Below are 539425 nucleotides of genomic sequence, written 5' to 3' on the forward strand. Positions count from 1 at the left end.
TCAGTGGCTACTACATGATTCTAGGTGTTGCTGGTTCAGTGTTAGCACTTAGCTCTCTGGGATAAAAGTGCCAAGCAAGCCTGGTTTATAATTAGGAAGAGAAAGAGTCTCCTTAGTGCCCTTCCAAATTTTTTCTATTCTATAAGGCCTACAGTTGTATCTTCTCTACCAAGCCTTTCTCTACTATGCTTCCTACAATGATCTCTATTCACTACAGTCTTCTTTCTTTAAATTTTGTACTAAAATTACTTGTAGTATAAATTAGATCATTTTATCTTTTATCTTTTTTTTATTATTTTTGATTCATTATATACAAATGGGGTACACCTTTCATTTCTCTGGTTGTACACAAAGTAGAGTCACACCATTTGTGTAATCATACATGTACATAGGGTAATGATGTTTGTCTCATTCTATTATCTTTCGTTCCCCACTCCTCATTTCCCTCTACACAATCCATCCTTCCTCCATTCTTCCCTTGCTCCTCCCCCCCAATTATGTATCAACATCCACTTATCAGAGAAATCAGATCATTTTATCTTGATGTGATGTTCTTTTGATATGTCAACTTGGCTAGACTATAGTTTGAGTTATTGAAGCAAACAATTTAGGTGTTGCTGCAAAGGTAATCAGTAGATGTGACTAAAGTCCACAATCACTTGACTTTAAGTGAGATTATCCTAGATAATCTGAGTAGTTCTAATTCAGGCAGTTGAAGGGCCTTAAGAACAATGTTGCAGCTTCTCTGGTGAAGAAATTCTGCTTATAGTCAGCATCTTCTGCCACGCCCCAGTTCCAGCCTGTCCTTCCTCACAGTCTACCATGTGGATTTCATATGTGACCAGCCAATTCCTCCCAACGAACCTCTTTATATAGGTTTTGCTTCTTGGTAGCATATAAGGTTGTGTGGTGTACACAGATATCTCATCTTCCCAGTTGAACTCAAGGGCAAGGAACTAGAGAAATACTAAGTAAATGAACTCATTCTATCCTCACAATACCTGTGAGGTATTATTAATCACCATTTTGCAAAGGTTAAGTAACTTGCCCAAGCTTGTATAGCTCAGAAGGCAAAGCTGGAACTCAAACCTGAAGTTCTTTTATTCCAATGCTTATGCCTTTAAGCACTACAATAGATAGGACCTCTCACAAAGAAATGGACAAAGGGGAAAAAAGAGACACACAGAGAAGAAAGTCATGTAAGTCAAGATAAATCGTGATTCTTAAATAGACTTACACTGCTTCTTAAACTCTACTGGTAACCTTTGCTCCCTAACTCTTAAACAATAATCTCTGCATTGCTCAGGGGCAAAAACTCTAGTCAGGACAGCTCATAATTTTCTAGGAAAATCTCTGAATCACAATGTTATGGTTATAGCAATGGTAAATACTAGGGTACTTGCCCTAGGCCAATGAAAATAAGTAAAGACCTTGAAAAAAAAAATTTTTTTTAAACCTAGTAGGTATGTCAGAGCATCCTTCAGTGGTAGAAGCCACATTAATTTGTTCAATTTCATTTTATCCTCATAAAACCTGCTATACAGGTAAGTCAGAGAGAGATACTTTCCTCACCTGTGAAATGGAGTTGAAGCAAGTCAGTGAAACAAAGTCACTTATTTAATCACAAGGTACATCACAAAAAGGGTGAGTCTGGTGTTTTGACTCCAGGTATTTCCTCCAATAAACTGACATGATGTGGTTGAGCTACTGGTAATTTAGAATTTCCTCATATGCAGTACCACTAATAGCCAACATTTAAAAACATGTGTTGTGGAAAAAGCAGTAAGACAGACTATCCTAAGCCACACATGGAACCAATCACATTCCTCAAGCTTGCTCCACTCTCTGGGCATTTGCACTCACTGTCCTTACATGCCCAGTGCCCAGATTTTCACACAATTGCTTTCTTCTCATCAGGGTCCAATTCAAAATGCCATCTTTTCAGGAAGGTTTTTCCCAACGGCTCTGGTTAAGGCAACATGCCCTAGCCTTTCTCCACTATATATATTTCTGTTTCATCTTTTTTCATTGCACTTGTAAAGATAACATGAGTTATTTATTTACTTATTTTGGATTTTATTATGTACACTGCACTGTAAGAATGTAAGCTTCTTAAGGCATGAGCTCTGTATATCTTGCTTCCCACTGTATTCCTGGTATAATGACTAAGAAGTAGATCTTCAAGAAACTGTTTGTTGACTGACTGATACAGCTTCTAGAATAGATTACAATTTTTAAAATGATTGTTATATGGTAGTAGCTACCTTGAAAATAAATATTAAATTATTTAAAAATAGGGGGAAAAAAAGAACTGGAGGAAAGTTAAAAGCAACACTGCCTACTCTCTAAGGGAAGAAAATAACCTACACTATAAATTTTAGTAAATAATATTTGTGGATCTTATTTTGGATCTTCAGTGTCTCTTTATAATCTTCTCTAGTTTACAAAGATGAAATTGATTGAGGAGTTTGAATGAAATCTGCTCAAAGCTTATACAGAGACTACTATAATCCTTTGCCAAACATGCTTTTGCTAAAAGTGGTTTTGAGATAATATGGTTTTACATTTATGTATCTAAAATTTCAAATTAGCAATCTTAATATGGGCTCTGGTTCAGTCAGTCCACTTAATAAAAGAACAGTCTATGTAGGAATACAGAGGAAGACAGACAACTGGTTTAGACTACACATTTCAAAACAAGAATTACCAGGACCAGAAGAAAGTACAGACATTGCCATAATTTATGAAAATGCCAGGCAATTACTTAGGCAGATATTGTACCAACTTAAACATTAGAGAAACAAATTCAAAATATGCTTTTCATTTCATTTCATTTCATTTCAGGACCGTAAAGACTAATTCAGACTTTAAAAAGAGGTATAAGAGTTGAGGATTTAGCTTGGTGGTACAGCTCATGCTTAGCAAGTGCAAAGTCCCAAATTCAATCCCCAGAGTTAGGGGGAGGCATGATCTGTATAAAATGACACATATTGTTAGACTTTAAATATTTACATGAATGCTTCCCTGTTCTTCTTTTAATATCTTGTTTTAGTTGTAGGTGGACACAATACCTTTATTTTATTTTTATGTAGTGCTGAGGATTGAGCCCAGGTCCTCACAAATGGTAGGCAAGCACTCTACAACTGAGCCACAACCCCAGCCCTCCCTGTTCTTTTAACTTTCAATATCTTTATATTTTAGACATGTCTCTTATAAATAGATTTTGATTTTTTTAAAATACAGTCTAACAATCTTTGTCTTTCAACTGAAACATGTGGTCTATTTATATTTAATTTAATTACCAACATTTGGGTTTAAACATATTATAGTTGGTGCCATCGTAAACCACCCAAATCTCCTCCAGACCTGAAGCACTCAATCCCTTAACTGCTGGGAGTAGAGGTAGTAAACAGCTTTCATTGAGTCCCTTTTAGGACTGGCCCTCAGAGTCATGTCCCTTCCTACTGTTTATTTTGAGACAGGGTCTCACTAGGTTACCCAAGTTGGACTTGAACTTGTGATCCTCCTACCTCAGCAGGAAGGGATTATATTTACTGGAATTATAGGTATGTACCACTGTGGGAAGCTGTCCTTATTTAACAGAATCAGACTTGAGCCATGGGATGCAGAGGTCTGGCTTCTGGGAACTGCTGGGAAGCATGGCACTGTGTGGGAGTGGTTCCCTGTCTCCTTCTAGAATTTTCCCCTATTCTGTCCATCACAGAAGTTCCTCCCTTTTGTCCCCTTTACCTGTATGTTATAAATAAAGGAGAGTTGGGCTAGTTGTCGTAAAAGGCCAGAGCTGGTATGGCCAGACCCGTCATGCTCCCTCTCATATAAAAAGAGTATTGGCTCTTGTGTGTTTATTGAGTAGATAAGTTTTTTGGGTATTAGAAAAACTGCCAACATCCTCCTCTAGCAGTTAACCCTTTTCTCCTCCAAACGGGACGTGGCAGAGAGGACCCCCACATACCACCATGCCCAATCTTAAATGTTTTGAATATCATGTCAGTGCACAAGAAGTTTTGGATTTTGGAACATTCTGGATTTCAAAGTATTTTGGATTTTGGATCAGGGGTGCTCAAGTTGTACTACATTTAATTTACCCACTCACTGAGAGAAAATTGGGTTGTTTCTGTCTTTTGGCTATTGTGAATAATGTTACTATGAACACTGGTGTGCAAGTATCTGTTTGAATCGCTGCTTTCCATTCTTCTGGTAGATACCTAGAAGTGAAGTTGTTGGATCATATGGTAATTCTATGCTTAATGCTTCAAGGAATGTCCAAACCATCTTCCTGATCCTTTTTCACATATCACAATTCTTTCTGAAATTATTCATTGTTTTTTCTCTTTCCTCTACTATTTGTCCTATTTAATTAAACATGAATATGAAATCCTTTTTGGAGGTCTCTAATATCCAAATCATCTGTGGATCTGCTTTTAGTGTCTTTGTTAATTTCTTGATTTGAAGGTCATATAATCTTGTCTTTTGGCATTCTCTGTAATTTTTTTTAAGATTTTTTTTTAAGTTGTCAATGGATCTTTTATTTATTTATTTTTTTTATTTATATGTGGTGCTAAGTATTGAACCCAGGGCTTCACACATGCCAGGCAAGTGCTCCACCACTGAGTCACAACTCCAGCCCTAATTTTTTTTTTTAATAATGCCTCTACACAGGGTTTCCCTTCCCTCTAAAGGCAGCTGATAACATTGATAGCTGATAACCTTTACAAATTTATGTGCCATGTTGAGTTGAAGCTGCGTTGTTGCTCTGGTAAAGCTTAAGTTACTTTTGGCTCATCCCCATTCCAAGCCATTTGGAGTTTTTACCTGAGAGCCTGGCATTCACTGGGGCTTCTTCCTCCAGCAGATTCATAACTCTAATCTCTATGAGACCACCAAAACATGTACTCTGCTTTCCAGTGAAATTTTAGACTCTCATTCTGAAAAATCCCAGAAATTGGAAATGAAGTGCCTCCAATTTTCTACTCTGTCAGTTTCTTGTCCCCACAGTGGCTCTTTGGTAGTACATACATCACTAACATGATGGTAGTACATGCATCACTAACAACTGGGATATTTCTGAGAAGTGCATGATTAGGTGGTTTCATCATTGCATACATCATAGAATGTACTTACACAAACCTAGATGTTACAGCTGCTACACACCTAGGCTATATGGCATATATCATCACATGGTCTGTCATTGATGAAAATGTCCTTATGCCCCACATGACTGAGTTCTGCTTCTTAGACCCCTGTCCATGCACAGAATTAGCAAATTCCTCCAGGGTAAAGGAGGTTACAAAAACCAGCTCACCATTCTGAAATTCTTTCAGTTCCCCTTTATTCCTGGTGTTTGGCCTTCAGGGTCTCAGCCTAAAGTATGGTGAGCCAGGTTTCTCACTCTTGGTTAGATTGGAATTAGATTTTTATTTCCTAGCCCCAACATAAGACTGTGTATTTCAGGGCATACATTTCCAGGGTAAACAGTCACAGAAAATAAATTTACCTTTCTTGAATATTATCCTCTTCCAGATCTTTTTTTAAAAATACTTTTAAAATTGTTGATGGACATTTATTTATCTATTTATTTATGTGTGGTGCTGAGAATTGAACCTAGTGCTTCACACATGCTAGGCAAGCACTCTAACACTAAGCTGCAACCCCAGCCCTCTCTCCCAGATCCTGAAGTAATTCCTCACTAACATGTTAGTTCTTTGCAGCTTTAAAATACACTTTAAAATATTTTTTCTGCTTGTTATTTAGTTCTAAACCCATAGTTTCTATGCAATGTTAGCATTATCTTAGGTTATTACGACTGTCCTTAGTAACAACAGTTATGGTAGATTTTAAAGACATAATCTCAAATGCAGAGTAACTACAAATATTTTTAAAGTCAGTCTTAGGAAAAGAAGGTACTTTAGACTCAGAAAGCCTTTTCATTAGTTTCAAGTTTCAATAAGATAACCATCCAATTATGCTAGAATTAGGCTCTGTTTCCATTTCTTATAAATTAAGGGGAAATTAAATTAAAGTGAAAATGAGGCACTTCAACTAAAATTCATTTGTGACAGAATCTGTACCAATATGTGCCTTACATTTTATAAAATGTTGTATCAATACGAGATATTTAAAATTGTATCCATTTAATTTTGGCTGAATCCCTTGGAATAGTATTCCTAATATCACCAGATGATGTTAACGGGCCTTCCTGGAAAGGCGATGGTGGGGATGTATTTTTTTCTAATCAAGGACATTTGCTCTCTCTTGGAAAAGCATAACACACAATTACTATATTTAAAGACCTTGAGAAGTATTCAGTAAAGCCAGCTATTTACTCATTTAGCCCTATGTTTCTAAATATTTCTAACCAGGAGAATATTTTATCCATGGAATAACAAACCCCCCCTTTTTTTTGGGTGCTGGGGATGGAACCCAGGGCCTCGTGAGTGTCAGGCAAGTGCTCTACCATTGAGACACACATTCAACCCTGCGATACCTATTAATGTGCCCAAAGGTAACTGGTTTGAGAAAGGTTGCCTAGTGGAAGGGAAATACACATTTCAAATAATTTTGGTAATTTGCACGTGATTATAAATGATTGCAAAAGTCCTCCTTCTTCCTTTACTGAAGTTGGGTTGATGAGTTTTGTGGCTTTTTGTTAGCTTAACTAGGTGCACCTCCTTTGTCGGTCTTTTCAGACATAGGGTAGGAGAAAAGGTGTGAGCTTTATATAGAAACAGAATTGGTTCAAATTCTGGTTCCATCATCTTGGGAAAATTATTTTCTCTCTCTGGGTCATATTTCTTATTTGTAAAATGGGCTTGGGGGATTTCCATAGTCTTAATTTAAGGATTAATGAACATGTGAAATGCATAGTACATCAACTGGTTCCAGAGGTTCTTCCTATCTTAAAATTCTTCAAGGATCCAGAATGGTCAATTGAAACAGACATAGGTCTGATGTCTTTGAACCTTGATTTGGAACACTTTAGTAATTTGTTCCCCTGCTTCTTATATTAGTAATTCCTGCCTTGTCTATTTAAGAAATTTATAATATTCCTGAATAATGGTTTTTTAATCTTGACTGAGAGAGTCCCTGGTGTTAAACTGATTTTTATTTTCTATTTTTTGGAACTTTGGCAAGTATCAGGCCTCCCTGACTTACGTTGCCATAATACTTGTTATCCTAACATTTATCTCACCTTACTGTGATCACTCTTTTCTTCCCTGCTTGACTACAAGCTCTGTAAGGTCAAAGACATCTTGTTCCCTGATAAATGCACCCACCTAGCACCACTGGCCTGGGCAAAGAGTCACATTCAATAATTGTAGAACCTAATAATTTACAAACATTGGAATATCCCAAATCACTATTATTAGAAATATAATTCTATGGGCTGGGAGTATGACTTAATGATACAGCACCTACTCAGAATGCACAAAGCATTGGGTTTGAGCCCCAACAACAGAAAAGCAAAAGAAAACTATATATATATATATATATATATGTATGTACATATATATACATATATTTATGCATATATATACATATATACATGTATTTATATGTATACACACATACATATATATATTTACACACATATACAAAATTCTGAGATGAAGTGTTTTCATATTATTTATATTAGAAGCTATTGGTAGAAAGCAAGGAGTTAAATTTACTTGAAATCCTCAAACATTTAAAATATAAATGCTATGGAACCAATAAGTGCTAATATAAATTGTAGACTGATAGTGATTTTCCTGAGATATATCAAATCACTAGGATAGAAATCAAATAACAAACACGTGTTTTAGATAAATTTTGGGATTTGAGAATAACTTCATTTATTTAAAATATATGTTCCAAAAATGCTGCATGTAAAAAATACTTTTATAAACATAAGAAAAGAATCTGGTTGGGTATGGTGGCTTATGCCTGTAGTCTCAGCTTACTTGGAAGGCTGAAGCAGGAGGAGCACAAGTATGAGGCCAGCCTGGGCAACTTAGTGAGACCTTGTCTCAAAATTTTACAAAAGGGCTATAGCTATTCCATAGCTCAGTGATAAAGTGTTTGTTCAGCATGCACAAGTCCCTGGGTTCAATCCCCAGTACAAAAAGAAAAGAAAAATTCATCAAATTAGAATAAACTAAACTTTCAATATATCTAAAAACAAACATCCTTTTTTGTAAATGAGGATGCTCCCATGCTAACTTATCTACATTTTTGTATTTAAATTTCTGAATACTGCATTTTTCAAAGTGGGAAATATTCCTGGCTGGGTCATATTAATAAGCTAAGAAATTCAGCACAACTCTAACATCAAATTAATTTTCATTTTTGAAAACAAGTATTAGTAAATAATGAATCTAGTGTGTCATTAAGAGACTTTCAGAAAGCTTGAAAATTAAAAATACTTACTATTATTTTCTTACAGTCCTTTCCTCTGCATAGTTCTGTATAGGTAGAATACTGAACATATATAATCCAGCTTCCAACAAAAACCACCAACCAGGAAAAGAAAAGGTATTTCATCCGCACATATGAGAAGCGAGCCTGTGAGTAAAAGAACACATAACGATCATTCATTCAGCACCAAGTCAGCATTCACTGTCCTAGGATGTGATTTTCCCCCTTGGAATCACACAGTATATATATTCTAAGGCTTTCATATGGCAATCTTAGAACAAAGTACACTTTCACCCTATCCGAACAGCACTGGTCTTAGAAAAGGAAGCTCCTTGGTCCTGCCAAGGAAAAAGAGAACAAAATATCCTTTAAGAAGTATAACCTTTCAAATACCACCATCATCAAAAGCTACTTATTAAGCTGAAGCACTTGTGCCATGCACCAGTGTAAGATCAGGTAAAAACAGATAAAATTCCCATTTACTAGGAGCATACAAAAGATGGCTTCAGATTAAGAATTTTAAGTGTGAATAATCGTGATAAAAATATCTTTTCAAGAAATAAGAACAAAGAATGGTTATTTGTCTAATGTCTCATAGTGACAACCAGAATATGAAATCAGAATCCACAGACTTTCCTATTTCCCTATTGTATTCAACAGGGCTTTCGGGCCCTTTTAGTCAACCAACCAAATGTTAATAGATTTTCTGAAAACTGAGGAGAATGTTTTAACTATGAAAAGAGAAATAAATGGAGAAGAAGGATTAAGACATATCCAGAGTAAATTATTCCTTGTATGTCAACTTGTGAAGCCACACAATGGGATCTTCTTTGCATTGTTTGACTTTCCATGCTCTGGTATCTAATTGCAGCTTGGGCCAGTTGGTGCCTTTTCTCCATCAACCCCACATCAAACAATTTAATCTTCAAAAGTGATAGTTGGTCAACAATTTGGCATTAGTGTTGGGGTCTGGAGCTCCAATAGTCGGATTTTATAAACAGTAGAACTGAGGATTATGGAGAGTATTGAGCAGAATGAATTAAAGATACATAAACAAACAATGAAAACCTAGTTTTGCTTTTACAACCACGAGCCAGTTTCTCACACTGGAAAACAGTAGGACACTGTGAGCACTGTGAGCTCGCAAAGAAAGCAAAAGAGATGAAAGAGCCATAAGTGCACCTGCAGAAGACAATGGCTGCAAAGGAAAAATCGACTCAGGAAATACCGAATTCTGTTGGCCCTATTTGTGGTTTCGCTATCTGCCTCTGTGAGGTTAACAGATGGTGAAGCCTAGTCCCCAAAGTTGAGTATAATGAATTCAGTTACATGGTGGGTTTTTGAGCTTTATCATTAAAAATTTAAAGGGCCTTTAATGCACAACATTTTTATATAGCTCCAAATGAATCCAGTAAAAAATTCAGATAGAATTCTACATTGAGTCACATAAATAACAATGGGATATATACTGAGGGGATTGTTTAAAATACATCTGGGGGCTGGGGATATAGCTCAGTTGGTAGAGTACTTGCCTTGCAAGCACAAGACCCTGGGTTCAATACCCAGCACCACAAAACAACAACAACAACAACAACAATACCTAAAGGTCAGGTGTGATAGCACATGCCTGTAATCCCAGCTACTCCAGAGCCTGAGACAGGAGGATCACAAGTTTGATGTCAGCCTTGGCAACTTAGTGAGACCCTGTCTAAAATATAAAATAAAAAGGACTGGGGATGTAGCTCAGGGCAGAGCACCCGGGTTCAATCTCCGGTAACACACGCGCGCGCACACACACACACACACACACACACACACACACACACACACACAATAAGACTACTTGGCTCTATGAAGAGATTCGTTCATAAGACAGAAATTGGTATGGTATTATGAGGCTTATTAAATAAGATTAAATAATGCCTACAGAACATAAGCACCTTGCTGAGTATATAGTAAAAATTCAGTTAATGTCACCTAAATCAATTTAAGTCACTAAACAAGAGGCTAACAATGCTGCCATTGGCAATTGCCTTGTTTTTAGACTTGCCAAAAAGAAAATGGAATCTGATTCTGATCAAGCCTTTCTTTAGCTGCAACTGCCAGTGTACAGGAAACAGTGGGGGCAGACAGAGAAATGCAAGTGACACTACCAGACAAACTCCAGGCTGTTGGAAAACGCATAATATAAACAACACAGTTTTTTCAACAACTAAATTAGGAGGGGTAGGAGGGGTAGGGAGGGAAGGAGGAGAAGCTTAAAGATTAGAAAATATTTAAGAAATATATCAAATAATCACAAGGTGTGAATCTTTTTGGAGTTCTGATTCAAATGAAAATCTGAGAATCAATTCCCCAGAACCGAAAAAGAAAAAGTTTAAAAAACAGAAAATGACATTTGTGAGACAATTCAAAATTGGAAGAATGGCAGGATACTTGATGCTTTTAAGAGATTATTTTAATTTGTTAGATGTGATAATGGTTCTATGGTCCTATTTAAATATTTTGCTTCTCATCAAGCTATGTTTCTCTACTTCCTCTGGCACATGTTTGAACTGAAGGACACCCACCGGTCGACTTGCCTGAGGAGTGCCTGTCATGATACAAATGCCAAAAATTTTGTAGAGGAAGTTAGATTAATGATGTTCCCAGCAGGGCACTGGGCATCTCCTGTTGTAGACATAATGACAAAAGTAGTGAAACGCATTTTTATTCCAGCAGGCCATGGAAAACTGCTGTGATTTGGGGGTAACACAAAATAGTATAAAAGACCTTCATGTGTCCTTTCCTATCTGCAGATCCTTACGTTTTAAAAATAATGATTAACCCAACAGCCATAAATTACACTTGTAACTATTAAGTAATTTTATTTTCCCCATGTGGCACCTGCTAAAATGTTTCTAGTCATCTGTTCTATACCAATTACCTAGACAATCTAGTCTTTGATTAAGATATGCAGTCTGACATTTTTGGTTGTGCTGATCTATCTAAAATTACTGCATAGCAGTTTTTTTATTCTGATTTTGTGCCTAGTTACTAATGGTATATTCCTTTATTCCAAATTATGCTCCTAAAAAGCATAATACAATTTCAGTAAATACACTAGAGCTGTGAATCTCATGTGGAGTTGAATTTGCCTGGTGGTGGCGAGGCCCTTGGCAGTGTCAGACATTTTTGTTTTCATAACTGGGTATCACTATTGGAATCTGTGGTAAAGGCCAGAGATGCTGTTAAACATATTGCAATGCATGGAACATCCCCACACAACAAAGCAGAAATCAGCCCAAAATGTCAGTAGTGCTGTGCTTGAGAAACTCTTTATTACAGTTACACAATGAAATGAAAACAAAAATTATGAGGTTGAAAGAATCAAATTTTTATGACACTATCATTTTATTTCAAACTAGTCTTTAATGTATAAACTATTACCAATTTAAAAAATCTTGTAAAATCAGTCTGGAAACAACAGAACTAGTTCTTTATGTCTAGAATTATTGCCAATCTCTTATTCTAAATAAAGAATAATCTCCAGAGGAGATGGAAAATATACACACAATGAAACAAACTTTCTTGATTCCACTCTAAAGAACAGTGGTGACTTTTCTTCTTTTTAAATATTTCCTGGTTCCACTGTGGTGACTTTTTTTCAGAGACAAATCTGAAAACCTTTTATTTTGTTTACATAATTCTTCATTGTTTTAAAAATAGGTAGAAAGAGATAACTCTCCAAAATGTAGTCATTTAAAACAATTTTTCTTACCTATTTTTTTGTATACAGTATCTTTCATAAACATGTAAGGCACAAAGTCCTGTTTACTTTACCCCTACTACTTACTATACAAATGTTCCTTAATTTTTGAGAACTGGGGAAGAAAAATATTTGTGATTTTATCCAATTTTGTCCACAAATATTTTGCTTAACACATTTAATGGACTTGAACACTCGGAAAACAGCAAATTGATAAATTTTAAAAAAGAGCTGTGGATGTAGCCCAGTGGTACAGGGCTTGCCTAATATGTTGGAGGCCCTGAGTTCAACACCCAGTATTACAAAAACAAAACTTAGACATGTGTTTACCCCTTTTATTCAAGTTTTTCAATTATGAGCATGCTGAAACAATCTTCATTTTTTTTCTTACTGTTATACTGACCACATCCCCCTGCTGTGGATTGAACCACTGCCTCAGGAATGCTAGGTAAGCACTCTACCCCTTCACTACATCCCCAGCCCTAGCTAGCTGACTTTCATGGCATATTTAGGAGCATCCTTGTTGGGAAAAAAAAATAGTTAAAATTTATTTACCCATATAACTTTTCTCAAATAACTTTTACCATTTTCTTTAAATAAATTAGAGATTTATAGTAGTAATACTTTTGAAAAATTGCTAGCTGAAAAAGAACAGGTTGAAGGAAAACACTCAAAAGGTAAACATTTTCTACATGTCATAATGAATGCAGATAAATTTTATTAGGAATGGATCCTGGTACCCTTATTTTAAAGGGTGCCTCACTGCCAGTGGAGGGCAATTGGAAAATCATTATGAAGATCTAAATGTATCAAATTTAAATTAAAAAAAATATTTTGGTACTGGAGACTGAACCTAGGGGCACTTTAAGACTGAGTTATATCCCTAGTCTTTTTTATTTTTTATTTTGAGTCAGGGTCTTGCCAAGTTGCTGAGGCTGGCTTTGAACTTGAGATCCTCCTGCCTCAGCCTCCTCGATCTCTGGGATTACAGGTGTGCCCCAGAACTCCAGAAATAAAATTTCAACAAGGAGTCAACGAGCTGATTCATATTATGCTTACAGGCTGACAGCATAAAAAAATGCCAGAACACTTGGGGAATTCAATGCACAGGGTGATTCTCAGGCCTGTGGCTAGGCTCAAGAGTGAAGTACTTTTTCAAAGAAGTGTCACAGAATGGGAAAATCCTCATGATATATTAAGTGAAAAGATCAGCTTTCAAAATAGCAAGTATAGTATGTTCCCAATTTTGCTTTTAAAAAGAGAAGATCACCAACAAATTTTAGAAATTTCAAGGAAATAAGCTAAAATGTCAAAGATGGTTATCTCAGACAGTCTAAAATGGGGTCTGGGCTTTTGGTTCAGTGGTAGTACACTTGCCTAGCATGTGTGAGGCATTGGGTTCGATCCTTAGCACCACATAAAAATAAATAAATAAAATAAAGGTATTGTGTCCATCTACTACTAAATTTTTTTTTCAAAAAAAGTCTAGAGTGGTAGGATTATAGGTTTTAATTTTTCTTCTCTATTCCATAAATTTTATATGAATTACATAATACATAAATGAATATGTATTAACTTCCTAATCAGAAAAAACATATTTGTATGTGTTTAGTATACATATTCAAAAATATATCTCTAGATCTAGAAGTCTCTTGATTGCTTTAAATTTTTTATGTGAAATATTCATAAAGAATTGTTTAGTGTACACAAATATAGCTTAAATGATAACTATTAGGCAAATACCTATGTATCTATCAGTTGAGTTAAAAAATAGAATTTCATATTACTTTCACCAACTCCATCGGCTGCTCCCCAATAAAGGGTTAGTTAACTTGTTCCTGGCTACCATGGTACTTATGTATATGCTTTTCTAAGTAGTTTAAACACTGATCATGTATCCCTAACCCGTGGAGTTTGATGTTGATTGCTCTTGAACTTTACATGAACAGATGCACATGATATGTAATCCACTTTGACTTGCGTCCTTCTCCCCGCATTATGTGATTTGTCCATGCTGATACATATAGAAAGTCTGCTAATTTTCTTTGCTCTACAGTGTTCATCGGTTTTTCAGTAAATAAAATACACAGTATGTAAATTTTAAAGGGTATACTTCTCAAGCTCTGTCAAAATGACTGCACACACAAACATACAAAATATGAAGCTGAACTCTACGTCTCAGGCAATGCATGAGATCCTCTGTGTATCTCACACATTCCGTACAATGTTCCTAGAAACCATGGACATAGAAACTATAAGAAAGTATTGTTCAACCACATGCTGATACAATATTAAGCTCAGAATGATTAAAGAGTTTTGGCTCTAAATCAGTTTGCCAGGAGGAAGTCTAAAGGTATTATAAAAAAAGTGTCATGGACCTGTCCTGGGGTGGGTATAATTTTAGTTCTTAGCCAATGAGGAAGTGTTTTCCCAACAAAATTTGAAGACTCTAAAATCCTCTCTTTGCTGCTACTTAGAGAACAAAGGCCAAGCATATATTAAAGAGAAGTACAAAGTCAAAAAAAAAAAAACAAAACAAAAAAAAAAACAGAACAGCAGTGTGTGGTCTATGCTTGTAATCTGAGCTTCCCAAGAAGCTGAAGCAGGAGGATCACAAGTTTGAGGACAGCCCCAGCAACGTAGTGAGACCCTTTCTCAAAGTAAAATTTAAAAAGAGCTGGGCATTTAGCTCCATGGTAAAGCACCTCTAGGTTCAATACCCAGTACCAAAATAAAAAACAACAAACCAAACCAAACAAAGAGAAACAAAAAACTGGTCAAAGCTACTCCCAGTGTTTAAAAGAAAGCATACAGAAGGCTTTTATGAACAAGTGGACAGCAGCATCTGACATGGAATATGGAGGGGTGGGGAGGCATAGCCTCCATTAGCAATCTACATATAAAGAATGCTAGCATTTGTAATTGCAGACAAGAAGAACTTGGTCACAGGGTTTTCAACACCCTAGAGCAGAAAGACAAGGAGTAAGAAAGCTGAGTTCTGATTTTCTATTGCTGAATAGTAACCATTCCCCAAATTACAGACATATCAACAATTTATCTCTCACAGTTCTGAGGAAGACTAGAATAAGACAGTTCTCTAAGTTTCTCAAGCATTTGTTTCAAGGGCTGGGGTCGGCTGAAGAAGGACTGGCTGACTTGGGTGTGCTGATGGCTTTCTCATTCATATGTTCAAACCCTTGGCTGGGGCAGAAGGAATGCTTCATGTGGCTGACTGAACTGTAGAGCATGGCGGTCTCATGGTGGTCAGACTTCTTACATGATAGCTGACTTTGCACAGAGAAGTCCAAGACAATAAGGTGAAGCTGTATCATTTATTTCTGCAGTATTCTTTAGGTTAGACAGGGCCAGTGCAGAATGAATACAGGAGATGACAACATGAGGGAGTGACTTCCACGAGGCCATGGACAGAGTCCATTAATAGCACTTGTAGCTGTATATATTTATGCTTATGTCAACTGAATACAGTTCTCATTCCATATCATGGACTCCATAACTATCAATAAATCCTTTGCCTATATATGTATCTATAAAGTTCCAATTTAAACAACTCCTTGAAATATGATTATAATAGGGTTGATGTTACTTTATTTTTTAAGTTAGGATTCCAGCACTCAGAATGGGCAAGTTGGGCATCTATTTCCCCCTTTTCACAGACTCAGATACCAATGGATTTAGAACTTATTAAAACATACAATTGTTTTTTGTTTTTTTTGTTTTTTTTTCTTTTTTTAAAAATTTTAATTAAAAATCATAAATTTACATAGGGCAATGTTGTTTGATTCATTCTGTTATTTTTTCACTTCCCCCTTCCCCTCCCACCCCTCTTTTCCCGCTATACATCCCTTTCTTCCTCCATTGTTACCACCCTCCTTATCCCTAACCCTAAACGTAACACTAACCCTAACCCTAACACTAACCCTTCCTACCCCCACATATGTCCTTATCCGCTTATCAGCGAGATCATTCGTCCTTTAGTTTTTTGAGATTGGCTTATCTCACTTAGCATGATATCCTCCAATTTCATCCATTTGCCTGCAAATGCCATAATTTTGTCATTCCTCATAGTGGAGTAATATTCCATTGTATATATATATGCCACAGTTTCTTTATCCATTCATCAACTGAAGGGCATCTGGGTTGGTTCCACAATCTGGCTATAGTGAATTGAGCAGCTATGAACATTGATGTGGCTGTATCTCTGTAGTATGCTGATTTTAAGTCCTTTGGGTATAGGCCAAGGAGTGGGATAGCTGGCTCAAATGGTGGTTCCATTCCAAACTTTCTGAGGAATCTCCATACTGCTTTCCAGAGTGGCTGCACTAGTTTGCAACCCTACCAGCAATGTATGAGTGTACCTTTTCCCCCACATCCTCTCCAACACCTATTGTTGCTTATGTTCTTGATAATCGCCATTCTAATTGGGGTGAGATGAAATCCTAGGGTAGTTTTGATTTGCATTTCTCTTATTACTAAAGATGTTGAACATTTTTTCATATATCTGTTGATTGCTTGTAGATCTTCTTCTGTGAAGTGTCTGTTCATTTCCTTAGCCCATTTGTTGACTGGATTATTTGTATTCTTGGTGTAGAGTTTTTTGAGTTCTTTATAGATTCGGGATATTAGCGCTCTATCTGAAGTATGAGTGGCAAAGATATTCTCCCACTCTGTAGGCTCTCTCTTCACATTACTGATAGTTTCCTTTGTTGAGAGAAAGCTTTTTAGTTTGAATCTATCCCAGTTGTTGATTCTTGCTTTTATTTCTTGTGCTATGGGAGTCCTGTTAAGGAAGTCTGATCCTAAGCCAACAAGTTGAAGGTTTGGACCTACTTTTTCTTCTATAAGATGCAGGGTCTCTGGTCTGATTCTGAGGTCCTTGATCCATTGTGAGTTGAGTTTTGTGCAGGGTGAGAGATAGAGGTTTAATTTCATTCTGTTGCATATGGTTTTCCAGTTTTCTCAGCACCATTTGTTGAAGAGGCTATCTTTTCTCCATTGCATATTTTTGGCACCTTTGTCTAGTATGAGAAAATTGTATTTATTTGGGTTTGTGTCTGTGTGCTCTATTCTGTACCATTGATCTACCTGTCTATTTTGGTACCAATACCATGCCGTTTTTGTTACTATTGCTTTGTAATAGAGTTGAAGATCTGGTATTGCGATACCCCCTGCTTTGCTCTTTCTACTGAGGATTGCTTTAGCTATTCTGGGTTTCTTATTCTTCCAGATGAATTTCATAATTGCTTGCTCTATTTCTGTAAGGTACATCATTGGGATTTTAATTGGAATTGCATTGAATCTATATAGCACTTTTAGTAGTATGGCCATTTTGACAATATTAATTCTTCCTTCTATGAACATGGGAGATCTTTCCATCTTCTAAGGTTTTCTTTAATTTCTTTCTTTAGTGTTCTGTAGTTCTCATTGTAGAGGTCTTTCACCTCTTTTGTGAGATTGGTTCCCAAGTATTTTATTTTTTTCGATGCTATTGTGAATGGGGTAGTTTTCCTAATTTCTCTTTCTGAAGATTCATCACTTATGTATAAAAATGCATTGGATTTATGAGCATTGATCTTGTAACCTGCTACTTTACTGAATTCACTTATGAGTTCTAAGAGTTTTCTGGTGGAATTTCCAGGTTCCTCTAAATATATAATCATGTCATCACCGAACAGGGATAGTTTGAGTTCCTCTTTTCCAATTCGTATCCCTTTAATTTCTTTGGTTTGTCTAATTGCTCTGGCTAGAGTCTCAAGAACAATGTTGAGTAGAAGTGGTGAAAGAGGGCATCCCTGCCTTGTTCCAGTTTTTAGGGGGAATGCTTTCAGTTTTTCACCATTTAGAATGATATTGGCCATGGGCTTAGCATAGATGGCCTTTACAATGTTAAGGAATGATCCCACTACCCCAATTTTTTCTAGTGTTTTGAGCATGAAGGGATGCTGTATTTTACCGAATGCTTTTTCCGCATCTATTGAAATAATCATGTGATTCTTAACTTTTAGTCTGTTGATATGGTGAATGACATTTATTGATTTCTGGATGTTGAACCAACCTTGCATCCCTGGGATAAAACCCACTTGATCGTGGTGCACTATCTTTTTAATATATTTTTGTATGCGATTTGCTAAAATTTTGTTGAGAATTTTTGTGTCGATGTTCATTAAGAATATTGGTCTGAAATTTTCTTACCTCGATGTATCTCTGTCTGGTTTAGGTATCAGGGTGATATTGGCTTCATAGAATGAGTTTGGGAGGGTTCCCTCCTCTTCTATTTTATGGAATACTTTGAGAAGTATTGGAATGAGCTCTTCTTTAAAGGTTTTGTAGAACTCGGCTGAGAACCCATCTGGTCCCGGACTTTTCTTTGTTGGTAGGCTTTTGATGACTTCTTCTATTTCAGTACTTGAAATTGGTCTATTTAAATTGTGTATGTCCTCCTCTTTCAGTTTAGGCAATCCATATGTCTCTAGAAACCTGTTGATGTCTTTGAAATTTTCTATTTTGTTGGAGTATAGATTTTCAAAATAGCTTCTCATTATGTTTTGTATTTCAATCCTGTCTGTCGTGATATTTCCTTGTTCATTCCGAATTTTAGTGATTTGGGTTTTCTCTCGTCTTCTCTTTGTTAGTGTGGCTAAAGGTTTATCAATTTTGTTTATTTTTTCAAAGAACTAACTATTTTTTTTGTCAATTTTTTGTATTGTTTCTTTTGTTTCAATTTCATTGATTTCAGCTCTGAGTTTAACTATTTCCTGTCTTCTACTACTTTTGGTGTTGGTCTGCTCTTCTTTTTCTAGGGCTTTGAGCTGTAGTGTTAAGTCGTTTATTTGTTGATTTCTACTTCTTTTGTTGAATGTGCCCCATGAAATAAATCTTCCTCTCAGTACTGCTTTCATAGTGTCCCAGAGATTTTGATATGATGTCTTTGTTCTCATTTACTTCTAAGAATTTTTTAATTTCCCTCCTGATGTCTTCTGTTATCCATTCATCGTATAATAGTGTATTATTTAATCTCCAAGTATTGGAGAAGTTTCTGTTTTTTATTCTGTCATTTATTTCTAATTTCAGTCCATTATGATCTGATAGAGTACATTGTAGTATCTCTATCTTCTTGTATTTGCTAACAGTAGCTTTGTGCCATAATGCATGGTCTATTTTAGAGAATGATTCATGTGCTGCTGAGAAGAAAGTGTATTCGTTCTTTGTTGGATGGTATATTCTATATAAGTCGGTTAAGTCTAAATTGTTGATTATGTTATTGAGATCTATGGTTTCTTTATTCAATTTTTGTTTGGACGATCTATCCAGCGGTGAGAGAGGTGTGTTAAAATCACCTAGTATTATTGCGTTGTGGTCTATTTGATTTCTGGAATTGAGAAGGATTTGTTTGACGTACATGGATGAGCCAATGTTCGGGGCATAGATATTTATGATTGTTATGTCTTGCTGATTTATGCTTCCCTTAAGCAGTATGTAATGTCCTTGTTTATCCCTTGTGACTAGTTTTGGCTTGAAGTCCACATTATCTATAATGAGAATGGATACTCCAGCTTTTTTGCTGTGTCCGTGTGCATGGTATGTTTTTTCCCATCCTTTCACCTTTAGTCTATGAGTATCTCTTTCTATGAGATGGGTCTCTTGCAGGCAGCATATTGTTGAATTTTTCTTTTTAATCCATTCTGCCAGTCTATGTCTTTTGATTGATGAGTTCAGGCCATTAACATTCATAGTTATTATTGTGATTTGTATTCCTAGTCATTGGACTCATTTTTGTTTTTTGTTTGTTATTTCCACAATTCCAGAGTGCTGGGACTCGAACCCAGGCCTCCAGCATGAGAGTCAGGAACTCTACGAGATGAGCTAAATGGCCTGCACACTCATTTTTGTTTTTTGACATGATTTGGTTTCTCCTTTATTTGGTTATTCCTTTAGGCTAGTTCCTCCTGTTGCTGATTTACATCGTTGTTTTTCATCTCTTCCTCATGGAATATTTTGCTGAGAATGTTCTGTAATGCCAGCTTTCTTTTAGTAAATTCCTTTAGCTTTTGTTTATCATGGAAGGATTTTATCTCATCGTCAAATCTGAAAGTAAGTTTTGCTGGGTATAAAATTCTTGGTTGGCATCCATTTTCTTTCAGGGCTTGGTAAATGTTGTTCCAGGCCCTTCTAGCTTTTAGGGTCTGTACTAAAAAATCTGCTGATATTCTTATTGGTTTCCCCCTGAATGTAATCTGATTCTTTTCTCTCGCAGCCTTTAAAATTCTGTCTTTATTTTGAATGTTAGGTATTTTCATAATAATGTGCCTTGGTGTAGGTCTGTTGTAATTTTGCATATTTGGAGTCCTATAAGTCTCTTGTACTTGGTTTTCCATTTCATTCTTCAGATTTGGAAAATTTTCTGATATTATTTCATTGAATAGATTGTTCATTCCTTTGGTTTGTTTCTCTAAGCCTTCCTCAATCCCAATAATTCTTAAATTTGGCCTCTTCATGATATCCCATAATTCTTGTAGATTCTGTTCATGATTTCTTACCATGTTCTCTGTTTGGTCAACTTTCTTTTCAAGATTAAATATTTTGTCTTCAATATCTGAGGTTCTGTCTTCCAGGTGATCTATCCTATTGTTTATGCTTTCTATGGCATTTTTAAGTTGGTTTATTGTTTCCTTCATTTCAAGGATTTCTGTTTGTTTGTTTTTCAGTGTCTCTAACTCTTTATTGAAATGCTCTTTTGCTTCCCTTATTTGCTCTTTTAACTGTTGATTAGTGCGTTCATTTAATTCCTGCATTTGTTCTTTCATCTCCTCTTTTGCTTCCCTGATTGTTTTAATTATGTATATTCTAAACTCCCTTTCAGACATTTCTTCTGCTGTGCTGTCATTGGGTTTTATTGATATAGTATCTAGGTTTGTTTGGGACATTTTCTTCCCTTGTTTTCTCATATTGGTCAGATGTCAATGGGACTCTCTGATATTGTAGATTTCCTCTATTGGCTTATAGTGACCCTGTAGATTTCCAGTGTATCACCTACCAGCCTTCAGTAGCCAGAAGTCTTGGATTAATTTGATAATGCAGTGCTTCTGAAGAACGCTGCCCCTAGCCCGCTACTGGTTCTAGGAAGAGAGACCTGGAGAGGTCTCTTGTTGCCCAGCCCTGGTCCCAGAGGCTGGTTGTAGGTCGGAGGTCTCCACTGACTTGGGGACTTGTGGCTGGCTCTGTGTAGACAGGCTCTCACTGGGCAGTTTGCCCTGAGAAGCTAGCCTAGAGAGGCACTTCCCGCCGGAGGGGGGCTGGGCTGCTTGGGGAAGTCCCTGGCGCCCTGTGCTGGTCACTGAAGCAACCTGCGGGCGGGCCGGAGCTGGCCGGGGTGGGCCGGAGCTGACCGAGCTCCTTCTGTGCAGAAGGGCTCTATCTGGGGGGCCTGTTCCGAGAGGCTGGAGGATCTGTCCCTGTGGGAGGAGCCTACCGCCAGACTGCACAGAGCTGCCTGGGGGAGACGCTATCTGCCCTGTCCTACTCTAATAAGCCACTCGAATCCTGGCCTGCCACCCAGCTGAGCTTCGCTGGGTGGGGGAGACTCATCCCGTGGTTCTATCTTAGTCCGAGTCTCTCAATGCCTCCCCTTCTTGAATCCTGGGTTCTGGGGTGACTGGAGATGCAGGCACCCTCTAGTCCGCCATCTTGGATCACCCTGTGGAAAAAGCCTGCAGCTGGAGGGGGACAATGCTGCCTGGAGAGGTCTCTGGCTGCCCAGCCCTGGTCCCAGAAGCCGCTTATGTATCGGATGTCTCCGCTGGTTTGGGGACCCATGGTTGGCTCTGCATCGGGAGGCTCTCACTGGGCGGTCTGCCCCGGGAAGCTAGCCTAGAGAGGCGCTTCCCGCCGGAGGGGGCTGGGCTGCTTAAAACATACAATTGTCACATGCAAATCTTTAGTGAGAATCCTGATTGGCAATTAAATTCACTGACTAAAAATAACGTTAAATTATTTTTTACCTAAACTTAATGGTTAAGATGTATGGTCCTTTCATACTTTAGATTCTGTAGCATATTTTAGGGCAAAATTGATTTGAGGTAGTTAATTCTAAGATTGTATAACCTAATTAGTATAACAATTTTCAATGCAGCTTAGACTCGTAGAATATCCAGAGGCTAACTGAGCATAATTTACACAAAACTTGATGATTATAAAGTGTTTTTACAAATAAATTAACTTTAATTGCCAATAATCTGTAAGACTGATAAAGGAGGTTGTGGGAAATTCTTTTCTGCCTTTATTGATGTGACTTCTAGACCTAATGGTAATTATATACTGAAACCTAATCTCCCTTTGCTAGATAAGAGAAGCCGGCATTCATGTGTAAGATGGCCAGGGAAGGAGTGGAGCAGTTGTCCACTTCTGTGCATCAGCATTTAAGGACTGTTAGTTGCTCAGGAGAATGTAGTTCCAAAAGAGCTACTGTTCGTACAACCCGAGAGTCAGGGTTGTTATTCCCATTGGTTGTAAACAATGGCACTCTAGAATATAATAACTATTCTTTAATGTAAAAACAAAGAACAACAACACTGGAAAGTGTCCATCTAGTACATTGTTATCAGTCATCCCTGAAGTAAGCAAACTCTAAATCTGTTAAACAATTAAACATATATGGTACATATAATGATAACATCAAAGCTAAAAGAGTCCTTAGTGAACTTTTAAGTACTTCAGTACCACATAACTGTGTATGCCCAGTGGAAAATAAGGAAATATAATAGTGGGATATGGTGGTGAATGCCTATAATCCCAGTGACTCAGGAGGCCGAGGCAGGAGGATCTCAGGTTGAAGACCAAGCCTTGGCAGCTTAGTGAGCCCTAAACAACTTGGTGAGGCCCTGTCTCAAAATTAAAAATATAAAAGGACTGGAGATATGGCTTAGTGGTTAAGCACACTTGGGTTCAATCCTCAGTATTTAAAAAAAAAAAAAAAGAAATGCAATAAAAAGGTAAATGATTCAGTTTCATATATTTCTTTTCCAGTTGGTTTCCATGTATGTTCATATATAAAACAAATTGGAATCATATGATAAATATAATTTCTCTCTTTACTTAACATAAACTTTCTCCTTTATTATTCCTAATATTGTGTTTTAATAATAATGGCAAACACCATTAATGAGAAATAATATTTATTAGTGCTACTCTGTGCCTGGAACTGTTATAAATACTTCCTGTATATTGTTTAACGTAATCCTCATAAAAACTCGATGAGCTGCTATGGTAAATAAATTGGAAGTTGGAAAACTGTGGTCCACAAGCCAAATACAGTGTGCCACCTGGGTTTTGTATGCACAGTTTTATTGGAATATGGTCACCTATTTGTTGATATGTTATCTAAGGCTGCTCACATGCTACAATAGTAGAAATGAGTGGTTCTGAGTGGTTCTCTGTTCTAACAGAGACCATTGGCCAACAGAGCCATAAATATTTATTGTCTGACTCTATATAGAAATAGCATGCAGACCCCTGAATTGTTTAATAAATACTCATTCTTTGTCTCACCTTCCCTGCCTCATTGTTTTGGGCTTAGCTACGTGATTTAGTTTGGCCAACACTGGTTAGTAAATGCAATGCAAAGAAAAATGCACCACTGGACTTGTCCTCTCATTTAAGACACTACTTGTAGAACAGGTTCTTGGTAGTCTATTGATCCCAGGCAGCCCACCTAAACCAAACCAATATCCCAGAGTCATGCTTAACCCAGCTAACATGTAGATACATAAGTGATAAATAAATGCTAATTGTGTGCCCCTGAGTTTGGGGAAAATGTGTTATGTAGCATTGCTGTGAAACTAACTGATCCTGGATAGGACTACTATCCCCTTACAAAAATTCTGAGACAGGACTATTTCTCACACAGAGAAACTGTCTTAAAGACAAAGAAACCAAGAAACATACAAAGTAAGGCTATCCTAATTATAAGTATGAAAACCAGGATTTGAATTGAGGCAACCTGTCTTCTGAGCCTGTAGTCACTTTACTCTACTGCTTATTGTGTTCAATACATAAATATTTACCTGAGCATTTGATTATTTCTTCTGGAGAGATTTCAGTAAGTGAAATTTCTAGGTCAAAATCTATCAGTTTTAAGAGGTTTATGATAACATTGTTTCCCTAAAACTTGTAACAATTAACATTCACTGCTTTTTCAAATGCACTTATTTCACCTTCTTCAGCATCCAATTATATAGGGTAATAAACCGTTTTAGTTTCATTTCTTTGACAATGGTCTTGACATTTTAAAATATGCTCAGTGAATCTTTAACACTACACCTGACAAAAGACCAGGATACCTAGACAAGTGGGGGACTAAACAGAACAAGTGAATGACCTCAGGACTTCTAAAATGCAAAATGTCAGCGTTATATCTAGGAAATTTATTTCAAAGTGATTATAAAAGGCAGGAGAGCTAGTCAAATTTTAAAGTACCTCCAAGGTAGGGATGACCTAGGTCAGCTTCAGATATCTTAAAACCTACCAAGGCTGAATTCTTTGGGCTTGACCAAGAATAATTAAAACACAAAGGAATCTAAGATGAGCCTTCAAGTTACGTGGGTCTGCTAAATAGGAAATATGGCTTTAAACTGCCCATATTCAGTATTGCAGAAAATAGAGGCTCCTGCTGAGAGTGAACATCACTATTATCCTTCTATCCTCTTTTGGGTTTGATAGTAAAATGTTAATAGTTGCAACGCGTTTTAGAAAGTCTAAAAACTCTGGACTGGTAAAGTTCTATTTTGAAAATATTACAAATCATTTAACCAGATGGCCATCTCTAATTTTGGAATTTCTCAGACAGGTGTTGATCCAAAATTGCCTTCCCATTTCTCTCTTAAATTCCAAAGAAAGCTAAAAACAAAACAAAGCCTATAGAAACTGCTTCAGAGACAAATGGCAGCTGTTTTGATCATAGCAATGTTTACTTAGAAGGAAAGGAGCTGATTTACAAAGAAAACGCACTGAGACACTGCAGGGAGTTGAGGTACTTTCCACACTGGGTTATTTACTGCAATCCAAGTACTTAGAAAAATAACAGGCTTCACTTTGCCAGATTGTAGAATGCTGAAAAAATAACTGCCCCAAAATCCTCATGAAAATATACTGATAGAATTCCCTATGGCACTTATAATAACAAATATCTTGTTATGGTTTGGATATGAGGTGTCCCCGAAAAGCTCACGTGTAAGGCAATGCAGGAATGTTCAGAGGTAAAGTGATTAGATTATAAGAGCTGTAACCTAATTGATGGATTAATTAATTTAGTGGATTAATAAATTGAAAGGACTACTGTATTGGGTGGTAACTGTAGGCAGGTAGGGTGTAGCTGGAGGAAGTAGGTCACTAGGGGCATGCCTTTGGGGTTTATATTTTATCTCTGATGAGTGGAGTTCTCTCTCTGCTTCTTGACTGGCCATGTCCCAAGCTGCTTTCCTCCTCCATACCTTTCTGCCATGATATTCTGCCTCATCTCAGGTTCAGAGCACTGGAGCCAACAGACTATGGACTGAAACTTCTGAGCTCAAGATAAACTTCTTCCCCTCTAAGTTGTTCTTGTCAGTTATTTTGGTCACAGCAATGAAAAGCTGACTAACACATTTGTAAATGATGTTTCAAGTGACAATTGCTACAAATCTCTTAAACATGCAGCATATATCTGATATAAAAAAGACATCAGTGGATTGTAAAAATTGTACCAAAGATTAAGGTAACTTGAAACTATCTTAAATGCAAGTTTCTCTTTCACTACCCCTACCCTTCCACTATTTCCTAAAATTACTAGATATTAATATATGGATCATCATATGGCCTTATATTAAATCAAAGATTAACTCTAAAGCAGAATTAGAGCAGTTTTGAAACTATAAATTAACCTAAATTGTGAGTCTAAAGTATTTCTATCATAATTAATTGGTATCCTAAATAGAAAAATCAGCAAATATTTTCCTGTCAATTTAAAATGAACTTAATAGTAAAAGTTTTATAGCTTAAGGACTGGGGATGTGGCTCATTGGTAGAACGCTTGCCTAGCATGTGTCGAGGCCTTAGGTAGGTTTGATCCCTAGCACTGTAATTAAAAAAAAAAAAGAAAGAAAGAAAAGAAAAAAAAGTTATACTTTAACAGAATAGCCAAAGTTAATCACCACACACCACAGACAGTTCCTATATTTTAGAACAGTTCTATTTCAATACTACCAATAAATTATTCTTAAGATTTGGAGCAATTTTCTGTTTTATTCTGGGAGCATTAAAATATTTTTAAAAATTAAATTAGATCAGTGGTTGCTTTAACTGAATGGATAGGGTCACGAGAGAAATTTCTAGAGAGGTAGAAATGTTCTGTCTTCATAGAGGTACGGGTTACACTAGTGAATGTATTTATCAACTCTGATCCAACTGTACAATTTAAAACTAGAGCACTTTACTGTATATAAATTATACCTCAGTGAGAAAAATTTAAAAATATATCAAGTACTGGATTACTACTAGATTAAAAATATCAAATACTGAAATGCTGGCATTTTGGCAGTGACAAAGGAAGAGAAAAGAGAAGGGATGAAAGGAAGTAGACGAACAGGATTTCGTGGTTTAACGAACGTGGGGCTGACAGTGAGGGATAAGCCAAATAGGACTCCCAGGTTTCTGGCTCGGGCACCTGGGTGGATGGTGCCATTCCTAAAAGAGGGAGCCCTAGAGGACAAAAACATGGGGGCAGGATGTTATCCCATGAGTTCAGTTTTGCACATGTTGAGACAGAAGAGTCTGAGAGTTGCACAGGTGATATTTAGGAGGCTGGTGGATGTATAGGTTGATGGCTAAGAAAATAGGTCAGAACTGGAGGTAGAGAAGTTTGGGAGTCACAGGAATATAACTAATAAGGACAACAGGGAGGAGCAAAAAGGGTAGAAGACAACCAAAATGGTGTTAACAGGTAAATCATGGAAGAATTTTTAAGAAGCAGAGAACAGTCAATGGTGTCAAAAGCTGGAAACCAGAAAGCATCCACTTGATTTCGTGACCAGGAAGCCACTGTTGACCTTGACAAGAGCAACTTCATGAGAGAGAAGGCAGACTGGAGTAGCCTGAAGAGTAGGAGGTGTGAAAATAAAGACAATCAGGTAGATACTCTTACCAGAAGGCTGACTATGAAAGCGAGGAAAGACTGAGGCAGGAATGGCCTTGTGGCAGAGGCTTTTTAAAAGCTAAGAGAAATGAGCACACATTTTGGCAGGAAGAAGTCAACAGAAAGAGATAGGCTGAAGAAAGCAAGGTGTTGGCAATAAACAGCACAAGGTTCCTGAGAGGCTAGAAGGGAAGGGATCCGGAGAAGAAATGAAGGGGTCAGACTCAGACTCAAGGAGAGAGGGGAGACTCCACTGTACCTAGAAGGGAAGACAGGTGTCCCTAAGTATATCTGAGGGTAAGGAGGTGGGATAATTTCTATCAGATTATTTGTTTTCTTTGTTTTTGAGAAAAAAGGGAGAGAGAGAGAGAGATTGAGGAAAAATCATTATAACCTAGATTGTCTTTTTCATTTAATTTTAAATTATAAAACATTTCAAAATACAGAAAAAAATACCCATACAGAAAAATTTCCCTCCATTACTCACTGCCAAAACCCTAGTGACCCTTCTTTCTTAACTCCATCAAAGACAACTGATGTCAACAGTATGTCATAGTCATTATTAAAAATGAACACACTTAAAAATTTTTTGTTGATATAATTATACATATTTGTGGGATTCATTTTCACATGGTCATACATGCATGCTATCATATTAATTTACAACTCCTTTCTAAGAAATAAAATGTTACAATTTAAATTCTCTCTTTATATTACTTATTTCTCCCTTCAGTCTCAGAGGAAATCATTGTCTAGAAATTGGTGTATATCATTCTCATGTATATTTCTGTATTTTTATTAAACTGCTATGTAAAACATACAGTACTATGAGTTTTTGTGCTATGAGGCACAAAGATACAATAAAAGCCACACACCAAAGTGAGGTGCCCAACAAACACATAAGTAAAAGCCAAAAGGGTCAGGGCTGGTTCTTTGGTGCACTTCTGAGTAAGCTCTGGGGTCACTGGGAAGGCAGATTTGCAGATGTTTCTCTGACGAGAGAGATTCACCATATGACTGCGACTATTTTTTTTTTTTTTTTTTTTTTGGTACTAGGGATTGAACCCAGGAGTGCTTAGCCACTGAACCACAGTCCCAGCCCTCTTTTTCCTTTTGAGACAGGGCCTTGCTAACTGGCTGAGGTTGGCCTCGAACTTGCAATTCTCCTGCCTCAGCCTCCTGAGTTGCTGGCATTACAGGTATGCGTGGCTTGACTGTGACTACTGTTGAGAGGAAGGAGTGGTGCAACCCTGGAGAGAGTGATGTGCATAATACAACTCAAGAGCTCAAGCATATACCCGGGAGTTTGGGAAGTGGTTGGATCTTACTCAGATATAAGCCCCAAAAATTGCCAAGTGAAGATGTTCCAATTATGTGCTTGAGATGGCAGACCAGAGACAGGGTCACGTAGATTTCCAAAAGCTGCAACCTAAGCATCCCAAATGGAAGAAGAGACTTTCTTTGAACCTGCTTTTCAATAACAGCAACCACTAGGGGTTAGAGAACCCAGTGGCAGGCACCTGCAGCTCTTGCTACTCTGGAGGCTGAGGCTAGTTAATCACCTGGTCACAGAAGTTTGAGGTCAGCATGGGCAACATAATAAAACTGTTTCAACAACAAAAGAAAAAACTAGGGTTTTAATTTGAAAAAAAAAAAAAAAAAAAGGAGGAGGAAAAGATGGACCAATAACTTTCATTGCAACTTCATTTCCAAAACAATAAGGAATTAAATAATACCTTATTTTCAGAGCTTATATATGCTTTGGCTTTCCTACTGTAGCAATGCACTCCTTTATACCATCTATAAAACCAAAACAAGAATTTTTGAACCAAACAAATCACGAGGGGTCAGGCAGGCCAAATAGTTAAGAGATAGGGCAGGGCTCCTTCAACATGAATAAGAATCAAAGGCAGGCTCTTTTCTGTTCAAAGTTCTTGTTGATTCAGAACAAGCACACACTCTGAATCTCAATGTTTGGTCAAACATTCTTTTTAAAAACGTGGGTGTTTGGGAAATTTTATCAGTACTTTTCTCTTAAAATTCCTCCCTAACCATATATAAATCCTCTATCCCACCAAAGCATTTAAAGAGTTCTTACTTGCTCACCATAACAATTATTGTTCATAACTGGTTGATCTCTTGAATTAGAATCAGCTGATATGATTCTTTAAACGTAGGTTGCTAGGATTCAGCCTTAGACCTACAGAATCTAGAATCCTCAGGGATAAAGGCGGGAAATATATATCTCAAAAGTTCCCCCAGGATTAGGGGAAATGGCTACAAACAAAAGCTAAATAAATGCTGGGCATGGTAGCCCATACCTGTAATCCCAGCAGTTTGGGAGGCCAAGACAGGAGGATTGCAAGCCAGCCTCAGCAATTTCGTGAGGCGCTAAGCAACTTAGCCAGACCCTGTCTCCAAATAAAAATAAAAGGGGCTGAGGATGTGGCTCAGTGGTTAAGTGCCTCTGGGTTCAACTCCTGGTACCAAAAAAAAAAAAGCTAAATAATGAAATCCTCTCAAGGAACACTTGTCTAGTTTACCAAAGAGACTAAGAGACTACTTTATACTATCCTGGTAATAGTGCCAGGACTAGAATGCATCATTCAAAGTCCCTTCTATGCTAAGATTTCATTCAATAATAAATTACTTACGAAAAATAAATAATTATTAATGATAAAAGGAACATGCTCAAAAATTTGAACCAATGATGTAATTATTTCAAATTGGATCTCCCCCTATCCAAGAGACCTCCCCCCATCTCTTGTCAAACATTAATCCGTTCTCCAACTGTCCAATTTCAAGAACATCCTATAAATGGATTCATACAGTATGTGAACTTTTGAGATCGGCTTTTTCAACTCAGTATAATTGCCTGGAGATTTATCAGGTAGTTGTCTGATGTGGTTTAAATGTTTATGTCCCCCTCAAAATTCATCTAATACCAATGTGATGGTATTAGAAGGTGCAGCTTTTGGAAGTAACTAGGTCAGGAGGGAGAGCCCTCACTGATAGGATTAATGCCCTTTAAAAGAGGCCTCAGAAACTTCTTCATTGCTCCACCATGTGGGGACACACCTGGAAGACACTGTTCTATGGACCACAAATGGGCCTCTCCAGACACTGCATTTTAAGGTATCTTGATCTTGGACTTTCCAGCTTCCAAAACCACGAGAAACAAGTTTCTGTCACTTATAAGGCAACCGGTTTGTGGTGTTTTTCTATAATAGCCTGAATGGATTAAGATACTGTATATATCAATAGTCCCTTCCACTTTATTGCTGAGTAGCATTCCAGAGTATGTACATAGTTTAACCATTCACTTCCTGAAGGACACTGGGCTGGTTCCAGTTTTGGGGTATTACAAATGAAGATGCTATGAACATTCTTACGTAGGTTTTTGTGTAAAAATAATTTCTCATTTCTCTGGAATAAATGCTCAGGAGTGTAATTCCTAGATCATATGGTAGTTACATGCTTAGTTCTTAGGGAAATTACCAAACTATTTTCCAGATTGGTTATACCACTTCATATTCCCCCCAGCAATGTATGAGTGATGGAGTCTCTCCACATGCTCACCAATCTTTGGTGTTGTCACTGATTTCAATTTGTTTGAATCACAACGTTAGACATTTTAAAATAAGGAATAATATAACACAAACTTTAACTTAAAACTCAAGTTGTGATAGATTTAGGGTATTCATTTTTAATTATGATTCATTTCTTTAGAATATATAGTACAAGTAATATATAATGCCAAACATTACTGAAAGTTTTAAAAAGAAAATATACCTCTCATTATAGATCTAAAGAATTCTCTTAGACCTAAAGGGAGACAGGCAGAGTACAACATGTTATGTGAAAATATAAAGTAATTTTAAAAACATTACAGAACATTAAAAATCTGCAAATTATTTTCACCAGCTTCAACCTTCAAGTCCCACATATCCCCTTCCCTGAGGCTTAATGAATCCAAAGATCTAGAGCTTAGAGTCCAATATCTTTATGCAAATTTCCTCCAAACCCAAGTGATCAGGAAATATGCATGATCTCTTTTGTTACTGTTCTGATGCAGGTCTGTCTAGTCCAGTATATTAGCAGCCACAGCGTCATGTAGACACACACGTAGGAAGCTACAGAGTTAATTAAGCTATTATTTCTAACCACCTTATTTAGACCTAAAAGTGTTGGTTTTCTTACTAAGGATAAAATTCAATACTGACCCATTAAACTATAGTTTATAGAATTTATTCCTGAGCTCATCAACTGGTATGTGAGATAGAATTAAAGGTGGGTCAAGATACAGATCCCCAGGCTGGGATTGTGGCTCAGTGGTGGAGGCTAGCACACATGAGGCCCTGGGTTCCACCCTCAGCACCACATAAAAATAAAAAAAAAATAAAGATAATGTGTCCTCCTACAACTAAAAAATATACATAAAAACATTTAAAAGAAAAAAAAAAAGATACAGGTCATTAAGCCAGGCTCGGTGGCGCACACCTGTAATCCCAGCAGCTCAGGAAGCTGAGGCAGGAGGAGCGAGCGTTCAAAGTCAGCCTCAGTAAAAGCAAGATGCTAAGCAACTCAATGAGACCCTGTCTCTAAATAAAATACAAAAAATAGGGCTGGGGATGTGGCTCAGTGGCCAAGTGCCCCTGAGTTCAATCCCCAGTGCCAAAAAAAAAAAAAAAAAAAAAAAGATACAGATCACCTCAACCCCAGGTCTATAACCTCCAGTTGATAGCAGTTCCGTTTTCTCTGATGCTTTACAAATTATTATTCTTTTTTATGCCATGATGTGAAGAAATAGGGAAATAGTGATCTTTTCATTTGCCTCCCTATTTGGGGAACATCTATGTTTAGAGAGTAGTTAGAGACAAATTCTCAGACATAAAAAAGGTTAGCAAAAATTCAACTTATTCTCCCTATTATCAGGAAAAATCTTTTGCATCAGTTGGGGTGAAAATAAAAGGATGTTCCATGCCATATGCTATATAAGTGAATTCAATAACCTATGAAATTCTTTCTAATTCCATTATCTGTAACTAAATTATTTTGTTGAATTGGCACATAGGGAACAACTGTAAGATATTGCGTACAGTATGTTATAGTATGTACCCAGAGGCCTCAATCTTTTCTCTGCCTCATAGCCCAAGTCTGGCAGAATCTTTTATTTTAACCCATCTCTGCCTATTTCCTCTGATCTATATTCTTCTTTCTTCTCCTGTTTGGGCCTCCTTCCCATTTTGTCAGATCTATAAAATAAAAAACAGATCATTAATGCCGTTCTCCCAACTCTTAAAGATTCTGCCACCTCAATACTGCTAACATTGGCAACCAAATTTCCAGTACGTGAACATTTGGAGGATAAACCACACTGAAAGTACAGCACTCTATTTAGAGTTTGATATGGTGTTTATCAGTTTTTCATTTCTGTGACCAAAATACCTGACAAGAACAACTTGTCAGAGGAGGAAAATTTTATTTTGACTCATGGTTTCTGAGATTTTGTCCATGGTTGGCCCGTTCCATTCCTTTGGGCTTGGGGCAAAGCAGAACATCATGGTGGAAGGTCATCATGGAGGAAAGCTGCTCAGTTCAAGGCAGCTTGGAAGTGAGGAAAGAGAGAAAGAGAAGAGAGAGAAGGATAGGAAGGGCCAGGGACTACCCAAGGCCAGATCCTCAGTGACCTGCTTCCTCTAGCCATGTTCCACCTGCCCAGAGGTACCACCTTGTAGTCCATTCAGCTATCAATGAAATAGAAAGCTGGATTAGGCTTAGACTGATAGAGGTTAGAGTCCTAATCATTGCCTAAAATTCCCACCACTAAACCTTACTGCTTTGGGGATCATGCCTTCAACACATGAGCTTTTGGGGGAACATTCCAGGTCCAATCCATAACATTTTATCCATGATTTCAGGCATTCACTGAAGGGTCTTGGAAAGTATCCCCCATGGAGAAGTGGGGACGACTATAATGCATCTCAGAATAACTTTCAGTTTTTCCTAGTAATAGTGAGGCCAATATCAGTAAGAAAGTTGGCATCTAATCAATATGTACTACATAACACAGTGTAAAAACTGGAAGGGATGACAAAAAACATTGGGGACCCTCATACATTGCTGGTGGAAATGTAAAATGGTGCAGCTGCTTTGGAAATCAGTTTGGTGGTTCCTCAAAAACGTTAAACAAAGACTTACCATGTGACCCCCCTGCAATTCCATTTCTAGGTATATATACTCTAAAGTACTGAAACATATGTCCACACAAAAATGTGAACATGTTTCAAATATTCATAGTAGAAATGGAAACAATCCAAATATTACCAACTGATAAACTAGATGAACAAAGTTTGGTATACCATATCATGAAATATGATTTGACCATGAAAAGGAGTGAAGTACTGATACTACCACAACATGGGTGATCCTTGAAAGTGTCACACTAGGTGAAAGAAACCAGATGCAAAAAGCCCCACGTTATGTGATTTCCATGTATGTGAAATTGTCTATAATAGATAAATCCATGAAGCCAGAAAGTAGATTAGTGATTGTCAGGGGCTGGGCAGAAGAAGGAATGGGAATATGTATTTTTCTTAAAGCCTTTTGAGAATGGAGTCTGCAGTCTCTTCCAGAGGGCCATTCTAGTATGATTTGCCCCAAGAATGTTCATTTTTACAATGTGGTTAGAAAGTAGAGGTTTCCTTCTTTCCTAGGGCAGAATTTTTTAGGTCAATGAGGGAAAGGGGCTCAGATTCCAGAATCCTTCCTTTTTGCTGCAAAAGTCCCAGAACTACAATAATCTGAATTAACTAACAGTCTGAAACTCTATATTTTTCCCTTTTTTTGGGGGGGGGGGGGGGCGGGTACTGATGAATGAACCCAGGAGTGCTCTACCACCTGGCTATACCCTCAGCCCTTTTCATTTTTTATTTTGAGACAGTGTTTTGCTACATTGTTCAGGTTGTGCTTAAACTTGCAATCCTCCTGCCTTAACCTCTGGAGTAGCTGGGATTATAAGAGTGTACCACGGTGCCCAGACTTCTCCAATTTATTTACTGAAAGAACACTCAATAAAATTTAAAAATTTTCCATGATCCCACTACACTAGAACAACAGCTATTTTCATTATTCATTTTCCTTTCTCGTTGTCTATGTGAAATTTATTTCATACACAACCGTAATCAGTGTATATGATTTTGTATTTTCTCTTTCTATCGTAAACAATCCATATTGCCAACAGTTTCATTTTCAGTGTTACAATAATATTCCATCCGGTTGATATATTATTTTGTACCTCTTACATTGACTTCAAAGTTTTCTCTCTTCAACTATTCTGTGTTTAGAAAAGACTGTGTATAGACTCCCCCACCCCACCAGTGGTGCTGGGAATTGAACCCCGGGCCTTATGCTTGTGAGGCAAGCACTCTACCAACTGAGCTATATCCCCAACCCTTGTATATAGATTTTTAGACTTACTTTCTTTTGAATTATTTTCTTAGGTTGTTTTTCAACACTAGACTTTATAAGTCATGTAGTATGAACCTTTTTATGATTCTTGCTTTCTAAACTATTATGAGTTTTTTTTAAAGATTTTTTTAAAGACCTTTTTTAAAATTTATTTATTTTGTGTGGTGCTGAGGACTGAACCCAGTGACTGCCATGTGCTAGGCAAGCACTCTATAACTGAGCTACATCTGCATCCCCCTATTATGAATTTTTAAAAACACTGTCTTACACTGTGTTGCTGTTGTGGAGGTGGTAGTGGTAGTGGTAGTGGTGTGTGTATGTATGCGTGTGTAGATACAGATAAGTTAATTTAATAGACGACCTGAAGTGGTACTAAAATCTCTATTATTGAATTTCATTTTTCCAAATTGAACCATCTTTACCTTTTAATTATAAAATAGCAAAGGTTCATTGTCAAAGATAAATAATTTATAAAGTATACAAACAGAAAGTGAAAGTTTCCTCCATCCTTCTTTTAAGGGTTGATTAAAGTATGCCATCTCCTAAATTTGAGTTCGGTGTGAAATGTATTTGGTGATCAATGGCTCCAGGAAGGTCTGCATAGAAACCCTCATGGCCTGCCAAAAGTCTGCACTGGCTTAGCTGGAGGGAAGAATACCCGAGCAGAAGGTGGTGGCAATGTAGACTCCAGGGGACAGGGGAAGATGTTGGATAGCATACTCCACAGGAAGAGGGCAGAGACTAGTGTATTTTGAGAATAGAGATGAAAGGAGGGGCTAGGGGAGTCCCAGTGTAGTCTGAACTGAGACTTGGCAGAAACACAGGAACCCAATTTACACAAACAATTAAAAAAAAATCTCCAAGGCAAACTAAAAACTAAACATACATGAAAATAAAATCAGTGGAAAGTAACTGTTATCTAAAGACTTACCATAGCTCATGTCCTTTAGTAGAGAACAGGGAATAAATATATTACAGAGAAAAAATAAATTTGTGTCCTGCTTTCAGTATAAAAGTCAAAGATGATTACTTATTGGGCAAGCAGGAGGTCATTTCTTACCTGTAGACAATAGAACACTAAACAAAGTTTCTAATTTACAAATGCATTTCTTAATTTGGCATTTCCCATGATCAGCTATCTCTGACAGAATTATTTTTCTTAAGGCAAAATTCAGGTTATTTTGTTTTAACCCATACATTTCTAGTCCTTCCTACATAACTCTACATCAAGACTGTGTTTATAGACCATTCTTACAGTTTCAACTTGCATCAATCTGTAAACTGCTAAGTACTCTAAACTCTTTGGAGGGATATATTCTTCCAGCCTCAACAAGAAAAGAGTGTAAACTCCAGGGAGCATCTTCTTTTTAACTCTTATACCAACCACGTAACAAACACTAAAATGCAGCTAGATGACAACAGAAACTTGAGTTAAGTTCATGAAGGAAAAACTGCAATACACAGCTTCACATATGGATTATAAATATCACCAGTTACACTAAAGACCCTACATTCTCTTAACTAAAAAGTTGCCCAAACATAAAAGATGTTGGTACTTAAAATATTGCCTATTACCCCAGTTTTACCTCTTACACCACCTCCACCTTCCTTCTACTGAACTTCACGCTGCAGAAATACCAAAGTACTTATAGTTTCTGAAACACATAATGCTGTTTCACATTTTTAGGCCTTTGCATGTGCTCTTTCTTCTCCCAGAATATCTTTCACCCATCAGCCTCAGGAGTCTGTTCACCCTTTATAACTCAGAAGTCACCTCCTCCAAGTCCCCCTCACCCACCCTAGGAATCCTATCATGCCTCTGCTATTTCTATACCTGGCTTGAATTTGTATTGTTATACTGAGTATACTACATATTGTAACTAAATTCTTTACATGTATTTATTCCATTAGATACAATTCCAAACAGTAAAAATCTCTCCAGACAAGAAAGAATGGGAGAAAAGAATGGAGAAATGGAGGGAGGGAGACTTGAGGGAGTTTCTGGCACCTCCTCTGGAGAGGAACCACATCATATTAATCTCTGTATATTCAGGGGATAGAACAGGACTTAGGACACATGGGTGCTCACCAAACATCTGACAAATTAGTTTGACATAAACCTTAAAGTAAAAATATGAGTAAATATGAGTAAAACTCAGCATGAAATTCTTATCCAAGGGAAAACTGCCATTAATCAAAATGAAGTATTATTTAAGCCAAATCTATTGTGCTACACGTAAGCACATCAAGGTGTAGCCTGAGCCTCTGTGGGACCTCCTAATTACCGAGAACTAAGCTTAACGCTCAGAATTCAAAGATGCATAAGACATGATTCTTTCCCTCAGAGCTCATAGATTAGACGGGTAATCAAGTATAAAAAAGACAATTACCACACAATAAAAACTATATTCAGAGGATATACGTTCAGAGTAGATATGTTCAGAGTACCATGGTACAAAAAAGGCAAATATCATTTAGCTGGAGGTGATAGTGTGGGGGGGAATGGAGGGTGGGGAGTGGATTTCAAGAATGACTTCCTGCAGGAGACAGTTGCTGATCAATCTCAGATGATAAAGACAGATTGATCAGTGGCTAGTCTATGAAGAGGATGGCTTGTGATATGGCTCAGCTATCCTAGGAAAGAGCCCCTTTCTAAAGAAAGTGAATCCGAGTACAAGAGCTAGGGTAAAGACAAAGGGTTGGTGCTGGAGTGGCCAGGCAATATTGTTGCTTAAACTAGACCAGAGGAAGAACCAAACAGAAAAACCAGGTCTGAGGGAACTGTGCATCAGAGCGTGAGGGAGGCAGAATTTACCACAGTATCTGGCGTTTAAGGAGGAGGAAAGGCATGTGAGACATGGTGGTTCAGAGAAAAAGAGTCATGGAAACAGGCTGGGGGAAATACCACCCAGATAACTGTTCTAGAAGGCAGATTTGAGATGTCCCTGGGAACTCCCTGAACCACTTGAGGAAGGATTTGGAGGAAGTTATGGTTTCACAAATAGGAGGCTAATGATTATTTGCTGCTGTTATTGACACTTTTTTTTTTAAAGTCTCAAGTTGCATAAGAAAAGTGTAAGAAACTATTCCAGTCCTCGAGGAGTTTAGAATTGTGTTGAGAAAACAATTCTGTTTTAGTTTTTAAGGGCTACAGTAACACACTCAGGATGGAGAAATTGTGAAAGACTTTCCAGAAAAGGAGAACATGAAAGTAGAACACAAAGATGAGAAAATAAGACCAAATCTAGGGAATTGATGTATAAAAACAAAGCAAAAAAACCTTGATGTGAAATAAGTTGGAATATATAGACTTACTAACCAGAGAGGAAAGTTTAGTGGTAAGGAGGAAAAAAAAAATATTTTGCTACATTATCAGTACTCTGGAGGATAGACGGACAGTGGGATCAGAGTACCTGAACTTCACGGGAGGGGCCTGTGCACAAGGTGTTGAACAGGATATCTCAGCAGTGAAACCACAGTCTGGAGAAAAACAATTAATTCCTTAGGGTGGGGCCACGGGTAAGAAAGGGATCCAGAGTGAAAGGTCTACCAGAATCTGACAGTCCTGTACGTCAGGGGAGGAGTCTGGAAAGATTTCCTGAGTCAAAAGTGGCGTATTCAGAGAACTCTCTAAGAAATCCTTAAACTGGTGAATGGTTAAAGGTCCCCAGCTTGAGCGGATGGGAGTCTCCCACAGAAGGCACTTCAGCTCAAGCTAATCACCTTCCTGTCTCCCAGTACTGTCAGGAAGGAATGAGAATGTGGAACTGTCCAGAGCCAGCAAGTTATGTAAATTTCTGCTTTTTCTCTTCAGCTATCTGTAGAGAAAGGGTGATCAGGTGGGCAATCAATTGCTAGATTTGGGGCCTGGGTAGGTGCAGTGACTAAACATTTGATCCTGCCTCTATTTTTAAGAATTGAATTAGGGTAGTTACAAATAAGTGCAAACAAGTCATTTATAAAATGTACAAGGCACGGGACAGTTTATCCTCCGCCCCTTGGCTTTCCACCCAGAGAACAATTACCTAGAAAACTATTAGGCCTTGAAGGTCATCAGAGTACAGTTCCATTGTTTGCCTCAGGTCAGAGACTACTACACCTGGGAATTAAAACCACACATTGATTTTGTCTGTTTGTAAAATGTAATTATTTTAAATTGGGTGAGGTGTGTTGGGGCTGGGGTATAACTCAGTGGTACAGCGGTACAGTGCTGGCCCAGCATGCAGGAGGCCCCGAGTTCAATCCTTAGCATACACACACACACACACACACACACACACACACACACACAAATACATTAAATCTAAAAAAGATAGTATTTTTTTTTTTAAATCTGTTTTAGTTGTAGGTGGAGGTAATACTTTTATTTGCTTGTTTTTATGTGGTGCTAAGGATCGAACCCAGTACCTTGCATGTACTAGGCAAGTGCTCTACCACTGAGTTACAACCCCAGGCCCAAAATAGTATTTATAAGTTCCCTTTTATATTGTTTCAGTTATACTATCCTTTGAAAAAATAGTGTGTTTTCTAGTTTGCTTAATAAACTCAATTTTTTCCCATTTTTTTTTTATATTTCTTCTTTCACTACTTTATAGGCCCTTTTTGCTTAGTAATAGTATCTACCTAGATTTGATCTTATTTTCTTATCTTTGTGTTCTACTTTCATGTTCTCCTTTTCTGTTAAGTCTTTCACAGTTTTTCCATCCTGAGTGTGTTACTGTAGCCCTTAAAAACTAAAACACCGAATTGCTTTCTCAACACAATTGTAATGGCATTTTCCTCCACCCATAGTTTCTCATTGACAATGCATGTTCATTTCAAAAGCTGAAAAATATAGGTGGAAGATTTAAAAATTACATGGGTTCTGAGTATTCAATTGATTTCTTTAACTTTTGAATTATTTCCTTGCAGTGTACCCCCCGCCCCCCCAGTTTTTCCTCTTCTTTAACATTACTGTATTGTCATCTTATTTAATTGGACTTCTGAATCTCCAAGTAAACAATGCCTGGGGGAAAGAATTTTCAAGATGAATTGTTTGTGCCCAATTACACAATTTTGTCCCACAGGAATAACAACTCATGAGGAAACTGTTTGCTTTTCAGTTTAATCCAGATGCCACAGATACACATTCTTGCAGATTCATCAGTGCACTCAGTGCAATCAGTGTGGTTTGTGAAGATGAGGATTTACTAAGAATTTAGGATGGCCTCATGCCTCTGGCAGTCCTTTAGAAGTCTGCCGGTCTTTCATAACATACATTATTTTTTGGGCGGCGGGGGGGGGGGGTGGGGAACCAGGGATTTAACCCAGGGGTGCTTAACCCTGAACCACATTCCCAGCCCCCCCTTTTTAAAATTTCATTTTAGTTTCCATGAACCTTTATTTTTTTTATTTATATGTGGTGCTGAGAATCAAATTCAGCGCCTCACACATACTAGGCAAGTGCTCTACCACTAAGCTACAACTCTTGTTCCCCAGCCCTTTTTTTTTTTTTTTTTTTTTCAGTGTGAGGGATTAAACCCAGGGCCTTGAGCTTGAGAGGCAAGCACTCTACCAACTGAGATATATCCCCAGCCCAGCCCTTTTTTATATTTTATTTAGAGAGAGGGTCTAGCTACATTGGTTAGGGCTTTGCTAAGTTCCTGAGGCTGGCTTTGAACTCAAGATCCTCCTGCCTTAGCCTCCAGAGCCACTGGAATTACAGGCATGCACCACTGCACCTGGCTTAAGAATATTCTAATTCTTAAATTCATCCTGATGTCTTTCAGTCAACTAGAAGTTTGTTGTCTGAGAAGTTAAGTGAGTGGCATTTTTTAACTGTGGCATACATGAATGTTGCCTTCAAAAATGAAACAAAATGCAGCTAGCTACAACACTCTTTTGTCACAGTCTTTTCCCCTGAAAATGCTGGCTTAGTCTTTGACACTGGTGTTCTAGAAAAGTCTATCATCCATAGTTACCATCTCTCCCATGTTTTTTTTTTTTTCCTCTGCATTCCAACATGATTTCTCAAGTGGGTTTTCCACATCTTTGCTTCAGTACGCCTCAGTATGAATCCACTTTCTGCTTTCTCCAATTTGACTTTTAATACCACTGTTGCATGTCCAGGTTACCTCTAACTACATGTGCTAACTATTCCTTTTCATCTATTTGTTCCTTTTATTTGTAGCTTCAACTCATAGACACATCTTTCTGAATCAGCTAAGGATGACGGAAAAGTTTTAAAATTTCTTATAGTTCTTATAATAAATAATTTTTAGAATTGCTTTTCTTCTAAATCTTCATAATGATGTTCCCTTTCCCTTGTTCTGAAAGTTTTGGAAGTCCCATACTGCTATATGATCTCTCACTTGACAAGAAAAACATCTAGACTTGGCCTGTGACAACAGACAGGTTATGTGGACTGCCACTGGTGGTCAGTGTACGTGCTGGTGGAATTCCCTGCTCTGATCCACAGCTGTACAACTGAGCACAACTTCTGATCTAATTCCTGGTGTCTAACTGGCTTCCATCTGGTGCCGGTCTGCTAAACCAAGCTCTAAGTATCAGGCTTACTGTTACACGGAAAAGATGGAATATTTTTTAAAAAACAAACCCTACAATATCCAGTGTATTACTTGAGACACTTTTGATTATAAGTCACAGAAAAATCCATATCTAATTGGCATCAATAAAAACAGAATTTATGGGCTCAAATTACTGGAAAGTTCTGTAAAATGGTGTTTTGTTTTGTTTTGTTCATTATGGAAGATTTCAAGCCTATATAATTTAATCAGAATGGTACAATGAGCCCCTGCGCCCCTATCACTCAGTTCAATAATTTATCAAGATTCAATCATTCTTGTGTCATCCATGCCTCTACCTTTTCCTACCTTTACTTATTTTTTAAAAGATGTTTTTAGGTTAACATTTACATAACTGAAAAGTAAAATTGGGGGGGCGGGTTCTGGGGATTGAACTCAAGGACACTTGACCACTGAGCCACATCCCCAGCCCTATTTTGTATTTTATTTAGAGACAGGGTCTCACTGAGTTGTTTAGCTCCTCACTTTTGCTGAAGCTGGCTTTTTTTTTTTTTAATTGTAAACAAATGGGATACATGTTGTTTCTCTATTTGTACATGGAGTCAAGGCATACCATTTGTGTAATCATAAATTTACATAAGTAATGTTGTTTGATTCATTCTGTTATTTTTTTCCCTTACCCTCCACCCCTCCCACCCCTCTTTTCCCTCTGTACAGTCCTTCCTTCTTCCATTCTTACCACCTTCCTTATCCCTAACCCTAAACCTAACCCTAATCCTAACGCTAACCCCTCCCACCTCCCATTATATGTCCTCATTCGCTTATCAGCGAGATCATTCTTCCTTTAGTTTTTTGAGATTGGCTTATCTCACTTAGCATGATATTCTCCAATTTCATCCATTTGCCTGCAAATGCCATAATTTTATCATTCTTCATGGTGGAGTAATATTCCATTGTATATATACGGCACAGTTTCTTTATCCATTCATCAACTGAAGGGCATCTAGGGTGGTTCCACAATCTGGCTATTGTGAATTGAGCAGCTATGAACATTGATGTGGCTGTATCTCTGTAGTATGTTGATTTTAAGTCCTTTGGGTATAGGCCAAGGAGTGGAATAGCTGTGTCAAATGGTGGTTCCATTCCAAACTTTCTGAGGAATCTCCATACTGCTTTCCAGAGTGGCTGCACTAATTTGCAACCCCACCAGCAATGTATGAGTGTACCTTTTTCCCCACATCCTCGCCAACACCTATTGTTGCTTGTGTTCTTGATAATCACCATTCTAATTGGGGTGAGATGGAATCTTAGTGTAGTTTTGATTTACATTTCTCTTATTACTAGAGATGTTGGACATTTTTTCATATATCTGTTGATTGCTTGTAGATCTTCTTCTGTGAAGTGTCTGTTCATTTCCTTAGCCCATTTGTTGATTGGGTTATTTGTATTCTTGGTGTAGAGTTTTTTGAGTTCTTTATAGATTCTGGAAATTAGCGCTCTATCTGAAGTATGAGTGGCAAAGATTTTCTCCCACTCTGTAGGCTCTCTCTTCACATAACTGATAGTTTCCTTTGCTGAGAGAAAGCTTTTTAGTTTGAATCTATCCCAGTTGTTGATTCTTGCTTTTATTTCTTGTGCTATGGGAGTCCTGTTAAGGAAGTCTGATCCTAAGCCAACAAGTTGAAGATTTGGACCTACTTTTTCTTCTATAAGATGCTGGCTTTGAACTCGAGATCCTCCTGCCTCAGCCTCCCAAGCTGCTGGGATTACAGGCATGAGCCACTGTACCCAATGAAAGTAAAATCTTAACTGTACAACTTTAACAAATGGCTACACCTGTATATCTTATACTCTATTAATATACAGGACACTTTTATTTCTCTAGAAAGTCCTCTCATGTCTCTTCCCAGTTAACCCATACCGCCCATCCCCACACCGCCACCCTGGCAACCTCTGTTCTACTTTTTATTCACCAGAGATTAGCTTTGCCTGTTCTAAAATTTCATATATATGAACCATTCAGTATAGGCTTTTTTATGTTCAGTTCCTTTCACACAGCATCATGCCTATGAGATTTTCAAAAAAATGTGCCATGTACTAACAGTTCATTCCTTTTCCTTGGTGAACAGATTCCACTGTATGCATATAATCACAATTTATCTATTCTCATGTTGACCATCATGTGAGTTGTTATAGTTTTCTACATTATGACTAAAGCTGCTATGAATATTCTTGTACAAGTCTTTTTGTGGAATATGTTTTCATTTCTCTTGTATGACTTGCATTACTGAGACAAAGAGTAAGTATATGCTAAATTTTGTAAGGAACTGCCCATAATTTTTCCAAAAGGGTTATATAACTTTATATTTATACTCACAATATATGAGAATTCCGTTGTTCCATGTTCTTGCCAACATTTGGTATTTTCAGTCTTATTAATTTTGGGTATTCTAGGGAATAGAAAGTATCTCACTGTGTTTTAAATTTGCATTTACTGACAAATAATTATGTTATATATTTTTATGCTCAGTAGACATGCATATATTTTCTTTGATAAAAGTGTTTTAAGTTTTAATTTATTGTTTTGAAAAACTGTACACTAAACCCAGGGTGCTTTACCACTGAGCTACATCTCCAGCCCTTTTAATTTTATTTTGAGACAGGGTCTTACTAAATTGCTGAGGCTGGCCTCAAATTTGGGATCCTCCTGTCTCAGCCTCCCAAGTAGGTGGGATTATAGACATGTACTACCACTACTGGCTAAGTCTTTTAAATCTTATAGGATGAGTGCCATTACTGAATTGCAGGAGTAATTTATATTCTCAAAACAAATTTTGTCAGGTACATTTTTTGTGTGTGACTTTCCCTCAGTCTGTGGGTTTAATGTTCAGTTCCTTAACTGCATTTTTTGATGAAAAGAAAGTTTTATTTCTGATGAAATTTAGTGTATTGATGTTTATGTTTATATTTATTGCTTTCTGTGCTAAGAAAATTTTGCCTGACCCTCAGGTTAAAGATATTCTCCTATGTTTTCTTCTAAAAGCTTTATAATTTTAACTTAGGTCTCTGGTCCATCTTGAACTAAGTTTTTGTATGGCAATACACAAGAATTGAAGTTAATTTTTTTTACCAAATAGCCAGTTGTTTCAACATGATTTTCTTTTAAGAGTTTCTTTTCTCCATTAAATTGCTTTAATCCACTTTTGCTGGTAAATGGATCTGGAGATTATCATGCTAACTGAAATAAGCAAAAAAACCAAAGGTTGTATGTTCTCTCTGATATGTAGATGCTAACACAAAACAGGGGTTGGGGGAGACAAAGAGAAATGAAGGGAAGGGACGGGAGATGGGGATAGGAAAGACAGTAGAATAAATCAGACATAACTTTCTTATGTTTATATATGAATACATGACCAGTGTAACTTCATGTGCAACCACAAAATGGGTTCCTAATTAGAATAAGTTATATTTCATGTAAGTATAATATGTCAAAATACACTCTACTGTCCTGTATATCTAAAAAGAACAAATAAAACTTTTAAAAAAATTGTTAATTGCTTCAGTGGGCTGGGTTGTGGCTCAGTGGTAAGGCACTTGCTTAGCACATGTGAGGCACTGGTTTTGATCCTAGCACCACATAAAAATAAATAAATAAAATAAAGGTATTTTTAAAAAAACAACTGTCTCTATTTAAAGAAAAATTACTGGGACTGAGACTGTGGCTCAGTGGTAGAGTGCTTGCCTAGCATGCATGAGGCACTGGGTTCAATCATCAGCACCACATAAAAATAAATAAGATAAAGGTATTATGTCCATTTACAACTAAAAAATCTTTTAAAAATGGCTTTAGTCCTTTCAGGACTAAAACTGTGTGAAAATGAATATATTTCTGGAACTCTCTATTTCTACTTCTCTTTGTGTCTATCATTATGCCATAGTATGTTGATTATTATCTGTTTTTAACTAAGTCTTGAAGTAAGACAGAATAAATTCTCTAGCTTTGTTCTTCTTTTTTTTTTTTTTTAGGTATTCTAGGTTCTAGGCATTTTCATATAAATTTTAGAATAGTTGGTCTGTTTCTATTTTAAAAGCAAGTTGGGACTATGATTGGCATTGCATTGAGTCTATAGATTAATTAGAAGAGGTGATATCTTAAAAATATCAAGTCTTCCAATACATGAACATCATATATCTCTCTCTGTATTTGCATCTTCTTTAATTTCTCTCAGCAGAATCTTGTACTTTTCAGTGTAGAGCTACGAATGGTTGCTAAATTTATTCTTAAGTTTTTTTTTTTAATGCAACTGAAATAAAATTGTTTTTAATTATTTATTTATTTCGGTGCTAGAGATCAGACCCAGAGCATTGGGCATACTAAGCACATGCTCTCCCTCTGAGCTAAACTCTCATCCCCTCTTTAAAAATCTCATTTATTTAAAAGTACAATCAATCTTTTTCACGACTTTGTATCTTAAGACTTCACTGAATTCTTTTTGTTATTGATTTTTATCTTCGGTGCTGAGGATCAGACCTATGACTCTGCGCATGCTAGGTAAGTGCTCTTCCACTGAGCTACAGCCCTAGTCCTCATTTCTAATTTAATTCAATTGTAATCAGAGAACATACTCCATGAGATTTCAGTCTTTTGAAACTTACTAAGACTTGGTTCATGGCCCTTAATATGACTATCCTGATAAAAGCTCTGGGACACCTAAAAATACTGTATTTTCTAATTTGGGGGCTCTATAAATATTAATTGGGGCAAGCTCTATTCCGATCTCCTGTATCTGTACATATGTTTGGCGTAGTTGTTCTATTAAATACTCTGAAAGGAATATGAAAATATACAACCATGACTGTGGGTTTTAATACTTTTTTCCTTGATTTCTGTCAGTTTTCTGCTTCATGTATTTTGAAGCTACAATATTAGGGATAAGTACATCTTTCTGATATATTGAGTTTTTAATTATTATAAAATGTCCCCTGTGAGTGGGAGTTGTAGCTCAGTGGTAGAGCACTTGCCTAGCAGGTGTGAGGCACTGGATTTGATCCTCAGCATCACATATAAATAAATAAAATAAAGGTACTGTGCCCATCTACAACTAAAAATATTTTTTTAAAAAATGTCCCTATTTATCTCTGGTAGAGCTCCTTGTTTTGAAGTCTGTTTTCCCCATTGTTAAATACCTATTCTAACTCTGATGGAAACTCCTTTTCCATCTTTTACTCTGTGTTAAAGGCAGGTAGTGTACAATGGCGTATATCTGTAATCCCAGCAGCTCGGGAGGATGAGGCAGGAGGATCTCGAGTTCAAAGCCAGCCTCAGCAAAAGTGAGGAACTAAGCAACCCATTCAGACCCTGTCTCTAAATGAAACACAAAATAGGGCTGGGGATGAGGTTGAGTGCCCCTGAGTTTAATCCCCAGTACTTTCCCCCCAACCCCCACCAAAAAAAAAAAAAAAAGTGTATGGCTTATGGCTGTGCTTGTGCTTTTTATCCATTGGCACTCTGTCTTTTAACTGCAATGTTAAGTCATTTTACTCTTGATTTGGCTGGATTTAGAGTTGCCATTTTGGTGTGTTCCATTTGTCTCATATGTTTGCTTGTTTCTCTGTTCCTTCTTTGGGCTTAATTGGAAAAATATATTTATATACGCCACTTTTATTTCTTCATCTGCTTTTTCAAAACATGTTTATTAAAATATAATTCACATACAATTCACTCATTTAAAGTGTAGAATTCAGTGTTTTTAAGTATATATTCACAGGCTTTACAACAATCACCACAATCTAATTTTATAACATTTGCATCCCCTTAAGAAAAACCCCATACCCATTAGCTGTCATCCCCTATTCCCCCCAACCCTAAGCAACTAACTCTCTGTCTCTATAGATTTGCCTGTTCTGGACACTTTATTTAAACAATATAGGATATGTGGTTTTCTGTGACTGGCTACTTTTACTTAACACTTTCAAAATGCAACCACATTGGAAATGTGACTCAGTTCTTTACTTACTTTTATTGCTGAATAATATCCCATTATCTGGAAATATCACATTTTATTTTTTCCATTCATTAGCTGATGAACATTTGGTTTTATTCCACCTTTCAACTATTATGATAATGTTGCTAGGAACCTCACATGTCTGTTTTTGTGTGGATGTATGTCCTCATTGCTCTTGGGTATACAGAGTGGAATCGCTGTCTTATGTAACCCAACATGGCATTTGTTAAAGAACTGCCAAACAGTTTTCCATTGCAGCTGTACCACTTTACATTTCCAACCACAAGTTCATACTTCTCTACATCCTGTGAACACTTGCTATTGCTCCACCTTCTTGATTATAACCATCCCAGTGGTGTAAAGTGGTCCTCTAATGGCTTTTTAGTTATAACTCTGTATTCTTCTTTTACTTGTTGCTTTATAAATTAAAATATGCATCTTCAACCTAATATAGTCTACTTAGAATTTATACTTTACCACTTGATAGTAAGTGTAGGTATCTTGTGACAGCATAATTCTATTTACTTCAACCCTTTCTGCTATTGTTATAAACTTTACAGTAAAGTGAGGTTTAATTTTTCTTTAACTATTAATGTTTCTTTAAGGAAATTAAGAGAAGAAAATAAATAATATAAAACCTTTTATATTTATCCACCTTTTTACCATTTCTATTGATCTTCATTCATTTCTGAAGTTATGAATTACTATCTAGATTCCCCTTTAGCTTTAAGAACTTATTTTAGCTTCTTCTTAGTGTTCTCTCTCTCTTTTCCTCTTTCTCTCCTTTTTCTTTGCAGTTCTGGGTATTGAACCTAGGGCCTTGTGCATGCCAGGCAAGTATTCTACCACTAAGCTACAAGTCCAGACCCCAGCATTCTTTTTTTTTTCTTCTTCTTTCTTTCCTTTTTTTTTTTTTTTTTTTTGGTAGTGCTGGGGTTGAACCCACGGCCTGTGCATGCAAGGCAAGCACTCTGGGGCTGTATCCCCCCCAGCACCCCCAGCATTCTTATAATACAGGTTTACTGGTGATAAATTCTTGTTTTTTATCTGAAAATGTCTTTATTTTATCTTGATTCACGAAAGATGGTTTTTCTAGAATAAAATTTGAAAGTGACATTTCTTAAAGAAATTTAATGATATAATTCCATTGTTTTTGATCTCCTCTGTTTCTAATGTTAAATTAACTAAAATTCTGTATTACTAGTCCCCTGTGGTTTTGTTTTCCAGTATTGGGGACTGAAACCGGGGGCACTCTACTACTGAGCTACACCCCCGGTCCTTTTTTTTATTTTTTATTTTGAGACAGGGTCTCACAAAGTTCCCCAGCTGATCTTGAATCTGGGATCCTCCTGCCTCCATAGCCTGAGTTGCTGAGATTACAGGTGTGGCCACCACATTCCCCCTTATTGGTCCCCTTTGTGTAAAGTGTATTTCTCTGATGCAGCCACAATTTCAGCAGTTTGATTAAAATGTGTCTAATGTGATTATTTTTCTTGGGGTTCATTGAACTTCTTGGATTTGTGAGTTGATATTTTTCATCAAATTTTACTATTATTTCTAAAAAAAGTTTGCCCCATCTTCTCTCTCCTCTCCTTTATGAACTCCAGTTACATGTACATTAGATCACCTACTAGTATCCCAGAAGTGTCTGAGATTCTGTATAGCTTTTATGAATCTTTTTTTCTCCTTTCTCTTCAACTTGAATATTTTCTTTTTCCTTTCTTCTTTTGTGGTGCTTTGGATCAAACCCAGGGCCTCAAGCATGCTAGGCACGTGCTTTACCACTAAGCCCCAATTTGATGTCTTCAAGTTAACTACCTTGTGGTCTCAAATTTGTTAAGTGCATTCTTCATTTCAGTTATTATACTTTTCTGTTCTATAATTTTTATTTTTAAAAATTTCTCTTTCTCAGGGGCTGGGGAGATAGCTCAGTCAGAAGAGTGCTTGCCTTGCAAGCACAAGGCCCTGGGTTTGATCCCCAGTACCACACACACACACACAAAAAAATTCTCTTTCTCTTCTGAAATTTCTCATCTGTTCAATCATTATACACATATTTTTCTTTTTAGTTCCTGAGCATATTTATAATGGTTATTTTAAAGTCCCTGACTTGTAATTTGAACATATGAGGTCATATGAGGTGAAGGTTTGCTACTGGTTGCTTTTTTCTTGAATATGGTCACATTTTGTTTGTTTGTTTCTTTGCATGCCTAGTGATTTTTTTTTATTGGCTATTATACATTATGTATAACATGATGTCAAGACTCTGGATTCTATTATATTCCTCTGAAGACTGATCTTTGCTCTAGCAGGCAGTAAGTTTGGCTACACTCAATTTCCAAAATTTGTCTCCTGCCATTAGATACTGCTGAACCTCTTCTTAGTTCTTTTGGCTTCCAGGCTACTTTTTCAATACATTCCTTGGGAACTCCTCATACATGTGCAGGAGTTGGTTAGATTTTAAATGCTTGTTTTGGGATTAGTCATTCTGTAATTCTTCCCTTCCAAGATGTTCTCCATATGTTTCTGGTTGCTCTGCTAGTCCTAATCACTTTCCAAGACCTCTCCCTTTGGAGCAAGACACAGATTGGGGAATACCATCAGGGGAAGTTCCTTTCTTTTGAGTTACTTTTTTTTTGGTTTCTTTCCAGTATCTTCAAATATTGTTTCCAAACACACACGCACACACTTTAAAAATCCAGATTTCAATGATTTTTGTCTGAGTAATCTATCATGTTATTATCAGAAGTTAAAGTATAAAGTATTTACCCACCTTCTAGAGGTTCATCTTCATCCTAAAACTGACTTTCCAAGTTGTCAACAGATGGAATCATCAGCTTTCAGAGCTACATTGTTTCCATCTCCAAATCCAGAGAAGGAGAAAGAGTTATCAGTAGCCAAACCATCAAACATGGTCCTAGGCTTTACTTCAACTGAACTGTTGGTTTCCCCAAACTGAAGGTTTGGGGAAATATAACCACCCCTGAACCAAGCACTGTGGCCAGTAGATTGCCATGAAGTGACTGGCTGGGGCCTGAGTCATTGGCCATCTCCTTCTTCCACCCAATTCCTTGTTTCTGCTTCCTTGGAAGTCTAAAACCCCTGTTCCAAGTCCCTTGTTGCTTCGTTAGATCAGTGATTATTGTGGCTTTCAACTTTAAAGATACAAATCAGTTCTTCTCTGACTCTCATAGGCCTAAAGCCCTTAAAACTATGGTTCTCACTCCTCACTGTCCACTTAGGCTTCAGCTCCTTTCATAGCTGGGTTTTAGTTTCCTCATTCTTATGATCTGAAGATTTTCTTTCCTTGTTCAGTTATATGGAAAACAACAGAGAAAGAGGTCTTATATTTTATCTAGCATTTCTATGAATCTGAAGAACAAAGCAAGAGGGATTTTCTTGAATCAGATAACTCCACCTTTAGTAACTTTCCTTAACCTTCAGGATACAGTATAAACCCTAACTCATTTAATATACAGGGCCCTCCATGATATTATATACACCCTTGGTTTCATGACCCACATATGCCCCAAATGCAATGTTTTCTTCTGCTAAGGGAAAAGGTCTCTAATTCTTTGTTCCTGCCATATTCTTCCTTACCTCTGGGCTTTTCAGATACTGTTTTCTCTATGCAGAATATGACCCACTTAAGGTTCCCATTCCCTCCCACACAAATCTTCACCTGGTCAACTGCTACTCACTGTAAAATCTCAGAGCATGACCTCTCAAAAGTCTGTTCTGTCATTCCTTCACCATCCCAACCCAGACTGAGATGGTCTCTTCCTGGGGGGTCCTATAAACACTCTAAACACACTTCTGACATAGCAAACATCACTCCAAGTTGATTTACTTTCACCACTAAACTATATACTCCTTTTTCTTTAAATAATTTTTTTAGTTGTAGATGGATACAATACCTTTATTTTATTTATTTATTTTTATATGGTGCTGAGGATCAAACCCAGTCCCTCACACATGCTAGGCAAGCGCTTTACCACTGAGCCACAACCCCAGTGCCTCCAGTCTTTTTATATTTTATTATTTAGGAGCAGGGTCTTGCTGAGTTGCTTACGGCCTCCCTAAATTGCTGAGGATGGCTTTGAACTCCTGATCCCGAGTGCTGGGATTACAGGCATGAGCCACTGCGCCCAGCCTGTAAATTTCAAACTGTGTTCTGTTCTGAATAGCGTGATAAACTATTATTCCATCCTGCCCAAGACATGAATCATTCCTTTGTCCAGCACATCCAGAATGTATATGCTACCTACCTGCCAGTCACTTTGTAGTTTTCCTGATTATTAGGCTGACTTTGCCGTATCACAGTGCTCACCTACAGTATTCAGTACTTTCTATGTCTCAGGGATCCACTGGGGGTCTTGGAACATATCCCTCGAGAATACAGGGGACTACTATAATTTAGTACTAGTACTTTACTCTGCTTGGCACATAGCAAGCACTTAACAAATGTTTGTTGAATATATGAATTGGGAGACATATACTTGTTTTAATCAGCTTTCTCACTGCTGTGACCAAAAGACCTGCCAAGGAGGAAAAGGCACACATGGTTTCAACAGTCAGTCCATAAATGGCTGACTCTGTTGCTCTGGGCCTGTGGTGAGGCAGAACATCATGGCACAAAGGTGTGGAGGAGGAAAGCAGCTCTGAACATGGCTGAAAGGAAGCAGAGAGAGCTCCACTCATCAGAGATAAAATATATACCCCAAAGGCACCGTCTCAGTGATCCACCTCCTCCAGTCACACACTACCTGCCAACAGTTACCACCCAGTCCATCGTCATCAGTGGATTAATGCACTCACACATGAGTGTCTCACACACGAGCTTTTGGGGGACACCTAATATCTAAACCTTAACAACACTTTTTCCTTTTTTAAGATTAATCATTTATTTTACAGCAATTTTAGGTTTACAGAAAAAACTGAGCACAAAGTTCAGAAAGCTCTAATATAATTGTTAAAGCCTGGAAGCAACCAAGATATCCTTCAGTAAGTGAATGAACCAATTAACTGTGGTACATCTAGGCAATAGAATATTATTCAGCACTTAAAAGAAATGAGCAATCAAGCCACAAAAACAGAGGAATTTTAAATACATATTACTGTGTGAGAAAAGCCAGTCTGAAGAGGTTACATACTACATGATTCCAGTTAATATGATATTCTGGAAAAAGTAAAACTATGGAAACAGTAAAAAGATCAGTGGTTGCCAGGGTTAGAGAGAAGGAGGGATGAATAAGCATAGCACAGATGATTTTTAGGGCAGTGAAACTGTTCTGTATGATATCAGAATGATATATTATATATTCATTATATATTTATATAATGTCATTATATATTTCTCAAAATTATAAAATGTACAATATCAAGAGTGAACCCTAGGGCTGGGGCTGTAGCTCAGTGGTACAGCACTTGCCTTGCATGTGTGAGGCACTGGGTTCGATCCTCAGCACCAAATAAAAAATAAATAAAGATATTATGTCCATCTACAATTAAAAAATATTAAAATTTTAAAAAAGAGTGAACCCTAATGCCAATTATGGACTTTGGGTGATAATGACATATTGATGTAAGTTCCTTGATTGTAACAGATGTACCACTCTGGTGCTTAGAACACCAGTGAGGGAGGCTGAACACTCGTGGGGATAGAGGGCATATGGAAATTCTGCACTGCTCAATTTTGCTGTCAATCTTAAACTGCTTTTAAAAAAGTAAAGTCTATTTTTAAAAAATTAAAGAGCTAAACATATAGCTAAGGAAGTTAGAAAAGGAACAATTTAAAAAAAAACTCAAGGCAGTAGAAGGAAAGAAAAAATAATAACAAAATTCATAAATAGAAAATAACCATAAACAAGGATTAACAAAACCAGGGCTGGGGTCATGGCTCATTGGTAGAGCACTTGCCTAGCATGTGTGAGGCCCTGGGTTCCATTCTCAGCACCACATATAAATAAATAAATTAATAAAAATCCATCAACAACTGAAAAAAATTTTTTTAATTAACAAATCCAAAACTTGATTCCCTAAAAAAAAAAAAAAAAAATTCTAAGAAATAGAAAATGTGAATAGTTTCTAAAAACTGAGGAAGGAAAAAGTATAAAAGAGGAAGCCATGGTCAGTGGTGTACAAAGTCATAACAAATAATAAAGTAAAAGTACTTTTAGGATTGAAAACTGCCTGATCAACTTGGCAATAAGGAGAACACTGATAAAATTAGCATGACCAGTTTCAGTAGAATAAAATGAAGTGGAAAAAAAATCCTGGATGTGTTAATATCAGCACTGTTTACATATTGACAAGAAGCTAGACTTATTTTTATCTTTGCAGTGCTTCATGTATAGATAGATGGTCACAACAATATTTGCTGAATTAATGCAGGTGGATGGAAAAGAAAGGTCCCACATACAGTGTGTTAAATGCTTGGCAATACCGAGACTTGAGTGAAGAAGTTGTAAGATTTCTAAACAAATGTATAGACTGGTAAAACTGATGTCTAAAGAAGCTTAATCTAGATGTTAGTTTAATAGTTTTCAAGGGGAATTCTGAGAGCAGGGACATTAGTTAGGAAGCTGTTGGAGCAATCTAGACCCCGTCTGTGTTCAGATGGGTCAGTCACAATCAAGGATGAAATCTGTGAGACATTATGAAAGTAAAGTGATTATGATTTGTCAATAAATGGATAAGGAAGTTAGAAGAAAAGGATGTTAAACGTATTTGAAAGACTGAAAGAATTAAGATAAAGAATTAAGATCAGAGGTAAAACACAATGACATTTTAACTAAATGCAACCTCAGCTGAAATCTGTTTCTATAGTTTAAAAACCTCAGGTATTTAATTTTCAACATGTAACTTTGGGTCCCCAAATAAACTTTGTCAAACAAATGAATTTTGAATTGAGATCCTTATGAATAAATTAACACTAAAGAACTTATTCAAATTAAAATATTTAATATTATTTCCAGAATATAAGACAATAGGATAGTTTTTAAAATTCTAGTACAAATGCCAACTTCTCATAAAAATTTTTATAACAGTTGTAAAGCTACAAGACTAGTTTTAAAAAAACACAAAAAAAGTTTAAAATGACAAATCTGGCTAGATAGTTAATGTTGCATACTTATATCAGAAGTTTTCAATTTGTGTAAACATAGACATACTGTTCAAATTCATTTCCACAATTGCAACACTGTGGAAGGTTTCTCACCTTCTTCTTCTCATTTCATTTTGGCTCTCCTCCACCCTCAAAACATCTTGAAACACAGATAGTACGGAAACAAATGAACATGAGCTATTGCTGAGAACATTCAGAATCAAATAGCTCAGCATTCCTCTTCTTTTTCACTAAAGCATTCTCTGCACCACAAAATTAAACAGACATCTCTAGGGATACAGATTTGCCAAGAGAGTTTCTGGCAAAAACAAAATCTGGCACTTCTCCAGACTGCTATACATGGACAACATCGGCTGTTCTACAGATGGAGATTGATGGCTGGCTGGCTGGTCTGTGGTTATTTAGTAGTGTCAAGATGAAGGCTATTAGGCACAGATCATTTCATGTCCAAAGACTTCTGACAATAAACTTGCTCTGCCTAACTTCCCACATTCAGCAATAAGAATTACTTACTGAAGAAACAGTAACAATTTCAGGCCTATTTCTTTTTTTTTTTTTTAATGTAAACAAATGGGATATATGTTGTTTATGTTTGTACATGGAGTAATAGCATACCATTTACATAATCATACATTTACACAGGGTAATGAGGTTTGAATCATTCTGTTATTTATTCCTTCCCCCCCACCCCTCTTTTCCCACTATACAGTCCCTCCTTCCTCCATTCTTGTCCCCCTCCCACCCCCCATTATGTCATTATCTGCTTATCAGTGAGATTATTCGTCTTTTGGATTTTTGAGATTGACTTATCTCACTTAGCATGATATTCTCCAATTTCATCCATTTGCCTGCAAATGCCATAATTTTATTATTCTTTATAGCTGAGTAATATTCCATTGTATATATATACCACAGTTTCTTTATCCATTCATCAATTGAAGGACATCTAGGTTGGTTCCACAATCTGGCTATTGTGAATTGAGCAGCTATGAATATTGATGTGGCTGTATCTCTGTAGTATGCTGATTTTAAGTCCTTTGGGTATAGGCCAAGGAGTGGAATAGCTGGGTCAAATGGTGGTTCCATTCCAAGTTTTCTAAGGAATCTCCACACTGCTTTCCAGAGTGGCTACACTAATTTGCAGTCCCACCAGCAATGTATGAGTGTACATTTTCCCCCACATCCTCTCCAACACCTATTGTTGCTTGTGTTCTTGATAATCGCCATTCTAATTGGGGTGAGATGAAATCTTAGTGTAGTTTTGATCTGCATTTCTCTTATTACTAAAGATGGTGAACACTTTTTCATATATCTGTTGATTGCTTGTAGATCTTCTTCTGTGAAGTGTCTGTTCATATTCTTAGCCCATTTGTTGATTGGGTTATTTGTATTCTTCCTGTAGAGTTTTTTGAGTTCTTTATATATTCTGGAAATTAGTGCTCTATCTGAAGTATGCGTGGCAAAGATTTTCTCCTACTCTGTAGGCTCTCTCTTCGCATTGCTGATGGTTTCCTTTGCTGAGAGAAAGCTATTTAGTTTGAATCTATCCCAGTTGCTGATTCTTGCTTTTATTTCTTGTGCTATGGGAGTCCTGTTGAGGAAGTCTGATCCTAAGCCAACAAGGTGAAGATTTGGACCTACTTTTTCTTCTATAAGATGCAGGGTCTCTGGTCTGATTCCGAGGTCCTTCATCCATTTTGAGTTGAGTTTTGTGCAAGGTGAGAGACAGGGGTTTAATTTCATTCTGTTGCATATGGTTTTCCAGTTTTCCCGGCACCATTTGTTGAAGAGGCTATCTTTTCTGCATTGCATATTTTTGGCACCTTTGTGTAGTTTGAGAAAATTGTATTTATTTGGGTTTGTGTCCATGTCCTCTATTCTGTACCATTGATCTACCTTTCTATTTTGGAACCAGTACCATGCCGTTTTTGTTACTATTGCTTTGTAGTATAGTTGAAGATCTGGTATTGCGATACCCCCTGCTTTGCTCTTTCTACTGAGGATTGCTTTAGCTATTCTGGGTTTCTTATTCTTCCAGATGAATTTCATGATTGCTTGCTCTATTTCTGTAAGGTACGTCATTGGGATTTTAATTGGAATTGCTTTGAATCTGTATAGCACTTTAGGTAGTATGGCCATTTTGACAATATTAATTCTGCCTATCAAAGAACATGGGAGATCTTTCCATCTTCTAAGGTCTTCCTTAATTTCTTTCTTCAATGTTTTGTAGTTTTCATTGTAGACATCTTTTACCTCTTTGGTTAGATTGATACCCAAGTATTTTATTTTTTTTGAGGCTATTGCAAATGGAGTTGTTTTCCTCATTTCCCTTTCAGATGTTTCATCGCTTGCATATAAAAATGCTTTAGATTTATGCGTGTTGATTTTATAGCCTGCTATTTTGCTGAATTCATTGATGAGGTCTAGAAGTTTTCTGGAGGAGGTTTTTGGATCCTCTAAATATAGATCATGTCATCAGCAAATAGTGACAGCTTAAGTTCCTCTTTTCCTATTCGTATCCCTTTAATTTCTTTGGTCTGCCTAATTGCTCTGGCTAGAGTTTCGAGGACAATGTTGAATAGAAGTGGTGAAAGAGGACATCCCTGTTTTCCCTGTTGTTCCCGTTTTTAAAGGGAATGGTTTCAGTTTTTCTCCATTAAGAATGATGTTGGCCATGGGCTTAGCATAAATAGCCTTCACAATGTTCAGGTATGTTCCTACTATCCCTATTTTTTCTAGTGTTTTCAGCATGAAGGGGTGTTGTATTTTGTCGAATGCTTTTTCTGCGTCAATTGAAATAACCATATGATTCTTATCCTTAAGTCTATTGACATGATGGATTACGTCAGGCCTATTTCTTTATGTTACAGACAAGCAAACTGAAGCCCAGAGAAGGTAGGTCATTTTCCAAAATCACACAGCTAGGTGTTAACAGGGCAAAATTCAGGTCTTGAGAGTGACCATCATCTCAATCTTTCAACCTCTCTGTTGAGCAATACTACCTTCTAAATAATTAAAAGGAACATATTGCTCATGTTTAAACTCTTTATCTAAGTCATCTTAAAACTTGAAAGTCATATTCTTTAATACCACCTTCTAAATAATTAAAAAGAACATATTGCTCATGTTTAAACTCTCTATCTAAGTCATCTTTTTTTTTTTTATCTAAGTCATCTTAAAACTTGAAAGTTGGGACTGGAGTTGTGGCTCAGTGGTAGAATGCTTGCCTCGCATGTGTGAGGCACTGGGTTTGATTCTCAACACCATGTACAAATAAATAAAATAAAGGTTCAGCAACAACTAAATATAAAAAAAATACTTAAAAAAAGAACATTTAAAAAAACAAAACTTGAAAGTTATATTCTTTTCCATTAAGTATTTTGATCTTAATGACAATATACTTTGTTTTGCAAGACTCTTTACATAATAGTTTAAAAAAAAAAAACTAAGTATTTTAAGTCCCAGAGTCACCAAAGCAAAATGAGATTAGAACTGGTTTAAAAACCATTAAAACACAATCAAGGGCAAGACCTACCACAGTACCACAAAACAAAAAACACCACAGTTAAGAAATTCTGAATCTTTAAACTTGGAAACGTTCTTTTAAAGCTGTAGCCCAATATATTTAAAAGGAGAAGGGGCCCTGGAATCAAAGTCACAAGACCAAGACTTAAGTCCTTGCTCTGCCACTAACTAGCTATGTGACTTGAGCCTCTTTCCTCCTCTTCTATAAAACAAGCTGAATCCAGATGACTAAAATTAATCCCATTATTTAAAACTCAAGGATAAGATCTTTATCTCATCTTTATTATTTTGTAACTTTGTTCCATACCTGATTGATGAAAGAAGTTAAAACACAGGAAACATCATCTCTACTATTTTAAAAAAAATTGCACATTTGGCTTTACATAGAGTCGGAGAAAAACAGTACTGTCAGGGAAAATGTAGTACACAGTTGAAGTTATAGAGATTAGGATCACACATCTTTCTGAGTTCATTTATCTAAATAGATGGTTTTGAAAACCTAAGTATAGTTTTTCTGAAGAGGGAACAGAGAAGGCTCTGAATAGTTATTTTTGTCCAGTTCTGCCAGAACCTTCCTAGCAAGTACCATCTACTGCTATCAGATGCCAAGAACTTTGTCTACTGATTAATGTACACAGAATAATTTGGTAAATTTCATTCTGCAGATCCTTCTTTTTCCTGTTCCTCCTCCCTCCCCCTTAATATCCTGCCTCTATTCCACTGTTCTCTCTTTTATTTTCATTCACCTACTAGTTTTAGCATTGATTCTTAATCAGTTTTTACTACAATGATTTCTAAATGTGATTTTGTGATTTTCTAATTACATACTTTCTTTTACAGATTTTTTTTTTTTTTTTTTTGAGCTAGGAATTGAATTCAGGGCCTTGTACATGCTAGGTAAGCTCTCTATCACTGAGCTGTATCTCTGGCCCCTTATCTACTCATTTATTGAGTGCCATTATATATGACCCTGGGTGATTTAAGTTTGAGCATGTTTAATGAACAAGTCATTTCAAGCATTTGGGAGGGAAAAGGAATCTACCATTTGTAGAAATAACTTACCTTCACTTTTCTACTACTTGAGACAGGAGTTAGTTAAAACAGACTATAAATGTCCATTGTATGCAACTTACTGTTAGCTTCTCTTCAGAAAATCAAAAAATACAAACTCAGTCCCTATGCCCAGCTGCCAATACTTTGCAATTGAATAGGATCATGCAAAGTTGATGTCCTACTATTAAGTTCTTACCAGTTTTTATGTCTGCTTTAATCGCATTTAGGCCCTCTGTCTCTTAGCTAACAGAAAGAACAGAAAAAAATTAATTTATAAGGTACTAGAAAAAGGGATTGAGGCATTTTAGCTAATCCAATACTGGTCACAAGAGTAAGATAATAGACTGTGAGATTATCCAGCTTTATGAGCTAAAACCCCCACAAGCTCCAGCTCATCTGTTAGACTTAAATTTTTTTTTTTTTATTAAACAGGAAATCCTGATCTCCTTTCGATAGAATAAATTATATTTAGGGGGCTCCCTGTTTCTCTGGGTCAGTTTGTCTAAAACTGTTCAGTAAAGATGGTTGGATTAGGGTTATAAGACTTCTGGTTATTAATTTTACCAAATTATTTATAAAACTAATTAACTGATCTGAATAGTTTTTTCCTCTGTTAAACTGGGAGCTGTCTTGAAAATCTTAACAATGCCAGTTAGCATAAGGATCAAAATGAAATAGTGTAAATGAAAGTACTTTTTAATCTAAGGCATTATTATTATTAATCTTAATTTTTTTAGCCTTTCATATAAAGTCCCAAAGTGAATATTGTCCAATCTCTTCTGATCCATTCTGAAGTCGTCTTAGCACATTACTGGCGGAAAAACCATCATAAATCATTTGCAAGTACTGCTTTACAGTGGCTGCATATTATACCTCAACCTAACTCTAGCACAGTGTGGGAAAAGAAATCCAGACCTGCTTTATTTGGCAGAAACTAAAAAACGAATCAGGGAAAAAAAAGAGGCCTCAAGACTCTCTTTCAGACTCTTTTGGGGCCACAATGGAAACTAATCTTAGTGGTGAATGACCCAACTGTTACCAAAGTATCCATTCTGCTTTTCAAAAACATCTCATCACTAGGTTATTTGAATATCCAATTGGGGAAAAATGGTATTTTAAAATCTAATTACATGATATAAAATAATCAGTTTCTGATAGACTACGGTTCTAAATGTGAAAGGTAAGGCAGTTTTCAGAGAAAAACCACAGGATATCCTTGTGACCTTACAGTATTTAAAGTATTTGTGTTTTCTTAAACAGCACACAAAAATTCTGGCCATAAAAGAAAAAAATTTAAAAATTTGATATCAAGAATTCATGGGCTGGGGATATAGCTTAGGGGCTGGGGATATAGCTCAGTTGGTAGAGTGCCTGCCTCGCAAGCACAAGGCCCTGGTTCAGTCCCCAGCACGGCAAAAAAAAAAAAAAAAAAATTCATGATCACCAAGACAATGTACAAAGTGACTGACAATCCACAAAATTGGAAGAAGATATGGTAATAATATATCTGACAAATGACTTACATAGAAGTTACATAGAATTCCTGCAATAGTAAGAAAAATACATACATTTATATAAAAGGCAAAACAAAAAAAGGCAAAATGAGACTTCCATTAAAAATCAGGGCGTGGTAGTGACGGACAAGAGGATGAGGGGGACTTGTAGAGCACTGTTGTAATGGTTTATTTCTTGAGTATATATGTACTTTTCTTTTTTTAAAAAAAATTGTTAGTTGTAGATGCACACAATCCCTTTATTTTATTTATTCATTTTTATTTGGTGCTGAGGATCGAACTTAGTGCCTCACACACGAGGCAAGTGCTCTACCATTGAGCCACAACCCCAGCCCCACATATAAACTTTTCCATATGCATGTTACACTTGGATAAAAAGTTAAGGAGCACTACTTTTTCTTGCTATTTCATGTTCTGATTCTGGCTTTTCACATAAAACCCAGTCACTCCTTGGTAAAATCCAAAGTATACTACAAAGGCTAGTTACTGGTTTTAAGTTAACTGCAGATTAGCCTTCCCTGAAGCTCACGACTTCACAGAACTGGAAACCTGATAATAGTCTGATAAAAGAAATTTGCTCTTTGCTGATTTAATAAAAACCAACAAGGCATTAGAAAGGAATGATTCCATTCCAACTTATCATTTATTATGTTATACACAGAGAAAAGTATATTGTGTGTGTGTATATATATATATATATATATATAAAACTTCATTTAGTCTTCACCAAAATTCCATGAAATAACACTCTTAATATTTTCACAGCTTTACAGTTAAGGGGATTAAGGCTGAGCACGCTGTCTGAAAAAACAGCCTGTATACACATGGTGGAGTCAGGATCTGAATCCTGGTTGTCTGACTCCCAGCCTAGGTTGTTTCCCATTTTTACTGCGTCATGGTCACCCAGGCTTTTCCAGCACGGAGTGATGATAATATTCCTTGACTTTTGTCTAGTCACTTTAGAAGGCCAGATCTGAACAGAACATGCCCCCACTGTTTTTAGAGGAACTGCTCTGTTAAGGAATGAGAACTAAGCAAACAATAAAAATTTCTATACTCAATATAACAATTTTAAAAGAACTAGCACATATATTTTTAGAAATCCTCACATAATGGGTATGTTAAGAGTTCTTAATAGCAACAACAACAAAAATACACTGATTTCTCCAAGGTAACCCTAAGCATATACCAAAGATAAATAAACAATCAACTTGAGAAGGGATGTTGGCCATTACACTAATCCGACTTTAAAGGGTTCTAAAAATAGGCAAGAGTTCAACATAGAAGTCATACAAAAATTTTTATTTTATGTATTTATTTGGGTACTTAGGGTTGAACTCAGCAGTGCTTAACCACTGAGCCATATCCCCAATCCTTTTTATTTTTTTATGTTGAGACAGGGTCTCGATAACTTGCTAAGGGCCTTGTTAAATTGCTGAATCTGGCCTTGAACTTGTGATTCTCCTGCCTCAGCCTCCAGAAGCTGTTCAGATTACAGGTGTGTGCCACCATGTCTGCACACAAAAAAATTTAAAAGATCATGCTGAAAATTTATAAATTTTGGATATCACATAATTTAATGAGGAAATGAAAATATAAGCATTCCTTCCTCCACGCCCCCCCCCCCCAACGGAGGGACACTCTACCACTGAACTACCTTCCCAGCCCTTGTTTTATTTTTTTGAGACAGAGTTTCACTAAGTTGCCCAAGCTGGACTTGGACTTGTGATCCTCCTACTCAGCCTCCCACATATCTGAGATTACACATGGGGGCCACCATGCCCTGCAAAAGCATTCCTCTTTAAATAGTCAATTAATTCTCTCAGGATAGTTAGGGAGCTAAGGAAAAAAAAAGGTTCTATCAATCATCATCATTTACCAATAAATGAAAATATAAAGCTCAGAATGACAAAAGAGCCTGATACAGGTCAAATCACATAATTGAAATCTCATGCGAAAGCATATAACTAATCTTAAAATCATATAACTTTATATTTCTTTCCATTTTTCTTTAAATAAAAATTACTTTAATAAAAAACACTTGAGGGGCTGGGACTGTAGCTCAGTGGTAGAGTGCCTGCCTTGCATGCATGAGGCACTGGGTCTTATCCTCAGCACATAATTAAATAAAATAAATGTACTGTGTCCATCTATAATAAAATTTTTTAAAGAATTTAAAAAAACACTTGCTATATAAGACATCAGTAACTCAATACTATCATTTTGTCTGGTTAATTTCCATAGAGAAATGACTTTCACATTTTCCTGGTAGATCTAGCTATGGGCCATTTTTACATTGATCTAATTGAACAGGATCTATTTTAGGTTAATTAATCTTCAAAAATACAAATTCCTTACCAAAGCAGTCAACAATATTTTTGAAAATTATACAAATTTATAAATCACTGAAGCATTGCACTAGCAAGACCAAAATACCTTGTTTTCTGCTTCTTTTTGTAGCCTTTAAAGCTTAACCCTTTGCTTCCCCACCTTCCCAAATGTCACCTTCTCCCCTATGATATGTCTTTCTCATTCCTCTCCTCTGTCAAGTAGAAAGTAATCATACCTAATTTCATTTACCAAATGACTAAAATTCATTTACACTACAATATAATTCCATAAGTACTTGTATCTTAAGCCACATTATGGTGACATGGGAGTCTAACTTCCCACTTAAGAAGACTGGGGGTGATTAGGGGTGTAATTCAATGGTGAAGCACTTGCCTAGCACTACCCTCAGCTCTGTAAAACAGGAGGAGGAGGAGAAGGAACATCATCAAGCACATCATCAAGATTTTCTTACCTTTTTTTTTTTTTTTTTTTTATGATACAGGGAATAGAAATACACATTTCCTAAAGGTAAACCTACTACAGTCCTTCAAGGGTGGTTGCTGGGGATAGAAAAGAATTTCCTTTGTCACTCTACCCTAACACAGACTACTAAAAACCCAGCTCTCCTCTGACCACCCCCTTCTTTCCTTTTTGTCTTCAGCTCATTTAGAGCACGGCTACTAAATATACCTGTTCCAACACAACCCCCAACCTTGATTTAAAAAAACAGACAATAAATGCCAATAACATCACCTTAAGATAATACAACACAACTTCTTCCTTTTTTTACTCTTTCTAGTGACATATTTTGTATTCTTATTTATTTAATGGATTTTTGGTACTACAATCCTACCCCTTAACAGATAAATCCCAAGTTTTTTAATATTTCAATTCTCGTTGGTAATTAAGACTTGAATTTCTTAAAAAGTATCCTTTGGAATGTAGCCCCTTTGTCAGTGGAAACATTATATTAAAATAATTTTTGTTATGGATCTCTCCAAAGAATTTGAAAATTATTTGCCCCTTACTTTTTTTTTTTTTCCCACTGAGCTATATCTCCAGCCCTTTTTATTTTTTAAGACAGCATTTCACTAAATTGCACAACCTAGCCTGGAATTTGTAATCCTCTTCCCTCAGTTTAATGTGTAGCTGGGATTACAAGTGTGAGTCACCACACCTGGCTGCAAGTATTGATTTTAAAAATTCTTTTTCTTTTCTTTTTTTTTTTTTTTTTTTGGTACCAGGGATTGAACTCAGGGGCATTCAACCAGTGAACCACATCCCCAGTCCTATTTTGTATCAAAAATTCTTGAAGGTAAGAAAAAAAGCTTTATTATACATGCATGTCTTAATCAGATAGGGCTGGGTGTGGTGGCACATGCCTATAATCCCAGCAGCTTGAAGGCTGAGGCAGGAGGATGGAAAGTTCAAAGCCAGCCTCCGCAATTTAGAAATACCCTGTCTCAAAACAATAGCAAAAAACCTTTTTCACGTTAATGTAAAGTGGAAAATGGAAGTCTTATTACAGCAATTCTCAATTTTGAAATTTTTTGAGTACTTGACAAAAATAACAGCTATTAACTAACAGTTTTATTAACATATAAAAATATGTTCATGATCTACTAGTGAATTAGAAGATAGCTCAATTAACTCTTATTTCAGTTTTGTTGACAGCAAAATACTAGGAATTATTGAATTGCAAAAGAACTGTTATCCAATCATCCCCTCAGATAGTGTTATTCAGTTAATCTCTGTCTTAACACAGATAACAGTTGTCCTTTGTTTTTTGCCCTGGTGGATTTTTCATCCAAGGCAATGAACTTTTGTAAGATCTGAGATGGATAAGCAATCTGCCTTTCTTTTACATATGTGGGAGAGGGGCAACTGTGCCAGACAAGGTGGGAAAACAGCCCATGGCGCTATCACAGACATTCTCAGGCCAGGCAACATTAGAAAAAAGCATGTGAGGAATAAAAAGATCTCAAAATTGATTTCCTTAAACTACCCGTGTTCTGTACTCTGAAATGTGCACCCAAATTTGAAGATAAAAGTCAGTGTGCATCTGTAGCCCATAATATCAACACTGTACAGGGAATACTTGGAAGTGAACAGTGAATACTTTTTGATGAGGAAAAGTGTAACAGCAAAATGATAGGCACCAAAATAGCAACACGATGTATCAAAGGAAGAACTCTGCTTGAAAGCTAACAAGCAGACTGAAGAGATGAATTTGTTGCTTAAAGCATAATAAAGGATTTTAAACTCACCAAACCTTGTTCATCCCTTCTCTGTCCTAGAATAAACTATCTCATGAGTCTTTCTATTTCACTAATGCTATTTAAAAGTTGATGAAATGCTTAAGCAATTCATTACATTAATATAAAAAAATTTTAGAAATTTATTTTGTAGTTATAGATGGACAACATGCCTTTATCTTATTTATTTTTATGTGGTGCTAACTAAGGATCGAACTCAGGCCTGAACACATGGTACACAAGTGCTCTGCCACTGAGCTACAGCCCCAGTCCAATATAAAAATATTTTATAGGACAGAAGTATGATCAAAACCAAAGTGGGTGTAGCATTATGAGTAAAGTAGAAAGAATATTGTTGACTTATAAAGCATAGAAAGAAGGCACAAAATTGCTGCTAATTTTAATACCCCAAAATCTTAGTTTTTTTTCTTTTTTTACTAAAGCAAACTGTTGCTGTTAAACAAGATTTTTTTCTAAAAACAAACAAACAAAAAAAGTGCCACCATATCTTATTGTTTTATTTAAAGCAAACTTATAGCTGGGTGCGGTGGTGCAGGCCTATAATCCCAGTGACTTGAGAGGCTGAGGTAGGAGGATCATGAGTTCAAAGCCAGTCTCAGTAACTTAACGAGGCCCTAAACAACTCACCAAGACCCTGTCTCTAAATAAAATATAAACAAGGGCTAGGGATGTGGCTCAGTGGTCAGGCATCCCTGGGTTCAATTGCTCATATCAATAAATAAATAAAGCAAACTTTTTTTAACTGATAAATTATTCATGTTAATGGGGTACCATGTGATGTTTCAATACCTGTATATATTGTGTAATGTTTAAATCAGGTTAAACATATCTATATCGTCCAACATTTATCCTTTCTTTATAGCGAAAGCAGTCAAAATCCTTCTTGCTTTGTGAAATGTACAGTACATTACTGTTCTCTATAGTCACTCTGCTGTACAACATCACACCAGAGCTTATCGTTTCCAACGGTAACTCGGTACTCATTGATCAACCTTTCATCATTCCTTCCTCCCTCCTATTCTCCTCAGCCTGTGGTAACCACCATTTTACTCTCAACTTCTGTAAGACAAACATTTTTATATTCCACATGAGTGAAATTGTACAGTACTTGTCTTTCTGTGTCTGGCTTAGTTCACTTAACATAATGATCTAGCTCCATTCGTGTTGTTGCAAATGACAGGATTTCATTCTTTTTATGGATAAACAGTATTCCACAGTGTGTATGTATATTCTTTATCCATCATACATTGATGGATACTGGTTGTTTCCATTTCTTGTCTGTTGTGAACAGTGCTTTGATGAACACAGGGCTGCAGACGTCTCTTCAACATACTGATTTCATTCCCTTTGGACATATACCCAGTAGTGATACTGCTGGATCATATGGTAGTTCTATTTTTAATTTTTTAAAGAACCTCCATATTATTTTCCATAATGGTCCTACTAATTTACATTCCCCCAACAGTGCACAAGTTTCCCCTTTTCTTCACATCTTTACCAGCAGTTGTTACCTTTAATCTGTTCAGTAAAAGTTATTCTTTTTGTCATATGATTATATCTTATTGTGGTTTAGATTTGCACTTTCCTGATGATTAGTGATGTTAAGCAGTTTTTCATGTACCTGCTAGCCAGTGTATATCTTCTTTTGAAAAACATCTATTTAGGTCTATTGTCCATTTTTTAAAAGATCACTTTTTTTCTTTGTTATTGAGTTTTTGGGGTTTCTTCTATATCCTGGGTATTAATCCTTTGTCAGATGTGTATTTTGCAAATATTTTCTCCCATTCCATAGGCTGTCTCTTCACTTGGTCGAGTGTTTCCTTTTCTGTGCAGAAGCTTTTCAGTTCAGTATAATCCCATTTGTCTATTTTTTGCTTTTGTTTCCATGCCTTCATAACTTTCCTCTGAGGTTATTTACTTGTTATTTTGTCTTATTTTACTGAAATAATTTATTAACTATGCAATGCTTAAATAGTGCTGCAGTCATGAAGATAAACAGGGTAGGTAAATATTCAGAAAACAGATTAAAATTCACATCAGGACTTTTAAATCAAGATTGGAGATTGAATATATGTGTTTTACTTATAGTCTGAAAAACTACACTAAATAAGAGAGGCAAATGGAGCAGTAAACCTCTAACATCAGAAAGAAAGTAAAGTAGGGGATTCACTAGTAGATTAAAAGATTCAACAAATTTCTAGAATTCAAAACCAAATGGAATTGTGTTGATGGATGAGGCAGGCAGAGAAAGTCACAGCCCAGAATACTCTGCCAGGCAACCTAAAAGGAGTTTGAAGCCAAACTGCTTCTTGGAACACTAGAAGGAACCTAGAGAGTCAATCTGCCCCTCGGAACACCTGTGGGTTCTGGGCTCTGAGCCAACAGGTTCAAGGGAGGGCAGGAGTGAGGACGGGGGCTGAAGACAGCAGGGATAACTGAAGATATGTACCTGGAGCTGCACTAGTTGGCACCCCCATCCACGTCCCCCACCCACAGATCACAGGCAGCCTAGCATTAACCTTCAGTTAAAAAAAAACAGACAAATGAAGGAACAAACAGCCTGGGAAGGCCGAGGCGTCTAGTGTGGGTATGGCCTGGCCAGGGTAAAGTACTCCACTGACTCAAGGGACGCCAAGGCTCACCACAAGCTCATGATTAGTGATACTGCCCAAAGAGGCTGTTACCAGGTGGTACTATTACCTCTCAGCAGAAAAAGCTTGGTTACAACTGCTTATTGTTCCACAAATATTCAGAGTCAAATTAGTAGGAAAAAAGGTTTTATTCAAAGCAAGCTTCAAAGAAAATTGAAAAAATTGAAACAAAAACTTTCTTCTATCTTCCTTCAAACTGATTTTGAATAAAACCTATTTTCTTATAATTTGACTCCAAATATTTGTGGAACAATGAATAGCTACTTCTCCCAGTTTGATCAAACAGCATAAAATTCATTTTTCCTTTTTCCAGCCTTTGCCTATTTCTTATGAGTGTGGGTGGCCAAATCCAGTCAGCCAGGATTCGGGCAGGGTCCCTAGGCTAGGCTGCTGGTAACAAAGCCAGACAATGCATCCTGCCCTACAAAAGGGCTCAGCTAGCCATGCACACAGGTCAGGGGTCTAATGGGAAAATGGATCAACTTTTAAAACAGCAGAGAAAATCCACACCAGTGACCCTGTCCTTCCTTCTAAATATGAAGAGACTACTAAGGGTCATGAGGCACATGAGGAAATCCAGCAGCATGAAAAAGAACATTAAAAAAAAAACCTCTGAAGGGAATGAAAATAAAAGGATGTAAGAAAACTTTAAGAAAAACTACTATAGGGGCTGGGAATATAGCTTAGTGGTAGAGGCTTGTCTAGCATGCATGAGTCCTGGGTTCAATCCCCAGTACCACAAAACAACAACAACAACAAAACCCTACTATAATGAAAATATTAAAAAGAATAATGCGTTCTATACAATAGGAATAGGAGACCATGAAAAAGAAGTAATAACTAGGGTGAAGCTCCCTGGTATAGAGCTTGCCTATCATGTGTAAGTCTCTGGGTTCTATACTGAACACGGGAAAAAAAAAAAGAAAGAAAGCAAACCTGGAAGAACTCTTTTAAATCAAATTTAAAATCCTTGGAATTAAATTAAAAATTATTAGAAAACTAAAATTAACAGATGATCTGGAAAACAAAATTAAGTAACTCATAATGAGAGTAAAAGGTTATAAAAAAAAAAGATGAAAATAACAGAGAAAAGTGTGGAACACATGAAGAGCCAATCGAAGAGGTACACCACATGGCTAACAAGAGCCTTTAGAAAGAAGAAATAGAGAAAAGTGTGGGGAGAACTATTAAATAAATCATAGAATTTCCCAGAGTTGAGGAAACAAAACCCACCCAGTCTCAAAAGGTTCAGCCAGTGCCCCATACAACTGATAAAAGACCCACATCCATCCATTCCTCAGGGAATTCCAAAACAACAAGTATAAACAAAGAGATGCCGAACAGGAAAAGCAGGTCACCCACCAAGGACTGATAATCAAACTGGCTGCTTGTCAGCAACAGGGGATATTAGAAGACAATGGAGCCATGTCTTCGAATTTTCTAAAGACAACTATTTTCAGCCCCAGTTCTATACTGGGACTAACAACAAACAAGAGCTGGAGTACAATAAAATCAATTTTAGACATGAAAGCACTCAAAGTTTACTTCCCACACATCCTTTCTACAGAACTTATTTGAAGATATACTTTAGTAAGATGATGGAATAAATCAGGAGAAAGGAAGACTCAGGATCCTGAGAACAGTGATACCAATCCAGAAGAGAGAAGGGAAATCCTAGGAAGACAGTTGTGTTTTAGGTCCAAAAAAAGCATCTGGTCACCATGGGAACTGGAGAATAGAGGAGGGAGGTTTCTTATTTAAAGGGGTACAGGAAAAAATGAGGTTATAATAAAGGCATATTGTGCTAGAAAAAGAATGAAGACAATCAGAAACTACTGGACAACTGAAAAAAAATGAGGGGCTGGAGATGCAGCTCAGTGAGGTCTTAGGTTCAATTCCCAGCACCACAAAAAAGAAAAAAAAGGAAAGAAAGGAGAGAGAGAGAGAGAGAGAGAGAGAGAGAGAGAGAGAGAGAAAGAGGTGGTAGTGGGAGGAAAGGAGGGGACAATATAGCACACACATACACACACACAAAGTGACATTTCAAATATGAAGCAAGCCTATGTGTACCCAGATGATGAGGAATTGATGGAGTATGAGAAAAGAGGATCCAGTTGCTATTAATGTTTGGAATCCTGAGAGCTCAGAGGTCATTATCTTGGCTCCAGAGAGAAGAAAATGTAATTCTAGCATACAAATTGGCTCTGCACTAGATAATATTTATAGAATCATATTTTAGGGGGTACTAAAATTAGAGATGTCCTTCATCTTAGAGTAACTTTGATATGTTTGGTCTCAAGACATAAATTTCAGGACCCTAACAGAAAGACTGGTCAAAAGTGTTTCACTCTCTTTTATACACATAACATCAAATGATACCCAGTTCCTATCTGCCGTGTCCTTCCTGAAGATGAGAGCCATGTTCAATATGGCTAGCTCAAAAACTGTGTATAGCTTCAATATGAATTAGCTCAGTTCACTTGGATTTGAGGAGCATATGAAAGAAGAAATGTCTGCTTCCTACAGCTGCGCAGAACATGTAACCATTCCAAGAGAAGCCAATTGACTGTCCAGGGGTTTATGGTCCATGATGATCTCAAATATAAATCTGCCACTTTATTGGGGATCCTGAAGGCTAGGTTTTAAATTATTATTCTTTAACAGAAACATCCAAAAGCAAGCAAGCCTGGTTTCTAAATAAAAAGGGACTTTTTTTTTTTTTTTTTTTTTTTTTTTTTTTTTTTATTTTGAACCCAGGGGCATTTAACCACTGCATCACATCCCCAGCCTTTTTATTTTTAATTTTGAGACAGGGTCTCACCAAGTTGCTTAGTGCCTTGCTAAATTGCTGAGGCTGGCTTTGAACTCATGATCCTCCTGCCTCCAAACCACTGAGATTACAGGCATGCACCACTGTGCCAGGCAAAAAAGGGACTTTAAAAAGGAAATTTGCAAACATCACTTGTTCTGTTCCCTCCTGGCAGATATATGGTGTAGTTTCTGGGAAGGGACAAATCCTTGCAGTGATGCGCTTAATAACAAGAGGCAATTGTCAAGCTCTGTTAATTCTACTTGCTTCCCATGACAAAGGGAAAATAACTACAAGCTGCAGTTGGTAGTTTTCAGGTTCATAAGGGAGATTTTCTTTTATGGAAGAATTGACAAGCTATAATAATATAACACTGTTTATAGTGTTCATATTTTAGATTCAATTTATATAGAGACTTGGCTGTGGTGAAAGAACCAAATATAAATATTACTTTGACTATGTAAAAGTGTAACTGACAGAAAGGAAGTAGAAGAGAGGGAAGACAGGTAGGAAAATGAGCACATATGCCCCTCTTTAAAAAGGGGAGAGTCAAGAAAGACTGTCCAAAATGGATGAAATTAGAAACAAAAGTTGCTATTATCTGAAGTTACCAAGTTAAGGCAGAGCAGAGGTAAAATTTTAAATGCAACTGTCAAACACTGGAAGACAGATGCAGTATAAGAAAGTTAAATACTCATTTTCAAAAATGCAAAGTCAGTAGATATCATCTAAATTTGATAAATCAGGAAACAAAGGTAAAAGTCTACTATTTTGAGCAACGGTCTCAAAATTTTTTTAGTGGGGGGGGTTGCTGGGGATAGAACCCAAGCATACTAAGCATACTAAACATGTTCTATCACTGAGAGATATCCTCAGCTCCCAATTTTTTTTAATGGTACAACCGTCTCAAGGAAAATATTTCCAGGCATAAATCTCTAATAATATAGGTACATATCTCTAATCTCTAATATATTTATTTATATTCTACATAAAAATATGCCTATAATAATCCATTATATATATATTATAACTTGTATAAAAATAGAAATTAAAAGTATATAACAATAATTTTGAATGAATTCTTCAAGGAGGAGATGTGCTTACTATAATACTAAACCAAAATATGTGCAGAAAAGCATTGGCTATTCTAACAAGAATAAATATTATAAGATATTAATAAAATATATAAGAATAAAACTTCAAATAATTTCTTCCAGTACTCAATTCAGCATCTTATATAGCTTCCACGAAGTGTTGCAGTTCCCTGTAAAGACACAGTTCTACAAGTTAGTGGTGTAGGCAGCAGAAAACCCCAAAATAAAAGCAGTTACAAAAGGTTACCTTTGAGAAGTAAATCGGGGCTGGGAGAAGCAAAAGGTGGGAGTGATAGTTGCATCAAGTGCTCATCTACACTATTTTACTTATTGTGTACACGTATTATTTCACACAAGGAGTTAGTTTATCTAATCGGTTCCATAAAATTTCACATCTATACATGTGTTTAAAATGACTCATTTATTCAACAAACATTTGTGGACTACCCATTTTGGGTCAGGCATAGGGGACAAAGAGAGGAAACTGACATTTCAGCTATTAAGATGATCACAGCCTGGGGCAGAAGAAAAATAGGAAAACCCCTGATGGCATTTCAGTATCCAAAGTGCTGTAAGAGGAGAGTCGGGGGTGGGATGGAGGGATGTTATTTGCTTACAGTCTGGGACACAGAGGAGGGACAGATAATGTATGCTAATACCTGTGGGGTGTTTTGGAGAGACTGTGGAAAGGTGATTTCCTCTTTGAGTTGAGACTTAAAGGACCAGTAGAAAAGTGAGAATAAAACAGGTATGCAGGGCAAATGGAGGGAAGGTGTTCGAGGACAAAAAGGAAAAGTGAGGTAGACCGTTTGACAGATGAGAAAGCATGCGTTATGTCTGGGAAACTGAAGTTTTTCAGGATTCCTAGGGCAAACGGCATCTGAAATAGGCAAACGGTGTCTGAAGTGGTAGTGGCAGGAACGGAAAGGCAGGGGTCAGACGTGAAGAGCCACGCTCAGCACTGTCGGGGTCTCCTGAAGGCAGCGGGAAGCCCCTGAAAGACCTCACCGGTAGGGAGGAAGACCCATTGGACCTGCACTTTGGAGAAGATGATTTTGAAGAAAAGAGGATTGATCTGGAAGGGGTAGATTAGGCCCTTTCAGTGGGCCTAATAAGACAAAGGGAAGGGATGAATTATACTACTGGAAGAATGAAGAAGAGATGATACATTGACATGTTGGTTTTTTTGCAGGTGCACTCTCTAGGACCTGCTAAGGGATTTAATATGAGAGTAAAAAAAGAAGGAGTGTCTAGAAGGATGTGGGCAACTTCCTCTCAGTGTACCTGGAGACTACCACTAACTGAAATGAGGAAAGATGCGACTTTGACGGGCAGGAATTTAGGTGTGGACATGTTGCTAACTAGAAGTAGATAACAAGCTGTTGGAAATGTAGAACTGAAGTGCTGGGGAGAGGTTTGGGCTGGTTAACACCTGGTTGACACCCCTCAGTATTTGGGTTATAATAGAAGCCATGTGAAAAAGACATAATCACCAAAAAGATTGCATAACATGAGAAGTAGGAAGTTAGAGTCCTGGGGAAAGCAGTGGGCAAAGGACGATGAGACTGCAGACAAAAGTGTGGAAGTATCAGGGTAGAATGAAGGAAGGTCAGAGAAGCAAGGAAGTGTTAGTGGGCACAGAGTAGCTGAAAGGACAGATCGCAAGATCCAGACTGAATGGGGAAAGGAGAAAGGCCTCAAATGGACTGAGTGGAAGGAATGGGAGTGGCAAGGGCCCCAGTCCTGAGGATTATGATAAAACTGGTAACGATGGTGGTGGTAAAACAGTAAAGAATAAGAGAACGTGGAAGAGATGGGAGAGTGTGTTCAGTGTGAGCTACTAGAGCATGATATCTTGGAGTGGTTATAGAATATTTTTGAATATGTATAAAAATATGTGTATTATATTGAATAATTTTGCATATCCTGAGTGTACACTCAGAATAAAATAAAAGATCAGGGTTATAATAGGCCCTACCAGGCTGGGGCTACAGATCAGTGATAGAGCGCTTGCCTAGCTCATGTGTGAGGTACTGGGTTTGATCTTTAGCACCACATAAAAATAAGTTTAAAAAAATAAAGATATGTGTCTATCTACAACTAAAAAAAAACTTTTAATAATAAAAAATAAATAAAACCAAGCAAAACTTCTGAAATGGGTAAAGAACAACAACTTTAATTAATTATACTATATTTTAAAGGACCTTTCCTTATAGTTCATAAAGTGATATTTTCCTACTCTTAACTTTAGTTTGTATAAGAGTACAAAAGATTCAAGAATAGTGTCTATTGTAAAAACAAATATTTCCAAAGATAACTATTTGCATTTTCCTTTAATAAATATCACAAGACGCTATAGTAATTGCCAGAATGATAAACACAATAATAGTACTCATTCAAAATTTCTTCTTTGGTACCACTTTTAAATCTACAAGATTTAAAACTAAAAGTAACAGTAAAGAAACAAAATATCTTAGGAAATGATTGATTTAACTGTTAAAATTCAGTTATATCTTTCTACAGTAGGCAGAATTCTAAAAATGTCCCCCAAGATGCCTACCCCTTGGTTATTCAATGAGACACTGCTCTAGAAATTGTTGTGAAGGTACTCTGCAGGTGGAATTAAGGTTACTAATCAGATGATGGAAACAGATTATCCTGGAGGGCCCAATCTCACTGTATAAGCCTTTCGAAGCAGAAGTAGGCAGAACAGTTAGCAAGATACTGCAGAGGAAGGAAGAGATGAGATGAGGCAGAAGGGGAAGTTGGAGAAACTGACACTAAGGACTCCACCCACTGCTGCTGGCTTTGACAATGGGAGGAGGGTCAAGAACCAAGGAATGCAGGTGGTTTCCAGAGGCTGAGAACAACCCCCAGTCAATATGCAGCAAGGAAATGGGGACTCAGTCTCACAACCACATGGAATTGAATTCTAACAACGTCCTGAAAGAGTCTGGAAGCCAATTCACTTCTAGAACTCTAGAATGAACCTCAGCTTTGGAAACACTCTGATATCATCCTTGTGGAAGCTGGAACAGAGAGCCAGTCAAGTCACGCTGTTAGGACTTCTGACATACAGAACTGGGAGATCAGGGTACAAATAATTGGGCATTGTTTTAAGTTGGTAAATTGGCGGTAATTTGTTATAGGAACATTGGAAAACGAATACATTTTTCATAAATCACCGACGTCAAACGTGCTTTGTCAAATCAATTTTCTGTCCATTAAAGTAACTTTAAACAGAGTTCACCATTTCCAACCATACTCAGTTATTGTGAAATCCAGTATATTTCCCTTCAACTTATTTTGAAAATACTTAAACCTACAGAAAAATTTTAAAAAGTAGTACAATTGTTATTCCTACACCTATATTCATCAATCATTAACTTTCTGCTAAATGATATTTGACAATGTTTGGAAATGTTGCTACTGGGTAATGCTCCTGGTATCTAGTGGGTAGAGCCCAGCGATGCTGCTAAATTTCTACAATGCAGAACCCCACACAACAAAGAATTATCTAGTCCAAAATGCCAATAATACTAAGGTCAAGAAATCCTACTCCCTGAATATGTATATACAAACCTTTTTTCCTAAACTATTTGAAAGGAAATTACAGACATTATGATACTTCTTATGTAAATACTTCAGTTTATATTTCTAAAAACAAGGACACTATCTCACATAGCACAATTTAACACCTATGTAATAATACTATCCAATAAAAAGTCATTTTTAATTTCCCTATAATCTTAAAGAAATGTCCTTTTTGGCTTAAAAATTTACGATACAATCAAGGGTATATAGAGCCACGTGCTGATCAATGTTTTAAGTATAAAATAAATAAGATACTCTGATTTTCAAGCACTGGGGATTAGGAAGTATAATGTGATGCCAATTCTAAGATCTAATAGTCTATAACTCTGACACTATGTTATGTCTAGAATGGATCTACTAATTTGTAGATCCAAACCTCATACCCATTAGAATGAGCCCCCCCCCCCACCAAAAAAAAAAAAAAACCCAAAACACAGACACTAACAAGTGTTGGAGGGGATATAGAAAAACTGGACCCTTGTGCCTTGTTAGTAGGAATATAAAAAGGGGCAACCACTACCAAAAACAGTATGGAGGTTCTTCCAAAAATTAAAAATAGAATTACCATATGATCAAAGATCCCATTCCTTGGTATACAAAAGAATTGAAAGCAAGATCTCAAAAAGGTATTTGCCTCCTATATTTACTGCAGCATTATTGACAACAGCCAAGAGGTGGGAGCTATCTAAACATCCATCAACTGATGAATGAATAAAGAAAATGTGCTGTATACACATAAAATAGAATATTACTTAGCCTTAAAAAAGAAGAAAATTAGTTGGGTACAGTGGCACATGCCTGTATCCCAGCTACTTGGGAGGCAGAGGCAGGAGGATTGCAAAGTCAAGGCCACCCTCAGTAACTTAGCAAGACCCTCAGGAAATTAGTGAAAGCCTGTCTCAAAATGAAAAATAAAAAGGATTGTGTTTGTAGCTCAGTGGTAAAGCACCCAATGCCATCCCCAGCACCATTAGAAGAAAGAAAGAAAGGTACGGTAACAGGGAGGGAGGAGAGGGAAGGAAGGAAGGAAGGAAGGAAGAAAAGGAATGGAATTCTGCCATACTCAATAACATGGATGGAATCTTGAGGACATTGTGCTAAATGAAATAAGGCAGGCACAAAAAGCCAAATACCGTATGGTCCATTTACATGAGGCATCTAAGGCAGCCACTAATAGAAACAGAAAGTAGGATGTGGTTACCAAGAACTAGAGGGTAAAGAAGGAAATAGGGAGTTGTTCAACGGGTGGAGTTTCAATTTTGCAACATGAAAAAGTTCTAGAGATATGCTGCACACAAGGTGCATATAGTTACTGCTACTGTATTTATGCTTAAAATGGTTAGAATGATGAATTTCATGTTGTTTTTGACCACAATAAAAAAAAAAAGTGGGCTGGGGTTGTAGCTCAGTGACAGAGCACCTGCCTACCACGTGTGAGGCACTGGGTTCAATCCTCAGCACCACATAAAAATAAATAAATAAAATTTAAATGTAAATGTGTCCATCTACAACTAAAAAAAAAAAAAGAAAAGGAACTACAATACCATGACCAAAGCTAAATATTTAACTTCATTCAGTACCTGCCTGACAAAAAATAAAACAGAAAAAAAATCACCAAGAACTACTAAAGACAAAGGTAAATTTATCTAGTAATATTTTGGATTGTTGAAATAGTACAAAGTCAGGCATGATAGCACATGCCTTTAATTCTAGCTACTCTGGAAGCCGAAGTAGGAGGATCACTTGAGCCCAGGAGTTGGAGGTCAGACTGAGCAATCTAGAATCCCATCTTTAACAATGTTTTTTTTCAACAACCAAAACAAAATATTCACATTATAATATCCTGGTTTTATATACTTACATAATTGTGAATTAAAAGGTTTTAATAGAAATTATTCACAAAATATCTGAATGTCTAAAAATGTGTATGCTAAAAATATTAAAAGTTTGACTTTTCGGTCAAACAATGTAAAAAGATGGTATTTAACAGAATGGTACAGTATGTTTTTAGAAGCAACTTTAAGAAAGCAAAATATACAATAAACCTAACTGCTAAAAAAGAAAATTTTTAAAGGGACTACAAAACATTATAATCTATTAACATGTAAAAACACATATAATAATTTATTTAGCAGTTTTATTCATAATTGACATAACATAAACACCTAAGATGTCCTTTAACTTGTGAATGGGTAAATAAATTTTGGTACACCCTGACAATGGAATGTTAATCAGCACTAAAAAGAAATGAGCTATGAAGCCACGGAAAGTCATGGAGGTGACTTAAATGCAATTACCAAGTGAAAGAAGCCAATCTGAAAAGGCTGCATACCATGACTCCAGCTACAGGGCCTTCTGGAAAAAGGTATAACTATGGAGACAGTAAAGAGATCAGTGGTGGCCAAGGCTTAATGGGGAGAGAAGAATGAGTAGTGGAACACAGAATTTTTAAGGCAGTGATATTGCTTTGTATGATACATGTCATCATAGATTTGCCAAACCCATAGAGTAAACCCTAATGTAAACTATAGACTTGACGTGAGAATGTGTCAATGTAGGTGCATAAAGACTGTACCACTCTGGTGAATGATGTAGAAAATGAGGGAGGTTATGGATGTGTGAGGGTAGAGGTTATATGGGAAATCTCTTTGTATTCTCTCAATTTTTGCTAAGAACCTAAAACTACTCTAAAAAAATTTTTTTAAGTCTTTAATTTAAAAAACAAAAAAAAGTCCTGGGGCACTTTCACTCTGTGCTGCAGCCTCAAGAAGTGTGGTAAGGATGCAATCTGCCTGAGGATTCACCATTTCTTTGAGTTTCCAATAGGGGCAGAAATACAACTAATGGTAATATCAAATGGCTATAATTCTGTGCTTGAATTTAAGACATGCTCTCCTGACAGTCTCAGAAAGCTACTCATAGCTCTAGAGATGTCATTTTAAGCACAGGCAAGGGCATGTGCCTTCTCCCTCTATCAATCTTTTGGGATAGAGAACAATCAGCAGTTCTAATTATCTTTAGATTTAAAATAATCATGGAGACAGAAAATGGGCAAGAAACCACATTACTCTTACTATAGCATTTGTCAACACTGTCACTATTACCAGTTAGTCCATATCAGTAACCCCATCTGGCACTATATCCCACAAAATACCCACATTAAGTCATAAAAAACCAAACTAGTTGAAAAATAGTGCTTATATAAGCCAAAGAGCTAAGTATCAGAAATATTCAACAAGCACCAACTGCTTAATTAGAACATACCATCTACCCATTCACTCATAACAGCCCTACTGAACACAGGCTGAAATTGCCAGTGGAGTCATTTTGAGAATGCCTTAAAAAAACTTAAAACATTTGCAATCTCAAGGGCTTGAAAATCTTCACGGGACCCAAGTACCTCACACATCAAATTCCATTAGAATCTGCCATCTTCTCATATGCAACAGGGTATGCAAAGAATGGCTAGAATGAAAAATGTATATTATCTAAGTATAGAGAATCACCCTAAATTGTCTTTTCTTTCATTCTTCCAGGATTTAATGATAGTGAGAAGGAAGCAGGTATTCTAACCTAAAAGCAACAAATTATGGGCCTGCTTTGTTAGCAGCCTCATTCAGACTGAGTAAACCCTAAACAAGTATATACCAATTTGTAGAAAACACACTGCTGAAAATTCTCAAATGCAGGTACTATGCTGGGTTACCACACCCACAGGTCACAAGTATGTGCCACAATGGTGAGTGGAAGAAAAATGCTGCCTACAAAATGATTTAAATAGATGAACATGCCCATAGCTTCTGATCTTAGAGGCAGGATTGCTCTGTTCAATATGCTGCAACATTTGGCCAGTCCAGGAAGGGTTACTTCCCAAGTAAGTTTTTAACAAAGCAGTGGGAAGGATAGAAGTATAAATTAGCTTGCTCTGGGAATGGTGCATTGCCATGAGAGGCTTGTTGCTCAGGTACACATTTGTTGGCTACCTATTTCTGAGAGGTCCCAAGCCCTCCTGGGTCTCAGAAAGGGCTTGTATGGAAAAGCACACCTGCCCTGCTCCCCTGGACAGAGGTGCTTTCTGAACCAAAAACCTGGCATTGGTGGAATCTGCGAGCAACAGAAACACATCCATGTTCTCGTTCTTCCTTCCTTCCTTTTCAGCTTTATTGAGATATAATTCACATACCATACTCATTTAAAGTATACAATTCAGAGTTGTACAACTATCACTACTATGAATTTTAGAACATTTCCATCCCCTCTCCTTAAAAATCTCCTACCCCTCAGTACTCTTCATTTTCCCCCAGCTCCGTCTACTATTCATCTATTTCCTATCTGTATACATTTGCCTGTTCTGGATACTTTGTATGAAGGGAATCACAGATTCTTTTGTAACTGTGTTGTTTCATATACTTAATGGTTCCATGGTTCATCCATGTTCATATATAAATCAGTATTTCATTTGACTTTATTGATGAACAGTATTCGACTGCATGAATAGTCCACAAAGTTCTTTTCTTCACAAGCAATAGAATCTTTTTTTTTCCTATATAAACAAAGATATACCCAATAATTAGGTGTCCACAAATAGTCCATGAATGACCATTACAGCTGAAATTATATCATTAATTACAAAATGCTAAATTCTTTAAAAGTGTCATCAACTACTACAGTCATATCTGGATTAATAAAAACACTAAGAATGAAACTCCTTTATATGTATGTCAAACGCTTAAAAATTTTCTCCTGGGGCTGGGGAGATAGCTTAGTCGGTAGAGTGCTTGCCTTGCAAGCACAAGGCCCTGGGTTCAATTCCAAGCCCCCCCCCCCCCAAAAAAAAAAAAAAATTTTCTCCTGTAAATAACAGGAAAATAAGGGAATTTGCAAGCCTAAGGTCTGAACACCTCAGGGCATAAATGATCTTTGACCTGATTCGGCAGAAAACAAACAACCACAAGATATAAATCTACTCTCCCAAACCTCCCTCTCCTCTTTCCAGGCTCTTCATCTCTTCCTCCGTTTTGAAATCAATCTACTTCCTCCCTGTACTCTTTACCCCTTCTCCTACCCACAAGCAAAACAACACCTCTGATACCTGTTGAATAGTTACGGCTTTGTTCTAAATTAAAATACATTTGTGCAGAAATGTTACTTAAATCAAACATTTTTATTTTAAGACATTCTCAACGAAATGAGAATTAGTTTCCCTCATATAAAAATTTCGGACATGAATAAGTTGATAAGGAGAGAGTTTTTAAATTTTGTTTTTGCCAAGAGACCCTTCCAAATCATAATATACCCTCTCCATGACAAATCAAAGTTAGCAAGTATTCTCAGGATGATGCACAACTAGGAAGAAGGTGGGGGAAATAAGAAACTGTTATTAATTTTGTTAGGCATAATAGAAGTATTATGTCTAAAAATATCCTTTTCTTTTAGAAATGCATATGGAAGTATTTGGATGAAATAATGTGATGTCTGAGATAGGTTTTAAAATACTTTGACTAAAGGCTGGGGATGTAGCTCAGGGGTAAAGCACTTGCACAACATGCACAAGGACCTGGGCTTGATCCCCACAACAGTAAAAAAGAAAGAACACAAAATAGTTCTTTTAGTCAGCCTTTGTTCTTTTCCTTCATAACACTTACTGTTACTATAAATTCCTGAGATTATGTGATTAATGTCTGTTTCTATGACTAGAAATTAAGCTGCATGAGGACCACAAAGATATATGCTTAGCCTCCTCAGAATTTCCATTACCTCAGGTAGTTTCTGACATGACAGGCATCTAACAAATATGTATTAAGTAACTGACTGAATCAATGGATTCATGGCATTCACCTGGGTCAAAAAATGTTCAATAAATCAAAGGCAGGGCTAGAAAGCCTGGATTCTCTAGTTGAAGGGATTCAATGTATTTATCTATTTGTATTTATTATTTAACTTCATATACTTCTATTAAAAATGTAATAAATGTGTCACAAAACAGATTCAACTTCATCTAGCTCACCCAATGACACTGATGTCATGTTCTCTGATAAGAATGCTAATCTCCAATTTGTGATATGGAAACAGAAGAACCAAAAAGTAAGTAACTTTTCAAGGTCATAATAAACTAGATGCACAAATGTAAACGGAACTCAGCTTTGTTCTCATGCCTCATATTGTTCCTAAGGGAACATGATTTTATTCTCAGGAAAAATACAAAAAGACTGAGAGAAAGCACTGAGTCTGTGTTTCAAATGCAAGCACTTTCTGCAGGTGAAAATGAGTTTTTTTATTGTTGTTTTCTTTGTTCCCCTTGTAATGAACTCACCTATGTTCAGTAATAGGAATAAATAACATTTAATGACTATAGTCTCTGGGGTAGGGCCCTACCTCATCTGCAAATGAAACCCATTCCTTCTAGAGATTATCACTCCATTCCTTCCTTCAGTTCTAGAAAACTGAGGCCAAGAAACAGCAAACACCTTGCATCGAATAACATGGCTTTCCAGTGCACAGCAGGAATGTCAACCAAGAAAGTCTCAGACGGTTGTTCAAAATGCAGACTCCCCATTCCCACGCTTATTGTGCCTGAGTCAGTAGATCCTGGATGAGGCCTAGGAATTCATATTTTTAACAAGTTCCTGTGTGAATGTAATGGGCAGCCTGAACAAAGAGCCTCTAAAGGAAATAGAATCTCTCCAAGCAGACTAGTGGCTATAGCCAGACATGTCCACTTCATAAGTGTGAGCTGATGGATGTTTGGAAGTTTTGCTTGTGACACAAGGAATATTGAAGAAGGCAGATTTGTACAATTCATCCCCCTGTCTGGGACTGTGATCGGTGAGTGGCATTTGTCAAATGAACCAGCAAGTGGCTCAGTTACCAATGTTGTCTTAGTCGGAACCAGGCATGCAAGCAAGAGCAACAGATCAGATCCATTTTTCTGTAAATATCTCCTTCTCCACGCTAAGGCAAAACAGAATTTCCAATTAACTTGGCTTTTTTTGCCTCAAAGCCCATTGAGAACATACACTTCATTTTGTTTGCAAGGAGGTATAAAAAATGCTGAACATGACCAAACAAAGCCAGGAAGGAGTGTTTGTCATCCTGGGTAAAAAGAGCTGGGGACTCAGCCTAGGATGGAATGGAAATGCTCAGAGACAGGCCCGGGGCCTTCACTTACAGCCATGTCCTGTGGGGCCTGACAGAGTTGAGCCAGTTGCCTCAGCAGTATCGGTCAGTTTTCCATCACTGTGACAAAATAGCTCAGAAAAAACAACTTAAAAGGAGGAAAGATGTATTTTGGCTTATAATTTCAGAAGTTTCAGTCCACAGTTGCTTGGTTCTCTTGTTTATGGCTCAAGTCAAATTCAAGAAGGGCAAAACATCCATCTGGCTAGATGCTTTAGAAAATCCTCTGGTGACCGTTTAGAAGATGGGCCAGAGATATTTTGAGGAGCAGGGATTCTGTTGATGTACTCAATGGGGATCTGGAATAAATTTCTAATTGTATTTAATCTGCATATCTGAATACCTATGTCTTTTGCAACCATATCTTAAATAGTTACCTAGAAGGTGGTGACTCAACACATGTGGGTCTTACCCAGGTACAATATTTGGGGGAATGAGGACTTTGGAAACATGATGCAAAACAGGACCTCATCAGAATGGTTCAACTTCCCTGAGCTTTGGTTTTCTCATCTTTTCCATTATTCAAATGGAAACAAGAACACCAACTCCCCATATGACTTTAATCTGACCTATTGTTTGGCTTTCCACTTGGTCCTACTCCATCCATCTCTAGGGTTACATACACAGGCCTGCTTGTACTTCCATCCCTCTATGTTCATTTATGCTCAGGACCTTTGTTCTTGCTATCTTTGCCCCTCGACTTAGAACATGCTTCCCCAGATCCTCCCAGGGTTGGACATTCTTCCTCAGTTAGTTCTTATAGACAGAAAGTTGGATCCTGTTTTCTGTTCATTCTGCCACTCCCTGTCTTGATTTTTGTTGCATTTTCACTTAAAGGAATTCCTGATAAGGGAGGACTGGCTTCTGTTTTTGTTTCCTGTATGTCTTAGAGCTTTTTTTGCCCCTCATTTCCTGTGTGATTATCTTCCTCTTTAGTTTATTTTGGTACTGGGCATTGAACCCAGGGGCACTTTACCACTAAGCTTAAGTCCCCAGCCCTTTTTTATTTTTTATTTTGAGACAGGGTCTCACTAAGTTGCTTAGGGCCTCTGTAAGGTGTTGAGGCTGGTATTAAAATTGAAATTCTCCTGCCTCGCCTACCAGGTGTGTAATACTGCACCCAGCTCTATAGTTTATTTTTATAGTAAACTATTTTAATTCTGGGGCTGGGGTTGTGGCTCAGTGGCAGAGCACTTGCCTGGCATGGGTGAGGCACTGGGTTTAATTCTCAGCACCGCATATAAATAAATAAAGTAAATCCATCAACAACTAAAAAATATTTAAAAATTTTAATTCTTTTCACTTTAGGTATGGCCTATAGCTATTTCTTTGTGGGAGTTCCATTTAACATGAGAAAAAGATGCTACTCTGATGTGAATCTCTATAGCAGCCTAACTTCAATAACATACAAAATGTTCCCCCATCTTCTCTCCCCTTAGCTACTAATATCATGAAATTGCATGTGGATACACTGTTATTCAATAACATAGACTAATAATTGGGTTCTTTTGCCACACTGGTCTCAAACCACATGAAAAACAAAAGTGACACTACCTATTATGACTGTCACAAATTTGCCTTTACCAGAGATCTTTCTGTCTTCATACAGTTCTGAGTTCCTGTTTAAAGTCCTTCTATTCAACCTGGAGGGCACAGCCTAGTGTTGATCAACTCCCTCTGCTCTTGTTTATCTAGTGCTGTGGTTTGAATATATATATGTCCCTCCAAAATTCTTGTTGAAACTTCATCAGCACTGCAATGATCTTTAGAAGTGGGCCTTTAGGAAGTGCGTAGGACATGAGGGTCCAAACCTCATGGACAGAATGTGTACCTTTATAAAAGAGCACCTGTCCAGCATGTACAAGGTTCAATCCCAAGCACTGATCACATACAAAAAAATACATTTATTAAACTGGGTGTGGTGGCATACACTTGTAATCCCAGCTACTCAGGACACTGGAACAAGAGGTCATCTTTGAGGCCACCCTGAGAAACTTTCTCAAAATAAAATGAAGAGGGTTGGGGATATAGCTCAGTGGTAGAGCCACTGTATAGCATACACAAAGCACTAGATTCAATTGCCAGTACCACCAAATACACAGAAAGAAAGAAAAACACCTTCAGATAATGAGTTCAACCCTTCCGCCCTTTCTACTATATGAGGACACAGCAACAAGGTGCCACATTAGGAGAAAGTCATCCCTCTCCACACAGAATCTCCTAGTACCTTGACCTTAGATGTGGCAGTCTCCAGAACTGTGAGAAGTCAATTTCAGTTAATAAATTATGCAGTCTAAAGTATTTTCTTACAGCAATATGAAAGAACCACAGAATCTGGAAATTCTGGGCTGGGGCTGTAGCTCAGTGGTAGTGCACCTGGCTAGCATGTGTGAGAGGCACTGCGTTCAATTCTCAGCAACACATAAAAAATAAATAAAGATATTGTGTCCATCTACAACTAAAAATATTTTTTAAAAAAGAATCTGGAAATTCCTCCATTTCTCCCTTTTATAGGAAAGACAGTTTTGCTGACCAAAAAATCCTTGATTTTGTCTTTCATTACTTTGAATATATCAACCCACTACCTCCTAGGCTTCAGGGTTTCTAATAAGAAATCTGATAAGTACCTTATGGAAATTATGATGAAAGCTCCCTTCCTGTCAGTCCCATAGATGTTAACAACATCCCTACAGAGTCTTAGGGAACAAGACCCATATCACACATCAGGTGAGTAAAGTGCTACCATCCTTTTGATACCAATCAGTCCAAACTGAAAGAAAGGAATTGAGTGTAGATATGATGAGGTCTTTAAAAGCCACACATCATAACAAATGTTGGGGCTCAAAATTAAAAGGTCATTAAAACATCCTACAGGTTTTTAATTTCCAAGCAAATAAATGTCAGTTCCCATAACTCATTGAAGTAAAAAAGCTTCTGAAGTCCTTTCTTATTTTTATTAATGAAGTGGAAAAGGTCCTGGAGGCCAAAAAGTGAGACAACCACTGTGGGTTACACCCAACTGTGACTGGGCCATTTCAGGATCAGACCTCACAAAGAACCAGTGTGAGGGAATTTCAGTCAGTCACCACCTATAAGGACCCTGTCTGTGGCTGGGTTATTTTTTTTTTTTTTTTGTCCATTGCACAGACAGCTCTTGGTTGATGACCTGTTGAACTCAGATAGTTAGCTTATTTGGTTGGTGGTTTGGGGTTTTTGATTTTTGTTTTTGGGTTTCTTTGGTTTGGGTTTTTAATTTTGTTTGCTTTTTGTTTTTGTTGTTTCTCCTTTTTTTTTTCTTTTAAAATTTTTTTTTAATTGTAGATGGACACAATACCTTTATTTTATTCATTTTTATGCAGTGCTGAGGATCAAACCCAGTGCCTCACATATGCTAAGCAAGTGATCTTACCACTACACTACGACCACAGCCCCTTTCTTTTTAGCTAGCATTGTTGGTGTTGATTATGATTGGTAATGAAAGTAGTGACTTTAGTGAATAAATGTGACAGTCCAGCTCCTCCTTTAAGGATGTCCTCATGGCCAGGCTCAGTTACCAGTAGCTTGGGAAGTTAAGGCAGGAGGATCTCGAGTACAAAGCCAGCCTCAGCAAAAGTGAGGTGCTAAGCAACTCAGTGAGACCCTGTCTCTAAATAAAATACAAAATAGGGTTGGGGATGCAGCTCAGTGGTCAAGTGCCCCTGAGTTCAATCCCTGGAAAAAAAAAAAAAAAAAAAAAAAAGATATCCTCAGGGACATGGGACAGGGGCAACTTTGCCCAAGTGAAATTGGCTTGCCATATCTGTACAGAGGTGTCTGTGAAAGTACTATCAAAGGCAGAGAACTTCCCCTTCATTATATTTAAAATGGATATAATGGAAACTATGGAACACCCAAATGTGATCCAGGTATTTCAAGTGACTGAAACCACTGAAAACATCTACACCAGGATGGAGCATGTGAGTGGGGAGAGCTGTAGCTCCCCCATCCTGGAAGTCAATGGCATGCAGGAGCAGGAGGCTCAGAGAGTGTTTAGTCAGATCACATGCACTGTGCACTACTGCCATGAGAAGTGCATTGTGCACAGAGACCCAAAGCCAGAGAACATCCTGGTGAATGCCAGAGCAAACATCAAACTCTGTGACTTTGACCTGAGCTGCAGGTTCACAGCTGAGCGTAAGCTGGACATGTTTTGCAGCACTCTCCCATACTGTGTCCCAGAACTCTACCAGTTAGTAAAACATGATGGCTCTGTGATAGACCTCTGGAGCCTGGGTGTCCTTCTACTTCATGGTCACAGGTTGCCTCCCATTCAAAGCAACCACCTGTGTGATTGAAGGAACAGATTCTTCACACAAGGTATGATATCCCCCCTCACATTTATGCTTCAGCAAGAAATGTCATCTGTCACTTATTGTCAATTCCACACAGAGGCCCATGGTAAGCCAAATCATGGGGCCTGTGGCTGAGCCTGGGTAAGGAGTACTCAACTGAGCCTTTCCCAACTCAACTGCGCTATTTCCCAATGACCTATACCCCACAATAATGATGATCATGTTTGGCATGGGTTACAACCCATACAATACCTGGGAATCTTTATTAAAGAGAAAATTCAATGATGCTGTGGCTACATATGTTATACTCTAGCACCAGAGAATCCAAGGGGCGGGCTGCACATTCCCAGTTAAGTCTGTGCATCTGGAGGTTGGGCCTTGCTTTCCCCCTGCAGATTCTTCCATTCTCCTTCCCCTCTTGAAGAGGAGTGTCAGTAAGCCTGCTCTTTATACCTTCCCCTTCTTGCTGTCTGAGAATTAATGTCCTGAGGAGGGTAGACAGGCAGCACAAGAGCCAGCTTGCCTGTCATTCCTCACTGCAGACTGCCTGTGAGGACCCTCCCACCTCCACCCCAAGAACAGCCCCTGCAACATGTCCCTATGCCACCAACCCACCCAGTTCCTAGATGAGCATCAGTAGGTGGGAGGTGAGAGCAGCCAGTCCTCCAAGGATACATCATCTAAAGAAAACTCCCTTTACACTGGACAACCCCATGGTGGGACCAAAGCCTGTGGCCATGACAATAGCAGGAGCTGGAAGGGAGGACTAGGAGGAACTGCCACTTGTAGTCTATGAATATGTTCTTGTGTGCCATGTTGTATGCCAAGTCAGAAGACAGGCCCTGGATTCAGAAACAATGGCGCCAATGAATGGAGGGCAAACGTGCCCTGGATTCAGGAACGAAGTGGCTCCAATCAAAGTAGAGAGTGAAGACACAGACAAACAAATGGACAGTCATAAGTCCCTGAGTTTTGTGGATCTTGACATCATGGCATAAGCATTGGCCAGGCATGAACTTAAACAGGTACAGGAAGGAGGTAAGCAAAGTGCCTTGGATTTCTGAGCAAATTCCAGTCACCAGTGCATCTGGAGCCACCTGAACATGAGAGGGCTCCTCTGGCCCCCAGCTTGGGAAAGACATCAGAGACCATTTTTTTTGGGATACTTCCCTTTGCTCTGCTCTTCTCTGTCCTGTCTCCCATGCTTCTGTGATAGCAAAGATGGTTCTTAGTACATTTGTTTCTCACAAATCTTACAAAATTGATGCTGCAAAGAAAAAAAAAAAAAAAAAAAAGAAGAATACAAAAAGAAAAGGGAGTACCATGTAAATTAACTAAACCTTCAGTGGCTAAGAAATGAACTACAACAGTCTCAGTTGAAAATATTTTATTTTGACTTTGCCAAGATAATTTAAAAAAATTTTTTTTTGGTTGTCAATGAACCTTTATTTTATTTATTTAAATGTACTGAGACTCAAACCCAGTGCCTCACGCATGCTAGGCAAGCGCTCTACCACTGAGCTACAACCCCAGCCCCTACCCAGTTTTGAGGTTGAAGCACCTACTAGTAGAGAAAGTGTAAAAAAGCACCTATTAGCCAATCGGGATTAGAAGAAGGTATGGCAGCTAAGTAATTTGAAGGCCTTTTTTAAAAAAGTGGTTAAAGTAAAACTATGGTGAGGAATAACTAACAAGAAAATTAACAGAATAAATGCCAAGATAATGTTTAAAACAGCAGTTGCCTGGAATTCCGGTTCCCAGGTTTTCAATTTTTAAAATCTATAATGCTATATACCATAATAGTGTTTAACCTATAAAAATTTTAAAGATTACTTGATATAGAAATAAAATACTAAAATATTACCATGCCCCAAAATCCAAAATCCTTTTGAAATGCTTATAATCTGGGTTTACCTTAAGTATGTTTTGTTGTTGTTGTTTGTTTGGTTTGGATTGGTACTGGGGATTGAACTCAGAGGCACTTAGCTACTAAGCCATATCCCCAGCCTGTTTTTTATTTTTTATTTTGAGACAGGGTCTTGATAAGTTGCTGAGGCTGGCTTTGAATTTGCGATCCTCATGCCTCAGCCTCTCCAGCAGCTGGGATTACAGGTGTAAGCCACTGCACCAGGATAGTTTACCTTAACTTGGCAATAATGATGTACAAATTCAGAAAGTCAGAAATGCCAAATATTTGTCATTAGTGGAAGCATAACTATTTGTAAAAACTAATCTGAAAGCTTTTGTGCAACAGTACCAAAGAATGTCACAGTCACATCTATGAGAAGTGTTCACAACCAAAAAATCTAAGTCTTCCACCAAATCTAAAAAATTAAGCATAGGTAGCTAGATAGTTTAAGTTAAAAAAAAATTTTAAATATACCAAGAATCTTATGTTGAGAATAGTATGGAAAGATTGTTTTTTTTTTTTTAACTCACATAAAAGGTTACATGCCCTAAATTGAATTCTAGACTGGGTTATACAAACTGTTACTCAAGGCTCAATTGCTACTGGTGGTGCCACTATAAAGATTCAGAACATTCAGTTTTATTCTTAGCCCTTAATATCATGAGTTGTCATATCATGCTTACAATGTGCAGTACATCCCTCATCTCAGGATCATGATTTACACATCCAATTTTCAAACAAAAATGTAAGGTTTACTTGTTTCATGATGGTTCCTTCTCAACTTTTTTCATAATTTTTAAAAGCAGCAGCAGACCCAAAATACCCTACCCATACCTTTAAGTCTTTTAATATAAACGATAAAGGAATAGTGCCCTCTGAATGCACATAACACCGATGACCCACATGAGGCATTGATTTGTAGTTGTTTTTCCATCGGAGTGATGGATTTGTGTTTAGCTACTCGCGATGTCTGCTAGGTCCCCCTGGTGACCAAACCATACATGAAGGCAGTAGTTGGGTTCGAAAGCCCAGACTGGTAGCAGAATAGAGGGTGGAAGGAGAAATCATGAAAAATTAAAACGCGAACAGTACACACGACATGACTGAGAATTACGTTTGCATTGCTGGGGTACTGGAAATCCGCACACCAGTCACTGTCCCCTTTCCTTTTCAAAAGCAAATACTCTTCGCCTTGAGCTTCCCATTCCTACCTCCCATTTAAATCACGGGTGTGATGGAAAGACCAAGCCAAGGGGCTCAGCACAAGGCACAAGCCGCTTTTTTGGGTTTGGGGGAGAATGGATGTGACAAATTGTCATAATTTCTAAAATATGGAGGAATGACACACCACCTTTCCTACCACTGACTCAAGACCCGAGACAGAGTCAGGAATAGCCGGCGGGGGGCCACGGGGGGGGGGGAGCACCAAGACCACAGAGAAGGTGGCTGCACGTCCCAAGCTCCGACTGGAGGGGCGCATGGCAGGGGGCAGCGCCCGGAGCGCAGGGTCGCACCCGGGTCACGTCTCGGGGCTCTCAGGGTGCACCCCGCGCGAAGGCGAGCCGGGCGGGACGAGCCAGGCTGCTAGCCCAGCCCGCTCAGGCGCGGGAGGCTTCGGGGCAGCGGTGGGGGGCGCAGGCAGCGCCGCCGAGGGGCTGCGGCGCCCGGACAACCCGAGAGGGCGCGCCGCCAGGTGCCGGACGGCAGGGGGCAGCGGGGTTCGGGCGGGCGCCGACCCCGGGAGGGAGGACGGGGACGGGCGAGTCCCGCGCGGCGCGGAGGGCGCGCGGCCCGGTGCGCCCGAGGAGGGTGGCGGGGCGGCCACCGGCCTACCTGGAGGTAACAGGGTTTCCTTAGCCAGGCCCCCGGACAGAGACTCCTCGCCATGGTAATCACACATCGCCCCGCCGCGCCGCAGTCAGAGGCGGACCCGAGCGCTGGCGGCCGGGCTCCCCGCCTCCCCGCCCCCTGCCCGGTCGGGCCCGCCCACTCTCCCGCCCCCGCCGGGCGCGCGGCGCGCTCCTCCCGGCCCCACTGCAGTGACGGCGGCGGACGGCCGGAGGCCCGGCCTCCTGCTCTGTTCGCCGAGCCGCCGCGGCTGTCAGAGCGGCTGCTGCCGACTCCGCCATAAAGGGGAGTCGCACCTCGCCTCCGCCGACACAAATCCAATTGCGCCTCGCGCTTAAAGGGGAGGTGCGCGGAGGAAGGAGGAGGCGCCGCGGAAGCGCAAGTGTTGCAAGCTTAGCCTGCAAAGGGCGGATGGTAGCCAGCTAGGGGTGTGCGCCGCGTCGGCTGGAGCCCTGACCCTTCAGTACATGCCGACCTCGCCACTTGCTGGGGCTCTCCGCTCTTAGCACTGCGCCTGGAACCGCATTCCCCCACCCTGCTCCGGCTAGACTTATCCTCGCTCTGGATTCAGCCCTTTGAGTCAGAACGTGTATGAGCGTGTTGCATCGAAATTCAAAGGAAGCTTTGGGCTTCTTCCTTAGGGACGAACTTGTTCTACCTTCCGTGCACGCAGCCTCCCGTAGGGTGGGGAAAGGGGGCGTCTATGGCTCCCGAAACGTGAACCCGCTCGTCTTGCGAGAACTGTGTTCTGCGCCCACCGAGGACAGGGCTGCCTTCTGTTAAACTCAGTGTGCCTCTGGGGGACTTCAACTTTTTTTAAGGTACTTTTTTTTTTTTTTTTTTTTTTTTTTTACAATTCCAACTCTTTTTTGGTTTTTTTTTTTTTTTTTTCAAGACAGCTTCAGAGTTTTCCTGGCCCCACCCAAGATCCCTGATGAGAGAAAGAGAGAGAGGGAGAGAGAGACCTAAATTAAATACAGTCGTGAAGGCAGGAGACCTGGGACGTGGCATAGCTACTCAGTTAAGGCTACATAACCCAGGGTGTGGTGTCTTTCTTTTGACAGGTCCAAATAAGGGAAAAGGAGCCACCCTAGCGGGAGAACAGCTGTTGATCCGAGTAACTTTTATGGAGGAAGAAGCGGGTTTTACTTCATTTTATCCCACATACCACGTTTTCGCGGGGCCAACAAAGTTTGGTCATTTGGAGCTTAGTCAGGCTTATTTTGAGAAGTGGTTTCCCCAGAAGCAAACCTTTACTGTCACGCTGAGTTTTTATATAAGCTTTGTTCTGATGCTTTCAGTTTCTGGAAACACAGGTTTTAAACCTGAGTGGTATTTTATTGCTTGCAGATACACCCACTATTCATTGACTTTAAATTTAGATTAAGAAACTTCAGTATTTTCTGAGTAAGATAAGGATGGATCCTACTGGTTTCATTCATTCTATCACCAAATATTTATTGAGTACCCAGACACTGTTCAAATTGTTTTGGCTCTATACACAAAACTGAAAAAAAATTCCTACCCTCGTAGACATGACATTTTGGGTGTGGGGGACAGGTAATAAGCAATAAAAGCAATCAATATGGAAAATCAAATAGGCTGGGCACCTGGTGGCACACGCCAATAAAAATTCCAGTGACTTGGAAGGCTGAGATAGGAGGATCACAAGTCCAAGGCCAACCTTGGCAACTTAGTGAAGCCACTTCCTGAAAAAAAAAAAAAAAAAAAAAAAAAAAAAAAAAACTATATATATATATGTGTGTGTGTGTGTGTGTGTGTGTGATATATAGTATATACAACATACTATGATATAGAGTATACATATAATATATATCATATATACTATATAATATACATATACATATATATATGTATATATAGAGAGAGAGAGATGGATTTGTCATTCAGTGGCTCTAGGTTCAATCCTGGGGAGGGAGGCTGTCAAACAGGATAAGAAAACTGGTAAGAGTTATAGGGGGGAAAACGAGGGAGATAGAGAGGATTATAGGTAGAATAGATTTGAGGAAAAGGATCTGGAGTTCAGTTTTGCACAGGTTATATTTGAGATACCTATTAGAAATGGAAGTAGACAGAGAAACAACATGTATCCCATTTGTTTACAATAAAAAATAAAAAAATTTAAAAAAAGAAAAAAGAAATGGAAGTAGAGATCTTGAGAAGGCAGTTGTGTATATCAATATGCAGTTAAGAAGAATGGCTCACCCTAGAGATATATGAGCCATATTAGCATGTAGACGGTGTTCTAAGCCATGAGACTGGATAAGATCACCAAGGGAGTAAGTATAAGTAGAAAGAAGAGAACCAAGGATGAAATCCTGGGGATAATGCAGTTTTAAGGGAGAAGCGGATGAACCAGCAAAGGAGACTAAGAAAGAGCAGCCAATGAAGTAGAAGGAGCAGCCTGTGAAGTAGGAGAACTGTATGCGGTGTCTTGAAAGTCAAGGAGTGAGTACTCATTTAGAAGACTGAGAACTGACTATTGGATTTAGTCATTGGTAACATTTCTGTGGAGCAATTGGAGGGGAAACTTGATGGGACTGAGTTTAAGAATGGGAGGAACTGGGTGCAGTGGCTCATGCCTATAGTCCCAGCTACTCAGGAGGTTGAGGCAGGATGATCACAAGTTTGAGGCCAGCCTGGGTAATTAGCAAGACCCTGTCTCAAAAATAAAAGAAAAAGGGCTGAGGATGTAGTTCACTGGCAGAGCATTAGCGTTTATGAAGCCCTGGATTCAATCTCCAGGGTCTGGCCACCAAAAAAAAAAAAAAAAAAAGAAAGAAAGAAAGAGAAAAATGGGGAGAATGATTGGAAATGACTAATATAGACAATTATTTTGAGAAATTCTCCTGCAAAGGGGTGGGGCCCAAAATGGGACAGTAAGTGATTTTTTTTAATAGGAAGAAATATTTTTTTTTTTCACATAAGGGAGTTTATTAAACAAACAGAGTGTCTCCCTGCAGGGTAAGAGAGAAAATAAGAGGAAAAGAAAGGGAAAGAGAAAGGGCACGCACTTGAGAGAGTGTGAAAGCCAGGAGGATAGAAAAAGTGAAGAGGACAGACAGAAGGATGAGAAAAGATGGCGGAGTAGCTACAGTAAAGCAATTGAATTCCGCCGGGCTAACAGGGGACCAATATTGGAGAAGGATACTTGCAAGCTGACTGATGAACCAATAGCTAGCTAGGATGTTCACAGATTGACAAGTGGTTGGGAGGCGGGGAAAATGGCTGCAACAGAAAGGTCAGGCGGAGCAGCTTTGTACATTACATTCCCCCGTTTCTGTTTTTATAAGAAAATCTTTTGCTCTCCAGTTCTTTCAAAGCCTTCTCTCTTCTTACTGCCTAAGTGACTGGGGCTGGTTTTGCAGGTGAGATGTAAAAAGTCCATTCTCCTTCCAGACTTCCAAAAGGCAGATGGTTTTCATGGACTTCATTTCCTCCATTTGACTGATCCCCTATTTCTACACTAACTGCCTGTCCCCAACTCTGGCTTCATTTTACCCCTCTAATTCTAGGAAGTCCTTCACTGCTGTAGGGAAAAGGGGTGATGACCGATCTGGCTTCTTTGAGCTGGAAGCGGGCAGCGTGGGGCAAGCAGTTTGGAGTTCCCTTTTTAGAAATTGGGTCAATTGAGGGGTCCATGGTAGAAGTCCGGTGGGGGAAGAGCAGGTTGTAAAGGCATCTGGGGATGGGTGCTTCTGAAGTCCGGTGATGAAGCAGAGCAGACGTCTGGGCAGAATGGAAGGTGGGGCTGTGTCCGGGGGGCACTGGGGCTCAGATGGGGTTCCACTCGCTTAAGAGACAGTGGAAGATCCCATCCCGAATCACGGCACCAATGTAAGGGATCCCACGGAAACCATGCCAGACACAGGAAATCACATAAGGGAGTTTATTAAGCAAACAGAGTGTCTCCCTGCAGGGTAAGAGAGACAATGAGAGGAAAAGAGAAAGGAAAGAGAAAGGGCGTGTGCTAGAGAGAGTGTGAAAGCCAGGAGGATAGAAAAAGTGAGGAGGACAGATAGAAGGATGGGAGAAGATCGAAATATTCGGTTTTGATGGGTAAGTTACAAAAGAAATAATATCAGAACAAGAAGAGAGAATTTCTGAAGTGGTATCCTTGAGAGATTTGGGGTTAGGAATCTAGCACACAAGTGGAAGGATCATCATTTACAGTCTGAGATTCTCTGGGGACAGTAGGACAGGCTCCCCAAATGGTCCACAAATGACAACGTGGTCAGATGTTTTATTACATATGGCCTATCTTTGAAGATCATTCCCCCTTTTCCTTGATTCCTATAATCTCCCAGACCTGTCCCCAGACTTCTAATTCATCCATCCTACCACCTTTTCACTGTCCTTAACCTCTCCATATCCACTTTCCCCTTTAACTCACCTAAAATTCTATGATGAGTCATAATCACTCCTTTGCTTACATCCTCTCTTCCTTGTCCTCCCTTTACTCCTATTCCCTTGGCAGAATTTGATTAAAGAGGATTCTCAGTCTAGTCTGAGCCTGCATCCTGGCAGCTGATTATTGCTGGAGAAAGAAGAGCAGTCACACTGACTTGTCCCACTTAAATTCATGTCCAAGAACTCAAGCAAGCCATTAATGACACTCAGCAAGCATATTTTTTTCCTAGTCCATATTCCCATTATCCTAAATAAATATTTCACAACTTCTCTCTTCAAACCTCCACTCATCTTTCCCACTTACTCTCAGATAATAACAACTTCCAATATTTTTTAAGAAAATTTAAACAACAGAACAGAGATTTCCACCACCACCCCTACCTGCCTGCCTGTTTTCATATATTTACCTCCTAAGGAGCACAGACTTATAGGGGTTAAGGAAAAAGGAATGATCTGGAAATACAGGAGATGTGTAATAAAAATTCTGAATATTTATTATATTTGATGGCAGCTTTCAACCCCTCCTACTCTTTGTGCCCCACATCTGAGCAAACTGGTAAGAAAATTCATGGCCTTTGATGCCAGCAGGAAATCTTCCCATCCCCAATCACCATAAAACCCTGAGTCTCCTTCTCTGCTCCCTTAAGTCATTTATGGACCAGCTGGGGAGCCTGCCCTACTGACAGAGACTCACTATGTAATAGACCTTTTCATTCTCTCGATGCATGTGTAGCATTATCTGCCTCAACATCCAAACCAGATTTGAGGTGGAGGAGTCCATTCCATTTCTGCAAAATGAACAGTGTGGGAGGCATGACATTGAGATTATGGTGAAGTCTAGGGTGTAATGTGACCATGACAGTGAGTGGTGAAAGGTGCGGAATGCGTGATCATTGGCAGAGAGTCAAGATCAGAACATCACAAAGATTATAAATGTACATACTAAAAACAAGACTTAGAATAAGAGAGGTGCTGGAGAGGGTGCCAGTAGCAAAAGCTGAAGTCCTTGAGAGATAAAACACTGGACTGGGAATGAAGATCATTGCGAGGCCATGGGTTCTATCCCCAGCAAAACACACATGCCAAAACAGACATGAAGACCAATGGTACAGAATAGAAAACACAGAGACAAACCCACATAAATACAGTTATCCCATGCTAGACAAAGCCACCATCAGCATACATTGGAGGAAAGATAACCTCTTCAATAAATGGTGCTGGGAAAACTGGAAAGCCGTATGTAACAAAATGAAATTAGACCCCCTCACCCTGCACAAAGCTCAACTCTAAGTGGATCAAGGACCAATGCATTAGACCAGAAACCCTGTGCCTACTAGAAGAAAAAGTAGGACCAAATCTCCATCATGTGGGCTTAGGAACTAACTTCCTCAACAAAACTCCTAAAGCACAAGAAATAAAATCAAGAATCAATAAATGGGATGGTATCAAACTAAAAAGCTTTTCCACAGCAAAGGAAACAATCAAGAAAATGAAAAGAGAACCTACAGAATGGGAGAAAATCTTTGAAACCTGTACCTCAGATAGAGCATTAATCTCCAGGATATACAAAGAACTCAAAAAACTTAATAACAAAAACCCAAATAACCCAATCAATAAATGGGCAAAGGAACTGAATGGACACTTCACAGAAGAATTATGGTTGGTCAACAAATATATGAAAAAAATTTTGACATCACTAGCAATTAGAGAAATGTAAATTGAAACTACACTGAGATTTCATCTTACTCCAGGTAAATGACAGTTATCAAAAATACAAGCAATAATAAAGATTGCTGAGGATGTGGGGGAAAAGGTACACTCATACATTGCTGGTGGGATGGTAAATTGGTGCAACTACTATGGAAAGCAGTAGGGAGATTCATCAGAAAACTTGAAATGGAACCACCATAGGCAACCACCCTGGTATACACCCAAAGGACTTAAAAGTCAACTTTCTATAGTGATGTAGCCACATCAATGTTTATAGGAGCTCAATTCACAACAGCTAAACTATGGAACCAACAGATGAATGGATAAAGAAAATGTGGTATATATACACAATGGAATATTACTGAGCCATAAAAAGGAATGAAATTATGGCATTTACTGGTAAATGAATGGAGTTGGAGACTATCATGCTAAGTGAGATAAGCCAATTCCCTCCTCCAAAAAAAGGCCAAATGTTCTTTCTGATATGCGAATGCTGACTCATGATAGGTGGGTGCTGGGAAGCAATGTTCAACAGATTGGAGAGGGAGGAATGGGGAAAAGGGAGGGGAGATGGGAACAGGAAAGACAGTAGAATGAATCAGACTTAACTTTCCTATGTTCATATATGAATACATGACCAGTGTAACTCCACATCATGAACAACCACAAAAATTGGAAGTCATACACCATGTATGTATGATATGTCAAAATACATTCTACTGTCATGTATAACTAAAAAGAACAAAGAAAAAATGCACACAGAGACATACTGATCTGTGTGTTAGTAGGTAACTACAACAATGAGGAAATTGAGTGGCAACATCAAAGAACATGAACTTAAAAAAATACCAGGTAGGGGAGAGGGAGTATAGCCTAAAAGAAGGAATGAAGAGCAAGGAGGAACCCTCTCCCACCCCCAAGTCCATGATATATATGATGGTTCTGGGAAGGCTGCAGGGACAATAGCATCCACAGGGATGAGGCAGGTTGGTATTAGAACAAGAAAGTGAAGGAAATATTCAGAGAAGAGATTGTTATCCCTTGCTAGACAAAGCCACCATATAGAAGATTTTACCTATGATGGACTGAGGGGACGATGGAAGAGTCTCAGAAATTGAGGAGTGATGAGAAAATAGGTAATGTTTTGAACCTTGAGTGGGACAGAGTGACCTGGGAGCTTGGCATTTCTGAAATATAAATGAGGATGACAGAAAGTTTTAATCGGATGAGAAGAAATCGTTATTCAGTTTTCAGTTAGAATCTGCGCAGTCTAAATGTAATTAATCTTTTATTTGAAAGGAAAAAAAAGTAGTTTATATGATTTTTATTTCAAATTTGGGTTTATTCCCTTGTCTTCACGAGACCCACAAACCCTGAGAGAGAACTGGCTGGGGATAGAGTAGCTAGCACCCCAGGTCCATGCTGGGGCCCTTGCTTGGTGAGCATTTGTGCCCCAGGATTTGCTTTAAATCCAGGTGCCTGGATGAGTCCCAACACTGATCCAAATAGGTTGGCCTGTGGCAAATTTGGGCAGGACTTTCTGCCTCTGGTTTGGCTCCCCTCTGCATTCATTATAGTAGCCTTGTCATCCTTCTTCTGATACTCTGGACTTCGTTCACAGACATCTAAATTTACCTCTTCTGACACAAATTCTTTTTTTTATTTTAATTTTTTTAGTTGTAGTTAGACACGATATCTTCATTTATTTGTTTTTTTTGTGGTGTTGAGGATCAAACCCAATGCCTCACACATGCTAGGCAAGCACTCTACCACTGAACCACAACCCCAGCCCCTGACACAAATTCTTATGGAACTTCAAAGCTTCTGTTTTCTAAGTAAAAGGTAGTTAATACAAAACTAATCCATATGGTTGTGTTCAGAGGTAGTAATTTGTGGCCTCTTGCTCATCATGTATAATGTAACTTATGTCTAAGAGAGACATAAGAATGCCTCCAGTGTCTTCAAACATAGGAAAAGCAACATCAATGTTCTTTGAACATTTCATCTGTACATTCTCAAAAGAATTTTGAAAAATACACCCCTTCCCCAATGTTTATATTAACATCTTAAATTTTCGTCATAAAATTAAACAATTGTAAGGAAGTAATTTCCAGTTTTGTATTATAAATATTGACTTTAAAACTATAACCATCAGCTGGGGAGACAGCTCAGTCGGAAGAGTGCTTGCCTTGCAAGCACAAGGCCCTGGGTTTGATCCCCAGCACGGAAAAAAAAAAAAAAAACTATAACCATCATACATCTCTTAAGCATATCTGATGGAATACAAACACGATAGCAATTTGAAATCATTAAGAGAGTATCATTCATTTAAAGAATAAATGACAAAATTATTTCTTTAGCTCTCAGAAGTGTAATACAGTTCCCTTTTCTTCTTGAACTTTTATAATTCCAGTTCCTGCATAGAATTTTGTACTGCTATGTATTTTCAATGCTAATTTATTTTTCAACCTAGAATACTTCTTTGTAATTTTAATGTTTTTTTATTTTAAATTTAATTTTAATTTTTGAATATGTAATAATTTTATCTGGTTCAAAAATAAAAGCTTACACTGGAGATATAGCTCAATGGTAGATAATTTTAATGGTTTTTTATTTTAAATTTAATTTTAATTTTTGAATATGTAATACTTTCATCTGGTTCAAAAATAAAAACTAACACTGGGGATGTAGCTCAATGGTAGAGCACTTGCCTAGTATATGTGAGGCTCAGGGTTATATCCCCAGCACTGGAGAAAATATTAAAATTAAGACTAAAAAGAATATATTGAGAAATATTTTTCTCACACATGTACCTTTTTACTTTGTCCTAACCCTCCAAAGGTAATCCTTTTTAGTTTTTTAGATACTGGAGATTAAACCTATTGCCAATGCTAGACAAATGCTCTACTACTGAGCTATCTCCCCAGTCCCAGGTGATCCTTACCTTTTTTTTTCCCCCTGTGTATGTTGGGGGAAGCACAGACTTGTGCCTTTTTAAATTTTTTTTCCACATTTTTTATTGGTGTATAATAGTTGTACATAATGCTGGGATTTGTTGTTACATATTCATACATGCACACAATATAACAATATAAATTTGACCAATATCACTTCCCCAGGTACTCTCATCTCTTAATTTTAAATTCATTCCTCCAGAGTCAGTGTTTCTATATCTAAATAAAAGGCAAGTTGAAATAGTATTTTAATTGAATATGTTCTCCCTTACATAAAAAATGGATTATTTTATTTAGTTTTTTTAAACTGCTCAATGAAGATCTACTAATTAGACTGATGAAAATGTACTAATTAGATCAATATCAAATCACACTCATAAGAAACCCTCCTTTCCCTTTTACCTTGACAGTGGGGTTTGATCACAGAATACAACTCACATTCTTCAAGGATATTTCAGAAACCTAGTATAACTTTTGGTCTATAATTTAGTGGACATTTACAAATGGGAACATTTTACATAAACATTCAGATTTCTGGTTCTTGTGAAAACTCTAAGATGGTTAACCAAACCTTTCATTCACACACTAATGGTGGGCTGGCAGGTCTCCTCTGCAGGGGGCAGTACTCTGCGGATGGTGGTTTGCCACTGTCCCTACTTTTCCAGCCCCCAGCATTTATTTATCTTTCCTGTCTGATCCCTGTCAGTATTTGACTTTGTGAACTCTGAGTTAAAGTCATAGCAAGTGATTGGGGAAAAGTATATTCAAACAGAAGCTTCTTGGAATGGGAAGCAAGAAAGTGATTAAGTGAAGAGATTGGAAAGGAGGAAATTAGGGTGGAGTAATGACTCCATTAAAAGTGAACCCATACTACCCCCATACTATCAAAAGCATTATACAAGGGGCTGGGTATATAGCTCAGTTGGTAGAGTGCTTGCCTCGCAGGCACAAGGCCCTGGGTTCAATCCCCAGTACAAAAAAAAAGAAATGTGGTGTGTATATATATATATACATATATATACACACACACACACACACCCCACACACACACACACACACACATGCTGGAATATTACTCAGCTTTAAATAAGAATGAAATTATGGCCTTTTCTGGTAAATGGATGGAGTTGGAGAATATCATGCTAAGTGAAATAAGCCAAACTCAAAAACCAAAGGCCAAATGTTTTCTCTGATATGCAGATGCTAATTCACAATAAGGAGTTGGGGGGGGCACTAGGGAAGAATAGTTACTTTAGATTAGGTAGAGGGGAGTGAAGGGTGGGGAAGAGGTATGGGGGTAGGAAGGATAGTAGAGTGAAACAGACATTATTATCTCATATACATTTATGACTGCATGACTGAAGTGTTCCTACAATATGTACAATTGGAAAAATGAGAAATCATACTCCATTTATATATGATTTATCAAAATACATAAATCATCCTACTGTCATGTATAACTAATTATAACAAATTTTTAAAATTTTTTGAAAAAAGGTAAACCCAAGGGCTGAGAGTATAGGCCAGTGGTAGAGTGCTTGTCTACCAATTTTGAGTCACTGGGTGCGATCCCCAGCACAGGAAAAAGAGAAAGACAGGAAATTCCATGGACAACAGAACCAACAAATTCATATATTCATCTTATGCTACTAGATAGTGCAGGGAATTGATAAGGCAAGGTGATGGCTAAATTTGCACCCTGGGAGAAGTGAAATCTGTTGTGATTTAGTCATGAGAACCTAGGCTGAAATGAGAAACAGGACTTGATTTTTTATCTGCCATGAAAAGGCACATTGGAGATTGGAGTAAGTAAACACAATGGTTCTATTTTTCCACTAACAGTACCGCCAAATATTAAGAATCTGTTGTGTCCAAAATGTTATAAAATGCTGTTCACAATATGGAATACAAGAAAGTTATCACAAAGTAGACCAAGTATTTTGTATCAATATGAAATGCAAAGCTTAAAATGATTACATTAGACTTCGAAGGCAAATTCTTTTTTTTTTTAATAATGTATTTTTTTAATTGTAAACAAATGGGATACATATTGTTTCTCTGTTTGTACATGGAGTAAAGGCATACCATTTGTGTAATCATAAATTTACATAGGGTAATGTTGTTTGATTCATTCTGTTATTTTTTTCCTTCCCCCCACCCCTCCCACCCCTCTTTTCCCTCTATACAGTCCTTCCTTCCTCCATACTTGCCCCCCTCCCTAACCCTAACTCTAACCCTAACATTAACCCTACCCTCCCCCCATTATATGTGCAAATTCTAATTCATTGTTATGTTCCTAATACATAACATAGCACCTGGCATATGGAAAGTAATCCATAAACATTTGTTGAAAAAAAAATGAATGAATAAACGAGGCTTCCAAGAGGATAAAACTTATAAAAATAGATTGAGTTTAAAAAATATTTCAGACTGGTGTGATGATGCACACCTGTTATCCCCGTGACTCAGGAGGAGGAGGTAGGTAGTTCCAGCCAGCCTCAGCGATTTTTAGTGAGACCCTGTCTCAAAAGAGAAGAAAATAAAAAGGACCAGGGATATAGTTTAGTTCCAGTATCAAAATAAATAAATATAAAAATTAATTAATTAATAATTAATTAAACTTGAGAGCAACATTCAAAATCTGAAACAGAATCACAAGTGCCAGTTTTTATTTTGTTCATTGTTCTTACTGATACACTCCTTGAAGAAATGTTGTTTTGATATTTCTTCAGGAAAATAAGCCTATAATAATTTGCTGCTAGGATTTTGTCTAACTTGAAGTGTAACAATATATTTCTAGAAACTAGAATTCTCCCTAATGAAAATGCTGCCTAGGGGCTGGGGCTGGGGCTCAGTGGCAGAGCGCTTGCCTACATGTGTGAGGCACTGGCTTCGATCCTTAGCACCACATGAAATATAAACAAATAAAATAAAAGCATTCTGTCCATCTACAACTACAAAAAAATTTTTAAAAGAAAATGCTGCACTAAAGACTTAAATTGAGAGTTCACAATGGTGAGTGTATCAGAAAGGAGTATCATGGAAGTTAATGAAGAGATCACCTTATCATGGTGTGTTAGCATCTCCAGAAGGATATGAATTTATTCTGAGACTGGCAATAGTCTCAGGGTTGGTGTGTTTATTTGTTTTGGTACCAGGGATTTCACCCAGGGGCACTTAACCACTGAGCCACACCCCCAGCCTGTTTTATATTTTACTTAGAGACAGGGTCTTGCTGAGTTGCTTAGGGCCTTGTTGAGTTGCCGAGACCAGCTTTGAACTTGGGATCCTCTTGCCTCAGCCTCCCACCATTGCACCCAGCTCAGGGTTTTTGTGTAGACTGTCAATGTCATACTATTAAAATAGCATTTTCTGTTAATTTTCTTTCATTATTTTAATTTATCAGGATATGCCATGTTCTCCACAAAAGAGGGAAACTTCATAGAAACATAGGGCAGCAAGAGATGACCTGGTAACATTCTAGAGCACTGTTCTGTGGGGGATTTGTAATGTTTCTTCCTTCTGATGACCAGCCCTAAACACTTCCCAATTCTTTTGCACACAGGAATAACCCTGCAAAGCCAGGAAATATACAATTCTCTCAGATGACAGCAGAGATCTTAGAGGACCCAGATGTTTCCTTGTTGATCCTGCCAGTAAAATCTAGTCAGAACCAACCAATTCAGAAAATATAATAAGGTTCCTAAATTTCTTGTGGAGCACATTTCTCATCTTTTCCCGAGTAATTTCTACATTTTTCCCCCACATAGGGATTAGAACCCTAAATAAGCCACCAGAGTCTAGTTCTGCCACTTTTTTAGCTATGTCACCTTGGACAAATTATTTAATTTATCTATACCTCAGTTTCATCTTTAGGAATGCGTTAATTAACCTATGTGAGGATTACATGAGGTTTTGTATTATAAAGTGCTTAGCTAAGCTGGGCACAGTGGTACACAACCTATAATCCCAGTGACTTGGGAGGCTAAGGCAGCAGGATTGAAGGAGGCCAACCTCAGCAACTTAGTGAGATACTATCTCAAAATAAAAAATTAAAAGGACTGAGGATGAAGCTCTGTGGTAGAGCACCTCTGTGTTCACCCCTGTACATCATCATCATCATCATCATCATCATCATCATCATCATCATCATCATAATAGTAACAATTATCATTATTATTATAAATAAAATGCTTAGTATAATACGTGGCACAGATTAAGCACTAAACATACATAGAAGTTCTAAAATGAAGAGATGTCTAAAACAACATCCTCTGAGGCCCTGTATGGTTATAATTGTCATTTAAAAAATTCATGAAGAGTCAGCCAGCATCAACAAATCTTTCCAAAAAGTTTTAGGTAAAAACTTATTTTCAAGTTTAGGGGAATGAGCTTTTCCGTACAAATTAATTTTCCTTTCTTCTTTTTAAAATGTTTGTTTATGTATTGATTTTTCTTATTAAACTTTTTTTTTTTTTTTTTGGTACTGGGAATTGAACTCAGTGGTCACTCGACCATTGAGCCACATCCCCAGCACAATTTTATATTTTAGTTAGAGAAAGGGGCTCACTGGTTGCTCACTCCTTGCCATGCCATTGCTGAGGCTGGCTTTGAACTCTCAATCCTCTTGTCTCAGCCTCCGAACCACTGGGATTACAGGCGTGCTACACTGCACCCAGCCAAGCTTTGTTTTAAAGAGCCTCAAAATTCTGTGATAGACTTTTGCCACACACTCAAAAAATGAATGGTCCACAAAACATTTTCCTTCTGCAGATTTCATGATACATTGTTATCATTAACCAGACTTTTACTTATCTTTAACCAATTGAGACAAACTGTTCTGAGACTATTCTCCACCACTGATTTTAGACTGGGGTGATAGATTAGGATAATATCCAGTTGGCCTTCTGAGTTTTCTGGGCATACTTGGTAACCTTGCTAGCCCCAGCAGCCTTCTTGTCCACTGCTTTTATAACACCCAGGGCAACTATCTGTCTTGTCACAACAGCAAGATGATCCAAAGGAGGATATTTCAGAGAAACTCAAAACAGGAACCAGGAACCAGATCAATGGCAGCATCACCAGATTTCAACTATTCAGGACCATCTTCTGTCTCCTTACCAGAATGGCAATCAATCTTTTCTTTCAGTTTTGCAAATTTGCAAGCAATGTGAGCTCTCCAGTGCAGAGGTGTAGCCAGCACTGATTTGACCTGGATGGTTCAGGATCATCACCTGAGCAGTGTAGTCAGCTGCTTCCTCTGGTGAGTCAGTTTTACTGTCACCAGCCACATTGTTACTACACACATCTTTGTTTTTTAAAATATTTTTATTAGTTATAGATGGACAAAATACCTTGATTTATTTTTTTTTGTGTGGTGCTGAGAATCAAACCCAGTCCCTCACACATGCTAGGCAAGCGCTCTACCATTGAGCCACAACCCCAGTCCCCTACACACATCTTTAACAAACACATTCTTGACACTGAAGCCCACATTGTGCCCAGGAAGAGCTTCACACAGAGCCTCATGTTGCATTTCAGCAAACTGTAATGCAACGGGTTGACTGGAACAAACATGAACCACCATGCCAGGTCTGAGCATACCAGTCTCCACTTGTCCTCACAAGGGACGGTCCCAACACCACCAATTTTGTAAACACCCTAGAGGGAGAAATGCAAGGGCTTGTCAGTTGGATGAGTTGGTGATATGATGCAACCCAGAGTTTCAAGCAGCATGGTTCCTCTGGCATTGCTCTCTTTATGGGTGACTTGACTCCACCATGTTGTCACCATTCCAACCAGAAACAAATGCTACTGTGTTAGGGTTATGGCCGAATTTCTAAATGTAAGCATGGACTTCCTTAATGATTTCCTGATATCTTCTGTAGGTGTCTCAGTGGAATCCATCTTGTGAGCACCAAAAACTAGTTGTTTCAGCCAGGTGTGGTGTTACACACCTATAATCCCAGCTACTGAGAGGCCAATGTAGGAGGACCACAAGTTTGAAGTCAGCCTGGGCAACTTAGCAAGACCCTGTCTCAAAATAAAAAATAAAAAGAGATAAGTATGTAGTTCAGTGTGTGAGGCATGGGTTCAACCCCCAATATTGTAAAAAAAGTTGTTTCACACCTAGTATGTAAACCAGAAGTTCATGCACATAGGCCTGCTATTCTTGGAGAGACCAGCTTCAAATTCACTAACTCCAGCAGCAATGATAAGGACTGCATAGTCAATTTGAGATATGCTTGTAATCTTGTGTTTGAAAAAGTCTCTGTGGGGCTGGGGTTGTAACTCAGTGGTAGAGCACTTGCCTAGCATGTGTGAGGCACTGGGTTCGATTCTCAGCACCATATATAAATAAATAAATTAAATAAAGGTCCATCAACAACTAAAAAGATTAAAAAGAAAAAAATTTTTTCTGTGTCCCAGACATTAATTTTTTTCTAGTTATAATTGGACACAATGCCTTTTATTTATTTATTTTTATGTGGTGCTGAGGTTGAGCCCCATGCTTCACAAATGCTAGGCAAGTGCTCTATCACTGAACTACAACCCCAGCCCAGACATTAATGTTAGTCACATAATACTTGCTGATCTCAAATTTCCACAAGGAGATATCATTGGAGATACCATCTCATACAGCACTTTCAGTTTAATCAAGACCCAGACTACTTGAAGGGAATCATTTCCTGTCATAGCAGCCTTCTCAAATTTTTCAAATGTTTTTTTCCTGTTGATCCCATTACATTTGTAGATCAAATGGCCAATGATGGCAGACTTGCCCAAATCTCCATGTTCAACTGAAGTAGGGTAGAAGAAATAAAAGATAGGTAAGGAGACAAAAGAAAAGACAAAGAAACCATGATTTTAATCTAAAAGGCTTAGCTAAACTTCTGTAGACCTTTGCTCCCCAACCCAGTTCTGTCTGCCAGCCCTATCACTCCCAGATTTCTGGGAAATCTACAGATCTTCACTTACAATCTTAAAGTTATTGGAAATTTAACCACTTTAAAAATTTCCCTGTACACTATTAATTAATCCATTAATGCATATATTTTTAGAATAAATTGAACAAAGGAAGACACACGACCTATAATATAGGTTACTTTCCCAGAAATCTATAATATAGGGTGCTTTCCCAATGTTATCTATTGATCAGATAATGCAGAAGACATGAACCTAAGTATCCTGAAAATTGCCAGACTGCTTTTTTTTTTTTTTTTTTTTTTGCAGTGCTGGGTAATGAACCCACAGCCTTATGCATATCAGGCAAACACTCTACCACTGAGTCATATACCCAGCCCCACCATAAACTGTCTTGTAATCACCAGACTGATCTCGTTCCCACAAACCTTCCCATATACACCTTTCACCAAGTTTAAAAAAAAAAAGAGCCTGCAACCGAAAAATGCATTTCACTCTTGATGTAGCCCATGTTGTCCTTTGAATGTGCCTCTATTTTTCTAAATAAATTTGTTTGTGTCTTTAACTGATGTATCCTTAAATTCATTTTTGCAATGTTTGTCAAGAACCCACTCATAATGCTAGGTGCGGGGGCACATGCTGGTAACCCCAGCAACTCAGGAAGCTGAGGGCAGGAAGATCTGCAAGTTCAAAGCCAGCCTCAGCAACTTAGTGAGGCCCTAATAACTTAATGAGATCCTGTCTTAAAATAAAACATAAAAAGGGCTGGGGATGAGGCCTAGTGGTTAAGCACCCCAGGTTCAATCTCTGGTGTGGAAAAAAAAAAGAACTCCACTTCACTTGTCCTGAGTTGAGGTCCTCCTTTCTGGGAACTCCCCAACCTCCTCCTCCAATACTTGATGCTGATGTCTTTCCTTTTTCCATTTGACTTTGGTTTAATGATGGTTTTCATTACACCTATGGTTCTGGCAGCAAGATCTTTCTGAAAAAGGAGTTAATTTTCTTAATTAATGACAATAGTCCCTCTAGGCACCAACTCTTGTAAACTTTTCAACCATTGATAAACTAACAGAAATCTTTTCTTTTGTTTTGCCTGTTTTTACAGTCCTGGGGATGGAACCCATAGCCTTGCACATACTATGCCAGCACTCTATTTGAGCTAAACCCCAACCCCAAAGAGAGATCTTTCTGGACTATGTCACCCATGTCCCTGTCTTATTAAGCAGATTATAATGAAAATAATCTAAAATTTTCTTGAGGCTATAGGATCATACAATATAGAATCAGACATCTATCATGTTGGAAGCCTGTGTATGGCCTGCTAAAAGGGGAAAATAACCAGTCCCCAACACATCTAGTGGGATAGGACTAGAACTTGAGGACACTGACATGTCATAGGTATATTTAAAATATTTCAGGGTATCAGGCTATAGTTCCTGATATAACTATCAGGCTATAGTCAATGGATTTCATAAGAGGAACAACTGAACAGAGTCAAGTTGAAACAGACTCAAGTAGTTTAGAGGGAGATGCTACTCTGGAATTCAGATCAGCAAGTTGAAGATGGTAACTGGGATGTGTCTTGGAACATTCTCAGAGTCAATAACCACCACATGTGTGCAGGGCAGGGCTCCAAACCTAGAGATCAACTGTTCCATGCAGGCAACTGGAAGTTAAATTTTGGAATAGGGACCAAGACAAAAGCCTAGTTATAAGAAATAAGAGCTAGCCAGGTGCTCTGACCTGTAACCCCAGTTACTTGGGAGACTGAGGCAGGACGATCACAAGTTTGAAAGTCTGGGAAAATTGATGACACCCGTCTCAAAATAAACTTGAAAAAGGAGTGGGGATGTTGCTCAGTGGTAGAGCGATTGCCTAATGTGTGCAAAGCCCTGGGTTCAATCCCCAGCACTGCAAACAAGCAAATGAAAACCTGAATTCATTTGTTCAAAACTTGATAGTAAACTAAAGGCATTTAGTTCAAAGGAATTCAATTTTCATGATATGAAAGACAGGATATTTGCTAGGTACAGTGGTGCACACCTGTAATCCCAGTTACTTGGGAGACTGAGGCAGGAGGATTGCAAATTCAAGGCCAGCTTCGGTAACTCAGTGAGACTCTGTCTCAAAATAAAAATTTTAAAAGGACTGGGAATGTAGCTCGGTGGTAAAGTGCCTCTGGGTTCAATTCCCAGTGTGTGTGTATGTATATATATATTTTTTTCTTTCTTTTTTTTTTTTTTTAATTAGTCATATGGTGGAACAGGTCTGCAGTCCCAACTACTTCAGAAGATGAGGCAGGAGGATCATGAATCTGAGACCATCTTGGTCAGACTCTATTTAAAAAAAAAAAAAAAAAAAAAAAAAATGGTGATCTCAAAAGGTTCTAATTTTAAATTTTAAAGGGTTTTCTCTTTGACTTCAGCTCTTTTTCACTTTTCATATTCTCTATTATTGCCTTCCTGAGACTCAGTTCTAAAAAAGCTAAAATTCTAATCCTGCATTTCCTCTTTCCAAAAAAGCTTTTCCTCTTAATGCTCCACCTCAAAATCTAAATATATGTTAGTTCTTGGATTGTGAACAATGGTGATACTTTGCAGAATCAGGCCCCAAAAAAGTAAATAAAAAAGATGAAGAAAGTTGGAAGCAGGGTATTTGTTAGGCAGTGGGCCAACATGGAAATACGGGAGTCAAGAGATACACAAGAGGGCTGGGGATATGACTCCGTGGTAGAACATGTCCCTAGCATGCATGAGGCCCTGGGTCCAATTCCCAGTACTGCTGCTGAAGGAGAGGAAGAGGAGAAGGAGGAAGAAAAAGAAGCAAAAAAGCAGCAATAACCCCTGCACACAAGAACCAAAGGACAGGTAAAATTGATTCAGAAGCCAAAGAATGTAGAATTCAGAATGTGCCAGAAACTCGGCATGCATGTAATAACCAGGGATACCAGGAATGCCAAAATCTAGGCAGGTGGTTAAGAACCTGGTGAGCAAAAGGTGGGCAGGAAATAAGAGCACAGTCTCGGCAAGAGATCTGGGTCCCAGAAGTCAAGCAGTCAGCAAAGAAGATGTCTGTAAGGAAACCTTGATTCTAGGGCCAAACGGTGCGCAGAGCAAGATTAGTAGGAAAAGTAGATATTGACACCTAGTCTTTCTGCCCAGGAAATCTGGAGTTGGGTGGGCCAGAGCAGGCCATTCCTTTTCCTACTCTTCACAATTGGTTTTGCTCCATGACTAGATACTTGGCCAATTTGGGGTTTTTTTTTTTGTTTTGTTTTTTTGTTTGTTTTTTTTTTTCACTTCCAGACACTTTCTGCTGCTCTCTTCCTAGGTAATGGAGAGTTCTTAATCAGTATCCACAGATGCCATGCTGATTCAATTTGGCAAGAGACTTAGAGCATCTGGGGACAAGTCAAGAACTGAAAATAGATTCTGCCCATTGACTCAGCAGGATTGAAGGGCTTGCTTCTGAACAATCCCACACGGAGTTTGAACTCATCATGTCTAGGACATCCTATTCCATCCCAGCATGGGTCTGATTTTGTTCCAAAGGTGGTTTTCATATTAAAACAGAAGTATTGACAGCTGGTGCCATGTTATAGTCTCCTTCCCTACAGACTCTAAGGAAGTTGTACAGATATGCAAGTCTGGTGACATTTTTCTTTACAGATTTCACAGAACCCAACCCCTATCAGGGCCATCTGGGGAGAAAGAATCAATTATCTCTCTAGCAGAGTGTATGGTTTTTGCTTCCTCCTTTTAACCTTTCATTATACCCATTGATAAAAATCTGTAGTTATTTGACAGGTAAATCACTTTCTGTCCCTGCCTTACCCGACTGGGTTGAGAACACAAATGAGGGGGATTTCCTTAGAAGATTCCTTTTACAGTGGTTTATAAATGAGGATTAGTGAATCCAGTTTTCCCTCTCCTCCTCCTCTGTCCAGTCACTACAAGGTCTGACAGTTAACACATTCAGTCTCATTGAGATCTCATTGGTGAGTGTTCTTTGTGTGGATTTGGATCAGGTTACCTGAATTGAATATCAGTTCTGTAATTTCTTTGGTTATATGACTTTGGGTTATATGACTTTAGGTGTTACCTACTTCTTTAATCTGTAGCTTTCTCCTGTCTAAAATAGGAAAAGGGGGGAAAAAAAAAAGATACTGTACTTATGTCCTAGGTTGCTTGGTGGATTAAATAAAATAATCTGAAAATATCTATTTTTTTTTTCATACCAGGGATTAAAGCCAGCGGTACTTTACCACTGAGTCACATTCCCAGACCTTTTTATGTATTTATGTATTTTTTTGAGGCAGGGTCTCAACTGAATTGCATAGGGCCTCAATAAGTTGCTAAGGCTGACCTTGAACTTGTGATCCTCCTGCCTCAGCCTCCCGAGTCACTGGCACTATATGTGTGTGCCACTGTGCCCAACTGTAAGTGTCTTATAGGCTGGTCTTATAGCTCAGTGATAGAGCACTTGCCTAGCAAGGCATTGGATTTGATCCCTAGCACCAAAGGTGAGGGGGAAAAAATGAAACTATCTTATATATTAAGTATTCTGTGGTTGTTAAGAAAACTGTTAAAGGAATGAAGCAGACACTGTTTCCTCTAGATTATCGATCACAGGAATATTTATACCTGAGACTGTCTTGTCATGGTACATAATTTGACGGTTTTTTTCTTTTTTTGTGGTGCTGGGGATCAAACCCAGGGTCACACATATGGTAAGTATGGGCTCTACTACTAAACTATACCCCCAGACCTGATTTTTAAAACAACTCCTAAGGACCTTTTTTCTGTAGGTGGCTTTCCTTTTGAATACATAGAAATTTCCAGTATGCTAGTCCCACAGAAAGTTACCTTAACTTTATAACTTTAATGGTAGCTTGGCAAGCAGTTTAGCATCACCATGCACCTAAGGATCAGACTTTTGTACCCCAGAAAACAAGCTTAGAAAGGTTGGGTCATTTCTCATATCTCATGTGGTTATTCATTGCTTAAAATGGTTCATTGGTTCAGTGGTGTTCCACCTGCCTACTGCCCAGCCACATGCCATTGCCCCTTGAACCTTTTGCATTTATCCATGAGACTCTTTTTTTCTTCCTTCATTACACAATGCTCCCTCGTGCACATGCCTTTTGCACAGCCTGTTCTTACTCCTCCAAATGCTTCTTGTCCCATCCTCCTAAATATCCTGCAGATCTCAATTGAGAGAAGTCTTCCTGATTTCCAAGGAAAGTTTTGATTCCTTGTCATATGATTCCAGAGCCATAGCCACCCAACACCATTTACAATTACCTGTAATTACACGTGTATGGTTATTGGATTAAAGTTTGCCTTTACTTCTAGATCATAAATCCTATGAGGGTACTTTTTTTTTGGTTGTTTATTATTTTATCTATAGAACCTAACTAGATGCCTGTCACATAAAAAACTGGTAATAAATAAATAAATGAATTAAGCAGGTCTAAAATGGAAGTCTTTTTTCCCCCAAGGGCAAATGTTCATAGCTAATAGTTACAGTATTCACTGACCAGTTACTTAGCATTCCTTGTATGCCAGATACTATACTAAGTGTTTGCTACATATTATCTCATTCAATCCTCATAACAGTATCTTTTTAAAAATTTTTTAAAAATTTTATTCAATAATTGATGCCATATTCATGAAAATACTAATAAGCACTTAATTAAGAGAAATGTCCACTAATTTAAATGTAGATCATTGACTAATGTTAATGACTTAGGATTTATAGTATTTAAAAATATATTTTTAGTTGTAGATGAACACAATACCTTTATTTTATTTATTTATTTTTTATGTGGTGCTGAGGATTGAACTCAGTGCCTCACATATGCTAGGCAAGCTCTCTACCACTGAGCCACAACTCCAGCCCCTTTTAGTATATTTTTTCAAAGTTCTTTTAGCTAATATTTTAGAGAGAGTCTTTTGTCTGTTATGATTTGATTTATTAATTCTCAATGAACATTTAGTTGGCAGTTCAACACAGTCCCCTTTTGGTTTTATATATTTGTTCTTTTTAGGTATACATGACAATAGAGTGTACTTTGAAATATTTTGCACACATGCAGTATAACTTATTTTAATTAGGATCCCATTCTTGTGGTTGTACATGATGTGGAGTTCCATTGGTTGTGTAAAATTCACATCTTAACTTTTTGTTTACACCAACCCAAACTCAATAGGTTTATCTAGATCATGTTGATTTTATAGGAGTCTGTGACTCGCATGGTCATTCTAGAGTTGTGACAATGGAGTGTGATGTTAATATTGAGGACACTGGTTTGAATGTGTTGTAATTAGAAACTTCATAGAAGACTTGAGAATCCTGGTTTGAGTCAAGTAAGATTTAGTAAATCATGCATTCTAAAAGTAAAGTGGATCCCTTAATACCTTTTGTCTCAAAAAAAGAAATAGTTTACAGAAAATATACAAAACACAAAAATTTAAAAATGTCCTACTATGGGCTGAGGATGTAGCTCAGTGGTAGAGCACTTGGCTAGCATGTGTGAGGCACTGGGCTCAATCCTCAGTACCACAAAATAAATAAGTAAATTTAAAAATCTATTAATATAAATGAAGAAATGAAACAAAAGGAAAAGTAGGGAAAGATGATATCTAGGGTATAATATAATATCCAGGCACCAAAAATTCACCCCTAAAATCCTATAAAGACACTAACATGCACACGATTAACTCAGAGTTTCCTAGTGGCTGGGGAAAAACTATTATAGGATTCACAGTGCCTGTAAAAAAAGAGGAGAAGATACTTACAAAAATAAACTAACTTTTTCTATGTCATGCTATATAAATAAAGTTCTTGAAGGGGAGGAAAAATATCTTTCTTTTCCTGCTACCCATTTTAGGTTCATTGATTGGGACCACCATAACAAAAGACAGATTAACAAGAGAAAAACAAACACATTTATTTAATGTAAGTTTTAGGTGACATGGGTGCCTTCATAAATGAAGATCTGATGACACAGTTAAATCTGTGGGTTGTTAATGCTGTTTTTTTTTTTTTTTCTTTTTTTGTAAATGGACACATTACCTTTCTTTTATTTATTTATTTTCATGCAGTGCTGAGGATCGAGCACAGTGCCTCACACAAGCTAGGCAAACGCTCTACCACTGAGCTACAATCCCCTCCCTGTTACACTAAATTTGACGAGGAGTAGAAGTGTGCTAGGACAAAGCAAAAGTGTGAGCTCAGTATAATAAACTGGGGAAACCGCAAGGTCTGTTCATCCAAATTTATTTTGGCATCACTGGGTCTATGGAGATACAGTACTTCTTTCTTGGAGTAAAGGGAGGCACCTCTCATATAGGGTCTTACCACTTGTTTCAGGAGTTCAGAAAATCCATCCCATACAGGTTCTTTCTCAAATTTCTTCACCTTAAAATATTTACATGACATATTTTGGGGCAGCGTGTTCTGAACCCCATCATTCTCAACAATGAACCTACAGTGTATACAATAGTGAATGTAATGTGGTTATTTTGTCATGCTCCTCAGCCCAATGTCGTGGGGAAGAGGGTTCTGAGACAATGTGGTCCAGAAATCTCTCCAAGGATCTGTCTCCAAAACTGACAAACTTTTGGATGACTAGAGAATACATCTATTCCCATCAATCAGCTCTTGTTTTCCTGAATACAAATTTTACAACTAAACTTTTGCTCATAATTCAATACCACAGAATTCAAGATAATATTTTCTGAGGACTTGAAGTGTGGAAGTTCTATGGTGCAATTAAACATAATTAACCCAGGATTGATGCCTTTCTAAAAGGAAAGCTCATTACCAATACACATACTTAAATAGGAAGCTACCCAACTCTTCCATAGGGGTGAGCTGGAAAATGCAGGGCCAAGATTTTCCTTAGATTATATTATTGGTTTTATTTCAACATACATACAATAGGCATATAGCATAAATGCTCAGTTGGAAAAAAAGAATTTTAATTTTTAAAAATAATAAATACTGGGGCTGGAGTTGTGGCTCAGTGGTAGAGCACTTGCCCTGCACATGTGAGGCATTGGGTTTTATTCTCAGCACCACATATAAATGAATAAATAAAATAAAGGTCTATCTACAGCTAAAAAAATAATAAATACTTGTGAAATTTTCAAACCACAAGTCTCATTCTCCCATTTTTCCTATCTATCTCTGAGTAACCACCAAGGGTGATATCTTATGTCTCCTTTCAGACTTTGTCTATATACATCTTTAAGGTAATTCCCCTGGTGAGGGGGCCTGATAGCCCCTGCACTGTTATGTAATGATTCTCTTTTCTCATGGGGAGTAGATGAGATGAACAAGTTATAACTATTGTCTATTATTTTTAAACAGGTGTACTAAGATATGTGGTCCTTCTGAGGAGACAGGACTCATATCTGCAATAAAGGAGAATTTCTGAAGCATCCATAAATATCCTAGTTTGAACTTCTTAGTATATAAAGTAATGCTTGCTTTTTATGTTTTTACAAAAGACTGGGGGAAAATCTGTCTGTCCTTCGGGTTCCCAAATGAAGTAAAAGGCTGAGGTTGGCCATCACTATGAGGTCACAAGTTATGCCCTGAGGAAAGTAATAGGAAGTTCCTGCTTTGGGACATTTACTTGTTCAGTCTGGCAGAAGTTGGGTAAAAGTAGAGAATATACCCCTGTATACCCGTTGCCTATGGAGTAGTTGGAAACCAATTCCATTCAGATCATTGAGCAAGCTTACCTTCAGGTAGAAGGACAGAGGCATTGTAGCTGGTACCAAGACATTGCCTGATCTAACTACACAACAATTTGTCTTCCACTTTAGTTTATTCTGGTAAACTTCTGACCACTGGACTAAAAATGACATCAAAGTGGCTATACCCTCAATCTTCATGGAATTTATTTCCCAATTCTGAAATATATGTGTCTTACTACTACTGGGTCTTACCAAGACATTCAGCCACATCTACCTGACTAATATGATGTGAGTTGCCCACCTTAACTGAGAGTTGTCTGAGCCACTACACCATAATTTTGGTGAGGCTGGAGCATCTCATCATCAAGGAGAAGTGGCAGACATAAGTACATAAGATCAGGTTTAAGAAACTTCTTTTTTTTTTTTTTCAGGTCTCAACTTTAATTCTATTGTTTTTAATTATTTATTTTTTAAAATTCATTTTTATTGTAAACAAATGGGATACATCTTGTTTCTCTGTACATGAAGTAGAGACATACCATTTGTGTAATCATGCATTTACCTAGGATAATAGTTTTTGATTCATTCTGTTTTTTTTTTTCCTCCCCCCCACCCCTCTTATCCTATACAGTCCCTCCTTCCTCTGTTCTTGGCCCCCTCCCACCCCCCATTATGTGTCATCATCCACTTATCAGCGAGATCATTCGTCCTTTGGTTTTTTGAGATTGGCTTATCTCACTTAGCATGATATTCTCCAATTTCATCCATTTGCCTGCAAATGCCATAATTTTATTATTCTTTATAGCTGAATAATATTCCATTGTGTGTGTGTGTGTGTGTGTATATATATATATATATATATATATATATATATATATATATATATCACAGTTTCTTAATCCATTCATCAACTGAAGGGCATCTAGGTTGGTTCCACACTCTGGATACTGTGAATTGAGCAGCAATGAACATAGATGTGGCTGTATCTCTGTAGTGTGCTGATTTTAAGTCCTTTGGATATAGGCCAAGGAGTGGGATAGCTGGGTCAAATGGTGGTTCCATTCCAAGTTTTCTAAGGAATCTCCACACTGTTTTCCAGAGTGGCTGCACTAATTTGCAGCCCCACCAGCACTGTATGAGTGTGCCTTTTTCTCCACATCCTCACCAACACCTATTGTTGCTAGTACTCTTGATAATCACCATTCTAATTTTTTGCAGAGTACATTTTGATTCATTGTACACAAATGGGGTACATTTTGTTTCTATGGTTGTACACAATGTAGATTCATACCACTTGTGTAATCATACATATACATAGGGTAATGATGTCTGTCTCATTCCACCATTTTTCATACCCCACTCCCTCTCATTTCCTTCTACATAATCTAAAGTTCCTCCATTCTGCTATCGCAAAATATGGAACGCTTCACAAATTTGCATGTCATCCGTGTGCAGGGGCCATGCTAATCTCTGTATCGTTCCAATTTTAGTATATGTGCTACCCAAGCAAGCACAAGAAACTTGTGAGCCAGATGCAGTGGCACCCGCCTGTAATCCCAGTGGCTCAAGAGGTTGAGGCAAGAGGATCATGAGTTCAAAGCCAATCTCAGCAACTTAGTGAGGCCATAAGCAACTCAGCAAGACCCTGTCTCTAAACAAAATATTATAAAGGACTGGGGATGTGGTTCAGTGGTTAAGAACCCCTGGGTTCAATCCCCAGTGCCAAAACAAACAAGAAAGAGAGAGAGAGAGAGAGAGAGAGAGAGAGAGGAGGAGAAGAAGAAGAAGAAGAAGAAGAAAGAAAGAAAGAAAGAAAGAAAGAAAGAAAGAAAGAAAGAAAGAAAGAAAGAAAGAAAGAAAGAAAGAAAGAAAGAAAGAAAAGAAAAGAAAAAAACTTCCAAATCACTGGGAGCTGCATGCCTATAATCTCGACCACTCAGGAGACTAAGGTAAGATAATCACAAATGCAATTTAATGAGACCATGTTTTGAAATAAAAATTTAAAAACAGGGCTAGTGGTGTAGCTCAGTGGTAGAGTTCTTTTTGTTTATTTTTTCTTTTCTTCTTCTCTCTGCAAAATGATGTTAGCAGTAAAAATTAACTGTAACAGCAGGTGTGTCCTCAAAGACAATGAAGATGGAAATCCTTCTATTCCTTCTAGCGAACATAACTTTGATCTATAGCTCATGGTCCATTTGCCAAAAAAGAGAGAGAGACTGAGATGCAGATCTCTGCAAATTAAAGGGCATGGTTGTACATGCAAAAACTTGGAAGAAAGAACAGAACACCAAGGAATTGGTAGCTGGAGATTCAAGAAAAGGTATGTGAATGAATATCTTGGAATGATTCCAGAATGCGAGAATATTTGTATCCCATGTGAATTATAAAAGTGGCTTCGAGGTTGAAATGTTTTGAATTAGTGGACAATATTACCCATTTTGTGAATCCCTGTTTCTTTTCCCAAATATTTCAGTACTTGAACAATATTCAGGACATAATATGGGCTTCCTCTCAATGAAGATGATCTAGTCACTGCCACTGTTGAATGTCAGCCTGACCTTGAGCCCACAATTTAGTACTAAACTCAACAAGAAAAGGCTGCCACCTCGTGTCAGGTTAACTACATTGCCCCTTCTATTACTCTTCCTAAGGAACAGAAATTTGGTAATTTGTCCTTATTGGAATAGAAATTGTTTTTCCTTGGTACTGGGGATTAAAGTCAGGGGTACTTTACCACTGAGTCACATGCCCAGCCCTTTTATTTTTTATTTTGAGACAGGGTCTTGCTAAGTTGCTTAGGGTCTTGCCAAGTTGCTGAAGCTAACCTTAAACTTGTGATTCTCGTGCCATAGTCCCCTGAGTCACTGGGATTACAGGCATGTGCCACTGTGCCCAGTTGCAATAGAAATTTGTTCTAGATAATCTTCCATTCTTGCCTTCCATGCATCTGCCAGAAATGTTATCCAAGAACTTATTCATTCACCAACATGGTATACCATACAACATTGTTTCTGATCGAGGAACTTATTTTATAGTAAAAGAAGTAAGCCTGTGCTAATGAGAGTCTCTGGTGCCCCCAGGAATTCTAAGCAGAGTAGAGTTATTCAAGATAATATACTCAGAATTAAGGGTCCCAGAAAGAATAGGGGCCCAGTTCTTGGGAAATGGGATAGCAGGAATGGGGGAGGGGGGGAAGGAGACGTTGGCTTCTTTCAGAAGGGTTTAAGATTGAACCCTTTCTTGCAGTGAGACCCAGCAAAAAGGAAAGCAGAAGACTTGGCTTCTTTACACCAAGGCCCTTAATGGGTTCTTGTTCAGAGTAGCATTGCAGCATTTAGGGTTGCTTTGAACTGGGAGTATCCAAACCCTGTCATATCCCTGATCTGTCAACATGCCCCTTTAAAAAAAAAAAAAATCTTTATTAGTTGTTGATGAACATTTATTTATTAGTTTGTATGCAATGCTGAGAATTGAATCTAGTGCCTCACACATGCTAGGCAAGCACTCTGCCACTGAACCTCGATCCCAGCCCCAACATGCCCTTTTTTTTTTTTATATTTAAGTGTTTATTCTGTAATTAGTAAAGCCAGGTGTCTATATTTCAGGCCACTGAATTGCTTAGAGGTTTTCATTTTTAACCGGCTGTACATACAGCTTGCAGAATTATTAAGGCAAGTGTGTTTTTAAAATAATACATTATAAGGATTATAAATGGAATTTTTTTATTGTAAACAAATGGAATACATGTCGTTTCTCTATTTGTACATGGATTCAAGGCATACCATTTGTGTAATCATAAATTTACATAGAGTTATGTTGTTTGATACATTCTGTTATTTTTTCCCTTCCCCCCACCCCTCCCACCCCTCTTTTCCCTCTACACAGTCCTTCCTTCTTCCATTCTTACCACCCTCCTTATCCCTAACCCTAAACCTAACCCTAACCCTCACCCCTCCCACCTCCCATTTTATGTCCTCATCCGCTTATCAGCGAGATCATTCATCCTTTAGTTTTTTGAGATTGGCTTATCTCACTTAGCATGATATTCTCCAATTTCATCCATTTGCCTGCAAATGCCATAATTTTATCATTCTTCATGGCAGAGTAATATTCCATTGTATATATATGCCACAGTTTCTTTATCCATTCATCAACTGAAGGGCATCTAGGTTGGTTCCACAATGTGGCTATGGTGAATTGAGCAGCAATGAACATTGATGTGGCTGTATCTCTGTAGTATGCTGATTTTAAGTCCTTTGGGTATAGGCCAAGGAGTGGGATAGCTGGGTCAAATGGTGGTTCCATTCCAAGCTTTCTAAGGAATCTCCATACTGTTTTCCAGAGTGGCTGCACTAATTTGCAATCCCACCAGCAATGTATGAGTGTACCTTTTTCCCCACATCCTCGCCAACACTTATTGTTGCTCGTGTTCTTGATAATCGCCATTCTAATTGGGGTGAGATGGAATCTTAGGGTAGTTTTGATTTGCATTTCTCTTATTACTAGAGATGTTGAACATTTTCTCATGTATCTGTTGATTGCTTGTACATCTTCTGTGAAGTGTCTGTTCATTTCCTTAGCCCATTTGTTGATTGGATTATTTGCATTCTTGGTGCAGAGTTTTTTGAGTTCTTTATAGATTCTGGAAATTAGCACTTTATCTGAAGTATGAGTGGCAAAGATATTCTCCACTCTGTAGGCTCTCTCTTCACATTACTGATAGTTTCCTTTGCTGAGAGAAAGCCTTTTAGTTTGAATCTATCCCAGTTGTTGATTCTTGCTTTTATTTCTTGAGCTATGGGAGTCCTGTTGAGGAAGTCTGATCCTAAGCCAACAAGGTGAAGATTTGGACCTACTTTTTCTTCTATAAGATGCAGGGTCTCTGGTCTGATTCCAAGGTCCTTCATCCATTTTGAGTTGAGTTTTGTGCAGGGTGAGAGATAGGGGTTTAATTTCATTCTGTTGCATATGGTTTTCCAGTTTTCCCAGCACCATTTGTTGAAGAGGCTATCTTTTCTCCATTGCATATTTTTGGCACCTTTGTGTAGTTTGAGAAAATTATATTTATTTGGGTTTGTGTCCATGTCCTCTATTCTGTACCATTGATCTACCTTTCTATTTTGGAACCAGTACCATGCCATTTTTGTTACTATTGCTTTGTAGTAGAGTTGAAGATCTGGTATTGCGATACCCCCTGCTTTGCTCTTTCTACTGAGGATTGCTTTAACTATTCTGGGTTTTTTATTCTTCCAGATGAATTTCATAATTGCTTGCTCTATTTCTGTAAGGTACATCATTGGGATTTTAATTGGAATTGCATTGAATCTATATAGCACTTTAGGTAGTATGGCCATTTTGACAATATTAATTCTGCCTATCCAAGAACATGGGAGATCTTTCCATCTTCTAAGCTGTTCTTTAATTTCTTTCTTTAGTGTTCTGTAGTTCTCATTGTAGAGGTCTTTCACCTCTTTTGTGAGATTGATTCCCAAGTATTTTATTTTTTTCGATGCTATTGTGAATGGGGTAGTTTTCCTAGTTTCTCTTTCTGAAGATTCATCACTTATGTAAAAGAATGCATTGGATTTATGAGCATTGATCTTGTAACCTGCTACTTTACTGAATTCACTTATAAGTTCTAAAAGTTTTCTGGTGGAATATCCAGGTTCTTCTAAATATATAATCATGTCATCAGCGAACAGGGATAGTTTGAGTTCTTCTTTTCCAATTCGTATCCCTTTAATTTCTTTGGTTTGTCTAATTGCTCTGGCTAGAGTCTCAAGAACCACATTGAACAGAAGTGGTGAAAGAGGGCATCCCTGCCTTGTTCCATTTTTAGGGGGAATGCTTTCAGTTTTTCACCATTTAGAATGATATTGGCCGTGGGCTTAGCATAGATGGCCTTTACAATGTTAAGGAATGTTCCCACTACCCCAATTTTCTCTAGTGTTTTGAGCATGAAGGGATGTTGTATTTTATCGAATGCTTTTTCTACATCTATTGAAATAATCATGTGATTCTTAACTTTTAATCTGTTGATATGGTGAATGACATTTATTGATTTCCGGATGTTGAACCAATCTTGCATCCCTGGGATAAAACCCACTTGATTGTGGTGCACTATCTTTTTAATATTTTTTGTATGCGATTTGCTAAAATTTTGTTGAGAATTTTTGCATCCATGTTCATTAAGGATATTGGTCTGAAATTTTCTTTCCTCGATGTGTCTCTGTCTGATTTAGGTATCAGGGTGATATTGGCTTCATAGAATGAGTTTGGGAGGGTTCCCTTCTCTTCTATTTCATGGAATATTTTGAGAAGTATTGGAATGAGCTCTTCTTTAAAGGTTTTGTAGAACTCAGCTGAGAACCCATCTGGTCCCGGACTTTTCTTTGTTGGTGGGCTTTTGATGACCTCTTCTATTTCATTGCTTGAAATTGATTTATTTAAGTTGTGTATGTCCTCCTCGTTCAGTTTAGGTGATTCATATGTCTCTAGAAACTTGTTGATGTCTTCAAGGTTTTCTGTTTTGTTGGAGTATAGATTTTCAAAATAGCTTCTAATTATGTTTTGTATTTCACTCATGTCTATTGTGGTATTTCCTTGTTCATTCCAAATTTTAGTAATTTGAGTTTTCTCCCTCTTTCTCTTTGTTAGTGTGGCTAAGGGTTTATCAATTTTGTTTATTTTTTCAAAAAACCAACTATTTAGTTTGTTAATTTTTCCGATTGTTTCTTTTGTTTCAATTTCGTTGATTTGGGCTCTGATTTTAACTATTTCCTGTCTTCTACTACTTTTGGTGTTGGTCTGTTCTTCTTTTTCTAGGGCTTTGAGCTGTAGTGTTAAGTTGTTTATTTGTTGATTTCTACTTCTTTTGTTGAATGTGCCCCATGAAATAAATCTTCCTCTAAGTACTGCTTTCATTGTGTCCCAGAGATTTGGATACAATGTGTCTTTGTTCTCCTTTACTTCTAAGAAATTTTTAATTTCCCTTCTGATGTCTTCTGTTATCCATTCATCATATAATAGCGTATTATTTAATCTCCAGGTATTGGAGAAGTTTCTATTTTTTATTCTGTCATTTATTTCTAATTTCAATCCATTATGATCTGATAGAATACAAGGTAGTATCTCTATCTTCTTGTATTTGCTAACATTAGCTTTGTAGCATAGAATATGGTCTATTTTATTTTTTTTTATTTTTTTTTGGTCTTTTTTTTATTGTAAACAAATGGGATACATGTTGTTTCTCTGTTTGTACATGGCGTAAAGGCATACCATTTGTGTAATCATAAATTTACATAGAGTAATGTTGTTTGATTCATTCTGTTATTTTTTCCCTTCCCCCCACCCCTCCCACCCCTCTTTACCCTCTATACAGTACTTCCTTCCTCCATACTTTCCCCCTTCCCTAACCCTAACTTTAATCCTAACACTAACCCTTCCCTCCCCCCCATTATGTGTCATCCTCCACTTATTAGCGATATCATTCGTCCTTTGGCTTTTTGAGATTGGCTTATCTCACTTAGCATGATATTCTCCAATTTCATCCATTTGCCTGCAAATGCCATAATTTTATCATTCTTTATGGCTGAGTAATATTCCATTGTATATATGTACCACAGTTTCTTTATCCACTCATCAATTGAAGGACATCTAGGTTGGTTCCACAGTCTGGCTATTGTGAATTGAGCAGCTATAAACATTGATGTGGCTGTATTTCTGTAGTATGCTGATTTTAAGTCCTTTGGGTATAGGCCAAGGAGTGGGATAGCTGGGTCAAATGGAGGGACCATTCCAAGTTTTCTAAGGAATCTCCACACTGCTGTCCAGAGTGGCTGCACTAATTTGCAGCCCCACCAGCAATGTATGAGTGTACCTTTCTCCCCACATCCTCGCCAACACCTGTTGTTGCTCGTATTCTTGATAATCGCCATTCTAATTGGGGTGAGATGGAATCTTAGGGTGGTTTTGATTTGCATTTCTCTTATTACTAGAGATGTTGAGCATTTTTCCATATGTTTGTTGATTGCTTGTAGATCTTCTTCTGTGAAGTGTCTATTCATTTCCTTAGCCCGTTTGTCGACTGGATTATTTGAATTCTTGGAGTAGAGTTTTTTGAGTTCTTTATAGATTCTGGAGATTAGTGCTCTATCTGAAGTATGATTGGCAAAGATATTCTCCCACTCTGAAGGCTCTTTCTTCGCATTGCTGATAGTTTCCTTTGCTGAGAGAAAGCTTTTTAGTTTGAATCTATCCCAGTGGTTGATTCTAGCTTTTATTTCTTGTGCTATGGGAGTCCTGTTAAGGAAGTCTGATCCTAAGCCGACATATTGAAGATCTGGACCTACTTTTTCTTCTATAATCTGCAGGGTTTCTGGTCTGATTCCGAGGTCCTTAATCCATTTTGAGTTTAGTTTCGTGCATGGTGAGAGATATGGGTTTAGTTTCATTCTGTTGCATATGGATTTCCAATTCTCCCAGCACCATTTGTTGAAGAGGCTATCTTTTCTCCATTGCATATTTTTGGCACCTTTGTCTAGTATGAGAAAATTGTATTTCTTTGGGTTTGTGTCCGTGTCCTCTATTCTGTACCATTGATCTACCTTTCTATTTTGGTACCAATACCATGCCGTTTTTGTTACTATTGCTTTGTAGTAGAGTTGAAGATCTGGTATTGCAATACCCCCTGTTTCACTCTTCCTGCTAAGGATTGCTTTAGCTATTCTGGGTTTCTTATTCTTCCAGATGAATTTCATAATTGCTTGCTCTATTTCTGTAAGGTACGTCATTGGGATTTTAATTGGAATTGCATTGAATTTGTATAGCACTTTAGGTAGTATGGCCATTTTGACAATATTAATTCTTCCTATCCAAGAACATGGAAGATCTTTCCATCTTCTAAGGTGTTCTTTAATTTCTTTCTTTAGTGTTGTATAGTTCTCATTGTAGAGGTCTTTCACCTCTTTTGTGAGGTTGATTCCCAAGTATTTTATTTTTTTCGAGGCTATTTTGAATGGGGTAGTTTTCCTAATTTCTCTTTCTGAAGATTCATCACTTATGTATAAAAATGCGTTGGATTTATGGGCATTGATCTTGTAACCTGCTACTTTACTGAATTCACTTATGAGTTCTAAGAGTTTTCTGGTGGAATTTCCAGGTTTCCTCTAAATATATAATCATGTCATCACCGAACAGGGATAGTTTGAGTTCTTCTTTTCCAATTCGTATCCCTTTAATTTCTTTGGTTTGTCTAATTGCTCTGGCCAGAGTCTCAAGAACGATGTTGAATAGAAGTGGTGAAAGAGGGCATCCCTGCCTTGTTCCAGTTTTTAGGGGGAATGCTTTCAGTTTTTCACCATTTAGAATGATATTAGCCATGGGCTTAGCATAAATGGCCTTTACAATGTTAAGGAATGTTCCCACTATCCCTATTTTTTCGAGTGTTTTGAGCATGAAGGGGTGCTGTATTTTATCAAATGCTTTTTCTGCATCTATTGAAATAATCATGTGATTCTTGACTTTAAGTCTATTAATATGGTGAATGACATTTATTGATTTCCTGATGTTGAGCCAACCTTGCATACCTGGGATGAAGCCCACTTGATCATGGTGCACTATCTTTTTAATATGTTTTTGTATGCGATTTGCTAAAATTTTGTTGAGAATTTTTGCGTCGATGTTCATTAAGGATATTGGTCTGAAATTTTCTTTCCTTGATGAGTCTCTGTCTGGTTTAGGTATCAGTGTGATATTGGCTTCATAGAATGAGTTTGGGAGGGTTCCCTCCTCTTCTATTTTATGGAATACTTTGAGAAGTATTGGAATGAGCTCTTCTTTAAAGGTTTTGTAGAACTCGGCTGAGAACCCATCTGGTCCCGGACTTTTCTTTGTTGGTAGGCTTTTGATGACTTCATCAATTTCAGTACTTGAAATTGGTCTATTTAAATTGTGTATGTCCTCCTCGTTCAGTTTAGGCAATTCATATGTCTCTAGAAACCTGTTGATGTCTTCGAAATTTTCTATTTTGTTGGAGTATAGATTTTCAAAATAGCTTCTAATTATGTTCTGTATTTCAATCCTGTCTGTTGTAATATTTCCTTGTTCATTCCGAATTTTTATTGATTTGGGTTTTCTCTCGTCTTCTCTTTGTTAGTGTGGCTAAAGGTTTATCAATTTTGTTTATTTTTTCGAAGAACCAACTATTTATTTTGTCAATTTTTTGTATTGTTTCTTTTGTTTCAATTTCATTGATTTCAGCTCTGAGTTTAACTATTTCCTGTCTTCTACTACTTTTGGTGCTGTTCTGTTCTTCTTTTTCTAGGGCTTTGAGCTGTAGTGTTAGGTCGTTTATTTGTTGAGTTTTACTTCTTTTATTAAATGCGCTCCATGAAATAAATTTCCCTCTAAGTACTGCTTTCATAGTGTCCCAGAGATTTTGATATGATGTTTCTTTGTTCTCATTTACCTCTAAGAATTTTTTAATTTCCTTCCTCATATCTTCTGTTATCCATTCATCATATAATAGCATATTGTTTAATCTGTAGATGTTGGAATAGTTTCTGTGTTTTACTCTTTCATTTATTTCTAACTTCAATCCATTATGATCTGATAGAATACATGGTAGTGTCTCTATCTTCTTGTATTTGCTAACATTAGCTTTGTGGCATAATATATGGTCTATTTTAGAGAAGGATCCATGTGCTGCTGAGAAGAAAGTGTATTCGCTCTTGGTTGGATGGTATGTTCTATGTATGTCCATTAAGCCTAAATTATTGATTGTGTTTTTGAGATCTATGGTTTCTTTGTTCAATTTTTGTTTGGAAGATCTGTCCAGTGGTGAGAGAGGCGTGTTAAAATCACCTAGTATTATTGTGTTGTGGTCTATTTGATTTCTGGAATTGAGAAGGATTTGTTTGACATACATGGATGAACCACTGTTTGGGGCATAGATGTTTATGATTGTTATGTCTTGCTGATTTATGCTTCCCTTAAGCAGTATGTAATGTCCTTGTTTATCCCTTCCTACTAGTTTTGGCTTGAAGTCCACATTATCTGAAATGAGGATGGATACTCCAGCTTTTTTGCTGTGTCCGTGTGCATGGTATGTTTTTTCCCATCCTTTCACCTTTAGTCTATGGGATCTCTTTCTATGAGATGAGTCTCTTGCAGGCAGCATATTGTTGGATTTTTCTTTTTAATCCAATCTGCCAGTCTATGTCTTTTGATTGATGAATTCAGGCCATTAACATTCAGGGTTATTATTGTGATATGATTTGTATTCCCAGTCATTTGACTCATTTTTGTTTTTTGACATGATTTGGTTTCCCCTTTATTTGGCTATTCCTTTAGGCTAGTTCCTCCCGTTGCTGATTTGCATTGTTGTTTTTCATCTCTTCCTCATGGAATATTTTGCTGAGAATGTTCTGTAATGCAGGCTTTCTTTTTGTAAATTCCTTTAACTTTGGTTGATATTGGAAGGATCTTATTTCATCGTCAAATCTGAAAGTAAGTTTTGCTGGGTATAAGATTCTTGGTTGGCATCCATTTTCTTTCATGGCTTGGTAAATGTTGTTCCAGGCCCTTCTAGCTTTTAGGGTCTGGATTGAAAAATCTGCTGATATTCTTATTGGTTTCTCCCTGAATGTAATTTGATTCTTTTCTCTTGCGGCCTTTAAAATTCTGTCTTTATTTTGTATGGTACGTATTTTCATAATAATGTGCCTTGGTGAGGGTCTGTTGTAATTTTGTATATTTGGAGTCCTATAAGCCTCTTATACTTGGTTTTCCATTTCATTCCTCAGATTTGGGAAATTTTCTGATATTATTTCATTGAATAGATTGTTCATTCCTTTGGTTTGTTTCTCTAAGCCTTCCTCAATCCCAATCATTCTTAAATTTGGCCTTTTCATGATATCCCATAATTCTTGTAGATTCCATTCATGATTTCTTACCATCTTCTCTGTTTGTTTAACTTTGTTTTCAAGATTAAAAATTTTGTCCTCAATGTCTGAGGTTCTGTCTTCCAGGTGTTCTATCCTATTGGTTATGCTTTCTATGGAGTTTTTAACTTGGTTTATTGTTTCCTTCATTTCAAGGATTTCTTTTGTTTGTTTTTCAGTATCTCTAACTCTTTATTGAAATGATCTCTTGCTTCCCGTATTTGCTCTTTTAACTGTTGATTGGTGCAATCATTTAATGCCTGCATTTGCTCTTTCATCTCCTCCTTCAATGCCTGCATTTGCTCTTTCATCTCCTTGTTTGCTTCCCTGATTGTTTTAATTATGTACATTCTGAACTCCCTTTCTGACATTTCTTCTGCTGTGCTGTCATTGGGTTTTATTGACATAGTATCTAGGTTTATTTGGGACATTTTCTTCCCTTGCTTTCTCATATTGGTCAGATGTCAGTGGTACTCTGAGATATTGTAGATTTCCTCTATGGCTTATAGTGTCCCTGTAGATTTGCAGTGTATCACCTCCCAACCTTCAGTAGCCTGAAGTCTTGGAGTAACTTGAGAATGCAGTGCTTCTGAAGAAAGCTGCCCATAGCCCGCTACTGGTTTCAGGGCTTGGAGTGTGGAAAGGCTCTCAGTGGGGAGCCTGCTCGGAGAAGCTGGCCATGTGGGAGGAGCCCACTGCCGGAGTGAGCAGGGCTACCTGGGGAAGACTCTAGCTGCCCTGCCCTTGCTCTGATAAGCCGCCCCTATCCGTGCCTGCTGCCTGGGCCGAGCTTTACCTGGTAGGGGAGACTCACCCCATTGCTCTATTTTAGTCCGAGTCTCTCAATGCCTTCCCCTCTTGAATCCTGGGTTCTGGAGTGACAGGAGATGCAGTCACCCTCTAGTCCGCCATCTTGGATCATCCCGCGGAAAGAGCCTGTGGCCGGAGGGGGCAGGGCCACCTGGAGAGGTCTCTGGCTGCCCTGCCCTGGTCCTAGAGGCTGCCTGCGGTTGGAGCTCTCCGCTGGCTCAGGGACTTGTGGCTGGCTCTGTGTAGAAAGGCTCTCACTGGGCGGTCTGCTCAAAGAAGCTAGCCTTGAAAGGCGCCTCCTGCCGGAGGGAGCTGGACTGCTTGGGGAAGTCCAACATGCCCTTTTTTAAAAAATATTTTTTTAGTCATTGGTGGCATTTATTTATTTATTTATTTATTTATTTATTTATTTATTTATCTATCTATCTGCAGTGCTGAAAATTGAACCCAGTGCCTCACACATGCTAGGCAAGCACGGTACTATTAAGACACAACCCCAGCCCCTCAACATGCCTTTTAAATTTTTAAATGTGCCTATTTTTACACATTTTTTGTAGGCACTTCTCCTTTATTGACTATTTCTCATGCGCAGCATATCCAGGAAATCTTCCTTTACTAGTTGCATTAGTTCTTCCTGAACCACAACTCTCTCTGTCTGTATCATTTGTTTGACATTTATCATTCATTCTTCAGTGATAAGTGAACATGTCTTTTCTTCCCAAGTGGATTCACAGGAACAATTTCATAGACCTCACAGCAGGAGCACAGTAACTGACACAGATATCTACAAATGCATGTTGAATGAGTGACAGTCTGATAACAATCAAGTGTGATAAGGAAAAAGTGCCATAGGCATTCATGGAGGGAAATCATAACAAAGCAGAGCAGGCACTCAACCCCCATCTGAATGAAAAAGTGAATGACTACATTGAGGAATAGTTGACATGATAGGGAGGTTGCATGGAGACAGGGCCTAAATTTTACTTAAGGAGTGGAGAAGATTTGTTGGGGAGAGAGGAGTAAGAAGCAAGGGATTCAGGGATATAGCATCTCTCTTCTCAACTGCCTTCTGCTGTGTTCCTCTCTCCTATCATCTCCACATCCCCACTCCTGGCCCCACCATTAATATTGCTTAATAAAGAAGCAAAATTACTGAGCAAACAAGTTCCAGAATAGACAGGAAAATAAACTTTATTTGTTACTGACATGATCACATAATATTTCCTGCTTTTGGTCTCCAGTACCATGACAAAGCAAAATACTTCGAGGAACAGTGCCCAAAACTAGGATGTGGTTTTAGACCAGTCCTAATGGCACAGGCTCAAATTGGGCAGCCTGTGGCCTCTGCCATCATGCGGAACATGCCAAGTTTAACTCCTTCCTTAACCTTGTAGTATTCTGGGAGGCTAGGCCAGCTCCCTGGAGCATTATACTCTGGATTAAAATTAGTTCAGATAGAATGAAAGCTTGAGACAAACCAAAATCCATGACCCTCTGTGAGGCAAGCTTAGGTAAATGCAGATTTTCCATGATTTCTTGACCCTGCTGTATCAGGAGCTGGCTAAAGTCCTGTGTTTTTCACTAAGTCATTTTTTATGTCCCAGGGATAGGGGGTTGGGATTTCCATGGAAGGGAGAAGGTACATATTGGCCTAGTTATTCAAAGTCTCAGACACTCTGGAAGGATCTGGGTGAGTACAGCATTTTAGCAAGCTTAGCCCACTGGCTCCTAGATCCTGTGCCTGGGATAAGATCGTTACATAGGAGACCTAGAGGGATGCCAGGCTGTCCAGTCCAAGCCACAGATGCCTGTTTTGTAGCCCACACTTTCCTGCCTGTCATCCAGCAGATCTATCTATATATCACAGAATCATCTCCCTTTCTTCTAAATCATTGTTTTTCCTGAGTCAGAACTCTTCTTATGAGGATCATTCATTTTCTTTAATATCACTCCACTGACTGTCTTCAAAAGTGGATGAACCATCATGCATTCCACCAGCAATGAACAAACGATACTGACTTTCTTCATTCTTCAGCAATTGGTATTTTCCTGAGTTTGAATTGATTGACAACACCCTGTTCTCCCCCAGCTGCTGACAGGGTGCACTCTGAAATCTACCTTCTCTGATTCATGCAAAGCATTCCACGTTCTACCTGTGCAAGTCTGCACCATGCCCACAGAGAGCTTTGTTTTCAGCATGACCTCACTGAAGGAGTACTGCTTCACCTCTGGGACAACTTGAAGTTAAAGCAAAAGGATTTATATCCTATTTCTCACTCCATACAATAATCAACTCAAAATGGATCAAAGATCTAAACATAAATCCTGAAACTTTGAAATTGCTACAGGAAAATGTAGAGGAAACACTTCAAAACATAGGCACAGACAGTGACTTCCTAAATAGGACTCCAGTAGCTCAGAAAATAATAATGAGAATTGACAAATGAGATTGCCTCAAATTAAAAATCTGTACAGCAAAGGAAATAATTGAGAGTGAAGAGACAGCCTGCAAAATGGGAGAAAATCTTCGTCAGCTATTCTTCCAAGAGAGGATTAACATCTAGAATATATAAAGAACACAAAAACAACCCAATGACTGGACAAATGAATTCAACAGACACTTCTCAAAAAAAGAAGTATGAATAGTCAATAATTGTATGAAAAATGTTGAACATTGTTAGCCATCAGGAAAATGCAAATTAAAACTACTGAGATTCCATTGCATCCCAATCAGAATAGCTTGCATCAAGAATGCAAAAGACAATAAATACTGCCAGGATATGGGAAAGAATAAACCTTATAACTGTTGCTAGGAATGTTAATTAGTACAGCCACTATGGAACTCAGCATGGAGGTTCCTCAAAAAACTAAAAATAGAAACATCATAGAACCTAGCTATATCACTCCTGAATATACACCCAGAGGAATTAAAATCAGCATACTATAGAGATAACTGCATACCCATGATTATCTGGCACAATTCACAATAGCCAAATTATGGAATCAGCCTAAATGACCATGAGAAGGTGAATGGATAAAGAAAATGTGTAGCCAGGCATGGTGGCACACACCTGTAATCCCAGCAACTCAGGAGACTGAGTCAGGAGGTTCGAAAGTTTGAGGCTAGCCTTAGCAACTTAATGAGGCCCTATGCAACCTATTGAGAACCTGTCTTAAAATAAAAAATTAAATAGGTTCACCTCCTGATTGTCTGACAACAGTCAGCAAACTGATCGCCAACTGCCAGTGGAGCACCAGCTGTCTGCTGTTGCCTGGAAGTTCACTGCTACAGTATCTGCAGGTTTGATTACACGTGGCTGCCGCCATTTTGAGACAACAGCCAGGACCCGTAGGACCCCCGGCCAGACTGACTGACTGAGCCCCATCTCCAGGATCCCTCAGCCCAACTGACCGATCACTCCCTGCCTCTGGGGCCCTCACATCGACTGATTGCTCCCTGCTGCCAGGACCCCCAGACCAACTGACTGCACCCTATCACTGGGACTCCAGACGGACTGATTGCACCCGGCCTCCAGGATCCCACAACCACACCAAACACACGGGACCTCTAGGACCCCTGCTGGACCAACTGCATCCCATCTCCAGGACCTCCAGCTGACCATGTCCACCCCTGAGCTGCAGCTCCCATTTGCCAACACATTTTGAAGCCACAGCAGCCATCTTGGATAATCCTGGAAGCCGTAGCTCCGATCTTTGGGTGGGGCAAATCCCATCCTGAGACGCCTGCTGGAGGCTTGAAGCTCATTGTCAGGTACTTCTCATGCATCAGGCTACTGAACGCTGGGAGGTTTCATTAGTATATGACTGCTATACAGTAGATTTTCTTTTTTCTCCTTTTTAAAAAATTTAAGTTTTTATTTCTTTACTTTTCTTGCTCTCTTTTCCTTTTGTTTACCTGTTCCCTCAGAGTTTCTTTCTCCCTTTTTTGCATGCTAACATCCGATATCTTTTGATTACACTCTCACCCTTTCTATTTTCTAGAACTTCTGTATATTCTTTTCTTATCCCATTAGCAGCCACATTCTACATCCCTCTATTCCTCTTTGTCCTCCATTAGAAACTGCAGACCTTATTGCAAACCTGTTTGTTTTACCAAAGATAATATTTGAACTCACTTTGTTTATTATGACAATTATGTTATTGTCCCCATAGGGGCTATTTGGTCTAGGATTGCATAGTGTCTGATTTGGGCACTGCTAATATTGATCTCCCCTTAAAGAAAGGGTTTTGGAAACTTATAGGGCCACTATAAGCCTATAGGGGGAAATCTGCAATACCCCAGATCTGCACTGCTAGAGGGGAGATACATGAACAACATGAAAAAACAAGGGAAGAAAATAATCCAAACAAATCTAGATTCCATATTAATACAATCCAATGACAGTATGTTAGAAGAAATGTCAGAAAAGGACTTCAGATTACACATGATTAAGATGATTCACGAAGCAAAGCATGAAATAAGGGAGCAATTGCAGGCAATGAATGATAATACCAATAAGCTGAAAGAGCACCTGCAGGAAGCAAAAGATCATTTTAACAAAGAGATAGAGATTCTCAAAAAAAAAAAAAAAAAAACAAAAAACGGAAATCCTTGAAATGAAGGAGACAATAAACCAAATAAAAAACTCAATGGAAAGCATCACCAACAGACTAGACCACTTGAAAGACAGAACCTCAGATAATGAGACAAAATATTTAATCTTGAAAATAAAGTTGCCCAAACAGAGAAGATGGTAAGAAATCATGAACAGAATCTCCAAGAACTATGGGACATCATGAAAAGACCAAATTTAAGAATTACTGGGATTGAGGAAGGCACAGAGATACAAACCAAAGGAATGAACAACCTATTCAATGAAATAATATCAGAAAATTTCCCAAACCTGAAGAATGAAATGGAAAATCAAATACAAGAGGCTTACAGAACACCAAATGCACAGAATCACAACAGATCCACACCAAGGCACATTATAATGAAAATGCCTAACATTCAAAATAAAGATAGGATTTTGAAGGCTGTGAGAGAAAAACATGAGATTACATATAGGGGGAGATCAATACGGATAGGAGCAGACTTCTCAACCCAGACTCTAAAAGCTAGAAGGGCCTGGACCAACATATTTCAAGCTCTGAAAGAACATGGTTGCCAACCAAGAGTCCTATACCCAGCAAAACTAACCTTCAGATTTGAAGATGAAATAAAATCCTTCCATGATAAACAAAAGTTAAAAGAATTTACAAATAGAAAGCCTGCACTACAGAATGTTCTCAACAAAATATTCCATGAGGAGGAAATGAAAAACAACAATGGAGGTCAGCAAAGGGAGGAACTACCTTAGAGAAAAACCACTCAAAGGAGAAACCAAGCCAACTTAAAAACCAAAAATAAGCCAAATGACTGGGAATACAAATCATTTCTCAATAATAACCCTGAACGTTAATGGCCTAAACTCATCAATCAAAAGACATAGACTGGCAGAATGGATTAAAAAGAAAGACCTAACAATATGCTGCCTGCAAGAGACTCATCTCATAGAAAAAGACATCCACAGACTAAAGAAAAAACCTACTACGCACATGGACCCAGTAAAGAAGCGGGGGTTTCCATCCTTATATCAGATAAAGTGGATTTCAAGCCAAAGTTAGTCAGAAGGGATAAAGAAGGACAGTTCATATGGCTTAAGGGAACCATAAATCAGGAAGACATAATGATAGTAAATATTTATGCCCCAAACAATGGTGCATCCCTGTACATCAAACAAATCCTTCTCAATTTCAAGAATCACATAGACCACAACACAATAATTCTGGGCGACTTTAACGCACCACTGTCACCACTAGATAGATCTTCCAAACAAAATCCAACCAAAGAAACCATAGAACTCAATAATACAATCAATAACCTAGACTTAATAGACATATATAGAATATTCCATCCATCAACCAGTGGATACACTTTCTTCTCAGCAGCACATGGAACCTTCTCGAAAATAGACCATATGTTATGCCACAAAGCAGCCCTTAGGAAATGTAAAAAAATAGAGATACTGCCTTGTGTTCTATCAGATCATAATGGACTGAGAGTAGAAATCAATGACAAAATAAAAAAGGGAAATTACTCCAACACTTGGAGACTAAATAGTATGCTATTGAATGGGAAACATGGATAACAAAAAACATCAGGGAGGAGATAAAAAAATTCTTAGAGGTCAATGAGAATGATGATACAACATATCAAAATCTCTGGGACACTATGAGTACTAAGAGGAAAATTCATTGCATGGAGCACATTCCAGAAAAGAATGAAAAGTCAACAACTAAATGGCCTAACATTACAGCTCAAAGCCCTAGAAAAAGAAGAACAGAATAATAGCAAAAGTAGTAGAAGACAGGAAATAATTAAAATCAGAGCTGAAATCAATGAAATTGAAACAAAAGAAACTATTCAAAAAATTGACAAAACAAAAAGTTGGTTCTTTGAGAAAGTAAACAAAATAGACAAACCCTTAGGCACACTAAGGAGAAGAGAAGAAGGAGAGAGAAGACTCAAATTACTAAAATACATAATGCAAAAGGAAATATCATGACAGACACCACTGAGATACAGAACATAATGACATGCTACTTTGAAAATCTGTATTCGAACAAAATAGAAAGTACTGAAGACATTGACAAATTTCTAGAGACATATGCTCCTCCCAAACTGAACCAGGAGGACATACACAATTTAAACAGATGAATATCAAGCAAAGAAATAGAAGAAGCCATTAAAAATCTACCATCCAAGAAAAGCCCAGGACCAGACGGATTCTCAGCCGAGTTCTACAAGACCTTCAGAGAAGAACTCATTCCAATACTTCTCAAAGTATTCCAGGAAATAGAAAAGGAGGATACCCTACCAAACGCATTCTATGAAGCTAATATCACCCTCATACCCAAACCAGGAAAAGACACATCAAGGAAAGAAAATTTTAGACCAATATCCTTGATGAATATAGATGCAAAGAGCCTTAACAAAATATTGGCAAACCGTATCCAAAAACATATTAAGAAAATTGTGCACCACGATCAAGTGGGGTTCATCCCTGGAATGCAAGGATGGTTCAACATTCGTAAATCAATAAACGTAATCCATCATGTCAATAGACTTAAGGATAAGAATCATATGGTTATATCAATTGATGCAGAAAAAACGTTCGACAAATACAACACCCCTTCATGCTGAAAACACTAGAAAAAATAGGGATAGTAGGAACATACCTGAACACTGTACAGGCTATTTATGCTAAACCCATGGCCAACATCATTCTTAATGGAGAAAAACTGAAACCATTCCCTTTAAAAACGGGAACAAGACAGGGATGTCCTCTTTCACCACTTCTATTCAACATTGTCCTCGAAACTCTAGCCAGAGCAATTAGGCAGACCAAAGAAATTAAAGGGATACGAATAGGAAAAGAGGAACTTAAGCTGTCACTATTTGCGGATGACATGATTCTATATTTAGAGGATCCAAAAACCTCCTCCAGAAAACTTCTAGACCTCATCAATGATTCAGCAAAATAGCAGGCTATAAAATCAACATGCATAAATCTAAAGCATTTTTATATGCAAGCAATGAAACATCTGAAAGGGAAATGAGGAAAACAACTCCATTTGCAATAGCCTCAAAAAAGATAAAATACTTGGGTATCAATCTAACCAAAGAGGTAAAAGATCTCTACAATGAAAACTACAAAACATTGAAGAAAGAAATTAAGGAAGACCTTAGAAGATGGAAAGATCTCCCATGTTCTTAGATAGGCAGAAATAATACTGTCAAAATGGCCATACTACCAAAAGTGCTATACAGATTCAGTGCAATTCCAATTAAAATCCCAATGATATACCTTACAGAAATAGAGCAAGCAGTCATGAAATTCATCTGGAAGAATAAGAAACCCAGAATAGCTAAAGCAATTCTTAGCAGGAAGAATGAAACAGGGGGTATCGCAATACCAGAACTGCAACTATACTACAAAGCAATAGTAACAAAAACAGCATGGTATTGGCACCAAAATAGACAGGTAGATCAATGGTAGAGAATAGAGCACATGGACACAAACCCAAATAAATACAATATTCTCATACTAGAAAAGGTGCCAAAAATATGCAATGCAAAAAAGATAGCCTCTTCAACAAATGGTGCTGGGAAAATTGGAAATCCATATGCAACAGAATGAAACTAAACCCATCTCTCTCACCCTGCACAAAAATCAGCTCACAATGGATCAAGGACCTCAGAATCAGACCAGAGACCCTGCAGATGATAGAAGAAAAAGGAGGTCCAGATCTTCAACATGTTGGCTTAGGATCAGACTTCCTCAACAAGACTCCCATAGCACAAGAAATAAAAGCAAGAATCAATAACTGGGATAGATTCAAACTAAATAGCTTTCTCTCAGCAAAGGAAACTATCAGCAATGTGAAGAAAGAGCCTACAGAGTGGGAGAAAATCTTTGCTAATCATACTTCAGATGGAGCACTAATCTTCAGAATCTATGAAGAACTCAAAAAACTCTACACTAGAATACAAATAACCCAATCAACAAATGGGCTAAAGAAATGAACAGACACTTCACAGAAGATGTACAAGCAATCAACAGATATATGAAAAAATGTTCAACATCTCTAGTAATAAGAGAAATGCAAATCAAAACCACCCTAAGATTCCATCTCACCCCAATTAGAATGGCGATTATCAAGAATACAAACAACAATAGGTGTTGGCAAGGATGTGGGGGAAAAGGTACACTCATACATTGCGGGTGGGGCTGCAAATTAGTGCAGCCACTCTGGAAAGCAGTGTGGAGATTCCTTAGAAAACTTGGAATGGAACCACCATTTGACCCAGCTATCCCAGTCCTCGGCCTATACCCAAAGGACTTAAAATCAGCATACTACAGAGATACAGCCACATCAATGTTCATAGCTGCTCAATTCACAATAGCCAGATTATGGAACCAACCTACATGCCCTTCAATTGATGAATGGATAAAGAAACTGTGGTATATATATACAATGGAATATTACTCAGCCATAAAGAATGATAAAATTATGGCATTTGGAGGCAAATAGATGAAATTGGAGAATATCATGCTAAGTGAGATGAGCCAATCTAAAAAATCCAAAAGACAAATGATCTCACTGATAAGTGGATGATGACATGTAATGGGGGGGAGGGAAGGGTTAGTGTTAGGGTTAGAGTTAGGGTTAGGGAGGGGGGAAAGTATGGAGGAAGGAACTACTGTATAGAGGGTAAAGAGGGGTGGGAGGGGTGGGGGGAAGGGAAAAAATAACAGAATGAATCAAACAACATTACTCTATGTAAATTTATGATTACACAAATGGTATGCCTTTATGCCATGTACAGAGAGACAACATGTATCCCATTTGTTTACAATAAAAAAAAAAAAGAAAAGAAAAAAAAATCACAGATATTTGCAGATCCCACTATACTTGTGGCAGATATCTTAAAATATTATTTAAATCCTTCATTACTTTAAAATTACAGTAGCTATAGAACCTGCTGCTAGATATTGTTATTTAGTGTGTTAATAAAGAAGCACATATAGAACCATAAAAAAAAAAAATTAAATAGGGCTGGGACTTTAGCTCAGTGGAAAACTACTCTGGGTTAAATCCCAATTCCCAGTACTGCCCCCTCCCCAAAAAAGAAAATGTGATATAGATATACATAATGGAATATTATTCAGCCATAAACAAGAATGAAATCATGTCATTTACAGGAAAATCATCATGTTAAGTGAAGTAAGCCAGATTCATATAGACAAGTATGGTATGCTTCCCTTCATATGTGGAATCTTGGAATGGGGAGATGAACCAGAAATAACAGGGAGGCCATTAGAGAAGAGGAAGGTGATCAGGAGAGGGGCAAGTGGAGGGCAAAGGTAGATGTAATGAAAGTATGTTATTTGCATGTAGGAATATGCCACAATGAAACCCATTATTCTGCATAATTAAAATGTACTAATGAAAAACCTAAAAAATAAATAAATAAATTCTAAGGATGATCAAACACCAAAAAAATCATTCTATTAATAATTTTTATTATTTATTATTAATTCTTTGCCTAAGTTTTTCTTTACTTCCTGGTTTCTACTTTTGCCTTTTTTTTTTTTTTTTTTTTTTTTTTTTTTGCCATGCTGGGGATTGAACCCAGGGCCTTGCGCTTTCAAGACAAGCACTCTACCAACTGAGCTACATCCCCAGCCCTCTTTTGCTTTTCTTAACTAGATTTTTTTCTAATTAATTATCCATCACCTTTCTTGCTTGCACACACACACACGAATTACTTTAAAAAAATTTTTTTAGTTGTTAATGAATCTTTTTTTTTTTTTAATTTATTTACGTGTGGTGCCAAATCAAACCCAGGGCTTCACACATGCCAGGCAAGCGCTCTACCACTGAGCCACAACTCCAGCCCCACTTTTTTTTTTTTTTTTAAGAGACAGGATCTTGCTATGTCAACCAGGTTAGTCTTGAACTCCTGACCTCAAGTGATCCTTAAATGATCCTCTTAACCTCCCAAGTAGCTGGCACTATAGGCATGTGCTCCTGTGCCCAACTAAAAATTATTTCTTTAGAGGTACATTATGCCAAAGGTTTTTTTTTTAATTGTTGTTGCCTTTTTAGAATTCTTTTTGCTCTTATGAAAGAAGGTTTTTCTTTCTTTTTTTTTTTTTCAGGAGCATGTTTATTGTGTTTGAGATGATACATCAGTGCTCTCTGAGCTACAAAGGGTGAAAGGAAATCCTCTCATTACAAACTGACAAAGGTAAAAGGTAAAACATTTTCACAACAGCATGAGCCACATACTCAGAAATAGATCTGGGTTTAATACAAATGACATAATTCCTAGTCATCTACAGCTACTTTTATAACTTCATACAGATAATGAATTAGGCTAAAAGGCACTATAATATTTGGTAGATGAAAGCAGTTTTTTCATGAATTAATTTCATCAGGCAGTTTTAATTCTGTTTACTATTTATAAGCTTGGGAGCTGATTAATATTCAGGGTTTTCCTTCTTTTATGTAAGATCCTTTCTAAAAATTAGGCCATGACAGTTTGCCAAGTGAAAAAAGAAAAGGGCAACTGGAAAAAGCATCGCCACTGAGATTTGACTAAAAAGTTCCAATAGTGTTGCATAGTGCCCTGGTCACTGCAGATTCACTGCTTTCCTCATGATTCTCAATCTGAGACTGAGACATTAGAAGACTTATCCATTGCCAGGAACTACAGTTAGTAAATGGTTTATAAACCCAGACAATCCAATTTCTTTTCTTGGTGAGATATTAAACAGAACTTTAGACACCTACAAAACCTCAGATGCTTTCCTCACTTTTCTCTTACAAGACAGATCTAGAAGAAAGGGGATTGAAAATTATCTGTTCTGCCAAGTCTCATGCTATTTGTTTTATGTATGGAAGTCTCAGATAATCCTCAAAATGACCTCATTGCGCACAGTTGACAAATCAGAAAACTGAGAATCAGAGTAGTTAAGTAACAATCAAAATCACTGGTAAACTGTTTAGTTGGTGGATTGGCAGAGTGGATCCAATCTCAGATCTGCCTACCTTTAAGGCCTGGGCTATTCTAATGTATACATTGCCCAGGAAAAGATCAGGGTTCCTTATCTAAGACAGAATGAGTCAGCAATAAATGTTTTATTCAGGTGCCCACAAAAATTAAGAGTTCAAGGGAAAGCAAGAATTATGAATTAATTATAAACTAGCCCTAAAGAGGTCAGGGTGACGTAAAGCTCTCAGGGCAGGTCAGAAATCATGCAAACTTTGGGGACATAGAGGTGGAGTTCATGGTGGGTCAGAAGAGTATATGGGCAGAGTGAGGTTCTATCAGGATTCAATCAGAAAACAACAGCTGTCTGACCCACACCTTTATATGGGTGGTGCCTGACTCTGCAAAACCGTGAAAGGAAAGTGTGAGAGCACCTCCCAGTCCTCTGTGAAATTCATCCTGCCACCTTCTATGTTTCCAGTCAGTCTTGTCACTCCGGATCTCCCTTCCCTCACTCCATCTAATGTGGCCGATATTGAGCCCCTTTGCCCTGATGACCTATTTGGACACTTAGCTGGTTCAGACTGGTTCTCAGTTTTGAACACAGTTCTAGAATTAGCCCTCTAGCCTCTTGCTTCCAATTCTGTGAAGAAATACCTGTGCCTCTGCCATCCACTTACCTGTGGGAGTTAGGCCAATTTCTCTGCATGGAAGGGCAGTCTGACCCAGGTCAGACACAGGGATCAAAGTGTGTTAGTCAGCTTTCTGTCTCTGTGGCAAAATATAAGATAAACAACTCAGAAGAGGAAAGATTTATTTTGACTCACAGCACTGGAGGTTGTCTATGATCACCTGGCTCCATTGTTTCAGGCCCTTGTGAGACAGAGCATAATGGTGGTAGGTGATAGAAAAAAGTGGCTCACATCATGGTGGACAGGAGGCAAAGAGAGAGAGAAAGAGGGAAAGGGAGATAAAGAGGAAACAGGGAGGAGGAGGAAAAGGGCTGGGGAAAATATACCCCATTCAAGGAACAATGACCTGCTTCCTCTAACTAGGCCCCACCTCCTAAAGTTTCCAGACCTCCCAATAACACTGCCAGCTGGGGACCAGGCCTCAACACAGGAGCCTTTAGGGAACATTCCAGATCCAAACTATAACACAGAGTGAGGTCAGAAATAAGTGAGGGTTGAAAAGCAAAAACAAGAAGTAAGGCAGGTAAACAGTCAAAAAACCATCCTGGAGCCCCAGGACTGAGAATTATTTGGGAAAAAGTTTTTGAGGGACTCTGTGGACTTTAGAACCTTATGGTTTTACTGTCAATGATTAACAGGAAATAGCTTTAATTAAAAAAAATGTTTTACTAAAATTTCTTTTCATACATTTTGACTGATTTGTTCTGTGGTGGGAGGACTTAATGCCAATGTGCGGAGTTGTCCAGAGAGAGATTTTTCTGAGGCTCCTAGTGGAAGTTCAAGGCAGAACAAAGGAAACAAGGTACTCAAGTCCTTTTTGCTCTGGGCATGTCTGACACAAGACACAAGTTAGCTGTGTTGTATATAATTAGTGAGACCCATTGTCCAGCTACATTGTAGCCATGTTAAGACCTGGAGACTCAAATAACCAAGGGGTAAAGCCAGGTAAATACTCTGGGCTTTGGTCCAGAACTTAATCCCAAATGCTCTTGGTTTTTTTTTTTTTTTCTATTCTGGTAAGCTGTGTTAGAAATCATGTAAACCACAAAAAAATTTTTTATCCTCCTCCCATAGTAGGAGAACCAGGTCCAAGTCCTTCCCCTAGAGCTCACTTCCCTGGGACTCACCCCAGTCATCAGCCCTTTCTGTAACCCTCTTTTTACTCCTGAGCCTTCAGAGCAGTGAGCCTGAATGACAACCCCAGACAAATCTGCTCAGATGGCTGCCTAGATTTCTAGAAGGACAGTGTGAACCCATCTACAAGGTAACCAAGAGCAGAATTAATCTCTTAGCTCTTCCAAATGATCATGGAGATGCCCACAGAAGTCTGGTGGGGACTTATTCCTGAGTTCACATGAGGTATTTCCTGAAGAAACGCTGCCAGAAACACTTGTGTGGAGTTGGGAGGGAGAACATTGTAGCAGGGTGAAGTCATGAATAGGCGGAGATCATGAGCTCACAAGATATGCATAAAAACGCCTATATGACCTCATTTGTACTTACAGACTAGAGACTTGGGGATGTTCAGATTTCATGAAAGAAACTGAAGAGGCTCTCTAACTTTTTAAAGTTGATTTCATGTAAAGAAGGGATAGGAAAACTCTATTTCAGTTTAATTTTTTTCAGGCCCACAGAGTAATTCTATGTGTGAATATTTTTAAAGCAGAATCCCCCATTCATTTACACCTCATGTAGCAATATTCCAAATGATCTTGAAATGAATATTTCAAGCCATGTAACTTGACTCATTTCTCCATAATACATGATACAACACTCCCTGCTTTTCATAACAGGAAATAAGAGTTTTTCTAGTTTAAAGTAATGATAGAGGAATTTAAAACTGCTTAGACATCCAAATTCTAGAGAGAACGTTCTCTTTTAAAAAATAAGGTGCTGGGGATGGTAGTTCAGTGGTAGAGCTTGTGCTTGGTATATGTGAGGCTCTGGATTCAATCCCCAGCACCAAAACGAACAAACAAACAAACAAACAAACAAACAAACAAACAGATAAACAGTTCTGGTATTCACAGTACTTTTTAATCTAAAAGGTTGTACTTTTAAAAGAATGGTATTGGGCCGGGGATGTATTTCATTGATAGAGCACTTGCCTAGCATATGTAAGACTCTGAGTTTGGTGCTGCTTGGGAATTTGACAATAATGGCAGTCATTTTTAAAAATTTCACCTTCCATTTCTTCATCTTCCTTTCTTTTTGCCATCATTTCTCTTGCCCTTGAATGGTTATAATTTAGAACAAGATTTTGAAAATCAATTTTTATTTTTGTTAAATAGAACTTTCAGTTTTCTAGTTTGTTTGTTTGTTTTCATTCCAGCACTGGGGATTGAACCCAGGGCCTTGCCTATGCTAGGCAAGCACTCTACCACTGAACCACATTCCCAAGCCCTTGTTCTTTGTTCTTTTTTTTTTTTTTTTTTTTAATTAAAAATCATAAATTTATATAGGGCAATGTTGTTTGATTCATTCTGTTATTTTTTTCCCTCCCCCCCACCCCTCCCACTCCTCCCACCCCTCTTTTCCCTCTATACAGTCCTTCCTTCCTCCATTCTTACCACCCTCCTTATCCCTAACCCTAAACCTAACCCTAACCCTAATGCTAACCCCTCTTACCCCCCCTTATATGTCCTCATCTGCTTATCAGCGAGATCATTCATCCTTTAGTTTTTTGAGATTGGCTTATCTCACTTAGCATGATATCCTCTAATTTCATCCATTTGCCTGCAAATGCCATAATTTTATCATTCTTCATGGCGGAGTAATATTCCATTGTATATATATGCCACAGTTTCTTTATCCATTCATCAACTGAAGGGCATCTAGGTTGGTTCCACAATCTGGCTATTGTAAATTGAGCAGCTATGAACATTGATGTGGCTGTATCTCTGCAGTATGCTGATTTTAAGTCCTTTGGATATAGGCCAAGGAGTGGGATAGCTGGGTCAAATGGTGGTTCCATTCCAAGCTTTCTGAGGAATCTCCACACTGTTTTCCAGAGTAGCTGCACTAATTTGCCACCCCACCAGCAATGTATGAGTGTACCATTTTCCCCACATCCTCGCCAACACCTATTGTTGCTTGTGTTCTTGATAATCGCCATTCTAATTGGGGTGAGATGGAATCTTAGGGAAGTTTTGATTTGCATTTCTCTTATTACTAGAGATGTTGAACATTTTTTCGTATATCTGTTGATTGCTTGTACATCTTCTTCTGTGAAGTGTCTGTTCATTTCCTTAGCCCATTTGTTGTTGTTCTTTGTTCTTAATTTTCAAAACTAAAAGGCTAAATTAAGGTACCTTTGGCTTCTAAGACTTTTGGTTGAAACTTCTTTGTTGCTATTGAAGCTTGATAGTTTAAGGGTTTGGAAACTAATCTTCCCCTGTTCTTCATATAGCTTCCCTCCTTCTCCTCTCATTGTTCTTTCCTTTCTAAGGGGTGGTGCTAGGGTGGCAGGGACCAAGCTGGAAGGGGAGAAGTAAAGGAAAGAAGGGATAGACAGCATTCCACTTTCTTTGTATCCACCTCACACCCTGCTGTTGACCTGTGTACATCACTAATCTCAGACAGCAGTGCTGCTCCAAGATACTATTTGATAATCAACTTTCTAAATAGAGAAAAAGTACTTGATTTTTTAAAACTTGGAGACAAATATTCTACTTAAGAAAACAGATTGACATTTATACTGACTTGAAAATGCTGTGACATTTTTGGGAATTGCTGGGCTCAAATGGCTTTCTGGAGTTAGGGAACCAAAGAACCTGCCAGATGACATTTTTTGCTCAAGGGAGGGAGGAGGTATAGAAAAGAAGGCAATTTGGATTCTCAGCTGAATGTCTGGCTTAGATGTTAAGCCTCTTTGGCAGAGAATGTACTTTCTTGCTCCTGTTTTTGGTACAGTGCCAAGGGAACTGTCAGACCACAAGTAATCATTGTTAACTTGCAGTGGAAACCAGAGCCATTAAGAAAAATATTAAAAGTCTATTCCAGGACCATAATATTTTAGAGGGGATATAAATAAGATACCTGTCCAACCTGTTTTAAAAGACACAGATGAAAAATATACTGAGCAGCTGAATTTTTAAGAAAGAATGACAAATTTTGCATATAATTTGTCATGGATTTAAAAAGACAATGTGCTTAGAATAACAAAGTTGCTGTAACTTCAATAATGCAAAAACAGAGGCGGAAAGTCAAGATAATTCAGAGTCATGATGCAGCAGAATAATAGTGTTAACAGGCCAGAATTCCCTGTCCTGATGCATTTAAGCTCCAGAGATTGCCCTGGTTGTCTTTGCAGAAAAAAACCATGCTTGTGCAGGCTGCCAACTGAATTCCTTTGAACTCCCGTGTAAAATCTTTACTTCTCAAAAATGCATTTTAGAAGACTTTGCTAAAATTTGGGCAAAATCTGCAGATCCCAAAAGGTTATTTTCATCAGAATTTACAACTAAAATTCCTAAGTAACATATAAAGATAAGTGAAAGTCTCATAATGAAAAATGATAAGCATTTGAGGTGATGGATAAGCATTTGAGGTGATGGATATATTAATTAGCTTGATATAACCGCTTTACAAAGTACACATGTATTAAAACATCACATTGTATATCACAAATATACACAATTTTTGGCAGCGTTGTCTTAATTAAAAAACGAACAAAAACACTGATGGGTGGAAGCACTTCCTTCAACAGCTGAGAACATTTCCCTTCTCCTATGTTTGTTTTGCAAGTAGAATGTTTGAAATTCTACCCTGCGCATACCAAGAGGTAAGAATTTTTACTGCCCTGGCTTCTTCCCTCTGAGGCCCTTGACCAAAGATTACATCTTCTCTAAGTGACCTCTCCATGTGACTATTTCCTGCTGGGTTCTGATAACTTCTCCTTCCCCTCATCCATTGTCATTAAGGCCTAGGGTCATCTTTCCTGGTTCCTCTACACACTCTCCACATCTTTATAAGTGACCTTTAAAAAATAAGCCAATTTAGAATGATTCTAGTCATTCTGCAAGTTTTATCCCAGTCTCTAAAGACATTCTAAGATACTGCAGGATAAGAAGCAGGAGATTTACTAGGTACACCTTGGAACCAAATGCAATGTCCCAGCCCATTGTTGAATTCCATCTGGTCATTATGTAGTGACCAGTCTCAGGCTCTCCCTCTGCTCCCCCAGCCTGCCAATCACCACATCAGACACCTCCCTCTATTCCCACTGCCACCTCTGTGGTCCAAAACACTACCATCTCTCAGCTCCTCCACATCAAGCCGACTAGTCTTCTGCACTTGTCTTGCTCCTTATCCATGTTCCACATTGCTAAGAAACCTTTCTAAACTGTGAATCTGATCATGTCATGTAGATATTGCTAACTAACTATAAGTTAAACGAGGAAACAAGGAAAGTTCCTCTCAGGAGGAGTGTTCCTTCCTCTGTGGTTTCCTACAGTACTTAGGCTCAAACCCAACAGTCTTACAAGGCTCAGAAGTCTCAGAAGACCCCATGAAATGTGGTTCCCGCTGAATCCACCAGCTTCATCTCTCATAACTGTTCCTCTTGCTCTCTGCTCCAGACAGTTGACCTCCTTTCAGTTCCTGGAGTAAACTAAGCTCTTCCTAGCCTCAAAACTTCCCACCTATTAGAAATTTTTCTTCTCCTCTCCCTCTTCTCTCATCCTTCAGGCCCCAGCTTAAATCTCATTTGCTCAGAAAAACCTTACCTGATTGATTTTTCAACCCCAACCCCAGACCAGACCCAGTTGCTTATTTCATCTTTTTTGTAGCGAGTCTCCCAATTACAATTAATTATTTATGTGAACAGTCATTTTATTAAATGTCCAATTAACATGTCTTCCTACCTTCCCTACTCCTCCCTAGTCTTGGTTGCTGGCACTGCGTACTTCAATAGCTGAAGGAACCAGCTAACTGGGTTCCAGGTCTCCACTCTTGCTACTTCCCGTTTGGTTCTCTACAAAGTTGCCAGAATGATCTTTTGAAAACATAAATGGACTGTGCAACTTACCAGCTCAAGACCTTCTGGGAATTTTCCACCACACTGAGAAGACGATCCAAGTCCGGCCCCTGACCTGCTGTGACTGGATTTGCTACTTGGGTCCCTCTGTCCTCATCCTGGCTGCTCTCCACCTCACTCAGCCTGAACATGTTCCTGCACCCTCTGCCCCCCTCACCATAATACCCACTGTTTTCTCCTCTTTCTCATTTCATTTTATCTTCAGTGCTGCAGTGTAATTGAATAGTTCGTGATGTGCTCGTGTGCAGACAGTCAAGACTTTTGGTGCCCACTTCTCCCATCTCCTCCTTTTAGTAATTGCACTCCTCTTCCTCAGGAGATTCTCTCTCACTCCAGGTTTTCTATAAAAATTTGAGATATGATTGATGTGGAAGGAGTACGTATTTAATGACTACATCTTCATAAATTCCAGAATAAGCATGCATGTGAAACTGTCACCATAAAGAATGCCATAAACATAACCATCATCTCAAAGTTTTCTTCTCTCTTTCTGAAAACATTTAACATAAGAATCCACCCTTTCAATGAATTTTAAGTATACACTACAGTATTGTTAACTATATGCTCTTCACCAACTTTAGACCTTGAGGACTTAGTTATCTTGTGTAACTGAAACTATGTACCCTTTGGTCCACATTTCTGTTTCCTCCTCTCCCCTGTGCCTGGCAACCTCCATTCTGCTCTCTGTTTCTATGAGTTTGACTATTTTCAATTTCTGATGAGAGTCCCACTCCAAACAATGTGCCTCTCATCCAGTGGGCACATGACCAAAGTCTGATCGGTCTGGTCTCCTATCCCCTTGTGCTTTAAAAAAGAATTGTTCTTTTTAGATATACATGACAGTAGAGTGTATTTTGGCATATTTTACACACATGGAGTATAACTTACCCTAATTAGGAGTCCATTCTTGCAGTTGTCCATGATGTGGAGTTTTACTGGTGGTATATTTAGATATGAACATAGGAAAGTTATGTCCAATTCATTCTACTGTATTTCCTGTGCTTTATTATATATATTGTTAGAATCATCCAGAGAGAAGTAGACCACGTCTCTTAAATGAAACAAAGCACTAGATCTTTTTTTCTCGATGGGCACAGTGGTGCATACCTGTAATCCCAACAACTTGTGAGGCTGAGGCAGGAGGATGGTGAGTTCAAAGCCAGCCTCAGCAACTTAGCGAGGCATTTAGCAACTCAGTGACACCCTGTCACTGAGTAAAATATATTAAAAAGGGTTGGGGTTGTGATTCAGTGGTTAAGCACCCCTGAGTTCAATCCTCAGTACCAAAAAAAAAAAGCCAATTATTTTTTCTTTCTTTTTTTTTGTAGTGCTGGGAGTTGAACCTAAGGCCTTACGTATACTAGGCAAGTATTCTACTGCAAAGATATACCCCAGCACAAGTATTTCTTTTTTTTTTTAAATTAATTAATTAATTAATTTTTTTATTGTAAACAAATGGGATACATGTTGTTTCTCTGTTTGTACATGGCATAAAGGCATACCATTTGTGTAATCATAAATTTACATAGGATAATGTTGTTTGATTCATTCTGTACAAGTATTTCTTAAATGCTTCAAATCCATTTATTTATTCAACAAACACTTATTGAGCACTTTCTATGCTACCTACCTAATGTGCTAGGAACTGAGGAAACCTATGGTAATAGACAAAGCAGACAAAAACCCCTGATCTGGATAATTCTGCAGCTCAGATACTCATTCAATCATGTGGATTGCCAAAATTCTAAGAAGGGATGCAGGGGCTGAGGGTGTACTTTAGTGGTAGAGCACATGCTTTGCATGCACAAGACTCTGGCTTCCATCCCCAGGACCATAAAACAAAACAAAACAAAACTCTCAAAAGAGGTACAGAGCTTTTTCTGGATCCATCAAAGACTTTTGTGATCAAATAAGTTTTACCATAGATTTTGTGAATTCTAAGATTAGTCTACAGAGCATATTAAAATGCAAACTAATAATAGAAAAGAGATATTAAAATTCTATTCTTTCAAAGAGCTGAATCACTCTGCTGGTTAGAGATGATATGTAATCAGTTCTGAATCTAAAATGACTCTGGAAAGTGGAGACATGGCACAAGGTCATACATCTTTCCAGAGATTTTCAGAATATCAGCACTGTATTAAAAAGAAAATTGAGGGAGAGAGGGAGAGAAATTCTAGACTTAGGAATTGAAAAGTGCAAGAATGTGAGTTTGGTGTTGCAGAAAACAAACATGGTTAAGCTATTCCATCAGTTTAGTACAGCAAAAGCCTTCTTAGCAATAGTTTAAATCTTCCATTTTATGATTGATTTTGCTTTCATATTATGTTTTATTTAGTGAGGGAGAGTTTAAAAATAAATAAGAGAATAAAGAGGAAAATAATCACTCAAACTCCTACCACTCAAAATTAACTTCTGATAATATTTTGACATATTTATGTTCAGTCTTTTTTTTCATGTTCATTCTATTTTAAACAATATTTCTTTCTCTATCTATCAGTGTGTCTCTATCTATCCCTCTTTTTAAAATATTAGAGCATTAAACTAATACTAAAGTCCCCTTTGAACCTTATCCCTCTTGGTTCCCAGACATAATTGCTATTTGAACTTTGGTATCATTCTACTGCATTTTCTTTTCTTTTTTTCTTTTTAGTTGTAAGTTTACACAATACCTTTATTTTATTTTTATGTGGTGCTGAGGTTTGAACCCAGGGCCTCACGTGTGCTAGGCAAGCACTCTATCACTGAGTCACAACCCCAGTCCTCTATTGCATATATATATATATATATATATATATATATATATATATATATATATATATATGGCAGACCCCAGACCCTTTTCTATATTTTTAATACACATATACAAATAAAATGCATCCTAAGTCAGTTACCCAGTGCCAGTAGGGGATCATGGTTAGGCAGTTGCAGGATCCATACATCAAGCATGATGTCTGAATTACAGTTTAGACCAGGCTGACAGAGGCACCAAAATTATAGTGTATATGTTTTTTTCTGCAAGAAAATTATTTCTATCACATAAGATGACATTAAATATGTTATTAACCCACAGGAAGCTTCATGATTTCCCAGTATTTGGGCCTGAATGAGTGTGAAGACCATTGTGCTATCAGAGGGGTTGAGAAATCTTTATTGTGTCTCATCATGGGACAGGTGCTGCTCCAGCTGTGAGACTCAGCAGAATTTTCCTTGCCCTCACGGAGCCTGTATTCTATTGGGACATAGACAACAAACCCAGACCAATAAGCATCACATAATGATAAATGTGATAAAGAAAAATGAAATCACATATGAGAATGGAGGCGAGAATGTCTGAGTGGGTGTGGGAGATCTCCTTGAAGAGGTGATCTTTGATGCTATTGCAATGAATTTTGTGAACACAGAGCAGGAAGGAGCCAGAAAAGATCATGACAACAAAACAAATCCATGCAATGTGATATTTTAAAATGATCTGCCCCTTTGGGGCCATGTCACAACCTAATCTTCTGGGGAAGAAATACTGGTAGATAGAATTAGGTACAGTTCTTCCCCAACTACCTGAAGAGTACAAGGCAAGACTCTGAGGAATGCAGCTCAGTAAGTACATGGTTTGTGATACTATGAGAAGCATAGACCATGGAAAACTTGGTGGGGTGTAGAAGGCTGTTAGGGCTTCGAGGGCCTAGGAAACAATTGCAAGTACTAGGAGTTTGCCTTTGCTCTCTCTGAGCCTTCCACCCCTCCCCATCTGCAGTGCTCCCAGGACCATTGCAACCCATCCTGGCTGTCCTGGTGGACACCTAGCCTGTGTTGGCCCAGCTCCCTCCTCCCTTCTTCAGCACTCCATTTTTCCAGAGCATGTTCTTCCTACTACAAACTACGTGGTTCAAAACAAACTGCCAAGTTATTAGAAATCCTGCTCCCTGTTGGCAAGTCTTTGGGTGGAAATGTGACCCACTCTGGGCCAATTCGAATGTTTCCTACACTGACCACGTGCATTTCACAGCCTAGTCAAGGTTGGGTGAAATCACAAGACAAGCAACCATCCCTGGGATTTTTTGACATTGAGCATAGGAAGAAAATTCAGTCTCTGTCTAGTGGCAAAACTGTAAGAACTGAGGCAGGGGAGTTGTTGACAGCTCTGCTCCTTGCTGTGAAGGAAGCTATGCTAAAAGAAATGCAGTGAGAAAGAGAGTTAGTATTGGCCCTTCTGGTTGCAGACATTCTTGAATTCCAGCCTTATCCCTGCTAGGATTATGAGCAACTGCTAAAAATTTCCCCTCTTGCCCAATCTAGTTGTGTTGCTTTCCTTATGATAAGAGTCCTAGTACAAATATCTTCCTCTGCATTGCCCCAAGCTCTAAATTATGTTCCCCATCCCCCATGCTTGCTAAATAAAATTCCTCTCCAAAGTGATAGGAGAAAATAATCCAATAGGCTATTTGCAGCAATTCAAACTGAGATACGGGCAACTCAAAAATTTCCCTGTGTTGATAATGGGGGAAACTATGCTTGTGCAGAGGTAGTGAGTATGTGGGAAATCTCTATGGCTTCCAAATTTTTCTGTGAACTTGAAACTGCTCTGAAAATGTCTGAGGTTGTAGACCAGTGATGAAGTACTTGCCTAGCATGCACAAAGCCCTGGGTTCAATCCCAGCACCACCAAAAAAAATTAAAAATTAAAAACTTAATAAAAATAAAAATTTAAAAAAAAAAAAAAGCTTCACTGCAGACTTGGCCTTAAGATTGATCTGTTTAATGACCCAGCAATTCTATTCCTGGTTATATAACCAAGAAAACTGAATGAAATATGTCCCCACTAACACTTGTACACACATATTCCTGACAATATTATTTGTAATAACTATAAGGAGATGCAATCCAAATGTCCATTGCTATGGATTGAGTGTGTTCCCCAAGGCTTCACATTTTGGAAGCTTGATCATCCGTGTGGAGGTATTGAGAGATTGTTATCACTGAGGTGTCCAGTTAGGGTCCAGGTCCTTAGTATCCCAAACAAAGAATTAAGCAAAACACACAGAAGTAACAGGCAAAGTACAGATTAACTGAAGGTGAAGGTGACAGTGGCCCTCCATAGGGTAGAGGAGTGGGCCGAGCGAGAGGCTCAAGGCCTCGAGGTCTGGAAATTAGTGTTGCATATGCTGAGCCATGAGGCATTTTCTTCCTTATATGAATCTGATTGAAGACCTTACCCCATCGGCTCCCATTGGTTACCTTATAATACCTAATTAGAATAGTGTCCCATTTTACCCCATTGGTTTCTTTGGAAAACTTAATTAGCATACTGTCCAGTTTACCTCCATTGGTTATTTTAGAATACAGAACCTGTGGCAGGAGTTATTATGGGAGATGAGTCCTCAGTGGTGGGAGTTGTCATGGTAATGGGACTTACCATAAACAGGGACATGATGACTCATCCCCTTGTCTTGTCTTCCAACAGCATTTTTCTTTTACTCTGCCTCCACCATCTTGGAGTCTCTGAACTCCTATCTAACAAGGTGATACGGAACCTTTAAGAAGTGGATCCTAGTGGGAGGTGTCTATGACACTGGGGACATTGCTCTCAGAAGGGATTAAGTGGTTCTGTGGAACTCTTTTTAGTTCAGTCAAGAGGGTTAGTATAAAAGAGTGAGCCTGACCTGAATTGCTCTCTTGCTTCCTGTCTCACCATGTGATCTCTCTTTCTCCCATGTGTTCCCTCTATGATATCATTCACCATGATGAGATACAGCTAAGTGTGCCCTCACCAGAGCAAAGCCAATATTGGCACCATGTTCCTGAACTTCCAGAACTGTGAGCTAAATAAACCTCTCTTCTTTATACATTACCCAGCTTCAGGTATTTTGTTGTAGCAATGGAAAATGGACTAATATATTCATCAACTGATGAATATATTGAAAATATGGCATATTAGGGACTGGGCATGAAACACTATTCAGCAGTAAAAAAGGAATGAAATATTGATACATGCTACAAAGTGGAAAAATCTTGAAAAGTCATATTAATTAAAAGAGGATGATCACAGAAGACCACAAATAGTATGATTACACTTATGTGAAATGTCCAGGATAGGCATTTCATATAGACCTAAAGTAGATTAAGGACTGTGGGGAGAAAAGATAGAGTAAGATTGCCAATGGATATGAAGTTTCTTTTGGAGGTGACAAGAATGTTCTTGAATTAGACCATAGATATGGCTGTATAACCTCGTGTATACACTAAAAAAAACACTAAAAGTTACTTTTTTAAAAAATTTACTTTTATTGTACACAAATGGGATACATATTGTTTCTCTGTACATGAAGTAAAGGCATACCATTTGTGTAATCATACTTTTACATAGGATAATAATGTTTGATTCATTCTGTTATTTTTTCCTCCCCCCACCCCTCCCACCCATCTTTTCCCTCCACACAGTTCCTCTTTCCTCTATTCTTACCTCCTTCCCACCCCGCACTGTGTGTCATCATCCACTGATCAGGGAGATCATTCGTCCTTTGGTTTTTTGAGACTGGCTTATCTCACTTAGCATGATATCCTCCAATTTCATCCATTTGCCTGCAAATGCCATAATTTTTATTAGTCTTTATGGCAGAGTTATATTCCATTGTATATATATGGCACAGTTTCTTTATCCATTCATCAACTGAAGGACATCTAGATTGGTTCCACAATTTGGCTATTGTGAATTGAGCGGCTATGAACATTGATGTGGATGCATCTCTGCAGTATGCTGATTTTAAGTCCTTTGGGTATAGGCCGAGGAGTGGGATAGCTGGGTCAAATGGTGGTTCCATTCCAAGCTTTCTGAGGAATCTCCATACTGTTTTCCAGAGTGGCTGCACTAATTTGCAGCCCCACCCGCAATGTATGAGTGTACCTTTTTCCCACATCCTCTCCAACACCTGTTGTTGCTTGTATTCTTGATAATCGCCATTCTAATTGGGGTGAGATGGAATCTTAGGGTGGTTTTGATTTGCATTTCTCTTATTACTAGAGATGTTGAACATTTTTCCATATATCTGTTGATTGCTTGTACATCTTCTTCTGTGAAGTGTCTGTTCATTTCCTTAGCCCATTTGTTGATTGGGTTATTTGTATTCTTGGTGTAGAGTTTTTTGAGTTCTTTATAGATTCTGGAGATTAGTGCTCCATCTGAAGTATGATTAGCAAAGATTTTCTCCCACTCTGTCGGCTCTTTCTTCACATTGCTGATAGTTTCCTTTGCTGAGAGAAAGCTTTTTAGTTTGAATCGATCCTAGTTATTGATTCTTGCTTTCATTTCTTGTGCTATGGGAGTCCTGTTAAGGAAGTCTGATCCTAAGCCGACATGTTGAAAATCTGGACCTACTTTTTCTTCTATAATCTGCAGGGTTTCTGGTCTGATTCTGAGGTCCTTGATCCATTGTGAGTTGATTTTTGTGCAGGGTGAGAGATAGGGGTTTAATTTCATTCTGTTGCATATGGATTTCCAATTTTCCCAGCACCATTTGTTGAAGAGGCTATCTTTTCTCCATTGCATATTTTTGGCACCTTTGTCTAGTTTGAGAAAATTGTAAAAGTTACTTTCTTAAAAGGTGAATTTGATGGCATGTGAATTACATCTGAATTTTTTGAAATCTGTTGACTCTGAGGTAGGATTCAAAGGGGGGGTGGGGATGACTTCCTTGTGCTCTTTCTTGGCTCTGTACTCACACCTCCCTGCACCCTTCAAACTAGAAGAAGTGTAACAGGATCTACTCAAGGGTTCTGATGCCTGCATCAGGGTTCTCCAAGCACCCACCTTCAAGAGCTAAAATTGCACAGGGACTATCTTTTTCAACCACAACTAAATGGTTAATGGATATATTTTTCCCAAAGTTAGGATTTTCTCCCATAATACATCTTAAAACTGTGGTGCCCCTTCCACCTGTCTGTTGGTAAGTGCTAGCACAATGCTCGGTACACCACATAGAAAGAAGTCTCACTAAGGAAGAATCTAGAAGTGAATGTCCCCTCTAAAACTCATGCTGAGATTTAATTGCCATCATGATATTAAGAGGTGGCACCTTTAAGACGTGGCTAAGTCATGAGGGTGGGCTGGGGTTGTGGCTCTGGTAGGGCACTTGCCTAGCATATGTGAGGCACTGGGTTCAATTCTCAGCACCACAGTTAAATAAATAAAAATAAAGGTCCATTGACAACTAAAAAATAGATAAATTTTTAAAAAGTCATGAGGGCTCCACCCTCATAAATTATTTAGTGCCCTCTGTAGGGAGTTGGTTATATTATGAAAGTGAGTTCAGCTACTTTTATCCTTTTTTACTAGGATTGCAATTCCTGTAATCCTGGTGACTCAGGAGACTGAGGCAGGAAGATCACCAGTTTGAGGTTGGCCTCAGCAAAGCAGGGAGACCCTCAGTAACTTAGTGAGACCCTGACTCAAAATTAAAAAAAAAAAAAAAAAAAAAAAGAACTGGGGATGTAGTTCAGTGGTAGAGCACGCCTGCGTTCAATCACCAGAACCAAAAAAAAATTAAAATTGAAAAGACAACTTCAGCCATCTCACGCGTCCACTCTCTCTGTCACATGTGTGTTCTCTTGCCATCTCTCTCTCTCATTGCCTGTCTTTCCTTTTAAATTACTCAGTCTGTGGTAAACTGTTATAGCAACATGAAATGTACCCAGGGTTTTTTTTGTAGATTTTTAAAATTTGTTCTTTTTAGTTATATACATGACAGTAAAGTGTATTTTGACATATCATACATACACGAAGTATAACTTCCCATTCTTGTGGTTGTACATGATGTGGAGTTACACTGGTTGTGTGTTCATATATGAGCATGGGAAAGCTGTGTCTGATTCATTCTGCTGTCTTTCCTATTCCCATCCCCCTCCCTTCCTTCCATTCCCCTTTGTCTAATCCAATAAACTTCTATTCTCCCCCAACCCCGCATTGCATGTTAGCATCCATATATCACAGAAAACATTCAGCCTTTGGTTTTTTGTGGATTGGCTTATTTCACTAAGCATGATAGTCTCCAGTTCCATCCAATTTACCAGCAAATGCCATGATTTTATTCTTCTTTATGGCTAGTATTCCATTGTGTATATATACCACATATTCTTTATCCATTCATCTGTTGAAGGGCATCTAGGTCAGTTTCATATCTTAACTATTGTGAATTGAGCTGCTATAAACATTGATGTGGCCATGTATGACACCCAGTTTTTTTTATTTTAAATGTTGAGGGACCTTTATTTTATTTATTTATATGTGGTTCTGAGAATCGAACCCAGTGCTTCACGCGTGCCAGGCAAGCGCTCCACCACTGAGCTACAACCCCAGCCTAAGACACCCAATTATGGGCAGAGCTGCCATTAGACAAGTTAGGAAGTTAGTGAAGGTTGTCTTCAGAGCCTTCCAATCTTTTCCTATTTTTTTCCCTGAGGTTCATTACCTCCTCACATATCCTCTATCTCTTTAGGAATCATGAATCCCTATCCATTTGTGGCTCATCCTTGAAATTAGCTTATTATCACTCCATTTAAAAAATCTAGTTCTAGAAATAGTCACATGAGTAACCAAAGACATATGTATATGGATGTTCATTGTATAATTTTAATAATTACTAATCAGAAAAAAACCTTGATCATAACTACTGGGAGAAATATTGTGCATCCGTTAAACACACACACACCAAAAACTCTCCCCTTGGGGGATTTGCATTCCAGAGCACACTCAGGGAGAAGAAGCCCACTCCTCAACAAATGTCTAACGGGAGTGGGTGGGGATTGGGATTTGGGTAGTGGGGACATCATGTGGAGGCTGATGAGCTACAAGCTCATTTGGCATCTGGAACCTTTGCTCATGGTTTTCCTTTGTCTGGGATTCCCACCACCACCTGCCCCCATTCTATCTGAGCGGTTGAGTGATTTTGCATAACTTCAGTAATATGTAGCTTCAGTGCTTCCTCTCAATATACATCTCTTTCCCACACTCAGCTAAGGACACCTTGGTATCTCTCTCTCTCTCTGTCTCAGTGTGTGTGTGTGTGTGTGTGTGTGTGTGTGTGTGTGGTGCTGGCAATCAGATCCAGGGTCTCCTGAGGTCTCATTCATTTTTTAATCTCCATAATTTAGAGGATTGTGTGGCATATAGCAAGTTTGCAAATAAGTACTTTTAAAACTACCTCTTGCAATAATATGAATTATTCCATTCCCTGTGAACCATTAGCACTGGTTCTTTCATTTTAATTTTTGAGTTGTCTCTTTTATGGTGTTGTGGCTTTCTACCTTGTGTTGTGATTTGGTTGTGTGGTTGTCTGCTCTTCACCAGAATGAAAGCCTTTTGTGGGCAGGAACCACATAACACCAAGCATAGTTTTTTGTGTCTAATCAGCATGCAATTTATATTTCACACAGTTAGGCAAAAAAAAAATTTTTTTTGAGAAACGAAAGTATCTATTATGATCTAATTAATATGAAAAATAAGCATGCAGAGGCCAACACAAATGCAGAAGTATAAATAGGTCTTTATTTGCACAGTACTGTCATCCAAGAACTGACAGAGATATTCTGAGGCTTAAGCTTACTATTGCCGAGATGTGCACATAAGGCCTAGCAGCCAGAGTTGCTTAATCAACTTGCTCTTCCTCTCTTTCCCTCAGGCCTTCCCTCCAGCTAATGTTAATTTTGACTTTCACACTATAAGAAAAAAATGCCTAGAAAAGTCAGAGGGTTACTCCAGTTCAAACAGAAGCTCAACTGCAGAATCGAGACTAGATCCTTCCTCAGCCCCTCTAGTATGGCCCTTCTCCTGCACAACCTCAGCCTGGGGATTGTGGGATGATGTCCATATTTAGGACCCAAAGGACACACATCCAAAGAGAAACTGCCTGTTAGTTTTGCCCTCCTCCCCGTATTCAAAATGGGAGAGAGCTTCTCTGTCTCCTCGAAACCCCAAGGTGCCTGTTTTATAGTCTGGATTCACCTTGCTAGCTTGAGAGAATGTCACAGTCCCACTTAGCCTTGAGGAGGGCACAATTATTTTTGCATTGTGGGAGGAACTCTGGGGTGTAAGCTATTTAATATTCACAGAGCAATTTGCAGGTACTCAGCTTAGTCACAAAATGTGCTTAATGAAGCTGAACACAAAAGTCTGGATTGTCTCTTCCCAAGCCGTTATCCAGGCTGGCTAAATGATCCACTTTACCTCTGGCCTGAACTCCAAGAGCAGTTGGAGTTTGGAGTTCAAACCACATGGCTACTGACAGCTAAGACCAGGTTTTTCACCTTAGCACTATGGACATTTTGGGCCAGATGATTCTTTGCTATGGAGGCTGCCCCAGTCATGACAGGAGTTTTAGTGTCATCTGTAGCCTCTACCGACTAGCCGACTACCGTTCATAGCTCTGCTCCTCTCCAAACCAGCTGTGAAAACCAAACATGTCTCCAGATGTTGCCAACATCCCCTGAGATACAAAGTTGCCCCAGTTGAGAACTACTCATGTAGGCCCTGAGATAATTGCTCAGCATCATCTGGGCCAAAGATGAATGTTCTCAAAATCCTGTTACTTGAGCTTCCCCCACTTCATTCTTTTAGTCTTACCTTTGACCATTTATTCTTTAAGTGCTTGACAACTGACAGATGCTCAGTTGCTTGAGCAGCTTGAACTCATTTCCTTCTGGCCTTGGATGACCTCACACTATGGTCCTGCTTTAGTCCATGAACTTTTGTACCAACAAAAATAATATATATCCCCAAAGTCCAAATTTGCAACATTCATTCAATAAACATCTATGACTATAAATTCTGCTCTGGTGATATGCTAGGGTAAGTTAAAGTTTATGTGGTTTATCAGCTAGAATTATGTTCCATTGCAAGTGACAGTGGCTTGAACAAAATAAAAGTGCATCCTATATAAAAGTACAGAGTGAGGCAGGCCAAAATAGATGTGATGGTTTTGCTCTATGAAGTTGGTCTTCCAGGCCTAGCCTCTCTTTTATTTTTCATTTTATTATTTTTAAATAATTTTTTTAGTTCAAAATCTTTATTTTTTTATTTTTTTATTTTCCTTATTTTCTTTATTATTTTTTATTTATTTATTTTAATTAAAAATCATAAATTTACTTAGGGCAATTATTAATTGATTGATATTAATTAATTGAATATTATTTGATTCATTCTGTTATTTTTTTCCCTTCCCGCTACCCCTCCCACCCCTCTTTTCCCTCTATAGAGTCCTTCCTTCCTCCATTCTTACCACCCTCCTTATCCCTAACCCTAAACCTAACCCTAACCCTAACGCTAACCCCTCATAACCCCCCTTATATGTCCTTATCCGTTTATCAGCGAGATCATTCGTCCTTTAGTTTTTTGGGATTGGCTTATCTCACTTAGCATGATATCCTCCAATTTCATCCATTTGCCTGCAAATGCCATAATTTTATCATTCTTCATGGCAGAGTAATATTCCATTGTGTATATATATATATATATATATATATATATATATATATGCCACAGTTTCCTTATCCACTCATCAACTGAAGGGCATCTAGGTTGGTTCCAAAATCTGGCTATGGTGAATTGAGCAGCAATGAACATTGATGTGGCTGTATCTCTGTAGTATGCTGATTTTAAGTCCTTTGGGTATAGGTCAAGGAGTGGGATAGCTAGGTCAAATGGTGGTTCCATTCCAAGCTTTCTGAGGAATCTCCATACTGCTTTCCAGAGTGGCTGCACTAATTTGCCACCCCACCAGCAATGTATGAGTGTACCTTTTTCCCCACATCCTTGCCAACACCTATTGTTGCTTGTGTTCTTGATAATCGCCATTCTAATTGGGGTGAGATGAAATCTTAGGGTAGTTTTGATTTGCATTTCTCTTATTACTAAAGATGTTGAACATTTTTTCATATATCTGTTGATTGCTTGTACATCTTCTTCTGTGAAGTGTCTGTTCATTTCCTTAGCCTATTTGTTGATTGGGTTATTTGTATTCTTGGTGTAGAGTTTTTTGAGTTCTTTATAGATTCTGGAAATTAGTGCTCTATCTGAAGGATGAGTGGCAAAGATATTCTCCCACTCTGTAGGCTCTTTCTTCACATTACTGATAGTTTCCTTTGCTGAGAGAAAGCTTTTTAGTTTGAATCTATCCCAGTAGTTGATTCTTGCTTTTATTTCTTGTGCTATGGGAGTCCTGTTAAGGAAGTCTGCTCCTAAGCCAACAAGTTGAAGGGTTGGACCTACTTTTTCTTCTATAAGATGCAGGGTCTCTGGTCTGATTCTGAGGTCCTTGATCCATTTTGAGTTGAGTTTTGTGCAGGGTGAGAGATAGGGATTTATTTTCATTGTGTTGCATATGGATTTCCAGTTTTCCCAGCACCATTTGTTGAAGAGGCTATCTTTTCTCCATTGCATATTTTTGGCACCTTTGTCTAGTATGAGAAAATTGTATTTATTTGGGTTTGTATCCATGTCCTCTATTCTGTACCATTGATCTACCTGTCTATTTTGGTACCAATACCATGCCATTTTTGTTACTATTGCTTTGTAATAGAGTTGAAGATCTGGTATTGCGATACCCCCTGCTTTGCTCTTTCTACTGAGGATTGCTTTAGCTATTCTGGGTTTCTTATTCTTCCAGATGAATTTCATAATTGCTTGCTCTATTTCTGTAAGGTACATCATTGGGATTTTAATTGGAATTGCATTGAATCTGTATAGCACTTTAGGTAGTATGGCCATTTTGACAATATTAATTCTGCCTATCCAAGAACATGGGAGATCTTTCCATCTTCTAAGGTTTTCTTTAATTTCTTTCTTTAGTGTTCTGTAGTTCTCATTGTAGAGGTCTTTCACCTCTTTTGTGAGATTGATTCCCAAGTATTTTATTTTTTTCGATGCTATTGTGAATGGGGTAGTTTTCCTAGTTTCTCTTTCTGAAGATTCATCACTTATGTATAAGATTGCATTAGATTTATGAGCATTGATCTTGTAACCTGCTACTTTACTGAATTCACTTATAGTTCAAGAGTTTTCTGGTGGAATTTCCAGGTTCCTCTAAATATATAATCAGGTCATCAGCGAACAGGGATAGTTAGAGTTCCTCTTTTCCAATTTGTATCTCTTTAATTTCTTTGGTTTGTCTAATTGCTCTGGCTAGAGTCTCAAGAACGATATTGAACAGAAGTGGTGAAGGAGGGCATCCCTGCCTTGTTCCAGTTTTTAGGGGGAATGCTTTCAGTTTTTCACCATTTAGAATGATATTGCCCATGGGCTTAGTGTAGATGGTCTTCACAATGTTAAGGAATGTTCCCACTACCCCGATTTTCTCTAGTGTTTTGAGCATGAAGGGATGTTGCATTTTATCGAATGCTTTTTCTGCATCTATTGAAATAATCATGTGATTCTTAACTTTTAGTCTGTTGATATGGTGAATGACATTTATTGATTTCTGGATGTTGAACCAACCTTGCATCCCTGGGATAAAACCCACTTGATTGTGGTGCACTATCTTTTTAATATTTTTTGTATGCGATTTGCTAAAATTTTGTTGAGAATTTTTGCATCCATGTTCATTAAGGATATTGGTCTGAAATTTTCTTTCCTCGATGTGTCTCTGTCTGGTTTAGGTATCAGGGTGATATTGGCTTCATAGAATGAGTTTGGGAGGGTTCCCTCCTCTTCTATTTCATGGAATATTTTGAGAAGTATTGGAATGAGCTCTTCTTTAAAGGTTTTGTAGAACTTGGCTGAGAACTCATCTGGTCCCGGGCTTTTCTTTGTTGGTAGGCTTTTGATGACCTCTTCTATTTCATTGCTTGAAATTGATTTATTTAAGTTGTGTATGTCCTCCTCGTTCAGTTTAGGTAATTCATATGTCTCTAGAAACTTGTTGATGTCTTCGAGGCTTTCTGTTTTGTTGGAGTATAGATTTTCATAATAGCTTCTAATTATGTTTTGTATTTCAATCCTGTCTGTTGTGACATTTCCTTGTTCATTCCGAATTTTAGTAATTTGAGTTTTCTCCCTATTTCTCTTTGTTAGTGTGGCTAAGGGTTTATCAATTTTGTTTATTTTTTCAAAGAACCAACTATTTATTTTGTTAATTTTTCCGATTGTTTCTTTTGTTTCAATTTCGTTGATTTGGGCTCTGATTTTAACTATTTCCTGTCTTCTACTACTTTTGGTGTTGGTCTGCTCTTCTTTTTCTAGGGCTTTGAGCTGTAGTGTTAAGTCGTTTATTTGTTGACTTCTACTTCTTTTGTTGAATGCACCCCATGAAATAAATCTTCCTCTAAGTACTGCTTTCATAGTGTCCCAGAGATTTTGATATGATGTATCTGTGTTCTCATTTACTTCTAAAAAGTTTTTTATTTCCCTCCTGATGTCTTCTGTTATCCATTCATCATATAATAGTGTATTATTTAATCTCCAAGTATTGGAGAAATTTCTGTTTTTTATTCTGTCATTTATTTCTAATTTCAATCCTTTATGATCTGATAGAGTACAAGGTAGTATCTCTATCTTCTTGTATTTGCTAACAGTAGCTTTGTGGCATAATATATGGTCTATTTTAGAGAAGGATCCATGTGCTGCTGAGAAGAAAGTGTATTCGTTCTTTGTTGGATGGTATATTCTATATAAGTCGATTAAGTCTAAGTTGTTGATTGTGTTATTGAGACCTATGGTTTCTTTATTCAATTTTTGTCTGGACGATTTATCCAGCGGTAAGAGAGGTATGTTAAAATCGCCTAGTATTATTGTGTTGTGGTCTATTTGATTTCTGGAATTGAGAAGGATTTGTTTGACGTACATGGATGAGCCAATGTTTGGGGCATAGATGTTTATGATTGTTATGTCTTGCTGATTTATGCTTCCCTTAAGCAGTATGTAATGTCCTTGTTTATCCCTTCTGACTAGTTTTGGCTTGAAGTCCACATTATCTGAAATGAGGATGTATACTCCAGCTTTTTTGCTGTGTCCGTGTGCATGGTATGTTTTTTCCCATCCTTTCACCTTTAGTCTATGGGTATCTCTTTCTATGAGATGAGTCTCTTGCAGGCAGCAAATTGTTGGATTTTTCTTTTTAATCCATTCTGCCAGTCTATGTCTTTTGATTGATGAATTCAGGCCATTAACATTCAGGGTTATTATTGTGATATGATTTGTATTCCCAGTCATTTGACTCATTTTTGTTTTTTGACATGATTTGGTTTCCCCTTTACTTGACTATTTCTTTAGGCTACTTCCTCCCATTGCTGATTTGCATTGTTGTTTTTCATCTCTTTCTCATGGAATATTTTGCTGAGAATGTTCTGTAATGCTGGCTTTTTTTTTGTAAATTCCTTTAGCTTTTGTTTATCATGGAAGGATTTTATTTCATTGTCAAATCTGAAGGTAAGTTTTGCTGGGTATAAGATTCTTGGTTGGCATCCGTTTTCTTTCAGGGCTTGGTAAATGTTGTTCCAGGCCCTTCTAGCTTTTAGGGTCTGGATTGAAAAACCTGCTGATATTCTTATTGGTTTCCCCCTGAATGTAATTTGATTCTTTTCTCTCATGGCCTTTAAAATTCTGTCTTTATTTTGTATGTTAGGTATTTTCATTATAATGTGCCTTGGTGTGGGTCTGTTGTAATTTTGTGTATTTGGAGTCCTATAAGCCTCTTATACTTGGTTTTCCATTTCATTCTTCAGATTTGGGAAATTTTCTGATATTATTTCATTGAATAGATTGTTCATTCCTTTGGTTTGTTTCTCTAAGCCTTCCTCAATCCCAATCATTCTTAAATTTGGCCTTTTCATGATATCCCATAATTCTTGTAGATTCTGTTCATGATTTCTTACCATCTTTTCTGTTTGGTCAACTTTGTTTTCAAGATTAAATATTTTGTCTTCAATATCTGAGGTTCTGTCTTCCAGGTGTTCTATCCTATTGGTTATGCTTTCTATGGAGTTTTTAACTTGGTTTATTGTTTCCTTCATTTCAAGGATTTCTGTTTGTTTGTTTTTCAATATCTCTAACTCTTTATTGAAATGATCTCTTGCTTCCCGTATTTGCTCTTTTAACTGTTGATTGGTGCAATCATTTAATGCCTGCATTTGCTCTTTCATCTCCTCCTTCAATGCCTGCATTTGCTCTTTCATCTCCTTGTTTGCTTCCCTGATTGTTTTAATTATGTACATTCTGAACTCCCTTTCTGACATTTCTTCTGCTGTGCTGTCATTGGGTTTTATTGATATAGTATCTAGGTTTGTTTGGGACATTTTCTTCCCTTGCTTTCTCATATTGGTCAGATGTCAGTGGGACTTTGTGATATTGCAGAATTCTTCTATTGGCTTATAGTGTCCCTGTAGATTTCCAGTGTATCACCTTCCTGCCTTCAGTAGCCTGAAGTCTTGGAGTAACTTGATAATGCAGTTCTTCGAAGGAAAGCTGCCCCTAGCCTGCTACTGGTTCCAGGATTTGGAGCTGGCTCTGTGTGGAAAGACTCTCGCTGGGGGCCTGCTCCGAGAAGCTAGCCTGGAAAGGCACTTCCTGCCGGAGGGGGCCGGGCTGCGGGCTGCTTGGGGAAGTCCCTGGCTGCCCTGTTCTGGTCCCTGAAGGAACCTGTGGGCAGGAACTTGCCACCCTGGTTCAGGGACTTGAAGCTTGGTTCTGTGCAGAAAGGCTCTCACTGGGGGGCCTGCTCCAAGATGCTGGAGAATTTGGCCCTGTGGGAGGAGCCCACCGCTGGAGTGTGCAGAGCTGCCTGGGGAGGACTCTAGCTGCTCTGCCCTACTCTAATAAGCCACCTGAATCCGGGCCTGCCGCCGGGCAGTGCTTCATCGCTTCACCGGGTGGGGGAGACTCACCCCATGGCTCTATTTTAGTCCGAGTCTCTCAATGCCTCCCCTTCTTGAATCCTGGGTTCTGGAGCGACTGGAGATGCAGTCACCCTCTAGTCCGCCATCTTGGATCGCCTTAAATGATTTTTAATATATATTTTTAGTTGTAGATTGACACAATACCTTTTTTTTTATTTATATGTGGTGCTGAGGATTGAACCTGGTGCTTCACACATGCGAGGCAAGCACTCTACCACTGAACTACAATTCTAACCCATATCCTCTCTTTTTTAAGATCACTTCCTAGGCCAAGATAGTTGCTGATGTCTAGCCATCAAATCTAACATCCAGCCTGCAGGAGAAAGGAAGGGATGGAGAAGAAAGCTAAATTAAGGAAGGTTTCTAAAGCCTGCTACATAACACTTGCATTTATACCTAATTTGCCTGAACTCCATTATCAGACCACATCTGTCTCTAAGGCAGAGTGGGGAAAAGTTGTCTTTGTTCTGAGTGACCATGTAACCCAGTTAAGAACTGGAGTCTAAGCTGAAGAAATAGCTCATTTTGGAGAGTGCTCGCCTAGTATGTGCAAGGGCCACGGTTGGAATCCCCTGCCCCTCAGAGGGGAAAGGAAAAAAAAAAAAAAAAAAAAAAAAAAACCAAGAACTGGAGTCTAATGGAATAGAAGACCACAGATATAGTCATCTGACCCTTGACAAAGGCATCAAAAACATAGTGGAGAAAAGAAAGCCTTTTTCATAAATGGTGCTGGGAAAACTGGTTGTAAAAGAATGAAACTAGACCCCTATCTCTCACCTTGCATAAAAATTAACTGAAAATGGATCAAAGACCTAAGAATTATACCAGAAACTTTGTAACTCCTAGAAGAAGCTATAGCATCAACCCTCCAAAGTATGGGCACAGGCAATGACTTCAATAGGACTTCAAAAGCTCGGGAAATAAGACCAAGAATAAATGGGATGGTGTCAAATTAAAACTCTTCTGCACATCAAAGGAAACAAGAGTGAAGAAAGAGCTCACAGAAAGGGAGAAAATCTTTACCATCTATTTTTCTGAAAGGATTAATATCCAGGATATATAAAGAACTAAAAAAACTTACCACCCCCCCCAAAAAAAAACACCTCAGTCAATAAACGAACTAAACAGATACTTCTCAAGAGAAGAAATACAAATGACCAACAAATCTATGAAAAAATGTTCAACAATTTAGCTATCAGGAAATGCAAATCAACACTGCAGAGATTTCATCTCACTCCAGTTAGAATTGCAGTCAAGAATACAAATAATAACAAATAAGAATGTGGGGGAAAAGAAATGCTTATGCACTCTGGGTGGGATTGTAAACTAGTACAATCACTGTAGAAATCAGCATGGAGTTTCCTTAAAAGAGTAGGAATGGAACCACCATATGACCCAGCTACACCACTCCTCAGTATTTATCCAAAAGAATAAAAATCATCATGCTATAAGAATAAAGGCATACCTATGTTTTTAACAATGCAACCCACAATAACCAAATTATGGAAGCAGCCGAGGCATGTGTCAACAGAATGAATAAAAAAAAAAAAACCTGATATATGTAAACAATGGAGTTTAGTTCACCATAAAGAACAAAATTATGTCATTAGACAGATAGATAGAACTTGAGAGCATTAAACTGGGTGAAATAGGCCAAACTCAGAAAGTCAAGGGTCATATGTTTCTCTCATGTGTAGAAGCTAGAGAGAGAAGAAGGAAAAAAGGGGGGGATCTAATGAAAATAGAAGGGAGACAAGTAGGGTAGAGGAGAGGGACCAGGGGGAGAGAGGAACAGAGGGAAGGAAAGGAATGGGGGAATGAAACAGACCAAATTATGCTATGCACACACACAGATGTATGATAATGAAGCCCACCATTATGTATGATTATAATGCACCAATAAAAATGTTTTAAAAACCTGGGAGTCTAATACCATGAATAGGAGAGGACAACCGGAAGCCTGTGCTATACCCAGGGTCCAAGGACACTTGACACATGCCCAACCTCAGGATGCCTCCCTCTAGAAATGGAATTGATTGTGTACAACAACCTCTCCTAGTTCAACTTGACTAAATAAATTTTCCTAAAGGGAAAGGTATGATTACAATGGTGATAAATTATAAGAATCATAAGCTAAGTATGAACTAACCAAATGAGGTAAAAACACATGTTTATGTTTGTGCAATTGTGACTTTCTACAATTTCCCAAATTCTGAAATTTCATTCCACAACCTTCAGATTAATTTTCAGAAGTATTTACATCTTAGGAAATGAATATAGAAAACGCAATTACCAGTATTTGAAATAGTTGAAATAATAATTATGAGTCACTTGGTGGTTCTATTTCTGACATCAAGTAGTGGGTGTCAAATTAAGTGCTGCTTTATTTTTAGCTATGTGATGTGTCACTTATACACATGCCCTGGCAGATTGCATTGGCTGAAATACGAAAAAGATTTCCAAAGTCAATAGAGTTGCCAAGTCTTCATCAAAGATTATCCCAAACTGGTAATTTATTTTTTGGTACAAACTGACATACTGTCTTCTAATGCCAAAAGTCATGATGACTGGTCAGGCACTGGTGGCGCAAGCCTATAATCTCAACAATTTGGGAGACTGAGACAGGAGAATTGCAAATTCAAGGCCAGCCTCAGCAAATTAGTGAGGCCCCAAGCAACTTAGTGAGACTGTTTCAAAATTAAAAAAAAAAAAAAAAAAAAAAAAAAAAAAAAAAAAGAATCGATCAATCAAATAAAGGACTGGGATTATAGCTCAGTGGTTAAGTACCCCTGGGTTCAATATCTGGTACGATTACTAAAAAAAAAGTCATAATGAACAAACAGAGTTGGAACCAAGACAACTTTTATTTTCTAGTTTCCACATTCTTATAGCTTTTTGTCAGAGAGAATTTTACAGTGCTCTTCTGATGGAGTGTTGGCCCAATCCCAAGGCCTTGCCTCGTATTATAGAGTCAACCTGAGGGAGAAAAGTTCAGTCTTGAACTCTCTCAGTAGGAAGTAAGCGGCCTAAGTGCAGATTACCTAAATTGCTCTGACTTTCTTTAGGAAGCATACACAGGGCAGACTCAAAAGAAAGTCGACCTTACTTTATTAACAAAAAGCTCAGTGTATTCCAAGTCTGATCCCAGTTCCTATCATCACTCATTTCTGGACTTGCTCAGGTAAATTGAGTTTAAGAGGAGGAAAAGAAAATGAGGTGATCTCAAAAGCCTGACTCCTGGATAAGACAGAGGAATACAGCAATTGGTATGTAACTGATTTCTATTTTTTTTTCCTAAGTGCTGAGGATTGAACCCAGGACTGTGCTAGGCAAGCGCTCTATTACTGAGCTACATTTCCAGCCTCTGCAATACCTTTTCCTGAGGCTTCAGGGCCTGAGACAAGGAGCTGGGGTGAGAAGAACTCTGCCTCTTCCCCTACCCTACACATTTGAATAGGAATCCCATCGGTAGCTTCAGCTTCCAACAGGGAGAAGGACAGAGTCCTTCCCTATCTTTGCATGTATGTGTGCGTAACATGTGTAAGTCCAGTGTATAAAGTGCCCAGCACTGCATCTGACACACAATTGTAGGTTCTCTGTGAGACTTAGAGTAAAGGAGCACCACTAAGCCCCTTTCTCCTGGCCTGCAAATCCACTCTGAGGACATGCATGCAGATTAGGAAAATGCACGTGTATCCAGTCTCTGTCACCTTCTTGCAGTATTTCTTGGCAAGTTCTTTTTTCCTAGTCACCTTCCTCCTCTCTTCCCACCTCACACCAAATGTCTACTTTATCTTCAAGGTCCCAGACAGACCCCAGCTTTTCTCTGGATCTACACCTCATTATGTTTCCACGTAGATATCCATTGTCTCCTGTGGGTATCCACACCACTTTGCTTCTGCATGTAATACAGTTCTTGTGCTATAATTTATTTATGTACCACCAACTCCAATGACCGTGAATTTCTCCAGGGTAAAGATGATTTCTTCTTTATCTTTACATTAAAACATTGCTTCATTGAGTAAACTATACATTCGCCCCATGGGATATTATTCAGAAATAAAAAGAAATGCACTATCAAGCCATGAAAAGACATGGAGGAACTTCAATTTATTTGTTTATTTATTGGTACCAGGGATTGACCCAGGACCACTGAGCTACATCCCAGTCTTTTTAATATTTTATTTAGGGTCAGGATCTCACTAAGTGGCTTAGGGGCTCACTAAATTGCTGAGGCTGGCTTTGAACTTGGTATCTTCTTGCCTCCCAAATGGCTGGGATTACAGGCATGTGCCACCATGCCCTGCCATGGAGGGACTTTATATGCTTGTTACTATGAAATGGCTACATGATATCTGATTCCAGTTACATGACATTCTGCAAAGGGCAAAACTATAGAGACAAGAAAACAATTTAGAGGTTGACAGGGGTTCAGTTTGGGGGCAGAGTGGAGAGATGAAGCCCAGGTGGTATTTGGGCAGGTGAAATTATTCTTATTGCCACTGTAATGGTGGATACACAACATGTATTTGTTAAAACTTGCAGAACTGTAAAACACACAGTGATATTTAATGTATGCAAAGTAAAAGAGAATAATTTAGGAGATAGGAGAGTTCCAGGACAGAAAGCAGAGCATGACAGTAAAATCTAACTGTATTAAAAATGCATGAACTACCCTCCCTGAAGGAGGTAGGGGGGATGCTGACCTTAAGTAACTTTGGAAATGAATGGAATCTGTAAGACCCTGTAAGAATAATGGCAAAAGCAATTGCCTATAAGAAATCACTTTATTTGAGATTACTGTTTCACTTGGAAATATGGGTTAACAATTCTGATACTGCTACACATGGATACTGGAATAACTGAGTCAACTGGCAGGATCCAGATTTCTCACTATTGAAGTGATATTATACAGATAAGCAAGGGAGAAAGCTAGAATGATTCATGTAGTAATCAATTAAAGTTGAAGACATCAGTAAGAACTCATGTTCAGCTTAATATGGATACAGATAGTTATATATTAAATATTTGCAGATAGTACATGTACACTGGTTCTTCAATCTGTTAGCTAAGAGGCACTAATAGACCTAGTACATTCCCTAGAACAGGCTAGGGGTCTTGTACCCAGATCTTGGTTTCTAAAATAGTTTTCCAATAAAAGGAACTAAGGACATTTTAGAGAAATGGCCAAATCTAAGTTGGGGCAGGAAATAAATATACAAGATGAGTGTAGAGCATGTTGTAGTGCCAGAAAATGAAGAAGTATGTGTATATGTGTGTATGGATGTATGTGTGCATATATGTATTGCATGTGTGAGTGTGTGTGTGTGTGTGTGTGTGTGTGTGTGTGTGTATGAGATTTTGGTTATGGCAAAGGGGCAGAGGAGCTGACTGAAAGAATTCCCAATAACCAAAGTTTGAAGAATTTGAGCAAACTAAAATAAATAAATAAAAGTAATATAATCCAGAATATAAGATAAACACTTATGAGTCAATACTGATATAAATAAATGATTAAATAAATTAATGGGTGGAGGAGAGGACACAAATTGTCCATGCAGAAGAATCCCAAATAATTTATTTAGAAACTTTGTTCTGAAGACAGAGGAGCATAAGTTCCCATTTCTTAAATATACATTTCTTAAGTATAGGCTACACAAAGTAACTTGCCCCCCCCCCAAAAAAAAAGGAAAAGGAGGGAAAAAAAAAAAAAAGAGGAATTTTTTTTCTTTTCTTTTTTTTTCCTGCGGTGCTGGAGATTGAACCCAGGGCCTTGTGCTTGTAAGGCGAGCACTCTACCTGTCAACATCTAAATTGTTTCTTGTCTCTATAGTTTTGCCCCAGTGCAAAAAAGAGGAATTTTTAGTGAAGAAACCTGGCAAAAACTACCTCACCTGGGTCATCAAGGTCAACATCAACAGTCATAATACGATGAGAGTAAATACCCTGATAGAATTTGTGGAAATGGTACTTTGCTTCTGTGATCTTCCTCCCCAAATCCCACAACCCAAATCCGAGAAAAAAATATCAAATTCTATTTGAGGGACATTTACAAAATACCTGACTGGTACTCCCCCATACAGTTAAGGTCATCAAAAATAAGAAAGTTTTGAGAACTGTCACAGACAAGAGGAACCTGAAGAGACACCACTGCAAAATGTTAGATGATATCCTAGATGGGATCTTAGAGCAGTAGAAGACATTAGGCAAAAGCTAATAAAATCTGAATATTGGTACAATATTAGCTGTGGACTTCAGTTAATAATATCATGCTGACATTGGCTTGCAGTTCTTAACAAATGTACCATCTAATAATGTAAGATGGTACTGATAGGAGAAACCGGGTTCAAAGTATTTGGGAACTCTCTACTGTCTTATCAATTTTCCCATGAATCCAAAACTATTCCAGAAAAAAATTCATTCTTAAAAATTTTCTGACACACAATTATTCACTATTCACTATTCACCTAGAGAATTTAGTTTTCCCAAATTAGAAAAAAATGTAAATTATTGTCAGCATAACCTAAGCACGAGGATGGTCTTTATTGTGATTTATTCTAATTTATTTAGCAAACATATTATGTTTACTCTGTGCTAGTAATATTACAGAGCCCTACACGTATGAGCTCAGTTAACCTTCATCATATGTCTCCAGGACGGTACTATTACTATTCCCTCTTTATAGACAAAGAATTGAGACATGGAATGATTAAGCAACATTTTGCCTCTTACTTTGGCCAGGAAGAGGCAAACCTGGTGTTTGGATTGAGGCAATCCGGATCCAGAGATTATGGGCTTGACCACTACACAATACAGTCTCTCTTATTCAGAGAAAATTTTATACAAAAGTATTTTTTAAGTTAAAATCTTCCTACTAATTTTGGTGTCAGAAAATGTTGAGACCTTTTGGTGGAAATGGACAGTATTATTATATTACTGGCCACTAGAGGGCGTCAAAGCTCTTACAAACTTGCCTAATGACCGAATTTTAAACGGAGAAAAAGGCAGTTTCTTGTTTTTTTTTTTTTTTTTTTTTTTTTCTCCCAGTGCTGGGAATCCAACAAGGTCTCAGGCACCGTAGGCAAGCGCTGTGCCACAGACTACAGCCGCAGCCTCCAAGGACAGTTTCTCATCTGCATTGCTTTTAACTTGTTTCCATTTGCTAATCCATAAACAAATTGGAAAGCACACAAATAAAATTAGTTCAGAGATGTTTAAGTTCCACAAAATTTCTCACTTGTCTTTTATTTATTTTTTATTATACATGGTGTTCACATTTTCTATATTGTATAATTTAGCACTTCATTACATGCTGTTTTATTTTTGAGTTGTTTCATTTGTTTGTCTTGTGTCCAAAATCAAGAAACAAGCTTCCTGTCATTAGGGAACACAAGCTTTTATTGCACTTATTATTTTTAAAAGTTGCACAGCACCTGGCACAGTGTTAGGTACTTCACAAACACTTGCTAATCGGTTTGAATGCATAAATACTTTAATTTACATAATAAATATTCCTGAAGTTGGCATAAGCCAACTTAATAATTCACTAGGTATTTAAGGAAATCCAATAGAGAATCCTTTTTAATTGAATCAAGAAACACTCTGTAATTTAGTCTAGTGTAAATGTCTGTTTTTAATATGTAGTCTGACTTAAAAGAGAAAGAACCTGGTTGAATAAAGATCAATTTTGTATCTCGTGCAAGGTTTAAGAAAGGCTTGTTTATATGATGCCTTTTCTCTCTTCTTTAGTTGATGGCAACCTACTGGGGAACAAGAGAGACTGAGTGGTAGTGATCAAGATGCTGCTGGAGGAAGCAAAGACCTGAGATTCCACACCTGCCTCCCATCACTCACTAGCTGGGGAAAGCACTTGAACTTTCTGGAAACATGTCCTCATTCAGAAACGATGGAGTTAAATGAAATGAGCTTTTTCGAAATTGACATTTAGACTCCCGGGGCCAGGTAGCCAGTAAAGATTCCCCATCCAAACTATGACACACTACTACTCCCACCTGTATTATTCTTCTTCATATTCTACTTCTTCTTCTGAGATGGATTTGCCTGTGTTGCCCAGGCTGGTCTCAAACTCATGATCCTCCTCCCTCAGACTCCTGAGTAGCTGATATTATTATCTACATTTGTTATCTTAGCCGCCATGGACATCGGGATAGTTTATAATGATGTAGTCACCATCCATGGAATATTTAATGTGTCCTTTCATCTATCTTGTCATCCTGGACACTGTATAATTGTACCATTCTTGTGTTCAAGGAGCAATTATGTTAAGGGACTAGTAGAAGATCTGACAGTGGAAACTAACCTTTTATTTCTCTCCAAAGCTAATTCAAAGAAAACTCTCAAATGTTATTTCTTTCTAACAAATAATTATAAACATTCTAAAGAACATAAGATTATTTAGATATTTCATTTTCTACCAAGGGACACTATGGTTCATTTAACTTCAAAATCTATGACAGGCAAAGAGGTTTGGGGGCCCTCTGAGAGGGGTTTATGAGCTGTAAATTGAGTGCATTGAGAGCAATTAAGCATTTAAATTAGAGCAATGTGTAAATTTAACAGCTGGTAAGTGTTGTCAAGTGCAAGCTACAGACCACCTGCTTGGCAGAATCTGCATACAAACTGAAGGAAATAGATGGAATGATGAAGAGTGGAATCTAAATTTGGTAATTTGGAGCATAAATTCGGATTGTACATACAGCTGGAGAACCCTTTGACATTAAAGTATAGCATCACCTCTAGGAATGCTTCAGTGGACAGAGATTTGTTAAGCTATTTAAAATGTACTTAAATTGCAATTTAATTACTCTCACACTTAATAGCTTGGGATTGTTTCAAGAGAATCTGACCTTGAAGACTGATGTGTATTTATCTACCATAATCATTTTGGGGGGTTACTAAAAAGAATAGTTATAATGAAAACCTAGAAACTTATATTTACATACTGGTATTTATAAAACTTCTTCAAGCAATGTTTTGTTGTTGTGTTGTTTACTGATATTCTCAGGAAATCCCTTAGGGGTAACCACGAAGGCAAAAAAAGGGGGTTCCTGAGACATTGGTCTTCCAGTCTTCTACCAATGACCAACTTCTCAATCAAATATATGTTTTAGATATTCTGTGATATAGTATTGATAACTGTTGAAAGAAAAAAGATCAGGGGATTTGGGTTTATTCTTGCTTTGACCTATACATATTCCTTCTCTTATCAAGAATCAACACACCTGGAAGTTGTTCTCCTGTTTTAAGATAATAGGGTTAGTAATTTCTGATAAATTAGGAGCTTTAATCACAAAAGGAAGTTCCATTTGTTCTATGAGTCGAAAAAGGGAATGTCCTGAGAAGTTTGAAGAGTTTTTAGAGATCCTGTAGTTTTATTGTTTTTCTGTTCTTAACCTTATTATCTTGATCTTAGAACAGATGAGATCCTCAAATACATCTTGTCTCTGAGGCATTCATGAGCTCATTCAACAAACATTTAAAAAGTGAAGATCAGTAAGACCATCCCTCAAGGAGCTTCCACAGTCAAGTAGGAAAGACAGAAACAAAAATAACCTCAACTTAACAATAATAGACTCCAATATTTTGAATACTTAATGTCAGGACAATTTGCCTCTTACACTACCTCATTTAATTCTACCCCTGCCCTAATAAGCAGGTGCACACCTTCCCATTTGCAGGAGAAGACCAAGGCTTAGGGATATACCTTGTCTTTTTTTTTTTTTTTTTTTTTTTGACTCTCCTTCATGCAGTACACTTGTCTCTCTAAATTTTAATTTACTATTTGAATTCACAACTAAATTGCATTAGAATTATAATCTTTCGGGGAGGCAGTTTTATCACGTCTATCACTGGAACATGGCTCAGTGCCTTTAATGTAATTCATGCTCAGTAAAAGCCATTTCACTGAATGAAATATGGCAGAATCAGCACTGGACCCTACACCTAGATCCAAAACCCTTGCCCTTTCCACACTGTTAATTTGCTTCCCACTCTTATAAGTTCAATTGCAAAAATATATACAAAATATGGGAACTCAAAGGAGAGAAAGTCACGATGGGGTTTGTAGGGAAGGTAATAACTGAATTGGATCTTAAAGAATACATGGTAAGTTGTCAAGTTGCAAAAGCAATGTTGGCTGGAGAAATAGCTCACATGATGGCACAAGAGAGCGAGGTGTATTTCATTTATGATTCCATATTGATAGAGCATGGGTTGGAAAGGGGAATGATAATAGATGGAACTGGAAATGATCATAGATGGTACACCAGAATGTGAGGCACCTTGCATGCCATTTGAAGTAAATAATTTGGACAATGGAAAGTCACTGCTGGTTTTAAAACAGAGAAGTCCCCACTTGGTATAGAGAGGGACAGAAAGCAGAACACTTGGGTTTAAGACCTAATATTGTCATTTATGTGATCTTAGGGATTCTCATGTCCTCATTTTCCTAAATGGAAATGAAAACATCCTTTCAACCACCTCAGAGAATTGTTATGAGATTCAAAGAAGATATACTGCTCAAAGTGCTTTATAAACTATAAAGCTAACCATAAATGCTAGTTTTTATTAAAAACCCAGGGCATCTGATTAATTTGCTAGGGTTTTCATAACAAATACCAAAGACTAAATGACTTAAACAACAGAAATGTATTTTCTGACAGTTTTGGAGGCTAGAAGCCTGAGACCAAGGTGTTAGTTAATTTCACGCTTGGGGATAGCCATCTTCCCCAGCTGCCTTCACATGGTCTTCCCTCTGTGTCCATGTCCTAATCTACTCTTTATTATAAGGACACAAGTCATATTGAATTCAGGCCCAATAGGATCTTATTGTGCCTTAGTTTCCTCTTTAAAGGCCCTACAGTTACATTCTGAAGTACTGGGGTTAAGACTTCAATATATGAATTTTGAGAGGTACACAATTCAACTTAAACAGCATGTAGAAAAGCACTATATAAAAATTCTCCAGCGTTGCTGGGCACAGTAGTGCAAGCCTATAATCCCAACAACTTGGGAGTCTGAGGCAGGAGGATCATAAGTTCAAAGCTAGCCTCAGCAACTAAGCAAGGTCCTAAGCAATTTAGCAAGACCCTGTCTCAAAATAAAAAAACAAAAAGGGCTGGGGAAGTGGCTCAATGATTGAGTCCTTCTAGATTCAGTCCCTGGTACCAAAAATTAATAATAATTTTAAAAAATGCCACAGTGTCTATTCAGGCAATGACAAATGAAAAATGGAAAACTCATATATTATTTTCTAACCATACCATTGGTATGGTTTGGATGTATGGTGGTGTCTTCCAAAAGCTCATGTGTGAAATGATGGAAGAATGATCAGAGATAAAATGATTGTATTATCAAGAGTTTTAACCTAATCAATGGTTAAAGCACTTGATAATTATTTGGGCAGTAACTAAAGGAGATAGGGTGTGGCTAGAGAAAGTAGGTCACTGAAGGCATGCCTTTGGGGTTTAAATTTTGTTCTTGGTGAGTGGAGCTCTCTCTTCTTCCTATTGCCATGTCCTGAGCTGCTTTCTTCCACCATGTCCTTCTACCCTGATGTTCTGTCTCTCCTGGGGCCGAGAGCAATGGAGTTGGTCATCTATGAACTGAGACTTCTGAAACCGTGAGCTCCACTTAAACTTTTCCTCCTTCTCTATGTTGTTCTTGTCAGATGTTTTGGTTACAATGACACAAAACTAACTAAAACACCATTCAAACAGAAAATAGAGTTATGGACCTACTCCCATACCTCTATCTTTATAGAATAGATCCCCTGCTAGAGGCCAGGTTGGATGTGATTCCAAGTTTGTGAATGAGACCTTCCATAAGCTTCCATAAAATGTTGTTGGCTGAGGCTTTATGGTCAGGAGAGGTTCATGTGCTCCAGGGTTGACAGTGGCAAAGGCTGGCTAACATCAACTAGTTTGAAAATTCTGTCTACCTTGTTTAGTACTTCTTCTATGGCAGATGTTTCTGGTGGGCATTAACACATGACAAAATATCTTTACATATGGTGCCTACTCTCTTATGTCCTTCCACATGCCTCTTTGTCTCCAATCTTCCAGTCCCTTTTCCCCCAAGTCCATCCTTAGATGATTGGGCCATGCAGACCAGGACTCTGCATATATTCTCACCTCACACCCTTTTCCTTCCACCCGCTCCCCATGGAAGGGAAAGTGAATTAACTGATCAGTAAATTTTCAAGATGAACATACTCTTTCCCTTTGGCATCTACTCTCTTGCAGAGAACACACACATTCTGGGTGCTCCTCAATGCTGTAAATGTTACAGGGATAGGTCTAGGATCACCCAGGGCTGTGTACAGTTTGCAGCTAAACACCATCCTCCAAACTAGTCTTTATCATAACTGAGGTGTATTTTGATCTCTACCTGCCTGTTGCTTGCATCTTTTTCTTTCTTTCTTTTTTTTTTTGGGGGGGGGGGGGTGTGCTGGGAATTGAACCCACAGCCTTGTGCTTGCAACACAAGCACTTTACTGACTGAGCTATCTCCCCAGCCCCCTATTTTTCTTAAATAGCCTTCATGTTCTGGTGTTGGGGGCTGTGCCATGTTGGCGGGGCCTGATCACATCGGCAGTGAGGTTAATTGACATAAGCACACTCAGGTGATTTTCTCGTCCACCCGCACACAATGTATGCGCATGTGTTCTCGAGCACTAATTGCCTGCTCGGAGTGTCTCGCCTAATCTTTGCGTAAGAGGCATGGCCCTGCTCTCCGCCTCCTGGAGGTGATATAAGCGTAGGCGGAGCAGACAGACACAGCAGCCATTAGCAGAAAAACAGCAGATCGCCGAACGGAGAACTGAGACACATCACTAGGGCACCTTGGGTGGACGTACCCTTAGTACACAGGATGCAGGACTTTAAGGTGTAGCAAGTCTCTCTTCCTCTAAGCTCTAAGAAAAGCCTGTCCTTCTTTCAAAATCTCTCTTAAGCAAAGTCTCTCTCTCCTCTCAAAGCAAGTAAACCTCATTTCCTCTATCCTCTATAAATAAGCAAGAAAGCAGTGCACTAAAGAGAAAGATAGAAGTGCCTCAGTTTCCACTCCACCACCCATAAGACCCGTGCAAGTTGTTGCTGCAGGCGGTGACAAATATCCATGAATTTTGGAACCGCAAAGAGCCAGCGACGTTCTGGAAATGCTATTGATTATGCAACCTGAAACCCCAGCAGAAAGTATCAAAGCTGAGCTTTAGCAAGAAACTGTGTAGTGCTTTCCTACTTTAAAATTTCTCCAGGGAAGCAGGCACTTCCTTGGGCCTAGGGAATTACAGGAGCATTTGATCCCATGGTGGATGCAGAAACCTGAAGCTGCTTGAAAGAACACTACTACCCCTTGACAAGGTTGTAGTAATACCAGGGTCTGGTGATGTGCAGGGCTCTGTTCTCGGAAACTGATATGATGACAGCCATGACCGGCTCCTATAGCAGCCCAGATTCTTTGAGCTCACAAGTCATTTGTATTCTATCATGGGGAGGACTTTGGAAGGATCAGAGTAAAAATACTTCTTCCAATTCTCTTTGAAAAATACTTTTCTATATGAGTTTTTATTGAATATTAGAGAAAGATGCTTTGTATACATTCAGTTTTACACAAATATTAAATGCCTATCACATTTGAGGTGTTTACTATGGGGTAAGTGTGTGTGTGTGTGTGTGTGCACGTGCGCGCGCAGGAGAAAAAGTAAGCAGTAAAGTTTCTCACATTTCTTTTCCGGGGAGGTCAAAGGTGTGTACATTTTGCTGTTGACAGATATTGCCTAATATTGCTTCATAATAATTTTATAGTATACACTCCTACAGTGCCTGTTTTCTCACACCTTCATCTCCCTAGTAGATTATCAAACGTTCTCATCTTGCTGATCAGACTCTCATTCTTTTACAAGTTTTGGGATTTTTAATTTTGTTTTGTTTTTGTTTCTTTTCTTTTTCTTTTTCTTTTTTAGTAACTGCATGGTAGTGTGAGATAACCAACTTCTTGTTTTCAATACTTTGGCTCAAGATAGTGAATTATTATGAAGGAAGTTCATACATAAATATGGGAACTAGATCATGTAATTTCACCTGACAATGTGTCTTATGTTTTTAAGTAAAATACAAAACAAAACAAAACAAAAAACAGAATGCATTTGATGTTCATTCTTCGTTTTTCCAGTACCAACTGTTGCTTCACATCTGGCGTTCCGCTGGCTACACCTGGGGCATCACAAAACTGAAAACAGTTGGGTGGGCTCCTGGAGAAGCAGAAGTGTCAGATTCTGTCAGAGAAGCAATGGGAATGTCACAGGGTGAAGCCTGTGTTTTAACCACAAGGTGCCAAATTGATCAAAGGACACCAACAAAAAAGAAGCCACAGATAGAACTGGGGATATAGCTCAGTCTGTAGAGTGCTTGCCTGTCAAGCACAAGGCCCCTGGGTTCAATCCCCAGCACCACAAAAAAAAAAAAAAAAAAAAAAAAAAAAAAAAAAAAAAAGCCACAGATGGGAAGCTGGGAAAGCGGGGGAGGGGCAGGAGGGAAAAGAGATGGAGCTAGATGGGAAAGCAGATATAGAGAATCAGTGTGGATGATGTATTTTGGGGTTTGGGCTCCTTGGAATGTGTCCTGTAATACCATCACTCCTTACCCTCCAGTGCACCACCAACTTTGACACTGTAATGTAGAACACTGCCTTCATAGAAGGCCAAAGACCACAGTATTTAAAACTTGAACTTTGAAGGCAGGAAACCTGGTGCCCAGGCCAAGCTACATTATTTACTACTGTGTGACCATTAACAACTAACTCAACAGTTTCTGACCCTTAGTTTCTTTATCTGTAAAATGGAGCTAATAAGAAATTTTTTTCTCATGGAAAAGCATGGTGCTAAATTTATGGGATAATAGATTGTAAGGTTCTTAGCACAATGTTTGGTATATATTGAGTGCCAATAAAAGCTGGCTAGTATTATTAACCTGGAACAGCAATGTCTCTAACTTAGCTCTGAAAAGTTCTGGAAGTATGTGGAAGTGTCTTTGTTCACACACACCCCTTTCACCAGAGTTATTCCATTTTTTCTGTTTTGTATATTTACCTTCTGTGGAGATTTTGCTTGAGTTACACTTCAAAAACCTAGCCCATTTTCTGCCCCAAAAAGAGCCATGCCAGGTGTTTGACTGATTGATTCCACCACTGAACACTGAATTAAAAAAAGTTTGCTTCCCATCTCCTGCCTTTGTCATGTGTGTGTCATTTGTGCTAACATTTGGTTCCCTGGCCGGGAATGGGAATAAGTCTGTCAAGCAGGATGAAAATGATTAAAACATCATCAGGAAAATGTGATTCCAAGAAACAGTTTCTTAGGTGCCCAACCTAAGCCACTCCCAGGACACATCTCCTCCCATGCACATTGCCTGACTTTTTGAAAAGGAGGACTTCACTCATGACAATCTCGAGGCTCCTCTCACATATACCTCTCTTCAGTCTCAACCACCAGGGTCTCCATGTTCTCTTCCAGAACTCTGAAAGGAGCAGGTCCTCATAATTTGCCCCTTCTCAGCAGGAAGCAGCCCGATTTGATATTGATGCCCCAGTTCACCCCAATTCATTATTCCCTTTCACAGTCTGGAATGAAGAGATATGGAGAATAACTCCAAGGACATTTTCCCTATCTGCAGCTCTTCCTTGCATCTGCCTTGTCCTGAATAAAATTGAAGCTTTTGTCATTTAAAATCCCAGGTCTGGGGCTGGGATTGTGACTCAGTGGTAGAGCACTTGCCTACACATGTGAGGCACTGGGTTCGAGTCTCAGCACTACATGTATATAAATAAAATAAAGATCTATCAACATCTAAAAATTTTTTTTAAATAATAAATAAATAAATAAATAAAATCCCAGGCCTCAGCCAGAATGAAGGAACACAGAAATAACTCACACCTGATATGGCACCTGACTCCCGCCCTAATGGGTCAACTGACCCCAATACTATAAGCCCCAGGAAATTCCCTATTTACATTCCTGTCCCACCTTAATGAATTAGATGACCCCAATACAATGAACCCCCCCAAACTACCCTCCTGTTCCATGCTAAATGAAGCCTATATAACCGAGACCCTTGCTTCAGCCTGCTGCCATTTTCTGCCCCAAAAATGAGCCAAGCCAAATGTTCAACTGATTGATTCCACCCATGAATACTGAATGAAGAAAAGCTTGCTGATCTGAAAAACAAAAACGAAAACTTCAAAACGATGATTTAAATCACTGATATAAATCACGAACTGATTAAGTCCAAGAACTTGCCCAGGACACTAGACAATCACCTTTAGCTTAGTAAATATTCTTCGGGTACAGTTCCTATCAGCTATGAAGCCTCTTGTGATGCTGATACCACCAGTTATGGGTTACCTTGACGAATCCTGCTTCCTCAGATGTTGAAGTATAACACCAGAGAAGCACACCAAGGCAAGCTTATAGTAGAAAGTAATAAAGAAGCTTTATTAAAGGACAATGAAACAGAATTCTCCTGAGTGGAAGAAGGGGACCCAAACGCAAAATTCGTGGGTCACTTTTATACATCTAAAGTTTCCTTTGTTCTGCATTCTTCTCCCTTATGTAGCTCATTCCCCCACCCCCTCCTGCACAGTGACTGGGAGATGTTGGTGGAATGCGGGGTGGGGGGGGGGGGTTGGGGGGGTGGGATAGAAGGGCCAGGGTGGACTGCTGCTGGGCAGGAAGGAAGGAGCAACCCAGGGGGCATTGATTAGTAGCTCTCTGCTCAGAAGTTGCTTCATTAACAACATTTTTGGGAGGGGTGGTATTAAAAGGCTCTGGAGACATGAACATTCCAATCTCCCAGGGGCAGTTCCCAACTTCTGGCTATCGGCCTCCATGTTCTGGATTCAATCCGATTACCTATTCTACACTAACTGCCTGTCTTTAATTCTGGCTTCAATGCCATCATACTCCTTACATATTAGTATCCTATCCACAGAGAAACAGGGAAATTTTTGTCAACCATCCTGCTCTTATTAGGAAGCATTGTATCCTTAGCATTTACTTAACCTATCCTCTGGGTGATTGAAAAAATGAAGAAGCAATATTGTTTCTCTTTGGCTTCATTGTTTCCAATGCAGCTTCTCAGTTCATGGATGATCAAAGCTGTCATTGATCATTTATAGTTTCTTAGATTACTAAGGTAGGCTTGCTTTTTGTAAAGAATCTTATAGATAAAGCTTGGAATAAGAACACCCATGATAAAGCTGTTCCCTGAATACAAAGTCCAATCCCATGGGAATTCATACTGATCATTTAAAGGAAATGAGAGAGTGGGTATAGAAAAGGCTTTAATTTCTTTAATTTTGTGCCTGGGAACTTTGAAAAAGAAGTTAAAAATCTCTCTCTCTGGCATTAGAAAGTTAAATGATTTTCTTACAAAGCAACCCAGCTGGAGGCACCAAGGATGTTTTCCCTAAGTTTTGTCATTTAAAATCATGCACTAAGGTTGTTAATGTAGAAGAACATTCCAGAAGGGCTCTTGGATTGTTTCGAGCTTGAATAATGCCATGAGAATTGGCCTGAGATTGTTATTTCCCATGCTTCTGCCTTCATGTGTCAATCAGTAGTGTATCAATCATCTGCACAGGGATAAAATTTACACTGGCATCATACTATTTTTAAAAGAGTATTCTGGGGCTAGGGGTGTGGCTCAGTGGTAGAGGCACTAGGTTTGATTCTCAGCACTGCATATAAATAAATGAATAAAATAAAGGTTCATCAACAAGTAAACAAATACATAAAAATAAAAAAGTATTGATAGCAGGGCTTATGGCACATGAAGGCAACAAAAGTGAATTATATAGCCATAAAAGGGCAAGAGTCTGGAAAAGTAAATACATTTATTTGACAATAATGAACATTTTTAAGAAATATATATTTTTTCAGTGCTGTGGATTGAACCCAGGACCTCAGGCTTGCCCCAGGAAAGCACTCTACCACTAAGCCACATGCCCAGCTTATTTGTTGGTATTTTAAAGGAAAAATATGTGGGATTCCTTTTTTAGGGGTTGGTGCTGGGAATTAAACCCAGGGCTTCATGGATGTTAAATATGTGCTCTACCACTGAGCTACATACCACAGCCCTAGAAATATATTTTAGATGATATCAGGGAAGTTTGAAAATCTTAATCTAGAAAGTAAGTAAATGAAATCTTTACTTACTAGGACTTTATGTTTTTTCAGAGAATAGGGAATATTGATAATCAATACTGTATGTACACAGAAATAAAATATTCTTGGAATTAAATCTTCAAATTATGGCAGTAGATGAGTAAAATTAAAATAATATTAAATATTTTAATTAAATTATTTTAATTTTCATGGCCTTAAATATTATTAAAATATTTTTAAAATTTTAAATGTTAAAATTTTTAGAGGTCATATATGAAACCCTATTGTTAGAATAGCAGGTACAAATATCCATGAGAGCCACATCTCTGAGTTCAAGCAAAGGTTTATTGACAGATGTGCCAGGCTGCCCTTCTGCAAGGCGCAGAAGCCTACTGGAAAAAGCTTATAAACTGTATAGTCAGGTACAACGGAGTAGTTAAAAAATAACCAGTCTGGCTCTGTGATTGTTATTTGGTGTCTTTGCTGTGGTTTCAGTAGTTAGGGATTCTTTGCGGGTGGGCCTAATGGGAAGGTCTTGCCTTGATGGGCAGGTTCTGATTTTCAACATGGAGTTACTTTGGCCTAAAAACCTAACACCTATAATCATTATATGCACTAGATTAAAAAGGGAGGTGTCAGCTACAGACTTCTCTTACTAGTAGAATAACAAACGGTAGAATTTACTGCATTCAATGCTACCTAACAACCTGTCACCACAGCTTAAACTGCTTTTCTTCGAAATTAGATTCTTTTATCTAATTCTATATTCAATAAATATTTTGGTGCTCTTATTACTATAATAGTTATAAAATAACTTAGAAGTGTTCTGTGTCTTAGCTGCATGAAACTGATAAAAAGTATTTTTCAGGTAAAGTGGTATTATAAATAACTTCTTTAAACATTTCTCTTAGGCAATTTGTATAGACAACCTTTATTTATTAAGGCCATTAAATTAGATGTAGGTAAAAATCGCTATTTGAAATATCATTGAGCATCTGCAATTTTAGTTTACAAACTCCTTTTCTTGTCTTTTACTCCGAAGCTGTGCTGTGCTCCTGAGACAGGAGAGGAGGCACAGGGCTCTTCATGAACTGCTCTGGTTTACCTGATATGCCTCGGGTTCAGACACAGCCCTGGTGAGCCACAGCCCGGTTGCCCACAGCCTCCAACGGCTCAACCCCTCCCCGTTCCCTCAGTCAACCACAGCCCCTTTTGAACAGAGCCATCTGTTCTCCCCTTAGATGCACTGAGCAAAATGACTCAGCACTTCACTTTCAGCTTTATTTTTATTTTTTTGGTCAGGACAGGATAAGGGAGAAAAGGAAACACCCAATTCAATTCCAAGTCTGCCAACAATAGGTAATATGCTCAAAGTCACTCAGTTGGGAAAAAGATTAGAACTCAAGATATTTTATGTCCTCAGATGTATTTTTTTCTCCAAAGATGGATCTAAATTATTTAGAAATGGAGCATTTCAAACAGAGTTGGATTTGTGGGTGGGCATTTGACCTGTGCAGTCACACAGAGTCAATGCTTGGAAGGGCACCACACTTGGTTGCTGTCTCCAACTTGAAATTCTTAGTAATTACAACTTGTATTCTGCAAGCAAAGTCAGATAAGACAAGGGCATGAGCAGAGGCAATATAAGAGTGTCCTCCATTCTTTGCTGACAAATATGCATATAGCATCCATATTTGCCTCATGAACACAGAATTCCTGGGTAGACTCACAATGCCTGAGAGTTTAGCCAGATACAAGGCAAATATAAGATTTGAAATGTATGTCCACAACTAGGCGGGTACTGACATCCTTGAGAGGTCCTGTTTCCCATTCAAATTAGATATTGTTTTGAAGCAGAAAGGAAACGAGGACATCTTAAGGAATACAAATAGCCAAGGAACCATGTCATACCCTTTCTTCCTCTTACTGCTTCCCTACAGTGGCCAGTTGACTCTGAGGATGATGACAGACTGAAAGGGAAAGAACGAACCTTAAATCCTTTCCCTTTCAGTTCTTCCTTTCTCAATGGTAAGCTGGATAGTGCTGGCAAAGCATGTGCATATCAAGATGTGAAATAAAAGCAATCGAGTTATTTTATTCAGTGTTTCTACTGTTCTGGTAAGAATAAAATACAAAAACATGTACAAGCAACAACACACAAAATGTGTGATTTTGTGACTGCCTGAGTTGAATTTTCTGAAGTATACATTTAAAACTGGCATTGTGCAATACAAAGATGAACATTAAAATTCATGTTAAATAAATTCAAATTTATTTATCAAATATTAAATAGCAAATAAAATACCATTGCAAGCCTAGAAAGAGACCTAAGAGGAAAGGAAAATAATGTTCCAATACTTCTAAAAAGATGTCCATTATAATTCACTCATTTAAAATATATTTTTTAGCCTGGAGTAGTGGCGCATGCCTATAATCCCAGTGACTCTGGAGACTGAGGCAGGAAGATCGTGAGTGAGTTCAAAGCCAGCCTCCGAGAAAGCAAAGTGTTAAGCAACTCAGTGAGATCCTGTCCCTAAATAAAATACAAAATAGGATTGGGGATGTGGCTCAGGGGTTGAGTGCCCAAGTTCAATCCACAGTATCCCCCACCAAAAATAAAATATATTATAAAAAATTTTTTTAGTATATTCATAGATAGATGCAACTGTGTCATGGAGCTTGGGGTTGGGTCATCTCATGAATTTTAAGAATAAAATCCATGGTCACAAGGGTGAGAGCAAAGTAACAGAATTTATTAGAGTAATAGAAAGCAGAGCTCCTAAAGAGGAAGGGGTCCCAAGAGAGGGATACCAGAGAGTGGCTCTTGCCTTGGGGTTCATATAGCTCTATAGGTTTAAGGAAGTCAGCCCCCTACCCAATCCTGGGTAAGGCACGCAGTGTCCATGAGGTATTCATGCAGCCATAGTCCAATCAAAATATCAATTAGGCATTTTTTCCTTCTTTGGAGAGGCATGGACCCCAGTCACATAAGATCTAATTTAAAAATAGCCTTTTTGTAAGTTTTTCAGCAAATATCCACAGGTGCTGTTTGTGTTCTACTGCCCAGGAAGTTACCTGGGGGCCCACCTCCCTATCCTTCCACCTTATCTCTTCCTCCCGATGTCACACCCACTGTCATAGTCAATTTTGGAGCATTTCCATCACCTCAGAAAGCAATGTTGAACCCTTTAGCTAGCTAGCACTCCTTTACCCATATAGATTCCTCTCCTCCACTTGCTCCTAAGCAACCACTAATCTATTTTCTGTTTCTATAGATTTCCCTGTTTTGACTTAAAAAAAAAAAAAATTTGTAGTTGTAGACGGACACAGCACTTTTATTTTATTTATTTATTTTTATGTGGTGCTGGGGATAGAACCCAGTGCCTCACATGTGCCAGGCAAGTGCTCTACCACTGAGCTACAACCCCAACCTCTGTTTTGGATATTTTATATCAATAGAATTATATAATATGTGACCTCTTATGACTGACTTCTCTCAACTTAATGTTTTTAAGATTTGTTCATGTTGTGATATGTATCAGTACTTCATTCCTTTTTATGGCTGAATAATATTCCATTGCACATTTATACCACGTTTTGTTTATTCATTTGTCAGTTGATAAACATGTAAGTTGTTTTCACTTTTTTGGATGTTATGATATTATAAATAATGCTGCTACAAACATATTTCCCCCTACTTTTTTGACAAGAGACTTGTATTTTCATTTTTTTCCCATTAGGCTCCACAAATTATATTGCCAGCCCTAGTTACAATTTAACTCAAGAAATATTTCTTAGGCATCATCTTTTCTAACTGTGGTATTATAGTAGACCCAGAGAGTATAGAGACAGTGCCTGTCCTTAAATAGTCTACAGAGTGGTTAGCAAGTATAAATCAAATGCATGTCATACTTGTCTTATTAATTTTGAAGAAATTAGGAGTATTTTTTAAATGTATGTAGCACCAAACACTTCAATACGTAGAGTTCAATTAGAACTGGACAGGGAGTTCTCCATGGAGGAGTATCCTACAACTTCTGTGCTTACTGTTGGTCAATTTCACCAAAATGTTAATTTCTTGAGGGCTGAGGAGCATGAGGGCTTTTCCCCTGAAATAAGCAGAAAACAGCAGATGTGCTGATAAAGACTAGGGGAAACCAGTCTCTGAAACTGCCAGGGGCCACTGTCTGGTGAAGATAGAGGAGAAAGGCTTTAATTTTTGGTAAAAGTTATTATCATGACCTTATTTGATTTTGTCTCTCTGTTGTGACTAATGGTCATCCTTAGAATAAATCATAGTTGACTGATGAGTGGTCCAGATAAAAACAAGACTAGGACATCAGTCTGAATCAAAAAGTGTCTCTACGGTTTAAGAGTAAGAACAATCCCAAAAGCTCCTTTAAAGTTTCAGAATTGAATACTCCAAGTGGGTCCTGAGGTAGGATGACCCCCAGGACACTCTTGAGTATAAGTACAGGATTGAAGTGGGAAAGAGAATAAATCTTATGAGAAAGAAACATATCCCACATTCATTACTTTTTCCTTTGCATATATATGTAGACTAACTCTAGTGAAAGCACAGAAAAAAGAAATACTGTTTAAGTAATGTTCCTCTGATTGTGGACTCATCCCTGTTTAGGTTGTGAGCCTGCTCTATGACAACATGAATGGGAAGAAGATAAGTCACCTGTTTTCAAGGAGCTCATACTAAAAGGAAAAAACAAAATATCTTAACTGATTGCAATATGAACTAATGAAATATGGAAATATAAGCACAGAGGAAGGAAACTTGTAATTTAGGCACTAAAGTCGAGGACATTTGAACTGGTCTTTGATGAATGAGGATGAGGTCACCATGTGAACAAGGAAAGGAAGGGGAAGTCTGACAGAAGACGCAGGGCTAGGGAAGAGCACCTTTTGTTTGGGGAATGTGACTGGACTAGTGGGCTGGAGGGTGGAGTGCTTTGTAGGGGGGCTCAGAAGACTGCGGCCCAGGAAAGGAGGGTTTGCTTTTGGGCCCAGGAATGTTGTTTTTGTCCTGTGGAATCAGGAGTGCTTAAGAAGAGGAATGATGTGATCAGATGCATATTTTATTTTATTATTATTATTTTTTGTGGTGCTGGGGATTGAACCCAGGGCCTTGTGCTTGCGAGGCGAGCACTCTACCAACTGAGCTATCTCCCCAGCCCCAGATGAATATTTTAGAAAGATGACTCTGGACTGGATGGAGGAAAAAATCATTGAAAGGAGGAAAAGAAAAGATGGGCTCAGAGATCAGTGAGGAGACAAGGCAACAAATAATGTGATCTGAAAGATCTGGGAAACATTTCAAGGTAGAATAAAATATTTAGGGATCAGCTATTAGTTAAATGCAAGCCAAAAACTATATTATAGGACTTGCCTAAAAGTATTCACCCCTAGGAGAAATCAAGCTGGGAAGTTTACACACACACACACACACACACACACACACACACACACATTAGTCTAGCAAATAAACAATAACATGGCCGGTGCAGTGGCATATACCTGTAATCCCAGTGACTTGGGAGGCTGAGGCAGGAAGATCACGAGTGAATTCAGAGTCAGCCTCAGCAAAAGCGAGGCGCTAAGCAACTCAGTGGGACCCTATCTCTAAATAAAATACAAAATGGGACTGAGGATGTGGCTCAGTGGTAGAGTGCCCCTGAGTTCAATCCCAGGTACCCACCCTCCCACCAAAAAATAAAACACCTAATTTTTTTTTTAATTTTAATTTTAATTTTTTGGTGCTGGGAATTGAATCCAAGCCTTCTCATATGCTAGGTATGTGCTCTACTACTGAACTACACCCTCAGCCGAGAGTCATTTGTTGAAACTGGTACATGTTAGGCAACTCATGAGTGATGAATGAATAAGTGAGCAGTATGATAGAGAGATGCTATGAAAGTTCAGAATGACACAACAGCAGACTGTTCGGTACAGTATTTATGAGTACAGGCTTTGGAATCAGGACTTTCTTTAATCTTGGCAGAATCACCTAGCAGCAGAGAGAACGTGGGCAAGTTATACGACCTTCCTAAGTCTCATTTTCTTCACATGTAAAATGGGCATAATGATCACAGCCTCAAAGTGAATGTGAAAGTAATACATGTATTTCATAAATAGGGACTACATCTGGTATATAATCAACAGATGAGAGGTATTCCATTTACAATGGTTTGAGGACAATTCAGGAAGACTTCTCTAAGGAGGCAGACTCTTACAGAACCTACACCAGATTGTATAGAAAGAACAGAGTAGGTTTTTTGTTCTGTTTTTGGTAAGCAATGAAAAGGCAAAACATTCACTATAAGCATGAGGAATGACATGAGCAAAATTCAAAATAAAATAAGGCAGACTTGGGGCTGGGGTTGTGGCTCAGTGGTAGAGCACTTGCCTAGTATGTGTGAAGCACTAGGTTCAATTCTCAGCACCACATATAAATAAATAAATTAAATAAAGGTCTATCGACAACTGAAAAGAATTTTTTAAAGAAAAGGCAGACTTATAAGCTAATTCCTCTATGCTTCTTGTCAGTGCTTCCTCAATATTCTGTACATATGGGGTTTTCAGGTCTAATTCCTTCACTCCCTTAAAAAAAAGAACGTGGGGCTGGGGGTATAGCTCAGTTGGTAGAGTGCTCACCTCACATGCACAGGTCCTGGGTTGAATCCCCAGCACCACAAAACAAAAGAAAAAAAAGAACAAAAAGAATTCATGCCTGGGCCTGTATTCTCAGGACCTAACACAATGTTTGTATACAGCAGGCACTTAAACATAACATTGAATGGAGAAATTAACAGAGCTCTATGGAGCTCAGAGTTCAGCTGCAGGATTAATCTAAGATGAATTTTGTATGATGGTGCCATTGATATTCATTATCATCAAATCTTTTTGTTTTTCCCTCTGCGGTATCATTTTTATTGAGTTATTGTTATGGTTCAGATGTGAGGTGTCCCCCAAAAGCTCACGTGAGACAATGCAGGAAGGTTCAGAGGAGAAATGATTGGGTTGTAAGAATCTTAATCCAATCAAGTGAATTAATCCTTCATGGGATTAACTGAAGTGGTAGGGTGTGGCTGGAGGAGGTGGGAATTGGGGTGTGACTTTGGGGTATATACTTTGTATCCAAAGAGTGGAGATTCTCTCTCTCTCTGCTTCCTGATGATGTGAGCTGCTTCCCTCTGCCATGCTTTTCCACCAGGATGCCCTGCCTCACCTTGAACCCTGAGGAATGGAGCCAGCCTTCTATGGACTAAGACCTCAAAACCATGAGCCCGTAAATAAATTTTTACTCCTCTGTAATTGTGGTGGTCAGATCATTTAGTCACAGCATTGAAAAAAACTAACTAAAACAGTTACAACTGGAGAATGATTTTGGATCTTTTACAACATTAAGTGAGAAGTTGTTTTTTTTTTTTTTTTTCCCTGACTTAAGACTTTATGTAATAAGTAATTTCAAAAGGAAATTAAGAAATGGGGTTGTAGCTTAGTGGTACAGTACTTGCCTAGCAGGCTCAAAGCCCTGGATTTGATCCCCGGCACCACAAATAAATAATTAAAAAGCATCGGAGAAATGTAACTTTCTAACTTTGATAACTAGTTATTAATAGCTTCTAGAAAAGATCTCTGAACAATTCTTTACTGTAGTGCAGTCAACTTTCCAAAACCTTCTGAAAATTATATAAGAAGTATTATTATCACTTAAAAATCTGCTCTTTGCTCTTTCTATAGCTTTGCTATCTCAAATTCAGACTTAATAAAAATTATTTTTTACTTTTTACACAGTTAAAATTTTAAGTTATCTAAAACATATCTTTTAAAGTGTACAAAAGATGGGCACAGTGGTGCATGCCTGTGATTCCAGAGACTCAGGAGGATGAGGCAGGAGGATCACAATTTGAGGCCAGCCTCCACAATGTAGTGAGAACCTCAGCAATTTAGGATCTCAAAATAAAAAAAATAAAAGGGACACACACCAACATCGGATGCTATTGCTAAGCCTGCCCCTCCCCACCGAGGTAGGACCAGGTGCTGAGCCCCCCAGCCCGCCCCCACACCAAGGACGGAGGCCGGTAGCTGAGCCTGCCTGCCTGCCCCCCTACTGCTGAGGGCACTGCACCAGCCTCCTTCTGACTCAGCGCACCCTCTCTGGGGCTCCCCAGCTTCTTTGGAGACTGGTACAGGCATTTTGAATTATTCCTGAGGCTGTAGCCATCATCATTGGAAGGGCATCTCCTTCCTGAGACACCTACAGGAGACTGGAGGCCCTTTGACAGGCACCTCTATTTACTCATATCCTACACCCTTCCCCATCCTCTTGTTCACAACTAGAAATGCTGTAAATAGTAATTGAACTCATCCTGTTCATTTCACTAATGTTAAAGTCTTTATAGGGGCTATCTGGTTCAGGGCTGCATTTTCTCTGTATTGGGTGCTACTGGTATTGATCTCACCTTCAAAGAAGAGGTAGTGGAAAACTGCAGGGTCATAATAAGCCTGCAGGGGGGCAACTTCAGTATCTCTGATCTTCACTGCTAGAGGGGAATATGTAGAAACGATATGAAAAAACAGGGGAAGAAATGTCCCTAACAAACCAAGATGGTATTGTGATAGAATCCAGTGACAGCATGGCAGTAGAAATGACAGAAAAAGAGTTTAGAATCTGCATACTTAAAATGATCCATGAAGCAAAAGACGAGATAAGAGAGCAAATGCAGGCAATGCAAGACCATTCCAGTAAACAGTTAAAAGAGCAAATGCAGGAAGCAGAAGAACACTTCAATAAAGAGATAGAGATTCTGAAAAAACAAAACAAAACAAAAACCAAACAGAAATACTTGAAATGAAAGAAATGATAAACCAAATTAAAAACTCAATAGAAAGGATTACCAACAGAATAGATCTCGTGGAAGACAGAATCTCAGACAATGAAGACAAAATATTTAATCTTGAAAATAAAGTTGAACAAACTGAGGAAGATGTTAAGAAGTCATGAGTGGAACCTCCAAAAATTGTGGGATATCATGAAAAGACTGAATTCAAGAATTATTGGGATTGAGGAAGGCACAGAGATACAAACCAAAGGCATGGACAACCTGTTCAACGAAATAATATCAGAAAATTTCCCAAACCTGAAATAGAAATGGAAAATCAAATACAAGAGGCTTACAGAACACCAGGTGCACAAAATTATAATAGATCCACACCAAGTCACATTATAATGAAAATACCTCACATACAAAATAAAGATAGGATTTTAAAGACTGTAAGAGAAAAGCGTCGAATTACACATAAGGGGAAACCAATACGGGTATCAGCAGATTTCTCAGCCCAGACTCTAGAAGCTAGAAGGGCCTGGAACAACATATTTCAAGCCCTGAAAGAACACAGATGCCAACCAAGAATCCTATGCCCAGCAAAACTAAACCTTCAAATTTGATGATGAAATAAAATCTTTCCATGATTAACAAAAGTTAAAAGAATTTACAAATAGAAAGCCTGACGTAGAGAACATTCTCAGCAAAATATTTCATGAGGAGGACGTGAAAAGCAACAATACAAGTCAGCAAAGGGAGGAACTACCCTAAAGGAAAAGCCAATCAAAGGAGAAACCAAGTCAAGTTAAAAACCAAAAATAAGCCAAAATGACCAGGAATACAATCGTATCACAATAATAATCCTGAATGCCAATGCCCTAAACTCAATAATCAAAAGACATAGACTGGCAGATTTAATTAAAAAGAAGGACCCAACAATATGCTGCTTCAAGAGACTCATCTCATAGAAAAAGACATCCACAGACTAAAGGTGAAAGGATGGAGAAAAACATACCATGCACATGGACCCAGTAAAAAAGCAGGAGTCTCCATCCTCATATCAGATAAAGTGGATATCAAACCTAAGTTAGTCAGAAGGGATAAAGAAGGGCATTTCATACTGCTAAAGGGAAGCATAAAACAGAAAGACATAACAATTTTACATACTTATGCCCCAAACAATGGACTGTCTTTGTATATCAAACAAATCCTTCTCAATTTTAAGAATCAAATAGACCAAAACACATTAATAGTGAGGGACTTTAACTTTCACCACTGGATAGATCCTCCAAACAAAAACTGAACAGAGAAACTATAGAACTAAATAATATAATCAATGATATAGACTTAATGGATGTTTACAGAGTATTTCATCCATCATCAAGCGAATATACTTTCTTCTCAGCAGCTCATAGATCCTTCTCCAAAATAGACCACATGCTATGCCACAAAGAAGCCATTAGTAAATACAAAAAAAAAAAAAAAAAAAAAAAATAGAGATCCTACCCCGTATCCTAGCAGACCATAATGGAATGCAATTAGAAATGAATGATAAAATAACAAACAAAAGCTACTCATACACTTCGAGACTAAATAATATGCTATTGAATGATGCAATGATAACAGAAGACATCAAGTAAGAAATAAAAAAATTCTTAGAGGTAAACGAGAATAATGACACAACATATCGAAATCTCTGGGACACTCTGAGAGCAGTACTAAGAGGAAAGTTCATTGCATTGAGCTCATACATTAAAAAAATAAAAAGTCAACAACTAAATGACCTAACATTACATCTGAAAGCCCTAGGAAAAGAAAAACAGATCAACACCAAAAATAGTAGAAGACAGGAAATAATTAAAATCAGAGCTGAAATCAATGAAATCAATGAAATTGAAACAAGAGAAACAATTCAAAAAACTGACAAAACAAAAAGTTGGTTCTTTGAAAAAGTAAACAAAATTGATAAACCCCTAGCCACACTAATGAAGAGGAGAGAGAAAACTCAAATTACTAGAATTTGTGATGATCATGTCGTGAAAGATCACGACAGATGCCCCTGAAATACATAAGTAGAAGCTACTTTGAAAATCTATACTCCAACAAAATAGAAAATATCGAAGACATTGACAAATTTTTAGAGACATATGATCCTCCCAAAATGGATCAGGAAGACGTACACAATCTAAACAGATCAATTTCAAGCACCGAAATAGAAGAAGCTATCAAAAGCCTACCAACCAAGAAAAGCCCAGGACCAGATGGATTCTCAGTCGAATTCTACAAGACCTTTAAAGAAGAACTAATAGCAATACTCCTCAAAGTATTCCAAGAAATAGAAAAGGAGGTAACCCTTCCAAATTCATTCTATGAGGATAGTATTTGTGTAATCATGTACATAGGGTAAAGATGTCTGTCTCATTTTTCCGTCCTCCACCCCATTTTCCTCTACGCCATTCGAAGTTCCTTCATTCTTCTCTTCCCCCCACCATCCTCTCATTATATATTGTCATCCACTTATCAGAGAAAATATTCAACCTTTGGTTTTTCGGACTTGGCCTATTTCACTTAGCATAATATTTTCCAACTTCATCCATTTACCAGCAAATGCCATAATACTAGAGATGTTGAACATTTTTTCATATGTTTGTTGATTGCTTGTAGATCTTCTTCTGTGAAGTGTCTGTTCATTTCCTTAACCCATTTGTCCATTGGGTTATTTATATTCTTGGTGTTGAGTTTTTTGAGTTCTTTATATATTCTGGAAATTAGTGCTGTATCTGAAGTATCAGTGGTAAAGATTTTCTACCACTCTGTAGGCTCTTTCTTCGAATTGCTGATAGTTTCCTTTGCTGAGAGAAAGCTTTTTAATTTGAATCTATCCGTTATTGATTCTTGCTTTTATTTCTTGTGCTATGGGAGTCCTGTTGAGGAAGTCTGGTCCTAAGCTGACATGTTGAAGATCTGGACCTACTTTTTCTTCTAAAGATGCAGGGTCTCTGGTCTGATTCTGAGGTCCTTAATCCATTTTGAGTTGAGTTTCATGCATGGTGAGAGATATGGGTTTAGTTTCATTCTGTTGCATATGGATTTCCAGTTTTCCCAGCACCATTTGTTGAAGAGGCTATCTTTTCTGCATTGCATATTTTCGGCACCTTTGCCTAGTATGAGAAAGTTGTATTTATTTGGGTTTGTGTCCGTGTCCTCTATTCTGTACCATTGATCTACCTGTCTATTTTGGTGCCAATATCATGATGTTTTTGTTACTATTGCTTTGTAGTATAGTTGAAGTTCTGGTATTGCTATACTGCCTGTTTCATTCTTCCTGCTAAGGATTGCTTTAGCTATTCTGGGTTTCTTATTCTTCCAGATGAATTTCATGATTGCTTGCTCTATTTCTGTAAGGTACGTCATTGGGATTTTAATTGCAATTGCATTGAGTCTGTATAGCACTTTTGGTAGTATGGTCATTTTGACAATATTAATTCTGCCTACCAAGAACATGGGAGATCTTTCCATCTTCTAAGGTTTTCTTTAATTTCTTTCTTTAGTGTTCTGTAGTTCTCATTGTATAGGTCTTTCACCTCTTTTGTTAGATTGATTCCCAACCAAGAATCTTATACCCAGCAAAACTTACCTTCAAATTTGACTATGAAATAAAATCCTTCCATGATAAACGAAAGCTAAAAGAATTTACAAAAAGAAAGCCAGCATTACAGAACATTCTCAGCAAAATATTCCATGAGAAAGAGATGAAAAACAAGGAAGCAAATCAGCAAAGGGAGGAACTATCCTAAAGGAATTGTCAAATACAGGAGGAACCAAGTCATGTCAAAAAAATAAATAAATTTTAAAAAATGAGCCAAATGACCGGGAATACAAATCATATCTCAATAATAACCCTGAATATTAATGGCCTGAACTCATCAATCAAAAGACATAGATTGGCAGATTGGATTAAAAAGAAAGATCCAACAATATGTTGCCTGCAAGAGACTCACCTCATAGAAAGAGATACGCATAGACTAAAGGTCTATGCGTATCTCTTTCTAAAGGATGGGAAAAACATATCATGCACATGAACTCAGCAAAAAAGCTGGGGTATCCATCCTCATTTCAGATAATGTGGACTTCAAGCCAAAGTTAGAAGGGATAAAGAAGGCCATTACATACTGCTTAAGGAAAGCATAAATCAGCAAGACATAACAATCATAAGTATCTATGCCCCAAACAGTGGCTCATCCATGTATGTCAAACAAATACTTCTCAATTTCAGAAACCAAATAGACCATAACACAATAATACTAGGTGATTTAACACGCCTCTCTCACCACTGGACAGATCTTCCAAACAAAATTTGAACAAAGAAACCATAGATCTCAATAACACAATCAATAATTTAGACTTAACGGACATTTATAAAATATACCATCCAACCAAGAGCAAATACACTTTCTTCTCAGCAGCACATGGATCCTTCTCTAAAACAGACCATATATGGGGCCGGCCCCGCGGGGCGGTCGCGGCCCAGACGGCGGCTCCGGGCCCAGCTCCCCTTCCGCACCCCTCCCGCCGGAGATGAGGGGAAGATGTTCGTGTCAGGGCTCAAGACGGAGCTGAAGTTCCTGGCGTCCATCTTCGACAAGAACCACGAGCGATTCCGCATCGTCAGCTGGAAGCTGGACGAACTGCACTGCCAGTTCCTGGTACCGCCGCCGGCGCGCGGGGTAGCCCGCACTCACCGCAGCCGCCGCTCACACTCCACTGCAACATCACGGAATCTTACCCATCTTCTTCACCAATATGGTTTGTGGACTCGGATGACCCAACCCTGACATCGGTTCTGGAACGTCTAGAAGATACTAAGAACAACAATTCGCTTCGTCAGCAATTGAAGTGGTTGATATGTGAACTCTGCCGATCATATAACCTTCCTAAGCACCTGGATGTTGAGATGCTAGATCAACCACTACCCACGGGTCAGAATGGAATAACAGAAGAAGTGACTTCAGAAGAGGAGGAGGAAGAAGAGATGGCCGAAGATATAGAAGACTTGGATCATTATGAGATGAAGGAAGAAGAGCCTATTAGTGGGAAAAAGTCAGAGGATGAAGGAATTGAAAAAGAAAATTTGGCAATATTAGAGAAAATTAGGAAGACTCAAAGGCAAGACCATTTAAATGGTGCGGTGTCTGGGTCAGTGCAAGCTTCAGATAGACTTATGAAAGAGCTCAGGGACATATACAGATCACAGAGTTATAAAACAGGGATTTATTCAGTGGAACTCATAAATGACAGTTTATATGATTGGCATGTTAAACTGCAGAAGGTTGACCCTGATAGTCCATTGCACAGTGATCTTCAGATCTTAAAAGAAAAAGAAGGCATAGAATACATTTTGCTTAACTTCTCTTTTAAGGATAACTTTCCCTTTGATCCTCCATTTGTTCGAGTGGTATTACCTGTTCTCTCAGGAGGGTATGTGTTGGGTGGAGGAGCATTATGTATGGAACTTCTAACAAAACAGGGCTGGAGCAGTGCCTATTCAATAGAATCGGTCATCATGCAAATAAATGCCACCTTAGTCAAAGGCAAGGCCAGAGTGCAGTTTGGAGCAAATAAGAATCAATATAATCTAGCAAGAGCCCAACAGTCCTATAATTCCATTGTACAGATACATGAGAAAAATGGCTGGTACACTCCTCCAAAAGAAGATGGCTAAAATATGTTGACTCTCATATGTTTGGACCAATGTTGCTTTAAAGAAAATCTTCCCAACATGCAGATACAAGCTTTGAGTGCCCCTATAACAGCAGTACCGAAGATGTTAGCTAATAGATATTTTAGTGGATAATCTGTCAACTGACATCCAGTATAAGTTACAGCCATTTCATTTTGCTCACTTTAGTTATCTTGGATTGAGCAGTGGGGCCTTTACTGTATTTTCCTGATAAATACACTTACTGGCCACTCCTTATCTCTTTTTCTTGAAAAGTGAAATCTTTTAAGCAGGCAAGTCAGCATCAGGTTACTGCAGTTGCGACTTGGCAGTGACTTTCCTATGTTAAGTCCATGGGTTACAAGGATTTGCAAAATACTGTTCCATTTAGAGCCAATAAAAGTTTAATCAATGTTCAATATTGGTTTAGAAAATTTTAAGTCTTCTAAACCACAGCCATTTTAAGGCCTAAAACAATTTTATGATGTTGCCAACGTAATGACAGGAAATTTACTCTTTAAATTGTTAAACATTTTTTATGGCTATATGAAGATATGAACTGTTTCCTGAAGGTATGCTCTTACTTGAATTGTACTTTTTAGGCAAAGCAAAGTAAGGCAGTGCCACTTAAGGCTTGTGAGTAGTAATTTCCACTGGGGCAGCAGAGTCTTGCTGGGCTGAATCTGCTTCTTGTTGGTTCAATATTTCTTACGAAGAAGAGCCACAATATAGAGCTTGAAGTTATTTAAAATACTAAGTCATTTTACCTTTCCATTTTATTAACGGGATGTTGCAATTATTTGTAAACTAATAAACTTATAAAGTGAAAAAAAAAAAAAACAGACCATATATTATGCCACAAAGCTAATGTTAGCAAATACAAGAAGATAGAGACACTACCTTGTATTCTATCACATCATAATGTATTGAAATTAGAAATAAATAAAAGAGTAAAAAACAGAAACACTCCAACACCTGGAGATTAAACAATATGCTATTATATGATGAATGGATAACAGAAGATATTAGGAAGGAAATTAAAAAATTCTTAGAGGTAAATGAGAACAAAGAAACATCATATCAAAATCTCTGGGACACTATGAAAGCAGTACTTAGAGGAAAATTTATTTAATGGAGTGCATTCAATAAAAGAAGTAAAACTCAAAAAATAAACCACCTAACACTACAGCTCAAAGCCCTAGAAAAAGAAGAACAGACCAACACCAAAGGTAGTAGAAGACAGGAAATAGTTAAACTCAGTTAGTTTGAATTCGCAATTATCTTATGATAACATCTTTTCATATGGTTAAGGGTCATTTGAATTTCACTTTTTGGTGTCAGTATGAGATTAAGATAGTCCTCTGAACACTGGATGGGTTCTTCAGAGGAAGGTCAGTAGCTAAAACTAGGGTTTAAGTAGGATGAAGAAATCTGCAGTTTTATCAAGGTACCTGCAGATAACAAAACTTGAGGTCTAATCCAAATAAACGTGATAGAGAATAATCAAATGGCAGAGAAACAGAGCAATCCCTGGGTCCAAAAGTTCAGAAAAGGATTGGAAGCAGAGTAAGGAGCAGAGTTCAGAATCTTTCAGGAGAATCAAGGTTGGAATAAAAATATATTGGGAGCAAAAGTTAATGGTGAATGAAATGACTAACACAGCAGCTACTGGCTTAGAAGGAACAGAGGGTAGTAGAACCCCTAGGCTGAACTGGTTGCTTCCTGTTTGCAGAATTTTGTTTTTACCTATTTTTTATAGCATTTAACTTGTATTGCAATTGCTTCCTTTTTTTCTCTACTTAACAATGAAGGGAAATCCATAAATGTCTTTTAATTTCTGTATCTCCAGCTTCCAGGACAGTGCCTGGCTAAGGACCTGGCACTAAATTCACCTTTATTAGAGGAAAGCCAGAGAAAAGGAGGCAAGGGTTTGTGTTCACTTCTTATCATACTCTATATCTTCTTACCTCTGGTGCTGATCTCGATACCCCATTCCACTTTAGTCCTCTCCTATTTCCATGTGAAGCAATTAGTTTTGCATTCTATGTAACATTTTCCATCTCCAAACGTGCTAATTAACTCTGATGGCTGAACTGTTTATATTTGTCTAGTGTAAATTAACAAGAATACTTGACTGCTTAGCAGTGCATCATATGCAGTTTTATTTGTGTCTTAATGACCAGAAACTCAGTATGATGAAAGTTCCACGTGTGTACAAAACAAAAAACAAAACAATGTATGTTGCATTGTATCTTTCATGTTTGTTGTGAATGTTTGACATGTCATGTGAGATTGGCTCTTATTCTAGTGAAATACTCCACCTCAGTTATGGAGACACCCTTTCCTTGAAAGGTTCTAGTTAAACACTAATGAAATTTTAGCCTCCAACTTTACTTTTATTGGATCATTTGAGATAATCTCCGTACCAAACTGTGTCATTTTGCTGGTATTTTAAAAATTACAAGATCAGGCTGGGTGTGGTGGCACATACTTGTAATCCCAGTTATTCTGGAGGCTGAGGCAGGAGGATCTCAAGTTAGAGGCCAGCCTCAGCAATTTAATGATGCCTTGAGAGAGACCTTGTTTCAAAAAAAAAAAAAATCACATGATCAACCCTTTTTCATTTCAATAGGTTTTTATAATTATATTACAAAAAGATTTTTATTATATTTTAAATTGGATGTTTCTTGATTATTTGGCAGGAAATACATTACTCAACACTGAAAGTCTATTAACATCATTATAAAATGTAACATTTCCAAAATGTTCTTGCAGACACCAATCCCAACCACATTTCAATTCAATTTTACAGATATGACTGTTATGGTGGTTCATGCCTGTAATCCCAGCAGCTCAGGAGGCTGAGGCAGGAGAATCGTAAATTCAAGTCCAACCTCAGCAACTTAGTAGGGCCCTAAGCAACTCAGGCGATACCTGACTCTAAATAAAATACAAAAAAGGACTGAGAATGAGGCTCAGTGGTTAAGCGCCCCTGGGGGTTCAATACCCAGTACAAAAAAAAAAAAAAAATTTTTTTTTTTTTTTTTTTTTTTTTTTACAAGCATCCTGTGGAAAAGTGGTATAGTAAGGCAGAGTTGTTCTTAAGGCTTGATTATTATGAATTATGCCTGGTACCATATTTAGTAATAGGACAATTCAAAGTCGAGTAATACATATTTTCTCCCTCCCAAAAAGTAACAGAACAGTGGAAGAAATAAAATATATAACTAACCAAGATATAAACCAGACTATGATGTTCTTTCTTTTCTGTTTTTAAAAGCCTCAATTTTGATTATAAGCAAAAACAAAATTAATGCAAGGGTTGAGTCAAGAGTAGCCTTACCAAATCTGTGTCATTTGCTCTAGGCCTAAAAGGAAGAATTAGATACAGAAAAATGAGCTAGAGGGCAAGGGCCTCCCAGACAGGGGAGATGGAGAAGAAGGGTCAAGGCTGAGTGAAAAGATGGCATGATCATCCAATGTGCCTTAGTGGAAAGTGGAAACGGGGTAGAAGATGGTGGGTCCATAGACACGATGGGAACACCTGGAGAGTGATAGATCTAGGAGCGGGAAGAGGAAGCAAGTGATAGGGAATAAGTAAAATGGAAGTAGATGACCTACTTTAGGAGGAGTGGACTAGAGGATTCGAAGGAAAAGAACTGAGGAAGGGGGTGTCATGGCCGGTCCTTAAGGTTCAGCAGAGGAAGAAAAATCAGCAAATATACAAGTGGAAAATCCAAAAGAAAAGTATTGAGCTTTGAAGATTCACCTTATTTTGTGTTTCTTGATGTTTTTCCTCACTTATGAGATCTATACCCAGTGACACTGGAGGCTGAGACAGGAGGATGGTGAGTTCAAAGCCAGCCTCAGCAAAAGCCAGGCACTAAGCAACTCAGTCAGACCCTAACCCTAAATAAAATACAAAACAGGACTGGGGATGTGGCTTAGTGGTTTTTTGTTTAGTGGATTTTTGTTTATTTTGTTTGTTTTTAAATTTTTTACGAATTTTTTCAGTTGTAGATGGACACAATACCTTTATTTTTAAATTTTTATGTGGTGCTGAAGATTGAACCCAGTGCCTCACACGTGCAAGGCAAGCATTCTACCACTGAGCCACAACCCCAACCCTTTTTGTTTATTTTTTGAGACTAAAGTCTCAGGTTGCCCAGGCTGAACTCGTGGGCCCAAGTGAGTCTCTTGTCTAAGCCTCCTGAGTAGCTGGTACTGTGAACATGTGCCACCATGCCAAGCTAGAGATACATCTTGATAATGAGCTTATTCATTTCCTATTCTTCTTTTTGGTGATACTTTATTATTAGTCATATTTAAATTTTTTTAAATTAATCTTTTCTAGAGAATTCCCTTCTGTTGTCTTCACTTCTGGCTTCATGAAGTTATTATTATTATTTTTTGTTAGTTGTAGATGAATATAATACCTTTATTTTATTTACTTATTTTATGTGGTGCTGAGGATTGAATCCAGTGCCTCACACATGCTAGGCAAGCACTCTACCACTGAGCCACACCCCTACCCTTCATGAAGTTATTTATTCATAGTTCCAAAACAGGTGTTAGAAAAGAAAATACAAATATATTTAATTCCATTCCTAGTATTTTTCACATCCAATTTAAATAAACCATGGATGTCACACTTTTTTCCTGTAAAAGAAGTGTAGTATATTCAAATATAGGCACCACAGTTAATCTTTAGGTATATTATAATTAATTTTTAATTTTTGCCTTATACTTTTTAATGTTTTCCTAGAAATAATATCAATAGTTTATAATCAGAAAAATGTTTTAAAGAGATAATTATTAGTTCATATAAAAACTTTCTCTTTTGTGAAAATACAGGAGAAAAAAAACTGTTATATTATAATGAACTGGTATAGGATAACAAAGGAATCCTTTTACAGAAGCTCCTTAGAAATAAAAGGAAAATCAAGGTCACAGCTAAAGTCAGGCCTTGACTTTAATGCACTTTACTCCTGAGAATAAAAAAATCTGTGTGTTAAAGTGCTAAATGTTCTCAATGAATAGCAAGTTCCAGCTGTAAACTGATGACTGAAAAGCAGTTGCGAATTTCTACCCTTAAAAAATCTTTCCCCTGTTATAGCAATTGATATTGGGAAGAATGTATAGAACAGATTGTGTTTCACGCTTTATTTGATGGTCCATTGAGGGTAGGTTAATACTATGGGAATCCTCCTTTCACTCACAACTCTGAATATGTACATCTAGAGTTTAAGTGACCACTCTAAGAGCTGTTGGTTCCAATGTATTGTTTTGACTTATACACCACGGTTGATTCAAACAGAAGTAAATACCACAGAAGTTGGTGCTCTAAAGCAAAATTTAGACCAATAACTTTCATATTATTGTGACACTAATAGTGATTACCCACACTAAGTTCACCACAGAGCTCAAATGACAGCTTGGGAAAATAAGAATGAGATCTATGTATAAATAATTACTCACTTGACAAAAAAAGTCTTCAGTGAAATCAATTGAGAATACAGAATTCAATTTAGGAAAGTTCCCAGAGTTTCTCTTTTCATTTCTAAATTGTTTTCAAGGACTGAAGATTAAAAAAAATTTTTTAAGCAATTTAAAAGCAAAACCTTCCTGGAAGTACAGATATGAGAATAGAATGTGAGGGATACGAATAGGAAAAGAACTTAAGCTGTCACTTTGCGGATGACATGATTCTATATTTAGAGGATCCAAAAAACTCCTCTAGAAAACTTCTAGACCTCATCAATGAATTCAGCAAAATAGCAGGCTATAAAATCAACACGCTTAAATCTAAAGCACTTTTATACACAAGCGATGAAACAGCTGAAAGGGAAATGAGGAAAACAACTCCATTTGCAATAGCCTCAAAAAAAATAAAACACTTGGGAATCAATCTAACCAAAGAGGTAAAAGATCTCTACAATGAAAACTACAAAACATTGAAGAAAGAAATTGAGGAAGACCTTAGAAGATGGAAAGATCTCTCATGTTCTTGGATAGGCAGGATTAATTTTGTCAAAATGGCCATACTACCAGAAGTGCTATACAGATTCAATGCAATTGCAATTAAAATCCCAATGACATACCTTACAGAAATAGAGCAAGCAATCATGAAATTCATCTGGAAGAATAAGAAACCCAGAATAGCTAAAGCAATCCTTAGCAGGAAGAATGAAACAGGCAGTATAGCAATACCAGAACTTCAACTATACTACAAAACAATAGTAACAAAAACAGCATGGTATTGGCACCAAAATAGACAGGTAGATCAATGGTACAGAATAGAGGACACGGACACAAACCCAAATAAATACAATTTTCTCATACTAAGCAAAGGGGCCAAAAATATGCAATGGAGAAAAGATAGCCTCTTCAACAAATGGTGCTGGGAAAACTGGGAATCCATATGCAACAGAATGAAACTAAACCCATATCTCTCACCCTGCACAAAACTCAACTCACAATGGATCAAGGACCTCGGAATCAGACCAGAGACCCTGCATCTTATAGAAGAAAAAGTAGGTCCAGATCTTCAACATGTCAGCTTAGGACCAGACTTCCTCAACAGGACTCCCATAGCACAAGAAATAAAAGCAAGAATCAATAACTGGGATAGATTCAAACTAAATAGCTTTCTCTCAGCAAAGGAAACTATCAGCAATGTGAAGACAGAGACTAGAGTGGGAGAAAATCTTTGCCACTGATACTTCAGATGCAGCACTAATTTCCAGAATATAAAAAGAACTCAAAAAACTCAACACCAAGAATACAAATAACCCAATCAACAAATGGGCTAAGGATATGAACAGACACTTCACAGAAGAAGATCTACAAGCAATCAACAGATATATGAAAAAGTGTTCACCGTCTTTTGTAATAAGAGAAATGCAAATCAAAACTACCATCTCATCCCAATTAGAATGGTGATTATCAAGAATACAAGCAACAATAGGTGTTGGAGAGGATGTGGGGGAAAAGGAACACTCATACATTGCTGGTGGGGCTGCAAATTAGTGCAGCCACTCTGGAAAACAGTGTGGAGATTCCTTAGAAAACTTGGAATGGATCCACCATTTGACCCAGCTATTCCACTCCTTGGCCTATATCCAAAGGACTTAAAATCAGCATACTACAGAGATACAACCACATCAATGTTCATAGCTGCTCAATTCACTATAGCCAGATTGTGGAACCAACCTTGATGCCCTTCAGTTGATGAATGGATAAAGAAACTGTGGCATATATATACAATGGAATATTACTCCACCATGAAGAATGATAAAATTATGACATTTGCAGGCAAATGGATGAAATTGGAGGATATCATGCTAAGTGAGATAAGCCAATCTCAAAAAACTAAAGGATGAATGATCTCGCTGATAAGCAGATGAGGACATATAAGGGGGGGTAAGAGGGGTTAGCATTAGGGTTAGGGTTAGGTTTAGGGTTAGGGATAAGGAGGGTGGTAAGAATGGAGGAAGGAAGGACTGTATAGAGGGAAAAGAGGGGTGGGAGGAGTGGGAGAGGTGGGGGGGAGGGAAAAAAATAACAGAATGAATCAAACAACATTGCCCTATGTAAATCTATGATTTTTAATTAAAAAAATAAATAAATAAAAAAGAAACTATGATATATATATATACAATGGAATATTACTCAGCTATAAAGAATAATAAAATTATGGCATTTGTAGGCAAATGGATGAAATTGGAGAATATCATGCTAAGTGAGATAAGCCAATCTCAAAAAACCAAAGGTCGAATGATCTTGCTGATAAGCTGATGATGACACATAATGGGGGGTGGGAGGGGGGCAAGAATGGAGGAAGAAGGGACTGTATAGAGGGAAAAGAGGGGTAGGAAGGGTAGGGGGGAATGAAAAAATAACAGAATGAATCAAACACCATTACCCTATGTAAATGTATGATTACACAAATGGTATGCTGTTACTCCATGTACAAACAGAAAGAACATGAATCCCATTGTTTACAATAAAAATTTTAAGAAATGTAGATTCCAGTTGTCACCCCAAGAACTACAGCATCCTGGGGAATTCTGCTGCAGGTAGTGTGCAAACCACATTGTGTACATAGTGTAACTGGGGAATGAGGTCTGCAAAGTCCCCATGGCTCCTGAAGGTGGAATATATTCACTATCACTAACTCGCAGGCCAAAGGTATCTCATCCTTGGAGAAAATAGCTTTTCTTTGTGGCATCTTAAGTACTTCCTAGTGGAACTGGCATTGCTCTCTACTAAAATAAAAAAAAAAATTGGAAATGAAAAAAAAAAGAATAGAATGTGGAAAATCATTATAGATTATACATTTAAAATTTTTTAATAGTAGCCATGGCATAGTAGGTACCAAATCATCAAATTGCATTGATAAAAGATTGTTCAAAAACATATTTTAGGAAGTTTGAATGGCTTTTCCATAATCAAAACCACCCCCAAGGAAAAAAAAGGCAGCAAAAAACACATGAATTATGCAAAAGGATTGTGTTATGTCATAGCTGATATTACTTATTTATCAGGTTCTATGTACATCTAAATATCAGTATAATTGAAGTTTTATGTTGAATAGCATAATGAAAATCTGTCTAGGATTGGAGAGAGAAAAGATCCTGGTAAATTGTTGAATTGGTTAATGCCTAGCCTGAGTCACCATGTATAACTGATCTGACTCTAATATTATCTAAAGCTATTAGGTCAATATCATTATAATTGTCTAATTCAGAATGTTCATATGCATATGGTTGGCACTTAAAAACATTTGAATATGTCTGCAGTTCATCAAGGAGTTTTGACTTGTTCCAACAAAATGAAACAAAAAAAAAAAGGAAAAATAAAAAAAAAACAGTAGCCATATTCAATTATTAAGTAATGCAGTGAGGGAGGGAAAAGTAATTTACATTTCTTGAATGCCATTGTGTATCAGACACCATGCTAGGTGTTTTCTATGGATTTCTCACCATTCCCAACACACTTATGAGTAATATGTTATTATCCTATCTCATAGATGAAGAAAATAAAGACTTGAAGGGGGAAAGTGACAGGTAGCTGACACTTAGATCTTATGTGTGATGAAAACCCAAACTCATGAAGATAATTAAGAGGAAGCTATTATAAGACAGTGAGGTTGAGCAAAAATGTCTCAGATGAGTTTGAGCATGGATAAATGCAAGGTAACATTTATTTTATAAATATATTTAGAGAATAATGGAAAGTTATTGTTAACTACTCCTTTAGGGTAATAATCTTCAGCAGGCATGGCGGTGCACTTATAATCCCAGTGACTCCAGAGGCTGAGGCAGGAGGATCACAGCAGGCCAGCCTGGGCAACTTGGTAAGACACTGTCTCAAAAAACAAAAAGGGCCCAGTTCAGTAGTAGAGCACCTATGGGTTCAATCCCCAGTACTCAGGGGAAAAAAAAAAAAAAAAGGAAAGAAAGAAAAAAACAAAGAAAATAGAGATTGTTATCCTCAAACTGTTAAAACCAACACACACAGATTGGGCCTCATCAAAATTAAGTGGAAAACTAAGGTGACAACAGTGTCCTACCCTCGAACAAACTGATCTATCTACAGCTAAACTATTCTGCCCTATTCTTCTTTGCCTCTCGGAATAAATAATAGAACCAAGAAAGGCCCAGATGAAATAGAGTTGCTTAAGGGAAAGTGGTACTTGAAGTTTTCGAGGCTAAACATGTAGGTTTTTCCATTTGCTGATCACTTTTTATGAAATGCTGGTTTAGACCCTGGAGTGTGATGGCAAGAAGGATGAAGGTGCTCACTTTGACTCATCCAGTCACTCATGCAACAAAATCAGACACTGTAGAGACACTAGAAATCAAAGTTGATGAAGTGTCTTTTAGACACCTCCCGTCTAGACATCTCTGTAATTTCCCTCTTGTCTGATATAAACACAACCTGAACCAGATTCAACCTATCCTTTTGGGCTTGGAGAAGCAATTTCTTCTTTTTTTTTTTTTTTTTTTTTTTTTTTTTTTTTTTTTATTGTAAACAAATGGGATACATGTTGTTTCTCTGTTTGTACATGGCGTAAAGGCATACCATTTGTGTAATCATAAATTTACATAGAGCAATGTTGTTTGATTCCTTGTGTTATTTTTTTCCCTTCCCCCCACCCCTCCCACCCCTCTTTACCCTCTATACAGTAGTTCCTTCCTCTATACTTGCCCCCCTCCCTAACCCTAACTCTAACCCTTCCCTCCCCCCCATTATGTGTCAACCTCCACTTATTAGCGATATCATTTGTCCTTTGGCTTTTTGAGATTGGCTTATCTCACTTAGCATGATATTCTCCAATTTCATCCATTTGCCTGCAAATGTCATAATTTTATCATTCTTTATGGCTGAGTAATATTCCATAGTATATATATACCACAGTTTCTTTATCCACTCATCAATTGAAGGGCATCTAGGTTGGTTCCACAGTCTGGCTATTGTGAATTGAGCAGCTATGAACATTGATGTGGCTGTATTTCTGTAGTATGCAGATTTTAAGTCCTTTGGGTATAGGCCAAGGAGTGGGATAGCTGGGTCAAATGGTGGTTCCATTCCAAGTTTTCTAAGGAATCTCCACACTGCTTTCCATAGCGGCTGCACTAATTTGCAGCCCCACCAGCAGTGTATGAGTGTACCTTTCTCCCCACATCCTCGCCAACACCTGTTGTTGCTCGTATTCTTGATAATCGCCATTCTAATTGGGGTGAGATGGAACCTTAGGGTGGTTTTGATTTGCATTTCTCTTATTACTAGAGATGTTGAACATTTTTCCATATGTTTGTTGATTGCTTGTAGATCTTCTTCTGTGAAGTGTCTATTCATTTCCTTAGCCCATTTGTTGACTGGACTGTTTGAATTCTTGGAGTAGAGTTTTTTGAGTTCTTTATAGATTCTGGAGATTAGTGCTCTATCTGAAGTATGATTGGCAAAGATATTCTCCCACTCTGTAGGCTCTTTCTTCGCATTGCTGATAGTTTCCTTTGCTGAGAGAAAGCTTTTTAGTTTGAATCTATCCCAGTGGTTGATTCTAGCTTTTATTTCTTGTGCTATGGGAGTCCTGTTAAGGAAGTCTGGTCCTAGACCAACAAGATGAAGATTTGGACCTACTTTTTCTTCTATAATCTGCAGGGTCTCTGGTCTGATTCCGAGGTCCTTAATCCATTTTGAGTTTAGTTTCGTGCATGGTGAGAGATATGGGTTTAGTTTCATTCTGTTGCATATGGATTTCCAATTCTCCCAGCACCATTTGTTGAAGAGGCTATCTTTTCTCCATTGCATATTTTTGGCCCCTTTGTCTAGTATGAGAAAATTGTATTTATTTGGGTTTGTGTCCGTGTCCTCTATTCTGTACCATTGATCTACCTTTCTATTTTGGTACCAATACCATGCCGTTTTTGTTACTATTGCTTTGTAGTAGAGTTGAAGATCTGGTATTGCAATACCCCCTGTTTCACTCTTCCTGCTAAGGATTGCTTTAGCTATTCTGGGTTTCTTATTCTTCCAGATGAATTTCATAATTGCCTGCTCTATTTCTGTAAGGTACGTCATTGGGATTTTAATTGGAATTGCATTGAATTTGTATAGCACTTTAGGTAGTATGGCCATTTTGACAATATTAATTCTTCCTATCCAAGAACATGGAAGATCTTTCCATCTTCTAAGGTGTTCTTTAATTTCTTTCTTAGTGTTGTATAGTTCTCATTGTAGAGGTCTTTCACCTCTTTTGTGAGATTGATTCCCAAGTATTTTATTTTTTTCGAGGCTATTGTGAATGGGGTAGTTTTCCTAATTTCTCTTTCTGAAGATTCATCACTTATGTATAAAAATGCGTTGGATTTATGGGCATTGATCTTGTAACCTGCTACTTTACTGAAATCACTTATGAGTTCTAAGAGTTTTCTGGTGGAATTTCCAGGTTCCTCTAAATATATAATCATGTCATCAGCGAACAGGGATAGTTTGAGTTCTTCTTTTCCAATTCGTATCCCTTTAATTTCTTTGGTTTGTCTAATTGCTCTGGCCAGAGTCTCAAGAACGATGTTGAATAGAAGTGGTGAAAGAGGGCATCCCTGCCTTGTTCCAGTTTTTAGGGGGAATGCTTTCAGCTTTTCACCATTTAGAATGATATTAGCCATGGGCTTAGCATAAATGGCCTTTACAATATTAAGGAATGTTCCCACTATCCCTATTTGTTCTAGTGTTTTGAGCATGAAGGGGTGCTGTATTTTATCAAATGCTTTTTCTGCGTCTATTGAAATAATCATGTGATTCTTGACTTTAAGTCTATTAATATGGTGAATTACGTTTATTGATTTCCTGATGTTGAACCAACCTTGCATCCCTGGGATGAAACCCACTTGATCATGGTGCACTATCTTTTTAATATGTTTTTGTATGCGATTTGCTAAAATTTTGTTGAGAATTTTTGCGTCGATGTTCATTAAGGATATTGGTCTGAAATTTTCTTTCCTTGATGAGTCTCTGTCTGGTTTAGGTATCAGTGTGATATTGGCTTCATAGAATGAGTTTGGGAGGGTTCCCTCCTCTTCTATTTTATGGAATACTTTGAGAAGTATTGGAATGAGCTCTTCCTTAAAGGTTTTGTAGAACTCGGCTGAGAACCCATCTGGTCCCGGACTTTTCTTTGTTGGTAGGCTTTTGATGACTTCTTCTATTTCAGTACTTGAAATTGGTCTATTTAAATTGTTTATGTCCTCCTCATTCAGTTTAGGCAATTCATATGTCTCTAGAAACCTGTTGATGTCTTCGAAATTTTCTATTTTGTTGGAGTATAGATTTTCAAAATAGCTTCTAATTATGTTTTGTATTTCCATCCTGTCTGTAGTGATATTTCCTTGTTCATTCCGAATTTTAGTGATTTGGGTTTTCTCTCGTCTTCTCTTTGTTAGTGTGGCTAAAGGTTTATCAATTTTGTTTATTTTTTCGAAGAACCAACTATTTATTTTGTCAATTTTTTGTATTGTTTCTTTTGTTTCAATTTCATTGATTTCAGCTCTGAGTTTAACAATTTCCTGTCTTCTACTACTTTTGGTGCTGTTCTGCTCTTCTTTTTCTAAGGCTTTGAGCTGTAGTGTTAGGTTGTTTATTTGTTGAGTTTTACTTCTTTTATTAAATGCGCTCCATGAAATAAATTTCCCTCTAAGTACTGCTTTCATAGTGTCCCAGAGGTTTTGATATGATGTTTCTTTGTTCTCATTTACCTCTAAGAATTTTTTAATTTCCTTCTTAATATCTTCTGTTATCCATTCATCATATAATAGCATATTGTTTAACCTCCAGATGTTGGAATAGTTTCTGTGTTTTACTCTTTCATTTATTTCTAACTTCAATCCATTATGATCTGATAGAATACATGCTAGTGTCTCTATCTTCTTGTATTTGCTAACATTAGCTTTGTGGCATAATATATGGTCTATTTTAGAGAAGGATCCATGTGCTGCTGAGAAGAAAGTGTATTCACTCTTGGTTGGATGGAATATTCTATAAATGTCCGTTAAGTCTAAATTATTGATTGTGTTGTTGAGATCTATGGTTTCTTTGCTCAATTTTTGTCTGGAAGATCTGTCCAGTGGTGAGAGCGGCGTGTTAAAATCACCTAGTATTATTGTGTTGTGGTCTATTTGGTTTCTGAAATTGAGAAGGATTTGTTTGACATACATAGATGAGCCACTGTTTGGGGCATAGATGTTTATGATTGTTATATCTTGCTGATTTATGCTTCCCTTAAGCAGTATGAAATAACCTTCTTTATCCCTTCTGACTAACTTTGGCTTGAAGTCCACATTATCGGAAATGAGGATGGATACTCCAGCTTTTTTGCTGAGTCCATGTGCATGGTATGTTTTTCCCCATCCTTTCACCTTTAATCTATGGGTATCTTTTTCTATGAGGTGAGTCTCTTGCAGGCAACATATTGTTGGATCTTTCTTTTTAATCCAGTCTGCCAGTCTATGTCTTTTGATTGATGAATTCAGGCCATTAACGTTCAGGGTTATTATAGAGAAATGATTTGGTTTCCCGGTCATTTGGTTCATTTTTAAAATTTTGTTTATTTATTTGTTTGACACAACTTGTTTCCTCCTTTATTTGACAATTCCTTTAGGATAATTCCTCCCTTTGCTGATTTGCTTCTTTGTTTTTCATCTCTTCCTCATGGAATATTTTGTTGAGAATGTTCTGTAATGCTGGCTTTCTTTTTGTAAATTCTATTAGCTTTTGTTTATCATGGAAGGATTTTATTTCATCGTCAAATTTGAAGGTAAGTTTTGCTGGGTATAAGATTCTTGGTTGGCATCCATTTTCTTTCAGGGCTTGAAAAATGTTGTTCCAGGACCTTCTAGCTTTTAGGGTCTGAATTGAAAAATCTGCTGATATGCGTATTGGTTTCCCCCTGAATGTAATTTGGTTCTTTTCTCTCACAGCCTTTAAAATTCTGTCTTTATTTTGTATGTTAGGTATTTTCATTATAATGTGCCTTGGTGTGGGTCTGTTGTAATTTTGTGTATTTGGAGTCCTGTAAGCCTCTTGAACTTGATTTTCCATTTCATTCTTCAGATTTGGGAAATTTTCTGATATTATTTCATTGAATAGGTTGTTCATTCCTTTGGCTTGTTTCTCTAGGCCTTCCTCAATCCCAATAATTCTTAAATTTGGCCTTTTCATGATATCCCATAGTTCTTGTAGATTCTGTTCATGATTTCTTACCATCTTCTCTGTTTGTTCAGCTTTGTTTTCAAGGTTAAATATTTTGTCTTCAATGTCTGAGGTTCTGTCTTCCAGGTGTTCTATCCTATTGGATATGCTTTCTATGGAGTTCTTAATTTGGTTTATTGTTTCCTTCATGTCAAGGATTTCTGTTTGGTTTTTTTTCAATATCTCTAACTCTTTATTGAAATGATCTTTTGCTTCCTGTATTTGCTCTTTTAACTGTCGATTGGTGCGATCAATCAATGCTTGCATTTGCTCTTTCATCTCATCATTCAATGCTTGCATTTGCTCTTTCATCTCCTCGTTTGCTTCTCTGATCATTTTAATTATGTACATTCTGAACTCCTTTTCTGTCATTTCTTCTGCCATGCTGTCATTGGGTTTTATTGATGTAACATCTAGATTTGTTTGCAGCATTTTCTTTCCTTGTTTTCTCATGTTGTTCAGATATCAGTGGACCGCTGAGATATTGCAGATTTCCTCTGTTGATTTACAATGACCCTGAAGATTTCTATATATATCCCCTCTTAGCCTTCAGTAGGCTGAAGTCTTGGAGGAGGTTGATAATGCGGTGCTCCACAAGGAAGCTGCCTCTCTAGGAGTGGTGGCCTTCAGGTGGGGTATATTCCCTGCTAGTGGGCAGAGGTGCCTCCACTTGTTGACCAATGGTCATCCAAAGGGGACCTAGGCTGTGGGCTGAGGCAAGGCCTGTTTGGGCCTGAGCCTCTGGTTTTACCGTCCTTGTGGGAAACCTCACCCAGCAGGGAAGACTCACCCGGTGGGGAGGTCTCGCTGGTCAGTTTCCTCCTAGAGGTTCCCCTCAATTTACATCTACTGCCTGGGCTGGGCTGCCTTCCTCTGCAAAGTTTCCAGGGGCCCGGCCCTACCTCCTGGGCCTGGGAGCCTCACCCTTCGCAGGTGAATCTCCTTAGGCTGCCCCTCCTCAGAGAATTTGCCCATAGGCCTGGAACCTTCGCTCCGCCCTAAGCCTGTCTCTGTGCGGCTCTTCCACCCAGAAGCCTCCTAGATCCTGGGACCCTGTTCTGCACCTAATCGCCTGGCTGCGTGGCCCCTCCTCTGAGCAGCCACCTGTGGCCCCGAACAATCGCTCTGAGTCCCAGAGACCCACCACAGGCCTCTTCCTCCAGACAGCTGCCCAGTATGCCGGTGCGGTCACTAGGAGTCCAAGAAACTCACTTCGTGCCTCCTCCTCCCACCAACCACCCGTAGCCCGGGGCAATCAATCACTCCGAGTCGAAGTGACCCTGCCCGTTCCTCCTCCTTCTCCAGATAACCCCCCGGGTGTTCAGGAGCAGTCCCTCTGAGTGGCTCTGAATCCACGTGACCCGCTGCACGGGTCCTCTGGGCCACCGCCCGGAGCTCTGGTGTGGTCCCTCAAGACCAAGCGTCCCACCACGCTTCTCCTCCAGGCAGCCCCCCTGTGTTCAGGAGCTGTCACTTTAAGACCAAATAACTCACCACTCGCCTTCTCCTCTGAGCAGCCGCCTGGAGCGCTAATGCAGTCACTGCGAGTCCAAAGGACCCGCCGCGCTCCTTCTCCTCCTTCTCCTACTCCTCCGGGCAGGCCCCGGCGTTCAGAAGTGGTCAGGGTCCAAACAGCTCGCCACGCAGCCCCTTCTCTGGCAACCGCCTGTAGTTCCCGTATAGTCGCCCGAATCCAAGCGGCTGCTCCTCTTCCTCCTCGTCCTCAGGGCAGGCCCCGGGGTTCAGAAGCGTCGTTCTGATTCCAAACAGCTCGCCGCGCGGCTTCTCCTCTGGCAACCGCCTGCAGCTCTGTCGCAGTCTCTCCGAATCCAAGTGGCCACGCTCCTCTCCTCCTCCTCAGGGCAGGCCCCGGTGTCCTGAGTCCACACAGTTCTCCCCGCCACTCCTCCCCCGGGCAGCCGCCGGAGCCCCAGTGGCTGCTCCGAGTCTCAGCGCTGTGCCGACCGGCCTCCTCTATGGCGCTCCAGCGGGGGGAGGGGCGTCTCGCCGGCAGTTCTACTTCACAAAGTTTCCTGCGTTCCGGGACCCCCGTCCCATCCGGGATGCCCCCCCAGGGGGTGAGAGTCACCCGGCTACTTTGAGTTGGTCCCAAGCGTCTCAATATCTCCTCTCTTGAATCCTGAGTTCTGGAGCAACACGTAATGCAGCCACCCTCTAGGCCGCCATCTTGAAAAACCGCAATTTCTTCTATTGCATTGTTTTCCTTCAATCCTCATCCTATACCACCCTTGCTCCTGAATCATCCTCCAGCCACTCAGAGGAAAGGCTGGTTGTAAAACTTGTATTGTACCTATTCCTCACCCTAATTGGCCTGTGCTTTTTTGGCAAACTGATCTGTGTTGAACCTTGGGATCAAAGTCCTCATATGAACTTCAAAACCTTGCAGAAATTAAAGTAGAAAAATCTATCACTGTTCTTAGTCCTCACTTCTTTTTAAATAATTTTTTTAGTCATAGATGGACATTATACCTTTATTTTATTTATTTATTTTTATGTGATGCTGAGGATTGAACCTAGTGCCTCATATATGCTAGGCAAGGGCTCTGCTGCTGCGTTATGGCCCCAACCCCTCACTTTTTAATGGAGAATAAAATACTTTAATTATGTTTTAGTGCAGATGAAACATCACCTGAAGACAGATCTATAATACAATTTCTAAAATATTTATTTGATAAAATATGATCAATTTAATAATTATAAACTCAATCAATGTTAACAAGCTCCTAATGGAAAATACACAAATCTTTGAAGTAAGACATTAATCTGGTAACTACAATGGAAACCGTGATCAGAGAACTCCAGAGGACTGGCCCTCTCCTTTTTAGGCCAGTCCTACACTGGGCACTGGAGAAGAGTGCTAGCCCAACATCTGATTCTGGCTTAGATGAACTTGCTGAGCCTGAAACCTTGATTTGGTCATTTTTTAAAAAGTAGTTTTTAGTTGTCGGTGGACACAATACCTTTATTTTATTTTTATGTGGTGTTGAGGCTTGAACCCAGGGCCTAACACATGCTCGGTGCACGCTCTACCACTGAGCCCCAGCCCCAGCCCCTGGTCATCTTTTTAAACCTACAGTTACCATCATCTATTTTCTGTTCTGGAGTACCTCTCACACTTGGAACTGGGTACAGCTGCCCCTACTAGGGGCAGGGAGTTTCCCGGGAAGAAGATCTGAGATGAAATTTAGCATGCAGGAACTTCATCATGGAGTCTCATGGATTAGCACCTGTGTGAAAAGGGAAGCATGTAAGAGGTCTCAGTAACCCAAGAACTCTGAAGTTGAGTTGTTTCCAATTGAATTGTCTTCAGCTGAAGTAACAGGGCATGATGACTTACTGGTGTTGAGCATCTTTTGATGGGCTTATGGGCCATTTGTTTATCATCTTTGGAATAATTTCTGTTTAGATTCTTTGTCCTGTTTCCTGTCCCCCTCCCGGCCCCCAAGTACTGGGGAATTGAACCCAGGGCCTTGTTCATGCTAGGCAAGTGCTTTATCACCAAACTACATCTCCAGTCCTCCTTTGTCCACTTTAAAGTTGGGATAGTGGTCTTTTTCATTGTTGATTTGTAAGAGTTCTTTACATATTCTGGATAAATGTCTCCTTTATCAAATATATGATTTGCAAATATTTTCTCCCATTTCTGGGTTGTCCTTTCACTTTTTTGTAGCATTGTTTGAAGTACAAATATTTTAATTTTGATGAAGTCCAGTTTATTTTTTCTTTGGTTGCTTGCGTTTTGGATTGTCATATCTAAGAAACCAATGTATAATTCAAAGTCACAGCTGTATTTTCTTCTAATATCTTAAAGTTTTCAGTTTTATATTTAAGACTTTGAATTTTGAGCAGCCTTCTGTATATGAGGTACAAATACCAATTCAACTCAGGCAACAGCCTATCTGGTATAGCACTTGACCTATCTCTGAGCAATCAGTGAAGTCCTCTGAAAGCTTCAAGAGGAAGGATCTCTATCGGAATCCTTGTTGTGTCTTCTGGCTAGAAAGATCAGTACACCAGCACTACCACTCTCGGCAGTTTGCTAGTTCATTTGGCATCCTGAGTATGGTACGCAGTGATTGGTAGTCCTATCTGCATCCTAACACCCTCCTGCACATGAGAACTATACCATCCGCCTGGGCCAAGAACAGGTTTTTTTGGGGCGTGTAGGGGTTGGTACTGGAGATCTTTTTATTTTTTTGTTTTGAGACAGGTTCTCACAAAGTTGCTGAGACTAGCCTTGAATTTGTAATCCTCCTGCCTCAGCCTCCCATGTAGCTGGGGTTCCAGGCATGTGCCACCACATCCCACTAAGAACAGGTCTTCTAGGCTTAAGAGTTCACAATGCCCACTCCCCAGTGTTTGCACAGTTTACTGACCAGCCTGTCCCTAGGACTTTATTGTTTTTATTTGTTCCTTTTAGTTATACATGACAGTAGAATGTATTTTGGCAGATAATACATATGCAGAGTATAACTTATTCTATTTAGGATCCCACTCTTGTGGTTGTATATGATGTGGAATTATGTCAATAAGGCCTTAACACTTCAGGTAAAATGTGAAGAAGAAATGGAAAAACTTTCAGAGAGATTAGATCAGATTTAGGGTTAACCTGATCAAATCTATTAGAGTTAAACTTTAGAAGGTTATGGAAGCCAAAGAATAGGAGAAGAAAAGCATTTAAAAGCTAAATTGACATGTTTTCAAGAAGTATTTTTGATTAAGTGTCCTGCCCAGACCTCAGCAGAAGAAATTAGATTCTGTGGTTGGGTAGTTGTGCATAAGTGGGCTTTAGACAGAAATCAAGGTGAAGTTTAAGGCAAACTGAATATTTTAAAGACAGGTCTGAGGTGTATATCAGCAGAAAGAATAAAAGCTAAACATCATTTTGTAAAGCTTAATGAAGTCAATTAGTTTATGATGGTTGAAGTTAAATTGTTCTGCAACTGTACTTCACATACTTTTATAATGTTTCTAACTTAAGGTTTCTCTTCAGGAAAATGAAATAGTTTCACTACCTAATCAACTAATCAATCATGCTGTTCTGGGAATTGATAACTGAAAGAGTAAGCTTTAATTAGAATACAGGAAACTTTCCATTAATTCTTTAGTGAAAAATGGTAATTTATGAGCAACAACATTCATTTATTCATTCAACAAATATTTACTGACTTTCTGTGAGACATCACAAACAAAGTCTTGTCTAGTAAGGAAGCAGATAATAAAAGTCATTTAAAAATGGTGATAAGTGCCATGAAGCATAAAAAGGATAGCAGAGAGGTTCTGTTAAATAGAGGGCAGTCAGAGAAGGTGACAATGATTCTGATGCAATTAATCAATATTGTTCAATAAAATTGTCACCCATCAAGCACTTCTTTGGTGCCCACCAGAATACAGCATTACCAAATAGCAATATTTGAGTACCTCTAGCACCAGGAAAAATTTCACTTATCCTTACAACAAATCTGAGATGGGTATTATTGATATACATATTGTATATTGTATATGGTAACTCATTGTTAACATTTACAAGAGATGAAACAGAGCCTTAAAGGGGTTGTTTCTGTTATCTATTGTTATGTAATGAAACATCTCAAAACTTACTGACTTAAAACAACAGCAATTATTTGGTTATGATTCTGCAACGTGTTTGAAACTTGGTGGGAGCAGCTCGTTGGCTCACATGGCATCAGCTGGAGTGGCTTGACTGGCACAGAAGAATTTAGTTCCAAGATGGCCTCACCCAGATTGGCACTGGTTGTCAACTGGAATCTCAGCTAGGACTGTTGGATGTTGGCCTTTCTTTTCTATTTCCCTCTTCTTCCTCCTCCTCCTCCTCCTCCTTCTTCTTTCTCCTTCTCCTCCTCCTTCCTCTTCCTCCTCTCCTCCTCCTCCTCCTCCTCCTCCTCCTTCTTCTTCTTTTTCTTCTTCTTCTATTGTTGTTGTTGTGGTTGTTGCAGTACAGGGAATTGAATCTAGGGGTGTTCTACCACTGAGCTACATCCCCAGCCCTTCTGATTTTTGAATTTTGAGATGGGGTCTCTCTAAATTGCCAAGGCTGACCTTGAACTTGTGATCCTCCTGCCTTGCTTCCCAAGTCTCTGGGATTACAGGTGTATGTCACCATGCCTGACCAGATTTGCTTCCTTAGTTTAGCAATATGCATTTGGGTTTTTGCCATGTCTTTATGTCGTTTCATTGTTTATTTCTTTTTATCACTAAATAATATTTCACTACACAGATATACCAGTTTATATCTATTTATCTATTGAGGGACATCTTGGTTGCTTTCAGTTTTTAACAATTATGAATAAAAGCTGCTATAAACTTTTGTTGCAAGTTTTTGTGTAAACATACTCATTTAGATAAATACCTAAGGATATGATTGTTTGATCACATGGTAGTAGACTGTGTGTACTTTTGTAAGGAACTGCCAAACTGTCTGCCAAAGAGCCTAGACTGTTCTCCAGCAATGATAAAAGTCTCTATTGCTCTGCATCCTCTCTGGTATTTGGTTTTGCTAGTTTTTTGGGTATAAACTATAATAATAGGTGTGCAGTAGTATCTCATTGTTTTAATTTTCAAATTCCTAATGACATGTGAAGTTAAATATATAAACATATGCTATTTACCACATATATATATTCAGTGAGGTATTTATTCAGCTCTTTTGCATTTTTTTTTAAAGTACTGGGGATTCAGCTAAGCATCTTATGCATGCTAGGCGGCACTCTACCATTGAGCTATCCCCCCAGTCGTGTACCTTTCTGAAGTGGGTTTCTTCTTTTTTCTTTTTCTTTTTTTATTTTTTGGGTTGTTTTCTTATTGTTGAGCTTTAGGAGTTCTTTATATATTTTGGATACAAGTTCTTCACCAGATATATGATTTGCAAATATTTTCCCCAGACCATGTCTTGCCTTTTTAGTTTCATAACAGTGTCTCTAGCAAAACAGAAGTTTTAGATCTTAATGAACTCCAACTTATTCATATTTTTATTTATGTATTGTGGTTTGGGTATTTAAAAGCTCATTGCTAACCCCAAATCACATAGATTTTCTCCTTTATTTATCTTGTTCTGTAAGTTTTGTAGTTTTTTTATGTTATATGTCTGTCTACATTCACTAGTATTTGTTAAATAAATTAATGAAGAATAATGGCTCAGGAAACAAAACTGAAAAGCTTGGTTGAGAAGAAAATTATTGGTTCTATAGATTTTGAAGGCACTAGAACATATTTAAAATTAAAACCTATTGGGAACTCAGCCTGTGAACCAAGTTGCCTTAAGAAATAGTTGAGACAGGCAGTTGATCAGAAGGGCATGAGTCAGAGTATAACAATGGGTGAGAAGAGAGACACAAAGATCTAGTTCATTGAGCAGACAGTCCAGTACCCTGGAGAGCTCCCCAAAGAGCCCTTGTTTTGACAGCCTGAGAGCTTTCAAATGCCCCAGCTGACAGCATTCAAGCCCTCTCCTGATCCCATAAGACCAGAAACCTTCATAATCGTACTGTATGTGTTTTAAATAACTATTTTAAAATATCACAACAGCATAAACCAGAGGGAATAGGAACACAAAAAAAGAAAATTCCATCACATAAAGAAAACCATTAATTGCATTCATTATTAACTGATAAAATGGTGAAAGGAGATTCATAAATGAAACTTACTTATTTTTTCCTGTCTTCCTTTATCAGTACTCCTTCAAATGCTCCAACTTAATATTCATATTCTGGGTAATTAAATTTTCATACCTAATGTTATGTAATTAAGTAAATTCTTCAGTTATAATTAGTATTTGTGCCAAACCTTTGTCCATGGTATAAGAGAGACAGGGAGGAGAAGTAATCAATAAAGTTGGATTGGAGTACCAAGACGTGAGTAGATGTGCAGTCTTCCATCTAACACGGGCCCTCTGGATCTCTGGATGCAGTCACCATGGCCTCTTTATTTGTAGTGTTTCCCATCTTGAATTCAATTTCTGCAGAGTGCAGAGAGGTATTTCTAAAGGAAGGATCTATTTTAAAGTTTCTTATGGTTCTCCTACTTTTACAAAGGTTAGCGGTTAAAAGATAGTCTCCAAAGTGAAACAAATCTAGATTCAAATCTGTACTTACTATTGTGTGAAGCCAGACAATTTGTTTATCTTCTCTGTGCCTCAGTTGCTTTATCTGTAAACTAGGAATCAATGATATCTTCTTGGGGCTGTGACAATAGCTCAGTGGCAGAACACTTGCCTAGCATGTGTGAGGCACTGGGTTCGATCCAAAAAATAAACAAATGAAATAATGGCATGCTGTCCATCTACAACTACAAATTTTTTAAAAAAATTATATCTTCTTCATAGTGTTTTTGGGAAAATCAAATAAAATGACACATGTAAAGTGCTCTCAATACAGCAGTGCAGGGTTAACATTCAATAAAGGCTATCATTGTTGTTGTTGTTATATTATTATCATTAGGGAAGTTCAAATTTTATTGCATATTAGTAGACTAAAAGTATTTTAGCAATTCAGAATGGTAACCCCCTCTTTGGATAAGCATTCTTTCTTCAACTCTTTAAATATATGCTTCTTGTGGTGAGAGTTAATAAAAGAATTTACTTCTCCAGCTGTAGGGATGGTATTGACACAACTTTTAAAAAATTATTCTTTTTTAGTCGTAGATGGACATGATACCTTTATTTTATGTATTTATTTTTATGCAGTACTGAGGATCAAACCCAGTGTCTCACACATGCTAGGTGAGCACTCTACCATTGAACCACAACCCCAGCCCCTTGACACAACTTTTGTTGAACATGTTATCTAATTTTCTTGGCTATAAGATTTGATCTAATAGGCAGAATTAATATTATCAAAATGGCAATACTTCCAAAGGCACTATACAGATTTAACCCAATTCCAATTAAAATCCCAATGACATTTCTCATAGAAATAGAGAAAGAAATCATGAAATTTATCTGGAAGAACAAAAGATCCAGAATAGCCAAAGCAATCCTGGGCAGGAAGAGTGATGCAGGAGGTATCACTATATCAGAACTTAAACTCTATTATAGAGCAATAGTAACAAAAACAGCACGGTATTGGCACCAAAAGAGACAGGTAGACCAATGGTTTAGGATAGAAGACACAGACATACCCACATAAGTACAGTTATCTCATATTAGACAAAGGTGCCAAAAACTTACAATGGAGAAAAGATAACTTCTTCAACAAATAGTGCTGGTAAAACTGGAAATCCATATGAAATTAAACCCCTATCTCTCACCCTGTACAAAACTCAACTCAAAATGAATCAAGGATATAGTAATTAGACCTGAGACCCTTCACCAAATAGAAAAAAAAAGTAGGCCCAAATCTTTATCCCATTGGCTTAGGACCAGACTTCCTTAACAACACCCCCATAGCACAAGAAATAAAAGCAAGAATCAATAAATGGGATAGATTCAAACTAAAATGCTTTTTCTCAGCAAAGGAAACAATCAATAATGTGAAAAGAGAGCCTACAGAGTGGGAGAAAATCTTTTCCACACATACTTCAGACAGAGCACTCATCTCCAAAGTTTATAAAGAACTAAAAAAACTTTTCACCCAAAATACAAAGAACTCAATCAGTAAATGGGCTAAGGAAATGGGCAGATACTTCATAGAAGATATACAGGTGATAAACAAATATATGAAGAAGTGCTCATCATCCCTAGTAATTAGAGAAATGCAAATTAAAACCACCCTAAGGGCTGGGGATATAGCTCAGTTGATAGAGTGTTTACAAGGCCCTGGGTTTAATCCCCAGTACCGCAAAAAATAAATAAATAAATAAATCCACCCTAAGATTTCATCTAACTTCAATTAGAATGGCTATTATGAAGAACACAGCAATAATAAGTGTTGGCGTGGATGTGGGGAAAGAGGCACACTCATATATTGCTGACGGAGTTGCAAATTGGTACAGTCACTCTTTTTTGTTTTGTTTTGTTTTAGTTTTTTTGCAGTGCTGATAATAAAAGTCATTTTAAAATGGTGATAAGTGCCATGAAGCATAAAAAGGATAGCAGAGAGGTTCTGTTAAATAGAGGGCCTTGTGCTTGCAAGGCAAGCACTTTACCAACTGAGCTATCTCCCCAGCCCGGTACAGTAACTCTTGAAAGCAGTATGGAGATTCCTCAGAAAACTTGGAATGGACCCACCATTTGATCCAGCTATCCTACTCCTTGGTTTATACCCAAAGGACTTAAAATCAGCATACTACATGATGCTGTATGCTATGAATCAATGTTCATAGTAAGTCAATTCACAATACCTAGATTGTGAAATCAACAGAGATGCCCTTCAATTGACGAGTAGATAAAGAAACTGTGGTATATGTACACAATGGAATATTATTCAGCCATAAAGAAGAATAAAATTATGGCATTTGCTGGTAAATGGATGAAGTTGGAAAATATCATGCTAAGTGAAATAGGCCAAACCCAAAAAACCAAAGGTTGAATGTTTTCTCTGATACATGGGTGATGATACATAATGAGGGGGGATGGAGGGGTGGGAGAAGAGAAGAATGAAGGAACTTTGGATGGTGTAGAGGAAAATGGGGCGGGAGGGGATGGGGGAAGGAAAGATAGTAGAATGAAACAGTATTACCGTATGTATATGTATGATTACATGAATGGTGTGAATCTACATTGTGCACAACCATAGAAATAAAAAGTTGTACCCCATTTGTGTACAATGAATCAAAATGCAGTCTGTAAAAATAAAAAAAAATTAATAAAAAAGAAATACTAAACATATCATTTAATTATTCTCCAAATAAATTTTAGAGCTTCATACTGCATCATGATTTGTTTCTGAGCTCCTATTTTTGGATATTTGTTTTGTCTCCATTTTTTATTCATAAAAATAAAATGCCAAGGAACCTCCTTGTTGAAAAAAAAAAAAAAGATCTGATCCACGTTGCCAAGTTGGGCAAGTGAGCCAAGCCTAACCTTTAAAACTTACCTGGGAGTTTTTGGCTAGAACTCTCAGAAGGGTGAAGTGGAAAAAGGAGGTGACTGGGACCTTTTCCTTTCCTTAACTTATTCCTATAGCAAAACTGGAGCCTTGCTGAAAGCTAACCTTCTCACCAGAGAGGGCTATCTGCAGGAGAGAATGAAAACACCATTCAGAAAGGAACAAAAATAACAGAGGGGGGAGGAAATGAATCTTCCTGTGGATGATTCTGAGGAGGTGTTGTTCAAGTCTTTCTTCTACCGCCATCGTGTTTAAGCCAGAGTCTCCTGAAGAGCCAGAACAGCCACAGAAGCTCTTCATCAGAGGTTTGAGCTTTGAAACAATCCACAAGAGTCAATTGGATGAAGAGCCATTGTGAGAAAAGGGGAACACTCACCAGCAGTGTGGTGATGAGAGGGCCAAACACCAAGTGCTTCAGGGGAGGAGATGGATGTACCCAGGAACGCAGGGTGGGTGGAAGAGTTGTGCAACCAAAGAGCTGTCTCAAGAGAAGATTCTCAGAAACTGGGTGCCTGCTTAACTGTTAAAAAGGTTTTTGTTGGTGGCATTAAAAAGGTTGCTGGAGTACTTCACCTAAGAGATTATTTTTGAACAGTATGAAAAAATGGAAATGATTGAAACCATGACTGAGAGAATGGCAAGAAGAGAGGCTTTAGTTTTTTAAGATGACCCATGACTCCATGGATGAGATTGTCATTCAGAAATACCATCTAGAGCTGGCACAGTGGTAAACCCTGTAGTCCCAGGGTGTTGGGAGGCTTAGGCAGAAGGATTGTGAGTTAAGTCAGCCTCAGTAACTTAGTGACACCCTGTCTCAAAATAAAAAATAAAAAAGGGTTGAGGATGTGGCTTAATGGTTAAGTACCCCTGGGTACCACACACACACACACACACACACACAGAAAAGAAAAAAAAGAAAGAAAGAAAATAAATGCCATCTAGTGAAGGCTACAACTATGAAGTGAAAAAAACCCTGTTGAAGCAGGAGATGGCTAGTGCTTCATCCAGCCAAATAGGTTGAAGTGGAGATGGCTTTGGTGGCAATGACAACCTTGGTCATGGAGCTGTTATGGTAGTTTGGTGGCATCTGTGGTAGTGGTAGATGTGGTGGCAGCTGGGATGGCTAAAATTAATTTGGTAATGATGAAAGCAATTTTGGTGGTGGTGAAATCTAGAATTATTTCCACAATTACAACAATCAATCTTCAAATTTTGGACACACGAATTAAAGAAACTTTGGAGGCAGAAGCTCTGGCCCCCATGGTGGTGGAGGCCAGTACTTTGCCAAACCATGAAAGCATGGCTGTGGTGGTTCCAGCAGAAGCAATAGCTATATAAGTGGCAAAGACTTTAATTACTGTCAGGAAACAAACCTTAGCAGGAGAAGAGAACAGAGAAGTTGCAGGTTTCAACAGATTTATTAGCTCAGTCAAGCACAGCAGTGGCCAGACCTAGCTGCAACAAAGAAGACATATTTTAGACAATGTTTATGTGTATAAGCAAAAAAGCTCAGGACTGTATTTATGACTAATTTTGTAAGAGGTTATTTTAGTTTCCGTTCTGCAGAAAGTGTAAAACATTCAAAGGGTTTTTGAATGAATTTTTTCTTGCACCCATGCTATTGATCACTAATGTAACAGTCTAATCATGACACTGTTTAAATGTGCAGGGGGGGGGGGGGGGGATCTTGACATGTTTCCAGTCTCTATTTCCAAGGCAGAGTTACTGCCCTTCTGAGGCTTGTTTCAGATGGCAGTCATAGCCCTTATCATGTGAGTCTCTTACATAATACCCAACCATCTTTCTATCCTTGTTTTTATCCTTCACGCTAGGTTTACTGAATTTGTTCTCATTCCTAGGATACTTCACACCTTTATACATTTGTATCCCATTTTAATTACTTATTAATGTCATCTTCAGACTCTATACTTCAGCCCCTTTTGGATATGTATTTTTTAATGCTTGAATTCATTCTTGACAGTGTGTGGCTCAGTGTCTCATGTATAGAACACATTTAACATTGTTAAACAAATGAATATTCATATAAAATTTGTGTCAAGGCAACACTGCAATCCATGCTGTGTGCCAGATGAGTTTCCAAGGACAGGGGTGTAGAGAAACATAATGCCCTCCTACCCTGCAGGAGCTTGCAGTTGAGTCCAGAGAATCAGACACATAATAAGTCTTATAAAATAAAAAAACAAAATAAAAGGAAGCATTTACATATATCATCTCATTAATTTGCACAATGAAGCTTTAATGACCCTTTTATTTTTCTTTTTGCAGTGCCTGGATCAAATCCAGGGGGTTCATACTTGCTAGGTAAATGCTCTACCATTAAAGTACACCCATGGCCCTTTTTCTTCCTTCTTTTCTTTTTTTCTTTCTTTCTTTTTTACAGACTGCATTTTGATTCATTGTACACAAATGGGGTACATCATTTTGTTTCCATGATTGTACACGATATAGAATCATACCATTAGTGTAATCATACATAATGATGTCTGTCTCATTCCATGATTTTTCATACCCCCCTCATTTCCTTCTACATAATCTAAAGTTTCTCCATTCTTCTCTCACTCCCCACTCTCTCATCTCCATGATATATCATCATCCACTTATCAGAGAAAACTTTTGGCCTTTGGTTTTTGGGGATTGGCTTATTTCACTTAGCATGATATTTTCCAACTCCATCCATTTACCTGCAATGCCATAATATTATTCTTCTTTATGGCTGAATAATATTCCATTGTGTATATATACCACAGTTTCTTTATTCATTCCTCTGTTGAAGGGCATCTAGGTTGGTTCCACAATCTAGCTATTGTGAATTGTGCTGCTATAAACAATGATGTGACTGCATTACTGTAGAATGCTGATTTTAAGTCCTTTGGGTATAAACCGAGGAGTGGGATAATCCATGACCCTTTTTAAATTTTGAGAGAGGGTCTCTCTAAATTGCTGAGGTTGGATTGGAACTTCACTCCTCCTGCCTCAGCCATGAGTACTTGAGATTATATGTGTGTGCCATTGTGCCCTGTCGTGATGATGATTTCTTATCCTCCCCACTGAGTCCACAAAGCAGCTCAGGCCATGAGAATTTAGGAAATTTGCCTAAGATCATTTAGTTAGTAAAGTGACAGAGACTGGCCAGCAACTGGGGCTTTTCTCCTCCAGGTCCTGCTTCTGTTTCTCTGCCTCTTACCTCATGCCTTGCCCACATCTTTGAATGGTCAGTCGACAATTGAGCAGTGTGATGCAAATGATAGGTTTATCTTTCTTACTATTCTACCCCCTCATATTGATGATTTTTAAAAAATACTTCACTTATTTATTTTTAGATGTTGATAGACCTTTATTCATTCATCTTTATGTGATGCTGAGAATCGAAGCCAGTGCCTCACACACTCTAGGCAACCACTCTACTTCTGAGCTGCAACCCCAGCCCTGATAATTTAGTCTTCAAAACCTGTGTCAAAAGCAGGGTATATAGAAGTTGGAACTGGAATCTAGCTCTTGTGACTTTTTTCTTTTTTTTCTTTGTGGTTCTAGGCATCAAACCCAGAGCCTCATGCACACTAGGCAATTGCTGTACCAACAGAACTGCACCCCCAACCTCAAGTGATTGGTTTTGACTGCACACATATTTTTCAATCACGCATCCTGAATTTTCAACTACTGAGATGGCACTAATATCACTTGATGGCAGTACATGCAAATTCTCCTGGGTTTGAGGTAGGAAGAAGATGATTTGGCAAGCCCCAAATTACCAGGTAACAATAGTCACAATTTAATTTTTGAGTTCCTGAAAGTTTATGCCATGCAACATGAAAATAGATGATATGAAGTCTAATTTTACATTCATTTAATTCATCTGTATAGTTTCAGTGATTTTTATAGTTAAGAATTATTCTTTATAGATATTGAGACTTAAGGCAGGGAGACTCAAGAGTATTCTGAATAATAACAACAATAATCCCTTTTTGAACAGCTTCATGGAGGTACAAATTGGCACCCTCTAGCTTTATACCCATGATATGCACTCTTGCCTCCTACCCGGGAGTTTCAGTGTTGACTTTGGGGTATGAGACATCGTAAAAACCTACAGTACCTATGCATACAGTTTAAAAATGCAAGAAAGAGAGGATTTATACTTTGTAGACGGAACTACTGACCACTGAGAAATGGGCTTGTGATAAATTTTCCCTTCTTCCCCCAGTGGGCTGAGAGCCACCTTCATCTCCATGCCAGTTTTGCTTCAGCTTTAAATGTCTTTATTCTCTAGCTTCACTGCTTTTCAGCTGCCACAGGAGCCCCCTCTGCCATCGTTTCTTAAGCCTCAGCTTTCAACTCTTTGCTCCTGCCCCACCTTCTTCTTTACCACTTTCCCATCTCACTCTTCTCCTTACCCCCTACTCTGGCACCAAAGAGAGGTTTTATTTTCTCTTTGTATTTATTTATTTATTTTCGAACTGAAGAGACTTTATTTCAGCATGGAAGATCTGGAGAGGCCAGTTTGACATAGAGCACTTTCCTGCCCACAGCTCTGGCAGGAGTGCAATGTTCATTTAACTGAGGGCTTCAAGATTTTGCCATGGTAGATTCCCCAAGAGCAGGTTTACCTGAGTCCCCGTGGCTGACAGCAGACACTTAAGACATCAGTGAGTCTCAATTATTATGAAAGCAAGTGGTTAGATTGGTTTACACGGCATGGAAGTCTCTTCTTGCCTAAGAACTGACTGATTTTTTTCTCTTGGGGATGACACAAAAAGAAGCACAAGACTCTAGAAGATGCCTTACATCAGGGCATACAGACTGTTCCCATGAATCAGACTGAGTCGCACAGGGGGTGCCTGCACACCTGTGTGACAGCCCACACTCACCCTCACCAAGTTTAATGTTTCCAAGTCCCAGGTGCTATAGGGTGCAACTTAAGAACAGACCGATCACCATTGAGAAGTACAAATTTGAGAGTCTTTATTAGCCGGCTAGCTGACTGTCTCACACAATGCTCCAAAAATGACTATTGGGAGAATAGCCCCAACCATAGGGCTGTAGGGGTTTTTATATCTTAAGTCACTACATCAATCATAAGTGTCTATTGCTATGATTTAAAATTACAAACTAACATCATGAGATCTAAAATCATTAGCAGAAGGGGGAAGTAGGTCAAAATGATCTTACTTAGGTACAAATTAAAGAATGGTGGGGTTGGGTTGTGGGCTCAGTGGTACAGCGTTCATCTAGCATGTGTGAGGCCCTGGATTCGAGCCTCTGCACCACATAAAAATAATAATAATAAAATAAAGTCATTGTGTTCACCTACAAGTAAAACAAAATATTTTTTTAAAAAAAGAAAGGTTACTAACATCTAGACAATCACTGTTGACATCACTGTTGGCATGGTACATTGTTTAGGAAAAATAGGAATCGAAAAGAGAACAATTTTTCATTATACAAGAATTGCCATTTTGTGTTGCCAAACATGTCATGCTAAGTAACTGTTGATGGGTACAGAGGCAGAGTGTTCCCATGGGAGAAGTATTTCCTACATAACATGGAGTCTCAGGGTAAAATGGAGTCTGTTTAGTCATTTCCCACATAGCCTGGCCTATAACATTTCCATGGAGTCAAATATGTCAACCTGTCACACCAGGGAGCCAAACAGTGCTGGTCCTTGTCCTCTCACACTTAAGTCAGGCACTCAGGGCTGGAGACCCCCAGGGTTTAGTCCTGGGACAAGAGCCACATCTGCTTCAAGGACCAATTTGCTCCTGTCGACAGTGGGATTTAAGATGGAACTTGGTGTTTAGAACTAGTTTTCTTCCACTTAATTTATGTGTACATGTCATTAAAAGCTATTCAAAACACTTAAAAATACACTAGATAAAAACTGAGAATAAGAGCATAGGCTTTAGGAGCGTGGTGTTCTGAAATACCAAAACAGTCCAAATGCAATCTATTTCACATTCACTTTGGAGTCAACATGAGTCTACATAGTTTGAAAATATCCTAAGCTTAAGATACAATATCTTGTTGACATGTGTTGAGAAAGTTAAGACATAAATAGTAGACTTAAAATATGGAAAATTATGTTAATTTTTTAGTGAGATAATTCTGGGAGATTTATATTCAAGGAAAAAATATGTAATATTTCGGATTATTTCACCCCCTGCATCTTCTCCCTCTTGAAAATGGTGGTGAAAACCACTCAAAAGACTAGAGAAACAATGAAGAGTCAACTGGGTCTTATGCAGATTTTAACCAAATCTTTAGGTAAAGATGGTCAGAACTCAAGTTTCTTCAATTTTGATTGAAGTACAAAATGTTTATTATTGCCACTTTTTTTTCTACTTTATAAAGAAAAAAGATTTATTTAGCTCATGATCCTGAAGGTTCAAGGGCAGAACACTGGTATCATTTGAGCTCTGGTAAGGATCTCATTGTGAGAGAAATTTCACCAGACAGAAAGCCAGAAAGCAGCAAGAGACTAGTAACAACCTCCCTCTATGCTCTACCTCTTAAAGGTCCACCACCTCCCAACATTACCACCCTTGAGGACCAAGCTCCCAAAACACGAATCCTTGGGAGACAAATTTAAAGCTGCAATTGTTAGAGTGATATAGTCTGTTGTTATGTCACTCAGTAAATAAGTTGTCATAATGATTACCGACAGGAATAAAATTAACATTACCCAAAGCTTCTTCAACAATAAATCTTGATGACATGTTTCAAAGTTGACCCTTCACACCTCCTCTTCCTTGATAGAATTAACAGTTAATACTATCTTAATTTCTTGCTACATGAACAGCCACTTAGGTGTGAGTCTGGATTTTAAAGTCTTTGCATGCCTCTCTCACAGTTCTGCCACAGTGAGAGCTTGCAAATGACAGGACAAGAGCTGCCTTTGCTGATTGCTCGTGCTAGGTATTATTGTCACTTTTCATCTGAACCAGGGAGAAAGCTTTGAGAAGTGTATTCACAACAAGATTTGACAGATAAGCCTAGAAATGCCACAGGGCAGCAAGCATTCCTAAAGATTTATCATTGGGAGATATCAAACACATTCTTTAAAATAAAAAATCAGAAAACATAATTTAAATTATGAAAAATGTGGTAGGCTTTAAATGTGGATGCACTGTTGCAAATTTTCATGATATTAAAAAGATTCACATACTTTCACTATATACTGTGCATAAATTTTTCTTTTCTTCTGTAGATTTCTCCACATATAATCAGCCCCAAAATTCAGTTTGCAATCATGTGGTGCTTCACCTCCAAAGGAGTCCAGCAATGAGGAAGTGAATCCTTCTTTCTGCCTGCTTTTTACACAAAGGGATCCTCTCACTTCTTCCCTGTTCCCTTGGGAGGACATAGGTCATCCTCTTGTCCTTCTGGGCTAGGGTCTTCAGCCTGCACAACACACCCCTGGCTGTGTACAGCAGCAGGTGTCTCCTCTGCAGTCACATAACTGGAATTTGTGTTCTATTCACATTTCACAGGTTTCTGAAGTCACGAGGAAATTTTGTTGTTAACTGAGTCATATGGACTAATCTAGGGTTTTCACCAATGCAGGCAAAATCTGACATTTCTAATATGTTTGTTCTCTCTTAGAAAAAACTTCTGCAGCCGAGCTAAGCAGGGTTTGGCGGTGGTGGAGATCCAGGAGGAAGCTGCTCTGAACCCCTTTCCTTCAGGTTGTCAGGTGAGAAACGGTCCTCATAGGACTTCCCACAATCAGGAGTGGCGGTGGCAAGCCTGGCCACCAGCTGCAGGCTGTGCTCCAACCTGAGCTAGCCTGGGTGCTACAGGCTTCCTGCTGAGGCTCTTTCCCCTCAGCTAGTCTTCTGGAGGTGATGTTCTTTTCCTCTTTGCTGAGGAATTCCAGGGCCTTCAATACTCCAAAAGGCAACCTTTTGCTGTAGACATTATAGAAGACAAACTGTATTTCTCAAAGATCTCAGATACACCTTGGGCTGGGTTGGGGTTGTGGCTCAGTGGCAGAGTGCTTGCCTAGCATGTGTGAGGCACTGGGTTCAAATCTCAGCGCCACATACAAACAAATAAAATGAAGGCCTATTGTCAACTAAAAAAAATTAAACAAACAAAAAAATATAAACCCTTGGCTCACCTCTTGCCTGGGGTACTACTTCTTCTACAGGATCTTTCCGCCAATTTACCTCTTTCTCCTTTGGAAGATGATTTATGGATCTCTGAGGACTTGACTTAAGGGGGTGACTGGATGGTGCTGATTAATGAGTACTTTTTTTTGGGGGTCGTTTTAGATGAACAGCATGCCTTTATTTTATTTGCTTATTTTTGTATGCAGTGCTAAGGATCAAACTCAATGCTTCACATGTCCTAGGCAAGCGCTCTGCCACTGAGCTCCAGTCCCAGCCCATGAGTGCTGTTTTTAACACACAAGGATGTACAGGTAGCACTCTAATTCCATTAATAGTTCTTTCCACCTCCTGATTTTCCACAGACATCATCCAAGGATGTGTGTAAACCAACAGCAAAGGATTCATCTGAACATGAAGAATCATGTGAAATGTTCAACAATGTTTCACACTCAGTTACCTGGATTCTCATGGGACTGGTCAGTCATCTGGGAAGAGGTAGGGGAAAGGTTTTCCCTCTTCTCCTTCATCTCTTGTAATCTCTTCTCCATTGTGCTATGGTGATCACTAATTTTAGTTGTGGGATTATACGTCAATGAGCCATGAGATTCAAATAAGAGGACAGGTATACGTCATTATCGTGAGTTGTCTTTTGCTTTTGTAGCTCTTCAGTCATTTTCTCAAATTTCTTTTGAAGTCTTTTTTTCTTTTTCTTTTTTCTTTTTTTTTTTTTTTTTTTTGAACATGAAATTCTGCATGTTTATTTAGAGTCTCTCCCAAACTCATTTACAGATAGTACAGAGTAGAGTAAAGGAGTTCTAGAACAAGTCCCTTTTTATAGGTGAGGAAAGAGGCCAAGACAGTAAGTTGGTCCAGCTTTATTGAAATCTGTTATAGAAGACACAATTCAAATAAGAATCACAGTCTTTGGTTTTAAGGCCTGTAGAATCTGAGTTTTTTCACCACACAAGAATACAAAATATATTAGTTCAAACTACATTGTAAAAACAAATTCTAAAAATGAATAATGTGTCCTGATTGTTTGCAAATGGTTTCTTCCTAAGCACTTAACAACTGTTATAGCTCTTTAAAAAATTAAAACAGTTTAGAATTTAATGAGAAAACCCACGTTTATTGTAACGTGAAAGCTATTCACATTCAGCCCCAACTTTCACAAACTACTGGAAGATATTTTGAAAAAAATTTCACATTTTTTACATACTAGGGAAAATTATACTCACATATAATATTAGAAATCACCTCTTGCCTTACAAATGCAAAATAAATTCTCTAGACTCCCCTGGCTTGAACCGTAGTAAGCACAATTTGGGAAAAATAAAAAAGACTTCAGTTTGAGAAGTAGCTGAAATAGACACTTTCTTTAAGAAACCTTTCTCTGTTTTTGTGAAGCATTCTCTGTCATCAAGCTCTTTTAAAAAAGAACTCATTCTATTCCCAGGACTACATTTAAAATGGAAAGAATAAATCTGATGGCCTTTACAGCAAACTTCATCATGTCAAGGAAATCCTTTAACACATGTCTCCTGATATTTCATTCCATTTCCTACTAATAGTGTCTTCCCCCACCCACTAGAATATGTGAGGCTTTCTGTATTGCAAACCCTTGCTTTGTTGTTGTTGTTAGCTTTAGGTAAAACATCTTTTGAAAAATGTATATAATTCTTCAAACCCTGCACCTACCTTTGTGCTGTGTAAGGAATGGAAGTGGGACATGTCCCTGGGACCATCTCAGGTTTACTTACTTCTATACCAACTAGTTAGGAAGCTCCCTTGACCCTTTAAAGATTAGAATTCAACATAAAAAACATATTCAGTTGTCAAACACCTGTTGCTAATTTAAAACAAAGCTATACCACATAGCAAAATTCCATGTATTAAACTTTATCTCATGCAAACTTAAATTTTAAAAAATATTCATTCCAGGCCCCAGTGTAGATCATGAACCTACTTAAGATACAAACATGGTAAAACAAATTATTACATTTTTCCATTTTCCTTTAAAAAGTGTGGCATTTTTGGCTGACGGAATAATCAACATTATAGATCAAACCTGTTGCTAAGGAACACTTTGTGTTGTTGGGGAGGGTTCTGGGGATCTAACCAGGGCTTTGAACATGTGAAGCAGGCACTGTACACTGAGCCACATCCCCACATCCCCAGCCCCAGAGAACACAATTTTAGACCTGGTAACTGAAAATCATCTGGTAACTTGACACATGGCCAATATTCTAAGATTAGAATTAAAGGCATTCTTTTATATTCTGTCTGTCCTTTAATAATTTTCAGGAGAAACCATGTAAAGGCTTGCAGCTCAGTAGACACTGATCATATTGTGGGTAATGTTCTTCAACAAACTCAACAGGCCAGTGGAGGGAGTTTTGCATTGATGGGGCTCTCACCTCTCACTGCTTTTGTGCCAGTTTTCCATAGCCACCTCTCCCAGCATCATAGTCTTGTCGATACTCATCTCGAACCTGGCCCCCTGATCGCCCACGTCCATATTGCCTGCCCTCCCTAAAGCCTGCATCCCAGTCTGTGCGAATGATCCGGTCATCCAGACGTGTTCCATTTATATACCGCATGGCATTTTCTGCATCTGCTCTAGAATAATATTCCACAAAACAGAATCCACATGCTGTTTTTTTACTTTATCCAGACCCATAATGATCTTCTTTATGTCACCACTTTTGCTGAAAAGTTCATAAATTTGTTCTTCAGTTGTGTAAAAGGAAAGATTTCCAACATACAATGTTCAGCTTTTCTTCAGTAATTTTTCTTGTTCTTCATTATCACCCCGGAAGTGCTGGTCCCGGTACTGGCTCAGCTCCACATAGGAGTCGCTGCGCAGCGCCTTCAGGAGGCCACCCGACATAGTGCACAAAGGTCGACAAGGACGCGGCAGCTCAGGAAACAACCAGAGAACGGCGGCTGTCTGAAGTCTTTTTTTCAATTTCTGGTGTTTCAGGAATAAAATCTTTGGGCTGTATACACTTATGCTTCCTCCTCATCAGGTGTGACAAGTACTCATTAGTGTTGGTGGCAGGGAATAGAGACTCCTCAATGCACTCTCCAGTTGTTCTGCACCTGGCCACACCATCCTCAGAGGGTCTCCTCTTGCCAGTCACCCTCCTGAGCCTACAGCAGGGCCTCTGGTACTGCTGTTAATAGACTGTGTGACCACATCCTGGATTCTATAGGAATATACACCCAGGACATAAAAACCTTTTTCCACCCAGAGCATGGATATGAGCTTTGCCCCTCTCTTCTGGGCTTTGTCCCAGTGCTCTGGTACCAATCTTTGAAAACAATGTGAGTTACTTGTTTGTTCAAAGTTTTTGAAACCTTTGCCCCCATATCCAGGAGTTGGTTTGTAAATGAATGTTTTTGAGTAATTTTCTGTCCCACTGAAGACCACACCATAAGGTAGGCCACATCTTTCAGGAAGGTGCACCCCATGGCTCTGGGGCCCACGTGTCCTGCAGAGGATCGGGATCAGGGAACTGCCTTCTCTTTGTATTAAATCTCAACGTCCTTACTGTGTCAGGATCCCTGATATGCTTAGATGATTAAATTTTTTTCTTTTTCTTTTAACATATAAAAGTACTTTATTCTCAGGAGAGTCACTAGGCAAGAAATAGATTTTTCAAGCAAGAAGAAACTCAGATCATTTAGTCATCAAAGTCCTTTGCTTCATAAATGAAGAAATTGAGATTCAAGAGAAAAGATGCACATGTTTACAAGGTGTTTCAGTTATCTATTTTATTTTAAAACTGCTTAAAAATTTTTATTATACCTAAACATTTTATGAGTTAGTAATTGGGGTATAAATCAGCTAGATGATTCTTTTCCATGTGGTGCTGATGAGGCCACTTGCTTATGCTTAGCAAGCAGATGACTGGAGAATTCAGAATCAGTTCATTCCTGCCTTACATCTTGGTATGGAAGGCAGCAAAGGTATGCTCAGCTGAGACTCAAATGAAGTAGCTACATGTAACTTTCGTCTTGTGATGTTCTCAGGATAACTGTACTTCAGAATTTCCAGAGACAGTGTTCCAAAAAACCCAAAGTAAAAGATGCTAGTTTATTAAGGTTTTGGTTGAGATAAGATCAATCAGGGAAAATGGGAATAAGAGGAAAAATATTCACTAAGTGTTAAATTGAATCAGAGATGCTTTTTAGTATTGATTTTCACAAAACTCTGAATTTTTCATTAATTGGAATCAGAGTCTGAGTTATCATGAAGTCCTGAGAGTGGAAATGGAGATTTTTCTGGATGATACTATTATTATTATTGTGGTACTAGATATCAAATTTGGGACCTCATGCATGCTAGGCAAGTGCTCTACTATCGAGTTGTACTTCTAAACTCTTTGAAACACTATTAAGTTATAAAATAACATTCCTGTCTGTTACTTTTATTTTATTTATTTACTTTTTAACCTTGACATTTATTTATTTTTGGCAGTACTGGGAATTGAACTGAGGGCCTTTCACATGCTAGGCAAGCTTTCTACCACTAGGCTACATCCCCAACCCTTCTGTTACCTTTATTGACTTCTGTGTTTCTTCCTCCTGCTTATTTGTGGGCTAACCTAAGGGTCATTTCATCATTTGCTATTCTCCAGGTACTTGGTTTAAAAAAAAGCTTATTCATTCTCACTTTAAACATAAATAAATTATTAACATAAATTAAAACTTAGGTTAATTATTTTCAAATATACTTCTTTATTCTCTCACTTATCTGAACTTCAGGCCCTTTCTCCCAGTTCATTTGGAATAGTTCTTATTCCAAATAATACAGCCTTACTGTATCTCAGATTCTGAGTATTGAAAATAAAAATAGTATATCCAGAACAAAGTCATCATCTTCTGAAAGTAGCTTCCCCCATGCTCTCTCTCTTTTTCTACATCATCATTTTTAGTTTTACAGGTTTAGAACTTTGACGTCATCCTTGATGTTCCCTCTTCTTTTAATCATAAACCATGATTCTTGATCAGCTTCTATTATACTTCCTCTCTTTCCAAAGGTCTGTTGGATTCATGCCTTTTTGTTCATTCACAGTGTTGCTAGTCTTCCTCACCACCTTGTGTGGAGTAACAGTCCCATTTGCCTCTGTGCTCATCCTTACTCCTTCTGGTTCATAGTGAACAGTGCTCTCAACTAATTTTCCAGTAATGACCGCAGTATATTACCTGATTTCTAAAACAAATCTCTAAAGTTCATTCTTCCGTTCAAATACAAATGTCTCTAACAGAGCCTTTTGTTTTGTTTTGTTTTTCCTTATTGGGGTAAATGCCAAGGAGTATAAATGATGGACTGTATGGGAAAAGTATGTTCGCCCTTGTAAGAAACTGACAAACTGACTTTCAAAATGGATATAATCCCAGTGTGATTCAGAAGACTGAGGCAGGAGGAATTCAAGTTTGAGGCCAGCCTGGGAAATTAAGTGAGACCCTCAGCAACTGAGTAAGATCCTATCTCAAAATAAAAAATTAAAAGGCCTAGAAATGTAGCTCAGTGATTAAGTGGCCCTAGTTTCAATCCCTGGATGCCCACAACCCCCCAAAAAAGAATGTGTTTGGTTGAAAATAACAGAATAATGGTTATGATAGATTAAAAAGATAGGAATTTGGACTGGGGTTGTAGCTCAGTGGTAGAGCTCTTGACTAGCATGTGTGAGGCACTGGATTCAATCCTCAACACCACACTAAAAAAATAAATAAAGGTATTGTGTCCATCTACAACCAAAACATATTTAAAAAGATAGGAATTTATTTGTTTTATAATTTTTTTGTTAATTACAAAATAACCTACATTTATTATATATATTTTATGTGCCAGGCATAGTTCTAGATGCTAACATGAATTACTAATATTATCTTTACAAGCCTATGATGTAGATATAATATTGTTATTAACCCTCATTAAAACAATGAGGAATAAAACATAAAGAAATTTAAGTAATTTGTCAAGCCTTATGAAACAAAAAAGTTCAGGAATTTAGGATTAATACAATTTTCAAGGATGTTAAAAATGCTGGACTCTCCTATTTTCTACTTTACCATCATCAGTATGTGGCTTTTGTCCTCATGATCACAAGATAGCTGCTGTTACTCTAGGCAATACATTCATGTTTCAGGCATGGAAAAGGGGAAAGGATTATAAACAAAGAGAAAAAGCCTAGGTGGGTATACCAGTCAAAAGTATTTTTCTAGGTCTGGGGTTGTGCTCAGTGGTAGAGTGCTTGCCTGGCATGTGCTTAAACTGGGTTTAATCCTTGGCACCACATAAAAATAAATAAACAAAATAAAGATATTATATCCATCTACAACTTTAAAAAAAGTATTTTTCTAAAACTCTACAGAGGAAGCGTTCCTTCTCACTCTGTACAAATAGTGTGTATACACACATGGGCATTATATAAATCAATCAATTAATTAACCTGGAATTGTTTAATCTGTGGCCAGTTTTCACTGCAGGAAAGTTTAGTATTTTAGCTTTAGTATTTAACTTTTAGACTAAGTAAAGGAAGGTTCTGTCTGGGTAGAGAAGTTGTGAATGACCCTTGGGCATTAGGGTTTAGCATGATACTATTTCCTCATTGACCATTTTGTAGACTGCATAATCAAGGTTGTGTTAGTTAGTTTTTCATCCCTGTGAACAAAATACTTGACAAAAACAACTTAGAGGAGGAAAGAATTATTTTGGCTGACAGTTTCAGGGTTTTCGATCCAAGGTCAGCTCCAATTCAGAAGTATTCTAGTGGAACAAATGGCAGAGAAAAATCTCACGGCATCTAGGAAGCAGAGGGAGAGAGATGGGGGGAAGAGAAGAAGGAGGTGAGGTGGAGAAGAAGGGGCCAGGCAGAAGATAAACCTTCCAGGACCTGCCCTCAGTGACCTACTTCCTTTGACTATGTCCCACCTCCCAACAGTGCATTGATGAAGTCAGAAATCTCAGAATCTAATCATTGCCTAAAAGCCCCACCTCTCAACTTTGCTGCATTGAGGACCATGCTTTCAACAGATGAGCTTTTGGGGACATTGGAAATCTAACCCATTACAAAGGTGATATCTGTGTACTTCATATCTTAGGTGTCACTACTGGTAAGGGTATATGAAATCAATACTTATACACTGAAACATTGTCAATCAGTTCAACACTTTTAGAAAGCAATTGTTAGTACATATTTTGGGAGTTGTTAAGATTTTTTCTAATCTCTTAGGTTTCACTCAAGTTCAAGGCAATTAAATAGGAATTCCAGTCTACAGGAGGTTTCAACTGACAAAGTAAAACTTAGAGGGCATTAAGAAGTTAGTATTTAGCCAGGTTCAGTGGCACATGGCTATAATCCCAGCAATTTGTGAGGCTGAGGAAGGAGGACTGCAAGTTCAAGATCAGCTTAGCAAGATCCTGTCTCAAAATAAAAATGTAAAAGGGCTGGAGATGTGGCTCAGTGGTAGAGCACCCCTGGGTTCAATCCTCAGTACAACAACAACAACAAATTGGTACTGGAGGGAGGGAGGAGGGGACAGAAAGAGGAAATACTGGGGAATGATATTGGTCAAATTACATTGTTATATTGTTTGTATGTATGAATTTTAGCAACAAATCCCACCATTACATACAACTATAATGCACCAATAAAAAAATATGGAAAGAAAAAAACAGAAGCTGGTATTTGGATGGACTATTGAGATAGAAGAGTCAAGGCTGTAATTAGTAAAAAGATAAATATATTCAAAATTTCTAAGGTGAGGGGACTGACAAAGGGATCATTTTTTTTTTCTATTTTTTTTTTATTGTAAACAAATGGGATACATGTTGTTTCTCTGTTTGTACATGGCGTAAAGGCATACCATTTGTGTAATCATAAATTTACATAGAGTAATGTTGTTTGATTCATTCTGTTATTTTTTCCCTTCCCCCCACCCCTCCCACCCCTCTTTACCCTCTACACAGTACTTCCTTCCTCCATACTTGCCCCCCTCCCTAACCCTAACTCTAACCCTAACACTAACCCTTCCCTCCCCCCCATTATGTGTCATCCTCCACTTATTAGCGATATCATTTGTCCTTTGGCTTTTTGAGATTGGCTTATCTCACTTAGCATGATATTCTCCAATTTCATCCATTTGCCTGCAAATGCCATAATTTTATCATTCTTTATGGCTGAGTAATATTCCATTGTATATATATCTCAGTTTCTTTATCCACTCATCAATTGAAGGGCATCTAGGTTGGTTCCACAGTCTGGCTATTATGAATTGAGCAGCTATGAACATTGATGTGGCTGTATCTCTGTAGTATGCTGATTTTAAGTCCAAAGGGATCATTAAGATGTGTGAATCATTAAGAACTGAGAGAGGCAAGATAATGTACAGATGAGCACCTTCATTTCAGAATCTGATCTGAGAAAAGAAGACACATACCAGGTCAAAGATACAGTTGCCTCAAAGGGCCTGCAAGAATAGAAATTGCCTTATAACCTGATAATTTTTTTATTAGTGCATGTTAACTATACAGAATAATGAGTTTCATTGTGCCTCAATCATAATTCAACCAATTCACTACCCATTACCTCATCTAATCCTCTCCTCTTCCCTCTCCCTGGTCTCCTTTCTTCACTCAAACCATCTCCTTTCTACCTTCATGACTTTACCTAATAATTCTATGAGTAGAAATTATCTCAGAAAAATGCCTTGAGTAATGAAAAATGTATGTAAAATGTATGAAAATGAAAAGTTTGAAGATATTTATTCCTCAAAGCATAACTTAATAGCACCACCTAATTACACAGAAACAAAAGTTAAAAGAATGGAACATTTTATGAAATATTATATATACAATATAATTAAACTTTATATGATAAAAACATGAAAGGAAATAAAAATATAACAGTGATAATGAGATTTTGATTAAGATTCTTTCTACATTTTTTGAACATGGGACATTATGGTCACAATATATTGTGATTATGTTTAAAGTCTCAGGTACTCATCTTTATAAAGACATCAAAAGAAATATCAAACATATTTTGATTCCTTAGATATTGTGGCTAGAGCAAAGAAGGCCATTTTTCCTTCCATGTGAACTTGTTTTTTTTGGTACCAGGAATTGAACTCAGGGGCACTTCACCACTGAGCCTAGCCCTATTTTGTATTTTATTTAGAGACAGAATCTCACTGAGTTGCTTTTGTTCAGGCTGGCTTTGAACTCAAGACCCTCCTGCCTCAGTCTCCCAAGCCCCTGGGATTAAGGCATGAGCCACTGTGCCCAGCTTTGTGTGAAAATTTGATCTCCAATTACCTCTCTAGCTCTGTTTCTCTGGTTATGTAATGAAAGTAATTGTCAGCAAGGTACATTGATGTACACCTCTAATCCCAGCAACCTGGAAGGCTGAGGCAGGAGGATTACAAATTCAAGGCCAGTCTCAGCAATTTAGTGAGATCCTATTTGTTTGGTTTTTTTATTGTAAACAAATGGGATACATGTTGTTTCTCTGTTTGTACATGGAGTCAAGGCATACCATTTGTGTAATCACAAATTTACACAGGGTAATGTTTGATTCATTCTGTTGGTTTTTTTCCTTCCCCCCCACCCCTCCCACCTTCTTTTCCCTCTATACAGTCCTTCCTTCCTCCATTCTTGCCACCCTCCTTAACCCTAACCCTAAACCTAACCCTAACCCTAACGCTAACCCTTCCCACCCCCCATAATATGTCATCATCCGCTTATCGGTGAGATCATTTGTCCTTTGGTTTTTTGAGATTGGCTTATCTCACTTAGCATGATATTCTCCAAATGCATCCATTTTGCCTGCAAATGCCATAATTTTATCATTCTTTATGGCTGAGTAATATTTCATTGTATATATATGCCACAGTTTCTTTATCCATTCATCAATTGAAGGACATCTAGGTTGGTTCCACAATCTGGTTATTGTGAAATGAGCAGCTATGAACATTGATGTGGCTGTATCTCTGTAGTATGCTGATTTTAAGTCCTTTGGGTATAGGCCAAGGAGTGGGATAGCTGGGTCAAATGGTGGTTCTATTCCAAGCTTTCTGAGGAATCTCCATACTGCTTTCCAGAGTGGCTGCACTAATTTGCAGCCCCACCCGCAATGTATGAGTGTACCTTTCTCCCCACATCCTCGCCAACCCCTATTGTTGCTTGTGTTCTTGATAATTGCCATTCTAATTGGGGTGAGATGGGATCTTAGGGTAGTTTTGATTTGCATTTCTCTTATTACTAGAGATGTTGAACATTTTTTCATATGTCTGTTGATTGCTTGTACATCTTCTGTGAAGTGTCTAGCCCATTTGTTGATTGGATTATTTGTATTCTTGGTGGAGTTTTTTGAGTTCTTTATAGATTCTGGAAATTAGTGCCCTATCTGAAGTATGCGTGGCAAAGATTTTCTCCCACTCTGTAGGCTCTCTCTTCACATTACCGATAGTTTCCTTTGCTGAGAGAAAGCTTTTTTTTAGTTTGAATCTATCCCAGTTGTTGATTCTTGCTTTTATTTCTTGTGCTATGGGAGTCTGTTTAAAAAGAAAATTTAAAAAAGGAAAAAGAAAAAAAAAAAAGCTGGGGATATAGCTCAGTGGTAAAACACCCTGGGTTCAACCTCCAGTAAAAAAAAAAAAAAAAAAAAAAAAAAAAAAAAAAAGTCAATCATGTAGCTGGTAGAATTGCTCATAATAAAAATCAGTATGGACTACTCTGGAGAGGGAGGAATTATAAATGAACTATACATAGATGACAAAAGTTTTGGGCTTTTCATGGTGATTCTTGTACTCGGCATGCTCTTGTGGAGAACCTGGAAGGTATCACTGTAGCACAAGAGGTTTTTAAGCCAGGGTGGTTCACACATAAGCCAAATATGAGGCTCATTCCCTTATACTTGAACTGTCACTTAAAGAGTCATATAAGATAGATCCTGGACAACTAGAATAATTTAAGAATTATTCCTACAGAATAGTAATCTTTCAGTTTGCCATGACGACAAGCTGTGGCTCCTGTCATATATCCTGTCGAATAAATTGATGTTCAATGTGGAATCTGAGAGTTTTTTGAATGTGAATATTTAGTTGAATTTAAGAAGGTATCACAGTGAGCATTAAAGTTTTTACATTGTTTTTTTCTGTTGTTTTCAGTTTAGTATGTTGAATAAAAATGTAAACTTTCTGAGCATTCTGCCTCATTCCTGCATTTTCTAGCTGTTTGAGTGAACTATTAAGATTTCTGCACTTCAGTTTTCTAATCTGAAACAGATAGTTCTATGTCTAAGAGTTGTTGTTAGGGTTAAATAAGTTAATATACTTAGAACAGGCCCTGTCATATTGTAAATACTCAATAACATTAATAATTTGTTATAAATCCATAAATTCTTCTAGATATATACAAATATAGTACCTACTCATTCATCATTCATTTGGTTTATATAAACTTACATCTAGATAATAATAATAATTACTTATTCTGCATATTAGTCAGGATCCAAACAAGGAAGCAAAATCATAAAGTAAATTGAATACAAAAGTTTAATATTAGAAAATTTTAACTATAACAAGGGGTGGAAGTAATAAGGAATTCATTGGTAAGAAAACTCTAATGAATGCAAGAATAGTAGACACTGAAGAAACCATTACCTCTATTGCCGATATAGAATGTCCAAGAAACCCCTCCCCCCTACACCTTGATGAGATCCAGAATCTGATGGAGAAAGTATAACTGAGACTCACTTAATGGCAGAGAAGTTGCTGAGGTGTTCCATCTGCAAAACTTGCTGGAAATGTGTCTTCTGGAACTTGTCATGCTCTTTAGTGTACCAGAAAAAGCTCTTCTTGAGGAAGCAACTCGTGGGAGACACTAAAACTGCCTGAGATGGGTAACTATGCATAGTGGCTCCTGGCCACTATGCACTGCAGGAGCTAGGTGTTGGAGAAGGCCCTTGAGCTGCAGGATCCTAATGCCGGGGAAACTATCCATACTATAGGAGCTGGCTCTAAGGAAGCTGCATGTGCTACAGGATCTGAATTCAGGAAGCTGTGCACACTGCAGGAGACTATTGAAAGCACACTGGAACCAGAAAGAAACCCCACTTTTATACTGCATAGACTCTCTAGCACCTTCCTCTGACAAGGTTTCACATTCTGTCAGCTGGTGAAGAAAAAATATTTAGAGGGCCCCTATCCATTTTGACAAGAAAGTAATAAAGGGTGAATTTGGAGATGATAAGCAAACATTAAGTTTAAGTTTGTTATGTATACTTTTTACAATTAATTACGAAGGTTAGAAGCAGAGTTCATGGTATATGCTTTCACTTGGTATATACTTTTCATTTGATATTATGGAAACATTTAATTTTTCTTTTGCCATTTCAGATTTATTTCCTTTTCAGACCTGTTATCCTTAAAGAAAAGGGAGACCATGTCCCTGAATGCTCCCTTCTGTTCTTAGAAACCTAGCTTAGTTAAGGGAACAATGAAAGTGTGTCTGGTTGGAATGTCTAGAAATATATTATCTAGAAGAATTGTGGCCTTCTCTCATGTATGCTTGAAATTATCACAAGTTAGAAAGTTACTTTCTTATATGCATGCTAGGACAGCTGCTCCTTGGGATGTTGATCATACAATGGAACGAAGCAAGCTAAGCTGATGTGCTTCTGTAACCCAACTTATAAAAACCCCTCCCTGTAGTAACTGACTTGGGTCAAAAGAGGGAAGTGCTTATTCAAATGGACGCCCCAAGACAAAGTTCAGAGAGGCATGGGAGACTCTACTTTCTGGAGAGGTACTGAAGACACTGCATGAAGCAGAAGTACACCTGTCCAACCCATGCCACTGGACTTTCTGAAAAAGCATCTGCCAGCCTGTGGCCACTAGACCTCCTTGTATTTCTCAATAAACCCTATATCTCATATCTCATCTTCCATGTTGTCCTTGGTCTCTTGGCAACCTATCCTATTACCCTAGCACAAATGTAACACAGATCAATGAAATAAAATTCAAAAAGAACACAGAAAGTATTTCTTTGACCTTGCTGACTTATCTGGTTATTTGCATTTCTATCTGCACAATAACCAATGTCAAAGATCTTCTAGTCCTTTTCTACAAGAGATTAATAGCTAATAATTACGAGCTTGTAAGTTTATATAGTATTTTGTAACATTCCTCATGACATTTCAATGATAAAATTTGGGAATTCCTAATTTTTTAATATTCTGCTCAAATTTTCATCTTTTTCAATGTTGGTTCTGATTATGATAGTTCAATACTATCACTGACTTCTGTTACTTATTAGCATATCTAGATTGTATCAGTCAGAGTACACTAAAATATCCTGGGTGGTATACATTGTAGTGGCCTAACACAACAAAATTTATTTCTACAATTGAACATTCACATGCTAAAAGATTAATAAAGTCAGGCACAGTGGTGCACAGTTGTAATGCCAGCAACTTGGGAAGCTAAGGCAGAAGGATTGTAAGTTTGAGGTCAGTTGGGCCATTTAGTAAAATCCTGTCTCAAAATTTTAAAAAAGGTCTGGGGATGTAGCTCAGTATAATGTCCCAGGGTTCAATCCCCAGTACTGCAAAACAAAGTTAAAAAGACTGTGAGAAAATACTCACAGATCCCATATCTGATAAAGGACTTCTGTCCAAAATACATAAAACATTTTTTAAACTTGATATAAGAAAACGAATATCACAGTTAAACAAATGGGCCAAAGGCCAGGCATGATGGTGCATGCCTGTAATACCAGTGGCTCAGGAGGCTGAGGGTAAGAGGATCCCAAATTCAAAGCCAGTTTCAACAATTTAGGGAGGCCCTAAGCAACTTGATGAGACCCTGTCTGAAAATAAAAAATACAAAGGGCTGGGGTTGTGGTTCAGTGGTAGAGTGATTGCCTTGAAAGCGTGGGGCACTGGGTTCGATCCTCAGCACCACATAAATAAATAAATAAATAAATAAATAAAATAAAGACATTGTCCATCTATAACTAAAAAATTAAAAAAAAAAAAAAAAGGTTGGGGATATAGCTGGGTGGTAAAGTGCCCCTGGGTTCAATCCCCAGTATAAAAAGAAAAAAAAAAAAGTGAAACAAAAATTTACCAAGCAACTTAGCAACTCCATTTGTAGGAATGTCCTCATGAAAAATAATAAGAATAAAAAAACAAGTACCTACACAAAGACTTGCACATAAATGTTTATAGATTTATGTCTAATAGTACAGAATCAGAAATAATTCAACAATTCAAATGTCCTTCAACTGAATGAATAAACAAAATGTGGTACATACAATGGAGTTCTAGTCAGCAATCAAAAGGAAAGAAGTACTAACTGGTAAAACATGAACAAACCTCAAAAACATGAGTGAAAGAAGCCAGATGCAAAAGACTATATGAGTTAAATTATATGAAATTGCCAGAAAAGGCAAATTTATAGAAATAGCAGATTAGGGGTGGGAAAGACAATTGACTGTGAACAGGCATAATGAATTTGGAGATGTGGGATGTAAATGTTCTAAAACTGAATTGTGGTAATTATTGTAAAACACTAGTCACTGTTTATTGTAGTCATTAAGGGATCTAAAGTGATAGACATTCTTTCTCAACAATATTTCATTATAATTCAATATTTTAACCAGTACCATTTAATAATTTAAATACTTCAGTCATACATTTTCACTCTGTTTCTCTGAGTAATAGTCCTTAGTTTTACATCTCTCTTTAGCCTCACTGTATCTTCTACCTTTCAAGTTTCACTTTATCTCTATTTTATTTTGACATAATTTCTCATAAATTTATCTTCAATGCTACTCCTACATTGGTTAGAGAAAAATTTTTGACTTAAGCAGATACAAACCTAGCATGATGGTGCACTCCTGTAATCCCAGTGAATCAGGAGGCTGAGGCATGAGGATCACAGGTTCAAGGCCAATCTCAGCAATTTAGCGAGACCATGTCTCCCTCAAAATAAAAAATAAAAAGGATGGGAGATATAGCTCAGAGGTGAAGTCTCCATGAATTCAATTCTCAGAACCAAAAAAATAAAAAATAAAGATATTTCACAAACAAATTATGTAAGTTTGCTATGCACCTATGCCTAATTACAGATCATCAGTTTTAGAGAACATTTGGCCTACGTTGTCCTTAACATTATGTCAAATGGTCCTAATTTCTACATCTTCAGTAATTCAATACCTCATTGATAGTCATTCCAATCTCAGAAACTCAAATACAGTGGTCCTTTCTTAACTGCAGGGAACCCTTACCCAGTGAATTCCTGAAATCTTTTAAAGTAATAAACCCTATATATACCATGTTTCTTCCCATATATACATACCAATTATAAAGCTTAATTTATACATTAGACAAAGTAACAGATTAACAATAAATTATTACAATAAATTGTAAGAAAAATCATGTGAATGTGGCCTTTCTCTTCCTCTCCCCTTCCTACCCTACCCCTCTCAAAATATCTTAGTGTACTGTAGACTTTGCAACCTCAGCTTTTTCTTTCTTTATTAAATTGAGACTATCTACTTCTTCAGTTAAAGGAAACATTTTTTTATTTATTTTTTATTATTATTATTTTTTTAATTCTCACAGGTGCTTTGGGGTGGGAAGAGGAAACGTTTTATAGCTTCTCTTTGGCATATAAAATTGCCAGCATCGTAACTCTTGTATTTTGGGATCATTATTAAATAAGTTCTGCAAAACCATGACAACAGGTCTGATGACTGAGACACTAAGTGACTAATGGGCAGGTAATGTAGATACGCTGTACAACGGGATGACACATCTAGGGAAGGACAATTGGACAGTGATATTTCATTACACTACTCAGAATAACATGCAATTTAAAACTTAAAATGAAACAGTAAATGGTAGTGGATAAAATATTGAGTGACCCTGGATAAAACAAATAAGCTTATTTACAAAATTTTTATAGGCTGAGGGAATTCCTTTCAAAATATGAGCAAAGGGAGTATAGGCCACAAGAGGAACTTTCTCAGTTAAAAAAATGTGTTCAAAATTCCTGTGACATAAGACAAAACCAAAATTATTTTAAACAAAATTATAAATGAGTACTACGCACGGTTATTAAGAAGAGCTGGGTGGTATCTTAACCTAAGTTAAAGAGACAAGCATGCACTCGAACAGCTTGTCAGTTGGGACCCCTGTCGGCAGGAGGCTAAGCGTCTGCCCTAGTATTAAAGTTCTGTATTCGTAAAATAAACCACTGTGCACGAGATTATTTTCAGATTTCATTATAATTAGAAAAGATTACAAGGCAGGCTAAAGGAGAAAAGCTCTTTCATTGTTAGTGGGAAAAATCCGAATATCTTCCACATAAGGTGCTCCTGTTTATAGAGTTCGGGCTGAAGCGTAATCGTTGAACAAAATTAATTTTGACCTCCCGGGTCTCCTCCCCGCTGAAGAGAAAGACACTCGGTGTTAAGGTGAATGTAAAAAAAAAAAAAAAAAAAAAAAAAAAGTCTTAGCTAAAGTTTTCTTCACTGAAAGGAAATTCGCTCGGTAACATGGATAAAGTACAGCACTATTTCTATCCGTCAGAACCTGCACGCTAAAGGTCGGACACAGTCTTCCCTTAAAAGCAAACAGCGTAGCACAACCAACCACCAGGAGCGCAGCGTTCACTATTGTGTTAGCACCGGCGGCGGAAGGACTTAGTTCACCGCAACGTTAAAGAGTCCTTCTTTGTTCAGCCCCAGCCGGGGACGCAGGGCGCGGTGTTCTTCCGCGCTCGCCGCGCAGTCCCCGCCCCTCCGCGGCCCTGGAGAGCTGCCATTCGGCCTCGGAGGCGCTCCGCGCTCCCAGAATGCACCGGCAGTCCGCGGGAAACCAAAATGGCGAAGGGCTGTAGCGAAGTGGGCTGTGTTTGAGGCCGGTATAGGAAGGCTCACTCTACCCACAACCCTCGTCCCCGAGGACCTCGTTTTGTGCGTGCGTATGTGCGGGGTTCCCGGTGGGGCGGGTGCCCAGTAAGTGTTCGGAGTCGCAGGGGAAGCGCCCACGGGGACGTGATTGGTTATATTTTCCTGTATGAAGCAGTTGGCACCACTGAAGTGACCGAATGAGGTGAGAGACCTTGGCCTGGGAACCGACTCTTCCGGAGGAGGTGGGGGTGGGGGAAAGAGAAGGAAGAAAGGAAGCAAGTATAAAAGGGAAAGATGGAGGATCGAGGTGGGGGTGGGGGGCTCCTGTTTCTGGGTGCCTCTGCATTTATGTATATGTTGAAAAGAATGGATGGGAAGGAATAGCCATTTGAATGTTTGACAAAAATAGGGACTAAAGGAACGAGCAGGGCGTTGGGGGAGTCTGTTGGAGGAACATGATAAAACGTTGAGACGGGAAAGCTGTGTTTGGAGGGCAGGAAGGAACCTGGGGGCGGGAGTCTGGAGGGGCAGGATGAACCTGGTGACGAGGGGGTGGGGAACTGTGAGAGGAGCCGTTAGCAAATTGGGACTGAAGGAGATGGGGAACCAAGTGGAGGGGCTGCCTGGGACCTTAGGGGGCGCTAAGGGAAGTAGCAGCTTGAAACCGGAGGGTAGTGGGATTGTGTAGAATTGGAGTGAGGGGGGTCAAGTGGATGGGTTGGATGTACTGTGAGAATAAGGGGAACACTGAAGTGGAGTCCGGAAGCAAACGCTGAAGGCTGAAAGGGAAAATGCGATGGGGGGAGAGGTACCTTATGTTTGGAGCGCACAAAAATCTGAGTCATTTCGTCTGTTCAGTTAAATTTAACTCACATCCCTTCTCGGGATTTGTATTGTATTCAATTTTACAACTGAGGTAATTACGGCTTAAGGGATTTTAACTAATTTGCCAAGATTTCCAAACAGCGTATTTGGGTAGTGCCAGAACTCTTAACTGCATGTTTTACAATCTGGTGTCCTTGGTTGCTGGAGTTTTTCTTTGGAAGCAGTTAGCAGGAACAGATGGATTTATCGGGGTGTTTTGACGAACGGTGAGAGTTCATGAATAATGGGGAAAGGGTTATAGAATGTTACTGTATTTAAAACATTTAACTTTGGTTAAAGATAGAAAACATCTAATACTAATCCGCATATGAAAACCTATGTAGGCCCGTGTATAACATATAGGAAAGCACCATGTGTAGCCAGTACAGAGCTAGAAATATGTAAATAGTGACTGATTTAATTTGACTCCAGATACTCTAGTGGTAGTAACTTTCTCCTTCAGATCTGTTCCCTGTGACCCTTCTGTATACTACCTTGCCTACAGGCTGGTTTCAATTTCCATGTTTTTATTTTCTCTTGAGAATTCCTTTGGGGGGGGGGTAGAGAATTGCAAACAGTTGAATTTAAAAGTACTTATTGTGAATTAAAAAAGATGTACTTAAATTCTTATGTGACCTTTTCAGAGGTTGGACAGTGTTTTAAGTGGAGCCATTTTGACTAAGGCTTTAGATGTCCAGTAGTTTAGGTAAGAAAAGAGTTGATTTTAAATTACTTAATGTAAAGCATTCTGTTTTCTGTTGGGAATGTTATGTACATTCCCAAGTACTTGTAGTGATGTCTTGAGAGGAAATGCAAGGTGAAGCTTTTTTGTCGCTTTTGGCTTCCTAAATATAGAAATGTATTTGAATTTAAGTTTCAAAATCTGCTTGCCTTCAGTTTTTTCTAAGGTACTAAAAATATTCTAAATATTTGAATTAAGAATGCACCTGTTGGGACTGGGGTTATAGCTCAGTGGAAAAGCACTGGCCTAGCTCACATGAGGCACTGGGTTCCATCCTCAGCACCACATAAAAATCTACTAAAAACATTTAAAAAAAAAAAAAGAATGCACTTGTTTCCTGATACGGCATACCTTTACTGTTAATGGGTATTCATGGAAAGTTAAACCTATTAAGATGAAATGCACACACAGCTTCAGGACTAGATGAATAGAAATAGTCTGGTTAAACCTTAGATGAAACAAATTTCTTTAATAGTTCATTGAGTTATGCATGTTGCCTCAAAGGTCTGTTGTGAAAGGAATTTTATTCTATCTATTCTGATAGGGGTCATTACTCTTTGATGCCATGGATTATAAATAGACCTTTTCATTAGGTTTTTGAAAAAACAGTTTGATTTATTCATATTTCAGATAATCTTTACATTTGACTTGAGGAAGCAAAGTATTGTGATAATCTGTGTTAGCAGTTGGGGAAATTGACTTCTTAGGAGTTATGACCAAAATCTGTAGTTTGGTGACTTAGAAAGTAGAATTTAACTGCTATTTTAATTAGTCTACACTTTTGTGAACTGCATTCCTTGGCTGATATTTTCATGCTTCTTTCTGCTGTTCTTAAAGAAAATTTGTTATAGGGAAATAAGTACAACAGTCCTAAATTGGAGAGTGGAAGTTTCTTTGTGGGTGTTTCTTATTTGTTAGAGTAGTATTATATAATAGAACTTTCTGCAGTGATGTCAGTGTTTTGTTTCTGCTATTCCAGTAAGCCACTAGCCACATATGAATATTGAACATTAAAATGTAACTAGTGAGACTGAGAAATGAATTTATAATTTAAATTTTAGTTTTAATGAATTAAATGGCTGTATGTAGCAGGGGCTACAAAATTAGACAGCACAGTATTGGAGGTTATTACATCCATATTTCAGGAATTATCACATCCATTAACCATGGAGACCACAGGAACCCAAGGATAAGGAACTGTCTTAGAATGAGGAAGTTTGCCAGGTGCTGTGGCATATGGCTGCAATCCCAGTGACTTGGGAGGCTGAGACAGGAAGACTGAAAGTTTAAGGCCAGCCTTAGCAACTTAGCAAAATCCTAAGCAGCTTAGTGAGACCCTGTCTCAAAATTTTAAAAAAGGGCTGGGGGATGTGGTAAAAGGCTTCTGGGTTAAATCCTCAAACCACCCCCACTGCCCCCTCCCCAAAATGAGAAAATTCAAATTTTCTGAGACCACTGTAACATGAAGAATTCTTCATTTTTGTCATACACCATGTCTTCTGTCTTACTTATTTTCATATAACTATAATAAAATGCTTCTTTGGTCTTCTCTAGTCTTTAAAGACAGGGTGTTGCTAGATTGCTGAAGGTTTTGCTAAGTTGCTGAGGCCGGCCTCCAACTTAAAAATCCTCCTGCCTCAGCCTCCTGGATCACTGGGATTACAGTTGCCTGCCACCATGCCCAGCAATTGCATAGTTTTTAAATAACAGTTCTCTTGAGATTTAATTCACTAGCATAGTATATATACATAATTCACATCTGCCTTTTTAAGGTATACAGTTCATTGATTTTTTCAAAAGTATACTCAGAGAGTCATACAGTTATTACCATTGTCTAATTTAAAAATACTGTCATTATGTCAAAAAAAAAAAAAAAAGAAAATCTGTATCTAATAACAGTCACTTTTCATTCCCATTTCCCCTCAGCCCTTGGCATCCACCAATCTATTTTCTATGCCTATAGATTTGCCTATTCTGGACATTTCATGTAAATGGACTCATACAATATGTGGCTTTGGGTTTGACTCCTTTTATATGACATAACGTTTTCAAAGTACATCCATGTCGTAACACATATCAATTACTTCATTATATGAAAATCACATTTGTCTATTCATCAGTTGATGTACATTCAAATTGACTTGTAAGTAATGCTGTAATAAGCATTGTACAGGATTTGTGTGGATATGTATTTTCATTTCTCTTGGGTATATATCTACATGTGGAATTGCTGGATAAGATAACTGTTTAAACATTCTGAGAACCATCAAACTTTTCTAGAGACTCTTCCATTCCATAGTCTTACCAGCATAAGTTTTCCAGTTTCTCCACATCTTCATCAAGACAATTAAGTCTTTTTGATTTTAATCATCAATTATAGTAGGTGGGAAGTGGTATTTCTTTGTTTTGATTTGCAGTTCCCTGATGGCTGATGAGGGTGAGCATGTTTTCATATACTTATTGGTCATTTTTATCCCTTCATTGGAGAACTGTCTATTTAGGTCTCTTGCCCTTTAAAAACTGGGTTATCTTTTCATTGTTGAGTTGCAAAAATTCTTTGTATATTTTGGATACAAGTTCCTTGTTTTCTAAATTTTTGTTGTTGATGATGATGTTTATTTATATGCAGTGCTGAGAATTGAACCCATTACCTCCCACATGCTAGGCCAGTGTTCTACCACTGACCTACAACCCCAGCCCTTCAAGTTCTTTCTCTAAAACATTTACAAACATTTCCCCTCATTTTGTTTATTATCTTTTCACTCTGTTGATGGTGTCCTTTGAAGCAGAAAAGTTCTTAATTTTGATGAAGTCAGTTTATCCCCTTTTTTTGTGCTTTAAAAAATATTTTTTTTAGTTGTAGATGGATACAGTACCTTTATTTTATTTATTTTTTTGTGGTGCTGAGGATCTAACCCAGTACCTCACACGGGCTAGGCAAGTGCTCTACCACAGAGCCACAACCCCAGCCCTGCTTGTGCTTTTAATGTTGCCTCTAAGAAACCATTGCCTATCAAGGTCACACAGATTTACTCCCTATGCTTCCTTTTAAGGTTTATAGTCTTAGTGCTTACATTTAGGTCCATGATCCATTTTGAGTTAATTTTTTATAATTTATATGAGGTAGGAGTCCAACGTCAGACTTTGGCTTAGTTTCCAGTTTCCTAGGACCAGTATTCTTTCTCCATTGTATTGTTTTGACAGTCTTATCAAAAATCAGTTGTGACCATACATGGAAGGGTTTGTTTCTGAATTCTCAATTTTATTCCGTTGACTTATATGTCTATACCGTGACATTACCATAACATCTTGATTACTGTTGCTTTGTAATAGTTTTTGATATTAGAATGTGTGAGTCATCAAGTTTTGTTCTTTTAGGATTGTTTGGTTGAGGTTTTCATGCTTTTTTTTCAAGCTGGGATTTTGGTGGGCATCCTGTTGAGTCTAGTTTGATTTAGGGAGAATTGCCATTTTAGCATTGTTAACATCCATGAACATGGGATGTCTTTCTAGTCTAATTTTTTCTGTGTCATTTTTGTTATACAAGTCTTTTTTTTTTTTTTTTTGCTACATTTCTAAGTATTTTGTTTTTTTTTTGGTGCTATTGTAAATGGAATTTTTTTCTTAATTTCATTTTCAGAATATTTATTGCTAATGTATAGAAGTGTATTTGACTTATCTTTGTACATTTTGCAACCTTGCTGAATTAATTTATTCTGATCATTTGGGGTTGGAGATTCCAAAACACTGAGTTTTATGGCAGAGTTTTTCTTCACAATATGAATTTTTGTACCAAAATGTATTGGTGACACAGTATTTAAAAAAAAAAAAAAAACTATGAGAATTAAAATTTGTAATAGTGCTGGACTCTGATGTAGACTTATGAACAAATTGTGTTTGATTTTTACTTTGAGAAATAAAGTAAATGAATGTATCTCATTTACTATGTACCCCTTCTTCTCAAACCATTTAGTGGTGGGCTAGGGAAATAAGAGATGCCTCAGTGTTTCCTCCTAACATTTTTCCCAGTGCCTGCTTACACACTTTCTCTTGTGTGCCAGTACTCTTGGATGTATCTTATATGCTGGCAATGAGAATTATTTGGCCACCTGAACAAGTAGTAATTATAGAAATACATCAGTCATTACCAGGTGTGGTGGTGCATGGCTGTAATCTCAGTGATTTGGGAGGTAGAGGCAGGAGGATTGCAAGTTTGAGGCCAGCCTCAGCAAGTTAATGAGATCCTGTCTTAAAAAAAGGGGAGGAGGTTGGTCTAGAGATATAGCTCAATGGTGAAGTACTTCTGGGTTCAGTCCCTAGTATTGTAGTATTGCCCCCACCCCAAAATAAAAGTAGTATCAGTTATAAGATTAGGTCTTACTTTTGTTTTTTGCGTTAAAATGTGAAAATGAGGTCTCCTCAGATGTGTTAGAAAAGTTAGTGATTAAAACAGGTTTTCCTAATGCAAGTTGAAAGTGCTTTAAGGACTGAGACTACAACTCTGTTACAGTTCTTACCTAAGTTCTTTGCATCCTCATCATTGTCCCCCCAAAAAACAAACAACAAACAAAAAAACACTAAATAAACCATGAAGTTAGTGGCAGGAAGATCAGTTGGGAGTCATTAGTAATTGTGAAGTAAGTCAGTGGTTTTGGTGATATTGGGGAGTTTTTAAGAAACAGCAGAATTTGGTGAATATTTGCTGGGTTAGGGAAGATGAAGGAATCAAGGACAACACTTTTCTAGCTTGAGAAATAGTCAGCTAGAAATGGCATTAATACAGGGAATACTGAAGGAAGGGAAGAAGTTTGAAGAATTTGATGTTAGTTTTGTTAGGTTAAAGGTGCTAGGAGAATCCAGATAGAGAGTAAGCAATTAGAAAAAGGATCTGAAGCTTTTCAAGATAGAATGGGACTGGAGATTAAGAGATTTAGAAATCTCAACAGAAAAATTAGGTGAGGCATTAGGAATAGACGTCTATTCAGGACAAGCAAAACATGTAGAACAAGAGGAGGGAATTCCAGACAACTCAGATATTTAAGGAATAGTCAGAGAAGGAAGAATCTACAGGAAACAAATGGCCAGAGAAGTGGGAGAAAAGTCACATACTGCAGGTGATGGGTGTCTCAGGAACAAAGAGAAGACAATTTCAGGAAATAGGTCATAATCATCAGTTATCAAAGGTTGGGTACAGTGGGAACTGTAAAACTTGTCTGGTATTTGGAAGTCTTTGATGCAGTTGTTAACGGTGTTCAGGACAGAAGTCAGTTTGTTATGGATTGAGTAAGTGGAAAGTGCTTTTCCAAGTTTATTGGTGTGAAAAGAAAGAGGAAAGTGGATAAGTAATTTGTAAGAATTTTTTTTGTTTTAATTTTATTTTGATTTTGATTATGACAGATTTACACCAAGGAGATTTGGAGGAGATTTAAAATAAAGGAAGAGAAATTGTTGATGAAGTAAGATTTTTTTTTGGGTACCGGGAATTGAACCCAGAGGCATTCAGCCACAGAGCCATATCCCTGGCCCCATTTTGTATTTTGTATTAGAGACAGGGTCTCACTAAGTTACTTGGCTGAGGTTGGCTTTGAACTTGCAATCTCAGCCTCTTTAGCTGCTGGACTTCCAGGCATGCGCTACCAAACCTGGCTAAAGTAAGATTCTTGATTTAAGATCTCTCTAGTATTGGAGAAGAGTCATGTCTTTTTTTTTTTTTTTTTTTTTTTTTTTAAATATATATATTTTAGTTGTAAATGGGCACAATGCCTTTATTTATTTTTATGTGGTGCTGAGGAGTGAACCCAGTGCCTCACACATGCTAGGCAAGTGCTCTACTACTGAGCTACTACAGCCCTAGCCCCAAAGGGCATGTCTTAGAGAAGTGGATGGGTTTAAGGGAAAGGGGGTGAGGAGAAAGTTGAGGAATTTCCATTTTTTGGAGCTTCCCTTTCCTCTGAGCTTTCTTCCTGTCTTGCAAGTGAAGAGATTACATATTCCAACAGATCTTTCACCAGGTTCCTCTTTCAGAATGTATATACATAGCAGACCATTGTATTTGAGAAAATTTCTTTTTTTTGTATGGTAATTACTTTGAAGATGTGTATGTTTTAGTCAGTTTTTGCTGTGACCAAAAGACTGGACAAGAACAACATAGAGGAGGAAAAGTGTATTTCAGAGGTCTCAGTCCGTAGATGGTCAACTCCTTTGCTGGTGAGGTAGAACATCATGGCTGAAGGGCATGGCAGAGGAAACCAACTCAGGACATGGCACCAGGAAGCAGAGAGAGGCTTCCCTTACCAGGTGCAAAATATAAACTTCCAAATGCATGCCCACAGTGACCCATGTCCTCCAGCCACACCCTGTCTGCCTACAGTTACCATCCAGTTAATCCAGATCAGTGGATTAATCCACCAATTAAGCAGAAACTGTCATAATCATTTTACCTGTGAACCTTTTGCATTGTCTCAAACATAAGCTTTTGGGGGACACTTCATATCTAAACCATAACACTAGTTATATATATAGCACCTAAATTTTATTTGTTTTGGTTCTGGAAATTGAATCCAGAACCTTGCACATGCTAAGCACATGCTTTACCACTGATCTGTGCCCCAGTACCTAAAACTTTCTGAAAAATAGGTAATGATTTCCTCCTAATTTCAAGTTCTCTGAGGCCAGGAGATTATGTCTTAATCATTTTAAGCTTTCAACTCATTGAGAAGCATCTAGCACATGTACTACTTTCCCATTCATAGTAAGTAGAGTTGGAGTTGTTTATTTAGAAGTATAGTTTTACAATAAGAAAATATTTTAAACATTGAAACAGAATAACCAATTTTCATTGAGAAGAGAGCATCACTTTCTTCTGTCCTTAGATTAGTTTAAGGTTCCTTTGAGCATTTGAACCCCTCTGTCGACTCTCAGTTTGAATTTTTTTTCCCCATATTTTTCAGTCTGAAAATTTTTTGATAGCTTATGAATTCTTTATCATTAGATAGATAGAAGAGTAGTTTTTGCTGCCGTGGTTAAAAGCACTTACCCAGTATGAAAAAATCTTTATAATTTCAAATCATTCACATAATATTATTTTGGATCCTAATGATATTACTTCTTAATCTTGAGTTAACAACAAATAACTGGGACTGGGGAGATAGCTCAGTTGGTGGAGTGCTTGCCTTGCAAGCACAAGGCCCTGGGTTCTATCCCCAGCACTGCAAAAACAAAACAAAACAAAACAAAACAAAACAAATAACTCTTGGCTGTCCATCTTAAAGTACTGTACTTTGGTGTATATTATGAAGAATTTTCTTTTTTTAAAAAATTTTTTTAGATGTTGATAGACCTTTAATCATTTATTTATATGTGGTGCTGAGAATTGAACCCTGAGCCTCACACATGCTAGGCAAGCGCTCTACCACTGAGCCACAACCCCAGCCCTGAAGAATTTTCTTTATTCAACAAATGTATGTTGACTTTATATGGAATATAGTCTCAGGTGCTAGAGATATGTTGTTGAACAAGATACATTTTCACTGCCCTTTTGAAGTATGCAATATGATTGAGAGGAGTAGGGAAGAGTGGGAGGAGACGCATGGGCATATATATACATAAAGTAATCACACAGCACCTTCTATGACGTATTTTTGCTAAAACTGTTTAAATTTGACTTTAATTATGATAAAACAATAAGATGGATCCAGAATGTGGAGTATACTACCACAATAGCCGACTACAAGACTATCAAGTGTTGGGGGAAAATAAAAACCAAAATTTGGATTCTGGATTTCAAAAAACTATAAAGCTATAAAAGATGTTTTTGTGTTAAATTGAAGAATGTGAATGAACTGTATATTGGACAATAATATTGAATTAACATTGTTTGCTGGATATGATCGTAGTCTTGGCTGTATAGGAGAAAGCTCATTGTTTTAAGAGCTTTTAAATGCTGGTATTATAGGGGAAGTGCAACTTTCAAATGGATTAGTAAAAAAAAAAAATGTGTTGAAAGGGAGAAGGGAAGAAAAATGTGAAAAAAAAAAAAAAATTTTTTTTTTTTTTTTTTGAAAGTACCAGGTATTGAACCAGGGTCTTATACATGCCAGATAAGCATTCTACTGAGGTACATTCACAACCCTTTATAAAATTTTAATTTATTTATTTACTTACTTATTTACTTAGGGTACTGGGAATTGAACTCAGGGTTACTCAACCACTGAGCCATATCCCCAGCCCTATTTTGTATTTTTATTTAGAGACAGGGTCTGGATGAGTTACTTAGTGCCTCGCTTTTGCTGAGGCTGACTTTGAACTCCTGATCCTCCTGCCTCAGCCTCCCCAGCTGCTGGGATTACAGGTATGTGCCAAGGGCCTAGCTAAAATTTTATTTTCATTAAAATTTTTTTTATAGTTGTAGATGGATAGAATACCTTTATTTTGTTAATTTTTATGTGGTGCTAAGGAATGAACCTGTGCCTCGCATGTGTTAGGCAAGCACTACAACCCCAGCCCTAAAATTTTATTTTGAGACAAGATCCCACTAACTCGTGTAGGGCTGGCTTCAAACTCGAAGACCTGCCTCAGCCTCCTGCGTACCTGGGATTACAGGCCTGCCCTATCATTCCTAGGCAAAGAAAAAGGCGGCAGGGTGGGAGGGTGGGGCAGGTTATTAATTTTTAAATATAAGTGAAAGGTATACTGGTGATTATTATATTCTTTATTTGTATCTGTCAGTTTTTAAGATAATTGGGAAAAAATACAGGATATAAACTTTTGAAAACAGTTCTCTGACAATATTGTAGAGTATACCTAGTTTTATAGCAATTATTTAGGAGAATCAGTTGTGGAGGAGAGGAGAGTAATTTTGGTAGGAGGTATAATATGTATAAATGTCTTGGTGGGAAAGATTTTGGATTTTTTTTTTTTTTTTTACTTCTTTTTTTCTTATGAGATAGGCTCTCAATGTGTTGCCCAAGTAGGCTTTGAACTCCTGGGCTCGGATAATCCTCTTGCTTCTGTTATCTTGAGTAGCTGAGATTATAGGTGCATCCTACTATGCCTGGCTAGATCTTGATTTTTGAAGACTTGATAGGAGGCCAGTAAGGCTGGATCTAGAGATGAAAAGACATTTTTTGGGAGGATAAAAGTAAATATGCAGTATTTGATTTGTAGCATTTTTAGCCTGATATCTTAATGTCCCATTAGTGTGATGTTTGAAAAAGTATTTATAAAATTCTTATGTATTTATATGTATGAGACTCTTGAAAGCAGAGCTTTGAAAAGGAGTATTAGTGACCCAGTACAGTGTGATGCAGGCATGTAATCCCAGCAACTCAGAAGGCTGAGACAGGAGGATAGCCAGTTTGAGGCCAGCCTCAACAGTTTCGTGAAACCCTCAGCTACTGAGTGATATTCTGTCTCAAAAACAAAACAAAAAACCAAAAGGGGGCTGGGAATATATAGCTCAGTGGTAAAATATCCTGGGTTCAATCATCATTACCCCCACCCCTACCCCGACCCAAATGCTAGAGACACTTGTTCTTCACCATTTTATTATTGTCAAAATCAAAGACAGTAAGCTATTGTTCCAGGAAATTAAACAGCCAAGTCGAACCATCTCTAGAAATGCATGATTTTGTCACTAGTGGATGACTTCAGTTAGGCCTGTAAAATCTTGTGACTGAATATACTGTGGGCAGGAGACTTGCTAGTGATAACAAATGACCTGGTTTCCTTCTAGTTGATTCTGAATATGTTCTTGCCCTCCCCTCTCTATTTTGTGACCTTATCATAATTGGAATCCAGTTCATACTTTTCATTGGAATATTTTTTTTTTTTTAAACTCTTAGTGACTTGAAGCAAGTGTATCTCAGTTCCATTATTTCTTCTTGGTTTTAGGGCTATAGTCTGCAGGATTATAGTGAAAATTCTGTACTTTCATTTATTTTAATCTTGCTTGAATTATTAGTGGAGTCTTATTTGTGTAAGTGTAAAATAACTTTACAATTCTAGACTTGAATATAAGTGTGTGCACAGTTTCATTTATCTGTGGTTTTTTGTATATTAATTGACCAGATAGGTTTTGGTGTTTTAAGTCTGTAATTAACCATTCTCTGTTAGTCATTGTACTGTAGGTAGTCATCTCAAAACTAATGTTATCAAAGATTTGCAAACTAAAATTACTAGCCAGAGTTCAAGTGTCATTGTGGAGCCTCTCTCTTTTCCATTTGTACAAATAGTTTTAGATGGTTGTAGATATTGTGATGAAAGGTTGTCTTATTTTTTAAAAAATCTGATCTATTCTTGAAATTTCTTTGCTATTTTGCAAACACTTGACATGTTACATTAACAGTGTTACTTAGTGTTTTGAAAGTTATGATCTGTATTTTTATAGTTTTTAAAATCTTTCGTGATCACAAAATTTATTAGGTTTCAAAAACCTCAACATATAAACATGTCTATAAAAACTGGTCTTTTATCCTTAAATCTAAGATAGCTAAAAATATTTTCTGTAATTTCGCTGAAGAGTAGAAAAGCTACACTCATTGAAAGTGTAAACAACTCTGTCATTGCCTCTCCTGTTAGGTGGCTAAGCTATTTTTATTTCTAAAGGGCTCGGGCTCCACCTGTGGTAAGGGTGGAGAAATTTCAATCCAGTGAGGTAAAATTAAGTACAATGTTAGGATTTTTTGCTTTAAGTTTTTTTAATTGACAATGATTGTGTGGATAAATACGGCTTTGATCAGTTAAGAGATATTTAAAATACCTACCTTTTGACATCATGAAGTTTTAGAGTTCATTGATAGGCAACGTATTTCCTCTCAATTGTAATTTAAAGTGCATATTCCATTTGTTTACATGAAGCTGTTTGGTTGTCAATTTCTGGAAAATTGTTTTATTCTGCTTTTAGTATATATTTTACACATAAGATTCAGACTTAACCATCATTGTATGAAAGTAAGAAGACTTGTGAGAATATATGAAAACTCTTGGTTAGGTTGTTTTTCTTGTTTCAACAAATTCTCCATTTTTGTAACCAATATGAATGCTTCAATATTTTTCCCCACACTCCCAAACCTTCTATGATCTTCTTGAGGAGCTAAGATTTTAGAATAAGCTAAACTCAGCAAGTCATGTTTTTTTTTCAGATATTCCTATACTTGACTTTCATGAACCATTTTATCTCTTTGACAGGGTTGGAATAGTGCACTGACAGGGTTGCTAACTTTTTATTTTGGATAGTAAGAATGTTTTAAAAATTGCCACTGATCACCATCTTTTCATAAAAAGATACTTTAGCTTACATTTAAGAATATAAGAAGAATATGCTCTCAGGCTGGGTGTGGTGACTCTTGCCTGTAATCCCAGCTACTTGGCAGACTGACACAGGAGGATTCCAAGTTCAAAGCCAACCTTAGCAACTTATCAAGGTCCTGTCTCAAAATATAAAATAAAAAGGGTTGGGGATGTGGTTCAGTGGTTAATTGCCCTTGGGTTCAGTCCCTGGTACCAAAATAAATAAATAAACATACATATTAATAATATGCTCTCAAAATACAGAATAATGTTATAAGGTAGTTGACTTGTAACTTAAGTAAATACTCAATATGTTTTCCTCCTTTTTCATTGCTGAAGATTGATTCTAGTTTATGGATTTGAATTGAGAACCAGTGCCTAACACAATAGTTTTTTGAGCTGTTTCAGGGGAAAGGAATTAAAAGTTCCTGTGGTTTAATATTGTTATGGGGCACAACTTAAGAACAGACCGATCACCACTGAGAAGTCCAAATTTGAGAGTCTTTAGTAAGCTGGCCAGCTGACTGTCTCACACAATGCCCCCAAAAATGACTGTTAGGAGAACAACCCCAACCATAGGGTTGTAGGAGTTCTTATACCAAAAATCACATCAATCATAAGTGTCTGTTGCTATGATTTGAAATTATAAACTAACATCATGAGATCATCAACAGAAGGGGAAGTGGGTCAAAATGACCCTTACGTAGGTACAAACTAAAGAATGGTTACTAACATCCACACAATCACCTTTCACATGGTACATTGTTTAGGAGTAGGAATCAAAAGAGAGCAATTTTTCATTACATAAGAACTGTCATTTTGTATTGCTAAACATGTCATGCTAAGGAACCTATGATGGGCATAGAGGTGGGATGCTCTCATGGGAGAAGCTAAGCAATTGTTGATGAGGCGGGGTGTTCCCATGGGAGAAACTTATCTCCTATATAACCTGGAGTCTCCCAGCAAAATGAAATCTGTCCAGTCATTTCCCCTATAGTTTGGCCTATAACATTCCCACGGAGCCAGATCTGTCAGCCCATCACAATATTAAGGAAAAATTAGGAAGTGTGTTGTCATATTGGCTTCAAGGAAGTCCTGTGAAAAGAAGCCTTTCTGATTATTTGGTTATTGGAGCCCTTTTTTCACATGTCAACTATTAACATTCTGAAGAACTGGTATTCCAGAGATTGCCTTTTGTGAAACACTGCTGTGGATGTTAATGTAACCAAGGGTTTGTCTCACTGGTATTATCATTTTGTATTTTTTAAGTTTTTAATATTTATCAAAATACTACTTGGTAAAAGTTTAAAATGTCAGGGAGTTGTAAAATTTAAAGTGAAAAGAGGTAATTTCTTGCCTGTTCTTCCACTTTTTCTTGCTCCTTAGAGACAACTATGTTTATTTATTTACTTATTTATTTAGGTACTGAGAATTGAGCCCAGGGTACTTTACCACTGAGGTACATCCTGAGCCCTTTTTTATATTTTTATTTTGAGACAGTGGCTTGCTAAGTTGCTGAGGCAGACCTCAAACTTGTGATTCTTCCAAGTTGCTGGCATTACAAGTGTATACCACGGTGCCCAGTGAGAATGACTACTTTTAAGCCTTAGCTATTTCTTTCATATTTCTAAGTAAATAGCACTGCATCTTCTTCTACCCTCTAGCCCCCAGGACCGGGAATTGAACCCAGGGACCCTCTGCCAATGAGTTACATCCCACCCCTTTTCATTTTTTTATTTTGAGACAATATCTCTCTAGTTGCCTAGGCTGATCTGGAACTTGCAGTCCTTGTAAGCGAAATCACTGCAACTAGATTCATCAATTTTGGCCATGTCCTTATACTGTTAAATGAGGAATTTCTTTCAGCCCCTCCCTCGGTTATTTCAGTATGGTTTTATAAAAAATTTCAAACTTTTCATTTGTGACTATATAAAAATTGTTTACATTTGAACCCCATAGAATAGAAATAGTTGTGAGAATTAGATGAATTAATACATGCAAAGAATTTAGAAAAGTGCCAAACATTTGTTAGCTGCTTTTAGTTGTTTCTAGAATGACATTTCTTTCTTAATACAACTGGGTTTAAAAACTACTTTATTAAAAAGTTTTTGCAGTTTCTTTCTTTCTTTTTCTTCCTTCCTTCCCTCCCTCCCCTCCCTCCCTCCCTCCCTCCTTCCCTCCCTCCCTCCCTTCCTTCCTTCCTTCCTTCCTTCCTTCCTTCCCTCCCTCCCTCCCTCCCTCCCTTCCTTCCTTCCGTGTATTGAGCCCAGGGCCTTGTGCATGCAAGGCAAGCACTTTACTAACTGAGCTATATCCCCGGTCTGCCTAGTTTACTTTAAATACAGGAATCTTCACACATCTTAACTGTTTTGTAAAGTGTCTCATAGTGTGCATTTCCACAATGTCGTCTGTCATACATATACTTTTTCACTTCCATTTATTTTTTCTCAGAGATAACCTCGTAGAGTTCTGCTCTCATTTGAATTTGTGTCTATGTAAACTCATGTACCTAATTTGTCTTGGGGCTTGCCTTTATAGTCATTCTTTTTGCCTTTCTACTCTGTTGAATCTCTTGTATTCAGTGTCTGCCTTTTGTTTACTCTCTTCTATCAAGCTCATAGAAAGGTGATGAATCTGAAAATATTTTAATTTTACCCTCACTCTTGATTGATAATTCAGTTGGTTTTAAAGCTGATTTTCACTTAGTGTGTATGTATTTCTGGCGCTGGCAATGGAACCCATGGGTGTTTTATCATTGAACTACATCCCCAACCCTTTTTATTTTAAGATGTTTCAGTAGGTTGTTGAGGCTGACCTTGAAACTTGAAATCCTTCTGCCTCAGCCTCTGGAGTTGTGGAATTGCCTGTGTGCCCCACAATACCTTGCTTAGCATTAATTTTTCACTCAGATTTTTAAAAAAAAACTTAAGATTTTTTTTTTTTTTAGTTGTAGATGGGCACAATACCTTTAATTTTATTTTTATTCATTTATTTTTATGTGGTGCTGAGAGTCAAATCCAGTGCCTTACAAATGCTAGGCAAGTGCTCTATCACTGATCTATAACTCCAGCCCCTTCACGGATTTTTAAGTGAATAGTTCTACTGGCTTTTTGCTGCTGCTGCTGCTGCTGCTGCTGCTTTTCTTTAGCCCCTATACCAGGGATTGAACTTAGGGGCATTTTACCACTGAGCCACATCCCCAGCCCTTTTTTGTATTTTATTTAGAGACAGGGTTCTGATGAGTTGCTTAGAGCCTTGCTATCTTGCTGAGACTGACTTTGAACTCGCAATCCTCCTGCCTCAGCCTCCCAAGCCACTGGGAATATAGGCGTGTGCCTCTGTGCCTGGCGGCTTCTAGCTTCTAATGTTGCTGTGATGATAGTGTTCTTCTTAGTTCTTTGAGTTGACACCTTTCTAAACATAGGTTTTTTTTTTTTTTTTTTTTTTTTTTTTTTTTTTGGTACTGGGAATTGAACCCAGGGACATTTGGCCGTTGAACCACATCCTCAATCCTTTTTTGTATTTATTTAGAGACAGGTTCTTGCTGAGTTGATTAGTGCCTCAGCTTCCCAAGTCTCTGCGATTACAGGTGTGTGCTACTTCATCTGGCTAAACATAGTATCTTTATTCTTGATTTTCTTGGCATAGGTCTTTTTAATTCAAATTGATAGCCTTCTCAATTTGGTGACTCCTTTCCTTCAATTCTGGAATGTTTTTAAATTTTTTCTTTGATAATTTTCTCCCCACCATTTTTCTGTCTTCACATATCGGAATTTTTAGATTGATTCTTTGATTTTCTTATTCTCTTTCCTTTATCTTTTATCTTAATTTTATTTTGACTATAATTTTGTATCGTAGAACTCCTTATTTTTTTAATTTCATGGAGTCAATGTTTTCTCAGGTCTCTTAGGAGGTTAACTATAGTGTTTGTTTTTTTTTTTTTTAATACCTTCTTAATGTCAGCACAAGTAGATTGCATAGAATAAATTTATAGGTTAATAAGCTATTACAAAGGGAACACTTTTATAACCATGCCATAGTTAAGAACTAGAACATTGCCAGACAAACCAGAAGCCCAAATTCCAGCCCTTCCATCACCCAAAGGTAATCACCATCCTGTTTATGTCATTACTGTTTTTTTAAAGTCTAATTGTGCAGGTGTGCTTCTTAAGGGTTATATTTTAATTTGCTAATTTTAAAATGTTTTTAAGTTTTTTTCAATTACAGGTTCCACCCTACATCTTGCTCTCTTTCTCTGTGCAGTTTATTTGTGAAAGAATTCAGGATCATTTAAAAAGTGTATTTTCAAACTTTTAAATTAATTTTTATTGATGTTTAATCTTATAGCATTATAGCCAAAGAAAATACACTGTATGATTTTATAGCTTGAAATTGTTCACACTTGCTTTATATATTATTATGTGGTCAGGTTTTTTTATAAGTATTTTTTCTAATGGACTTCCTTTTTTGGATGAAGCTTTGATGATTTAATTTATTACTACCTTCCTCCTGATTTCCCCCATCCCATCCTCTCAGTTCTCAAGTTAAAAACCTGGGAGTTATATTCTGAATTTCTCATGTGCTTTTAGTACCTAATTATTGGTAGCTGTTCATTCCATTCTAAAGTTATTTCTTGTTATATATAGAGCACAGCAGCACTGTGATTATTCTTAAAAACTTGGAAAATGTGAAATATATAAGTAGGTTTATTCCATGATTTACTATTGGGGGATTTTTTTTTTTTTCCCCTTTTCCAACTTCTTCATGGCCCTAATACAGATTTTTCCCTTTCTTATTCATAGATTATTGCAGATTTGGGTCCCCATGTTGCCTCTTTTTTGTATAACATTTGCCTATGCTTTCATTCAATATTGAGAACCTGTTATGAGCTAGGCACAAAGGATATGTAAAAATAAATAAAACAGAAAAAGCAAGGTTTCTTTATTTCTTTATTCCTTCCTACAGGGGATTGAATCCAGAGGTGCTTTACTGGTGAACTACATGCACAGTCTTTTAAATTTTTTTTTTTTAATTTTGTGAAGGCCTTGCTGAATTGTTAAGGCTGGTATTTGAACCTGAATCCTCCTTCAAGTAGCTGGGAATACAGGTATATATGTCACTGCACCCAGCTGTAAGGTCCCTACTTTTAAAATTGTGCTTTTCATTTGTTCAGTGTTAGCTTTGCCATTTTCTCACTGTTAAAATGTAAGCTGTAATTATACTGAAATGTTTTGATCTTACAAAATTGTTGTCAGTGACTTTGTACCTTTGCATATATTCTCTTGGTTTATGAAGTCCTCTCTGAAGTTCATCTTTGAAACTATTACTTCACTGTCTTAAAAAAAATGCTAAAAACTGAGTGTTTGATGACACTGCCTCTTGCTCCTGGATAGATTAGATAGTATTTCTTTTTGTGTCTGTTCATTTTAGGAATCATATTGCACATCATTTCTTTGGTGCATATGTATTTCTTTGGTCTGTATTTTCTTGATTTATGTACTGTATCTTTCCCGTATTTGTTTTTCTTAACGTCCAGCATGGTATACTTGATTCATAAGAGGGACTCAAAAATGTTTCATGGGTTTTTTTTTTTTTTTTAACTTTAATTGTATTCTTAATATAAAATAGTTTGGGGAACCTATTTTGTTGGTAAAAATGTTCTAGTTACTTAAAATATATTCTGAAATACCAGTTTTCACAAAAACTGTCAGCAACTTAGACATATATATATGGTTATTTATGACATGGTTTCATTTTTGCATTTTTCCATATTGTGGCATTTGAAGTTTTCATCCTAAGTGTCGTCGTCCCACCTGTTTTAGTCAGTTTCTTCGACACTGTGACCAAAAGACCTAACAAAGACAACATTGAGGAGGAAACATTTATTTTGGTTCATAGTTTCAGAGGTTTAGGTCCTGGTTGGCTGACTCCCTGACTTTGGGCCAGAAGTGAGGCAGAACATCATGGCAGAAGGGCATGGCAACCAGGAAACAGAGCTCCACTAACCAAGGACAAAATATAACCCCCAAAAAGGCACACCCTCAGTGGCCTACTACCTTCATCTACACTTTAGCTACCTATAGTTACCACTCAGGTAATCCATTAATTAATCCACTAATTAGATTTAAAAAGCTCTCATAATCTGAACATTTCACCTGTGAGCCTTTTTCCATTATCTCACACTTGAGCTTTTTTGGGACACCTCATATCTAAACCATAACACAACTGATCACCCTAATGCAGAAGTTCACATTTCAAAGATGCACATTCGTGTAATCTCAGTGTTAAATGTCAGTGGGCAACTAAGGATCACTAAATAGTTGAGGAAAGCCTGCAGCATGAAAGGAGAACTCGAGATAAAGAGTAAAAAAAAAAATCTAAAGAAATAGGTAATGGAAGGGGTTTATCAAGAGCTGAACAGTATGTTTGAAAGATGTCCTTACACTTGATATATCCTTAATAAAACTTCGAGCCACATCCTTAATGAAATTTTAAGCCATCAGGGATAAAGGAAGATCTTAAAACTGAGGGTAGGAAGAGATAACCTAACCAGTGAGTAAAAGGAGTAGAATCAGGTGTTGTTTCAATATGCTGTGTATAATAAAAACATCATCAAACTTCTGAGGGAAAATTATTCAACATAAAATTCTATGCACGGGAAACTATCAGTCAGTTGTTAATAATTTATTTTGTTCTTTGTTGTTATTTTGAAACAGGTCTCACTATGTTGTCTAGACTGTCCTTGAACTCCTGGGCTCAAGCCATCCTCCTACTTCTCCTGCAGGTTCCATGCCTTTATAAGTCATTTGTGAGAGAAAGATTGAGATATTTTTAGATACATGAAAGCTTGGAAAATTCACATGCACACTTCCTTGTATTGCATGGCACTGTTGAAGCAAAAGAATAATCAAAGCAGAGTGATTAGGAGAACTTCAAAGATGATAAGGACGAGGCCTAGAGGATAATCATTCTGATTGGTACAGGAAAATGAAGAGCTCTAAAAGCAAGAGTTACCTATGGGAAAGAAAAAGTTTTGAAATTATCCTTTTTTTCGGCAGGCATGTGGGTGCCAGGGATTGAACTTGGGTACTCAACCACTGAGCCACATCCCCAGGCCTATTTTGTATTTTTATTTAGAGACAGAGTCTCACTGAGCTGCTCAGGGCCTCACCATTGTTGAGATTGACTTTGAACTCTCGATCCTCCTGTGTCAGCCTCCTGAGCTGCTGGGATTACAGGCATGTGCCACCACACTTGGCCATCTACAACTATAAATTTTTTTTTTTTTTATTTATCATTTATGAGACAAAGTCTTAGTTGCCTAGGCTGGCCTCAGATTTGGGGTCTTCCCACCTCAACCTGCTGAATCATTGGGATTATGGTTATGCCACCACCATGACTGGCTCTTACCCTTTATTTTCAAACATTAGACTCTCAGTAGTTTTTAGAGATTATTTTAGACAGAGTAAATGAACTATTCAGGGTCACATAACTAATTCAGATAGTCTTCTAGTATACTGAGGAAGAAAACTGGGGAATGGGTTGAGAAGAATTCATCCCAGGCACATTCTTTTTAAATTATTCAACTGATTTCCAAGTTTTTGAGTCTAAGTCTTATTTACTGTAGGAGCAGTAGGACAAGAAGGAAATAGTGGCTTAAACCCTTGGTCTTCATTTGCTCTCAAGGGAGGAAACATCTTTGTTCAGACAATCACTTCTGAGATGGATATCATTATCAGTGTTGCCGTACTAGTGTTTTATTTAGCTTTTCAACTGCAGTGACTTAAAGACCTGACAAAAACAATTACAGGAAGCAAAGTTTATTTGGTTTCAGAGGTCTCAATCAATAGACGGCCAGCTCCATTCCTCCTGGCTCAATGTGAGGCAGAACAACATGGTGGAAGAGGGTGGCAGAGGGAAGCGGCTCACATGATGATCAGATAGCAGAGAGAATCCCTTCTCCAGATCCAAAATATATACCCCAAGGCACACCCCCAATGCCTACATCCTCCAGCCACACCCTGTTTGCCTTTAATTACCACTCAGTTAATACTGATTAGGGGATTAATGCACCATTTGGGTTAAGGCTCTCATAACCCATCATTTCACATCTGAATGTTCTTGCATTGTCTCACACATTAGTTTCTGGGGAACACCTAATATCTTAAACCATAACAATTTGTGACTATTTTCTCCCACTCTGTGCATGTTAAAATATAAAACATAAAACCATCTGTACAGTCTGTTTACTGAATACATTCAGAATATTTACCATTTCTACAATTCTTTACCATCACCCATCTCTACAACTCTCTTCATCTTGTAAAACTGAAACTCTGTAACCTTTAAGCAATAACTCCCTGTAGCCCCACTCTCCTCAGTCCCCAACAAACACCATTCTTTTTGTCTCCATGTATTTTGACTACTTTAAATTATCCTATTTGTCTTTTTGTGACTGGCTTATTTAGTAGAATGTCCTTAAAGTTCATTCATACTGTAGCTTATGTTAGAATTTCCTTCCTTTTTGAGGCTGAATGTTCCATTATTTGTTGATACCATGTTTTGCCTATCCATTCCTATGCTGAGAGACACTTGGGTTACTTCCACCTTTTAGCTATTGTGAATAATGTTCTAGTGAACATGGGCATACATATATCTCTTCAAGATTCTGCCTTTAGCTGGGCGAAGTGATGTACACCTGTAATCCAAGCTACTGACAAGGCAGAGGCAGGAGGATCTCAAGTTTGAGGCCAGCTTGGGCAACTTACCAAAATACCATATAAATAAATAAATTGGAGGTGCAGGAGGCTGGGGATGTAGCTCAATGGCAGAGCACTCCTGGGTTCTTTCAGTTTTATACCCAGAAATAGAATTGCTGGATCATGTGATAATTCTATTTTTAATTTTTTGGAGGAACTCCTGTTGTCTTCCACAGTGACTGTGCTATTTTACATTTTTAACCAATGGTGCGCAGCATTCATTTTTTTTTTCGCATTCTTGCATTTATTTATTTATTTTTTAAATAGCCATCTTCATGGTTGTGAAATGCTATTTCATTGAAATTTTGATTCCCTAATGATTAGTGACATTGAACATCTTTTCATGTGCCTCCTGACTATTTACCTGTCTTTGGGGAAATTTTTATTCAAGCCTGTTGACCATTTTTTAATCAAGATTTGTTTCTGTTGAATGCTGGGAGCTCTGTATTTCTGGATATTTTATTGTCAATAATGATTTTTGTTGCACTAAATTCAGTTTGTCCTATTTTTTCTTTTGTTGTTTATCTCTCTGGTGTCACATGATTTCTTGAAATGTGACCTGATCCCTCCTACTCTGTCACCTGTATTGTTTGTTATAAGAGTTAATGACTAGAGTCAAATCATGGCAGTATTGGAAAAAGTATTAGTGTACTGTATTCCCAAATCTGTGGTCAGAATATGTCCAGTTTTCCTGGTTCCCAGTTGGATTCCCACTCTTATTTACCAATCATGTAAAATACCCATTTGAATATCTTTAAAGTATATACTTTTGCATGTGTCCTTTTAAAGTGCATGCTTCGGGGTTGGGGATATAGCTCAGTTGGTAAAGTGCTTGCCTCACATGCACAAGAACACCCTGGATTCAATCCCCAGCATCACAAAAAAATAAAATAAAATGCATGCTATTTATTCATGTTCTTAGTTTTCATTAATGGTACTGTCCTATACGTTTTGTTCTGCTTCTGTTCCATCACATCCTCCCCTCCATATTGGGGATTGAACTCAGGAGCACTTAAACCATTGAACTATAACCCCAGCCATTTTTATTTTGAGACAGGGTCTCACTAAGTTGCCAAGGCTCGCCTTGAACTTGGTATTCTTCTGCCTCAGCCTCTCTAGTAGCTGGGATTACAGGCGTACACCACTGCTGCTTTTGTTTTTGTTTTTGTTTTCTTTTTCTTTTTCTCTTATTGTTATTTCTTTTCTTGGGAATTGAAGCCCAGGCCCTCTACCACTGAGCTGTACCCATGGTCCCTAATCCTGTTTTCATCAAGGTATTTGCAAGATTTTTTTTTTTTTTTTTTTAAGGAGATTTTAAAAATGTTTTTTTCTTTTTCTTTTTTTCTTTCTTTTTTTTTTTTTTTTGCGGTGCTGGGGATTGAACCCAGGGCCTTGTGCTTGCAAGGCAAGCACCCTGCCAACTGAGCTATCTCCCCAGCCCTAAAAATGTTATAAAAAATTTTTATGTGGTGTTGAGAACCCAGTGCTTCACACATGCTAGACAAGTGCTCTGCCACTGGGCTACAACCCCAGCCCTGCAAGATCTTTTCTTGATATTTAATTTTATGCTCCACCCTCAAAATCATAGCATGCTACATTTTCTTATTAGATTTCAGGGTTTAAATTTTACTTTCGTCTTTAATTCATTTGCAGTTCACCTTTTTGTATATTAGATGTACACTTTTTTTCTCTTAAATGAATTAAATTTACAGAATATACTATTTACATATATTTACTAAATAATACCTTTTTGTACTGATTTTTTTTTTTTTTTTTTTTTTTTTTTGGTATTCTCTTTACAATTTATCAATTTCCTATATATAAAACAGTTTGTTTTTATTCTGTTGCTTTTTGGGGAGGGGAATTGAACCCAGGGCCTTGCACATACTAGGCAAGCACTCTACCACTGTATTGGTTTTAATGTCTTTTTGTATTTGTATTGGTTTTAATGTCTTTTTCTTACCAGTTTAGGACAGTTTTTCTCTGAAATATGTCAGGTTTCTGGTTGGTCTAGTCTTCTCTTTGTTCTTCTTTTAAAAATTGGCTTACCTATAATATGAACGTTTAGGTTTTTTTGTTTTGTTTTATGTGGAGCTGGGGATTGAATGAACCCAGGGCCTTGTGCATGCAAGGCAAGCACTCTACCAACTGAGCTACATCCTTAGCCCAACCTTTAGGTTTTTATATTAATTTTATAATGTGTTTGACCTCAAAAATCCTGCCAGAATTTAATTTTTTTTATTCCCTCCCCCCGTTTTTGGTGAGTGTTGAAAATTTTTTTTGGTTGTTGTAGATGGACTGTGGGCCTTTATTTGTTTATTTTTATGTAGCATTAAGGATCAAACCCAGTGTCTCACATGTGCTAGGCAAGTGCTCTTCTGCCACTGAGCTCCAGCTCTAGCCCATGAGTGTTGGAATTTTAATTAGAATTGTATTGAACCTATATAACAAAGAATATCTACCAAATACAGTGAAATTTAGCATGCATAAGTTCCATTTGGGAGAAGCTGCCGTTTGAGGAAGGATTCTAGACATTAATAACATCCTATACAAGGAAGATACGAGCTGGAAGCATTAGATTGATATTGGGAGTAGCAGGAAGCATAACTCAACTGCAGGGGTAAGGAGAAACAGGATATAAGGAAAATGCATGTGGGCTAGCTCTTTCATTTGTTTCAGTTTTCTTTTTAAATTTTCTGTGCTCTAAGCTCTTTTTAAAAATTATAGATAACTTGAATTTGAAATGAGGTGAGGTGAAGGATATAGTTTTGTGACTATTGACAACAGTCAGCTTAGCACCCAAAAGGGGTATTGGTCTCCCAGTCAAAAAGTTTATTTATCATGGCACTTTGCTGTGTGTGAACTGGGAAAAGTACTTGCAATATGTATAATGAAGGGTTATTCATAATACGTAAAATGCTCTTAAATTATGAAAAAATTTTGGTTAAAAATTGGGCAAAAAGGGGCTGGGGTTGTGACTTAGTGGTAGAGCGCTTGCCTGGTGTGTATGGGGCTCTGGGTTTGATTTTCAGCACCACATAAAAATAAATGAATAAAATAAAGGTCCATCAACATCTAAAAAATATATTTTAAAAAATTTGGGCAAAGAAAATCAACGGAAGATTCTAGAAGTCATACAAGTTGTTAAAAACATCAAAAAAATGCTTTGCTAATAATAGGAATTTTGTGTATGTGTGTGTGTGTGTGTGTGTGTGTTGCCCAGAAGCAAAAGAATACTGTTATGAAAGTGTGTACCATTAAGTACTACTCTGATAGTGTCAGTGAGAATGGTAATTGGTACCTTTTAGAATAATTTGACAATATCTGTGACATTAGATAATGCACATATAAGAATGAGAAAAATGGGTGTTTTACTGAGAAATTTTGACCATGAGATAATTCAAACTCAGTAATAAGTACTTGATTGTTAATCATGCGTTTTTTGTACGCTTTTTAATGTTTGTAATAGTCTATAAAGAGGAAAATTGTATGTGTTATTTGATAGTGATTATTCTTTATGAATTTATTTTATGTGCTAGTTGGAAATGTAAAAGAATCAGTTCTTTATTGTTGCTTTTAATAGTAAAACACTGGAAACATAATTGTTCCTCATTTGAGTAACGGTTAGAAAGTAGTTTAGCAGCCAGGGAAAAGTTTTGTTCTGCCTTCATTTTGTATTTATCAGGTGGAAGTTAACATTGCTTAAGATACATTGTTTTGTGAGAAAAGTTCCAGAACTGTATGTATGTTTGTGTACATATATATGTATGTGTGTGTTATATATATATAGTTCTTTTTGTTAAAACTATTCTTGTGAATTACATCTGTGTGGTGCACACATAAGAAAATTCAGGAGATTAATAGTTTCTGCAGTAGGATGAAGTACCATAGGAAAGTTTCACTTTATTTATTCCTTTATTTAGCTGTCAGCATGTTTACCTTTGTAATTAGAAAGTTTTAAAATTAGAAAATTAGTTGACTCCTAATAAAGGTCATATGCTAGAAAGGAGGGGAGTTTCACCCGTAGAACCTGTACAAAGGTGTTTATCCTGGTTGTGTCTGAGCTGTGGATCATTACCCTTTTCTTAACTTTGTTTTCCATAAGATTTCTTTGGGCAGAGAAATTTTAAAGGAAGATAATGCTTTTGCAAATTACTTAATTTATATATTTATATTTATTTTTGGTACCAGAGATTGAACCCCAGGGGCACTTAGTCACTGAGCCACATTCCCAGTCCTTTTTATGTTTTGAGACAGTCTCACTAAATTGATCAGGGCCTCATTAAGTTACTGAGGCTGACTTTGAACTCTCTATCCTCCTGCCTCACCCTCCTGATTCACCAGGATTATAGGCATGTACCACTGCAGCCAAATGATTTATTTATTAATGCAGTTTTATGTGATGTATGTTCTTTATGTTTATTTGAGTAAAAGGTCAGTGTGTTATTTGCCTTAAATTTGAATTCAAGAAGTCTGTTCTTAGAGTAAAACATTTTGTTTGTGCCTGTAGTCATTGACAGAAAAAAACTCCTTAGAGGTTTTCTTGCCTTGAACTTTATAAATTCCACATAATGCCATAGAGCATTGAGGATACAACGGTGAATAAGAGGAATAAAGACATCCCTTGTTTTTGGTGGAGATTGGGACGATAGTTGCCATGGGTTGAAGACTAAGAGGGATAGACTATAGAATTGGAGACAGTGTGTATAACTTTTCCCCAGAGGTGTGGCTGTGAATGGAAGAAAAGAAGTATGAAAAAGTGGTGGGAAGAGAGCACAAGTAATCAGAATTTTAGTTTTTCCCCCATTTCTCCCAGATTCTTGCATGTTGTGAAGCATAGTTGAATGCCATAGATGAAGGTTCCAGTAGGGGGATTTATTGATTACTGGTTTGTTATTCTGTAACCTTTGTCAAATTATTTAGTCCATCTTAGAGTTGGAGTTTTCTCATGTGAAATGGAATGTGTAAAATCTTTATCTCCAAAAATTCTCCATAGCATTTCTCTGAATATTAAATAACCTCATGTATAACCTCTGGCATAGTAAGTGGCTCATGATTGGAGTTTAAAAAATAGTTTTGTGGGACTGAAGTTGTGATTTGCTTAGCATGTGTGAGGCACTGGGTTTGATTCTCAGCACTGCATGTATGTAAATAAATAAAAGTCTATTGACAACTAAAATTTAAAAAAAAATGTTTTATGAATGAATATGCAAAATGCTTAATGTAGGGTGGTGCACATAGTAATCTTAATAATTTTCCCAGAGGTTTGGCTGTCAGTGGGAATAAAAATAAGGTTGTAGGAAGAAGTATAAGGTATCAAGTGTAACTTTATTAGGTTAGTTCTCGTTCCTCACAATACACCAGAATATTAAGAAAAGCAGGACTGGTGCTGGGGTTGTGGCTCAGTGGTAGAGCATTTGCCTAGCACGTGTGGGGCGCTTGGGTTTGATCCCCAGCACCATATGAAACTAAATAAACGACATAAAGATATTGTGTCCATCTGCAACTAAAAATACTTAAAAAAAAAAAAAAGAAAAAGAAAAAGAAAAAAGAAAAGCAGGACAGAAGCCCTAAGCAATGAAAAAATTAAAAAGATTTGATGTTTTATCATTTAAGGACAATTGCTGTGCCGTGGGAATCGGACAGTGTAGAGTAAGGCAGATGCAGACCTTGCCATCAAGAAAAAGGGAGGGGGCTGGGATTGTAGCTCATGCTTGCCTGGCATGTGCTATGCATAGGGTTTGATTCTCAGCACCATATATAAATAAGTAAAATAAAGGTCCATTGACAACTAAAAAATATTTTCAAAAGGAGTAATTTGTTGAAACAATAGTGGAGCATATGAAATTGTCTGGAAATGTTTGCAATTTTGATTGTTTTATACATTTTCCACTCCAGAATTAGAAGATTCTAGATCATAACATATTAGACTCCCTGGCATTGTACTGAGGTCATTTTTTGCCTATCTTTATGTTGTTCAGACTTTGGTTAGTTACTTAAGGGGTACAAAATCCCTCCAGTAATCATCAGATGTATAACTTTGTAAGAATTGTTTTGCTAATGTGGTTATTTTCACACTGTTGTTTAAAGGTATAAAATTGTGTCTAAAGGTTCTCAGCCTGACCTTGAGCAGTCCAGCTGATAGAATTCACTGTTATTCATCTTCCATTTTTACTTCTACTTTCTAGTACTCATCCTGTCAGACATTTAAATCCCTCGTATTTCTAAAGTGTTCCTTTCTCACAGATGGCTATAATAATAACATATGGCAATATATAATTTCTTTATTTAGAACAATGGTTCTTAAAAATTTGACTCACGGAACCTTTCAGAGGACCGCAAGATCAAATAATACTTAGATTTTTCTTTGAGATGGGAGTCTCACTGTGTTGCTCAGGTTTGTATTAAACTATTGGGCTCTAGCCATCCTCCCACTTTAACCTCCCACGAGCTGTAACTATAGCACACCTGACTTTTTTGCCTTCCCTACTGTGTTGACATGTGTACAGAAGAATGCTCACAGTTAGATAAAACTGCTTTGTACCTTAGTATGAATCAAGGCAGTGACATCACACTTTGCTAGTATTCTTTGTTGTTTTGTGCTAACAGTAAAAAATATAAAGTAAACATACACATATATACTCACAAAACTTTACTTATGAACATTTTTGGTGAAACAGTAAAAATTATCTTTAACTATGGACTTTGAATTTAGGTTTTTAATATTATTATGAAATAGGAAGTATGCATAAGGTATTTCTGCCTTCGAGTTGCCAGCTTAAAGGGTAGCTATTTCTTAGAACATTATTTTTAATTGAAACAGTGAGTGACTTACGGATATAGCAGATACTTTTTTTTTTTTTGCAGTGCTGGGGATTGAACCCAGGAACCCAGGGCCTTTGCAATCTACCAACTGAGCTATATCCTCAGGCCCGCGGATACTTTATTGATGTGACAGACTTCATTTTATATTTATCCTTGTATTTACCTGTTTTGAATTTCTTCATTCCTGTGTGTTCAAGTGACTATCTTATGACACTTCCTTAATATAGTTTTGCCCCACCTGCCTCCTTTGTGCTGTTCTTGTCAAATATAACACATTTCTTTATGTTTTAGGCCTAACAATTGGGGTATATACTTAATATTTTGTATACTTGGCTTTGGAGGAAATACGCATTCATTCTTTTATAATTATTTAATTACTTTTACCAATGCTGTTGGTTGATGTGTGTGTACATTTGAATTTCTTTTGGTTTATTTACTTTAAACCTGAAGACCTTCCTTGGTGTTTCTTGTAAGGTGACTCTGCTAATAATAGGTACAGTTCTTGTTTATCTGGAAGTGTCTATGCCAGTTTTAAAGGACAGTGTTGCTAGATGTAAGATTCTGGGTTGATAGTTTCTTTTAGCACTTTATGTCAGCCTATTGCCTTTAATTTCTGATGAGCGGTCTCCTATTAAACTTATTGGGATTCCTTTGTACATGCTGCTTTCAAGATTTTCTTTTTGTCTTTCAGCATTTTTACTTTGGTGAGATTGAATGTAGAATATCTTTGCACTTATTGTACTTGGAGTTTGTTGAGTTTCTTGGATGTGTAGATTAATTTTTTCAGCAACTTATAGAAGGTATTAGTTATTATTTCTTTGAATGTCTTTAAAATGTATTTTTTCAAACTAAAACTGTCTCATTTGAACATCAACTCCCTTCTCCTCCCAGCCACTAGCTACCACCATTCTACTTTCTATGAATTTGTCTACTCTATGTACCTTATATAAGTGCCTTATATAGTAGTTGTCCTTTTTGTCTTGCTTATTTCACATAACATAATGTCTTCAAAGTTCTTTGTTGTAGCAGTGTCAGGATTCACAAGAATTTATGAAATTTTTGGTTCTAAAATTAGTTATTCTTAATTTTTAGGTAATGAAACTCTTTTTCCTTCCTCACTTGTTTTATTTTTACTAAACTTTTATGCTGTTGATTTTAGGATTATTGTCTGTGTAGTTTTACATGTCATTGTATGTTTAATTAGTGAAACCTTAAATTGGAACAGTGAAACCAAACACTGTTACTTTTAAGAAAATTGATGGGGGTATGCTTTGGTGTTTATGGAATGACTATTACACAGGTTACAATTTTGCAGTGTATCATTTTGAGGTCGCTTAAAAAGAAGTAAAAGTTCTTAATAATATACTTTGCATTTGAATGTGATTTTGTGAGTTTGTTTTAAACTCCCAGTCTGCATATTTAAAGGGTTGTGATAAACAGGTCAAAATAAAAAGGGCTAAATTCAATAGTGATTTGCTGTAAGGAAGTCATGACTGCCGTTCCAGTGAGTGTGAATAACCTGATCTACCTGCCCAAAGTTAATGTGTCTTTATTGGGTGGTGTAATTAACAATTATGGTTTAATTCACTTTTGTTCTTTATTAAAACCCAGTCATGAGATTCAAGGCTTTCTTTTCTTGTAACTGTGACCTGCCTGCCTCCACTAAAGCTGTTCTTTTAATGACACCTGCCCAGATATGTTATATTGGAGTGGTTGCTGAATTTGGCCTCACTTTAGGTGTATAGTGAATGAATATTGAGAATTGCTGTTGCTTTGTTTTAAACTTAACTTGGAGAGTATTTGTGATTCGAGGTCCTTGTATTTCCTTCAATTTAAGTTTTTAACAAACCAATTTTTTGATTGACATTTATCATTGGTATAAGCTGTATATATAAGTAAGTCATATCTTTGGTCTTTTATTCCCTAAACAGAGACTCTACAGGGGCAGGTAATTCACTGGTCCACAAGCGGTCTCCTTTACGTCGAAACCAAAAGACCCCAACATCCTTGACCAAGCTGTCTTTACAGGATGGACATAAAGCCAAAAAGCCAGCATGTAAATTTGAAGAGGGTCAGGATGTCCTAGCTAGATGGTCAGATGGCTTGTTTTATCTTGGAACTATCAAAAAGGCAAGTTATCTTAATAGAAGGCATTTTGTTGTTTTTGCAGTGAATTTTTAATAATCTTAAACTTCATGTTGATTATTTTAAGAAATTACCACAAACATTCTTCTGTATTGCAGATAAACATTTTGAAACAGAGCTGCTTCATCATATTTGAAGACAGTTCTAAATCCTGGGTTCTCTGGAAGGACATTCAAACAGGCAGGTGCTACTATTTCTTTTGAACATGATTTATTCTAAAATTTGATTTTCTTAAACTTGACATTTTCTATTGAATATATTGTTTTATGCTAATTCACACATTTGAGCAGAGTTTTAAAAAGTACCCTATATACAGCATTATTCCCTTTTCTTACTTTGTAAATAAAGATGGGCTTCTCCATAGTGGGACTGAAACATGTTATATTGCTTCCTGTTTCTTCTATTTGCTGTGTCTCTTTCAGCTTTTTTGTCTTTTGGAAGTTTTTTCAGGTTTATTATAGGTCTGTCTTTTTGTTCCTTCCTTTTCTCCTTTCCTTTAAAAGGGGTCAGAAAAGAAGAAAACCAGGTGTACAGAGGTAGAAAATTGTGAAAGTGAGGAATCCTGTCTAATAAGAACCCCACGTAGTATATCACATTAGTGATCTGTGGTTGATCTATCTTTACTGGTTCCTTATACTACCTCTAGAATTACAAAGGGTTGCTCCTTGACCGTGTAACTTCTTTTCTGCACTTAAACTCATTACTATACAATGCAAGTAAAAAGTAAATCTGAAAATCATATGGCAGATCAGTGGGAAATAGTTTTAGTAGTTTTCTTCCTTGTAAGAAACCTACACGTTATTTATTAATATGTATTTGTGTATATATATATGTATATAATAATGTGTATGTATTTTACACATATAATAATACATTAATTTTATCTAGCAATATACTTTTTAAAAATTTACATAAATAAGGAAAAATGTGATCCTGTCAGCAAAGAAATGTGTGCCATAAGAGGGAGATATATGTGATGTTGACTATTACATAAGTTCAGAAAGGGTTTTTTAAAAAGAATTTTTGTTTCTGTGAAATGATATACTCCTGCAGTGCTGGTGGAAGTATAAATTTCTATATTGGTGATCACTTTAACAGTTGCATTAAATAAATAGAAATTTTATGCTCTGATCCGTCCAAGACCCACTTCTAACCAGTTTATTCATAAGAAATAATTTAGAAGAAAAAAGCTAGATGAAAAGTGTTCACTGTAGCTTATTTTAAGTAACAAAATATTTGGTATTTCTAAAATGAAAAGACCAAGACTACAGTAGTCAGCTGGATTTTGTAGTAGAGGAGATAGTATAAGGGCACTAAGCAATATGGGAAGATTCTCGTACACTTGATGGTAAAAAACATGTACTTGAACTTCATAAGTAAAGGTATTCCCAGGTTCCTCAGCAATGTTTTCTGAGGTGAATGTATATTGTTTATTGGATCAGCACCCCTTTTACTGAAGACCTGCCTTCCCTCTCACTCTTATAGTGGGAATCAACTCAGGCACCTACTCCAGGCAGGGGCTATCATTCCCTTTCCAGGGAGTTGCAGATTTGGGCTGAGAGGTCCCAGGCTGTCTGATTACTTTCCTGACTGGAGCCATAATCCCAGGAGCTATGGGAGGCCAGGTCCTACCAAGCATACCAAGTAAACAGAGTTGAGGAGAGACGACAGGAGACCAAAACAAACAAACAAGTAAGCAAAAATACAAAAAAACAGACAAAACAATAATTGCTAACCTATATGGCCAACAGTAGAAGTGTAATGAAATAAATTTGGTTCTTTCCACTAGATGCTATATAATGAAGTTATTAAAAGTTACAATTTTGAAAACTGGCTATGTGAAAATGCTTTTGATAGAAGAAATATTACATAGTATTGGTGAAAGGAAGTACCTTGTGGTGGAGAGAATAGGGATTCTGTCACATCTGAGTTGGATCCTAGCCTTGATACTTTATAATTGAGGGTCTTTTGGCTGTTTTATCTGTCTGAGCCTCACTTTTTCTCTAGGAGTAAGGTATTTATCTAATAAGTTAATTGTAGAATTAAATAAAACGTGAAGAATCTACACAATACTTGACCTGTAGCATAAAATTATAAATATTGTTTATGAATAAAGTGTGCGCATTATTATTTTGAATATATTGAAGTCACGAAGAAAATATTGGAAATGATAATATGTTGGCATGATAAAATAGTATAAATTTTTTGATTTTTTTTTTTTTTTTTTTTTTTAAAGAATAAAAATGCTTATGGAAAAAGTGATTTCTGGGCTGGGGTTGTGACTCAGTGGTAGTGCATATGCCTAGCACTTGTGAAGCACTGGGTTCAATCCTTAGCACTGCATGAAAATAAATAAAGATATTAAATTTTTTTTTAAAGTGATTTCTTATTTAGATAAGAAGTATAGTTAATAGCTGAGCACATTGGTGCACATCTGTAATCCCAGTGATTCAGGAGGCTGAGGCAGGAGGATAGCAAGTTCAGCCTTGGCAATTTAGCAAGGCCTTAAGCAGCTTAATGAAATGCTGTCTCAAAATTAAAGACTGGGGATGTAGCCCAATGGTAAAGTGCCCCTAGGTTTCATCCCCAGTACCAGAAAATAAATAAATAAATACACAAACACTAATGATAACTGGAACTCCCGACCTCCTTTTACAGTGGGATCCTGTTAGTGTACATTATTGTACAGTATAGTTCCAGATTTCAGAGATGAAATAATTGATGTCCAGTCTTTTTCATAAATGAGTAAATCAAAAGAAGTATTCTGAATCCAGAGAGAAAGGAGATTATTTACATATTTTCCTTGTCTTTTTCCTTTAGTCTCATGATATTAGTGATGTAGGATGAATGAATGCATGCTCTTGGTTAGTACCTTAAACCTCCCTCACCCCCTGGTCCTACCCCCAGGAGTGGGAATATCAGAAATGAGTAATTGGGATGCTGCCTGAGAATAACATAAATTGAGCCCTCTGCCAAAAAGCAGATTAAAGTATAAATGTACACAAGCATCTAAAGTTAAAGGCGGAAAGAACACAGAGAAAATAGAGAAAGCATTTTGAGAGATAGCATTTTATCAAACACTGCCCATATGGGCTATCCACTGAGTCATAAAAGTAGTTTTATGTGGGATTCTTTGTGACCCTCTTTTTAATGTATGTTTTAAATATTTCAGGAGCCACTGGAAGTGGGGAAATGGTCTGTACAATATGTCAAGAAGAGTATTCAGAAGCTCCTAATGAAATGGTTATATGTGATAAATGTGGCCAAGGTAAATATTGATTTCTTTTAATCTTGTTCTTGTTTTTTTTTTTTTTTTTTGTGGTGCTGGGGATTGAACCCAGGGTCCTGTGCTTCCCGGGCAAGCACTCTACCAACCGAGCTATATCCCCAGCCCTTCTTTTAATCTTGTGGGAAAATTTTGTTATATACTGAACACTTGTGTTGAAGATGAATGAAAAATACATTTGTAATTTGAAGCTATTATCTTAAGTTGATTTCTCAATTGTAAATATTTTAATATAGGAAACAATACAAAAATGCCTTCTTGAAATTGTGTTTTGCATTATTTATTAATAAAATAGAATTTGCTTTATGCTCTTTTTGATATTAAGGGTATCATCAGTTGTGTCATACACCTCATATTGATTCCAGTGTGATTGATTCAGATGAAAAATGGCTCTGTCGACAGTGTGTTTTTGCAACAACAACAAAGGTATCTTTTAAGTGTCTTGGGCTAAAGCCCTAACTGGTATTTTTAAAGCACTCTCAATGTAATAATTATTTACATCAAAAGTTTATTTGAATGGTATGAGCAGTTGTTTGCTAGAAAAAATCCATGTTTATTGTTTAAGGATTCTTAGGTGATTTTCAGTTATTCTCTTTCATGACAATGATATGGGAATTGGCAATAATTTGAAAGAAGAAAATAGAGATTGTTAATCAGTTTGTGATATGTTAGAAATTTAGAAAAAATTTTTAGAAGCCTCAGGCATTTTTAAATTATAGAACTGTGTTTAAAATTTTAACCTTTACTCTTTCAAATGATTTTTTTCCCTCTAATATATAGAGGGGTGGTGCACTTAAAAAAGGACCAAATGCCAAAGCATTGCAAGTCATGAAGCAGACATTACCCTATAGTGTGGCAGACCTTGAATGGGATGCAGGTCATAAAACCAATGTCCAGCAGTGTTACTGCTATTGTGGAGGCCCTGGAGAGTAAGTAATACAGTTTCTTAATCCTCTTTAAGTAATTTTTATTTGCTTACATTGTCCTCTTTTTCTTACTGATTGGTGGTATAAGAGTGATAGTAAATTCCAAATGGTTCAAAGTATCACTAAAGAAAACTTGGGGGCTGGGGAGATAGCCCAGTTGGCAGAGTGCTAAAGGCCCTGGGTTCAATCCCCAGTGCCGCAAAAAAAAAAAAAAAAAAAAAGAAAACTAGGACTGGGCTCTGTGGTGCACACCTATAATCCAAACGGCTCAGGAGGCTGAGGCAGGAGGATGGAGTTCAGAGTCAGCCTTAGCAAGTTAGCCAGGCCCTAAGCAACCTAGTGAGACCCTGTTTCTAAATAAAATACAAAATAGAGCTGGAGCTGTGGCTCAGTGGCCAAAAGCCCCTGAGTTCAATTCCCGGTATTAAAAAAAAGAAGAAGAAGAAGAAGAAAACTAGGTGAAGAAAATTCACCATTATTTCACCCAAAAAATTCTCATCTAGATTTTACTCATATTGATGTATTTGAAAAATCTTACTATAATACTTTTCTGGCATTTTAAAATGAATAGTACGTATGCATATATCTTATAAAAGGGAAAACATTCACTGCAGGGGTCCACTGTTAGGTCTGAAGTTTATGTAGTTTTATTGGATTTCACATTTGATATGATCGACTATTTTGAAGCTGTTACATTTAATACTACTATTTGAGAGCATGAGAGACAGATTTTGGTTAAACTGCAGAATCAAGATAGATTGATTAGAGGTTATATCTTATAATTCTTTCCTAAATATTTCATTTCTTATGAATACAAGATCATTTGCCAGAAGAAAATACCAAGTAGTTTTAACTGAAAAAATATCTCATCCAGGTACTAGAGAGCTATAATGGGAACCATATCTCTAAATGATACTTGATAACCAGAATATTGGTAACCAGGATATTTAAAGTTTAATAGGCTATTTGAATTTTAGTAGTAAGAATTTGTGTACACCCTCAAGTGTTTGCATACTTGTATTTTATTTTGTATTGTATTTGTGTTTTATTTTGTTTCTTAAGACTCTCAGATGCGGGCTGGGGATATAGCTCAGTTGGTAGCACGAGGCCTTGCAAGCACAAGGCCCTGGGTTCAATCCCCAGTACCGAGAAAAAAAAAAAAAAAAAGACTCCCAGATGCTTTGATAGCTACAGTTGATTGTTATCTAGATTATAAAAGGAAATCAGTTGAAGTCGACCATTCTAGTTAAATTATATATATCCATAATTAGAGGTTATAATTTCTTTAGTTTTCATTATTAAATGTTTGCTGTATCAGCCTGGTATGGTGGTGCACACCTGTAATCTCAGCTGTTTGGGAGACAGAGGCAGGAGTATCACAAGTTAAAGGCCAGCTTTGACAACTACAAGGGCTGGGGATGCAGCTCAGTGATAACGTGCCTCTGGGTTCAATCCCCAGTACTTGGTGGGGGTTTATCAAAATTTCAAACCAACATTCTAATTCAGAATATTTAGAAATTTGCCTCTAATTTTTGGTCAATGGTCCTCAGTTCTGCCTTTCAAACTAAATACATTTTATCTGTAATAAGGAGTGACTCTTAAAAATGTTGCAAGTCAGATGCAATGGCACATATCTATAATCCCCTCTACTCAGGGGTCTAAGGCAGGAAGATCAAAAGTTCCAGACCAGCCTTGGCAACTCAGTGAGACCTTGTCTCAAGAAATTAAAGTCTGGGGATTTAGCACAGTGGTAGAGTACCCCTGGGTTCAATCTTCAGGTCCCCCCACATACACTTAAAAAAAAAAAAAAAATTATGTGTATTTTATGCCAGAAATTTTGTTCCCCACTTCTGCGACCCTTGTAGCAATAACATTCTCTTCTCCAGACTAAAATTTCCACTGACAGCAAACAGTCTTTATGACATAATTTCCAAACTCTGTTTCTTTCCAGTGTTTGAAAGTTATTCTTGAAATACTGCATCATGTTTGGGAAAGGTAGTGTTTCCAGAAATAGTCTGATAGAATATAATGATTTAATGGGCTATTTAGGGTTCCAGAATGACGCTTCTTTTGTTGCAAAAAAAAATTTTATTACCTGCTTTGAACATTGGATATATATTCTCTAGGTTCATGTAGGTGGTCAACTAATAACTTTAGCAGCTTTTTTTTTTCTTTCTTTTTTTTGGGGGGGTGGGTATTGGGCATTGAGCCCAAGGGCACTTTACCAGTGAGCCACATCCCTAGCCAATTTCTAATTTTTATTTTGAGACAAGATTTAACTATATTGTTGAGAGTCTTGCTAAGTTGTGAGGCTGTCCCTGAACTTGTGATCCTCCTGTCTCAGCGTCCCAAGTCACTGGGATATGCGCCACCTCCATAAGGTGTTCATTGATGGAAATGAATATATAAATGAATGTATTTTTAGTTCCTTATTCTACCTCACCTCTGATCTTGTGGAATATTCATTTGTGATTTAACAGTTTTGTAAGATTTCTCAGTTTTTGGTCATCTGCAACTTTAAAAAGTATTTGTCTAGTTTTTAAAAATCAGTTACTTATAAAAGAGAAACAGTGAACAGGCTTATCTTTTTCCTTTACTTATTTAATACTAGCATTTTGTTTAAAGCATTTTTCAAAACAGGTGGAAATCATTAATAGACATTTTATGAGGTAGATCGTTCATTATCTATCCATTAAAAGGATAGGAAGTGTGTCTGATATTAGTAACCACGTTAGTTTCACCATCTAGTAGAATGCATGGATTGTAGTTAGTATTCATAAGTCATTTGATAATTGACTTAACATGCTGGCTTCTTGCCTTTGCCTATGTATGGCTTACAATTAGTATTAGCGTGGGTCTCATTTATTGGGAGAAAAGGTGTTATTTAGAACTAATGTGTTACTCATAGAAGGGTTTCATGGTGTAAAATCATACACTAATTGAAAAGAGAATATATCCTTCTGAGATGAAGATTCAGTTTTAGCATCTTCAGCTATCTGAAACAGATCTATAGACCTGTATTCTGAAATAGTGTTAAACTTGTGACCAAATTTTTATGTTTTGATATAGTCTTAGATTAGATGTCTTTGTTGTTTATTTAAATTATTTAAATTGCTACACTTCTTGTCATAATAAAAACACAGTAAAGATATAAAATGGAACATTCACACTGTCTACAGCCTTTTGATATTTGGGGCAAACAGTACTTCCTTCCTCTCAGTATGACCTCTTCAGGCATTTAGTCCAGACTGGGGCTGGGAGGAGAGGGGGATAATGTAGCTCAGTGGCATAGTACATGCTTAGCATGTACATGGCCCTGGGTTCTATCCTCGGCACTAGGAAGGAAGGATGGATCCCATGCCTGTGTTCCCCGCCCCTCCCCCGGCATTGCTGGGGATTGAACCCAGGGCCTTGTGCTTGCCCACTGTACCAACTGAGCTGTATCCCCAGCCCATGCCTGTACTTTGAGGGCATTATTGACCAGAAGTAGACATGTCTGTCTTTCAAGAGAGGAGGTATGAAATGCGTTCAACGTTACAAACCTTTTTGGGAAAGAAAAAAAAAAAATTCACTTTAGCAAAAGTGTAATGCTTTAATCATAACTATAGTTTGGGTAATACTACTTTAGTTTTAAAAAACAAATGAAGCGGGCTCCTGGCTCGCTGCGCGCTCCCTCCGGCCGGGTCTCGCTGGTTCCGCCCGCGGTGCGTGCGCCCGCCTCCAACTCGAAATGCCTGTCTGGGGAGGTGGAAACAAGTGTGGGGCCTGCCGGAGGACTGTGTACCATGCTGAAGAGGTGCAGTGTGATGGGAGGAGCTTCCACCGCTGCTGCTTTCTGTGCATGGTTTGCAGGAAAAATTTAGACAGCACGACAGTGGCAATTCATGATGAGGAGATCTACTGCAAATCCTGCTATGGAAAAAAGTATGGTCCAAAAGGCTATGGTTATGGCCAGGGTGCTGGCACGCTCAACATGGACCGTGGTGAGAGGCTGGGCATCAAGCCAGAGAGTGTTCAACCTCACAGGCCTACAACAAATCCAAGCACTTCAAAATTTGCTCAGAAATACGCAGGTGCTGAGAAGTGTTCCAGATGTGGGGATTCTGTATATGCTGCCGAGAAGATAATTGGAGCTGGAAAGCCCTGGCACAAAAACTGTTTCCGATGTGCCAAATGTGGGAAGAGTCTTGAATCAACAACTCTGACCAAGAAAGAAGGTGAAATCTATTGCAAAGGATGCTATGCCAAAAACTTTGGCCCCAAGGGGTTTGGCTATGGCCAAGGAGCAGGAGCCCTCGTTCATGCTCAGTAAAGGTGTTAACCCAGAACTAAGCATCACACACTGAGAATCTCTTCGTAATCTAGACAGATAATCTTGTAACACTACACTAGTGTGAAATTCTACCAGCTTGAAGTGCTGTATATTATCCTGTACTTGGATAGGCTAACTTGTAGGAAGAAAGCACTGTATCTATCCTTTTACTTAATTCACCAGCATTTTCAGGAACCGATTCTTTTATGTTTTAAATAAAACTTGAACTTAAAAAAAAAAATGAAGCTTTTCCCTCATCAATATTAGTAATTTTAATCTTAACTTTTTTTTTTTTTTTTTTTTTTAAATAGCTGGTATTTAAAGATGCTACAGTGCTGCAAATGTAAGCAGTGGTTTCATGAGGCTTGTGTGCAATGCCTTCAAAAACCAATGCTATTTGGAGATAGGTAAGAAGTGCATTTCAATCTTACGGGTTAATTTTATTTTTGTGACTTTTTAATTGTGTTTATTTTACAGTTTGCAGTTTCTAAAAATAATTTTGACAGTGATTTGTAAAGAGGTCACCTCACAGGGGAAATACTGAATAATGTATTTTAAATACACATAATTTTTGTGCTTTTGGATATTATTCCAGAAAATTTTTAAGTGGTGTGATTGCATTTACTCTTGTTTCCCCCATAGTGTCCTAAACTATTTTCATTGTTACCTTTGTTTAAAAATCTTTAGAGGGATCATACGACAGAGGATTGGAAAAGGCCATAGCACCTTGTTATAGAAACAGTTTATACCTTACAGAATTTCTAAAAGCAGGTACTTTCTATATGGAGGATTATGTGGAACAAAAGAGTTCTAGGAGGTAGAGTTGAAGATAGGGCACTAAATTTGGCATTTGGAAAACATGGGTTTCAATCTTGGCTTATTCAGTTATTATCATCTTTTGACTTTAAGAAGGTCAGCTTCTTCTTTGGGCTTATCTTACTAGGTTGTTTTGAGCACTGGATGGTGCAGTGTGTGTAGGGGCAGCCATTAAGTTGCTAACACATACATGGCATTAGTAAACTATGGTACAAATGAATCTATGTGAATGTCAAAGGTCTCTAATGGTTAAGAAAAATTGTCCCTTCTCAAATAATGAGCTACTTGATTGTGTGTTCTTATTTGAAAAGAAATTCCTTAAATCACAGTCTCATGATTGAAAGTATGTTTCACTTTGGGTGTCCTTATATTTACTCTGGGCTCTTCATTTGCTGAATATTTGCCTGTATTCTGTAATTTATTTATACCCTTGATGACTTAATATTGAACTTTTTCTTTTTTCCCCTTAGGTTTTATACATTTATTTGCTCTGTCTGCAGTTCTGGACCAGAATACCTCAAACGTCTACCATTACAGTGGTAAGAATGGATATTTCTGTTAAGAAAAAAGGAGCCATATATTAAACCTACAAGATGAAAAGTTCTATGGCTGTGTACTTGCTTAAATAAAATAAATAAAACTTTGCTTAAATAAAACTTTGTTCTTTATGCCTGGCTTTAGTTCTTTTATTTATCCTTAAGCCATCTTCACTAAGTGTTATCCACTTTTAATGCTAAGTTAATAAGGCTGTTCATTGTAGAATGGCATATATGTAGCTTTCAGACATTTTAAACCTTATTATTCATAGTTCCAGTTCTTTTGTGCCTTTATAATAATGTAGTAGAAAATATGTAGGTTAAACAAACATGACAGTTTCTGTTTCTGTATAGTAATTCTTATGTGTGGTAAGTATGATCAGTTTTGTAGATTTAGTAATAAAATACTTAAACTATTTATGAATTTTTATTGTCTTTTACATATTTTAGGAACAGATAAGATTTAATTTATAAATCAGATAAAGTAAAGCTGGTAAAGTATGGTCTGTTCTGTAGCTTATGGGTAGTATTAAAAATACAAAAATCTTGATTATAAACTATTTTCTCTTAAAATCAGATATTTTTTGAATGCATTTTAAGAAGTAATTCAGGTATCTTTTAGCTTATAATTATTATTCAGAATAAGTAAATGTTTTGCTAATGTTTTCCAGCTTTTTCATATGTAATAATTTTATTATGAGTATGACTTAGGATATTGACCCTCTATCCATCTGAAAACTTTGGATTTTTAATTACTGGTTTTATAAAGAAACTAAATTTTAATAACCAAAAATCTTGTTTTTGTATATTTTGATTATTTTTTGATTCTAGGGTAGATATAGCACACCTATGCCTTTACAACCTAAGTGTTATTCACAAGAAGAAATACTTTGATTCTGAACTTGAGCTTATGACATACATTAATGAAAACTGGGATAGATTGCACCCTGGAGAGGTAGGTGATCTTAGAGCTAACCTCATTAGCTAATTTTTTGTTTTGTTTTGTTTTTGTTTAAAACAATGACAATAGTTTCAGAAGTATGTATAAGTCATACAACTAAAGTAGAATTTTATTTTTAGTTTTGGGGAGAAATAAATTTGGTAAGGATATTAGGATCAGCCTTCTCATCCTCATATGTTTATTGCCTGTTGACTGTGGAAAATTACATATGGAGGAAGTAAATTATTTGATTCTTCTATATTCTGAAGTGAGAATCATTGTAAAGATATAAGGGTAGGGTGGGAGAAATTCTTTATTGGGTGTCTTACTCATGGTTTCACCTCCTTTTCTTCTTAGTTTTTTATAAACTTAGAGATGTAATCAGCTTTCTTCTTTTCTCTCTTATTGTTACTCATATCTCTGACTTCCAGGAATGGTGGGATCAAGTAACAGTATTAGAATAATGAGTTATAGAGTGAAGCTACCTGAGTTGGAGATTATCCCTCCTCATTTTGAAAATCTTACTTTGTTTCTCATATGTGAAGCATAACCATTTATACTAGCTTTACAAAGAATTTTTATAGAAAAGGAATATAAAGTAGTGCATGTTCATTGAAAAAGATTTTGAAACTATAGCACAAAGAGGGAAGAAATTAGAATGTTTACCTTACATTTAGCATTTATTTTGGTTTATTAAAATATAGATTATTAACTACTCTTGGTTGAAAAATAAAAATTTGTTTATAATATACAGAATCAGTTCTGTGCATTTTAGTTATGCATACTTTTTGAGATAAAAATTGCAAACTAATTCGAAATTTAGGAAGAATTTCTTCAGTTAGTTTTTAGACATGTGACAGTTTATAAAACTCAAATAGAATTATCAAGGATATTTCAGGTTTTTTGAGTTTTTGTGGGGTATTAGAGCATAATTTACATTTATTTAGTTGGTATATCAGCTACATAAAATAAAACAACCTACAGAATACTTAAGTATTAAAATCTAGGATATGACTGAAATTCTATTGTTAGGTGTTTTAAGTGTTAGATATTGGACTGTAATACTAAAGTTTTAAACTATTTTTTTAAATGAAATTTGAAAGTTGTCTGACTTACAAATTTGAATTTCAGTAAATAACTAGATTAAGAGAAAAAAGTAAGGCACTAGTAATAACTATAGTGTTCTTTATAGTCATCTTAATATTTAATGCTCCAATGCATTCATTTTAAAATTCTTCCTTTCTAGACATGATTCTTTCAGTGCTTCATATACACAGATACATCTGTATACCTGGTGTGCCATCTCCAATTGATCTTTCTGATCCATACTAGAAAAATTTTACTTTAGCAAATAAATGGTTTCATTATCTGTAACCTGTATGGTAGTATCTTAGAAATAAGAAAAAAGTGGGGCTGGCGATGTAGCCTACTGGTAGAACACTTTCCTTAGCATGCATGAAGCTCCAGATTCAATCCCCAGCGTTGCCAGGGGGGGAAAAAGGAGAAAAAAGTAAATTCAACTTTTTAAAGGATAGTTTCCATTTAATGACTCTTAAATCATTCCTCACTGCTTTATCTGAATTAAAATAAGAAAATACTTTTTAGTGTAATTATCTCATCTACAGATTAATTACTGATGATTGACATTCAGGTTTTTAATTCTTAATATTTTACATTTTTTACTTGTAATTACAATTAGATTTTAGGGTGATATTTTAATAATGAGATCATAAAATTTACATTGATCTACAGTGTTTATTCAGTGTTTTTCATTTAGTTATGAAACAAAGATGTACACATTTGAATAGGGAGACCTTGTTTTATTGGAATTGAATTGCAGATTGGATTTTGTTACTAATCTAACTTAGGTTATCAAATTTTTTTTTGTTTTTCTATAAAATGCCATTAACTATTTTCAAAACATAGGAAATAGTATATGCTAAATGTGATATATTTATAATTTAGTACCTTGGAGTTCTCAAAAGTCATCCCCCCCCATTTTTAGTTGTAGGTGGACACGATACCTTTCTTTTATTTTGTGTGGTGCTGAGGACCGAAGCCAGTGCCTCATGCATTCCAGTCGAGTGCTCTACCACTGAACCTTAACCCCAGCCCTCAAGAGTCATTTTGAACATCAAAGCTTATTATTTTACACAAGATGGATTATATAAATACTTGCTCTAGAAGTTTCTCTTCAAAAATGAAATAAAACACAATAGCAGTTATGATTTTACTTTCTCTTAAATGTGGATTTTCCTCTCCTTGCTTAGATGAAAGAAAAACATCTTGTGATAATGTTAAGAAGTTAGATTATTTTTGTGGCATTTTGCCTAGGAATGTATATTTTATACCTAGTCATAAAGAGGCACTGGATCCATATTTACCATTCCTGAGCTTCGAATTCAAAACCTAATTTTGTGTGCGATGACACTAGCTAAACTATAATAGTATTTGTTATTTATATAACATACCTCTGTAATGACTTGCTGTAATTATATATTGAATTGGTTGTATTCTATTTAGTGTATTGTGCTTTCTTTCTCTTTTTTTTTTTTTTTTTGTTTTGGATTGTCGTGAAGGAAATACTGTATTCTATTTTATCTATTTATTTTTTATAGTACTGGGGATTGAATGCAAGGCCTTGCACATGCTAAATAAGCTCTCTATCACTTAACTACAATCCCCAGCTCCTTCTTTTATTTTAAAGACTGTATTTTTAGAGATTTGGGTTCACAGGAAAATTGAGAGGAGGGTACAGAGATAGCCCACTTATCCACTTCTCCCACACATAACATTGCTTCCCCCATAGTTAGTATCCACTAGAGGAGTACATTAGTTGAAGTTGATGAACCTGTGCTGACACATCATTATTACTCAAAGCTGTGACTTCTTTTAATAACAAAAGAAGTTTCAAAATTAAACTTGTTTTGGAGGTAATCCTTTCATAAAGAAAGGCATGTTTGACTTTCACGTATCATGTCTTTTTTTAACCTTTTTTAAATTAACTAATTATTTATTTTTATGTGGTACTGAGTGTCGAACCCAGTGTCTCACACATGCTGGGCAAGTGCTTTACCATTGAGCTACAACCCCAGCCCCTCAGGTCTTTTTTTGTTTGTTTGTTATTAGTTTTAGAGGATTACTGTGAAGGGAAGCGAAAATCTTTGAAAACCATGTTTAGATGATAGTGATAGTTTTATATCATGTTTCCTTATGTAGTTTTTGTACATCTTTGTGACCTGATTTTTTTAATGATCATCATACAGACTGAGTGTAGTAGTTTGAGTAACCACAGTATTTTGAAATGTTTTAGTTTTAATGTAACAATCTACCACTTGAGACCACAATAAGAATTTTTTATTTAAAATAATGTAATATTTTATATTATATTGCTTTGAGGAGTTTAAAAGGAAATATTAAATACTTTTTTGGATCTGCTACTTACCAGTTAGCTTCAATTATTATTTTTATTTTGGAGGTACTAGGAATTTAACCCAAGAGTGGTGTACCATTGAACCATACCTCCAGACCTTTTTAAATTTTTAATTTTGAGACAGGGTGTCATTAAGTTCAAGGCTGGCCTGCAGCTCCAGCCTCCAGAGGAGCTAGGATTACAGGCATGTGCCACCAAGTCTGGCAATCTTTGATTCTTAACAACATGCTTTCCATTTACCATAGTCTTAAATTTAAAAACCCTAAGGTTGATAGCAGAAAAATACATATGCTGCCTTAAACGTTTGAGAGAGGTAAGGAAAAAAGCATAGATGAAATTCAGTACAATACCAAGGTGGAAGTATTTTGCTAGAGAAATGTTTAGTGTAATAGAGGTAGTATAATATTTTAAAGTGAAAATAACAAATCTGATTAATAGCAATACTTGGAACCTTGAGTGTTATTTATTAGTATGTAGGTTGGAAAATAAACTGTTGGTGTACTTAAGCCTAGCTGGTAGAGAACTCAGCATTGGTAATGGAGGATTGTATTTTATTGAAATGAAGAATTAGTAATAGCATTTAACTTTGTATAGAAATGTATAAACCTGAAAAGAAAAGTATAGTGTGAGGTAAGTGTTAGGGAGAGGGTGGAATAAGAGGATTTCTCTTTGGGAGATACATGTTACAAACTTGGTGGTCAGATGAATATGATACTTTTCAACTACATTTGATAGGGTTTACACTATTTTACTATTTTTAGTTGCATTTTTAGTTTGCAAAACACAAAGGGAGCATCTGATCGTTTTATATAGTCCTATGCAAAATAGTGATGAAGTTCTGAAGAAAGTAATCTATAAAAGTTTTGAGAAACCATAGGAAATAAGTACCAAAAGAAAGAGGAGTCTTCTGTGGTTTTCAAAAAATAAGGGGATTCTAACAATTAGAAACTCAGTTTTGTTGATTCTCAGCACAATTACAGAATAGGTAAATCAGATACATCTGTATGATTTATGAAGATTTAAAAAGCAGTAAGAAAACCCCTATTAGAATAAATTGTGTCAAACTCTAGTTTCTTTGTTAATATGGTTAGGAACATTTGTCAAATTATCTGAGCATGGCATAGACATAGTATAACTTGATCTTAAATAAGATTTTGAAATGTGAACTGATTAAAGTGGAAATTAATGTGTAACTGATTGAAAAACTGTTAACAAAATCAATGACTTGGATATATTCTTGAGGGAGACTGTAATGGAAGGCTGAAAAGGTTCTCTGGAATAATTTGTGTTAAAAACAAAATCAAATTAACAGTTATAAAGTACTATTTTTAGGCATAAACACAAACACTAGAGAAGATACTTAACTTCGTAGCAGTTCCGTTTTGACTTTAGATTTGTGGTGACGAGTGGGGAACAGGAAGAAGATAGAATTAGTTAACTAAAAACTTAATATGAAACCATCTTGTAATGTGACTGTTAAAAACTTTACCTTAATCCTATATTTAAGCATGATAACTGCTTTCAAATATTTGAAGAGCTGTCTTACAAAAAAAGGGAATAGAAAACTTCAAGGGGAGGTTTTGCCTACATATGGAATAGACTTCCTTAGTAGGTGTATCAGCCTGCCTCTGCCTGTCTGCCTACCTTCCTCACCTCTGCCCCTGTATCTTTCTTTTTCTCTTTCTCTTCTCTCTCCTTTCTCTTTTATGTGGTACTGGGGATTAAACCCAGGCCTTGCACATGCTAGGCAAGTGCTCTACCATTGAACTGCACCTCTAACATGGTGTATCAGCTTTTACCAATGATAATAAGTAAGTTAAGATAGAATGACTAGCTTTGTTATTAAAGACATTGCACTCTTGTTGGGAGGTTGAATTAGATCTAGAGTTTGTTTCAAGCTTTAAAGTATAATTTTTTTCATTCTTCCTTAAGTAGAAATTCTTGGGCTGGGGGTATAGCTTAGTGGTAGAGCACATGCTTATTAGCATGTGTTTGGGCCTGAGTTCAATCCTCAGCACTGAAGAAAAAGGAAGGAAATCCTCTATTAGAAATTATAATAGGAGGAGGTGTTATCATACAGCATGATGATCTGAGCCACTCATGTATTTTTTTTGTTTTGGCATCAGTCAGAGTGGCATATAGTGATTTCAGTCAGTGTTGAAAGAATGGACTTGCAGGTCACTTGGGTTGAGACTTTAGCTTTCTCCCTAGCTAGCCAGGGGAATTTGAGCAGTTTTCTTTTTAAACTTAATACTTATTAACTCATCTGTAAAAGAGTTGGAGTAGATGGTTTCTAAGTCTAACTCCAGTATTCTTTTAGACAGATTTATTTGCTCTTTCATTTAAAACAATTCTGAGGTTTGGGAGTTTCAGCTGGTAAAAAACACACTGGCTATATATAGTTTTAACTGCCAACTGTGATACTTTGTTTATAACTTAACATTTTTTTGTTAATAGGTTTCAGTTTTTAAACTTTGAAGAAGAGGTGGGAAGGTCTCTTGGAGAAATCCTTATTGGAACAATATAGAATTTTTTCTAGAATTGAATATTTAGTTAAAATGGTTTATCATGGAAAATTGCTGAGCCATTTAAGGCCAGCTAAAGTCTACAGTTGTTATGAAAATAAAACCCCCCAGTTTCACATTATTTTTTCAAGTATGTTACTTATGATCATATTAGAGAGGTATTAGGAAATAAAATGTTTCTCATTACTTTTTAGACCCCTTTCTATTGATATGTTAGGAGCTTTCATGGTATATATTAAAATAATTCTCATGTATTATTTCTCCAGGTTATAGAATTTTAAAAAATGATAACTAATACCAAGTCCCTTTTTTATTAGTGTTCATAGTTTATAGATCTTTCACAGACATCATTTAATCCATATAATGAACTAATAATTAACACAGGGTTTTAAACTCTACTCTTTGTAGTTGAGAAAATAAGCCTGGATAGATTAAATGGCCCTGGGTAGGTCACACAAGTCAGCACCGCAATTAGAATTTAGACCTGACTACCAGTCAGTATATTTTTCCTCTGCATCATATTGCCTCTATCTAGCACCTGTATTTTACTAACTGATGAAATTGTAGTGCGTTAAATTGTTTCTTGATACTTCACAGCTGGCAGACACACCAAAATCTGAAAGATATGAGCATGTTCTGGAGGCATTAAATGATTACAAGACCATGTAAGTTGATTTATTTTACATAACCCTATGAGGGAGACAGTTAGTAAGTATAAGGAATTATGGCATTGTTTAAGAATTGTGGGATTGGTATATAGAGTAAGTACATATCATTTAAAACTTTTTAAATGTCCTAAGTCTCTCTTGTTCAAGAGTAAAGCAGGGATTCCTGAGGGTTGGAGAAGAGTAATCCTTCTTTTGGAAATGGTAGGTGGGAGGCATGTCAGTATCTTCAGGGGGAATGTGGTCCATTCTGTTGAAAAAGCATATTTAGTAATAGCTTACTTCCACAATGCAGTCTACTGAAAGTAAATAAAATCTTGTTAGCTGGTGAGAATAAGCAAAATGTAGGGGAAGATTTTATAGATAATATAAGGTTTTTAAAAGGTTGAGGTCTATGGTTTTAGGGTTACTTATAGAAAAGTAGTATAACTGGTATGAGTGGTCTATAATAATTGACGCTATTTGATACATTCTTGTATAGATCACCTTCCTTTGTAAAAACCAGCCTGTGTACATTTCTTGAAAATATTTTCAAAATGCCTTAGGAATTTTATAAATGTGTATGCTGACTCAAACTATTGAATAACATTATAAAATTTTTGTTTCTTAAAAGTTGCTGTTTTAAACTTGACAGCATTTCCTCATTAAATAATGTTTTAATCATTGGTGGCTAGATCTTTAGCTAAAAAGCCATAAGGTATCTAAGCAATCGTTGTGGTGGTAAAAATATTCTTTGGGACAGTGAATTCTGAATTCCAACTTAGGGTGCCAGAAACACATCTTTTCTTGTTAAGGTAGAAATGGGGGCTTCTCATTCTTACATAAAAGTGGAAGAACATTCTCAACAATTGGTAGAGATTCTTGTAGCCAGGGAGGTTTGAGGTGTAGTATTTGGAAATAGGAACCCCCCAAAACTAAAGGAAAGGAAGCATGTTTTTCAGAGACCCAAGTCCACATTCCACTTAAAAGAACAAGTACTTCTCTGCTGTAAGTTATTTCTGACGTAAGATGTGGGACACTTATAGACATTCCTTTTATTTTGGGGACCTTTAGGGTTGGTCTCCCACTTTCTTTTCCAATGTTCTCACCTATTATTCCTGATCAAATTTCCTCTCTTCACAATTTATTCTGAAATAGAATTCTTCTTTTCCTAAACATTTTGAGATTTTTTTTTCCCTAGGAGATGACACTAAAATATGGAAAAATATATTGGGCCAAAAAAGATACCATTTTGTGTTCCTCTTCCTTGCTTTAAGAACTTAGACACTCCCCTCTCCCTTTCTTTTTCTTTTTACTTTGAGATGGAGTCTCACTGTGTCGCCCCATCTAATGTTGAACTCCTGGGCTCAAGTGATCCTCTCATTTCAGCCTCCTAAGTACTGGGACTCAGGTGTGCTCCACCATGCCTGCCCTACATACCATGTTTTTTTAAAAAAAAAAGTGACCATTTTCTTTTCTCCCTTCTGTCCATTCTCCCATGATATCCTTTTGTGGACTGTCTCTGAGGCAGACAGGTATCAAGGAAAGCAAGGGGAAAGAAGGAGTTTTGTAGTATTGGGTGGGCTTTTGTGTATAAGGACCTTATATCTGAAAATTAAAGAGTTAGGGTCTGCCATGTATATGTGTTCAGTTTTTAAAATTTTAGTTAATTTTTTTAAAAATTTAGGTTTATGTCTGGGAAAGAAATAAAGAAGAAGAAGCATTTGTTTGGGTTGCGAATTCGTGTTCCTCCTGTGCCACCAAATGTGGCTTTCAAAGCAGAGAAAGAACCTGAAGGAACATCCCATGAATTTAAAATTAAAGGCAGAAAGGCATCCAAACCTATATCTGATTCAAGGTAAAAGTTGATCTGTGGCTTAGTTTTTCTCTTTAGCTTATATGTAACTAAAAATGTATGTTATTTAGTTTCATTAGTATATTTGAAAGTACAAGTGGCAGTTACCTTGATTTTTTTTTTTTTTTTTTCCTGTCAATTTCTTTCTTAGACAAGGTATGAAGAGTTGATGCTAGATATATGTATGTTTGTTTATTTTAGACCTTTGGCCTCAAGGAATAGACCCTATTTTGTTAGCAAACAGCTTGCATTACTGGCCTGTTCATTTGTTTGTTCATTTATTTTTTTATTCATTCATTCATTCGGACCATTTACCAAATGCCTTATTATATAAGTCCTGGGGATACATGACAAGACAGATTTTTCTTCTGCCATGGTGGGCTTTACATTGTAGTGGGGAAGAAAGGTAATAAATAAGTAAAATATTACTGATCATGCTAGTGCCATTTAAAGAAATAGCATACTACTGTTTTAAACTTTGGTAGGATCAGTAGAAATGGGGACTTTGTACTTTTAAAGGGAGGTTTAAGGAAAGACTAAGACAATATTTAGGTTTAGACTTAAAGAATAAGAATGGGGAAAAAAGAATAAGAATGACCTAACAATATGAGGAATAAAGGGAAAAGTACTCTATAACAAGCATAAAGGCTGTGACACATTCTAGGAACTCACAAAAGACTAGTATGGCATTACTAGGGAGTTGTATTAGTTGTTGGGAAGATTGGGTCGTCTTCATCATGTAGGGTCTTTTAAGTCTCATAAAGACTTTGGGTTATTTTCTAAGAATACTGAAGAGCCACTTAGGGGAATGTAAACAGATTTAACTATCAAAATTTCTTTGGTTGCACTTTTGAGAATGCTTAGTGCAAAGGTAAAACAAGCAAGAGTTGTTTGGGCAAGAAATAGGTGGTGGTTGCTTATGCAGGAATAGTTGGTAACAATCAAATGGAGAGAAAAGATTCGAGATCTCTTTTCAAGACAAAATTGATTACTAATTAATTTCATGAAAGGTATGAATCAAGTTGATGCCTGGATTTCTGGATTGAGCAATGATGGGTGGTGATGTCTGTTAACAGGATATAGAAAAACATTATTTTGGCAAAGTAAATGAAGAACTTTTCTGTTTCACACTCATTGAGTGAAATTCTTATGAAGAACATTTAAGTGGTAGTGCGAGATTTAGGCAGTTAGATTAGGCAATTCAAGAGCTTATAGGGCAGATGGTATAGATTTGGAACCTGATTTATAAAGCCATGCAATGAATGAAATTAGGAAACAAGTGGAGAAGAGAATGTGACTCAGAATAGTGGTATCACTTATAAATTTGGAAGAGGTAAAATGAGCAAAGGAGACTAGGTGAGTTTGGAGGAAACCAGAAAAGTTCAGTGTTATAAAAGCTGAAAGAAGGGGAGTGTTTCAAGAAAGATTAATATATTAAGTTGTATTGGATAATGGTGAGAGGTGGATTAGGATGAGAGAAAAATGCTTATTGAATAACATTCTTACCAAAAACAATTTATTTGGAGTAGTAAAGTTAAAAGCCAGTTTGGAATGGGTTGACGTGTTACTGATTACAGCACTTCCAAATTCACATGTCAAAACTGGGCTTCTACACATGAGGAACATAGGAAGATTCAGAATAATAATAATAATAAAGGACATTGGGGAAGGGAACTAAGAGTTCTGAATGACAGGGGGAAAAGTGGAAAGGGTAAGTGTCATTAAGGCTCAGGCAATTTTTATTGTGATCTGAAGTAGACAAATGGAAGAGCAGCTGAAGAGGGGAGGGATGGGAATAGTACATGATTTTTTTTTTCATTGATGGGAGATAATTAGAATCTCTTTTTGTGCACTAATAGGAATGATCCAGTGGAGAAGAGGATATTGGTGTAGGAGAGAGTGGAGCTAATTGAAGATACTGTAGCACCTTTGAGAAAGGGATCTAGAGCCTCAATGTGAGAATGGCTTTTGATAGGAGGAGAAACACCTTTCTGTTGAAATGTGATGAAAAAGAAGATGAGTATAGATAGATGCTGGTTGTATTACACATTGGAAAGTTGGAAGATGGCTAAAATCTGGTAGCTTCTGTTTTCTCAGTGGAATATGAAGCAAAAAAATAGCTCAGAGGGTTATACAGAAAGGAAAACCTAAAGAGTAAATAAAAGGTATGAAATAGTCATCTTGGAGAGTAAGAAAATGTATTTACAAAATGTTGACGATTCATCATAGTAATTTGAAGTTTGTAATAAAGTAGATAAGACTGTAAGGTTTCATGTAGGAAAAAAGTGCTTATTATTCTTATCACTTTCAAACTCCATTACTTTAATATTTTTCTAGTAGTTGTCCATTTATGAATTAGGAAAAATAATCCACAAACTTTCTTCCTCATTGCTGTGATTTTGATAGGATGCTCCATCAATAGCTGTTTGTCAGATCATTTGATGCTCTCAGATAAGGGTTTCACTTTCTTTGAAGGTATCCTCAGTTCCTTCTGGACCCTGTGTATGAATTCATCCTTTTAGTAGGAGAGTGTTTCCTTGAGTACAGTGATCCTTTATAAATGTCATCTTTTTCTAAAAAAATCCCATCAGTCTTATCCTTGAGACTTTTGATTATATTTAGTTCTGCTTTGTTGTTCTTTTCCCCCCACTTTCTCCTTCCTCATATATCTATTCCCTGACCTTAGTTTGGCATCTTGTGGGATAGGGTTTTCTTCCCCACCCCCTTTTTCTGCCATTTGATTCTTCCTGGCCTAATATATAGTATTATTTTCCCTTGTTTTTTTAATTGAATTTTCCTGGGTAACTTTCTCATAGCACCCCATTTGATTAGCATGCTTATATAAATATAACTTCTAATTATATTATAAGCCCCTTTGCACGGGGAACATCTCTGTATTTCTATTATCTAATATCTTCTTTCCATAATAGCTATTCTTTGTTAAGTAAATAAATAAAAGGTGTGTTCTGTATCTTGCTATTTCTTTCTTTCTTTTTTTTTTTTTTTTTTTTTCTTCCCTTCTATTAGAAGTGTTCTTGCCTTTGGCTTTATCTTTAAATAATGATTTTCCAAGTCTTAAGTTTGCCCTATGCCATTCATGCCATTCAGTGAAGAATTCTTTTATACTTTGTCCTTTACATTTTGCCACCCTTGGCTTCATTCTCTTTCTGAAAGTGTCATTCAAGGAAAAAAAATAGATATGTATTGAATAGTTACTATAATTTTAACATAATTATTTCCATAAGGTTAACTACTAATTTCAGTCATATTTAGAAGTAACTTCTCAAAAATTGCCTCAATTAGAAACAACCTAAGCCAATTAATTAAACTTTTAAAAACTTGCAAAATACCTTTTATACAGTATGGTTATTTGATGGTTGTTTTTTAAGTCTTTGGGTGGTATGTATATTCCAGAATTGAAGAGAACATTTTTTTCTTTAAACCTTTCTTACTGTAAATCTTTCGTAATCTCAAGTCAAGAAATATTTGTTTAAAATTAGAATGTATTATCTATGCCCTTGACTAAACTTGTAGATCCAGCTTACATTTAATGTGGTGTTTGTTAACATTAAAAGTAGAATGTGTATATATTTAAATAATGTAAAGCCATTTTCTTTTGGTTTTCCTTATGCGGAGATTAAATATATAATGGTTTTCTGTTTCAGAGAAGTAAGCAATGGAATAGAAAAAAAAGGAAAGAAAAAATCTGTAGGTCGTCCTCCTGGACCATACACAAGAAAGATGATTCAGAAAACTGCTGAGCCACCGTTGGTAAGAGTTTATTTTGATGTATGTTCTCAGAGAGGAAAAAGGAATGAAATTACTAGTAAGACGTTAAATGTTTCTGCTTACTATAGAATTGTGCTTTAAGTCTGTAATTTTTCTTTTCCAGGATAAGGAATCAGTTTCAGAGAGTCCTACCTTGGATTTACCTTGTTCTATAGGGTAAATAGAAAGTATTTTCTTCTTTCCTAGGGAAAGAAAGTTGGGGAGGGGATTAGTATTTCTATTGTTATGTAATATAGTCGTTATATCATTTAAATTCTTTTGTCTCAGGAGAACTGAGGGACCTGCACATTCTTCTAATACCTCAGATGTGGATTTCACGGGTGCTTCCAGTGCAAAAGAAACTACCTCGTCTAGCATTTCCAGGCATTATGGGTAGCCATTTTATGCTTTTATTCTTTGCTAATTTTCTAATGTATTTTTTTTTTTTTTGTAAAGTGATGATTGAATAATTTTTTAGCTATTGAAGTTGATAATGTCTGTCTTTCAGCTCTTTGAGAGGCAGTTCATATTGGATTCTTCAAGTTAATATTCATCTGAATATTTTTGCTTTTCAGAGAACAAACATTAAATTTTTCAAAGTTGTTAGGAAATTTGTTGTATGGACAGAGAAGAGGTATTTAGATTAGAAGATTTAGAGACTGCCCTTTTTCTTGGGCTTTTCAATGTTGCTATTAAAAAAGTGTCTTACTGATTTTTTTTTTAAAGTAAGTTTGAATCAGGCATCTGATTTATCAGATACTGATAAGTCTTTGTCAGTTAAAGGATTTTAAATTTGGAATTAAAAATAGCAGTCCCCTTTTAAAAAATTTTATTTAACCCAACTCTTTAGAAGGACACATTTTTCTAAAACATCATGTCAGGTAAGAAAAGTTTAGTCTACTTGGGGTCAGAATCACTTTTTTTTTTTTAAAGTTTTACACATTCTTTAAATTTTGTTCACAATTTAAAAACTGCTCTTTAAATAATGTAAAATTCTGAGTTCAGGAGTTAAAATGTGATAATGTGAGGTGTTTTTTTGCCCTTTATTTAATTCTTCAAATAATTTTTTGAGTTATAGGTCCTCTTATTTCCATTTTATATTTCAGGAAACAGTTGAGGGTGTCAAATGATAAGTCCAGTGTTAACATGTATAACATGAGCTGGGTTAAGAAACATGATTGTAAAGTCTTTGTATTTAGCTGTCATGCTATATTCTTTTTTTTTTTGCGGTGCTGGGGATTGAACCCAGGGCCTTGTGCATGCAAGGCAAGCACTCTACTGACTGAGCTATCTCCCCAGCCCTATCTTTTGTTTTAAGATCATAAAAAACAGTTGCTTGCTTTCTTTGAAGAGGCTCTCAGAGATCTTCTAGTTTAACTCCTTCACTTAATTCACTAAAATGTTTGTTCTGCTTTTATTATTGAAGCACATGGAACAAGGTCTTAGATGTAGTTGATAGTTATTCAGTATTTGTTACAGTGAATGAATAAATGAATGAATGAATGATTTTTGTATTTGCCTATTTTTTTGGATGGTAAGTTATTTGAAAATATGACTTAAGGCCTTTTGGTAAGAATTTGCCTCATTGAACTCCTAGCTTAAAAATTTGCCTTTTTTGTTTTTGAAAACTTAATAGCACCTAGTTAGGGAAGAAACACTATACAAAGGTGATGGACTTAAAAGTAAGGAAAACAAGTGATAAGTCATTTACATAGCATATATTGCTTTAGTTTGACTGATTTTTGTGTCAGCAAGGGTGTGTACTTAGAGTTGAGTGACCTCCAAAAACCAGAGAACATCTGTAGACAGAGGATGCTTTAAAAACTTGGACAATTTTGGCTTTTTCTATTCCATAGATTATCTGACTCCAGAAAAAGAACTCGCACAGGAAGATCTTGGCCTGCTGCAATACCACATTTGCGGAGAAGAAGAGGTCGTCTTCCGAGACGAGCACTCCAGACTCAGAACTCAGAAATTGTAAAAGATGATGAAGGCAAAGAAGATTATCAATTTGAGGAACTCAACACAGAGATTCTGAATAACTTAGCAGATCAGGAGTTACAACTTAATCATCTGAAAAACTCCATTACTAGTTATTTTGGTGCTGCAGGTAGAATAGCATGTGGCGAAAAATACCGAGTTTTGGCTCGTCGGGTGACACTCGATGGAAAGGTGCAGTATCTTGTGGAATGGGAAGGAGCGACTGCATCCTGACTGTAGGACTGAACATTATGTTCACTGCACTCTCATTTTATGTAGGTACAGTTCAAAGCCCTAAAGAAGTCTGGCTTTTACTCTTTCTTAAAACAGCAAGAACAACAACAACAAAATCACAAAAGAAGATGATACTAGCCTTAACATGTACTTGTCAATGTTATGGATATTGTCATAAAAAGATATCTTTTACAAATCAAAACAGAGACTTAATTTTTTAAATCTTAAGATTTGTAGAATGTTTTTAGGATAGGATATTAAAATTGATTCAAACCCATGCATGGTGTTAGATAATTTTTCTAATTATTCCATTGAGTCAGTTTTTGTGATTAGTGGTTATCAGAGCAAACAGATCATGTAGATAGCACAAGACTTTGGAGAAACATTGTCTGTTTTGTTACCAAAATGTTGGAAGAAATTTATTTCAATACCTTTTAGATTTCATAAAGTGCAGTGTATATAATGCCTACTGAAAGACTGTAAAATATTGAAATTTTCTTTCAAGCAAAGTGTAAAAAAAATATATTGAGCCTGTAAATTGCTCTGTGACTAGACTTCATTGTCGTCTTAATATATTCTTTGCATGTACATATATATACACATGTGTGTATATATATGTGTGTGAATATGTGACCTATGCAATACAAATTATGGGAATGGGCAGCTTTGGAGTATATATCCCATAATTCTTTATTTCAGGAATAGTTGCAGTATTTACACAGCAGCATTTCTTCTCAGGCTTTTATTGGGTGCTGTTGCTTGCTATGTATGAAGAGAAATGTGTCAAACAAGTTTAGTGTGTACTGAAGAAGGGTGTGAACAACAGTGTTCATGGGCTTTTAGAATGCTTTTCACTTTCAGTCCTTGTAACTCAGCTGTTCAATACCTAAAACAAATTCAAATAATATCAACATCTCCTTTTATAAGTAACGTTTTCAAGTTTTCATGGCACATTATGATTGTAAATGTCTCTCAGTTTTAACAGTAAGTCTGTAGGAGTCCCGTGAAGATTCCTGAAATGTCTGTAGTAACTGTTAGTCATGTTTGAATAAGTGTAGTATGAACAAAGTATTTTATTGCACAGGGTTAACAAACAGTAAGTTGCCAGTTAAGGCTACTGCTGTTTTTTTTACAACATTACCTCTTGTTTTTATAAAATGTACCAAGATTTAAATTGATAACTTTATTTTACATGTAAAAAAAAGAAAACAGTTTCTTTTATCACCAGTGTTAGAGTTGTCTTCTGTTTCTTTTTGTTTTGTTTTGTTTTCTTTCTTAGCCAAAGAGTAAACAGAAGAATATTCTTATTTTGGTGGCTATTCATTTTGCTTTTAAAAATGGTTGGTGAATTTTAGACTAATAATTGGGGAATTTGCCACCAAAATGAAAAATATATAAAGCGTAGTGATGACAGAGTGGTAAAAATGTGGGTTAGTACTTATTTATTCCATTAATTGATTATTTGACTGTTTTGTAAAGAAAGTTGCTTTATTTCTTTAAACATCTTCAAAAGATGACTTTTTCTCGTCACATTATAGCCAAAAGAAGCAGAGAACTTCGTTGTCCTGCATTTGGTTCCTGGTTGACCAGGTATAAATGAGCTTTACAAAAGTGCAAATTAAAAACTGTCACTTCTGTTTACCTCCACCAAAACTTGATTTCCCCCTAGCTATTAATTTAAAGTTGCCTTTCCTGCAGCTGCAATATTTTGAATAACACACAGAGTTTGTGTTGATTTTTGAATGTTTGTTTATGTCTAGGGGTAATGGAAAATGTAAATCCCGTGTAACCTTATTCACTCCACCTGTATCATATTACTTCATTTTCCCCAAAGTCCTTGAATTCTAACTGAACACCAGCAGTATTTTTAGTAACTCTTTCTTTAACATACTTGGAAGACGATTTATCAAGCTGAACTGTCTTTAGACGTAATTATTGTGAATGTCTGTTTTATTTTATCATGGTGGTTCACATGGCTCTGATGTTCAGTTTGTATTTTTGGAATTGCTTTACTTAGAATTAAAACAGACCAACATTAAATGTGTGTATTTTTTAAAGAGCTAATGAGTTTTGCTTCTGTATTTGCTTGAAAATACACACTAGTGCAAAGTTGACTACTTTTATTTAACTAGGGAGGTAAGGATTTTCTTATTCCACTGCAGATACATTTAATTGAATTAATCTTTATGAAACTTTGCTTTTGTTTTCTTCTTGTCCCCCATGTGATATTAGTAATTATTGCATGTTCATCTTAAATGGTCTTTTTTAAAAAATAAGATACTTAACCTGTTTCCCTGCTTATATTTGAAAGACAATATGTCTCTTTCTACCTTGTCCTCAAACTTCAAAAAAAGTTCCGTCTTCCCAACTATTTCTTTTCTGTTTGCTTACATAGAAGGTGTCAGGGTTCATGTGTCCTATTTTATCTAAAAAGCTTTGTCCTTAAGACTATAGAAACATATAAAAATAATATATTATCCATTTTAATACCATTTAAATTTAAAACAAATACATTTTAATAAGTACTGTGGTAGTAAGTTATAAACATGGATTCTTAGACTCTTCAATGACTAGACTAGAGCACAATATGAGTGATCAGAATTATTCTGTAAATTATAATGTGGGGATGATAAAGTCAGGTATTGCTACAGTCATTTTGTTGGTAAATGTTTAGTGGAAGCAAGTATTCAGTTATGTGTGAGAGTTGAGGATGTCCCATTCCCTTTTTTTTTTTTTTTTTTTTTGCAAGTTAATGTGTATTTATATTTTGTTTCTATTGTGTATATTTGGAAAATTTCTATTTATCAACATTGGGGTTAGAATTCTGTTTTGGACCAATTTATCAGGTTTCTACTAGTACAATTAAATTTTAGTTGGAAGGTGATCTGATTTAGTTCTAGCAAACTGGTTTTTCATGTAGTGCTAGAGTTGTTTAAATTATGATATGATGACAAAGGAAGATGTCCAGGCAATATTGGGTACTGGTTTTTAAAAAAGCCCTGTGTGGTGGGGGGAATTTCCTTCTTAATTATATTTGAGGACAACACTCCCAGAGTCCTCTTTAGTGTCTTCTATGGTAATTAATTAGTCATGCTTTTTCTTCAGGAGAATTAAAACTTGATAGTTAAATGTAAAGTAAAAACTTGTGTCTGATCATAGGTGGTTTTCTAATTGGTAGCAGTTAGGAAACCAAATGTCTGCCTATAGATTTGGATTTTGGAGATGCTGTGTTAAGCAAACTGACTAACAATAATATGGGAGTTTCTTCTTCTTCCTCCTCCTCTTCCTCTCCTCCTCCTTCTCCTCCTCCTCCTCCTCCTCTTCCTCTTTCTCCTCCTCCTCCTCCTCCTCCTCCTTTCCCCCTTCCCTCTCCCCACCTTGTTTTTTTTTGGGGGGGGGGTGGGGCATGGTACTGGGGTTTGAATTCAGGGGCGGTTAACAAGCCACATTTCCCAGCCCTTATTTTTTGACACAGTGTTTTGCTAAGTTACCTAGGGCCTTTCTAAGTTACTGGGCCTGACTTTGAACTTGTACTCCTCCAGTCTCGGCCTCCTGAGTCACTGGGATTACTGGCGTGCACCACTGCCCCTGACTATTTCTAACTCTTTTTTTTTTTTTTTTTGGTAGTAGGAATTGAATTTGGGGTGCTAATGACTGAGCCACATCCCAAGCGCTTTTTTATATTTTTACTTAGAGACAGGGTCTCACTGATTTGCTGAGGCTGACTTTGAATCAGCAATCCTCCTGCCTTAGCCTCCCAACCACTGATACAGGTGTGCACCATATTTCTAATTTTTAAGTTATAATATCAAAATGTCTTAGAGTAATAGCTTGATCAAAATATGCTATCTTTATATTTAAAAGTGGAATAAGATTACAAACTAAGCAGCACACTTTTTTTCCTCTTCCCTCATTTCTACCCAACAAAATCCCTAATGCTAACTTCCCTTACATTTTCTCATAAAGAGGTGAGTAGAGAAACTGGATACTTAGTAATGCTATGTTTGTCCAACATCTTCAAGAAATGTGATTTTAAACCAATAAAACCTTCACAAATGATATAAAATGTACTTTTGGATAAAACAAAAAATACATGGTGTTCAAAATCGCTAGTCTTCTTTTTTTCCCCTTGTATTTACTAAAAGATGTTGAACTGCTTTTTTCTCACCCTATGACATCCAATGTGGGGGGTATGGTATATTAGCCTCAAATGGGCAAAAATTGGTTTATGTGGAGGGGGAAACAAATCTTAGATAATGGTTTGTGTCCCTCTGAAGTTTAACCCTATCTAAGATTTTGTTTCTTAATTATTCTTTCTATGTTTCCTTAGGTATTACATGAGCAGCTTTCACATTAAGGTTATGCACCCTGCACAAGTTATGAAACTATAGCAAATGGATAGTTATGTTTTGGAGGAGCACTTACTTGATCTTGAAACATTTTAAGAGAGTCTGCACATGCCTGATAACTGCCACTGGTTCCCTTCTGGATGTTCTTTGGTATTCAGTGCTTATCTGTATAACCTGGGCTAGACAATTAAAACTAGTTTATATTTTGTTGTTTTGTTTTACCAAGGGTATTCAACCATTATGCACTATAAAGAAAAAAAATGTTGAAATTTTCTGAATGAGTATCTTGAAGCTTGTTAAAAGTTAAAAAAAAAAAAAAAAATTGGGGGAGGTTATATGCTAGGGATTGAACCCAGGGCCTTGTACATACTTAGGACTTTTTTTTTTTTTTTTAATAGCAAGCAGAAGTTAAGCCTAAGCCCATTGGCCAGGAGTGGTGGCATACACCCTATAATCGCAGTGCTTTGGGAGTTTGAGGCACAAGCATCACAATTTCAAGGCCAGCCCCAGCAATTTAGCAAAGCCCTAAGCTACTTAGTGAGACCTTGTCTCAAAAAGCAAAAACCTTAACACACATACCCCTTTATTTTATTTCTTTTTTTTTTTTTTTTTTGGTAGTGCTGGATATTAGACTCAGGGCCTCTTGCATGCTAGGCAGGTATGTACCACTGAGCTATATATCCTCAGCCTCACACTTTTTTAAAAAATTTGAGACAGGGTCTCACTAAGTTGCACATGCTTGGCCATGAACTGGTGATCCTCCTGTCTTAGTCTCCTGAGCTGCAGGAATTACAGATGTGTACCACCACACCTTGGCTTTAAAAAGAAGTTAAAAAAAATTTTTTTTTAAGTTGTAGATGGGCACAATACCTTTATTTTGTTTGTTTATATTTATGTGGTGCTGAGGATTGAATCTAGTGCCTCACACATGCCAGGCAAGTGTTCCACTGAGCTACAATATACAACCCTAGCCCCAAAGATACCGTTTTTAAACAGGCACAGTGATGCACACCTGCAAATCCAGCCACACAAAAGAGGTTGTGGGAGAGAGATTGAAAGTTTGAGCTCAGCCTGGACAATTTAGCAACATTATTTCAAGATAGAAAGGGCTAAAGATGTAGCTCAGTAGTAAAGTAGGCTGGGTTGAATTCCCCAGTTTAAAACATTTAAAAAAATTTTTTTTTCAAGAAATGAACATTTTCAAAAGCTTTACTTCTCATGGAAAAATAACATTTTTAAAAGTGACTTTTTAAAACAATCCATTGATATTCTATATATAAATCATTAATTTCCAGAGTTTGGTATATTATACTTTATAAGTAAATTGATTACATTAAAATTAGTGCAATTTAGGTTGAATAAAATAACAGCATCTAGAATTAGTGGTGGATTGTAATCATTGTGGGTTTTCAAAAATATTTTTAGTTGTAGGTGGACACAGTATTTATTTTTATGTGGTGCTGAGAATTGAACCCAGTGCCTCAGATGTGCTAGTTAAGTGCTCTACCACTGAGCCACAACTCCAGCAACCATCAATGTTGTTTTTACCACTAATGGACATTGACATATTTGTCTTCAATATTATTAGTGGATGTAAGGTAATTTTTCCTATACAGAATTTGAGACAGTAGAAGCAGATAGGGAATTTCATGAGAATTAGTGCCTTTGAAGTAGCCTTGCAAATACATCTTTTCTTTGAGAAGACATGGAAGTTTGAGGAGGTGAGGCTTTGTTGAGAGAATTGGGGGAGGCTAAACCTATTAACTCATCTAAGACTTAAAGCTCTGTTTTGATTTCTGTTTTTATTATTATTGTTTTCCAGAATACAAAAGTGTATTCTATGACAGGTTCTTTGTGAAATTACATTAATTGCAATTTTACAGAACCTTATATCTACTCAACCACTGAACAACATTCCCAGCCCTATTTTATTTTTATTTACTTATTTTTTAAATACCTTTTTAGTTGTCAGTGAATCTTTTACATTATCTATATGTGGTGCTGAGAATCTAACCTAGGGCCTCACATGCCAGGCAAGCGCTCTACCACTAAGCCACAACTCCAGCCCCCCAACCCTATTTTACATTGTATTTAGAGACAGTCTCACTGAGTTGCTTAGTGCCTCCCTTTTGCTGAGACTGGCTTTGAACTCAAAATCCTCCTGCCTCAGCCTCCTGAGCTTCTGGAATTACAGGTGTGTGCCACTGCCCCTAGTGTGTATCTTAGATTTTGTTATTTTAATTTCAGATGTAAATTTCCTGCTGAAGAATTACATCATTGGAGACCCAATTTTGATACCTCTTTATAAATCAGTTCAACAACTTCAAAGCAATTTAAGGACAAACATTAAAATGCCTTCTTATTGAAGAGTTTTCTAGAATGTATTAAATATTTCATGTTTTTAATAACATTTTTGGCTTGATAATCTTTCCTACTAGAAATTATGAACTACTAGAAATTACTTCCTGCTAGAGATCATGAACATTTAGTATTGTGTGTTACTGTAATATGGTATTCATAGGAACTGGATGTGAGTAGAATCATCATCCTTAGTTTCTTCATGACCTAGACTAGATGGTATTTTTATATTTGTTTTTCACATACTGTGGGAGTCTTCACGTTTGTTTATATTTATTCACAGTGTACTGAGTTGTTTTCTTTCCCACCTAGTTTCTAAACATTAGTAATCTGCTACAGACTAGAAAGAGTTTAAGCAAAGTTTTCTGGAACAAATAGATTCTCACAAAAATAAAAGTGCAAACCTCAGTTTACCTACAATTGTGATTTTTTTTTTTAGATTTTGGGAGTTTATTTCAAAGAAAAAGTAAATGGCTTTTTAAAATATTAACTACTCAAAAGATGGCTTTTTCATTTTGTTTTTCTTGCTTCCTACTTTATGAAATAGAAGGAGTTGAGGTTTTTAGAAAATTGGCAGCTGGGTAATTGAGATATGACTATAATGTAGTGTAGAGTAAGCTATTTTGTAGCTCCCTATAGGTTTTCATGTTTCTTTAAGATAACAAAAACTCCCTGGAAGCTGTAGCACGATGGTTTTTTTATTAACTGGTAGCTGGAATGAGACTATAGCTAGAATTGTTTCATGTATTCTGTGTGTTATGAGAAAGAATAGTGTTTTGCCTAGCATGAACCTAGGTGAAAGTAGTACTGCCGTGTGTGGTGGTGTACGCCTGTAATCCCAGCAACTCGGGTGGCTGAGACAGAAGGGTTGCAAGTTCAAGGCCAGCCTGGACAATTTAGCAAGATCTTGTCTCAATTTTTTTTTTTTCCTTTTTTTTAAAGATCTCTGGGGTTATAGCTCATCAGTGGAGTGCCTGCTTAGTAAGTCTAAGACCCTCTGTACAATCCTCACTACCACCAAAAAAAAAAATGCCATTTTAAAGAACAAGTTAACCTGACATGGTTTTATTACATTTGCATATTTTAATCATAAGCCCAAAGGAATAGAGAGGAGATAGTATTTTAGCAGTAATTAAATATCTCTACTACTTTATAGTAGTGGTATGAAATTGTAATAATATTAGTAATTCGATTAGTACCTTGCAAAAATTATCTGCAATTAATTGACCACTTGTCAGTTAATTATTATCTTGTCAACTTTCAGGATAATAATATCTAAGATAATAGTTGTTTTACTAAAATTTATGTGATAATGTTTGTCAAATTTGGTTTGTTTTCAGAACTGTAGTTAAATAAGTCAGGAAAATATAAGTTATGTGTATTGGCCTTTGGCTTTGTATGCAAGGTCTAATTTGTTGCAATTGGGTCAACCTTTTTTTGTCTTGGAAATTCTTTTTGAAAAAATTTTTTAATTTAAGTACTGAAATTGTATTCAGTCAGACTCAAGTACCTTGACATATAATTTACATTTGTTTTGGAATGCTTCGCAAAGAAAATATGCATTGTCTTTCATGTTATAATCAATTTATCTGTTGATTGAAGATGTTTTCATGAGCAAAATTGTTTTTGGGATATGCAGGCTTTATTGGTTTGGACTCATTGAACTTATATTTGTATTCCTTTAGTGAACTGACTTTAAAAAGTGTAAGTGGATAACTTAGAAACAGCATAGGAGCACAGGGAAGTTCTGGATGAAAACTCTATACAGAATAAACAAAATATTAAGCCATATTTAGTACCAAATTATATCCAAAATGTGAACCTTTACTGTTACGCACTTTAAAATTTATATTGTAGGGCCAGGCAAGGTGGCACATGCCTGTAATCCCAGCAGCTCAGAGGCTGAGGCAGGAGGATCACCTGTTAAAAGCCAGCCTCAGCAATTTAGTGGGGATATGGCTTAGTGGTTAAGCACCGCGGGGTTCAACCCCTGGTACAAGAAAAATAAATATACATATACATATTTTATATTGTATTTTATATTGTAGTGGAAATACCATCATAAAATAGAACTTCATGTTTAGTACTTTAAAAATTATAGTCTATATGTAAAACTGTGTACATCTTTTAAAATTATATACTTTCAATACTAGGTGTTTTATATTGAGAGGTTATGCTAAACTGAGTAAAATAAACCACAGCCACTGCTTGTTAACAAAATATTCATTGTAAGCAAAATATGATTTCAGTTAAACACCTGAATTTCTTAAGAACTTTATTATTTCTGAAATTTTAAATTTCTCTGGGAGCTAAAAGGCTCTACTATTAGGGTACTTATATCAGTTTTCTTTAGCTGTTTCAACAGATTACTACAAACTCAGCATACAACAGCAGTTTATCTGACAGTCTTCTATAGACAGAAGTCTAAAATTGAAATGGCGGCAAGTTCTAGAGATTTCTGTCTTTCTTAGCTTCTGCTTGGAACCAGTAATACTTGCTGTTCCTTGACTAAACATATTGCTCCAATCTCTGCCTCTGTCTTTACATGACTTTCTTCTATTTCAGATTTCCCTGTCCTTCTAAGGAGGACTATAGCCATTGATTTTGGTGCCCACTTTAAATCTCTGGTGATCTCATTTGGAGATCTTTAATTATATTTGCAGAGATCCTGGTCCCAAATAAGGTTATATTGACAGGTACTGGAAGTTAGGACTTGAACTTCATCTTTTGGGGGGAACACAAATCAACCCAGTAAAGTAGTATTACAGAATTTTTCTTGGTATGTTTTCAGTTTTGAAAATGGTTTAGATATAAGATTTTGCATCGTATTATTTATTCAAATTTAGCAGTATTGCTTTAAATGCTGATATTGTTTGACTCAGAATGTCCCCTAAAGATCAATGTGTCAAAAGTGTAGTCCCTAGTCCTTGCTGTAGTTGGGAGATGATTGAACCTTTCAGAGGTAGGGCCTATTGAGAGGTCTTTAGGTCACTGAGTTGGAGGTAACTTTGAATGCTGAACTCCAGCCTCTTAACTCTTTCTTCCTCTCTTTTGCTTCCTGACCATAAGGTGAGTGGTTTTCCTCTGCCACAGGCTTCTGCCATGATATGGTGACTCTCACAAAGTAGTGGAGCCAGTTGGTCATGAACTGAAACCCCTGAGACCATGGGCCAAAGTCAACTTTTTAATTCAATTTCTTATGGCAGGTATTTATTATAGCAATAGAAGGCTGATTAACAATTGGTACTGTAGGGGCTGAGGAGATAGCTTAGTCGGTAGAGTGCTTACCTTGCAAGTACAAGGCCCTGGGTTCGATGCCCAGCCCCCCCCCCCCCCCAAAAAAAAAAATAAATAAATAAATTGGTACTGAGAGGTTGGGTCATTCCATGACTATACCTAATGATGTGGAAAAACCTTTGGAATTGCTTGGCAGGTGGAGTTGGGAAAAGTTGAGAGAAGCAAGCTAAGAAATAACCTAGAATTGTCAGCAGCGGAGCTTACATTCTGTTGGAGGCTTGGAAGATCAGAATGCAGATAAGATGTGAACAGTAAGGGCACTGTTGATGGTTTCAGATGGAAATGATTTTATTGGAAATTGAACTAGTGGTTACTTGGTACACCGTGGCAAAAAAATTGCCTACATTTTGTCCATGTCCTGAGATTGTGGGAGACAGCTTAGAGGTGACAGAAGTTATGTGGTGGAAGAAATTTCAAGGCAGCAGTGTATTTAGGCAGTGGCATGGGTTTTATTGGCTGCTTTTGGCCACAGTTTACAGCAAGAATTGGAAGCAGAGGAAGAATAGGGGGAATGAGGAGGGGATGGAAAAGGGTGGGGAACAAGGACTGAAATGAAGTAAATCAAATTCTATGCATGTATGATTTTGTCAAAATGAACCCAACTACTATGTATAACTGTAATGAATGCTCTCAAAAAAAAAAAAAAAAATTGGGTGCAAAAAGGAGCAAATAGATTAGGGGAAATATGTGTTTTGACCCAGAAAGGGGCACAAAGGGGCACCCAAGGAGTGTATGACTACAAGAGATCAGTGCCATTAAAAAGAAACCAAGTGCTTTCAACTAGGACAATAGAAAGGATGCCTTAAAGATACCTCAGAAAGATTTTCCAGGACACAGTCCTTTTGAGAAGAGTACCCTAAGAACCCCTTGCTCATCCAGGATCACCTAAACTGCAGCAGAGGCTGCAGCAGCCATAGTTTAGGTAGGCCCGGGTAAAGCTCACACCGGTGGCAAACGATCTGGTGTTGCTGGTTTTGCGATCATATGAAATACAAGGGTTATGGAAGCCATGGAAACTCCTACTGAGATGTCAAAGGAAAACCTGGAAGGCCAGGAAATGTGCAGTAGGGTTTGAGTTTCGGCAAACAGCTCATGAGGGCTGTGCATAGAGCAGAGTGTGAAGCCAAAGTGGTACCAGGAATTTGAATGCCTGCCGAGGACAGCTAAGTGCAGCATGCAGTCAGTTTGAGGGAGTTGTCCCTGTGATCTGCTAACTAACAAAGCTGTAGGGGTGTAGCTGTCCAAGTAAGTACTTGGGAGTCCATATCCCACTATGGTATGCCCTGGATGCTAGACAAGCAGCTATGGAATTTAATGTCTACCAAGCTGTTTTGGTTTGGGGTCTTTTTTTCTTTCCCCCCCAATTCCCCACTTTCTGGAATAGAAATGTTTTTCCTTGTGCCTGTCCCACCATTGTATTTTAAAAGTATGTTAAAAAACTTTTTTTTTTTTTTTTTGTATTGGAGAGTGAACACAGAGGCATTCTTCCACTGAGCTAAGCCCCCTAGCCCTTTATATTTTTTGAGACAGTATCTAAGTTGCTCAGGCTGTCCGCAAACTTGCCATTCTCCTGTATTAACTTCATGAGTCACTGGGATTACGGGTATGTGCCACCACATCCATCTTATTTTTCATATTTTACATCCATCTTGTTTTTCATATTTTACATCCATTTTGTTTTTCATAGGGATTCACAGCTGAGTTTGCCTTGAGTCACAGAGACTACTTTGGGCTTGGACTTTCTAGCAATGCTGGAACAATTGACTTTGGGGAATTCTTGGAGATGAACTGATTGCACTGCAAGATGGATGTAAGCTGTTGGTGGCCATGGGGTGGAATACCATAGTGTGGATCAGACACATTCCCCAAAGGCCCATGATTTAGTCCCTAGCTCCTGATGCAGTTTACCTTTAAGAGGCAGGACCTCTTGGAAGGTCTTTAGGACACTGTGGAGTGCCTTTGAGGAGAATAGTAGGACTCCCCCATTACTTCCTCTGATTTGCTTTCTGGCCATGAGATGACTGGCTTTGCTCCATCATTTGCTCCTGCCATGATATGCCATTGCAAGCCCAAAGCAACAGAGCAAAGATCGCATACTAACCCCCAAAGCTGTGAATCAAAATAGACCTTTTCTAAGTTGATTATCTCAGGTGTTTGTTATATTAACACAGCTGACTCTCCCAAATGCCTGTAAGTTGCTGTGAAGAGAGATGAAAGATTTAAATTTTTTAAGTTTTTAAATGATGAAAGACATAAATATAGCTAAATTTAAGTTGAAATGTGATAATTACTATGGAATATTGCTTATGAAAGACTAGGGAAAGACTTACTGAAGGGATTTCCATTTGAGCTTGGCTTTGAAGGATGATAAAATTTTGACTGGCAAAAATAGGATAGGTATAAAATTCAAGAAGGTGGAATTTGGGGGAGGAGGTTGAAGGTATTATTTATAGAGTGGTACAATATTAAGTAATTAGGACATAAGCAGCAGAGCTAAGCAACACTTGAAAACAGTATGTGACTCCAGGTGTCCAAACATGGGCTACATTGTTTAGAAATGAGATTGAAGGATAGGTTAAATTCAGTAGAAGCTAGAGAGGAAAGCTCGGTTGAAAATGGAGTGGATTGAGGAAGGCCTGGAGTTGAGAATGAATATTTCACATAGTATCGAGAGTTTGTGTTTCCCAAGATGCTATTAGGGGGAAAATGTGAAATAAATAACATTACTCACCTGTCATTTTCTTTGCTGGGAAGATTAAGATACCCATATACTTTTTTTTTTTTTTTTTTTTTTAAAGCTGGCATGGTGGTACACACCTGTAATCCCAGCAACTTTGGAAGCTGGGGCAGAACTGTAAGTTCAAAGCCAGCTCAGCAACTTAGGAAAGTACTAAGCAACTTCATGAGACCCTGTCTCAAAATAAAAGACTGAGGATGTAGCTCAGTGGCAAATTGTTCCTAGGTTAAATCCCCAGTACCCCCTAGCCCAATAAAGAATATGTATGTTTAGCTATTTAAAGGGGTCAGTGTGAGGACAGAAGTATAGCTCAGTAGTAGACTAGCATGCAGGAGGCCCTGAGTTAAACCTCCAGTACTAAGGGGAGGAAAAACAAATCAAAACACCCCTTAATGGGATCAGAGTGGCAAGACCCTTTAGGGAAGGGGGAATTACTTTTGCCTGGGTATGGAGGATATTTGGTAAACAATTATTGGGGAAGGCTTTATGAAAGTGGAATTTTATTTGTAGCATTAATGATATGAAGCTGCCTGCTGAATGCATGTTAGGGAATTCTAGGGTGTAGGAAGAGTAAATGGCATTAACTACACACAGATGGTTGAGTTTGGGTAGTGTGTGATAATAAAGGAAGAAATCTGAGATGTCCTAAATTTAGTTACAAAACCAAAGGAAGGAGGAGAGAAGTTATTCAGCTAACAGTTTCAGATCAAACCAACCAAAGGGGACAAAAACCTGCTCTATATTCCTTAAATGTATTTTGAAATCATTCACTCAGAATCCCAGGAGGATGACTGCATGACTATCAAGGTTCCTTTATATTCCAACCAATCAGGAGGAAGTAGTAAGTACCTCTTATAGACTTCTCTCTTATCCTTAACCATCCCCTGCTTTGCATTGTCCCCCTCCTCTATCTAAAGCCACTAGATAAGAGGTAGTAGATTCAATAAAAGCAATTTATGCATCCCAAATTTTCATTATAAAATACTCTGGGTTTTCAGATCTGATGGACATTTTTTTTCCAACTGCTACCCAGCCTTGCTGATTGTAGCTCTGGGAACTTGTCTCAGCTGGCCACCCTTTTCAGCTAGCATCCTTTTATTTCAGAGATCTTCAATCTCAAGAATTTTAATTCAGTAGTGGAATGGGTGAGACAGGGGATGACATTTGGATGGGCCTGACTGCTCTGCTGTTTTAAGACTAATTTGGCACCAGGATGTAAAATGGATTAAAAAAGGGAAAGATGTGAGATGCAAAATCAGGGCTAGGTAAATCTAGGTTGCAGGAATATTGAGAATATCCGAGAGGTTAGGGAGATTAGTTGATAATACTGAGCAATTAAGGGGTCTTTAAATCTTGAGAACCTAGGAAGTTAATGATGTCATTAAACAGAGGAAACAGTAAGGAAGGTGGGTTTGGCTGAAATAAAAGGCTGATGCTTGCAAGTAATGGAAGTAAAGAAATAGAGTTAGGACCAGATTATGGCTAAGTCTGGCATACTTTAAGTAATAACTGCAGATTTTGTTAGCTATTTCTCCAAAACTTATGCTATTTATTATTAAAAACTTGACTCTTTATTAAAGCAAAGATCTAGAATGCTCAAATTTCTTCATGGTGGTATTGTGGCAAGTATGCAGAAAATTTTCAATAAAAGTGTGAGTTTTTTGTTTTATCTGATATTGTAATACAGAAAAAAAAATTAGAGCAGATTTAGGACATTAAAAGCAAGCAAAACCAAGACCTATAACAGAAAACCATTGTGTTTTATTTAAAAGCTTATTCTGGTACCAGGTGCTGTGGCACCCGACTATAATTCCAATGATTCAGGAGACTGAGGAAGGAGGCTTGTAGGTTTGAGGTCAGCCTCAGCAACTTAGCAAAACCCTGTCTCAAAATAAAAGGTAAAAAGGGCAAGGGATGTAGCTTAGTAGTATAAGGCCCTTGGGTTCAATCCTCTCAGTATGAAATGAGATGAAATGAAAAAAATGATTCTGAAGCACAAGGAAATGTTTCCAAGAGATACTTCCTGCAGTTTTCCAGAAGAGCACCCTTGTAGATTCAGAAGTCCATACTATATTTCAAAGTGGTGGTACATGAAAAGCAGGTTGTAACAAAAATCAAATCTGAGGGCTGGGAATGTGGCTCAGTGGTAGCCTTTCTGCCTGGCATGCATGAAGCCCTGGGTTCAATCCTTAGCACAGCAAGTAAATAAAGATATATAGCAGTGCTTCCTGCTTTGTTAAAAAAAGTAAAAATTATTTAAAAAAATCAAATCAGACTTTTCATAAAAATCCTGAAAAAACTCAGTCTGCAAATGGTTTGGTTTTGGTGATGGGGATTGAACCAGGGCTATGCATGCTAAATACATTGTACCACTGAACTACATCTCCAGCCCCAAATTTGGTTTAAAACAAATCAGGAAAAGACTGTCTTGGGAAGAAAAATTAATGATAATACTTATAAAATATTTAAGACATTTAGAGTGTAAGTAATAATGCCAGATTTTCTTTTTTGGCTGACCTTGGAAAAGGCATCAAAGGCTGAAATATTTCATGATATTCCAAAATTACATTATTTTGTCTTTCGTGTTGGGAGGTAGTTTAGAAAATAAGCATTTGTGATAGTCCAGTAACCATGAACACCAATTAAATATCAAAACAAGAATTTACTTTTCATAAGGATGCAGGTCTCTAATTCTAAATTTTCTTGTAATAGGCATTACTTCATGTGGGATAAAAAGTTCTCCCTTTCCTCATCTAAACCTGACTTATAGGAAACAATGCTATTTTGTTTCTAATCTGTTGCTTCTTTGCTTAAACCCAAATTGTTGTGTCTTGGCTGGCACTCAAATAATTAGTGAAGCAGTTATGAAGAAATGAAAATGTGGTTTAGAAGATAGGGCAATGTAAGCAGGGACAACAAGGGAACAAAAAGGTCTTGCTATTTTCTATGATATAAAAATAGTGCTTAGTGAAAAAAGACAACACAAAACATTCAAAAAGGCCTCCCAGTTGTACAATTCCAGAGGTGATGGCCTGTGTTGCTGTTAGTAAAAGGGATCATTCATATTTTGAAACTTCATTTAATAATACAGTATGCCTTACCTTTGTATCAAGAAATACTGTTCTAGACATTGTGTGATGTGGTATCCTCTTCCTTCACAGTTAATAGAAGGTTTGCATACATTAAGAATTTTAGTAATTCTCAAAAATTTCTTATTCTGAAATATTAAATCTTGCTTTGGGTGTGTTGTGATGAATGTAGCATGTATTAGATTCTATGGAGATATAAGAGTATCGTACCTTGATCTTGCTTTGGGTGGCCAGGAAGGAAATAATCTCCTTTGATAATACATGAACTGACTGCATAATATTTTCTAAACTTTTCTTGTTCCTCAGTCTAGGTAAACTGTTCTTTATTATTTATTCTTTGCAGTTTAGCCAAGGATATTTCCCAGCATTTTAAAAAATTTATGTCCCTTTGCAATTTAAGAATTGAGTATTCTATATTATACTTAACAAACTGCTTCTCAAGTACATGTGCTACATATGCTTTAATTTTGAGATTCCTTAAAGCAAAACCTTTATAGATGAAGGAATCGATCATCCTGTGTTCAAATTTTTCCTTTAATGTGTAGCCACAGTTGTCCTCTGAAAAGTCAAGAATACCTTCTCTGTTGAGATTCACAAAATGATGACTATAACATTTGATAAACAGGTTTGGTCTTTCCATGGAATTGTTCTAATAACCACTTCTAATAATGGCAGTCTTAGTAATCATATATGATGATGCACTTCATCATAGTATAACCTGTGGGTAGTATTTTAGAATATGGAATCACTTCAAAAAGGAAAAGGGTTGATAATTATGTATTCCACGTGAAAAATGATTAGGCTCAATTCCTTAAGTCCCTAAACTTAGTATTTCACCTTTCTATTTATAGCAATAACTAAAATCCTACTGATTTAGCACCTAAAATGACAGGTTTTTTAAGAGGTTCTTCTTGGTTTTATTATAGTCTTTACTCATTCAGAAATAAATATATCCCAACATATCAATCACTGTTTCAATTATAAAATACTTCTGCCCCAACATTTTTTTGTTTTTATTTTGGAATAATTATAGATTCATGGAAAGTTAATTAGTAAAAAAGAATGTATAGGGAGGTTCTGTGTTATTCTTTATACAGTTTGTTCCAATGGGAACATTTTGCATGTAGTACAGTACAAATACACAAAACTGATGTTGAAATAGTTTACAGAGCTTATTCAGATTTCACTAATTTGTACTTTTATTTCATGTAGATCTGTGTAACCACAGTCAAGAATTGGAACTTTCTACCACAATGCTCCCTTTATACCATCTCAGTAAGTCATTCTTACCCCACAAGCTGGCTTCTGCCTTAGGCAGAAGATCCCTTAGGCATCTTTCTGTTTCTGCATTCCATTTTATGTTTGGGTTTCTGAGAGTCTTGTCATAAACTGAAGTCATCCCTAATCTTCTTTTCCTAACACCTAGCAACCACTAATCTGTTTCCATCTCTAAGTAGAAATAATACTGTTTGTAAACTTTTTTTGCTAAGCATAATTCCTTTGAGGTCAATCTAAATTGTTGCATGTATTGAGTTTGTTCAGGGCTGGGGTCCCTGTAAATGGGAGCTTAATGGTAGTCTATTTGCCTAACATGTACAAGGCCATGTTTGACTACCAGCAACACACATTCATGCACATATGCATACAGACTTCCTTTGGCATACTGCATAGTATTACATAGTTAAAACATACTAAAATTTAAAAAAAATACCTTTTGTTTTTGTGGGGTTTAAAAAATACCTTTATTTATTTTATGTGGTGCTGAGGATCAAACCAAGTGCCTCACACATGCTAAGCAAAGTGCTCTACTACTACAACAGCAGCCCCCAACTATTAAAATTTAGTCACTCACTTATTCAAGGACATTTGAATTGTTTTCAGTTTTTTGCTATTGAAGTCTGATGGAATGGATAAGACTAGACAGATAGGGAAGTAGGCCCCTGGTGGACTTCCTGACCAGCAGAGCATGAACAGGGCTGTAAGTTTTTGCTGAGAAACTTGCAAAAAGGTTTTTAATTATTTCCTGTCTTCTACTACTTTTGCTGTTATTCTGTTCTTCTTTTTCTAGGGCTTTGAGCTCTAATGTTAGGTCATTTAATTGTTGACTTTTCATTCTTTTCTGGAATGTGCTCCATGCAATGAATTTTTCTCTTAGTACCGCTTTCATAGTGTCCCAGAGATTTTGATATGTTGTATCATCATTCTCATTGACCTCTAAGAATTTTTTAATCTCCTCCCTGATGTTTTTTGTTATCCATGTTTCATTCAATAGCATATTATTTAGTCTCCAAGTGTTGGAGTAATTTCCTTTTTTTACTTTGTCATTGATTTCTACTCTCAGTTCATTATGATCTGATAGAACACAAGGCAGTATCTCTATATTTTTGCATTTCCTAAGGGCTGCTTTGTGGCATAACATATGGTCTATTTTCGAGAAGGTTCCATGTGCTGCTGAGAAGAAAGTGTATCCGCTCATTGATGGATGGAATATTCTATATATGTCTATTAAGTCTAGGTTATTGATTGTGTTATTGAGTTCTCTGGTTTCTTTGGTTAGATTTTGTTTGGAAGATCTATCTAGTGGTGACAGCGGTGTGTTAAAGTCACCCAGAATTATTGTGTTGTGGTCTATGTGATTCCTGAAATTGAGAAGGATTTGTTTGATGTACAGGGATGCACCATTGTTTGGGGCATAAATATTTACTATCGTTATGTCTTCCTGATTTATGGTTCCCTTAAGCAGTATGAAATGTCCTTCTTTATCCCTTCTGACTAACTTTGGCTTGAAGTCCACTTTATCTGATATACGGATGGAAACCCCCGCTTTTTTACTGGGTCCATGTGCGTGGTAGGTTTTTTCCCATCCTTTCACCTTTAGTCTGTGGATGTCTTTTTCTATGAGATGAGTCTCTTACAGGCAGCATATTGTTGGGTCTTTCTTTTTAATCCATTCTGCCAGTCTATGTCTTTTGATTGATGAGTTTAGGCCATTAACGTTCAGGGTTATTATTGAGAAATGATTTGTATTCCCAGTCATTTGGCTTATTTTTGGTTTTTAAGTTGGCTTGGTTTCTCCTTTGATTGGTTTTTCTCTAAGGTAGTTCCTCCCTTTGCTGACCTACATTTTTGTTTTTCATTTCCTCCTCATGGAATATTTTGTTGAGAACATTCTGTAGTGCAGGCTTTCTATTTGTAAATTCTTTTAACTTTTGTTTATCATGGAAGGATTTTATTTCATCTTCAAATCTGAAGGTTAGTTTTGCTGGATATAGGATTCTTGGTTGGCAACCATGTTCTTTCAGAGCTTGAAATATGTTGGTCCAGGCCCTTCTAGCTTTTAGAGTCTGGGTTGAGAAGTCTGCTGCTATCTGTATTGGTCTCCCCCTATATGTAATCTGATGCTTTTCTCTCTTGGCCTTCAAAATCCTATCTTTATTTTGAATGTTAGGCATTTTCATTATAATGTGCCTTGGTGTGGATCTGTTGTGATTTTGTGCATTTGGTGTTCTATAAGCCTCTTGTATTTGATTTTCCATTTCATTCTTCAGGTTTGGGAAATGTTCTGATATTATTTCATTGAATAGATTGTTCATTCCTTTGGTTTGTATCTTTGTGCCTTCCTCAATCCCAATAATTCTTAAATTTGGTCTTTTCATGATGTCCCATAGTTCTTGGAGATTCTGTTCATGATTTCTTACCATCTTCTCTGTTTGGAAGACTTTATTTTCAAGATTAAATATTTTGTCTTCATTGTCTGAGGTTCTGTCTTCCAAGTGGTCTAGTCTGTTGGTGATGCTTTCCACTGAGTTTTTTATTTGGTTTATTGTCTCCTTCATTTCAAGGATTTCTGTTTGGTTTTTTTTTGAGACTCTCTATCTCTTTGTTGAAATGATCTTTTGCTTCCTGCAGGTGCTCTTTCAGCTTATTGGTATTATCATTCATTGCCTGCATTTACTCTCTTATCTCATCCTTTGCTTCGCGAATCATCTTAATCATGTATAATCTGAAGTCCTTTTCTGACATTTCTTCTAACATACTGTCATTGGATTCTATTACTATAGAATCTAGATTCGTTTGGATCATTTTCTTCCCTTGGTTTTTCATGTTGTTCATGTATCTTCCCCTCTAGCGCTGCAGATCTGCGGTATTGCAGATTTCCCCCTATAGGCTTACAGTGGCCCTATAGGTGTCCAAAACCCTTTCTTTAAGGGGAGATTAATATTAGCAGTACCCAAATCAGACACTATGCAATCCTAGACCAAATAGCCCCTATGGGGACAATAACATCATGTAAAGAAGGGAGAAAGTGACTCTGAGGGAACAGGTAAACAGAAGGAAAAGAAAGCAAGAAACGTAAAGAAATAAAAACTTAATTTTTTTTTTTTAAAAAGGAGAAAAAAGAAAATCTACTGTATAACAGTCATATACTAATGAAACCTCCTGATGTATGAGAGGTACCTGACAATGGGCTTCAAGCCTCCAGTGGGATTTGCCCCACCCAAAGATCAGAGCTACGGCTTCCAGGATTATCCAAGATGGCTGCTCTGGCTTCCAAATGTGTTGGCAAATGGGGAGCTGCAGCTCAGGGGTGGACGTGGTCAGCTGGAGGTCCTGGAGACAGGATGCAGTTGGTCCGGCAGTGGTCCTGGAGGCCGGGTGTGTTTGGTGTGGTTGTGGGATCCAGGAGGCCGGGTGCAATCAGTTGGTCTGGGTTCCCGGTGATAGGGCACAGTCAGTTGGTCTGGGGGTCCTGGCGGCAGGGAGCAGTCAGTTGATGTGAGGGCCCCAGAGGCAGGGAGTGATCGGTTGGGCTGAGGGATCCTGGAGACGGGACTCAGTCAGTCCGCCCAGGGGTCCTGCAGGGCCTGGCTGTTGTCTCAAAATGGCCGCAGCCACGTGTAATCAAACCTGCAGGTACTGTAACAGTGAACTTCCAGGCAGCAGCAGGCAGCTGGTTCTTCACTGGTGGTCTGCGGTCAATCTGCTGGCAGCTGTGGGACCATCGGGAGGTGAACCTCGAGCATTGGGTGATGGATAGGGGCAAGGAAGGCAATGGACAGGCGAGAGGCAGGCAAATGGCGGATGACAAACGCCTGACAGTGAGCAATCTGCTCTCAAAAAAAGCGTCGATATGTTGGCAGATTGCAGGTGATCACAGTAGACAAATGGGGTAAAGAGCAGGGGACTAATAAGCAGCAAAAACTGCCTCATCGAGAAACAGATATCCTCTGCTTGAATCCTGCGTTGCGGAGCGACAAGGAACGCAGCCTCCCTCTAGACCGCCATCTTGGATCTCCGCAAAAAGGTTTTTAAATCAAGACATACATGACCTGAAGTCTATAAAAAGTTGGGATGAATGTGACTTGAAGTCACAGCCTCTTCAAATACTGGATCAATATTTTGATTGGACTAAAGGCTGTATAAGTGCCTTGTGGACACTGACTACCTTGCCCAGAAATGGGCAGGGGGCTGACTTCCTTCAACCTGTAGATCCATATAACTCCCCCCCACAATACCTATCCACTTTGCTTTGCTTTAAGAAACTCTTATACTTTGGTTTCACCTTCTGCTGTCCATGAATCACATTCTTTGAATTTGTGAGAGAACCCATCTAACACACTCTGTTACACCATTACAAATGAAGCTGCTTTGTGTTTAGGTTTCTATTTGAACAACGGTTTTTTGTTTTTTGTTTTTTGTTTTTTAAGTATCATTTCTTAGGGATAAATGTCCAAGAGTACACATGCACAGTTGAATTTTAAGTACATTTTAAATTTTATAAGAAACCACCAAGAATATTTTCCATAGTAGCTCTACTATTTCATATCCAATATGTGAGTGATCCAATTCCTGGTAAAGCAACCCTAAAATGTATCTTTTGAAGTTCTGGTCTCTTTAGCTTTCTCCTACAAACGTCACTACTAATCCTATTAGAATTGAATTCAAGAGTAGAAAGGTTAGGTTTAGTCCAACCTCCCATTTGATACTGTATGTATCAATAATCACTTTTAAAACATTTGATGATTGTGGCTATTTAAAAACTCTGGAGAATAGTAACTTGTAAGTGAATTTTTATCAGTATTGGATTATTGATTCTCATTGTTCATCTTACTGCTTCCCCATTTACTTATCAAATATAGAAGACACATTAATACGCCTAGGCCTGCTAAAATGGAAAAACTAGTTTTTTAGTTTTTGCTGTTTTTTAAGTTGTCACATTATTAAACTGTTATTCACAGTCAGTGAATAATCTACAGGTCTTTTTCTTTTAGATGTAGGGATCTAGAGACTGTCCTAATGTGCTCTCTTATACGTAATATTATTCTAGGTCTGAATTTTTGAATCTGTGCCCCTCTCTGGACATAAGTGTACATAGCTGTTTTATGATACAAGGCTTTCACAAGCCCAGACACCTGAAAATGATAGAATGCGGGAACAGAAATGTACCTTAAGGATTTCTATCAGGTTGTAGGGTAAAGTGGCTTGTCTGATGGTATGAAGAAAATGACCAGTAATATACCAAGCTACATCAATCACTGTACTTTATTATATGCAATTCTCCACCTTGCCCCGGTACTGCGGGTTGAGCCCAGGGCCTCACATGCTATGCAAGTGCCCTATCACTGAGCTGCATCCCCAGCCCTTATATGCTATATTTTAACAAGTTTTAAGATGGATTTAAAATATTTCTCCAAATGAAGAAATAGGCTCAAAGGGGTTTGATTTCCCAACATCACTTAGCTAGCAAATGTTCACAGGTAACTATAGAATTCCATATTGTACTGAATAAAAACTAAGATTTCTGAGCCATCTCCAGACCTGAAGAACAAATCCCCTGGTGGTACATGTCTGTAATCCCAGTGACTTTTAAGGAGGCTGAGGCAGGGGGATCCCAAGTTCAATGCAAACCTCAACAAGTCAGTGACACCCTGTCTCAAAAAATAAATAAATAGGACTGTGGATGTAGCTCAGTGGTAAAGCATTCCTGGGTTCAATCCCTAGCACAAACAAAAACCTCCAGAAAATGATGATTTTTGCCTCTTTATATTTTGATGCTCTTTTAGGTACAATTAGGTACAATGCATGTCTAGGCAACAGATAAATATGTACATATATAAATAGAACTCAAACTAGTATGATATAAAGAGATGTAAGAAGCTATGGTTTTCAAAATGGGAGTGGAAACCCATTTAACTTAAGATTGACATGAAGAATTTAAGGAGTAGATGGCATTTATAATAATTGGTAGGTAACATTTTCTTTGAAAATAATTTTTATTCAGTTGAAATCCCCCCGACATCTCCACCAAAAAAATTAAATTTTATTATATATACTCAGTACTTGGGAGTCCATTGTTCATTTAAGATGGCTGTTCACAAATATAAAGCAATTTGAGCAATACTGTGCATCATACTCCAGATAAAAAAACATTACATGCTGAATTAATTTCTTTAAAAATTCCAGATAAAGATTTTCATTTGAAAATATACGTAATCACAGGTACTCAGTTTCAGTTAACTTTAAGACATAATATTTCAGAAAGATAAATATACTAGACATGAAATTACATTTCAATTCGTAGTTCATTTCAATGCTACTTTCAGTTACTTTCTATATGTTGACATTCAAATGAAAGAATAGCACTTTCATAATGATCCAAATACAAATCAGAATGAACTTTTGGCCTTAAATACTGCAGTATTTTAAGTTTATATAATTAATAAGCAAAGACACAATCAGCTCTTCTGTGATAAACAGCTTATTTGATGTTAGCATAATTTTAATTTAGAAAGTGACATTAGAAAATGGCATGAAACAGATAATATGCCTTCAAAAATGTTAAAAGATTTTTGTTCTTCATTTACAAATTTTACTCTTTTGGGTCAATACAGGTAACATGCTTATTAAATATCACTCTTCACTTTGCATTTATAAAAATATAATTGTCTTTAATAATACTAAATTCTTTGTTTTCCAAATAAAGACACTATTATATGGTAAGTAGTTACTGAATCATAAGTTTAAAATCAGTGGCGAAATCACATGTAGAAGATGATGTAATAATTCAGTGTTAGGTAAGAAATTAAGTACAGTATACAGTAATAGCCATATATAAGAGGTAGAATTTTTAATCACAGTTTTATAGAAAAGATGCAGTAGTTATATCTGTACCCTGCTTTATTATTTATAGTACTGTAAGTAGGATTCTCATTATGAATTTAACAGAAAGGGGAAAAAGGAGGACTTTTCATCAAAAATGATCTTACTGGCCTTTGCTCTGCATGTGTCATAGGGGCTTCTCTTAGATACCTGAAGTATCTTCTTGGCCAAATAAAGTAACTAATTATATATGGCCTTTACCTTATTTTTAAAAAGGGAAGGTGGCTCAATGGTAGCGAGCTTGACCAACATGCATGAGGCCCTGGGTTCAATCCCCAGCACTGATGGAAGGAGAAAAAAAAAAAGTCTCTGAATAATTTCTAGCTTTCTATTCTTCTAAGGGCCTAAAAAAGGAGGGAAATATATTTTTTCTGTACCACTGAGTGTAAATTATAAATGGAATCACTAATTTTCTGGGTATTTTTATTGCTTATCAAGAATTCCAGCAATAGAAATATAACCTGTATATAAATGGGTTCTATGCCCAAATTTGTGTGTGTGTATGTGTGAACCCAGGAGCATTCTACCACTGAGCTACATCCCCAGCCCTTTTTATTTTTTCATTTTGAGACAGGGTCTCACTAAGTTCTTGAGACTGGCCTCAAACTTGTGAACCTCCTACCTCAGCCTCTTGGGTAGATGGATAACAGGCGTGCACTACCACATCCAGCTATGCCCCAATTTTTAAGTTGATTGTTTCTAACTCATATTTATCATAATACTATCAATGGGTATAACTTAAAAATCGTTTATGATGAAGTAAGAATACTAGTACTTGAATAAGACTATACAGACAAACTAGGATAGTAGATATTTTTTATGTATGTATGGCTTATTTAAATATTACGTGTTTAAAACTTGGGACTCTTTCTAATCCTTTCTTCAATGTGAATAAATAAAGTGATCAGAAATGAATGCTCTAAAAAAATTATAATAAGTGTGTAAACCAGTATTAAATCTTACAGTAGAGCTTATATTTCATAAAATATACCTGAATACTAATAAAAGACAATTCAAAACAGAATAATTGTAGAAAATAAAACCCAAGTCAGTTTCTTCAGTTAACTAGAACTTAACCTCTAATGATTTATTTTAGTATTGGCATATCATGATGAGTGATCAGATTCCAGATATTTATTTATTTGCAGTTCCATCTAAGTGAACCTTATTTTGGATCAGATATTCTCAAGTTTACTTCAGTTCTTTTCTATTATTTCTAATAATTTTCAGAACTCAGAAAAGCAGATATTTTATTTATACTAGGCCCAGGTCGTCTTAGCAATATTTCCTTCACAATTGTTGGTAAGAATGTATTATCGAAGTCAATAATCATGTTAGAACATAATACTGTCAACAGATAATACAAAAATAAAATTATTTTATCTCACATATAATTTTAAAATTCTATACCTTAGCTAAGGTCTAGACAGAATGCATCCTTAGGGAGGCTGACAACCTTTATCTATATATCTTCACTTTAGAAAACTTTTAATTCTATCTTCATTTCAAAGAGAAAACTTGTCCTAATTATAATGAGAAAGTGTGCTTTTGTGGTTTCAAGAATTACCAAAATGTCAACTTCTGGATATAGGCTAAGTATATAAAACTAATACATTTTGTTAATATTTTACACTGAAATATATTTGGTTTTAAAAATTCTAAAAATGTTTATTTCAAAGCTATGCTTCTATTTATCTTTTAGGAGAGATGCATATATAAAGAGAAAAGTTGATATAGTCAATTCATAATTATGTCATTCTTACATGATTTTATATAACTTACTATATTAAAAAATTTTACAGTTGATTTATAACTGCCACATTTACAAAGAAAGTTGTGGGGGAAAAGCAGATTTTTGGTGTTGTATTTAGACTCAGTATTTATGTATTTAATTCACTGACATATGAGAAATTTTTTTCAAAATTAGGAAAATGCAATTATTAATATGGCTTCATTCAATTAAACTTGTATTTTATAAAATATTCCTGATATACAACTTAAAAACAACTGAATTGATAAGACTATTTGCACAGAAAGTGAAGACTTTCCTTTCACATTAAAATGATACTTGTTTTACACTTTGGAAAAGACTACTAATGGTACCAGCTTATCGCATTTTTATGCCTCTTTATCTCAATATAAGTAATCCGGTGGAGCTTTAAGTTCTGTTTTTCCTCTTATCTTCAAATAGACTCTTCAGCATATAAACCTGAATAGCTGATACCACCACCATGACCACTAAATTAACCATAGACCAGAAATTGACTCTATCAAAATTGCTTTCTTGTATGTTTCGATCACGAGCTTCAAATGCTCTAAGCAGAGTTTGTATATGACCACTTTTGCTTAGTCTGGACTTGATGCTGTTGATGGATTCCTGAAGATAAATAAAAGAATTTTACTACAAAGAATATTCAGAAATTTTAAGTTAAAGATGTGCTTTATGCTAGGTTTTGCAATCCAAATACAATTTTAAGACAGATGGGTGCATGATTTAATTAAGGAACAGTCATTACTTATATTGCATAAAGAAACTCTGTAAGGTTATATAATAGTTCTGATATATTTAAATTGTGTTTATAGCTGTTTTAAAAAGGAATAAAGATACTATGAATTGAAAATAGGTAATATGAAAAATATGAGTGGCATTTTGTATAAATTATCTTTTTATCCCTTACAACCCAAGAAAAATGATTGTTTTTAAAAAACCAGTTCATTATTATTTACCTGTTACCTAAGACATTGTATGTATATAATATTTTTTTGTTTGAATGTCTAGCCAATATAATATCTAGCAAAATACCCAATGTTTTTATCTCACTAAGTCAAAAGAATAGTGAAATTAGAAAATATCTCATTTTTAGATATACATATTATACAATCAAAATAATTATTTATAATCATGAAATTTTCCGATATCATATTCATAAAACAAGCCTAACAAGATGCATTCTAAGTTGTACATTTTTCTAAAAAAACCTATTTTTATAATATAGTCCTCTTGAGGTAAGTTATTTAAAAAAATCTAAGGGCCATATGAACATAAAGTAAACATAAAGTAAATTGAGTTTTAAAATGATGTCAAAATGTTTATGTACTGTATTAAAAATCATACTAACCAGAATGTCTTCCAGTTTCATCTCCAACATATCTGTGCCAGTAATATATTTCTTCCAGTCTTCTTGTTCTTGTGCCTGTTCTCCCATATTATCCAGGATTAATTCAAAGAAAATTACTTTCTCAGAAATAGTGCTGAATGTATTGTCAAAACAGAACATGTAGTCACCAACTTCAGTCTCAACCCTGTATTGGAAAAAAGTGCACGTCTTCAATTATCCATATTTCTATCTGGGAGCAAAGGCAAAACAACTGAAGGTAAAAAAGAAGAAAAAAAAAAAACATGGTTCATAATAATTGAACAGCTTGCTAATAGATTTGCTTAGTATTAAAAGATAATTTATAGTTTTTTTTTTTGGGAAAAACCAGCTTGGAAATATATACATTCAAGTACTTGCAACTTAAGACATGCTTGGCATTTACTTGGTAAAACTACCCTATGACAACTACTGATTCAGATGATACATACATATATGATCTAAAATTCAGTTAGAGTAACTAAATTACAAAGAATCTTTAACAAAATTCGATATACTTAATGTGTACATTAAATGAATTAATCCTGTCACACATGAAAGTTTTCTGTATTCTAATGATATTTCTGATAAAGGTTTTGATATGTCTAGCAAGTTTCCTATTTACTCAGATGAACTAACTTCAAATCCTCAGTTGCATTTTATTTATTGTTTTTATTTTTAATTTTTTTGTGGTGCTGGGGATTGAACCCAGGGCTTTGTGTATGTGAGGCAAGCACTTTACAAACTGAACTATATCCCCAGCCCCAGTTGCATTTTATTTTATTTTATGTCATTTAATTTTATTTTACAGTACTGGGGATTGAATCCAGGCCCTCACATGTTAGCCAAACGCTCTATCCCTAGTATCCTAGCTGCATTTTAAACTGCTTATCATACAATTCTATTCACTTTCTCAAGGGAGGCTTCAACTGGAATTGGGGGACTTAATCAGTGGGGATGTGAAGTCAGACCTGCTATGGATTAATATCTCTTATCTTTTTGTGGTCCAGCATTAGGTTTTGCAGCCCTCAAATATCCTTTATTTCATCATTTTTATTAAACTGGACATTACCTTTTGTCTTAGAATATCTATCTATACATCTTTTTGGTTGACATGCAACATTATAAAAATCATGCTTGAGAAAGGGAGGATCCAAAATATACTTTTTTGTTAAGATCTTCAGTGAAATCCAGATTCATTTAGGGGCAAGTGTCATGTATCAAAGGATGCTGAGTGCTGCAATTTGAAAAGACCTGAAACGGGCAAACTTCCTTCCAGCTTTTCAGATATGCCCCCAAATTATACCTTGTAGTGGATAAGCGAGGACCAGGAGGTTCAAGACACCAGAAAGAAATCATAAAAAAAGATTATAAATGAGTTTTGAAGTTTTCTTATTTCCAAGCACTGGTAGAAGACTTAAATTTTTAGAAGGCTTGTATTATTTTCGTTTTTCAAAATATTTATTTATTTATTCATTCATTCATTCATGCATTCATTCATTCATTTATATGTGGTGCTGAGGATTGAACCCAGGGCCTCACACGTGCTAGGCAAGTGTTCTACCATTGAGTTACAACCCCAGCCCCACTTTTATTATTTTCTGGAGGCTTCTGAATACAGGTGATTCTAACCTTTAAAACTAATTTTCCATCTCTTTATTTTCTATTGCCAATTTCTTCTTTCTTTTATTCCCCCCACCCCCAGTACTGGGGATGGAACCCAGGGATACCCTACAACTGAGCTATATCCCCAGCCCTTTTTATTTTTTTTTCTCTTGAGACAGGGTCTTACTAAGTTGTTGAGACTGTCCTTGAACTTGGGATCCTTCTATTTCAGCTTCCAGAGTCACTGGAATTACAGGCATTTGCTGAGGAAAACTTTATATCATAGAAGCCACCATACCTGGGTTCTGTTGTCAACTTACTCATTTTTATTTAAGCAAAACAAATAACTCAGCAATGTAAACAGATTTTATAATATGTACTATAAATAGTAATGGCCAATGCTTGTATATCCCGTCATAATTTACATACTGTTTTCACATATTTTATCTTTTTATATACCTTCATTTTATTTATTTATTTTTATGTGGTGCTGAGGATTGAACCCAGTGCCTCACGTACTAGGCAAGTACTCTATCTCTGAGCTACATCCCTAGCCCCATATATTTATCTCTTAATCCTTATCAATATTTGGAAATAGGCATAATTTGCCTTCTTTCGATAAGTAAAATGAGGTTAAACAAGTTAAGATACTTGCCTAGGATCAAATAGATGAAGTTTGTTTTTCTGATTTTGAAGTTAATTCATCTTTCTACAGTACAGCTCAGAGCTTGTGTGCATTCTTTGCAATCATCTCAATTGCAGCAAACTTTTGTCTTTTGAGCACTTATTTTACCTTTGGAAGAAGCCTGAGCAAATACTGATGAATACAATAGAGAACAATTTTAAAAGGGAAAAAAAAAAAAAAAAAAAAACCAAAAAAACAAACCACATGATATGAATCATGAATATTAAGTTACCCAGATGCGGGACATTTCCCTGAGGTAAACTTTCTATCATACTCTGATTTATTCACACTAACAAAATGATATAATTAATAAACAAAAAGTTCTGAAACATTTGTTTAAATCATGTATTCTCACTGGGTATGATATTGCTCAGAAAAGGGCAAAAAAATTCTTAGATAATGGTTAATTATAATGGTTTGTGGCCCTTTAAAGCTCAATCCTATCTGAATTTTATTCTTTAAAATTCAATTCTTCTGGGCTGGGGAGATAGCTCAGTCGGTAGAGTGCTTGTCTTGCAAGCACAAGGCCCTGGGTTCAATCCCCAGCACCCCAAAAAAAAAAAAATTCAATTCTTCTCATTGGGTTTTCCTGGTGTCTTACAAGCAGCATGAAATCAAAGAATATACACAAAAATCTATGCAGTAACAGTACTATAAAGCAATGACAAACAGTTGTTTTTGGAGGACTTTCAATTGGTTGATTGCTTGATCCTGATATCATACTGCATGCCTCTTTTATTGTCCCTGGCTCCCATGCAAATGTTTATGTTTAATCTTTAATGCTTTTCTTGAGAATTAACACTAACAAGTTTATATTTTGTTATTTAATTCTATAGAGGTTATTCGACCCCTCACTATGCCAAATCCTGAAAAAAACTTCCCATAACATCTGAACAAATAGTAGCTAAAATTCATTGCCCATATCAAGCAAAAATTGATTTCTGGGGCTGGGGTGTAGCTCAGTGATAAAGCACTTGCCTAGTATGCACAAGGCCCTAGGTTCAACCCTCAATACCACACACCAATGCACCCAGGTGTGCATGTGAGCTCACACACATGCACACATACACACACACCCGAAATAATTTTTACTAAGAATCATTTTTAAAAAATGTAATTTCCCAATCATTTTACTTTTGCTGAAAAAAAAAAAGTTTTGAATGCTTTTTAAAACTTTGTTGCTATTCTTATGTATTTATATAAAGTGCTTTGCATGTATGATTGATACATTACCATACATAAGCAAATAAATTGCATGACAAATTACTCAGAAAATAGTTATAAAATTAATTTAGTAAAGTATTGTGGCACATGCTGTAATCCCAGTGATACCTGAGGCTGAGGCAGAAGGATTACAAGTTCGAGGACCATCTCAGCAACTTAGTAAAATCCTGTCTCAAAATAAAAAAGTTAGCCGGTGTGGTGGTACATGCTTTTAATCTCAGCAACTAGGGAGGCTGAGGCAGGAGGATTGCAAATTGAATGTCAGCCTTCGCAACTTTGTGGGGCCCTAAGCAACTTAACAAGACCTTGCCTCAAAATAAAAAATTAAGGCTGGGAGTGGTGGCACATGCCCGTAATCCTAAGGGCTCAGGAGGCTGATAAGGAGAACTGCAGTTCAATGCCAACTTTAGCAACTTAGCAAGGCCCTTAAGCAACTCAGCAAGACTCAGACTCTAAATAAAATATGAAAAACGACTGGTAATGTGGCTCAGTGGTTAAGTGCCCTGGATTCAATCCCTGGTACCTAAATAAATAAATAAAAGGGCTGAGGATATAGATCAGGTCTAAGACACCTCTGGGTTCAATTCCAAGCATACCATACACACACACACACACACACACACACACACACACACACACAAAAAGTCATATTTACTCTTAATAGCTTTTTGTTTTAATTGGATTTTAGTCTTAATTTTATTAACTCAATTTTAGCCATTCTTACCCACTAAGAAGAAGAGTAAGCTTTGCACCTACTGTTTTTATATATAAAGTGCAGATATATATACAGTACTTAAACAGATAAGCAGTGTATCTGTGGTATTAAAATTTCATGGAATGTTAACTAGGGAAAAAAAGTCTAAAAAGACTTCAAGTGGGGCAAGAAAGTACAAATGAAAAAAAAATTAAAAAAAAAAAGAAAAAAAAAAAAGAAAGTACAAATGAAAAGGTTGAGAAATACTGACTCAGATGTATGAGCTTCAGCAGGTATAATAAAAACAAAGATGCCTTAATTTTAGTTGCCTTAACAAAATTAATATAGTTAAAGACAAAAGTTGTGTTTAAATGTACTTTTTAGAAAAGTTTTTTTTTAAATTTGATGTAGTGATTAAGGGTGAGTTGGACTGCCTGGGTTTAGATATGGACTTTGCTATTCTCTAGGTGGGTATGCTTCAGCAACGTCTTCTATGCCTCATTTTACTCATTAGTAAAATGATATTGTTATTATGTGTCTCTTAGAATTGTGATGGATTAAAAAAACCGAATACATGAAAAGTACTTAGAATACTGAACTGGCATATCAAAAGAATTCAACAAATGTGAGCTATTATAAGTGAAAGTTCTACCTCCCAATGGCTTAATTAGAAGTAATTCTATGAAAAAAAGCAATAAAATACTTTTCCCTACTAACAGTTAATTATGATTTGTCACTGAAGGAGACCAGATAATTGGGGAGAAATAAAAAAGAAATTTTTTTATATTCTGAAACTTAAAAGATGAACCACTACTATTCATTTATTAATTAATATTTTATGCAAATATTTTCCCATGTTCTACATAGGTAAATTACCATTAAAAAGCATTTTAGGGCTGGGGAGATAGCTCAATCGGTAGAGTGCTTGCCCAGCACCCAAAAAAAAAGCATTTTAAATGAATATCCTAAAAAATTACAGTTGACACTTTTTTCCTTTTATTTATTTAGTGTTTACTGAGTATCAGTTACATGCCAGGCACTTTGGTTAACAAAGACCAACAATTATAATAGTAGCTACTGCTTACAATAGTGCTGTGCCAGGGATGTTCTAAGCATCCAATGGGAGAAAGCAAGAGTTTGGGTTCATCCTGTCTCCACCCTGCATGGCATCCCTGCAACTTATTTAACTTCTCTGACTGTCCTTGTCTGTAAACTTGGAATTGGGAATCAAAAGAATCTATCTTATAGTGGGTTGGAAAAATTAATTTAGAAGCATATAACATGCCAATCAATTTATGGCAAGATACTCTATTTGTTCTTCCTTTTTCTGTAAATTTAGAGTTTGGTTTTAACACAGTAACAATATTGACTAAAGAAAGTGCAATAGTAAAATAATAGAATGGAATGAAATAATAGATAGAATGTACCAGTGAGATGTGAAAAGAGGAGTGAAATGTAAGAAGAGAATATGTCAAACTCTGAACTTAAATAAGCAGTTTCTTTTTATATGGTTTCCTATTGGTCAAACTCTATTTTTAAGCCTTCTAATTATCAAAGAAAAAAAAAAGTGAGTTCTGAGTAAAACAAGCAATTTATACACACACACACACACACACACACACACACATTGTTACTTTAAGAAAACTAAAGATAAAAATGATACTAGGGCTGGGGTTGTGGCTCAGTGGTAGAGTGCTTACCTGGCATGTGTGCGGCACTGGATTCAATTCTCAGCACCATGTAAAAATAAACAAAATAAAGGTACTGTATCCATCTACAACTAAAATAAAATAAAAACATGAAAAAAAGATAACAGCTTGAGAAATCTTAATACAAACCTGGAACAATAGCTTTTTAAAAAATATATATATCTATTTAGTTGTAGGTGGACACAATACCTTTATTTATTTGTTTTATGTGGTGCTAAGCATCAAACCCAGTGCCTCACATATGCACTCTACCACTGAGCTACAACCCCACCCACAAGAGCTTTTTAATTAAAATGAAAAGCCTGTGCTAGCCAGAAAAAATGCTATAGTATATTGAACATAATACCCAGGAGTACTAATCTAGTTAACCAAAGCAGGGGAAAAAAAAAAAAAAAAAATTAGGATCAAAACAAAATGCCTCAACAAAAAGAAAAATGCTAGTTGCAGCTACTGGGGCAGCTGAGGGGAGATCCGAGAACATAGGGGTCAGCCTGGGCAACATTGAGACCCTGTCTCAAAGGGGATCTGGGGGAAGCAAAGCAAGGAAAGGGTAATGGAAGATGTTTTAAGTTTAGAAATGGTCCACTATTGGGCTGGGGTTGTGGCTCAGTGGTAGAACACTTGCCTAGCATGTGTGAAGCACTGGGTGAGATTCTCAGCACCACATATAAATAAATAAAAATAAAGATCCATCAACAACTAAAAATATATTTAAAAAATAAAAAAAAGAGGATGGTCCACTATCAAGGACTGTTTAAAATCACGTGGAATTATCTAATATTGATATTTAGCACTGGAAATACTAAATTTCTCAGTACTGAAGATAGCTCACTGACATTATTCAGTCAAAAGAACTCAAAGAGATTACTTACGTGTGAACTCCATCTGATTTTCTTTGTTCAAAAACTAAGGTTTTGCCTTCTGGAGAGGCAAGATGGAAATCAATATCTAATCCAGCTCCATCTAAAACCTATAGACAAGCACACAAAAGAAAAATATATATTATAAATTCTGAAAATAAAATATAAAATAGATCATATGATATAATGATTTTCTGTGTAAACCTAGAGGGATAAGAAAGCCACCTAAGATATGGCAGGGCTGGCTAGAAGGGAGCTGAAAGTTCATCTAATTCAATTCCATTCATTTTCAGAACTTGTGCTTTCCCTATCCATTTCTGTTGCCATAACCTAAATTTAGGCCTTATAGAGATAACTAAAATAAATCTTCCTAAAACAGTGGCAGCCTCATATAGTGGACAGAAATACAGAGAGCAGTTCAAATGCTGGGACTTTTACTTAAAACTTAGGCAATTTTAAGACATTCTAAGCCAGGAACAGGGGTCCATGCCTCCCAGCAGCTGGGGAGGCTGAAGTAGGAGGATCACAAGTTCAAGGCAACCCTTGGCAGTTCAGCAAGACCCTGACTCAAAGGGCTGGGGATATAGCTCAGTGGTAAAGCACCTCAATATGAAGAAGCAGGAGGGGATGGAGGAGAGGGAAGAGATTCTAAATAAGTTCTTGAGTCAATTTCCTCTTCAATTAAAAGAAAAATTAGCTACTTAATTCAAGATTTCCATGATCTGACCCCAAATGACTTCTTTATTCTTTAAAATATTTTTTCTACTATACCCCAGTAATGAACTGGGTATTCTACTCTGGTCAGTTTACTATTGGCCAATGAACACGATCTGTTCCTTTATAACCCCAAAATGCCCTTATGAGGGTGGTGATAGTGATAACAGCAGATAACAACTGTAGTTTCTGCTAAACATTGTTTTAAGTGACTTATGTGGATTAATTTATTCCTTACAAAATTCTAAAAGGTAAGTTCTATTATTCTTTTTTCCATAGTTTATTGGTACATCATAATTTGTACAAAGGGATTTGTTGTACATATTTATATTTATTCTTCTTATCATAGGAAAAAAAAACCCAAAACCGAGGCACAAGAAGTAGGCTTTCACAAAGAAGTGGCACAGTCACAATTTGAATTTGGCAATTTGTCTCCATATTAATTTTTGGAGTTGTACTGGGGATTTAACCCAGGGCCTCCTCCATGCTAGGTAAGTGCCTGCTTTACCATTGAGTTATAACCTAGCACCTGTGCCCATCCCTCAACACCTTTTATTTTGAGAGAGGGTCTTAAACTAAGTTGAACAGGCTGGCCTTGGATTTGCAATTCTCCTGCTTTAGTCTCCCAAATAGGTGGGATTACAGCTATGTGCTACCTCATCTGGCTTCAGAGTAATTTTTTTTTTTTTTTTGGTACTAGGGATTAAACCCAGAGTACTTTACCATGGAGCTATATCCCTAATCCTTTCTATTTTAAGGCAGGGTCTCACTAAATTACCTAGGGTCATAACAAGTTGCTGAGGCTGGCCTTGAATTTGTGATTCTCTTGCCTGTCTCCCAAACTGCTGGGATTATAGGTGTGCACCACTGTGCCCCACCCCAGAGTAACCGTTTGTTTTTTTTGTTTTTGCAGTACTGACGATTGAACCCACGGCCTTGTGCTTGTGAGGCAAGCACTCTACCAAGTTATATCTCCAGCCCCCGGAGTAATTGTTAATAAGTATGTTGTGTTGTCTCTAGTGTTCTTATGGACTCCTGAACAGTTCCTCATCCAACTGTACCCATTGACCAGCTTAAGTCCTCTGAAATGGTCTCTGACTCCCCCCATGTTACCCCCTACCCAGTTCTCTCATATTCTTTCCTGTGTTCCTATAGAAGGCATGCCTATCCTCTTTGACACTTAATCATATATTATCTGGGATGACTGCATCTTTTTTTTGGTACTGGGGATTGAACTCGAGGGTACTTAACCACTGAGCCACATCTCCAGTCTTTTGTTGTATTTTATTTAGAGACAGGGCCTCACTGAGTTGCTTAGTGCCTCGCTAAGTTGCTGAGGCTGACTTTGAACTCCCCATCCTCCTGTCTCAGCCTACTGAGCTTCTGGGATTATAGGTGTGTGCCACTGTGCCCAGCCAAAGCATCTTTATGATGAGTGAAAAATTTTCACATTACTCACTATTTTTATAACTCTAAGGTATTTACTAGTCTTAAAAATGTTACCAATGTTTTGATTTTGTTACCAATGCAAGTATTTAATAAATCCATCTGTTTTCATCTCATACAAATTAAAATGTCTAGTGTTTCCTATAGAATCTCTTGTTTTCCTTTCATTTCTCTCCGTCTTTTCTCTTCTGTATGTATAGCACTTTTTAAAATGAAAAATTTATCTAATTGGAACACTACAGTCTCTTAAAAAATAACCAACACTCAAGGGCTACTCTTTTTTGTAAATCACACTATTTTTCTTGTTGGTTTTAATGTAATCTTATAAAAGATTATTCTCAGTAAAAACTATTCCGGAACTCTTGTGGTAATAAAACTAGTTTCAAATGGCTGGTGAAATATACATAATTCTTTTTTCTTTAAATCCCAATGAAATGTAGAAGCTACATAATAAAAATAATCCATAAGACACAAGCTGGGGATGTAGCTCAGTGGTAGCACTTGCCTAGCATGTGTGAGGCCCTGGATTTAATCCCTAGTACTGCAACAAACAAGCCAAAACAGCCTCAAAACAGCATTTGCAGACTAAGAATAAGTAATTTCTGGAAGATACTCACTGAACAAAGTGTATATGTAGCCACCAATATTTATCAATCTCAAAATTCTTAAGCAGATTAGAGAAACACCAAATATTTGTTGAAAACGAGATGCTCTCATTTTCACACTATGGGTTTTTCTTGAGAATCAAGTTCCCTAAAAATAGTTAACAGACTTAAAAACATGGGTCCTCAGAGAAATCTAAGAATATGCCTTCCATAAAAAAGGAAGATGCTGCTGGGCACGGTGATGTATTCCTGTAATTCAAGCTATTTAGGAGGCTGAGGCAGAAGGATCACAAGTTTGAGGCCAGCCTTGGCAACTTAAGGAATCCCTGCCTCAAAATGAAAGTGGGGGTGGCTGGAGTTGTGGCTCAATGGCAGAGCATTTGACTAGCATGTGTGAAGCACTGGGTTCAATTCTCAGCAACACATAAAAAATAAATAAAGATATTGTGTCCATCTACAGCTAAAAATATACCCCCCTCCCCCAAAAAAAAGAAAGAAAAAAAGGGGCAGCAGGGATGTGGTTCACTGGTAGAGTGCTCCTGGGTTTAATTCCCAACAGCGAATAAGACAATTTTTTTCCTTGTAGTTGAAACTCTGTAAGGATTATAAGGATGATGATATTTTAATTAAAAGAACAATTATTTTAATTAAAATGAATGAATGAATGAATGAATGAAGAATAATCAAAACTCTCAACCAAGACCTATATGTTTGTATGAGTATGGAAAAAGAGTGGAAGAATTGATATTTAGGAGAATGACAAATATCCATAAGATCATATGTAATTCCTCCTTTCTCCATGAGTGATTATTTTTTCTTTCATTTTTGTACTTTTGACTTGTTCTTAAGAATGTATTTTTTTTTTTTTCTTTTTTTTTTTTTTTTTTTTTTTGGTACTGGGTATTGGGATTGAACTCAGAGGCGGTTAACCACTGAGCCACATCCCTAGCCCTTCTTTGTATTTTATTTAGAGACAGGGTCTTGCTGAGTTGCTTAGCACCTTACTTAGCAAGTTACTGAGGCTGGCTTTGAACTCTTGATCCTCCTGCCTCAGCCTCCTGAGCTGCTGGGATTACAGGCATGTGCCACCTTGTCCAGCTGGTTGAATATTACTTTTATAATAGGAGGTAAAAAAAAGTTTGTAAAAATAGGGGCTGGACACATGGGCCATGTAACATTACTCATTAAAATATTTTTTAAGTGCTTCCCACTTTTATAAGCCAGTCCTAGGGATGCTGTGGTAACTCAAGAAAAATTGTCCCTGTATTCATGTAACTTAACTGACATTTGACAAGTAAAGACAATGATCCACAGATTAGGTTAATGACTGCTTGAATTAATCTATTCATACAGCAGAGCTAAAATAATTAATCAAGTCCCCTAGGAGCCTGACCATTTTTTTTCAGGACCACTTTATCATTTGTAAAGGATCACATATCATTTTTCTCAATAAATAATCGTTACTAAAAAAAAAAAAAATAGGGGCTGGAGTTGGAACTCAGTGGGAGAGCACTTGCCTGGCACGTGTGAGGTCCTGGGTTCAATATTCAGCTACACATAAAACTAAATAAAAGATCCATTGACAACTAAAAAAAATATTTTAAAAAAAAGTTCATAAAATAGGAGTTAATGAGCCAGGAAATAAAAACAAAATGTTCCAAAGCCAATTTTTTTCAAAGCTCAATAAAATAGTCCTACCTAGTTTATACATATACATATAAAATTAGGTATGTATACCTGCAGATAAAATGGAGATAGGACATATTCCAACTGGTATTAGGTATAATATACAAGTAAATTTTTAAAATGAGATGAAATAGATAATTTAATGGAAAAATACTGAAATTTAACACGAGATTCAGAAAATTTAAAAATCTAGTAAAAATAAAAGAAATTTGACATAACTTTTTTCTCCCAAAGAGTGAAAATTTGCTTCACCATTGTTAATACTTTTAAGTACCTATCATGCACTATGTATTATTCTAAGCTGAGGGTGTATTTTCTAGCTAACATTTTTGGAGTGCTTATTAGTTGTCAGACTGACATCATGACTCTTACATGTATTAATATATTTATTTTTCATAATAACCATAGAAAGCAAGTGATTATTGTGGTTATGTGTATAGGGAAACTGGCACAGAGAATTCAATACTTTGTGACCAAAATGATCTTTATCAAAACACAAATCTAATCAGGTTAACCTGCTTAAAATTCTTTAATTGCTCCCTAATACTCTCTGGAAAAGATCCATATCCTTAACAAAGATATACTTAACCCATATCCTTAAAAGGCCTTACATGGACTGGTTACTACTGACTTCTCTAGAATAGTCTTGTGCCACTTTTTCCCGTGCTTTCATTTCATTCAAGGTATCCTGTCTTCTTCCTGAGCTCCTAGGCACAAACTATCCTTCTCACCCATTGTCTTGTTCTACTCACACGCCTGGTAAAAATCTGATTATCTGACAGTTTTTTTTAAAATAATTTTTTAGCTATAAATGAACACAATACCTTTATTGCATTTATTTATTTTTATGTGGTGCTAAGGATCAAACTCAGTGTCTCACATGTGCTAGGCGAGCACTCTACTACTGAGCTGCAACCCCAGTCCCTATTCTACAGTTCTTTTTTTAAAAATATTTTTTTAAATATATATTTTTTAGATTTTGATTAACCTTTATTTTAATTCATTTATTTATATGTGGTACTGAGAACTGAACCCAGAGCCTCACACATGCTAGGCAAGTGCTCTACCACTGAGCCACAAATCCAGTCCCTCTACTGTTCTTAACTCCACTTCTGGGATGTCCTTCCTCAATTTCCAGATGAAATAAATTCTTCTTATGAATACACTCAGACTAGTGTGTTTGTCTTCATAGTACTTATTATACTTTTAAATTTATTTAATTAATGTCTGTCCCCATATTTGACTATATGAGGACATGGATTCTATTTTTACTAAATTGAATACCTAGCACATAGAATAGTGTTGATTCATATTAAGCACTTAACAATGACTTAAATTTTTAGATGAGTGATCCTTTTTATTCATAAGATGTATGTATTGGGATTAAAAAATTTCAAGAATTTATAGTAATATAAAGTGGGGTTGGTCAATTACCAAAAAACTAATCTAAAACCTAAAAGTAAGAAATGATTAAAAATTTTCAATAAGTGGTGGGTACAGTGGTGCATGTCTGTGTCCAGCGACTCTAGAGACTGAGGCAGGAGGACTGCAATTGAGTCTAGACTCAGCAATTTAGCAAGACCCTCAGCAATTGAAACAGAACCTGTCTCGAAATTAAAAAATAAATAAATAAATAAATAAATAAATAAATAAATAAATAAAGGGCTGGGGATGTAGGTCAGTGGTATAGTGCCTGGGGTTCAATCTCCAACACCAAGAAAAAACAAACAGAAAACACCAATATGTAACCAGTAGTAGTAAGGATAATGTTGGAATGTCTACTTAATTACACTGTAAAAACTAACATTAGGGCTCAGAAAATGATACCCCAAAGTAAGTAAAGACCTGAGAAGTGAAGTTTGTCTCTGACCTTCTCTTGTACTCCCATTTCTTATCCATTTTTCCCTGAAGTAAGCCATACAAACTAGAATTCTTTCTGTCTAAGGTGGGGCATAGAAACCAGAAGCCCTTTCCCTCATAATTAGCCATAAGACCTAAAATATTTTTCTAATTTCCTCTTATATTTCTGGGTAAGAGCTGGACATAAAGAAATTTACTTATCTATTCTACTTGATTGTAAACTCCCATTCTAGAAAGAGTCATGCCCCATAACCAGAAAGAAATACTGCATAAAAGCCAGGAAGAATCAGGACTTGCTGGTCCCCCCCATGTATTATTATTAGATCATACCTTTTTTGTCCAGTTATATTTCTATATGGCTTTATCAAACCTAAGCATAACAGTGGGTAGTATACGCTGGGTCTTTTGGTATTTAATTTGAAGGCTCCTGTGTTATGTCAAACTATGATCAAATGCCTTTTTCTCCTACTGATCTACCTACTCTCAGTTCATTTCAGGCAACCTTGAGGGGGCAGAGGGGAAATTTCCCCTTGCCCCTATACAAACTGTAAGACAAAAAATTAGTACTTTGTAGCAATTGAGAAATTAATCATGGAGTTGGAAAATATAAACAAAGGGTTGAAGATAATCCTCATCCTACAAATCCCTCCAACATTAAGATTACAAATATTAAATGACACATGAACAAATTATTTAGAGTTGGAAACAGTGACTCACACCTGTAGTCCCAGAAGCTTGGGAGGCTGAGACAGGAGGATTGCAAGTTTGAGGCCAATCTTAGCAATTTAGCAAAGCCCTATGCAACATGTCTCAAAATTAAAAATGGGGGGCTGGAGAGATAGCTTAGTCAGTAGAGTGCTTGCTTTGCAAGCATGAGGCCCTGGGTTCAATCCCCAGCACTGCCAGAATAAAAAATAAAAAAATAAAAAAAAATTAAAATGGGAGGGGAATGTGACTCAGTGGTTAAGCACCCCTGGGTCCAATTCCTGGTTCCCACCCTACCCCAAAAAATTTTTTTGGGGGGAAGAATGCTTTGGAGGAATGAACAAGACACTTTAATAGTGACTAATGATGCAAAGTATAAAGCTAAAGCAAACTATGTAACTCCAGAGGTATAAATGTAAAACTAACATTCAGTGAACATTAGCATGTGTCAGGGATTTCTCTGAACATATATTAACTCTTCTACTCCCCCAAAACAGACTCCAGGAGGTAGTAACTATTATCTCCATTTTGTAAGTCAGAAGTAACTTGTTTAAGATCACGCAAGTTGTAATCAAGAGTCAGGATTCTGAACCCAAGCTCTGAACCCAAGAAGTTAGTAGTTAAAATAGACTTCTTCCCTAAAATGTGGGTAAATATTGAGGAGTTTTTGATCAATACATACTGCTTTCTTTATACTAGTTCACTAACACCCAAGTTGATTTCCTTTCCTCTAATTTTGCTTCCCTTAAATCCATCTTTCACAGTGCACCCAGCAATCTGCTTAAATCTTAAATGGCATACAAAACACAGGAAAAGCTACTTAGCATGGCACACAAGGCTATGGTTCATGACCCATGACCCAGCTTTTTGGCCTCTCCAATTTCCTTTTCTGCTTCTCCTACCCTAGAGTTTAGTCTTAAAATCTAATAAAAACTTAGAACTTGTAGTGTAATACAAGCCTATCTCTAAATACTCATACTATGCATTTTCAGAACTTTGTGTCTATTCATTTAAAAAAAAATTTTTAGATGTTGATGGACCTCTATTTTTATTCATTTGTTTATATGTGGTGCTGAGAATCAAACCCACTGCCTCACACATGCTAGACGCGCGCTCTACGACTGAGCTACAACCCCAGCCCCAATGTGTATATTCATTTTGTTCACTTTATTGAAATGTCCCTCATTTCTTGCATTCCTTTCTCATTTAAGCATCTTTCCAGAATTTATTTTCTCCAGGAATCCTCTTCTGAAACCCACTGAAGTGGCCTTCTGCTAATAGCCCTTAACCATACTTTATTGAACTTACCTATTTATGAACCAGTAACCCTTAATTAAGCTCCTTGAGAATAAGGACTCTTACAGACTCCCCAACCCTGCACAATTCTTGGCACATATTAACTGTTCAGCAAACATTCAATTTGTTTTTCCTCCAGGTGCTGGGAATTAAACCCAGGCCCTTGCCCAGGGCATACAAGCACTCTACCACTGACTGACACCCCCACCCCCTTTATGGTTTAACTTTTGAACATTACTGGGAATCAAGAAACGTTAAGTTCTAGCCTTAGTTTTGATAGCTAATTATATGACTTTAGATACTCTACTCAGTGCTTTCCTTAGGCACTCACTGATAAATAATCTAACCGTAAAGTTCCTTCAGATAAAAATCCTACATAACTTTTTATTTTGCTCTATGTGTAAAAGTATGCAATATTTAAAAAGAAATGCTCTATACCAACTTTAAAAATTAAATTTGATTATGTTATCTGTTAAATTTAAAGATGAAACAGTGCTACTTGTAAACATCAAAATAAGCTCTGTGGAGCCAGGTGTGGTAGCACACACCTGTAATCCCTGAGGCTCAAGAGGCTGAGTCAGGAGAGAATCCCAGATTCCAGGCTAGCCTCAGCAATTTAGCTAGGCTCTAAGTAACTTAACAAGACCCTCTCTCAAAATAAAAAATAAAAAGGGTTGGGGAGGTAGCTCAGTGGTAAAGCTCTGTAGCCTCACCCCGCAAAAAATAGTAAATAAAAATTTACCCATCACCAGAATGACACAAAAATTAAGGAAATTTCTTATAATAGAGTATTATGCAGGTACTAAAAAGAAAAAAGACATGCAGGAAATGCTGACAATGCTCAATGAAAAGTTATAAAGTTTTAATATACGATTTGACCTTATTTTATTTGAAAAGAATGAATATATAACTGAGACGAAAATGCACCACTAAGTAAGGCAATATATAGCTCCTTTCAAGGTATTTCAAAATCGCACTTGGTGATAATCACATGTTCATAATTCCAAAATCCAAAACTGCAGCAAAGACGTGAACATTTATAATTTCCCAATTGGGTGACAGTGGTGGGGATGACTCAAACAAGTGTCATCATTCCGTCCAATGATAAAGAAGAACGTGTATCAGTATTGTATTGTGAAATTCTCAGTACTGGAGCGTATACTAGCTAGAAAAACGACTGGAGAGTTAAGAAACAAAAGAGTAAAGCCACCGACATCACTAGTTCTGGCCTCTTTCCGACCGGAGAAAAGGAAAGGGGGCGGGTAGTCATCAGTTCTAGAGAGGACCAAACTTCTGGGTCCCAGTCCCCAACCCCAGCGGGAGCCTCGCCTCGCGCGCCTGCGCGGTGGGGCGGGCTTCCCCGGGAGCCCTCGCCCCTTCACCTCCTTGGCGGTCCGCAAGTTCGTGAGCTGGTGAGGCGACAACGCGGTGCAGCAGGGCTAAAGAAAGAAGTTGGCTCACCCGCCACACTTACTTGGTACTCGATCTCCAGCGAGGCCTTCAGGGGCATGGGCTGGTAGAAACACTCCTTCTGGCCGGCCGGAAGGGTGAAGGTGAAGTCGCTGTCTAACGAGGGCGTGAAGCCCGCCGCCCCCGGCAGCAGCACTGGGAGCAGAGAAGCCAGGAGAAGCACGGGGAAGGGCAGCCAGATCTTGTCGCCCATCCCTGCTGGGGCAAGCTTGGGCTGAAAGTGGCGTGGGAGGTGTGGATACTGGCGCCTTGGCTTCGTTTTTCCTCCCTGGACTCCGCGTGGCAGGGAGATCCTGAGCACGAAAAAAGTTAAGGTAGCGGCCGCGGAGGCGGCGGCAAACGCTCTGAGGGAAGCGCTGTCCTCCAAAGGGTAGGGACTGAGGGCGGGGCTAGCAGTTCCTTTCCGCACCCCCTCAGCCTCCTCACGCCCAGCGTCAGTGCCGTCAGCCTCACACCCAAACTGCCGCAGGTTCCCATGGCTTCTCCCACACCAATGGGCGTCGTGGCTGCAATTGTGGGAAATGTAGTGTCGGGAGAGCGCGGGGACCGCTCTACGGCGCTAACCGACCACGATCCCCGGCAGGCCCTGCGCCCCCGACGTCACGCTCGCGGAGCCAGCGCGGGGGGCGGGGCTGAGGCCGAGGGGGCGCGTCCCAACGGCTCCCGCGGCTCTTCGAACTCGTGTGGGTTCGCTCGTTCTCCTACTGGTGTGTTTGAGGCTTCCACGCCGTGGCCCGGGAGAGGGTCCGAGGCCTCCGAGCGCAGACGAGTCGCGCGGCCCGGTGGTGGGCCTGTCCCCAGCTGCGACTTGGGTGGTGAGCGAGTGCCCCTTGGCGGGTGGAAACCGGTCTTCTTTCCTCCCGGCACCTTGGACGAGCTAGGCCCCAGTCTTCGCTCTTGGCTGAGCATGCCCCTTCTGCAGGGTTGTATTTTATTTGACGAGAAATCGGAGAGGAGGATGTCAAGTTTTGCTCCTCTTTCAGATGGACGTAGGATCAACGGTGTCAAATTGAGCGTTTTCGTGACAGGATAAATAATAAAACGATGCTATAATAAAACGATGATCTCTTTTCAAAATGAGAGATCTTTTTCGACTGCAGCCCATCTTATCAAAAACACGGGGCATAAAGAATATACCCCTTCGTGTGGTGGGTATGCGTGTGTTCCTATAAACACACTGGTAATTAGGGCTAAAAGATGACGTCTTCTCGGCTTCTAGGTAGGATGATGTGCCTTCCTACGTAAGTCCAGGCAATGAAGACAGGCTTTTTTGTAACTACTGTAAGTTGAAATGAGAAACAATCTTTATTTGACAGTAAATGACCCTCTGATAAAAATGAAAATGTATGAACATCGAATGTAATTGCCACCTCAAAAAAGTTAGAAAATTCTTACATGAAAATACACAGATGTTGATCATAAAACAATTTAAATGAAACTTATAGCACCAAACAGCATTTTTTTGAACTTGTCCAAATTTTCTTTACCTATTTCTCCACCATTCTATAGGGAGCTAGAGATGTTGATTAGATCAAGCAGGATGGGAACCTGATCCATTGAATTTTGTTGGGGAAGTCTCATTGAAACAGAAACATTTGTGGAAATAAAGGGGAAGGAGCATAGAAACAGGTTGTCTACTAAGATTACAGAGGATATTTAATTTCCTGCCACAGCTTTTTCCAGTAAGGTGAGAAGTTTTTTTATTTGTTTTTGTTTTTTTTTTTTTCCCTTAATCTCTCACCCTAAATCTGAGATATTTTGAGTGTGCAATAAATGTAGCATATTACATTAGCTGGATGAAGGGAAGGGAAGGCAGGTTAGTATTCATCATTTGTTCATTCAAAATATTGAACTTTTCTAAGTTCAATATATATACACAGGACTTCAAGCCTTTTGGACCTCAGGACGTGGTCACAATTTTAAAAGGGTGACGAAAGAGGTGCTGCAATGAAGAAGGTATGTGGGATCTGAAGCAGGAATGAAATTGGAAGATTATACAGTAAGATGTATAGGAGTAGTAGAAATCCTAAAGCTTTAGTGTTTTTATTTTCATACTTGCAATAATAAAATGTGATTTATCATGATTTTTTATGTGTGAAGGAATTTAGTAGTTTCACAACCCTAGAGATACTCAACTGTTGAAGAAACAAGTTTTTTTTTTTCTTACTAGTTCTATGAATTGAACTGCCAGGTGTCATTTTGATCTCTGGTTATGACTTGTGAATTCAAGTGTGTGTGTCTATTTAAACTTTATAACCATTGTGAATGGGAGGAGGAGATAACTTTTATATGGTAATTAGTTGCCTTTTAGGAAAATATGGAAGACTGTACTGATTACATTTTATCAAATGTCCAGAGCTTATAAGGTGATTATGAAAATTCAAACACCTCATATTGAAATTATCATATATTAATAAAGTAGAAAAATACAGTTTAACATAATTTAATTGCTGATCTGAATTCAAATCTTGGTTTCACTCTTTACAGTTTATGTGACTTTGAGCAAATTAATTTGTCTGAATCAATTTCTTCATCCTTAATGTAGAATAAAAATACTTAGTTTACACACTTATTAAGAAGATTAAATGTGCTTAGAAAAGGGAACTATAATGACTAGACCCTGCCTTTAGTTAAAAATGAGTCCACTGAAATTTTATTTAACTGTCATGACTTTACAGAGTAATTTATTATTTTTTTTTTTTTTGCTTTGTTTTAAATTACCATGAAAAATTTCACCACATTCAAAATAGAAAAATAATGAGTTAAATTCCATTACTGTGAGAATATTTTGACTGATACCACGGAATCTTTCAGGAGAGGTACAAGAATTTTTTTTTTTAAGAAATGGAATCTAGTTCATCAGACTACTGTAATAAAGACAATGAAGAAGAAAGTTTGCTTGCAAATGTTGCTTCCTTAAGACATGAACTGAAGGTAACAGAATGGAGTTTGCAGAATTTAGGGGAAGAGTTATCCAGGTAAGTAAAATTACGTATAGAATTCAGAGTATAACTTTAATTTATGAATGTAAATGTTTAGGTTTCATTATTCTGTATTGTGGGGTTTTTATAAGATTTCTTAAAAGATATAACCATTTTTTTATATACCCTTATTTTATTAATTTATTTTTATGTGATGCTGAGCATCAAACCCAGTGCCTCACAGGTACTAGGCAAGTGCTCTGTCACTGAGCTATCAGCCCCAGCCCTATGTATTGTGTTTTTAATGTGCCTCTGGAATGAGATATAATTTTCTATGCTTTTTAATATAACTCACATTTTAGAAAAAAAGAATAATATCAGAGAACAATTGACATATTAAGAAAATAGTAATGGGTGTTAAAATAGTGAGGCATAGTGGTAGGCATAGTGGTAAGCACAGTGGTGCATGCCCATAATCTGAGCTATCCAGGAGGTTGAGGCAGAAGGATTGCAAGTTTGAGACCTGCCTGGGTGATTTAGTGAGACCATATCTCAAAATAAAAAATGAAAAATGCCAGGAGGTAGCTTGGTAGTAGAGTGTCTTTATCAATCTCTAGCACTGAAAAAAAAAAAAAAAAGTATAAAATATATATGTGGAGCTTTATTAATCTTTCATTGCTGTGACATTTTTTTGAATCCTAAGTAACCCTAGCATAGAGACTCAGGAAGTACATAGATTGCTAGCTTAACATTAATTATGGTTTATTTATTTATTTGAGGTTAAAATCCAGGGACATTTTGCCACTGAGCTACACCCTCAGCCCTTTTTTTGTTTTGTTTTGTTTTTTAATTTTTTATTCAAGATAGGGTCTTGCAAGTTTCTGAGGGCTTGCTAAGTTGTGAGGTTGGCCTCAAATTTGTAATTCTTTTGCCTCAGCCTCCCTAGTGGCTGGGATTACAGGAGTGTGCCACCTGGCCTGGTCTAATTATGGTTTGTTTAAAATTTAGTTGAAATGTTGCCTTACATTTATAACTATAGATCTAATTTTAAGCATCATTTCTGGTTATTTTTTTAAAAATTTTTCTTATTCCTCTACAGAAATTTGTAGTGACAACTAAGAACTAAAATATTTCTCTTTTTTTTCTCTAGTGTTAGTCCAAGTGAAAATTCTGATTACACCTCTAATCCCTCAAGGACTGAAAGACTCATTTTGGAAGATCTTGTTCAGCCTAGCCACCCAGGACTTTCGAATTACTCATCTTATAAAAAAGTTTGTAGAATATCTGGTAGCAGTACTGAATTTCAAAAAAGTCCAAGAGATAAGGTTATTGTTTTTAAATTGTCTACTGAAAAGTAGTTTTAGTTTTAGACTTGTATTAGACTTATATACTTAACATATTTTTTCTTTAAATGCCTGTTCATTTTTCTATAGTCTTTTTGCTGTAGGAATCAAGAATTAATTTTTTTTAATGTCCTAACAAGAACTTTATTATCTTGGTGTATTCCTCTGTTTTTAAAGTTCTGTTTTTATTGCTTTTTTGTAGTTAAATGTCTTCTTTTCTTAAGTAAATTATAATTCCCTTGATTTCAGCATTATGTTAGTACATAATAGATAATCAGTTATTAATTAAGTGACATGTATTCACAATTTAGCCTGGATCAGGTGCTATGTGGTAGTATGGCAGTATTCTCCTTTTGTTATACCTAAGTTTGTCAGTGACATAAGAAATCTTTTCCTGATCTGGAATGCTCTTCCTCTTTTTTATTCTATCATATTATCTAATTCCCTGTGTTTATCTCTTTTTCTTACTTGACCCTTTTACTTCCCTTTCTACTCTCCTTCCTGTTTGTTATGTCACCATCCCCAAAACTCATATATACATATATGGTTGCATATGCATATCATATGTTTTGATAAAAATTTGCTCTTTCTGCTTTAAAAAGCTATTTTTTGAAACATTTTATTTTTGTAAGGATGCTGAATAATGAAGCTATTTGAACCAACATTTTAGAAAATAAATTCAAATTCCATGTCTGTGTAATTTTGGGACCTTTGATCCCTATCCTGATTCAAATTACTGATAATTCTCATTGTTTATATTATGTGGGTGAAATCATTGTGTTTTACCACAAGTAAAATAAAAAAATAAATCACAGATTGGAGAGAAAAAGATTTTGGTAATACCTATCAAAGAGAAAGGGTTAATCTCTAGTAAATAAAACTTCTTGAAAGTGAAAAGAAAAACATCTGTAAGCCAGTGGCAAAAGACATGAATGGAAAAGGAAATACAAATGATCTTCAAGCGAATGGTTGAGTGTTGCATTTCACTTACAGTAAGAGAAATTCAAAACAGAACTGTATTTAAGTACTAGTTCTTACTGATGACTTTGTTAAACATCCAGCTGTTTGACACTGTCTTTTGTGGTGATATTTGAAGGCTATATATTGCTGGTTTGAATGCAAAATGATGTAACTCTTATGGAGAGGCATCTGGCAATATTTACCTGGAAAACTATCCTATAGGTACATCTGTATAGGTCCAAAATGAGTCATTATTTGTCATAATTTCAAATAGAAATAACTTCAGTGCCCAGTGATAGGTGATTGAATAAACTATGGTTCATTCATGCAATGGAAACTATGTAGCTAAGGGAAGTTTTTCTGAGTTTCTCAAAAGTATTGATGATGGAGAGATTGCCTATATATATTTTTCAAATAAAAAATGCAAGGTGTAGAATAGAATACATAATATCCTCATTTTTCGCATAAAGAGGCAAGGTAGGTAGGTAATTTGTATTGCTTGTGCATGCAAGTGGAATCCCTAAATAAGAAAGTTATGAAAATGGTTACCTATGCATTAACAATTGGTAGGAGGCTTCTGTGTATGCTTTTTCTTTTCTAGTTTTGACTTTTGAATTGCCTAAATATGTTACTAAAAAAAAAATTACCCAGGTGAGGTAGCAATGCTTGTAATTCCATTGGTTTGGGAGGCTGAGGTAGGAAGATTACAGGTTCGAGGCCAGTCTCAGCAATTTAGCCAAGTCCTAGGCAGTCTAGTGAGACTGTGTATCAAAATATAAAATAAGCATTGGGGCTATGGCTCAGTAGTAGAGTGCTCACCTAGCATGCATTGGGCACTGGGTTCAATCCTCAGCACCACATAAATATGAATAAATAAAATAAAGGTGTTGTGTCCATCTACAACTAAAAAAATAAAATAAAAAGGGCTGGGGAGGTAGCTCCAGTGGTAAAGCACCTCTAGTTTCAATCCCCAGTGCCACCCCCCAAAAAAATTTTAACCCAAATATTATTTTGAAAACCACAGCTCTCATGAAAATTAAAATATTTGTTAAGAAGAATATATTAAAAATATACAGAATGGGACTGGGATTGTAGCTCCGTGGTAGAGTGCTTGCCCAGCATGTGTGAGACATTGGTTTCGATCCTCAGCACCACATTAAAAATAAATAAAATAAAGGTATTGTGTCATCTATAACTAAAAATTTTTTTTTTAAATACACAGAATAAAGAATATTTTAACCTGTTATTTCTTTTGTTGGTAGGCATTTGGGTTCTTTCTATTTATTGTCTCTTGTGGACAACGTAACTCTGAATATTTGTATTTGTATATCCTTAAGTGCAAAAGTGCAAAAGTTTCTATCAGATTCATACCCAGGAAGATACTGTTGATTTTAGCATGTTCAATTTTATTGGATAATACCAGTCAGTTTAACAAATTTATTCACTGTTTTCCAAGTCATATTTAATGCATACTTCTGTAAGCAGTGGAAGAGAGAGTATTGAGGTCTCAAATATTTTCATTAGTAGTCACTAGATATTTTATCTCCTTTTTGAGCTTTAGATAATTGTGTATCATTATGAATTAGTTATGAATTCCATAACTAATTCAAAATTGCTCTTTTTTTATTTTTCAGGTGTCTTTTTCATCTTCTGCTCCTATGGATCAAGAAATTAAAAGTCTTCGAGAGAAACTTAATAAACTTAGGCAACAAAATGCTTGTTTGGTCACACAGAATCATTCTTTAATGACTAAAATAGAATCAATCCACTTTGAATTAACACAATCAAAAGCAAAAGTATGTAATCTTGAATGATGAATATGCCAACAGAAAATAGATGAAATCATTTTAAGATTTGAATTGAAAAATATTCTTTGTACTGCCTTAATATGTAGCAGTTTTTATTTTGATACTCTATTGACATGTTAAGAAATCAATTTTAGCTGGATGTGATGGTGCATGCCTATAATCGTAGCATCTTGGAAGGCTGAGTCAGAAGGTTCACAAGTTTGAGGCCATCCTCAGCAACTTAGTGAAGCCCTAAGAAACTTAGTTAGACTCTGTCCCAAAATGACATAGGCTGGGGATGTAGCTTAGTGGTAGAGCACTCCTGGGTTCAATCCCAGTATTCCCCCAACACATACCAAAAAAAAAATCAACTTTATATCTGTACTTTTTTTTTTTTTCCCGCGATGCTGGGGATTGAACCCAAGGTCTTATGCTTGCAAGGCTAGCACTCTACTAACTGAGCTATATCCCCAACCTCAATTCTATATCTGAAAATGATGTAGGGAACTGTATAGTTTTTGCATATAGAAAAATCAGCTTAAACTCTTAGGATTACCAGAGTATTCTGTTTCTTATACACAAGAAATATAGTTTATTTATCTTCCTTTTAAAGAGTATGCATTGTCATTGTTGAAATCTAAGGAAGTAGAAGAAAGGAGGGAGAAAGGTCACCTAAGGTTTCTACCATCTAGAAACCATCCTACTGGTTGATTTCATAACTCCAGATCCCTATTGAATATTAAAAAACATAGGTTTTTCCTATGGTTTTTACTTCATGTATGGTTAAAAGTTTTTGTTTTCTTCTTCTTCTTTTTTAAAATTTTTCCTGATGGTGCTGGGAATGAACCAGGGCCTTATGCATATTAGTTAGGCAAGCTCTACCACTGAGCTACACGAGCCTGAGAATCTTCTGATGGATTTACTTAGCTTTTTCATTGATCATTTTTATGGTTGCATTATGTTTTATTGTGTGATTATTCCATAACTTAGTTGATGGTTTTCTTGTTATTTTTATTATATGATTGGTGTTAGAAAAAATAGAAGAACTTGGCTGGGCTCAGTGGTGCATGCTTGTAATCCCAGCAGCTTGAGAGGCTGAGGCAAGAAGATCGTAAGTTCAAAGCCAGCCTCAGTGACCTAGAGAGCGGCTGTCTCAAAATTTTAAAAAAAGGGCTGGGAATGTGGCTCATTGGGTAAGTTCCTCTGAGTTCAATTCCCTGGTTCAAAAAAAAAAAAAAGAAAAAAAAGAACTCAAAATGTCTAAAAATAGAAATATGGAAATTACATATTGCCTGTAAAATGGATTGCAACAAAATCTTTTTTTAAAAAGAAATGAGGTAAATGTATCAGTACTAAGAGGCAAAGTTGTTTGCATTACATAAAAGATTTAGAGATTCAAATGGTGTAGTATATGTAAAGACACTTAGAACAGTATCAGCACTCAAAAACTTACCCAGGCTGTGGAAATAGCTTAATGGTAGAACACTTGCCTTGCGTGCATGAGATTGCTGGGCTCCATCCCTAACTCTTCAAAAACAAACAGGAAACAACAAATCTATTACTTCATATATTTAGTGGTAGAAAAACACTACAGAGTAATATACAAGTACAAAGTTCCCAGTTTTGTTTTTATAAAAAGTGCATATATCTGTTTGTGTTTGTATGTATATAGTTATACATGTGAAATACATAAGGAGAAAAAGGCTGTTGGTAACTTCAGGAGGAACTGAAAGATCAGAATGGAGTTTTCACTATTTTTGTGGTCTATTGGTCTAATCTATCCATTTTATAGTCATTATATATAGTTTTAAGTAGTGGAATTAGGGGAAAGCTTATTTTTCCTTACTACTTAGAAATAAAAATAAATGACAAAATGTGTGTTTTGTTTTGTTTTTTCCCTGCTGAGGGAGAAAATAGTGCAGTAATGAGCACAAAACTTTTTTGGTATTTGGGATTATTTTTAGGTTAGATTTCCAGAGGCAGAATGACCAAATTACAAGGAACGAGGGGTTTTCAGTCATTTCCTACAACCTTTTCAGCATTCTACATTTTTTTGTCCTCGAGGTAAAAAGACCATTTTTCCTCATTTCTTTTGAGGTTTACTTTTTTAGTATATTTCTTTGCCAATTGCGATTTCTGTAATTTGTTCACATTTTCTGTTCATTAAAGATGTTTTAAATTTTCTTCAACTATAATCTCTTTAAACTCATAAATGCTTATAAACTCAAAAGAGATACAGAGGGTTTTTGTTTGTTTCTTTTTTAAACTGGGCATTAAACCAGGGACACTCTTGCCACAGAACTATATACCCAGCCCTTTTTAGTTTTCATTTCGAGACGGTCTTGCTGAACTGCCGAGGCTGGCCTCAAACTTGCAACCCTTCTGCCTCAGCCCCTAGAGTTCTAGGTGTGCACCACCTTGCCCAACTAAATAAAAAGAGTTTATTAACTATTGAACTAATAAGATTTTAACCTTTCTTTTTACAAGGACTTAAACATAACAGTGCTTATTGTTAAGTGGTGAGATAGATAATGGTATTTTACTCCCTCAACATTTTCTAAATTGTGTTTAGGAATGCTGCCTTTTCCAGAGCAGTTCACATGTTTTTTGGTTTGTTTGTGTGTTGTTTGTGTAGTGTGTGTGTGCGTGTGTGTTTTTGGTATAGGGATTGAATTCAGAACCTCTCTATTACTGATTTATATCTATAGCTCTTTTTAATTTTTTTATTTTAGTGCTAGGTATTGATCCTAGGGACACTATATCACTGAGCTACATTCCAGGGGCTTTTTACATTTTATTTTGAGACGGGTCTCACTAAGTAGCCCAGAGTAACCTGGAACTTGAATTCCTCCTGCCTCAGCCTCTTGAATCACTGGGATTATAGGTATAGGTTATCATGCCCAGCTAAAATAATCTTCAAATCATAAAAACTCAATTTTTTTTATAGTTTGATGTTTTATATTTAATATTCTAATTTATCTGAAATTGTCTCCAGATGATATCAGTAGATAAGTCTTCTCCCCACCTCCCCCACAAATAGCTAATCAGTTTTACTGAGATATGGAGCATATTAAGCGTAATGACAGGACTTCACGTACTGAGACTGTTTTGTGATAATGACATGCTCATCATTGATTAAAGAAATAGATAGCATTACATTTGGCCAATGACTAGGGAGTCTTGTTGAACCCCCTTATATGACAGGAAAAAGACTAAGGACCAAATAGATTAGTTTATTTTCTTTCTTTCTTTCTTTCTTTCTTTCTTTCTTTCTTTCTTTCTTTCTTTCTTTCTTTCTTTCTTTTTGATTAGTTTATTTTCTAAGAGAAAGTGCTCTGAAAGTTGTTTTATGTCTTAGGTTTCTGTGCTTGAGTCTGTTCAGCAACAGGCAGCCAATATCCCAATATTAGAAGAACAGATTATAAATTTAGAAGCAGAAGTCAAAGCTCAAGATAAAGTTTTGAGGTAAATATACCTTTTTAGAGCTTTAAGATTTTCATTTCCTACTTCTCTTTGTTATTAAATTTTGTCTCTTCCCCCTACCTCCAATAAATCTATAATGATCCAGTAGTGTCCAGGTATGAACTTGTTGAATCTAATTGTGCTCAATCGTAACTCCTCTTGGCTGCAGGTTACATGTAATGTATAGGGACTGAAAAAGATTAAATCTAAATTGAGGGGTTTATTTACATGCTTTTATTAAATATGAATTAGTTCACTTCTCACTGTATAGTAACACATACTCAGTCCTTCAATAAAGTGCAAGAAATAAACTATAAGAGATCAGGTTCTTTATCATTTGTTTTTCTACCTTGGATAAAATGGAAAATATATGTATATATGTACTCACTAGCATATTATGCTATTTGATTCTCAGAGTGCAGTTCTGGGACTAGCAGTATTAGCATCATGTAGGAACATGTTAGAAATACAGATTCTTGGGACTGGGGTTGTGACTCAATGGTAGAGCACTTGCCTAGCATGTGTGAGGCACTGGGTTTGATTCTCAGCACCACATATAAATAAGTAAAATAAAGGTCCATGGCAACTAAAAAAATATTTAAAAATAAAGTAATAGAACTCCTAATGTTGTATTATTCTTGCATATCTGTGTTAATTACTTCAAGTCTTTATAATGGGGCTGGGGATACAGCTTTGTGATAGAGTGCCTGTCAAGCACACATGAGACCCTGCATCACCCCCCTCAAAAAAAAAACCCAACTTTTAAAAATTTATTTTGTAGAGAGGCAGAAGATAAATTAGAGCAGAGCCAGAAAATGGTGATTGAAAAGGAACACAGTTTGCAAGAGTCCAAAGAGGAATGTATAAAGTTGAAGGTCGACTTACTTGAACAAAGTAAACAAGGAAAAAGGTAAGTATTCAGAAATTGAGGTACTTTCACATGAATCTGTTTATATATGCTAATAGAGAAAAAACTGAAAATGCAGAAAATACAGGAAGTTTCTTAGTGGGAAGAGTTTAGATCCAGAATATAGACTGAGTAATTCACCTCGGATGAGAGGAAGGTCATGCATTTACTTACACTAGAAAGAATGTGATGGGAATAAGTTTAAATATAAAAAATGTTTTAGGTAAGGAGGTTATATTGATTAAGTTCCAGCCTGATGTTTCTCAGTTTAATATGAGAAATATGAGGAAAGGTGAGGGTCAACTTAGAGATGAAATAGTACGGTGAGGCTTAAGCAGTACTTGGTGGTAGTTGGATTTTATTTTTATTGTTGTTTAGAGTTTTATATCTTGTGTTAGTGGAAGTTACTGTTTATTAAAATATTTTTTAAGAAATTTACTTGACTTGTGCAAGTCACAGAATTTATTTGGTAATTTAAATATTTTAACAGTGGAGTAATTCTGTAATACCTCACCATTGAAAATTTACCATCTAACAATCTGTTTCCCTAATCTGTCTTTTCCAGTTTAGGAAGAAATATTGCCAACATACAGGAATTTATGTGTATTTTGGAGTTTATAAGTGTTTTGTATTATACTTTTTTTTTATGTTGATAGGGTATGAAAATGATTATAGTGTAGTCTTCATTCTTCATTTTACAGCTTAAGCCTAATAATCTGTTTTACTATTTTAAAAACTTCTAATTATTCCTTATAATTAAATAAAAATTACTTTTAAACCTAACTATTCAAATATAGAGCATTCTTTACTTATATTCATTATTTCTTTTTAAATTTTAGAGCTGAACGACAAAGGAATGAAGCACTATATAATGCTGAGGAACTGAGTAAAGCTTTCCAACAATATAAAGAAAAAGTGGCTGAAAAATTGGAAAAGGTAAAGAGGCAGTTGCGCAAATTCAATGTTTTATACTATGTCCATATTCTGAAAATAAAGGTAGTTAAAAGCAGAATATGTTTATTTATGGTTAAAGAATAGTACTTTTTAGGATTTTATTCATAATAAAAGCATTTAAATAAAGAATTTTCAAAGTTTATTTATATATTTTTCATTTAACTTCTTTCTTTTGTTTTTTTAATGGGGGTGTTGCTGTGTTGCCTTGGACCTGTGATCTTCCTACCTCAGCCTCCCAAGTAACTAGGATTAGAGGCATGTACCACTGTGTCCAATGAAAGAGAGATTTTTAAAAATATTAATTAAGGATACTATTTAAAACATTTATTGTCAGAAGAAACTTTTTTTTTTTTTAACTTAAGGAGAAAAAAGAGTAGGAACAAAATACAGAGAAGTAATGATGTGAGTCAATAGAGGTTGGAACTAGAGAAATAGAAGCAGGAGATTCATTCCCCTAACCTCCTGAAAATGAAGGCCAAGTAGATTATGTAGCCTTCAACTGGTCTCCTTGACCTACCAGCCCAAGAGGGGCCTATTTCCCCCTGAAGGATGACCCCTTGAACTGATGCCATATAGGAATATAATGACCTCATTACATTTATTTAATATCTTTAAGTAATACTACATGGTAATAAATTCTGTATGGAGGAAAGTCACAAGTTGGATATTCAGATATTGAGCTCAGAACGGTCTAGTAAAGAGGTAGTGATATGGGTCTCTTCCATCTTGGGGTAATAATGAAAACAGGAGCTTGATGATTCTGTTTAAAGAAAGCAGGGGAAAAAAGCTTTAAGAAGGGTAGAGTAAGAAGATTCAGAGTACAGGTAATCATAGGGTGTTCACTTATTAATTAATTATCAAGTTCCTTTTACATGCCAGGTTCTGTGCTAGTGTTTGGGAGGTTCAGTTATACATAACAACATCATGCCAGAGGTCACAATCTAGTAAAATCTGTAGGTATATAAACAAATTCAGTATTTTATAAAGTATAATAAAAATAAAGTGTTAGGTATGGTTGGTGGCATGAAGGGAGATTTAACAAACTGGTGGGCTCAGAAGAGGCTTCATGGAGTAGACAGACATATGAGCTGCTAGGGTATTTCAAAGATGATGGTATGTCATTAAATAGTATTAAGCTGAGGAAATGATAGAATACATATTCCAGGGTATTCATTCACTCTGGTATCACTGTGAATTTGTGTTGGACAGGTGGATACAAGTCAGGGACACTCTGAGAGGCCAGGCAGGAGGTACTTAACATGATGGATATGTGTAGAGAGATATGAGAGCTGTTAATCAATGGGATCTCGTGACCACTTGAATATATTAGAAGCAGACATTAAGAGAAAAGCATAGTATTGTTAGGTTGCTGGTTTGCATCATGAATCAAAATAGTTTGGGAGAAAAGATGAATTCTATTTTGGCATGACTATAGAATATCTAGAAGTAAGAATTTGTGTCTCCAGGTCTTGTCTTAGACATTGAAATCTGAACTAGACCTGCATATTTAAGAACTGATAGTATTTAAGCCTGGCAAAGTGGCACACGCCTGTAATTCCAGCAGCTCAGGAGGCTGAGGCAGGAGAATCTCAAGTTCAGAGTCAGCCTCAACAAAAGCAAGGTGCTAAGCACCTTATCTCTAAATAAAATTCAAAAAAATAGGGCTGGGGATGTGGTTCAGTGGTGTAGTGCCCCTGAGTCCAATCCCTGGTACCCCCGACCCCGCCCCAAAAAATAATTGACAGTATTTAAGTAGTAGAAGCTTGGACATTGACAGAGGAATTTTGTATGGAGTGAGAAGAGAATGAAAAATAGGTAAAAGAGCTTTTGAAATATATTGAGAAGAGGTGATTAAAAAGAAAATTAGCAAAGTCTAATAAGAAAATCCAAAGCAATAGAGCATTTTTAAAAGAAGACAGTCGTCTTCAGTGTCAGATGTTGCAAATTTGTCAAGGATGAAGAATGAGACAGGACTGTATAGAAGGCACAATCTTAGGCGTGGGGAAAGAGGAAGGAAGGTAGTAGATGGTGGTTACAAAGAAATATCATAAGGTAAAGAGCAAATAAGCGGTGGTGTGGGGGGAGGGTGGAAAGATAGAAAGAAGCTGGATTAAGGAAGAGTGTTTTTAGAACTAGGCATACCCTGAACATCTTAGTAGGTTTCATAGGCAGGGGCCATTGGAGTAGAGGGAAATTGAAGACTCTGGAAGTATAGGGAAATGGAAGATGGCAGAAGGGTCTGAAGGACATGAAAGATGATATAGTCCAAAAGCATACATTTTTAATGAAAGAGAGAGTTTTTTGTGCCTTAAAGAAAAAAGTGAATAAAAATAAAAATACAGAAAGAAGTTTTGGGTGGAAGGAAGAAGGAAATTGAAAGATAATGAATAAAAGATCTTTGGTCTCATAAGTTAAGATGTTAAAATGATTTGTATAGCATGAGGAGACTTTGGGTGAGTGCTTCTCTTAATGCAGTTTTGGCAAGGGAAAAATAAAGTTTCAATGGGAATATATATGGCAAGGGAAAAATAAAGTTTCAAAGGGAATATATAAAAAGAGAATAACACAGTAAAAAGTGAGCAATTAATAAAAGGAAGTAAAGAAAAAAGGCCAATCTATTAAAATACTGCCATGGCAGCTAAAGAATAAAAAAGTTTAGAGGAGAAATTATCAACCATATCAGATACTAATAAGGAGGAAGATTTCATTTGGCATTCCTTTGTAATAAAACTGTAAATACCATTTAGCCATATAAAATATTAAGATCTTATTAATACTGAAATCTTAAGTATGAATTAGTTAATTAGATCACTGTTTTGAAAACCTTGGAGAAGGTCCCTGTGGGAATGGACTATCTTAGAAGGATTCTTAATAAGATTATCTGTAGAGGAAGGAATACTTAGCTGAAGAAATATCCTCAGGGGGAGAGAGGAAAACTTTTTTTATACTTTCCTTAATATTATCAATTTCTAACTCTGCTGAGCAAAGCCCTATAGTTAGGTGGATATAACCAAGGGTATCAAAGGAAGTGGACAGATATCCCAATCCTTCACTGCTCTTGCTCCAACCTGGGTGCTTGAATTTTATGTTTTACATTCAGACTTTTATTTCAGTGGGAGTATTTTGTGATTAAACTTTCAAAAAGTATATCTCTGGAACATTTGCACTGACATTAGCCTTTAATAATGTGGGTGCAGCATTTCTGCTTGAGTTGCTTGCTTTGTTTAAATGAGGCCCAGAATACTTATGCTTTTAAGTGACAATGCAATTGCCCATCTATAATAGGCTCTTAAGTAGTTCTGGACAGGTAGTAGTGTTCTCCTTTCTGTCTTTCATTACTCCCAGGAACTTCATTTTGCTTCTTTTCACTATAAGTCTGGAAACTTAAAACATGAAATCACTTAGTCTACTCTCCTGCTTATTTGTGAAATCACTACCTATATTTCTAATTTGAAATAAAACTTATGACCATATAAGTACTTGCACTTAATAATTTTATTGTTTTAGGTTCAAACTGAAGAAGAAATATTAGAGAAAAATCTAGTTAGCTGTGAAAAAGAAAATAAAAGGCTCCAAGAAAAGTGTGGTCTATATAAAAGTGAACTTGAAATTCTGAAAGAGAAATTAAGGTACAGTATTGCAGAAAAAAAGAATTTGTGTGGAGATGGAAAAAGTTGAAATACTTAAACGCCTAAGATTTTATATATTTTAATTATGAACTTAATAATGTAGAAGAATAAGCTTTGTGCCAGAAAACACTTTTGTAGCTATAAAGTTACAATTTTAAATGCAATAAAAGGTATTAATGTTAACATACTTGTAAACGTAGAGCGATGTTGATTAACATGTTTGCCTTGCATATATTTAGATAAAATTAACAATGATTTATAGTATGATCACATTAACTAATAGCTAGTAAAAATGTTAAAAAAAAGAACTTTGTAAATCATGAAGAATAACCTAATTCACTTTCTTGTTATTGTTATGACCTTCTTGTTGTTATCATTGGCTTTTTGTTTTCATTTTTGGCACTGTGGATTGAACCCACAGATGCTCTACCACTGAGCAATGTCCCCAGCCCTTTTTATTTTCTATTTTGAAACAAAGTTTTACTGAGTTGCCCAAAGCAGCCTCAAACTTCCAATCTTTCTGCCTCAGCTTCCCAAGTAACTGGGATTATAGGCATGTACCACCATGCCCAGCAGTCCTCTTGTTTTATAAGTGAAGAAACAGAGGCCCAGAGAGTAACCAGGGTCAAAAAGATCAAGGATGAGAACTGAGATTTTCTGACTCCTGAACACTCTTTGGGATATCATGTTGGCCTCTCAGAATTAATTTACATCATCAGTTCAGAGGTTAATATTAATCAGTCCTTATCACTTCAGACTGTTAGTTTAAGGGTAGTGGTAGCAATCAAAACAATTGCTTTGTCTAATTTTAACATTTTCCTTAAGGTATTATGTGTAGTCTTTTTTGTGTGGTAGAAGAGATAAAGGTTACTTTATGTAACCAGAGTATTTTCTATCACCTGATGCTATTAATTGCAAGATGTACTTTAGGAAAGAAAAATATTGCTAATTGCACTATGACACAATGCTTTATCACTTAAATTTTTATTTTATACTTTAGTATAAAGAATTCTTACACTTAGACCTTTTTTTCCCTCCAGTATTAGGGATCTAGTTCAGGGCCTCACACATGCTAGCCAATACCTTACACTAAGCTGTCTCCTAAACCCCTTAAAGACATTTCTTAAATCATATATTACTTGTATAAAGAGGAAAATACTGTGTAGCATGCTTAGGCCCTGCATTCAGTCCCTAGTACTAAAATTTAAAAAAAAGGAAAATATAAATGAAATACATTGGTTGAAATATTTCTAAAACTTCACACTCAGAGATTGACCATTCAAAGTGTCCACAGTATCTTTCTCCCTTGTGTCATCAAGAGTATTGCTGATATAGTATTTCTTGAAAAAATTCTTGTAAGAACTTTAGGCACCAATGCTGGGCGCTTAAATTGACTTTGCAATTATGTTGAACCAAATTTGGTTCCACTTACTTTTGACTTCATTGTCAGGAGTGTGTGTGTATATATATGTATATACATATATATATACATATATATATACATATGTATATATATATACATATATATACACACACACACACACACACACATAATGATGGTTTCCTTTGCTCTGCAGAAGCTTTTTAGTTTGATGTAATTCCATTTGTCCATTTTTGCTTTTGTTGCCTATGCTTTTGAGGTGTTATTCAAAAAATCTTATGATTTCCAGTGACCTGAAGCATTTCTCCCATGTTTCCTCCTAGTAGTTTCATTGAATTGGGTCTGGGATCAAGTTTCATTGTCCTGCATGTGGACACCCAATTTTTCTAACACTGTTTATTGAATTATTTCTTCTCCAGTTCAAGTCCTTGGTGCCTTTGTTAAAAATTAGTTGATTATAGATGTGTGAATTTGCTTCTAGGCTTTCATTGGTCTATGTATCTGTTGTTATGTATCTGTTGTTATATCAATACCATGTTCTTTTCTTTTGATTACTATAGTTTTGTAGTGTATTTTGAAATCAGATAGTGTAGTGCCTCTTGTTTTGTTCTTTTTGCTCAAAATTGCTTTAGCTATTCAAAATAGCAATAGATTGCTTTTGGTTATTGAGTTTTTTCTGGTTCCATATAAATTTTAGGATTGTTTTCTCTATTATTATGAAGAAAGTCACTGGAAGTTTAATTGGGATTACATTGAATCTGTAGATTGCTTTGGGTAGTGTAAACATTTTAACAATATTGCTTCTTCCAGTCCATGAATACCTTTCATTTTGTGTGTGTGTGTGTGTGTGTGTGTGTGTGTTCTCTTCAATATCATTCTTCAGTATTTTATAATAATTTTCATTGTAGAGATCTTACACTAATTTAGTTAAATTTATTCTTAAGTATCTTTTGGTAGTATTGTAAATGAGATTGCCTTCTTGATTTAGATTTCAGATTGTTCACTGTTGTCATTATAACAATGCTACTTGAGGGCTAGGGTGTAGCTCAGTGGTAGAGTCCTTACCTAGTATGCAGGAGTCCCTGAGTTTGAGCCTTAGCACTCAAAAAACGAAACAAAACATGAAAGGAATAATAATGCTACTGATTCTTGTATGTTGATTTTTATATTCTGCAGTCATGCTAATTCAGTAATTAGTTCTAAAATTTTCTGGTGGAATCTTTGGGATTTTCTGTACATAAGCTCATTTCATTTATAAACAGTGACTTCCTTATTTTTCAAATTTGAACACCCTTATTTCTTTCTCTTGCCTGATTGCTCTGACTAGGAGTTTTAGTACCATGTCGAATGAAAGTAGTAAAAGTGGAAATCCTTTTCTTTGTCCAAATCTTAAAAAGAAAGCCTTTAACTTTTCTTCATTCAGTGTAATGTTAATTGTTGGCTTATTATATATGACCTTTATTGTATTGAGGTATGTTCCATCTACACCTATTTGATAAGCATTTTTATCATGAAGGATGTTGATTTTTATCATATCTGTTGAGATAACCATGTTATTTTTGTTCCTCATTCTATTAATGTGGTATATCATATTTATTGATTTGCTTACATTGAACCATCCTTTCAAGTGGGATGAATCCCACTTGATTGTGGTGAATCATCTTTTAATGTACTGATGTATTCAGTTTGCTAGGGTTTTTGCATCAATGTTTTTGTTTTTCGTTTCAGTTCTGGGCATTGAACCCAGGGGGCATTGTGCCACTAAACTGCATCGTGCAGCCCTTTTTATTTATTTATTTTTTTTTGAGACAGGGACCTTTTTAAGTCGTCAAGGCTGTCCTCAAATTTGTGATTCTTCTGCCTTAGCCTCCCAAGTAACTGGGACAGGTGTTCCCCACTATGCCTGATACTTCAAAATATTTCTATACTGAGTATCTAAATATGATTATTAAAAATGAATGCACATTTTATTTTCATTTCAATTTTTTTCTTCATAGGCAGTTAAAAGAAGAAAACAACAATGGAAAAGAAAAACTAAGGATTATGGCAGTGAAGAATTCAGAAGTCATGGCACAATTGACTGAATCTAGACAAAGTGTTCTGAAGCTAGAAAGTGAGTTAGAAGACAAAGATGAAATACTGAGAGAAAAATTTTCTCTAATGAATGAAAACCGAGAATTAAAGGTTCGTGTTGCAGCACAGAATGAGCGACTAGATTTATGTCAGCAGGAAATTGAAAGTTCAAGAGTAGAACTGAGAAGTTTGGGAAAAATGATATCCCATTTGCCAGTAAGTATATGTGAAAAGAAATGTACTGTACTTGGTTGCTTAATGGAATAGAAAAATTTTACTCAAGTGTTTTATGAGAGGACATCATTTTGGAGTTGCTTTATTGGCTTTTAGTTTTGTTCCTACTTGTCTGTACTTTGGCACAAATTTCTTTTCTGTTTAATTCCCATTTTTGCCTCACACTTACCTTTCTACTCCTCTACCCTTCCTTTTGTATCAGATGCCAAATATAAGAATGGCACATTATTTTTTTAAAAAATAGCTTCATGGAAATGTAATTTATTCTGCAAAATTTACCCCTTTGAAAATTTAGTAAATTTACTAAATTTTAGTTTTCTAATTGCAGTACTGGGCAAATTCCTGCATTGTGGTAATTGTTTTAAGACTTTTAATAAGTTTACTAAAAATCTTACAACAATCACCACAATGCAGTTTTATAAGTTTCTGCCATCCCCCAAAGATCCTTTATGTCCTTTTAGAATTAGTCCTACACCCCTACCACTACCCTTGGGAAACTACTAATAATTTCTGTTTCTATATATTTTTCCTTTATGGACATTTTGATGAATGAAGGCATAACAACATGTGGTCTTTTGCATCTATCAGTATATATTTTTAATATTTTTGAGATTCATTCATATTGTGACATATTAGTATTTCATTTCTATTTTTTGCTGAATAGTATTCCATTTCATCTGTTCACCAGTTGACGAACATTTAGATTATTTCCACTTTTAGGCTATTATGAGTAAAGGTGCTGTGAACATTTTCTTAGAAGTCTTTGTGTGGTCATGTTTTCATTGCTCTTGAATAGATACCCAGGATAATTGCTGGGTCATATGGTAAATTTATGCTGAATTGTTTTCCAAAATGTCTATACTGTTTTACATTTTCATCAGCAGTGTATGAGGGTTCCTTTTTTTCCATATCCTTGTCAATACTTGTTATTGTCTTTTTGCTTACAGCCATCTTAGTGGGTATGAAGTGGTATTACACTGTGGTTTTAATTTTCATTTCCTTGATTGCTAAAATGTTGAGCAACTTTACATGTACTTATGAGAATAGTGTAGAACTGGGCTGGTGTAGAACTCAGTGGTAGAATGCTTGTCGAGCATCTGGGAGGCCCTGTATTGGATATTGATTATTTGCTAAGCTTTTTAATCTAATTTTGCTTTTGGAAGTAGAAAGTAATCATATGCAGATAACTTTCTTTATAAATTAAAGCTCTTGTGTGCTCAGTGTTAAGAATTATTTGATATATGACTGTGCAGTTAGTATGATAATGTATACTTAATGCTATATTTCATGAGGTGCTAAGAATGATATGGTTTGGAAATGTGAATTTTTTAACTCCTAGAGTGTAATTAGCTTAGCATTTGTAATAAAGCTTAACATTTGCAAAATATGGGACATTGTTGTATCAACTTCAGATGTTTTTAGAATAAAGTTTATAGGTAAAACCTCTATATGTACTTTGTCAGCTCCATTCTCCCTCCATGCTCAAAAGTAGCAACTATTCTTTCTTTGGGGGTGAGGTGGGTGGGTACTGACGATAGAACTCGGGGACTCTCGACCACTGAGCCATGTCCCCAGCCCTATTTTGTCTTTTAGAGACAGGGTCTTACTGAGTTGCTTAGCTTCTAGCTTTTTTGCTGAGGCTGGCTTTGATCCTCCTGCCTAACCTTCCTGAGCTGCTGGGATTACAGGAGTGCGCCACTGGACCTGCCCGGCTAAGTAGCAACTATTCTGAAATTCTTTTGTTACCTTCTCTTCCATATTTTAAATGTTGGCACATATAAATTTATATAGAAATACATATTTCTTTTTTTTTTTTTTTTTTGTACTCGGAATTGAACGCTGGGCCCCAAGTTACACTCCTAGTTCTTTTTATGTTTTGTTTGAGACAGGGTTTTGCTAAGTTGCTTAGGGCTTTGCTAAATTGCTGAGTCTTGCCTCAAACTTGTGATCCTCTCACTTCAACCGCCAGAGCTGTTGGTATCACAGGCATGCACCACCATGCCCATACAGTTCTTAATATATTTTTGAAAATACTTTGTGTACCAATGGAATTTGTTTTTTTAACTTGGTATTATGTTATAAAATGTATCCATATTAATTTATATAACACAAGTTTATTTAACTATTATACTTTCCCCTTATCTTAATTATTTATTATAGGTTTTCCATTATCTTAGTTTCCTAATGTATTTGTACATTTTCCTATTGATTAACATTAGGTTGCTTCCATTAAATATCATATAAGTTTTCAAACTTAAGTGTTCTGAGTAAGAAAACAATGGCATCCCACATACGTATCACAATTTATAAACATTTGTTTTTTTAACTTGCAGTTGAAAAGAGAAATACTTGGTTTTAAATCATCCATTTCTAAGCACCAGATGAGTAGTTTGTCAAACAAGGAAGACAATTGCATTGGCTGCTGTGAGGCAAATAAATTGGTGATTTCAGAATTGAGGTATGTTTTTTATATTTCGAAGTTACAGCAAATAGAATGTTTTTGTTGGAAATTACATGAAAGTGTTTAGTTGAGAAAGTTAAAAATATAGAAGGAAAAGTCTAGAGAGTATTATAACAAATACTGATTCCATAGGAGTCATTTCTTCTTAATATTTTGTGATATTTGTTACAAATCTGTTTCTCTAAATAAAAAATAAAACATTACAGGATGGGTAATATCCTGTGGTCCTTACTGCTTGTCTCGTTCTTCTCCTGTATTTCCATTATTATGAATTTGATATGTATTTTTCTGTCCATATTGTGTACATTTATTCTCTTATACACAAATAAAAGTATACTGTTTATATTTGCAATTTTGCTTTTCCATTCATCATTTTTACTTTTTTTAAAAAATTTATTTAGTTTTTGGTACTGGGGATTGAACCCAAGGGTGCTTTACACTGAGCTATATCCCCAGTTCTTTTTGTTTTGTATTTTGAGATAAGGTCTCACTAAGTTGCTTAGAGCCTTGAACTTGGAAGCCTCCTGTCTCAGCCTCCTTAGTTGGTGGTATAAAATCATATACCATCATGCCCGGACATATCATTTTTAAAAATTCATCCATGTTGGGATAGGTAGAGTGATTGATCAGTGAATAGATTTGGGTGGTTAGTTTCATCTTAATAGCTACATAGGATTTTTTTCTAGAATGGTGTCAATTAATTAATTCCTTTATTGATAATTACCTTATTTCTAGTCTTTTTCTATTACAGAATTACAAAGAAAATCCTTATACATGGTTCCTTATTCATATATATGAGAGTTTCTGTAGTATATATTCCTAAAAGTGATATTGCTAGGTTGTAGGGCATCTAGATTTTCAGTTTTACTAGTTTCTATCAAGTTAGAAAGTGGCTATTTATGTACAAAAGTTTCCATATTCTGTCTAAGAGTTAACTACTATCAGAATTTTAAAATTAGGCCAGTTTGAGAGGTGGGAAGTGGTATGAGATATTTTTTGCAAAATTACCCTCACGTTTGAATTCTTTTCTTTTGTGCCAGGATTAAGCTTGCAATAAAAGAGGCAGAGATTCAAAAGCTTCATGCAAATCTGACTGCGAACCAGTTATCTCAGAACATTAATTGTAAAGACAGCCAAGAAAGTGGCAAATTGACTACTTTAGAAACAGAACCTGTTAAACTAGGTGGTAATCAAGTTGGTGAGTTTATTTTATTGACTTATTTTAATAAATGATAATCAGAGTTCCTGGCAATAGTATTTTTATTTTATTCTATTGACTGACTGATATATTGTAGTTCTGGGGATTAAATCCAGGGTTATTCTACCAGTGACCCATGTTCCCAGCCCTTATTTTTAATATTGAGGCAAAGCTTGCTAGGTTGCTGATGCTGGCCTCAAACTGATAATTCTCCTGACTCAGTGTCCTGAGTAGCTGAAATGACAACTGTGTGCCATCAGTCCAGTCAATCTGTTTCTTTAAAATACTATCTTCAAGGTGGGTGTGGTAGCATATGCCTGTCATCCAGCTACTCAGGAGGCTGAGATAGGAGGATTGTAACTTTGAGGCCAACTTCAGCAACTTATGGAGACCCTGTCTCAAAATTTAAAACAGAAAGCCTTGGGATATAGCTCAGTGATAGAGTGCTTGCCTTAGCATGTATGAGGCACTAAGTTCAATTCCCAGTTCCACTGAAAAGGAACAGGAAAGAAACCATTAACAGCTGTTTGGTTTCTATTGTTAAATACACTTGATAAATTGTTATGTGTAGTTATGTGCTGGTAAGACAGCAAAAATTGTTTCAGAACTTTTGGACTTGGCATTATATTTAAAAAATATACATTACTAAAATAAAATTTACATCCAATAAGATGTGCTAATTTTAAATATAAAATTTTTGTAAGTATACCACGTGTTTTTTAACATGATTATGCCCTTGGTACTATTACCACAATCAGAATTCCATCAGAATTCCTTTTATTCCTTCTCACATTACTTATAAAGGCTTTTCTCTTCTCTTTTAATGTTTTTTTGTTGTTGTTGTCATTTGGTTTTGGTACTTGGGATTGAACCCAGGGGTACTTTACCACTGAGCTACATTCCCAGCCCTTTTTATTTTGAGACAGAGTCTTAGTAAGTTGCTTATGACCTTGCCAAGTTGCCTATGCTGACCTTGAACTTATGATCCTCCTCCCTCAGCCTCGTGAATCACTGGGATTACAGGTGTGCACCACTACTCCCAGCTTTATAGACTTTTCTTAAAATTAAAGCCTGTACTAATTTTAGAGCTCTCTTCTTTCCTGATGTAAATATTTAAAGGGATAAACTTCTCTTTAAGCAGTGCGTAGCTATATCCTACTAATTATTATGTATGGTATTTTCATTTTTATTTAGTACAGAATGTTTTATGTATCTCACAATTTTCGTCCCTTTTAGGCTATGTGTGTTTTTATTTTTCAAATATTAGATTTTCCAGATACTTTCATGTTATTCGTGGTGGTTAGAATGTATTCTTTTTTTTTTTTTTTTAGTAAGGAAAATGATAAACTGAACTATTTTTATTTATTTATTTATTTATTTTTTATTGTAAACAAAGGGGATACATGTTGTTTCTGTTTGTACATGGAGTAACAGCATACCATTTGCATAGTCATACATTTACATAGAGTAATGATGTTTGATTCATTCCGTTATTTTTTTCCTTCCCCCCCACCCCTCCTACCTCTCTTTTCCCTCTATACAGTTCCTCCTTCTTCCATTCTTGCCCCCCTCCCACCCCCCATTACGTGTCATCATCCACTTATCAGTGAGTTCATTCGTCTTTTGGATTTTTTAGATTGGCTTATCTCACTTAGCATGATATTTTTCAATTTCATCCATTTGCCTGCAAATGCCATAATTTTATTATTCTTTATGACTGAGTAATATTCCATTGTGCATATATATATATATATATATATATATATATATGTATATATATATATATATATACCACAGTTTCTTTATCCATTCATCAATTGAAGGGCATCTAGGTTGGTTCCACAGTCTGGATATTGTGAATTGAGTAGCTATGAACATTGATGTGGCTGTATCTCTGTAATATGCTATTTTAAGTCCTTTGGGTATAGGCCGAGGAGTGGGATAGCTGGGTCAAATGGTAGGTCCATTCCAAGTTTTCTAAGGAATCTCCACACTGCTTTCCAGAGTGGCTGCACTAATTTGCAGTCCCACCAGCAATGTATGAGTGTACCTTTTTTCCCACATCCTCTCCAACACCTATTGTTGCTTGTATTCTTGATAATCGCCATTCTAATTGGGGTGAGATGGAATCTTAGTGTAGTTTTGATTTGCATTTCTCTTATTACTAAAGATGGTGAACCTTTTTTCATATGTTTGTTGATTGCTTGTAGATCTTCTTCGGTGAAGTGTCTGTTCATTTCCTTAGCCCATTTGTTGATTGGGTTATTTGTATTCTTGGTGTAGAGTTTTTTGAGTTCTTTATAGATTCTAGAAATTAGCGCTCTATCTGAAGTATGAGTGGCAAAGATATTCTCCCACTCTGTAGGCTCTCTCTTCTCATTGCTGATAGTTTCCTTTGCTGAGAGAAACCCAGAATAGCTAAAGCAATCCTTAGCAGGAAAAATGAAACAGGGGGTATTGCAATACCAGAACTTCAACTATCCTACAAAGCAATAGTAACAAAAACAGCATGGTATTGGCACCAAAATAGACAGGTAGATCAATGGTACAGAATAGAGGACACGGACACAAACCCAAATAAATACAATTTTCTCATACTAGACAAAGGTGCCAAAAATATGCAATGGAGAAAAGATAGCCTCTTCAACAAAGGGTGCCAGGAAAACTGGAAATCCATATGCAACAGAATGAAACTAAACCCCTATCTCTCACCCTGCACAAAACTCAACTCACAATGGATCAAGGACCTTGAAATTAGACCAGAGACCCTGCATCTTATAGAAGAAAAAGGAGGTCCAAATCTTCACCTTGTTGGCTTAGGATCAGACTTCCTTAACAGGACTCCCATAGCACAAGAAATAAAAGCAAGAATCAATAACTGGTATAGATTCAAACTAAATAGAATATATTGTTTGATTTTATTTTGTATTTATTTATTTATTTGTTTTTGGTGCTTGGGATTGAACCCAAGGCTGCACGTATGCTAAGCACATGCCTTACCACTGAGCTACACCCTCAGCCCTGATTTTATTTTTTGAAAGTACTTTGAGACTTTGTTTATTGACTGGCATGTGTTCTGTTTTGGTGAATGTTCTAACTGCTGCTGAAAAAAATGTTTATTCTGTGATTGTTGGGTGAAGTATTTTTTTTTAAATATTAACCTTGTGAGGTTGATATTTAACTCTTCTTTATCCCTACTCATCTTCTGTGTATTTGTTCTGTCAGTTACTGAGAGAGTAGCATTGAAATCTTCAGATATGTCTATATGTGTGTTTATCCTTTTAGTTCTGTAATTGTTGCTTCCTGTATTTTGAACACATTATGTACATATATATTTGAGATTGTTGCACCTTCTTATTGAGTAGACCCTTTTGTTATATTAAATGTGTCTTTTATTTCTTAGTAATATTCTTGTAGGAAGGCTGTTTTGTTTGAAATTAATATAGACCTTCCAGTTTTTAAAAATAATCTTTATTTTTTTTTATACTTTGAACCTGTGTCTTTATAGATAAAGTGAGTTTCTCATAGAAAGCATATAATTGGCTCCTGTATTTATATCCATTCAGACAGTTCTTGTATTTTAAATAGAATTTTATTGGGGTGTTTGGATCACTTACAGTTATTATAATACTGGTATTTGAAGGGTTTAATCTACCTTTTTATTTTTTTTTTTTGGTACCAGGGATTGAACTCAGGGGTACTTGACCACTGAGCCATGTCCCCAGCCCTATTTTGTATTTCATTTAAAGACAGGGTCTCACTGAATTGTTTAGCACTTCACTTTTGCTAAGACTGGCTTTGAACTCGTGATTCTCCTGCCTCAGCCTCCTGAGCTGCTGGGTTTACAGGCTTAATCTACCATATTTTAATGTTCTCTTTTATTCATTTTTTACCTTCTTTGGGTTCAAGTATATTTTAGCATTTCATGTCTTATTTCCACTATTGATTCATACACTGTATCTCTTTGTATACTTTTGCTTTTTTTATTGGTTGCCCTAGGGATTAATAAATATCATAATTTATCTTTAAATACAAAGGGCTGTTTAGTATCGAAGTGACATAAAATTATATATCTAAGTGATTAGAGAGAATGAGAAGAGAATGATGTGATTGGCAGAGGAAATGGTAATTATTATAGGTGGTTATAAATATGTGTCATATATTCTCTAACATTTAAGAATAGAGTCAATGATATGGATAGCTTAGAAAGTAAAATATTGGGATATGGAGAATTGATGGAAAATTTCTACTTATCCAACCCAGGAGGGCAAAGTGCATCTCTCCTTGTTTCCATGTGTGTATTCTCATGTAATCACCTACATTTTGATTTTTTAAAGTGCTCCTGAAAATTCAGGTACTGTGGAGTAGGAGAAGATACAGTGTTATAGTGGAGAAAAGACTAGTCAGAAAACTACCTCTGATAAGCCTCAGTAGTTTTTAAAATTTCAGTATATTTTCTTCAGGTAGTTTGTAGGTAAGGAGGATAGGTCTGGAAAGGGTTCACTGTGTGTAACTTTTGAACCTACATCTACATATAGAACATAAAAATGTTCTTACTGGTTGGATCCAGTGGCATATACCTATAATCCTGTGACCTGGGAGACTGAGGCAGAAGGAGGGCAAGTTTGAGGCCAACCTCAGCAATTTAGCAAGACCCTGTCTCAAAATAAAAAAATAAAAAGCACTCAATGGTAAAGTACCCCTGGGTTCAATCCACAGTGAGCCTTAAAAAAAAAAAAATCTCAATAATCTCAATTGTCCAAGTAAATTTTATGATTATCTTCAGTTTAAGGAAAAAAACAACTTTAAAAAAAGTAAACCAATTTATAATGATTTCTATTAAAAATAGAATCTTAAAAAGTGGGAAGCACTCTTAACTTTCTGGTATAAGGTATAATCTTTAGCTACCTAGTAAAATAAATGATTCAGAAGAACTTTTTGCTCATTGTTATATATTTAATTTAGAATATATATTTATAATCAAATATAAATTAAATTATATTAATAATTAATTTATATTAATTATATTAATATAATTAATTTATAAATTAATTATATTAATATAAATTAATTTATATTAATTTATATTAATATAATTAATTTATATTAATTTATATTAATTAATTAATATTAATATAAATTAATTTATATTAATGATATTAAATTAAATTATATATTTAATTTACCATTTCCTTATTGCTTGTCTCTTTTTATTCTTTAGATCAGATACTAAACTTTATGATTAAATATTTCAACTATTTATATTGATTTTTGTACTTAAAGTTCTATTCAGAAAATTTTTCCTTTTGTATTTACCAACAGAAAGTATAAAAGACCGCAATCAACATACTGTGAACAAGCAATATGAAAGAGAGAGGCAAAGACTTGCTACTGGAATAGAAGAACTACGGACTAAGCTAATGCAAATAGAAGCTGAGAATTCTGATCTGAAGGTTAACATGGCTCACAGAACTAGTCAATTCCAACTGATTCAAGAGGAGCTTCTAGAGAAAGCTTCAAACTCTAGCAAACTAGAAAGCGAAGTAAGCTTGAAATTAGCTGGCATATGTACTAAATTTTAAGATAGAGAATATCTTGCAGGGTTTTGTAACAATTTAAGTCTAGATTTATAAATTTTGCAAATTGGTACCACATAAGATATGTATTGAAAATTGAACCCAGAGGTACTTTAACACTGAGCTACATCCCTAGCCCTTTTTATTTTTATTTTGAAATAGTCTTGCTAAGTTGCTAAGGCTGGCCTTGAACCTGCAATTCTACTGCCTCACTCTCCTGAGTCCTCCTCAATCATGCCTCCTAATTTTAGGCATGTACCATTGTGCCAAGCTATAAATTCTTTAAAAAATTATATTAGGAAACATGTTGCTTTAACTTATGTTAAAGTAGGAGCATGCTCCCTAGTGATTAAAAGGTCTCAAATTTGCAGGCCATTTAGCCCATCTCGTAGAGTGCCTGCCTCTGATGCTGGAGGCCTGGGTTCAAGTCCCCAGCACTCTGGGATTGTGGCAATAACAAACAAACGAAACCAAAAGGTCTCAAATTTGGTGAAATTAATATTGCATCGCAGTTTCTTGTTTCTTCCACAAAATAAGTTAACATGGTAATAGCACATTTACAAGAAGAGAATTTGGATTATGTAGTTGAAAGAAAAGAAGTGGAGGTAGAGGATTTCAAATTTTAGCAAACAGAGCCACCTAGGAAGCCTGTCAAACATGTAAACTTCTGAGTACCATTCTAGCAATTCTGATTCAGTAGGCCTCGGGTATGGCTCAGGAATTTACATTTTTTAAAAAAACCACATGTGAATCTGATATAGATATGCTATGGATTATATTCTGAAATGTTTTGTAAATATCTGATCTTCATTTTCACTGAATAAAGGATAAGGATGCCTCAAAAGGTAATTGTAGACCAGGATCACATGGATATGTATTATACTCAGTCTTCAAACTTGCATTTGAAGCCTGTAGTCACCCATAAGGATGTTTTTAAATGTCTCATTTTGTGTCTTAATGTTTATAGCTAAATCTGTGGAAAAGAGTTGTAGGATAGGAACTTAAGTTAATAATTGAAAAGGAGATTTAGTCTGTAATTACAGGCTCCCACTTAAAAAATTGTCAAGTTCTGAGATTAATAACTTTTTAGAAAAATAACAATTAATAGTCTGTTGAACATATAAAAAATTCAGAAACAGAAAAAGAAGAAAATAACATTGATAATTCTACCACCAGAAATAACTGCTTTTAACATTTTGCAATATTAATTTCAATCTGTAAGAACTGCTTTTATTTATTTATTTTTATTTAAAAAAAATTTTTTTTTGTGGTGCTGGGGATTGAACCCAGGGCCTTGTGCATGCGAGGCAAGCACTCTACAAATTGAGCTATATCCTCAGCCCAAGAACTGCTTTTAAAAAGATAGGTTAGGAAAAGGTAGAGACCCCTGAATTTAATCCTCAATACTGAAAAAAAAAAAAAAGGAAAATAGAGTTAAGGTGCCAAATTAAATTACTTATGTATTACTTAGATGGAAGGAATGATGTCATATGTCTGGCTTTCATTTCACTATTTGTTTTTCTTCTAAATTGTCACTTGTTTTAATAATTATGTGAATTAAAGTTATTCACTTTGTACCTTAAATGTTTATTACCATAAATTTGCCTTGTTTATCTAAACACAATGTAGTTAAGTTTCAATAAGAGGAGCAGGTATTTGATATAAGATGCATATTCTTTAAAAACTAATTTTATACTTCAATGTATTTTCAGATGACAAAGAAATGTTCTCAGCTTTTAACTCTAGAGAAACAGCTGGAAGAAAAAATAGTTGCTTATTCTTCAGTTGCTGCAAAAAATGCAGAACTTGAGCAGGAGCTTATGGTAAAATTTACCCTTTTTGCTATAAGTTTACTCTGATTTTTAGGTATTTATGATAGCATGTTTGTTTTGTATCATTACTATAAAGAATACGAAGTAGGAAAGTCTAAATTCTATTGAATTTCTTGTCATTCTTTTTTGTTTGTTTCTATTTTAAGTTAATAGGCTAGTACAACAAGTTGTTATTCCAGTTTTGACATTTTTATGTTAATAAAATCAAAATAGTAGTTCTTTAATATGCATCTTTTTTTGGTGGCGGGCACTGGGGATTGAACTCAGAGGCACTCAACCACTGAGCCACATCCCCAGCCCTATTTTGTATTTTATTTAGGGACGATGTCTCACTGAGTTGCTTAGCACCTCTCTTTTGCTGAGGCTGGATTTGAACTTGAGAGTCTCCTGTCTCAGCCTCCTAACCTGCTGGGGTTACAGGTGTGCACCACTGTGCCTGGCTTGATATTTTAAAGTAATCTAATCTCATTTTGAAATATTAACTACTGGTTCATTAAAAAAAAATAGAGTATAGAAGATTTAATGCTTGACTAGCATATTTTTATGTAAATCTAGCTTTCACTTATATTCCTTAAACCTGTTTTATATTTCTAGGAAAAGAATGAAAAGATAAGAAGTCTAGAAACCAATATCAATACAGAGCATGAGAAAATTTGCTTAGCCTTTGAAAAAGCAAAGAAAATTCATCTAGAACAGCATAAGGAAATGGAAAAACAGATTGAAAGAGTAAGTAATGCATCTTTAGTACTGGAAAGAACCTTATTACTAGCACAGTATTGTTTATTTTGTAGGTGAGGAAACAAGGACAGCAAAGTTAGTAGCACTATAATTAGACTCTCACCTCTGATCTGTTTTATATTGTTCATTTTTTTGTGATGCTAGGGATTGAATGTGTGGCTTCACACCTGCAAAACAAGCAGTCTACCACTGAGCTATATTTCTGTCCCACCAGTGCTTTTCAATATAGTATGCTTTCCATATCAACTTTAATCATTATTAGTATTATTAGTAGTAGTACCAAGGATTGAACTCAGGGCATTTGACCACTGAACCACATCCCCAACCCTATTTTATATTTTATTTAGAGACAGGGTCTCACTGAGTTGCTTAGCACCTTGCTTTTACTAAGGCTGGTTTTGAACTTGAGATCCTCCTGTCTGAGCATCCCAAGCTGCTGGGATTACAGAGCCACTGCTTTTGGCAATCATTATTTTTTGACAAATAAGAGTGATTCTGTAGACCTATTTCCCTAGATACCCCTTTATTACACATTGGTCGAGAAGAAACAGGAATAGTATGGGAGTACTCTTTTTTTTTTTTTTTTTTTTTAATACTTTTTTATTCAAAGAAAAATTTGGTACAATTCTTTAAAATGAAAAGAGCAGTATTGTCCACTTTATTATTTTTACACAAAACGGATTTAATTTAGGAAACTACAAATAAGAATTATTCTACTCTTTCCTTTATTTTTGTATTTACTGATAATTTACAAAGAACTCCACTCAAACAAAAAATATCAATAAGCTGAAAGAAAAACCCAGGCAATCACACTAAAATTCATGGATAATAAAAATAAACCAAGAGAAGAGTTATCATAAGCCTTTTGTTGAGAGTAATGAAAGTATAAAATAGCTATCACTCACTGAGCCATCTACCAAATGTTTTGACTCTCTAGCCCAATATTAAATGCCTTGAGAAAGAGGTGTTAAAGAGGTATTAGTTAAATTCATAGATAAGGTAATTAAGTTACAGAGATGATGGGAATCTTTTCTAAAATTTTCATCCAGATCGTAGAGATGGGATTTGAATTTTAATATCTCTAACAAAAAGATAGTGTTTTCCACAATATATTCCTGGTAAACAAAATGTCTTATATAAAAATAATTTCCTAAATAAATATCAATTCATTGCATCAACAAAACTGAAATCTAGCTTGAATCCTCTGGCAAATATATACTAGATACTAGATTACCTTTCTTTTTTTTATTTTTATTTTTATTTTTTTTATTTATTTTTATTGTAAACAAATGGGATACATCATCTTTCTCTGTACGTGAAGTAGAGGCATACCATTTGTGTAATCATACATTTACATAGGGTAATAGCTTTTGATTCACTGTGTTATGTTTTTCCTTCCCCCAACCTCCCACCCCTCTTTTCCCTCTATATAGTCCCTCCTTCCTCCATTCTTGCCCCCCTCTGACCCTCCATTATGTGTCATCAACCACTTATCAGCAAGAACATTCGTCCTTTGGTTTTTTGAGATTGGCTTATCTCACTTAGCATGATATTCTCCAATTTCATCCATTTGCCTGCAAATGCCATAATTTTATTATTCTTTATGACTGAGTAATATTCCATTGTGTATATATATATGTATATATATACACACCACAGTTTCTTTGTCTGTTCATCAATTGAATGACATCTAGGTTGGTTCCACAATCTGGATATTATGAATTGAGCAGCCATGAACATTGATGTGGCTGCATCTCTGTAGTATGCTGATTTTAAGTCCTTTGGGTATAGGCCAAGGAGTGGGATAGCTGGGTCAAATGGTGGGTCCATTCCAAGTTTTCCAAGGAATCTCCACACTGCTTTCCAGAGTGGCTGCACTAATTTGCAGTCCCACCAGCAATGTATGAGTGTACCTTTTCCCCCACATCCTCTCCAACACCTATTGTTGCTTGTATTCTTGATAATCACCATTCTAATTGGGGTGAGATGGAATCTTAGTGTAGTTTTGATTTGCATTTCTCTTATTACTAAAGATGGTGAACATTTTTTCATATGTTTGTTGATTGCTTGTAGATCTTCTTCGGTGAAGTGTCTGTTCATTTCCTTAGCCCATTTGTTGATTGGGTTATTTGTATTCTTGGTGTAGAGTTTTTTGAGTTCTTCATATATTCTGGAAATTAGTGCTCTGTCTGAAGTATGAGTGGCAAAAATTTTCTCCCACTCTGTCGGCTCTCTCTTCTCATTGCTGATAGTTTCCTTTGCTGAGAGAAAGCTCATTAGTTTGAATCTATCCCAGTTATTGATTCTTGCTTTTATTTCTTGTGCTATGGGAGTCCTGTTAAGGAAGTCTAAGCCAACAAGTTGAATATTTGGACCTCCCTTTTCTTCTATAAGATGCAGGGTCTCTGGTCTGATTTCAAGGTCCTTGATCCATTGTGACTTGATTTTTGTGCAGGGTGAGAGATAGGGGTTTAGTTTCGTTCTGTTGCATATGGATTTCCAATTCTCCCAGCACCATTTGTTGAAGAGGCTATCTTTTCTCCATTGCATATTTTTGGCACCTTTGTCTAGTATGAGAAAATTGTATTTCTTTGGGTTTGTGTCCGTGTCCTCTGTTCTGTACCATTGATCTACCTGTCTATTTTGGTGCCAATACCATGCTGTTTTTGTTACTATTGCTTTGCATTATAGTTGAAGTTCTGGTATTGCGATACCCCCTGCTTCGCTCTTCCTGCTAAGGATTGTTTTAGCTATTCTGGGTTTCTTATTCTTCCAGATGAATTTCATGATTGCTTGCTGTGTTTCTGTGAGGCATGTCATTGGGATTTTAATTGCAATTGCATTGAATCTGTATAGCAATTTTGTAGTATGGCCATTTTGACATTATTAATTTTGCCTATCCAAGACATGGGAGATCTTTCCATCTTCTAAGGTTTTCTTTAATTTCTTTCTTTAGTGTTCTGTAGTTCTCATTGTAGAGGTCTTTCACCTCTTTTGTTAGATTGATTCCGAAGTATTTTATTTTTTTTTGAGGCTATTGTGAATGGGATAGTTTTCCTAACTTCTCTTTCTGAAGATTCATCACTTATGTATAAAAATGCATTAGATTTATGAGCATTGATCTTATGTCCTGCTACTTTACTGAATTTACTTATGAGTTTTAAAGTTTTCTGGTGGAATTTCCTGGTTCCTCTAAATATATAATCATGTTATCAGCAAGTAGGGATAGTTTGAGTTCTTCTTTTCCTATTTATATCCCTTTAATTTCTTTGGTCTGTCTAATTGCTCTGGCTAGAGTTTCAAGGACAATGTTGAATAGAAGTGGTGAAAGAGGGCAATCCTGCCTTGTTCCAGTTTTTAGGGGGAATGCTTTCAGTTTTTCACCATTTAGAATGATATTGACCATGGGGTTAGCATAGATGGCTTTTACAATGTTAAGGAATGTTCCCACTATCCCTGTTTTTTTCTAGTGTTTTGAGCATGAAGGGATGCTGTATTTTATCAAATGCTTTTTCTGCATCTATCGAAATAATCATGTGATTCTTGACTTTAAGTCTCTTGATTATGGTGAATTACATTAATTGATTTCTAGATGTTGAACCAACCTTGCATCCGTGGGATAAAACCCACTTGATTGTGGTACACTATCTTTTTAATATTTTTTTGTATGCAATTTGCTAAGATTTTGTTGAGAATTTTTGCATCAATGGTCATTAAGGCTATTGGTCTGAAATTTTCTTTCCTCGATGTGTCTCTGTCTGGTTTAGGTATCAGGGCAATATTGGCTTCATGGAATGAGTTTGGGAGGGTTCCCTCCTCTTCAATTTCATAGAATACTTTGAGAAGTATTGGAATGAGCTCTTCTTTAAAGATTTTGTAGAACTCAGCTGAAAACCCAGCTGGTCCTGGACTTTTCTTTGTTGGTAGGCTTTTTTTTTTTTTTTTTTTTTTTTTTTTTTTTTAATTGTAAACAAATGGGATACATGTTGTTTCTCTGTTTGTACATGGCGTAAAGGCATACCATTTGTGTAATCATAAATTTACATAGAGCAATGTTGTTTGATTCATTCTGTTATTTTTTCCCTTCCCCCCACCCCTCCCACCCCTCTTTACCCTCTATACAGTAGTTCCTTCCTCCATACTTGCCCCCCTCCCTAACCCTAACTCTAACCCTTCCCTCCCCCCCATTATGTGTCAACCTCCACTTATTAGCGATATCATTCGTCCTTTGGCTTTTTGAGATTGGCTTATCTCACTTAGCATGATATTCTCCAATTTCATCCATTTGCCTGCAAATGCCATAATTTTGTCATTCTTTATGGCTGAGTAATATTCCATTGTGTATATATACCACAGTTTCTTTATCCACTCGTCAATTGAAGGGCATCTAGGTTGGTTCCATAGTCTGGCTATTGTGAATTGAGCAGCTATGAACATTGATGTGGCTGTATCTCTGTAGTATGCTGATTTTAGATCCTTTGGGTATAGGCCAAGGAGTGGGATAGCTGGGTCAAATGGAGGGTCCATTCCAAGTTTTCTAAGGAATCTCCACACTGCTTTCCAGAGTGGCTGCACTAATTTGCAGCCCCACCAGCAATGTATGAGTGTACCTTTCTCCCCACATCCTCGCCAACACCTGTTGCTTGTATTTTTGATAATCGCCATTCTAATTGGGGTGAGATGGAATCTTAGGGTGGTTTTGATTTGCATTTCTCTTATTACTAGAGATGTTGAACATTTTTTCATATGTTTATTGATTGCTTGTACATCTTCTTCTGTGAAGTGTCTATTCATTTCCTTAGCCCATTTGTCGATTGGATTATTTGTATTCTTGATGTAGAGTTTTTTGAGTTCTTTATAGATTCTGGAGATTAGTGCTCTATCTGAAGTATGATTGGCAAAGATATTCTCCCACTCTGTAGGCTCTTTCTTCACATTACTGATAGTTTCCTTTGCTGAGAGAAAGCTTTTTAGTTTGAATCTATCCCAGTTATTGATTCTTGCTTTTATTTCTTGTGCTATGGGAGTCCTGTTAAGGAAGTCTGGTCCTAGACCAACAAGGTGAAGATTTGGACCTACTTTTTCTTCTATAATCTGCAGGGTCTCTGGTCTGATTCCGAGGTCCTTAATCCATTTTGAGTTTAGTTTGGTGCATGGTGAGAGATATGGGTTTAGTTTCATTCTGTTGCATATGGATTTCCAATTCTCCCAGCACCATTTGTTGAAGAGGCTATCTTTTCTCCATTGCATATTTTTGGCCCCTTTGTCTAGTATGAGAAAATTGTATTTATTTGGGTTTGTGTCCGTGTCCTCTATTCTGTACCATTGATCTACCTTTCTATTTTGGTACCAATACCATGCCGTTTTTGTTACTATTGCTTTGTAGTAGAGTTGAAGATCTGGTATTGCAATACCCCCTGTTTCACTCTTCCTGCTAAGGATTGCTTTAGCTATTCTGGGTTTCTTATTCTTCCAGATGAATTTCATAATTGCCTGCTCTATTTCTGTAAGGTACGTCATTGGGATTTTAATTGGAATTGCATTGAATTTGTATAGCACTTTAGGTAGTATGGCCATTTTGACAATATTAATTCTTCCTATCCAAGAACATGGAAGATCTTTCCATCTTCTAAGGTGTTCTTTAATTTCTTTCTTTAGTGATGTATAGTTCTCATTGTAGAGGTCTTTCACCTCTTTTGTGAAATTGATTCCCAAGTATTTTATTTTTTTCGAGGCTATTGTGAATGGGGTAGTTTTCCTAATTTCTCTTTCTGAAGATTCATCACTTATGTATAAAAATGCGTTGGATTTATGGGCATTGATCTTGTAACCTGCTACTTTACTGAAATCACTTATGAGTTCTAAGAGTTTTCTGGTGGAATTTCCAGGTTCCTCTAAATATATAATCATGTCATCAGCGAACAGGGATAGTTTGAGTTCTTCTTTTCCAATTCGTATCCCTTTAATTTCTTTGGTTTGTCTAATTGCTCTGGCCAGAGTCTCAAGAACGATGTTGAATAGAAGTGGTGAAAGAGGGCATCCCTGCCTTGTTCCAGTTTTTAGGGGGAATGCTTTCAGTTTTTCACCATTTAGAATGATATTAGCCATGGGCTTAGCATAAATGGCCTTTACAATATTAAGGAATGTTCCCACTATCCCTATTTTTTCTAGTGTTTTGAGCATGAAGGGGTGCTGTATTTTATCAAATGCTTTTTCTGCATCTATTGAAATAATCATGTGATTCTTGACTTTAAGTCTATTAATATGGTGAATTACGTTTATTGATTTCCTGATGTTGAACCAACCTTGCATCCCTGGGATAAAACCCACTTGATCGTGGTGCACTATCTTTTTAATATGTTTTTGTATGCGATTTGCTAAAATTTTGTTGAGAATTTTTGCGTCGATGTTCATTAAGGATATTGGTCTGAAATTTTCTTTCCTTGATGAGTCTCTGTCTGGTTTAGGTATCAGTGTGATATTGGTTTCATAGAATGAGTTTGGGAGGGTACACTCCTCTTCTATTTCATGGAATACTTTGAGAAGTATTGGAATGAGCTCTTCTTTAAAGATTTTGTAGAACTCAGCTGAGAACCCGTCTGGTCCTGGACTTTTCTTTGTTGGTAGGCTTTTGATGACCTCTTCTACTTCATTACTTGAAATTGATCTATTTAAATTTTGTATGTCCTCCTCGCTCAATTTAGGCAATTCATATGTCTCTAGAAACCTGTTGATGTCTTCGAAATTTTCTATTTGGTTAGAATATAGATTTTCAAAATAGCTTCTAATTATGTTTTGTATTTCAATCGTGTCTGTTGTGATATTTCCTTGTTCATTCCGAATTTTGGTGATTTGGGTTTTCTCTCGTCTTCTCTTTGTTAGAGTGGCTAAGGGTTTATCAATTTTGTTTATTTTTTCAAAGAACCAACTATTTATTTTGTCAATTTTTTGTATAGTTTCTTTTGTTTCAATTTCGTTGATTTCAGCTCTGAGTTTAACTATTTCCTGTCTTCTACTACTTTTGGTGTTGGTCTGTTCTTCTTTTTCTAGGGCTTTGAGCTGAAGTGTTAGGTTGTTTATTTGTTGATTTTTACTTCTTTTATTGAATGCGCTCCATGAAATAAATTTTCCTCTAAGTACTGCTTTCATAGTGTCCCAAAGATTTTGATATGATGTTTCTTTGTTCTCATTTACCTCTAGGAATTTTTTAATTTCCTTCCTAATATCTTCTGTTATCCATTCATCATGTAATAGCATATTGTTTAATCTCCAGGTGTTGGAGTAGCTTCTGTTTTTTACTCTTTCATTTATTTCTAACTTCAAACCATTATGATCTGATAGAATACAAGGTAGTGTCTCTATCTTCTTGTATTTGCTTACATTAGCTTTGTGGCATAATATATGGTCTATTTTAGAGAAGGATCCATGTGCTGCTGAGAAGAAAGTGTATTCGCTCTTGGTTGGATGGTATATTCTATAAATGTCCGTTAAGTCTAAATTATTGATCGTGTTATTGAGATCTATGGTTTCTTTGTTCAATTTTTGTTTGGAAGATCTGTCCAGTGGTGAGAGAGGCGTGTTAAAATCACCTAGTATTATTGTGTTATGGTCTATTTGGTTTCTGAAATTGAGAAGGATTTGTTTGACATACATGGATGAGCCACTGTTTGGGGCATAGATGTTTATGATTGTTATGTCTTGCTGATTTATGGTTCCCTTAAGCAGTATGTAATGTCCTTCTTTATCCCTTTTGACTATTTTTGACTTGAAGTCCACCTTATCTGTAATGAGGATGGATACCCCAGCTTTTTTGCTGAGTCCATGTGCATGATATGTTTTCCCCCATCCTTTCACCTTTAGTCTATGTGTATCTCTTTCTACGAGGTGAGTCTCTTGCAGGCAACATATTGTTGGATCTTTCTTTTTGATCCAATCTGCCAGTCTATGTCTTTTGATTGATGAGTTCAGGCCATTAATATTCAGGGTTATTATTGAGATATGATTAGTATTCCCGGTCATTTGTTTCATTTTATTTATTTATTTATTTATTTATTTATTTTGAGACGACTTGGTTCTTCCTTTATTTGACAATCCCTTTAGGATGGTTCCTCCCAATGCTGATTTGTTTCTTTGTTTTTCATCTCTTCCTCATGGAATATTTTGCTGAGAATGTTCTGTAATGCTGGCTTTCTTTTTGTAAATTCTTTTAGCTTTTGTTTATCATGGAAGGATTTTATTTCATCATCAAATTTGAAGGTAAGTTTTGCTGGGTATAAGATTCTTGGTTGGCATCCATTTTCTTTCAGGGCTTGAAAAATGTTGTTCCAGGCCCTTCTAGCTTTTAGGGTCTGGATTGAAAAATCTGCTGATATCCGTATTGGTTTCCCCCTGAATGTAATTTGATTCCTCTCTCTTGCGGCCTTTAAAATTCTGTCTTTATTTTGTATGTTGGGCATTTTCATTATAATGTGCCTTGGTGTGGGTCTGTTGTAATTTTGTATATTTGGAGTCCTATAAGCCTCTTGTACTTGATCTTCCATTTCATTCTTCAGATTTGGGAAATTTTCTGATAGTATTTCATTGAATAGATTGTTCATTCCTTTGGTCTGTTTCTCTAAGCCTTCCTCAATTCCAATAATTCTCAAATTTGGTCTCTTCATGATATCCCATAGTTCTTGGAGATTCTGTTCATGATTTCTTACCATCTTCTCTGTTTGTTCAACTTTGTTTTCAAGGTTAAATATTTTATCTTCAATGTCTGATGTTCTGTCTTCCAGGTGTTCTATTCTATTGGTTATGCTTTCTATGGAGTTCTTAATTTGGTTTATTGTTTCCTTCATTTCAAGGATTTCTGTTTGGTTTTTTTTCAATATCTCTAACTCTTTATTGAAGTGATCTTTTGCTTCCTGTATTTGCTCTTTTAACTGTCGATTGGTGCGATCATTCAGTGCCTGCATTTGCTCTTGCATCTCGTCATTTGCTTCCCTGAGCATTTTAATTATGTACATTCTGAACTCCCTTTCTGTCATTTCTTCTGCCATGCTGTCGTTGGGTTTCATTGATGTAACATCTAGATTTGTTTGCAGCATTTTCTTTCCTTGTTTTCTCATATTGTTCAGGTATCAGTTGACCGCTGTGATATTGCAGATTTCCTCTATTGTCTTATAATATCCCTGAAGATTTCTATTATATCCCCTCTTAGTCTTCAGTAGCCTGAAATCTTGGAGGAAGTTGATAATGCAGTGCTCCACAAGGGAGCTGACTCCCTAGGGGTGGTGGCCTTCTGGTGGGGTATATTCCCTGCTAGTGGGCAGAGGTACCTTCACTTGCTGATGAATGGTCATCCAGAAGGGAAGTAGGTTGTGGGCTGATGCAAGACCAGTTTGGGCCTGTGTCTCTGATTTTACAGTCCTTTTGGGAGAACCTCACCCAACAGGGAGGAGTCACCTAGTGGGGAGGTCTCGCTGGTCGGTTTTCCTCCCAGAGGTTCCGTTCAATTCACACCTACCGCCTGGGCTGGGCAGCCTTCTTCTGCAATGATCCCAGGGACCCGGACCTACCTCCTGGGCCTGGAAGCCTCACCCTTCACAAACGAATCTCCTTCGGCTGCCTCTCCTCAGAGAAGCTGCCTGCAGTCCTGGAGCCTTCGCTCCGCCCCTCAGTTTGTCTGTGGGGCCCTTCCACCAAGAAGCCGTCTAGGACCCTGCTCTGCACTTTTCACCTGGCTATGCGGCCCCTCCTCTGAGCAGCCACCTGGAGCCCCTTACAATCGCTCCGAGTCCCAGTGACCCGCCACACGCCTTTTCCTCCGGCAGCCACCTGTTGTTCCGTGCCGTCGCTCTAAGACCAAGTGACCCACCACGCACCACTTTCTCCACCAGGCAGTTACCCAGAGATTTGGTGCGTCACGAGTCCCAAGAACTCACTGTGCACCTTCTTGTCCCGACTGCCTCCCGTAGCCCTGGTGCAGTCACTTCGAGCCCAAGCACCCCGCCGCGCTCCTCCTCCTTCTCCAGACAACCCCCTATGTTCAGGAGCGGATGCTCTGGGACCAAACCACTCACCACGCTGTTCCACCGGATAGCCGCCCAGAGCCCTGGCGCAGCTGTTCCAATTCCAAGCGACGAGCCGAGCCCGTATTTCTCCTTCTCCTCTGGGCAGCCCCCTGTGTTCAGGGGTGGTCACGTTCAGTCCAAACAGCTCACCAAGCACCTTCTCCTTTGGGCAGCCTCCCAGAGCGCGGGTGGGTTGCGCCGAGTCTAAGCGCTGTGGTGAACAGCCACCTCTTCAATGCTCCCAGCTGTCTGCGGTCACCGGCTTCTTTGAGTTGGTCCCAAGTCTCTCAATATCTCCTTTTCTTGAGTCCTGAACCCACGCTGCTCCTCCGGATAGCCGCCCGGAGCCCTGGCGCAGCTGATCCAATTCCAAGCGATGTGCCGAGCCCGTATTTCTCCTTCTCCTCTGGGCAGCCCCCTCTTCAATGCTCCCAGCTGTCTGCGATCACTGCTCCGGCAGGGGGAGGGGCGCCTCGCGGCCGTTCTACTTTGCAAAGATCCCTGCTTTTGGGGCTATCGCCCCGTCCAGGGCTCCTGCCCCGTCCGGGACGTCTGCCCAGTGGGAGATTCTCACCCGGCTGGTTTGAGTTGGTCCCAAGGCTCTCTATATCTCCTCTTCTTGAGTCCTGAGTCCTGGAGCAACACGAAACGCAGCCACCCTCTAGTCCGCCATCTTGAATCGCTCTCTGTTGGTAGGCTTTTGATGACTTCTTCTATTTCATTGATTGATATTGATCTATTTAAATTGTGTATGTCCTCCTGGTTTAGTTTAGGTAATTCATATGTCTCTAGAAACCTGTTGATGTTTTCAAGATTTTCCATTTTGTTGGAGCATAGATTTTCAAAATAGCTTCTAATTATGTTTTGTATTTCAATCCTGTCTATTGTGATATTTCCTTGTTCATTCTGAATTTTAGTAATTTGCGTTTTCTCTCTCCTTCTCTTTCTTAGTGTGGCTACGGCTTTATCAATTTTATTTTTTCAAAGAACCAACTTTTTATTTTGTCAATTTTTTCAACTGTTTCTTTTGTTTCGATTTCATTGATTTCAGCTCTGATTTTAACTATTTTCTGTCTTCTACTACTTTTGGTGGTGATCTGTTCTTCTCTTTCTAGGACTTTGAGCTGTAGTGTTAGGTCGTTTATTTGTTGGTTTTTTCTTCTTTTGTTGAATGCGCTCCATGAAATAAATTTTCCTCTAAGTACTGCTTTCATAGTGTCCCAGAAATTTTGATATGTTATCTTTGTTCTCGTTTACCTCTAAGAATTTTTTTATTTCCCTCCTGATGTCTTCTGTTATCCATTCATCATACAATAGCATATTATTTAATCTCCAGGAGTTGGAGTAGTTTCTGTTTTATTTTTCTGTCATTTATTTCTAATTTCAATCCATTATGATCTGATAGAATACAAGGTAGTATCTCTATCTTCTTGTATTTGCTAACATTAGCTTTGTGGCATAGAATATGGTCTATTTTAGAGAAGGATCCATGTGTTGCTGAGAAGAAAGTGTATTTGCTCTTGGTTGGATGGTATATTCTATGTATGTCCATTAAGCCTAAATTATTGATTGTGTTTTTGAGATCTGTGGTTTGTTTGTTCAATTTTTGTTTGGAAGATCTGTCCAGTGGTGAGAGAGGCGTGTTAAAATCACCTAGTATTATTGTGTTGTGGTCTATTTGATTTCTGGAATTGAGAGGGATTTGTTTGACATACATGGATGAACCACTGTTTGGGGCATAGATGTTTATGATTGTTATGTCTTCCTGATTTATGGTTTCCTTAAGCAGTATGAAATGTCCTTCTTTATCCCTTCTGACTAACTTTGGCTTGAAGTCCACTTTATCTGATATAAGGATGGAAAACTCCACTTTTTTTACTGAGTCCATGTGTGTGGTAGGTTTTTTTCCCATCCTTTCACCTTTAGTCTGTGGATGTCTTTTTCTATGAGATGAGTCTCTTGCAGGCAGCATATTGTTGGATCTTTCTTTTTAATTCAATCTGCCAGTCTATATCTTTTGATTGATGAGTTTAAGCCATTAACATTCAGGGTTATTATTGAGATATGATTTGTATTCACAGTCATTTGGTTCATTTTTGTTTTTTGACACAACTTGGTTTCTCCTTTATTTGGCTATTCCTTTAGGCTAGTTCCTCCCGTTTCTGATTTGCATCGTTGTATTTCATCTCTTCCTCGTGGAATATTTTACTGAGAATGTTCTGTAGTTCCAGCTTTCTTTTTGTAAATTCCTTTAGCTTTTGTTTATCATGGAAGGATTTTATTTCATCATCAAATCTGAAGGTAAGTTTTGCTTGGTATAAGATTCTTGGTTGGCATCCATTTTCTTTCAGAGCTTAAAAAATGTTGTTCCACCCCCTTCTAGCTTTTAGGGTCTGGGTTGAAAAATCTGCTGATATCTGTATTGTTTTCCCCCGAATGTAATTTGATTCTGTTCTCTCACAGCTTTTAAAATTCTGTCTTTATTTTGTATGTTAGGTATTTTCATTATAATGTGCCTTGGTGTGGGTCTATTGTAATTTTGTATATTTGGAGTCCTATAAGCCTCTTGTACTTGATTTTCCATTTCATTCTTCAGATGTGGGAAATTTTCTGATATTATTTCATTGAATAGATTGTTCATTCCTTTGGTTTGTTTCTCTAAGCCTTCCTCAATCCCAATAATTCTTAAATTTGACCTTTTCATGATATCCCATAATTCTTGTAGATTCTGTTCATGATTTCTTTCCATCTTCTCTGTTTGGTCAACTTTGTTTTCAAGATTAAATATTTTGTCTTCAATATCTGAGGTTCTGTCTTCCAGTGTTCTATCCTATTGGTTGTACTTTCTATGGAGTTTTTAATTTGGTTTATTGTTTCCTTCATATCAAGGATTTCTGTTTGTTTGTTTTTTTTCAGTATCTCTAACTCTTTATTGAAATGATCTTTTGCTTCCTGCATTTGCTTTTTTAACTGTTGAGTAGTACAATCATTCAAAGTCTACATTTGCTCTTTCATCTCCTTGTTTGCTTCCCTAATTGTTTTAATTATGTACGTTATGAACTCCCTTTCGGACGTTTCTTCTGCCATGCTGTCATTGGATTTTATTGATGTAGCATCTACATTTGTTTGGGACATTTTCTTCCCTTGTTTTCTCATATTGGTCAGGTATCTACCCCTCTAGTAGTGAAACTCTGAGATATTGCAGATTTCCTTTATTGACTTATAGTGTCCCTGTAGATTTCCAATAACTCACCTCCTAGCCTTCAATAGCCTGAAGTCTTGGAGGAACTTGATAATGCAGTGATACACAAGGAAACTGCCCCTCTAGGGGTGGTGGCCTTCAGGTGGGGTACATTTCCTGCTGGTGCAGAGGCGCCTCCACTTGTTGACTGATGGTCAGTCAAAAGGGGGACTAGGCTGTGGATTGGGGCATGGCTGGTCTTGGCCTGTGTCTCTGGTTCTACCACTCTGGTGGGAAATCCTTGCCCAGCGGGGAAGACTCACCTGGTGGGGACATCTCGCTGGGCAGCTCTCCTCCGAGAAGTTCTCTTTGGTCCAGAACTCTCATCTGGGCTGGACAACCCTCCTCTGCGACGTTCTCAGGAGTCTGGACCTAATTCCTGGGCCAGGGAGCCTCGCCCTGCAATTGAGACTCTTGTTGGGCAGCCCTCCTCTGTGACGTTCCCTGTTGCCTGGAACTACCACCTGGTCTGGGCAGCCTGGCCCTGTGAAGAACTCTCTTGCTGAGTGGCCCTCCTCTATGACATTCCCTGGGGACTGGACCTACTGCTCAAGCCTGGGACCTTTGCTCTGCACCGAAGCCTCTTGCTGGGTGTTCCTTCTCTACAGTGCTCCCGGTTGTCCAGATTCACGGCTCCAGTGGAGGAGTCTCACTGGGCAAATCTACTCCATGAAGTTCTCTGCATTCTGGGACTACTGACCCGTCCAGGGGTCCTCGCCCAGTGGGAGTGACTCACCCAGCAGCTCTGAGTTGGTCCCGAGTCTCTCAGTACTTCCTCTTCTTGAGTCCTAAGTCCTGTCAAAGGGCCTCCAATCTCCTGTAGGTGTCTCAGGAGGGGAGCTGCCCTTCCGATAATGATGGCCATGCCCTCAGGAAGAATTCAAAATGCCTGCACCTACCTCCAAAGAAGCTGGGGAGCCCCAGTGAGGGTGCGCTGAGTCAGCACAGAGGCAAGTTCAGTGTTCCTCAGCAGTAGGGGGACAGGCAGGCAGGCTCAGCGATGGCATCTGACTTCGGTGTGGGCATCAGGCAGGCTGGCTTGCTCCACATGATGGCGTCCGACCTTGGCAGGGAGTACTTTTAATGTTGGGTTAAAAGTAAAAATTACGTTAGACCAAGAACACAAGACTAAATAAAAAATAGTTCATTTGGATGAGCAAATGGAGGTTGACAAGAAGAGTGTAAGCTTCAATATAGAGTAGTAGACATTATTTTCTCTGAGCAAGAGAAAGAAAAAAGATTTGGGAAAAAAACTGAACAGAACTTAAAGGACCTATGAGACATTATGAGATGTTCTAACCCTCAAATCATCAGAGTCCTAGAAGGATAGGAGCATGAGATTTGTGTAGAAAAATATTTGAAAGAATAAGCTGAGGGATTCCGCCTTTGGGTCTCCTTCTTCCACCTGGGAGAAGTCTACTTTTACTTTTCTTTAATAAAGCTTCTTACTTTCTACTCTGCGCTTGCCTCAGCATGCTTCTCTAAGCGTTATACTTCAACATCTGAGGAAGCAGGACTCGTCACTGGTAAATGGTGGTATCAGATTTGGAGGTCCCACTGAGATCTATGCCGAGACTGCCCATCTCTCAATTGACCCTCAAGCCTATTACTTCTCAACCAGACTTTGACCGTGGACCCCTTGATTGACCTGATTTCTAAAAGGGAACTCCAAACTGCTTGCCCCATGCTGCCCCCTTCCAACTCGAAGCAGCCAGAGCAGTCGTTGCCCACTTTCCTTACAGCAGAGGGACTGTGAAAGAGTGGAGAAGAGCTTGAAAAAGATATTGCCATGGAAATGTGCTTAATCTATGTAAACATTGGACTTCTGGTTTCTGTCAAGAGGGTGAAGCAACTTGTCTCAATCACAGAAAAACAACCCAGGAGAAACTAAAGAAGCAAGAGGAAGGCATGATTTCCGGAATCTAACCACAGTGACCCCAGAGCAATGACAATGAGGCATAAGCAACTCTGGGAAGAAAGGAGGTTGCCTGTTTTTGTTTTTTTTTTTTTTTAATTAATTAATTAATTTTTACCGGTATGAGGTGGGCAGCTGTAACTTGGTTCCTTGGAGAGACTAGATTGGAAGAATATTTGTAAATTCTCATTTATATTTCACCTGCAAAGTGTTTACACATTCATTGCCTGCCCTATCGAGACAGAAATAAGTTCTAACAGTTCAATCATGAATATCAAATTGTGAAAAAATGTGGACTGAGGAGCTGATGGAAACAGGTGTGAACTGACTGGCCATGCATGTTTCATGCCTTCACTGTTCCCCTGCCAACCATCAGGGTTTGTAAAGTATCACCTAAGAAAGCAACTTGAAAGGTGAGACCCACAAGTAGGAGTGGCCTGATGGAACAACAGTGATCAGGAGTGATGGCAGGGGTTCATGGTTATGTGGCCACACTTCACTAAAATCAGGGGCAACTAACTTTTTCTGCCATGTACCAGATAGTAAGTATTTTAGGTATCTTGTGCCATATCATCTTGTTGCCGAAAGCTCGGTCCTTGTCCCTGATGCCAATCCAATAACTAGGATGCGATTTTGAGAAAAAGGGAGAACAGGGTTCCTTGCTTTGCTGGCAAGGGCGAAACACAGGAAATTCCTGTCCCTGAGCCTGTAATTCTGCCCATCAGCAGGAACAGGGGACTTTTAAAGAGGTGATTCAAAGGCTGTATACATTACATGTGCTCTTGGTTGGAGTTGTAATTCATTTGTTAATTTGGGAGATAGTCATTTCTGAGATCTTCTGGTACCATTCCCAAAGTCTGGATTACTAGTTCCTATGGTGGGTATGTATTCAATGCCCAAAATGCAGAGGAAAGGTAATCCTGTTTCCCCTGAGATTAGGAAGGGGTAGAGATTAGGAAGGAGGAAGGAGAGAGGAAGAGAAAGAATCATGTTCATTTAAAAAATAAGTTGCAGTAGAACAAGCAGCAAGGGCTATATTCAAAGCACAAAGTGGACCACTGTTAAAATCTCAGTTACAACTTCTCAACTCTGTCCTTGTAAAGTTAAAGCAGAATATGTGAAAGGAATGGGTGTTTCTGTGTTTTAGAAAACTTTATTTATGAAAACAGACAGTGGGTCAGGTTTGGCCCATGGACCATCATTTGCAGTCCTGTGCCTTATGTTAACCAGATTGACCTACACTCTAATACATGACCTTTTGCTGTTGGTCAGCATGTATTACCAGAAGGAACAGTTGATGTCTCTATGGCACTTGAGGACTGAGTTAACAACAGACGAGGAGTAAAACTTCTATCCAAAAGAGACAAATAATACAATATACAAATTGAAATAGAATTACTGATAGGAGAAGCATTTAAAATATATGAAATAAGGATATTCTAGAATTTGAGGTAAGATATTAGAAAAATAAAGAAAAAGAGTGTAACAGTGGTCCACCTCATGCTTTGAATGTAGTCCTTGCTGCTCTGCCACTGAGGCTTATTTTAAAATAGACATGTTTTCTTTTCCTTTTCTTCCTCTTCCCCTACCTAACCTGGGGGTGAAGAACAGGATTACCTTTTTTTTCCTAACCTGGGCTGAGCACACGCCCACCAGAGGAACCAAGTAATTCAGACTTCAGGGATGCCACCAGAAAAGTCAAGGAAGGGCTGTCTACCATATTAACAAGTGAATCACAACCCCCCAAAGGAAACACCTGGAATGAATCTCTCTTTTTAAAAACCCTTTGTTCTCCCTGATGGATGGCCTGTGCGACAGGAGTTCTGTGTGTTTCTCCCTTCCTAGCAAAGCAATGAAACTTCCTTTTTCTTTTTCTCAAAAAAATACAAAAAACAAAACAAAAAAAACAAATAAGCCAATAACTTTACAAATTTTATCAAGGAAATAAATTTACAAATTCAACGAGATCAAAGAGAATAAAATCAAAGACCACTTTCAGACCCATCAAAATCCTTGCTGAAAACTTAAAAAAACAAAAACTTTAAAGCAGCAATTGAAAAAAACAATAAATAAATAGAAGGAAGACCAGAAGAACATAGAAAGTAGAGAAGGGAGAGGGAGAGGAAGAAGAAAAGTGGAAGTAGTAGAGAATGAAATGGAGCAAATTAAATTCCATGCATGTATGAAGATGTCAAAATGAACCCTAGTCTTTTTTTTTTTAAGAGTTTAACTTTTATTTTATTTGTTTTCATGTGGTTCTCACAATCGAACTCAGGGCCTCACCTATGCTAAGCAAGCACCTTACCACTGAGCTTCAATCCCAGCCCTGAACCCCACTCCTATGTATAACTATAATGCATTCTTATGTATAACTGTAATGCACTAATAAGAAAATAACCTTGAAAACAACCAGAGATAAACACAGCAACTAGGTATTAAAGATTAATATTACTACACATTTCTCATCAAAAACCATGGAGAGCCAGGCACAGTGGTGCATGCCTGTGTAATCCCAGCAACACAGGACACTGAGGCAGGAGGATTGTAAGTTTGAGATCAGCCTCAGCAGCTTAGGGAGGCCCTAAGCAACTTAGGGAGAACCTATCTCAAAATAAAAAATAAAAAGGACTGTGGATATAGCTCTGTGGTTAAGTATCCCTGGGTTTAATCCCGGATACCAAAACAAACAAACGAAAAACCCCATGGAGATAAGAAAACAGAAGAGTAACATTATTTTAGTGCTCAGAGAAGATTTATCACCCTAGAATTTTATGTTCAGCAATTGTTCTAAAAGAAATACTAAAGGTTCTTCAGGTAAAAGAAAACTAATACAACAGAGAAACTTAGGACCTCAGAAATGAAGGGCTGCAAAAATAGAAAATATTTGGATAAATTACTTTTTGACAAGACATGATGGTGTAATATGTGTAAAAACTACAAAATAAAGGAAGAGGGTAAGTAGACTTGTATTCTTATGAAGTTCTATTCTACATTTCACTTTGGCAAAAATACTGAATAGACAGTGAAAAGTTTAAACATGTGTGTTATAATCCCTACAGCAACCACTAAAAAAATGTTGAGATAAAATAGAAAGATACAATAGATAAAATGGAAATCTGAACACATCCTAATAATGTAGGAGAAGCCAGTGGAAAAAAAATACTAATACCAAAGTAGACTTCTGTTGGGGGCTGTGCCATGCAGACGGCGCCAGGGTGGTGCCTGGCAGTCAGCCAGAGGTTGTCGGCAGGGAGGAGGTTAATTGACATAAGCACACTCAGGTGATTTATCTTCCACGCACACAATGCATGCGCATGTGTTCTTGAGCACTCCTAATCCTGCCTGCTCAGACAACTAGCATCTTGCCTAATCTTTGCATAAGAGGCGAGGCCCTACCCTCCGCTTCCTGGAGGGAATATAAGCGGGCAGTAGGCGGAAGGCAAGGAGCAGCAGCTAGTAGAAAGAAGCAGAGAAGCCATTAGCAGAAAGGAAGAAGAAGAAGCAGTAAGCAGATAGAAGCAGCGAGTAGGGGCAGCAGCGGAAGGCAGATCGCAGAGCGGAGAACTGAGAACACATCTTTAGTTTGCAGATCACAGATCGCAGTACATGGGACACATCACTAAAGCACCTTAGGTAGATGCACCCTTAGTTCACAGGATGCAGGACACACCTTTAAGAAGAAGCAGCAGAACTAAGAAGATATAGATCTCTGAAAGTATAGTCTCTCTCTCTTAAGCAAAGCCTCTTTTCTCTCTCCTCTCAAAGCAAGTAAGCCTCATTTCCTCTACCCTCCATAAACAAGCAAGCAAGCAAGCAAGGAAGCAGCCCAGAAATAGAAGTAGCTCAGTTTCCAGTCCACCTCTGATAAATACCCGAGCAAATTGTTGCTGCAGGCGGTGACAAATATCTGTGGATTTGGTACCGCACAGAGCCAGCGACAGACTTTAGATTATAGAAAATTATCAGGAACAGAGGCACTGCATAACAATAAAATGCTCAATTCATCAAGATTATGTAACAATTCTAAAAGCACATATACTTACCAGTAGAATTTCAGAATACACAAAGAAAATTAAGAAGGCTGAAAGGAGAAATTAACCCAAAATTAAAGTTGAAGATGTCAATACTACTCTTCTATAGTTGTAGGACAAGTAGTCCAAAAAAAGTCAACAAGGGTCTAGAACACATCTTAATAACACTTTCAACCAAATTAATATAATTGTTGTTTATAGAGTACTCTAACCAATGACAAAAAATATACATTCTTCTCAAGTGTACTTGAAATATTTACAATATACACCATATCCTGGGTCATAAAATAAATCTTATCAAATTTAAAATAATTGAAACCCAATGTGAAATGTTCTCTGTCAATAATGGAAATTAGGCTAGAAACCAATAACAGAAATATTTGGGAAATAAGCAAATATTTAGAAATTAAATAATGCACCTCTAAATAGTCCATTGGACAAAGAATTGAGTCTCAAGGGATATTGAAAATATTTTGAATTGAATGAAAATGAAAACACAATATATCAAAATTTGTGGTGGGATGCAGTTAAAGTAGTTTTTAGAGGGATATTTATAGCATTAAATGTATGAGAAAAAAAGAATAATCAGTGATCTAAACTTCAAATTTATGAAACTGAACAGAAGAGCAAAATCAACTCATAACAAGGAGAGAAATGAAAATAATTAAATTAACTGAGAAGCAAACACCAATAAGGAAAATTATTGAAACCAAAATCTGGTTCTTTGAAAAGAATTAATAAAATTTATAAATCTATAGCCAGTCTAACCAAGGGAAAAAAAAGAAAATACAAATTACCTGTATTAGAAATAAGATAAATATACTACAATAGATTACATAGATATAAGATGCAAACTAATACAACTTGAGAAATAGATAACCTGAATACTTCTATATATATTAAAAATCGGTTTCATGGTTTTAAAACTTTCCATAAAAAGAAAATTTTAGGTCTAGATAGTTTCACTGGTAAATGCTTTCAAAAATGAGGAAGAAACAGCACCAGTATTATATAGTCTCTGCCAAAATACAGAAGAGGAAGAATCACTTCCCAACTTATTTTGGCTACTATTACTCTGATACCATGTGAGACAAAACCAAAAAGGAAATACAGACTAATAAGCCTGATGAACATCAAAGCAAAACCCTATACAAAAATTTAGCCCCCTCTTGTGTGTATATGAAAGAGAGAGAGATATGTTTCTCCTGGGAACAGAAGGCTGATTCAACATTCAGAATTGAATCAATGTAATCTACCATATTAACAGACAAAAATCTAAATGATCATATCAACAGATGCAGAAAGAGTACTTAACAAAATTCAACTTTCCCTCATGAAAAATCTCTCAGCCACATAGGAATGGAAAGGGGATTTCCATGTAGGGCATCTATATAAATACTTAGTAGATAATATTATACTTAATGATAAAAGATTGAATACTTTCCCCCTAAGTTTGTTAACAAGGCAAAAACATGTGCTGTCATCAGTGCTCTTTAGTGTCTCTCTAGAAAGCCAATGCAATGAGCAAGAAAAAAGAAAGCTGTCCCTTTTTACAGACAACATGATTATCAATGCTGAAAAATTTCAAAGAATCTTCAAAAACTAAAATTGTTAAGTGAACAAGGACATAGTGTACAAGCAAGGTCAACATATAAAACACTGTATTTCTTATAATTTTCCTGTGTACATGTGTGAATGCACCATAGTGAAGCCCACCATTGTGCATATCCATAAGAATGGGTTCCTAATTAGAATAAAATATATTTTATGCTTCTATAATTATATCAAAATGAATTCTGTCATGAATAACTAAAAAGAACCAATAAAATTTAAAACTTTCATATTTCTATATTCTACCAGTGAACAATTAGAAACCCAAAAATTTTAAAATAGTACTATTTACAATAGCTCCAAAAATATAATGCTTAGGTATAAATGCTTACGATCTGTATTTACAAAATGTTGATGAAGGAAACCAAAGAAGACCTAAGTAAATGGAGAGAAGTACCATTTCTTTGTGGTTGGAAGTATTCAGGGTGTCAACTTACTATAAATGGATCTATAAATTAAATGTGTTGCCAGTTAAAATTCCAGTCAAAATTTGTGTGTATATAGGTAGGTAGCTGGTTTTAAAATTCATAGTGGAAAGGCAAAGGAACTAGTACAGCCAAAGCAAGTGGAAAAAAGAATAAAGTTGGAGGATTCATGCGGCAAGATTTTTATTAAAGCTCTAGTAATCAATACAGTATGGTATTAGCAAATAGATAGGTACTAATGAACATATTAGAGAAATCTAGAAATAGATCCAGCTGATGTGATCATTTGATTTTTCCTTTTTTTCTTTTTTCTTTTTTTTTTTTTTTGCAGTGCTGGTAATTGAACTGGGGGTCTTGTATATGCTAGGCAAGTGCTCTACCACTGAGCTATATTCCCAGCTCTAATCATTTGACTTTTGATAGAGGTACAAGGGCAATTCAAAATGGATAAAGGGTAGTCCTTCAGCCTGTGATGCTTGAATAATTGGGTATCCATATACAAAACAATACATCCTCATGAATGTATACCTTAATATGAAAAGTGATTAGAAATGGGTCATAGACTGAAATATAAAATTTTCTAAATCTATAAAACTCTTAAAAGAAAGTTCTCATGACCTTTGGTTAGGATAACAGTTCTTAGATATGATACCAAAACTACCCAAAGGGAAAAAACAACAGATAAATTGGAATATACCAACATTAAAGACTTTCGTGCTGTGAAAGAAAATGAAAGATAAGCTACGGTGGAGAAAGTATTTGTAAAATCTCATATCCAACAAAAACTTGTACCTATCATAAATTAAAAACTCTCAAAACTTATCAATAAATAGCCAGTTTTTTTTTTTTTTCCCACTATTTTTTTCTTGGTATCAGGGATTGAACCCAGGGGTACTTAACCACTGAGCCAAATCCCATCCCTTTTAAAAAAATATTTTATTTAGAGATGGGATCTTGATAAGTTGTTTAGGGCCTTGCTAAATTGCTGAGACTGACTGAACTTGTGATCCTCTTGCTTCAGCCTCCCCAGCCTTTGGGATTACAGGCATGCATCATTATGCCCAGCTTACATTTTTTATTGAGGCATTATTATTGTACATAATGGTGGGCTTTGTTGTTACATATTCATAAAATGCACACAATGTAATTTGGAGAGTGTCATTCCCCTGTATTTCTCCTCTCCCTTCTCTCCTCCCTCTCACTGATCCTTTTCCTCTATTCTGATCTCCTTTTGATTTTCATGAGATTCTGCCCCCCATCCTTTCTTTTCCTTTTTTCTCCCTAGCTTCCATATATGAAAGAAAACAATATGACCCTTGACCTTCTGAAATGACTTATTTTAGTTATCATACTGTTCTCAAATTCTGTCGATTTTCCTGCAAATGGCATACTTTCATTTTTCTTTATGGTTGAATAAAACTCCATTATGAACATACATATACCACATTTTCTTTATCCATTCACCTGTTGATAGATGCCTAGATTAGTTCTATAGTTTGACTATTTTGAATTGTGCTGGGTATGCTATAATATGATGACTTTAATTCTGTAGGCTAAATACTGAGAAATGATATATCTGGGTCTTATGGTGGTTCTATTCCTAGTCTGTTGAGGAACCTTCATACTGATTTCCAAAGTGATTGTAATAATTTACCATCCCAACAGTGTAAGTGTTCCTTTTTTTCCATCTTCTCTCCAGCATTGATTATTGTTATTGATATTGTTATTGTTTGTATTCTTGATGGCTGCCATTCTGACTGAATACCTGGTCTTTTTTTAAATATACATTTTTTTATACCTTTATTTTATTTATTCATTTTATGTGGTACTGAGGATCAAACCCAGTGCCTCACACATGCGAGGCAAGCACTCTACCACAGTTCTAGCCCCAAATACTGGTCTTTTAAATGGACAAAATTAAATAAATAAATACGCAAAAGATTTAAACAGACACTTCACAAAAAAAGATGGCAAATAAGCATATGAAAATGTGCTCAACATGAGTAAAGCATATTACAAGTATGGAAAAATACCACTACATTCCTATTAGAATGCCAAAATGGTGTGTGTAGTGGGTGCTTGTTAATAGCAAATGCTGGTCAGGATGCAAAACACCTAGAATTGTCATGTTTTTGGTAAGAATGCATAATGTACAACTACTTTGGAAAACTATTTAATGTATAGTTCTAACATATTTTGACATGTTAAAACTTAGAACTATACCTCCTCCCTCTTCAAAATAAGGGAAAAATGTTATTGTATGTAGTTAATTTTTAAAGAGTCTATCATCTAGTATTATTGCCAAGATCTTAGTTTATATTTTCCAAACTGTTTTTTCTTACTTAAATGTGTATAGCATAGTCATACCTCAGCATCATGGGGAATTGGTTCCAGAACATCCCCATGGGTACCAAATTCCAGGAATGCTCAAGACCATTATGAAAAATAATGTATTGTTTGCACAAAACCTCTTCCTGTATGCTTCAAACCATCTCTAGATTTCTTAAAACATCGAATGCAATGTAAATGCTATAAATAGTTGTTATATTGTATTGTTTAGGGAATAATGGCAAGGAAAAAATAGGCGTATTCATGGTCAGTACAGAGGTAATTTTTTAAAAATATTTTCAGTCTATGAATGTTGGAATCCACAGAGGGTAGAAGTTGTAGATACGGAGGATCAACTGAACACATACAGACACACACAAAGTAAACATTTTTTTGGTGGGTACCTGGAATCGAACTCAGGAGCACTTGACCACTGAACCACACCCCCAGCCCTATTTTTTGTATATTATTTAGAGACAGGGTCTCACTGAGTTGCTTAGCACCTCACTTTTGCCGAGGCTGGTATTGAACTCAAGATCCTCCTGCCTCAGCCTCCCAAGCCACTGGGATTATAGGCATGCACGACTGTGCACTGTGTAAACATTATTTTTAATAGTTGCATTTTACAGAATTGTTACCATTTGAGTTGTTCCTGTTCAGAATTATGACTAATCTTTTTGTCAACTTTATTGTAAAACTATGTTTTCTACATTTTAGATTATTATTTTATAATAGGTCCTTAAAAAGTGGTTTACTGATTTAGAAGATAAAAAGTATTTTTCAAATGAGTCTATCCCTGAGGGTTTCTTCAGTGATCAATATGAGAGTGTCAGAGATTCTAGGAAAACATTACATTTAAAATCACCCTTGGAGTTAATCTTCACCCCCTTTTAAAAAATTTCCTTCTTACTTAATAGGATCCAGAATTTATTTCCCCCTTTTGCTTACTAGAAAGTTTAACTTGTATATATTGCTTTTTCCATAGTACCTTTTTTTTCCCCCCCCATTAAGTGTCATCATTCGCTTACCAGTGAGATCATTCCTCTTCTGGATTTTTGAGATTGGCTTATCTCACTTAACATGATATTCTCCAATTTCATCCATTTGCCTGCAAATGCCATAATTTTATTATTCTTTATAGCTGAGTAATATTCCATTGTATATATATATACCACAGTTTCTTTATCCACTCATCAATTGAAGGGCATCTAGGTTGGTTCCATAGTCTGGCTATTGTGAATTGAGCCACTATGAACATTGATGTGGCTGTATCTCTGTAGTGTGCTGATTTTAAGTCCTTTGGGTATAGGCCAAGGAGTGGGATAGCTGGGTCAAATGGTAGGTCCATTCCAAGTTTTCTAAGGAATCTCCACACTGCTTTCCAGAGTGGCTGCACTAATTTGCAGTCCCACCAGCAATGTATGAGTGTACCTTTTTCCCCACATCCTCTCCAACACCTATTGTTGCTTGTGTTCTTGATAATCACCATTCTGATTGGGGTGAGATAGAATCTTAGAATTCTCTAGAAATTTCTCTAGAAATTTGTCAATGTCTTCGGTAGTTTCTATTTTGTTGGAATACAGATTTTCAAAGTAGCTTCTCATTATGTTCTGTATCTCAGTGGTGTCTGTTGTGATATTTCCTTTTGCATCATGTATTTCAGTAATTTGAGTCTTCTCGCTCCTTCTCTTTGTTAGTGTGGCTAAGGATTTGTCTATTTTGTTTACTTTCTCAAAGAATCAACTTTTTGTTATGTCAATTTTTTGAATAGTTTCTTTTGTTTCAATTTCATTGATTTCAGCTCTGATTTTAATTACTTCCTGTCTTCTTCTACTTTTGCTGTTATTCTGTTCTTCTTTTTCTAGGGCTTTGAGCTCTAATGTTAGGTCATTTAATTGTTGACTTTTCATTCTTTTCTGGAATGTGCTCCATGCAATGAATTTTCCTCTTAGTACCACTTTCATAGTGTCCCAGAGATTTTGATATGTTGTATCATCATTCTCATTGACCTCTAAGAATTTTTTAATCTCCTCCCTGATGTTTTTTGTTATCCATGTTTCATTCAATAGCATATTATTTAGTCTCCAAGTGTTGGAGTAATTTCCTTTTTTTACTTTGTCATTGATTTCTACTCTCAGTCCATTATGATCTGATAGAGCACAAGGCAGTATCTCTAGTTTTTTGCATTTCCTAAGGGCTGCTTTGTGGCATAACATATGGTCTGTTTTCGAAAAGGTTCCATGTGCTGCTGAGAAGAAAGTGTATCCGCTCATTGATGGAAGGAATATTCTATATATGTCTATTAAGTCTAGGTTATTGATTGTGTTATTGAGTTCTCTGGTTTCTTTGGTTAGATTTTGTTTGGAAGATCTATCTAGTGGTGACAGCGGTGCGTTAAAGTCGCCCAGAATTATTGTGTTGTGGTCTATATGATTCCTGAAATTGAGAAGGATTTGTTTGATGTACAGGGATGCACCATTGTTTGGGGCATAAATATTTACTATCGTTATGTCTTCCTGATTTATGGTTCCCTTAAGCAGTATGAAATGTCCTTCTTTATCCCTTCTGACTAACTTTGGCTTGAAGTCCACTTTATCTGATATACGGATGGAAACCCCCGCTTTTTTACTGGGTCCATGTGCGTGGTAGGTTTTTTCCCATCCTTTCACCTTTAGTCTGTGGATGTCTTTTTCTATAAGATGAGTCTCTTGCAGGCAGCATATTGTTGGGTCTTTCTTTTTAATCCATTCTGCCAGTCTATGTCTTTTGATTGATGAGTTTAGGCCATTAACGTTCAGGGTTATTATTGAGAAATGATTTGTATTCCCAGTCATTTGGCTTATTTTTGGTTTTTAAGTTGGCTTGGTTTCTTCTTTGAGTGGTTTTTCTCTAAGGTAGTTCCTCCCTTTGCTGACCTACATTTTTGTTTTTCATTTCCTCCTCATGGAATATTTTGTTGAGAACATTCTGTAGTGCAGGCTTTCTATTTGTAAATTCTTTTAACTTTTGTTTATCATGGAAGGATTTTATTTCATCTTCAAATCTGAAGGTTAGTTTTGCTGGGTATAGGATTCTTGGTTGGCAACCATGTTCTTTCAGAGCTTGAAATATGTTGGTCCAGGCCCTTCTAGCTTTTAGAGTCTGGGTTGAGAAGTCTGCTGCTATCCGTATTGATCTCCCCCTATATGTAATCTGATGCTTTTCTCTCACGGCCTTCAAAATCCTACCTTTATTTTGAATGTTAGGCATTTTCAGTGTAATGTGCCTTGGTGTGGATCTGTTGTGATTTTGTGCATTTGGTGTTCTGTAAGCCTCTTGTATTTGATTTTCCATTTCATTCTTCAGGTTTGGGAAATTTTCTGATATTATTTCATTGAATAGGTTGTTCATTCCTTTGGTTTGTATCTCTGTGCCTTCCTCAATCCCAATAATTCTTAAATTTGGTGTTTTCATGATGTCCCATAGTTCTTGGAGATTCTGTTCATGATTTCTTCCCATCTTCTCTGTTTGGGAGACTTTATTTTCAAGATAAATATTTTGTCTCATTGTCTGAGGATTTGTCTTCCAAGTGGTCTAGTCTGTTGGTGATGCTTTCCATTGAGTTTTTTATTTGGTTTATTGTCTCCTTCATTTCAAGGATTTCCGTTTGTTTTTTTTTTTTTTTTTTTTTTTGAGAATCTATCTCTTTGTTGAAATGATCTTTTGCTTCCTGCAGGTGCTCTTTCAGCTTATTGGTATTATCATTCATTGCCTGCATTTGCTCTCTTATCTCATCCTTTGCTTCGCGAATCATCTTAATCATGTATAATCTGAAGTCCTTTTCTGACATTTCTTCTAACATACTGTCATTGGATTCTATTACTATAGAATCTAGATTTGTTTGGATCATTTTCTTGCCTTGTTTTTTCATGTTGTTCATGTATCTTCCCCTCTAGCGCTGCAGATCTGGGGTATTGCAGATTTCCCCCTATAGGCTTATAGTGGCCCTATAGGTTTCCAAAACCCTTTCTTTAAAGGAAGATCAATATTAGCAGTGCCCAAATCAGACACTGCAATCCTAGACCAAATAGCCCCTATGGAGACAATAACATCATGTAAATAAGGGAGAAAACGACTCTGAGGGAATAGGTAAACAGAAGGAAAAGAAAGCAAGAAACGTAACGAAATAAAAACTTAAATTTTTTTTTAAAAAAGGAAAAAAAAGAAAATCTACTGTATAATAGTCATATACTAATGAAACCTCCCAGTGTTCAGTAGCCTGATGCATGAGAGGTACCTGACCATGAGCTTCAAGCCTCCAGCAGGCGTCTCAGGATGGGATTTGCTCCACCCGAAGATCAGAGCTACGGCTTCCAGGATTATCCAAGATGGCTGCTCTGGCTTCCAAATGTGTTGGCAAATGGGGAGCTGCAGCTCAGGGGTGGACGTGGTCAGCTGGAGGTCCTGGAGACAGGATGCAGTTGGTCTAGCAGTGGTCCTGGAGTCGGGTGTGTTTGGTGTGGTTGTGGGATCCAGGAGGCCGGGTGCAATCAGTTGGTCTGGGTTCCCGGTGATAGGGCACAGTTACTTGGTCTGGGGTTCCTGGCAGCAGGGAGCAGTCAGTTGATGTGAGGGCCCCAGAGGCAGGAAGTGATCGGTTGGGCTGAGGGATCCTGGAGTTTGGACTCAGTCAGTTCGCCCAGGGGTCCTACAGGGCCTGGCTGTTGTCTCAAAATGGCGGCAGCCACGTGCAATCAAACCTGCAGGTACTGCAACAGCGAACCTCCAGGCAGCAGTAGGCAGCTGGCTCTCCACTGGCGGTCTGCGGTCAATCTGCTGGCAGCTGTTGGACGATCGGGAGGTGAACCTCGAGCGCCGGGCGATGGACAGGCAAAAGGCAGGCAAATGGCGGAGGACAGACGCCTGACAGTGAGCAATCTGCTCTCAAAAAAGGCGTCGATATGCTGGCAGATTGCAGGTGACCACAGCAGACAAATGGGGCAAAGAGCAGGGGATCAATAAGCCGCAAAAACTGCCTCACCGAGGAACAGATATCCTCTGCTTGAATCCTGCGTTGCGGAGTGACAAGGAACGCAGCCTCCCTCTAGACCACCATCTTGGATCCCTCTCCATAGTATCTTAAATTGCTTAAAAAGCCTCTAATTTCTGATGTGTTCTTTCATTGTTTTCATTTGATCATTTTCATTTCATAATTTCTTGGTATTGAATATTCTAGTTAATCCTGTAGCTGCCATATTCTTATTATATGGATGTATGTGTGATATATATATATATGCATATATTTATGTCACTAGCTATAACATCATTCTTGTATTTGTGTATACCTACATAATATATATACATAAATATACACATTGGGTAATTTCATATTTTGTTTTTGAAAAAAGTGTTTTAGAACTTGGATGATACCAATTATTGGTGAAGTTGTGGGGAGTGGGAAATCTTATATACTTCTAATCAGTGTGTAAATTTTGATGCACTTTGAAAAGAAATACCTCTTGAAATTGAAAATGTGCATATCTTACAACAAGGAATTCTACTTTTAGGTGGTCTATTCTAGAGAAACTCTTACATGTACATAAAGAGGCATGTACAAAGAATGTTATTACAGCACTATCATTCGAGTAAAAATGCAGAATAACTGTTCCTAGGTAGATGAGTAGAGAAATTATTCTTTTTTTAAATTTATTTTTTATGTGTCGATGAACCTTTATTTTATTTATTTATTTATATGTGGTGCTGAAAATTGAACCCAGTGCCTCACATATGCTAGGCAAACACTCTACCACTGAGCCACAACCCCAGCCCATTACAGTAGAATCTTATACTTCTCTAAGGTAAATGAACTAGATCTATGTATATCAATGTGGATAAATATCTAAAACAATATCAAGTAAAAAAAGCAACTGGTCCAGACTTAGAATTATTGATATCACTTATGTAAATTTTCCTTCCTTTTTCTTTTTCTTTTTAAAAAAAATTTTTAGTGTAGATGGATACAGTATCTTTTTTATTTATTTACATATTTTTATGTGGTGCTGAGCATCAAAACCAGTGCCTTACACGTGTTAGGCAAGTGATCTGGCACTGAGCCACACCCCAGCCCCTCTTCTGTGTAAATTTTCAAGACAGAAAACTACATATTGTTCATGGATATACATATGTAGTAAAAGCACAAAAAACATATATAAGAATGAAACATACCAGACAATACAGACCGGTTTCAGCATAGAATAGATAAAGGAGGAAGTGAAAAAAGACAGGCATGTGATTTTATTTCTTCCTTTTTTCTTTTTTCATTACTGGGTATTTAACCCAGGGTCTCATACCTTGTCGGGAAACAGTGCACGACTGAGCTACATCTGCAACCCTTCATTTATTCTTTTTAATCTGAGAAACTGAAGGATATCTGCAAAATGCAAAAATCTATGTAATTTCAGTGGTAGTTTAACATGTATTGTATTCTTTACTGTATATTTAAAATGTTTGAAATTTTTTTTTTAATTTAGTATGAAAATTAATCCTGTTTTTATGTTTAGCTTGAAGCTCAACTAGAGAAAAAAGACCAACAATTTAAAGAACAAGAAAAGACTATGTCCATGTTGCAACAAGATATAATATGTAAACAGCATCATCTTGAATCACTAGATAGACTCTTGACGGAAAGCAAAGGGGTAAAGTCATCTTTATAAAAGTGCTATGTAAAAGCTAATAGTTTATCTTTCTGTGACATACCTTAATCCTAATCAAATCACTTATTTAATAACTTGTTACTAATACAAAAATGATTATTCACATTCCTATATTTTTCCTACATACATACATATATATATGTATGTTTATATATGTGTGTATGGGTGTGTGTATATGTTTTCAGGAAATGGAAAAGGAGAATATGAAGAAAGATGAAGCTTTGAAAGCATTACAGAATCAAGTATCTGAAGAATCAATCAAGGCTAGTATGCTAATACTTTTTGTTTTTCTTTTTGAAGACAGTTCACACATAAATTGTAAAAATCATATGCATAAGAGTTGAGTAAAAGCTGAAGATTTGACTTGACTCAGCGAACTTTCTGTTGTTTTATTTTATTTTTTTTAGTTTTTATTTTTTTTATTGTAAACAAATGGGATACATGTTGTTTCTCTGTTTGTACATGGCGTAAAGGCATACCATTTGTGTAATCATAAATTTACATAGAGCAATGTTGTTTGATTCATTCTGTTATTTTTTTCCCTTCCCCCCACCCCTCCCACCCCTCTTTACCCTCTATACAGTAGTTCCTTCCTCCATACTTGCCCCGCTCCCTAACCCTAACTCTAACCCTTCCCTCCCCCCCCATTATGTGTCAACCTCCACTTATTAGCGATATCATTCGTCCTTTGGCTTTTTGAGATTGGCTTATCTCAATTAGCATGATATTCTCCAATTTCATCCATTTGCCTGCAAATGTCATAATTTTATCATTCTTTATGGCTGAGTAATATTCCATAGTATATATATACCACAGTTTCTTTATCCACTCATCAATTGAAGGGCATCTAGGTTGGTTCCACAGTCTGGCTATTGTGAATTGAGCAGCTATGAACATTGATGTGGCTGTATTTCTGTAGTATGCAGATTTTAAGTCCTTTGGGTATAGGCCAAGGAGTGGGATAGCTGGGTCAAATGGTGGTTCCATTCCAAGTTTTCTAAGGAATCTCCACACTGCTTTCCATAGCGGCTGCACTAATTTGCAGCCCCACCAGCAGTGTATGAGTGTACCTTTCTCCCCACATCCTCGCCAACACCTGTTGTTGCTCGTATTCTTGATAATCGCCATTCTAATTGGGGTGAGATGGAACCTTAGGGTGGTTTTGATTTGCATTTCTCTTATTACTAGAGATGTTGAACATTTTTCCATATGTTTGTTGATTGCTTGTAGATCTTCTTCTGTGAAGTGTCTATTCATTTCCTTAGCCCATTTGTTGACTGGACTGTTTGAATTCTTGGAGTAGAGTTTTTTGAGTTCTTTATAGATTCTGGAGATTAGTGCTCTATCTGAAGTATGATTGGCAAAGATATTCTCCCACTCTGTAGGCTCTTTTTTCGCATTGCTGATAGTTTCCTTTGCTGAGAGAAAGCTTTTTAGTTTGAATCTATCCCAGTGGTTGATTCTAGCTTTTATTTCTTGTGCTATGGGAGTCCTGTTAAGGAAGTCTGGTCCTAGACCAACAAGATGAAGATTTGGACCTACTTTTTCTTCTATAATCTGCAGGGTCTCTGGTCTGATTCCGAGGTCCTTAATCCATTTTGAGTTTAGTTTGGTGCATGGTGAGAGATATGGGTTTAGTTTCATTCTGTTGCATATGGATTTCCAATTCTCCCAGCACCATTTGTTGAAGAGGCTATCTTTTCTCCATTGCATATTTTTGGCCCCTTTGTCTAGTATGAGAAAATTGTATTTATTTGGGTTTGTGTCCGTGTCCTCTATTCTGTACCATTGATCTACCTTTCTATTTTGGTACCAATACCATGCCGTTTTTGTTACTATTGCTTTGTAGTAGAGTTGAAGATCTGGTATTGCAATACCCCCTGTTTCACTCTTCCTGCTAAGGATTGCTTTAGCTATTCTGGGTTTCTTATTCTTCCAGATGAATTTCATAATTGCCTGCTCTATTTCTGTAAGGTACGTCATTGGGATTTTAATTGGAATTGCATTGAATTTGTATAGCACTTTAGGTAGTATGGCCATTTTGACAATATTAATTCTTCCTATCCAAGAACATGGAAGATCTTTCCATCTTCTAAGGTGTTCTTTAATTTCTTTCTTTAGTGATGTATAGTTCTCATTGTAGAGGTCTTTCACCTCTTTTGTGAAATTGATTCCCAAGTATTTTATTTTTTTCGAGGCTATTGTGAATGGGGTAGTTTTCCTAATTTCTCTTTCTGAAGATTCATCACTTATGTATAAAAATGCGTTGGATTTATGGGCATTGATCTTGTAACCTGCTACTTTACTGAAATCACTTATGAGTTCTAAGAGTTTTCTGGTGGAATTTCCAGGTTCCTCTAAATATATAATCATGTCATCAGCGAACAGGGATAGTTTGAGTTCTTCTTTTCCAATTCGTATCCCTTTAATTTCTTTGGTTTGTCTAATTGCTCTGGCCAGAGTCTCAAGAACGATGTTGAATAGAAGTGGTGAAAGAGGGCATCCCTGCCTTGTTCCAGTTTTTAGGGGGAATGCTTTCAGTTTTTCACCATTTAGAATGATATTAGCCATGGGCTTAGCATAAATGGCCTTTACAATATTAAGGAATGTTCCCACTATCCCTATTTTTTCTAGTGTTTTGAGCATGAAGGGGTGCTGTATTTTATCAAATGCTTTTTCTGCATCTATTGAAATAATCAAGTGATTCTTGACTTTAAGTCTATTAATATGGTGAATTACGTTTCTTGATTTCCTGATGTTGAACCAACCTTGCATCCCTGGGATGAAACCCACTTGATCATGGTGCACTATCTTTTTAATATGTTTTTGTATGCGATTTGCTAAAATTTTGTTGAGAATTTTTGCGTCGATGTTCATTAAGGATATTGGTCTGAAATTTTCTTTCCTTGATGAGTCTCTGTCTGGTTTAGGTATCAGTGTGATATTGGCTTCATAGAATGAGTTTGGGAGGGTTCCCTCCTCTTCTATTTTATGGAATACTTTGAGAAGTATTGGAATGAGCTCTTCCTTAAAGGTTTTGTAGAACTCGGCTGAGAACCCATCTGGTCCCGGACTTTTCTTTGTTGGTAGGCTTTTGATGACTTCTTCTATTTCAGTACTTGAAATTGGTCTATTTAAATTGTTTATGTCCTCCTCATTCAGTTTAGGCAATTCATATGTCTCTAGAAACCTGTTGATGTCTTCGAAATTTTCTATTTTGTTGGAGTATAGATTTTCAAAATAGCTTCTAATTATGTTTTGTATTTCCATCCTGTCTGTAGTGATATTTCCTTGTTCATTCCGAATTTTAGTGATTTGGGTTTTCTCTCGTCTTCTCTTTGTTAGTGTGGCTAAAGGTTTATCAATTTTGTTTATTTTTTCGAAGAACCAACTATTTATTTTGTCAATTTTTTGTATTGTTTCTTTTGTTTCAATTTCATTGATTTCAGCTCTGAGTTTAACAATTTCCTGTCTTCTACTGCTTTTGGTGCTGTTCTGTTCTTCTTTTTCTAAGGCTTTGAGCTGTAGTGTTAGGTTGTTTATTTGTTGAGTTTTACTTCTTTTATTAAATGCGCTCCATGAAATAAATTTCCCTCTAAGTACTGCTTTCATAGTGTCCCAGAGGTTTTGATATGATGTTTCTTTGTTCTCATTTACCTCTAAGAATTTTTTAATTTCCTTCGTAATATCTTCTGTTATCCATTCATCATATAATAGCATATTGTTTAATCTCCAGATGTTGGAATAGTTTCTGTGTTTTACTCTTTCATTTATTTCTAACTTCAATCCATTATGATCTGATAGAATACATGCTAGTGTCTCTATCTTCTTGTATTTGCTAACATTAGCTTTGTGGCATAATATATGGTCTATTTTAGAGAAGGATCCATGTGCTGCTGAGAAGAAAGTGTATTCACTCTTGGTTGGATGGAATATTCTATAAATGTCCGTTAAGTCTAAATTATTGATTGTGTTGTTGAGATCTATGGTTTCTTTGCTCAATTTTTGTCTGGAAGATCTGTCCAGTGGTGAGAGCGGCGTGTTAAAATCACCTAGTATTATTGTGTTGTGGTCTATTTGGTTTCTGAAATTGAGAAGGATTTGTTTGACATACATAGATGAGCCACTGTTTGGGGCATAGATGTTTATGATTGTTATATCTTGCTGATTTATGCTTCCCTTAAGCAGTATGAAATGACCTTCTTTATCCCTTCTGACTAACTTTGGCTTGAAGTCCACATTATCGGAAATGAGGATGGATACTCCAGCTTTTTTGCTGAGTCCATGTGCATGGTATGTTTTTCCCCATCCTTTCACCTTTAATCTATGGGTATCTTTTTCTATGAGGTGAGTCTCTTGCAGGCAACATATTGTTGGATCTTTCTTTTTAATCCAGTCTGCCAGTCTATGTCTTTTGATTGATGAATTCAGGCCATTAACGTTCAGGGTTATTATAGAGAAATGATTTGGTTTCCCGGTCATTTGGTTCATTTTTAAAATTTTGTTTATTTATTTGTTTGACACAACTTGTTTCCTCCTTTATTTGACAATTCCTTTAGGATAATTCCTCCCTTTGCTGATTTGCTTCTTGTTTTTCATCTCTTCCTCATGGAATATTTTGTTGAGAATGTTCTGTAATGCTGGCTTTCTTTTAGTAAATTCTTTTAGCTTTTGTTTATCATGGAAGGATTTTATTTCATCGTCAAATTTGAAGGTAAGTTTTGCTGGGTATAAGATTCTTGGTTGGCATCCATTTTCTTTCAGGGCTTGAAAAATGTTGTTCCAGGACCTTCTGGCTTTTAGGGTCTGGATTGAAAAATCTGCTGATATGCGTATTGGTTTCCCCCTGAATGTAATTTGGTTCTTTTCTCTCACAGCCTTTAAAATTCTGTCTTTATTTTGTATGTTAGGTATTTTCATTATAATGTGCCTTGGTGTGGGTCTGTTGTAATTTTGTGTATTTGGAGTCCTGTAAGCCTCTTGAACTTGATTTTCCATTTCATTCTTCAGATTTGGGAAATTTTCTGATATTATTTCATTGAATAGGTTGTTCATTCCTTTGGCTTGTTTCTCTAGGCCTTCCTCAATCCCAATAATTCTTAAATTTGGCCTTTTCATGATATCCCATAGTTCTTGTAGATTCTGTTCATGATTTCTTACCATCTTCTCTGTTTGTTCAGCTTTGTTTTCAAGGTTAAATATTTTGTCTTCAATGTCTGAGGTTCTGTCTTCCAGGTGTTCTATCCTATTGGATATGCTTTCTATGGAGTTCTTAATTTGGTTTATTGTTTCCTTCATGTCAAGGATTTCTGTTTGGTTTTTTTTCAATATCTCTAACTCTTTATTGAAATGATCTTTTGCTTCCTGTATTTGCTCTTTTAACTGTCGATTGGTGCGATCAATCAATGCTTGCATTTGCTCTTTCATCTCATCATTCAATGCTTGCATTTGCTCTTTCATCTCCTCGTTTGCTTCTCTGATCATTTTAATTATGTACATTCTGAACTCCTTTTCTGTCATTTCTTCTGCCATGCTGTCATTGGGTTTTATTGATGTAACATCTAGATTTGTTTGCAGCATTTTCTTTCCTTGTTTTCTCATGTTGTTCAGATATCAGTGGACCGCTGAGATATTGCAGATTTCCTCTGTTGATTTACAATGACCCTGAAGATTTCTATATATATCCCCTCTTAGCCTTCAGTAGGCTGAAGTCTTGGAGGAGGTTGATAATGCGGTGCTCCACAAGGAAGCTGCCTCTCTAGGAGTGGTGGCCTTCAGGTGGGGTATATTCCCTGCTAGTGGGCAGAGGTGCCTCCACTTGTTGACCAATGGTCATCCAAAGGGGACCTAGGCTGTGGGCTGAGGCAAGGCCTGTTTGGGCCTGAGCCTCTGGTTTTACCGTCCTTGTGGGAAACCTCACCCAGCAGGGAAGACTAACCCGGTGGGGAGGTCTCGCTGGTCAGTTTCCTCCTAGAGGTTCCCCTCAATTTACAGCTACTGCCTGGGCTGGGCTGCCTTCCTCTGCAACGTTTCCAGGGGCCCGGCCCTACCTCCTGGGCCTGGGAGCCTCACCCTTCGCAGATGAATCTCCTTAGGCTGCCCCTCCTCAGAGAATTTGCCCATAGACCTGGAACCTTCGCTCCGCCCTAAGCCTGTCTCTGTGCGGCTCTTCCACCCAGAAGCCTCCTAGATCCTGGGACCCTGTTCTGCACCTAATCGCCTGGCTGTGTGGCCCCTCCTCTGAGCAGCCACCTGTGGCCCCGAACAATCACTCTAAGTCCCAGAGACCCGCCACAGGCCTCTTCCTCCAGACAGCCGCCCAGTATGCCGGTGCGGTCACTAGGAGTCCAAGAAACTCACTTCGTGCCTCCTCCTCCCACCAACCACCCGTAGCCCGGGGCAATCAATCACTCCGAGTCGAAGTGACCCTGCCCGTTCCTCCTCCTTCTCCAGATAACCCCCCGGGTGTTCAGGAGCAGTCCCTCTGAGTGGCTCTGAATCCACGTGACCCGCTGCACGGGTCCTCTGGGCAACCGCCCGGAGCTCTGGTGTGGTCCCTCAAGACCAAGCGTCCCACCACGCTTCTCCTCCAGGCAGCCCCCCTGTGTTCAGGAGCTGTCACTTTAAGACCAAACAACTCACCACTCGCCTTCTCCTCTGAGCAGCCGCCTGGAGCGCTAATGCAGTCACTGCGAGTCCAAAGGACCCGCCGTGCTCCTTCTCCTCCTTCTCCTACTCCTCCGGGCAGGCCCCGGGGTTCAGAAGTGGTCAGGGTCCAAACAGCTCGCCACGCAGCCCCTTCTCTGGCAACCACCTGTAGTTCCCGTATAGTCACCCGAATCCAAGTGGCTGCTCCTCTTCCTCCTCGTCCTCAGGGCAGGCCCCGGTGTTCAGAAGCGTCATTCTGATTCCAAACAGCTCGCCGCGCGGCTTCTCCTCTGGCAACCGCCTGCAGCTCTGGCGCAGTCTCTCCGAATCCAAGTGGCCACGCTCCTCTCCTCCTCCTCAGGGCAGGCCCCGGTGTCCTGAGTCCACACAGTTCTCCCCGCCACTCCTCCCCCGGGCAGCCGCCGGAGCCCCAGTGGCTGCTCCGAGTCCCAGCGCTGTGCCGAGCGGCCTCCTCTATGGCGCTCCAGCGGGGGGAGGGGCGTCTCGCCGGCAGTTCTACTTCACAAAGTTTCCTGCGTTCCGGGACCCCCGTCCCATCCGGGATGCCCCCCCAGGGGGTGAGAGTCACCCGGCTACTTTGAGTTGGTCCCAAGCGCCTCAATATCTCCTCTCTTGAATCCTGAGTTCTGGAGCTACACGTAATGCAGCCACCCTCTAGGCCGCCATCTTGAAAACTCTGTTGTTTTATTTTCGTTCTTTTTTTTTTTTTTTATTTGATACTTAGGATTAAACCCAGGAGTGTTTAGCATTAAGCTGCATCCCTCATTCTGTTTTTTTTTTTTTTTTTTTTCTTTGAGACAGGGTGTTGGTAAGTTTTTGGGGGTCTCACTAAGTTGCTGAAGCTGGCCTTGAATTTACAATCCTACCTCAGCCTCCTGAGTTGCTGGAATCACAGGACTGCACCACTATGCCTACCAGCATATTTCCTTTAAAGTGAATTTTAATCTTAATCATTTGATAGTTGATAATGTCATTTGTGGATTATGTAGCCTATTTTGTCCTAAGGGCTTTTTAACCATTAAAAAGTGATCTTTAAGCAGGTGCAGTGGCATACACCTATAATCCCAGTGGCTCGAGAGGCTGAGGCAGAAGGATCTCAGATTCAAAGCCAGCTTCAGCAAAAGTGAGGTGCTAAGCAACTGAGTGAGACCCTGTCTGTAAATAAAATACAAAATGGGGCTGGGGATGTGGTTCAGTAGTTGAGTGCCCCTGAGTTCAATCTCTAGTACCCTCCCCCACAAAAAAAAGGTCTTTTAACTTTAGCTATATTTGCAACTTATTAGCATTACCAGTAAAGAATTAACAGAGGAAGTAAAGGAGGAAGACACTAAAACTGTCTAGTTTTGCTTCTTTCTCCCAGTTCTGCTGTAAGGTTAATTAAGTGATGAATTCATAACATCCAGCTAAAATCTGGGTTTGTGGCTAGTTTATCTTAATGTTTAAAAATATGGACCATGTTGCTGAATTAACTTAGGTTTCCCTTTTGGCTATAACTAGTTACAGTTAGTTAAGTTATCTGAACTTTAATTTTTTCCTCTCTAAGATAGGGATAACAATACCTTAGAAGAGCAGTGGTATATTAAACAAAACAAGACATATAAAGTGTTTAGCACATGCTAAGTTAACTCAAAGTTTAATAACTAATTATCATACAGTATTCCCTCATTTGTGATTTCACTTTCCATGGTTTCAGTTACATGTAGTCAACTGCAGTTCAAAAATATTAGACAGAAAAATTGAGATAAAGACATTTAGTGAGTTTTACATTTTGCATTATTCTGAGTAGTGTGTTGAAATCTTGCATTGGTCCCCATCTGTTCTATCATCCCTTTTCTCATTGTATTCATTTAGTGTATACTAACTACCCATTAGTCTCTTAGGAGCCATCTGTGCTATAAGATGGACTGGTATTATAGTGCTTATATTTAAGTAACTCTTACTTTATTTAATAGTGATCCCAAACTACAAAAATAGTGATGTTGGCAATTCAGATTTGCCCAAGCTAAGCTGTAAAGTTCTCCTTTAAGGGAAAAGGTGAAAGTTCTGGATTTAATAAGAAATGGAAAAATATCATATGCTGAAGTTGCTAAGATTTATGGTAAGAACAAATCTATGTGTGAAATTGTAAAGAAGGAGAAAGAAATTCATGCTATCTTTGCCGTAGTACCTTAAACTATAAATGCCCTATTGCCTGATAAGTGCTTAGCTGAGATCAAAAGGGCACTAAATTGGGGGATTTACATATAGGAAAAAACAGTATACATAGTGTTGAGTACTACCTGTGGTTCTTAAAACATATCCTCTGTAGATAATGGGAAAAACTCTTGTATATTCAATATTTTCTCCTTTGCATTTTTAGAGGTCCAACAGTGATATGCCCAAATATACTGCCACTTTATTCTGTCATATTTCTTTTTCAAAAAATATTTTTTTAGTTGTTAGTGGACACAATACCTTTATTTTATTTATTTTTATGTGGTGCTGAGGATTGAACTCAGTGCCTCACACGTGCTAGGCAAGTGTTCTACCACTGAGCACAACACCAGCCCCTCATATATCTTTTTTAAAAATACATTATTTACTTTTTCTTGGTATTCTGTTTTTAGTTCATTTTGTGACTGTGTATGCCCATGTAAACCTAATTATATTTATCCATAACTATTCCTGTAATATTCTCTAATTCTTTAATATTTAATGTCATGTCAATTCATTTCCTCATGTAAAAAAAATCTCAAAGTTTATTAACATTAAAAAAATCATTAGTACCTGGGCACTGTGGGCATGCCTGAAAACTGAGTGACTTAGGTGGCAGGAAGATTGCAAGTTCAAGGCCAGCCTCAGCAGTTCAGTGAAGCCCTAAGCAACTTAGTGAGACCCTGTCTCTAAATAAATACAAAAAGGTCTGGGGATGTGGTTCAGTGGTTAAGTGCCTCTGGGTTCAATCCTGGTACAAAAAAAAAAAAAAAAAATCACTGTAAAGGTTATATAAAGGTTATAGGCCTGAACTTAAATTTCATGAAATAATGCCCCTCCTCAAAAAAAAAAAAAAAAAAAAATAGCAGCTTAACTCCTGGTTTCATTATACTATCTAGACATCTGAGCACTCATTTAGTAAGGATTTCCATGTTTCTAGCCAGATATGAGATAGAAAATTAGTAAGGGAATGAAATCTGATGCTATATTTTATTCTCTTAATACCTTTAACAGTTTTGCTGTTTGGGGAAAAAAATCAAAAGAAGAAAAAAATATATAAGCAAAATTTTCATGATTCAAGTTATACTGAAATGATTCTTAACCTCTTTTATTCTGTAGCATCAAAACAGAAACCTGAAGCCTATTTTTCCTAATTATGTCATTGTCCCCTTCATGACTTTTGTCCATATTCCCTTGCATGCTTTAGTTGTTCTCTGCATTATGAGTTTTCTATATATAGGAGAGATGAAAGGATGAATTTAAAGTTGTATCAATTATAAAATTATGATTAATGAGAGCTAACTGATGAGAAAATTCTAAACTGGTAACAAGAGACCAATAAATTAAGCAAATTATGTTGTGTCTTAAACAGAAAATTGAGAAAATACTTAAAATTTTATTCATTTATTTTCTGTTGTTTGGGGACTGGGAGTGTAGCTCAGTGATAGCACTTGCCTAGAATGTATGAGATGTGGATTCAATCCCCAGTATCAAAAAAAAAAAAAAAAAAAAAACAAAAGAAAAGAAAAGAAAGAAAGAAAAAGGAAAAAAAAAGTAAAGAATGTATTTAGTATTATTTTGTTTTCTATGTATTCTCTACTCTGGATTCTCTCCCTGTCCCCTCAAAAAATATCTTAAGTAGAAAAATAAACAAGAAGAGCTTAACTTCTGTTGTTGAAGATATATAGCCTAGAGCCCCACCTAGTTGTCCCCAGATTGTGTACCTGAGAAGTTTCTTTGGTTTCATTCATTTATATACATGTATATGTATACATGTATATCTGCCATGTATGTTTTGATTTTATTCATTAATGTATGTGTATGTTTGCAAGTGATGTGTGTACAATGTACATGTGTTTTTGTACATGATTCAGACTCTCAGGCTCTGATTAAATAAGAAAGCCGATCAAATTTTTTTAGTTTTTATTACTTGTTAATTTTAATTGATTTATTAATTTAAATTTATTTTTAAAATTTCAAACCTTCTGGGATGGGATTGTAGCTCAGTGGTAGAGTGCTTGCCTATCAGGTATAAGGCACTGGGTTCAATCCTCAGCACCACATTAAATAAATAAATAAATAAATAAATGTATTGTGTCCATCTACAACTAAAAAATTCTTTTAAAAATTCAAACCCTTAGAAAATTTGAAAGACTACTGCAGGGAACATCTGTGTACCTTTCTTTCATCCAGCTCATTGTCCATTATACCCTAGGTACACTCACTTCATCTCTTTCTACACACACAAGCATGATTCTTGTGTGTACACCTAACTCCTCCTACACAAATACTTCTTTTTTGCCAGCCAGCTGAGACAAGGTTGCATATGTCATAATACTTATGATTTTAATACATAAACATGCATCATCTATGTGGTCACACACATCAAAGAAGGTCATTAATTCAGCAATATCAAACTCCATTCAATATAGTCCATAATGAAATTTTCCCAGTTGTTTGAAAATGTCCTTTATGACACTGCTACTCCAAGTGTGGTTTATGGACTAGTAGCTTCAGCATCACCTGGGAGCTTATTGCAGACCTGGGATTAAGGTAAATCAAGTGACATGCCACCAATGCAGAATTTAAGGAGACACTTTTACAATGTTAGGATCATGCATGTAAATGGCCAGTATTTGCATGACCCTGAGAGTGAGTGCCTTCTTAAATTTTGAGCTCTAAGTATTTCCCTTTTCTCCCCCAAGTTCTTACCCTACTGCTGAGTTAAAAATCTTTATTTCAATTGAATATACCCCACTGAAGCATGTTTTTAAATTTATTTTTATTGTAAACAAATGGGATACATGTCGTTTCTGTTTGTACATGGAGTAACAGCATACCATTTGCATATTCATAAATTTACATAGAGTAATGATGTTTGATTCATTCCATTATTTTTTCCTCCCCCCCACCCCTCCTACCTCTCTTTTCCCTCTATACAGTCCCTCCTTCCTCCATTCTTGTCCCACTCCCACCCCCCCATTAAGTGTCATCATCGGCTTACCAGTGAGATCATTCCTCTTCTGGATTTTTGAGATTGGCTTATCTCACTTAACATGATATTCTCCAATTTCATCCATTTGCCTGCAAATGCCATAATTTTATTATTCTTTATAGCTGAGTAATATTCCATTGTATATATATACCACAGTTTCTTTATCCACTCATCAATTGAAGGGCATCTAGGTTGGTTCCACAGTCGGGCTATTGTGAATTGAGCAGCTATGAACATTGATGCGGCTGTATCTCTGTAGTGTGCTGATTTTAAGTCCTTTGGGTATAGGCCAAGGAGTGGGATAGCTGGGTCAAATGGAGGGTCCATTCCAAGTTTTCTAAGGAATCTCCACACTGCTTTCCAGAGTGGCTGCACTAATTTGCAGCCCCAACAGCAATCTATGAGTGTACCTTTCTCCCCACATCCTCGCCAACACCTGTTGTTGCTCGTATTCTTGATAATCGCCATTCTAATTGGGGTGAGATGGAATCTTAGGGTGGTTTTGATTTGCATTTCTCTTATTACTAGAGATGTTGAACATTTTTCCATATGTTTGTTGATTGCTTGTAGATCTTCTTCTGTGAAGTGTCTATTCATTTCCTTAGCCCATTTGTCGACTGGATTATTTGAATTCTTGGAGTAGAGTTTTTTGAGTTCTTTATAGATTCTGGAGATTAGTGCTCTATCTGAAGTATGATTGGCAAAGATATTCTCCCACTCTGTAGGCTCTTTTTTCGCATTGCTGATAGTTTCCTTTGCTGAGAGAAAGCTTTTTAGTTTGAATCTATCCCAGTGGTTGATTCTAGCTTTTATTTCTTGTGCTATGGGAGTCCTGTTAAGGAAGTCTGATCCTAGACCAACAAGGTGAAGATTTGGACCTACTTTTTCTTCTATAATCTGCAGGGTCTCTGGTCTGATTCCGAGGTCCTTAATCCGTTTTGAGTTTAGTTTCGTGCATGGTGAGAGATATGGGTTTAGTTTCATTCTGTTGCATATGGATTTCCAATTCTCCCAGCACCATTTGTTGAAGAGGCTATCTTTTCTCCATTGCATATTTTTGGCCCCTTTGTCTAGTATGAGAAAATTGTATTTCTTTGGGTTTGTGTCCGTGTCCTCTATTCTGTACCATTGATCTACCTTTCTATTTTGGTACCAATACCATGCCGTTTTTGTTACTATTGCTTTGTAGTAGAGTTGAAGATCTGGTATTGCGATACCCCCTGTTTCACTCTTCCTGCTAAGGATTGCTTTAGCTATTCTGGGTTTCTTATTCTTCCAGATGAATTTCATAATTGCTTGCTCTATTTCTGTAAGGTACGTCATTGGGATTTTAATTGGAATTGCATTGAATTTGTATAGCACTTTAGGTAGTATGGCCATTTTGACAATATTAATTCTTCCTATCCAAGAACATGGAAGATCTTTCCATCTTCTAAGGTGTTCTTTAATTTCTTTCTTTAGTGATGTATAGTTCTCATTGTAGAGGTCTTTCACCTCTTTTGTGAAATTGATTCCCAAGTATTTTATTTTTTTCGAGGCTATTGTGAATGGGGTAGTTTTCCTAATTTTTCTTTCTGAAGATTCATCACTTATGTATAAAAATGCGTTGGATTTATGGGCATTGATCTTGTAACCTGCTACTTTACTGAATTCACTTATGAGTTCTAAGAGTTTTCTGGTGGAATTTCCAGGTTCCTCTAAATATATAATCATGTCATCAGCGAACAGGGATAGTTTGAGTTCTTCTTTTCCAATTCGTATCCCTTTAATTTCTTTGATTTGTCTAATTGCTCTGGCCAGAGTCTCAAGAATGATGTTGAATAGAAGTGGTGAAAGAGGGCATCCCTGCCTTGTTCCAGTTTTTAGGGGGAATGTTTTCAGTTTTTCACCATTTAGAATGATATTAGCCATGGGCTTAGCATAAATGGCCTTTACAATGTTAAGGAATGTTCCCAATATCCCTATTTTTTCTAGTGTTTTGAGCATGAAGGGGTGCTGTATTTTATCAAATGCTTTTTCTGCATCTATTGAAATAATCATGTGATTCTTGACTTTAAGTCTTTTGATATGGTGAATTATGTTTATTGATTTCCTGATGTTGAACCAACCTTGCATCCCTGGGATGAAACCCACTTGATCATGGTGCACTATCTTTTTAATATGTTTTTGTATGCGATTTGCTAAAATTTTGTTGAGAATTTTTGCGTCGATGTTCATTAAGGATATTGGTCTGAAATTTTCTTTCCTTGATGAGTCTCTGTCTGGTTTAGGTATCAGGGTGATATTGGCTTCATAGAATGAGTTTGGGAGGGTTCCCTCCTCTTCTATTTTATGGAATACTTTGAGAAGTATTGGAATGAGCTCTTCTTTAAAGGTTTTGTAGAACTCGGCTGAGAACCCATCTGGTCCCGGACTTTTCTTTGTTGGTAGGCTTTTGATGACTTCTTCTATTTCAGTACTTGAAATTGGTCTATTTAAATTGTTTATGTCTAGTATTTCAATCCTGTCTGTTGTGATATTTCCTTGTTCATTCCGAATTTTAGTGATTTGGGTTTTCTCTCGTCTTTGTTAGTGTGGCTAAAGGTTTATCAATTTTGTTTATTTTTTCGAAGAACCAACTATTTATTTTGTCAATTTTTTGTATTGTTTCTTTTGTTTCAATTTCATTGATTTCAGCTCTGAGTTTAACTATTTCCTGTCTTCTACTACTTTTGGTGCTGTTCTGTTCTTCTTTTTCTAGGGCTTTGAGCTGTAGTGTTAGGTCGTTTATTTGTTGAGTTTTACTTCTTTTATTAAATGCGCTCCATGAAATAAATTTCCCTCTAACTACTGCTTTCATAGTGTCCCAGAGATTTTGATATGATATTTCTTTGTTCTCATTTACCTCTAAGAATTTTTTAATTTCCTTCGTAATATCTTCTGTTATCCATTCATCATATAATAACATATTGTTTAATCTCCAGCTGTTGGAATAGTTTCTGTGTTTTACTCTTTCATTTATTTCTAACTTCAATCCATTATGATCTGATAGAATACATGGTAGTGTCTCTATCTTCTTGTATTTGCTAACATTAGCTTTGTGGCATAATATATGGTCTATTTTAGAGAAGGATCCATGTGCTGCTGAGAAGAAAGTGTATTCGCTCTTGGTTGGATGGTATATTCTATAAATGTCCGTTAAGTCTAAATTATTGATTGTGTTGTTGAGATCTATGGTTTCTTTGCTCAATTTTTGTCTGGAAGATCTGTCCAGTGGTGAGAGAGGCGTGTTAAAATCACCTAGTATTATTGTGTTATGGTCTATTTGGTTTCTGAAATTGAGAAGGATTTGTTTGACATACATGGATGAGCCACTGTTTGGGGCATAGATGTTTATGATTGTTATATCTTGCTGATTTATGCTTCCCTTAAGCAGTATGAAATGACCTTCTTTATCCCTTCTGACTAACTTTGGCTTGAAGTCCACATTATCTGAAATGAGGATGGATACTCCAGCTTTTTTGCTGAGTCCATGTGCATGGTATGTTTTTCCCCATCCTTTCACCTTTAGTCTGTGGGTATCTTTTTCTATGAGGTGAGTCTCTTGCAGGCAACATATTGTTGGATCTTTCTTTTTAATCCAATCTGCCAGTCTATGTCTTTTGATTGATGAATTCAGGCCATTAACATTCAGGGTTATTATAGAGATATGATTTGGTTTCCCGGTCATTTGGTTCATTTTTTAAATTTTATTTATTTATTTGTTTGACACAACTTGTTTCCTCCTTTATTTGACAATTCCTTTAGAATAATTCCTCCCTTTGCTGATTTGCTTCTTGTTTTTCATCTCTTCCTCATGGAATATTTTGCTGAGAATGTTCTGTAATGCTGGCTTTCTTTTTGTAAATTCTTTTAGCTTTTGTTTATCATGGAAGGATTTTATTTCATCGTCAAATTTGAAGGTAAGTTTTGCTGGGTATAAGATTCTTGGTTGGCATCCATTTTCTTTCAGGGCTTGAAAAATGTTGTTCCAGGCCCTTGTAGCTTTTAGGGTCTGGATTGAAAAATCTGCTGATATCCGTATTGGTTTCCCCTGAATGTAATTTGGTTCTTTTCTCTTACAGCCTTTAAAATTCTGTCTTTATTTTGTATGTTAGGTATTTTCATTATAATGTGCCTTGGTGTGGGTCTGTTGTAATTTTGTATATTTGGAGTCCTATAAGCCTCTTGAACTTGATTTTCCATTTCATTCTTCAGATTTGGGAAATTTTCTGATATTATTTCATTGAATAAATTGTTCATTCCTTTGGCTTGTTTCTCTAGGCCTTCCTCAATCCCAATAATTCTTAAATTTGGCCTTTTTATGATATCCCATAGTTCTTGTAGATTCTGTTCATGATTTCTTACCATCTTCTCTGTTTGTTCAACTTTGTTTTCAAGGTTAAATATTTTGTCTTCACTGTCTGAGGTTCTGTCTTCCAGGTGTTCTACCCTATTGGATATGCTTTCTATGGAGTTCTTAATTTGGTTTATTGTTTCCTTCATGTCAAGGATTTCTGTTTGGTTTTTTTTCAATATCTCTAACTCTTTATTGAAATGATCTTTTGCTTCCTGTATTTGCTCTTTTAATTGTCTATTGGTGCGATCATTCAATGCCTGCATTTGCTCTTTCATTTCATCATTCAGTGCGTGCATTCGCTCTTTCATCTCATCGTTTGCTTCTCTGATCATTTTAATTATGTACATTCTGAACTCCTTTTCTGTCATTTCTTCTGCCATGCTGTCATTGGGTGTTATTGATGTAACATCTAGATTTGTTTGCAGCATTTTCTTTCCTTGTTTTCTCATGTTGTTCAGGTATCAGTGGACCGCTGAGATATTGCAGATTTCCTCTATTGACTTACAATGTCCTTGAAGATTTCTATATATATCCCCCCTTAGCCTTCAGTAGGCTGAAGTCTTGGAGGAAGTTGATAATGCGGTACTTCACAAGGAAGCTGCCTCTCTAGGAGTGGTGGCCTTCAGGTGGGGTATAATCCCTGCTAGTGGGCAGAGGTGCCTCCACTTGTTGACCAATGGTCATCCAAAGGGGACCTAGGCTGCGGGCTGAGGCAAGGCCTGTTTGGGCCTGAGTCTCTGGTTTTACCGTCCTTGTGGGGAAACCTCATCCGGCAGGGAAGACTCACCCGGTGGGGAGGTCTCGCTGGTCAGTTCCCTCCTAGAGGTTCCTCTCAATTTACAGCTACCGCCTGGGCTGGGCTGCCTCCTCTGCAAAGTTCCCAGGGGCCCGGCCCTACCTCCTGGGCCTGGGAGCCTCACCCTTCGCAGATAAATCTTCTTAGGCCGCCCCTCCTCAGAGAATCTGCCCGCAGGCCTGGAACCTTCGCTCCGCCCTAAGCCTGTCTCTGTGCGGCTCTTCCACCAAGAAGCCTCCTAGATCCTGGGACCCTGCTCTGCACCTAATCGCCTGGCTATGTGGCCCCTCCTCTGAGCAGCCACCTGGGGCCCCGTACAATCGCTCTGAGACCCAGAGTCCCGCCACACGCCTTTCCTCCAGACAGCCGCCCAGTATTCCGGTGCGGTCACTAGGAGTCCAAGAAACTCACTGCGTGCCTCCACCTCCCACCAACCACCCGTAGCCCTGGGCAATCAATCACTCCGAGTCAAAGTGACCCTCCCCGTTCCTCCTCCTTCTCCAGATAACTCCCCGAGTGTTCAGGAGCGGTCGCTCTGAGTGGCTCTGAATCCACGTGACCCGCTGCACGGGTCCTCTGGGCAACCGCCCGGAGCTCTGGTGCGGCCACTCAAGACCAAGCGACCCACCACGCTTCTCTTCCAGGCAGCCCCCCTGTGTTCAGGAGCTGTCACTTTAAGTCCAAACAACTCACCACTCACCTTCTCCTCTGAGCAGCCGCCTGGAGTGCTAATGCAGTCACTGCCAGTCCAAACGACCCGCCGCGCTCCTCCTCCTCCTCCTCCTCCTCCTACTCCTCCGGGCAGGCCCCGGGGTTCAGAAGCGGTAGCTTAGAGTCCAAACAGCTCGCCGCGGAGCTTCTCCTCTGGCAACCGCCTGTAGCTCTGGTGCAGTCACTCCAAATCCAAGCGGCCACGCTCCTCCTCCTCCTCCTCAGGGCAGGCCCCGGTGTTCTGAGTGCACACAGCTCTCCTCGCTGCTCCTCCCCTGGGCAGCCGCCGGAGCCCCAGTGGTTGCTCCGAGTCCCAGCGCTGTGCCGAGCGGCCTCCTTTACGGCGCTCCCAGTTGTCCGAGTTCACTGCTCCAGCGGGGGGAGGGGCGTCTCGCCGGCAGCTCTACTTCACAAAGTTCCCTGCGTTCCGGACAGTGTGAATTTTGACGCCTTATTGAAGGTGTGGTGAGTGCCAGATCTCACTATTTTTTCCTTGACAATTAGTGAACTAATTTTGGAGTGATTCTTTAATGTCTTTTTCCTCAGTAAACTTAAAACCAATGGTTTTAACATCTGTTGATGACCTTTGCTGAATAAAGTATTATATTTTAAATAAGAAGGTAATGAAATATAAGTTCCAATGCCCATTTTCTTTTTTGGGGGGTAACCAGGGATTGAACTTAGGGGCACTCGATCACTGAGTCATATCCCAGACCTAATTTGTATTTTATTTAGAGATAGGATCTCACTGAGTTTCTTAGCGCCTTGCTTTTGCCGAGACTGGTTTTGAACTTGGGATCCTTCCCAAGCTGCTTGGATTACAGACATGTGCCTCTGCTCCCAACTCCAATGCCCATTCTCTTGTTTAAGAAAGAAAATTTGCAAATATTTATACCTTTTAGAAAAATGTTAGTTTAAAAATTATTATTAGGGCAACAATTTATTAACAAAGATAGCCATTCAGAATTACAGACTGTTTAGCTGTTTACATATACAGACCAATTGAGTAAGATAGTTTTCAATAAATGTGGCTTCAAGATTCCTTTTTTAATCTTCTTCTTTTTTTTGGTTCTGGGGATTGAACCAGGGGTACCCCACCACTGTGCTTTATCCCCAGTACTACATTCCCCAACCCTTTTTATTTTTTTAGATAAATTTTTGATCAGTTGCCTGGGCTGTCCTTGAACTTGTGCTTCGCCTACCTCAGCCTCCCATGTAACTGGGATTACAGCCATATTCCACCACACCCAGCTCAAGGTTCCCTTTTTAGAAATAAGAGTTGCAAGGATTGTTTCATGATGTAGAATAATATCTGCAAGTGGAACATTTTCTTTTTTTCCTAGTCTTGCTGAGATTTCTTTGACACTTTGAAAGCTGACTCCTTAAATGTTACTAGCATTAAGAGAAAAATCACTTCTCAGGTTAATTTTCTGCCAATATTTTTAAAAAGGAAAAAAGAAAAATCACCCCCAGAAGGTCAGAATTATAATAAGGAAAAGAGAGGATCAAGACAAGAATATTATTAATAGATGGGATATGGAACATGTAAGCAAATTGAGCTTGAACTAAATTTTTTGAAAAAATTATTAAATGACTTGTTCTTTAATATTGATGTTAAGAAGCATTTTGCAACTGTATAAACACAACTAATCCAAGTTATGTAGCTGTCCTTTTGAAAAATTTCTCATAGATTCTAAGCAAAGAAGTCTTAATTTTTTTTCTTAGCTGACAAAAATGTTTTCTTTTTTTTTTTTTTTTTTTTTTTTTTCCTTCGGTACTGACCACTGAGCTATATGCCCAGACCTTCTTTTTGTTTTTTTGAGACAGGATCCTACTAAATTGCTGAGGCTGGCCTCAAACTTGTGAGGCCTCAGCATCCCAAGTTGCCATGATTATAGGCATGTGCCACTTTATCTAGCAATGTTTTCATTTTCTTATTAATGTCAACATTTCAAAATATTATCTTAACAGCAATAACAATATACTAATTTGTAAATTCATACTTTCCTATTTTTCTTGTTAAGGGGATTTAAGAAGTCTGCTGAAGACTGCTTTAACTTTTTAAGAAGTGTTTTTGAGTGTTTGACTTCAGGCTCTTCACAGTTGGCTCCAGTTTATCTTAGCATTCATATTACTCAAATAACCATTTTCTACAAGTTCATACTCTTGAAAACCTAAGCTCCTCCCAGCTTCTCCATTCCCTTTCACAGTGCCTTCCCTCTGAATATTTCCTTTTCCTGAAATGTCCTCCACTTGTCCATCATTTCTTTATTCTTCAGTATTCCATTCTGTGGTTTCCTTTTTATTTTCTTATAAAGAATTCTCTCAATATTATCTCTTCTGTAATAGCATTTTATATTCTAAGTATGACTGCATATTTGCTGTTTGAAGCAGTAAGGTAAACTTTTGGAGATAAATCTTTAAAATATTGAGTGTATAGTAAGCATTCAGTACATTAGATGATTTTCCTTTTTTTCCTCCTCCTTTTTCATTGATTAGGTTAGACAACTAGATTCAGCATTAGAAATTTGTAAGGAAGAGCTTGCCTTGCATTTGAATCAATTGGAAGGAAATAAGGAAAAGTTTGAAAAACAGCTAAAGAAGAAATCCGAAGAGGTAAGTTAACATTTCTTTTACATGTAGCACATTTTTCAAGCAGTATCTTTTTTTTGGGGGGGGGGGGGGGAGTACCGGGGATTGAATTCAGGGGCACTCGACCCTGAACCACATCCCTAGCCCTATTTTGTATTTTATTTAGAGACAGGTTCTCACTGAGTTGCTTAATGCCTCACTTTTGCTGAGTCTGGCTTTGAACTCAGGATCCTCCTGCCTCAGGCTCCTGAGCCACCAGGATTACAGGTGTGTGCCACCAAGCCTGGCTCAAGTGATTTCTTTCTGAGTTATTTTTAAGATACTTTATAGTATATCCTTATGCATCTTATATTAAAATGCGCATTCCAAATTTTATATTCTTTAAAGAATAATTTTTATTTCAATGCAACATAAAATATGAAATCTTAAAATTCTAATTATTATTTTTTAGAGACTCAGATAAATAATTACTAATATCACAGAACAGTTCTAATATAAAATAAATAACATTTAGATTTAGAGTAAAATTCTTCTCAGTTTTTCTATTTTGTTTTTGTTCCTTCTCATTGTTTGAAGGATTAAGAATTAAATTTATAGCTAGGTGCTGTGGTGCATGCCTGTAATCCCAGTGGCTCAGGAGACTGAGGCAGGAGGGCCTCAAGTTTAAAGCCAGTCTCAGCAAAAGCAAGGCGCTAAGCAAGTCATTGAAACCCTGTCTCAAAGAATATTAGCTCTAAGTTCATTTTTAGAAATAGTCCCCAGTTAATATTAATCAAAATTGACTTGACTATATCAGAAAAGTCCAGCCAGAAAAATAGGAACCCTTATAAAACTTTCACATGGGGAGAATTCTCTGCAGAGTATTAGATGATTAGATGCATAGATAATGGATGAATCAGAGAAACCAAACAATGTATTTAGGTGACTAGGGACTATTCATAAACAGGGGCCTGTTGTCCACCTGAGAAACTTCAGGAAGAGATGGTGTGACCATAGTCCAAGAGCAGGGCAGCCTCACTGGAGCTGGGCCATAGCAAAAACAGTATGTTCAATAGGACATGGACATGGAAGAACTGGGGACATGGAGGAGGAGAACTGAAGCTACTGGCCACTCTCATCAGCCAGACCTATCAGTAGTAAAGAGGTCAAGGACAGATAAGAAATGCTATTTTCTGCAGTATACAGAACAGCAGGGGAAAGGCAGGGATAGATCTAAAAGCAAATATGTAGTTGACCAGCACTCCAGACTTAAGCAAATCATGTAATTTTATAACCTTGAAGATTAAAAAAAAATCTGGATTCTATATGGTTATGTCTCTTCCCACCCCACCTTGAAGGTTTTTACAGTGTCTTTGACATATGGATATCTATTTCTCTACTCCATTATATAGAAATTAAATCAGCAAAACTGTATACTCTCTTTGAAACAGGAATGTCATTTTGTTACTAAGATTTTTTGGGGGTGATGCTGGGAATTAAAACCAGGAATGCTTAACCACTGAGCCACATCCCTAGCCCTTTTTATTTTTTATTTTGAAACAGGGTCTCACTGAATTGATTAGGGCCTCACTAAGTTACTGAGGCTGACTTTGAACTTGAGATCCTCCTACATCAACCTGCTGCACTTGTTACTTTAATTTTTAAAACAGTATAAAAATTCATTATCTTGGGGCTGTGATTGTGGCTCAGTGGTAGAGCACTTGCCTAGCATGCATGAGGCACTGGGTTTGATACTCAGCAACACATAAAAATAAATAAAATAAAGGTGTTGTGACCATCTACAATGAAATTTTTTAAAAAATGCATTATCTTAGCAGTTATTCTACTGACCCCACACAAGTCCAGCATAAATGAGTGTGTCAGAGATAGAATCTAGAGTTAGGTAGTGTTTTTGATAGGAAGGTTCATTGAGCTATGTAGACTTTGCCTTCTTAGAAACAATATCAGACTGGGGTGGATAACAGGCATTTATACACTAAATAAACTTGGATTGATTTCCATAATGGGAGATTATAAACCTAGGCTCAATCTGAATTAGACATCTAAAATGGTAGCTGAATATGTATGAACTGACTAGGAATTAAATAAATGAGAAAGATTTGTAAGCCAATTTATCACTTCTGAATTTTAGCTGAACTGCACATGTGTTGGCTTCCATTTGTTCATATGTATTAAAAACCAACATGGAGCAGAATCCAAGTATTGTTTACCTTTGACTTATTCATCTTTTTAGAAAACTATAATCTTACAGAGAAAATTCTTTCTAATGCTGGTTAATAGAACTAATACCTTGTAACAAGCAGAATTGTGAGGTCTTTATCACGTAAATAGCTAAGTTTTGGGAATTTGGATTTGATTCTTAGCACATCCATTTTGTAAAGATCTTTTTGGTTTTTTTTTTGTTTGTTTGTTTGTTTTTTTGTGGCACTTAACCTCTGAGCCACATCCCCTGCCATTTTTTATTTTTTATTTAGACACAGTCTTGCTGAGTTGCTTAGGGCCTCACTAAGTTGCTGAGCCTTTGTCAAACTTGTAATCCTTCTGCCTCATCCTCCCAAGTTGCTGGGATTACAGGCATGTGCCACTATGCCCAGCCCCTGTATTTACTTTTTTTTTTTTTTGCTCTTTTTCCGTTTATTTACTATTAAGGTCAAGCTATCTAGAAGTTAAAGTACAGTACAATGAAATGCCAGTGTAAGTAGATAGATAATATTGTGAATTATTATCCGTGATACAACTGACATTATATACATCAACATATATAATTGAAGTTTTGAAAGTGACTAGATAACTGAATAAAATTTTGTTGTTAATGTGGTATGACTTTCTTGGTGCAGTTTTTCTGCCTAGGAAAGCCTGATTATGATTTCAAAGTTCTGGAGTTTTATTTATTTTTGTTAGGGGTGGGTTAGGTCATATAGGAATAATGACCAGCCTATAAGTATCAAAATAATTGCAGGCTCCCAGAAAGAAAGCATGTTTCAGTACCTCCTTGAAAATAACCTAATCACATAGGAAGGTCTTAAAAGATACATCTCCAGACACCAAGAACCAACCTTCTTTATAGGCCCTTATAATGTACTTCCCCATCAGAAAAATGAACCCCACCCTTATATATAATAAACTATGACTACAGTTGGCCCTCATGACAGTTGCCCCACATGACAGGTGAGGGTAATTAAGGAAGACAGATTTGACATCTTATTGCTTTTTTTATTTGAAACACTTCATTGTAATGAAAAGTATATGTATTTGTTAGGTATATTGTTTGCAGAAAGAGCTAAAGATAAAGAATCACAGTCTTCAAGAGACCACTGAGCAAAATGTTATTCTACAGCATACTCTTCAGCAACAGCAGCAAATGTTACAGCAAGAGACAATTAGAAATGGAGAGCTAGAAGATATTCAAACTAAGCTTGAAAAACAGGTGTGTATTATTGGCCAAAGATGGTTTTATTTATATGAAATAGAATTTTTAAATCATTAACAAATTTTTTGTTATAGAAATTGCTCTTTAACTTCAGATATTTCACATGAAAAGAAATACTCTGTATTACTATTCTAAAAATGAAGTTCTAATCCTGTATAATACTGATTTATATGATACTGTGGCCACAATTTAGTTACAATTTAGACTTTCCTACTTAATCTCTCTTTTTTTCTTGAACCCAAATGTACTACCTATCTGGATAATTATTTCTTCCAATGTCGACATTTTGGATTGGCACATGGTATGATATTCTCCAAAGAAATGGCAAAGCAGTGTACTAAAAGAAAATTCCCAAAGGAAAATACTTAGTTCTAAAGATAAGTTATGCGACTGGGGATGAAAGTCAGTGATGGAAGCACTTTCCCAGCATGCCCAAGGCCCTGGATTTCATACCCTATACTGCAAAAAATTAAAATAAAAACAAAGTTACTACTTTAGTGAGAGAGTCTTAGAGAATTTTATACTAGAATATTTTTTCTTTCATTCATTTTATCTGAATTCTTTAGATTTTTTTTCTCTTTCAAAAGGAAATTTGCAGAAATAAATAAATTGAAAAATTTATATACTTTCCAATGTAAGCTTACTACCTTTGTAAGATGAGCTTTTTGTCATATGGATGATCTTTCATTATTCCAAATTCATCCTCAGCCTCTACTGTGCTTTGAATGCCCCCACCAAAACTCACTTTGAAATTTAATCCCCAGAGTAAGATAATAAGAGTTGGGACCAGATGGGACCTTTAAGACGTGATTGAGCCAGGCGTAGAGTTGCATGCCTGTAAGTCCCAGCAGTTTGGGAGGCTGAGACAGGAGGATCATGAATTCAAAGCCAGCCTCAGCAACTTAGTGAGGCCTGAACAACTCATTGAGACCCTGGCTCTAAATAAAATACAAAAAAGGATAGGGATGTGGTTCACTGATAAAATTTCCCTGAGTTCAATCCCCAGTATCCCCCCGCCAAAGAAAAAGTGATTGAGTCATGAGAGCTCAGCCCTCATGAATGAATAAATCCACTTATGGATTGATGGGTTATCTCAAGAGTGAGAGTGTTATAAAAGCCATTTTGGCTCAGTTTCTTCTATGTTCTCCTCTCACGGTGATGTGATGCCCTGTACCGCCTTGAGACTCTATAGAGTCCCCACCAGTAAGAAGGCCTTCAGTTTCAGCACCGAAACTGGACTTCCCACACTCCAGAACCACCTCCAGAAACACAAACAAAATAAACCTTTATTCTTTATAAGTCAGCCAGCATATGCTATGGTATTCAGTTATAGCAACAGAAAACTTCTAAGATAGCCTCTCCAGTGGAACTAAAGACTTCTTTCAATGCATTCAAGTATATCACGAAGATATTCTGTATTCTTTTTTAGAGACATCCTCTGTGATTTCATGTTCCTTTTGTTAAAGTTTAGACCTGTTGCTTGCTAAGCCTATTGTGTAGCCTCACCCTGAAATATTTCATCTCCTTGGTATGTGACTCCTACTACCTAAATCCTTGTCATTCGCTCTGACTTTGGCAGAACTGAATATGATTCTTGTTCCTTTTAAAGTGGTTTTATTTCTGTAGTGATATTATGGTTTTCTTTTTTGTTGTTGTTGTTTAACTTGACCAGTTCATTTGAATTTTTGGGGGAGAGCATGGTACTGGGGATTGAACCCAGGGGCAGCCATATCCCCAGACCTGTTTTGTATTTTATTTAGAGACAGTGTTTCACTGGGTTGCTTAGCGTCTTACTTTTGCTGAGGCTGGCTTTGAACCTGCGATCCTCCTGCCTCAGCCTCCTAAACTGCTGGGATTACAGGCATATGCCACCCTGCCTGGCCTCATTTGAATTTTTTGCATGATAATTATCTTTGTTATTTTTGTTTTAAGTCATTTTTTTTGTTCTCTTTAACTTCTTTAAGTGTCTGCAGAAGTTTTTGCATCTAACAATTTCTTAAGTATATATTTTCTTGCTGCTTTTGTTTTATATTCCATTATACATGGATCCATGTTGAATCCTTTGAGATTATTACTTTAGATTCCATGTGTTCATGTGTGTGCTGTTTAATCAGGAATGGTGGAGGTAGCTTTTCCTTGGTTCCCTTCCCTATTTTCTGAGTACTGTGGGTATTTGGTTTGGTTTGGATTTTGGTTTTGGTTTATTTTTTGGTTGTACTGTGATCAAACCCAGGGCTTTGCCATGCTAAGCAAGCACTCTACCATTAAGTTATACCTCCTGCCCTGAGTAGTTTTAATATTATTTAGTTATTTAGTTCAGCGAGGGGTTTTGGAAAAGCAGGGAGGATACTAAAGTCAAAAGAAAGATTATCTTTGAGAACCAGTCATGTAAATGTTCATTGAAAACACGAAGTAAGCTGAGATTATGTAGGTACAGAATACAGAATGAGAAGTGAGAAGATTGACTTGGACAGATCCCTGAAGGATGTGATAAACAGAAGCCAAAGTACATATTTTATGAAGAAAGGAATGACAGTGTTATAGACTGTTGGAATCAATGACAAATAAAATGGACATTAGGAAAAGTTCATTGATGAATTAGCAACTTGACAGCTACTGGTGATTTAATTTCAATTTATTTGGAATGGCCAGTTTTCTACAGATTGTGGTGTAAATGAGAAATGAGACAGTAATATAGAAACTAGACTTTGCAGGGGTTGAAAGAAAGGGTGGTAGTTGGAGGGAGGTATAGATATGAAGGACAGTTTTTTACAGTGAAGGTCTTGAACATGTTTAAGTGCTATTATTTAAAAAAATAAAAATAAAAAACTGGTTGTGGTGGTACATGCCTGTATTCCCAGCTACTCGGGAGGCTGAGGCAGGAGGACTGCATATTCAAGGCCAACCTCAGTAACTTACCAGGAACCTATCTCAAATAAAAAGAAAGGGGCCAGGAATGTAGCTCAATGGTAGAGTACTTGACTAGTGTGTGTGAAGCCCCAGGGGTTCAATGCCCAGTACTACCACAGGGAATGGGAAAAATAAGAAGAAAAAAACCCTAAAATAATAGATTGAGGGTAAAGGAAGGAGGAAAAAATGTTAGTAGTGTGAGGATCCTGAGAAAGTGGATAGGAATTGAATCCAGAACACATGTGAAGCTTAACTTAGATAGGTGGAAGATGACCTTTTTTTATTGTAGGAAAGATAGATAGGAAAAAATGCAGGTTGTAAAGTTTACAGTCCAATGGGAATCTAGGAATATTTCACAGAATGAGTCAATTTGTGAATAAAAAAATGAACACAAAAAGAAATAAGATTTCAAATGTAGAGTGTGAAAAGGAGAACATTTACTCAATTCTTTTTTTTATTTTTCCATGCTGGGGGTTAAACCTAGGACCTTGTACGTGCTAGGCATACGCTTTACCTCTGAGCTATTCCCCCAGCCCTTGTTATTTTATTTTGAAACAGGTTCTTGTCTCTTAAGTTTCCCAGGCTTTCCTGGAACTTAAAATCCTCCCGCCTCAGTCTCCCCAAGTAGGTAGGATTATAGGCATGCATCACCACAACCACCTATCTATTCATTTCTTGTTCCTTTTCATTTGAAGTCCTGGGGATGAAACCTCGGACTTTGTATATGCTAGGCAAGCATCCTATCACTGAGCTATCTCCCCAGTCTTGTTGGGTTTTTATGTCTTATTTTAGTGTTTATGATGTGGCTACTTCTTTAACATATATGTGAATGAAGTATTTTTATTGCTAAAAAGTAAGTTTTGTTTTTGTATTTTCAAAACATTGCTTCCTGGTTTATGCTTCTCATTTTTTCATCATTTATTTTTATTTAAAAACTTCTTTGAAATTTTATTTATTTGTTTATTTTTGAGATGTGGGTTCAGGTTGGCCTCCATTCCTGGGTTCAAACAATCCTCCTGCCTTAGCCTACCAAGTAGCTGGGACTATAGGCCACCCCTCTAATACACAGCTTACTTTGATTTTTTAAAATACATCTGAAACTGATTGATAGGATACGCTACATATTTATAATTTTTTCTTCTGACTGATGTTTATCTGTGATTTAATTTAAAATACTTACTGAGAACTGCTTTACAAGGTATCAAAGCTGGAACAAGAACTTCAGAAACAGAGGGAAAGTTCAGCTGAAAAGTTGAGAAAAATGGAGGAAAAATGTGAAACAGCTGCGCACGATGCAGATATGAAAAGGCAAAAAGTTATTGAGCTTACTGGTACTTCCAGGTAAAATGCAAATATGTTCATTTTATTTACCTTCTCATTTTTATATCAGCAATATCTGAGTTTCAAAGTTAGTATCCACTAAAATATTTGTCTGGAGAATTTATTTCTTCGTAGTCTGAATTCATATAGTATTTTTTTTGTATCTGCCTTGTATCCTTCATTATGCCTTTTTTTGTATTATAGTTTAATACCTTAACCTTTCTGTTGTATTGTAAGTTCTTTAAGGCAAAGGATATCTTGCTTATTTTAGGGTTCTGTACAACAATTAGCATAACTAGTATAAATTCTTATGCTTCATAGGCACTCAGCAGCTGATGTATTGAATGGTGAATAACATTCAAAGTTATAGGCAAAGTTTCCTCACATAGAGGAAACTTGCAGGAACTCTTAACTATATAAGGGAGGGAATAACAATGAAAGAAACAGTGACTTTCAGCCTTGACTAAACATTAAAATCACATGAGCAGCTTGTAAAAAACACTGATGCCTGGGCCCCTCATTTAGATTAAATTACACATGGAGATTCTGATTTAGTTTAACTGGGTTGGGTCCAGGCATCAATATTTTAATTGGTCAGTTAAAGAACCCATGAGCTGAAAAAATACCCCATTTCCCCAGACCCTCTTTTTTTTTTTTTTTTTTTTTTTTTTTTTTGCGGTGCTGGGGATCGAACCCAGGGCTTTGTGCTTGCAAGGCAAGCACTCTACCAACTGAGCTGTCTCCCCAGCCCCCAGACCCTCTTCTTTGTCAACAAGATTTGGCATATAGTAATTAATAATACACTCATAATTAGTCCACTCTTCTACCAACCAGAGTTGAATGAACTTACTATATGTTAGAACTAAAAACTTATCCCCAGATTCCCTCTCTCCACCCAGTGTTTATGGCTAACCATAGTCCTTCAGGCCTTCTTTTTCTCATTGACAAGTATCTACCCATTAACATAGCCTTACCATTGTTGTTTACCTTGGGTCCATGAAGACTAATCAAATTATAACTTTATGTTTATGCCACACACCACAAGAAGTGCTAGATTTCCGGGTCAACTCTCATCCTTTCCATGAATTCTCAAAAAGATATCCACATGTTCTCCTTTTTCCTGCCCCATTCCAACTTCTGAAGGACTGTAGTGCACAGTCCTTACTAAGAGGCATTCCTATTTTCTCTATGTCTTCTTTTCTCCTGCTGTACCAGAAACCTGACACTCCCTTGAGGACATTGTTTCTGTCCCTCAGCTCTCTAAAGTAAAACTTTTACCCATAGTTCTTGTACCACACAGTCAGGGCCTGAAATAGTGTACCATACTCTGAACTTAACGTCATTAGATCATATTATCTCTCATGTTGCTGATTCTTATAGGCCTCCTGGCTTACTGCTGCTCTTTCCACCACCACTCCTGATTCTTAGAGGATTTGTGGGGTAGAAACGGTAGTAACTGGGAATTGAACCCAGGAATGCTTTATCACTGAGCTACATCCCAGATCCTTTTTTTTTGAGACAGCATATCATTTAGTTAGTTGCCCAAGCTTGCCTTCTTATGATCACCCTACCTCAGCCTCCTGAGGTGCTGGGATTATAGGCATGTACCACTGTGCCTAGTTCTTAGGGGTATCAGTATACACCTAAAAGATGCCTCTGACATCTTGGCTTCTCTCTCTCTCTCTCTTTTTTTTAATCCTCTCCTCTAATAATCTTGATTTCTATCATTCCTCAGACAGTCCCATGGTTTGCCTTAGATCTTATTATTTCCAGTATCTGTAATTTCTCCAAAATTTGACTTTTAGGTGTCATTTCCTTTAGTACTCCACGTCTAACAATTTTTTGGTCCATCAGTTCCACCACCATCTAATTCCCTGATTCCCTCTCTCCTTTCTTTTTTTTCTTTTCTTTTCTGTGTTTGTGTGTGAGAGAGAGAGAGAGTGTGTGTGTGTGTTACTTGGATTGAACCCACGGGCACTTAACCACTGAGATACATCCCTAACCCTTTTTTAATTTTGAGATAGGGTCTTGCTGAATTGCTGAAACTGGCCTCAAACCTGCATTTTCCTGCCTCAGCCTCCCCAGTGACTGGGATTACAACGTGCACCACTCTTCCCAGCTCCTTTCTTGACTGAGTTTAAAATCAAGTTAGTCATTTAAATCATTAGTATGCATATATCCACAACTCCTTTACCCTTTTCTTTGAGATGTATAGTATGGAGTTAAAATCCAGCTCAGACTACTCCATGCTAGCATCTCTTTAGAAGCTAGAGAAAAATATAGTCTCACGTTAAATCCTAACTTCAGACCTTAAATGTGCCCTTTATACTGCCTGGTAATCATAGTATTTTTTATAAAAGTGTTTTTTTTTTTCCCCCCCACATTTGGCTCTTCTTTGAAAACTCCAATAACCCTTCCCCAGTTCTTGCTTTCATCGATTATCTTGCTTTGTCCTCCGCTGGAAAAATTCAAACAATTGCTTCTTTCTTTTTAACCCCTACAATTTTTTTTTTTTTTTTTTTTTTTTTTTTTACTTTTCAACAACAAAAAAATCTCTTCTTGATTATTGCTAATAAGCATATTCTGTAGGAAAGCTAATTCGTAAGTACCGATAGGAAGCTCATGAACTAAATAAATGTTTAAGCTTCACAAGAAAGATGTATCCTAGTTTCAAAAAATCTTCTCAATGAAGGATTTTCTCTTTTCTTGCCATTACTTTTTTCACTTCTAGAATTAAAATTTATAGAACATTTTTTTCCTCCCAATATTAGAGTAAAATGTATATGTCTCCTTGAATCTGTTTTAGAGTTAAAATATCCTCATACAGACAGAAAGGAAATGAATTTATTTAGCACCTTGTCTGTTCTAGGAAATGTGCCAGACAAACATATTAACTCATTTAATCTCAAAACAACCCTATGTTATGGTTTTATTTTCTGTTTTTAAAATGAAGAAACTGAAACTCAAATAAGTTAGATTATGAGATGCACAATTAGACATGTTCTAAAACCAGAGTTATTTTATTTTATTTTGTTTTGTTACACAACTACTAAAAGGTTCTTTTGGCACCACATGTAAATGTCACTGCACATGGTTGGTCCTGCCCTAGTTGCTCAGTACTAAGGTTCTTGTAGCACTTACTAGATTTCTCAGATTGCCCCTGTAGCAATTTCTAAATCTTTTTTACATTGAAGCTAGAGAGTCTCAGCTGCCATGTTCTAGAAGTTTAGTATTACTTTGGGATAATTCTTCTTTTGACCCTGTTTCCAATTTCGGACTTAATTACTCTCAGTGACTTTGAGACAAAGTAAAGTATTCTGGAAAAACTGGTGGATTTAATGCCTGGCATAAAAATTTAAAGGTTATAGGAAAATTTTTAGTTTGGGGTTATTTATTAGTGGTTTAGAACTTTTAAACCCTTAAATTATCTTATACCAATGTTTCATTTGCCCAACTTCAGCAAGGAATGAGTAGTTGGTCACTAATGTGGAAATAAAGGTGGTATTTGTCAAGTATTAAAACCTTAAAACAGCCAGGTATGGTGGTGCACTCTCCTGTAACAAAGCCAGTATCAGCAAAAGTGAGGCGCTAAGCAACTCAGTGAGACTCTGTCTCTAAATAAAATACAAAATAGTGCTGGGGATAAGGCTGTGATTGAGTACCCCTGAGTTCAATCCCCAGTACCCCCAAAACCCTTAAAACAAAAACTAGTTTTTGGTAGAATTTTTTTAAATCAATATTTTCTTGGCATTTCTACTTCTTTGGGTTATCATATGCATCAGTTATTATATGATGCAAAGATATAGTGTTACCCTGTTGAAACCTTCAGGCTTGTAGAACTCTTTTTTTGTTCTGTTTTACTAAATGACTATAGACTACCGAACTTTTTGGGTTCTTGTATATGATTGTTTTTTGTTTTGTTTTTTTGGTTCAGGAGATTGAACTAAAGGGCACTTTATCACTGAGCTACATCCCCAGACCTTTTATTTTTTGTTTTGAGACAGAGTCTTGATAAATTTCTGAGACTGGCTTAGAACTGATGATATTCCTGCCTCAATCCTGAGTAGCTAGGATTATAGTGTGCACCACCACACCTGGCTTTGTATTTGTTTTTATCATTTTTCCCAACTCCTTTGCTGACAAGCTATAAGTTCTTTACAAAATATGTCAGCACCTTTTGATTATTCTTTTGTGATTATCTGTTTTATATCTTCTTTAATATTAGAAACCAATTGGTTAGTTAAAAATTATTTACCTGGGATTTTAGAAATGTAAAAGGGTCATTAACACTTGTCTAATCCAGTAACTCTGAACTGAGTTGGGCCATGGATATATTTGGGATCTAATAAAAAGTTATAAGTTGTCAATATGTGGATGTATATATGAGTACATAATTTCATATATTGTTTCAGAGATTTTATAGCTCTCCTCAAGATCACTCATGGACTTCAGCTTAAAAACCCCTTGAACAAATCCCAATTTGTTTAAGTTGTATTTATTTATTTTTTGGTGCTGAAAATTGAACTCAGGATATCGTGTGTGTATCTTATATTCTACCACTGAGCTACACCTCTCACTCTGCATTTAGGAAAGAAATGATCCTACTTGCAAACTCAGTTTGAGGAAATTTCAAAGGACAAAAACAAACAAAATATCTTTTCACCAAGGAGCATGAACTGCCTACCATTGAGGATAACATTAGCAATTGTTAATTAATGAATGTCACCTTGGAGACCAACAAAGGGACTTAAAACTACCTCTTAGTATGTTAATTTATTTATAATATAGGCTCTTCTATATTGGAGTAAACTCAGGACTCACTCTTAAATTAATAAATCTGGCTCTTTCACTTTTAATGTCTAGCTGTATTGCCTTAAAGTCACCTAACCTTCCATTTCCCTCTATAAAGCAGGGAAGCTGTACAGTCTGGGAATCTTTCATCTCTTTTAATGCTAACAAAGATAATTCTAATAATAAAGCCCTGAGTAAAAATGACTGACTTGGCTCCCCTGTGAACAGTATGATCTTTATGATGAATAATTTGATTGATTGGCTTCATTATTAATTGTGTCAGATAGTAGAAATTCCAGATTAAAGGAGGTGTCTATCCCTGGATATTCTCAATACATATGAAGTTTTATTAAGTTATATGTAGTTAGGTTGAAAAGAATGCTAACTTGTTCAATATTACAAGGTATACGTTTGTATTTAGTGGTATGTAATACATAAAAAAATTTTTTAAAATATAATAGGTGAATTAAGATTCTGAGTAGACAGCCTTAAAGAAAAATGAAAAGATGGTATTTGCTGGTAAATGGATAGAACTGGAGAATATCGTGTTAAGCAAAATAAGCCAATCAGAAAAACCAAAGGCGGAATGTTTTCTCTGGTATGTGGATATCAATTCACAAAAAGGTAGGGGTGGCTAGGGAAGAATAGTTACTTTGGATTAGGCAGAGGGGAGTGAAGGAAGGGAAGATGGGGGTATGTGGGTAGAAAGGATAGTAGAATCAATCGGATATTTACCCTATGTACATATATGATCACACAACTGGTGTGTTTCTGCATCATGTACAACCAAAAGAATGAGAAGTTATATTCCATTTATATATGATGTATTAGAGTTCATTCTACTGTCATGTATAACTAATTAAAACAAATTAAGAAATTAAAAAATTTTTTAAAACCCTAAAAGAATGCTTATTATAAAAAAGAATGATGGATACAGTAAAATACTAAGGGAAGCCAGAATCTGCTGAACTTAAGGTTAGTTAAAAGACAATGATGCTTTTTGATGCTTTGACATTTCTGATGGTAAGGAAAGGAAACACTAGGCTAGGTAATCCAGAGAACTAAGGCAGTCGGTGGTTCCCATACTCTCACAACTCTATTTAATCCCACCAATTTCCTTATAAAACCAAACACAAACACATGATAACTGAATAAAATGTCTTGAAATCAGAAATAATCTTAAAATAAGTCTATGTAAAATGTGAGATATAAGAATATGTTTTGGGGCATATTTTTTTTTATTTGTTTTGTTTTTAGTAAGTTAATAGAAGTATTTTATTATTTTACATTTCTTCAGTCACAGATTCCAAAGTAAACAACCACTATCAAATGGAAAAAAAAAAGATTCTGAGTAGGCATTTTGCTAATATTTGTGTTTACATAATTTGCAGGCTTTCTTTAGTCAGAGATAAGTCTAATGGTTTTTATGTTTCCAGATTACCTGTTCTATTGTTTGTTTTTAATTAGGCAAGTAAAACTTGAGATGGATCAGTACAAGGAAGAACTATCTAAAATGGAAAAAGAAATAATGCATCTAAAAAGAGATGGAGAAAATAAAGCCATACATCTCTCTCAATTAGATATGATCTTAGATCAGACAAAGATAGAACTAGAAAAGAAAACAAATGCTGGTAAGCAAATAGTTAACTGAGTTTAACTCCCTGTATATTGGTACTTAAGAAGTTGAATAAAATGAGAATTTGAAGTGGTGGGACTGAAAGGAACCAAGAGCATTTAGTATTATTCAGTATGTTGCCTCTTATAGATGAGTAAAACTGGATATTCTTTTTTTTTTTTTTAAGTAAATCTTGTTTTTATTTTATTTTCTTATTTGTAAACTGAATATTCTTATTTATAGTTATTTAAATGTTCTTAATAACAAATGTTTTATATATCATTATAAAGTTATTCTCTCCGCATAATAGTGAAGGAGTTAGAGAAGTTACAACACCACACTGAAACTGAACTAACAGAAACTGTGCAGAAACGGGAAGCACTGGAGACTGAACTACATAATGCTCATGGAGAATTAAAAAGTACTTTAAGACAACTGCAGGAATTGAGAGATGTACTACAGAAAGCTCAGTTATCATTGGAGGAAAAATATACTACCATAAAGGATCTCACAGCTGAACTTAGGTAAGTTAAATATTAAGAACTTTAAAAAAAAAAAAAACGATATAACAATTGCAGGCATTTCTTTTATTACTCTGAATCCTTGGTCGTCCAATAACATTTATATTTTAGGTGTCCAAACTTCTAATTGTCTCTGCTTTGCTGTGGCTCATCCTAGTCAGCTACCCCATGTTCCATCTAATTAACTCAGCTGTTGTTTGGCTGCTAATCCTTCTACCCTAACTCTTTGGATCATTTTACACTGGTAATAGTGGCAAAGAAGAAAGGAAGGAACAATTGGGCAAGCATATAGCAGTAGCTAATAGCAAATTATTATTATTAGTAGTAGTATTTTTCTTTGTATTAATCCCATATTTTATGTCAAGACTGTGTCAGAGACTTCATTTATGTTTTCATTTCCTTTCAACATACCTCTCAGATATATACTACCACCTTTTTTTAATAGATGAGATGACGAAGTCTTGAGAAAAGTATGTATAATTAAATGCCCAAAGTAATATAGGTAAGGTCTAGAGAAGGGAATTAAATATGTCTGTCCAACTGTGATATTTTGATTAACAATAATAGCATAAAATACTATCTAGCAGACATCTATACTAAGTAGAGACCCAGAAAAGGAAAACAGTTAAAAGCAGATGTGAAATGTGGAATAAAGAACAGGATAAAAAACAAGATGATTTAGAAAATTAGATGATATACCCTAGGATTCTGTTTTGGGCCCTCCACTCTTTGATATCCATATACTTATTCTTAATAATTTTCATATGACTTTATACTATCTGACAGACACTTCCAAACTCCTATTTCCAGTATTGATTTCTTCCTTAAACTCCAGATTCATTACCCAACTACTTGTTATTTCCACTTTGATATTTTTAAGAAGCATCTAAAACTTGGTGTTGACCAAAATACAGCTCATCTATTTCCTCATAATGGTGCACCCACTTGTCTAGGTATCATGCAATTGCTCAAACCCAGAAATCTGGAAGATTATTATATATTTCCAGCTCTTTTTTCAGGTCATGTCAACTTTGTTTCCAAAGCTTTCGAAAATCCATTGATTTATTGGCCTCTTTTCTGTTACCACCTTACTGTGAGCCATCATCATCTCTCACCTGTTCTATTGTTGTGACTTCCTAATGGGACCCCATTTACATTCTGGATTCCCTCAATCTTATGTTTTCCACAGAAGAGATGATTTGTTGTTTTTTTGTTTGTTTGGTTTTTTTGTTTTGTTTGATTTTGTTTTGGTATGAGGGATTGAACCCAGGGGTGCTTTACCACTGAGCTACAGCCCCAGTTCATGTTTTTTTTTTTTTTTTTTTTTTTTTTTTTTTCAAACAGGTTCTCATTGAGTTGCTGAGGGTCTTAACTAAATTGCTGAGGTTGGCCTTGAATTTTCAATCCTCCTTCCTCAGCCTCCTGAGTTGCAGGGGTTACAGGCATGCACTACTCCCTGCTCAATTTGTAATTTGAAACATTAATTAGCTCATCTTGCTTCCCTATTTAAACTTTCTATGGTTTCCCAAAACATTCAGAATAAAAGTCAGACTCCTTTGGAAATGAAAATCATAACCACAATAAGATACCACTTCATACTCAGTAGGATGACCATTAAAAAAAAAAAAAAAAAAGCAAAATCCAAAAATAACAAGTGTTGGTAAGTGTGTAGAGAAATTAGAATCTTTATACATTGCTGGTACAGGCTTAAAATGGTGGTAGCAACTCTGGAAAATAGTTTGGCAGTCTTTTTTTTTTATTTTTTTTTATTTTTTTTTATTGTAAACAAATGGGATACATGTTGTTTCTCTGTTTGTACATGGCGTAAAGGCATACCATTTGTGTAATCATAAATTTACATAGAGTAATGTTGTTTGATTCATTCTGTTATTTTTTCCCTTCCCCCCACCCCTCCCACCCCTCTTTACCCTCTATACAGTACTTCCTTCCTCCATACTTGCCCCCCTCCCTAACCCTAACTCTAACCCTAACACTAACCCTTCCCTCCCCCCCATTATGTGTCATCCTCCACTTATTAGCGATATCATTCGTCCTTTGGCTTTTTGAGATTGGCTTATCTCACTTAGCATGATATTCTCCAATTTCATCCATTTGCCTGCAAATGCCATAATTTTATCATTCTTTATGGCTGAGTAATATTCCATTGTATATATATACCACAGTTTCTTTATCCATTCATCAATTGAAGGGCATCTAGGTTGGTTCCACAGTCTGGCTATTGTGAATTGAGCAGCTATGAACATTGATGTGGCTGTATCTCTGTAGTATGCTGATTTGAAGTCCTTTGGGTATAGGCCAAGGAGTGGGATAGCTGGGTCAAATGGAGGGTCCATTCCAAGTTTTCTAAGGAATCTCCACACTGCTTTCCAGAGTGGCTGCACTAATTTGCAGCCCCACCAGCAGTGTATGAGTGTACCTTTCTCCCCACATCCTCGCCAACACCTGTTGTTGCTCGTATTCTTGATAATCGCCATTCTAATTGGGGTGAGATGGAATCTTAGGGTGGTTTTGATTTGCATTTCTCTTATTACTAGAGATGTTGAACATTTTTCCATATGTTTGTTGATTGCTTGTAGATCTTCTTCTGTGAAGTGTCTATTCATTTCCTTAGCCCATTTGTCGACTGGATTATTTGAATTCTTGGAGTAGAGTTTTTTGAATTCTTTATAGATTCTGGAGATTAGTGCTCTATCTGAAGTATGATTGGCAAAGATATTCTCCCACTCTGTAGGCTCTTTTTTCGCATTGCTGATAGTTTCCTTTGCTGAGAGAAACTTTTTAGTTTGAATCTATCCCAGTGGTTGATTCTAGCTTTTATTTCTTGTGCTATGGGAGTCCTGTTAAGGAAGTCTGATCCTAGACCAACAAGGTGAAGATTTGGACCTACTTTTTCTTCTATAATCTGCAGGGTCTCTGGTCTGATTCCGAGGTCCTTAATCCGTTTTGAGTTTAGTTTCGTGCATGGTGAGAGATATGGGTTTAGTTTCATTCTGTTGCATATGGATTTCCAATTCTCCCAGCACCATTTGTTGAAGAGGCTATCTTTTCTCCATTGCATATTTTTGGCACCTTTGTCTAGTATGAGAAAATTGTATTTCTTTGGGTTTGTGTCCGTGTCCTCTATTCTGTACCATTGATCTACCTTTCTATTTTGGTACCAATACCATGCCGTTTTTGTTACTATTGCTTTGTAGTAGAGTTGAAGATCTGGTATTGCGATACCCCCTGCTTCACTCTTCCTGCTAAGGATTGCTTTAGCTATTCTGGGTTTCTTATTCTTCCAGATGAATTTCATAATTGCTTGCTCTATTTCTGTAAGGTACGTCATTGGGATTTTAATTGGAATTGCATTGAATTTGTATAGCACTTTAGGTAGTATGGCCATTTTGACAATATTAATTCTTCCTATCCAAGAACATGGAAGATCTTTCCATCTTCTAAGGTGTTCTTTAATTTCTTTCTTTAGTGATGTATAGTTCTCATTGTAGAGGTCTTTCACCTCTTTTGTGAAATTGATTCCCAAGTATTTTATTTTTTTCGAGGCTATTGTGAATGGGGTAGTTTTCCTAATTTTTCTTTCTGAAGATTCATCACTTATGTATAAAAATGCATTGGATTTATGGACATTGATCTTGTAACCTGCTACTTTACTGAATTCACTTATGAGTTCTAAGAGTTTTCTGGTGGAATTTCCAGGTTCCTCTAAATATACAATCATGTCATCAGCGAACAGGGATAGTTTGAGTTCTTCTTTTCCAATTCGTATCCCTTTAATTTCTTTGGTTTGTCTAATTGCTCTGGCCAGAGTCTCAAGAACGATGTTGAATAGAAGTGGTGAAAGAGGGCATCCCTGCCTTGTTCCAGTTTTTAGGGGGAATGTTTTCAGTTTTTCACCATTTAGAATGATATTAGCCATGGGCTTAGCATAAATGGCCTTTACAATGTTAAGGAATGTTCCCAATATCCCTATTTTTTCTAGTGTTTTGAGCATGAAGGGGTGCTGTATTTTATCAAATGCTTTTTCTGCATCTATTGAAATAATCATGTGATTCTTGACTTTAAGTCTTTTGATATGGTGAATTATGTTTATTGATTTCCTGATGTTGAACCAACCTTGCATCCCTGGGATGAAACCCACTTGATCATGGTGCACTATCTTTTTAATATGTTTTTGTATGCGATTTGCTAAAATTTTGTTGAGAATTTTTGCGTCGATGTTCATTAAGGATATTGGTCTGAAATTTTCTTTCCTTGATGAGTCTCTGTCTGGTTTAGGTATCAGGGTGATATTGGCTTCATAGAATGAGTTTGGGAGGGTTCCCTCCTCTTCTATTTTATGGAATACTTTGAGAAGTATTGGAATGAGCTCTTCTTTAAAGGTTTTGTAGAACTCGGCTGAGAACCCATCTGGTCCCGGACTTTTCTTTGTTGGTAGGCTTTTGATGACTTCTTCTATTTCAGTACTTGAAATTGGTCTATTTAAATTGTTTATGTCTAGTATTTCAATCCTGTCTGTTGTGATATTTCCTTGTTCATTCCGAATTTTAGTGATTTGGGTTTTCTCTCGTCTTTGTTAGTGTGGCTAAAGGTTTATCAATTTTGTTTATTTTTTCGAAGAACCAACTATTTATTTTGTCAATTTTTTGTATTGTTTCTTTTGTTTCAATTTCATTGATTTCAGCTCTGAGTTTAACTATTTCCTGTCTTCTACTACTTTTGGTGCTGTTCTGTTCTTCTTTTTCTAGGGCTTTGAGCTGTAGTGTTAGGTCGTTTATTTGTTGAGTTTTACTTCTTTTATTAAATGCGCTCCATGAAATAAATTTCCCTCTAACTACTGCTTTCATAGTGTCCCAGAGATTTTGATATGATATTTCTTTGTTCTCATTTACCTCTAAGAATTTTTTTTTTAAATTTATTTATTTATTTATTTTTTTGTGGTGCTAGGGATTGAACCCAGGGCCTTGTGCTTGCGATGTAAGCACTCTACCAAGTGAGCTATCTCCCCAGCCCTACCTCTAAGAATTTTTTAATTTCCTTCGTAATATCTTCTGTTATCCATTCATCATATAATAGCATATTGTTTAATCTCCAGCTGTTGGAATAGTTTCTGTGTTTTACTCTTTCATTTATTTCTAACTTCAATCCATTATGATCTGATAGAATACATGGTAGTGTCTCTATCTTCTTGTATTTGCTAACATTAGCTTTGTGGCATAATATATGGTCTATTTTAGAGAAGGATCCATGTGCTGCTGAGAAGAAAGTGTATTCGCTCTTGGTTGGATGGTATATTCTATAAATGTCCGTTAAGTCTAAATTATTGATTGTGTTATTGAGATCTGTGGTTTCTTTGTTCAATTTTTGTCTGGAAGATCTGTCCAGTGGTGAGAGAGGCGTGTTAAAATCACCTAGTATTATTGTGTTATGGTCTATTTGGTTTCTGAAATTGAGAAGGATTTGTTTGACATACATGGATGAGCCACTGTTTGGGGCATAGATGTTTATGATTGTTATATCTTGCTGATTTATGCTTCCCTTAAGCAGTATGAAATGACCTTCTTTATCCCCTCTGACTAACTTTGGCTTGAAGTCCACATTATCTGAAATGAGGATGGATACTCCAGCTTTTTTGCTGAGTCCATGTGCATGGTATGTTTTTCCCCATCCTTTCACCTTTAGTCTGTGGGTATCTTTTTCTATGAGGTGAGTCTCTTGCAGGCAACATATTGTTGGATCTTTCTTTTTAATCCAATCTGCCAGTCTATGTCTTTTGATTGATGAATTCAGGCCATTAACATTCAGGGTTATTATAGAGATATGATTTGGTTTCCCGGTCATTTGGTTCATTTTTTAAATTTTATTTATTTATTTGTTTGACACAACTTGTTTCCTCCTTTATTTGACAATCCCTTTAGGATAATTCCTCCCTTTGCTGATTTGCTTCTTTGGTTTTCATCTCTTCCTCATGGAATATTTTGCTGAGAATGTTCTGTAATGCTGGCTTTCTTTTTGTAAATTCTTTTAGCTTTTGTTTATCATGGAAGGATTTTATTTCATCGTCAAATTTGAAGGTAAGTTTTGCTGGGTATAAGATTCTTGGTTGGCATCCATTTTCTTTCAGGGCTTGAAAAATGTTGTTCCAGGCCCTTGTAGCTTTTAGGGTCTGGATTGAAAAATCTGCTGATATCCGTATTGGTTTCCCCTGAATGTAATTTGGTTCTTTTCTCTCACAGCCTTTAAAATTCTGTCTTTATTTTGTATGTTAGATATTTTCATTATAATGTGCCTTGGTGTGGGTCTGTTGTAATTTTGTATATTTGGAGTCCTATAAGCCTCTTGAACTTGATTTTCCATTTCATTCTTCAGATTTGGGAAATTTTCTGATATTATTTCATTGAATAAATTGTTCATTCCTTTGGCTTGTTTCTCTAGGCCTTCCTCAATCCCAATAATTCTTAAATTTGGCCTTTTCATGATATCCCATAGTTCTTGTAGATTCTGTTCATGATTTCTTACCATCTTCTCTGTTTGTTCAACTTTGTTTTCAAGGTTAAATATTTTGTCTTCACTGTCTGAGGTTCTGTCTTCCAAGTGTTCTACCCTATTGGATATGCTTTCTATGGAGTTCTTAATTTGGTTTATTGTTTCCTTCATGTCAAGGATTTCTGTTTGGTTTTTATTCAATATCTCTAACTCTTTATTGAAATGATCTTTTGCTTCCTGTATTTGCTCTTTTAACTGTCGATTGGTGCGATCATTCAGTGCGTGCATTTGCTCTTTCATCTCATCGTTTGCTTCTCTGATCATTTTAATTATGTACATTCTGAACTCCTTTTCTATCATTTCTTCTGCCATGCTGTCATTGGGTGTTATTGATGTAACATCTAGATTTGTTTGCAGCATTTTCTTTCCTTGTTTTCTCATATTGTTCAGGTATCAGTGGACCGCTGAGATATTGCAGATTTCCTCTATTGACTTACAATGTCCCTGAAGATTTCTATATATATCCCCCCTTAGCCTTCAGTAGGCTGAAGTCTTGGAGGAAGTTGATAATGCGGTGCTTCACAAGGAAGCTGCCTCTCTAGGAGTGGTGGCCTTCAGGTGGGGTATAATCCCTGCTAGTGGGCAGAGGTGCCTCCACTTGTTGACCAATGGTCATCCAAAGGGGACCTAGGCTGCGGGCTGAGGCAAGGCCTGTTTGGGCCTGAGTCTCTGGTTTTACCGTCCTTGTGGGGAAACCTCATCCGGCAGGGAAGACTCACCCGGTGGGGAGGTCTCGCTGGTCAGTTCCCTCCTAGAGGTTCCCCTCAATTTACAGCTACCGCCTGGGCTGGGCTGCCTCCTCTGCAAAGTTCCCAGGGGCCCGGCCCTACCTCCTGGGCCTGGGAGCCTCACCCTTCGCAGATAAATCTTCTTAGGCCGCCCCTCCTCAGAGAATCTGCCCGCAGGCCTGGAACCTTCACTCCGCCCTAAGCCTGTCTCTGTGCGGCTCTTCCACCAAGAAGCCTCTTAGATCCTGGGACCCTGCTCTGCACCTAATCGCCTGGCTATGCGGCCCCTCCTCTGAGCAGCCACCTGGGGCCCCGTACAATCGCTCTGAGACCCAGAGTCCCGCCACACGCCTTTCCTCCAGACAGCCGCCCAGTATTCCGGTGCGGTCACTAGGAGTCCAAGAAACTCACTGCGTGCCTCCACCTCCCACCAACCACCCGTAGCCCTGGGCAATCAATCACTCCAAGTCGAAGTGACCCTCCCCGTTCCTCCTCCTTCTCCAGATAACTCCCCAGGTGTTCAGGAGCGGTCGCTCTGAGTGGCTCTGAATCCACGTGACCCGCTGCACGGGTCCTCTGGGCAACCGCCCGGAGCTCTGGTGCGGCCACTCAAGACCAAGCGACCCACCACGCTTCTCTTCCAGGCAGCCCCCCTGTGTTCAGGAGCTGTCACTTTAAGTCCAAATAACTCACCACTCGCCTTCTCCTCTGAGCAACCGCGTGGAGCGCTAATGCAGTCACTGCCAGTCCAAACGACCCGCCGCGCTCCTCCTCCTCCTCCTCCTCCTCCTACTCCTCTGGGCAGGCCCCGGGGTTCAGAAGCGGTAGCTTAGAGTCCAAACAGCTCGCCGCGGAGCTTCTCCTCTGGCAACCACCTGTAGCTCTGGTGCAGTCACTCCAGATCCAAGCGGCCACGCTCCTCCTCCTCCTCCTCAGGGCAGGCCCCGGTGTTCTGAGTGCACACAGCTCTCCTCGCCGCTCCTCCCCTGGGCAGCCGCCGGAGCCCCAGTGGTTGCTCCGAGTCCCAGCGCTGTGCCGAGTGGCCTCCTCCACGGCGTTCCCAGTTGTCCGAGTTCACTGCCCCAGCGGGGCGAGGGGTGTCTCGCCGGCAGCTCTACTTCACGAAGTTTCCTGCGTTCCGGGACCACCGTCCCATCTGGGATGCCTCCCCAGGGGGTGAGAGTCACCCGGCTGCTTTGAGTTGGTCCCAAGCGTCTCAATATCTCCTCTTTTGAATCCTGAGTCCTGGAGCAACATGAAATGCAGCCACCCTCTAGGCCGCCATCTTGAAACCCAGTTTGGCTGTCTTTAAATAAGTTAAACATAAAATTAACCAGATGATAGAGAACCAGGAACTTCTGAGCTATGTCTCCAGCCCTTTTTATTTATTTTGAGACTGGGTCTTGCTAAGTTGTCTAGGCTGGCCTTAAACTTAAGATCCTCCTGCTTTTTAGCCTCTGAAATACTTGGGATTACATGCATACGCCATCACCCCTGGCTAAAACAGTGAAATCTTAAATTCTAGCTAATGGATTAATTTTGTAAGCTCTGTTATTTTCATAAATAGAAGTTAGAGTTTTCTTTAGAATTAATTCCATATAGTTTTTAAAATAGTAGTTTAAGGTATTGGGGGTGTGACTTGGTGGTAGAATGGTTGCCTAGCATGTGTGAGACCCTTAGTTCAATCCCTAGCTCTACAATAAAATAAAATTAGTTTTAGAATCTGCTTTTAAAAATGAGTATCTTTATCATGGGGTTCAATCCCCAGTACTGCAAAAAGTAATAAATAAAAATCAGTACCTTTATCAACATTGTTTCACATTTCCGACTAGAAGACTACATGAAGATTTTTAAGATCAACATCTTCAGCCTTTGTCATATCAGAACTAAGAGTTCCATGTTGAAATTCTCTTAAAAGTGTGTCAATATTAAGCACTTTTATTTTATTATATCAAATTATATGTGTTAATGTTTTAGAAAGGATAGAATTTGTTAAAACTGTATTTTAAATGTTTTTATATTAGACTTTAGTACTTCATTATATATAAGACATCATTTTGAATAAAATCCCCCTGAGAAATACAATAGTCAGGGTTGGGGATATAGCTCAGGTCGAGTGCTTGCCTAGCATATAAGGAATACAAAACATGAGATGGATATCTCATTCTATTTAATAAAGTCACAGCTATTACATGTAAAAGATTTTCAAATACACCCTTGATCTATGTATGAGAAAAGTATGGATTTTTTTTTTTTTTTTTTTTTTTTTTTGGAACCAGGGATTGAACCCATGGGTGCTTAACCACTGACCCACATCCCTTTTTTAAATATTATTTTGAGACAGGGTCTTGATAAGATACTCAGGGCCTCACCAAGTTGCTGAGACTAGCTTTGAACCTGCTATCCTCCTGCCCCAGCCTCCCATGCCATTGGGATTACAGGCATGCACCATTGCACCTGGCTAGATCTTTTTTTTTTTCTTCAGAAAAATTCTTACATCGATTCAATCTTGGAGCTCTGGGAGTGATTCAACAGTTGGCTTAAATTGTCCATAGTAGTACATTTTTTGCTAACTATTTGTTGTCATTTTCTACATACATCATTCCTTTTATTTGAACCCTTTAATTTGTATTAATTGTGTATATTTCATTGCCTTAAATTTTTAAAAAATATTTTTTAGTTGTCAATGGATCTTTTGTTTTATTTATTTATTTATATGCAGTGCTGAGGATTGAATCCAGGGCCTCACACATGCCAGGCAAGCACTCTACCACTGAGCCAACTCCAGCCCGTCATGCCTTAAATTTATAGGAAAAATAACCCTCTTGGCCTAACTTTTTAAAACTATAGTATTCCTACTATCTGCTTTGATCTATTTTCTTTGATAAATTGCAGAGACTGTAAGATGGAGATTGAAGACAAAAAGCAAGAACTCCTTGAAATGGATCAGGCACTTAAGGAGAGAAATTGGGAGCTAAAGCAAAGAGCAGCTCAGGTTATTTTTTAAATTGTATTCAATATATATATATATATATATATACACACACATATTTTTTTAAACCACTGAGCCATATTGCCAGCATTTTATTTTATTTATTGAATTTTTTTTTTTTTTTTTGGAGACAGTGTCTCACTAAGTTGCGTTAGGGCCTTGCTAAGTTGCTGAGGCTGTCCTTGAACTTGTAATTCTCCTGCCTTAGCCTCCCAATTACTGGGATTAAAGGTGTGTACCATCACGCATAACATCTTAATTATATTTCAATGAGATTTTTCCGTTAGGACACAATCATTTAGGGTTTCAGAAGTGACCAACTTTTGGTAAAATGCACATTTTATATATATTTTTTTCTGCACATAAATGCATTTTGAGTTAGAAATATATTATCTTTATCTTGATGTTTGTAGCAAGCGGTTTTTGAGAATAAGGGTTAGCTTAGTATCTGAGTCTTTTGATATCTTATTCTATATTAGAAGAGAATTTGATGAAATGTTATTTTCTCAATTAAGTGTTAGAGGAACAAAAATATTTGGAAGGCATTATTTAGCCGTTTTTAATCCAGCATAAAATGAAGTCTGAATCATTTGATTTGTTATTTATGAACAATCATAAGTTGGGCGTGGTGACCCATGCCTGTAATCCCAGTGGTTTAGTAAACTGAGACAGGAGGATCGAGAGTTCAGAGCCAGCCTCAGCAAAAGCAAGCTGCTAAGCAACTTAGTGAGACCCTGTCTCTAAAAAAAATTCAAAATAGCACTTGGGGATGTGGCTCAATGGTCAAGTGCCCCTGAGTTCAGTCCCCAGTACCAAAAAAACAAACAAACAAAAAACCATTATATATGTGGGGCTCAGGCCCCAGTATTAGTAAATAATTATTATTTTTCCTATTTAAAAAGATAATGTTTGAGGTGAGTTTCTGTTTCAGTTATGTCCACTATAAACAATTCCAAAGTACAATCTAAGCATACAGAGTTTCACATCAGACTAAAATTGAACAACAGTTTAATATTCCTTCTGTTTTTTAGGTTACACATTTGGATATGACTATTCGAGAGCACAGAGGAGAAATGGAACAAAAAATAATAAAATTAGAGGGTAATCTGCAGAAATCAGAATTGGAACTTAAAGATTGCAACAAGCAGGTAATTGTTTTAAGATTACACATCCTAAATTGTTTAAAAATTATTTCAGGCTAGCTAAGTAGTAATCCCAGCTACTGGGGAAACTGAGACAGGAGGATGTCAAATTTGAGGTCAGATAAGGCAACTTAGTGAGAACCTGTTTCAAAATAAAGACTAAAAGGGACTACAGATGTAGCTCAGTGGTAGAGTACTTGCTAACATGCACACAGACCTGAGTTCAATCCTCAGTGCTGCAGAAAACAGAACACTCTAAAACTGTAAGCACCCATTCACATAATAACAGCTTTTTTTTTTTTTTTTTTTTTTTTGAGATCAAGGCTCACTATGTTGGTAGTCTGACCTGGAACTTCTTAGGCTTAAGTAATCTTCCTGCTTCAACCTCCCGAGTAGCTGGAACTATAGATCCACATGAAATTTTTATTTTTTTCTTCTTTTTATGTAATTTTGAATATAATTTTCCTTATATCAGTGTGTCCATATACTTTTTATAATGTATCTGAATATGAATAAGATATTTATGGAAGAATTTGTAAGTAATTCTGGAAACTGGTTGCTTCTGAGGAAGAACATAGTGGGAAGGAGACTGTTTTCCCTTCTTGGGAGTTTGATTTGGGTGTACTGAGATTTGAAACCATGGTCACTTTACCACGGAGCTACATCCGGTTCTTTTTATTTTTTTAAATTTTGAGACAGAGTCTTGCTGAGTTGCTGAGGCTGATCTCAAACTTTTAATCCTTCTACCTCAGCCTCCCAAGTCACTGGGATTATAGGTGTGCATCACCACAACTTTTTCTGTATATTTTTAATCTCATGCGTATATTACCTATAAAATTATGTGTAAGGTCATGTAACATTTGTTTTAATGTACCTTTCTTTTCTTATACAAATTATGATCGAAACTTTTATCTTTTTAGTATATTTAAAATGTACACATAAGCATCTTATTAAGCCCAAAAATTCATGTTTATTTCCAAATGATGATTATTTTAAGAAAATATTTTTTACTTTGCTTTTGATGTTTTAGATATGCGTATTTAAAGTTTGAATTATTCAGAACATAGCTATCATTGTTCTGTTTCCTTAATTACATTAATGATGCTCATCTGTTTAAAATTAAGATAGAAAATTTAAATGAAAAATTGCAAAATGCCAAAGAACAGCTTCGAGATAAAGAGTTTGTAATGCTACAAAATGAACAAGAGATAAGTCAACTGAAAAAGGAAAATGAAAGAACACATCAAAGGATAAAAGAAATGGAAAGTGTAAGCAAATTATTTTCCATCTAAGGAAAAAGTATCCTCAAAAGAGTGAACTGAATCTTTGTTTTAAACTATTAAATTTTAATATATAGAAACTGTGCTGTATTTTTAGGTTACATATTTGTACAAGATGGCTTAAGTTTCTTTAACTTTTTAAAATATTATGATGATTTACAATGTCTTATTTATCTTTTTATCCTCTACCTTTCCTATACATGTTATCTCTCATGCAATCTATAGTGTAATAGACTTGAAGATACAGATATTAGTAAGAGACAGTCTTTTTTTGTTTGAGGAACTCCATGCGGAGAGTGGATAAACAAATGATAATTGTACATTATTAAAGCCAGATATATTGTTACCAAATGAAGTTTGATGACCTCATGTCATCAGTTTGCATGTATGTTGATTGGTGAGCCCATTTATCTCGCTTGCCTTTTTAAAAAGCTTATTTGTTTATAATGTCTAACTTTTTCTTGTTTTTAAATACTCAACCGTTAAAATTTCAGATATAGCTCTTTATTGTATTAGATTGTCTCTCTGTAGAATATAAATTCCATAAGGGTAGCTACTTTGACTCCTTTATTCACTCCTGTATCCTAATACCTAGAACTGTACATATCATAATAAGTGAGAATAAGTATTTGTTGAATTAATTACATGTATAAAATCAAGCAGGGTCTCTGAGAGTAACTTTAGCCCCAAGTAGGGAGGGGGGAAATTATTACTACTCCTATGATTACTAGCTCTATCATTTCTGATCCTCTAACCAGCAATGGCTAAAAATACTTATATAACATTTTTATTAATTTGTAACCTGTGTCTTTCCAAACATGAAGGCCCTAGTGATCTCTACTGGTTTCTTGCCCTCTTATTCCTTGAAGTCAGGTGTCATTACATACTGTGTAACTTGTCTCACATGGGTGAACTAGAACTGACTAATTTTCTTCTTTTTTTTCTTTTTCTTTTCTCCTCTTAGAAGCAATACAGGTTGAGTATCCCTTATCTAAAAAAATTGGGACCAGAAGTGTTTTGGATTTTGAATTTCTTCAGATTTCAGACTATTTACATATATATATGGGACATCTTAGTGCCTCATACACATAGCCTGAAGATAATTTTATATAATATTTTCAATAATTTTGTACCTGAAACAGTTTCATGGCATGGAATTTTTCACTTGTGGTGCCATGTTAGTGCAGAAAGTTTTTCATTTTCAGAATATTCTAGATTTTGGATTTTCATAGTAGAGATGCTCAGCTTACTTTACTCAGGATTTAATTGAATCATGTAAAAATATTTCAGAGGGAGTAATAGCCCCAATGACAAGTTTTATTGTCACAGAGAGTAAAATCGTAATCTTAACCCAGCTATGTCTATTAATGGTGAATTTTAATTATCCATGCAAATGTGTTCTTCATTTTTATGTGAATAATTAAATATTGACTTTTTTCTCTTTGTAGTATAATATATATTCTTTCATAAATGTTATATTCATAATAGTAAAGGATTATAAAGCTTGTATCTAAATGATGCAAAACAAATCACTAAGAGCTTCAGACTTATTACTATACTTTTGTCATTTTCTTATTAAAAAGTTTTTTTTTCTGAATATTAGTTCCATAGTGGGTAATACTCATTGTATGTTAAATTTTATAGGGATTTAATTGAGGGAGAAATTTCACTTACTAAAAAAGAAACCAGAATAAGAAGTACATTATAACTATATTTCATTTTGAAACCTACAAATAATCTTGTGCTTTTCAGGTTATGAAAGAGCAGGAACAGTATATTGCTACTCAGTACAAGGAGACCATAGATTTGGGGCAAGAATTGAGGCTGACCCAGGAGCAGATGCAGAACTCTCATACAGAATTGGTGGAGGCTCGTCGTCAACAAGTCCAAGCACAGAGAGAAATAGAAAGACTCTCCAGTGAGCTGGAAGACGTAAAGCAACTCTCTAAAGAGAAAGTAATTCCTATTCTAAATAATTTCATATTACTGAAAGATCTTTAAAATTTTTAACACTTTGAACTATATTTTATAGTTCTTGTAAAAAATGAACCGTGTTGCACAAAAATGTGAATGTACAAAGAATGTGACTTAGTGCTAGAACACTCGCCTAGCATGCATGAGTCCTTGAGTTCAAACACCAGTACTGCAAACAAAATAAAACAGTATGGATGTACTTAATACCACTAAATTATACACTTAAAAGTGGTTAAGATGGTCAATTTTATGTTTTGTATGATTTACCACTCATTTATTTATTTATTTTGGTATCAGGGATTGGGCCCAGGGGTGCTTTACCTCTGAGTCACATCCTGAGCCCTGTTTATTTTTATTTGGAGGCAGAGTCTCATTAAATTGCTTAGGGCCTTACTAGATTGCTGAGGCTGGCCTCGAACTTGCTTTCTCTCTGCCTCAGCCTCCACAGTCACTGAGATTACAGACACAAACCACCACATCCCTGCCAACTTACCACCTTTTTAAGAGAAGAAAAAAAAGTTATCTGTATTGTACTTAGATAACTTTGTAATTAACTAAGAAGTCCTTCAAAACTGTTTGGACCAAACTAATAATTTCTTGATAAGTTGAGTTATAAAGCCCTTTTAGACTTTCAAGAGGGTATGAGCTATTATTTGAAGAAAAAAGCAAATCTTTTTTGAGTAAAAGTTTTTACATTTGTAGCCACTTTTATATATGAACACTGTCTAAATTTGTGACTATTGGAAAACCTGCAGTTCAGAACCCTTGAGGAGGTAAAGTGCTTTTATGTTTTCTCAGTATTTGGTATGAGGCTAACAATTTGTCTTAAAAAGTATTTAGATCGATTTACTTGTGTTAATTACTTAGACTTTAGGCAAATGTGTGTTGATATTCTAAAAATTTAATTTGGCATAGATATCAACTTAAAATACTTTAACCTTTAATTTTGATAAAACCTAACTATGCTGTAATTCACATTTCTAAATGATTAAACTAATAAAGAATATATAGGAAATTTTTATTGACGATATATCAGGTATTTGGAGGTCTGTTAGGAAAAGGGAAGCTGTCTACTTTTATCTCATTCCTGTCCATATTGAAGTATAAGATTTATTTAGTAAGATAAGCTCACTTAAAAGGTGAATTAAGTGGAATTATTAAAATAGTGTTTTTAATGCTGGGCACAGTGGCACACACCTATAATCCAAGCTGCTTGGGAGACTAAAGTAGGAGGACTGCAAGTACAAGGTTAACCTGGGCTACTTAGTGAGATCCTGTCTCAAAAATAAATAAAAGAGGATCGAAGGTGTAGTTCAGTGGTAAAAGACCCCTGAGTTCAATCCCTAGTCATACTAAATAAATAAATAAACATATGTACATGTATGTTAATATTTATAAGCATATATATTAAAATTTTGATTTTTTTTTTTTTTTTTTTTTTGAGAAAAAGGGAAAAAGGTTTTTTTGGTCCAGGGATTGAAACCAAGGCATTCAACCACTGAGCCATATCCCCAGCCATTTTTAATATTTTATTTAGAGACAGGGACTTTTCAAGTTGCTTAGAGCCTCACTAAGTTGCTAAAGCTGGCTTTGAACTCATGATACTCCTACCTCAACCTCCTGACCCGCTGGGATTACAGGTGTGCGCCATTGCACCCAGTGGGAAAAAAGTTTTATTACTTTGCTAGCAAAGGAGAAACACAGGGGACTCCTGTCCTAAAAACTGTGATTCTCCCCAACAGGGAGAATAGAGGGCTTTTAAAGAAGTCATTCAAATACTTTCTTTTTGAAATTTTATTTTACATGTTGATAGACCTTTATTTTATTCATTTATTTATATGTGATACTGAGAATCGAACCCAGTGCCTCACACATGCTAGGCAAGCACTCTACCACTGAGCCACAACACCAGCCCCTCAAATACTTTTTAATGTTTTAAGTGAAGGTGGAGTCATGTTTATCTTTTGGTATGGGCCAAACCTTAGTTTAGTTTAGTTTTGTTTTGTTTTGTTGTTATTTTTAGTTATACATAACATTAGGATTTATTTTGACATAATTATAAAAGCGTGGAATATAATTTGTTCCAGTTCAGTCCCTAGTACTTCCTTTTTCCCTTCTCTCCTCCCTCCCTCTGTTCCCTTCCCTCCACTGATCTTTCTGTTATTCATTTATAGATTTTTTTTTAGCATCTTGTGGATATGCATGATGGTGAGATTCACTGTGATATATTCTTATATGTACATAGGAAAGTTAGGTCAGATTCATTCCACTATCTTTCCTTATCCTATACCTCCTCCCTTCCCTCATTCCCCTTCATGTATTCCACTGATCTTTCTTTTATTTTTTTTACCCTCCACCCCTCATTTTGGATTAGCTTCTACATAGCATAGAAAACTTCAATCTCTGATTTTTGGGGACTGGCTTATGTCACTTAGAATGATAGTCTCCAATTCTGTCCATTTACTGGCAAATGCCATACTGTCATTCTTTAAAATGACATACTCTAATAGTTAATACTCTATTATGTATTTATACTATATTTTCTCTATTCATCTGTTGAAGAGCACCTAGGTTTGTTCCATAGCTTGGCTATTCTGAATTGTGCTCCTCTAAACATTGATGTGACTGCATCATGTAGTATGTTGGTTTTAAATCTTATGAATATATACTCACTCACTCCTTCCTTCCTTCCTTTCTTCCTAGGAATTGAACCCAAGGGCATTTAACCACTGAGCCACATCCCCAGCCCACCGCCCCCCACACCTTTTTCTTGAGACAGGGTCTCAATAGGTTGCTTATAGTCTTGCTAAGTTGCTCAGACTCACTCTGAACCAGTGATCTTCCTGCTCCAGCCTTCCAAGCTCATGAAATTATAGGCTTGTGTCACCACGCCTGGCTACCAACCTACCTTCCCTCCCTCCTTCCTTCTTTCCTTCCTTCTCTTCCTTTTCTCTTTCTTTCTTTCTACCATGGGACATTTTACCATTGAACTACATCTTTATTTTGACACAGAGTCTTGCTGAGTTGTTGAGTGTTGAGTTGTTGCTGAGGCTAGCCTCCTTCTTGGGATATTCCTGCCTTAGCCTCCTGGGTTGCTGGGATTACAGATGTGGGCCACCATGCCTGTCTTAAATTGTTTATTTATTTAACTTTCCATTTAATATTTCTTAACTGGGCTTGCCTGCAGATTACTGAAACCACAAAAAGCAAAATCATCAAAAGCAAAAACCTAATTCACTTAATGAGACACTACTGTATATAATAAAATTACTTAATTAAAATAACAAGCACAGGTAATATAAAATAGCATTAAATAGGTTTGGATAAAAACACAACTCATGGGCTGGGGTTGTGGCTCAGTGGTAGAGCACTCACCTCGCATATATGAGGCACTGGGTTTGATCCTCAGAACCACATAAAAATAAATAAATACAAATAAAGGTATTATGTCCATCTACAACTAAAAACTTATTTTTTAAAAAACACAACTTATCTTGTTAAGCAAATAATGCATCTAGTGAGCAAAAATTCAGAGTCATGCCTAAGAAGACACTGTTATCTGTCAAAGTCAAAGTTCAGCATGCTGTGGTTACTAGTTTGCTTTTACAAAAAGCATTGGTTAGTGAACTTATAGTATGGTAGCAAACGATATACTAATACTTTCCTAAAGTCTGTTTTAAAGTGTACCATTTAATTAGTTAACTTTGAAATGTGTTGTATAAAGATTAAACTGCTTCCATTAATGCACTGGATTAGTTTAGCTATACTAACCAAATAAACAAGTTATATAATCTTTACTCAATATGTCATTTTTAAGGAAGCACATGAAATTCACTTAGCTGAAGAATTGGGAGCTTCTCAAGTACGTGAAGCTCATTTAGAAGCAAGAATGCAAGCAGAAATCAAGAAATTGTCAGCAGAAGTAGAATCCCTCAAAGAAGCTTATCATCTGGAGGTAAAGAAAATTTTTAATTTGCTTTGGTAACTCCTACTAAAGTGGGTTAACCTATCTGTACAAAAGTATGAGTTAAGGGCTGGGATTGTGGTAGAGCACTTGCCTAGTATGTGTGAAGCACTGGGTTCGATTCTCAGCACCACATAAAAATAAATAAATAAAAATAAAGGTATTGTGTCCAGCTGCAACTAAAAGAAAAGTATGAGTCCATCTAGCTCTTAAGTGTTCAATATAGAATAATATATTGTAAGTTTTTTTTTTTTTTTTTTTTTTTTTTTTTTTTTTTTTTTTTTTTGGACTAGGGGCTCTTAACTACTGAGTCACATTCCCAGCCCTTTTTAATTTTTATTTTGAGACAGGGTCTCACTAAGTTGTTAGGGCCTCACTAAATTACTGAGGCTGGCTTTGGACTTGCAATCTTCCTGCTTTAGCCTCCCCAACTGCTGGGATTACTGGTGTGTGCCTCTGTGCCTAGCTGTAGTCTTTATTCCTGATAGTTAAGCACACAATTTTAACTTCATATACAGTGAACTAATATACTGTAAGATTAAGAGCTTGAGTTCCTGAGTCAGGCAGCCTGTGTCCTGTCTTTGCTCATCACTAAGCACCTGTATTACCTTGGACAAATTACTTAACCTTTCTGTCTAAAGGGGATATAATGGTATCTATCTCATAGAACTTTGGTGAGGATTAAATGACTCAATATAGTAAAGCTGTTCCAGAGCCGGGCTCATCATTATCATGAATTATAAAATAGAACTTGCAGAAAACTATTTGGAAATATTTAATAACTGATATAAATAGTTTCATGTGATGTCAGTCTGTACTGCTTTGTAATTTCCAACATTTGTTCTGAGAGGCAATACTAGGACATTTATAATCTATCAGTATATCATGAGCCTTACACAAAAGGCAGTATTATTGATTAGAACAGTATTTTTCATCTTTTAAAAACTATATTTGAAAATATTCCCCAAAATCTTTGTATATGATCTAAAAAATTTCTTATTGAACTTGATCCTAATAAAGCATTTTTTCAATAAAATAAGGGTTGAAGATATGTTTGTATTAGGGCCTCACACATGTTAGGCAGGCTGTATACCACTAAGCAATAGCCCCAGTCCAACAAAGATTTATTTTTAAAATGTGTGTTATTTGAATATAAAACTGAGAGGATGCAGTATTAAGGTAATAATTATAAAAAAAAAGATCTTAATTTTTAACAGTATTCTTCTTTTATGCAGGCATCAGAATTGTCAAAAAAGTCACTTAATAATCACAAAACTCCTGGTTTTTTGAGATGAAAATGAGGTTGTTTTGACCTTTCATTGTGGGAATTTTAGAGATATTCAAAAATAGGATAGTATAAATAGTGTAAATCCCCCTATGTTTATTATTCAACTTCAGCAGTTATCAACTTGTGACCAATTTTATTTAATCCATCATATGCTGCCTACTTGCTATGATCTAAAAGGGAGTACTTTGGGGAATGATAAGGAATACTATTAATAATTACACTAGGACACCAGGCATAAAACCAAATGCTTCTAAGCATACAAGGAAGTGTGGTCAACATATCTTTAACATCACTCATTTCCCTTCCTTCCTTCCTCCCATTATTCAAAGATTCGATGAAAATTCCAGATATAATTTCATCTGGAAACCTTAAAAAATTATCTCTAAGAGATAAGGTCTGTTTTGTAAAACCCTAATCTACAATAGTATTTGCATGCCTAAAAATTAAGAGTAATTCCTTAAGATCATCAACTCTCTGGTCATTGTTCAAATTTCCCCAGTTATCTCAAAAATGCTCTTATAGCCATCTTACTCCAGTCAGAATGGCAATGATCAAGAATACAAACAACAATAAATGCTGGCAAAGTTGTGGGGAGAAAGAACAATTGTACATCGTTGGTGGGACTGCACACTAGTTCAACCACTCTGGAAAGCAGTTTGGAGATTCCTCAAAAATCTAGGGGTGGAATCACCATATGACCCAGGTATCCCATTCCTGGGTATTCTCCCAAAAGATCTGAAATCAGCATACTTCAATGACACAGTCACATCAGAGTTTATAGTTAGCATAATTCACAATAGCTAAATTATGAAATCAATCCAGATTCCATTAGTAGATGAATGGATCAAGAAATTATGATACACACACACACACACACACACACACACTGTGGAATTCTCAGCCATTAAAAAGAATAAAATCATGGTATTTGCCAGTAACTGGATGAAAATGGAGAATACCATGCTAAGTGAAATTAACCAAACTCAGAAACAAAAAAGTTTAATGTTCTCTCCCATATGCAGAAGCTAGAGTGAAATAAAGGAAAGGGGGAGGGAAGGATACGATTACATAAAGAGCCAATCAAATGCAAATTAATAGATGAATGAAAGGAAGTCTAGAAGAAAGAGAAAAGAGAGTGGGGAGGACAGGAAAGAAAAGGGGTGATCAAGAACGGAAATCAATTTACATGTGTGTCTGAGTTTGTCTGGATGAACCCAACTATGTAAAACCATAAAGATCTAATAAAAAAAGGACACATGATAATAAAACATGCAAAGATCAAAATATAAATAAGTTTGGTTTGTATAACTACACAATTAATTATAATAAAGACCTTTTTAACACTAGAGAAAATTACCAATAAATTTTCAAATTTAGAGTTACCTAAAAAAAAAAAAAAGGCTTTATAGTTTATTTGTTCAGATCAGAATCCAGAGTTCATTGCATATGATTAACTGTTAAGTAAATGAAAGACTATGTGTTCCTTCTCTCCCTTTTTTCCACTAGTATTTTATTTGTTGAGAAATCAAATGTTTGTATCTTTAAACAGAATTTATTTTAAGAAAATATAAGTGGTAGTAGCAAAGTATTAGACTTGTTGAAACCAACTCTGTATTTTCATTCTCTTTATTTTTACAATTTTGGGGTTTTGTAGATGATTTCTCATCAGGAGAACCATACAAAGTGGAAGATATCTGCTGACTCTCAAAAGACTTCTGTTCAGCAGCTAAATGAACAATTAGAGAAGGCAAAACTGGAATTAGAAGAAGCTCAAGACACTGTGAGCAATTTACATCAACAAGTTCAAGATAGAAATGAAGTAATTGAAGCTGCAAATGAAGCATTACTTATTAAAGTAAGTAAACATCTAAGTAATGAAACATACCTATGAAATAGTAAATTTATAACCTGTTTTTCCTGTTCTTATAGTTTGTAAAGGACTTTATGGCCAATTATTGATTGACCTGTTTGAATAAAAAGCATGTATTTAGAAGATGAATTGGGGATATTATTAATATGATGTATGTCATGTTACCACAAAAGAAATAATTTGTGTAATCAAATATAAACCCATCTAACAAATAACAATTATGTTTGAGGGTTTTCCACTAAGAAAGTAGAAGCAGTTTTCAAAACCAGTAAAATGTCTTTAAAATTCAAAAAGTAGAAGTCCAAAATTATACTTAGAACTTTTTTTTAGTGGATTTAAATATTTAAATATAAACATCATTTTTAAAGTAGCCAGTTACTATTTATTTACTTTGTTGATCTTGAAAGTTTTCTCTGGAATTTGATTTTTTTTTTTCTCTTCTTTCCTTTTTTTTTTTTTTTTTTTTTGTACTGGAGATTGAACCCAGAGGTCCTTTACCACTGCACTACATCACCAGCCCTTTGTTTTTATTTTTTATTTTGAGGCAGGATCCCACTAAGTTACCGAGGGCCTCACCAAGTTGCTGAGGTTGAACTTGAACTTGTGATCCTTCTGTCTCAGCCTCCTGAATTGCTGGGATTACAGGCATGTGCTACCACGCCCTGCTGGAATTTCAAATTTATATCAATAAAATGCAAAGAGATTTAAAAAGTTCCCAGGCTCAGTGGTGCATGCTTTGTAATCCCAGCGGCTTGGGAGACTGAGGAGGAGGATCTCAAGTTCAAAGTCATCCTCAGCAAAAGCAAGGTGCTAAGCAACTCAGTGAGACGCTGTCTCTAAATAAAATACAAAAATAGGACTGGGGATGTGGCTCAGTTGTTGAATTTAATCCCTGGTACCCCTCCACACAGAAGTTAACACTGGTTCAAAATTGAGTAAGGTATTAATGAAGTCCTTAAAAAAAAAAAAAAAAAGAACAAATAACAAATGATTTTATAGCAAAATGGAAGTTATAGAAAAGGAAAAAACTAAACCAAATAATACCTTAGAAACCTTTCTAATTCTATACTAACCTGAGCACTTAAATTGATTTTGTCATATAGTTGATATTTATAGTACTAGATGATAACTGTGTAGACATAATTTAAAATTATGTTTAGGGTTTTGGGATAGAACCAAGTAGCAGAGTATGTGCTTAGCATGTGTAAGGCCCTAGTTCAGTCCCCAGCACCAAAACAAAACCAAACAAAAATATGTTTAGGCTGAACATTCTATTAATACTTTTTATTAAAGCACTAAAACTTCTAGTGTTCTGGAGATGCATAACATACAAATTAGAACACTTCATTGTGAAAAATCAGTCTTTAAAAATTAAAAGGTTCTGTATTGTAGTCCCTTAATACAGTAATTACCTCTGCTTACTTGCTAAATATTACCAATGAGACAAATGTAATTAAACTACAGATATTAATCATTCACAAGATTTTAAAATTCATCTGCTTAGGAAATTGCAAAAATATTGACTGTGTTCAGTAGCTTTGTATGTGTTTTATGAGATACTGGGGATTGAACCCAGGGCATTTCACATGCTAGGCATGTGCTCTGTCATTGAGCTATATCCCTAGCCCTTTTTTTTTTTTTTTTTTTCTTTTTTGAGATAGTCTTGCCAAGTTACTCAGGGCCTGGAACTTGTGATCCTCCTGACTCAGCCTCACAAATTGCTGGGATTATCAGGATGTGCCACCATGCTGGACCAGTAGTAGCATTTTTAAATGGACCATAGATATAGAGAGATCATAGAATATGTACTGTGATTAGCCAGAAAATAGAATTCCCTTGTTGTTTGATACAGCTCTCAAAGTCAACTTCAATAGGCTTTAAAGTCTAAACTGAAGAGGAGTTAGGAAGATAAAAGAGAAAGAAAAAAGTCTGATAGAAGTATTGAAATAGGTGTAACTGTAACAACTAAAAGTAGCTGTAAATAATAGGAAACAGTTCCATTGACAGCATATATGCTAGTATTTGAGAGCAGTTGGAGCAAGGGCAAAGCTAAAACAGTGATGGCACACTACAATAATGTTCTCGCAGTGACCTTCTTTGAGTCTTTAAGAAAAAGGTTAACCAGATGTGGTGGCACACACCTGTAATCCTAGCAATTTGGAAGGCCGAGGCAATAGGATTATAGGTTCAAGGCCAGCCTTGGCAACTTAGTGAAACCCTGTCTCCAAATAAAAATAAATAAATAAATAAAAAGTGCTGGGGATGTAGCTCAGTGGTAGAACACCCTGGTAGTTGGAAAGAGAAAAGAAAAAGGAAAGGCGAATTATTTTTAGCATATTTAGTATATATACTATCTTTTATTAAAAAGTTATGTTATCCTATGTATCCAAGAAATGTTTCTCAATTATAGAAAGATAATACATATCAGGAAAATATACCCTTACTCCAGCTGTGTACAATCATATGTCAACTCTATGACTACTTTATTAATTGTAGCCAAAAATGTGAACTTAAGGTTTACTACAAAAAAAAATTCTTGAAAGCAGGGCACTATGACACATTCCTATAATCCCTTGGAGGCAGGAGGACTTTGAGTTCAAAGCTAAATTGGTCTACACAGCAAGACCCTGCCACCAAAACAAAAACTTGTCACTCTTTCTAGTCACTTATAAATGGGGTTTACCTAAATAAAATAGTACAAAGTCCTGAAAAACTGGAATGTGCAGGTTAAAGTTTCATTTTATTATGTACACTGTGGTTATGACAGTTTCAGTTATAGGCACAGTATTTTTAGACACTAAACTTAAAAATGGAAACTATCAGATTAAAAGTGACTAATTTAGAAATATATGTCTTAAATATACTATAAGAAAAGGAAATTCATTTAAACAGGAAGCTACTGTTATTTTTTCATTTTGAGGCGGTACTGGGGATTAAACTCAGGGATACTCAACCACTGAGCCACATCCCCAGCCCTAATTTTTATATTTTATTTAACTTTTAAAGTTAGAATATTGTATAACCATAGAAATAAAAAGTTGTACCCCAACACATACAATGAATCAAAATGCAGTCTGTAAAAATTAAAAATAAATAAATAAAGTTAGAATACCCCTTTTTTTTTTTTTAAGGCTTTTTGATTTTTCAGTGTATGTCTCATTCTCAGTGTCCCAGTACAACAGAGTACCCAATGAAAGACATGGGAAATAACACAGATATAATGTTTATTTAATAAAGATTGATTTATTAAAGATTATGAACCTCTATTTTTTTCTCACAATAATTCTAATTTAAGAAAGCAGAATAGTTGGTATCTATTTATTTCCTTTTAGAAATTCTGAAGGGAGTCTTTTTATGTGTATCATGTGTCTCTATATATTTGCAGAGACATTTTTAGGCGTAAGCTTTTTATTCTTGAATAGAAATTACAATTGTCATTAACACTAAAATAAATCTATAAAGAAAACCTAGTTTTCATGGAATTCCATTGACTACTTTAGACATAGTTCAAATGAATATATGTATTTGTCTCAAAATGAAGCTATCTTAAATAGTAGAGGGTTTAAACAACACTTGGAAATTTTTCAAGAGTTGCCATAAAGATACTTCCTGTCCTGAGATAAAGGTTGACATAGACGACCTCTAAGAGTCTGATTTTCTAGGTAGTTCATTCATTTAACAGAAATATTCTGAGCACCTTCTATGTACTGTGTATCATTTTTCTGCAGGAATCAGAATTAACCAGATTACAAGCCAGAGTGTCTGGACATGAAAAAGCAGAAGACATCAAGTTTCTACCAGCTTCCTTTAAACCTCTCTCAGAAATTATGCCTGATGGTCAGGATCCGAAGTTTATTGCTAAACATTCTCGCACATCTCTTTTCAAGTGCAGGAAACTGCGTCGCTCTATTAGTGCCAGTGATCTTAGTTTCAAAACTCACGGTAATGAAGATCTTTCTGAAGAATTACTACAGGACTTAAAGAAAATGCAATTAGAACAGCCTTCAACATTAGAAGATAGCCATAAGGAACTGACATATACGCAGTCAGACTCATTTAAACCTCACACATATAATGTAGATGATGATAGTTCTGAGAGTAATGACTTCAGTACTCTTAGTGGAATGCTAAGATACATAAACAAAGAAGTGAGACTATTAAAAAAATCTTCTATGCAAACTGGTGCTGGTTTAACTCAGGTATGTGTTTCATACATTATAAGTTGTAATAATTTGTCTCTGGTAAATATTATTTTATTATTTGGAAGAAAATTCATATATAGATTGAGTATCCTTATCCAAAATGTTTGAGTCCAGAAGTGCTTTTGACTTCTTTAGGTTTTGGAATATTTACACATACATAACAGACACCTTGAGGATGAAACTTGTCTAAATGCTAAATTTACTTATGCTTCATATATCCTGATCCTAAAAGCAATTTTATAAAATAGTAATTTGTATATAAAACAAACCTTCATGGTGGGGAATTTTCCACCTGAGATGTCATGTTGGTACTCAAAAATTGTCAATATTTGGAGCATTTCATATTTCAGATTTTCAGATGAGAATACTCAACCTGTACGTATGTGTGTATGTATATGGAGTTTTATTTTATATTCCTTCAGCCAGTATTTAAATGAAGCATACCATGTCATGAAAATCTTGTATATGTTTGTCTTAGTCAATAATAGTCATATAACATAAGTGCTGGAAAGGAATAGAGAAAAGATACTTTTCTTTTGGGATAGACAAAAGGAAATGAAAAAATTCAGAAGACTTAAAAAATCCACAAAAAAGCAACTTAAAAGTGTCTAGGAAAAAAATAATATTTTTAAAAGGAAGGTATTAAATTTTATACATAGAGTATAAAATATATACATAATCCCAGCAACTCAGGAGTCTGAGGCAGGAGGATTGTGAGTTCAAAGCCAGCCTCAGCAAAAGAGATGCACTAAGCAACTTAGTGAAACCCTGTCTCTAAATAAAATTTTAAAAAGGGCTGGGGAGGGCTGGGGAGATAGCTCAGCTGGTAGAGTGCTTGCCTTGCAAGCACAAGGCCCTGAGAGAGAGAGAGAGAGAGAGAGAGAGAGAGAGAGAGAGAGAGAGAGAGAGAGAGAGAGAGAGGGAGAGAGAGAGAGAGAGAGGGAGAGAGAGAGGGAGAGAGAGAGAGAAATGTAAACTCTTCCATTTTGGGGGAAATTCCACAAATACTTTTTTTTTTCCTCTCTTTTTTTTTTTTTTTGGTAGTGTTGAGTATTGAACTTAGGGCTTGCACACTAGACAAGTGCTCTACCAGAGTTACATCCCCAGCAAGCATGTACTTTCAAGCCTTTAATATTCTTGCCTATTTTGCTGCTGTTTCCTCATTTAACCCACATCTTTAGATTTTTTTTTTTTTTTTTTGGAGTTTTTTTTTTTTTATTGTAAACAAATGGGATACATGTTGTTTCTCTGTTTGTACATGGCGTAAAGGCATACCATTTGTGTAATCCTAAATTTACATAAGAGTAATGTTGTTTGATTCATTCTGTTATTTTTTCCCTTCCCCCCACCCCTCCCACCCCTCTTTACCCTCTATACAGTACTTCCTTCCTCCATACTTGCCCCCCTCCCTAACCCTAACTCTAACCCTAACACTAACCCTTCCCTCCCCCCCATTATGTGTCATCCTCCACTTATTAGCGATATCATTCGTCCTTTGGCTTTTTGAGATTGGCTTATCTCACTTAGCATGATATTCTCCAATTTCATCCATTTGCCTGCAAATGCCATAATTTTATCATTCTTTATGGCTGAGTAATATTCCATTGTATATATATACCACAGTTTCTTTATCCATTCATCAATTGAAGGACATCTAGGTTGGTTCCACAGTCTGGCTATTATGAATTGAGCAGCTATGAACATTGATGTGGCTGTATCTCTGTAGTATGCTGATTTGAAGTCCTTTGGGTATAGGCCAAGGAGTGGGATAGCTGGGTCAAATGGAGGGTCCATTCCAAGTTTTCTAAGGAATCTCCACACTGCTTTCCAGAGTGGCTGCACTAATTTGCAGCCCCAACAGCAATCTATGAGTGTACCTTTCTCCCCACATCCTCGCCAACACCTGTTGTTGCTCGTATTCTTGATAATCGCCATTCTAATTGGGGTGAGATGGAATCTTAGGGTGGTTTTGATTTGCATTTCTCTTATTACTAGAGATGTTGAACATTTTTCCATATGTTTGTTGATTGCTTGTAGATCTTCTTCTGTGAAGTGTCTATTCATTTCCTTAGCCCATTTGTCGACTGGATTATTTGAATTCTTGGAGTAGAGTTTTTTGAGTTCTTTATAGATTCTGGAGATTAGTGCTCTATCTGAAGTATGATTGGCAAAGATATTCTCCCACTCTGTAGGCTCTTTCTTCGCATTGCTGATAGTTTCCTTTGCTGAGAGAAAGCTTTTTAGTTTGAATCTATCCCAGTGGTTGATTCTAGCTTTTATTTCTTGTGCTATGGGAGTCCTGTTAAGGAAGTCTGATCCTAGACCAACAAGGTGAAGATTTGGACCTACTTTTTCTTCTATAATCTGCAGGGTCTCTGGTCTGATTCCGAGGTCCTTAATCCATTTTGAGTTTAGTTTCATGCATGGTGAGAGATATGGGTTTAGTTTCATTCTGTTGCATATGGATTTCCAATTCTCCCAGCACCATTTGTTGAAGAGGCTATCTTTTCTCCATTGCATATTTTTGGCCCCTTTGTCTAGTATGAGAAAATTGTATTTCTTTGGGTTTGTGTCTGGGTCCTCTATTCTGTACCATTGATCTACCTTTCTATTTTGGTACCAATACCATGCCGTTTTTGTTACTATTGCTTTGTAGTAGAGTTGAAGATCTGGTATTGCGATACCCCCTGTTTCACTCTTCCTGCTAAGGATTGCTTTAGCTATTCTGGGTTTCTTATTCTTCCAGATGAATTTCATAATTGCTTGCTCTATTTCTGTAAGGTACGTCATTGGGATTTTAATTGGAATTGCATTGAATTTGTATAGCACTTTAGGTAGTATGGCCATTTTGACAATATTAATTCTTCCTATCCAAGAACATGGAAGATCTTTCCATCTTCTAAGGTCTTCCTCAATTTCTTTCTTCAATGTTTTCTAGTTTTCATTGTAGAGATATTTTACCTCTTTGGTTAGATTGATTCCCAAGTATTTTATTTTTTTTGAGGCTATTGCATATGGAGTTGTTTTCCTCATTTCCCTTTCAAATGTTTCATCACTTGCATTTAAAAATGCATTAGATTTATGCGTGTTGATTTTATAGCCTGCTATTTTGCTGAATTCATTGATGAGGTCTAGAAGTTTTCTGGAGGAGGTTTTTGGATCCTCTATATATAGAATCATGTCATCCGCAAATAGTGACAGCTTAAGTTCCTCTTTTCCTATTCGTATTGCTTCAATTTCTTTAGTCTGCCTAATTGCTCTGGCTAGAGTTTTGAGGACAATGTTGAATAGAAGTGGTGAAAGAGGACATCCCTGTCTTGTTCCCGTTTTTAAAGGGAATGGTTTCAGTTTTTCTCCATTAAGAATGATGTTGGCCATGGGCTTAGCATAAATAGCCTTTACAATGTTCAGGTGTGTTCCTGCTATCCCTATTTTTTCTAGCGTTTTGATCATGAAGGGGTGTTGTATTTTGTCGAACGCTTTTTCTGTGTCAGTTGAACCATATGATTCTTATCCTTAAGTCTGTTGACATGATGGATTGTATTTATTGATTTATGGATATTAAATCATCCTTGCATTCCAGGGATGAACCCCAGTTGATCGTGGTGCATGATTTTCTTAATATGTTTTTGGATACGGTTTGCCAATATTTTGTTAAGGATCTTTGTATCTATATTCATCAAGGATATTGGTCTAATATTTTCTTTCCTTGATGTGTCTTTGCCTGGTTTGGGTATGAGGGTGATATTAGCTTCATAGAATGAGTTTGGTAGGGTACCCTCCTTTTCTATTTCCTGGAATACTTTGAGAAGTATTGGAATGAGTTCTTCTTTGAAGGTCTTGTAGAACTCAGCTGAGAATCCCTCTGGTCCTGGGCTTTTCTTGGATGGTAGGTTTTTAATTGCTTCTTCTACTTGATTGCTTGATATTGATCTGTTTAAATTGTGTATGTCCTCCTGGTTCAGTTTAGGAGGAGCATATGTCTCTAGAAATTTGTCAATGTCTTCGGTACTTTCTATTTTGTTGGAATACAGATTTTCAAAGTAGCTTCTCATTATGTTCTGTATCTAAGTGGTGTCTGTCGTGATATTTCCTTTTTCATCATGAATTTTAGTAATTTGAGTCTTCTCTCTCCTTATCTTTGTTAGTGTGGCTAAGGGTTTGTCTATTTTGTTTACTTTTTCAAAGAACCAACTTTTTGTTTTGTCAGTTTTTTGAATTGTTTCTTTCACTTCAATTTCATTGATTTGAACTCTGATTTTAATTATTTCCTGTCTTCTACTACTTTTGCTATTATTCTGTTCTTCTTTTTCTAGGGCTTTGTTTGAGCTGTAATGTTAGGTCATTTAGTTGTTGACTTTTCATTCTTTTCTGGAATGTGCTCCATGCAATGAATTTTCCTCTTAGTACCACTTTCATAGTGTCCCAGAGATTTTGATATGTTGTATCATCATTCTCATTGACCTCTAAGAATTTTTTAATCTCCTCCCTGATGTTGTCTGTTATCCATGTTTCATTCAGTAGCATATTATTTAGTCTCCAAGTGTTGGAGTAATTTCCCTTTTTTATTTTGTCATTGATTTCTACTCTCAGTCCATTATGATCTGCTAGAACACAAGGCAGTATCTTTATTTTTTTGCATTTCCTTAGGGCTGCTTTGTGGCATAACATATGGTCTGTTTTTGAGAAGGTTCCATGTGCTGCTGAGAAGAAAGTGAATCCGCTCGTTGATGGATGGAATATTCTATATATGTCTATTAAGTCTAGGTTATTGATTGTGTTATTGAGTTCTATGGTTTCTTTGGTTGGTTTTTGTATGGAAGATCTATCTAGTGGTGACAGTGGTGCGTTAAAGTTGCCCAGAATTATTGTGTTGTGGTCTATGTGATTCCTGAAATTGAGAAGGATTTGTTTGATGTACAGGGATGCACCATTGTTTGGAGCATAAATATTTACTATCATTATGTCTTCCTGATTTGTGGTATCATTAAGCAGTATGAAATGTCCTTCTTTATCCCTTCTGACTAACTTTGGCTTGAAGTCCACTTTATCTGATATAAGGATGGAAACCCCTGCTTTTTACTAAGTCCATGGTAGGTTTTTTCCCATCCTTTCACCTTTAGTCTATGGATGTCTTTTTCTATGAGATGAGTCTCTTGCAGGCAGCATATTGTTGGTGGGGGGGGGGGGGGCTTTCTTTTTAATCCATTCTGCCAGTCTATGTCTTTTGATTGATGAGTTTAGGCCATTAATGTTCAGGGTTATTATTGAGAAATGATTTGTATTCCCAGTCATTTGGCTTATTTTTGGTTTTTAAGTTGGCTTGGTTTCTCCATTGAGTGTTTTTTCTCTAAGGTAGTTCCTCCCTTTGCTGACCTCCATTTTTGTTTTTCATTTCCTCCTCATGGAATATTTTGTTGAGAACATTCTGTAGCACAGGTTTTCTATTTGTAAATTCTTTTAACTTTTGTTTATCATGGAAGGATTTTATTTCATCTTCAAATCTGAAGGTTAGTTTTGCTGGGTATAGGATTCTTGCTAGGCAACCATGTTCTTTTAGAGCTTGAAATATGTTGTTCCAGGCCCTTCTAGCTTTTAGAGTCTGGGTTGAGAAGTCTGCTGCTATCCGTATTGGTTTCCCCCTCTATATAATCTGATGCTTTTCTCTCACGGCCTTCAAAATTCTATATTTTGTTCCCTTTTTCATTATAATGTGCCTTGGTGTGGATCTGTTGTGATTTTGTGCATTTGGTGTTCTGTAAGCCTCTTGTATTTGATTTTCCATTTTATTCTTAAGGTTTGGGAAATTTTCTGATATTATTTCATTGAATAGGTTGTTCATTCCTTTGGATTGTATCTCTGTGCCTTCCTCAATCCTAATAATTTTTTAATTTGGTCTTTTCATGATGTCCCATATTTCTTGGAGATTCTGTTCATGATTTCTTACCATCTTCTCTGTTTGGGCAACTTTATTTTCAAGATTAAATATTTTGTCTTCATTGTCTGAGGTTCTGTCTTCCAAGTAATCTAGTCTTTTGGTGATGCTTTGATGCTTTCCATTGAGTTTTTTATTTGGTTTATTGTTTCCTTCATTTCAAGGATTTCCATTTGGTTTTTTTTTTTTTTTTTTGAGAATCTCTCTTTGTTGAAATGATCTTTTGCTTCCTGCAGGTGCTCTTTCAGCTTATTGGTATTATCATTCATTGCCTGCATTTGCTCTCTCATCTCATCCTTTGCTTCGCGAATCATCTTAATCATGTATAATCTGAAGTCCTTTTCTGACATTTCTTCTAACATAGTGTCATTGGATTCTATTAATACAGAATCTAGATTTGTTTGGATCATCTTCTTCCCCTGTTTTTTCATGTTGTTCATGTATCTTCCCCTCTAGCAGTGCAGATCTGGGGTAATGCAGATTTCCCCCTATAGGGGAGATCAATATTAGCAGTGCCAAATTCAGACACTATGCAATCCTAGACCAAATAGCCCCTATGAGGACAATAACAAAATTGTCATAGTAAACAGAATGAGTTCAAATATTATCTTCAGTAAAACAAACAGATTTGCAATAAGGTCTGCAGTTTCTAATGGAGGACAAAGAGGATGCAGAGGGATGTAGTGTGTGGCTGTTAATGGAATAAGAAAAGATTATACAGAAGTTCTAGATAATAGAAAGGGTGAGAGTGTAATCAAAAGAAATCGGATGTTAGCATGCAAAAAAGGGAGAAAGAGACTCTGAGGGAACAGGTAAACAAAAGGAAGAGAGAGCAAGAAAAGTAAAGAAATAAAAACTTAAACTTTTTCAATAAGGAGAAAAAAGAAATCTACAGTATAACAGTCATATAGTAATGAAACCTCCCAGTCTTCAGTAGCCTGATGCATGAGAGGTACCTGACAGTGAGCTTCAAGTCTCCAGCAGGTGTCTCAGGATGGGATTTGTCCCACCTAAAGATGGGAGCTACGTCTTCCAGGATTTTCCAAGTTGGCTGCTCTGGCTTCCAAATGTATTGGCAAATGGGGAGCTGCAGCTCAGTGTGTGGACGTGGTCAGCTGGAGGTCCTGGAGGCGGGGTGCAGTTGGTCAGACAGGGGTCCTGGAGGTCTGGTGTGTTTGGTGTGGTTGCGGGATCCTCGAGGCCGGTTGTAATCAGTCGGTCTGGGGTCCCGGTGATAGGGTGCAGTCAGTTGGTCTGGGGGTCCTGGTGGCAGGGAGCAGTCAGTCGATGTGAGGGTCCCAGAGGCAGGGAGTGATTGGTCGGGCTGAGGGATCCTGGAGATGGGGCTCAGTCAGTCTGGCCAGGGGTCCTACGGGGCCTGGCTGTTGTCTCAAAATGGCGGCAGCCACGTGTAATCAAACCTGCAGGTACTGTGACAGTGAACTTCCAGCCAGCAGCAGGCAGCTGGTTCTCCCCTGGCGGTCCGCGGTCAGTCTGCTGTCAGCTGTCGTACAATCGGGAGGTGAACCTCGAGCGTTGGGTGATGGATAGGGGTAAGGCAGGCGATGGATAGGCAAGAGGCAGGCAAATGGCGGATGATAGACGCCTGACAGTGAGCAATCTGCTCTCAAAAAAGGCGTCAATATGCTGGCAGACTGCAGGTCATCACAGCAGACAAATGGGGTAAAGAGCAGGGGATCGATAAGCAGCAAAAACTGCCTCACCGAGAAACAGATATCCTCTGCTTGAGACCTGAGTTAAGGAGCGACAAGGAAGGCAGCCTCCCTCTAGTCTGCCATCTTGGATCTTCTATCTTGGCAATTCTATTCACAATAAAGACTATAACACAGAGTCTAACATATAGCTAAGACTGTAACAGAGATTCTAACTCTGACAGAAGTTCAGAACATAAAAAGTTACACAATTTTGAACACAATTTTAGAGAGCTCAGAGACTTCATGTTAAGAACTATTCTAATGTTTGAGATTAGAACAGTAAATGTTTATTAGGAATTTATAAAAGTGTTATTTATATTAATTTTATTCCAAAAAGGGATTGTACATAATTTACAAAATATGGTATATATAAAAAGTTAGAAATGAAAAAATCAACTATAGGGAAAAAATGAGATGGAGCAGAAATATAGGGAAATACCTAGATACATGATAGTATTTCAAATTCATAGCCCAGGTAAAGTCTAAGATATGACAAGAAGTTTTGACCTGTATTTTTAAAATCTCCTTTTCCTCTCTCTTCAACTTCTCTTTGTTGCGTGTACAAACATGTCTTATGTGTTTTTCTTTTTATGCTTAAGGTTTTCTTTTCTTTTTCATGTGACCTTGAACTATAAGAGGACACTGATGTCTACATCTGTTATTTTTATATCCCTTGTTTTGAGTTTTTAAATCAGTTTAGTTTAACCTGAGCTCCACCTACTCCTCCAGAATTACTTGCTTTCTGTATCCATGTAGTCCCTTATTGACTTTTTCTGATTCATATTTTTCAGTTGATTAAATATTTCCCATTCTTGCTTTAAGTTGTTTCTAATTATGATAGTGTACTTTTAGTGCTAAATCAATGTATTTCACATTTTAATCTTTTTTTTTTTTTTTTTGCATTACTCTAGGGAGAAAATTTGTAATTAAAAGAAGATGTCATGATGAAAAAAATGGAATTGTTGGTACTGTGCTGTGTTTACTTATTATATGTAGCTCATATTGCATAGAAGCTGTTATTTATTGCTTTTGAATAAATTTTATATTTTAATTTTTTAAAGAAAGCCCTTTCTTTTAAAACTTAATTACATTTTTAGATAAAATTCATTCATTTATTGTTTTTGGTTTAAACTTACTATTTTCCTTGTCTTTGTTTTTTATGAAAAGATCATTGTTAAAATATGAATAATGTAAATACTTACATTTTTAATCATACTACCATATTATTTGCTATTTTTCTAGTAATACTTAATTTTTAAAGTTAGTAGTATGAATTTAGAAGTCATTCTGTGACAGGTTCATAATTATATAATAATGGGTAACTCGTTGAATGTTTACTGTTTATCAGGAATTAATCTAGGTGCTTCACATTTAAACTCATTTAATCCTCATTACAACCCTATGAAATAGATTATTATTTTTGTTTTATAGGTAGAATTACTTAACATAATGATAGAAGTTATATGTTCTAAAGAAACTAGTTTAAGTATCAAGAGATGAACTTTGAGTTAGTGACTTTATTTATACATGATTAGTTCTATGGTAAAATAAAAATAGTGCAACACAAGTAAGACATGTTTAAGCCTTCATATTTAAAAGTCTCTCAAGAGTCTTGATGTCTTTATACCAGATACTGAATTTGTAAATGAATATAAATGTATCCTTAAAAAGTTGTATGGGATTAATAATTTCTAAGAATTAAACATTTGTAACCATTAGGATATTGATAGAACTATTTGAACAAAACTAATTTAAAAATTGTAATTATTTGTCAGAAATAGAATAAAGTTTTATCTTTTTGCAACTATTTACTAGTGGGTTGATCCTAAAAGTCAAGTTGCTGATTCAGTTTTCTCAGCTAGCACTTTTTATTTCCCTTTCTGCCCTGTGCCTTGTTAGGTCTTATTCCAGGACTGCTCAGCATTAATTAATAGAGTTACAACGTATATCTGATACCTTTATAAATTGTAATTTCCAATCTGAGTTGGAATTCTTGGAAGATATTGTACGTTCAGATTTTTTTCTTCCATCTTATCTCCAAAGGCCTATTTACCTTTAGCTTCTTTCTCTGACTTCTTTCATATACTTTAGCCCCATTCCTTTGGCACCTTCCATTCATATAAACATGTTTAAATCCTTTCCTGGCCTAAAGTAAACAAGCAGAAAAGCAAAACAAAACAAAATGTACTACCTACCAATCAAAAAAATTCTGCCTCTCTATATTGCATACTCTTATTTGATCCTTTTCACATTCCACTTGATAGTTGCCTCTCTTATTTATCACCACTTTTAAATTCATCACCATATTTTTGTAGAAGAAAAAACAGATACAGAAAGATTTATCTTCTCATGGTCATATATCTCATAGCATCTAAGATTTGAACCAAATATATTTGCCTTTTACTTCTCTGAACATTCATTCTCAGTATCTCAGTATCTTTGTCTTCCTGCCTTTAAAATATTGGGATGCCTTAGATTTCTGCCTGTACCTTTCTTCTTAGGGTATATGCCCTTTCTAGATAATCTCATCCACTTCTGTTGCTTCAGTAAGAATCTTTATGGTAATAACTCCCAGATCTGTATCTCCATCTTTGCCTTAAAACAGATCTTACTTTTTGTTGTTAACCCAACAATTCCCTGTATGTCCTATAGTTGTAATTGTTTTGTTTTTGTCCTTAGAGGGTTGGGCAGTGGTACTGGGGGTTGAACCCATGTCCTTGTGCATGCTAAGCTTGTGTTCTAACACTGCACTATACCCTTAAATCCCTATAGATATTTTTTTTAAAAGAAAAATTTAAATGAATTTTTCCTCAGAATTTACTTTTCCTGCTTTTTTATTTCCATTTTTGTTTAGTTGGTTTTCTTATTTTGTATCATTTTTCACTTATTCTTGCCATCAAAGATCATAATGATGGCTATCAGATCACTCTTTTCCCTTTCTGCAACGTGTAGAGAAACTACTCTGGTTCAGCCATTTATACCTGTGGCTATGTCAGGGTCTTGTTTTCATGTACTTCATCTCTGAAATCTTATATTTCAGTATTCCCATTTATTATTTAACAATTTCTTATACTTTCAGTTCTCTCACTGCCTAAACCTTGTTAATGTTTTTCTACATTATTAATAATTATTTTCATTTATGTTTTTCTCCAACATAGATTCCCGGTACAGAGGTAATTTACAAATTGTTTAAGAATATAGACTTTGGAAAGATAAACTTAGGTTTCTAATCACGATGAAATGATTGGTAGTAGTCTTGCCCTCATCTCCTACATAATTAAAAAACTAGACAAAATATGCAGAAACTCTTTCCATGCATTGGATTACAGGAAGCACAAGAATATAATCCTTGAAAGAAAGGAAATAGTTACAGTTAGCCCCATTATTTGCCTAGACTTCCCCCTTAAAACTATTAATATCATGCTGAGCTAAGTAGGCATATATCAAAGTTCAGTGTTGCTACAGTGGCTAGAATTTTTGAGGCAGGATACCAGAGATAAGGACTCTTTTCAGAAAGGGGAGTCAAAGACTGAGGGTTTCCCTCAACTCCTTTGCAAAGAGCAACCCCAACATAAAATGGGGGAAAAATTTGCAAGACTGGCCACTATATAGCTGAGTAGAAAGGAAATTACCAGAAATTGCATAGCTATGGAAAATGTTGAAGTTCTGGCCCAGCCATAGAAGAGGGTACTTGCTGAGTACCTCAACATGCAGTTGAAACATCATAAATGCCAAATTTTAGAAATAAACTCAAGCCATTGAGTTAAGGTCACACCATTGAACTAAATCAAAACCAAAATAGATTCACCCTATTGAAGGATAAACCCAAACCTGAAAGGACTAAGAGGATCTGCCATAATTTGGCTCAGTACCATTTAAAGGAAGGCAAAGTAATAATTTTTAAAAATTCAGAATCACTATTATGTGTCAGTCTAATTCCAGGATGCAATAAATATTTACCTAACACAGGAAAAATATTACCCATAACCTAAAGAAAAAACAGTCAATAGAAATCAACCCTCAGATGTTAGAATTAGCCAATAACATAATGTAACTACTGTAAATATTTTTGAGAGGTGCAAGAAAAAAAAATGGGCATACTGAATGAGCAAATGGAGAGTAGTCTTTGCAGACAAATAGAAACTATAAAATAATCAAATGAAAATTCTGTAACCAAAAAAGTATGATATCTCAAATTATAAAATCTCTAGTATGGGCTTGAAGTTTGGAGATGATATAAAAGCCAGTGGAAGACAGTTTAATAGAAAATCTCTCTTCTGAAGAACAAAGGGAAAATGACTGAATAGATGTGAAAAGAGCATCTAAGACTTGTGGGATAAGATGAAAAGATAGGAAAGAAAAACAAAATGTTTTAGAGTTATGGCTGAAAATATGGTGAAAAAATTATAACCAGTAGATCTGAGTTCCGTGAACCATAAGTAGGATAAATAAAAAGAAAATCCTAGGCATATAGTAATGAAAATCCTGCAAACCAAAAATAAAAAGAATATCTTAAAAGCAGACAGAGAAAAAAAGCCTCAGGTAGGGAAACAGTGATCCAAATAAGGCTGATTTCTAATCAGAAACAGTGAGACACACTTTAAATATAAAGACACCAATAGATTGAAAGTAAAAAGAATGGAAATAGATATACTAGGCAAACAATAAGAAAGCTTCAGGGTCATCTAATATTGAACAAAGTAGACCTCAAAAAAAATAAATAAATAAAGTAGTGCCAGAGATTCAGCCTCTAATCCCACTCGCTTGGGAGGCTGAGGCAGGAGGATCATAAATTCAAAGCCAGCCTCAGCAACTTAATGAGACCCTGTCTCAAAAAAGGGGGATTGGGAGGGCCTGGGGATGTGGTTCAGTGGTTAAGCATCCTGGGTTCAATCCCCATTACCCAAAAAAACAAACAAAAAAGTTGTTTCATAATGGTAAGAGGGTACATTCCATAGGAAGACCTACTCCTAATTGGGCATATACCAAATTACAGACTTCAGAACACATGAAATAAAAACTAATATAGCTAAAGGGAGAAATGGAAAAATCCACAATCATAGTGGGAGAGTTTGGCCTCCATTTGTCAGTAATTGAAAGAATAAAACACCAAAAAAAATCAGTAAAAGTACAGAAGATTTGAACAACATTGACAGCCAAGTCAACTAACATTTAAAAAATATACTCAACAACTACAAAATACACATTTCTTTTCAAGTGCACTTGGAATATTGAGAAACCATGTGCTGGCCCACAATTTAAGTCACTTTAAATTTCAAAAGACAAATCATCTTGCTGTTATCTGACCACAGTATAATTAAAGTATATATTAATAACAACATATCTAAAAAAAATCTTCAAATATTAAACAACCCTGCTATATAATCGTCATGTCGAAGAATGTATAAGGATTTTAAATTATTTTTAATTGATTGGTAATACAGACACAACAGTTAAATTTCTGAGATGCAGTGCAAGTAGTTTTTAGAGGGAAATTTATGACTTTAAATGCTTATTACATCAGTTAGAAAAAAGGCTTAAAATCAGTTACATAATTTTCTACCCTAAGAAAATTAGCAAGAAACTAGCCATACAGAACAAGTTAAACCTAAACCAAACAGAAAGAAGGAAAAAAACAGAGGTTAAGAACAGGGGTTGATAATAGAGAACACAAAATAATGATAATATTGATAAACCTCTGACAAGGCTAATCAAGACAGAGAATATAAATTACAAAAATTTAAAATGAAAGAGGGGTATGACTATAGGTCCTACAGACATTTAAAAGTATGATTAGGGAATACTAAATACATCTATACCATTAAATTTGATGGATGAAATGAAATAATTCCTGGAACAATACAACTTAAAAGAACTAATACAGATGAACTAAAAGATCTAAATAAGCTTTTATCTGCAAAACAAATTGTATTTTCAGTTATACCTATAATAGTTACTTCAAGAGTTGGGGATGAAGCTCAGTGGTAAAGTGCTAACCTAGCATATATGAGGCCCTGGGTTCAATTCCCAGCACCATTTAAAAAAAAAAAAGAAAGAATAAAAAGAGTACTTAAAGCCCAGAAAGTCTTACTGGTGAAAACTAGCAAACATTTGGAGAAGAAATAATATATTTTAAATGTTTTCAGAAAATAAAGGAGGAAGAAACACTTAGGCTAATTTTATGAGGCCAATGTAACCATGACATAAAAATCTAACAGGAACATTTCAGGAAAAGATATCCCTTGTGAACACAGACTACAGGTCAGCATACTAAATCCTTCTGGCCAAATGATCCATCTCTGATTTGAAAATACAATTTTTATATATAGTCTATGACTGTTTTTGCACTATAACTGCAGAATTAAATAGTTATGACAAAGACCGTATGATTATTAACCAAGGTTAAATAACTTTCCTTAACTTTTAACAGAAAAAAAATTTGCCAACTCCTGGTAAAGACATAGAAATTCCTAATAAAATATTCTCAAGCCCAGGCCTGGGCTGTACTTCAGTGGTAGAGCACTTGGCTAGCATGCATGAGGCCCTGGGTTCAAAATTATCACAAAATTATCAAGCACAAAAATGATCAAGCTAAATCCAAAGATGTAAACAAAATGTTACATAATTGCTAAGTTGGTCTTAAGCAATAAGTCAACATTGGCTTCATATTTAAAACTATTTTAAAATAAATTAATGTAATTCACAGGATACACAAAGAAGAAAAATATGTAATAATCTCAGGCTTAATTTTAAATACAGATTAACTCACAATTTACAAAGGAGAAAAACTTAATCATCTCAATGAATGCAGAAAAAAACTTTTGACAAAATTCATTTTGTTTGATTAAAAACACCCATCAAATTAGTAATACAAGAAACATCTCCAACCTGATAAAGACATATGAAAATTATATGGCTAACATTACACCAAATGGTTAAAAAATTAATGCTTTCTCCCTTAAGATGAGAGCAAAGTAAATATATCTACTTTCACCATTTCTCTTCAATATTATGTGGATGTACTATACAGTCCAATATAGTGAGAAAAAAATGTAAGACGAGCAAATTACAAAAGGAGAAGTAAGTCTTTATTACTAATTAGTTTATTAAAAAGCTCTTAGGGTGTATGTAGATCAGTATGCAAAATTAAATGTATTTTAAGCAGCAAACAATTGGAAAATAAAAAGTATTAAGTATTTATAACAGCATCAAAAACAAAGTACTTAGGAATAAATTTAGTGGAAAAAATGAAGACTTGTACAGTAAAAACTTATTGCCAAGACAAATTAAAGACTTAAGTGGATGGAGATATACACAATGTTCATGAATGGGAAGGTGCTCCCAAATTGATCTATAGATTGATTAATGCTAACTCAAACAAAATCCCAGTAAGATTTTCTTTTCTTTCTTTCTTTCTTTTTTTTTTGTAAGAGAGCAACAATCCCAAATCTGTAATTTAATTAGAGATGTCAAGGACCTAGAGGAGACAAAATAATCTTGAAAAAATAAAATTAGAAGACTTGCATGACATGATTTCAAGAATTATTATTAAGTTACAATAGTAACAGAACCAAAAGGATAGTTCATATATATATGTCATGGAACAGAGTAGACTATATTTTACCACATATATAATTTTTAGTATATTCAAATATACAGTATATTAAAATATATAGTTATTATATTGATTTTTAATTGGGCACCAAAGTCATTCATTGTTGAAAGTCTTTAGCAAATGATGATGGTAAAATAGGAAAAAAAGAACTTCAGGCAGTCCCCTCCTCATATTACATATAAAAATAGGTTAGAATGAATCATAGACATAAATATAAATGCTAAAGCTATAAAGCTTCTAGAAAAGAAATATAAGAATAATTTCATGAATTTGGGATAAAGAGAGATATCTTAGGACCTCAAAAGCACTAACGATACTAACTATAAAAGCAAAAGTTAAGGGACTGAGAATGTAGCTCTGGCAGAGCATTTTCCTAGTATGCATAAGGCCCTGTGCCCAAACCCCAGTACTGCAAAAGTAAGGAAGGAAAGAAAAGAAAAAGTTAATAAGCTGAACTTGATCAGTATTCAAAATTTGTGTTCATCAGAACTCACCATTAAGAAAATGAAAAGGAAAAAAAAGAAAATGAAATGGCAAACCACAGAGTGAATGCTATTAATATATATATGACAGAAGTTGTAAATGAATATTCAGAGTTCACTTTAAATCAATATAAAAAGATAAATGCCCTAGTTTTAAAATGAAATACCTTCCAGAATGGGTGTAAATGGTCATATGCACATTTAAAAGTATTCAACTTATTCAATCATTAAGAAATTGCAAATTAAAAGCACGAAGAGATACCTACTAGAAGAGCTAATATTAAAAAGACTGGCAACACCAAATGATGTGGAACATCTGTGATCACTTGGAAAATTGTTTGGAATTTCCTTTTAATGCTGTACATGCATCTACTGTTTCCTCCAATATATTTCTACTCGTAGATATTTAGCCAAGAGAAATTAAAATATGTACCCATTAAAAACACTTGAACATTAATGTTTATAGTATCTTTTTTCATCCATAGCCAAAAATTGGAAGCAACTCAGATGTCTATCAGTACAAGAATGAATAAGTGACTTGGTATGTTCAATCTAATATTATAAAAAGAATAAACTGTTAATATCCAATAACATGGGTAAATCTCAAGGACATGACTAAAGGAAAAAATCTATACCCAAAAGTAAATGGTACATGATTCCATTTATTTGAATTTCAAGAATAGACTAAACAGATCTATGATAATTGAAATCAGAATAGTGGTTGCCTCTGCAGGGAAGAATTTAATGGAAAGAACCTGAAGGAAACTTTCTGGTGTAAAAGAAATGATTTGTATCTTTCTTATGTTGTTGGCTACACAGGTATATATTTGTCCAACTCTGAATTATGTGCTTACAATAGCTGATTTCTACCTCAATAAAAATTTAGAAATTTAAAAATAAGAAATGTACTTTAAAGTCACACAAATGTGGATTTGATCCTGTTTTCTCTTTTATAAACTACATAGCCTTGAGCAATAAATAACTAAATTTCAGGCTCTTTAAATGTAAAATAAAAGTAATATCTACCTTAGAAGCATCTGATGAGGGTTAAATAAGGTGACAAATGTGAAATACTAGTATGCTATCTGAATAGAATAAGTACTTAATAGATAGTAGCTGTAATCATTGAAGCAGTGAAATCCTGTGGTCAAGAATATAGTCTCCGGCTGGGGATATAGCTCAGTTCATAGAGTGCTTGTCTGTCAAGCACAAGACCCTGAGTCAATCCCCAGCACCCCAAAAAGAAAAAAAAAAAAAAAGAATATGGTCTCTGGAATCAGATTAATTCTGACCAGTTTAGAGCCTGGCTCGGTTTCTAATTTGCTGTTTCACTTTGGGCAAGTTACTTAATCTCTCTGTGCATGTAAAACAGAATAATGGTACCTACCTCAATAGTTATGAATATTAAACAAGTCAGTATACTTTGAGCTCTTTGAATAATACCTGACACATAATACGGGATCAGTAAATGTTAACTGGTAGCAGCTATTATTCATTTCTTATTAGCCTAGATATAATAATGGCCTGCCACGTCATATCACTTCCTTTCCATTATCCTAGGATTTTGGTTCTTTAGTTTTATGGGGAAACTACCAAACTCATTAACTGTCCTTTTTTTAAGGTATTGTATATTGCTAAAGAAAAGCATACAACCGTGCTTTGGGGAAGACTACTAATTTTTTTTTTTTTTTACAAAAGTCAGTTCTTCTTTTTCATAATAACTGAGTTTTAGCTGGACCCATTACCAGATAATAACATTTCTCAGGTCCTCCAGTGACTAAGTTCTTTCCAGCAGAACAAGAGCAGAAATGATGTGTGCCACTTCAGGCCAGGACATCAAAATTTTATATATATGCTTCTCCAAGGTCTTTCCCTTTCCCTAGAGCTGGAATTGTCTGCAACCAAACTTCAACCATGTGGATGAAGAAAACACCATAGGCGGAAAAACAAAATAAAAGGAACGTGGGTGCCTAAGTGACCTGGAATATTCTCCTCGGACTACTAAATAAGTGAAAAATAAACTTCTTTTTTAATCCACTCAATGTTGAAGATCTCTGTTAAGTAGCTAAACCTTACTCTATTATACTTATTAAGCATCAGTATGGAAGCACAGTGCTGAGCACTTAAGATACCATGTAGAGCAAGATAGAAACATTTCTTTGTTTTATAATATTGCATTATATTAAAGTCTTAGAAAGGCAGTCTCTGCTGAATATGGGATAAGGGATGTGAAGAAGTACAAGATGCTATGAGTGTCAAATCTAGGAGGTCAGAAAAGCCTTCTGGAATAAATTGCTTTTACATTAAGACCAAAGGATGAGAAGTAAAGTCAGGCAAAAGATGGGAAAACTGGGGAACAGAAGGGTGAGGAGAGAGGACAGGTGCTATCAAAGGAGAATGGAGGCAGAAAGAAAGAAAGAAAGATTTATAATTGGAGGGTAGATCACATTAAAAGATTTGGATGAAAGAGGATGGTGCATAGGAACACTTCCTCAATTTCACATCGTCCTTGCCAGACTATAAGAAACACCTTTCCTCTTTTAACATAAAGCAACAACATGTGTCTGCAAGAAGTCCAGGTCTTTAGCCAGTTCTTTTTCCCAGGCATGTCTTAGAATTCCCCCAAAATGTTTTATGTTTTACAATTTCACCCTGTCATCACTTGTCACCTTAGCCACAGAGGGAAAATTGGCAGTATAAGTACTCTAACTAGACATTCTAAACATTTCATTTACTTTCCAGCTAAAAGCCATTTTGGGGATACATGTATAGTAAGTGAGACCATATTCTTATGTTTTCACTATATGTCCAATGAATTCCACCTTGTTATGATTCCAGGGTTACCACGCAACCATGTAAGCATTTTCTTCCCATACAACTTTCATTAGTAAAATGAGAATGCAGTAATAGACCAGTTAAGTTTTTACTCATAGAATGCTTTACTTGTTGGTTTAAATAGCAGTCTTTTGTAAATTTGATTACTATGAATAGGTTTTTCTGAAGGCCTGGGGATGCATATCAATGGTTTGCCCTGAATATGTGAGGCCTTGCGTTTAATTCCCAGTATCACCAAACAAAACAGTTTTTCTGAATGGTTAGATATTTTTGTGCATGTATGTGGAAATTTGTAAATTATGTCAGTGCAGTTAAAGGAAAACCTTTTTCCTAATTATTAAACTAAAAGGTACATTTCCTAACAAATATAATAAACATGCAACACATCATTTAAGAGGCTGGGGTTGTGGCTCAGTGGTAGAGTGCTTGCCTGGCATGTGTGAGGCACTGGGTTTGATTCTCAGCACCACATATAATAAATAAAGGTTAAAAAAAAATCATTTAACATTTATAAAACATGTATAATATATATATTATGTATGGTGTGTGTGTATATGTATGACAACTGATAATTCCAAATTTTGTAAATTGTTCAGTGGATTCATTTTTGACACAACAAAACAAGTATACTAACAGTCGCCTTGTATTTCAAAGTTTATTGCTCATTTACAAAAAAAAACCCTACCAATTGTAAACTTAGACTGTCAAACATTACAGAAATTTTCAGAGCCATGATACTTTTGCTGACCATATCCCTTAAAAAAAAAAAAATGTTTAAAGTAGTAGGTTCAAATATTTACATATGAAAATAAGTTACCTTTCTGTAAGCATCATTTTATATAAGGTTTTACAGGATAAGGAACTCTCAATCTGCATGACCTTGCTTCCAGCCTGAGTTTACTGTGTACATGTTAAATTAGTTAGCATCAGCATGTCACTGCAACAAATGAAAAGAATAACCTCATTAGAGAGTACAGGGTATTGCTCTTCACTTTTTCACTAAAGACAGAAATGAAAAGACTATTTGTATAAATTAGAATCAGTAATCACACATCTCTGAAATCATAATATGTGACATTGAACAGACTTTTTAAAGAATGTATTCTAATCGGTTATACATGAAAACAATGCATTTTGACATATTGTACACAAATGGAGCATAACTTCTCATTCCTCTGTTTGTATATGGTGCTGAGTCACACCAGTAGTGTAATCATACATGTATATAGTAATAATGTCTGTCTCATTCTATCGTCTTTCTCATCTGCACCACTCCACCCCTCCCCTCACTCCCATCTGCATAATCCAAAGTTCCTTCATTCTTCCCGCCCCACATACACCCTATGGGTCAGCATTTGCTTATCAGAGAGAACATTCTACCTTCATTTATTTCACTTGGCATGATATTCTTTAGTTCCATTCATTTATCTGCAAATGCCATAATTTCATTCTTCTTTAAGGCTGAATAATATTCCATTGTGTATGTGTACCACATTTTCTTTATCCATTCATCTGTTGAAGGGCTTCAAGGTTACTTCCACAGTTTAGCTATTGTGAATTGAGCTGCTGTATTGATGTGGTTACATCACTGTAGTATGCTGATTTTAAGTCCTTTGGGTATAAACAGAAGTGGGATAACTGGATCAAATGGTGATTCCATTCCAAGTTTTCTGAGGAATTTGCATACTGCTTTCCATTGTAGTTGCACCAGTCTGCAGTCCCACCAGCAGTGTATGAGTGTACCTTTTTCCCCACATCCTTGCCAACACTTAATGCTTGTATTCTTGATAATTGCCGTTCTGACTGGAATGAGATGAAATCTTAAGTTTTTTTTGGAAGGGCCGGGCTTACAGGCGATTGAACTCAGGGACACCTGACCACTGAACCATATTCCCCAGCTCTTTTTTGTGTTTTATTTAGAGTCAGGGTCTCACTGAGTTGCTTAGTGCCTCACTTCTGCCGAGACTGGCTTTGAACCTGGGATCCTCCTGCTTCAGCCTCCCAAGCCACTGGGATTACAGGTATGTGCCACTTAGAGTAGTTTTTTTTTTTTTTTTTTTTTTTTTTTCTTTTTTAGTTGTCAATGGACATTTATTTTATTTATTTATTTATATGTGGTGCTGAGATGCTTTCTCCATTTAGAATGATGTTGGCCTTGGGCTTAGCATAGATAGCTTTTACAATGTGGAGGTATGTTCCTAGTTTTTCCAGTGTTTTGAAATGCAGAGGTGTTATTTTTTGTCAAATGCTTTTTCTGCATCTATTGAGATAATCATATGATTCTTGTCTTTAAGTCTATTGATGTGATGAATTACTTTTATTGATTTCCATATGTTGAACCAATCTTGCATCCTTGGGATGAAACCCACTTGATCATGGTGCACTATCTTGTTTTATTTTGTTTTGTGATGCTGGGGATTACCCTTGTGCATACTAGGCAGGCATTCTACCAACTGAGCTATATCCCCAGCCCCAGCACTATCTTTTTAACATGTTTTGTATATGATTTGCCAGAATTTTATTGAAAATTTTTGCATCTATGTTCATCAGGGATATTGGTCTATAGTTTTCTTTCCTTGATGTGTCTTTGTCTGGTTTTCATCATGAACAAATGTCAGAGTCTTTAAATGGTAGTAGACTTAGTGTAGCACTGACATTACAATTTTGCTTCTGTAAGAAATTTGGTCAAGAAGGTGGGGCATGGTGGTACACACCTATAATCCTAACAGCTCAGGAGGCTGAGGAAGGAGGATGACAAATTCAAAGCCGGCTTTAGCAATTTAGCAGGGCCCTAAGTAACTTAGCAAGACCTTGTCTCAAAATAAAATATAAAAAGGGCTGGGGATGTGGCTCAGTGGTTAAGCACCTCTGGGTTCAATCACTGATATTAATTAAATTAATTAATTAATTAATTAATTAATTAATATTTTTAAAAAGAAAGGAAAAAATTTGATCAAGAAGGAAGGTCAATAACTACATTTTTTCCTAATTAGACTAAGTAGAACTTTCACTAAATACTGAACTAAATAACAGCTTTATAAAACTATTTCAAGTATTGAATAGTTAGATTTTTTTCCTACAAAGCTGAGGACCAAGTCATTGGCCATTACTGTCTTGAGAAGTCAGTCTGCTATCCCAAGATACAACCCTACCACTTGCTGTACACATGGAGTTAAAAAAAAAAAAAAAGAAAGAAAGAAAGAAAGAAAGAAAAAGAGACTGGGGTTGTGGTTCAATGGTGGAGCACTTGCCTCACATGTGAGGCACTGGGTTCCATCCTGGGCATCACATAAAATAAATAAATAAAAGAAAGGTACTGTGTCCATCTACAACTAAAAAAATGTTTAAAAAACTTAAAAAAGGAAAAGTAGTAAAGCACCCCTGTGTTTAATCCCCAGTACCAAAGGAGGGGGTGGGGGGAACATATACTAAGTAAAGTGAACACAATGCAGCCTAATTCAGAATAAATAAAACAGCTGTTTATTTGGAGAGGTTCATTGTTCTTAAATTTATGCATTTCTCAAAAAAGGGAAAATAATTTTAAACCTGGGATATTCCAGACATTTTGTACATACTGAATTAGCAAAATAATTACAGAATAACCAAAGTATATGGGAGGGATGACTGGAAATTTTTGGAATTAATACATTGTAAGCTAGGAGTTAAAATAGCTGAGCCTGTGTGGCATGATCAGAAATATGCCCTCAGTTTCAGGAAAGAATACTTCCAAAATTAGGAGAAAGGTCTGGTATGTAACTTGAGAGACATGGAAAACTTTTAATATAATTATGAAAAGGAGTAACAGGATGCTCTGTGACTGAATCTCAACATTTTTAAAAATTCATATACTTGGAACCAGACTTCTCTAGGACCGTTAGATATAGCATGTGTACTGACATTATTGCTCGAGACCCACAGTGCCATCACTAGTCTTTTCAAATGGGGACCTTGGAGTCATGGTCCAAGCATGCCTTACATAGGGGCTAAAGGTCCACAAATTCATGTTTGTGGTTTTTTTTCCCCAGATCCTATGTACATGATCAGGATGCATATAATTAGGAGTTGGCTAGGAACCATCATGGTATGAAAGTTCAAATAGAAACCTCTGTACCTGTCCCTTGTCCCCTGTCCCAACCAATAGAGTAGATCCAGATGAATGAAATTATAGAGATTGCTGGCACCATGAAGAACATAAAGGATGTGTTATTCCCTAATTCACTTAACTTATGTGATCCCACAATTGTGATAGAGAATGTTCAACTAGAGTGAAGTTAGCCAAGTGACTGCTCTACCAGATACAGTATCTGCTTAAATAGATAAGCATAGACTGGTACTTAATATGTACCTATAAATCTATGAAAGCCTGCTTCTCCATTTAGCAAAAAGAATCAAAAGTATCAAACATGAGGGAAAGTACTATATGTGATCTGTCTTGTCTGAGGTCTAAATTAACTCTGCTTTTTATCAAAATGGTCTGTAGAGACTTTGATTGTCCTAACATTCCAAGAGGGCTGGAGATATAGCTTAGTGATTGAGCATTTGCCTTGCATGTGGGAGGCCTTGGATTCTGTTTTTATAACAGTACTGTAGTATTTTGTTTACTATAGTTTTATGATATAGTTTGAAATAAGGACATGTGATGTTTCTAGCCTTCTTTTTCAAAACTGCTTTGGCTCTTCAGGATCATTTGTGCTTCAAATTTAAGATTACTTTTTCTATTTATGTAAAAAATACTCGATATATGATAGGGATTGCACTGAGCTTGCATATTATTTTCAGTAACATGAACATTTAAAAATATGAATTCTTCTAATCCATGAACATGAGCTACCTTTCCATTTAGTTGTGTCTTCTATTATAGTTTTTATTGTACAAATCTTTTACCTTCCTGGTTAAGTTTATTCCTGAGTATTTTATTGCTTTCAATGCTATTGTAAGTAGGATTACTTTTTTTTTTTTCCAGAGAGTTTGTTGTTATTATTTAGAAATCCAAATGGTCTTTGTATGTTGATTTTTTTTTTTTTTGTGGGCGGGGGACGGGTACCAGGGATTGAACTCAGGGGCACTTAGCCACTGAGCCACATCTCCAGCCCTATTTATTTATTTTTGTTTTTATTTATTTATTTGTTTATTTATTTATTTATTTATTTATTTTTTCCATCCCCACCTCCCCACCCCTCCCCTCAACCCCCTCTGCATAATCCAAAATTCCTTCATTCTTCCTTACCCACCCCTTACTATGGATCAGCATCCACTTATCAGAGAAAACATTTGGCCTTTGGTTTTGGGGATTGGCTTATTTCACTTAGCATTATATTCTCTAGTTCCATTCATTTACCTGCAAATGCCATAATTTCATTCTTCTTTAAGGCTCAGTAATATTCCACTCTACATGTACCACATTTTCTTTATCCATTCATCTGTTGGGAGTATATCTAGTTTGGTTCCATAGTTTAGCTATTGTGAATTGAGCTGCTATAAACATTGATGTGGGCACTGTAGTATGTTGATTTTAAGACCTTTGGGTATAAACCAAGGAGTTGGGATAGCTGGGTCAAATGGTGGTTCCATTCCAAGTTTTCTGAGGAATCTACATACTGCTTTCCACAGTGGTTGCACCAATCTTCAGTTCCATCAACAATGTATGAGTGTACCTTTTTCCCCACATCCTTCATCCCCAGCCCTATTTAGTATTTTATTTAGAGACAGGCTCTCACTGAGTTGCTTAGTGCTTTGCTTTTACTGAGGCTGGCTTTGAACTTGAGATCCTTCTGTCTAAGCCTCCCAAGGCTCTTGGGATTACAGGTGTGCACCATTATACCCTACTGTGTGTTGATTTTATATTCTGCATCTTTACTGAATTTGTTTATTAGTCCTAGCAGGGTTGTGTTGTGTATGTGCGTGTGCGTGCATGCACAATCTTTGGAGTTTTCTATACATAAGATTGTATCATCTGCCAACAGAGATAAATTTCCTTCTTTCTTTCTGATTTGGATGCATCTTACAGTGTTTCTTTTTCTTTCAAAACCCTGGCTGGAATTCAAGTACTGTGTTAAATAGAAGTAGTGAAAATGGGTATGCTTATATTCTTATTCATCTTACAAGAAAAGCTTTAAGCTTTTCACTGTTGAATATATTAGCTGTGGTTTGGTCATATTTTACCTTTATTATATTGAGGTGCATTTCTTCTCTATCTCACGAGTTTTTATCATGACAGAGTCTGAATCTTGTCAAATGATTTCTTTTTTGCATCTATTGATATGATCATGACTTTTAGCCTTAATTCTGTTAATGTGGTATATCACATTTATTCATTTGTGTTGGTAACCATTGTTGTATCTCAGGGATAAGTATCACTTCATCATAATATATGATCTTTTTAATATACTGTTGAATTTGGTTTGCTAGTTTGGGTTTTTTTTGTTTGGTTTGGTTTGTTCTTTTTTTTTTTTTTTAGAATTTTTTTCATCTGTGTTCATCACGGATGTTTGCCTATAATTTTCTTTTCTTTTTTTAATTTATTTTTATTGTAAACAAATGGGATACATCTTATTTCTCTGTACATGAAGTAGAGGCATACCATTTGTGTAATCATACATTTACATAGGGTGATGGTGTTTGATTCATTCCGTTATTTTTCCCTTCCCCCCAAATCTCCCACCCCTCTTTTCCCTCACCCTCCCACCCTTCTTTTCCCTTTATACAGTCCCTCCTTCCTCCATTCTTGCCCCCCTCCCACCCCCCATTATGTGTCATCATCCACTTATCAGTGAGATCTCTCGTCCTTTGGTTTTTTGAGATTGGCTTATCTCACTTAGCATGATGATATTCTCCAATTTCATCCATTTCCCTGCAAATGCCATAATTTTATTATTCTTTATGGCTGAGTAATATTCCATTGTATATATATACCACAGTTTCTTTATCCATTCATCAATTGAAGGACATCTAGGTTAGTTCCACAATCTGGCTATTGAGCAGCTATGAACATTGATGTGGCTGCATCACTGTAGTATGCTGATTTTAAGTCCTTTGGGTATAGGCCAAGGAGTGGGATAGCTGGGTCAAATGGTGGTTCCATTCCAAGTTTTCTAAGGAATCTCCACACTGCTTTCCAGAGTGGTTGCACTAATTTGCAACCCCACCAGCAATGTATGAATGTTCCTTTTTCCCCACATCCTCTTCAACACCTGTTGTTGCTTGTGTTCTTGATAATCACCATTCTAATTGGGGTGAGATGAAATCTTAGGGTAGTTTTGATTTGCATTTCTCTTATTACTAGAGATGTTGAACATTTTTTCATATATCTGTTGATTGCTTGTAGATCTTCTTCTGTGAAGTATGTTCATTTCCTTAGCCCATTTGTTGATTGGGTTATTTGTATTCTTGGTGTAGAGTTTTTTGATTTCTTTATATATTCTGGAAATTATGCTCTATCTGAAGTATGAGTGGCAAAGATTTTCTCCCACTCTGTAGGCTCTCTCTTCACATTGCTAATAGTTTCCTTTGCTGAGAGAAAGTTTTTTAGTTTGAATCTATCCCAGTTATTGATTCCTGCTTTTATTTCTTGTGCTATGGGGAGTCAGTTTTCTTTATCTTTTCAAAAAAACCAACTCAGTTCCATTGATCTTTTTCTATTGTTTGTCTAGTCTCTCTTCCCTTATATTTTTAATAATTTTTTTCCTTTCACATATTTTTACTATAATCTTAATTATTTTCTTTCATTAACATTGGGATTAGTTTGGTTTTCTTTTTCTTGTTCCTTGAGATGTTAGTTTAGATTGAGATCTTTTTTCTTGATATAGCCTTTATAGCAATAAATTCACCTCTGAAAACTGCTTTTGCTTCATCCTATAAATTTTGGTGTATTGTACATTCATTTCTGTTTGCCACAGATATTTTTTTACTTCCTTTTTTTATATTTTCTTTGACCTGTTGCTTTTTTAGAAGTTTGTTCATATTCCTTGTATTTTTGAAATTTCCAATTTTCTCCCTGTTGCTGATTTTTAATTTATGAATTTTCTGTCTGGATGAAATATTCATTTTTGAGAGTGAGATATTAAAATCTTCTATTCAGGGAATCTACCTACCAAAAAATTTTTTTAAAAAATGTTCCACTGTTATCATATTACCATTTATTTCCCATTAGTTTTTTTAGTATTTGCTTATTTGTTTTCCAATGTAGAATGCATATATATTTACAATCATTAACACTTCTTAATGAATTGACCCCTTTATCATTATATAATGACCTTCTTTTTTTTTCTACTGTTATAATAACCTTAATTTATCTTGCATTTTACGGAAGTCTGTGAACAATTTTTAAAAAGCACCTCCTTAACTCATCAATCAATCAATTTCTGACAGTCATTAAAGTAGGCAACGAGTATGTCAACAACTTGAGCATCGGCATCCTGCAAAGATTTCAGATCAACCAACTACTCACCAAAGAACTTGGTAGCTTTTCTATCTTGCTTTTAATACAATGGTACATCCACTCTGATGGTAAACCTGTCCAGCCAAATCTCTACAACACACTTTGCAAAATCAGTGGTAATTAGCAAATTAGTTAGCTTTGGCATGAAGCTATGCTCACTTGCCAGTAACAGCTTGGAATCTGGTTTTGATACTGGCAACTGAGCATCGAGAATGACAAGTTTCACACTGTAAGTAATAAAGAGTCAGGGGTCCTGCAGGATGGTGTCTGGTGATCATCATGTGTGGCAAGTGACGTATTCCTTGATATATCTCCTCAAGACGTTTTCTATTTGTTTCTGTTGGAATCTTCCTTTGATTGCAAGTTGGTTATTACCATCTGTAGAACCACTTGTACCCAATTCTGCCAATAAAAATGCAAGGAAATGTTTGGGCTGACGATGTAATAGTTTAGTTATCTGTAAAGTTGACAAAAGAAGTTTTCTTGGTTCCTACTTGGACAACCTGTGGAGGTTTCATAACAAATTTTCTTTTCTCTCCAGCAACCGTATCTGGATTTATTGCCCTCATGATGTTGGACACTCAATTCAGTAGCTCCTCATAGGTGTATTTTCTTTCTGAGCCTACCCAAGCAGGACCTGTCTGGTTACTGAATGAGATCCCATCATCTTTTTTGCTATCTTCATCTTCTAAAGCTTCATCTTTCTCTAGTATTTCATCCTCCTCTGGGAACTTGACATTCTTTTTATTGCCAAGCATAATATCGAGATTATCCTCTGGTTCAGCTGCCTCTTGAACATCACTTTCAATCTTAAGATCCTTTACACCTTCTTCACCTTCATCAATATCAAATATCATTTTTGGTTTTTTTCTTCTTTTTCTTTTGATTAAGAATTTCAAGTCATCTAGATCATCAGAAACATCTTTTTTTCCTACCGTCTTCTTCATCAGCTTCCACATCTTTATCCTCAGTTGGTTCTGGTTCCACTTCTTTTGTTTCAGAGGGCTGGGTTTCTTCTGTCTGGGCATCCCCTTCCTCATCTAACATAAAGGGCTTCTTCTTCTTTTCTTCTTAATCATTGTAGGATCAAAAATCATATCGTCCCCAGACATGGCTGCCATTCGAGTAGGCTTGGCGTGAATGAGAAGTCAGACGGGTCAGCCCCTGGCTTCTGTGGCAGTGCTGCTCCTGCTGACAACTCTCCAGCACCGCACTAGGCTCTTATATAATGATCTTCTTTGTCTCTTGTGAACATTTTTTTTTTTTTACTTAAAGTCTCTTTTGTTTGACCACAGTATAGCCACTGTGTTCTCTTTCATTTACCATTCTCATGAAATGCCTTTCCATCCCTTCACTTCTAGTTTATTTGTGTCTTCAATGCTAAGGTAAGTCTCTTGTAGGAAGCAAATCACTGGATCTTGTTTTTTTTTTTTTTTTTAATATAGTCTTTTGATTGGAGATTTAATCCATTTACACTTAAAGTACTCATTGTTACTATTGCTCTTTTGTTCATTGTTTTTTGACTTTTCTAAATCCCTTTTTCCTTTTCTGCTGTCTTTGTGATTAAATAACTTTTTGTGGTGATATGCTTTGATTTCTGTCTTCTAATCTTTTACATATATAATACAGGTTTTTCCTTTGTGGTTATTATGAGGGTTGTATTAGTCAGCTGTCTGTCACTATAATAAAGTACTTGAGATAATCAGCTTACAAAGAGAAAGGTTTACTTTCACTCATAGTTGGGTTTTTTGGGGGTAGGAGTACTAGGAATTGAACTCAGGTGCAGTCGAGCCACATCCCCAGTCCTATTTTGTATTTTATTTTGAGATAGATTCTCACTGAGTTGCTTATTGCCTCACTTTTGCCGAAACTGGCTTCAAACCTGTGATTCTCCTGCCTCAGCCTCCCAAGGTGCTGGGATTACAGGCATTCGCCACCATGCCCAACTTTCACTCACAGTGTTAAAGATTCCAGTCCATGATCAGCTGGCTTTATTGCTTTGGGCTTGTGGTGAGACCACACATCATGGCAGGAGTACACAGCAGAGCAAAACCATTCATCTCATGGCCAGGAGGCAGAAGAGAGTAGGAGGAGGCCAGGGTCTCACAGTTTCCTTCTAGAGCATGCTTCCGTGACTAAAGGCTTCTCACTGGGCCCCGCTTTATACAAGCACCACTCTCGGGACCAAACCTTTATCACATGACCCTTTCAGGACATCAAAACTATAGCAGTTACATAAAATATCTTGTAGTTTTAACTTCTAACTGTAAACTGATAACTACTCAACTTTGATCACATACACTCTATACTCTCTCTCTTTGCATTTGAACCCAGGGCCACTTAATCACTGAGCCACATCCCCAGTCCTTTTTTAAATTTTGTATTTTGAGACAGGGTATCACTAAATTGCTGAGATTGGCTTCGAAGATCCTCCTGCTTCAGCCCCCCAAGCCACCAGATTACAGATGTGCACCACTATGCCTGGCAGTATGTCTATCTTTCTTCTTCTTTTTAATTGGTGTATTATAATTGTGCATAATGGTGGGATTCATTGTTACTTATTCTTACATGCGCACAATATAACAATATAATTTGAACAGTATCATTCCCCAATATTTCCCCTTTCCTCCCCTCCAGCCTTCCTGTGGTCCCTTTCCTCTACTGAGCCCAAGGAGTATACTTTATATTCATGAGATTCCCACTTTATTTCCTTTTCCTTTTTCCTCTCTACCTTCCACATATGAGAGAAAACATATGACCCTTGATTTTCTGAGTTTGGCTTTTACTTAGTTTTTTGGTGGTAAGCTTTTTGAGTTCTTTATATATTCTGGTTATTAATTCTTTGTCAGAAAAGTAGCTAGCAAAGAATTTCTCTCATTCTATAGGTTCTCTCTTCACATTGTTTCCTTTGCTATGCAAGCTTTTTAATTTGATGCTATTCCATTTATTAATTTTTGGTATTATTTCCTAAGCTTTTGGGGTCCTATTGAGAAAGTCATTGCCTGTGTCTGTATGTTTAAATGTGGACCCTACATTTTCTTCTAGGAGTTAAATGGTTTCTGGTCTAATTCTTAGGTCTTTGATCCATTTTGAGTTGATTTTTGTATAGGGTGTGGGATAAGGATCTAATCTCATTCTTTACATATGGTAAACCAGTTTTCCCAGCAGTATTTGTTCAAAAGGTGTCGTTTCTCCAGTGTATATTTTTGGCACTTTTGTCAAGGATCAGATGATTTTATCTGTATGGATTTGTCTCTCTTTCATTTGGTTCCATTGGTCTGTATATCTGTTTTTATTGCCAGTATCATGTAGTTTTTGTTACTAAAGACTCTGTTTGAATCTTATTGTTTTAATGTTTCTTATTTATTTGTTGAACTCATTTTGTTTATGTATTATTTTCCTAATTTCATTAGTTCTCTATTCATAGTTTACTGAATTTCTTTAAAAGGATTATTCAGTTCATAGATTTTTCTTTAGAATCAGTTATTAGAGGCCTATTTAGTTTTTTGTGGTGGTTCGTATTTCCCTTATCCTTCATGATCTTGTATTTTTGGGTTGATGTCTGGGAATCTGAGGAAATGTTTCCATCTATTAGCCTTTACACGTGTACTTTAGCAGAGAAAGACCTTCTGGTTTTTCTCCTTGTATGGGATGGCTAAAGCCTACATTTTGTGGCTAGGCCAGACCACTGGCTAGGGACCCAGGACAGGTAGAACTGCCAATCATATTCCCTGGCCAAATGGGGCCACCAACTTGACCCTGTAGGTGGGAGGGTTTCTAACTAGGCTCTTCATGTATATGCCACTACTGTCAGGAATGCTGTGCCATTGCCAAGACTTACCTATTTCTTTTTATAGTATTGTGAATTTTTCCAATATTCAAAAATTGGAGAGGAAGAAGTCTGGAGGAAAGTCATGTAGATGGACCTGTGATGCAGATCTTAGTGTTTTCATGTCATTGCCCATCAGAAGGTATCCAGTATAGAGTAAACATCAAAAAACTGAACAAACAGGATAACTTAGGTGGCTATCACCCAATTCTTCTCAGTCACCCTAGTGCTTGTGGAATGGCCCCGTGACTGGAATATCCCTGGTGAAGGAATAGAGCCTATGCCTGACCCCCTTTCACCAACATTGATCTATCTCCACTGCTGAGTAACAACAGCAGATACTATTGCTGAGCTCTTGATATGGTGCCATCAAGCCCTTTTGTCATAAGCCTATTATGTCTGTCCTTTCTGAAATTAATAACTACTCTGTATATAGGATTGCCTTCTGTGTCCATAACACTTCTGCCACTGTCTGATAACTTAGTATCTGATTTATCAACCTTGGATTCCAAATAATATCACCTTGGACCAAGGGTCCTACTTTGTGGCAAAGGAGGTATACCAGTATGCATGTGTTCACAAGATATACTGTTTATACCATATGCCACATCACCTAAAAGCAACCAATCTGTTAGAATTAGAATGGCCTCTTAAACATTCAGTACCCTATTAAAGACAGACTTCACTGAAATGCTGTTCTCTGGTATGGTATAGGCTTTGACTGATAGATTATCCTCTAGTCCCAAAAGCTAGAATATACAGGCCCAGGAGCTAAAAGGCAAAAGTAGGATTATAAGGTACAGTGGCACACTTAAAATCCCAGTGACTCAGGAGATTGAGGCAAGAGGATTTCAAATATAAGGCAGCCTCAGCAACTTAGCAAGACCCTGTCTCCAAAAAAAAAAAAAAAAAAAAAAAGGTGGGGGCGGGGATATAGTTCAATGCTAAAGCACCTCGGGGTTCAGTCCCCAGTACCAAAAAAAAAAAGATTGACCCCCCCCCTCACAATCTTCTAGTAAGCTATTGTAGAATTTATGCTTTTAACCTCCATATCTCTAGGCTCTGTTGCATTAAAAAGTCTGCATTTCTGGGATGATTTGTGAAGGGAATGCTAACCTCAGGGGTACAGTAACCAATCCATTGAATCTAAAACTGTGTTGTCATTGGTCATCATTTTCAGATGAGCAGATACAATTTTCAAGAATTTGCCTTACTAGTTGGGAAGATCCTAGACTGAATGCTTCTCTAGTACCACCTAAGAAACATTAAAAACAAGACCTGAAGGATAAAACTTTTTCCAGATAACCATGTCCAAGAACAAAAGCTCAATAATATTTATAAATATAAACTGTTCAGCATCTAATAAGCTAAGGTTCAGAATGTCTTCAATCCAAAATTACCAATAGTGCAAAGAAACCAGAAAATATGACCCAAGAATGAGAAAAATCAATCAATCAAAACCAGAGAAGATACAGATAATATAATTAGTAAGCAAGGGTACTAAAATAGTTAAAACTGTATTTTCTTAAATACTTTTTTTAGTTGTAAATGGAAACAAACCTTTATTTATTTTTATGCAGTGCTGAGAACCCAGTACCTTACATATGCTAGGCAAGTGCTCTACCACTGAGTTAAAACCCCAGTTCTAAAACTATATTTAATTCGTTTAAGAAGCTAGAGGAAACATTGGACATGTTAAATAGGGAAAGAAAACACAAAGACAAAAAAGTGAACTTTGGGAGATAAAAACGTTTTTAAAGTTAAAAACTTTATATTTTTTCTGGTACTGGGGATCAAATCCAGGGCCTCACAAATGCTAGGTAAGCATTCTGCCATTGAACTGTATCCCACAAAATATGTTTTTAAAACTTTGTTTAGAGGCTTGCCTAACTAGGACACCAGGAGGAATAATACCAGACTGCCCAGACACAACAAATACAGATACAAGGAAGAGGTGTCCCTTATAAGTATAATTATGTGTTAACACGCATGCATGCAGTCAATAGTAAATTGGGGAAGGGTGCAAGAATGAGACAGGAAGGACAGGAAGCATCCCGGGAGCAGTGGCAAGGGATGGAATAGGAAAAAAGAGCATCTGGCCCCACTCTACCCCCCACCCACTGCCTACCAGGAGGTGCATCTGGAGCTGGAAGAACAGGAACAACAACATTTGTGTTGAAAAATAGATTGGATGTAGTGAACAACAAATTGTATATTACAGAAGAGACAAATTGTGATGTGACCAAAATATCATAAAAATTCTGAGAAAAAAATGAACAAAGCATCAGCAAGCTATGGGTAAACTTGAAATGAATATAATGGGAGACCCTGAAAAATAAAAGATAGGGAGGAAAGACAAAAGTTTTGAAAAAATATTAGAAAAACATCTCCAAATTTTGTGAAAACTATAATAGACATTTTTACTACTTAAGTCTCTAAAAGAGAACTCTTTAAAGTAAAAAAAATGGCCTGGTGAAGTGGTACATGCCTGTAATCCCAGAAACTCAGGGAATTGAGGCAGGAAGATCTCAAATTCAAAGCCAGCTTCAGCAATTTAGAAACCCTGTCTCAAAATTAAACGGGTAGGGGATGTGACTCAGTAGTTAAGCACCCCAGGGTTCAATCCCCAATACCAAATAAATAAATAAAGTAAAATATACACTGTGTTATGGGATTCATAATCTATGTAGACATACAATGTATGGCAATAACAGCACAAGGACTATGAAGGGAAAAAAATGGAATTATGGCCATGTGTCACTTAACAGTAGTGATAGATACATTCTGAAAAAAATGTATTATTTGATGATTTTGTCATTGTTGAACATCAAAGTATATGCTTACACAAACCTAGTAGGGATACCCTGCTAAATACCCAGGTTATACAGAATAGTTTGTTGCTTCTAGTCTGAAAATCTGTGCACCATGATAATGTATGGAATAGTCAGTGTAGCACAATGTTAAGTATCCATGTATCCAAATAAACATTAAAATGTACAACAAAATGTAGTATAATAAGATAAAAAGGGTAAATCTGTATAGGATGTTTACCATAAATAGAACTTGCAAGACTGCACAGCAAGCTGTACTGGGTGAGTCAGGAAGTGAGTGGAGAGTGAATGTGAAAGACATAATAAGTATGTTCTCTGGACATAGTGGAATTAAATTAGAAATACATAACAGAAACAGGTTTTCTGGTGTTGTAGTTTAGATCTGGAATGTCCCCCAAAAATTCATGTGTTGGAAGCATGGTCCTCAAGAAGCAAAGTTCAGAGGTAAATCTTTTAGGCAGTGGTTGGATTACCAGAACTCTGACCTCATCCATCAAGCTAAATTGACTACTAGAAGGTGGGACCTCTTTGGAGGAATTAGGTCTCTGGGGGCATGGTTCCACAAGTTGATCTCGTCAGCACCATCCACCATGCTTTCCAGCTGCCAGGAGCAGCTTTCCTTCACCTTGCCCTTCTGCCATGATGTGTTTGCCTTGGAGCCAGCTGACCATGGACTGAATTTTGTGAAACTGTGAGCCAAAATAAATCCTTCCTCTGCAAAGTTGTTCTTGTCAGGTATTTTGGTCACAGTGTTAAAAAGCTAACTCACATGGAAAATCCCTACATTTTTTGAAATTTACACACTTGTAAATGAACTATGGGTCAAAGAACTCAAAAGGAAGTTAGTATTTTGTACTAAATGAAAATGAAAACAGGAGCGTCAGCACAGATTGGGTGCAGAAGCTGCTTAGTCCTGGGCCTGGCAGAGTTCTTTTTATCGCTTTTGGGACCGGAGCCCTCAGTTGCAAACATGCTCCGTCAGATCATTGGTCAGGCCAAGAAGCATCCAAGCTTGATTCCCCTCTTCGTATTTATTGGAGCAGGAGGTACTGGAGCAGCATTGTATGTGATGCGTCTGGCATTGTTCAATCTAGATGTCAGTTGGGATAGAAAGAATAACCCAGAACCCTGGAACAAACTGGGTCCCAATGATCAATACAAGTTCTACTCAGTGATGTGGATTACAGCAAACTGAAGAAAGAAGGTCCAGACTTCTAACTGAAATGTTTCACTATAAAGCTGCTTAGAATGAAGGTCTTTAAGAAGCCATCCGCCCAATTTTCCACTTAACCAGGAAATACTTCTCCTTTAAATGCATGAAGTCATGTTGATTTATTAGAGTTTTTTACATTGATAATAAATCTCTGAAACTTGAAAAAAAAAAAAAAAGAAAATGAAAACAGATTTGTTGGGTGTGCTAATATAATACTTATAGGCATATGTAGCACTAAATACCTATATTAGAAAAGAAGAAGGTTCTCAAATCAATAATTTAAGCCTTTACCCTAAGAAAGTAGAAAATAAAGAATATATTGCTTCCCAGAGAAAACAGAAGGGAAATGTTGAAGATCACACAGTGAATATTAATGAAATAGAAAAACAATAGAGAAAAATCAATGAAATTAAAAACTGGTTCTTTGAGATGGTTAATAAAATGTATAAATGCAAGATGATTTAAAAAAAGACACATATTACCAATATTTGAAATAAGATGTGTAATATCACTACAGGTTGTGAGATTATTAATAGAATATTAAAGAAATATTTTAACATATTATGCTAATAAATTTGGCATCTTCCAGACACACAAATTTCTTTGAAATTACCAAAGCTTCCTGAAAAACAACAAGATAACATGAATATCCCTGTATCTACTAACTAAATTTAAATTGAAGTTCAAAAGCTTTCCACAAGGAAAAGTCCAGGTTCTAACACTTACAAATTATTTCTTCCTTGAGCATTTGGTTGAAGTTCTAGAGTTGGGGATATAGCTCAGTGTTGGTGTGCTTGTGTTTAATTGGTATTTCATTGGTAATTTGATATTCTATACAAACTCTTCTGGAAATTTTAAAAATTTAAATACTTTCCAACTAGCAGGACATGGTGGCACATACCTGGAATCCATCTACTTGGGAGACTGAGGCAGGAGGTTCGAAATTTGAGGCCAGGCCTTAGTAAGACCCTGTATCAAAATAAAAAATGAAATAAGCTGGGAATGTAGCTCAGTGATAAAGCACCACTGAGTTTAGTCCCTAGGACAAACAAATTCTTTTCGGTTAGTAAAATAATTCTTTGATTTTTGGTTTCTGTACATTTGGAGACTGGGAATGAAAACCTTTGAAACAACATACTTGACTGAGATTTAAGACCTAAGCTAGAGAGTGCGCCTTGTCGCCTCCGCCATAGCCATGAACAGCGTCGGGGAGGCATGCACCGACATGAAGCACTAGTACGACCAGTGCTTCAATCGCTGGTTTTCCGAGAAGTTCGTCAAAGGAGACGGCTCCGGGGACCCGTGCACCGATCTCTTCAAGCGCTACCAGCAGTGCGTTCAGAAAGCAATAAATGAGAAAGAGATTCCTATTGAAGGACTGGAGTTCATGGGCCATGGCAAAGAAAAGCCTGAAAACTCTTCTTGATATTGACTGTCACCTTGAAAATGGATTCCTATATCAGGAAATTGAGGACTCTGGATTTTGTCAACTAAGGCTGTGAAGATAGCTGTGGGAGTCAATGAATTTAGGAGGGAGTTTTATTTCTTCTCTATTGATGTTTTCCTCTCACTTGTAAAAGATGATGAACCACCGCTCTGCTTTGAGATGATTTCTCACTTGATCTGGCATCTTCCAGAACCTCAGTGGGCTAAAACTGAACAGTTTCTCGGGATTATGGTTGCAATACATGATCTAGAATCAGCTTTAAATATATCTTGTATATAAATTATTGATAAACTAGTCAAGATGATCAGGGTTGCCTGACTTCTTGGTTTTTGCTGCAAAAGACATTAGGTACATTGTACTGGGGTCATTGTTCATGAAAACAATCAGTTAGGACCTCTTTTTTCTCTCAGGTAGCTAATGCTTTAAAAGGGGATCCAGGCACAACAGTCTCATCTAATTTATTTTTATATAGTAACTCACAAAGATTGTTGGTGGCCTGGGTTAGCAAAGAGGAAGACATTTTTTTAGCAGACAATTTCCTGCCTTCTTGTCCAATTAAGACATGAAGCTTCAAGAATGTTAAAATGAACACCATTTCAGAACTCACAGCGTAGTTCTGGAATTACATTACTTGGAGTTGCTGTGGCAAAAGATCCCAAACCACGAAAGTTTGCTATTGCCAATTATCATCCCAAGTTAATAAATTAAGTCAACCTGCATATAATAAAAAAGTCAAAATGCTGCATCTGGTTAAATGGAGGGGAAAGGTGCTTGCTTTATTTGCCTTGTTTGCCCACCCTGCCCTATAATACCTGTAATCATGATGGAATAAATTTTAACATTTAATTTTTATCATTAAAAAAAAAAAGACCTAAGCTAAATTTATCTCACCCCCACCCTGGAATTGAACCCAGGGCCTTGCACAGGCTAGACAATTGCTTTACCACTGAGCTACGTTCCCAACCCTGCCACATGTTTCTTAATATCAGTAATACTTTTGCAATGTAGGCATTTCAGTAACCTCCCGTATATTATGCCAATTCTCCCTTTTTAAATGAACTAAATAAAAATATGCTACAAGGCTAGAAGAAAATCAACTAAGCATTGAGTCATTTAAATGCATTTCTCAATGTATTTTTCTAGCCTGGCCATAATTTCAGTCACTTAATTAAGTTTGGATATCCTCGTATATTGTGTTAGTAGCCTCAGCATTTTACAAGAGTCATTCTGCCTAGTTAGTTAGGAAGTAGTTAGGAAGACAGAAGGCTTTTTGTTCAAGTAATTTTCTCTTGAATAGAGAACTCAATAAGCCATTTCCTCATCTTGATATAAAATCTGTTCATTAAGAGTACAGATCAAATTTTATTACTAGAAAAGTATGTATATGATGAGCCATGCAAACAGTATTTGATATATCTAAATTTTAGTAAAATAAAAGAATTTTGACAAGCTTTTTTTTTTTTTTTCCTGTACTGGAACTTGAACCCAGATATGCTCTACCACTGAATTGCATCCTTACCCCTTTTTATTTTTTGAGACAAGAGTCTTAGTTGCCCCAGCTGGCCTTGGACTTGAGATCCTCCTGCCTCAGCTTCCCTAGTTGCTAGGATTACAGCTGTCATGGGAGAAGACATGTCTCTGGAGAAGGGTCCTAGGAGTTCCCAGAGGAAAGGGGAACCCAGCTCAGCACCAGTGGGGTTCTTGGCATATGTGACAGAAAAGAATTTCAGCACAAACCAGACAAAGGCATAGACAGAGGTTTATTTAGAAACATAGATATACATGCAAGGGAGAACGTGGGCTGTTCCAAGAGTGAGAAGTAGCCCTGACTTGGGTTGGGGGTCCAGTATTTATAGAAGGACCATATCAGGGGCCAGACTAGAGGTGGATCTAGAGTGGAGCTGCACAATTTCATGCCAGTTTTCCCAGCACCTGTGTATTTCCCGCGTTTTCAAAGGCCTGGGCCAAGGGCATATCACTCAAGATTTACAACTATGCTTTCTACATCCTCATGGCTTGTAGGTATTTCCCTTAAGATTCAGTATTTCTGTCCTAAATCCCTGTCTCACAGGTATGTACCACTGCACACAGTTGAATTTTACAAGTTTTTAAAATTCATTTGGTCTATATTATATCACCCTGATGGATATGCTTATTTTTTTTTCTTCACATTTTTGAACTGTGTAAGGGATCATAATAAGCTTCCCAAATATGTCACTTTGCCATAAGGATTATTTTGAGCTGAAAACAAATTGAGGAACATCATATGCAACAGAAAATGTTCCAAAAACCAGAGCATATATTTCCCATTTATAAAGGAAATTTCTATTTACATAGGAAATTTCTATTTGTAAAGATACCAGAAAGAGGACACCAACTTTAGAGAAAACTCCTATCACCTGAAATGACTTCAGTCTGAATAATAAAACCTAGTAAACAATGCTTAGTTAGCTCACATTTCCTACTTACCTTCCTATAACCTACTCTTTACCCCAAATCCAAAACCCCTTTCTCCACACTGTTAAAATGTTATATTAGCTCCAGGTCTGTTATCCTCTTTGTACTTTCACAACTTTTCTATGAAGCTTCCATGTGCGTATGAAATAAACCTTTTATTCTTGTTAATCTATCTTTTTTTAGTTTAATTTATAGATTACCAGCCATTGAACATAAGAGAATAAAGATTTTACCTCCCCTACAAATGTTAGTTATTTTTACCTGTTTAATTTATTGCACAATGGTTTTTTTCATACACAGTCTATTTCTCAGCCCTATGTGATACTATAGACTACTATGCCTTGATTGCTCTCTCCTCTCTTCTCAAATTTTCTAATGCCCTTCTACCTCTGATAATTCTTATCTTGGGCTCCTTCAGTGCCTTAGATGTTGTAATGATTTCCTTGGACCTCTTCTTTTCTCTCTGGTGTACTTGCCTTGCCCATTGTGTGATCAATAGACATTGATCCTGGTATGGTTTGGATGAATATCTCCCAAAGGTCTGGTTCCCAGGGTGGTGGTATTGGGAGATATCAGGGACCTTTAGGAAGTGGGACCTAGTGGGAGATCATTTGGTCATTGGGGGTATGCCCTTCAAAGGAATTGGGAAACCTTAGTCCTCTCTCTCTTTCATGATTTGAAATCTGACTGTTCACCCTGACATGTTCTTGCATCACAACATGCTGTACTCACCAGAGTTCCAAACAAATGGAACTACCTGATGTTGGACTTAACCTTCTAGAACTGTGAGCTAAAATAAACCTTTCTTTTCTTCATAAGTATCCTGTGCCTGGTAGTCTGTTATAGTGATAAAAGGCTAATACAGATCCCTGATCTGTTTCTCAAATGCCAACCTCAACTTGAATCAGTTTTATATTTTTAACTCTTTTCTGAACACTTCTATCTAGGTATACAAAATACCAAATACTCATTCCTCTTCCTATATGCCTGTTATTAGTTAATGGTGTCATATCCAATCCCAAGCAGGAAATCCCAGTATTATTCTCAATTCTTCCCTCTCTTCTCTCATATTCAGTCCCTGAATATTTACGAATATCTTCAATATAACCCATTTTTTTCCAGTCTCTCTGCTATTGCTCCAGGTTAAGGTTCTATCCTTTTTCACCTAGACTATCCAAACAACCTGCTAACTGGTTTCCTTCCTTACTCCCTCTGATCTAGTCCATCCTCCACAGCACCAGAAATGCAACCTGTCTTTAAAAGAGTCTTGTCAGTTCCACAGCTTGTTTTTGCTGTTTGGATAGTGCCACAGGCTAGCGAACAACCAAAGACATCATGACCTGATCAGTTTGGGTTGTTGGAGTTATATCAAACATACACTATATGGATCACTAAAAATATGGTAAAGAATAAAAGGGAAGGTTTTTTCTTTAATAGTTAACAGCAAATTCACATGTTGGGGGGAAACACTGTATGTCAGGACATTACAACTTGAGTGTTGAGATTTTTTTCCTAAAGATCTTTTTTCTCAAAATCAGTTTTAGGATCTACATGCAGGAAATATAAATAGCCACTAGAGGACCCCAGGCACTTACATAATGACTGTGTGTAATAGACTATACTTCTCTCTCTCTCTGAACTATTAATAACTCAGCAAAGTCAATTGTTCTTGGTAAACTCCCATGTTATTTGTTTGGTACTGGAGATTGAGCTCAGAGGGATTTTTACCACTGAGCTAAATCCTCGGCCCTTTTGTATTTTTTATTTTGAGACAGAGTCTTGCTAAGTTGCTTAGGGCCCTACTAAATTGCCGAGGCTGGTCTTGAACTTGTGATCCTCCTGGCCCTGCCTCCTGAGTTGCTGGGTTCATAAACTCCTTATTAAGTAAGTTTATGTTCTCTCATTTGTGATGTGTAGTGATAGATAAACATGAACCTAGAGATGGCTGTGGTCACATATATTTCTTCCTAGTGTAAAAAGTGTCTCTGTGGTCTTTATTACAAAGCAAAATGACCGGAGTTAAATTTCTTTCCCAGCTTTTCTTTGCTTGCCCCTCTGCCATTTTTCTAAAAACCCTTAGTGGTGAAGTTTAGCATATTCTTTTATCACTCAGCTGAATAACTATAATTATATTAACTAACTTAAGTGGTCAGATTTCTCCTTTCTCTGTTTTTATACTTTTCCTCTCCTTCCCTCATATATTCCCAAGCATTTTCTCTTTTTATATTCTTATTTTTCCCCCAAATATTTCACTCCTGAAAGCAGTGTTACAAAAAATGGCAAAGTCATGCCATACAAACTTTTAGGAGTAGGAAAAGTCAACTTAGGAGTTAGATGGAGACAGAATCTGCCTTTTTGGTATAACCTTGTTGTGTGGCTGGTCTTCCACAGTGGGCTCCAGTGAATGAGGTTCTTTATCGGTGGGACAGACATGAAATCTCTCAGAGTCTTCCTAGACTGGGAGATGAGAAAGGTGGGTGGTTCTAATGATCTGGGAATGTAGCTCATGGTAATGCACAGTGTTAAGTGAGTAAGAAAATCTATTACTACTGTAGAGGTAAGATCAGTGTCTGTAAACTCGAGCAAATGTAAGAAAATGCCAAATTGATAAGACCTAAAATCATTTAGATCATGTTTCATTCTTGAAATAATGTCACAAAAGAAGTTTTGTGGTAAGGTATCATTGTCTATTATAACTATCTTAAAATGTCCCTAAAGTATCTGTTCGTCTTTATGATTCCACTATGGTTTTTTATTCCTGAAGTATTTAAATTCTTCTGGATACTCTTCTATTTCCATCTGTAAATTCTGTTGGGATTAGGAGTTCCTTGCTTTTATAATCATATGTTTATTCAAAAAAAGCATTATATGGGCATGTAGCTCAATGGTAGGGTGCCTGACTACTGCTCACGAGTCCCTGGGTTCAATTCCCAGTACTGAAAAAAGAAAAAAAAAGGTATTATGTGCTTTTACTTTGTGCCAGTCGTTGTTTCATGTATGTCCTAAAAATACAAAGATGAAAAGACAATCTCCCCAATGTCAAAAAAAAAAAAAAAAAATCAGCATAGAAAAAAGATAGTCCTGTAAATTAAGTGTAAAGTAGTAATCTTGCCCTAAATCACCATCCACAAGTATGCTTCCTATGTCTAGTAGTTTGGTATTTATTGAGTAAATTTAGGGACCACTTATAAACCAAAAGTACTCTACAAATAAATCACTCTTGTTACTAAGATGGAAGTTTTTGCTTGAGGTGGCACACATCTATAATCTCCATGACTCAGGAGGCTAGGGCAAAAGGATGGCAAGTTCAAGCCCAACCTTGGTAACTTAGTGAGACCTTGTTTCAATATAAATAGAAAACAGGGTTGGGATGTAACTCAGAGTTCGAGCACTCCTGGGTTAAATCCCAAGTACCTTACACACAAAAAGGAAGCTTTTAATGTGTATCATATTTCTTTTCTGATTCTTTCTTCCATTATTTTCAAAAAAGTTTTCAGTGAAATACCAATATGAATATGAATTATTTCTGACTCTCCAAGTTATTTATTTCATCTCTCCTCTCTGCTCAAACCTCATTTTCCCTCAATCTTAAGTTTCATTATAATGACCTCACATTAAGCTTCACTGAAAGAACAGAAGCCACCAGTCTTCTCACCATCAAATCTACCAATCTCTAACCCTTCTGAATCTGAATACGTGTGCTCCTTCCTTTCACAATGAAGAAACATACCCACTTTCCTCTCCATAGCTCCAGATACCATGCCCTCCTGCCTATTTGAGATTTCACTCCTGCCATTATCTACCTTCATTTTTGCATCATGCCTTAGTGGCCTTTTTAACTAAACTCTCCCTGGACATCCTCACAGCTCCACCCTGTATCTCAGCATCCTTTCACAATGAAACAACAAGAATTGCCAATACTCTTTCTCTCTACTTTCACATCTCTCATTTTCTGTTCAATCATATGTACCTTGTATCTGCTAAAATTATTGTTACCAGATCTGTCACCAGTGACTTCACCCTACCAAACATGATGTCCATTCTCAGTCCTGTATAATTTGACCTCTGAAGAATTTGGCAGAAATTATCATTTCCTGTTATTTAAAACCCATTTTATTTTTAGCTTCTATAATCACACATTCTCAGTTTCCCTCCTATTTCACTGGGATTTCTTCTTGGTTGCCTCTTTACTTGATCTGTGAATACTGAAGTATACAGGAACATCTGGGTGTGGTGGCACATGCCTGTAATCCCAGTGCTAGGAGGCTAAGGCAGGAGAATCACAAGTTCAAGGCTAGCCTGCCAGGGCAACTTAGTGAGACCTGCCTCAAAATAAAAAGGGCTGGGGGTGTAGCTCAGTGGTTAAGCACCCTGAGTTCAATCCCCAGTACCAAAAACAAAAAGAAAATGTGTAGGACTCTATTCTAGACTCTATTCTGTTCTGCACTTAAACTCATTCCATAAGTAAATTAATCTCAGTGTTCTAAATACAATCTGCATACTGATGAACTACAAAGTACGTGTTCAACTCTCATCTCTCCCCGGCTCTCCACAATTTAATATTTAACTGGCCTCTCACAGTTCCACTTGTATCTCTTAAGGCATCTCAGACATTAAAAACAAAACAAAATAAAACAAAAAATAACAGAATTTTGAATCCTCCAGAATTTTCTTCTCTCTCCATCTTGTCTAACGGGTAAAGCACCTATACTCACCCAGTGCTTCCTCTCAGCATCCCCATAGCAACCCATCAGCAATCTGTGTCAGCCCTACTTGCAAAGTAGAACCTAAATCAAACCTCTTCTCAACACTGTGACTGCTACTACAAGTCACCATCATCTCTTGCCTGGGTGACTGTAATGGCTGTCTTATCAGATAATTTTCCAAGTTTATACTCTTGCCTACCATAGAGAAGCCAGAGAAAATTTTGAAAAGAAAACCACATCTCCGTCGTACTCAAAATCCTGTGATAATTTCCCATTGCCATTAGAACAAAACTGAAGCTCTTTTCCAAAGCCTTTCAAACCTGTATGACTTTCTAGCCTCATCTACTACTCTCCCCTTGTTCAGTGTACTCACACTCAATCACATGGGCCCTCATCTAATGCCAAACACATTTTGTCCTCAGGATTTGCCGTTACTTCCTTTGTCTGCAGTCTTCTTCCCACAGATCTCCTCCATGACTGACACCTTTACTTCATACACTTCTCAGAGTTGTCAGTACATACGTTGTCTCCTCAGATCCCCTCACCACCCTGTCCAAAACATTCTACCCACTTACCTCACACCCTCGATAGCATTGTTCCATATGTCATTACCCTGTTTTATTTCCTCATAGCATGTGCTGTAATTTGAAAATACTTGTTCACATTGTTTGTGTCTTCACTACAAAGCACAGGGCTCTCATGTGTTTTGCTCATACCTGCATCCCCAGTATCTGGCATATCGAGATGTTCAACAAAGAGTTACTAAATGAGTAAAAAATCTAAAGAATAAATGAATGGGAAGACACAAAAGCCAGTTTATAACAACCCTTAGTGTCATCTGAGTTGTGACAGAGATAACCAACCAAGGAAATGAAACTTGAAGATAAACAGCTAATTGCTAGCTGTTTATATACCTTGATCTCAGGTAAGATTACATTTTTATCATTCAGATCTTGAATACTTAGTTAAGCACCTTTCATATAAGAAATCTCACTTTTTACTTCTTTACATTTCCCAGCTTGTGTTTCCTCTAAATTCAAACTCACGTGTCGTTTCTCACCTTTTCAGACATTACAAAACATTCTTCACCAAAACAAAAACAAATAAATAGTTAGAATTATCTGTATCTTTGAAATACTATAGTTAAATGATGTTTTGGACTTTGCTAATGGTAGAACAAACACATTTATAATTTCTGTGAAATACTCTTGATAGTTACTTGAAAATCAATAGGCAAACTCTAATTACATTATCAAAGAGCATAATATATAATGATCTTTATATCTTCCTTTGTATTTTAGTCAGATTTATTGAGTCATCATTCATGTACAGTAAAATTCACCCCTTTTAAAAAGATATACTTCTGTGGGGCTGGAGTTGTGGCTCAGTGGGAGAGTGCTTGCCTAGCATGTGTGAGGCATTGGGTTGAATTCTTAGCACCACATATAAATAAATGAGTAAAATAAATGTCTGTCAACATTAAAAATATATTTTTAAGAAAGGTATACTTCTGTGAATTTTGACAAAGGTTTATATATTCCCACTGTAATCAAGATATAGAACATTGTTGGGCACAGTGGTGCACCCATGCCTGTAATCCCAACAACTCAGGAGCCTGAGGAAGAAGGATTGCAAATTGGAGGCCAGCCCTAACAGCTTCTTAGCAAGACCCTCAGCAACTTAGCAAGACTTGTCTCAAAAAATAAAAAGGATAGGTGATGTGGCTCTGTGGTAAGTCACCCCTAAGTTCAATCCCCAGTACCAAAAAAAAAAAAAAAAAAAAGATACAGAACATTTCTATAATTCCAAAGTTTCCCTGTGCTTCTTTATAATTAATCATCTTCCCCCTACCCCTGATTTTTTTCTGCCCCTTTAGTTTTATAGTTTTGCTTTTTGAAAATGCTTTTAAAATTCATTCAATGTTGTTGCATGATTCAACTGTCCATTCCTTTTTGTTCCTCTCCTGTGTGTAGTGCATTATATGACTACTGTAATTTGTTTCTCTTTTTTTGTATTGAGTTTTGAGGAGTTATATATAGAAATATGATTGTTTTCTAGAAGACATTTGAGGTCTACTAAATAAACATTTATTGCCTACCACTGCCTGTGGGTTCTAAGGTGAATAAGATGTGATGGGAAAATCACAGCAGGTGAGAGAACAGAGTGCATGAGCTTTTGGATGTTTGTTTTTATAAATAGTAGAAGGCTAGACTGTGTTCAAGTTTTAGACTGTGAACACTCCTTGAAACATAAGCACATATAGTACTTACTCCAGTCTATTTTTTAATTCTCTTCACATGCTATCATTTGTGTTCAACTTTATTGATTATAATATTTGTACCTATAATTTCCCAGTTAAAATTTTAATGTAGTAACTAATAATAAAAGCCTTAGACCCAGAGTAACATAGATTTCATCCTTGTGTTAACTGCTTCTTAGTGTTGTGGACATTTGTAGTCTTGCCTTCACAATACAGCAATCCATATTTTGTGAAATGCTTCTTTAGACTGTATGATCCCATGGAAACTGCCATCCTCCAGGCATTGACTTCTTGAGTCCTGGACCCTCTTGGTTTCCTTCTGAGTCTCTTCTGTCTCTCCTCACCAAATATGAGGACATGGTCACCAGAACCTTCATTATCCATTTTGTGACTGAGAAATAGCAGAACTAGTTTTTTGAATGTTTTTTATGTGCCAGGAACTCTGCTAAAACTTTTAATGCATTCATTTAATTGTGACAGTCACAATTGTAGTCACAGTGCAGTGATTGTTATTATCTGAGGAAATGAGATTTTTATGAAAATCACATGGCTAATGTGGTGGGGCCAGGTTCCTTAAAGCCTTTGCTCATAGCCACAGAACTCAGAAGACAAAACTCTATTTGTAACTCAGGACTTCTCCATGGGTGGCGAATAGGGTTATTCGATGTATTATTTCGACTCTACTATGCTTTAGCTTTGTTGATGTCAAGGATTCTGTGAATGTTAATTCCTATGTAGATTTCAATACTATTTTTAGTTAATTCAAGATTTACCATGGTGCCACAGCCTGTTATGATAGCCTTTAGGGATCTTCAGTATGCCATTTATTTCTTTCAAAGCAGACATTGTTGCTCTAATGTTAACTGTCTAGAGTGCTGGAATTTCTTTTATTTATTCATTTTTACTAATGATGATTAATTTTTATTAACAAATGTATTAATGGTGTTCATACATATATAAAACATGCACAGATCAAATCCAACCACCCTTTTCCTACCCATCCCACCCCTTACACCCTTCCCCTAGTAATCACTAAATTACTAGTCTACTTTCTCAACTTTTTTTTTTAACATTACTGTAAATGACAGAGAACATTTAATGTTTGTCTTTATGTCTGGCTTATTTTACTTAATATAATGTCCTTCTGTTCCACCCATTTTGCTGCAAATGACAGGATTTCATTCTTCTTTATGGCTGAATAATACTCCGTTGTGTATACATGTCATGTTTTCTTATTCATTCATCTGTTGATGGGTACCTTGGCTGATTCCATATCTTAGTTTCTGTGAATAGTGCTACAATAAACATGGGCTCACAGTTTTCTCTTTGGTATTCTGATTTCAATTTCCTTGGATAAATACCCAGAAGTAGGATAACTGGATCATATTTTAGGCCTATTTTTAGTTTTTTGAAGAACCTTGCTTCCAGCTGTTAAAAGATGTTACATCCAGATTTCTATTACTTTGTTACTTTTTTTCAGTGTTGTAACATTTTTTCAGTGAGCAATAACCCCAGCTTTACCTTATTTTTTCCCCTTTATTTTCCCAGCTAACCTGTTGCATTTTGTCCCCTAGTGAACCACATTTCCCAGTGTTCATATACAGTATGTACAGTGTCTTTTCTTTAAATGGCTAGGACTGAGATTTGCTTCAACCAGTACTATATAGCAGAAGTGACACTGCCAATTCCAGGCCATAACTTTAAGGAGGCCTCGCTGTTTCCATTTTTGTTATTGGAAGCCTTGCACCACCATGTAAGAAGTCTGACTACCTTGCTGCAGCAATCACGTGACAAGAGTCATATATAAAGGCTAAGGAAAGAGGAAGAGGCCCTGAAACTACTTGTGGAGAGAGACATCAACTGCACTGTCCCAATGTTCCAGCTAAACCCAGCCTAGATTATAGAATCATGAACAAATCAATGATTTAGCTAATTAGGTAAAAAAGAAATAACTGAATGGTCCCACCCAGAATACTATAGCCAAGCCCTCTTCTTGCTTTAAAATAGTATTTCTCAAAGTCTGGCCTGAAGACCACTTGTATAAGAATGAGTTGGCATGTTTATTTGAAAGGGAAAATTCTAATCCAACCCAGAATCTCTGGGATAAGGCAGGGGAATCAGCATCTTTAGTGAGACTTCGCCAGTTGATACTTAAACCTGATAAAATTTAAGAACTTTAAGGGCTTTCTCCCATCTGTTCTCCACACCATCCTAAGCCTTCCCTTCTTTTTAACAATCTACTGCTCTATTCTTAGGAGTTTGAGCCTGCTGTTGCTCACATGCTGGTCCAAAATTCTAGATCAAAGATTTTCTCAGTGCCAAGTGTGGTGGTGCATGCATGTAATCCAGAGACTTGGGAGGCCTAGGCAGGACCATTCCAAGTTCAAAGTCAATCTGTACAACAATGAAATACTATCTCAAAATTTAAAAAAGAAAGAAAGGAAGGAAGGAAGAAAGAGAAGGAAGGAAGGAAGGAAGGAAGGAAGGAAGGAAGGAAGGAAGGAAGGAAGGAAGGAAGGAAGGAAGGAAGGAAGGAAGGAAGGAAGGAAGGAAGGAAGGAAGGAAGGAAGGAAGGAAGGGACAGAGGGAGGGAGGGAGGGAGGGAGGGAAGAAGGAAGGAAGGAAAGAAAGAAAATATTATGGATGACCGAATTTTTACCCTTTGGTTGAAATTTTGGTAAAAATTTTGGCTTTCAAAAAATATTTTTATCAAATCTTTCAAATCTTGTCAAACTTTTACACTTTTACACTTTTGACCTGGAATTGACTTACTTTAATCCACTGTTTTTGTTTTTGACCCTTTTCTTTAAAGAATGTGCTGTATCTAGCCCTAAAAATACAGGGTCAGATCTAGGAAAGCACAAAAGTCAATGGTTTCCTATTCTCATTGCCCTTCACCATAGCTTTAGTAAGTCCCTTCATGCATCCATATCCACACTTCTATCTCTACTTTCCACCAATAAAGCCTAGGTGTTTTGCAGGCATTAAATTCTTGCTTTTATAGTCAGTCATGCTTCTTTCTCTTTCTCATCAGCAAAGTCTGCATGTTTTGCAAGATTTTTTTTTTTGAGGGGGGGGATACTAAAGATAGAACCCAGAGGTGCTTTACCACTGAACTATATTCTCAATTTGTTTTGTTTTTTTCTTTGTTTTGTGAGGGGCTTACTGGGAACTGAACCCAGGAGAACTTCACCACTGAGCTACATCACCAGATCTTTTGATTGTTTGAGACAGGTTCTCACAAAGTTGTCAAGGTCTCACTAAGTTACTGGGGCTAGCCTTGAATTTATGATCCTCCTACCTCAACCTCCCAAATCACTAGGATTACAAGCATGTGCCACCACATCCAGTTGTTTTGCAAGTTTTTCTTGAGCTTTATTTTTTAAATTATTTTTTTAATTAAAATATTTTTTATTTTTATAGACACATTTTGATTCATTGTACACAAATGGGGTACAACTTTTCATTTCTATGCTTGTAAACAATGTAGATTCACACCATTCATGTAATCATACATATATATAGGGTAATACTGTCTGTTTCATTCTGTTTTTCCATCCTCACCCCTTCCCACCCCTTTTTACTCTACAACATCCAAAGTTCTTCATTCTTCTCTTCCCTCCATCACCCACTTTGTTATATATCATCATGTACTTATCAAAGAAAACATTCAGCCTTTGGTTTTTTGGACTTGGCCCATTTCACTTAGCATGATATTTTCCAACTTTATCCATTTACCAGCAAATGCCATAATTTTATTCTTCGTTATGGCTGAGTAATATTCCCTTATGTGTATATACCACAGTTTCTTTATCCATTTGTCAATTGAAGGGCATCTAGGTTGGTTTCATAATTTAGCTCTTGTGAATTGAGCTGCTATGAACATTGATGTGGCTGCATCACTGTAGTATGCTGATTTTAAGTCCTTTGGATAAAAACTGAGGAGTCGGATAGCTGGATCAAATGGTGGGTCCATTCCAAGTTTTCTGGGGAATCTCCATAATGCTTTCCAGAGTGGCTGCACCAGTTTGCAACTCCACCAGCAATGTATGAGTGTGCCTTTTTCTCCACATGCATGCCAACACTTATTATTGCTTGTCTTCTTGATAATAGCCATTCTAATTGGAGTTAGATGAAATCTTAGGGTGGTTTTAATTTTTATTTCTCTAATTACTAGGGAGTATGATGAGCACTTTTTCATATATTTGTTGATCATCTGTATATCTTCTTCTGTGAAGTGTCTGCCCATTTCCTTAGCCCATTTATTGATTGGGTTCTTTGTATTTTTGGTGTAAAGTTTTTAAATTTCTTTATAAACTTTACAGATGAGTGCTCTGTCTGAAGTGTGTGTGGAAAAGATTTTCTCCCACTCTGTAGGCTCTCTTTTCACATTATTAATTGTTTCCTGGGCTGAGAAAAAACTTTTTAGTTTGAATCTATCCCATTTATTGATTCTTGCTTTTATTTCTTGTGCTGTGGGGGTGTTGTTAAGGAAGTCTGGTCCTAAGCCAACGTGATGGTGATGGAGGTTTGGGCCTACTCTTTCTTCTGTTTGGTAAAGGGTCTCAGGTCTATTGCCTAGATCCTTGATCCATTTCAAGTTGAGTTTTGTACAGGGTGAGAGATAGAGGTTTAATTTCATTTTACTGCATATAGATTTCCAGTTTTGCCAGCACCATTTGTTGAAGAGGCTATCTTTTCTCCATTGTAAGTTTTTGGCACCATTGTCTAGTATGAGGTTACTGTACTTATGTGGGTATGCTTCCATGTCTTCTATCCTGTACCATTGATCTACCTGTCTATTTTGGTGCCAGTACCATGCCGATTTTGTTACTATTGCTCTATAATAGAGTTTAAAGGTCTGGTATTGTGATACCTCCTGCATCACTCTTCCTGCCCAGGATTGCTTTGGCTATTCTGGGTCTTTTGTTCTTCCAGATGAATTTCATGATTGCTTTTTCTGTTTCTATGAGAAATGTCATAGGGATTTTAATTGGAAATGCATTAAATCTGTATAGCGCCTTTGGAAGTATGGCCATTTTGATAATATTAATTCTACCTATCCAGGAACATGGGAGATCTTCCATCTTCTAAGGGCTTCCTCAATTTCTTTCTTTAATGTTTTGTAGTTTTCATTGTAGAGATCTTTCACCTCTTTGGTTAGATTGATTCCCAAGTATTTTATTTTATTATTATTTTTTTTTGAGGCTATTGTGATTAGAGTTGTTTTTCTCGTTTCCCTTTCAGATATTTCATCACTTATGTATAAAAATGCTTTAGATTTATGTGTGTTGATTTTATAGCCTGCTATTTTGCTGAATTCATTGATGAGGTCTAGAAGTTTTCTGGAGGAGTTTTTTGGATCCTCTAAATAGAGAATCATGTCATCAGCAAATAGTGACAGCTTGAGTTCCTCTTTTCCTATTTGTATCCCTTTAATTTCTTTAGTCAGTCTAATTGCTCTGACTAGTATTTCAAGTACAATGATAAATAGAAGTGGTGAAAGAGGGCATCCCTGTATTGTTCCTGTTTTAAAAGGAATTCTTTCAGTTTTCTTCATTAAGATGATGTTGGCCATGGGCTTAGCATAAATAGCCTTTAAAATGTTTAGGTATGTTCCTACTATCCCTATTTTTTTCTAGTGTTTTGAGCATGAAAGGGTGTTGTATTTTGTCAAATGCTTTTTCTGTGTCAATTGAAATAACTGTATGATTTTTATCCTTAAGTCTATTGACACGATGGATTACATTTATTGATTTATGGGTGTTGAACAAAACTTGCATTCCTGGGATGAACCCCACTTGATTGTGGTGCACTATCTTCTTAATATGTTTTTGGATACAGTTTGCCAGTATTTTGTTAAGGATCTTTGCATTTATATTCATCAAGGATATTGGTCTAAAATTTTCTTTCCTTGATGTGTCTTTTCCTGGTTTGGGTATGAGGGTGATATTAGCTTCATAGAATGAGTTCGGTAGGGTACCCTCCTTTTCTATTTCCTGGAATACTTTGAGAAGTATTGGAATGAGATCTTCTTTGAAGGTCTGTAGAACTCGGCTGAGAATCCGTCTGGTCCTGGGCTTTTCTTGGATGGTAGGATTTTAATGGCTTCTATTTCATTGCTTGCTATTGATCTGTTTAAATTGTGTATGTCATCCTGGTTCAGTGTGGGAGGATCATGTCTCTAGAAATTTGTCGATGTCTTCGGTACTTTCTATTTTGTTGGAATATAGATTTTCAGAGTAGCATCTCATTATGTTATGTATTTCAGTGGTGTCTGTTGTGATATTTCCTTTTTCATCACGAATTTTAGTAATTTGAGTTTTCTCTCTCCTTCTCTTTGTTAGTGTGGCTAAGGGTTTGTCTATTTTGTTTACTTTTTCAAAGAACCAACTTTTTGTTTTGTCAGTTTTTTGAATTGTTTCTTTCACTTCAATTTCATTTCTGATTTTAATTATTTCCTGACTTCTACTACTTTTGATGTTGTTCTGTTCTTCTTTTTCTAGGGCTTTGAGCTGTAATGTTAGGTCATTTAGTTGTTGACTTTTTATTCTTTTCTTGAATGCACTCCATGCAATGAATTTTCCTCTTAGTACTGCTTTCATAGTGTCCCAGAGATTTTGATATGTTGTATCCTCGTTCTCATTTACTTCTAAGAATTTTTTTTTATCTCCTCCCTGATGTTTTCTGTTATCCATGCTCCGTTCAATAGCATATTATTTAGTCTCCAGGTGTTGGAGTAATTTCTGTTTTTTTTTTTGTCATTGATTTCTACTCTCAGTCCATTATGATCTGATAGAACATAAAGCAGTATCTCTATTTTTTTGCATTTACTAAGGGCTGCTTTGTGCATAAAATGGTCTGTTTTTGAGAAGGTTCCATGTGCTGCTGAGAAGAAAGTGAATTCACTCATTGATGGATGGAATATTCTATATATGTCTGTTAAGTCTAAGTTATTGATTGTGTTATTGAGTTCTATGGTTTCTTTGTTTAGTTTTTGTTTGGAAGATGTATCCCATGGTGACAGCAGTGTGTTAAAGTCACCCAGAATTATTGTGTTGTGATCTATTTGATCCCTGGAATTGAGAAGGATTTGTTTGATGTACATGGATGCACCGTTGATTGGGGCATAAATATTTATGATTGTTATGGTTCTGATTTATGGTTCTGTTAAGCAGTATGAAATGTCTTTCTTTATCCCTTCTAACTTTGACGTGAAGTCCACTTTATCTGAAATAAGGATGGAACCCCCTGCTTTTTTACTGAGTCCGTGTGCATGGTAGGTTTTTTTCCCATCCTTTCACCTTTAGTCTGTGGATGTCTTTTTCTATAAGATGAGTCTCTTGCAGGCAGCATATTTTTGGGTCTTTCTTTTTAATCCATTCTGCCAATCTATGTCTTTTGATTGATGAGTTTAGGCCATTAACATTCAGGGTTATTATTGAGATATGATTTGTATTCCCAGTCATTTGGGCTTATTTTTGGTTTTTAACTTGACTTGGTTTCTCCTTTTAATGGATTTTCCTTTAAGGTAGTTCCTTCCTTTGCTGACCTACATTGTTGTTTTTCATTTCCTCCTCATGAAATATTTTGCTGAAAATGTTCTGTAGTGCAGGCTTTCTATTTGTAAATTCTTTTAACTTTTGTTTATCATGGAAGGATTTTATTTCATCTTCAAATCTGAAGGTTAGTTTTGCTGGGTATAGGATTCTTGGTTGGCAACCATGTTCTTTTAGAACTTGAAATAGGTTGTTCCAGGCCCTTCTAGGCTTTAGGGTCTGGGCTGAGAAGTCTGCTGATATCCATATTGTTTTCCCCGTATATATAATCTGATGCTTTACTCTCACAGCCTTCAAAATCCTATCTTTATTTTGAATGTTAGGCATTTTCATTATAATGTGCCGTGGTGTGGATCTGTTGTGATTCTGTGCATTTGGTGTTCTGTAAGCCTCTTGTATTTGATTTTCCATTTCATTCTTCAGGTTTGGGAAATTTTCTGATATTATTTCACTGAATAGGTCGTTCATTCCTTTGGTTTGTATCTCTGTGCCTTCCTCAATCCCAATAATTCTTAAATTTGGTCTTTTCATGATGTCCCATAGTTCTTGGAGATTCTATTCATGATTTCTTACCATTTTCTCTGTTTGGGCAACTTTATTTTCAAGATTAAATATTTTGTCTTCATTGTCTGAGGTTCTGTCTTCCAAGTGGTCTAGTCTGTTGGTGATGTTTTATATTGAGTTTTTTATTTGGTTTATTGTTTCCTTCATTTCAAGGATTTCCATTTTTTTTTTTTTCTGGGACTTTCTATCTCTTTGTTGAAATGATCTTTTGCTTCCTGCAGTTGCTCTTTCAACTGCTTATTGGTATAATCGTTCATTGCCTGCATTTGCTCTCTTCTCTCATCCTTTGCTTCACGAATCATTTTAATTATGTATAATCTGAAGTCCTTTTCTGACATTTCTACCATACTCTCACTGGATTCTATTAATATAGAATGTAGGTTTGTTTGGATCATTTTCTTCCTTTGTTTTTTCATGTTGTTCATGTATCTTCCCCTCTAACAGTGCAGATCTGGGGTATTGCAGTTTCCCCCCTATAGGCTTATAGTGACCCTATAGGTTTCCAAAATGTTTTATTTAAGGTGGAGATCAATATTAGCAGTGCCCAGTTCAGACAGTATACAACCCGCAACCAAATAGCCCCTATGAGGATATTAATAATATTGTCATAATAAACAGAGTGAGTTCAATTATCTTCAGTATAACAAATAGATTTGCAATAAAATGTACAGTTTCTAATGGAGGACAAAGAGGAGGCAGAGGGGTGTAGGATGTAGCTGTTAATGGGATAAGAAAAGAATATATAGAAGCTCTAGATCATAGAAAGAGTGAGAATATAATCAAAAGAAGTTGGTTGTTAGCATGGGAAAAGGGAAAAAGAGACCCTGAGGGAACAGGTAAACAAAAGGAAAAGAGAGCAAGAAAAGCAAAGAAATAAAAACTTAAAATTTTTTCAATAAGGAGAAAAAAACTACACTATGAGAATCACATAGTATTCAAATCTCCCAGTCTTCAGTAGCCTGATGTATGAGAGGTACCTGACAATGTGCTTCCAGTCTCCAGCAGGCATCTCAGGATGGTATTTGCCCCACCTAAAGATGGGAGATACAGCTTCGAGGATTATCCAAGATGGCCACTCTGGCTTCCAAATGTGTTAGCAAATGGGGAGCTGCAGCTCAGGGTGTGGGCATAGTCGGCTGGAGGTCCTGGAGGTGGGGTGTTGTCGGTCTGGTTGCAGGATCCTGGAGGCAGGGTGCAGTCGATCTGGGGGTCCTGGTGTTAAGGCGCAATCAGTCTGGGGGTCCTGGTGGCAGGGAGCAGTCAGTCGATGTGAGGGCCCCGAGGCAGGGAGTGGTCGCTTGGGCTGAGGGGTTCTGGAGACGGGGCTCCGACAGTTCGGCCAGGGGTCCTACAAATCCTGGTTGTTGTCTCAAAATGGCAGCAGCCGCGTGTAACCAAACCTGCAGGTACTGTGACAGTGAACTTCCAGGGAAGAGCAGGCAGCTGGTGCTCCACTGGTGGTCTGTGGTCAGTCTGCTGACTGTTGTTGGAGGATCGGGAGGTGAATATAGAGTGGTGGGTGATGGGTAAGTGAAAGGCAGGCGATAGACAGGCAAGCAGCAGGCAAATGGTGATGGTGACGCCAGACAGTAAGCAGTCTGCACTCAAAAAGTAGTACATATGCTGGCAGACTGCAGGTGATCTCAGTAGACAAATGGAGTAAACAGCAGGGGATCAATAAGCTGCAAAAACTGACTCACCAAGAAGCATATCCTTTGCTTGAAACCCGAGTTATAGAGCGACAAGGAACGCAACCTCCCTCTAGTCCACCATCTTGGATCTCCTGCATGATTTAAGTAGGCATTTCATCTTATGTATGATGGTTATTTTTTTCTATTTTACATAAATGATGGAATTTGTTGTTACATACTCATACATGCATACAATATAACAATAATTGGTAACAATAATTTGGTCAATATCAGTCCCAGCACTCCCCCCACTGCTTAGTGGTGTTTTCTTAACATGACTTTTAAAACACTTTTTTGATTAGTCGATTTTTATTGCTCACATATACCATTCCTCAAGAATATTACTGTGAATTAGATATGAATTTATGAATGTGATGAAAAGAGTAAACAAAGAACTATTTCTGAGAGGTGAAGACATTATTTTTCCTTAGAGAAATGCTTACATCCATACGTAGCAAAACAAGCCAGAGCAACTTGTTAGACATGCTTAACCAGTTCTAGTTTATTCCAAAAGTAGAAGGCAACATGTATGAGACATTTTAAAGAGCCAAATGTATTTCTACATGATACAACATGTCAATAACTTCATGAGGGCTTTCGACTTGCCTTTTTGCAAAAATTTATATGCTGCTTACAAGTGTGGTAAAGAACCAGAATGATCATGGACATGCAACAATAACCAGATAAATTTCTGTAGGGTGCTTGCACTTTGTCCATAAAAAGGTGTTCTCACTATGAATTCACCACCAGCTCGAAGAGAATAACCTTTGCTCAAACTTCTTTTAGCCTATACCTGCACTGGAATCTTGATAGAGAGCTTCATTTTAGAGTTGTTCACATTTGGGGGAAGAATGAACACAATATTGTTCTGAATGTGTGCCTGTGAATATTCTTGCTTCTTGATCAGCAATTGGGGGCTGGAAATTTCCCTGATGTATTTACTCACCTCCAAGCTGATCTGGATATAAATGATTCCTAGACTATTAGTCTAATTTATTCTTGTGATTCTCCAAAGATTACACTGCTTGTGTTGGAATGCAGCAATTACTGCCTCATCCCACCAGGTTAAACCTTCAGTGGTATCTGGCCCTAAGCTCACACAGTATGTTTGTTTTGAGATACTAGGGATTGAAACTGTGATACTGAACTGTTGAGCTACTTACCCAGCTCTTTTTATTTTATATTTTGAGACAGGGTCTCACTTAATTTCCCAGGCTGGCCTTGAATTTACGATCCTCCTGCCTTACCTCCAGAGTTGCTGGATTACAGACATGCACCTGGCTGACCTGGCTTCTTTTTGAGAACAACACTTTCTGAGGTTTCTCCTATTTTCATGGGTCCCAAATGACCAGAAACGGCCTCCTGTCAAGGCTCCTAGTAGGGCTCTGCATTAGTTCTTCCCCTGCTCCTGCTGGGATTCTCTCAAAAATTCATAGGAGGGTTGTAGATCAGTGGTAGAGTTCTTGCCTAGCATATGTGAGGCACTGGGTTCAATCCTCTGCACCACATAAAAATAAATAAAATAAAGGTATTGTGTCCATCTACACTAAATAAATAAATAAATAATACCTTAAGAAAAATAAATTGAAATTAAAAAGAAGTTTATGGGAGCCATGTAATCCCAGTGACTTGGGACACTGAGAGAGGAGGATCACAAGTTCAGGGCCAGCCTCAGCAATTTAGCAAAGCCATAAGCAACTTAGTAAGATCATGTCTCAAAAAATATATATATTGAAAAAGGACTGGGGATGTTGCTCAGTGGTTAAGTGCCCCTAGGTTCAATTCCCAGTACAAAAAAAAAAAAAAAATAGATATATTTTAAATATATATATACATATATATTTCCCCCAAGGGAATGGGATAGGAAGAGGAATGAGGGATTCCTACTCCCTTCTGGGGATTATTACAGCTCCCTTAGCTATATACTACCTTTTAGGTTAACTCTATTGAAACTTCAAGAAACAGCCTTTTTTTTTTCAGCTTCCCTGTTTGGTTTGTTCATTCGTTGTTGTCATTGTAATTTTGTTTTATTGTCAAGGACTTAAGTTTTTTCAGAGATTAGACCAGAGAAACATTAATCTGTGTCCTAACAAGCAATTCCTCACATGCAGACAACTGATGTCCTATGACTAGTTATATCTCTTATTTTTCCTGCTACTTTAACATGAATTTATTGCCCTCCCAGACAGTTCCAGCCACTTTCCCCAAAAATGACCAAAAAAAAGTTTCTTTTCTCTTGTTTAATTAAGAAATATAACTATGGTAGTCAAAGGAATTGATCATCAATTCCAGATTCTTCCAAATTCTTGTACTGTTTCCTCTAGGATGTTTTGAGACCCTCATACAAATAATACAATTCTAGATATTCGAGATCTGGTAACTTCTAAAGTGAACTTTTATTTTTATTTGTTCCATTAGTTATTTTGACACATACATAAGTGGAGTACAACTTGCCATTCTTCTGGTTGTACATGATGTAGAATTACACAGGTGGTGTAAACATATATGCACATAGGATAAAAGTGTCCAATTTATTCTACTATTAAAGTGAACTTTTAGATTATGCATCTTTATTTTCCCCTACTTGACCAGCATGGGCCTTATTTATTCAGCAATTCTAATGCTTTCCCAAGCTTGACAGTTTCCTGGGAGCAATAGTATGTGCCTCTGCCTTATTCTGCACAGCAACAGTCTCTTCTTTCCTCGGGTCTCAACTTATTGTAGCCACCACTACCACCTTGCACAAAACGAACAGCAACAATAAAAAAGCTTAGGGGGGCTGGGGAGATAGCTCAGTTGGTAGAGTGCTTGCCTTGTAAGCACAAGGCCCTGGGTTCGATCCCCAGCACCCAAAAAAAAAAAAAAAAAGCTTGGGACCCCATTTGGCAAGGATTGAAAAGAGTATGCTTTGAAAGCAAAATAAGAGTGGTTTTCAAGTCAATATTTAGGAATGCTTTTTCACCATCTATTAATTGTAAACAAAACAGGATTTTAGAGTTTATTAGTACCATAATCCAAGCTCCCATCATCTCTTGCCTGGACTCCTAAAACGATTTCCCAATTTCTACTCTTCCCCACCTCCAACACATTTCCCACACAATATCCAGTGTTCTTTTAAAATTATATAATGTTACTTCCTTGTTTAAGTCCTTTTGATAACTGATCATTTGACACAGAATAGAATCCAAACTTCATATTTTAGCCTCCAAGACCCTGATCTTTCCACCCTTCCCTACTCATCTCATGAATTCCCTCCCCACTGGCTGACTCTGCTCCCGTCATGCCAGTCTTCTGTGAGTTACTGTGCTATGACAAGCTCTTTCCTGAATCAGGACCTTGTACTTGCTGTTTTACTGCCTGAAGAGGCTATTCTCCTGGCTCAGTCATTCTCATTCTTCAGGTTTCAAATTAAATCTTATCTTCCTAGATGGGCCTTCCTTGATCATCCTATCACAGTAATGGTAATGATTATATCATTACTATTTCTACAGTAATAGTAATATTAGTAATTAATAGTATAGATAAGAACAGTAGGTTACCCCTGTTATTTTCTACCATTGAACTTTCTTATTTTTTCATAATATGCTTTACGTTCAACTATTTGTCATCTGTGCACTCAGCTTAAATGTTAGCTTTCCAAAGTCATCAGCATTGTTTGTCTTATTCACTGTTGGATTCCTCTCCTGGCATGATGCCTGGCAAATGTGAAATAATCAGTAAATATTTGTTGAAGGAATAAAGTTTTAGGATTAGGAAGTAATTTAGAAGTCATCTAATTAGTCTAATTCAGGGCTTAATTTTCAGTCTTTTGCAATGCAAGCGCTACTTCTAGTGATATTTATACTGGTGGAGAACAAATGAAAAACAGTAGCAGGGAACTATGTCCCTTTCCCTAAATTATTTTACCTTACTTATTCTTATATCAGCTGTGTCTTTTACCACATAGACAAATAGTCATGTGAGTCACTTATTCTTAGCTAATCAGCTAATCATGAATGTGGCCACTCCTTTTTTGGGAGAGGTTATAACCAAGTAGATTCCAGATTAATCTTCATCTGGTTGTTCATGGAATCTTACAGATTTTTGTCTATGAAGATTTCTAATTATCTTGTAATATAGTATTTTTCAAACCATGGGTTTGAATCATCACTGCTTATTGTAAAGGCAAGTATGGCCTAGTGAAATTCTTGTTTCACTCATATATATGACTCCATGTATCTGTGTGTACTGTATTGATGTAAAATATCAACAGATATCTGAAAATAACAACAAATATCTGAAAGCCACTTCCTAAATGAGCATTCAGTGTCTTATATTAGAAAAGAAGGGCTGGGACTATTGCTGAATGATAGAGTGCATGCTTAGCAAGTACAAGACCACAGATTCAATCCTCATAGCAAAAACAAAAACAAGAAAGGAAAAGAGATGAAGTTCTCTGACAGTCCTAGAATGGTACACTTGTTGAAGTCAGCCCTTGTCAGCCAAGGCTCTGAGGCTGCTCAGGATTGAGGTCGATGAGAGTGATAATTCTGTGAATGAATTTCTAAATCAAAGCACAATCCACCTCATGGCCTGCAAACACTGTTAGGAAAATCTTTTAGAAGCATAGGGACTATGTCAGTTATTTGAAATAAACTACGAATACAACAAACACATTATCATTTTCATTGTTAGTTTTCCCTTCTCTATTCTCACATTAGAATAACTTTGGTCTGACAGATCAGAGCCAAAATGACCAGGGATGTAGTAGGTCTTGGGTGAAGGGGAAGTGAGTGAAGAGACTCAGTAATTAGGTCAAAAGGGAACATTGTGGGTATTCCTTTTTGTGCCAATTTTCTTCTTATGACGACTTTTACAGTAGAATAGGAAGCAAAATCATTCACTGAGAATGGGGACAGAGAGGAGGTGTTAAAGATTTGAGTTAAGAGGAGACATGAAGTAGTGGAAGAGTAAATGGACTAAGGAAATCAAGCATGCTGTGGGCAATAGTAAGGGACAGGGAATAGTTATAGTTTACATGGGGCATGTAGGCCTATAGTCATCAAAGAGTTGACTTTATCCCAAGAGAAAAAGAAATTATTTTTAAGAAGAGAACAGCATAAACAAAATTAAGTGCCTAAAATTACAAGGTATGTAAATACATTTAAAAAAATCTTCTAGGAATCAAAAGTAGTTCCAACTTCTACCCAGAGAGTTGGGAAACAGCCTAGTACTCCCCTCTTGTAAATGAAATGTGTAGCACACATGACTGAAATAGGGAGGCTGAGAGGAGGCTGTTTCCCTGGTCTCCCAACTCTGGGGTGCAGAATCCAGCTAGAAGTGTCATTTAAGGCGTGTCTGAGTCAGCCACCTCTGTTCACATACTACAATACCAGGAGGGCCTTTTAGCTGAGAAAGGCTTTGGAGTAAGAACTATGAATGGTTCACTAGAAGTTGGAGTACTTACACTATGGAGTAAGAACTGTGAATGGTTCACTAGAAGTTGATTTCAGCAGAATTCCAGAATATGTCAACAAACCATAATTCATATATAGTGGGGAGTTATATTTTTCTTTAATGGAAAGCCAGTGAAGCTATAGACTAGCCTCTTGTCTAGTACCACACCCCTTTTTTTCCCAGTACTGAGGTTTGAACCCCAGGGGTGTTCTACCATTGAGCTATGCCACTGCACCCAGCTTATCTGATACCATCTTTTATTGCATTAATCAAATCCAGGTTTGGTTAGTTCTCTTCTGTGTAATCTTCTATTTTTATCTCAAGATGTTCCACCCTGTTGGACTGAGTCTTTATAACTGTCTACAAAAACGCTTATTCTCTACTTAAATGTTGCAATCATTTTATTATTTCATTTCACAAATCTTTATCAAATGCCTATTATATGTCCAACACCATGCCAAGCCCTAGAGGTACAAACATAAACAGGGTACAAATAGTCCCCACCCTTGCAGAACTTACTGTCTTTAATAAGTAGTCACAGTGAAATATGGGAGGTGCTTCAAAAAGAAAAGATGAAATATAGGATGATCAGTTCAATTTGAATTTCAGATAAATAATGTGTAATATATTAATAATTAAAATATGTCCTATACAATCTGGTAACCCTGCGGAAGCAGCTTTTAACCTAGTCTAAGGGATAAGAAAAAGTCTCCCAGAACAAAAGACATTTCAACTGAAACTTAAATTCTACTTCTTATATGAAGTCCTTATCAGTGGTATTGCTAAGAAGGATTCAATTCTCTCTGCGACATGCCTTCTGCCCATTCTTGGGATGTAGCCATTGTCTGTCTCTCTGGAGTATTCTTCCCATAGGGTGAAAAGAGGAAGGGGTTTAAACTCTTTTCTTTTTATCTGGAAAGAATAACTTAAAAATTAGCATCTATGCTGAAAATTCTCTCTCCCCATTGGACAGAAAATACTGCCTGGCAACACTATTAAACTATCCTGGGTTTTAGCAGTTTAAGATTTTTACCATTTTACTACTTTATGCCTATACCCATTTAGGCCACACATGCTATTAATTGGTGGCTTAGTTTTCAAAGTGAAATATTTTTGTGTGGACTCCAAATAGAGTACTTTTTTAATTTTGAAGAAGTTATTGGTCTTATTTTTATATACTAAAAATAAGTATCACACCTTCGTCCCTACCTGGGTCTCCTATTCTTTTTTCCAGTGTAATTTCTAGCTAATGTTCATTACAAGAAGATTAGATAGCCCAGTATGGTGGTACATGCCTGTAATCCCAGTAACTTAGGAGACTGTGGCAGGAGGATAGCAAGTTTGAGGTGTGTCTCAGCAACTTAGCAAGATCCTGTCTCAAAATAAAAAATGCAGAAAGGAAGGGCTGGGATGTAGCTCAGTGACAGGCACCCCTGAGTTCAATCTCCAGCACTGCAGTAGGGCGGAGGAGGAGTGGAGAGGAGGGGGGCCAGAAACATAAAAAGAAAACTAGATATTTCTGGGGAAAACAACCAACAAATTCTTGCTGCTTCTCAGTAAGTATGATACCACAAATACAGAATATAGTTCTATATTTTTCAGTGAGTAGATTATTTCAATCAGCCTATTTAAAAGCATTTAAACTTGTTACCACCAAATCAGTTGAGTAAGATGTCAAGGAGGTAAAATCATTTTTTAAAAACAAACCTGATCATTGTCACTTGCAGAGAAGAAAAACTGCTATTTTTCTAGGGAATGTTGTCACAGACGCACATAAAAATGACAATACTGCTCTTAGTCTCTATTAGTCTGACCTTCAAGAAAGTACATCTATGTAACTGCAGAAAATTACATTCCTTACTGCCCCTCAACACATTTGCTTCCTCCAAGGAAGGAGGATCATTCCAGTCAGGATCCACAAGAGTATAGCACTACACTTACATAGTGGACACTGTGAAGTAGAACTCCCGTCCAGTGGAGGATAGCAAATATCATCACCAGGCTAAACACCAATAATAGGGGTCCAAATACTTCCACATGCTGCATTGTGAGATGCAATTTTACCAATTGCTGGAATCCACCAAGACATAATGTATACAAATGTGCCAGTTACATGAAACAGATTTTTTACTCATAGATAGGCAGCAAGAAACAAAAAAAGCCTACGATCCCCTGTGAGCTGGTTCCCCAAGGCTCAAGAAAGCTGCCTTGGGCAAATGGAGTCTGAACTAACCGTGCCTCACTTATACCACAGCTGAGGAACCCCAAAAGGCAGACTGCCTCGAGTTGTATATCTCAAGGGCAACAGGAGGCACTGAGCAAAGTTTTTGTTTTGTTTTTGGTTTACTTTGGGTCCTAGGGGTTGAACCCAGGGTCTTGTGCATGCTAAGAACAGGCTTTAGGACTGAGTCACACCCCTAGCTCAGAACAAAACTTTCAGGGGAGAGAACAAAGTTCTGGGTGTCCCAAGCATTTCCTTCCTACCTAAAGATGTTACATTCCCTAGGAAGGACAGAATAAGACCCAGGCTGTTTTAGGTAGTTTCCTCTCTAACTAATGATACTGCATTCCCAGCACATTCTATGGTTATTTTTGAGAACTAAAGCAAGAAAGGGAGGAGAACTGGGTTTGTCAAAGGTCACCCAGAGAATTATCTTTCAGACACATTTCTGGAACACATCGATAGCTCTCAACAATCCCTTTAGCGGATCCCCTCACTGATAGCAGAATTGAATACAACATTCCCTAGGTCCCATCTGGTCGTATTGATTAGGCTGGTGATAGGCTACTGACTCAGGCTGAGCAAGGTCTCTTCTCAGGGAATTTGTAAGTGGGATGGTAGCAGAGAGAGTCTATTCATGTGGCTGGAATTATACAAAGTAAATATGAAGGCTGTGGCTGCCATCTGCCAGAAGCCATATGACTCAAACAACTGAGAAAACCAGAATACTGAGGGGGGAAAAGGAAGTGAGAAACTGAACTTTCTCTCTGAGTTTTTGCTGACCTTTCCATCCCATGCCAGCCCTGCTGATGCCTGACTGGTTACATTGAGATACCCCTATTTTCTTCTGATTTCCCCCTTTCTACCTAAAATAGTTCAAGTTGGGTTCTATTATTCATAAATTAAAAACACCCTGAGAATCCTGAGGGTTGGATGTTTTTGCCCTTAAACCCTTCCCATAAGGTAGTGGTTTCTCCAGTCATCTTGTGATGTACACACTGCTTTTTCCTTAGTAATGTGTTTGACTCTCAATCCTGCTAAACAAAACAAAACAAACAAAAACGATGCTTGAAGGAAAGTTGGAAGAACTGAACAGAACTAAATTTAAATCTACCCACATTACTTTTTCACTCTTTGGCCTTAAACTAATTTCTTAAGCTCTCTGTACCTTCATTTATTTATATGTTAATATCTGCCTTATAGGACTGATTAAATAGAAAATAGTTATATAAAAATTCTCGAACAGGGTAATGTACACAGTAGGTGCTTAACATCTGATGGCTACATATGAACATGGAATGGTGACCTATAAACATTTAAGGTGCAGTGGCATACACCTTGATCCCATCAACTCAGGAGACGGAGGCAGGAGGATCTTAAGTTTGAGAATAGCCCCAGCAACTTGGTGAAACCCTCAGCAACTTAGCAAGACCCTGTCTCAAAATTTAAAAAAATAAAATAAAAAGATCTGGAGATGCAGGTCAGTGGTAAAATGTCCCTGGGTCCAATCCCCAATACCAAAAATCAAAAACAAAAAGAAAAACAAAACAAAAAAAATTTAAGGATTATGGTTTTTGACCTAGTCACTGTGATGATATGGTCACTTGTTATCCATGGACAGAGATAAGACTATTATCCACAGTAACAATGAGATAAATATTTAGATGATTTTCTTTTTTTTTTTTTTTTCACATAAGGGAATTTATTAAGCAAACAGTGTCTCCCTGCAGGGTAAGAGAGAAAATGAGAGGAAAAGAGAAAGGAAAAGAAAGGGTGCGCGCTAGAGAGAGTGGAAAGCCAGGAGGATAGAGAAAAGTGTGTAGGACAGACAGAAGAATAGAAAAAGATGGCGGGGAAGCTACAGTAAAACAGTTGAATTCTGCGGGGCTAACGGGACTAATATCAAAGAAGGATACTTGCAAGCTGACTGATGAACCAATAGCTAGCCAGGATGTTCACAGATTGACAAGTGGTTGGGAAGCGGGCAAAATGGCTTTACCTGATGGGTGGGGGAACAGCTTTATACATTACATTCCCCCATTTCTTTTTTTATAAGAAAATCTTTTGCTCTCCAGTTCTTTTTGAAGCCTTCTCTCTCCTTCCTGCCTAAGTGACTGGGGTTGGTTTTGCAGGTGAGATGTAAAAAGTCCATTCTCCTTCCAGACTTCCAAAGGCAGATGGTTTTCATGGACTTCATTTCCTCGATTTGACTGATCCCCTATTTCTACACTAACTGCGTGCCCCCAATTCTGACTTCATTTATCCCTCTAATTCTAGGAACTCCTTCACTGCTGTACGGAAAAGGGGTGATGACCGATCTGGCTTCTTCGAGCTGGAAGGGGGCAGCATGGGGCAAGCAGTTTGGAGTTCCCTTTTTAGAAATCGGGTCAATTGAGGAGTTCATGGTAGAAGTCTGGTTGGGAAGAGCAGGTTGTAAAGGCATCTGGGGATGTGTGCTTCTGAAGTCCGGTGATAAATGCAGAGCAGAGCGACTGGGCAGAATGGAAGGTGGAGACGTGTCCAGGGGCACTGGGGCATCAGATGGGGTTCCACTCTCTTAAGAGACAGTGGAAGATCTCATCCTGAGTCACAGCACCACTGTGAGGGAATTTCCACGAAACCACACCGGACATGGGAAATCACATAAGGGAATTTATTAAGCAAACAGTGTCTCCCTGCAGGGTAAGAGAGAAAATGAGAGGAAAAGAAAGGGCGCACACCAGAGAGAGTGGAAAGTCAGGAGGATAGAGAAAAGTGTGTAGGACAGACAGAAGAATGGGAAAAAGATCTAGATGATTTTCTATTAACAACTCTGCAATGAATATCCTTTTTAACAAAATATTTGTGCGTGTATTTGTTTTCTTATAAGTCAAAGTACAGGTACATTATTCTGGCTTTTGGTGCCTACTGCTAACATTCTTTCCAAAAAACTAAACCTAGTTATACCTCTGTTAGCAATGTATGCCTACATATCAGTGCTGCAGCTGTATAGTTGTCCCTCAAGTCCGTTCTCCTTTTCTTCCATAAGAATATTATTTAGCCATATACATGGTTTCCCAGGCTGACTACATTTCCCAACTTCCCTTGATGTCCATGAAACTTAAGTTCTTATCATTGAATCATGAGATGCACAACCTCCATATTGCTTACTTAAAAGAAAACTTCTTGTCCAATCTTTTTCATTTCTTCCTTCCAAAAGATTGGACCCAACTTGATTCACAACCAACTTGAACCACAAAAATAAGGACAATATCCTAGGGGATTATAAAACAAAGACTGAAGGACCTACAGACCTTGAACAACTTCATGGAGTAGAACCCTGCTGGCAGCTTGAAGCACTTAACCTTTGATCTGTTGTATGAGATGCCTCTTTTCTATAGAACCTGGGGCTTGAACCCAGGGGCACTTAACCACCGAGCCACATCCCCAGCCCTTATTAGTTTTTATTGTGAGACAAGGCCTCACTAAGTTGCTTAGGGCCTCCCAAAATTGTTGAGGCTAGCTTTGAACTTGTGATCTTCCTGCCTCAACCTCCTGAACCAATGGGATTACAGGTGTGCACTACTGTGCCCTGCTCAGCCTCTATCTGAAAAGCAAGGAGGGATTATAACATCTTTTATTAATAAGTATGCCCTTTGGTGTAAAAATTTTTATACAATGAGCAGGTTATGTATGACTGCTTCATCCATAACAGACAAACCCATGAATCCTTACTTACATGTTCCAATATTTATGTATTCATAAATGTTATTCACATGTGCATTAAGAAAAATTTCCTCCACTGTAAAAGTGCAGTGATTTCAGTGCCAATTACTCTACCCTTCCTTTCTACAACAGTCCTTCTGTGTTAATGCATAGCATATCTTTCCTCACAGCAAGCTACTGAATTTCAGGTACATAATTAACCTAAGCAAATTTGAGCAAATACACTTGAGTTCTTTTGTTTGTTTATTTCCAAGTCTGAACTTGGAGTTGATCTTTTATAAATATTTTGTAGGATTATAGGTCAGATTTTTAGAGAGTTAAATTAGTTGTACAACCCATTATGGAGACTATAGTTCTATTTTTATCAAAACAACTCCCTTAACTGGGCACAGTGGCACTTGCTTATAATCCCAGAAGCTCAGGAGGCTGAGGGAGGAGGATTGTGAGTTCAAAGCTAGCCTCAGCAAAAGTGAGGTGCTAAGCAACCCAGTGAGATCCTGTCTCTAAATAAAATACAAAATAGGGCTGTAGATGTGGGTCAGTGGTTGAATGCTTCTAAGAGTTCAATCCCTGGTACCCCCCAAAAAACAAACAAACAAAAAAACCAATCCAACTCCCTTAGTATCATAGTGGGCCCATGTTAACTTTTTCTTTCCTATGTTCACTCGTGGAAGCTCTTAATATATTGTTATACTATTATTACACATTAATTGGAGTACACACAAGAACTCCTAGATTATATATGAATGACTCTAGAAAAAAGTGAATATTGAGTATTTGTGCAAACTATTTCTAAATAGGTATCTGATATTTTCTTTGTTAAGTAAATGTTAAATTGCTCTGTGGTTAACACCTTCTTTCTTCCCTTTTTCTGAAGGATCATAGCTCTGTGCTGTCTATTGTCCATTTTCTGAACAGTCACTTCTATTTATTTTATACAGTTTTATGGTTATTTATTGTGGAAAATAAATCCCTTATTTTGTCTTGGCAGAAATAGTTTCTATGACATTTTGAGTGCTATTTTTTTTTACCATAATGCTATTTTATAAGGATTATCTTACATTAAATAAACATTCAGGAATCAAAGAAGTCCAAAGAACTGGGTCATATTATTGACCTGCCTTCTGTTGAAGTTCATTGATCCTCCACCATGAAGGTGGAGATAACCATGATTCCATTTTTCCTCTTTCCTCTCCTGCAACCACCAACTCTTCAGTTTCTTCTCTGTTTATGTACTACAAATCTTCTCCTTCCTCGTAACTTTGATCTGTTGTAAACTTACAATAGCATCTCTCTATGAATCCTTTCAGCATCAACTTCAGATCCTATTACCCATTATTAACTCATCCTCTGTATCCCACTTTGAAACTCTTGAAGAGAACTCGATCACTTCCCTTGTCCCTCTCTAGAAAAAGATTTTGAACCAAGGTTTTCTTTCTGCTTTATCAGGGAAAGCAAGTAGGGAAGAGATGGGATGAAGATGACCATCCAAGGTTGCTAATTGAACAGGGACTGTGGTCAAAGAAGTTGTGCTAGAAGGAGCAATGGGTGTGGCAGTCACTAAGATTGGCTTATAGCAATAATTTATATACACATCCATCTCTCTAAATGTAAACTTTTTGAAAACAGGGGACACATTTTAGATATTCTTTAATGTCTTAGTGCTCAGCACATTGACAGAGCATGTAACAAATTAAGTCTCCCCCACCCGGTGAAGCCCGGCCTGGGCGGCAGGCCCGGATAGGGGCAGCTTATTAGAGTAGGGCAGGGCAGCTAAAGTCTTCCCAGGCAGCCCTGCGCACTCCGGCGGTGGGCTCCTCCCACACGGCCAGCTTCTCAGAGTAGGCTCCCCAGTGAGAGCCTTTCCACACAGAGCCAGCTCCAAGTCCTGGAACCAGTAGCGGGCTAGGGGTAGCTTTCTTCAGAAGCACTGCATTATCAAGTTACTCCAAGACTTCAGGCTACTGAAGGCTGGGAGGTGATACACTGGAAATCTACAGGGACACTATAAGCCAATAGAGGAAATCTGCAATATCTCAGAGTCCCACTGACATCTGACCAATATGAGAAAACAAGGGAAGAAAATGTCCCAAACAAACCTAGATACTATATCAATAAAACCCAATGACAGCACAGCAGAAGAAATGTCAGAAAGGGAGTTCAGAATGTACATAATTAAAACAATCAGGGAAGCAAACGAGGAAATGAAAGAGCAAATGCAGGCATTAAATGATCGCACCAATCAACAGTTAAAAGAGCAAATACAGGAAGCAAGAGATCATTTCAATAAAGAGTTAGAGATACTGAAAAACAAACACAGAAATCCTTGAAATGAAGGAAACAATAAACCAAGTTAAAAACTCCATAGAAAGCATAACCAATAGGATAGAACTCCTGGAAGACAGAAT

The 539425-nt window shown here is 37.0% G+C and overlaps 6 protein-coding genes, 1 long non-coding RNA gene and 5 pseudogenes across 25 annotated transcripts in view; 7 read left to right on the forward strand and 5 right to left on the reverse strand.

Moving 5' to 3' along the window:
- DIPK1A (divergent protein kinase domain 1A) overlaps window positions 1-90723 on the reverse strand; it is a 133019-nt gene extending 42296 nt beyond the window's left edge. The window contains exons 1-2 of one of the 2 annotated variants that reach the window (XM_079150827.1): window positions 90566-90723; window positions 8428-8562 (exon numbers count right to left, since the gene is read on the reverse strand). In XM_079150827.1, coding sequence (XP_079006953.1) covers window positions 8428-8562; window positions 90566-90619 — 189 coding nt within the window. In that variant the 5' untranslated portion in view covers window positions 90620-90723. Of the gene's footprint in view, window positions 1-8427; window positions 8563-50116; window positions 50205-90565 lie in introns of those variants that run through there. The other variant, XM_079150828.1, reaches the window with a different exon arrangement.
- A 105114-nt stretch (window positions 90724-195837) lies between these two features.
- Window positions 195838-197473, forward strand: LOC306664373 (ubiquitin-conjugating enzyme E2 Q2-like; annotated as a pseudogene). The gene has a single exon. The product of its transcript is annotated as a ubiquitin-conjugating enzyme E2 Q2-like (transcript).
- A 32943-nt stretch (window positions 197474-230416) lies between these two features.
- Window positions 230417-234292, reverse strand: LOC306654055 (microcephalin-like; annotated as a pseudogene). The gene is made up of 5 exons: window positions 234156-234292; window positions 233839-234015; window positions 231251-231599; window positions 230914-230971; window positions 230417-230558 (listed from the first exon to the last, which is right to left on the reverse strand). The product of its transcript is annotated as a microcephalin-like (transcript).
- Window positions 233078-233849, reverse strand: LOC306652950 (nuclear cap-binding protein subunit 2-like; annotated as a pseudogene). The gene has a single exon. The product of its transcript is annotated as a nuclear cap-binding protein subunit 2-like (transcript).
- A 13473-nt stretch (window positions 234293-247765) lies between the features above and the next one.
- Window positions 247766-305776, forward strand: MTF2 (metal response element binding transcription factor 2). Of its 8 annotated transcripts, none has more exons than XM_079149954.1 (17): window positions 247766-248040; window positions 278249-278265; window positions 278346-278447; window positions 278561-278646; window positions 280005-280154; window positions 281635-281730; window positions 282074-282174; window positions 282529-282677; window positions 287298-287393; window positions 288273-288341; window positions 289170-289293; window positions 295834-295901; window positions 297568-297738; window positions 301401-301506; window positions 301628-301680; window positions 301792-301896; window positions 303360-305776. In XM_079149954.1, the coding sequence occupies exons 6-17, from the start codon at window positions 281655-281657 to the stop codon at window positions 303715-303717; spliced, it is 1476 nt and encodes a 491-aa protein (XP_079006080.1). In that variant the 5' UTR covers window positions 247766-248040; window positions 278249-278265; window positions 278346-278447; window positions 278561-278646; window positions 280005-280154; window positions 281635-281654; the 3' UTR covers window positions 303718-305776. The 8 variants fall into 8 exon arrangements, with proteins under 8 accessions (XP_079006080.1, XP_079006078.1, XP_079006081.1 ...); XM_079149952.1 differs by having other exon boundaries at window positions 278561-278642; window positions 279948-280154; XM_079149955.1 differs by lacking the exon at window positions 280005-280154.
- LOC306652900 (cysteine and glycine-rich protein 2-like) lies at window positions 286331-287221 on the forward strand. The gene has a single exon (XM_079125537.1). It carries the CDS (start codon window positions 286405-286407, stop codon window positions 286984-286986), a length of 582 nt encoding a protein of 193 aa, XP_078981663.1. The 5' UTR covers window positions 286331-286404; the 3' UTR covers window positions 286987-287221.
- Window positions 305777-316743: 10967 nt separating the features above from the next.
- LOC306669093 lies at window positions 316744-328458 on the forward strand. Its single transcript, XR_013766027.1, has 2 exons — window positions 316744-321555; window positions 324853-328458. It is a non-coding gene; the product is annotated as an uncharacterized lncRNA (long non-coding RNA).
- Window positions 328459-329788: 1330 nt separating this feature from the next.
- TMED5 (transmembrane p24 trafficking protein 5) lies at window positions 329789-347853 on the reverse strand. The gene is made up of 4 exons (XM_079152346.1): window positions 347405-347853; window positions 337631-337728; window positions 330827-331010; window positions 329789-330084 (listed from the first exon to the last, which is right to left on the reverse strand). Exons 1-4 carry the CDS (start codon window positions 347591-347593, stop codon window positions 329866-329868), a joined length of 690 nt encoding a protein of 229 aa, XP_079008472.1. The 5' UTR covers window positions 347594-347853; the 3' UTR covers window positions 329789-329865.
- Window positions 343722-481881, forward strand: CCDC18 (coiled-coil domain containing 18). Of its 6 annotated transcripts, XR_013764582.1 has the most exons (31): window positions 343723-347342; window positions 348910-349087; window positions 350215-350378; window positions 351472-351646; window positions 354259-354420; window positions 357770-357876; window positions 358655-358783; window positions 359620-359716; window positions 363242-363363; window positions 366742-367033; window positions 369385-369509; window positions 370553-370710; window positions 376033-376253; window positions 377999-378109; window positions 378713-378844; window positions 409002-409136; window positions 409340-409417; window positions 429396-429512; window positions 432748-432915; window positions 437027-437169; window positions 443407-443570; window positions 443865-444078; window positions 454263-454362; window positions 455391-455507; window positions 456626-456769; window positions 458534-458737; window positions 462573-462710; window positions 465662-465862; window positions 469606-470076; window positions 478641-479151; window positions 479204-481881. XR_013764582.1 is itself a non-coding variant. In XM_079144532.1 (30 exons), the coding sequence occupies exons 3-30, from the start codon at window positions 350245-350247 to the stop codon at window positions 478653-478655; spliced, it is 4269 nt and encodes a 1422-aa protein (XP_079000658.1). In that variant the 5' UTR covers window positions 343722-347342; window positions 348910-349087; window positions 350215-350244; the 3' UTR covers window positions 478656-481881. The 6 variants fall into 6 exon arrangements, 5 of the variants coding, with proteins under 5 accessions (XP_079000658.1, XP_079000660.1, XP_079000659.1 ...); XM_079144532.1 differs by having other exon boundaries at window positions 343722-347342; window positions 366742-366928; window positions 478641-481881; XM_079144531.1 differs by having other exon boundaries at window positions 349281-350378; window positions 478641-481881.
- Window positions 481882-496983: 15102 nt separating this feature from the next.
- LOC306656889 (eukaryotic translation initiation factor 2 subunit 2-like) lies at window positions 496984-498436 on the reverse strand (annotated as a pseudogene). The gene has a single exon. The product of its transcript is annotated as a eukaryotic translation initiation factor 2 subunit 2-like (transcript).
- Window positions 498437-504621: 6185 nt separating this feature from the next.
- Window positions 504622-505119, forward strand: LOC306659640 (cytochrome c oxidase subunit NDUFA4-like). The gene has a single exon (XM_079137301.1). It carries the CDS (start codon window positions 504624-504626, stop codon window positions 504951-504953), a length of 330 nt encoding a protein of 109 aa, XP_078993427.1. The 5' UTR covers window positions 504622-504623; the 3' UTR covers window positions 504954-505119.
- A 1047-nt stretch (window positions 505120-506166) lies between these two features.
- On the forward strand, window positions 506167-507276 carry LOC306656828 (TP53-regulated inhibitor of apoptosis 1-like; annotated as a pseudogene). Its single transcript has one exon. The product of its transcript is annotated as a TP53-regulated inhibitor of apoptosis 1-like (transcript).
- Window positions 507277-539425: the final 32149 nt, after the last annotated feature.

The sequence above is a fragment of the Sciurus vulgaris genome (genome assembly GCF_902686455.1).
Source record: "Sciurus vulgaris genome assembly, chromosome: 1".
NCBI classification, from domain to species: Eukaryota; Metazoa; Chordata; class Mammalia; order Rodentia; family Sciuridae; genus Sciurus; species Sciurus vulgaris.

What these genes read in the sequence shown, in the direction of transcription:
- MTF2 (XM_079149949.1), top strand. An exon ending in CTGGAAGGACATTCAAACAG is followed by an intron (nt 278,643 to 281,634) that starts GCAGGTGCTACT and finishes TAAATATTTCAG; the next exon opens with GAGCCACTGGAAGTGGGGAA. An exon ending in AAACGTCTACCATTACAGTG is followed by an intron (nt 288,342 to 289,169) that starts GTAAGAATGGAT and finishes TTTTGATTCTAG; the next exon opens with GGTAGATATAGCACACCTAT.
- LOC306652900 (XM_079125537.1), top strand. Translation starts at nt 286,405, where the DNA reads ATGCCTGTCTGGGGAGGTGGAAACAAGTGTGGGGCCTGCCGGAGGACT.
- TMED5 (XM_079152346.1), bottom strand. Translation starts at nt 347,593, where the DNA reads ATGGGCGACAAGATCTGGCTGCCCTTCCCCGTGCTTCTCCTGGCTTCT. An exon ending in CGCTGGAGATCGAGTACCAA is followed by an intron (nt 337,729 to 347,404) that starts GTAAGTGTGGCG and finishes GCTTGTCTATAG; the next exon opens with GTTTTAGATGGAGCTGGATT. An exon ending in TGAAACTGGAAGACATTCTG is followed by an intron (nt 330,085 to 330,826) that starts GTTAGTATGATT and finishes ATTTATCTTCAG; the next exon opens with GAATCCATCAACAGCATCAA.
- CCDC18 (XM_079144531.1), top strand. Translation starts at nt 350,245, where the DNA reads ATGGAATCTAGTTCATCAGACTACTGTAATAAAGACAATGAAGAAGAA. An exon ending in TAAAGCAAAGAGCAGCTCAG is followed by an intron (nt 454,363 to 455,390) that starts GTTATTTTTTAA and finishes TCTGTTTTTTAG; the next exon opens with GTTACACATTTGGATATGAC. An exon ending in TTAAAGATTGCAACAAGCAG is followed by an intron (nt 455,508 to 456,625) that starts GTAATTGTTTTA and finishes TTTAAAATTAAG; the next exon opens with ATAGAAAATTTAAATGAAAA.
- LOC306659640 (XM_079137301.1), top strand. Translation starts at nt 504,624, where the DNA reads ATGAAAACAGGAGCGTCAGCACAGATTGGGTGCAGAAGCTGCTTAGTC.